This window comes from Meleagris gallopavo, chromosome 4 (assembly GCF_905368555.1).
Source record: "Meleagris gallopavo chromosome 4, MGAL_WU_HG_1.1, whole genome shotgun sequence".
NCBI classification, from domain to species: Eukaryota; Metazoa; Chordata; class Aves; order Galliformes; family Phasianidae; genus Meleagris; species Meleagris gallopavo.
The window spans coordinates 22,724,793-23,301,508 of NC_139407.1; the positions used below are offsets into that span (position 1 = coordinate 22,724,793).

General features: G+C 37.4%; 4 protein-coding genes and 2 long non-coding RNA genes across 13 annotated transcripts; 5 read left to right on the forward strand and 1 right to left on the reverse strand.

The window, feature by feature from the left end:
• Positions 1-2,087: 2,087 nt before the first annotated feature.
• On the forward strand, positions 2,088-30,834 carry LOC146544440 (uncharacterized). 4 transcript variants are annotated; one of them, XR_014882908.1, is made up of 6 exons: positions 2,088-2,327; positions 6,225-6,427; positions 9,107-14,141; positions 15,964-16,061; positions 26,148-26,411; positions 28,280-30,834. It is a non-coding gene; the product is annotated as an uncharacterized LOC146544440 (long non-coding RNA). The 4 variants fall into 4 exon arrangements; XR_014882910.1 differs by having other exon boundaries at positions 9,107-9,190; XR_014882907.1 differs by having other exon boundaries at positions 9,107-16,061.
• Positions 30,835-35,744: 4,910 nt separating this feature from the next.
• Positions 35,745-466,081, forward strand: GALNTL6 (polypeptide N-acetylgalactosaminyltransferase like 6). Of its 2 annotated transcripts, none has more exons than XM_085222467.1 (12): positions 35,745-36,266; positions 186,848-186,956; positions 206,991-207,129; positions 223,454-223,620; positions 377,162-377,347; positions 382,081-382,264; positions 413,580-413,697; positions 427,708-427,815; positions 440,739-440,960; positions 450,736-450,852; positions 453,499-453,539; positions 456,608-456,747. In XM_085222467.1, the coding sequence occupies exons 1-11, from the start codon at positions 36,129-36,131 to the stop codon at positions 453,535-453,537; spliced, it is 1,527 nt and encodes a 508-aa protein (XP_085078593.1). In that variant the 5' UTR covers positions 35,745-36,128; the 3' UTR covers positions 453,538-453,539; positions 456,608-456,747. The 2 variants fall into 2 exon arrangements, with proteins under 2 accessions (XP_085078593.1, XP_085078592.1); XM_085222466.1 differs by lacking the exon at positions 453,499-453,539 and adding an exon at positions 462,283-466,081 and having other exon boundaries at positions 35,748-36,266; positions 456,608-456,757.
• Positions 423,950-425,157, forward strand: LOC109367246 (uncharacterized). The gene has a single exon (XM_019614644.2). It carries the CDS (start codon positions 424,019-424,021, stop codon positions 424,967-424,969), a length of 951 nt encoding a protein of 316 aa, XP_019470189.2. The 5' UTR covers positions 423,950-424,018; the 3' UTR covers positions 424,970-425,157.
• Positions 466,082-473,717: 7,636 nt separating the features above from the next.
• Positions 473,718-485,222, forward strand: LOC104910633 (uncharacterized). The gene is made up of 4 exons (XR_014882911.1): positions 473,718-474,251; positions 474,887-475,053; positions 478,566-478,701; positions 485,095-485,222. It is a non-coding gene; the product is annotated as an uncharacterized LOC104910633 (long non-coding RNA).
• A 7,053-nt stretch (positions 485,223-492,275) lies between these two features.
• GALNT7 (polypeptide N-acetylgalactosaminyltransferase 7) lies at positions 492,276-559,331 on the forward strand. 4 transcript variants are annotated; one of them, XR_014882912.1, is made up of 13 exons: positions 492,278-492,630; positions 520,738-521,195; positions 536,323-536,489; positions 542,246-542,376; positions 542,543-542,622; positions 544,734-544,916; positions 546,692-546,809; positions 548,781-548,903; positions 550,618-550,836; positions 552,980-553,078; positions 553,550-553,614; positions 554,307-554,435; positions 557,024-557,169. XR_014882912.1 is itself a non-coding variant. In XM_085222469.1 (12 exons), the coding sequence occupies exons 1-12, from the start codon at positions 492,511-492,513 to the stop codon at positions 557,159-557,161; spliced, it is 1,965 nt and encodes a 654-aa protein (XP_085078595.1). In that variant the 5' UTR covers positions 492,276-492,510; the 3' UTR covers positions 557,162-559,331. The 4 variants fall into 4 exon arrangements, 2 of the variants coding, with proteins under 2 accessions (XP_085078595.1, XP_085078594.1); XM_085222469.1 differs by lacking the exons at positions 544,734-544,916; positions 553,550-553,614 and adding an exon at positions 544,388-544,570 and having other exon boundaries at positions 492,276-492,630; positions 557,024-559,331; XR_014882913.1 differs by lacking the exon at positions 557,024-557,169 and having other exon boundaries at positions 492,279-492,630; positions 553,533-553,614; positions 554,307-554,353.
• A 5,338-nt stretch (positions 559,332-564,669) lies between these two features.
• Positions 564,670-566,842, reverse strand: HMGB2 (high mobility group box 2). Its single transcript, XM_085222471.1, has 5 exons — positions 566,679-566,842; positions 566,164-566,333; positions 565,920-566,065; positions 565,662-565,836; positions 564,670-565,215 (listed from the first exon to the last, which is right to left on the reverse strand). The coding sequence occupies exons 2-5, from the start codon at positions 566,311-566,313 to the stop codon at positions 565,060-565,062; spliced, it is 627 nt and encodes a 208-aa protein (XP_085078597.1). The 5' UTR covers positions 566,314-566,333; positions 566,679-566,842; the 3' UTR covers positions 564,670-565,059.
• Positions 566,843-576,716: the final 9,874 nt, after the last annotated feature.

Consider the following 576,716-nt stretch of genomic DNA (forward strand, 5'->3'; position numbering starts at 1 on the left):
ATTTCACCTTTCTCTGCTCAAATTTCTGACTCTGTTTGTAAGAAATAATCTATTTCTCTCAGTTGTCCTTCGTTGTTTTTTTTCTAGAAAAGGCTACATATCTTCGGGCTTCACTAAAGAGTGTGGCAAGAATACTGATAAGAAAGTAACGTCTTTTTTTCTTACATCTTAGTGAGATTGGTTGGGAGGGAAGGAAATACAAATAGACTGGCGCTTCATAATGCCTATTTGTAAATAATATCCTCAAAATCATGTTACTTGTTTTTCTGTCCTGTTTCAATATCAGCATATGCCCTAGGGGAATGCTACAAAAATATAAATCTGTTATTATCATTTTTTTATTTCCATACTGTGCAAAAGAGTAATCAATATTGGAGCACTGTAGTGATTTGATCCTTCTGACCTTATTATACCTGAAGAGTGCATACTGTATCCGTAGATATTTAATAATTTCCTTGCCTTCCTATGACTCTTGCAAAAAAAAAAAAAAAAAAAAAGAGGATAATACCGTCTCAAATCTGCAGAGGTTAATGTATTCTGCAGTAATGATTTTCTGAACATGAAGCTAGAGAATTTGCTTTTAAAATCTTTTAAGCATTGAGCTATCAGTAGTTGTCTTATACTTGAATTCATTTGCTGTTTTCTCAAATAACATCACCTCCCTTACAGAACCAGTAGCTTGTAAGCTAATATTTATACATGCAGTAATTCCATGTTCTGTCTACTTTATGAAGGTCACATTTGCAAGGACAGCATGGGCAATTCAAGGACAAAACTCCTACATGCATAAGTATACAGACATCATTTGTGTATACTGGTATGAAAACAGTATACTGGATGAAAACAAAAATTTTTAGGCTAAAGAAAAAACACTTCCGTTGTTATATGAAGAGAAGAGGAGGAGTAATTACCATATGCAGTTTTCTTGAGATATTAAAATAGTCAAATGTTAGAACCACATAAGCAAGCTTATGATGCAAGGTGGGAATTTAAGGCCTATGGCAAAGCTGTTGAATATCTTATTGCAGGAGTTGTAAACTGATTTCAGCCTAGGTCAGGTCACAGGAAATTCTCCAGTACTCAAACCATAGCCTCAGCAATCTCTCTTTAGAAATTCTGCATATGGCACAAATGCAACGTTATCTTAAAATTTTAAATGGAAGACTTATCTTACATATTTTTAAAGTACCTTTAAGAAGCAAAAAGCACGAAGGAAGTCCTTATATCCAAGTGAATAACTGAAAGCAGAACAGTGTTGCTTTCCAACTTCTTTTTTTACACTGCAGCTTTGAGTTGTGTTTAACTGTACTTTAAACTTATAAACATTCTTCAGCTGAAGAGGTGTTCAACTGGCTGTTAACACTAAGTTAATCAGTGTGTACCTCACAGTCAGCTAAAGCTCATTTTTGTGATTGTACAGTGCCATTTTCATCTCCTCTAGCACAATATATATACACGCTTTTCTCCACAATATCTTTATAATCACTCCCTGGAGATCACTTAAGAGCTTACTTGTCATGAGATAATTACTGTCCTGCACTATATGAAACTCTTGGCTGCTCTTCATGCTTTAGGATACCCCAAGAGAATAATCACTGTACCACAGTGTCTTTTCCATTGTGATTTAATGTCATCTTATAGTGATTGACAAAGCAATCAAGATGAAATTAATTTATTTTGTACTGGTAGTTTCCTAGCACAGTTTCAAGTGAAAGACAGTGGGTAATGCTGCTCAGAAGAGTACACAGCTGCCCCCCTTTCTGACACTAGGCTTCAGTTACCTATATTTAAAAATTTATAATGCATGTTACATGGCATGCACATTCTCAACTCATATCTGTAGTCAGCCTTAAGATTTTACAGAATGTTCTCTACCTGAGAATACACAAAACAAAACTGCTGATAGTTTTCAGATCTTAATATACAGACTTGGTATTTAGGAATGCAACTGGAGAAGGTGCTATCATGAGGGCAGTTCATAGAATGGGTCCTGCTGAGATTAGGTCATGGATGCCATGTGCAGTTGGCTTGTGCTAATGCCACTCCCCAGAGGGAGGAGTGAAGTAAACCAGGAGGAATTGTGCAAGTTGACTTCAGAGACCAGTGGAGTGCATAACGGCTGAGGGAATCCCTGTGGCTGCATCTTTCCAGGGAGGTTCTGCTATTTTACTTGGACTCTCCAAAGGATGGGATATACGCATCGTGGTCAGACAAATTTATGTATGCAGCTTCTGTGGTTAAAAACATTTGCTATTCCTGACAGTGCAACCCTCACTGAGCTTCAGAGAGACCTAGTCATGGCATACTGAAAGAAAAAGGACAACCAGGTTGGAGGCAAATCCAAATGTGTGTTTTAATTGTAAGCTGAAGAATGGCTATTTCTTAAAGATAGGATTTTGGTTTTATAAATGATTTTGTGATTGAGCCTGCTTTTGAAATATGCACCTGCTTTCACAAAAAGAAAAAATCTTAATATTTTAGTGCCTAGGTAAAGTAGCAAAGAAGCACTAGCAACCGTTTAAGTAATTGTATGATTTATTATGACAGGAAAAGTAAAACTTTATGTAAGAATTTCTGATTCTTCTTTTTCTAACTGAAAGACAGAGAAAGCTATGACTCATTATGCAGTGTACAATTTGCCCTTAAGATATTTATGAAACTATTATCTTTATTTTTCCTCTTTCTTCTCTTACAATTTGATTTGTGGAAAAATTAATAAAAGAAATTATATAACAAAAGCTTAGCCCATAACTGCTGCATACTCCAATTGATAAATGTGAACCATATGCAGTATGATATTTAACAGAAATGAAAAGATGATGGAACTAAAATTATGTCTCTTCATTGCCTCTACTATTAATGAAAGGAAATGTGAATATTATGCACCTTGACAATGGGTTTTTACGTAGCAAGATTGCACTTAGCATTATTAAAATGTGAATAATTTTTAATTAATTTTTTTTAATTGCAGTTTTTTCAACCCTCAAGTAGTGATTGGCATGTATAATTTTTAGCTAATGAGTCACAGAAAATACAGTAACAATAACTAAGTTTTCTTTTTTTAAACTGAAATTATAGTCCAAGAATATTTACTAGGTTAATAAATGTATTTATTGCATATATAATTGTGATTATGATATAAACAAATCTAACCTGAATCACAATGTATTTTTTTTTTCTCATAAATGTTTCTAATAATGCATCCTGTTATCTCGGACAGGCAACCACAAGCTGTGTTGCCTTGATGTAGAAGGGAAAACATACTGCCAGTAAATTCAGCAAAAAAAGGGAGGTTTAAAAGCAGAGAAGTTGTTTTCATGCTTCTTTCTTTTGTGCTATAGTGATGTGATTGCTCTTTTTTCCATGCAGAAAATATAAGAATACATGCATATCATCAAGTCCCTACAATATGTACAAAATTATCTTTGCTTACTGAAATCTACCTATATGCAGAAGGCTGTTGTGACTATTGTCCATAATATAAGCATATTTCCCAGAATATATGAGGCACTACTTTCATCCAGCGTTGTTGTCACCACCAGAGTGATAAAATAATTTTTACTGTTGGTTTAGGTCCAAAATCCACATCCAGAGACATTAATTTACATCCATCAAATGTTTTTTCTCACTGTCAGCATTATATCTAAAAAACACTGCTACGAAATTCATCAACCATTTGTCATCTTGTTCTTTCTATGAGTGAAACTGTGTGTTCTGCAGAGCAATGTGCACCACTGCTACTGCACATTGTTCAAGGCTCTTATCAATGGCACAGGCTCCAGCTCTAGACAAAGCTTGCTGACCTTCTGAGGGCATAGAGACTGCCTGACAGCATCCCATATATTCATTCCTGAGAGGACTGTAATGACACTTTTTCTGCTCTTGGCTCTAGAATTAGAGAGGAGTTCAAGACAGGGGGAAAGTAGATGAAAATGAGGTTAGTTATTCCCTTGTTCAGGTTTTGTTTGGTTGGTTTGTTTTTAATCTATTCACATAAAAAGATAAATGGGAGAGAAATAAAATGTTTGATTGTACAGACTAAGGAAATCCAAAGAAAAAGTCTGGAAGAACATTTTGTATAAAAAAAACATCATAAGTACTGGGAAGTTTCTAAATGTAAAATAATGCCATTGTGACATGCAGGAGCAAATCGCTTCCCAAGTTACTTTAATAACTCAAACTCATAGTGGACTTTTCCTCTGTGATCAAGAAAACATTTGTCACTGATTGCTCTATAGTTGTTAAACATTTTACAGAAAAAAAAAAGTATAAAGATTTTCTTCTTGACTTAAATTTTGTTAGTATACTTTCTAAAATGTGTCTAAGAAAATAAGTCTGTGTGTGTAGGTTTGAATGTTTGTTCTAGATAACTATCATCACTGTAGTCCTCCTGTGTTACTTCTGAATCTCCAAATAATCAGCCTAAAATACCCATGCACTGCCTTTTTCGCGTAAAAAACAATAGGACTGAAGGGAAGGAAAGGCTTTGCTTCTCTGGGGTTCTTGGTCACAGTGATTTATTCCAATAAACCCGATGTGAATTTTCCTAGATGAAGTAATACCAATAGGAGCTTTGCCATTGTTTATTGGGATCAAAGTTTCGCACCAAACAACTGCATGTAATTTAATTACATGGTGTCAAAACTAAGAGGAGGAAAAAAAAACCAAATGCCTTCTCTGCATCTTTGTTGTCTACTTGAGTGTAAGATAAGTGAAATATGCATGCCCAAGGATACAGCTATTGCTTTTGGCAAGCATCCAGTATCGCAGGTTATTGCATCTCAGGGTTGCAAATTAACATCATCATACTGGGGGTGTGGGTTTTTCCTTTGTTGTTTTTGTTGTATTTTTTAAACTATTTTTATTTCAAACTTTGGCAAGTGAAGTGCAGCATCATATTACATATCTGCTCTCTTCTGAATGACAGGGCTGATCTTTAAATATTCAAGAATATTTAAATGTTTAAGAAATGCAGAGTCTGATATGCTTTACACTGCATGATTCAGTGTGAAGGAAGCATACCTCAACAGGGGGCAATCAGGAAACAAAGATATAGCAGCACCAAAAGGAACGGAATAGAATATTGTCCAAGAAAGCAAACTTTTCTTAAATAACAATACTCTTTATTTCACAAGTAATATATTTTACATTTCAACACTTTTAGAATGTGTGTGCTTTTCATTGGGATGTTACATCATTCAAGGAAATTGTCCCATGAAGTTCTTTTAAACTATTCTGTGTTTTCATAACCTATTTGAATATCTGCCAATGAAAATGAAGAATCTAAGCAGTTCAGCAGCATCCTCATCTAAATAAAAAGTATTTCTTCTCTCTTTAAAGAGATGGACACAGATAAGTGTGAAAAGTATTTGTTGTGATTTTAGCTAGCAGAATTGTATTGAGTGGATGTTATAACTGTTCTACAGAAAATAATTTGATTCTCTTTTTCTTGAAAATGTATATCTAAGGGACCATTTAGGTGCTTGTGTGTAAAGGTCAGCAGCAATATTTTTAAAAAGAAGCTACAAGATCAATAGTTTTCAGTGCAACTTTGTGTAGTGTAGCAGTATGTTTCTTAAGTTCCATCTGATTTCCTTAGACTCCTCAAGTCCTACTCAATTAACCGTATAAGCAGCTATACATTATTTTATTATTAATATCATAGCAAACAACACTTGGTATATTTAGTCTTTCTTTTTTGCTTTTAATGCAGTTATATAAAACTGGAGACACCTGTAGTCTCCCTGTGCCACATCAAAATCTTCTGCTTTAATATTGCAGATTCAGATAAATATTGCTGTTTATAGCAAAGACATGAGTGATAGGAAATAGGAGAGTGGAGTTGATGGAGTAGCAAACGTTTTCCTATGGTCGTGACCAGACAGCTTCCTTTGGCTCTGCAGTGATAATAGAATGATCAAATCAGATCAAATGAATTAGAAGTGACCTTTAAGGGTCAGCTAACTAACAACTCCCCTGCAATGAATATGGACACCTATAGCTAGATCAGGTTGCCCAGAGCCCTATCCAGCCTGACCTTGAATGCCTCCAAGCACAGGGCATTTACCATATCTCCAGGTAACCTATGCCAGTGCTTATCCACCGTTACTTTAAATAAACTCCTTCCTTATATCCAGTCTAAATCTCCCCTTAGTTTGAAACCATTTCCCCTTGTCCTGTAAAAGCAGACCTCCCTGAAGAGTTTCTCTCTTTCTTTCTTACAGCTCCCCTTCAGAATCTGAAAATCTGTTCTCAGGTATCCGGGAACCTTCTCTTCTCCAGGCTGTGCAGGTCCAGATCACTCAGCCTGTCCTTGTAGGAGAGGTGTTCCATTCCTGGAATCATTTCTGTGGCCCTCATCTGGACACAGTTCAACAACTCTGTGTTTCTCCTGTGCTGAGTAACCCCTGTGGACACAATGCACCAGGTGAGATCTCACAATGCAGAGCAGGGGGGCAGGATCACTTCCCTTGCCCCACTGGCCACATTTCTGTTGATGTAGCCCGTGATATGATTAGCTTTTAGGGTTGTGAGGGCACACTGCTGGCTTACTTCCAGGTTGCCATCCAGCAGTACACCCAGGTGCTTTTTAGCAGGGCTAAGCTCTATTCCTTCATTCCCCAGCTTGTATGAATAGCAAGACATGCCACAACTTAGGTGTAAGACCTTTAGCTTGGTTTCAGGAGCCTTTTCATGTCTCTGTGACTAGGAAAGCACCTGCTGGGTAGGATAATTGCACCTATCTAATTAGATACTTATGCCACATATTTGATTAAATACTTATGCAACTGTCAGTTCTAGAATTCTACTCACATATGGAAAAAATATTTCTTTTCTCTATTTTTAATTATCCTACCTAGCTCTGTATTATACGCATCACTGTTAAATATTCAAAAAACTAGAGAGGTATTAGCATTATGTTTTGTATTACTTACACATAGATCCCTCATATATGCGTGTATGCACACAAATGTTTATACACATATGTGCTCAGACGTAAATGAAAGCAAAGATATAATAGATTTTTAAGAGTAAATAATGTTGCTTATGCTAAAGGATTCATAAAATCTCATTTATTAGTACATCTTGGTAAGCATACACTGCCAAACAATATTAGAGTGCATTTTATTTGAAGTTTGAATATGCTATGATTATAGTACTCAAATATATGACATTACGACTATGAAGGCAAAGGAATATCAGCAGAAACACATGATGAGAATAAAGATTACATAAAACTAGCCTTCTAAGTAAGTAACATTCAGACATGGCACTGGTAAATGTCAAAACAAATAATGATCATCATGTGCAAATTCATACCTGGAGGGCATTATAGAATAACTGAGCCATGTTTTCTGAGTGTTATACAACTTCTCCCTCAAACTTTGCCCAATTTATTTACTCTACTTTGCTTTAATGTTTAATAAGATAATTTATGTTTAAAAATCTTAGCCATGACTAGATTTTTTTTTTATATTCAGATACAGATAAACACTTCACAGCCTCAAAATTTAGCCAAAAATATATGATATGAGCATTTAATCATCCTGGACTATCTGGTTGTTATTTGTTTACCTTAATGTCCTCTTCTGTTGAAGTGCAATAGTCTTAGAAATATAATAGTAGCAATTATACTGGAATGAACCTACAGATCTGTGCAACAATCCATCACTGCTGAATCTCATCTCTGATGGTAGCTTGTCATAGGTGAAGCACATAGACATTAAAGCTAGAGTAGAGATGTGACCCATTAATATTTATTCCAAGTATTTTATATTATATTGCACTATTTTCTACCCATCATGTACATGAGTCTTTCAGAGGATTTCTTTCTTCGCTTACTTATTTCTTAACCCATTCTGGCTGATATATAATTTCTGGCTGATATAATTTTATGATCATTATTTTCTTTTCCTTTTTTTATATCTAGTTAAGGTATTTTGGTAGGAATAAATGAATGTAAAATTCTTGCCACTTCATACAGAGTCTTCATAAGACTTTAGGCTCTCTAGCATATTCTCTCTTTCCTGTTTCATGCTGAATTATATATAGCTGCATTCAGCTTCTTACATAAGACAACTGCTCCAAATGTTATGCCTCATATTTTATTCTGTTGGCCCACACGGTCAGAGGCGCATGCTGGTGATACAACAGCAGGGGTTGAACCTTCCCACTGATATACTGTTACATGTAGTGTGACATGCATCATATTCCGTTACATGCTGTGTGACGTGGCAACAGAGGAGCAGTCTGACAGAATGATATCTGACATGGAAATGCATGTGAAGCCAAGGAGTATCGTTTAATTCCTCTATGTGGTAAAATTGCACCTATTGACATTCACTGGCACTTGCTGAACATTTATGGAGACCAAACAGTGAATGTGAATGCAGTGAAGCAGTGGGTAGTGCATTTTGGCAGTGACAACAGCAATGTGAAAGACAAGCTGCATTCCAGATGCGCAGCTGTCACACCACAGTATGACAAGCTCACTTGTGCAAATTGGCTAATGATAGTGACTATTGTGAAAAAAAGTTTTTTATAGCTGAGAGAGAACAATATGTTCTTTATAATGGTTTTATTTTCCATGGAAATAAATGAGTCCTTACTTTCAGGGCAACCAGCCATTCTCTGCTAAGCCTCAACACCCTTTTCTCTATCGAACTTCTCCCAGGTGTTTTGTTTTTGTTTTTGTTTATTAAAGAAAGAACAGAGCAGATCAATTTTCTTCACACATTGTTGCAGAGCAACATGCATTTAACCAGAAAGCTAAAATTCCAGCAGTGATTTCCCTTTCTTACACTAAAGCTGACTACCTTTATTTAAAGGATAACTATATACTTAATGTATTGGCAGTTTCACATTGAAATATTTATCATATATCATGCGGCCTGCATGACTCATAGGTATTCAATTTATTGATCTGTTTTGAAAATGATGTATTAATATGTCTAACTGAAACAGTTCTTCAGTCCTCTCGGCTATAAAGAAAGGTAGTGTTATGAGTTTTCATTGAGCTTCTCTGCTATAAGCATCAAGGCACTGAGGTACTCAATTTTTCTGTGACATTTTTGTCTTCTCATAGCATCTGTTTTTATACCTCCAGGACCTGTTGAGCCTGAAGCTGGGGATCTTCAGCATAGAATTGGAAGATCATACAGTTGTTTGGCAGATGCCATGCTTAAGATAAGTCTGTAAAATTAATCACAACTTTGGGATCTTCACTAAGACAGTCTTTAAATCTTTGTCTTGCATCATTAGTGGTTTCATGTTTGTTATGAAAGGTAATATATCTGGTCTGATTTAATCTTAACTTCCATGTCTTCAACATATTTTTGCTGTGAGAGCTTCCTCTTTCGTTATTTGATACTCATTACTAATTATGGTACATATTTTTAAGATAACCTTTTTTTCAAAGAGGGAGATTATTTGACATATGTTTGTAGTGAATTTTTATTCTGATTACCTAGTGTAGTGTCTTTAGATGACTTCCATGCTTTCAACTGTTTCTTTTCATTTCCTCCCAATAATTCTTTTTTTATATGTATACCACTGCTAATTGGAGATAAGCAATAGTATTATGAATAACTAATGATATATGCACTTTCTTCACCAAGAATTGTTACAAAGCTGTTGTTTAATAATCACAGAATCATAGAATGGCTTAGATTGGAAGGGACCATAAAGATCATCGAGCTTCAGCTCCCCTGTCATGGGCGGGATGGCCAGCCACTAGATCAGGCTGCCCAGGATTCTATCCAACCTGACCCTGACACCTCTGGGGATAGGGCATCGACAATTTCTCTGGGCAATCCATTCCAGCCCTCATCATCCTCTGAACAAATAATTTTTTTCCTAGTATTTAACCTAAACTACCCCTCTTTTAGTTTAGAGCCATTTTCCCTCATTCTATCACTATCAGACCATCTAAAAAATTGGTGCCTCTCCTGTTACTCCTTTGTCCCAGGAAGCTATAATGAGGTCTCCCTGAAGCCTTCTCTTCTCCAAGCTAGATATGCCCAACTCCCTCAACCTTTCTTTCTTTGTGTTATTCAACAAGGCCAGGACAGATCGGAGAGTTGGGCAGGGGGGAACCTGATGATTTAACAAGAGCAAGTGTAGAGTCATGAGGAATAACTGCAAGATCAGTACAAGTTAGGGGATGACCTGCCAGAGAGGAGCTCTGCAAAAAAGGACATGGGTGTCCTGGTGGACAACAGACTTTCCATGAGCCAGCAGTGTGCCCTTATGGCCATGAAGACCAGTGGTATCCTGGGATAAAAAGAGTGGGGCCAGCAGGTCAAGGGAGGTGATCCTCCTCCTCTACTCTGCTCTGATGATGCCACATCTGAAATGCTGTGTCCATTTCTAGGCCTACCTGTGCAACCTATCATAGGAAACATGCTGTAGCAGTGGGGTTGGAGTTGATTGATCTCTTGATGTTACTTGTGATGCCTGCAATTCCACCGTTGGTGAAGCATACTGGTTGTCTTTGATCGACTACTGATATCACATGTGTCTTAACATATCTTCCAGGACAATCCACTCCCTGATCTCCGCAGGCACAGTCTCACCAGCCTGTAGTTCCCCAGGTCTTCCTTTCTCCCTTTCTTAAAAATGAGGATGATGTTTTCCTTTTTCCAGTCACTGGGGACTTTGTTTGACAGCCTCAACTTTTCAAATATGATGGAGAGAGTCTTGGAAACCAAATTAGCCTGTTCCCTCAGAACCCTGGGAAGCATGTCATCTGGCCCCATAGACTTGTACACATCCAGCCTTTGGGTGCCTTTGGACTTTTCTCCATTCTTAGATTAGGAGGATTTTTCTCCCCCAACCCCTTCTAAGAGGTTCAGAGACACAAGAGGTGTGGGAAGCCTGACTGCCAGTGAAGATGAAGGCAAAGAACTCATTTAGTATCTCAGCTTTCTCCATGTCTGTTGTTACCAGCTCTCATTTCTCATTTATCAGAGGGGTATGCTTTCCTTGTCCTGTCTCTTTTGATCAGAGAATCTATGGAATCCTTTTTTTTTTTTTCTTTTTTGTAATCTTCTGAACTGTATCCTACTCACATTCAGAACTAAATGTTTGCTTGCTCATGTTTTTCTTTTTGTGAGATCTGCAATAAGTTCTTTCAAAAAGCAGTTATATTTGGTACCAAAATCTATAATATGCATTATATACCACCTGACATTTATCCACTGTGTACTGTTCTCGTTCATGTCTTTATTGATCACTTTCGACAAATATATCTATGAATAAATTTGATTGCGCCTTTCTCTGACTTGAAAATAGATCAATCAAACTTCTGATTTTATTTACAGTCTATTGTATTTACTATTGAAATAGATCCCAGAATTACAGTAGGAAACATGATTTCAAAAAGGCTGCAGGAAATTTATTCCAGAGATAAGGAATGGAAATAAAGCAGGGTTTAAACAGGAAAGGAAGCAAACTTCTTTAAGCTAAAGTGGTTAACACTGAGAAATGTGTAAAGGTCAAAACTCTCCAGAGGTCTCTAATTCCAGAATAGAGAAACAAACTTGCCCATAGAAGAAAACACTGTTGGAATATTGTTAAACTATGTGATCACTGAGTTACATGAGATCTAAACAACAGCTCTCAATCCTGTCTCCTAAACTGCATGAGAGCAAGTTGCTTTTATGTGGAGTGGAAATCGTGTTTTAGTTTAAAATTTCAGCATCTGGTTTGGGTGTCTGGAATTTTACATAGCAACTAACTCAAGGTTTCAAGAGAAATTGAAGAAATAAGCTAGTAAGATATGTCTCCATTGTGCTGAATCTGTATAGTTACTATGTACTAGATTGATACTTAGAACTAGTATTCCCTCTCAGAAATGGCAAATATACTCATGACGCTTCATGAAAATTTCATTGCAAATGAAATGCTAGGCTGAACTATGAATTGCCTATCTGCATAATTTGTAAATTACTTCTAATAATCCATGGAAAGAAACTGACTTTTACATTAATTATCTTTGCTGAACCTCCTAGTGAGTGCAGCTCTTCAGGAGTCAACTGAGTTCTACAGCTGTAGTCTTTCATGTGGGGTAAATCTCCCCATATGTCCATTGGAAGAAGGTCTTCAAGATCTGGTCACTGAAGTCCAGATCTCCAAGACTCTGTAAAAATAAGATACTCCTCTAGCAGTTCAAAAAGTAGAGCCTCCCTCTCTGGCCCACAGTCCTAGAATGTACTTGAAATTTTGGAAATTGTTTGGCATAAATGAACAGGGAAGAAATGGAAACTATGTCATATAATTATTTTGATGTGCAGTATAAGTTCATGTTGGAAAAATTTAACAGTCTTTTTGTGAGAAGTGCCATGATTGCTTTGAGGGTTTTCTTTTTCATGTTACTTACTGTACTTCCACTTCAGAATCCTGGTGGCACTGTTGGTAATATTACTGCATAACATACACATACCATGATCACCTCCAAAAAATGCAGCAGGCCAGACACATGTACTGAAATGGCCTCTTCTAAAGCTGAAATTGGATCTTACAGCTCCTGTAGGCACCAGTCTTCCTTAGTCATTGGTTATTACTGAAATGTTTACAGTGAACTGCAAAGAATTTATGGGATCATTGCCAGAGAGAAATAACAAGCTTTTTCTTTGGAAATGCCGACAATCTCTTAGTATAGAAAGATCAGTCCTGATACTTTGTGAACCGTATCAAAGAAAGATTTTGGTATCACTGAGATTTTAGTACAGCTGCATAACAAGAAATAGTCAAAAGAATAAAACTGTGGTGGAGATTCAAATATGTTCATAAAACACAGTGTTTGAATGCTCAGTGAGCTTTGTAGCCCCAATAACTCACTTGTGTCATATCAGAAGCCGTAGGCACTCTTGTCTTATGATGGCATCTTGTTAGCAAGCAGCAGACTCTGGGAGCAACAAAAGCTTAGGGCATCTCTGCCTAACTGCCCATGAACTACAGTTTCCCTAGAATTCTGCCCAATAGGAGATTTGGTTACTAATTTAATTTGTAGAAGGGCAAAATCCTGGCAAATAGAAAGTGTCAAACACTCCCAAGTGGTTTTCTGCAAAGCAGAATAACTGCTCTGCATGAATCATATTTCATTAATTTCATATAGCAGAAAAGTAGGATTTTTTTCTAGTTCAAGTGAAGTTCTGTTGTTTGAAAATGTCTGGTATTGGAAGCACCAATAGCAAAGAGGTTTTATAGATAAAATTTGATTATGTTAATCTTTTGGCTCAAAAGTTACCAGTTTCTCAGATGTCAGAGGAGAATTAAGTCTTCACTGCCTACTTCAAAAAATATTTCAGAGTTCACAAGACAAGTTAATTTAGAAGACAATAGTAAGATTGTCATGCTTAACATATTTGATATGCAATTATTAAAAATGAGAAATACTTCTCACTGTATGCCTTGTAATCAAGTGAAATAATTGCTCAAGCATGTTTAAAATCATGCAAGCTGGGCACACACAAAGCATACTTTGCCATTGTGTTACCATTGCATATTTTAAAAGGCAATGCAGCAAGACCTAACTTCAGTGGAAGAGATTAAACAGGTGAAAAGCAGGAACAGGTAGGTCTGCTCTAAGTTTTGACATACGTATGGATTGAGAATCCAAAATCTCTTGACCTATTTTGCAGGATTAGAGCTAAGGCAAAGGTTCTTAATAATTCTCAAAATATCAGCATTACCTACAAATATAAAAATAGAGAAGAAAGGAAGACTTCCAATTATAATGCTATACAGAATTAAACTTTTCTTATAGCATTGGCATGTTGTACTCTTGTTCATTCTCCATACATTCATTCTCTGCCATTTTCACAGAATCATAGAATGGTTTATGTTGGAGGGCAACTTCATCTTATTACAACCCCCTTGCCGTGGGCATGGCTGCCCAGGCTCCCATCCAGCCCAGCCTTGGATACCTCCAGGAATGGACTGTCCATAGCTTCTCTAGGCAGCCTGTGCCAATGCCTCACCACACTCTGATTAAATAAATTCTTCCTAACTTCTAACCTAGATCTATTGTGCGCTTGCAGACCAGAAGGCCAGCAGTATCCTAGGCTGCATCAGAACAGGAGTGGTTAGCAGGGAGAGGAAGATGGTGTTATTTTCTCTATGACTTCTGACATTCTTTTGTAAGCAAAATAAAAATGATTTAAAGATGTGTTTGTTTTCACATGGAAATTTCTGCTTTTGAATGTTAACATCATTAATTCCTTCCCCTCCCCTGTTAGTTTTTTTTCCCACAAAAAAACTTACTTGACGTTAAACCTACACTAAAGCTGAGGCTGTGGATATTACTCATCTCTTGACTTTGCACACAGTTTCTGTATTAATCTTTACCCACCTTAGCAGTGCCACTATAGTCTACTACTTAATTTACATTAATAATTCCTATGATTTCATCTAGTTCCTTTTCCAGGGCTGAATGCCAAATATGCATTGTTAATCACATGCCTGACAAGGTCATTTGGCATTCAGTCCTGCGAAAGGAACCAGTTCATGTTGGTGAGATTACTAAGGTAAGTTAAACATATAAGTATTCTCTGGGCTAACAGTCAGTTGTGCTTAGCTGTTCCTCATAGACAATGGAAATAACCAAACTTAATTGTGATTGATAAGTAATTTCTAAAAACTATGGAAGAAAAACACAAGTTCTTTCCTTGGAATCTGTTTAAGATTTGCTTTTCATTATAAAGTGTAAAAGGCTCTTTTATAATCTACAAAGATGCATGCTATGAGTAACACTTTAAAAGTTTAACTTGCCAATACTTGCATGAAAAATATTGAGAAATATGGTGACATTTTCTTGTCACTGAAGACTCCTGACTGGTAGAAACACTGATATTATTTATGTGTTCTAAATTATGAAAATAATTAGAAATAGCGAATTTCCTGCAGAATGGGGTCAGCACTGGAGTCTCACAGGACTCTCTTTTAATTCTTGCTATTTAACTTGTTCTTAAACGGTCTGGAAAGGGAGAGGTAATAAGTAAGAGGAGAAGGTTTGATGATAAAACAAGATTATGAGAACACAGAAAAGAACCAACCATGAGTAATTATAAAAGGACAAAAAACACTGCCTGCATGATAAAATGGCTTATGAAATTAATGGTATGTTACGTAAAGCAATAGGAAGAAAATATTTGAACTGTATGCAATGACATGATCTGAGCTCACTCTTATTATTCAAGGATGAGATTACGGGATTGCTGCAGATAAAGCTGCCCACGTTGCAGTAAATATGTTCTGAGAAAGCACCATTTCAATGTCAAAGAGAATAGAGAACTAAACAGCAAAAGTCATTCTGATGCTCTCTGAAACTATCCTATTTGTTTGAAAACTGTGCACGATGCCCTTCTCAAAAGAGATAGAGAGGGCATTGTGTTTGGCCAAAATGTTCGGTGCGCTTACAGATCTGTGGGGCACCGTAGTCACAGAATAACCATCTTGTGTCTGCAGATCCTTGTGTCAGATGACCAGCACAAGCCCTATGGCTTAAACATCTCAGTTTTCTGTAACAGCTCTCCTCCAGCTTCTGAAAGATCAGTTTGTTGGTGAAAATTTTCTGAGGTCCCTACAGCAGGCAATTGCAATTTGATCAAGAAGTTGTGAATAATGTACCTAACACTGTGTTTAGTCAGTGATACATCACAACCTCTCAGCTGTCTTTTTTCTCTTATATTTTCTGTGCTTCTAAGAGCTACCCTGGATGACAGGGCATCTACTCTGATGCCTGCTCAGCAGCAGCTAACTGCAAGCTTAAAGCTTTTATAACACTTTGTATCTAACTGCAACAACATTCAGATTTTTCATGTAAATTGAACTCTTACCTGTTTTCTTTCCTCTGAAATACACCTTCCAATAATCAAGCAGCATATTTTTTCACTTTTCATGTGGAAATAATTTTGAGGTCTGGAAAGGTCAAACAGCTCATGGTCTGCACTGTTTTTACAGATTGATTGGCACTGAAAAAAAAAAGTATCATAAACTTTGGAAAATTACAACAAGGATGTCCTAGGACTGTGAAAAACTTGCCCACGGGAAAGAGCAAAGTAAGTGACAAAGGGGAAATATATTTTCTCTCCTCCCATTTGTGTCAGTAGTTTACAGTTTATTAGTTCAATTGTGAAATGCACAGGTTTAATATACCGTGCTTTAGTTTTTAGAACTCTGGATTTTGATCCTTTCCTCTGTTAGTCTGGAGCTGATGGGAAAACTACATTTTTACTAGCAATTTGTTTAATCATAAAATATGGTGTAATGATAATGCAAATGTGAGAGGAGGTTATGGGTGCAGATTCGTTAATGCCTTTCTTTGAGCCCTTGTGCGCACAAGATGGTAGGCATCACACTAGGGCTGAGTAACTGTGGGATCAGGAGCAGTGGGGTTCTCAGTTACATGTAATTCTATTTACTCCAGTCATTACAATACAAGAACAGAGCACTAATGTTTGATGGATTCTAATTCTTGATATATTTGTTTTGATAACCATTATCCGCTAGAGGGAGCTGCTCTAGAAATATTAAAAATCGTTTTTTTTTTATTGGGAATTTTGTCTTCCGGATTTAATTCTTTCTCATGTTAAGCCTAAAGGAATAGGAATGGAAATCAATGTTTTTGAAGCATGCGTACTGATGCAAAATATTAATCTTAATACATGCTGTATTGCCCTTTTTTTAACTATGTGTCATGCTTTTATCCTTTTTACAAACAACTTTCAATCCTGAGGGTCACGAGAAAAGCTAATGTGCAAGGATCCATGCCAGTCTGAGGGCATGGTTACTAAGACACGATATTAATGGAAATGACTTCTGTCAGTAAGATGGACTAAGCCTGCTTCTGAAGCCTATCTGGTCTTTGCCAGTTTTATATTTCAGATGCTCCCTTAGGCACCTCAGTGCACTGACATATTAAGTTTCAGAATTAAGGGAATGTAAATTCCACCAGTGACGTTTCCCGATAAGTCATGGACATAAGAAAAAGTTCAAACTTATTCAAAATTTGTCGAACAAGTGACATCTGAATACTAAATATATATATATTTTAAACAATAGTTTGGACTGTGTGAAAGTAGTTGGATCTTTCAGCACTGGGCTAATTTGATCTCTTTTATTGGTGAGGTACAGTTCTTAGTTTTCTCTTTGTTTTCTGGTGCTCTGAACAAAACTATCCAGGATAGATATAGATAAATGTTATTATAATTAGTCATACTTAAAGCTTCCTCATAGAAATAATTCTGTACCTCTTGAAAATTAGATACGTATATCGTTGTACATTATACCTGTTCACATCCTCACCAAATATTCCAGAAATCAACACTTCTGACAAATTACATAACAATTTATGCCAAGACTGCAGATTCTAAGTTCCAAATATTTGTCTTAAGACTGTTTTTCCACTTTTTCTTCTTTTCCTATTGAAAGCAAATACAAATGTGTGTGAGGTAATTAAAGAGAAGTTTTTACTTCATATTTGCAGTAGACTATATATAGGTCAAACTGGAATGAAAATTAAAATCTAAATTTAACATTTCCATGTATGTACACATACACACACACCAAAAAAAAAAAAAAAAAAAGGTAACTGGATGGATTTTATGCTATGTGATTTATCTGTTCCAAGCAACATCCTCACAAATATATATATATATATATATATATTTACCCATTTCTACACAATTCAGACAGAAGATGGAAACAGAAAGGCTTGGAGAGAAATATAATAACAGCTACAGACTGCATTTCTTTACTGGAATTCCAGAGCTCTAACGTTCTCATTTTCTAAGGTTGTCTAAGTTGGCAATATACCCTTAAGTCTTTGATTCCTTTTTATCTACAGAAATGTGGTATATTTTTGCAAGAAGTTGTGCAGTCTGATCAATTGTTCTTCTCTATTACATTCCAAACTCTGTGGATATATTTTTAAGAATGAATTTCTTTTCTTTCATGCAGACAGCAGACAGATTAAATACAACTTCCTGAGCTCAAGTTTGAGACAAATTTCTGTATCAACTTGCCGGTTGCATCTTTTAGAAAAGCTACAGGTAGCTGCAGCTTCCAATGAGGTTAAATCTCAGTGATCAGTAGCATGCCTGGGGATGTGGTGAAAAATGAGGGCGGATTCACTGCCTTAGAAGCCAATAAAGGCAAGTTTGCTACACGCTACAGCTACTGGCAAGGAAGAGCATCCCTTCAGCACCTGCTATATTTCAAGCTCCATTGAGCTGCTTCTGGGCAACTCATCTGATAGCCCTGAAGGGGAGTTTAAATTTGAGAGAAGTCCAAAGAAAAATCCAACAAATGTTTTGTGCCTCAGAGCACTAGGGAGAAAGAAATGCTACATTCTGTGTAAAGCAGTAGCTAGTATACATATGTATGCTTTATATGGTTTTATAGGTTTTCTTATCTTTGGAAAGGAATGTGAGTAAGCCTGACCCTGCAGCTTTTCTTCACAGTTCTGGCAGTAGAAAAGTCACTTTGGTTACAGTGCAGTGGGATCTATCCTGTGATTACTCTTCTTAGGTGTTCCACTTGAGTCTAAATGCCATTTTTAAGACAGGCATTTAAGAGATAAGGAAGAGTCAGTGTTATTTGTACTATTCTTGTAGTTTCCACTTCTTCTTGTACCTTAACACATTGTGTATAATTTTTTGGTACAGCTTCCACCTTTGGAAAGAGCTTCAAAACATGTGCTTTGAAATTCAAAATGCATTAAAGTATTTTACTACGGATGAGCCATTTGATCTGCCATCATCCATAGTCTTCTTAACTGGGGACTGGTTATCCCAGCTTCCCATCAGATTATGAGTAAAATTTATTCCTGTCTTATGCTTTGTGCCAAAAATTATATTTGAATTTAATTTCAGTACTACCAGCTCATGAAATAGTATTTTTACAGACAGAGATTTCATGGTTTAGGCACAAACTCTGATGGTTTTATACTACTTGGTTTTCTGTCTTTCTATGTTCAATAGCATAGGCAAAACTTTAGAAAAATAGATAAATATCTTTTCATTTTGTATGAGTAAACTAGAAGGGCTGCTGAAGCACTTAGTACAGAAAGATGTGTAAGGAAAAGGGTGTTTCATTCTCCATTTAATTTATTTTTCATAGAGCTAATATTTTGGGAGAGTGATTGGAGGTGAATAAGAATTGCAAGGATCTAAAAATCTCTAGGAAGAAGCTTCCCAGTTACTATGTAGAAAAGATTTTTAAAATCTTCTACAAATTTAGAGTTTCTTTCAAAGACTCTGTCTTCCACTTCAGATATTAGAAAATGAAGAGACACCGAGAACTGTGAAACACTAAAAGAAATTAAGTTATTTTATATTCTTAGCACAGGGAAAAGCTATAGATATTTAAGAGAGGTATAAAGAGAAAGGAACGTTCTGAGGCTGAAGATCTCCAGTCAATATATTCACTAAGGAAATTACAAAGTGATTAACAACATGAAGCAGACCCAGGGCATATAGCCAAGGATTTATCTCCTCTAGTAAGACATGTGAAGAGGCTATTGCAATGGTATTACTCTAAGTTTCATTGGAGCATATAGCCTGACCTCTGTAGTTATAGATCCTTGTGTTCTGCCAAGAAGCTACATAAGGAATCCCAAAATATTCCTGAGTAAACCTAGGTCTTCCAGAGAAGCATGATGAGAATCCACCCATCCTGTTAATAATACATTGCAACAGTTAATCACATTTGTTGTTTAAAATTCACTTATTTTCTCATTTCAATCTGTGAGATTTTAGACATTCTCTGTCATTCTTAATCCTTTCAAGTGCACAATATTTTCTCCCTGTGAAGATAATTGGACACTACTTGAATCACCACTGCTGGTGACAGTGGCAGAGGGAAGAAGAGAAAAAGCAGAACAGGTTGTAAGGTCTGGCATGGTGCCCTGTTTGTCAAAAAAAAGCTCCTAGTTGCCACCAACACATTTGACACTTTAAATCTTAAATCTGCTCTCTATAAGCCTTTTCAACCATGTGTTTTTCATAATGTCTTTAGCTTCCTTTATTAACTTTCTATATCCCATTTTTTTAAGTTAATGTTGATTTATTTTCTATTTACTTCTTTCTTGTTGTTTTATGATTAGTATTAAGTACTGTCCTCACATTGCCCTGAATCAGGATAGACTTTAATCTTGATCCATTATCTGATTATTCTTGTTATGTAACAGCCATTTTGTTTTTTTAAGAATTTCCAAATTTCTTTTGATATATTTCTCCTTAAATGTTTTCTAAGGTGTTTTTTTTATGATGGTTCTCATTTTTTGGGGGAAAATCACTCTTCTAAATTTAAGTACCATCACAATTCTTAGTGGCTGGGATTATGCTCTTTTTCTTCATGGAGAAATCACCAGGCAACTGCATTATTGCTATTGGTGGTACATTCCAAAACAGTGTTCAGTTTTATTATTGATTAATCTTTATTCAGCATAATGATGTCCAAATTAAATTAGAATTGCATTTAAGAGCTATACATGTGAGCCTGAAAGTTATTTAGCATTGCTGTTACTCTATTTTTGGTATTCTGTATATACCAATCAAACAATATTTCCCAAAATACAGGTTTTCTTTATGCTTTTAAAAAGATACTTAAGAATTGCCTTGAAGCATGAGAATTGTCTTGCTAATACTTTTTAAAGCATATATTTTCTAATCTTTGTGTCCACTTTCTTAAATATCACAGTTTCCTAAATACCTTTTTCATGTATTTGTTATGGTGATTTGCATATATGATGGTTCTGCAGTACCAGTACTTGATTTAATTACAGATGTGTCTAGTAAAAACGGACTTCCCCTATCATTTTCTTCATTATTGTTGTTGTTGTTGTTTTTGTTATTATTATTATTATTATTAACATTTATCTTCCTTATGACTATTTAATATTGCAATAATCTGACTTATTTGTTCTGCCAGGTTTCAGGTAATGTTTTTGCTCTTCTCAGGAGTTAAAACAATTATTTTCCTTCACAAAGTAACTGGCAGTTGTTATGTAAGCTGTGCAGTAGAACTCCTCTCTGTTCCTTGTCAGCTCCACTGAACCTGTTTGCAATCTGCTGAGTAGGAGTTTGTATGACAGTTGTCATTTTAGCATCCTCACTAATGCAACAGATTCCTTGATGTCCAGCTAGTCTCTGAGATCATTAGCTCATTATCATCATCACTGGTGAAGCAGCCTGTTCTCTTTGTTGAGCCTCCTCCTTTATGAGAATACTGTATTCTGTTGTGCAAAAACAAATCTTTTACTTTGCACCAGCTATGCCAGTAGCAGTATGGCTGTAGCACTCACAGTAACAAAATGTGCTCCAAGAATAACTCTACAGCTCTGTTAATATCCTGAAATCCTCTGTTGTTGAAGTAGCTCTCTGACTGCAATGTGTGCAGCTTACAACTTTATAATTCTGTGCAATTTACATCGGCATTTTTACTTCTGCTCCAGGCAGCTGATCCTCTCTCTTTACCTGTAGTATGTTTCCAGCTCTTTTTCTTCAGTCTGTGAATTACTGTGTAAGCAGATACATCTCTGAACTGAAGAGCTTACAAATTAGAAAGGCGTATTTTAGTTCAACCACTACTTCTCAGGATTGATTCTTACTTCAGAGTTTACTTAACCTCTAACACTAATACGAATGGAAATTCACCACTAACTCTCAATATGTATTTCAATAGCTAGTTTTCCCTCGTGGTTAAATGAATGGTTCAAGTGAGTGGAGGTTAACTGAGCATCATAGGCCAACAGCTATGTATGAAAATCTACTCTGCTAGTATTCTCTACCTACGTCCAAAGGGAAAGGTACTCCTTCAGAAACAAGTAGAAGATGTGTATGCCAGTTGCAGATATAGCTTAAAACTTGATAAATCCTTTAATTGCTAACATACTAAATGACTCTTATACCTATAAGTGAGTGCTTAATGCATTTTTGTAGCCCATTTGCCTTTTTAAGCATTTTTAAGGGCACAGCCTTGAAAACTACATCTGCAGAAATTTGCAAAGTGACATTCTGTTATTGACCCTGTATGAGAAACTTCCTGGTGTGTTAGTTACAGAGAAGATACCTTGAAACCTGGGAGGATGCTGATAATTCTATACACCAGCCAGGCAAACCTCAGGCAATGTGCAAAGAGACTTCTTGTTGGTGCAGAACTCCTCTTCCCAGAGTGATTTCTGCTTGCTTTAGGACAAAAAGAGCACACCTTATTAAGACATAAGCAAGTTTTTCTGACAGTATGATTTTTAGAAATGTTCAAACTAATGATTCACAACCATTAAAGTTGTACGGCACATACAGCAACTAGAAATCCTCTCTCTCAGATGTATATCTGTTTGTTGGTTTAGAATACTGTCATTCTATACGCCTGTATCAAACAGGGCAGAAGGGGCAGCATCCAGCTTCACTCACATCTTCAGTTTGATGCTCTATTTCACTTTCTAAATGAAAGAGATGTATGCAGCAAGCACAGAATATCCTAGAATTGTTCTTATTCTACTTCATAATTTTTAGTCATGTCACTGGCATGTATATCTGAGCAATAGCAATTATATTCCCTGAAAGAAAATAGAATTTTAAAGACAGAATAGCTTTCAGATTTGGAAATCAGTGCAAGGCTTTACTGAAGGCTGACACACATAGTGCTTTGAAACATGTTTGTGAACAGGGAGGAAGAGTATTTGCTTCATGAAACTAATTTTGTAGTGATCCTTTTAACAAAGGATTATTTTATACACTTCCTTTCAGTTAAGAGGCTTTTTACAGAATGTATGTATTTGATTACAGCCAGCCAAATTTTTGTGGAATGGCTTGGTTTGTGTGTTTTCCTTTCTGGAATTTCCCCCTTACTGTGGTGTACCTATGACATAATCTATATTCAGCAGCAATTAAACTTAACGACTGTAGTCCTATAAACAACAAGCTGTTTCAGATAATGAAACAGAAATTTTGAAATACTTCTTCAATTGCAGATAGGTCTAAGAAATCATTGCTATGCTGACTATGCTGGAACAAAGTGTTTCTTTGGGAAGCTGAATGCTCTCATGCTTACATATGTTTCTGGTTCTCTCTCAGCAGTAAGAGTAAAGCTCATGCTTTTGGCTCCACCATGGAGCTACCAATTGTAACTGCAACTGCACTGTTGTCATCATGCAACTTGAATCGTATTTAAAACTTACATGTCTTATATTACTGTCCTGAACTTACTGATTGGTCCTATAACTTCAGATAGTCATGAGACTTTTTTGAAGCATATGATGTTCTATCAAGAAGTAGGTAGGAAGAATGGACGTTTTGCTAAGCTATCAAAAGTAATAATTAAAATTTGCAGGTTACTGCTTTTTGAAGATTTTATTTAGAAATACAAACAGGATTAAAAGTTTTCTTCTAAATTCTCAGTTAAGCAGCTGTTTTTGTTGTTGTTGTTGTTGCTGTTATTGTTTGGATGTTTTTATATTGCTCTCCATCAAGCCCATTCTTATTCTTTTATTTTCTGAACTTCTTTAACTTGCTAATCATTTTGCTATGCTTAGGAAATTTTGGTGGTCATAAAAGTGCACTTTCTACCTAAAGCATCTCAGTACACATCTCAAAACTGATCTGTCTTTGTGAAGCTTTTGGATGTTGTTTCTATCTTGAAAACCTATATAGCATATATTTAATGTTTCTTACTCTGCCATTTTTTACATTAGACTCAGCATTTAAATTCTATTTTTGTCTTCCATAAAGGGAATAGCTTCTTTCTCACACTCCTTAAGAAAAAGATGAAAAATAAGCTCAGTGCAGTTTGAAAAATAAGAAAATGATCACACATACTGGCATGTAACATAATACTCATCTCCCAGTATTCCATCAAATAAAATCATAACATAGTTCATGTTGTTAGAGTCATTGTGTTTTAGATACAAATAGTTGGAATGACAGTTATTAGTTTTAGGACATGCTATGGGTCTTTCAGGAAGAGTCATCAATCCTTCTGTCTGATACAGATAGCTGTGTGCGGACTAATCTGGGAAGATGACTAACCAAGCCTGTCCAGGGTCATCATATTATGTCATAGATTCTGCTGTTTAAAAATACTGGCAACTCATTCCTAAGACAATTTATGAATTTTCAGTTTCCAGAGTTTTAAACATTCTGTGACTATGCAGTATTAATCAATGTAACAAATGTGTGCAATGTTGGATTTTTACTAACCTCAAACACTCTCTTAATAAAATAGGTTATTGATGCATGATTTTCTGAAACTTGTTGGCATATAAAATTCTGCTGAACTTCTTTGGAGGTTTGTCCATGAAAAATGTATGGCATTCTAGAAAACAAAACAAAACAAAACAAAACAAAAACAAAAACAACAACAACAAAAACCCAACAACTAATAAAACCATAAGAAATAAAAACAGTATTTGAGACCTTATTATTTCAGGACCTCTATGGGGGTGGATTCTCCCCAGAAATAGATTTTTTGTGTTTTACTTAATCATTACGTGTACTGAGGAGCTTTGATATTTTCTAACCTATTGTCAACATTCTTACACAGTCATACAGACCATAACATTCAAGCATGCTGAAAATCATCTTCCGGAGTCACACAGCTTGCTCCCTACAAAAAAATGCAAACAAATAAAAAAATCTTAAGACCAATTTTGTCTTTTTGTTTTAGACCTTTGCTCTGAATCGGCTGAAAGAGAAACTAGGTTTGTGTGACTCAATGTGTAGAAATCACAGTATTGTTTCCCTTAAAAGGCGCTCCGACCTAATTTCAGCTCGGTTTCAATAAGGTTTCAGTTAGGCAGAAACAATATATCTCTTTCTGCATTCTGCCTGCTTCATCTTCTGTTCTTTTCCTTTAGTAGCTGACTTGTCAAAGAGACTAGGCCATTGGCAGTTTGAATTGTAAGCATAATGTTCTTGAAAGAACTGGACAATTGGAAAGCTAAGTAAGAAAATGCACAAGGTCCTTGAGGAGAAAGGGAAATACATAGTTCAGAGACTTTTATAATTCTTCAAACTATTTGTTAAGTAAGGAGGGAAGAGCAGCATTAGACAAATGGATTGATCAAATCACCTGAGCTTCTCAGGCCAGAAGGGATCCCTGGATTTATCAAGTGAAGTCCCTGTAATTTCACATAATCAAAATGCGTTTTTCAAACCATAAAGTTAGTGAGATCCTCTTCAAGCATGTTAATTAGACTTTTTTTTTTTTTTTTCTAATAGCAGATGCTATTTTAGTCTACTATTTGACATTTTGTTTTTGCAGGACATTTTATCTATTATCTTGCCCCAGACAGTACTACTCAGTTTTGCTTTATTATTGTAATCCTCAAGGCCATCTAGCTATTTCTATATAACATTTTAATTTTCTTTATTGCTGATGTCTCTCAAAATGTCATTAGCATGCACCAAGATTACTGATATAATATTCAACATATTTTTCACCAAGAGCAATGCTTGACCAGCCTCTACAAGAGCTGAATTTTACACGATGAAGACAAATTAATACATAAAAAGGAATATATATCTAAATTATAATCTGAAATAGTGCCTATCCCCTAAAGACATGAGGTATATTTCCCAGTCAGCTTGACTGAGTACAGTCAGAAATTCAATAATGTAGCTGAAGGAAAAACAAAGTACCAAATAACTTACACCAATAACGAAAAGTGCAGCTAAATGCAGTTCTTTCTGCAGATGTCATCTCTTTTCTTTGATAATGACATTTAATATGAAATATGGGTTAACTTTTTTTCTGTGAACAGAACCTTGAGAGACCAGAACAAAATTTTCATGCTGAAATTTAAATTAACTCATGCTAGGAGTAATGTTTAGAGTGATGTGAGCTTGACCAAATGTTGATGTGTTACTGTGTTATTAATCACCAAACTCAGATAAGTTTGGTTGTGGTCCTTTTTAAGATTTCTTCCCATTGTCTTCAGCATTTACAAAATAAACTTTATCACTAAAATGGATAGGTGCAGTCTTTCTGAAAATTACATCATGTAGATATGCACCTATAGCTGTACCGATATAATTGTATTTGTTAACGCTACCGTGAAAACTACTTAGAGCAGTAAAAGAACTTTTTCAACGTGCTATTTGTGAGCATCTTTTTCAAAACATGCTTCCATGCTATGTTTTTAGGGTAGATTAAAAAAAAAAAAAAAAGTTCAAATTAATATGTGTATGGAGACTGCTGAATCACGGCCTGAACCTCTGATTAATCACCTGAGGCGAGCAATGAGTCAGCCACAGGAGCACAGGTGAAGGCAATTCCCCTGTGCTGCAGGAAGGGGTGGAGCCTGGCTCCACCTCTCCTATACCCATTTAAGAGCTGACCACCAACGGGAAAGGATGTCTTCTGGAGATGTACTCTACTAGAGTTTCCCGCTTGAGCCCGGGTTATGGGTAAGTGTACCTATCATTTCTGTTTCTTGCTTTGTTGTAATGACATCATAGCCAAGCTCCCTGTTATACCTTAACATCTGTATATTTGTTAATTGTACACTGCTATACCATAACATCTGTATATTCATTAATTCTACAACATGTTTAAGCAATTTTCTTTTAAGTTCTAATGAATAAACATTGTCAATAATTGCATATAAAAATCTGTTGGAATCAAACTAAATAAGGGATATCATAAAATAAAATAGTGTCTGGTTTGTAAAAGAATGAGAGCTTGGTGACAGAGCAGATTTGTGTTTATAGTCCTAATTACAGTGACCTCACTTAGCAATTACATGGTAAGTGACAGAAAGAGAGTAGATGACTTTTGCTCAATGGTAGCTCTATCTTCGCTTAAAACCAGACATAAACAGTGCTCAGAAAACTCTTTAAACGCTGTGGGAGTTTTCCCCTCTTTTTATCGATAGAATTTGTGCCTCTTTGCAAGATATGAGTATGTGTCATTGTTATTCATGGAAACTGTCAGGCTTTTTAACTCCTTTGAGAAACATGAAGGGTGAATGACAGATGGGAACTGTTATCTTGGCAAGGAAGTTCTGCTAGGAGAATGCCACTGTATGAGACCTGAAAGAAAGAAAAGATGATAGTTTCGCTTGTTCTTGTACCTAAAGGCATCTAAAAAGAGCCCGTGATGCCATTTTGACTCCCGTAAACTTCTGCTGATACTGCCTTCAGTTTTGCCCACATAAGCAAAATAGTCTTGAAAAGCTTAAAATGTATCAGGCTTAATACCAACAACACCAAACACTCTGGTTGTTTACTAAGGGCTGGAAAGCATTCAGTGCAGGTGTGATAGCTTCAGACACAAATCTTAATGTTTCAAAAGAAACTTCGATATCCCTAACTATTTCTGAGTTGATCAAACAGTAGTGACTCTGTCTACTTGCTTCCTTTGACATTCCCATTGCATGCTTTTGGGATTGGTGAAGATCTGCATCGCTTTTGTTTCTGTGTCAGAATAATTAGCTCTAAAATTATACATTCATGGAGTGACAATGTCTTCCATTCAAATTCATTTAAAACATGGAAAGGATGGAGCTGAAAAACACTGCTCCACTAAGTATGTGTAAGTGGGCACCCAGGTGGGTAGGAGAGGGATGGTGATGGCCTTCCTGATGGCCCAAAACAAACACTGAAAAAGAATAGTCATTTGGGGCTACACCCACCAAAGCCTTTAGATTGAAATAGAATATTTGCTTTCAATTTTACTTAAAATTATCTAAAGTTCAAAGTAAGAAAGTTTCCTTATTGTGTTCATGATTTTCACCTTTTTCTAGTTTTTAAACAAATCCATTTTGTTCCATACCAAGGCCATTTCTAATTTTTTTTTTAATAGAATCTATAATTTCAGTAGCAAATCGTTTTTCCTCTCCCTGTTCTAGTATATCTAAAATGGCTGATGTATATACCTGGGAAAATTTCTAGAGAATTTTTGATTTAGCACTTGACCAGTTTATTAGTCACTTTGTAAAGAGCTCTTAACATTAGATGTTCTTAAATTTACCATTAACTCGGTGAAGAAAAATTTTGAAAACCCATTTGGCTCCATTCTTAGTTATTTTTTATCTGTGAATAAGGAATGGTCCTCTTGATTTTGTATTAAATAACTAAAATTAGCTCCTCGAGGTGTAGAAGGCCTTCTCCATCCTAATTATTAAAAATGTTTCCTCTAAATGAGAGGGGAAAAAAAGTCCAAGCTATGGTTGCTAAGATCAGGCATTACTGCAGAACTACAGTTTGTTTAGAAAATGTTAGCTTCTTTTAAATAAGATTGTCAAGCCATGTGAACAAATACCCTCTCATTGCAGGCTTATTCACCTCTCATTTGCACCAGATCGCTGGAACTGGAATGAAACTGTTCTTCTCTGAGGAAAAACTTCAAGCCAGATACAAGCTTTTGAGAGCCCTAACTCTGAAAGGACAGGACAGAACACTTATTGATTCACAGTAGGTTAGCACAGGATGTTATTGGCTTTCCCCATGTACATCTCAGTGTTATCTAAGGACTATCAGCTCTCTAAAGTTAAGTTGCTCCAGTACTAGCACCTTGTGCTGCTTCTAGCTATCTGGAGAAAAAACAAGATTTAGCAGTATACAGTATTGCATGTCTCAAAACTTTGGATTCATGAGTATTTTCACACCAGGAATTGGCAGCCTTCATGAATTTTCATAAAAGGGATTAGCTCATAGAGATTCCTACACAATTTGCTAAAATTGTCTCTGTCTTCAGTTTCTTGTTAGCTATTACCTTTTCTCTTACCAGAGTCTGAGGAAGAATTGAGGAGAAAAAGAGCTAATTAGTTGTAACACTTTTTTTAACTGATGGATATTACTACTCTATTTTCTCACCTTTGTGCTAATGTAAAACTTATTGAACTTATTGGGTCAAAAATTTCAATAAGCATTTAATGAAGCTCTTTGGTTAGTTTTCATTTCCTTTATAATATCCAGTTATATCTATTTCTTATGTTGGATCCTTTAATGTACTCTAGGTTTTAGTACTGTTGAATATCCAATGAGCCTGAATGAAGTCTGAAACTGAAAGGGTAATTTGGGATGTCTGAATTGTACTAGTCAAGGAAGCCTTCCGTTTCTCTTGAGGGCTAAGTATTTTGAAATGTGGAGAAGAACTTCTGTGAAAAAAGATTGAATCTCCAGTTAGCTGGACTTGGACTGTCAATCAACCTGATACGTAACTATTGGTCTTCTCTTTTTTTGTTTTGTTTTTACCTTTGTTGGTTTATCTCTGTTTTTACATAAAATGTTAAATGTGCTAATAGTGTAAAAGTAGAAAAAGTTCTCACTAATAACACTTAGAAAAGTACTTCCTAAAATGAACAATTTCTCTTAAGTCTTGTTTCTTCTAGCATTTATTTCCTTATTTGGATATAACAGAATCAATGTACCAACATGCATTCATGAAGCTCACGAGACATCACTAGTTTTGAGGACTGTCATTTTAAATAAAATGAGCTTTTCTCCTTAATGACGGAGTAATAATTTACATTAAAGAGGTGCAATTGCTAGGTTGCACAGTATTTAAAACCATCACCTCACTTTCTATGGTATCTAATACATTTCTGCAATACATGTTTGAATTCAGTGTATTGCTGTCTTCTCGTAATATAGTATAAATATGTTTTTTCTTGTTTCATGCTTTTACATGTATTTGTACTAGAAAGTGGCACTGATGAGCCTGGAACTCTCAGCATTAGACCTTCACCTGAATTATCTTTGACAGCTTTCTCATCTCCAATATGAAGCAAATGGCATTTGTTTCCCCAATTTACTTTGTAGAAATGAAGTTAGTTGCTGTTGCACTGGGGAAATACCACATTAGCAGCAAGCCAACATTTTAGTTTTCTCACCTCTACAAAATGATGCCTTGATCTCTGACACAGTGGCGAGAGATAAAAGTCTTTGAAGTGATATGAGATCTCTGTACAAGACTCAGACTTCCTTGAAGCCCCAGCGACATGTAACGCCTCCTAGGGAGTGGCAGGAAGGTATGGTAGGGAGCTTCGGACGTGCTTGGGGGATGACAGAGAAATTACAACTTGGTTCTTTCTCGTCCATTCTGCATTTCAGTAAGGTTAACTGAAAGAAAGGCTTCTCAGTGCTTTTCTCGATGAGAGCTGTCTGGAGCAGTCCAAAAGGAAACTGGGAGCAAATGCTCAAGTAAGCATTGAGGAGCTTCGTCTATCCCCTTTCCCTCTCCTATGGTGTAGACATCTCCAAAGGCTGCTGGTGATGTCTCTAGCAAGAAATCGGAACTGAAGGTAACATCTGTTAACATCTTAAGTGTTCTTCACATTTTAGAAATTTGGTGAGACTTTCAGCCTTCAGCTTTTCAGAAGGTACTGCTTCATTTTCAGTGATATAATGCTATGTTAGGTCCAACCTGAATCAGGCTGTGTAATGAGAGTGTAAAGGCCCCGTGGATTGCCGGCCAAATGAAACTCCAAGATAAGAAAAGAGTAATGTTGATGAGAGGCCTTTGAAAAGTGTACAGCAAGTTCTGTGAAACTAACCAAAGAGAATATCTAAGACGAGAATCTCCAAAAAAAAGCTGAATGCTTTTCCAAGTTAATGCAGAGCTGAGTTTGCTGGTTTTTGTTATACAATAAGTTGTTTCTGTTTGTTGAAAAGATGATCTAAAAAAAGATAATTTTGTTCATCCAACTTCCTGCAAATGACATGTTCCTCTGCCACATTTAGGTCCTAATTACAGTGGATTTTTGTGAAAGGAAGAATGAAAAACTATTTTTCCTGACGTCAGTGTTTTATGAATACTGAGCTATTTAGAAATATTTGACATTGTACTGATTTTCTGTCTCAAAATAAACTTTTCTGATTATCCTTACATTCCAGTCATTTCTTTTGTGCAGCAGTGAATCTGCACTTGTGAGGTAACTGCCAAAAAGTCTGATCTGTCAGCATTTTTGTTTGTGGCTGTGCTACTATAAACTCAAGAAAGCAAAGAAGCAGCAATCATACATCATCCGGCTAGTCAAACAGAACAAAGATTTGAAAGTGGAAATAATTCATGGCTTTAGCATTACTCATTTAAGTTCCATGTTTTATAGACTTTTACTGGAGCAATAGTTTTGTTTTGGAATTTAAACCAAATGTTGGATTTTTTTGAATAGGAATGACAGTTTTCTAAATCTCAGATTTTTACAGACACTCAAAAAAACTTTTCATATGATTTTGTTCTTTTAGCCACTAGTAAGCTTTCTAGTGGAGATGATGGATTTTTCAGGTGTACTCTGACTGGAAAATCTCCGTCAGCTAAAAAGATTATTTCTTCTGATTTATTAGATTATTAGAATCTGATTTATTAGAATTAAGATTTTAAGAAATGTTTGCATGATACTTCTCAAGTATTTTTGTTGGTGTTTGTTCCATGTAGTAATGGCAAACGTATTAACTTAAAAATACGTTCTTTGGTCAAGATCCAAAACTTTTGGTAAAGTTAACTCTTCTTGTGTCTTTCTCTGGGGGCTGAACTTTTATATTGCCCATATGAGTAGGAGGGCTCTTAAGTTTCCCTTTCAGCAGAAGTCCCTAGGCCAAACGAAGGAGGTCAATAAGAAAAAAAAAAAAAAAAACACAACTGTTACTTGCGATGTTATTTATAACCAGTATATATATAATTGATCACAAATACATTGAAAGTTTCCTCTGCAGAACACATGGAGAATGTGTGTCTTCTGCAGGAGTTTGGAGGATCTTGGATTTTGAATTTTTCTTAAGGCGTTCCTCAGTAGCACAACAAATTTCCATTTCTAGCGGGCTACCAGTGTCATGTGTTTGCCTGGAGGTTTTAGTAAAGCTCAAGTGATTCTGAGGGAGGATCTGATGTGTGTGAAAGACCTTTGGAGATCTGAGGATGAAGAACAGCCATGACAAAAGCGTATCAGTGCCCTAAATATCAGAACAACTGACCTGCTCCAGATAGAGTTGAATGAGTAGAAGAAAAGAATCCTTTGCCCCTCATCCTGGCTTTGAAAATGTTCTGTAATAGCTAAACTGAACAACTATTTTACATCCTGAGTTATCTAGAGTGCATGGAAACTGTTAAGTCATGGCCTGAACCACTGATTTTTTTTTTTTTTTTTTTTTTCACCTGAGGAAAAGACTGAGTCAGCCATGGGAGAACAGGTGAAGGAATTCACCTATGTGACTGGAACTGGCTGCACCTCTCTTAGATCCAATTTAAGGGATGACTGCCACTGGGGAAGGATCTCTTTTTGGAGATCCCTCTTCTGTGGAGTCTTTCCTGTGAACTTTGGATACAGGTGAGTATTCCTTCTCTGTTTCTTTTCCCAATTTCACCACGATAATCTTTCCAGCTGTAACACTGGAGGTAAATGCTGTAATCAAAACAAACTCCTATTCCCTTACCTTTATTCACTCTTTTATATAGTAATATTACAGACCATTAATCATCATTTTACTAGATTTATTCTTAATTTAGAGTACATAAACCTCTGCTATTTGTAACGGGGATCACAATGATGGGATCTTTCTATTTCTCACGAGTGCAGTTGAGCTGCTGCAGCTATGCACTGTCATAGCTTTCCTGCATGCAGTGTACTGATCAGCTGTGAGTGGGAGTCTTGCGAGTAACTCTGCATGTAAAGCTGTGATCTTAACAAATGTACTTTACATGCTGTCTGAGTTCAGCTTCCAGGTACAAACGCTTAGCTGGAAAGTTTCTCATCTCCCTGGAAAGCTCCCATCCGCACCAGGGAGCTCTGTAATCTGTTCTGATTTCTGTTCCTGGGTTGTAAAAGAAGACTTGGTGGGGGTTTTGTCTTAAAAGGACCTGTAGGAGCAGATATAAAAGTATGTCCACAAAATTATGGAGCCAAGGTGTACAGAGTCTTATAATGCACATTTACTCTTCTTTTTAATATATGGCTAAAGATTCCAAACAGCAAATACTTCAAGTTCTTAAGGTATTCCCCCTTAAGAAACTGTATATCCTACTACAAGTTTTTGGACGAGCCACTTGTGTTGATGTGTGGCTGAAGCTTCTGAATCACCAAGCAAGGACTTTAAGGTTTCTTTTTTATTTATTTTTTCTCCTTTAAGTTACACTAGCATCTTAAAATTTCAGCAATTCTTATTGTAGCTAGATGGCTTATGATTGTGTGGGGAAAAAAATATTTGCTGAAAACAGTGCCTTTATTCTTCACAAAGGAAACCTGAATTTGCGAATTATGGACTACAGCTGCTACCACAAATTCACTCTCATTTTTTTGGAAATTGAATTCCATCTCCTGAGAGTGAATGTAAATGTTTGCATTCCCTTTTACTTCTAGAGAGGGACTTAACCAGCAAGCTGTGGAATTCCAGGATGCCCCATCTTTCCCGTCAGCTTCTTTTTCTATTAAACTATTATACAATCTTATAGCAACTGATGGTTATAGCTATTATGCTTCTCACAATGAGTAGAATATTGGGGCTGGATCCCTGCAGACAAAATGGCAGCTGAATCAAAATCTTCAGCGTGCTACCTAAGTTCCCTACCCTGAATGTCTAGCTGAAAAGTAAGTGGAAATCCTGACAAGAAGATAAGTGCCCTTTGATTTTTTTTGTGAATACTCGTACTTTTTAGCAGATTCAGCTCCAGGAATACCAAACAAAACTTTTTAATGTAATTCTTCTGGACATGATACCATGACATCCTTGTAGCCTGGCTGGAGTGAAAGAAAAATACTGATGTCTCTCCTTTGTCACTAAGACAGCAGAGCAAAGCCTTGCACTTGATGCTGGTCTAAGAAAGACTAGTTCACGTAGGTCTTGCAGCTACTGAAGGTGAGCGCAGGATTGCCTGGAAACTGCAGAGAGAACAAAGTAGCAGTGGCTCACTATTAAATGTGGGAGGCTGTCTTTTGTAAAGCTCTGCAAGGCTCTATCTGTCCTGGATCTGAATCCACTCAAGTTCACACTAACAGCCTAGTTTAAAGAATAGAAATTATTTTTATTATGTTTGTATACAACTGGCTTAAACACAAAGTGCTTTTGACAAATTGAAGAGAGATTCTGGAAGGAAAATGATAATATTGAGTGGAAACAGGGCAAAAGGGAGATGTATTCACCCATAGGAACAGAGATGGGAACAATAGAAGAGGTGGGATTTGGTTCAAGGAAAACATTAACAACCAGAGCTTGCAAAACAGTCATTAGGTAGCAGCATAAAGCTGCTGCAAACAAAGTGTACACTTCACATAGAAGCTTAGAAAAAGAGCACACATGGTGACCCATGCACAATTATCCTTCCCCTACAAGCACCCAAGTGGTGTATCATGCTCAGTTTTGTATGTTGGACTTCAAGAGAGGTAGAGATCAGCTGGATACCTTCATGGTGAATGGTAGAACACATCAGCGGTTGTGATGTCCTGGGCTGTTTGTGGAACACGACGTGAAGAAGTGGACTTTTGCGATGTAAAAACAGAGGAGAATACTCTTTTATCCTTGGTGTAATTACCTGAAATTGCAACAAAGCGGGTTCAGGTTACACATGAAAGAAAAGTTTGTAGATGCAAGTCAGAACAGATTGCCTGAAGAGGCTGGAGCGGTGCTGTCACTGGAGGCTTCTAGATGAGTTAGCCCAGCGCTTGTCAGGAATGACAGAGGCGCAGTGATCGTGCCTTGGGGCAGAGCCGTGTGGGAGCTGACCTCTTGAGGTTCCCCTCTAGTCCTGTTTCTCAGCGTTGCACTTTTCCTTCCCACCCCACCTTCAGACTTCTGTTCCTCCCACAAGCTTCCCTTTATCTCCAGCTACTCTCCTAAAAATAATTGCTAGCTGCCTATCCTATTGTATTATGCATGTGTAGGAAATGCTTTCTGCAAAAGGCAGTTCTGCAGTTGGACAAGATCAATCTCACCCATGGGAAGGACACTGCTTCCCACCATTCCTAGAGACACACTTTGGACACGGGAAGAGAGTTCTCACTGTAGGATTTAGACCCCGATGCTTAGAAATATTTTAAACCATCAATATAAATGTGGGCCACAGCTGATAATTTTTATCCAGGGGTCAGAAAAAAGGAAGGTAGATGTATCGTTATTTTATGACATATGTTCTAAGCATATGCTGTAAGTGGGTACGTTTCCCTGCTGCTCAAGGAGATTAAGCTGAAAGAGCACACACTGGCTTGCTGTGAGCTTACCCGAGCGTTCTCCCGTATTGCTTAGAGGAAAGGGAACGGTGACCTAGGAGCGAGCAGCTGAACTCAGATACAGAGCTCAAATGATGCAACAAGGCAGCAGAACCACATGCCCTCGACACCCCCAGCTCTCGGATTTCCTCCCGAAGCGGGGGGAACGTCCCACGGCTCCCGTGCGGTGCGGCTCCTCCCGCGGTCCACGCAGCGCCGAGGAGGACGGACCAGAAAGGGAATTGGCAGCGCCGGTGCCCCTGCGCCGCGGCGATGCTCGGCTCTGGCCCACGGCCCCGTATCCGTGCCGCCCCCGCGGGGCTCCGTTGATCCGCGGAGATGCGCGGTCCCGACGGCATGAGGGAGCGCGGCGGGGACAGACGGGAGCTGTCCTACCCCGCCCCGATCCCGGGCGCACGTGCTGGGGGAGCCGCGCCGCCCGACCCCTCGGCGGAGGGGAGCGCTGTGCCACCGCGCCGCCCTCTCAGCTTTTTTTTTTTTTTTTTTTTTTTTTTTTTAATATAGATGTATTTTAACTCTTGCTTAGCAAATTGCGCTTGATGAGCTCACGATGCCGCGCCTCCCCGCCCCGGGAGGCAGGGGGATGTGAGGCGGCTCCGCGCATCCCCGGCGCTCCCGCATTACTCGGCCGCGCTGTCTTTGTGTCATTATCGTTATTATTTTTCCTTTTTTTCTTTCTTCCCCCCATACAATTCCTTTTCGCTGTCCCGCCCCGCGCCGAGCCGCGCCGCTCCGCGCGCAGGTGGCTCCATGCGCTCCCGCGGGGGCGGCCCCTTCGCCGCTGAGCGCCGCGCCGGGGCGGGGAGAGCGGCCGCCAGCTCCGGTCCCACCGCCACCGCCTCCGCCTCCGCCGCGGGGGGCGGCCCCGCCCGGGCACGGGGCGGGCGGGCGTGAGGCGGGCGGACGAAGTTTCTCTGGCGGGGAGGGAAGGACGCGGCCCCGCGGCGGCAGCCCGGCTTTGGCCATGAAGAGGAAACAGAAGAGATTTCTGCAAATGACGCTGCTTTTCACCGCGGCGCTGATTTTCCTGCCCGACATCGGCCTCTGGTCTCTCTACAGAGAGAAGCACCTGGTGAAGCCGGCCGAGCCCGCCGAGCCTCAGGTAGCCGGACTGAGCGGGGATGAGATGGCCGGGGCTGTGAAAGTTGCGGGAACGAGCGTAGGGTGCCGGGTGCGTCGGGCCGGGAGCATGCGGGCTGCGGGGAGTTCAGCGCCGTGCTGAAGGCAGCGGGTTGTGCTGAGAGGAGCGGAGTTCTGCCCCCAACTTTGGTTTGTCTGGCGGTGTGTGGCTGGATGCTCGCCATCCCTCTTGCCAACTCACCGCTCTTCTCCTTTCCACTGAAAACTCAAAGGAGTGTTCGACAGCCTTTTTTTTTTTCTTTCTTTCTTATTATTTTTTTTTTTAAATCTTTTGGACATTACCAGTGTGACCCGTTACAAGTGTGCTCTGCATGTAACTTCTAGTCAGATTGGTGCCGCAGCAGGCTTCTAAATATTCACAGTTTAAAACTGCCTCTTTCACCCTTATTAATAACGGTAGTTGACATAAGATGTTGGTTGCTTTCTGTCTTGTTTTTTCTTTTGTTCTTTTGTTTTGTTTTTTGTTTTTTTTTTCCTCCTGAAGTTGTTCTTTCTCTCATTGGGTTTCTGTACGGCTCATAAATCACAGTGAGACCTGCATCGAGGGAAGTTTAGTTTGAAGGAGTTGTAACATAGTGCTTTAAAACGCTGCCTGCAATTTACTAAAGCTTGTGTGTGTTCTGCTCAACAGTGCTGCACTTCGGCACCAGCACTATAATTGTGATTTAAATACAATATAAATGTTTTATAGGTCATTAGTAAGAAATTATGAGGTTGCTCAATCTTCTAGTCACATCACCTTGATGTTGGAATGCATTAGGTAGCACCATGTGTCACTTTGGTGCGTTAGTGGTCTTAATGTCAGGGGTCAACACCTGAGTGTATAACGCATTCTCCACACGCTGACTGTTTAAGTCACTTGCTTCATCTGAACAGCAACATGCTTTATTTTTTGTTTATATAAGCGACTGGAAGTTAGTCCTCTGAGGTGTCATCAGTTTAATAATGAAATGTGCTGAATGGAGGATACCCTAATTACGACAGGAGGATGTGAAGGGTAGCTTCCCAATTTACTCTGTCCTTCTGAGGGTTTTAATATGCAGTAGATGTCAGGTGCTAGATTTTAGTTGGAAATAATTTCTGCTGAAAGAAGATTATACCTGATTGCAAGTATCTGTCATTAGTTTGCAGGGTGCGTGCTGTAGTCTTCACCGTATCTGATTTACATTGTGATTTAGGAAAGCTGAAGTGTTCAATGCAAATAATCGTTGTCATGTTCTTTGCATGGCTCTTCTAAGGGCAGTATGCCTTGAGATAAGGTGAACTTTGTGTGTTCCAGTCTGAGCCCTAAGTACAGCGTGACTGGCTAGCATCACTGCAAAACAGTGTCAAAAAAAGAAATGCTGCTGGATAAAATGATGTAAGAATACCTTGGAGAGCAGCAGCTGAACATCTGTGAAGGGCTAGTGAGACATAGTCATGATGTACTTTAAATCTTAAGTTTTCTGAAAGGGTTTTCTTTTACTAGTTTTCTTTTTTTTTTTCTTCTTCCTCACCTGAATGCTAATTAAGCAGATATGGGTTTAGTTTAATGGGAAAACAATAAAACTGACAATGAAACTTTGAACTTTGCAGCTGATTCCAGTGTATTTCTACTGTCACTGGTAGAGCTGAGGTGTTGAAAATGTCATGCCCTGTAAGGACAGCAGATTGACAGTGGCAGAGCACGATGCAGACATGGTTCTTGTGCCTTTTGGTGCGTGCATCATAACCCAAAATGCACACAAAGCATGAAGGTTGCAATGCAAGTTTTGAGTCCAACTCTCTGAAGTATAAAATAGATCACAAGAGGGCGGTCATTGAGACTATGCTAGAAAGAAGATACTAACAGAGAAGATCACGTTAGAAACGTTGTAATAGATAACTTTTTCTTCCCTCTTATCTGAAGGTGAATGACTGCACTGAGTGTTGAGGCTCTGACTTTGCCCTTGGCGTACCATTACTCCCCGTGTAGAGTGACTTGATATCAGTTCAAGGTCAATCCCACTGGAACTGTAACAGGCTTTTGTTGCTTCTGCTGTATCAGTGTTAGGTTACCCAGGTCTGCAGGTGGAGGCAGTCAGTTTGCTATGGGATGTAATGACTGTGGAAGAGGGACAGAGCTGTCATGAGTTAATATATTAACAGCATACTGAACATGTCTCTCTGCTCTACTGCTGGCAGTAATGCAACCTTTACAATTACCGCCCTCTTGTTTTAATAACAGCTAAATGATGTTTCTGATCATCAGGTGTTTCTGAGGAGGTGATGCAGTGCAATCTCAATACTCGGACTAGGGGAGGGCGAAACTTTGTGAAGCATTGCTGAAGCAGACATCTCCAAACTGGGCTGGGAATGGGGCTCTGCCAGCTTCTCAGCCAATTTGGGTGCCTGCTGTGGCTCTGGTCAAGCAGGGATGGTGGCAGCTGCTTGAGGTATGGTGACCCTGACAGCAGGGTTCAAAAATAGTCTGTGTGCCACAAGTAGTCTGCTTGTGTCAGTGAGCAGTGTCCCCTGAGTGCTGTGTGTCCCAGTGCCTCAGAGAGGGCAGTTGTGCTCTTTAGCATTGCCTAAAAATTGTAATATAGCAATTTATAGTAATATTTTTTCTTCTTTAAAGTCGTGCTCCAAGAAGTTACATAAGATGTTTTTTTGTCATTATGCAAATTCTGTCTGTTTTTGAGTGGAGGATCTCTTTTTTTTAGTTCTGTAGGACAGATTATAAGATAAAAAATGCTATTGACAACACTAATTTCAGGCAGCATTAATGATTCTGATTGCGTACGTTAGTGCTCTGTGCATTATTGACCTTTGAGTGTTTTGTACTTCGGTTTTGCCTAACGTACTTTTTCAAGGTTTTCACTTGTGATATTGATAGGTTTGGTCAATGTATTTTGAATACTGTTAATTATGTTTAGTTTAGCACAATATTTAAAGTGAAGTTCAAAAGTAAAGAGCCAGAGATTAAGATCTGCCTTATATGGAGCAAAGAACTGTAAAATATTGCTTGACAATAAAACAGTACAGACAAAATATTGTATGTGATATGGCCCCTAACTTCTAAAATTTATGTTTGAATTCTTTTTAAGTTGGTTTTCGATAGGAATAAAAGAAATTGAAATTAAAGAAGCCTTATAAATTCTTTATCACATTTTCGTATTCTTAAGTTTCAATGACAGTTTCTATAGTTTAACTTTTTTTTTTTTTTTGTCATTGAGATATTACTTGTGATACTAGTATCCTGTTTGATACTTTCTTTTGACACAATCTCAAGGTATGTTGTTTAGATATTAGGATATGCTGATAAAGGTTTTAATTTCAGTTTAGTTTGCTGCGGGAACAGCATAGTACAACCAGCAGGATGTAATCCTAGTGCAAATCTGGCTACTCTGATGCTAACTGAAGTTAGTGCTGCTTTATCTGGCTGCAGTAAGGCTGTAACCTGCTCTTTTATACAGTTGCAGTAGGTGAAAAAGAACTTCATGTAGTAGAATGAAATTTCCTGCTGCAGCTTTCCAGTGCCCATAATATAGCTGTGGTGCAAAGTGTTATGAGATGACTTTGTGCCTGCTTTTATAGGATGCCAGTGTTGTTGACTGAAAAAGGAGAGCAGTCTAGTGAAGTAATTCCTGACACCTGTATAAGAAGGTATATTTCTTACCCTGTTTTGCTTATTCTCTGGTGCAGTGTTGCGTGCAACATCACCCTTCTGCTTCAGGCACTTCTATGGGAAGCACTGCGACTTAGGAATAGAATAATTTGGTTGGAAGGGACCTTCAAAGGTCACCGAGTCCAACTGCCTGACCACTTCAGGTCTAATGGTGTTTGCACTTTTTATTCCGGTGTTTGTCCCTTTTTTTCCTTTTTTTTCCTTTTTTATTCCCCCCCGCTGCATGTACTGTGCCGAAAGCAGTGATCAAAATGCAGGTATTCTGCCAGAGAAAGGCTCTGTTCAATCGGATGGAGTCACGCTCTCCTTCCCTTGTCCCGTGAATCCCATATTTCTGTCTTGTTAGCCTGATGATTAGGTCTTTCTCTTACGGTATGTGAGGTATGTGTCTAACAACTCATCAGGATAGTGAGAACGTAATTGTGACAAGTCCTGGCTATGTTCAGGTTGGAAAACAGGCATAAGATACGTCTTCCAGGTCTGGTGGCTGTGGAAGCACCCACTTTGGTTTCTGAATCCAGGAAGTGGTTTAGGACTGAAATCTATCTTACAAAGGTCATTAGTTTCTGAAGTCCATGAAAGAAATGAAATTTCATACTTAGCTCGAGGCTGAACTGATGGTCATGATTTTTGGGGGGACAGTCAGCTTCATTTGTTCACTGGTGGTACACGCTGGGTGCCTTGCCTAGGCCAGTCAGTTTTACTGCGAGAAAAGCTGCATGTTAGAAGTGAAACATTCCATTTCTTTCTCCATTACTGTATTTCCAATGCTTTTCCAGTTGATTTCAACAGCTCCAAACTGCTGTACTAAGCATGGCTGAGTTAGGACATGGTTAGGTGCCTGTTTCCTATAATTGTCCTGACAGAATTTGGCTGGTTGTGTAGGTGTTTCGCTGTCTTGGTTACTGATGGTTGCTTTCACCATAAACCTGTGAGGTAGAAGAGTTTTGCTTCTTTGCTAGCAGAGGAGTAAATAGGGTGACAAAGTCCACAAAAGCAACTGCTTGACTGTTGCTGACATTGACTTTTACTGTTTTGGGGAGTGTGTGGCTGACAGTAAATAAGAGTTATTGATAAGACAATGCCTCAGTTTCTGTGCATGTGCTGTTTGAGGCAGGTCCTCATTCCTATTCTGTGTGTTCCCAGTGTGTTCAGTCCCTGTTTTTTTCTCTAGGTCCCTCCATTGCCATGCCAGTGTGGCTGCCCACAGGCCCCTGTACAGGACACTGCATGCCAGACTGTGGTGCCTCGACAGGCAGTGCATTGGCAGTCTCTTTGCCAGCAAGTATTTAACAGTCAGACAGTTAACACTTATGTAATTCACTTTTTTAATCTGAATTGCTCATGTATAGTTTTATTCCCCTGTAAATATTGGAGCCTACTGAGGAAAATATCGTTTGAGGTCTGAAACTGTTGTTAGTTTTAAGATATGATATTATTTTTGGCAATTAACAGTATGTTTTGTTGTATTCAGTATACCAGAGGGAGCCCTCCTGTGGTTAATTTAATACCTATCAATTTTCAGCAATGTTACTAAACAGAGTGTGTCTTGCAGGATAAAATGGGCTGATTTTTATATTTAGTAGTATTTCGATTTAACTTCACGTTGGTAATGTGTTTTCACTTGTTATTGTGTGCAGCCATATTTTTTAAAGCACAGTCATTTCAGATTCATAGGAAAGAAAATGTCAGATTGAGAAAGCTCTGTGCAGGCCAACATGTGGATATTTTGCAGGGATGAGTGGGGACTCCATTCCCTTACCTGAGCAGTGGGATGCAGGAACCCTCACTGCTGAGGGATGAACACCAAGGTCCGCTTCATCCCCTCCCCGGGCATGATGCCACTCACTGTTTTCCTAGACCTCCTCACCTCCCTGTGTGGGGAATGAAGCTCTTGTGTTTGGGTCCAGAGAACCACAGCACGCTGTGGGCGCATTGTGGCTGGGAGCCGGGCTGCACCATGCCTTGCATGTGTGGCTCTGTGAGATGCAGCCCATGTGTGCAGACAGGTGATTGAAGAGAAGAAAGAACGAACAATTCTGCTTATTTTTTCTTTCTTTTTTCTTTTTCTTTTTTTTTTTTCTTTTTAATGCTCAGGCAGGTAACTTATGTTCTTCATCTAGCAATATGCTGATGCAGGCATTTATAGCAATTGACTTCAGCAAAAATGAGTGTATGCTAACTATTTTGGTGGACCCAGGCCAGGAGCAGGCATGTTTGGTTACTTTAGATAAGGCTTACCAAAATTAATTCAGAGCTTGACAAGTTAAATACAGGCAGCTCAGGAATCCGCAGCTGAAAATCTTACATCTATCAGAAACGTGCCTTACAGTCATGAGACAAAATTACCTCAACTGAACAAAATAGCACTACCAATTTTGAATGTTTCTTTAAAATGTGGAAAGGCCTTAACAGGAGATGTCAACCTTCTGTACCAACTCCTCTCTGAGAATGTCAGTGTAAACTGGTTTTTAAGGTCATGCTCTATTGTGATTCATTGCTTTCCAGCTCTTTTTGAGAATTGCCAAGTTTGAAGGAGCAGCATGGGGTGATGGGCTGGGCTGTGCAGTCTTTGTCAAAATATGTCTTTGATAGAGAAATCCCTCCCATCTTTATGAAAAACTGCTGGGAAGAGGCCTGCTTGAGGACGTCTGCTTGGGAAGTGAAGTTTGCGTCATGAGAGAAGGAGTTGAAGAAACCCTGAGCTAAATAGGGTGTCCTGCTTCTCTTTCAAATTCTTTACCTTCATTTCTTTCTCACATCTGTCTTCAAAGAGGAGAAGACGTGCCTCTAAGTCAATGCAAACACCTGCTAACTCAAGCCCGCTATTTAAACACCATTATAATAGCAATATATTAATAGAACTGTAGGAACACAAATGGTGAGGTGTATGTGCAGCTAACATCAGAAATGCCACTCCAGGCTGGATGCCTGTACCTTCCTGGATTAGGGCTGCCATGTTACTACTCTAGGCAGTGTTTCACAGGTATGGCACTGTCTTGCGCTGCCATTTTCAAATCTCTTGGCAGATCTTATAAAAGGAATTCCCTATCCCCTCTTTTTCCTGTGTTTTCAGGAGATCTGTCCTCATTTTAGCAAGCAGTCACTGGCTGAAACATGGATTTAATTGACAGCTACAGCATCTCGTTCCCCCCCATCTCCTGTTGGTTACCATCCAGGGCCTGAAACTGTCAGCCAAGTCTCCGGTGACAGGACATAACAGCATTTGGCAGATGCTCCATCCGATTGTCATCTGCCAGGACACTTTCCTGATGTAGCTGAAGAATATTTGCATGTGTTCTTCAGAACCCTGCGAGCAGCAAACTGCATGGTCTGGGACCAATGGCAGCTCATGGGAGCTCCACCCAGGGCAGCTCCCTGCACTCAGCCCATTGCTGTCTGTAAAAAACGATGAACTTAGAGTGTAAATGGGACATAGCAGACCAGAAAATCTGGCCTTTACGATTTAAATGTTTCATCAATCAGTGATAAGCCATTGATTCTGAGCTTAAAATGCGGTGGGGATTTTAGCAGTTTGCTTCCATGCTAATATGGCAGTTTATGACAGGATGCGATGACGCTAAGAGATGTAGCCAGGCAGAGTAATTATCTGAACTAGGATTTGGTTAGGACATTCGTGTTAAAACAGGGTGCTCTGGAAATTGGATTGCTCACTGGAGTGTGTAAGTGTAGATTTATCAGAATAACTTAAGGTGCTCATTTGCTTAAAGAAGCATAATTTTTCATACCTGTACTTAGAATACAAGTGGAATAATAGATGAGTTTGTTTAGGAATTTTTAACCTCTTTATTTATTATTGCTCTCTGAAAATAGTGTTCTATAAATTAAGTACTGTGAGCATGTAAAGAAATGTTTAGGACAAGAAAGAACACTTTATAACCAGACTGTACAAGTTCTGCTTGAAGGTGAAGATTGGGAAGCACAACGGCTCCCTGTCTCTCTATTCAGAGCTGATGTCTGGGAAGTAGAGGCTCTCCATACACAGCCCTGCAACTCTAGCAGCTTCTGTAGTGTGAGATAAGTGCTTCACCCCATGAGTTTTTGCCTCACTGTGATTAAATCTCCCAGTTTTGCATCAGATAACATAATTATCTGTAACAGTCAGTTTGTTGTTCTGCTCTGCTATTCAGCCCCTGGGCTAGAGGTTGTGCATGTACTGTAATGTGTGGCTAGATGTGGTCGTGTCAGAGTAGGCAAAGTCAGGTACGTGCATGTGCACCTATGAGGTCTGAGGTGTTCCCTCCTGTAAGATCTCTTCCTATAACACTAGCTCCAGCAGATTCCTGCAAGAGAAGTCTCTCTTCTGAGCAGATTAACTATACCCTTGGCAAGATTATTCTAGTCCCTGACAAAGTCCATAGATGTGTAGTAGTAATTAGCCAGAGCAAGGTTACTTTAGAAGAGATGGCAAATTTTACCTAAATTTAGGCAGAATTAATATTCTTCAGTGTCTCACCAACTCTGAATCTGTCCTACACAGAATATAATCTGGGTTTTAATGCAGTTATTCATATTGTTTTTCTATGTGAATGGCAGAATGCCTCCTGTCGTCCTTTAATGGGGAAGGACTTCTTATTTTCAGCATAGCAGTACATTACTGCTTCTTGCTTTTTTTCCTCCTTGTTTGTTTCTTGTAGGATGGTTGTTGTTGTGTGTTGCTTTTTTGGAGGGGAGGGGAGCAGGGAGAGAGAACACATTTTAGTCTCTTTAATGTTTTTAAACCTTACTTGATGGTTGGATAAATTATTTTGATTGCTTGAATCTTGGAAAATTTTAGATTGCTTTTTCTACAGAATAATAGTTTCACATTAGCATGGAAAATGCACGAAAGAGACATATTAATGCCATACTGCAAGAAAATATTGCAGTGTTTCAGGCTCTGATAAATGACTACATTTTATGTTGCTTTTGATATAGATTCAAAATGAATGACAGGCTTGAACGCATGTTGTTTTTTCCAGAATGGCTCAATATAAACTGAAGTGACAGTCAAATTGCTGATCAAATTTGGCAATTATAACTCAGTGTAAAAATGTAAATCTGGAACTTTTATGATACAATAATGAATTCTCCACTGAAATTACAATATAACAGAGTCACAGCATAAATGGACATTAAAAAGTACTTGGGATGGCTTTAAAATTATCAGAAAACTTAAAAATTGCATGCAAAAGCTTCACAGAAAAGTGTTCCTGCACTGCTATATATATTTGGTTTGGAACATGATCTTTGACTATATACTGTGTTTCCCCTTCTTCCCTCTTTCCTCACTTCATGAGGAGAGGAGGCATCAAGAGCTATTAAAGAGGCCAAGTCATTATTTAAGCCATCCATACCAAAGCATAGAGAAGAAGTACATTACAAAGATCTGCTATTACAAACGAGTCTTATTCTTTCTAAGACTGGGGTTGATCTAGTTATTGCTCAGGAATTCCAGGTGCTGCAGCACATTTTCTGGCTCCACTTAGAGTGACAGTGCAGTCATAAAAAACAAAGGTGTATTTACTGAAGCAATATCAGTATGAACAAGGGAAATAGAAATTTTTCTTCAAATGCTCAAGACAAACAACAGATGTCTCCTTCAGAAGCAATGCCGAAAAATCATATTTTATAATGGGTGAAGGGAAATGGAAGTGGCATCATGCTAAGCAGCATCCTGCTGCTGCATCTGGAATGGATGCACGTGACAAATGAACACAGGAGATTGAGCCCAGGAAACATGTACTTACTGCCTCACACTGCAACCCCTTCAGATGGGAGGTCTTGAAAGACTCTCCTTTGTCCTTGTGAATTAGTAACATTTCTTCTGTGATTTATGTGAGTGAAATCCTACTGAATCAAGTTTAAAACCTAACCAAAACATAGAGAGTTGAGATTCTTCTTGAGAACGTTTTAAAAAAAAAACTGTTAGTAGAATAAATTCCTCAGAAATACTTTTTAGTGTGGGCTTTCATGTGCCTTTTGTCTTTTATAAAAGTACGTAGGTGTAAGTATGTGGGGTTCTGAGCTATAGGTGTGCCTGTTCGTAGCAGGGGAGCTTGACTAGATGACTTTTAAAGGTCCTTTCCAACTCAAATGATTCTGTGATTCTGCCTGCATTTGTTTACGGGCAGGAGGCGCTGAGGAGACCATTGCTTTGCTTCCTGCATTTATTTAATTTTTTAATGTAGCATGTCCTAACAATCTTAGGAGCTGTGCAAATATGTGGGGAAAGTGTATGTTTATGGATATAAATTCAGTGCAGCCTAAAGTGTCTTTGGCATTTTCCATTTTTTTAATAAATGTGGACGTTTCATATGTGGTTGTTGTTGTTTTTTTTTCCTCTAGTCCCTCTTTCTGCACAGATTGTATGTGGGCTGGCTTTACGTACAGTTTTTGCACAGTGACTACTTTGGATGATCTACTGAACTTTTTTTTCTTCTCTATTTCTAAGCCTTGCAATGTGTGGGCAATAGAGATGTTGGCTCATATCGTTTATGCTCTTGATTCTTTCCAATCTGCCTTTCAGTCCTTTCTGCCCTTCATATGATGGACTCTCCTATGATCCATTTGTGTAGGAGACAGTAAGCGAGTTTGTTCCAAAAAACTTGCCCTGAGCTGCTGTCTCTGCAACATACTTTGCTAACCTGCTTTTCTCCTGATCTGTGATTTAAAAAAAATCAAGTGATTGACCTTCTCTTACACTGAGTAACCTTCTTCATATTACAGATTAACCTCCCATTTATTGATCTGATTGTTAAAGAGACCAGTTACTCTCTTTTCATGATAATGAAGAATGAAAACCTGCCAGAGTGTTAGGATAGAAGTGATGGGAAGGAAATGTGAAAGAAAGGAAAATATACAGCCAGAAGAAGAATGGCATATAGTTCCTTTCTGTATCTCATTAAATGTATTTCTGGTGCTTCTAAGTCACGTTGCTCTCATGTTTCCTGTGCCTCTCCTTTCATGTGTCTCTAATCTGAATCTCTGGCATGTATTGTTACTGAGTTACAATTTTTTTTTTTAAAGACATGCTAACTGCAACCTTGCTTCTCTATTCTAATTTATTTTAGTATATTAGTAAAGCTGCTTTGGAATACCCTGGATTAATGATCCATTTATTTTGATTGCAATAAGCTCTTAGTTTTATGTTAACTGCATCATACAAACGTGACCTGTGGGCTTTTAACGTTGTAGTGAATTGAAGCTGTGTGTGAATAAAGCATGCTTCATATTTTTATACAGCAAACTGAAGCTGCTGCTTACGAGGAGACTATGACCTCTCTCAAGATGTTTGCTGAGGCTGGGCAGAACTGAAGCAGCATTTGAGTTCTGAAGGATGTAGCCATAAGGGAGTCTGTACTTCAGACCAAGAAGCACGAGAATGATTCACCCCAGCCTTTGGCATGGGAGTGGGAAACTGCTACTCGTTGTGGTGCAGTCTGGGAGAATTCTGTAATGCAGATCATGTCCCAGAAGTTCATTCAAAAAAAAAAAAGCATTGAATTTAATTTTTTCTTGTAAAAGTTACACACATTTAATTATTGCACAGGTAACTTTATATTTCTTTTCCTTTTTGGACTTTTTGGAGTAGGGATGCTTGCTGCATTTTTCTTTGAGAGCTGTGTTGGAATGAGGACATACTGAATTTATTTATTTATTTATTCATTTTTCAAAAATAAGGATGCCGTCTTTACATCCTGAATATGTCTCAGGAGTTCAGTTTAGCCTGCTTTTCTGAGCACTTTCTCCTTCAGAGTTAACATTATGGGCAGCTTAAACAGAAGGAAAAAAACAAACAAACACACAAAAAAAACCCAGCCAACAATGAAAACAAGACATCAGCAACAAAAGAACAAAAGCTCCTCAAATCTAGTAATCTTAGTTAATTTGGCCTTGCTCATGCAAGACTGTGGACTTTGAACATTTGACAGTGCTTTAAATACCTGAATACTGTAATATGTTTCACCAGTAACTTTAAGTTGCAGCTGTAGTTTTTGTTAAATTTGCCTTTTAAAAAGAGAGCTGAAAGCTGACTGTTCATAGTCCAAAACTACGCTTCAGCAAATATCCTTAATAGAAACAGAATGGGCACCTCCCTAGAGCAATCTCTTCTATCAATTTAGGGGTCTCTTAACTATAAAAGAGGGATAAAAAAAGTGTTTGAAATTAAGAATTCCAACTCCTGAAGGAGAACAGTGACTTGGCAGTGACTGAGATGCCCAAGAGGTCGGAAAACATCTTAAACATCAAGCTACTTAAGAGGAGAGAATATGTAAAAGAAATCCTGAAAGATTCATTCAAATTGCTTCAGAAGAATCTATAGGAAGGAAAATAACTCTTGTGTTTTGAGTTTGCTGTACTTGGAAACTGAAGTGATCTATGCTGAAGAAGCCAATGACCTGTGGGATCAATGGTTGGTGTTCGGAAGATTTGTTGTAATGGATAGAAAGGGGTGGGAGGGGGGGAAAGGAAGGGAGAAATCCAGAGTACCAGATTTTACCAGAATATTACTGCTAAAACATAATCTTCTATCTTACTTTGTCAAACCCTCTGAAATAAAATGTGGATATATATAAAATCAGGTGAATGCAGAAGTAAATAATCCTAGTTCTACATATACAGCAGTAACTTTTGAGATAGTAATTGCTACTCAGGAAAGAGCTCTTGATGCTTATATTAGTTTTATGAAAATGTTAGCTTTCATTTCAAAGAGGATAACATGTTATTACTACTGTGTAAATTCATTTTGCACTCTGAAATACTGTATGCAATTCTGGTGCAATCATAATCATCACAGATGGGGTGGAAAAGATGCTTATCAAGGGTGACTAAATTATGTAAAGGCTTCATTGTTGAGTGACTGATGAGAAGAGAGTACTGAGAATAAACACGATAGAGGTATCGTAGAAGAGAGTAACATGGAAAATATATGCAGAGATCACTTAATTCACTTTCTCTTTCAATAGGAATAATAACATCAAATTAAGTAGTGTACTGGGTTCAAAACGAATAGCAGGCAGGGGTCTTTGAAAAGTAGGCTATTAAATTGTGAAGCTTTCTGAACCAGGGATTGTAGGTATTAAAAGTCTGTGTGGCTGCAAGAAACAATTGAATGCATTCATCGAAGAAAAATGCATTAGTGCTAAAGACAGCATCTCTGGCTAGTGAAGTCCTTAAACCAGCTGCTAGAGGCTGGAGAAGTAAAGTAGGGAAGTGAAGTTGCTTGTTTGCTATGTATTTATATCTTATGATGTGCTGTTGATCATTGTCTGAAACAAATAGTTGTCTAGATGGATGTTTTCATATTACTTTTATGAAAGTCATTCTTATTGTAATAACGAGTAAGCTAAAGTCATCTATAGTAGCTGCTGGTGGGAAATCACGTTGAGGAACGTGAAGGAATTTTGAGTGAGTTACTGAATGCTGGAGAATTTTCTGTTAAGTCAGTGACAAAAGTAAATGTCATAGAGATCCAGTGTTGCAGCTTTACAGTGAATTTGAGATGTGGCACTCCAGGAAAGAGAGTATTCTAAACTAGGTGTAACCGTAACAGTATGTATTTTCCTATTATTAATCTGTGTCTTGATGCATTATTTAATATTTGTGGGAGACAAAAGCATAATTTCAAGATTCAAAGCTTCAGTTGGTCCTTATAGGCACTGACCCCCTCTCTCCATCCTCTGTTGGTAGCAATAGTTTCCCAGATCTTCTGCATGCTTAGCCTACTTTTTATTTTTATATAACTCTTTTCTCTTTTTCTCCCTCCTTAATAGTATTTAATTTTTCCTGTCTAGAATAAAACATGTTGAGTATGGCAGAATGTAATAAGGAACGTGCTATATTTGAGATTGTGGTATTGTCTGTGGTTGTGGAGCTGCGTGGGGGCTTGTGGATTTTTGATGTGGTGGAGTTTTTTTTGTTTGTTTTTCTTTCTAGAGGAAATATTTGCTTACATTGCCTATAATGCGTATAAAGGTGAGCTTGTGGTCTGAAAATACCTACTCTGAGATATCTGCAGAATTTTACATTCATTCTCTCGTAACTTGAACTCTTGGGTACCAATAGCTATGAATATGGTATTTTGCTCTTTCCACATGATTCTCATTTTCCTGGTATTGAGCTTTGTTTGATATCAAAACTGTATTTTGGATTTCAATATGAATAGAAGCTACCACAAGAATGTGTGGCATAACTGGATAAGAAGAAAGAGAGAAATGTTTTCTTTCTCTGTTTTCAGTAGGGGTTACTTACAGGAAACCTTGTTCATTAGGATTCTGTCAGTTGTGCTGATCATGGATTTGCCAGGTGCTTACCAGAATACCGCTTAATAGTTTGCTGACAGTAACTGGTGAAGATAAAAGCTGTTCTCTCCATTCTTTTTCTTCCCATTTTTAATCTTCTCTCTTTTTTTATTTTCTCCAAGTGAATAGCATAATATGAATTTGCCAATGCAAAACAGTACATGTAAGATGGGAAAGGTATTTTCAAAGAACTCTCTTGGAATCTAGTGTTGAATGTTTATTTGCTAAAACCTGCTCCTGCACTGCTCTATTATAGATGTAAAACTGTTCTATTTCTCTCTTTCCTAAATACACGTATGCTAATATTCTGAGCTTTTATGTACAAGTTACAGTATGACACTATCAACTGTTTTGTTGTCTGGATGTCAGGGCTTGAATTATACAATCACACAGGTGTTTGCAGAGTCTTTCTTTGGGAAAACATTGAAAACAAGATTAAAAAAAAAAAAGTCTTCACAGGCATCCATCCTCATTACTGGAATAAAGCTTCCACTGCCTTCAATGGGAACTGAGTTTTGTAATCAGTGCTGTCAGTCACCATCTGGGCTGACTTTTCTTTCACATCTGAATCTTACCATAGTGTCCTTCCTTTCTGGGATACCATCTGCCACGCAGTTTCTTTTGACTTGTTTCCAGAGTCAACCTTTGCGTCTTGTTTCATGTCCTCTTTTGTGCTCTAAGCAACCTCTCAAATCTCCATTCTCCCTGCAATGAAGTACCCCATCAATAAAAGCCATTACCAAGCCCTGGCCAACATCACAGTCATCTGAAAAAAAGTCTGTCAGGAGGCCAAGGCTTGGAAGGAGTCAATCCTAAACCCTTTTCTCAACCATACAAGTCATATTTTAAAGCAATATCTTTCAGTTTGAGCCACTGATGACTATGTCTTTTCTGTGGATAAGAGAAATCAGTTAATATGGCAGAAAACCTAGTAATAGCTTTCAAAGCTCCTATTGGTCTAAAAATAAGATCAGGTAGTATTAATCTAACAGAGTATAATTTTATTTTTTTTTTAAGTGTTTTACTCAGTATAGCCATATTTATGAAAACTTGAGCAGAAATAAATGCAACTTTTCATTGGTTCTTGCTAACAGCCCTGCATTTGTTTTCTGACTAATGCAGAATGCCAACAATTTACATGGTGCTTTATAAGTCCGTATAGAAAGTCAATATGTATTTATAAGTCAATATAGTAACCTGTATCTTCTGGTTTCAAAGAAAAGGAAAACATAGTAGTATATTAGAAATAATACATAGCTTTGAAAAGAAAAAAGTGGTACAGTAAATCTAAAACAAGCTTTAAAATGGAGGTGTGAAATAAAGATTAATAGTTAGCTTAAGATTTACTTCATGAATTGTAGACATACATAGATCGTTCTGAAAGTAATGCCTCCTATTTATTTCCATGGAAACTACAACGTATTTAGAGAGCACAATAACACTGGATTGAGCAAATTCTCACCTCTGAAAGACTGTTTTTCAATGTAGCCCCCACTGTTATCTATGCACTTTCACCAGCAATGAACAAGAACTGCGTGCTGCGTTCATAAAAATTTGCACCAATGGGGGTGACCCATTGTTGTTGTCACCACTGCTGAAATGGACTACTCACTGCGTTCACTTCCACTATTTGGTCTCCATAAATGTTCTTAAGTACTGATGAATGTCAGTGGGTACTTTTTTTCTGCATGGAGGATTTCAGTGACACACCCTTTGCTTCATGCCTGCTTTCATGTCAGATGCCATTGTTTCAGAGTGCCCCTCTCCTGCTATCTGTCACACAGCAACAACATGCCACAGAGTATTGGTGGGAATGTTCAGCCTCTACTGCCATACCACCAACATCTGCCTCTGATGTTATGAGCCAACATAATAGGATAGTAGGCATAACTTTCAGAACAGCCCCGTAATTCAGATGTGATAGTCAGTGTACGTTGTGCATGGAAGGAATTTATATGTATATGAATAGGAGACCTTTTCTTCTAAGTGGTTTCAGTAATGTGGTTTTTTTAAACAATACTTCAATTTTGAATGAAAATTGGTTTGTGAATTTTATTTGAACTTTAGATAAGGATGATTTAGGATTTCAAAGAGATGGGGGGAAAAAAGAGAAGCAGTTCTTACAGCAATAGATTTTGCAGGTGTGTGCATTTATGTATATAAATACCACCTCCCTCATATTGTGACTAGTTAGCCTATAAGTAGAAACAAGCCGATTATTGTGCTTATTCTCAAAGGAAAACATAATCTAATATAAAAAGCCTAGCTTATTTCAAAGGTTAGAAAATGTGTCAACTTGCAATTGTGCAGGAGAAAATTGAAATAGAGATTCTTGCAAGATCAAGGCTTCCTAACACCTTACTGTGCCATGTTTGCTCATAGTTACTTTGCGTAAAATCTCATAGTAAAAAACTATGCTGGAATACTGGTGCAGAATAATTAAAAACCATCAAGCTATATCTGTAAATCTGTTGGTTTAAATGCATTGAAAAAAGAATACCCAATATTCTTTGAGAAGCCAAGTCAGCATAAGAAATATACCTTTCTCCAAATATCTAGCCATTTCTTGCTGAGCATAGTGTGAATGTCCAAGTACTGGCGTGAACCTAAGGAACTGAGGCTTGTTGCTTTTTTTGTTGTTTGCCATGCCTATGCTGATTTCATTTCTTTGTGATTGACTACCATTATTTGTAAGATATAGCTAGGAAAACTACCCTTGTAAAGCAATTTTCAATTATAGATGAAAAAAAGTGATATGTAAGAACCATAAGACTTTTAATTATTCTGATTGCTGTTAATGTTCAGCTTTATCTTAAAGAATTTTCTTGAAGATTCTTTGTTGTCTGGTAGACATTGTGGGGAGCAGTCTACTCGTGCCCATTTCCTAGGATAAGATAGTTGAGATTATTTTACTGTTTCAACTGTACGATGTCATTTTTGTACTGTTCCTCCTTGTGAGGATAAGGAAGAAGTTTGTTTTCCAAAAAAAGTGAGAGTTTTTAAACCCAGGTCTCTTGATACGCCCAAATATTTTCAGTTGTATGTTAAATCTTCCAGATTACCCAAGCAAACATGTTATGGAAAACTGTCCATTTCCCTCTCCCTTCTAAGCAACCAAATAAATATGAAAATAAAGTATTGCTAGAGTTTTGCAGCAATGCTTTGTGTTGTGTCTGACTACAGAGCGGTAATGGTTAGGAACAAGGAAGATGAATCTGGCTGACATATATCAGCTTTCAACACTGTGGCAGTCCACTAGAGTAAAATTTTTCATGGCAGAGCTCTGGCAGCCCCTAAGATGTTTGTTTCTTTCTGTCTGTCTCAGAATTTTTATGATTCATTTTATGCACTTTTTGCTGAAGTGGAGAAACAACTGTTCCATCCACCTGCCTCCCTCTCTACCCAGTCAAATTCCATAGGACAGTGCCTGTCCTTACTCTGCTGGGTATTGAACTTGTCATGTGATAATCTACACAGAAAGATCTGTCCACATATATTACTAGTTTGTGGGATCTTTTTTCCACCCCACGTAGTGAATTCTGGACAGTTAAAATAGTGCTTGAAACCACAATAGAGCAATGCCTTCAGACTTAATTGGATGTCTCTGCATTGGGTGATTTCTTCAAGTATATGTTGTCAGTATTAAGGACAAGTTTGCTTATTTAGGGACACAACTATGTCAACGTTATCATGTTTGTTTATTTGGTGGTTCTTTTTTTTTTTTTTTTCTTTGTCTTTTGGTGGTGGTTTGTTTGTTTTTAGCCCTGAACAAGCAGGGACTCAGTCTTGTCTGTGCAAAAAAAAAAAAAAAAAAAAAAAAAAAAAAAAAAAAAAAAAGTTTAATTTCAAACACTTCTTAGGATATAATAGTTGATTATAGATGCAGTTAGGAACAAATTATTTTTAAAAGACAACAATAATGAAGGAGGATGGTGTCTAAAGTAAAATGATTCTGAGATGAAAATAGACAGTCTAGTTGGTCTGTTGCACTTCTGATCTAAGCCTTCTGATGGTACCTGAGCTAACCAACCTTCTTCAGATTGGTTATTAATGAGCCTGTATCATGCCTTGTTATGATGGTTTCTCTTTATGTTCTTAAACACAGGTTAGTTTTTGTTTTTGAAACAATAAGTATTTGCTTTCTTCAGTTTGTCTACAATATTGTAAAAGTAATAGGTGTATTAACAACATTTAAATTTGTATTGGATTTATCTGTTTAAACAGCTCCTTTCCGTCCCAGGAGAGGAACTAAGAGAAATTATAGAGACTGGGTTGTTTTTTTTTTTTTTTTTTTGGAATAGGTAAGGGGTGGAGCACTTCTGTGATTGGGTGATTATGGAATAACATGTCTACAGAGAAAATTACTTCTTCCTTATCTTTATTAGTTAGTGGCTGGCTTCTGTCTTGTGGTCTGAAGACTTAGAGCCCATATACTTCACAACTTTACAGACAAGTTAATTCAGTACTTTGTTTCAGCTGACTTCAAATTTTGTTCATTACTGACTTCGGTCTTGGGAATATTATTATTCCTTATTGTTCTGCACTTTGGCAAAATCAGTCAAGAGGCCATCATTCTAACAAAAAGCTATGACCGATTGCTTTAAAAATACATGATACTTGCACTGACACAACAGAGAAAAAAGGTTCATTAAAACTCATGTTGGAGAACTCTCATCACTCTTTTTCCATTGCATTTGACATTGCCTGAGAGACTGTTATGTTTATTTTTAGAGACTATTGTTCTTTTTAAACCTGCTTTGCAATGTGAGGAAAGTAATAATGCTTTCAAATGGGCAGAAGCTGAATTTACAGCAGCAAGACATTGAACTTGCACATTATAGTAAGGGACTGTCTCATGAAAAATCTCTTAAAAATAAGTTTGAGTCTGCCAAGGAAGGAAAAAAACACAACATCACAAGCTGCTTTAGGGCACACAGATTGAAAATTTGTCCACCTCATATATTAAGAATGCTATAACCCTTATAAGTGAGACATTCAGCACTGCATGTTCATTTTAATGATTTCTTTTGAACAGCGAGAGAAACAAGCTAGTTTCATTCAGTTTACCAACCTACTCTGCTGTCCAGTGTCCTGGTCATGTACAGAGCTGATCTAAAACTGATGTCTTCTGTAATTGTATGTCTGGAAGGGTAAAATATCCTTTTTAAGTGAAGTGGTTAGAGTAACTGAATTGGGGAGTATATTTTGATTCTTTTGTTTTAATGAAAGTAGTGGGGACCAGTAAGAAAGTGTAAAGTTACTCTCTTTAACATAGATCAAAGCTAACATACAGCTGTTTTCAAGTAGAACGTATTCAAATCTGTAAGTTAAAAAAAAAAAAAAAAAGATGGTTTAAACCCAACAAATTATAGAAGAAAATACATTTCCTGTATTTGGAAATTGGTAAATAGATTCAGGGAAAGCCACTTTCCTTTTCCCCCTTGTTTCCTCTGTGCTCCTCTGTTTCGACTGCTAGTTACTTTGAAAGATTAAAATACTAATTTAATAAAAATGTACTAGTCAATATTTTTCCTCCTGTTATCTTGTGAGATTGTCTAAAGCGGTTAATTTTAAATGCGCTACAGAGTCAAATATGGTTTAATTCTGTTGAAGATTGTGTCTCTCTTTGGTATCTTTTCCAGGATGAGGATTTTGCTTGTAGAACACAAATGCTATTTGATTCTGATAGTTGTACTTCTACAGCAAGTGTTTATAAAGTAGAATATTCAAAAACAAACAAACAAACAAAAACATATGGATAATAATGGTTGCCAGGGCTATGATCTCAAACCTTTGCAAACTCCTCACTTCTGACCTCATGACTGACTTCTGACCAGCTAGCCCAGACTACATCATCATCATCCTGTCTACTTGTAGAGCATGCCATGCTGCTCTGCTTTCCCATTAATACCAGATATTGTGACTAGCTTTCACTCAAATGAAGTGTTTGTAGTGAGAAATACATTTGTGTCTAAATAAAAATTCAGAAAGTAAAGCTGTCATTATATATTCTACATTGCTGAAGCAACTAACACATTATAACAGCTGCCAAATTACCTGTAATCAGCATCTACACAATAGAAGGCACTCTGCATACTGATGAAGGTGTGATTAATACCTATTAACAACATGGAATTTATCAATGGAAAAATAAAGATGATTTAGTGCACTATTCAGAAAGATCTGCTGTCTGTGAAGCTCCTGACTTTGGACATAGCAATTTAGACCATTGTTGGAAATTTGCTAGCAGTTTTAAACTATGCTTTGAAAACTGATGTTTAAAACTCATAGGAGAAGGAAATAGATTGTAAAAGTGATACTTCAAAGAATAATGTAGTGGATATTACCTCCTGGTTTTCCTCTTGCCATGATCTTTTTTTAAAAAAAAAACATTATTATTATTATTTTAAAAAAAAACAATTAATGTTTCTTCTTTTCTTCTTCTTTTTTCTCTCTCTTATTTTGTATTTAAGCTCAATGTAATTTACTGTAGTTGCTGATGATAGGCTACACTAATTGCTGTAATACCACCCCTCTTAATCCCCCTGAATGACTGTAGGCAACAAATGTGCTTACTGAAAGGGTGTCACAAAAATGTATCTTTGCTTGTGCTCTTCTTTTTTAATGTCCTCCTAGTGTGGCAGGTAAATAGGGATACGGAATAACTAAATAAAGTATTCAAATTGTTTCTCAGGTTGAATTTCTAGTGTAGGACTTGTCCTGGACTTCACGATACAGAAGTTGGCTTAGAGACCTGTCCACCAGTTTTAACCACCTTGGATCTCTGATATAGTTATTGTGTCTGGTACGGTCATAGAAATCCACCTTTACAGTTCGTTAATTTGTGCTTTAACTCGAGTGACTTAAGACTAGTTCTAAAAAGAAGTCTGGATGCTAGAATGGTTGAATTTTCAACCCTTAACACTTAGTTCTTATTCTGCAGTTGTCCTCTGACTCTGAGAACTCAGTGCCTTGATTTATTGTGTACTTGTGACCTGCTTAAGGCCAGGGGCAATGGGCTGGCCTGCAAGCAGCCAGAAAAAGATGACCTAAATGTGAATCCTTCACTGTATCCTTCTTAGGAACCACAGCAAGGGTGGCAGCAGTAGTAGACAGCTCTTGCAGACAATGACCCTGGAGCTCCATTTTTAACATTCTTTCTGTAAAAGAGATGCAGTGGTATATTTTCCTCAGCATTTTTCTTGCAGATATTCCTATAGTGATGGGAGAATGTGTAGTCTCAAGTTCAGTTCCCTTATTTGTCTGGAGGGAGTTAAAAGTCAGTTCTCATCTCTGGAGAAAGAAACTACAGATTTTCAGTTTTTCTAAGACAGCAATACTCTCCATGTTTCCTGCTGAAACTACGCCTGAAAGGAATTCAATATTTGCTGGTTACTATTCAAGGAAGAAATGTTATTTCCATGTCTGTCTCCCAAGTGGTTTAGCTTTTGAATGTATCAGTGTCCACAGCTCTGAGCTGAAGAAGTCCGGGACGTTCAGCAGCTTCCATGGTACACTTATAGGCTTACTGCAACTGAGTTAGCTGCTGAGCAGTCAAGAAGTAGGTTGATTTCAGAACAGAGTAAGTGTGCTGATGAGGCCAGCCTATGTAGCACTATTTCTGTAAATATTATCAAATAATACTAAAAGTATCAAATGTGTAGCTTAGTTTGTCAATATCAACAAACAACTAGCCTTACAGAGTATTGTGAAAGAACATGTATCTACAAAGTCTCCAAGTCTGTTGTAAGAGACTCCAAGTTTTCCTGCCTTCCCTTGGAAAAATCTTGTGTCCGAGTTCCTGGATTGTTTTCATTTTGTGGAGTATTGTGGTTAGTTGATTGTTTTTTGTTTCTTTTTTTCTTTCTTCCTTTCTTTTCTTGTTGCTGTTTGTTTTTATTTTAGATTAATCCATTAACAAAAGGGGCTTATCAAATCTCCTCATCATGCTTTAGAAAATGACTAAATTTTGTAATTGTCCAGTTATTTGAAGATCAGTCACTGTGATACTCTGCCAGCAGAATAGCATCATTAGCCAAATTTAGGGTTGTTGTTTACATCTGTGTAAGCTATAGCTTAGGAGAATAACTTGATACAGAACATGTTAAAGACTTGTGGGGTTTGTGGTTGAGTTTAGGACAAGACAATTAAGATGGAAAACCTGCAATGCCATGCATTTTTTGCTGATGACATGGGAATGGGCAGTGCTACTCTTACTGGTGATATTTAACTTGAGATTTGGGTCTTTTTTTAGTGTATAAACATTCAATAATGTTGAAGCTTGGAAACTGGAAAAAATATGGCTTGTTGTGTTACAAATATCTGAAGATGCTTACAATGGACAGGTAAAGGTGATGTACCAGTAGTACTTTTGTTAGACAATCTTGTATAAGAATGGAATGGCATCATTTTTATAGGTGGCTATTTAAATATACAAAGAAACAATATTCTCTACAGCCAATATACACTCAAGTTAAAGGAAAATAAGCCAAATTGTCTCTGTCCACATTATATGAAAATGAAAGTTGGTATTGTTGCAGCTACAAACACTCGTTAAACCATGGAGGTCTGTGTTTGTTGTACACAGTTTCTTGAAAAGAGTGTGATGGTGTAAGACACTTTTGGATATGTCTAGCATTATTACTCAGCTCTTCTCAACTCAGCTTTTCCAGGATAAAATGCTGTCTGAATTATGTAGAATTTTCTTCTTCTTGCTTGTGGGGATTTATTACCCTTGGGGTCAGTGCCAGGTCCTGTTGGTGGATCTTGATGACTACTAAGGCCTGGGTAACTTGAACCCCATGGAGATGTGCTGAACCATCTGTGAGTACGAATGTGTACTAGGGAGAAAATGCATGAGCAAGCCAGCTTCTCTGGGGTGTGAATGGTCCTCCGTGTGCTGCCACACATGTGGTACCGTCTGTGGAGTGCCAGCACTCTGTGCTAGCTGGAGGGAACCAAGGCAAACCCAGGCCTGCAGGAGAGAAGAAAATGCTGCATAAAAGCCTGAAATTGTAGATATGGTTTTGCACAGCAACTCAAAGAATCAGTAGTGAAGTATCACATGGGTAAAATATCAAGAAGCATCAGTAACTAAAAGAATGATACTCTTAGACATTTCTACTTGTGCTGTGAAAAAAAAAAAAAAAGTATCCTTTTATCTTCTTGCTGGCATACTAATCATGAGGTTTGATTTGTTTGTTTGTGTTCTTGTTTGATTTATTTATTTAAAGGAGGAAAAATGGTAAAAACACTGACAGGTTTCTTGCCAAGAGAATAGGTCTGTATAGCCAAGTCTAGTTGGTCATGCAGTTAGTTTTTTGCATAATGAGAAAGAAAGCTTAGTAATGAGCATCCAGAATAACAACATCAATGAAGTTCTGAAGGGAATATAGCAAACAAGTACCTAGAAACAAGAGATTCAGATAAAATATTAGAAATACTTAGAACCAGTTTGGTTTTTTGGTGTTTAAAAAAAAAAACCCACACTATTTTTTATTTTTGCTTTCTAACTGCAATGCTTAAAATATATTAAAAAATAGATATATTTTTAAAATAGAGGTTCAGAAACAGTGGCATGGAAAGAAATTTTCAGCGGACTATGCAAGTTCAGTGTCAGTGTTTTCTGACCACTTCCATGGAATTTTCTAGCTGGCAAAACATCTATGAAACTAATAGCTATGGACTTCATAAATCTGGACAGTCCTCAGATTTCCTTGTGTTTGTGCAGTATTGCAAATAAATTAATACTCTACTGTTCCCATCAGCATAGTCATCTTCTGGCATTCTATGGTTCATCAAGCAACCTGGAATGGTAAGACTGTGTTTACACATCCATTACTTCCTTTCTTCCTATTCATTACAACATAGTAGATCTGCCATTCTTGTTTACATGCAAAGGATTGATTTTGGAGGATAAATTTTCCACTGAGCAAACGTATAAAGAAATAAATAAAAAAAAAAGGATAAAATTATTTCGTTATTAATGAATTAATAGTAAACATTCAGCAAGTATGAATTCTGTGAAAATGACAATTGAAAATGTATTTAAGTGATTAGATTTTCATGACAGAAAGTCAGAAAGCTCAAAAATATTCACAGGCTTTGAAATCTGTATTCTAAAGTAAGTATTCTAAAGGCTTCTGTTTGTCCTGTTGCCTTTCAGAGGAGGTTTGATTCATATTTCTTTGTGTAAAGACAGAAAAAGCAAACTCCATACTTGTAAATAGTGGATTTGCAATGCATAGGTCAATCCAGGTATGACTGATTCTAAAACACAATGTCTTTTCCTTCCCAAGAGGCATGATGGCTAGGGAAAAAACATTGCCATCAAGATCCTGCGTGGTTTATGCTCATCGCGTTCATTTTAGATAAAGAAAAGAGCGTGTGAATTTGTTTCATGGCAGTAGTGACTACCTGCAGAGCTGCCATTGCTCTTAACTGTAGCTAGGGTTGTCTACTCCCTCAGAGGCAAATTGAAGTGTGCTGCGTTTCAGTTGCTGTTCTTAAATCTTTATCTTACAACACAAACATTTTAGGCAATGGAATAGTGTGATTCACATCTTCTACATAATTATTTTTGTAGTTACATTACCTGAAGGAGCAACCTTGAAGTGTCATGATTTCTACGAATATATATGTTGAAATGTAATAAAATTTCAGATCTAGCATGAAATAGTAATGCTTCATCAACATTGTTGCTTAATTTTACTATTTTCTGGTCAGCATCTGAATAACACGCAATAAAGCAATGCAGTTATTTGGAAAATAATGTAGACAATGAAATATGACATTCATCCAGCAAAGAAGAAGAAACTGTATTGGAATAGGAGTGATTGATTTGTTTTTAAATTTTTATTTTATTTTTTACTGCTTTCAAATTGTGTTTTCAAAATGGTTTTACATTATTGAATGTTCACCTCTTTCTCAGGGAGCTAAGGACTCACTGCTGTGGGTTTTTATTTTGAAGATTTTGTTTTGTTTCATTTTTGGTTTAATCCACATTTTAAACATAAGGGACCAATTTCCCCTCAAGTGTTGTTTGGATTTTAGTTTACTTTGCTTTTTAAACCTTGTGTTGTCATCTGTGTGCTTTTAAAGTGGGAATCAAATGCTGTCAGAACAGCAGTGTTTCACATCTGCTTTGCACCTGCTTCAAATGGTATAAATCTTAACACAGTACAAGTTGCGTTCTTCTTCATTCTTGGCCAGTTTTTTTTATTTTTCATTTTAATGGAAACAGCAAATTAAAATATTTTTCAGCTTGTTTGCTGTTCGCATGCGCACAGTATATCTATTTCTTTACAGCTACAATGGTAAACCTTTTAAGACAGGCCTTTACTTTTATTCACATTAAAGTTCATATACTTTTAAATAAGATGCAGTTTATTTGAGCACAGTTTATCTCACATTTGCTTTTGTAGTAAAATAAAGATGGCACAGAAGCACATAGTTTTGTATCATGTTCCATCTTTATGACATGAGCGTATATGGACAGATGTCTGATTAGAGTGTGTGCTAACAAAACTAGTGCTATTAAAGGTAATTGTGTCTTTTACAGTGATTGTAAGTTACATAGAGGCTGAGGACACAGTGATTTTTATCAAAGACAGTAATTCTAGTTTGGGTTCAAACTGTGATAGTGTTTGTGTCTTTATCCTCTCATAATGGTAACATGGGAGGATTGCAACTGTACTTTATTTTTGTAGCATCTGACTATGCAGATAGTCTAACCCTAAAATGTTACTCAGCATTACAACAGCTGGTACTTTCTTCTCTCCTACAGGCTACAAACAGCCTCTGCCAGATTGGAATATTGTGCCTCTCGCTTTCAGACCGATCTGGCTAGCTCATGAATTTTTAGCTCCGGTGTCTGTCACCTCTCTGAGGCTGTAATCCATTTACACCCATCTGTGCAGAAGTAAGAGGTTATTGGAGTATTGAAGTGGAAAGGAAACAAACTAGCAAGTTGGATTAAGTGAATCCACAAATGAATGTAATGGAAAAATACCGATGAAGAAATTTTTCTGGTGGTGGAGAGCATGAAGGAAATAAAGGGTTTGAAAGAGCACCGAAGGGAAGGGAGGTGATTGCTATGAGCAGGAATGATTTCATTTTCTCTTTTAGCCCATACAAACAACAACAACAACAACAAACACACACACACACACACACATACACACACACACACACACACCACGCGCGCACACACACACACAAAGCTCACACGAAAAAGAACCCCTAACAAACTAACCAAAGGGGGGAAATAAGCCTCATTTAATTTATTAAAAAAAAAAAAAAATCCTATGTGTGGATCTTCATGTTGAGCTAGACTGAAATATAATAATCCAGTGACGTACTGCAATATAAGTAATAGCAGTCAGTATCAGAGCTGTGAGACTTCCGCTCTTTGAACATCTCTCTCAGAAATATTTGCATCAATTCCCATTGAACGTGGGAATTCAGTGAGCTCTTAATCTTATGCATAGGTTTCCTTACTATCAGCTTAAAGGACTTTTAATGCTGAATTTGTGACTTTTATGAAAGATTGGTCAAAAAGAATATAACTTTTCAGTAGAACCAAGGATGTGCAGGTCTATAAACCTCTCTGAAGTCAGTTTCAACGCACCTGTTCAGGGCTATTTGGATTCATATTTCCTCAGAGTTTAGAATAATAAGAGAAAAGCAATTAAAAAAAGGTTTCTCCCTCCCTTCAGTCTAGCCTGAATTTTTGAGCTCAAGGTCTGTTTGCTCTGCGTGGCTAACTATCGTTAAAGCTCCGTAAAACATGAATAACATTTAGGAAGGGTCTCAACAGGGCAATTTGAAATTAATTTAGGCTAAGTAGATTTTGCTTATCCTGTGTTGTAGATTTGGAAAATTTGTACTGATTTTATCTGTGAAGTTGAAGACTACTTTTGGTATGCTTAGTTAATATCTAAGAAGGGGAAGATTTCTTTGGTCAAATGGAAGTTCTCCTTTTGAACAACAGAACCAAATCTACCTCAGTGCTCTTCTGTCAAGATGCACCAGGGGTTGTTGATAGCACCGTGATGCTTGTTTTCAAGGTGTTATGTTTGTGTGGATTGTTTCCTATATTGTCTTAGTGGTAATAGTTGTGCAAGCAGTGTTTCAGTGTAAGTCTAAGTCAGCTCTGTAGCTGTGGGCTGTACTGAAGGTGGAGTGTTTTTCAGGCAGGAGGATGGTGGGCAGGAAGGCTGCTCTGGGAAGAGATTCCTGACTGCATATTTATGATTGGCTGTTTGCCAGCTCCTGGAGAAATATGGAGGGAGAGTGGGTCCTGGGTCCTTCCAGTGACACCACTGAGACTGATGTGTTAAGGGTGTGAATCTGCAGTATGCTGCCAGCCATGTAAAACAGGTAGAAAGTGTGATTGGTACCTGATGCTGTCCTTGAAGCTGCTCAGTGTGAGGTAGACCAGGGAAAGAAAGCAATCTGAGGTTACACACACATGCAGTCCTACTAAGGTCATTTAAATTAGGTATGAAATAATGAAAACAGCTGGAATAATCAGCACATTGTGGATTACTCTCCTGCAAGTGCTTGGCAATACATAAAGCCCATTTCAAATAAAACAAACTCTTCCTCTGTAATGCAGAAGCTTGAGTCAGTACATAAGAGCACTTCTGTTGAAAGACAGTAATTATTTGTGTAGAAGTATTTCATTAAATGAGCATTGTATTGAGTGGGTTAAACTTGCAGTAGTTCTTGACACTTTTTACAGGTTTTTCCTATTTTAAGTATGACAGTGGTGAATGCATTTGCATAGTTATCGACATGCTGTCACTGCACGTTTACATTTTAAACAGAACCTTTTTCCCCTGAAACTGTTCAGATTGTGCATTAATTCTTTAACTCTACTGCATTGCTTGGAATCATCCTGGTGCTACGAAATCATTTTAAAATCGTCTTAACTGGACCCTTGAGACTCTCTGTGCTCTGATTCTACATCATTGTTCAAGAGCTCATCACTGATGTAGCCCTCACCTGCAGGAGAAGGGGAATTTGATCACTGACAGTGGAATAATGCACTTCAGTTTTAAGAATGCATATGCAGTTAGGGTGGAATAATTAGTCAGTTCCTCCAACATGTAGATGGCAGCGGCACCATTGACTTTGATAAACCTGCAGTATTATATCTCAAATCAGAATTTGACTCAAAGCTTGACTAATGAACTCATTTAATTCCCGTGACTCATAAATGTGACTTTTTCTTACCATAGCATAAAAGGTGAGGTGTATTTAAACAAATTTAATTAACCTACCTAAATATGATCACCTGGCTAATAGATGTTCCCGTTCAGTTAGGAATAAAGCAGAATTGTGTTGTCTAATTAAGAACTAAACCTAAGGCTGTGTGCCTGCTTGGAATATATAGTAATTGGATTGGAAGAGCTGGTGTGGATAGAAAAGGAAATCCAACTAAATTCTTATTGGAAAATTATTTTTCCAGAAATGAAACGAAAGTATTGTTGGTCTATTCCAACACAACAACAAATAGGCTACAGACAATGTTTTTTGCTTCACGTATTTTGAAGAGGTTTTATGCAGCTTTCTACTATTCTGTACAGTTTACTTCTCAGTCACTTTTGTTCTTCCTCTTGGTTCTCCCTTTGAGAATTGAAGCTGTGAGAAGGCCAAGTTTAAGATTCTTTCATTCTAGAGAGCTCTGATTCATTCCACCTCCACCTCCAACTTAAATAAAACATTAACAATGTAATTCTGATTATTATTATTATTATTATTATTTTCCTCCCCAGTTCTCTCCAGTCCTTTGTGCTGTCGCTCCGGGCTTACCTGCTTCCTTTACTGAACTCACCACCTGCTTCTGTGCCCTTGTTATTTACATTACCAGTTTCAATGCTGCCATGGCATTTGCCTGAATCACTGGGAAGTTCTTTCTTACCCACTCCCTGTGAGCAGCTTTGTTTTTCCTTCTACTCCATCTGAATTACTGTTGTCTCTGTTCCCTCCTCTCTGTCCCCAAACTGTCATTTTCTTCTCTAAGTTGAAGTGAAGTGACATTGCAAGTGCTGTCTCTGTCTGACTGCTGGTTATTCTTGGGTATTTTCTTTGCTTCTGGTTCTCCCTATGTGCTCTGACCTTTTTCTGGCTACTGTTCTTCCTACTGTACTTCAGAATGCTTTCCAGGAGTGGTATTTAGGGCAGTACAGAACAGGCATGCAAGCAAATCTTGATGATTCTGTTTTTTATTTATCAGATGACCATGACCATCCTAATAAGAAAAATATGCTGTCTTTGGCCACTTCTGTCATTATTTCTCATGCTTGCTTTTTTTGCTGCATAAAATTGATCTTAATTTGTGCTGTTTAGAGCCACTTTCACTCTGGATCCTTGTTTATCATGCAGTGATCATTTTTGTCTTGGTTGTATTCATCTCATTTTATTGATATTTATTGTATTGGAGTCTTGTAGAGAATGGATTTTTTTTCAGATTGCTAGTAACTGAAAAATTAGGAATTAAAATAAGTTCTAAAAAAGATAGTGAGCAATCATTCACCATGAATGATTCGCCATGTAATTTTTAATTCTGGCTACAAAGTGAAGAGAATGTGTCAGTACACTATTTCAGGTGCGCAAGAATGGAAACCACGAAATTTGGGTAAATTACCACTAGTAGTAGACTTAACCGAATTTAAACATATGCCATGTATATCAGTTAGGGAATTAGAGATCTCTGTGATAGGAGTTGAAAAAACAAATATATGAGGCCAGTTGTAAACTTTAAACTTGACTAAGCTAGGCAATCATTAATGTGTTTCCTAATAATGGTTTTGTTTTTTTTTTCATTATTAATACTTGTTATTGTGTATTCAAAGCAGTCAGTCCTTAAAAATTGCATTCTATGTAAGTGTGGTACACAATACCAGAGTGCAGTAGGAAATGACAAATGCTGATAATACAAATGCTGTTAGTATGAGCCAAGGCACCTTGAGGTTTCCCCACCTTTTCATTCTCTTCATTGTATTTTCACAGTAGGGTGGGAGGAATTTTTTTTCTCCCTCTGAGTCATTACCAGGTTCTTGTCAGAGGAAAATGCTAGGAGTAGCCAGATGGCTCAGAGCACCACTCAGGAATTCAGATATATTTGATCCTCAGGACCTGATTGTACTGTTGACAGAATGGTTTGGAAGTCTTCCCTTCACTTTAGTGTCAGGCATTACCTGACAGTGATTGACCATCCTTAGGCTGCTGAATTCAGCTCAACCTGGACACATGTAATAGGCTTTGCTCTTTTAATGGAAGACTATATATATCTGTGCACCCAAAAAGAGAGAAGGTTCTCTGCTGAGAACCTGCAGATCTCAGCTCATGGAGCCCTGTTCAGTGCCAGCTGCAGAGACACGAGCTGTACAGTTCTAAGAGGCCAGTAGTAACATTCACTCTGGTAACAGCTGTTAATACTGGAGAACTAAATTTTTGTTTCAAATTTGTGAAATTTAACAATAATAATATTAATATCTTAAATCACTGCTCTGTCACTGATGTAGGAAAAACGTTTGTTTTGATAAAGAAACAAAAAGCACAAAGTGCATACCATGACTGATCTTCAATTGCTGAAACTTGTACCTTGTAATTTTAAGCTAATAAAACCACACACATTTACACTGATTGAGAAATCCCTTGTTTTTTAGAAGTACATCCATGCAGCCAGGTTCTGTAAACATGGCATTCAGTGGCCAGCACTAAGAACAGTGTAAGTAGATTGTTTCTACTAGTAACAATTCAAGAAAAAAAAAAAAAGAAATATTTTTGTTGGTAGGGATTCTGGGTAGGATGAGCATTTCAGGATTAAAAAAATCCACACATTTAGGCACTTAGGCTTACATACGTCAATGTATTAATTATATATATTAAGAATATATAACTTTATTTATATATATCAAGTAGTTTATTTATAATTTCATAGATTACATAAAAAGGAAATATAAATTCAGCTGTATCAATCTGTTTTCATTTTGTAAAAGTAGATTTTCCAGAATAATGTTTCTACATAATATATCCATGTGTATGCAGGAATAGATCTATCTCTAACTAGATTTATAATATGGAAGGCCATGTTATGAATTCTTTCTTGAATACCAGAACGATAATGTACAGAATTTTACATATACCCTTGAGGAATGAAAATTGAAAAAAATATATTCAGAGGGAAAGAAAGTGTCAGCAGCTTGTTGATGTACTTAAAAAATACTTAAAATCTTCACAATTTTCTGTGGGGAAAGGAATAGGTTTTTTGGTTTTTTTTTGCTATTGAAAACTAGGAGAATTTGGAAAAGTGGGTTTAAGGCATCCGTTAATGGAGAATGACAATTGGCAATACTGTCAGGCTATCAAGGAAGAGATTCAAGTTGCTATGAATTAAAAGAAAATGTTTCAAGTTGTTTGGTGATCCATAATACTTCATCTGGACCCAACATACCTCTTCAGAAAAGATACTTCATTTTAATTTTTCCGTTTTTCACATCAACCTGAAATTCTTCCAGAAGGGAAAAATCAGTTACTTGAAAAATAGATATTCTGTGGAAATAAAAATTGCTTAAAATAAATAAATGATTTCCAACCAGGTACAATTACACTTTTTAACATATAAATTTTATCTATTTCTTTTTCATTATAGGAGGCTGTTAAACCATTATCTATATAAATATGCACATATTTAGAAACTCCATATTGTAACAAATACTGTTCCACTTTTTTTTCCTTCAGTCAGATGACAGAAACTGTGCGTCTTAATAGTATCTCTACATTGCAATAAAAAATATTTGCAGAATTATGAAAGTATACAATAATAGTAAATAGGTTGTTCCAAAAGTAATGCCTCCTACTTATTTCCATGAAAAATACAATAGATTCAATGAGCAAAACAATATTTTTGAACTTAGACACCACTGTTAACGATGAATTTTTGCCAGTAATGAACAAGAGTGTGCATGCCGCATATATAAATATCTGCACCTCTGTTTCATTGCTGCTATGAGGTGTCACTGCTGAACCACCCATGACCTCACTGTGCTCATACCCCCTGCTTGGTCTCCAAAAATGTTCACCAGGCAGCGATGGATGTTCAGTGGCTGCAATTTTTCCTACATAGAGGAATTCAGTGACAGTGGATATGATAAGCCACTGGATCTGTATCACGCTAATAATTTCTTTGCAAAGTTGGGTTGGTTTATCAGTGTGAAGAATAGAGTTTTCTCCAGAAGCTAGGGGCTTGGTACTGAAAAGGTATTATGCAAAATAATATGTAAGGTGTTATGTGGAGCGTAAGAATTCTTTAAAAAAAGAATAGACAGATGAATAGAATACCTTGTCTCATCAGATCATTAAATAATTGCAACCTATTAATGTGACTCAATAAGAAGACAAGTATGACTGCATCTTATGAATGACAAAAAAAAAGGGAAATGCTAGCACAACCCTTACAAACTGCTGGGAATGCTGTGGAATCCTCCCCAGTCCTGTTCCTGAGTGATGAAATATAAACAAATGTACAGGGAGAGCAGTTGAGTAGCCAGAGGAGAGGAGGTTGAGAATGCAGGAGGATTCTAAAAGAGGCTCTTGTGCTCTGCCTATTAGGAAGAACATCCACAACCCTAAACATCCAGGACAACTTCAGGAAAGGACCCCCAAAATTACAAATTGGTCAGGAATATGTTAGGTTGGAAATGTGAAGGAGATCCTTGGATGTAAAGGTTGGTTTAAAATAACCAGTAGGAGAACTAGTAAAGCATAAAGTATCTTTGAAGTCTATATTTGACCAGTTTTCATCGTGTACATAGGATTGAGTAGATTTTGTAGTACCATGGAGTTAGAGTCAGTATTAGGAGTATTCTCCTATTGTCTTTGCCCTATAGCAAACCCATGCTGGAAGCCTGGTTAAAACATAGTCCAAAAAAGAGTTATGCCAGAGCAATTCTCAGAGCTAATCTATTTAATATACAAGATTTTAGCTGGACGGCATAACTAGAAATGCAAATTAGAGCTGCGGTTTTTAAAAGCAAAACAATTCCAATCAATATTTTGTATCTTGATATGAGAATTCTTTGTTTTCTTGTTTTAATAGCTCTCTGTCATTGTTTTAGAGCTTGGTGTTGAGTATGCTAGCAGCCTCTAACTCATTTCATGCTGCCTCTAACAGTTTCATGAAAGTTCATGGTGTCAGTCTCTCACACAGTTGTACTTTCTTTCATTTTTTATTTGATTTGATTTAATTATGTTAGGTTTATTTGAAACTGCCAAGTTACTCTGTGTGATAATGCAGGTCTCTTATGCATAGGAGGTTGCAGGCGTGAATAAATATTCACAAAGGGAATCTTAATAAGGAGATTTACTATGCATGCCTGGTACAATAATTTGCAACCTAATACCAACCAACTGTGTTTCAGGACACAATTAGTGAATCAGGTGTCAACACTTAAATACTTCAGTGATGGTTATCTATATCTTAAGAAGTTTTCTAAGCACTGACATACTAGTTAGATGCCTTGTTCTTATAGGAAGCCTGCTTTCTGATTTTAAATACACTCTATCTTAAAAAAAAAAAAAAAAAAAAAGCAACAAACAGAAGTGAGGAGGCCAGCTTGCTAGCAATATAGACCATAGAAATTAATTTATAAGAAATAGTCCCTTTGGTTTTTATAATAAAAGACTCAACTCGAGAGCCATGTTTTTTTGTGAATCTTATGGTGCAATCCAGTCAGAAATATCTTGTTAAAATAGTTCTAATCTCTTTTGTATGAAATGATACATCCTGCAGGTTTTAGCTTGTTCATAGAGTGCCAGAAAGTGTCTGAAGCAGAATGTTTCTATTTTGTGTTGGTAGAGCAGCTGATTACAGCTGTTTATGAGACAGCTTTGGCAGACACAGCTAAAACTCCGGTTGAAGAGGATACCAGCTTATTATCGTGTAGTTGAGAACCAAACTTCTTTAGGGACAGCAAATAAACACAACTGTAGCACGCTTAGCTCATCTGGAGTACTTAAGTTAGGGATGTCTTTCATCTCTCAACTCAAGCTGAGGCCAGCAGCACCTGTAAAAGTGGAAGCAGACTTTAATATCAGCTTGCTCTTGTTATGGGCAGGGACATATTTCAATATATTTGGATTAGAAGGAGCTATTGAAGATTATCTACTACATTTTCCCTATTATAGGCAGGGACATATTTAAATGTATCTGGTTGCTCAAAGCCCCATGCAACCCAACTTTGAACACTTTCAGAGATGTGGCTTCTGCAGCCACTCTGTGCAACCTGTTCCAGGGCTTCATCACCCTCATATCGATAAATTTCTTCCTCATTTCAAAGAAAGTCAGCCAAGCAGCAGGGAGCTGCTGTTCCCTAGGACAGCAGCAGGGTGCGTGAGGTGGAAGCCTGGAGCTGGGTCCTCTCTGCAAACACAAGTATCTGGTAAAAGAAGTCACAAATGCAGGGAGAGGGCAGTTCTTCAAGCAGTTCTAGGCACTCCTGGAACCTTTTTCGAGATGCCTGAGACCTTCAGGGTTGAGGTGTGGCCTTTAGCTAAGTGGAATCAGTAGATATGAAGAACAAAATAAAGAAAAAGAAAAAAAGGTATGTAAAAAAGATCTGCTTTTTTTTTCTGCCATGATGTTGAAATAAACATGTCGTTTCATATCTCCTCACTGATAGCTTCACATTTGCATAATCACAGTAAATCCATCCATGTTGCTTCTTAGTGACAGAATATTCTTAACTTGAAAGCAAAATACTTTTTTCTGGTCTTATACAAGTCATTGCAATGTGAAGATTCTCATCTGCAGGGCATGAGATCAAATTAGATACCACTTATTGCCTGTTGGTAAGTAGCTACAGGAGGGAGGTGCAGAACCAGTTCAGCTTCCAACGGATAAAAATCCTGTTGAAGAGAGAGAATTGCAAATCCTAAAGGTGGAGATGTTCAATGCCACTAAAAATTAGTGGGCTTTTTTTTTTTTAAACATCATTTGTTCTAGCTTCAATCATTTTGCCATCCAGGATTATAGAAGAGAGAGAGACTTATTTTTCACCTTGACTGAGAACCATTTCTTATTGCTTTAGGGATTCTGAGTAATAATTCGCAAGTGAGAAGCTGAGGTGATCTGAAAGGTTCAAGAAAAAAAGAGTACCTTTTTCTTTATGAGTTACTGAATATAAAAGACTGTTTATGTCTTTTGTTTTTGTGGGGGACAGAACTCATCATTGTAACACTACCAACACCATCAATCTGGACAAAGTGATAATTTAAAAATATTCTGTCATAGCTTGTGGCGGTTGTTCAGCTCCTTTCTCCAGGGTGAAGTAATCTGATGTAGTATTGAAGTTGCCACTAAGAATTGTTAATGTATAATTTATCTTTGCAATTAAAAAGCATTTTTAACCAAGTGTCACAACACAGTGACAAGTAAATTAGGCTGTGATTTACATTACAGTGCTTTGCAACTTGATTTAGTGTCGCTCTGGAGAAAGTGATAAACAGCCCCAGTGGAGTAACACAGTGCTTTCAGTAAAGAATAAATTCATTTTCCGTGTGTTGGCAGGATTGAAAGATAGTTGCTATATGGTATTGAAACAATGATTCATATTTTTTGTTTGTTTCCTAAAATGTAAAGCAATGGAATAGCAAAACTTTCTAGACATAAAAAGAATATTCAGGTCAGATAGAGTGACAGATAACTCAGTGTTATTATAAAATAGAACTTATTTTAATGCCTCAGAGGGTTTTTTGTTGTTCTTGCTGAGTGAAGAAAGGGAGATGAATCTGGCTATTTTATGTTTTCCTTACTCATGATCTAAAACTGGGAGCTTGGGAATGTCAGAATACGATAAACATGATGAAGTCAGGTTAAATGTTGCTAAATGAAATTCACCAAAGATAACTTAGGAGAAACAATATTGCTATCAAATTTAGAAAAAAATATATTTCCTTAAATGTTGTCAGTAACATCAAACTTTTGATATATTAGTATTTTGGGATATTATTCATTCTTATTTTTGGGATGCTTCCATATTAATTCTTCTTCTTTCCAAAAAGTAGAACATCGTTGTAGAAAGTAGGTGTGGTCTATAATGCTGGTAAGATTTTCTTTGAGGAGAAAAGGAGAAAAAAATCTTCATGCAGTGATCTAAATAAGTTATTCATTCTTCTCGTTAACTGTTCTCATCCTTTTCGTAATTAGCTGTTTTTAGGGGAACTGTGCTAACAATGAGGGAGATTTAGCAATTCCATCCATAATTGCTGTGTTCTGGTAGCTGGAAGTAGTTAAAGGAGCTCCTCAGTGTCCTGGTAGTGTGAGCAGTGCTCTTTTGATCCATGAGATGACTTGATAGTTGCAATCAGTAGGGATGGTTAAGCAAAGACCGTTTTCTGGAGGGAGAAGGAAATTCTGTTATTGTGAGATGTTTACATCTCACAGAGCTCTCTGCTGCTGTTCAGCTGCTTATAGCTGAAAGACAAAGGAAGGAAAAATACCACTAAAAAGAACTCAACTGTTGTTTTTTTTTTTGTTTTTTTTTTTAATACAATTCATGGTCCTTAAAATCAGCAAAACATTTTATTTTACAAATATTTCTTGGCAACATAAAAGGAAAATATATTATGGTTTACTTGTGTGTTGTTCTATTCTTTTTAATCTTACACTTCAAGAATGGGGAGTAAGAATTGTGTGTGTGTAGGTAATATGTTAGACATGTTGGGAGCAGTAGTATACTAGAAAAGGAAGTCTCTTGCTGTAGAAAATAATAGCATTATTATGAATATAAAGAATTCTTGAGGAATATGTTTTGGCTTCTGCGTACTTTAGCAGTCTGACAGATTATAGAAGAAGTTGCGGAGTTTGTCAGTGAACTGGGAGCTTACCTTTCAGTGTATCTAAAATGTTGCATATCAAAATTTGGGAAGGTATGCCCTGATTACTATTACAGTATGAAGTACTGGAAAACCCGTGGGTAGAAATACCCTTAAGATAAGAGAACATGAGATTTGTGCCTTTGTATTGTCATAGCTTATGTCTGCTATGTGAATTAAATACTTCCATATTCAGTGAGTTTCCTGAAAGCAAGGCAGATAAGTACTTCAGCTGCTCGCATACTTCTCTGTGAGCAGGTAATCTTGGTATTCCCCCACGAAGTGTAGGAAAACAGATCAATCTATTACAAACAGTTACAAACAAGTTAAATGAGGTGGCACTATTTGCCCATTGTAAGCATATTAACTCCCTTTCACGACAGAGTATCGCAGTTGGATATTTATACACAATGTCAGCTTTAAACCAATAAGTCCAAGCTCTGTAGGATATACTCTGACTTGCTTACTCTAAGGTTACAACATCTCAAGAGCCTGCAAGGAAAAGGTGTTTTTCACAGCTTACAAAAGCTGGTTTTCACAGTATTTTTCAGATCAGAGTCTGAGCAATTTATATTAGTTTTGGCACTAAATGTAATCTTTTATATCATAAAGTGATTTGGCACTACCTGGACTTTTGCTCAAGTGCCAGCTATTATTATACAAATTATAGATAATACAGCCAAGTCTAGTGCCTGATAGTATTTCTAAAAACTTTCTTTCTTTATGAAGGGTCATTCTTTTAGTTTTTGTTCATCTGGCGTAAGCCATGGCATAATAATAAAGTGCTCTTGGAGATCCTGATGAAATAGATTAAAGTTGAAACAAATTAATTGGCATATATATATATATATATATTTAATGTTGAGGAATATTATCTTAGCCCCAAATACAAATTATCAGCTGGAACGTGCTATTCAAGATCTTGTATAGTCTTGCACATCAGTGGTATGGTGATAAGGAGGCAAGATGATGTTTTGATAAAGCTCAAGTGTGGCAGCTTGGATTCCTCATTTCTCAAGCTTTTGGCACGAGTACTTCGCATGCATAAGGCAAGGCGTGCATTGCTGTTGTCTGCTCAAATGCTGTAAGCCAGAAATGAAAATACTGTCAAGTCAACTTTCCTTCCTGTGGATATCCTGTTCCTTGTCTCAGTCAAGTCAAAGCAGGGCTGTCTTCACAGCTGTAAGTTGAGTCATCTTTGGTCTTGCCTGTGCTAAAGTCAGACAGCAGAGCAGTGGTAAGATGGAAGCCAGAAGTGTTTATTATATACCAGTATCTCTTTGGTAGGAGAGCTATGCACTCAGACATAGAGAAGTAGGAAATCTTCAGTGATCCACCCCACAGCAATAAGAATGTTAATCGTCTGCACATTTCATGACTTTGAGAAGTTACGCATTTTGGAAAAGTTCTTTTCTCCTCTGAACTCTCTCGATATCCTTACTCTAAATACTTTATCTACCTTTAACTATGATACCAGGTTCCAATTATTTTTTGGATGTCAATGATCTAATGCTCGAACCTGGTACCTTCAGTACACTTTTCTGACTGATCTATTTAAAGTAATAGAAGGATAAATCCAGACATGGTCACTTTCGTTATGAAGAGAGAACTACATACTGAAAAGCTGGGTGGATCAATGCCTGTTCTTCCTTAATTTCAGCATTAAAAAGTTGTATTTTATATAAAGAAAAAAGTAGATAAGTCCTTTTCAAAAGCTTTGAAGTACTTTTGAGAGCACAGGAGCCAAGTTTGATACTGCTGATTTTTTTAGATGTGACTTGAAAGGTAGCCAGACTTCTTGGTATTATGAGTTTGCTGTGCTAATAACAGAACATGTGAAAAATCAGAATATGGATAGCATTAAATGGGGAGAAAAAAAGAAAGTCTTGTACCTTATCTTACATACTGAATTAAGGAGCTGCTGGCAAGTCATGCTGAAGGGAGGGAGTGAGCTATTTCTCTTCCTTGTGTTTGTGACAGACAAAATATTGGAGCACCATACTTTAACACTATATCTATAAAAAGTCTCAGAAATATTATAAGAAAATATAATTTAACTAGCTGGAGGCAAGAACTGGTGTCTCTATCCCTTTATTGCTGTCTTTCTCTGAAATTCTGCGAAGACTGTGGTGTTTAGTGAAAGTTAACTGCTTTGACCTGGACTTCATATTTTCCATAAGATTGTGGTTTAGAAGTTTATTTATTTAAAAACAAACAAACAAACAAAACACATTTACCTACTGTGACTTATTTTGTGAACTTAAAATCATTTTTGGGTGCAGTTAGGATGTATTTGAGAAGAAAGAAGGCACTGGGGAGGGAGGAAAATCAAAAGTGATCTGGCAGGACACTTGAGGAGAAAGGTGATGCAGTAGTAGCAGGAAATAATACTTCCTAGGGAAAGAAAACATGTTTATTACTAGTGTGAAGCCGTAGGTGCCTGGAGCTGATAGAGCATAAAAGAAAGAAAATTGCAATGCCTTTGAGTTTTCTGCTACAAAGGAGTGTATAGGACCTTCATCACAGTATGTGGACGAAAGGAGAAAGTCAAAAGAAAGGTGAAACAGTTTTCTCTTGGGATTACATGGCTTTTATTTAGCATTTTAAAATACACACTAATTACACTGATTATTTTGCATCACAAAAATCAAGAGAAGTATCTCTGTTATATTTCTTCCACGCCAAATGCATTTAAGAATGAAACTTTTTAAATTTATTTTTTATTTTTTATTTTTTTTACAAAATCTATTAAAGCAAATATGATTTCCAATCCAGTTTAACTTGAGTTTTGCTTAACCTCAGCTCAAGTGAATATTCACAGTCTTTTCTGAAATTGTTTGGTTAGTATTAATTTCTAGAAATATTAGCAAATAAACCATTTGCAGTTTGTGTATGACAGGAACTTTATGGAAGATAAACATTGAATGCTTTGTTATTTATGTAATTACATATCCTTAAAACTATTTTGTGTCTGGTTAGTGATAAGGAATGTGGCAGCGTTTAAGTTTATACAAAGCAAAGACAGACGAAAGAACAACAACAATAAAATTTGTATTTTAGGTCTTGGATACAACATAGGAAATCTGATATGGGAAGAATAAAAAATGTGATAAATGTTGAGGTAATTCATTTAACTAAGAAATTAAATGAGTCCTGTCAGTGCTTCTGTATCCTCAAATGTGTTCACCCACTGTGTTTTTTCTTTGTCCCAGTCTTTTGGAGTTACCCAGTTAAGTGCCTTTTCTCCTTAATTTTTGCTATTTACCCTTATAACAGAGAAGTTGCACAATGATTTCACAATAAGTTTAGCATACTGAATTGAAATAAAAATTGATGTCTGGGGCCAGAGGCTCTCAGCTGGGGCTGGGTAGCAGGCAACAGAGACCATTCTGGATAGCATGTGAGCCTTTCTCCCCTTGGTTTGAGCACTAGAGATTGTTGTTGGCTGTGAAAGTGTGTGACAAGTGAGATGAACCTCAGAAAATCTGTGATGTAAGCTATTTGATTTTATGCTGACAGAGGAAGACTGTTGTCACAGCCACCAGCTGGTAACTCAGCATGGAGGTAGAAGCAACCAGCAGAGCACCGACTAGGTGAAGTGTCTGTCGTCTCTCAACTGATAGCAGTGCCTGTCTGGGTGAGCGTATTTCATCTGCTTCTTTCCAGCTCTAGAATGCACTCCAGACAGCATAATTTAAAGCGGCCTGACATGCTGTAGGGCTGAGGAGAAGCACACTTGCAGCCAGATGCCAGTGTCCGCTGGGAGACCTTGTGCTGAGGCTGGCCCTGCGCTCAGCAGGTCCTCCCCAGCATGAGGCAGCATCTAGGCTGTTGGAGGAAATAAGTCTGTTTTCTAGTGAAATACAAATGGCTACAAATTTGCATCCAAGGAAACATCAAGCTGAGTAACTGTAACTAATATTATATGGAGCAATGTTGTTTGCCTTTGTGGCATGGCAATAGGGTATGTTTGAAAGACAAGCTTGTAACTACATTTTCTATGCAGACAAAATCATGCTTTTATTTTATATATATGTATGTACTGCTGTTCTTTATAATCATAGCAGATTTATTGTTTTCATAGATTCTAACAGCGTACTTGAAATCTCAGAATAGTAGTTTGAGTGTCTGACAGTTTGTTACCAGAATTGACTGCAGTTTTCATTCCCTTTTTCACCCCGTTTCTCAATTTCCCTTTACTCGATTTGTTTTTCCATGGGAAAATCAAGACAGAACTTCCATTTACATATTGTCAATATTGTTCAGCAGTGAGCATAACATCCCAATCCAAAGAGTCCATAATATTTAATGCCAGACATGGAGGAATGTGTCAGGGGTGGTTTTAGCTGCTGTGGATCTGAATCACAAAAAACAGAAACATTAAAAAGGTAAGAGATCTGTGGTAGATGCTAATGTTCGATATCTCTGAGTCAAGAAAATATTTTGTTTGCAAATACATTTTATGTAAGCTGAAAGACAGTTTGATGTTTTCTTAAACCTGATCTTGAATTTATTTATTTATTTTTTAATTTACTCTAGAAGTCTACTAGTTGCAATTTGGTTGCAGAATGACAAGTTCTAGCCATTAAAGAAATTATGACAGCCTTACAGTTTAATACTACTCTCTTTCAATTTAAAAAAAAAAAAAAAAATGCTAGTAAACACTTGAAACACCTGTACCAAATGTTAAATGATATAAAATGCTGTCATTTTACCAACTTCAGAATTAATTCTAATGTGTTGAAAATTCTTTGGAACTTTACTTTGAAAATTTACTTTGAAACCTCAATGAAATAGTTTATTACAGGAGCTGAGCTTGGAGAAAATCACTGTTAGATCCACCAGACCTGAAATAAAATACAAAACTGTAGAAAAACATAAGATTTCAAATACATATTTATAATAATTGATTTTTGGCATCTAGCTCATGGACAAAAATGTTTATAGGTCCAACTTCTATGGACCAATACGGGAGAAAAGTAGGCTATTTAAAACACAAAAGGGTGGAAGAAACTGGTGAAGGCAGCAATGAGTAGTTCATGGTAAGTCTCCTTAGGAGAGGAAACACTAAATTGCTCAATGTGTTTAACCTTCTGGTAGTAATTTCCTTAATTGTTTATCTGCTGTTGTAATATAATATTCTTGATACAACTTTACTTTTTGAATAAGGTGCAAATCCTGTCTCTGCAGCAAATAATGATCTTGAATATCAGTACACAACTTCTCTTTTTGTTCCCTCGTTATGTCATTGATATACATGACATTTATTATCACATTTCAGAGATAAATGTTGGAGAGTCATTGGACTTATTAATGCAGAGCCTGTGTATTAATAGCATTGAAATCTTTTGTTTCAATGCTTAATTTGAATATCCCAACTTATTCAAAGCATTATTGGAATTAGTTCTGTCTTCCTTCTTGAGGAGAGATGAATAGTTATGTTCAGAAGCCTGTGGGCAGAAGTAACAGAAATAGGCAATTGTATCACCTTGCTTTTCCCCTGCTATAGGGACTTTGCTAACGGAACACCTACCAGAGGTGATTGTACAAACAGCTGTCATAAATTACTCTAATAAAACCTAGTGATTTTTCCCTGTTTGTTTTTTCTTCCTCCTCCTTCCTAACACCCATGTAAGAGATGAGGAGGAACAGAGGGAGAGAGAGAGAGAATAATAATAATTAAAAAAAATAAATAAATAATAAAGCTGTAAATCCAAATCCAAGTAGTGACAATATGAGATTTCAGTGCCTGTTCTGTAATGGTATTTGCACATTCACATTATTCCACTGCCTGGAAATGGTGTTCTGCATGTGCATACACAGAAATCACAGAGGTATATTGCAGCAGGAATGAGTGACATTAGTTTGATTGTGCTTTTTCCAACATTGCTTACAAGTAATTGACATTATCTTGCCGTGTGATTAGAGTCCAATCTAGTTCCATAACACTATAATTGCAATGAAGCACAGCTTAGAAAAGTTATATGTTGAATTTTCACTTCCAGACTTTGTAAGTATATGTTATTGGATTAATTTAAACTGTTCTTTCATGCTCAAAAGCATCATTGGTCTATATAGATAGTTTACTGGCTAAACATTAGCACTGTATTTTCTCCTATTTAGCATGATGCTGTGTGGTAAAAAAATGTTATGTGTAGGAGACACATTAGACCAAGTAAGAGCATTAAAAAAAAAAAAGGGGGGGGGGGTGCAGTTAAATATACAGAAATTTCATTCTGGGAAGGAATCTACTTTAATATGAATGAAGATATTTACTTTTGTAGGAAAAGAGAAAATAAACTCAGAGGTGAAAGCACTCGCATAGAAGGAAGGATTCAGGTACAGCATATATCTACAAATCTGTGTGTTTACATGAACAGCTTTTCATGCAGTTTTGTCATTTTTGAAGTGTTAGTGGCTAAACAGTATATCCAGCAGAGTATTCAGTCTGATGGTCAACAAAGGAAAGAAAGAAACTGGTATTTGTAGTTAGTAATCTGGATCAGGTAGAGATTCCGGAGAGGAAATAAGTACATCCTTTATAGACACTTAAATCCAAGAACTGTAGATTCACCTCTGGTAGTAAAATTTTGGACGCTGTAGAAATATGTCAAAAATTGTCAAAAACCCCCACCATTTTTGCAGGTAGGGTGGTTATTTCAGATGCTGTGATAATAAAAGATGATCTGCGGGAGAGGACTAACGGCAGTGCATTAATGAGAGTTCTGAAAGGCAGAGAATGGGGAAGAAAAAAAAAAGTTAACTGACAATTGCCACCAAGGTATGACTTTTAATTGGGGCTATAATTTACTGCTCTTAAGGACAGTGGGTAAGAGATTTGTTCTGGGTTTTATTAAGGTCTCAGCAGTTCTGTTTTGACTATCATCCCCGCTGTTTTATGCAGTTCTTATCATTCTGTCTTTTTTCTACAGATCCTTTTGTGGTTAGGCTACTTCTTTCAAAGACTTGGGGGGTGACTGCAGGGCTCAGGCACCTGCTGTAATGAAACTGTCATGAGCAATGACAGCCTAAAAAGTTGTAAGATGTCATCTGTGTAATATTGAGGACTTTTTGCCATTGATCTTCACTCCCCCACCCAAGACGTGAGTGGAAATATTCAGTAGGTCTTTTTTTCTTAATGCACTTTTCAATTTGAAATGAGTTATAATTTCTACGTCTTTTTTTTTTTTTTTTTGAATGCTCATTCACATATAAACATCTAGTTGTTTTTTTTTTTGTTGTTGTTGTTATTATGTACAGATACAGCAGCAGTTTTGTAGGAATATAAACTCTGTATTGTTTGAGAATCTGTAATACTGCTTTATTTTTATTTTTTTTTGCTGCACAGATTGCTTGACAGTAACCTAGATATTCATGGTATAGGTATTAGTTTTAGGAGTTCTAAAAACTAATACATAAATTTTGTCTGCTTGTTGTCAAGAAGTGTCTTGAAATTTCTAATTTGACTGGGGAAAGGTCATGAGATACCTGGATTGGAATCCCAATTTGAGATTCTTATTTGTAGTGGCTAATATTTTTAGTTATTTTAGGGAAAAACAGCAGAAAGACAGTTATACAGTGCTTTCAACAACAAAAAAATTCAAGCTGTAACCTTCAGTTTTGGAGAAGGGAAAAATATAAAATCTCTGCAAACTGTAATCTGTATCCCAGAGGAGTATATGAGCTTTGCATGCTGTGAATACATTAAGTATGCGTGCTAATACAACCATCAGTACAGCAATCTCCCATAGTATTGAAGTACATTCCACATATTGACCTTATCTAAATTTGTTAATTAAATAGTGCATTTTATGTTTGAAAAAAAAGTATGGTTTTGGTGCATTAAGGGCTAACAAGTGAGATGAATTGCTGATGAAGACCTGAACTGCATCTTAAAGCTGTAGTGAAAGCCTCCACTTTTTTCTGATTATTTCAAATGGAGGTAGAAAGCTGGAAAAACAGAAGCTGTAGCTAAAGAAATCACTAAGAACAGTGGGGAACACCTGAAGAAGATTTGTCAAATTTAGTATTTTAGAGCAACTTACATTTGTGGTCGTAATCATGAATTTTACATCTTTATCCTTTCTTAATATTAATAGCTACCAGGAATTGGATTAGTACTAGTACTTTTTTTTTTTCTTTTTTTTTTTTTCTCTCCATAATAGGGTTCTATAAATTGGCTTAATGTGCATTTTTACTCTTGAGCAAAATCTCGGTGACATCTGTTAATATAAAAGTGGTCCATGTGCCATTTGGAAGCTGGAGCTCTTTGAGATTTGTACCTGGAAAAGGATTTAAAAGCCTGCTTTATCATTAATCATAAAGTTTTGGCCAGGTGATTTTGAAGTGAAGTGTTGTGTTAGGGTGTGGAGAAGATGTGCCCTAAGAAACTTTAAATATATACCAGAAAAGAAAAAAAAAAGAAAAAAATAGTGGGTGAAAAAAACCTAAACCCAACACTATGTATACTATACTATTAAGATTCTAAACGAGGAGTCCTTTCAGAGTGAGGGTTAATCTGGGAAACAAGCAGTTCTCCCTTGCTGCTGATGGGAAGGATTCATTGCAATGAGAACAAAGAGTTGTTGTGTTTTATGTTGTGGTTTTTAAAATTGTTTTATTTATTTTATTTTATTTCTTTACAACTTGAACTTCAAGGCTATCTCTGACTTGTTGAAGAAGTCTTTACATCAGTGACTGTACTGAAATGTCAGCGATACTTGTTTTGATATGAGCCAAGGAATTAAATGTTACTGACATCAGTAATTAGGGTTAGAGAGTAGTGATGATAAGCTTATCAGCACCTACTTACAACTTCATCTGCCATACTCCTTCATGGTACTGCTTGATGAATCTCTAACTGGTATTTCAGGATGGTGCTGTATAAACCTTACCTGAATGGGAAGAGCAACTACTGAAGTCATTCCCAAACTTATGAGCTTGATCATCTGACTTTAAGGAAAGAAAACAGTGTTTCAGGCATAGTTTTGAGTTAACTGCATGAGACATCATAATGATAACCTCTGTTTTTGTAGCATTATTCTTATACTGTGTATATCTTCCAGGTTATTTATAACTAGAGAGAACGCTGTTTTGCAAAACTTTTGCTAGTGGAAACTTACTGTTTTCATGACTTCATCACTGAGCATCATTGGATGTTGTTCATAAAAGAGTTTCTGTCTTGGAAAGATAGTCACCCTGCCAACACTTAAATAGGTACCTAGCTATCTGAAAGTGGTCATTATTCTGCTTTGTTCATTTAAGTCCATGGAGATGCACAAAATTATAAAAGTTATTCATTTATGGAGACATCTGCACATCAAATATTTTATAGAAAGGTTGTGTTTGTTTTGGAAAATATTTATCCAAACCAGACATCTACTGAAGAAGATTACCAAAGTCTAATAGAAAATGAACTAGAAAGAAAAAAAAAGAATTACTGCTGTATTTTGCTGTATTTTCAGGAGAGGGAGAGAAAAGCATCATTCTGCATTGAAAGGCAGTGCCTGCACTTCAATTCTAACTATATTGAAAAATAGATGAGTATCAAAATTTTCTTCAGATGCTTAGAAATTTAAAAAGTGATTATGCAGAGTGTAGTGAAGATGTTTTTTACTGAAGTACCATAGGAAAGTCTGGTCTAATCAGACAGAATAACACAAGGCATAACACACCTTGTATAGATAAAAGAAATTTTACTTTAGAGATGTTACTGGCTTAAGCTGTATTTAAAAAGATGCCTGACACACAGCATACACTGCTAGTAAAATTTTAAAATTCTAAAGCCAACTTCTTGTGAACTTTTCAGTTAGTGTGATTTCTCTGATGTTATAACATGTCTGCATGATGAACTGCTAGTGGTTCCCCAGATGTATGCACGCAGCTGCTCAATCTGGAGGTAGCAGCCTTCAGAGAAAAGAAATATTTCAGTTTCTCCAAAAGTATTTTTTTCAAGGCTGTGCTCTCTAATTACAAAGTGCACAAGGCAGACCTCTTAGAAGAAAGTACTTCAGGAGATGAAGCGTAATTTTAGGAAGTTGGCGCTCCACCATTTTAAACCACTATGTAGTTCTTTAACTAATCCAGTAAATTGAAATTTAATTGGATTAATTTAAAAAAAAATGTTTATATCAATTTATTGGGAAAAAATATAATGCAGAGGAAGCTCATTCTAATTTTTAGTACTACAGTTAAAAGCATCTAATTTAATATGCTATATTTCTTAAAACTAGTTTTAATCTCAAGAAAGAGCCCTCTCCTGTCATAAAATAGAGTCTCTCTTGACATTTTTATAGCTTGATAACTTCAATGTACTTAAACATCTTTGCTGTAAAAACTGATATATATGCATACCACTTTCTTCCTAAAATGTCTGATGCATCAAGAACACCAACTTTGAAATACCAGGAATGGATTCATGTATTAAATATGAATCTTTACAGTCTTTCCTAATTTAGATTTCAAAAAGCATTCATAATACTTCTTTTATGTTTGTAAACGATTGGCTGGAAAAACACAACTTGGTGACATTTTAATGAATCATTCTATTCTATGAATGCATGTTTCTCTGTATATCTTCAGTGGTAAAAATATTTTGTCTTTTCTCATATCTTTCTATTCAAGAAAGTCTATATATGTTCAGGTAGAAATAACTTCTGTATTTTATTCTGAGGTGATTTAAACACATAACTTTCATATTCTCTGAGATTGAAACATTACTTTTGAATTCAGCCTGGGAGAACAACTCCTGTACGGACCTGAACACTGGAAACCAAAGTCTTATGTAAAATGATAGGACATAAAATTGTCTGTAGGGCTTTTTTTTTTTTTTTTTTTTTTTTTTTTTTTTTTTTTTTTTGTAGTTTTGAAGAAACTAATTTTTAATTGTTTGCTGTCCTACCCCCAATTTTCTATGTCCCTCTTTCACCTTGCCTTCCCGGGAGAGACTAAATTTCTTAAATCTCCATTTTTCTTAAATTCTCAGGTTCTTGGAATGGATTTCTTAGGAGAGTAGTGAACAGTCCATTTTGTGGAGTTTATCTTATTCTGTGTTTAAACTCGTGTATGGTTTAGTGTCACATTATTTTGAAGGCATATTGCAAACAGGACAACTGTTAAAGTGGAGAGTTTCTGGATGAGTCTCTTCTTGTGAAAACAATGAGATTATAATGTCTATTATCTTTTTGTATTGGATAAGCAGAAAATTAAGTGTGATAAAGGCTTCTTGCTCCTGCCAGCTTTTTCCTCTAGTTAGGTATGGTTAATAGCTTATATAGAGGTACACAAGTTTTGTTATTTAAGAAACACGCTTTCCAAGTGAGTACTAAAACATAAGGAGGGCACTACCTATGCTGTCTTTGACTTCCAGTTATGGAATGTTTTGTTCAATCTTAATTGACACTAATTTAAATTAGAACGTGAGATTTAGATGCATAACAAGCAAGAGCTTCGCTAGACATAGACATACGGAAGGTTATTGCTTTTTGTGTTCAGATGCTCATTTCCTACACACATATATATATACATATATATAAAAATGTTAATTCTTTCCTTTCTTGTCTGTCACCTCTCTCTACAACCCACAAACAGTATGGTTGCTATTTTATTTTCTTAAGCAGATAATTCAATACAAGAAAATAATTATTCAAGAGAAGAAAATATGTTAATTAAAAAGATACAGTTTATGAATTGCAGACAATAACCACAATTTTATTATCTTACAGATTTTATATTTTACTTTTTGTTGTAATACACATCTCCTGATGGTTATTCAAATTGTAGCTCCTGAAATAAGTTAGATATTGATTTGATGCTGGTAGCAAATTACTCCTTATTTTTAGCTGTTAATAATGCAGTTAGTTGTTACCTGCCTATTACCCTAGTGGAAAAGTAATGGGAACAAAAGATTCTCCGGCCTAAATTAAATTCTGTGTGTTCAGACAGCACTTCTTCACTTCTGGTGAAATCAAAGAGAATAATATTGCTGTCTGGAAGTGTGACAGGAACACAGGCATAGTTTAGTGTAAACGACTCAAATGTGTAGATCTGAAGTACTAGATTACTTATTAGGTAGTATGGTAAAGGATTTTAAACCATGTGCTGGGAAAACCACCTGTGGCTGATGCTTTTGAATGAGGTTGAGTGCAGCTGTGTGTGAGGAATGCATTCTGTTAACAGGAGGCTAGGATATTGCATGATAACCATTCTAAAGCAAATATGCCGTTGTAGTGGCTAGTAGTGAATGAGAGAAATAACTCAGGATTTGTGCAACTTTACTGACATTGCAGTGGGATCTCAGATTTATAGTCATTGGAGAATTTGAGTGTTGAGGCTAACACTTCTGACTTAGTGGCACCTTGTTGCTAATTAAGCCCCTTGTGGGTTTGCAGGTTGAGCCTGACAAGTCTGTCGAGTTGGGATGGTTCTGGATTCAATATGCAGGCATCTGTTTACTATGAAGTAAAGTCTTCGTGGTTATGTTGAAGTTGTGAATGAATGATTGTGCCTCTGTAAACTGTGGTGTTGTCATTTTATCATTCTTACTCTGGACAAATTGCTGTGGAAAAATAGGACTACATGTGATTGTTATGACTTCAATTCCTTTGAGTACATTTTTTGATTGTGTGCAAAATGATCCTTTGTTTCAAAAATAAGCTAATATTTTAGAATATCAAAAGAAACTTGAGATGGCTTATCAGTAATTTTTCCTTTCTAAGCATAACTTTAAACTTTTTAATCCACACTCTGACATCAAGACATGGAATCCTTTACTTTGCGACTTCAGGGTTAGATGACAATCCATGACTCCATTTATGTTAAGTAAAGCTAAAACTATTCCCACAAGAGGAAAATGTTTACTTTGCTGTCTGTAAATTTATGGATAATTTTTTTTTTTTTCAGGTGAATTGCTTAAGAAAAAAAGCATGACAAAATGATCTTTCAAAACACATATTTTTGCTGTGTTTTTTTTTTTCTTTATTTGTTTTTGTTGAGTGGCAGTATGTGACAAATTAATAGCCACAGATATTTGAATTTTTTAGAGCCAGCAATATATTTGAAAAGTTCATTACATATATATATAAATGTGTGTGTGCATATATATACAAACATATATACATGATTTATTGTCACTGTGACAGAGGAGAGTATTACAAACCATAATTTCCCTTTATTTGCTGGGAGTGTGAGATGTTAAAAATAATAATAAAAAAAAAAAAAACAGAGAGGTGACATAATCTAGATCTTCAAGTTCTTTGTGAATATCCAGCTGTCAGAAGAAAGAAAAAGATGTGTGTACAATAGATTCATTCTTTTTCTTTTTTCTTTCTTTTTCTGTTCCGAAGTTCAGTGGAGACTGATTTGCAGAACTGTTAAGTCTGGTTAGGAATTTCTCATATTCATTAATAAATAGTCAATCTTTTCTTTGTAAATTCTTTGTAAATTTGTTTGAATTGTGCATTTGACACTTCTTTAGTCATCTGAAAAATCTAATCAGCGTCACTGTATTATGCATAAGATCTTTCCCCTTTAAAAAAAAAAAAAAAAAAAAGTTCCAGGCAAAGCCGGCAGTCACTGGGAACTTGTTTCAGATTATAGTCTTTTAAATTCAAATGTTTAAATCTCTTTTCTTTGACTTAGCATATCTGATTGTACTGTGTGTCTTCAAATGGTATTCCCTGGAGCTGAACTTGAAATTGTGACCATTTCTGACTTAAGAAATAGTTCTTCCTCATAGCTATATAACACGCTTAATTTACAAGTGGAAATTGTTAGCAAGCATCAGGTTTAATGAGGTACAGCATCAGGATTTCTTCCTTACTTGCTGATACTTTCTAACAGCTTGCTTAATATAGCTCTGTAACGTGATGAACTGAAGAATTATAGAATGTGACAAGAAAAAAAAATCGGAACATTAGATATTTCAGGATTACTTCCATTACTTTCTTGAAAGGGGTCAAACTGGAATCAAAGATCTTCCTTGTACCTCTTCAGGTGCTTGTAGGTATTCAGGTGAGTATCATAGTGTCCCAGTTTTGTCCCAGACTTTGCGACTTCAAAGGAGATGGTCTGAGTGGTGTGCTCTGTTTTTCCTTCCATCTTTTTTTTTTTTTTTTTTCCTAACATTGTTACCTTTCACAGTATGCTCTGGAAAAGCCGTAACAGTTTCATCTTCTTTGATCTCACTTCACATAACATGAAGGAGGCAGCTGCAAAAGTAGCATCCTTCTTGGATCTTCTTGTTTTGAAACTGTTCATTGGGTTCAGAATTTTTCAGTGGATTTTGGGAGTGAGCCAGCCAGAAAGAAGGAATGGTTGGGGTGAATTGAAGATAGACATACAGTTCCACTTTTTCCCTTTTCTTATGCCCAAAGAACAAAACTCCAAGTGTTATCATTTTTCTCCCTTTAGAGTTTCTGTCCGTCCCGTAGTTCAGTAGCTTATCTGAGTCTCTCTCCAAAAACTCAGGTAGGTGAAATGAGAATATTGATTAACTGTTGAAACATAAATTATGGTGAGCTCTTGTACATCATGAAATAGATGAAAATAATGGAAAAATGGAATGTTCCCCCACGCCTCCTCTTGCATGAAGAGCCAGGCAGAATTCAGTGCTAGGCTAATATTTAATTCATAGTCTTTATGCTATAATGGATGGGGACAGATATTTCTTGGCTGAATATAGATGGAAGAAAAGAATATATTTTTCTTACATGCTTGCAGCAAGTACTGACTCAGTCTGCATTCAGGCCACTGAAATTAAAGAAATCCCTTTTGCTATGAAGTCTCAAATGTGACAAAGTATGCCAGAATCTATCCCAGATTTTCTCAAGAAAGAAAGGCTTTCATGTCCAGATTTTTTTTTTTTTTTTTTTTTTTTTTAAACAGAGCTCTAAAAAGAGTAGTAATAAAATCAGAAAGCCACACAGTTTACTACTTCATCTTACAGACTTAAGGACATTTCTCTGCTGAAGTAGGAAAATAAATGTTTGTGATAATTAACTACTGTGTTTTTTGTATGCAGTAATGTGGTGAATGTTAGGAGGCTATGAACAGATTCACAGAGAACTAACAGGGAAACATGCCTTAACCTCAGAATTGCACAGGAGCCTTTTCCTGAAAATCCACAGTAAAGATCTAAAAAGGACTATTTTTCCACCAGGTAGAAATAAGAGAATTTTCTTGTCAATATGCGTGTAGTCTATGCTATAAGGTTAAAGAAGGACAAGAGTACAAAAATTATACTGTAGCTAATAACCATAGAGAAATGTCATGAATTGACATCATGCAAGCAAAGATGCATGATATGAATGAATTTGAATTGTTTTAAAATGTGTGCTTGATGTTCTGCATTACTGATAAATTGTTTGATTTTTCTTTTTGGACCTCAGTTCTTCTAAGTTTGAATCTTGTTTTCCTTATATTTCAATACTAACTGTAAAGCAAGGTGGAAAATTTAAGCTTTGTTTATACAGTTGGATGATTAATTATAAATGAAAAGTGAATGGTGATAACAGTACTTTATTAATTTCCAGTTATCTCTTCTACTGTTATAATGCATTGTCTTCACTTTGTAGCATGCCTAACAATAAAGGAGCGTTAATACATCCTCAGTGAATAGAGCTGAAAAACCAGTCATATGCTTTTATATTGTTATTTGTTTCCAAATTAATTTGCTGCAGAAGGGCAGTCTCTGTGAATCAGCAAGTGCCATTATCACTAAAAAGAGATTATTAGTTGCTCTGAAGATGGAATTTTCTAGTCTTTAAGAGATTTACACAGATGTTTTTCTGAACAGAATGAGCAGTTATAATCTCAGCATTTGCTGTTTTTCATTTGAATATTCGAGTTTTCCTTTCTCCTAAACCTATCATACTACAGGTAAAATCTATGCATGTTGTTCAGTAAGGACAAATCCTTTTAGTGGAACACACATAAGATCTGATCTCTCTATCATCGAAGTCACTAAGGTTAGATTTAGAAAGACATTAAAAAAAATGCATGCTTTGTGCTCTCAGCTTGTGACAGCATTCATAAAGAATCTCCAGGTAAGAATCACGTAACTGGAACTTTTACAAAAGGGTTTGCTTTTCTCACAATTTGGCAACCCCACAGTAACTAGTAGAGAGAGCACTGGGAAGGGAAGCTTCATGGTCAATAGTAAGAAGCTGAACAAGTCAGCCCAAAGCCAGCAGACCTGCTAATACTTTTCAAAGGCAAAATCTGTCCTGGATAGGAAATAGCTGGTCTTACTTGTGGGAAGATCTCCTGTTAAATAGCTCTTCAAAGAAAACAAAACACCTTGAGATGGAATGGTAGTGGAGATTGGTTTTTTTGTTTGTTTGTTTGTTTTTTTGGTATGTGAATTAGTACTTATGAAATTAAGAGAATGAAGTGAATATTAAAAAATGAAGATGAAATATTTTAGTAATATGAGAAACCTAAAGCTATTATGTGAAATATAAAATATGATTTAATTTTTAATTATTTAACATTTCTTACAAAAAAAAATCTGAATTGTGCTAAAATATAGATAATATAAAATGAGTGAATGTCAGGTTTATTAGAGTAATACTTAAGTATTATTGCAGTATATGATTACACAGTTAATAGTCCCTATCTTACCATAATTGCAAATGGTATGTACAGGGCAAGATGAGGCATATGGGAGATATAATGTGCATTAGTTTGATGGTTGCATGTTTGAGGACTGGTGGCCCTCTGAAGAGACCAGAAAAGCGCATTAGGTAGTTTCACACAGATTTTTAGGATAAGAGGCTATGAACTATGCTGTTGTTGAGGAGGTACTTCAAAGTACTCCCATGACAGATGTCAGTAATACTGGTGGATTACCGTATCACTTCAGAAGGGAAACTGAATGCTTTAAAAATGTTTGGCAGAATTGAATACAATCAATGATTATATTTTGAATAAAATTCTGTTATATTCAGTGTTAGCATTAATTTTCTCATCTCTTCTTTGTTATCAGCCACGATATTATTTCTGTTCCTTGAAAGAATGTATACCTTTACAAACAGCTCACAGAAAAAAAAAAAAAGAAAAAAAAAAACCAAAACCAAAAACATGAGACTCTTCTTTAGCTGACACTGCAGAATATAGACAGCTACATTTTGATAATTTGTTCACTGAGAATGTCAGTTATTTCATGAAGCTGTGAATTAATACATATACATATTTATTTTCAGATATGTTTGCAGAGCCAAGCCTGTAGTTATGGTAAACTCTAATATTGTAAAATAGGATGTAGTTTTTTCCTATGGTTTTCTTTTTTCTTTTTTTTTCTGCAAATATAGAAGAACTGCAGAAAATTATCAACCTGTAGATTTGTGATCTTTCTTCATTCTTTCTACCACTTCAGTTTCTGTCACTAGTAGTACTGGAGCCTATGCCTAGTTGACTGAAATTTGTTCATCTTTCCTAAGTAGATAAGACTAAATTAGTTAACATTTCACAATCCTGCTATTTCTAAGCTCACTGAAGTTTCCTAAGTAAACTTTTTACATACACAAAATTTATATGCTTTACAACCTGTATCATCTTTTCAAAGTTTCAATATGCATATGTGTGAAGGTGATACCAATAAACACTGTGGAAAATACAACGATATTGGTATAGTGGCTGAAGATATTATACTGAGCAGAGTAGGAATGAGATATGGTGACACTAAACTTACTGTGATTAGTTAGAATAAGCAACAGTTCAATGAAACAGTTGTGACAAGATAAAAATGAGTGATTTCACTGTCTCTTGACTCTTTTACCTAACCGGGTCAAAAATTTCAGTCATATTCACTCTCCATATAGTAAATTTCCTTTCTAGTAGGTAACAGTTTAAACAAAAAAAAAAGCATTAGGATATATCTCCCTCTGTAGGATTTTGCATCATTGAAACAGAATGGCTTACGGTGATTTAGTAGTTCCCTCATCTTGGTTTTGTTGTTATTTTTATTTTTTTATTTTTATTTTTTGTTTCAAGTAGCTCCATCACACAGACTGTTTAATATTTACAAAATTGCCATGTTTAGCAGCAATAAAACAGATGGATATACAATTGTCATCAAAATAGACTGTATCAGAATAGAAGCTATGCACAACATTTTAGGCTAAGTATCTTTTTGTTCTTTTTTAATAACTATGTATACAAATACATATTTTCTCTGTATGTTTCTCTTCAAGCAGCTAGCATTTTTCTTTTAATCTACAAAACATTAACCAAGCAAATATCAAAATTCTAAGAAGAAAGTAATAGTCTGTATCATATACATGTATGCTGTTATGTTTTTGTACGTAGGCTGCTCTGAAAGTAATGCCTCCTATTTTTTTCCCATGGAAATGACTATAAATACGAAGAGTTCAATAATGCCATTTGATAGAGTACATTCACAACTACAAGAGACTATTTTTCAACATAGTGATTTTCACCAGTGATGAACAGGAGCCTGCATGCTGCAGTTGTAAACAAACAAACAAAAAAAGCCTCACCCGCAGAGATGACTCACTATCACTGTCACCACTGTTGAAACGCACCACCCACTGTCTCACTGTGATCACATGCATTGACTGGTCTCCATAAATGTTCAGCAAGTGTTGATGAACATCATTAGGTGCATTTTTTTTCTTCATGGAAGAATTCAAGCACGTACCTTTGTTTCATATGCACTTCCATGTCAGATGCCACTTTGTCAGACTGCCCTTCTGCTGCCATCTGTCACACAGCAGCAACATGTAATGGAATGTTGGTGGGCAGGTTCAAATTCTATTGCCGTACCACCAGCATCTATCTCTGATGTTGTGGGCCAACATAATAAAATATGAGATGTAGCTTTCAGAACGGCCCTCATATATTCAATGGAGGAAGTCTTTATATTGGTGAAAGAATTGCGCTCAAGCAACTTATCTTCTGAGATCCATAAATAAATAAATGGGTTGCATCTGTAAAAAGATCTTTAAATATTCTCCCGAGCATAAAGAGTCCCATTAGTATTAAAAAACATGATACTGTAGTATACCTGGAGCTTCTTACATAAGGAAGTCTTAATATAATCAAAGATGTGCACTATAACTACTTAAAATATTTTTGATACTGAGATGGGATTGTATTTTTATAATTTTGACCATGCAATGCTTAGTAGATGATTGAGGCTGCATTATTTGTTTTTTGTAATTGTATATGGTTATTGGAAGCAAATTTATTATTTGTGTGACTTTGGTTGAGTTTTCTGCATGTGTAAGTTGTATTCTTTAAAACATGCAGTTGTACTTTGTATTGTTTGAATGGCTAGTGCTCTTTTTTCTCTCTCTACCTGCCCATGTATCTTTATTCCATTAATCCATGGTTACAAATCAGATAAAATATGTTTGTTGTATTATAATCAGTTTATAGAGAGAAATATTTATCAGCAGTAAGAACTGCTGTAATTCAGAACTTCCCAGCCACAGTCTTCTCTTTTATTTCTGTATTTTTTTCATTTATGAAAGCAAAAATATGCATTTGAATGTAATAGGTTTTCCATAGATGTGTGTGATTCCACTTTTTCTCTGGTGAAAAATGTTGTCTGACCAGCATTGCTGGACTATTGTACTTACTAGTTTTCAGACTGCTTCCAAGAATTCAATATAAACATATACGAGATGGCTTATCATCCAGCTATGTGAAATTGTGTTGCTGCTTTCTTAGAATTAGTCCTCACTTTGTCTACATATACATATACCTATTGTCCTAGTTTTGTTGGCTGGCTGTGGCTGTCTATATTTTCATGTAGCGTGTTAGAATATTTTAATGTTAAGTTTGTTATCAGAAAGGGGTTATAAGATCTGTGGTATTTGGTGTATAAATCTGTTACAAACAAATAAAAATCCATTATTTTAATTCAAAAAATACATTCTTTCTAACCCTTGAATGCGAAGGCTGTGTTCACAGGTACATACTAGATTGCAACATGTTTTTCTTTACTCAAGTATTTCCTTATGTTATTGCTGTGGAACTAGTTTGTTGAAAATAAGAAATCAATCCTCTACTTTTTTTGTATTCCTAGTGAAATATCTGCTGTTGTTGAGATATCTTAGATTGTTGGGAAGTGTTTATATTCATTGTCATAGTGATTTAACCTTTCTGTCGTTCTGACTAAAACCTCAGTGGTACAGTGTTGCACAAACTCTAGACTGACCTGAATCACATAGCTTATTTGAATAGGTGTTTTTACACAACCAAATAAAGCGTTGTGTATTTGACAAAGAGCGTAATATTGGAAGATCTGAATTATTCTTTTTTCTTTCTTCTAAAACCTTGAGGTGCTCTGCTTTCCAAATCAAATATGACTGTGTCTTTTTATCACTAGCAATAGTTTCATTACTGCAAAACTAGTTTTGTTAAGTGAGACCATTACAGCAATTCTAAGTCCCTTTATAGTAACCAAATCTAGTCTCATCTTGGGTAGAATCCGATCTGGCATATGACACAGAGAAAAGAAGAAGATTCCTGTGTGATGCTGAACTGTGCTAAAAAATCCCAGCTTGGAGTTAAATAAAGTGTAATTGTGTGTATTCATGAATGTCTTATGTATATTTTAGAAAGTGATTTAGGAACAAGTAACTTCCAAAATACAGTGCCATCTGCACAAACATTAAAGTGAAGAATCTTGTAAACACAGTATGAGCCACATCATGTGCAGATTTCAACTTGTATTTAAACTACACTTACAATTTGTGAAGTTAAAAGAAAAACATTGTACAACTTCTGGAAAAAATAGTACGCTCGGCACTAATTCCATAATTTTCTGTGGTGAACTTCAAAGATGTAACATTTTGTTTTAATTGTTTTTCCTGTGTGCACTCTTGCAATTCTCTGCAAGAGCAATTTACCAGTGTCACAAAAAAATATAAGCAGGTAGGTGTATGCTGTGCTTTAATCACTCTGTAAAGAGTATTTACTGTAAAGCATTGTGCATAACACTGGGTAAAATGTCAGGCAACTGGTTGCGAAAATGTCCATAAAAGAAAAATACCCGTCTAATAATTCTCTATTGATTACCTGTGCATTAGAGAGTGCTGCACACAGTGTATCATGAAACTACAAGATATTAAGTGTGAATAGTCTTTAAAAATTTTATTGACTTCCATCTGACAGTTTTATACAGAGATACCAGTAAATCATCTGAGGAGCCCTGCCTTTTTCACGTGATGTATCCTAGAACTCTAGTTAGCTATAATTAACAGAGCAGAAGCTATATTGCAGGTGTAATCTAATGAATAAAGAAAATCTTATCTCCAAGTGCTTGAAACAGACCAGGGGCCTGCATATCTTGCTTCTGAATGACTGAAAATGCTTTCTCATAAAGATTTTTACAGTATTTCAGTGCTTATGAAGCCTTTGAAGACAGGCTGGGCTTGTTCAGCCTGGAAAAGGGTAGGCTGCAGAGAGATCTCATTGACGCCTTCCAGTATTTAAAGGGAGTTTATAAACATGAGGGAAATAAACTTTTTACAAGGGTAGATAGTGATAGGAAAAGGGTGGGAATGATTTTGAATTAAAAAAAGGGGAGATTTGGATTAGATGTCAGGACAAAGTTTTTTACTGAGAGTGCTGGCACAGGCTGCCCAGAGAGGCTATGGATGCTGCATCCATTGAGGTGTTCAAGGCCAGGTTGGATGGGGTCCTGGGCAGCCTGGTCTAGAGCTTAATCTAGTGGTTGGCAGCCCTTCCTGTGGCAGGGGGGCTGGAACTTGATGATCTTTGAAGTCCCTTCTAAATCAATCCATTCTATGATTCTATGATCAACATTTCATATCATATGATTCTGTGGTAAGAAATGTTGGACTATAATGTCTTTGAAGCCATGGTAGGAATCAGTGAACTGTTTTAGATGGTATTTCTTAAGCTGATCTGATACAGATAGGCCCATAGGAGCATGATTGCTGCTTGTTTATACAGCCAGGTAAAATCTAGTTCCCTTATTCCCTCCACCCTCTTGCCAAGACCATGTGGTGCGTGGCTTTCAAGTTACAAATAAGAGTTCGTTGTTAGTGTCTGTTTGCAGCTGCAGAACAGGTTTTGTCGCTTCATTCCTGTTGGTCTTCACTCTTGACCTTTGCTTATGTGGCTGCCAGCAGGGTGTCTGTTGGAGCTCTGGTTTTCTGTGCTGAACCAAGTAACGTATTGTACATACCCCTCTTTTCAAGGTAAAGGCTTAGCTCTTTTTGAAGTGTTTCAGTTCTAGCAGCTTTGTTACTGCTTATGCTGTGGAGAGGTTACCTGAAATAACAAAACCACTGCTCCTGTTTTTCTTCCTTCCATGTGTACCATTCTCTCTTAGCCGAGGGCAGAGTGCCACCCATGCTGTTGCTGTTGGAGAATGCAGAGCGTTCATCATACAGCTTCCCACTATTTCCAAAAAGGTTTGTATTTCAATGTCAAGATAAAATGCCATTCTTTCAAGTGGAAGAGAACAGTCAGAGTGAAGTTTGTTTTTAGTTTTTTTCTTTTTTTTTATTTTTATTGACAATGGCAGTTATTTCAACTCAGCTCAACAGGTCTAGAGTACAATTCCTTTTATACTAAATCAATAACGCTAGTCCAGACATCCTTGATATTTGTAGAGGTTTTGATCTAAACATAGCCAGTACAAATGCTGAAACTGGTGAACGCACACCATTAAAACCAAACATCTCTGAAATCTGTGAAATTAAGTAGCCAGACTTGAATCTTGCCATTTTTACACATTTTGTTTCTCTCTTCTTTGTGTGTGTTGGAAGAGGGGAAGTGTATGCTTTATTTATTTATTTATTTATTTATTTATTTATTTATTTATTTATTTAGCTTTTTTGTTTTTGCCTTTTTTTTTTTTGAGAAGCTGGAAAGAAACGTCTCTCTACAGGAAAGAAGTAATAAAAGGAGTATTTCCTTTCTTTTGTCTTGTTTGTGAAAGCATTACAAGGAAAGCAAGGTTAAAAATAAAATATAATTTGCTGTGAAAGTGACAGTAAATTGAAAAGATATTTTGTTTATTTCTTTTGAACCAGTAGGAGACATTAACAAATAAGTAAATGTTGCTTTGAGTTAGCCTGTGGTGCTTGTCTTATGAAATAAACTTTTGCATAAAGTCTTTTTCTTTGTTCTGACACTGCAGAATACTTCAGTTTGAAAGTACAAAAAGTAGCATATATAGTCATTTGTATATGTCAGTGTATTCTGTATTGAAGTATTGAAAATTTTTCATTGATGTCAGAAAACGTCTGGTGTTATTTAGCAATGGCTAAACTTTATAAGTCCTGAAACAAATGCCTTTTTTTTTTTCTTTTAAGAAAATAAACAATGCTCACTCATTTAAATTTGCTAAGAACGATCATGTAGAATGCACAAGCTGTGCTTTAAAACATGCTCAGTTTCCCAACATACTTCCCTCAGTGTAGTAAAGGCGATGATCTCAAGCACACAGGGGAGCATGCAGGCAAACGTTCCTTGCATCTAGGGAGCAGTTATCTAATTTGTGAGCATAACTAATTTCAACATGTGTCTCTGGAGCTTGAGATCTGTGTGTGATCAATCCTTGCCGTTCTCTGTTCACTCTAGCTGTGAGTGGATAAAGAGTTTCATGAAGCTCAGGCTTGCTCAGAAGATTTATTTTTTAAGTGGTTCTTCTTACTGTGGGCTGTGATATTCCATTGAATACTACAGTCACAACTGATTTTTACAGAAGTGTGGTTTTTTCCAAGATAAGCACACTTAATATTGTTGGCATGTTATAGACAGAAATAATGTGAATAATGGTAATATAAAATGCATATATTTTATATGGAAAGCCTTTTAACATTAAAAAGTCATAATTTCTATTAAAAATATAATGAAAAGAACATAAAGCACTTTTCTTTATCACTGTCCCTTCAAAAATAAACGTGATTACAATCCCTAAGTCAAACCTCGAAGGTTTCTTCATATTATCTTACATTATGTTCTTCCTTACTGATGTTTGTAAATCCTATAATTCTGTGTCGTATGTCTATTATGCGTTATTGCTAGCGTTGCAAAACAAGGGATACTCTGCTGATCCGCAGGATATTTTAAGTCTAGTTTTTATCTGTCAGAGTAGATTTCATTAAGAATGGACTAATTTCCTAGATACAGATGGATGTATTACAGAGAGCTAATCGCTTTCTTCTGCAAATAGACAACCCCAAGCCCTTTGTGGCTTTTGTGTTTTGTTGGCAGAAGTACAGTGGAGCAGATGTCTCCACATCAGTGTTAAGTTACAACAGTGTAAAGTATTACAACATACTGCAGAGGCTGAACTTTGCAGTTCTATTTTACCAGTGGATGCATGCAAGGCTGTAGGTCATAATTTTGTTCAGTGCCAGCTTATTGCATTATTGTTATGGTTATAATCTATCACTGTTTCAAAATAGCATCAAATACTAACGACTGTTTAGAAGCTTGAATTAATCTCTTACCAAAACAATGTTCACATGGGAGATAGGAGTTTTCATCTTTTTCATAATTTCTTTGTCATCACTCAAGTACTTTTTTTCACATTTTATGAAGCTCCAATCTGCAGCACAGTAGTTATTTTATTATTGACTTAGCTAAAGTCTATGATGCAATATGATGCTGATTTAGAGTTGATGTATCATTTTCAAAATGTAGTGGTAAGGGTGCTCCCCCACTATGCAAAAAGAGAAGAATTGCTAACAGAAAGGGATAAATTCACTTTCTTCAAGATCATTTTGATGTTTTGGGGGTAAAAAAATGTACTTTTCCATTTCCAATTTAAGATTGACATTTTTTGGTACTTGCTTTTGCTCATATCCCTGCTTTATGTGGATCTTTTTTTTATCCTCTAAATATTAAGATGCCCAGAATAAAAATAGGGTGAATTTTTCTGGGAAATCCAAACATTACTACAACATACTGTTATAGATATTCAATGAATTTGTTCATTTTCATAGGAGAAAAAAAAAAAAAAAGGAAGTAGAACACTTAACCAAATTCTGTTCATTGGGAATGTTAAATCTTGAGGGAATCTGTAGTCCTGGATTTAGTCCCTGCAACCTGTAAGCTTTTCTTTTGCTTTTCAGAATATATTTGCAGAAGTCTCTGCAAAATATAAGATTTCTACATTCTAATTCATTTTCATTGCTCTTCTGTCTTTAATAACACCTTAATGGATCAGCATTCCATGGGAATGGCTGGTGGGTATAAAACTGGTTTTGATTGCGTATTTTGGGAAAGAGTCCTACAACCACAGCATAAAGTAAAAAAGTGTAAATGATGAAGAAATCTAAGAAACTTTTAGCTGCACTTTAGAAAAAATAAATCCAAGCACTTTAACAGAATATAAATTAGCAAATGTCAGATTTGTCAGCAGGAGTAAAACTTCTTTATCTAAATCAAATATTAATATCTCCTCATTGGCATTAAAGTAATGCTGCGAATAACAGAAAACTTTTTCGTCCTTTAACAAGAAGATATTTTCTGTGCATCTTCTTCCCAATACAGTCATTTTTCTGAAGTCTTTTTCTCTCTCTCCATTTGTGGTGCTCAGCATAGTTGTCTCCTATATCTGCTGTAATTTTTGCTTTGAGGGATAAATAGACATTGAAAACCAGAGTTACTCAGGCCATAGCTCTCAGCTTACAATTCCTATAGCTCTTTGCCATCCTTTAGCGGAAAACACCTGAATAATGTAAATAGGTATATTTCCTTTTCCATTGCATCTCTTTTTTTATCTTGTGTTCTACTGCTAAGGTCAGCTTCATAGAAAAAAAACATCTGGAGAACAAATTTCAAAATTCATCCTTTAAGTTATTATTCTGAATGCTATGAGCATGTAAATTAGAAAAAAAAATTCCTATATGATGCATTTGTGAGAGAGTATTTTACAAACAGATGGTCTGAGATCTTAATTGCTTGGGGCCAAATTCAGCCAAAAATGCACAAAGACACTGCAATAAACTGGAAAGCAGATTAAGAGGGGTATCCTAAATCATTCAGGTGCATGTAACAAGAGAGGGTGAGGCAATCCTATGCACTTTCATGCGAAAGAACAAAGCTGAGAATTTTTCTCTGTTTGCCAGAGTTTGTGAGACTCAAATCTATTAATTTATAACTATAGTATTTATTCTAGCATTTCTTTTTTTGTGTCACAATGGAGCCATTCTTTAGAATTGCTAATACTCAATGTGTGTTTCATGTAGACACTGAATTTTAGAAGAAAGTCATTTAGCATGATTAAAATTGTGAACTCTTTTTAGCACTGTTGTCACACTCATTGTTCCAGTTGAGCATTTTTCACTGCTAAAAGCATTTCCAGTCTTCATAACTTCACTTTTTTTTGGCTTACGACATTAAACATTTCATCACTCTCAAAAAATTCTATATCAAATGTATAAATCATTGCCAGCTAGAAATCCTTTAACTTAATTAACTTCTGCGCAATGTACTCAGGTTCTCATACAGAGAATTCCACTTTTTTTCACTCGATATATAAGAGAGTGTATGTCTAGTCAAATGGTACCAGATGATGAACAGAGAGATGCAGTCAAGCTATAACTCAGAAAGGACTGACTTCCAGCTCATGCTGTCCAGATGTTGCTATGGGCTCCGGATGCTATCTAGTGAGTCAGAAAATGCTGCATTTGGTTATCCTGATGTACAGAAATTCACTCATTGTATCAGAAGTTTTGAGATCACGGAGGACTGCAGTGGAACTTGGAATTATGAGGAGATGTGGAGTAGCTTTGTGGAAGCAAGAGAAGTTCCTTCATATTTCTGAGAGATGTAGCAATAGGAAGGTTTTATGTGTGACTAATTCCCTGGGGCTGGCACACTTCATCAGGACCACAGAACTGAGTTAAATGAAGTTTTTAAAGTGTTTCACTAAACCTGTGGCAAGAGAGGAAACAAAGTAGTAATCAGACGTTTCTCTCTTATTTTTATAATAGTTTTAAAAATGTTTTGGTTTTTGATTTTCTTTTTAAAATTGTTTTACTTGTATTTCACAACCTCAAGTGGGTAGAAATTGTGATGTTTATGGTTCACATTTTCTTTATCCACGTGCTTCAGGTAGCTCAGAAAGAAGCTTTCTCTATCAGGTCAAAATGATAACGTATAAGATAGTAATTTCTTGACATTACAGAATATCTTGACATTTTAAATGCAAGTTTTAAATGCTGGTGCAGAAGAAGTAGATGTTGTTTTGTTTGAATATTGTGTTGTGGAGATGCTACAGTAGTATTCATAATACTTGATAATTAAGGAAATTTGGAAGAAGGAAAACGAGTACTTTTCCTACTAATAATTAGCAGTAAATAGAATAGAAGCAGTAAATGAAAGAAGTAGGACAAGAGGATTAACATAGACTATGGTGTTCTTGCAGTTTATGCCAGCCCATGTAGTACAAGATGGAAATCTTGGTGCTTGGATTGATAATGACTGTGATAAGGAGAGTAAAAAAGATAAAAAAATGTATATGAATCTAACCTTTACATGTGAGATAGTGTGGCCGCATGTAATGGAGGCAGAGAAACTGTTGCCTGAAATAGTCCTTTACCTTATGGGAAATACAGACTTAGTAAAATAATAACCTAGCAGGAAGGCAGTGAAATGAACCTTGAGGAAACAGATGTTACAGCAATAATCCTTTGGGAATCCAGAAACTTAGTGTGAGTGATAATCCATTTGTAGTCGTTGAGAAAAAAGCTGTGAATGTTGTACAGTGCTCACTGCAGAATTATGCACAGATTTCCCAGTTCTTTTTTCAAATGTTGGTAAGATCTAGCTATGTAATTCTGTTTGTATGAAGTGTATTTCAATTGGATAATGAGCGGTTGACTTATCTAAATCGTTCAAGCACAGAACACTATGCTGAGTATCAGTGAGTGCACTTGTTTTGGGATTTGCCATGGTGGTGTGGGATACTCTAGATCCCAGCTGAAAATAAGACAAAACACATAGATTGTGTGTGTGTAGGTATTTTATTTATTCTGACTTTTTTAAAGGACCTTTTCTTGCTCTTGGTAACTAGAACAAGTAACCTGAACAAAGTTGTGTTACCTCAAGTATTGCCTTTCTCTGTGAATGTCTTACTTTTTAAAAACTATTTCCCAGAAAGAAAATACTAAATAAGATTTATTCATCAGAATGTTATCTTTTGACTTCTGATTTTAAATGTGGTTGGTTTTCTCTCCTCTTCCTGTGATTTTGTCTGATTGGAAATTTTTGAGAAGCCTGGAAAGAACTCTTTACATTACCCAATTCTCACGCAGTATTTTGCTTTTTACAGTCACACACACACATACAAAGGTATGTATTATTCAACATATCAAAAAGATGTATTATTTTAGTCTTTAGTTTGTTTCCTTTCATTTCTCCTTTATTAAAAAAATGAACAAAATTTTCCTAACCTTTTTATTTACAGTGGTAATAAAAGCTTTATGATATACGGAAAATATGACCCAAAAATATTACAGATGCAAGTAATATTTATAATCTAGCAGAAAAACATTGTTCAGGAAAAATAAAAATGGCCAGCATGGCTGGAAAGAGTAAGATCTCATTCCTGTGTTATCCACTGTTGCATAGCAATCAAAATGGAATAATTTTCTCAGTACTCATTGCCACAAGGTAATTTATTTTTTCCCTAGTTTCAAAACAAAAAGCAAACACTAACGCTCCTAAATATAACCTTATTTTTAGATAGGGTAACTTCAGAAATTGAGTTGGAGAATTAAATTTATAAACCTCTCTTCCATGTTTTGTTCTGTATTCTCTTTTTGATACCATATGTATGTGTTTGTACTCCAAATATAATTACATCTGTGCTGTGGGCCATGCTGAAATGGAGTGGCAGATAGATACTGTGTACATGATCTCAAAAACGAGTGAATCAGCTAATCTGAATTTACAATAGTTGAAACTAAACAAACAAACACAGAATTCTGTAAAGCTTAGATTGAATAAAGGAAGTTTATATTTGAAATATGAAAATAGATCAGAAAATATAGTAAATATAGTTTTTTTTAAAAAAATCTCATTTTCCCTTTATTGTGTTTAACAACTCCATGACAGAAATCGGGCTTGAACCCAGTAATTTTTCTCTTATAAATCTTGTCTGTTACTCTCTTTTGAATGTATCTTTTGTTTCAAGTGACAGCTACATCAGTAAGATTACAATCACTACCATTTCTCTTAAAATACCACTTAAGAATGTCATTTTAAGATATCTTAAGATTACTTCTTTGCTTAATGTAGTGACTTCTCATGACTGCTTGCTCTCTGCTCATGTTACTGCTCCCGGCCCTTTGAGTCTGAGTGTAAATGTCAAACTTGAATGCTTTGTATATGTTCACACTCATAAACTGTTTATTTTCTTTGTGGTGTTTACCCAGTCTTGTGAAGAACTTGTGTTAGTTTTCCTTCTGAGCAGCTCTGCAATTGCTGTGCTGTGTTTTCATGTCTACTTTGAGATCTTTGCAAACACTTGCAAAGTGAATGACAGCCATTTTTGCAATTTCTCCAAGTTTAGGTGCTACCCAGGCTTGTATCACTTGCTTCAGGTCATGTGGCTTGTGATACATGCACTGCTTTTCTGCAGATTGATTTTAGTCCCACTTGTTTTTCTTTTTTCTTTTCTAGAGTATTTCTCATTGTACTTTGCGTTATGTCCTTAGCATTGCCCATAGCATAGTAGTATTTCAGTCAGCATCACCATTCACATTATGCAAATGCTTGTCATTGTAACCTGTTGTGAAGGAATGAAAGGTAGAATGGTGATTGTATTTCCCAGACAATTTTAGCTTTTGCTTACTTTATAAACTACTATTCTAAAAGTGTTTTTTCAACTGTCTCACATAGTGTTATTTTTTTGTTGGTTTTTTTTACCCTATAGGAAAAAATCTCTTTTCCACTCTCATAAGCAACCTTAGAACCTATAGGAAAAAATCTATTTTCATATAGGTTCTTAGGTTGCTTATGAGAGTGGAAAAAAGTCAGAAAACTAGGCTTGCATGTTCTGATAGTTTCTTCAGTAGATATTTTGAGAAAGAATGCCAGGATTTATCTTTCTGAGTGTTTTGATGCGGAAGGTTTATGTTTCAGGTAGTCAGTAGACTTGAAGAATTTCAAGCGTGTTGCGATGTCTCTGGATTTTGTTATATACTTAATATATCTGCTTTAAGTTAAACAAAATTTATTGCTAATCCAAAAAGAAAAAAAAAAAAGTGTGCAGGAAATAACAATTTCTCATTGTAAATGAGAAGAAGTGTTTCTTCATTTGGTGCTCAATAATAATTTAAAGTATTCTATGTACAATTCTGTGACTCTATGGTGGTGTGGTGGTGGATATTTTCTGTCCTACAATTTTCTGTAATTAAAGGTTTTTTTCATATTTCTTAGTGACTAGTTTCAGTTTGCTTTCTGTGTTCAAATTTCATGTGGACTTATGCAAGTCTACTAAATCAAGTCTATAATGTAGTCTACATACTTTGATTTCTATGCAAGATGGGAAGAAGTTCCAGCCACTAGCTTTGGCTTTGGAACAATCTTGCCTAAAAGCTTTATCACAGCCATATGCCTCAAATCTTTAGCTTTGACTTAAAAAATAAAAAAAAGAAATAATGGGTTACTTTTTTTTTTTCCCCCAAAATCAATTCTGTGACTTAGTGAATGAAAAGAAATGTATTATGTGCTTGCCTAAAAATGACAAAGACTCTTTTACTCCAGGTTGGCTCTCTCTGGTTAATAAAGATGTAAATAAATAAAGAGCAGGTTTTAAAAAGTCTGAGTATATTCTGGGCAGACAAAACAATAATGCAAAATGCAAAGCTAAGGAGAAGGGGACCTACTATGCTTTTTATCTAGATTTGCCTACATTCAGATTATTTAAATAAGCATATGTTCTCTATATACTTAAAACTACACAGGGAAGTGAAATATTAAGAATTGAAGAAAATTGCAGACAAACCATTTCCAAACAGTTCTAGATACATTAAACAGATTCAGCCTATTTCTAGAGGGCTTGCAAAGAAAGAAGTTTAGTGAAAAAAGGTGAAATCAGTTTTAGGACTCTTTTAGATGTGTTTGTGTTTGTACATGTATATTTATGGATGTATTTAAGATTTGACTGCCAGCTATAAACCGCATTTTGAATGTCAATAGTGATATCAGAAATGTAGATTACAGAACTTCTAGAAGTGCTGTGTTCTGGCTAGATGCAGACAGCTGTAGTTTGATTTTATTGCTGTGTTAGTATTAGCTATTCTCCATGAAGTATTATCATCTGTTTTATTTCTGTTTAACTGAACTTGCTGCAAGGCATATTGCTGTTGTTGTACTTATGGGAAATGGTGCTCTCCAGAACTTCCTCAGTCCCTTTAAAGCTATGGATTTGGTTGGATTTGTTCAGGAGTTCTGAGGCAAACATGGATACCCGAACTGTACCCACATATAGGACCATATTTGTTTGTTTTGTATTTGAAAGCAACTTCTTAAAATGTCTTTAAAAAGGATGTGTTTGGGTTCTTGAAGTTTACTAAAAGACTGACAATATAATTCCTTACAGGCTGATTGTTTATTTGTTTATTTTTTGTTCCTCATTTGTTCTTCAGAAGAGATTTATCTTGAAAACACTTGAAAACAATGTATTTTAGATCTAGCCTAGCTTAACTTGACCTCCCATCTTTATATGTGAATAAAAGTTATCAGTATGCAGAATGAATTTATCCTGTTCAGACTTTAAGCACTGTAACTTGTAAGTGGCTGTGGTGAAGAAGGGAATCTATCTGGTTTTCATGGCTGGTAATGCATCATAAATAACTGCTGAAAAGTATAGGATATTTTTAAATTTATGGTCATTAGTTCAAGAGATAATTTCTCTTGAGAGATTTGTGGAATTATAAGGTATTGATCAAATTCTATAATGTCATTAATATTGATAGAACAGTAATTTCTGTAAGTCTGAAAGATCATGTATAATAATTGTATGATAGCAGAAAGCTTGAGTTACTGTACAATTTTCCAGAATCTCTCCTGCACAAAGAACTGCTGAAGCCACGCTATCTTCTCTTGATGATGCCTGGCATGCCAGCACAGCTAAAATAGTGCATTTATCTCTCTACACCTCATTTGAGTCCCTTACTAATGCTGACATCTGTTCAAATCTTAATTACCACATTACCTCAAATAGTCCCATGTCAAATCTAACCTAATTTAAAAATATCTCAAAAACAGAAGTGCAAAATGTGTCTATGCAATTCAGTGATGTTTTATTAATAAAGTAAATGGATAAATAATTTGCATAATATTAAAAGCAAGAGGCATTTTATTCGTGTTCTGGAGATTTTTGACATTAAAAACTATTGAAACTATTGTTGATTTTTATTGTTGTATGTATGTGTAAATTGATTTGAGCGCATCGTAAAACAAATTTTTAATATGATATGCAGTACTTTTTTAGTTATACATCCCAACATATGGAATAACTTTATTAAAAAATAAATAAACTCACCAAGACTGAGATATTTGTGCCACATTTGATACCTAAATATTGAGCATATTATCAAGTGTATGAAATGAGTATTTGAGCAGGATAACACAAATATTTCCTATCTTCCATCACATTCAGAGTAAAAATGTGGATTTTCTATCAACAACATAGAGGTTTTTGCGTATATTTTTGTGTGTGCTTTTGTAATGCAAAAATAAATACGTGCCCATGATCTAATGTGTGCTGGATTTATCCCTCCAAAACCAATAGAAATCATCAATCTCTCCCCCTTGAAAAAGACTGAAGTGTTAGGTATTCGAAAGAAAAGAACTGAGATCTTGCCTTTGAATAGTCTGATCCTTGCTCTGTTAAATACTGTGTTCTTGGGCTTTGCATTGCTCTACTTGAAACTTCAGCTGCAAAAGCGATTCTGGGATGTTGATAAGTTTCTGGAGTTGTGTATTCTATTGCATTTAATTATGAATTTTGTTTTAATGTTTCTTTATTTTAGCACAGTTTAACACCGTAATACAGCATCAACTGAGTTAGCCACATTCTATTCTATGGATGGCTTACCAACTGCTAATGAGGTACATCTGTGTTTCTCCTAAAAAACAGCTGATGTAGAGTCCATTCTTGATTACCACACTTTTCTTTTGTATAATAGCATGACAGAAAAAAAGTCCACTAATTTTTCTGGCCACAGCTGCCTTCTCTGTGGAAACAATCTGTTTTTATGTTTAAAGACAGTGGAGCTTTGATGTTAGTGGAAACAGTGTTTGGTGATACGTGGTTTAAAAGTTTACGAAGTTTCTATTGAGTACATAATTGCATGCTTTTGCCTTTCAAAAGCAAGTGAATGAGACAAGAATTGGGGAATGCTGTTCAGAATTTTTTCTAATGATTAAGTCAGCAACCTCAAAATGTAACTGCAGCTCTCAGTCCTTTCTAATTTCTGTTAACTTGCATCCGTTTTCTTAGTCTCCTTAAGAGCATTTAGGAACAACAAGACTTTTTATCAGCCACAGCTTGCTGTCTCTACCAGGACTGCTAAGATCAATACCATGTACTCTACCTCCAGAGGAGATCAGTGCATTTTATGCTTAAAATTTAGTGTGTCATCATCACTTCTGTTTTAGAAATGGTAATATAAGCCTGCAGTACTAAGGACCTTGCTGAAGGCTTATACACTTGAAAAACAGCAGCAAGCCTGTTGCTGTAATTGTATCATGTCGTTGCTGATTGATATGCCTGTTGGTGGGTTGCTTAAATGTGTACTTCTTGTCCATCTTTTCATGTCTTGGAAATTTGGAGGTGCTTTAAAATCAAAGTGAGATTCAGTGACCTCACAGATGACATTCAGCAATTTTCGATGTTTTAAAAAAGAGACAGTTCTGAAATCAGGAATGGAGCTTTAGATTTCTTCACTAGCAGGGAAATATTTTATTACCTTGGTCCTGTTCACTCAGCTCTACAAATTTCATAAGAAGCATTATTTTACTGTATTGTGAAGTATAGGACAGATATCTCAGAAATTAATTGATTATCTTTTCATCTGCAATGGCCCAACTGCCAAGATAAAGTCAGGTTCTAGATATCTCCTTCAGGATTGGCTATCTAAATGTTTACCAAAGCAAATATTACTGAGCACTGCAATTCCTTGAGAAAGAACAGGCTGTACTGACTCTGCCTCTGCTTTCCTGAGTAGTAAGCGCTTTTTCAGGAGCTTGCCTTGGATCTGTCTCATACCTCTTAAAAGTTAGGATGCCTAGGAGGTAAAATTTGCTATTCTACTAACAAAATAGCAGAGTAGTTGTATGGTCTGCACACACACACTCCTCTGTATTTGGCAGTGTGATGCATCTGCTTGGTCATGCCTGCCCTCTAGAGATGTCCTCAGTTGTTAGAAGTGCTTCTGTGACTCGGATTATTGATTTCTGAGACACTATCTGTACAGGGACATCAAATATATCTTGCTCCTTCTACTCTGGTGATGTTAACCTGTATAGACTATACTGAGGAAACTCTCTGGTTTTAGATATGGCAATGATCTATCTGTTCTCTATAAATTTGTGTTTCACATTATTATCCCAGGTAATGTAATGACATACCATTCCTATCTCAGTCTTCAATAGTGGCACTTTTTAAATGGGAATTATATTTCTGAAATGATTGTTCGTACAGCATTGTGTACTGCAAAGATAATAGTCCACAGTCATGGTTCTTTGTTAGGTGACTGTTATCCTGGTTTGATACCTCTTGCCTATATTTATCATTATATCATGTTGGGCTTCTTTTCTATACATAGTTAGCATCTTTCTTTCCAATTCAATACTTACTCAGTAATGCCAGTAGTCAGGCATTCCATTTCTTCATTTTCTTTTAATTGTTGTTCTTTGCTGAAGAGAAACAGTCATCTTTGGCTTCTCCAGTGACTATTCTTTCTCTCTGAATACATAGAAATGTGCATTTTAAACACTTGCCCACTGATGGGATCGTATTTGTTGCTTGAATGTGTTAGACCCCATGTGCCATGTTTCAGAACATCAACTTACCTGTGCATAATTGTATTTCATATATGTACGGATATAAATATGTGTGCATCTGCACGTGTTTTGTATCGTCTTTCTAGTGCAGAGCAGTGTCCTATGGATAAAGACTCTGCCATTATTTTTCTTGACTGTCTCTGATCTTGTCACAGGTAGCAAAATTTTTAGCTTGTAAACAAAATCTTTAGGACAGAGGCCTTCCATGAGTTCGGATTGTGTTTCTCTAATGGAACATGTTTGTTATTACTGTCCCTGAGATCTTGATCTGTCTTTAAAAGAAGAACTGTCTTTTCTAGCATTTCTGAATCCTTGACATAACATTTGTGCATATTTCTTGAAAACATATTTCATTAAATAGAAGATGGACCTTATAATTTTGTTTTCAGTATTCTTGGCAATGTAACGGGGACTTTGCCATTGGAGACAATTTTTACCCTTCTCTGGAGCTGAGGATACTTGCCTGTCAGGTATTAGAACAGTATGGTTGGGTTGCGTTTGGACTTGACAATCTTGAAGGTCTTTTCCAACCTGAGCAATTCTATGATTCTATGATCAGTTTAAATTAAATGCTGCTTCCATTCTTCTCAGCCAAAAGAAAAATATCCTGCACAACATAACTAAGATGTACAATGAATCACCTCTACATTCTATTTCCATACATCTCCACCAGTTCTGGATCATTATTGTTAATAGTAATTAGTAAGTATTTAAGTTTAGTGTTCTTGAGGAAACATTTAAAAGAGAAAAATTTGGGAGATGTAGCGTAAGTAAATAACTTTTTATTAGGTAAAAATAGCTTTATGAAAGCATTTTTATGCAGAGGATTTTTTTCTACCATTTATAAAAGGTAGATGTAACTTTTAATTACTACATTATGGACATTTTATTCCACACAATATACAGTAAAACTGCCAATAAGACAGCTTTCTGCAGTTAACTCACTGTGATTATTGCTTAGTATCTGCTGCTTTCATTGTGCAAAAACAGCACTGTCCAGCTAATGTTCTTTTCATTTTATTAGTAGAGTGAGAAATGTTATTTATGTTAAAATGTAAATAGTTTTCTAGAAAGGCATCGCTATATGGGCAAAATAAACTTCATTATTTGTAATTGGTTTTGGTTTTCATGCCTTTCTGACTGAGAGGAAGTCTGTTCTGAATTTTGTGTTGCAGTTTTTCCAGCTGTGAGAATTCAAGCACTAGGTCTGTTATGATTCTCCATTCAGTTTAACAGTGAATAAACAGTCCTCCATTGTGTGTAGCTGCTGTCATTCGACTGTATGCAAGAAACTACTCATTGCTGAGTGGTCCTCCATGTCTGATCTTGTATGTGTGGCATGTGGCAGGTCTTCAGCGTAGCATAAACAAGTCTTCCTCCTTCTGTGTACAAGGGATTCTAGCTCTAGGGAAGTGATAAAATCATTTTCAGCAGTTTAAAATGGATAAAGAGAAGTTTTCTTTCCAGCCTTCAGGTAATCTTGCTCTTTTCAAGACAACTGGGATGCTTGTCAGTGTCCCTAAACACATGGTCACTTTTATCTCCACTTCACTTGAAAAACTGTCTTTTTCCATCATAGCAAATATTTCTTGTTCCCTTGAGAGTAACTTTGCTAAGCTTACTCTACTGAACATAAATGTGATAAACAAACCCTGCATGAGTGTCAGAAACCTTTTGTTCTGATCTGTGACTTCTCATCAGTTTTCATCATACTTTTGTCTCAGTAGTCTGTCCTTGGAAGAACTGCTTAGTTCTGGATGTGAACTTATTCTTAGGAAATTAGGAAATAACAACTCTTGTACTCTTTTAAACTTCATATTTGTGGACAATGTATTTGTGATGCAGTGCTGGTGGCACATGCTGGCTTCAGCTGTGTGGGTCTGCAGCTTCCTGGTTAGATGCACCTCCATTCTTTACTATAAACATATTTAATTCAAGTAAACTGCATCAGATATTATCAATGTTCAAGGTAAATTTTCTTATGGAGGAAAGAACTGCATGTTTTATGTTTTAGTATTTTTCAGGTAAACTTACTGATTTGTATTTATCTTCTTTTGGTATTCACTGCATTTCTCTGAAAAGATAAACAAAAAATAATAATATTTAAGTGCAATGAATGCTATTTTTTGAGTATTGAAGCTATGTTCTTATCCGCATCTTATTTGATTATCAATGTATTTTACAGAAATAGAGCTCTCAGGGAGTCTGATTTCCTACCAATTGAGTTCATTCCTGAACAAAATCTCTAGTTTGCTTTCCTACAAAGAGTTTTAGCAGCTGTTGTTGGGTTTTTCTTTCTAGTTCTTTGAGATTTATGAATGGACAGACACAGCAGTCGTCCTGCACGTGGATATGGGAGAAAGTGGCAGAAGGAAGAAAAACTAGGGTTCTTTTTGTACTTTGATAGATAACCACTACATTGGTGTTGGAAGGAAAAAAAAAAAGTCAATAAAGAAACCATTATTCTATTGGAGTATGAGTGCATCACTTAAGGAGCTGGAAAGAGTTATGGCAAAGTATTCCTCACCTTAAAGATGATGTTGTCTGTCACTTTCTGTCTTTTACATGCTTTTTACATGACAGCCTTGGTCTGAAAGGAAATTTTAATTGCAATTTGTATTTCAGATAGCTAATAAATTGAAGATCATGATTTGGCTCCCTAATGATGGTCTGTGATGTTTTAAAAATTAATGACTTACCTCTTATGATAATTATAATAAACCTCAGTTTTAGTTAAGCCTTGTTGAAGAAAAACGATTTCTAATTATTTCTCCTTGATGTGACAACTGCACCATGTTATACTGTTATTTGTCAGGTCCTTTCTGGAATTGAGTTACTCCAAGAAATCTTCAGTATATTAAGGCTGAAGTGAGCCCCAATCCTGCAAGTTGCCATGTGCTCAGTCAACTATGAGATGCTGAGAACCCATGCACACAGAACTGAGATTTTTGTTTTAAGCGTATGAACCTGGGCTCTATAGAGTAGTGTCTCCTTAGAGAGGTTTTTGTTTAGGATACAATATAGCAAGTGAAATTACTTAGATGTTTTTTAAATATGTATTTAAGATGCTGGATTAGCATGGAGTTTGGGTCTCAAAGATTACAGCTCTCCTGTAAAATTCTTAACAATAGTGAAAACATGAATTGGGAACTTGCTTTAGGCAAGCAAGGATCTAATCAGTCTTTGTATAACTGAAAACAATTCAAGCTGCTCTGTGATTCTGGGAGTTTTTAAATCTGGAGTTGTTAGCACCAAAGACTGGCCTTAATCAATAAGTAAATGTGTCCCAGTTTTGGTCTTCTCAGATTGTGAAGATCTGCAATATCTTAATTGACAAACATGTACTTACATCTATGACAATAATGGAAGATGATTAACTAACTGTGATCCTTGACTGCCCATACTTAAATATATATGCACATATAAAAAGAGTATGTATGTTTTGTATTCTCACTGTTTTTATGACAGCCATTGCATTTGATACTATTATTGCTCTACCTAAAGAAAAAGAACCACCCTGGAATGCTTTGCCTTCATTACTTTAGTTGTTTTAAAGAATAAATATAAATTGTCCTGTTCTTGGAGTATGCAATAGCTGACAGCATTTTATTCTGTTCTCCCATTTTTTTCACAGCATAAGAAGTAGCTGAATTATTTTGTTGACGTTCTTTTTATGTTCCATTTATTTAAATATCATTAAAGAGGCCACATTAAATGAATATATTTTTAAACTCTGTGCTCTGTTTTCCCATGATTCTGCCTGTGCTGATCTTTCCAGAGAAAACAAACAACACCAAAAATGGTGCATGTTGCTTGTTACTTTGCAGTAATATTGGTTAAGGAGTTTATTCATGAGTTTGCTATGAAGGCTTTCATATAGGTTGGAGATTAGAATCAGTTAAGTCTGAAGTCTTGAAAGTTTGAAAAGCTGGTTTTGAACAGTTTCTGAGCTGTGCTCACAACTGTTCTGTAGCATGTTTGGAACTGTATTGAGAATGTATGAGTAACAGTTGTTTTTAAGATACAAACATCTGATTAATATTTATAGCTAATCCCAACATACTGTCAAAAGACAGATCTGCCATTCTTAACAGAGACCTTTTAAAAAGCTTAATTAAAAAATATATTATAAAGTTTATTTTCTTTTATAGAATAGCGTTAAAACATACGACAAATTCTGTTTTCACTTGTGCCATTTTGATTCCATGACCTGGCAACCGAGTGTGGTCACTGGTGTTTCAAAAACATATATCACAATTAAATACTTTGTCTTAGTGCAATGTGCTTTCAGGAAATTGATTTTTGAGTTAAACACTGAACATGACAAATTTGGGAAGCCGTTATGTGCTGCTTAAACTATTTATTATCTGTCAGGTGGGGAGTAGACTTCCATGCTCTGGAATGAAGTAATCTATTGCTTTCTTGGTGAAGGAAAAACCTGGACACGCTGATACAGAATAAGCAGCAGTAGTAGTTACACTGGGGTAAATCTTTGAAACTGGTGCTTATGCTAGTGTATCACTGAGAAATGCCTGATGAAATTTGCTTTCTCCTCTTTCTTGGTCACTATGAATGGATCAAAGAGAAGGAACACTTAGCTCCCATTTGCATCAGCTCTAGGAAGCAGTACAGAATATTGCCGTTTGTGGTGGCAGCAGTTTTCTGTCTTTAACTTCACGTGGGGCTACACATATTTACCTAGTATGTAATTTTATTAGAGATTATTTTATTCTGCTTATTTTACTACACGTATGTCAATTAAGTAAATGAGACTAGAAAGAAGGTAAAGTACATTTATTTGAATTTACTGATGAATTCAGCACAAGGTTATTTGGTCACATGTTCAACTTCTAAGAACAGAGTTGAAATCTTCAAGTTTTAAACATTTCTGACAACAGAAAATATAAAGAACGTAGGTATTATTTCAGTTGTTTCCCTTGAAGACAGTAAGTGTAGGAACCTTAAATTATTTCTTTTTTCTTTTAGACCAAAGTATGCTTCACTCCAATATTGTTAGAGATATCTATTTAGACTTGATTTCCTGCCTTTCATGCATTTTTTTTCTTATTGCACATTATTTATTAACTGCTTTTGCTAATCACTCTACCAGGATTGAGACTTTCATCAATTTCTGGAGGATTTTGTTGAGCTAGGAAGATATGTTCTCTTTTTGGTATCCTATTAGTCACTGCCAAGTTTTTAGTTTGTTTTTCAGTGAATCACATAGGCAGATATGTTTATGTGACACAGTTCTCTTCTAGCAGAGCTTTCTACTTTTGTGGTGCTAGTGAACAATCTAATCAATTTTGGTCTTTCTTTATATGCTACCTTGTATACAAAGGTACATTTTCAGAATGTTTAGGCAGTGGTTCTGTTGATGCTGGAAGTGGTAACAAATAAAATGCTCAAGATCAGTGCACATGAGCCATTTCCTCCTGAAAAGCAGGGGTGTGAGAAGGGAAGGATGAGGTAACTGGGCAAGGACAGATGGATTCCCAGGCTAGCATTTCAGAGCTTAGCGTTTGGATTGGTAGGTGTTTGGACCTTGAAGGATGCACTGGATCCAGTGAAGTCCTGAACTGATTTCCCAATAGCTGCTACGCAAAATATTATACAAAGCTGAGACCTTATTTCAGCTTAAATGCTGCTTCAGAGAGGAACACCAGCAGAGAAACTAAGATTTAAGTTAAACCCAGTGGTGGTCTCAATTTCTTAAAACGTTTTTGGTCTGAAGTCACTCATTACTTTTTGTCTGTTTGTATAACCTGTTCCTGATTACAAAGAACTAACTATTGAGATTAATGCATGCCTTGAGAAGGAAGCATTTGCCAGGTTTGTCTTTTATTTTGTCTGCCTTGTGGGTGTGCTAGAAGCAAAAGGCTTACATGATTCCTCTTCAAAACAAGGAAGGTTGATCAACTGTAATGATGGGAACAGCAGAAACCATTTAGGCTTTATTGTGGAGTATGAGCATATAAAAATTATACAGTTAAACAAAAGTGAAAATTAATGAATCAGTGATTGCAGTTTTCCTGTACATATTTTGTTAACCTTTTATCAATTTATTTCCCATGCAGCTGTAAAAATTGGAAACATATGCAATCATTTTTTGCTTGGTTTTGAAATTTGATTTTTCCTTACTTCTGTAGGTAACAGGCACATATAAAGAAATATATACTTTGTACAGGAAGATATTGCTGACATGCTCATTTAGGCGATACTTGAATTATGGTGTCAAGAGTTGAACTAACATTAAATTTTATTAGGGTAGATGCAGCAATCATGCTGTTGCATTGGCTAGCGTTCCCTTGACCATAGCAGGGTTTGGTCCAGGTTTGGCCTGCTGCCTACATTGTGCTTTGGCAGCATGAAAAGGAGAGAGAGGCATCTGGGTGTGGTATAGAGATGGTCTCGCTGCCTGTACAGAGGATTTCTAACAGGATTGTAACTGAACGTGTGAGCTGTCTGTACAGACAGCCTCGGGATGGTCTAGGAAAAAAAAAAAATCTCTAACGGTCTTTGCTGGAAGAAGCAAGGGTCATTTGCTTTAAATACTCCATACCGGCTGATGTATCAGGTCAGGAAGCTCTTAGCTCTAGAAAGGAAATGTTGGTCTGTGTGTCTACAGAGCAGTAGGAGAGGTGACTTCCAATTGACAAGGTGCTTTTTCTTCCATCTTTTTTATTGAAGAATCCGTTCTCCCTAAATCATGCTTTTTTTTCTTATTGATCCCATATCCCATCTAATCCATTTTTGTATTTTGTTTAAAATACATTTTTTATTCTTCTGTAGTATCACAAAGCACTCCTACTTGACATAGCCTGAAAACTTAGTGAGTCTGAAATGAAAGTACCAAGTAAAATGGTGTCTTATTTGATATGGAATCATTCACAGGTTTTCTGGTATGTTTCCCACAGTCCATCTGTGGAAGAGTTTGTTCATTGTTTCTCCATGTTATTTCTTTAAACCTGTTCCCATCCTATCCAAGAGACTGCTGGAGGCTGTTTGGACCTGTGTTCCCTTATCAGTTACATGTCTGAATAAATGAAGCTTCCCATTCACACAAGGTCTGGTGTTTTGGATGTTTCTTTTTAATTATTTCAGAAGAAACTCTCACCTGTACTAATTTATTTTGTGATCCAAAATAGATCTTTATTATTAATTGTTTGTGCTTACAATTAATCGGGCCATCTAAGTAGACTTGATGGAGAAAACAACCATGTAGCATATCTGGAGAACAGACAAATACAGCTGAAATTTCTGACTGGCTTTTCAAAAAAGAAGAGATTATCTTGGAGATTATATATATATATATATGTTTTAAAGCTGTATCATTGAAAACATAGTAATTAAAATTCTGTATATTTTTAAATCATTATATCTGGAGAGAAAATACAGAAAAAAGCACAGTCAGTCTTACACTGTAAATTACCTTTGACTAAAACTTTAATTTGAGCACTTTCTTTTTCCCTGTGATACTTCATATGGAAATTATATATTTGTGTTGTAGTGGAAATGCTCAAGTAAAACAGTTACTTACTGAAATCCAGACAAATCAGAAGTCCTCTAGTAGTGTAATCTGTTAAATGGCAAGCTGCATGACTGTTGCTTTGATGATTAGCCCATATTTCATGATTTAATCCTCCTGTCTTAAACTTGAAAGCAGAAGTTTGTAATAAACTACCAAAACTCAAGAATTAAGGAAATGCTGTGAAATGTCTTGAGAATTTATTCCTACCACAATTCTTTCAACAAATGTTATTAATAAAGCATTATCTACATTGTTCCTTTTTATTGTCCTTTACTTTCTCCCCAGAAGATAAATGTTCCAGACACATTAATGAATTCATTATACATTGATGTCAAAGTTGGCTTTGCCTTTTTCACATTTACTAATAGGTAATGAACTAGAACAACTGACAATGTATGCAGATTTCTTACTGTGAAGGCAGTTTTTTTAATTTAAACAGATGACCAAAGTAGAGGGTCCATTAGCATGAATGCAGTTGATGTGCGAAGGAGTATTTAGCAAGAGGAATTTCTTATTATTTTTCCCTTTTTTCTCCTTTGACAGGCATAGATGACATTTGATTTTGCAAATATTTTGATGAAACAATGGTTTTTCAAGGATGGTGTTCCTCTATGAAAAAACCTTAAATAACCTTGACAACAAAAATAACAAATATGATTTTTTCATGCAGAATATCCTTACTGATATGGATATTGATCATCCCACAAAACCTCACAGATAAATTGTTTATTGAATGACAGTAGGAGATACAAATTAGAGAGCATATGGATCAGATCTCGGAGTGTGACACCATCGCATAGATATAATTCATTAAGTAAAGAAGACTTATTCATTTGCATAATACTCATGCATTGCTTTCAAAGTAACCTGAAGGACTGTGGAAACAGAGGAAGGAAATCTAATGATATGTGTGCTGTAGATGGAAGACCTCTTTTAAAGTCCTTTCCAATTCAAGCACCTTGTTGGGTTTAGGAGGCCTTAATGTGCAGATTAAGTTCAAAGTAGGTACAGGTGCTAACCATCCATATACTCAAAGGTTATGAATAAAGTCAAGATAAATACTTGGTTATCAAAATGCTTGCTTTTCTTCTTGGCCTTTTGAAAATTGTCCCTCCATAATATTTGTTCAGATCTAAATTTATCTCAAATATTATCATATTTTGAAATGGTTGCCGGTCAGGCGCATTTATTTTGACACCTAGGTATTCTGCATGGTGAGGAAGGCAAAGAGTTGTCCCCAACATGCTAATTATAAGCAAATTAACATAAGTTAGCCTGTCATTTTATCACGCTCTTGAGTATGCAGTTGTATACCAGTGAACTGATACTCTAGATGATCTGTTCTCTATACACCCTCTACAAATATTCTATTAATACAGTTCAGAAATAAAGCAGTGCTCTGCCATCCCTGATGGTGAAATGAACTTTTTACTGAGATTTGCTGAGTTGGCTGCTTCTGAAAATCTTGGTCTAGTCATTTGAGATTGTTTTAATTTGCTTTTATAAATGTGAGAATCACATTTATGCTAGTAAATTGCTTCAGTGTACATTTAGAAAGGATTCATGGAAGCTCAGGTCTTGCTGACAGTATTCTCATGAACATAGAATTTGTTTTTAAAAAAAATCAAGAATTCATCTCTGCTATATTTTCAAAGTGTCGGGAGCAGTAATAATTGCTTATCTTAACCCAAAATAAAAAGAAGTAAATTCAGAGTTTGCCTTCACAGAAGGTGAAACAGTTGCACTGCTGGTGGTAATAGGAGTTATGCTGTCAACAAACTGAAGACAGATAGCAGTAGTTGTCCATGAAACCAAGCTGTCATTTCTCCTGGTCTTTATTCCATGCATAATCGTTGAAGGTCTGTTGTTAGGAGATTACAGAAATCTGCAAATGAAGTTACAGAACGTGCCAGAAAAAATTGCCATCTCTATTCTAGCTGTTAAGGGAAGTTTAAGGTAGCTTGTTCTGTGTAATTTCCAGAAATTATATGAATATTCTGTCTGACAATCATAAGAAAAGCTATTAAGCCAATTGGAACAAGATTTGCTAGAAAATGTGATTGAGCTACTAATTTATTAGCACATTAATTTGTAAACTACATCAAATGAAAGTGATCGATCTACCCTCATTTATTTTTTTTTAAGTGAACTGCATCATAATGTATATGAGAATAATGCTTGATGGTGTAGTGAAATAATGGAAAATTTTATTTTTTTTTAATAAGGAATTACTAGAACAGCCGTACCGAAGAGCACTGCATGGAATTGACTCATGATGGCAATTAACAAACTGAGCAGCTAAGAGTGCTGCCATCAATCATCCTAAAGAATTAAAGAAAAATCAATTAACAATTTAATTAAAAGTCATTTGATGACCTCGGTTATTCTGTTTAAATAAGATCATCATTTCACTTCCCAGTTTAGAGTTTAGACCAATTATTTAATTAAAATGCCAATGAAAAATTGACATAGAGAAACCTTCATTCCAGGTCTTTCAAATATAAATGGTCAAATTATCTTAGCAACTATGTCTCCCATGAGATAAGAGCAGCAGTGTTCCTTTCATGTTATGAAAGTGATTTTTCTAAGTATGCTATAACATACAGGTGTTTTCGGTGAGAAGGGATCTCAGGCTGTTTTTCTGTACTGCCTCTCAATTTTTCAGCTTTCACCTGAGTGATATTTTTCATTTACTGACCTGCAGTTATTGTTCATTTGCTTCACTCTTCCTTGATGAGAAGGCATGCTGGGAGTCAGTTTCTGGGTTTTGTTAATTCTTTTCTGGATGTCTTTGCTTTAGTCTGTCACCTTTGTTCCTAACATACAAGAGACATCTCCATGCTTTAACTGGGTTCTGTCTCTTGTCCAAGGAAACTCCTTTTCACAAATGTAGGTTTTGACTTTGCGTGATGCAATTTAGTCATCAGAAATGTATATTGTTTAAATGCAAATTGGTTGATTATAGTTGGAGTATTATACTGTTTGAATAGTTTACATTAGTCAGATACTGTGATTTTGTTTGATTGATCTGGATTTTAAAATCAAATATATATATTTTTTTTAACTTCTGCGGAGGTTTTTAAAACTTTATCTTGCAGTTCCCTCTCCCCTTATTTCTGCTAGCATTATCACCAGTTATCACAGGTGTGAAGAGAGAAACTTGATCCTCATAACTTCTTAGGTATCACTTGGCACTAGAACAAGCACAAACATATTCAATAGAAATGGGTCACCTGGTGCTAATAACACCTAATTAACATGCGGATCTGCCTCTAGGAAATGTACATAAAATAAAATTGACATCAGAATATACAGCCATGTAGGAAATTATTATTTTTTGTTTTTACAGTAATCAATAGCATATAATCTTTATGAAAACCTGAATTACACAGCATGTATATATACATACACAAGGCTGGTTGTGGCTCTGGGCAGCTTGGTCTAGTGATTGGCAACCCTGCATACAGCAGGGGGGCTGAAACTATGTGATCTTTGAAGTCCTTTTCAACCTAGGCCATTTATGATTGTATGGTACACAGTGCAGTCAGTAGATTTAATAGAACAGGTAAGGTGCCTAGGCCACGCTACATTTGGTACTTAAAGTCAGTTTATATTAAAATATTTGATCTCCTAACTAAATCTTGCCTGTAGTAGTTTTAATGTACTAAAATACATTGAAAGTGATTCAATTAGGTGTCATATCAGCTGGAACATTTTACATCCTCTTGTTTATCATTATGTCATCTGGATAGGCTCACCCTTGCACACTTTTAAAAATCTTGTTTCTCTTAAGCAGTCATAGTCAGCCATTATATGTCCACTTTTATTTTACCAGAAGACCTTTACATTGCACCAAGTCATTAAATGTCGCTTCACAATTTATTTTATAACATTCATCTATGAGATGAAGACTCCATCTTACAGTTTTCTGTACTAATCCAAAATGATGTACTGCATGATTTAACAGACTAGGTCAAGAGTCAAGCTTGATTCTGCTAACTGGAGTTTATTTATACTGCCTTAAAAGGAACAGGTATTCCATTTGTTTTTTTCTGTCTTTAAATATGATTTTGTGATTCCTCATCTTGATTGATATCTTAAGTAAAATGTTTGTCTTAGTGTTAGAGTATAAAATCACACCTTTTTTATGATTTTTTAGCTAATTCTATCCTAGATGATTGAAATGCATGTGAGGTGTGGTGGTAATGTCTGTTTTTCGTTTTCTAGATTCTAAGGTGCTCAAACAAACAAGTGACTGTTAGACATGACTGAAAACGTTCCTTCCAGTACTTGAAATAAATGTATGAACAAGAGGGGGATAGTTATAGGACAAGGGGGAATGGTTTTAAACTAAGACAGGGAAGGTTTAGGTTAGATATTAGGAGTTTTTCACACAGAGAGTGGTGACACACTGGAACAGGTTGCCCAGGGAGGTTGTGGATGCCCCTTTCCTGGAAGCATTCAAGGCCAGGCTAGATGTGGCCTGCTCTAGTAGTTGGCAACCCTGCACACAGTAGGGGGATTGAAACGAGATGATCATTGTGAGCCTTTTCAACCCAGGCTTTTCTATGATTTTGTATAATGTTGCATATGACTTTTATACTGATAGTTGTGTGTTTATTGACTTATTTATTGGTTCTAAATGTCTTTTTAGAGGCACTGTTTTTAATGGGTGTTTCTTTTTCTTTGTTAGCTTTCTGTTTATTTTTGCACAATGAATTGCATCAAAAATTGAAATCAGGGTAAACCCTCCTGGTAGTTACATCTTTGACTAAAGGCTAGAATTTACTTATCTGTTCTATTGATGTGAAGTGAGCTTGACTAGGTCCTTTATCATTGAAACCCCAAACAGGAGGAAAATAAAGGAATATAAAATAATAACTTATGTTCAGCACGAGAAGAAGAATGTCTTGATGCATATTAGTAGAATTACTGCTGATTTCCCAGTTTTTTGTTTGAAGTAGAAGAACACTATGTAGGTTTTTTAATTTCCACACATCAAATAGACAAAGATTTTTGGGCATCAAGCCTAGTGCTGTCCACTGATCTCCACCACATCGTGTAATATTTGCACTACCATGATCTGCAGCCCTGTTTCAGTCCTATTTCCTGCTCCACTTACTCTTATTCCAAGGAAGTTGGCTTATTCTCCTTCTGAGAAAGTCATAAAATATATTTTTTTTCTAAACAAATTTGGTACTCCTAAATGCAGTTGTAAGTAGAGTGTTTGCAGTTTCCTTAAATTTCCGTGTGCTTTTTATAAACAAGTGACTGAGCATCCTCTCGGAAATCCTATCCAAATATATCATTGGTTTTAAAACTTTTAGGTTCATGTGGGTCACAGTTTTTTCCTTTTTTGTTCTTTTTTTCTTCTTCAAGAATCTATAAATTTATGTACTTAAGGGAAAGGTAGGATTCATATATTGGATGACTGTAGAGGGCAGGGGTTTCCAAAGCATATATTGTTATTGTTGTAAGGTTGATAAGAAACATTAAAACACTAGTAATGCGTAGTTCTTTGCAGTTTCCTTTCTCGTGAACTTTTCCTATCACTTCTGATAGAGTCTGCAGAATGCTCCTTTTCTTTCGAGAAGTCCTTGTTTTAAGCTTGAAATTAGCTACTTATACATATTCCTATTTTTCTGCGTCATCTTGTTATATAAATGAAGGCTTTCTATTTGTTGCATGGCCTTCTAACGTACTTTGGATTCCTTTTACCACAGCTATGAATTTGTTTTTGTTAAGTATTCTAGCATAAAAGATAATTTATGAAATCTTGTTGTTCTCTTTAACAGTAGGAAATTGTTTTAATAAGTGGTAATGACTATTAAGAATGCTGTAAGAACATAAGGCAACAGGAATATGTATTTAGTGAAAAGTTTGCTGATAACTTTCTCCCTTGCACACTGTATGATGAATGTATCGGTCTGTATGTGATGACAGTTTCTCAGGGATATATCTCTCAGGTATTATAAAAGCTAAAAGCAAGTCTTTTGCATTCTCTTCTTTTACAGCTATTTGCAAAGGCATGCCAGAAAATAAGGACTCATGGCACTTGAAATTTCATGGCATGATTTTTTGTCAGTATTTCATTTTCTTAACAGACCTTGTGAAAGAGAGTTTACCTCACTTCAATCTCATGCTGTTATTATTAGTGCAGCGATAACACAGTGAAGTTAGCTGGGTTGTGGTTTGAACTTCCAATGTATAATGGAAGAGGAATGGGAACATTCCCACTGAAGGTTTTCTGGAAATGCAGGTGAATTTGTTTAATCTGAATCTTCATGTTAGACTTTTTATATCATGTTGCATGTAAGTTAATCAGCAAATTACTCTGCATGAAAATTACTCTGCTTAAAGAATAATTAGTTTAAGAAGAACTTCTCTGGATGCAGTTTTGACCTTGAAAACTCCTAGAACCAGAAGTACATTGTTACGCAAATGCCGCTGCTTCCGCCATTAATCATAACAGAATGTGCCTACAGGTATTGTTGACTTTTCAAAATGAATTAGTAAAAATATAGGAACATGAGCAGTATTTATTGCAGATCATTTTATCATGCCAAAAGGGCAAGAATTATTTTGTATAGACAACAGAAAAAGGGTTATTTTTCCTGTATACGTTTACCCTAGGCCAATTGTACAATATGTCAAGTTAAAATCATTGTACTGTTTAAGGAATAAGGCTTTTATAAACAAACTGCTAAATGTTATTATCTTTATTCACAAAGGTATCTTCACAGTCTTTTTCAATGAATGCAAGCTATGTCAACTGAAATCTTCCTGTACATTTGAGCTCTCTATTCTTGTATTTCTATGTACTTTAAAAACCATACAAGATGACATCACAAACTTCTCAGGCTATCTTTTGGATAAAGAAAAGAATACTTTACTATCTGTTTATCTCACTGATGAAATGATGTGTTGATTTAAAGCTCACAGACATGGGAGAATAGGGTTTCATGCTGAAATGATAATACAAAGATTTTATTTGTCTGTTTTTTGTTTTTTAAACAAAATGAAAATTGATGAATAATATTACTCTCCATAAAAGACTAATTGTTCTTTTTTCTGATGGGTTTAATTAGTTAAGCCAAGACCAGAAGTGCAAAAAAACCTGTTTAATCAGCAGTCTTATTAAATATATCATTTAAATGATAGATAAACATAGTGAAGAACTTCTGAGACAGGTCAAAATTTAGCTACTTAGTGAGAGGTGCACAAATCACTGAGCAGGTGAATAGGATCTTGTGAGGTAAGGCAGCTATGAGCATCTTAAACTTCTTGTAAGGGAGTTGCACGGCTATGGCCGTTCAGAAAGGAGCATTGTTATATGGGATTGACTAACAAGGTTTCCTATGAAATGCTGGCTTGCTGTATATAGACCTGACGATGGATATTTGCTTATTCAAATTAATGCTTCAGAGTTAGTACAAGGTTAGTGCTTTGTACAAGAGCAAAGAAAAGGCAGATTCCTTTGGAGAGCTCCAGAATGGGATGGTGCCATGAAGATACACATTCATTCCTACAAATAAGCCTTTAGAAATGGAGAAAGCCTTCACTATTGGTGATACTCCTGATGATACTCTTTTTGTTCCTTTGAGTATGAACAGTCAAAAGTGAAATTAGTTCAAGTGCAAGACTATGTTAGTCCTTTGTGTACCCACTGAATATGCTCAGATGTCCTGTGACCAATGCAATTTTATTTTACATAAATATAATTTCTTTATTTCTTCCTAACTACTCATCTTTTTTTTTTTTTTTTTTTTTTTTTTAATGTAATAAGGTGGTGTTTCTGGCAATGTTTGCTAATGTGTTATGGATTCAAATGTCTCCCACGATATATTTATCAGGCACTTCTTGTGACCAATGAATAAGAAATGTTTTTAAATTATTATATCTGCTAAGCACAATCAATTTCATAGTTGTTCCCAGATGATACAAGTTCCAGAATGCACCATTGCAGCTGATAAATTTAGAGTTTTTGTTTCAAGCCTTTTTATTCAATCATCTGAAATTCATTGCTCAAGTCAGTACACAAGCTTGAAGTGAGAATATATATCTCCTTTGGAAGTAACTTTGACAAAAACCACTACAGTACTAACAGGACTTGGCAGTACAGAATCTGGTTAAGCACTGTGAAACTTTGGTTTCTTCGTGGTAGCACAGAATTTGACTTTGAAGATTTTCTTGTGTGCATTGATTCAGTTCCCTTTTGAAAAATATCTTCACTCAGAATTTGGCCTGCAACTTTCTTTTCACTCAGCATGAAATTGAAGCTTGTTTCTATAAGATGCTGCTAGTGAGGTATTACGAGGAGAGCAGATCTTTTTCTTCCCTCTGCCCTTTAACAACTTGAAATCTTTATTTCCTTCATTTTCTTTATTTCACAGAATCACAGAATCACAGAATTGTAGGGGTTGGAAGGGACCTCTAGAGATCATCGAGAGCAACCCCCCTGCCAAAGCAGGTTCCCTACACCAGGTCGCACAGGTAGGCGTCCAGGCGAGACTTGAATATCTCCAGAGAAGGAGACTCCACAACCTCCCTGGGCAGCCTGTTCCGGTGCTCCGTCACCCTCACCGTGAAGAAGTTCTTACGCACATTCGTGCAAAACTTCCTATGCTGCAGCTTATGTCCGTTTCCCCTCGTCCTGTCTCCACGTACCACTGAAAAGAGACTGGCCTCACCGCTATGGCCGCCACACCTCAGATATTTATAAACCTGGATCAGGTCGCCTCTCAGTCATCTTTTCTCAAGGCTAAACAGACCCAGCTCACTTAGCCTTTCTTCATAGGGGAGATGCTCCAGGCCCTTCACCATCTTTGTGGCCCTCCGTTGGACTCTTTCCAAGAGATCCCTGTCTTTTTTGTACTGGGGAGCCCAGAACTGGACACAGTACTCCAGATGAGGCCTTACCAGGGCAGAGTAGAGGGGGCGGATCACCTCCCTCGACCTGCTGGACATGCTCTTCTTAATGCACCCCAGAATGCCATTGGCCTTTTTGGCCATGAGGGCACACTGCTGGCTGATGGCCAACCTGTTGTCCACCAGGACGCCCAAGTCCCTCTCTGCAAAGCTCCTCTCCAGCAGCTCATCCCCCAGCCAATGTAAGATGCTGTAAGATGCTGTAAACAGATATTTACGTTGGGTATAATAACTTGTAGATGCCTCTTTATCTGAAAAACCAACGAAGCATTGGTCACAGAAGCTGCTAAATCCTCTAAGGTATAAATGTGATTTAAATTATTCTATACCTTCTTCTGAGAAGAAAAATCATGAATGTAAATTTATTTGGATCTAGAGAGAGGTCTGAAATGAGGCACTGAAATACAGACATAGAAGAGCGTTCACTGCTTAATTACTGAGCTTGCAGCAGCCTATTGTCATCTCAGAATTTTTCTCAAGATCTAACCTTGCCTGTTGTGGCAGTTTAGGGCCATTTCTTCTTGATCTTTTCTTCAAAGGTATGTTTCTACTTTACAAAGTTGAAAATTGCTATTGAGTTAAACCTTGCTTCTTATTTGTATATGAGAAAATTAGTCTGGAGGGGAGATAAGAATAAATTAGTGGTGAAGTTATCCAAAACAATGAATAGCAGCACTAGTATGGTGATTAGAGATGGTGTTTTGAAACCTTCTCTCAGCCCCTCAAGATCAAACTCTGATCCTTCAAAGAAATCCAACCTCAGACCCTCAGATGTCTTTGAAAGATCAGAGTTATCTGGGGCATGTTAAGTCCTGGGGGTAATGGAAGCCTTTGTTAGTATTCTAGGCTTAAGCAAGTATATCTAGAATATGTAGTATGCTGTGAGGCTAACCTAGCCGTGGGCCGTCAGGCCCATAGGCTTGAGCTTTCTGTCACTCTCAGGGCCAGGCATTTATGCTTTTAGTGCATTTAAGTGTAAATCTGAAGACTCTTGACAGGTTATTTAAATAATATTTAATGTATGAAGTAGATAAAGTAGATGTCCATTTGGCTAGCAAGTAGCTTGCAGATAAAGAACTGCATTAAAGGTCTATTGTTGTTTTTAACTCAAGTTATGGAATGGGTAAGACTTATAGTTGCATAATCCAGGCAGGGGCAATTTTTATGGTTTGTATAGCCTTAAAATTTGGGGAAAAGTGTTCTGTTTCTGAAAGATATTTCCACTTGGAAATCAGCAAGTGTTTTGTTATGAGAATTTAAATTTTCTAGACAATTTTGCCCATTGCAAAAGGGAGAATTGAAACACAGATGAAGTTGAGTCTGAATTTCAATAGGTTAAACTAAAAAGGCCCTCCTATTGTTGAATTCTTCAGTAGATTTTAATTGTAGGAAAAAAAGTAGTATTTTTTAAGACTAATAACTTTGTATTGCTCTAAATACGAAAAACAGCTGCTGTGGAATGCTCTCTTAGCAGATAATTTCATTATAAGTAAAAATATGTACTTATTATAGATATATATATAGCAATATTAATGGGAATTTGAAATCTTGATTATGATATGTTTCATAAAGATGTTTCAACCAAAGACGGAAGAATGTCTACTAATAATAATGCTCTTGAAGCAATGTAATACAGAAAATATGGTACAGCACTCCCAGAAGATGAAGGTGTGAGTTTTCCCATACATCATCTTAATGGCAACGTTTTCTACAAAATGACATGGGGCACTCCTTTCATATTTCATGACTTCTATTTGCCCAGTTTCAAAATGCCAAATGTGCCAGTGAACAGCACTTTAATATTCATGCGTTTCTGGGATGGCTTTGACAGTTGTCAGCTAGAAAAATGGCTTAATCAGAAGGATTCTAACTTGTGATTTCTTCTTCCTACCTAGCCACATACAACACATATCACCATATTTGTCTTCCACAGAAAATGTAATTAATGAGTGAAAACATTTTTTCCCCATTTTACTTGAGTACGTTGATCAAAAATGCATTTTCATTTATTAAAATTCATTTCCTAGATTAGTACCTCAAGCTTTGTGGTAGAAAATAGGCTAAAATCGCGGAAAAACAAAATCCCAAGAAGCACTTGAACTCATGTCTTCAAATGTAAATATGATTAAAATAACATGAATATTAATTAATGCAATCAGAGAGATAAATATTAAGCTTAACTACAGGTAACCACTTTCCAGACGGCTGAGCTATTTGTGTAAGAAACAGACTTCTTTTTTTTTTTTTTCTTGTTTTTTTTTTTTAAGATATTCAAGAGGCAGTCAGACTGTTTGGAAACAACAAAGATTCTGATGGGCATTGTGTTCATACTGCAGCAGTAGGAGGTAAGCTAAAACAAAGGCTTCAGAAAGTAATTGCAGCAGCCAATAAGGCAAATTCAAGGTAGTGACAGAATGTGCTGTTTTGCCAGTTTTGAAGGGAGCAGATAAAATGGAGTGTGAGAAACATCCTCATGGATGAAGCCCTGCATGAGCATTTTGTTATTACTTGTTTTTAGAACTTTTCATACACTTCAAATTAAGAGACTACCACTGTGAAAACCAGAACACATCTTATATTGACTCCATACTGTTCATCCACTACTCAGTAAAAATGAGGTGGTAGTCAGAATATAAATATGCTCTAAAGAATCAGAATATAAATATGCTCTAAAGAATCTTGTTTGGACTATGCAGAAGGTCCTTGTTATAAACTAGATATGAAAATGTATGAGGCTAAGGATTTTTAATGTAAACATGATAAAAGCACACATTATTAAGACAGAAATAATGTATCTTGGATGCAACAGCATAAAAGCAGCAACAAAAGAAGTAGGAAGTTTCTGGCCTCAAAATACTTTTACAAGGATCCCAAGTTTCATGGATATGTGGACAGATGTAGGGTCTCTCATACAGCTTTATTAAAAGGCATTATAGCCAGACAGGAATGAGTATTGCTCTGCATTACATTACCTACCTTTTGATAAAGCAAAAGCCTCTGTATTTGAGATCTGTGTGGATTTTTATTACAGTTCAAGATCTGGTTTTATCAAAGTTTAAAATAGTCTGAAAAGGCATTTTTTTTACAGTTACCTGAATTTAATTTTAATTAAAATTTCTGATTCAAATATGAACAGGCTTTAATCTATATCTGTAGCATTTCATGAGTTTCACTATGTTTTGCAGCTCAAAGTAATAGCTAAGACTTCAGACTGCTACTATCAATGAAATTTCTTCTCTGAATCTGAACCATAACTGAAAGAATGCCTTTTTTCAGTTTATCAGAAACAAAATCCCATGGCCAAGTGGAGATTTTGTGATCCAAATTGCATTAAAAATAAATACATCCATAAATTTTAAAGCCATTTCCAGCCTAGGTTGTGATGCCATTTCACCATTGTCTCTGGCAGCATAATGAGCTTTTTGCAGAAACTTTTTTACTTTGCATGAGTTGGCCCTCATAATACTTGAGGTAGAACTTTCAAAGTATTCTGTGAAGTCACATCACGCACAGACAGCAGATGCTGTAATTTGCAGAGGAATTGCAAAATGAGGCACTATTACCACTTCTTCAGCAAAATTAATTTCCCAACTAAATTCAGACTGAAATTTTTGTGGTCAAGAATCAGTTATTAGACAAGTATTTATCAGTTTACTATTCTAACAATTCAGTAGCAGTACTAGAGCACATCATTTGAGTTCCTACAGTCTGAAGCTTTTACACAGTTTTTCATCATTTCATGTCCTTTTCTGTGCTGAATTAATAGCTTCTGAATTAATTCTTGAACTCTGTTAATGCAGGGTTTAGACCTGGTGTGAAGGAGGAAACAGTTTTGTTCTTTCTCTTCGATGCCAAAATCTGTAAAAGCATCTTATCCTCTGTATATTAAAACTATGGAATGTAGGGCAGTGGTCGTTGATCTGTCCTCTTAGTAATTCAGTCTATGTTACTTGATAGTAATAGACGAATTTAGTTACTTTAAGCTTTTAGAAACATTTTGCTTTTATAACTGCACTTCTTCCCTGTAAATGTTACTTTATGAGAAAGATATTTAACTTTTTACAGACATGTTTTACCACAAGAAAGAACACTTACTGGCTGTATTCCATGTGCCCAGTAACACAAATAATTAAACCTTGAGAAAGAGGGGCAACAGAGGGTTAATTATTTTTATTAAGAAATGAACATGAGGCTTATAAATAACAGTGAAAGTAGCCCCAAAATGTTGCTATACTGCCTGTTTTTCCATTCATTAATCATTATTGTTATTTGAAGACTTAGGTACTCATCCTCTAAACAATTTTGTGCCTGTGTATATAAATTCAAAAGTACTTCCATTAACTTCAAGAAGAGTTCACATAAAATTATATATGCATAAGCTTTGCAGAAGTGGCATTTCAGATTATTAATATTCTAGATAGAAACCAGAGAATTAACTTCCACCTGGCATTAACTGAAATAAAGCCATAGCTTTCACTGCAATTGAAGTGATTTATATCAGCTGATTTTTTTCCATAAAAGTTTTTAGCTTTTGATGATTAGAGAAATTTGCATTTAGACAATCAGTGTTAATGGTATTCAAGATCATCCTTGCAATACAGAGATAGGAATTCAGGCAGAGTGTAGAGATAGTGAGGTAACTGCATTTCTCTTGGGATCCAAAGTAGAGAAGTATTTCCCTGTGTTTTTCAGGAGGAACACTATTGTGTGATATAAGTAATATATTATATTTCAGAGTAATATATTAAACTTCCAAAAAGGGGAAAAAAAAAGTATTCGGTACTTACTATTTTCTGATGGGAGATGATCAAGACATTTTTCAGTGCTGTGGTACTTTTAAATAAGTAATGCTAATCAGTCTCTTTCATCATCTGGATGAGGAATATGTCACTAGAGAATATAACATATAATATATGTTCTCTGCTGACATGCCATTATACAACGGGGACATCTGAGAGATTCTTTGACGTGGCAGTATTTCTTAACATGATTTGACCTGAACTCAAGTCAAATTTATTGTAATCTTGCACAGCTAGTAAATCTGCCATCAACCTGTCAGTTCCATCAGTTAAGCTACTTTCGCTTGTTGTTTGTCAGTAAATCTTTTATTGCTTTTGTTGATTGAGCCTGATTATTTCACCTCTGACCTTCTGTTTCTGATACAAGAACAGTTACTCTCTTTTTCTTAAAAAAAGAAAAGAAAAAAAGAAAAAAAAAGAAAAAAAAAAGAAAAAGTTAAATTGAAGTTATGGTTGAAAATATGAAAAAATCTGCATAGTGTTTATACGAGTTGTCCTTGATGTAATTAATTGTATTTAATTCTCATGTGAATAAACCTAAGGAACATCTGTGAGTTTATCATAAACTTACAAATAATTTTATTAAAAGAATCATTAGATTTCAGTGGGAAACATTCTTTCAAGTTGTACCATTACATCATGGATAATTTATTAATAAGAAAGCTTTGGAAATAATTGCACCTACACTTAGGTGTATGTATCTCCATTCTTCATTAATTCAACTAGACTATTCGTGATTATGAAGTGGCTGTACTTGTTAGGGCAGAAGTGAAACAAGTAATAAACAAAGAGGTATGCATGGAAAAAATTAGGAGTAGTAGTGCAATATAGAAATGTATCAGAAAGGCCAGGTATTATGCTGAAGATTTAAACGGAAAGGTCAGTCCTTCAATATTCTCTGTGACTCATCAGATATGCTATTGTCAGCACTTTACTAATGTGCATATGAGTTTTCTCTCCAAGATTTTGTTCTCTCAGACTTTATCTTCTTCTGTTGCTTTTGCAAAGTTGCAGAAGACAGGGCATTTTAAGGTTGCCAATAATAAGGGAATTTTGGAGGGAAACTTGAAGAGATAGCAACTGTCTTACCCATCTGCACAACGCATCAAGTGTTTCTGATTGCTGCATGGTTTTGAATATTTTTTTTTGTAGAAGTCAAGATGTTTTGCTATGTTCTTTATGCGAGTAAATTTGATTAAACCTACGCCTCACTTTATATGTTGTTTAAATTCATACATATGATTAAAATTTGTATATGTTAAGCAAAACTACCTGCATTGTTAGAGAAAAGCGAAAGAACGAGGAGTAGAGGTATCTCTGCCCTGCTAAGGCTACATGACATATAGGATATGTCATATGGGAGAGATGTCTCAATTTGAAGTCACGTTCCATTTATATGAAGCTTATCAGTACACGATGTGTGTGTTATCTGGTTATGTGCATATTCTCTGTGCCCATAGGCTCGAATTTGAAACGTGACTTTGTGTTAATATTGAGACATGGAGATGTTTAAAACATTGAATGAATTAAGAAAGAAGGAAGTGCGTAGTGTAGTCAGAGATGCACAGACGGGACTGTGTTCAAGAATATAATTAAAATTGAGTATGGATAGAAACCATATTTTAAAATAAAATGCTTAGTCCCAAATGAGAATGTGGTGTAGGATTAATACAAAGGAAAGGAACATATCAAGGATGGCACCTTGTGAGCTTAACAAAGAAAAAAAATAAAAATCTGTATCCATACACATAGTATACCCACTGCTCTGTATACTTTGTATATAGGCTATGGAAATCTGATAAGCATTCTCAGCACAAGGAAAAGCATTTGATGATAAAATTGCTAAAGGTTAAAAACAAACAAACCAACATAATGTTTAAAAATTAGAAATTTCTATATCACTCAAATATGTAATGTTTGTTTTTTTTTTTTCTCTTCTTACTATTTTTACCTTATTTTTATACTGTTGTATTAATATATGTAACATGCAGTTTTGGTCATCAGAATAAATTAAGCTGTGTGAGTAAATTAAGTAATGCTGCTATGGGATTGCTATCCTGTACTTACATGGGAGTGTATTTTATACTCACATTGCTGTGTTGCATCTTCAGAACACAGCACAGAACGCCCATATAGGAATGGGATCAGTCATTGCTTGGCGCTGCCTGTAGATCCCATTGGCTTTAGAAGTAGCTAAAGCAACTTAAATAAAACAATCTACTTTTAGAGACCATATGAGATGAATTTCATTATGAGGTTTCATTTTGATTATTTTTTGTTCTAAGCAATTACACATTACTTATTTTTTTTAATAGACTTTTCCTAAGTAAATGAGGTAGAAAGTCATTTTATAGCAACACATAAGACAAATCACATATTCATTAGACTTAAAATCTGTAATACAGTTTTTGTGTGATTGTAAAAACCTTACTGGGGTTCTCAATATCATTACGCTGAGCATAACCACAGAAAGGGTGCCTGTCTGCTTCCACTTCTACTCACTGCTGCTACTTAATTGACTGACCCATCAACTGCTGTTCTTCAATTGCTGTGTCCCCTGCAGCTCCCTATTGATTTTCTGGCAAAAAAAGTTCACTGAGACAGCTGTGCTTGAATCTAGGGGGTTTTTCATTGAACTTCATGTTCTGGCAGTTTATAGAGACAAGTCTGTGCTCTTCTATTGCGATGTGCGTATAGAGAAGTATATTAAATTAATTATGGAGCCTAGAACACTGTTTGAACTTGAAATATAGTAAATATTTATCATATCAACAATGGGAAACTGCACTCCACTGGCTAAATAACAAAGATGTCAAAAAGATGGATTGGTGGATGCTCACATGTTTTTTCTTATACTTTAACCTGAAAAGAAACTCCAGATCTCAAAGCATAGGTTTAGAAAGTAGCTGAGACGGAGAATGAATTGTTGAATCAATTACATGAAAATGTGTACACTTATTTCATAAGAATAAACTGTTAGACATCTTCCTTTCTTTCATTTATTGATTTTAGCCCTAAGGTTTTATAACCAAAAAGAAAACATTATTATTATTTTTACAAACTGAAATATTTCAGTTTTAAGTGAGATACTAAAAAAGAAAATAAGGGAAATGTGTATGCTGCAACTCCAGAAGCAGATTTTCATTAATTTTTAACTTCCTTGGTAAAAGAAGCACTATACAGTATTTTGCATCTTTTGTCAAACTGAGTAATATATTTTAAGGAGGGGTTGGGGGTGGGGAAACATTTCAAACACATTTTAATTTTATCAGTGTATTAATTCCCTTCAGTGTAAAGGCAAATATCTAGACTTTGCCTTGTAGTTATCCCTGTGTGCTCATGCCTATCCCCGTGTGCACCAGTGCTTATGTAAATGAAGAAGGCCAGATGAGGGCTGGGCTTATCCAGCTTGCACACATGAACCAATTTGTTCCTTATGAATCCAGGAGTACACTTATTCTAAATTCCCAGCATTCATCCAGCTCTCCACCTGGCTGTGGAAAATCTCTGGCTGCTGTCTCATCAAGGCTTTATTCCAGCCAGAACAGTTGCATGTGCTGTGGCTTTTATCCTGGTATAAAATCACTTGTGTGTCTGGGCCTTTAGATCAATACAGAGTGTGAGAAGGGGCTTCAGAGTTACTGATTGAGGGCAACCCAGATTAAATTAAATCAGGACACATTCAATTAGGGTTAGCAGAGACATTAGAGGGGAGCACAGCATGAAGAAGAACAGCAGGATTGTGACAGCAACACACTGCTGCAGACATCTAAAAGGAGCTGTGAGTGGTATTCATGTCTGCCTCTAGAAATACAGTTTATTGACACCTGGTCTGTTTCTGGTGCATGTATGGTTGCTGAAGTAGAATAATTGCATATAAAAACAGATATGAATTTATTGTTAGTACGGTGGCTGTATGTAAAACATTTGGTTATTTCAAAGCTACAGGTTTATGGAGCCTATCAAACAATTCTTTTTTTTTTTCAAGCGTATAGCCCTGAGGAACATAATGGAATTACTTTATCTGAAACTGTAAAACTAATGCTGTATGTATTATTTTGAAACAAATGAACAAAACAGAATGAAGTGTTTGTTTGAATAGAGGATGGAGGCTGGCCAAGAGTTTTTCCTCAGTGTGAGAGCATATGACAAAACTGTCCTATTGGCACTGTGAGAGTAGTTTAGCCAGAAGGATCTCTGATCTCTCATACCCACTTAAGATTATGCACTGGCTACTATGAATTCATATTTGGCTAAAAAAAAGTCCGATGGTAGACTTTTTTAAAAAATGTATTTGATTGGAAGGAGAGAGAGAGAAAGAGAGAGAGAGAGAGAAATAGAATACTAACATCACGATTCTCCTGTTTTTGCTTCCTTAAATGAAATTTATCCAATATCTTGGATTGAATTAAAGGAACATAGAGCTCACAGGTAATTCTGTTTCTGTCTATAAAAACTCTACTCACTCATCTCAAATGAGAATCGGAAAATCTCTTCTGTAGTTTCAAAAGGGTTTTACTAGTTTGTTTAATATCATAATACACCATTATTTATTCCCATTCACAACTATCTGTGGTCTGTCCAGCTAATTTTATAAGTTTGTATTTTGTGTGAATATTAAGAACTGTGAAACCTGAACAGTACTTCTTAGATTTAGTTTTCAAAAGTGTCTGCTTCCTGACCTGTTGCAATTTCAGTTGCTGTGAGAATAGGTCTAGTTAGAGCTTGTGATATTTTAAAAATATTGCTGGATCTTTTCTCTTTGTTTTGTTTTTTAAAGATTGATTTACTTTACCATTGCATGTGTTAACTAGTATTACACAACACGGGGAATAATTACAGTGTTACTAAGGATCACTACAAGGCTGTAACACATAGCGCTGTACCAGTTTCTGCCAAGGGCAGCTGTCTCTGTCAAAAGTTCTTCTTTGAAGTTTTCAAGGTTTGTTAACTAAGCCAATCTCTTTGCTACGATGTGTGTACAGCCCTTGTGTCTGTGAACATTCAGAGGAACTAAGTGCCAGGCTAAAAATCCTGGGTTTTTGGACTCATTGCCTGAGTCTCATCTCCATTCCTAGGATGCTGCCAGTTCATTTTCCCAGCCCACGCTGATAGGATGTAGCTCCCCAGCTCATGTGGTAAAGTGATCTATCAGTGTCATGCAGCAACAGGTGAGCTAGGCTCATGATGCTCCTTTAAATACTGTCTTAGTGTTCCATATCAGTGAATTTCAGCTTCATCTGTTTTCCTCTAGAGTGTATTTTCTGTATATGTTAAAGGTAAAAATCAAAATCCAAAAGAATTAGGATGACAAAAATAATCCTCTTTCATCCTCTTTGCTTCTGATCCTTCCTTCCAGCTGCTACATAAGCTGCTACTATCAGCTGGAAAATAAGATAAGATCTATATTTTTAATATTAGCCCTGTATACATAACAGTCAACTCTTGGACTGTTGCTAAGATTCTCCTGAGCCTTTTGTTGCCCTGCCAGGATTACATGCTCTTGTCTTTTAAGCAAGTTCTTGGAAAACAATTAATGCAGAGCAGCAATAAGCTACTTCTGTCAACTCTGCAGGCAGCAGAGCGAGAGCTTTCAGGGAAGCTGTGACTTCAGTGTTTAGTTTTAGAATTTGCATTCTGCAGAGAAATGTGCAAAGTTTTTTGTTTAGTGCCGGGTAATTTTTAAGCAGTTCTTTAAGAGATAAGACTTTTAGGGTAAGCTTTGATAAGATTCTTCCTTGTCTGCTGAAGTTTTGATTGGAGCTATGCTGCCACACTGAAAAGAATACCAGCTCCTTTGTTGTTTGAATATTTGCACAACATGCCCAAATTAGATGAATGTTTTTCAAATTATTAGTTCAACTGACAAAAAAAAAAGTTTTCTTATGTCTGAAGTGTACACCACTTACAGTTGGAAAGCAATTCAGTGTGATAAGTCTAAGTGTGAAATGAATATAAGTAGATTAACAAACATAATGGAAAAGTTTTGGAGCAGGGTTGGGTTTAAATTTGTCCTGGGTACGAAATATGTGATTATGTAATTACTATAATCTGTTTCACTGTAATTTTATTCTAAAAATTAGAGCTTGACTACAACTAAGTAGCATACTGTACTCATTTCTTACTTCAAGTTTTTTACAACATTCTCTAGCCATTATACTCAGGGAAGTACTAAATTTAAAACATATAAATCCTTTGTATTCCAACTTTGACATCTTTTCTGCGAAGTGAAAGCAAGGATGTCCTTCCTGCTTTTGAAGCCTCAAGTGAGGTTTACATCATGAGATTTCTCTTGATCATTCCATTCTTTTGGCATCTGTATTTACAGTTCTGTATTGGCAAGCAATGTTGAAGCTTTGAAACACAGTCATGCCCTGAAGTCTTCCTCACCCAGCAAATATAGGTGCTTTCTCTGTTGTGAGCAGGAGAAAGGCTCATTCAAAGTGCATTCTTGATTGATCTTCAAAATGGAAATGTTCTTGCACTCTAGCCCTAGATTAAATTTTAGCACTTGGCTCTGTTGGCCAATTTTAAGACTGAAAATTAATAATTATGTCTTAGATTATGATTGTTTAGATTATGATCGACTCATATGATAATTTAAAAAATGTATGTACCTACAGTGTTTGTCAACACTATTGTAAATGATTCCCTTTATGGCCTTCACTCCATTTTTGTTTTCTTTGTTGTACTTTTTTTAAGTTAGAATGCAATTGGAATTTATGCTGTGCTCTGTTACTATTTCCTAGGCATGTCTGACAGCTGAGCTATTTGCATGACTGGAAGATTTAAAAGTCTGAGGAACAAAGAGGACAGTTTGTCTCTCCACTCCGAATTAAAGTCTTTCTGACATTTTGATGTAGTACTTTAGCACCTCACTAAGTGAGTGTCGAGTGGAGGCACTGACATCTGACATTACTAAGACTAAAATATTCATGCCTATTATAAATACAATATAAGCAATAGTACTCTCTACCCACGTTCATTGCTAGCAGTTCATTTATTGCCAATGTATTAATCATGTCTTTAGTATCCTTCTCTGTACCTCCATTTACATTCCTAGAACCGCAGCTAAGACTTGCAGCTTTTGAGCAAGTTTTTGTCTTTTATTGTTGTGATTGTGCTGGTTGTGCTGGAAAAAGAAGGGAGAAAATCTCCATTAAAATTTCCAGTATTCATTCTTTATGCAATCTCATTCAAAAAATAGAAGAAGAACGAAAGAGAATACAAAATCAAATTTATATTCTTTATTGTGATAAAATAATTATTACGATTGCTCTTTTTTCTTACTTCCTGTACTTAAACAAATCAGAAACTATTGTCTCTTCTCAAAATTTCTCTAAATAGTTTTAAATCTCACATTTTCCAATGATTAGATGGAGCCATTCAGTATGTCATTGGCATATCCGCCACACAAAAGGGAGTATAAAGAGGAATTGTGTCGATCTGAAGAGGACCTAATTTCTTCTAATAGTTGTCTGATGCACATTGGATACACTGTTCCTTCTGTTCTGTGCACATTTAGTTTATCTATGGAAAAAAAAGAACTAACATTTGTTCTCTTTCTTTACTTTCCAACAGGTGTTAGGGAAAACAAGTTAAAGGACCATGCTAGAACTATGATCTTTGGTAACTCTTGTCCCACTGGTCCAATATAAATCTTCTGTTGTGAATATTTCTCCTGTGTGATAATAGTTCTTGCTCTGGTAGTTCTTGTGCTAATGTTGAAATGTTTTATTGTTCTGTGTGATTGTGAGGAGGAGATGGAGTAAAAAGGAAGAGAGAAGAAGGCATTTTCCATTTCTCTCTTGTGAATGTATGCTGTTAGTTTAATGCAATAAACAGGCAAAGCTTGTGATCTGTGCAATGTACAATGGCAAAAAAAAAAAAATTGTTTGAAATAGCATTTCAAATCTGAATAAAATACAAAAAAAATTTAATGCTATTTTGCCCAGCCTGTGATGAAGAAGAGAGAGACATTTAATTACTTTTTGGTTTGTAGGATTGCTTTTAATAAAAATGATATTTTTTCATTACTATTTTGTGGCAGCAGTTATCTGCTGGATTTGTGCAAATGTCAGGTTTAAAAATGAATTATATGTGAATGACTTAGATAGACCAAAGAAATGCATGAACTCAGCTGTATTTCTCATCTACTGCTTAAGATCATTTAGTGCCCCAAAATTAGTTTTATCTTCTTTTTCCTTTTTAAGCATAGAATATATAATTATCATAGTAGAAGCATTTAAACAGTTATAAGGGAAACAAAGGAAGTTGAATTCAATTATTTTGGAAAAGTATACTTTCCAGTTACACAGTTAACTCACAACAAATATTATTTGGTTTGCATAGCACTCAAAGATGCTCAATTCATAAACATGATAAATTACTTCATACCCTCTGAAAATTTCTTGAAAATTAGCAGCAAGGTTTAGTGTTGCAGACATCAAGTTAGACTCTATAAGAAAGATTGGAGTACAAATAACTAAATTTCATATTGAAAATTGAGAAAATGTTGACAGTGGATAGAAATCTTAATGACTAAAAGAAGAATACGTGAATATTAACTCATACATAAGAAGGATCATGTTTTTATTGGAAAATGAAGAAAAATTAAGTCCTCAGTAGAGTCAATAATAAATATCAATTAAAAAGTATCAATAAAAAAGTATCAAAATGAATGAAATTTGATACAGCTCAAGAGGCATGGTTGTATTGCAACCTTTTGAAAGACCTTTGAATCATAGAAATCATAAATCATAGAAATCATAAATACAAATAAATTGTGCATAAACTTAAAAAAAGTATATTCATAGGAATCATAGAAATATAAAAGCTAAATTGAAAGAACCAAGAGCATCCACTTTGTCCTCATGTCTTCTCTGGGACTTAACTCCAAACTTAAGTGAAAAAGAGCGCATCACTTTCTCCAAGAACATATTTTCACTCTCATTGTAGCTTTTGTTGTTGTTGTTTTTTTTTTTTTTTTTCTGTTCCAAATGTTCTTGTTTTAATATCCTGCAGTTTAACATCTCATGTTCTAGTTATCCATATTTAACTGATTCCACTTGATCAAACTTCCCACCAGTACAAGTAAACTGCACTTCAGCAGTTTTAGTAGATATCGGAGGATCAGTAAAAAAGGTAGAAAATCAGTTATTTCAAATTCCATCTTTCAGATTTTCAAAGACTAAAGCCTGGAAAAGACAGATGATTATCTGTAGGATTATCCTAACCTCATTCAAGTTAGATTTTTGTTGTTACTGTTGTGTGGGGTTTTTTTTAGCAATGTAGACCTTTATGAAAAGATTTTATTTCCATGAAGTTCTAGAGTTTGGATATGATACAATTTTTATAGATAACATCTTTCACTGTAGAGTGATTATCTTTCTACAGTCTAGCTTTAGCATCATGGGTAATGCTTTTGGTATTTAAAGTAATTTTTTCTAAAACCAGTTTGTACTTCTATAGAAGATTCTATAATAACTTCTCTAAGGGAGAGAGGTTCATTTCTTTTTGTGATTCGTGCTCTGTCAATGCAGTGGTTTCATGTTCTCCCAGCTAAACCCACTTCACTGGCCTCAATTGGTGAATTGGTTATAATGAATTTGAGATGTAAGTTTGTGACCTTCAGTAAATGTAGTGATGATAATACCACTAAATATTGTATAACTTGAACATTGCTTTGAAAGCCTTAGCAGATATTAGTAACTTTTTAGACGTTTGCTTTGTTTTTTTTGTCAGTGTTTATATTTCAGGTAATGGTGGTTGTTGCTTTTTGCTTATCTCAACCAGTGCAAGAGAAGATTGTTTTCATGTCACATTTTTTTTTAAATTCTTTTTGTCCGTCTTATTTTTCTTACAGGCTTTACTGATCTTGATAGAATTTACACTTTCTTGTTTATCAGTGTAGATGTCTTCAGTTTCTTGTTTCTGTGAAATCACACGTTGTTTCACAGGATACCTGATATGTCACATTATATTTGAACCTCGGTGTTGTTTAAATAGTTGCAAGGCCAAAAGAGGTGATTATGAAGTAGGCTCATCCCCAGGGGTGCTTACTTGGTATGCTTAACTTGAAGTGACCATGGCTCAAAACATCATTTCCCTCATTCTTGAATTGACATATGGAGCAAAGGTGAGATCCTCAAAGATATTTAGGTGTCTGTTACCTTTTTTAGTTATTTTCCTCCTGGACTGAACTTTGAGTGTGAAATTCCAAGTCAAAGAATGACCGTTACCAGAAAATAAATTATAGTTAGATCCAGTATATGGATGACATCCTAATAAGTCCCTCATTTGTTTTAAATAGACATGCCCACAGGGCTTGGGCATTTTTATTTATGTCTTGACAGAACTTCTTATTCTTTCACATTAATGAAAACAGTTTCATGATTAACATTATCGTACTCCTCATGCGCTGCCTATCTTGGTGTCATATTACTGTACTCAGTAAAATTGGGAATGACCCTGCATAATATTTTATCCTTTGTTCTTTTCCAAGTATTATTTTCATATCTCTAGAGAGCTCTCTTTTTTTTTTTTTTCCTGAATTTTTGCAGCCCTCATAATTCAGTACATGTATTTTTGGATGATGGGAATGGAAGAAGGGCCTGGTTCAGTGACTCTCTTCCAGAAGCTTCAGAGTTATTTACGATTTTCTACAGCATGCTCATTATACTTCTCTGCCTCTCTCTCCTTATTTTTGAACATTTTCCAAAATGGTGACCCTGTTGCCTTTCCTTCAGCAAAGCACCCCAATTAGCCCAAGTAATTCTTGCATTTGTCTAGGCACATTATTCTTTTATTCTTCTGGGGCCACTTCTTCATATTGTAACAGTAACTACTTTGCATACACTGTTTCATTATTTTCATTAGCTCCCCATATGTACTTATAAAGAGTTTCTCTTACTTCAATGGTATTTTTTTCCTTTTTCTCCTTATTAATTCTTAGTATGTATTTGTAAAAAGTTATTAGACTATTTCAAAAGTATTTTTTCATTACTGTGTATTAACTATTAACTCCTTTTTCTTATCTATTTATGTAGTAAGCATCTTTTTTTTTTTTACTTAGTGCTCTTGCAGTGCAGACTACCTTTATTCTATTCTGCATCCTTGCTTTGACTGTTCAGACTATACAGATTAGCATCCTATTACAGTATTTTATTTAGCTCTGTCAGTACCTCAGAAAGAAAGAAATGCCCCACTATTGCTGTACAACCTCTGTACATGTAATCTCTAGCCCATAGTGATTACTATGTAATTCTGTGCGTGTTCAATATCCTATATTTTATTCCTTTTATCTTTTCTTTCCATACAGTTCACTGTTCACTATTTTCTGTTATTTATATTTTTCCCTCTCAGTTTTACCTCTCCAAGTGTATCTTGATGAAGTCTGAAATAATTTTCACATTTATCTAGTAATATTATATCTTTGACTAACATGCTAGCCACTTTGTATCTCTGTCTACAAATAAAGTCTTGTGTATTTTGTGCTCCCTACTTTTGAAAACATTGTGATTTCACCTCATTTTGCTTACATCACCCTTTCCTTTTTGCACTGGTTAAGACATAATCTGGCTTTATCATTGTTACATTAATGCTGGGCATTTTTTCACTTGCTCTTTTGTACTCTTCTTTAAATCCAGGGATTGCTGCCTTCTACATGTGTGTGGCACTGCTTGCATTCTGGGCTACGGTAGATTACCACAGTAGTAGCTGTTAGTATCTGCAGTTATGTTTTTGATTATACTGGGGTATGTATTTGTGCAAGTTTTTGTCCATGGTAATGGCTTCCTATTAATAGGAGTGTGTACCATAGAAGGGAAGGGATGTGATGCATGAAGTAGCCAGTGCCGTGATGTGAGCCTATCAGCAGCACATCACATGCGGCAGTGGAGCAAGTGGAAGTAATTCTGTGGGCTGGATGTTTAAAAAAACAGCCCCTACTTCCACACTCCTTTGAGACTTGACACTGAGCCCGTGACACCTTCTGTGAGTGTTTCCCCCCAGTGGCTCTGTGAACTTGGGCTGGATTTGTGGAGGTGCTGCCACCTGTTTCACGTAACTCATTTTATTATTCGGCAGCTCCTCAGTTCAGTGTAAGAGAGCTCTTGGCTCTGTTCAAGAGAATCATTTGTGCTGTCCTGCTAATAATGAGTGAGATATTTCAATTGTAAACACAGTGCAAACAGAGACAGATTTTTAAATTCTTACGGGGAAATGGAGTCCATAAGCATAATAAAAGTTATAGAACTTCTGCACTGGGCATGAATCATAGGAGGAAGTACCATACAAATACACGCATTCAGTTCTTGATCTTTTTCTCAGCCTTAACAAGACACATATAGAGGTGCTACAGCTGTTTGAGCAAATGGGAAGAACCCTTTTTCCCACATCTTCTACATGCAATTTGAAAACAACTACATTGTGTGGTGTTTCTTGAGGCATAGAAAACTCTGAAAATGGCATGAGTATGTGAATAACAGAAATATCGCATTATAAAACACTATAAGGAGAAAGCAGATGAGCCAACTTCTTTATTTTTATCGTATTAAACGTTTTCCTGGACCATTAATTGACAGATAAAATCATAGAATTATAGAATCATTTGAGTTGTAAGGGACCCCTAAAGGTCATCTGGTTCAACTCTCCTGCAGTGAACAGGGAGCCCTACAGCTCAGTCATGTTGCTCAGGGCCATCTCCAGCCTGACCTCAAGTGTCTCCAAGGATGGGGCATCTACCACTTCTCTGGGCAGCCTGTTTCAATGCCTCACCACCCTTTTTGTAACCATCTTCTTCCTTATATCCAATTTAAATTTCCTGTCTTTTAGTTTGAAACCACTTCCCCTTCTCCTGTCACCACAGATCCTGCTAAAGAGCCCTGCTTTTGATATTCGTAACCACTCTCACGTCTCCCAGGAGCCTTCTCTTCTTCAGACTGCACAGCCGTAGCAGTGTTCCATCCTTGGGATAATTTCAGTGGCCCTCTGAATGTGCTCCAACAGATCTATGTCTCTCCTGTACTAAGAACTCCACACCTGGATGCAGTATTCCAGGTGCGGCCCCATGAGAGCAGAGGGGCAGGATCACCTTCCTCAGCCTGCTGACAACGCTGCAAAATGAAGTATAAACTTGAAGAAGAAATAGTAAGCCATTGAATAGTGCAAAATATTAAATCAATTTTATGTATAAAATCAGAACATTATGATATTAATTAGATTATCTACACACAATTGCTTTTTGGTTGATTATTTTATTGATAGGAAACTATTTTCTCAATAATTTTTCTTTTAGAGTGTAAGAAGTGGCCAGGTCTCCTTATATGGTTATATGGTATTTCACACATTATAAAAGACAAAGTAAATGTCTTAGAAGTAGATCTCTGTGTAAATCTCCACACCACTGGTCTTTATTATCTTCTGGTTGTGCTTTATCTCTGTTGTTTGCTAATTATAAGGAATGTAGGTGAGGGATCCCTATATTCATGTTCTTCATGAAGTTTATGTCAAAGATTCAGTTACTCCTATTATTTCCAATAGAATAATATATGAAGGAGTATTTAGTCTCAAGAAAGTAATGAATTATATTACTACTTAATTTAATGTGACTTACATTACAGTAGAGCAATAAATCATACGCATGCTTAGATTAGCTTTGAAATATTTTTATGGCCCAAATCAGGATGTAAATTGAAAAACTGACACGCCATTTTACAAATAATGATACAGCTGCAGCAAGGATAGAGATGGCCAAGGATAAAGAAACTGTCTCATTTTCTGAGGTAATTGCACCTGTGCTCCCTGCATGATTTTGACACTATAGGAATAAGGCCTCAGGAAGTGTCCTTTGGTTCTCCTCTGTCTGAGATAAAGAAAATTTAAACCTGTAGTTGCATTTATGAAGTCTTTTATGAAGTAACTTTTATGATAAAAAAGAAATTGTTTAAATAAATTATGGATTTGTAGTTTACCAGGAAGCCTGTGGGCAGTGGCTAAGAAATATGTTGGGTCAAACAAAGCATCTCATTTTTGCCACTCATTCTTGTGCCTGTGACTGCTCAGGTGGTTTCTTCTCTCACTGAGTGGTTCACTCACTTCCTCTCTTTCCTCTATTTTGAGGTTAGGTAATTGATATTAGTGTTATTACACAACATTACTGATTCATATATATTCTGATCAAGTACAACCACAGTTTTTGCTTTAAGAAACCTATAACTTGTATTTTTTTTTTTTTTTTCAGTTTGGGAGAATTCTTTAATTCATATCTGCCATATCCTCACTTGCTGTGAATCAGTAGAATCAGTGTTAATTAAGAACATTTATTTATTTATTTATTTATTTATTTTTCCAGTCCTAACAAAACTTAAATAATTGCATATGCCACCAAACATAATATATGTGATTACTCTGGAGCTGTGAGTCACTTTTAAAGCACTAATAATGCAGATCTCTTGTAAGAGATATTAATTATAACAATTGTGTTAACAAGATACACACGTAAAAGTAGCACATATAAAATTGTATTTGTCTTGGAGAACAGTTGAAAAGCAGATGAGAAACTCAACGAAGTTGCATTGGAAATACAGAAGTGTAATTGCACTTATAGTCAAAATTATGAAAATATAGCAATATGACACAACTTAGTATGTAATTTAGCAGATTAAATTACCTGAACAACCTCCCTTGGATCTGTTCAAGCTCTGTGAGAGAACATGGCTTCTCCAGAGAGCAGTTCTTAGTGAAAACCTAATTTAATGCTCTGAATTGCCCTCTGGAGAAGATTACTGCTCTCCTTTGAATAAGCTAGGAGAATGGTTAATAATGGCAAAGTGGAAGATTCCATAATTTTAGACTAAATGGCTCACTTTGGGCTCTTATTTCTATAGTTCCAGACATCTTGTTGAGGAACAGCAGAAAAATGATTTCCCAGTGTTCAAACAGCACTTATCAAAATGTAAGATATGAGAATAGGCCTTACATTGGAGCTTCGCAGAGCTCTTGGGCTAAACGCGTAGAGAAGTAGATTGAAAAAGGCTGGTTGAAAGAACTCAGTAATGTACAGTGTCCTCTGAAGCCTGGTAGGGTATTCCAAGCCCCTGAATTGTCTTTCAAAGGGAGTTTCTCTGAGAGATGCAAAGGTAACAAAAGCCATAAATATTACATTCCCAAAGGTGACTGCCATTCCTGAGACCCCATCAACAGCAAGGAGACTCAGCTCAGTTGTTTCACAGCTGTTGCCTTGTATCTAGCAGAAGCTATAGTGCTGGTGTGGGGACTTGGTTGCTTTGCTTTAAAATTGCATGATGGCTGAGTTAATTGAAATTAAATATTTTCTGAATGTGTTTAAATTGATCTCATAGGTCATTTTCTGCTTGGCAGATGTTTGTTTGTTGTACATCTATATGCAAGTGCATGAGTTCATTGAGCAAACCTCTGAAGTGAGTTCAATTTTCCAGGTTAGGAAAAGCTTTTGAGCTGTACTGAGTTCCCAAGCAGGAATAAGTGTCTTGAGATTGAGTTGGTTTACAGCTTTGTACAGCCTCCTAAAATAGACTGAATTTGAGCCAGCTCAACCTTCTGTTCGGACTGCTTCCTAAATCAGAGTAATTGCATTAGAACAGCAGAGAGACTTATTATCTCTTTAGTTCTACTGTCTAATGAATTCTGGCCCAACTATATTCACCTGACTCAAAAAAAAAAAAAAAAAAAAGCCAAACCACACCAAAATGACAAACAAAAAAAACAGACAGTGCACTCCTTGCACCCCCTAAATATTGCAGGAAAAAAGAATAAATGGGATAATAATACCTTACCAGGGAAGCCTACCTGGCTTTGGGTATTTTTTGGAGGGAGCAGGTGGGAATAGCTTTATCAAAAAATTAAAATACTGCTTATTTTTTCCTGACTGCTAAGGGTAAAGTTGTACCGCAGTTAGGCTGTATGAGGGGCAGATTAATTAGGCATACTTATTCTGCCATTAGTGTCACTGGCCTGGATCACCAGTGATGTCGTGGTTGCACAGATTACTAAATGGATGATGCTATATTTATTAGACCTTGCATATTATGGTATATTTATTAGACCTTGCATTTTAATTTGAGTGCGTTCTCTGCTACTGTTCATATTCATATTATATCAGTCATGTATCTGTGAAGTTAATTAGATAAAAACCACCACTGATGAATTATTGGCATGCTGATTTGATGTAGCAATTTCTAACAGATGTTTAATGTGTTAATAGCATGTCCTATTCATTCTCTGAGAAAGGAGAAGCTGTCTGAATAACATTTGTTTAGGTTTGCATAACACAACAGAGCAGAGACACTCAAACTAGCTCATCCTGGTAGAGCAATATTTTCAGATGGCACAAGATAATTGCATACAGCTGCATGTTAGCAGCTCCACCTGGGTTTTTATTACTTTGTTTCTCAGTGCAGACAATTGAACAAAGCAGAAAAGATTAAATAAATTTTCCTTATATTACGTCTATATGTAAATATAAATTTACTTATTCAGTTAATTGAGTCTAAAGTTGAAATATTAAGAACACTGAAATAAGATACTCAGTTATAATAATAATTGAGTGTGATGTTTCATTGTTTTATGAGGAGATGCTCTCTTTTTATGCAGATGGATATGTTTGACAAGATTATTGTGACATGACTTGTCAGTTCTGTTTTGCAGCACAGAAATTTTTCTTAATTAATCAAATAGCAGAAGTTTCCTGTTCTCTAACAGGTGTAATCGAAATTGCTAAGACCCAGTTATAGGAATAAAAAAATGCTGTAATTTATAGTTCTAACATGACCAGAGTCAGTAAAATGTTCTAGTATATTATCTGGCAGTAAATAAAACCTGTCAAAAAATCAGTAAAAAGAACAGTGCTTAACAAAAGACATATGCCTCATAAATTGTATGTCATGACAACTAGCAGCCATAGTAACGTAGTAGAATGAAAAGGCTGAAAAAAGGAACCAGCCAGAAGGAGCTAATGGGTTATTTTTGCTAGCGATCTGACATAGACTTTTGCTGTCACAATATTATTGCATTTGTCATAAAGCGAAAGGATTTGTGCTGTGATTTTTCCAGCATACTACAGAGCTTTCAGATAGCAAAGATCAGTTCTAGATTAGTTTGTATAAAGAGTAAATGTGCCACCTTGTCACGAATCCATTTGTCTTGGTTTCAGCTTGGACAGAGTTAACTTTCTTCCTAGTAGCTGTGTGGTGCTGTGTTGTGCGTTCATGATGGGCATGTTGCTAGCACACTGTTTTAGTTCTTGCTGAACAGTGCTGCACAGAGCAGAGCTGCTTAACTTTTCATCTCATCATACTGCCCCGCCATTGATGAGCTGGGGGAGCACAAGGAGCTGAGAGAGGATAGAGACAGGACAGCTGGCTCAGACTGGCCAAAGGGATGTCCCTACCATGCAGTGTCTTAAGAAACTATAAAGCAGGTGGGGAGCTGGCCAGGAGCAGGGGACTGCTGTTTGGAGTCTGATTGGGCATTGATCAGTGGGTGTTGTAAATCACTTGCTTTGTATATTCTTTTATCATTAGTATTATTTTCCCTTCCTTTTCTGTCCTACTGAACTGCCTTTATCTCAACCCACAGCATTAGTGTTTCAATTCTCCTCCCATTTGGTAGTGGGGAGTGAGTGAGCAGCTGTGTGGTGCTGAGATACCTGCCAAGTTAGCCCCCAACGTCCCCTTCTGTTTGTGTTACTCATCTGTCTTAACTCTATATATGACCTCCTGTTTTTCAAAAATTTTATAAGAATATGCATATCCAAAAGAGACATTCCATTACTTTTGAAACATTATTTCAAATTTTAAAATGTAACACTTGAGAAGAAACATCCTGATGGTTTGGAAATGACAGATAAGTTAATGGTTTTGAGCGAAACTTGTAAGTTTCACATGGCTTGACCAACCAAACAACGTAAAAATATCTCAATACTGATGCTGGTTTTTGTTTGGTTGGTTGGTTGGTTGGGGTTTTTTTGTTTGTTTGTTTGTTTTTGCTTTTAACTAGTCCAAATGAGTGTGCTAGAAATATCTGTGTTGGAGGGAGATCTTTTCCTTAGGGTGATGAGAAAAGTCACTATCTGGAGTTGCTTTCAGGAACCCCTTCCACTCTTGCCTCCTTCTTTAGAAGAAAAAGACAAGCTGATTCCCCCAGAACAAGTTAGAAAATTTTTTTGAAGTATTAGCATTAAAGGTGCTAATACATTGTAGGGAGGTTTCACAGCTACAGTTACTCAGGGACTTGCATGAAGCCAGATTTCTTGCCATAGAAAATATGAAATATGGTGGCCAAAATGTTTTCATGCAGAAATTGGTGGGGACATAACTAATTGAAGACATAAATTGTTCTTAAAGCAGTTTTGAAATTGACATCTAGAAATTACAAGTTTAGTTAGGTTGGTGAGGAATAGGCAAAGCAGGAAGAGACAGTTGTGCAGTTGTGTAACTATAGCTGCTGGAGGAAAGGGAACAGATTATGGCAGTAATTTACAGGTGCTTTACTTTTCATTGTTGAGTCAGCTTTACATTTAGCATGTAAATTAAAATCTCAGTCTTTAATAATTTCTCTAATGCAAAGAAAGAGGAAAAGGAAGCTGCAACATAAAGGCACAGGCATTCCTGCAGTAGTTATAAAAAGTTCAGTACTTGTCTGATTTGCTGGCATTTACTCTGCAGGTGGCAGAACGGCTATTGTGATTGTCTTCAATAATTAACATTTTAAAAAATTTGCATGACATTTAAGTTAAATGTGAGGCTTCACTAATCTTCATACATTCACAGTTTTCTTTTGTTTCATACATGATTGTACCACACAAAGAATTCACTGCACCCGTTACCATTAGCAAATTGAAAGTGTGCTATTATCGCATCAGTGTTCCCAAAGTTGGTATGCAAAATGGAGAACACTGCTGCCATTTGCTAATTGCATAGCTGCTATCCTGTGAGCAGAGAGATGGAAGACCAGGAGTGATAAAATGGGGTTGAGTACCTGTGGTATAGTTTCAGGGCAGCAGTGTGTCACAACTCAAATGACAACTCTTGTGAAATTTTTAAATAAAAAATTCTTCTTTGGGGGCAAGGGACATTTTTTATTTCTGTAAATTCGGAGGGGAAGAAAAATTATCATTTCGGGTGCTTTTCAGAGATACCTGCTTCAAAAAGCGCTGTTAAAAACAACATCAAATATTGTGGATTGTTTCTGTGTTTTTTGAAGGATACTTCATATGCTTTTGTTTCAAAGCGCTTCTGAGTCAGTTGGGAAAAACCAATGACAAGTGGCCAGGAATCTGAAACATTTTTAGGATATTTATCTTTTAATTCTCCACTGATGAAAAGAAGATACGTGATAAATTGAGAACTTTTCCAGTTACAGTATTACTATACTATATTTTGTGGTGGTGGTAGATCGTGGATGAGCCTTGCACTTCTCAGGATTTTTAGATTAATGCTCAGAACAGAACAATTTGTCCTACTCAGAACTTTTGCCTATAGATCAGATGGAAATGTTCATTACTCTTTATAAAAGTCTGTCTTTTGGGGACGGATTGCGATTAGTTATCTTCATTTTGCTTTATGCTAGGGCTGATGTGTCTAATGTCATGTCTCCTATGTGCTTACTGGCACCTTCCACTAGTGTGGATACAGGCAGCCTTGCATATTTCTCCATGCCAGAATTGGAAATCTAAATTAAAATATGCTCTCAGCAAGCAGAGCTGCAAAGGTCAATATGAGGAAGAGTAATCTCTCTGCAATTTGGGCAATATGAATGATAGCCAAAGAAACCAGCTGTGGAAAACAAGCGAAAATATAAGCAGATATTAAAAAAATTGCAAAATCATATTTAAAAACTCAAAGTACAGAATGGAACCCTAAAAAGAGATTTATGATGTATCTTTTATAATTCTGATCTGCAGTCTGTTATTACGATATAATCTGTGGTTCTCTTTGGGGAACAGCAAACAGCATCTGTTAGCTCTTTGGATTCCCTCCAAACTGCTTTGAAATAGATGTGCGTGTAGGAAAGTAGAGGGAAGAGTAGGTAGCTGGTGGGCATATCAGAATGATGGGAAATTCTTATCTTTCAGGTTATTCTGATTTTTGTTTGTAACATTCTGGTAAAATTTAAACTATGAGTGCTGAATTTGAAATGGAATTTAAGATTTCATTTGAGGTGCTGTACTACTGTTTTGCAGCTCTCACTGCGTGTTACCCTATTCGGCATACCACAGAACTGTGCAAGATGGCTGAGCTTACCATGCAAGCTCAAGCCCTTCACTGCAGTGCCTGCATCACTTGGAGCTGTCTGTTCTATCCTTCATCTCTTTTTCCTTTTAATGACTTCTTATAACTATTTTCAAACAAGTTCTCTTCTTCCCTTCAGATATTGGTACTTAAGCATATATAAAAGATTCGTCATCTGCCCTGTGTATGACCATTTTGTAGCTACTTTAAAAATATGAATATGACAAATATGAGAAATCTAATTATATGGGCTACCTATCTATATCTCATAAAGTCAAATTTCAGTTCCACACACTTCACACATAGTTTCTTGTATTTTCTGTTCAGAAAAGATCTCCTCTCATGCTTACAGCTTTTTGTTTGTTTGTTTTAGCAGTTTATTAATATAGTTGTCTCACTTCGTGTTTCTGATTGCCGATTACTTGCCCAATTCAGTGTTCTGATTTCCAAAGAAGCTTATTCAGCGAGTCTGTGAGTCTACTTTGTAAATGCCCAATACTGGGGTAAAGTTCAATCAAATGTTTATGATATACAATTGCCATATAATGAAAATCAAAGATCCATATAAAATTCACAATGGGAGGGGTGTTTAGGCATTCTGAAGCCTTTTAGCAGTTCATTTGTTCTTCAAAAATATCATTAATCATGAGCGTGAAAGGAAGAACAGTTAAGCTGATTACCTCCATAGGCATCTATGACAACTCATATGCTTTAGAAAAAAATTGTGTGTGTTTTTGTAGTGAGGAAATACAGACCCACCTTGAAAAAGTCATTATTTGATTCTATGAAATATTGAAGGATTTTAAGTAAAAGATGTTAAGAAGGGGCTTTATGCTTAATTCTGTAGTCAGTCATCTCACAAATTTTAAAGAATATTCCAATCAGCAGCACTGTTTGATTAGAGTTTTTGGGTTTATCTTTTTTTGTAAGGAGGCTAACCAAACCTGGCATCTGAGTGCAGATTTCATGAAGTCTGGCTTTAATTGTAGCACAAGCAGTAGTAAAATAATTCACACTACAAAATACAATATTAAAATTCATCAGTAGCCCATTTAAGATGCTCTCAAACTAATAAATATTTTCTGCATTTGCTATACTATTTGCTTTCTCGTAAGTAAATTCTTCTTTTTCTGTATTTTATTCTGGGATAATTTGTCTCTTACTGTTAAGGGCAACTCATTGAAATAGAGTTCTGCTAGCTGTAATTTGGAGTGTGCTGAACAAGATAGTCAATTATTTTTACAAAATGAAGAAAGTTGGGTGCGGTAATTGGGAATGTTTGCTTCTATTCCTTCGTAGTAAAAGTTCACTTCATAGTAATTTGACAACAGAATGTATATCCCCGTTTGAATCAAGGGGTTTTCATCTGGGCCTGGCTGCTTCCACAGAGGAACAGCATTAAGCCTTTGCAAAGCAGAGTCATTACTGTGGTCAAAAGATTAACTTTACAGAAATAGAAGAATGCTATTTGTTGTCTCCTACTAGGGAAAGTGATAGATAAAAATGAATCCTAGCTTGTAAGTGCAGCCCTGCTCTTGTAGGAGCAAGAAGCTCTTAAAATTTACATTACTCTTACAAACCACCTGTCCGTATTGGACCGAGAAGTAGGTTACTTCACTTTAATACAATGGAAGCCTATTTTTTCTTCAAAATGTATGAAGTATATAATGGTGGTCATGAGTAAAGTGATTCTATTACAGCTCTGCCTGCAGAGGATTAGCAGTAAGCATTAGGTGCAACTGGATCAGTAACTTTGCCGTTTGCCCAATGAATCAAGCAGAAATTGGCCTGAACCACATCATAATGCCTTACATGGGGTTTGTTGGGTTATTTTCCTTTTTTGGAAGTTTTTTAAGATTTTCACATATAAATCATACCTGATTATGGTGTGCCAATTACGTGATATCAATCTAAATGGAAGTTAATAAACCTTATCTTTGACAACCTCTCTTCCCCTGAACAACTTACACTTTGTAAAATTGTATTTATGCTTATTGCACGAAACAGTATAAGATACAATAAACTAATAGATAGCTAATTTTTTTCCTCCTTTCTTTCAAGCACTGCAGTTTTCTGAATGACATAATAAGAACATTTATGTCTCCTAGCAATCTTTACCAGATTTTTAAGTTGTTTTCTTTGTTTTAGCAATGGAAAATAGGCACAACCGTGCTTTTTTGAAAGTTAATAGTAAAATTTTAATTCAGGTTAGCTGAAGGCATTCAGATAATTTAAACAGATTAGTGGCTGACATTATTATTAAACTCTCCAAAATCATTATTACAAGTATTATTTGTCTGTAAATCTCAAAGTGTTTAAAAGATGAGTTTACAAAAGGGATGCTGATGCCTAATTGTCTCTGCAGGCATCTAAATCAAGCATTTAAATGTCAATGTATTCATACCTCACCTGTCAAGTGCTGGGAAGAAAACTCCCTTGGATTTTAAGTTTCAGCTTCTACAGCTGGATAAGCCGATAATTTGCTGCTTCTCAGCATTTGCATGGGCTACAAAGTACAAGCTGAGCAGCAAGGAACCTGTTTGAGTTATTGGTCTCATCTGGGAAAGCAATGCCTGTGCACGTGGATATCTGTATCCCGTTACAAGGTGATATGCGGGGAATGTCCTTAAACGAGAGGATGAGAACTGCCAGAAAAGATGGTATAAAATAGTTTTGCTTAAAATATGTTGCTGAAATATTTGGGACTGGGGCGGCACATTTTGCCTTTTCTAAAGGATTTGCATTCAGGTTTTCATGCTGACCAGCTGGATAGTCCTTTTGAAGTGTGTTTTTTTTTTTTTTTTTTTTTTTTTTGTTGCTGCTATCTTCAGAATTAAGTACTTCAATATCTTTTAAGCCAGAGTCATTAAGGCAGCCCTTTGGGATGGGAATCAAGCTTTCAGATTCCATGACAATGAACATTTAAGTATTCTAAATTAGGCATTCATTATAGTAGTAACTTGAACTTGGTCCTTCCTCCTCCTGTGTGAATACCCTAATTGTGGAGCAATTTCAGTCCTTGAGTAACGAGCATTCACAGTGATTTCAGGGAGATGAGCCCAAGGAATGGAGCCTTTTATTGCCAGTGGGCTGTGGGCTCTTGAAAGTGGAAAGCAAATATTCAGATGCCCATTAATCAAAGAGGTTTTAAACCTGTGCTTTCTGTTTCCTGAAGTGCATGTCATAACCAATGAGCTATAGAGTAAAAGAGTAACTCTATCAAAAGTGTTCTGAAAGAATTGATGCTGCTTTGCTTTCAGAAGGAAACTCAGCCTCTGTTTCAGAAAGTTTCAGTGGAATAAATGCCTTTGTCTAACAGAAGTGAGCTACCTGAGCCTGCAAGAGGGAAAGGATTTGGCTTTCTTGCTTCCACTTCTTAGTGACTAGCACAGCTACTCTCTGCTCAGCACGCTGACTGTAGTAAACTCCTTCCCTAGGTGCCTGGTTCTTCTATTACATCATTAAAGTGTCATGGTGCAATGTATAGACACATTTGTATATATGTATAGGCACATAGCTACATTTGTAGCCTTGTCTAAAAATATAGGCATATTTAGCAATAGGTTTGATTTGAAGAAATATTATGCATTACTGAAAATAAACTTAGTTTTGAAATACTATGTATTAAAAAAAAGAACTCTGTATACTCTTGCCTACCATTAAAACTAGCAAATTAGTTAAGTGAAGAAATGATAATTGCAAGTGATTTGTATGTCATAAGTGTATGCTGCTTTGTAAAAATGATTGCACTTCTTGTGCCAAATGTTTTTAAATCTCTAATTAGTTTTTAATATTTTTGACAAGAGGCTTCTTTTCTGAGTTTTAACAATTAATATCGTAATAGAACAATCTAGGGATTTCCATGATTTAACTTGAACAGTTTATACTCCAATACATTGTAGAATTTTGCACTCAATTACTGTATGTAGAACTGATGAAATGTCTATTAAGTTTGTTCAACATATCTCAACATGATTTTCAGTTTTAAGTGGTTTACAGCACTTAAGCATTAGTCATGGTGGCTGACATATCTAACATCAATTGTGTGAATCATGTTGAGTATGTAAGGCATATTTTATGCAAGACACATACTTCAGAAACCTAAACTAGGGAAAATAGTGTTTTGCTCATTTGCAAGTGTTCCAGTGCCTCACCTTCTTTGTTGTAAAAACTTATATCCAGTCTAAATTTCCTCTCTTTTAGTTTGAAACCATTTCTCCTTTTCTATCACAAGAGACCTTTCTAAAGAGTCTGTCCCCTTTCTTCTTACAGCCCCCCTTTAGATACTGAAAGGCTGCTCTCAGGTCTCCCCAGCGCCTTCTCTTCTCCAGGCTGCATAGCTCCAGCTCTCTTAGATTGTCCTTGTGGAGTTAGAATTTCACCCATGTTGTCAGAGATTAAATCTGGGAGATCTTTCAAAGGAATCCCCTTTTCTCCATGTCACAAGATATGATTCTTAAAAAGTCATTAAGCACTGAAGATCATTTACGTTCCAGACAGTATCAAAGACTGTTTAAGTTCCCTGATAAAGTTGCCTTCCCTAGAGTAGAGCAACAGTGGAGGAAAAAAAGGAAAAGATGGAAGACAAATTATTTAACTTGATGAAATTTATCATCAGTCCCACTGGTCCTGCCCTTGTCTTTGGGGTCTGTTAGGAACCATTAGCATTCAAATATAAATTCAAATGCATGGATGGTGCCTTATCGGCTGATAGCTTATTTGATTGCAGATTAGGCTGTAAAATTACTTGTATGACAGAGACACAGCTCCAACCTGTATCTCTTTTAGCATGAATTTTAATTTGGTAGCGATGTCTATTTTCTCATTTGATTTAGGAGCAGTGATGTACACTTGAAATTGATTATTTTGAATGTTAATGTTGTGTGAATCTTGAAATAGTTTTAAATAGGAAATGGCTGTGGATGACTTCATCTTTCTTCTTCATTTGAGAATGCCCATTCCCATGAGTTTTATCAGATCATATGTAAGGAATGCCTTCAGAAATCTATGCTGCCATCACCTGGAAGCAAAATTGCATACGTTCTTGCTGTTAGAAGGTTTGTGGGATTTGGAGTGTTTCCTCTTTCTTCTCTCACCAAGTTTAAGGAATTAAGTCTTTAGTTTTTATTTGTTATGTATCTGAAGTCATAGCTGAGAAGGCAGTTATTCTGAATGACTTCTTTTATTCAATTTTTACTACAAAGATTGCCTCTTGAAAATCTCAGAGATTTTTCTCTTCTCTGGAAACAGGAGGGTGAGTCTGGGTAATGGAAGACTTACCCTTGTTTGAGAATATGATCAGAGAATGTCTAGCCAAAATCAATACACACAAATACATGGGCCCAAAGGGGATGTACCCATGTGTGCAGAGGGAGCTGGCAGAGGCGACTGCTGAACTACTCCCTATCATCTTTGAAAGGTCCTGGCAAATGGGAAAGGTGTTTGAGGACTGGAGGATAGCCAGTGTCACTCCAGTCTTCAAAAAGGGCAACGAGGAGGACCCAGGAAACTACAGGCCAATCAGCCTTACCTCCGTCCCTGGAAAGGTGATGTCCAGAACTGGTTTTGGATGCTATCTCCAAGCAATTGGAAGAGAAGGTTATCAGGAGTAGTCAGCATGATTTAGCAAGGGGAATGAGCCAGCAGTGTGCCCTCATGGCCAAGAAGGCTAGTGGTATCTTGGGGTGCATTAAAAAGAGCATGACCAGCAGGTTAAGGGAGGTGATCCTCTCCTCTGTTCTGTCCTGGTGAGGCCACATCTGGAATACTGTGTCCAGTACTGGGCTCTCCAGTTCAAAAAAGACAGATCTCTTACAAAGAGTCCAGTGGACAGCTACAAAGATGATAAAAGGCCTGGAGCATCTCCTGTACGAGGAAAGGCTGAGTAACCTGGATCTTTTCTGCCTGGGGAAAAGAATGCTGAGAGGGGATCTGATTAATGTTTATAAATATCTAAAGGGAGGCAGGAGGCAAATGGATGAGGCCAGGCTCTCCTCTCTGGTGTGTACTGATAGGGAAAGGAGCAATGGCCTAAAACTTGAACATAGGAAATTTTGTACAAACATGCAGAAGAAGTTCTTTACATTGCGGGTGATAGAGCACTGGGACAGGTTGCCCAGAGAGGTTATGGAGTCTCCTTCTGTGGAGATATTCAAGATCCATCTGGACACCTACCTGTGTGACCTATTGTAGGAAACCTGCTATAGCAAGAGGGTTGGATTTGAAGATCTCTTGAGGTCCCTTTCAACCCCTGTGATTCTGTGATAGTTTATGAGGTTTGTACATTTCAAATGCTTCATTTTGTGAACTCATAGAACTGTAGAACCTTCTTTTTATAAAAAGGAAGATAGATTATGTGTTTTCCAAGAAGTTTAATTGCTGATAATGAAGCTTTTACAGTGCACAATTGACTTTCTTCAGTACCAAAAGTAATGTTTCCTGTCTAGTAAAATCAGATTACCTTTTTCAGATGAGTTTGTTTTCCATGGAAAAGCAGGAATTGTTTCATTTTCCGTGGGATTTGAGTTTTGCTTTTGGAGTGTTTTGTTGTTGTTGTTTGTTTGTGTTTTGTTTTGTTTTCTTTTTCCAGCTCAGTTTCAGACTTTGTAAACCACTAATTTTGCACATATTAAAAATCAGGCTAAAATTCATGCCTTCTGCATGTAAGGCATTGCTGAGTTGCATGTAAAGTCTGTTCTAAACATAAGCTACGCTAAACTGCTGATTTTCCTACTCCTTCATCAGTCATGAGGCAGTACAATGGTGTTGCTTTAATATGCTGACTGCTATAGGCAGCTTCTTAAGCAATCCCATAAACTGTAAAAGAGTCTTTTTACGAAACGATGTTTTATTTTTAGAAACATGTCACTTATTAATTGCAAGTAATGATCTATAATTTTTAAGGATGCCCTATCTTAAATTTTCTTTATTAAAGAAAATCAATTAATTTTGAAACAATTTAGTTTAAAATTTATTACTAATAACATCTAATTGCACACACAAAACTGATTCGTATTCCTGCTGCTCTGCTTTTTCTTCAGTTTTTGTAAAGTTGTTTGCAGATTTATTTATTTATTTTTTAATAATTAGATCCTGCCAAAAATCTTCAGTTAATAAATCCTTGAACTAATTGAAATTAAGATTCTGAATGGAAAAGTGTCTTCATTACAGTATGTTAACATGGTTTGCCAGATAATTTTACTTGGAGGTTTGTAAGAAAAAAGTTCTCCTGCATATGTACTGTGAGGCTGGTCAACTCGATAGCACACTGTTCAGGCTGATGCAAGGCTGATGTGGCAACCTGCTGAAACAAACATCTCTGACATATTCCACCCACCTATTGATCCTTCAACACTGAAGCAACTGTGTTGATTCTTGTATGCCAGCATCTGAAGTACCAATTTCCACTGCTTTCCTGCTGCTAGCCATTCTAGAAAACAAAATTGTATATTTTCGATGCTTATAGCAATAAAACAGTATCATTGACAAGTTATGTGTAGATAATTGCTATTTTGGAGAAGAACACAACCATTTGAAGCAAGGGTTATTTAACCTAAATACACATGAAAAAAAAATAAACACATTCAGTTCACTCTAAGTAAGAGATCAAAAAGCTCAGGTTCTTCAGCTTGAAAAATAGCGTTTAAAAGTTCATATAAAGATGTTGTATAATTTGTTCCACTCTCCATACGGTCTGCTACCTTTCCTTTTCTGTAAAAATCTGTATAGAAGCACTCTGACTGCCACTGCCTTTCTTAGTATGTGATAGAGTCACTGAGATCTTTGTTGTGTTCCTTGCCTAATTATTTTATCATAGTTTGGACAACTCTGCTGTGTTCATTTCAGTGCTTGTCTCATCTTTGTATCTTGTATCTTTGTATCTTATTATGCAAACATAATAAATACCTGATTCAATGGAGGCAACTCCTTTAAAAATATATTATCCATCAAAGACATTGCTAATTACAACCTCTCCTGAGACTTTCCTGAATACAGCTGAATAATAAAACTATAAGTGAGGTAGTTTACTTCTGCAGAAAACATAATAGATGTTTTTAAACTGTGCCAGGGGTCAATGGAAGCTCTGCCATCAAATCATTCTCCTCATCCTCACTGTCAAAATTTTTGCATTATGCTCTCCTTTTTTCCCTCCTTTCCCATTCATGATCCTCAAAGGTCTTAGATGAACCTTAATTATTCCTGCTAAGAAACTCTACAATGATCAAGGCTGATAATTAGATTAGAAAGAATACCTTGAATGTTACTTGTTAATGTATTTTGATAATTCTGTGTCCAAAACATACACAGTATGTGAAGGTTTTTCTCTACTTAAAGAGAAAGAGCAAATAATCAATTTGTTTGCAGGGTTTTTTTTTTAATATAAATGTCAAGTTGATGATTCAGTTCCCTATACTTCTACCATTGTCATATATAGAATCTTGTACGCATCTGTTGCACTGCTCTGTTCCTATGCTATTTTGTATCCCTACTGAATTTTCTACTGATATGAGTCAACCTAGAGAGCTTTTCCTTCAATTCAGGCCTATGCAGAAATACAGTTAAAAAAACATTGCTTCAGCTTTTTTTTTTTTTTTTTTTTTTAATAGAATTTTCATTAAACTATGCATGTCCAAAATGTGTATCAAAGTATTACAAATTCGAGGACAGTGATTTCATTATTTCCATATTTCATATTCATGATATTCCAGTTTGTGCCAATACAAAATTATCTTCATGCCTCTATAATAAACTTCTGCATAGAACATGATGCGTACCATGTTTTCTATGGAGACAGAAGAAGAAATCCTACATGCCTACTGAAACGTATAAATGTTTTTTCACAGTGCTCAAGTAAATTATTGCAGTCGCAGTCTGTAACAACCCAGAAAGAAACATTAATCCAGTTTTCTATGTAGTTGTCTGTCTCCTAGCTGCTATTATCCAGCTATATGGTTATCCAGATTTTCAATATAGTGTGTAGGAGTGAAATAAGGTTTATTTAAACCAGCAAGAGAGACTGCACAGATTATTTTTTACGAGTTAAGTTGCAGTTTGTATTTTGTGATATTTGTGATTCAGTCTGTGGATCTGTAAACATATATGGTGCTCTTCATTTTCCTCAAGAGGCTGTTGCATAGCTGTTCAGTTTGTTGGAAGAATAAGGCATTTCTTTTGGTTCCTCAGTTTCTGGTAGACTCTTGTAACTGTCAGGCTTTGGAAAGAGACAAATTGAGCACCACTTAGAATGAAGACCCAAAAGGTTATTGGGAAAACTTGTTGCAGTATGGCTTCTTTGGCTAACTAAGAGGAACCTCTGAGACCTTGCTAGTTGTAACTATTTTCCTTGGACAAGCTTCCTTAGTGTCACAGTGCTAAAAATGCTTCTAAAAGTGACGAAGCTAAATCTTAATACTGAATGTTTCAGTGTTTGCTCAAATTCAGTAACTGAGAGTACAAACACATTTTGAGCTTGACCATTCTGTTTCAAAGGATCTTGCTTTGTTTTATTCTTTAGAAAATTTCGTTTTGCAGTATATATGTTTTAAACTGTGCAAAAAGCATCCATCTCAGATGTCATGGCACCTGACCAAAATAAGAAGAAACAAGATCATCATGATACACTAAAGTGAAAAAGAAAAAAAAAAAAAGCTGCTAAAGTGATTTTGACACCATTTCTTTACTCTTATATAATTTTAAATAATTCCTTTATAATAGCAGTAACTAACAAAACATTAATATGAAAAAGTTACCATACTTTTAGATACAGAACTCATGCTTTAGGAAGTCCATACTTTCAGACAATCCTATTCTAACCAGTGCCAGAAGTAGATGGAAAGGATTAAAAGCAAGGAAAGTTTTATAGTAATGGAAATAAGGAGAGGATAAGTCATAGCAAAATTACTATTGAGAGATACAGAAATAGAGATAATGCTATGGGGGATCAGGCTATGAGAGACAGAGAAGCAGCTCTAAGATAAACTGCTCTTTATGTTAGTCTTATGTATACACAGTGCAGCTGCTTCACAGATTTTCTGTGTATAGCCCCCAAGCTGTAAATATGAAAACAGTGTAAAGTGAAAAGTAAATTCAGAAGATAAAATTACTGTGCAAATGAACTTCAGTCTAGTGGTGTTTAACTTCTTTCATCAATGGTAATAAAATTATCTAACTTTAAGTGAACGCTAGAAGAAAATGGTAAAATGTACATCAACATTATTATGATCAATTCTGCTTTTAGGAGCCACCAGACTTGTATGAACATGATACAGATGCTAAACATCTCATATCTTTTTTGCTTTCTTCATGTATATTTCTGATCTGCCTTTCAAGTGACCCCTCTGTGGAGTCACATGCTTGTGCTTATTAGGGCAGCAGCATTTCACAAGTGAACAGCTTTTATTCCCATAACATTATCTGTTTATGAAGATTATCAAAGGGTTGGAGCACCTTTCCTACACAGATAGGCTGAGAGAGCTGGGGCTCTTCAGCCTGGAGAAGAGAAGGCTTAGGGAGAACCTTATAGTGGCCTTCCAGTCAAAGGCTGGGGGGGGACTTTTTATAGGGGCGTGTAGTGACAGGATGAGGAGAAATGGCTTTAAACTGGAAGAGAGTAGATTTAGACTAAATATAGGGATGAAATCCTTTACTGTGAGAGTGGTGAGACACTGGAACAGGCTGCTCACAGAGATTCTGTATGCTCCTTCCTAGGTGCTTCCTAGGTGTTCAAGGCCAGGCTGGATGGGGCTTTGAGCAACCTGGGCTATGGGAGGTGTCCCTGCCTACAGCACGGAGGTTGGAACGAGATGATCTTAAGGGTCCCTTCCAACCCAAACCATTCCATGATTTTTATTCCATATCTTCATGGGTCTGAACTGCTTACGTATTTGACAGTTGACATGCTAAGCAAAGCATATAAACTAGGCAGTAAATTTTCTATTAGCAAGCTCTTTGTGGTGTTGGCAGCTACAGTTTTAAATTGAAATAGAAATACTAACTAGAAGCTGCAGTTCTTCTTGGAGGTAATTAGGACTGTTGCTGTCTCCAGATTTGTCTTTAAAACACCTTCAGATCACATGTTTAGACATCAGACTTTACCATTACATCCGACTTACGCACTATGCCTCAGTCCTTGTTTGCACATGAGGATTTGGCAAGGAGTCCTCTGGCCCTCTCAGCCTCATTTTGTTCTAGTGGTGGGACGGACTCCATTCTGCAAAGAAACACACTGTTTAAAACACAACATCAGATGTGTCCCTGTTCTTGCCAAGCTGATGAATTTTCTTCAATTCCCTGCCATCAGCTCCTGAGTAAATGGGCATTTGGAGTTAATGGCTGTGCAAGTAGGAAACAAATTATTCTGGTACAGAAGAGCTGCTAGATGCTGAAAGCTCTTGATTCTTCTGTCGCAGTTTCCCAGACACAGTATGTCTGCTACCTGTCAAGCTTCTGATAGAAGGTGGGTACTGTAATTTGCAGAGAGGGTTTTGATCATAAATAGCCTTCATGTATCAAAATTAAATTCATAACCTGTGACAAGGTATCTTGGAAACTCCTGTGAAAATAATGCTTCATTCTTAGGATACAGGAAATTAAGATTCTGGAACTCAATTAAATTTATTGCCACTGCCAATGCAGTGCTGTCATATTCCATGTTTCCAATTTTTAATTTTAGGGTTGCCATAGTGCCCAGGAGCCCCAGCCTTGAAGCATATTCCTCTGTCATAGGTAAAATAATAAAAGGAACTCTGAAAAAATAAATATCACTTGGCTTTCCTGAATGAATGAAACTGAGAACTGTGTTAGTTTCAAACTCTTATCTTATTGCTGTGCAAGAATCAGACTTAGGAAAAGATCAGTTTAATCTCATCATGTTGATGGATTGAGTACATAGAGAACTAATAATGTTAGTAATATATAATTTATTGAGAAGACTATTAATATTTTCCAGTGGAAAAAAGAATAGAACTACACACCACATCCAGGTCTGTGAGCTGCTGGGAAAATTTCTTATTTTGTGAAGCAAGTCTAGATAATTCTTTCAGGTGATTATGTTGTTGCTTTTTGAAATAGTAATTGATGATTTTGTTGAATAGACAAAAGAAGACTACTATAATAATAAAACCATCCCATATCATAAATGCATTTACTTTGTGTACTTCATGACACAGAAAAATGTAATTCCAAATAAGCCTATTGTTAAATAATTAAGTTACTGTTGCTTTTTCTTCTATCAAGCTATATGAAAAAATAACTTCTTGTTTACGATTTGCAGAACAGTATCTTTATAAGGTTGAATTTTTATATATTGTATGTAACATAATATTTGTTGGTTTTGTTTTTAATAGAGATAAGCATAATTTGTTTTTGTTTCCTGATTGAATGAACTATCATAACACTTTTGTTTGCTGCACTGATTGATATGCAAAATATTTACACATATTAAAGGATTTAATAATACTTTAGTAAACTGTAAACTTAATTTTACACATTTTTTACACAATTTTACTGTTTACTTAATTTTAATTTAAAAAGTCTCTAATAGCAGCTGTTACGTCCTTTTGCTTGATCTCCTTTATAACCTTTGTAACACTGATCTTGTCCTACTCCTTTTGTATTGTCTGCTGTGGTGAAATTTGTCAAAGGTTTTGAGCAATTTTTTATTGCTGTAGAAAATGTAGTATAATGTGATGATGTACTTTATTGCTCATAAGACTCTGCAAGTAGTATTCTTAATAAAACTCAGTAATTATAATTATCATCATTGAAGTAAGCAAGCAGGATTCTAATTATAATCCAAAAGCTATAATTTGTGGTAAAAAGCTGTCATTGTAATGCAGAAAATTTTTAAAGTTGAATCTTACTTCAGAAGATCTAAATAATTGCACCAGTAGTTGCTGTCACAGGTTAACAGTTAAGAAAATGGCTGAGATCTCTGCAGGAGATCCAGCCAAACATGCATTTTCAGTGGATTAATATTGCTGCAGTGTTAACTTTAATTTAGTAGATAATCCTACAGAATTCTCTCTTTTTTTTCTTCCACTTGTTATGCTGAAGGTTCTTGTGTGCTAATACTAATAGGAATTAAATATAAGAATTTAAACCATATTCTTATCAATTATCTTGGACAGGACTGGAAAGAACAGAGGACACTTGCTAAGAGTCTGTAATGAACTTTTAATACTACAAGCTTATTCTTTTATTTAGAGATGACTTGGTACCATTATAGTTGGGAGTTCTCACTGTTTTCATTCCAGCAAGCATAACTCAATTTTTAATAAAAAAAATCAGACCTGAAAAAAAACCTACATTGTTATTAGAGTATGAAATGCCTTGAGATTTAACAGCTGAGATTTGAAATCAAAAAGCTTTGAGATTCAAAATGTAGAGGATGCACCAATCTTATGAAAAGGCATCATTTATTTTGATTACATTCAAGAGGCGTTAGATAGAAAGACGTAAATCATGCTGGAATGTGACAGCTGAGGATAAAAGTATTTTCTCAGAAGAATATAGTAGTGCTGTCAGGGAAGGAAATAAGGCATCTGCAGAATTCTGATAAAGGATATCTTGATAATTTTAAGTCTGTAAAATAAGGTCATCTAATCTATCTCAAGAATCACTAAAGCAGCTGATCTTATTATTGAAAGGTTGACCTATCTTCTGTGTAGATTCTGTTATCTCATCCTGAGAAATTCTGCATCTTTTAAAGTCATTTAAAATAAATAAATAAATGCTGCTGTGTGTGTCTATGACTCATTCATTCTTTCTTTTTCTGAATTTCTCTGAAGTTCTACTTCACTCTCTGTCTGAAATGCTTATTACAACTGCTAGTTCATGTTATCAATACCAATATAAGCTGGAATAACTAACAATATAAATGTTATGGTACATGAAGCAGTAAGTTTTTAGTTTAAAATACATTAGAGATTGTTTCAGCCAAGTCATACTCTCTACCACCGAGACTTGATTTCATTTACCGCTGTGTTATTACATATATTCTTAGGCATAAGCCCATGGAAATTTAGTCAGCTTCAGATAGGGTCACAACATGCAAATCTCATCTGGCTCATAGGAATTAAATTAAGAAGTTGCATGTTTTGAATGACCACTTCAACTCTAGAAGCCCATTAACTAAATATATTATAATTTTTCACATTCCAATGTAAGTTGCATTACTGTGTATCATAAGAATTTTTAAAGATTAAAAGTGTTCGTCTGGATATTGCTGACCTCAAATGAGTTCATTTTATGATTCTCTTTTTTTTTTTCTTTTTTCATTTCAAGCAATATGAAAGTTCTTTTGTGGTGTTTTGGGCTATGAATAGTAAAAAAAAAAGATAATTATTCAAACACCTAATTACTATGTCTGCATTCACAATTGCCTGTAGATTTGCTTCATCTGAGTTTGAATATTCCTACTGATGATGTCTGGAGAAAACAAGGTTAAGAAGTTTCTAGGTCATTGACAGGAACAGAATTCCGTGTGTTCTCTTCTGTACTTTCAGTATGTGTAGAGCATGTGCATTTTCCTGTATCTATTTCTCCCCTGCTTTCTCGTGTATCCAGTGCTGTTGGATTGAACTCTGCTGCCTGTTCATTGCTAAGTGCTCACTGAGCACTAGGCAGACTGACTGTTCTGAGCCCTGAACGTGTTCAGTAAGCTGCATTCTGCTTCATGAATTTCTTTCATCTTTTGAGCAACTTAACAGAAGATGTAAATAGTCTTAATTTTACTATACTTGTAACAATCACTTACTGTGCCCTCTTACTATATCTATACTACATATACCTATTATATGTATACAATATGTATTTTTTTAATATATTCATGCATCATACATCATGCACCATGCATCATGCAGTTTCAACAATAAGATCAAAAGAATCATGTTCAGCTTGTTAAATTAGAACAGATTTAAAAGTGAAGAAACAGGTGCATAAGGATAGTAGTGTATAGAAGGTATCCAAAATGTACCATTCTTCCCTTGGGCCATGTCAAAGTTTCTGTGGAAGTTTGCTATAAGACTTGATTGAGGTTTACTATTTACATAGCCACAAAAGAAACACACAAAAAAGTTTTAAGAGTATATGAATCATCAGTAGTCATGTTTCAATACCAGAGCTGTCTATAAAGGGCACTGCAATTCTTATTTCAAATACTAAGTTATTTTAAGATAAATTTCTGTATCTTTTGGCTTTAGATTAAGTATTACATTAGATTTAAAGCAGTAAAAAATTTGAACTGTACAAAAACAGCTTTTTTTCTTCTATTTTTTTCCTCTATAAGAAAAAAAAAATTATCAGTGGTATAAAATTCTCAGCTTTTTTTACAGTACAGATGAATTTATTTTTCTTAGAACAGGGAAAATAATGTACTCCATGTATTACAGAAGTTGAAATCTTTTAATGTATTTTTTTTCAAATAGAAAATTTTCAAAATTAAGCTCAGAATATATGAATATAATATTAAAAAAAAAATTAAGAGCATAGAAGTAGCTTATTTTTCTATTGAAAAAATGTAGCACACATAGGATAACCTTGTGTAGTCTTTTTATCTACCTGTTTGCCAGAAAAGATTCAATTTGGTATGTGGCAATAAATGTAGTACTACATAATATCCTCAGGAAAGGGAGCTCTGGACTGTTCATTGATTAGGTCATCTAGGCAGCCTGCAAGTTTGAAAGGTAGGAAACTTGTGGATGAGGCACACTTTTGCATAATTATAGCTTTTCCCCCCAGTCCTTTAAAAGCAAATACTAATTATTCCTTTGAAACACTTTCTTTTAGCACTTAGATATTTTTTTAAGTTGCTTATCTGTAGTAGTAACTGTAGCAGAACAAACAAGCAGATTTCTACTGTATGCTAGCATTTCTTGAGAATAGTGTGTTGTACTATGTAGGTGTAAATACATCTATGTGAAAAAAAAAAAAAAAACAACTGAAAATTCTAGGTAGCAGCCTTGCAGGAAAGTAGAAAGAAAAGAATAATTTTGAAGATAACACTGCTTTTGTACTATCCAATTACTATGCAGATACTTTCTGAGGTGCTTTTCAGTGTTATATGAGGATACTTTTCTTCTCCAATGACACTATTTGAATTAAGTCCCCTCCATGCTGCTTTCTGTTAAATGCATTTAAGGGTAATAGATTCCTGGACTGTAGTCTGTGCTGTACTTACTTTTTCCTACCTTTTTACTCAGTGAGAAAAGGTGTTCTGCTCACATAGGCATCTCAAGACTCTTTCTTCTACAAAGACCCTGTGGCATACTGTGGTTCTTTCTTTCATACATGCTAATATAATTTCTCATAGGACCATACTTTAGTATGCTAGACATGTGGCCCCACCATCAGCAGTACAAAATGCACATAAGCAGTTACTCTGTCATACAGTCCCTTATGTGCAGCATACCAAATAAAGTAGAGAAACATGGACTTTGGACAGTGTTCAGAGATCAGGGATCAAGGGCATATTAGGAGTGGAAGGCATCCTATCTGTGAGTATCCTCTCTCCTTAGCTGTTCTTTTAGGGTGGCCCCTTCTTGGAGGATCTCTCTGCTAACAGTGTTTAACTAAGAGAAAAACTAAATATAAAACACCTTCACGTATTAAATAGTTTATTTCCATTCCTATGTCACCCACTGCTCAGCTTCATTTCAGCTGTGCTTTTTAGTGAAACCTTTCAAGCGTGAAGTCTCTATAGTGAGAAACAATTGCAGCTGGTGACACGTGAATGCCATAGAAGAAGATGATGGACATTCTGTTAACTTGTCAGCAGCTTATCTGTGACAGCTGCATGCAGTAGAGATGCATTCTTGAAACATAGATCACAGTTTTCCAAAGGTAGTTGCCACAGAACCTTTGTATGGATGTTAACAGATAGGTGTCAATCTATCATAGTGAAGCAGGAGAATTAAGCAGAAAACAGCTGACATCAAGAAAAACCATGAAGATTTTTTTCTGTCTATATACATTTTTGAATGTATTGCAGCTTTATACATTCAAAATTTTGTACGATTTACAAAAATATATACTACATCTTTGAATGTTTTATAGCTGTAATACTTCAGCATTTGTGATTAAATTATTGTAAATAAATCATTTGTAGCTTTGGAATTTCTTACGGCAAGTAACAGGAAAGTATAGGAAAGACCTTTGGCACTTCAGTAGTTTTCTCTATTTTGAGTGAATAATCATCCAAACCATAACTGTTATCAATATAATAACAAGTTTTATAACTATGCCTGCAAAGACTGTTTTAAAAATTATGATGTTTTATTGCAAAATTTTACATATTTCATTTTAATTTGCTGCAACTGAACTTAAATGTAGCAATTGATAATGAAAACTTTGTAAATTAACTGCAGGAATAAAAAATTGTTTGTGTGCTGGTCAATGTAATATGCACTACTAGTAATGCTTGTAACCTTTTCATCAACCATTTCAAGAATTGAACATTACTAACCTTAAGAATGAGACTTTTATATATTTTTTTGTCATAAAGTCAGTTAATTTTATTTTGCCAATATGACAGTTTGCAAATATGTTTGTAAAAAGTAGATGTTAGCAAAATTTCAATACCCAGTGAGTATGCTGATGTTTGTTGCATCAATACACTATCCAAGGAGTGCTTTTCTTGTATACAATATCCCAGACTTTTATCCCTGGAATCCAGCTATCATGAGGTAGCTCAGATCCATGCTGTGCAGCTCCTAGTCTCCAGAACAGGATGTCTCAATGAAAAACACATACTGGGGATGGTCCTTAGAATATGAACATTGCTGAACCTAGACTAGTTAGCAAAATAAAAGCATGGCAGAGATTGCTGCTAAGAGTTCACAGTGCTAAAGAGCCATGCTGTGTTGAAGAAAATTACTTCCAGACACTATAGCCTGTTGCTCTTAGTAGGCTGCATGCTGCCCTTTCAGAATATTACCATCTGTAAAGCAACAAATTACATGAGTTGACAGTGCTTCCATGTAATCCCTTGCTTAGTGATATCCTTGTTATCCAAACTTTTTTGATAGATGACAGCTTTTTCAATACTGTTTTGACCTACCAACTGTGTAAATGATTCATCTTCATGCTTTTTCCTTACCTTGTTGGCTTTATTTTAACTTGACATTCCTTTTTTTTTTTTTTTTTTTTCTATGACTGAGGTGTTTCATGGAAAGTATATTCTGTGATGTGTGACCTTTTCTCTTTTTTTGTAAATAGAAATGCATGGCTGTAGCATCATATTTTCTACAAAGACAGGCTGGTGTTTATAGCATTTGTTTTCAGGTATGTTAATTTAATTGCACATTATGGCCCTAGCAGAGTGATGTTTTTCTTGTAAATGATTTGTGTAGAGTCCAGAAGCCAGTTCACTGTGTGGTTTCACCAGAGGCAGTCAGAAAGCTCAGATTCACCACAAGTCACAGATAATTGACCTCCATCTGTTGTTACCCAGATTTAATTCACCTCAGGCTTAGCATGCTTCTGAGGTTTCATTTAACAAGTAACTTGAGCAGATGGCCTTCTGTGGATATAGTTTTTGTAGGTGTTCCAAGTCACCATTTGGATGACTCTTAGGCCTGAAGAACATCTTCTGGAGAAAACTAAATTTAAGCTGTCATCTTTCCTTAGATTCCAGTTCATGGGGCTGATGTCTGAATCTGATAGCAATGGTTCTGTGGCTACAGCAGTTGACTTTTTAGCTGACTATATATTGTTCTTACTTAATACTGTGTAATGTTTTATTAGTATAAAGAATATTTTAGGTATTAATTCAAAACCGCTTAAAACCGGTTTTCAGAGCTTATCAGCTAGGGAAACCTTGGAGTATTTTCAGTTCAGGATTTGTCAGGAAGCAGCAAGGGTACAGCAGGAGGGTCAGGATGCTTCTGACAAAGCTGATTGGTGCAACCAGGCTGGGTCATTGGCCCATAGCTGGGATCAGGAACCATAAGAGAGCCAGGCCAGGCCACAGGGATGGGGATGCAGCCCATGGGTTGGGCAGTGGTCCCAGTTGGACCAATGAACAGGCCCAGTTCAGTTGAAGCAGCTGTAATTCAAACCTGGTCATAATGGCTCCCAAGGGCAGGGGCTGCCCTGCGGAGGCCTCTCCCATTGCACTCATGACAACTGGTGGGACAGGGCTACCATGCTCTGTGCTGTGAGCTCCATGTTGGTTCTGGCCCCTTGCAGCCAGACGCCAGAAGGGAGACACTTTGGACCTTAACAAAATTATTCAGTCATAAAAGTTAGTCGTATATACAGCTTCATAATGTGCCAATTCATTCTAAAAACTGTGAAGTGATAAAGGAATAATCATCATGTGATTATTTGCAGTCAAGTTCCATTTTTTTTAATGTCTGTCTGGAATATTTATGAAAAATATTTTAATGTAGCATTCATAACAATGATATCACAGCTATCTATGTTTTGTTTTGAGAATCGCAACCTTTTAGATAATACTAATTCATTGATGAAAAAACATATAATCTATATAAACGCATCTATATAATCTATATAATCTATATACGCATGTTAGAACATGCACACAAATTAAAAGACAAATCTTCAGAAAGATTTTTCTGCTCTGAGTTTTCTGTTTCAGCATGAGCATTAGGTATTGACACCTGGTGATTAACCACGTACTAATAAAATGGATGATCCCATCCTTTAACGAGATGTTAAAAAATGGGAATAGATGAAAAAAGAAGTTACAGCCAGTTGCCACAGAAATTGAATGAGGCTTATGTTGGATGGATTTTTGTTAGGAGAATTGCCTATAGAATGAATTGCTTGAGTTTACCTTGCTACAGATATTGATATTAGATATAGAGATATAATGATACTATTTTTCATTTCAGAAGAGCCTGTTAACAATAGCTGAAGGGCTTTTCCGCTCTGCTATGAAATGAAGTATTTCATTGTTGGTTCTAACTTGTCTTGAAGCTCTAGTTCTTTTTCAAGTCAGCTTAAGCAAAACTGTTCTCACTTATAGGGAAAACTGTACATTGAATTGAAATGCTGGGGCAAACATTAAAATAAACTATACTTAAAACATTTGTGTACGATGCTGAACACAGATGCTGGAGATGAATACCTGAGCATACATGAATGACAAGTACAACGTTAATCTCGTACTGAATGGTGTGGAATACAGAGCACCTGAAGAAATGAAGCTGTGCATAGAACAGATGTATGCATGCATTCCATGATATGTTGAGGGAGAGACTTTACAAACACAAGTGATGAACTTTCTGTAGAGTTCATACTTGAAGCACCAGACTCCAGAAGTATAGGGACTTTATAGAAATAATGTGTAAACTGCAGATCTAACAAATGCCTGAATCATGCACAAAGAGCAGCGTGACATGAAGTCATTACTGATAGTACACCGTGCTGTCACTGAAGATGTCATCAGTGCCATGCCTGTGTGAGTAAGATAAAGAGGTCCTGGGGGGCAGCAGTGAATGAGTAGTGTTCATTCTGTAAAACCTGACAGGCCTGCTTAACATACAAAGGTACATACAAAGAAAATTGTGGCTCTGAAAGTTTCCAGACCAATCATAAGAAAAATCAGGGAGATAGAGTTGCTTAGGATTTTTTGCCTGCAGGGCAAAAAATAGGGAGTTACTGTTCAATCCAAACAGCTGAATACTTTTTGAGGCATCAACATCTCAGATATAGTATCCTTCTCTCTGTACTTGACAAAGGAAAAGAAGGCCTTATCTATACCGTAATTATGTCCATAATCTAGAACATCAAGTATTCTCTGTTTCTCTTTCTGTCATTGCTTACATTTCTCTTTAGAAGTCTCTTTAGACGTAGTTTGTAAACATATTTGGAGAAAAACTAGGTTTTGCTACTGAGCACAGTAGGCTTATGATTCTTAATAAGCACTCTTAGACACTATCATAATTAAGGATCTGTAGTAAAACTGTAATTACAACTGCTCTAGGTACTATTATTGAAAAGTCCATGGCAAATTCTTAACAAAATTTGCTTGAATTCTGAAATTCCATAAAAAAATGAAATCTTCCTATTTGATAGATTTGCAGCTTGTAAGAATGTAAATGTATGGCTGCTCAATTTAATAGTAAAAACATATCTTTATGTCTTCTGTTAATACTCATGCCAAAGACAGACAGTAACTTCAGTTTCTTTCCTCTCCTTCACCTTGACTAGATTTGATTATTCATCTGCAATTAGGGGAATAACAGGCTTCACCTGCATAAACTCAAGGAGCCACAGGTGTTTCTGGGGACTTTTCCTAAACAGAAATAACATGGAGAAAGAGTGATAGAGGTTTGTTTCATTCAGCATTTAGTGACCTGATCAGATTTACATAAATAATGACTTGCTTCTTTTGGTTTTATGTAACTTCTGACTGTACAGGTAATGGCATCTTTCTTCCAACACCATGTATAGTGGGGAGCAGTAATGCAAATGTGATGATAAATGTTTTAATATTGTCAAAGAGCCTTACTGTATATCTATCTTATAAATTTCTGAGTTATCTTATAAATCACCATTGAGCTGTTAATGTATTACTGTACAGAATGTTTGCCAAGCTATTGTATACTGAACTGATAATATACCATTTAGAAATAAAAACTTCTCAGTTAAATGGATGATACGTGTCAAGAATATGCTTTGCTAGCTGTCGCATTCTAGTAACACTGGTATTATATAGTTAAATCACTAAAAGTAGGGTGGATGCACAATTCTGGTTTCTATGTAAAGCTAGGAAGATCACTAACGTTCAAGATGTTTTGTTTTAATCTATGCAATGTTTTATTTTTTAACACTTTAATATCAAATTTTGCCTTACTATTTCTCTGTTAAATATGGCGGACTATACCCCCCAAACTGATTCTTTTTGCTTTGTAACTACCAATTTTTAAGGATGGAGGAGGAAACAAATATTTCCTTTTCATAGCTGGGGAGGGGGGAGGGAGGAGTCCATATCAACAGAATGGTAAAGGAAAAGTAAATCATAGGGTTGAGAGAGAGAAGCTGTTACTTGCTTGACAGCTTTTCCTTTTCATCCTTAGATCTTTTTTTCCTTATTGACTATATTGAAATGCAAATACTGTATATTACCTTACTACCTTTTTACATATTCATGTAATCACTAGTGTTTCTGTTAATATTACTACTACTTTTATAGCTGTAGGCACTGGAGTCTCCAAAGCTGGAGACAGGAGAAGACAAGGGATTTCAGGATGCAGCTGTTATTATGATTTTGGTTTTGCTCATTTATCATATTAATGTTTGTCACCTTTACAAGCAGTTCTCAAGTCACCCAATGCAAGAGATGTCTTCACTAGTGATGTCAACAGTGGGATTGAGTACACCCTCAGCAAGTTTGCAGATGATAGATACCAAGCTGTGGATTGCAGTTGACATGCCCAAGGGATGGGATGCCATCTAGAGGGACCTAAACAAACTGAGCCAGTGGGTCCAGGAGAACCTCATGAGATTCAACAAAGCCAAGTGCGAGGTCTTGAACCTGGATTTTGGCAACCCCTACCATAAGTACAAGCTGGTGGACAAAAGAATAGAGCGCAGCCCTGCCCAAAAGGACCTGGGTGTACTGGTGGGTAGCAAGCTGGACGTGGTCCAGCAGTGTACCCTGGCAACCCAGAAAGCCAACCATACCCTGGGCTGCATCAACAGAAGTGTGGCCAGCAGGTTGAGGGAGGTGGTCCTGCCCTTCTACTCTGTGCTGGTGAGGCCTCACTCTTCTGGAGTACTGTGTCCAGTTGTGGAGTCCTTAGTACAGGAGAGAGACATGTTGGTGCATGTCCGATGGAGGGTCACAAAAATCATCCCAGGGGTGGAACACCTCTCCTATGTGGACAGATTGAGACAGGAAAGAAGGGGGCAGACTATTTAGCAGGGTCTGTGGTGATAGGACAAGGGGAGATTTAAATTGGATATACAGAAAACTTTTTATATTAAGTATTGTGAGGCACTGGAGTGGGTTGCCCAGAGAGGTGGTGGATATCCCATCCCTGGAGACATTCAAGGTCAGGCTGGGCAGCTCTGAGCATCCTGAGGTAGCTGTGGGTGTCCTTCTTCATTGCAGAAAAGTTGGAACAGATGGCCTTTGAGGATCCTTTCCAACTGAAAAGATTGTATGATTCTTTCTACCCATGCTTAGTTCAAACATTAGATTATTAGAGTTACATATGTGGAGAGGAGTATGTACTTAATTATTTTCAATTTCTCTGTGCTTTATATAAAATTTACTTTAAATTGTTCTTCTGGAAAGGTGCGTATTTTTTTTAATAGCTCTTTTAAATTTAGGTTTACTTCAATCTTTTTTTTTTTTTTTTTTCCTTTTATTGTATATTCTGGTTTTAAGGTATTTTTCTGGTTGTGACCTTTATTAGCTTCCCTAGTGAGCTTTCTTTCCCTTTGTAAGAACTAAGACATAGCTCTCTGATGTTTCATTTGAATGTCTTTGTACCTGAGACCTCATTAATGTTTAATATTCATAGATGAAAAGTGAAATTTAATGTCCCCATGCATTCTAAAGCATATTAAGCTGACAATGTGTTTCCTTTTTGACTCCTCTCAGACCTGAGACATTTTAAAGTTCAGGATTTTTTTTTTATATTGAAATATCCAGCTAAAAGAAAAAGGAGACTAATAATGTTAATCCCTGTAATTGGTAAAACCTGAGATAATATCATTTTTTTTTTTTTTTTCTCAGTGTCTATGTGGCCATGATTGTCCTGGCTGTAGAGAGAATTGGTCTATAAGGGAGCACTGGTGTTTGCCTTGGAGCCACTGAAGCACAGCTGGATATCAGATCTGTTGGGGAACATAAGGATGCCAAGTTCAACCAAGGCAGCATAAAGGGAATAAGAATGCTTTATGTTTATTCATAGAGGCTTAGCAAAAGTGGAATGATGATGCTCTGAAGCTCCCAGCCAGAAAGCCTGGTGGGAGCCAGCCTGCTAGAAGACACAAACCTGCATAGAGAGCCTCTGTGAGGGCTGGGTTAACCAGCACCGCTGCTGTGACCCTGCAGGGACTGTCTATTCTCTTGAGCTTGCAGCAGAACCTGCCCTCAAAAGAGGAGGCCATGAAGACACTGAAAGCCAATTCTGTTGCACCTCTGGGTGAACCCACAGGCTGCAGGTTCAAGGTACTTGTGCTTAAGGTTCTTGAGCACAGTCATAACCTTTCCATTAATTTGTCTGTGCAGCACAACAGGAGGATCTTATGTGCAAAATACTTAGGCACAGTAACTAATACATTTTCAAATTTTAGTGCTGCCATCTGTAGGAAAACTGTGGTTGCTGTGAAAATTAAGCTGTTTTTTTTATTGAGCAAACAACAGCTTACGTCCCAGCACTGGATATTGAAGGGAAGGGAAACTTTTCATTATCAATAAAAGAAGTCTTTATTAAAAGTGGATATAGCTGCTTCTGTAAAAACAAAAACAAAAGAAAAAGACTACCTGTGATAATTATTTTTAATATCAGTGCTGTATTTTAAATATCTTATGTTTATAAACTTCACATAGCACATAGTTCCAGACATATGGATTTGGTATACTACAGGCAAAATAATAATCAGAGGAAAAAACTGAAGGACGGATATTTAAAGCTATGTATGATTAGAGTAGCTTACTCTGTTCAATGATTTGTAACCTTCAATTTCTACCAAAAGAGTGGAAGACAAGGAATTAGAGATTAAAACTGAGTATATCAATCAATGTTGTTCTTTCACCTTACTTTAATATGCTGCTCACTTTCTGGCTGTTGATAAAATTAGATTTAATTAATCACAGTGTGCCATTTGGTGAAATATACCATGAGTGTTTCTGTAATTGAAAACTATTGGCATTAAATGGAAAGGTTAGCTTAATTGGCATTTGGCAGAGAAGATAATCTTCTTTGTCCAGTTTCAAAGCTTTTGGTTCAGACGAAAAAAAAAAAAAAAGAGAGGTCATTGTTTGAATTTGAAAAAGTTCATTAAAACTTCTCACAAGTCTTCCCCTCCTTCCACTTCTATTCCCATTCTCTCACCTAGGGAAGAGTTTCTGTGCGTACGTGAATTCTTTAAATATATTCTTGGGGAAAAGTCAGTGTTAATTTGAGGACAACATGAGAAGGACAAGACCTATTGGATCATCCTTACTAATAGTTAAAATTACCGGACATACTATATGTATCCCATTGAACGTGAATATTTTCAGGTGTTTGGCATAATTTTTATCTTGCTTAACTTGATTATCTCAACTTTTCAGTCATTTGTCCACTTTAAGTGCTGCTCCATAAAAAACAGTGTGAAATTGGGTTGGAAATGTAAAGTACGTGATTGCATAACATGGGTAAGCTAGGCTATTTTATTGGCAGACAGACAGTGAAAAAGCTTCCTAAAAATAAGACAGACTGAATTACTTACTGCAACGTGTAATTGCCTCAAGGTACTTGTCTTAGTTCTTTGTCCAGTTGGTATTGATGTGCTTCTATGTTTGTTTTGTTTTAATAAGCAGTGTATACTTCCTAGTCTTAGGCTGATCCAATTACTAACAAAATAATGTTGTTCTCTTCAAAGGTTTATGTATTCCTAGGGTCAGCAACAAGAGATGAGAAGTTGATAAAAATAAGAATGTTTAGTCTAGAGGAGAAAATAATTTTCATGTCCATGATGTAGCTGCTAGAAAGGAAATACGTTATTCTTGTCCCTGGTGGAAAGAACAAAGAAATAAAAGCCTTAAATTATGGCAAGTAATGCAGGTTAGATGAAAGGGGAAGCGTTTTAATTGCAAAAATAATGAAGCTTTGCAGTAGATTGCTGTGAGAGATTGTGCAATTTCTGGTACTGGAGGTCTGTAAGGGCATATTACTTCAAGAAAGTATTACGGGCAAACCGGGCCCTGATTTGAGGTCAGTCAAGATTATTTCTCAGAGGAGCTTCCAGATATATTTTTATTATTCTGTGAATGATCATTGAATTTCACACCTTCACACAGTTTAAAACCTGCTATAGGAGTGAATTTATTTTTGGTGTTTCAACAAAAGTAAGCATGATGATTCAACAGCTAGTCTGCTTTTCCTTTAGCTTTTGGGAAAACCTAATTTTTATACAGTATGGGGGAATGCCATTTTGACATAAGATATGGTGTTTGTTTTTTTTAATTGTTTATTATGTTTAATGATATTTTGCATGAGCCGTTATAAGGTAATACAAGTGGCCATGTCATCTAGTTGCGATTTCTACGTCAGGCTGTTAATTTCCCTCTCCTAATGAATTTAGAGTACAAAGTATTCTTCCAGGTTTACTGTTGATAGTTAGAGTAAAATACATCAGATGAGATATTCTTTGTATTTTTTTTTTAATGTAACAGTTGTGACTTTATATCCTATTACTTCAAAAATAACCATTTTTATTATAATACTACCAAAAAAAATGCAGAGATCTCCCCTAAAAAATCTAGAAACAGTGCAATTTTCTGTTTGTAAAGGAGTATCATTAACAAAAATTGCTATGTATCCATCACTAGTCTATTTTATCTGGGATAACCCATTTAAAAATAATCAACTTAACAAATGGAAACAGTATGAAAGGAAAAAGATCTAGATGGGGCCTTTTTCTTATTATTTGTGCTTTTGTAAGATTAAGAATTGAGCTAACAGTCTACAGAGTTAATTATAATATTGCCAATTATACCTCTATTCCCTCATGAAATAGAGCACTGATGAAGTCCAAGTGTATAAAATAGCTTTGACACTAGTAACTGTGTACCACTCCTTTGCTTCACATCATTTCTGTGAGCTCCTCAGATTTTGCATTCACAGTATGTGTCTTCATAAATATGAGGACTGAGCATTTCAAGAATGAAAGTATACAACACCTTTTCTGTTGTTGTTCTCACTTAGCTAGAAAACAAACAAACAAAAAAAAGCAACCGGAGCTGCCATAGTATCTTAGTATTACAATTCTTCAGATCTTGCTCAGTGTTAATTAACATGCAATTGACTGGATTCAGTTAAAGAAGCAAAGTCTGTTCTAATATATTAAGATGCTCATTGCATTCAACAGCTATTTTTCAGCTAGTAGGAAGACTGAAATCCTTTTTTTTTTTTTTTTCTCATGCTAAAGGAGCATGCTAAATTGTGTTTTCTATCAAATCTCTCAATTTATTTTAATTTTTAGAGTTAGCTATAATAGCTTGACTTAAAAACATTTAGAAGAAAAGTAAGGTAATGAGTGGAAAGGATTGTGAGATTACAAATGGAAGGAGCTCAAAGTCATATGCAGAAAACACAGTGAGATGAAAAACAACGAAAACTAGTTTTTTTAAAAGCAGGTGGAAGAGCTGGATAAAATGTAATGTAACTTCAGATAGGGGATGTAAGTGAAACAGTGGCTGTGGCTCTTAGCCTAGGAGCTGTTTTATATCTTTTTAAGAAGTTGTTGGATCTTAAACTTCTCACGTGATAATTTATGACCGTGTACAGCCATCAAAAACTGTGTTAGCTCTGAACTTGATCATTTTGGGATCAAGTGCCAGACTGCCATGGGCCTTAGGAAACCAGGGCTGACTTCACACAAAAATTGTCATGCCTCCAGAACTTGGAAGAGTACAACTTCATGCTGCTGTAAGGATGTTGAAGAAGAATTGCATACCTGTCAGTTTTGTTTAATCAACTTACTTTCTGCAACAGTCTGCGGAGTTTGATTGAAAATCTGTTAGACAGTGGAAATTTCTGCCCTATGCCAACATAAGGATAGATTTCTTCAGGAGAAAGTGATGGTGCATACAGTGGAGCATCAGAAACCAAATGCACTGACATTTGAGCTGATTAGTTTGACTAATGTCTTTTTTAAAATGCAAGATAACCATCCTTTTCCAGCATGGGCTTGTTGCTTTTGTTAATCAAACAAGCTTTTGTTTTCTTTCAGTATAACCTAAATTGCAAGTTCCAAGATAGGTTATTAAGGACACATTTATTTGAAATATCTTAACAAATTCTTGCACTGATGGATGTTTTTGTGGGTGGGAGGAGGCATCTAATAGTAGCAGCATTATTTTCTCAGGTTTTTTTAATTAAATAAAATTTTACGTCCTAAAATAGATAATCTGGAATATTTGTAAACAAATGAGTGCTATTTGGTACTCAGGAAGACAGCGAAATGTTTTCTTCCTCCATATACACTGTAGGACATTGCCAAAAACTTGAATATTCTGCAAATCACTGCTATTAAAAATGAATGGATCAAGAAAGAACTTATATTTTAAGTAGGTTATTTTGTAAATTGTTCAGTTATAAAATCAGAAGATATTATATTTCAACTTCATGCAGAGGCTGTTTCATAGTATGGGAATTTATAGAGATTAGAATTTAAAGTTCACAAAAATTCTCATTAAAAATATTACTCTTTTTTGTAACAGTTAAAAATGTACTCGTATAAGGCTATTAGCTTTTACAAATTTTTGAAGAAGGTAATTAAATTTTACCTTACACTGCAGTCAAAAATATAGAATATAATATATTGCTGCAGAAACTCAATTTCTGTAACATTTTTTATTTATGCAGGATTTCAGCTTTGGCTCAAATAAATTTTTGCATCTGACCTTTCTGTTATCACAATTCTGTTACACCAGAATATGTTTAAAAAAAAAAAAAAAAATCCACTTCTAATGAAAATATTTCTCAGTTTAGGTTATTAAAAAAAAAAAAAAGGAATAAATGGTAGGGTTTATTTGCTCTTTTTTTTAAATATTGCTGTGTCTGCTAGGTCACAAGTATCAAATTTGCTATAAAGCTGTTATCAGCTGTACCACAAAGATTTGAAAAATCTCACACCCTTGAATAAAATTATGATGATAATATGATCTTTTTTTAGAATTACAAGGTGCACCAAAAGGGGAAAAAATTAGAAAATACTTCTAAAATATTTATCCCATGAGACAATGTTAGTTTTCTCATTAACAATTGCCTGACTGATCTGTAATTGCTTCATTCTCTGTACAGTTTCTAAAAAGTTTTCAATACTCAGTGAATATTAAATAATTAGAGAGGATATGTTTTTATTATATAAGAAGTTCAAAAAAACAAATGACTTTAGATGTAAGTTAGTATAAGGAAATCTGAGTGTTAATCACCACTGAACGGATACCTGGATGCCACATGGTGAAGAACAATTTCCTTCTTAAAATCCTGACAGTTGAATCCTAAGAAAGCTGCTCTTCTCTTGAGTTGGTAAAGTGGCCAATTTGAAACAGTGTGATTCTCTCCACAGTGAAAATCTACGTATGTGACTGTAAACGTGAGGGAAAATATATTTATCTCATATGTCAGTGAACAACATATCCTTATTTATCTCTGCAATATTGCAAACTGCAAGTAGTCTTTAAACAAATCTTTCTCTCTCTCCTGCTTTTAACTGAAGCTTTATAAGTTAGCAAAATTACTAAGTCTGAACCTTTGGCATGGACGTTGTTATTGCTGTTTGGTTTTATGTTAAGGAGAGAAGGTTGCTTGCATAAAGTAAATACTTAACAGTTTCCTGTAAGTGGATGGCACGTTTAAAAGCAACTAATACCTATTAAATTATAAATTCTTTCATGAGTAACTCACAATCATCTTTTACACTGTTCATCAAAAGGATCTTATAGGAACTTTTCTTCAAAAAATAACCAATAGGCATGCTGGCAAAAATCCTGCTGACTCTTTAAGCCCTTTTCATGTTTTTTGCTTTGAAAATAAATTCTGAAAGAGGCACTCATTAAAGGTAAGCAACGTTAACTTGACTTCAGGTATGCTTTTAAAGTTCCTGTAAATGAATAGTTGAGTATGGAATGCAGGCTTTGTGCAAGTTTACCTTGTTGTGCTGGCAAAGCACTTCAGAAAGTGCAAAAGGGAAAATGACTGAAGAATGAGCAATGAGCATGCTATGGTTTAGTTTGTTTGGAGCTGTTATTGAGGCTTACATTATTTGAGTTTGGTTTCTTTTGTAGAGTTGGAATTGAGAAGAGTGAGTATAGAAAATTAAGAAAGATTTGTTGGGATGTTTTAGCTATTGAGCAAGTCTCCCAGCAGCTAGAATTGCTAGATAGAAAGAGGTGGCAATTGCTCTGGTGAATCTCTTTTGCTAGCCTTTCCAGTGTAGATCCTACCTTCTATCTTCTAGCCTTTTGGAAAGCCAAGCTACCAGGCCTTGTAGATCACCGTTGGCAATTCATGGTGTTTCAGGATCAGCAGAGAGAAAGGTGGCCAAACCCCTTTGGAGCTCTGCTTTCAGTCTCCCGCCCCGCAGAGCTGGACGTATCTGGCCCCTCCTCAGGGACTGGACCACTTATCCAATGAAGAAAGCCCTCAGCCTCTGTGTAGCCTCAAGTGGCTCTGTGTATCTGCAAGAATAAAAGGGTAAGGAGCATCATACCAGTGAGCGTAAATACCTGACTCGGGGAGCAGACCTTTATTAGTGGTGCTGAGTTGAAAGGGCGAAAGACAATGCACACAATCTGAAATACAGAAAAATCCAGTGAGACATACTTTGATGTGCCAAGGACAGTTACTTAACACTCTTCTGTTAAACTCAGCTGTATTCTCTGCGGGATTTCAATACGTTTGACTGCATTGCCTATTTAATTCTTATCAATCAGTAAATTAAAAATTTAACTTTCTGGTTGATTCCCTTTTATAATAATAAAAAATGATAGCATGTAATTCATTCTTCACATGACAAAACAGATGAAGTGGTCGTAATGAGGTAATAATAGTTACTTTAGAAGTGCTAGATATTTAAAGAAATAATAAATACTTACATATTTCTCTGTGAGTGTGTGTGTGTGTGTGTGTGTGTGTGTATTTCTCTCTTTCTCTCTCTCTCTGTAGGAAAGTAGTCCCAACATGAATCAGAGTGGCAGAGCTTAGAACTGTTGTTAGGGCATCAGCTGATATATTCAATTTAGTAGGAGTCTGTGAACCCTTGTCCTGTTAACTTCTAAATTATATTTGTATAAAATTCTGCTTCCTGTATGTCGGTGCGTACCTCAGGTTCTTAATCGAGGCATGTTGGATGCAAAATCCAGGAGTGATTCATGCAAGACCACATCTGTGTTAAAGAAGCTGTAAGTCTTCTCATAATCAATCTACCATGGTTTAACATAAGTCAAATCTCTCCAGTAGGCAAATGCCTCCTTACACAGTTCTCGTTCAGCTGCTGCTCAAGCATGCATACTCTGGGTCATTATGAAGTTGTGATGTTTTTTTTTCTGCAGTATTGCAACTCTATCAACATAACGTTAGTGCAACAATAACAACTTTTATACCCATCTATAAAATCTCTCAGTCATTAAATACATGGGGGTTTTGGCATTTTCTAAATAACCTTATTAAAAACTTCAATTTGAAATTTATAGCGTGATGTTACATGATTGTCTTCGATATTCTAGAACCTAAAAGAACAGAAGTCTGATGTAAGTATTTCAAAAATGAAATACCCTTGAGTTATTCAGGTGTCACAGAGTAAATCAAGTGCTGTCCTTTTTTTTTTTTTTTTGATGTGCTGGGCTAATTATTTCAACTAATGTAAATGTCAGTGCAATGAACACTTTGCTGTGGCATAACAAGTAAATGGCACAGGAAATAAGAACATATGATGAAATTCATCATGTCCTCAATTCCATATTATATTGCTTCGAGTCAGGGTTTTAGATGTTGATTTAGATTTGTGTTTTTGAAAAAAAAAATTAAAACACAAAGTAAAAATAAAACTAAGTCATTAAAAAGCAGTAGTTATATACGAATTTTTAATAGGCATGTGGTGGTATATCCAGTGATTCTGTCACTTTGAAAAGTGATCCCTAACTTTATTCCGATATGTGAATGAATTTCATTGCTCAGTGAATTTTGTGGGTTTTTTTTGTTCTTTTTAGTCGCAGTAGTTGGTCAGAGCTTAGCATCCTGAGATTTATCTATGTTGATTGTATGGAGAAAATGAATTGCCTTTTTTATACAGTAGTGTTTAACACTATACAAAATCTAGAGAATGAAGGGGAATCAAACAGTGGTTGTCTTTATGATTCTCTTGAAACATCTGTGGAAATGTCTCATCTCAGTGCTTCTTTACCAGGTTTCTTTCCCATGTGCATCTTTCCCTGAGCAGTAACAAGTGCCCCTGTTCCTGAAATTCATTAAACAATTGGAAATGGTTATGCTTTACTGATGTTTTGTTAATGTTGATTGTATATTGGTGTTCCATTCTGGGAAATAACCCCTGGAGCTTAGAGAGTAAATCCTCAGCTTCAAAGTGAATCTGTAATTATCCCTTGTAGTTTTTAGAAAGGTGTATTTCCATTGATATAGTGTCTTCCTTTGCCTAAGACTCTTCTAATTGTCTGCCTCTGCAGAGGGAAATTAAAAATAAATGAGTTATTCAGTGAAGGCTCTTGTTTCTGAGTTTGAGCTTTCAAATGTCACAGTGGAGAATCTTTTTTCTCCTCTGAGGAATCTAATAGTCTGTGAGTGGGCTTTTTTTGATAATTGTGCTATTTTGAGGGTTCATCATATTCCCTGTAATTGAAGCAGATGTTGAAACTTCTCTAGAGAAGAAGTCTCTTCTGAGTCTGTGTAGTAGCATATCAGTCTTGCATCCCCAAAGGTTTGAGGTTAATGTAAAAATGAAATAGCAAGACAGATGTTGTGTGTAATGTTGCTGTAGGTGGATAGTCCCTGTTGATCCAAAACACTTAAAAATGTGCAACTCACAGCTGCATACTAGGTGTAGCAAATGGTTGGATGATAAATTGTTTTAGGATTTTTTTGACAGCCAGTCACAATCCAGCTCTATCTATGCAGAGTGATTTTGGCTATTAGAATAGTGCTGCAATGATAAAAGCAGTTCTTAAGTTGAAGGGGCTACCTCACTATTTGTGAGTAACTTACAGAGATGTTTTGGGGGGAAAAACCCTGAGCATGTTTCAATTTAGCTGCTCTACTGGTTTCTCAATCTGAAATAATGATATATCACTAAAGAATACATGTAACTAAAGTTTTGTTTAGCTAAGAATTTTTTGAACAAACTAGTAAGAAACTGGTCACAAATTCCAGGAGGGCAGTAATGATATTTGATTTGCCTAAGTATTTGTTAAAATCAGTTCAAAAATATTTATTCAATGTTCAGTTTTATAAAATGAAAATATGAAAGGCAAACTAATGGAAAACAGTGAAAATCAAGCACTTTTTGCTTTTGTGCATTACTATGAACCTGTGGCCTGAATTTATGTGAAGGAATTTCACCTGATTTTAGCTAGTATATTCTCAAAATTAAAAAGTGTTTTAAAAATATGGAATCCAGCCTTCATTGCTCAGACTTCAAACTTAACCATGGCAGCTTATCTGGAGGGACACTTGAAATGAAAACTGGTCTAAAGGGCCATGTGTAAACCAGTTGTGCAGGAGCACTGACAAGAGTTGGGTGGCGCTGCTGCTGTGCGCTGCTTCTTTTCTAGGGGAAGATGCTAGTGAGTGCCTGGTCCTTCTCTTTCCTTCCACCCTGGTTTCCAGTGGAAAGAAGCCCTACTGCATATCATGACCTAGCCCTTACAGGAGAGATTTATAGTCTGTGTAAACTAGAGCTTGTTCCAGTTCGATGCAGAGTAGTGTAAATTACACGAGATTCCAGAAGGATGTAGCACTGAGCAAAATAGTGTAAATGATCAAAGTATCCAGAAAGCAGTGAGAAATGAAAACAGTGGGTACAGAGGAAGAAGACTAAGGCCAGAATGAAGGGACTACTAATACATTTATTTTTTTTCTACTTACTGGCTAGAGGTGCTCAAGAAATGGGGGCTTTTCCAGACATTGTCATCAGGAACAAGGAAGCAGTGTGTATACTTAGGTGGAGTTTTACAAAGGAGTCTAGGAGTCTTTTAGCAGAAATTCCATTTAAGAAATGCATCTTGTTTACACTTAAGCAAAAGTGAAATGATGAAACTAGTTTTCCCGAATGCTTTTTTTTATTATGCAATCTAGCAATGTCAAAAAAGAGGGAAGAAATGCTTCCTTCTTGCAGACAATGGAGATATTCAGCTGAGAGACTGAAAGCAGTTATGATTCCTTCCAAACAGTGGAATTTTCACTGCAAAATTCTTGCTGTTTCTGGAAGGTTTGACTGTGAAACTCTGCATCCATTTCTAAAGCTATGTCCCATGCTCATGGCGGCAGAAGTTGAGTGCATATGAAGTCCAATCTCTCTATGGAACGCAATGTTCAGATCCCTAAGTGTTCTTACTGAGGTTATGCTGTCTGAATGCCACTCAAACGAAGCCACGTGCAAGGGTGTTGTATGTAATTTCCCCCTACAGTGAAAGGATGTTCATTATGGTATTGGCTTCTCTTCAAGTATTAATTTTGATCACAGAGTTCTGGTAGCATCAACACTGTACTTTGGGGCTGGTTTGTTTCCTGCTTCATCTCTTAGGGCAATGGATCTTTTCCAAAATAAGAGCCATAAGTCTTCAGGTTGTTCTTCATATATTGCGCAGTAATCAGATTTATCTGTTTGTTGGACTCGTTTCACTTAATTTATTTATGTCAATATGTTATGTTTGCAAGAGACACCTGTGGTACATTAGACTTGTAAATATTTTCAGGTAAAGAAACTGCAAGTAATTAATATTTTTAAAGAATATTGCATCAAAATGCTAATAGGTGACAGGAAACGAGCAGCTAACTGTACTACTCAGCTTATTTTCAGTGTGCTGCAAATTTGTCATTTAAATAACTGTTCTTAGGAAAAGAGGCCAGAACTGGAATAAAGGGTCACAAAATTGAAGTTTATCCTACTTTTGGTAGCTCTGATAGTCTTGAATTCATAGGACCGAGAGTTTCACTTCAGCTGTTCTACTACTGACGGGACAAAAGTTTAGTTGGAGCCAGTCTGTCTGTGCCTTATTTTGAAAGGAACCAGTTATGTGCTTTCAAGTGCTAATTTAGGATGATGAGCACAAGAATCAAGTGCAAAGGAAAAGTCTGTTAGCACCGGTGTTGTCTTGTGTTTCTGACGTTCAGAATCAAACTCTCTAATATTAAAACGTTTGCACTGTTTGAATACAAAAATTATTTGAATTAATAAGTTAATTTCAAGGCCACAAAAGGTTATATATTCTGATAACATGAAATAGTTTTATCTCAGAATATTTTCAGTTTTTCTTCTCTTCCAGATGTGACCTTCTGATGTATATTAATATGTGAAAAAAAAAGAACATTTTCTTGGAATATGTCTGCAAAAGCTGCAATAGAGCTGTAAAAACAGGCTGGATTGCTTTTAGGTGGTCTGTGATATAGGTTACCTAACTTCAAGATTAAAACTAAAAAAGTAGGTCACGGTAACAGAATAGGAGGGATGTTTCTCTGTAGCTCAATGATTTATTGGGTAGCACCAAGCCCACAACACTTTGCCCTGATTGTCTGAGGTGCACAGGAATATCAGCTAGCAAAAAATAGTTTTTTTCACGTAGATCTTGCCAGACAGGATTTCTAGCATACTTTGCTTCAGATACTTTGCCTTGCCCAGCATTTTTGGCATTACTCACAATTCTAAAGGCACTGGGACCTACTTTTCAGGGAATTCTTAGCTACCAGATCCACATCACTTACCTTGGCAAACACTTGTCTGTACGAAAAAGGAAAATTCTATCTGAAAATACTGGGACAACTGCATTGGTGACACTGAATATCTTCACATTTTGTGCTGCTAGTCGTGCAAAATCAGTAAGAAAAATAACCAATGTTTGGTTGGTTCACGTAACCCATACACGAGGATGTGTCATACACTCAGAACATTGCTCTTAACATGTGCATGAGATTTTTGTAGAGATTTCAAAATATTTTTTAGTAGAATGCTGGTCAAATGTTGTTTCCTAAGAATTGCTTTTCAGATGTTTTCACACATTCTTTGAGCATGCTTAAGAAACATTTGCACAATACATTATACATACTCTCTTCATTCTGCACTGCTTTCTGATTCAAACCACCAGAATGAGAAACTTTCTTACTCCTAAGCAGCTATGAATTTCTTTCTTTCTTCAGCACAGATGCAGTAAATTGTCTTCTTTATCAGAATTGTTGGCAGTTTTTTAACCGCATTTTTCATAAGTTAAGTTTGACCCAGGAAATTGGAGTCTGGAAAGGGAGAGCTTTTTTATTTGCTAGGTTTGGGTTGTTTTGTTTTTTCTTTTTAAATATATTATCTCATGCCACAAAGATACATCTAAGGGATTTGAAAGTGCTTTCAGAGTCTCTTTGCTCTGTTCCTCTGAGGCAGAGTTTGGCCTTATGCGAACAGCAATTACTTATCATTGGCTATATCAGAAAACACCAGAGTTAAAGGGGAACACTGGAAAGTGCTGACTAACAATAACTCTAACCTTGCACAAATGAGAATAATATAAATAAGAATAAATAAATAAATATAAATAAGAATAAGCGGTGCTTCATCTATTGAAGAGTGAGACATTTCTGACAACCTGTTGTGCAGTTTTAGTCGTCCATTTAACTTTCATAAACTTCTTGACAGCTAGCCATAGCAATCCACTATTAGAGTTAGAAATATTACAGGTATGTTCAAAGTACTTCAGTTAATTACTGTATGGGAACTGTTGAGTCATGGCCTGAACCACTGATTCATCACCTGAGGAAAAGGCTCAGTCAGCCCTGGGAGCACAGGTGAAGGCAATTCAGCTGTGTGATCAGAAGGGACGGAGCTTGGCTCCACCCTTCCTAGACCCCATTTAAGAACTGACTGCCACTGGGGAAGGGTCTCTTTCTGGAGATCCCTCCTCTGTGGAGTCTTTCTTGTGAACCTACATCTTCAGATATAGGTGAGCATTCCTCCTCTGTTTCTTTTACTGTTTTCACCACAATAATCTTTTCAACTATAACACCAACTGTAACAATTACGTAGTTTAAAAAAATAAAAGAAAAACTAAATTCATAGTTTTCTCACAATATTTAGCAGAGTAGCTTCATTTACTAGAGTTAAGGCTCAATATTTCCACTGGATAAATGGAATGTTTTGCCCACTAGTGGCATATTATAAATACTGTTTTGTGATAATGGAAACCATATGTATGTGTATGTATTTATTTGTGATTTTGTTTTGTTTGTTATTTTCACAGACAGTTCCACTGGGGCTGGGAGATGGACAGTTGTTCACCTGGACTGATGGACTGAAAAGGAAAGATTGGCATGATTATGAAAGTATTCAAAAAGATGCTATGCGTTCAGGTATGCTTTAGTTCAGAGCAAGTTTAAGAGTTTTATTTGTGTATTTTTCCTCATATGGTCATTCTTTCTTTCAAGTCAGCTAAAAAGAATCATAACAGTCTGTTTTTCATTACAGCATGTCACAAGGACATAATCTGAACTGAGGGGTCAGATCAAAGACAAATACCGTATCTCTGAAAATAACTAAGTGAACATAGAAATAACGTGTTGAATGCTCATAGCTATATAATTTCACTAAGCAATAGGCAAAAATTTAATAACAGAATACTTTTCATGTTGAAATCATTTGTGATACTGTATCCAAATATAAGCAAAAGCATTGGTTTCCAAACACAGGACACAACTGAAGCTGAATTGTCTTTCAATCAGTGGATGAAATCTGAGCCAAGTACTTATAACTGTCAGGAATATCCCAGTCATATTAGGAATAACAATACAAATGACCCTATTACCATTGTTGAAATCTAGTCTCTTAGTCTTACTTATGCTAAAGCTACTTCATTCTGACAGTCTAAAATGATGTGGAAATGGAAGCAAATTGTCTTTGCAGATGAACTGAAGGACACTTTGTTATATTCAGTAACGTAATTTTAATGTACCTTAATGTGTTGTAGGCCATATCTGCAAAGGTTTGTGTTCCTTTTTCTGTCACAGGAACATGTTCAGATTTGAATCTTTCTTTTGTAATACAATTTATAGCTATTCAGCATAAGATGAATTTATTTAAAGGGATGGAAGGAAAACTGTCGTTAAATTCCGCCATAATCAATGTTTCAAAGTCATTATCTTGCAACAGCTAATCTACTATCGTAAAATAAATCATTCTGTCTTGATTCAACTGTCAAATGACAGTCAACACCTCTCTCAAAATACCTCTATAACTGAATCCATATGACAGTCATAATCATCTTTTTGGATCAGCTGTCAGTTGAATCTCCTCTCAACTTCTTGCCCAGACTAACCAACTTGCTGGAAAAAGCCTTGAGGTTGTGCAAGTACATAGTCAAAACATTGGTGTGTTACCAAAGCTGTTGTCGTCAAAGATTCAAAACACAGCAGACGGGCTGCTGTGAAGAAAATTACCCCCATCATAGCCAGACTCAGTATGCATGTAGAAGTCCTTAGAGAAATCTTTGATGCAGCTGGATAGAGCTGATAGAGCTTACCTCTCCACACTTTGTCCAGACCCTGGATAAATGATCCTGCTTTTCTAGCTGTATCTGAATACTTGCAAGTTACTGGAAGAGGGTGGTTTGGCCTGTAATTAAGGCAGCAATCTGAAAGTCCATAAATTTAACTTGAATTTCCAGTTTTCTCACAGGTATTTAATTTTCCTGGAGTCTTGATTTCTTGTCTTGAAAAGAGATAATGCTTTCAAGCTCTATTAAGAATGTTGTAAGGTATTGTTTCTTACCGATGGCAAAAATACAAACCAGTCTTTGGAGACATAACTCTTCAAAAGCTAATTTGTTCAGTAGCCGTATTTTTTTCTGTACCTAGCAAAAATCTCTAAATTAGCATGTGATGTGGGGCTGCACCGCCATCAGTTTTGACCATTGCAGCAAGGTCTAGTAGACTACACAGGTTTCTCTGAAATTCTGCCATGATTTTACTGATACGATTGCATAGATTCACAAAATGGCAATCAGCTTCTGCACCTATAACCAACGGTGCCATGACCTTCCCGTGGAGTAGCTTTGTGTCATTCTCCTCTTAACCATCACTTCCTGGGAGCAGATCCCCAGAGCCTGGCACCTCCCTCTCCTTCCTCTCCTTAGGAATCTGCAGAGACCATTGAGGTTACTTCTTGGCCTCCTCTTCCCCAGGGCAACCCAAACATCCTGAGCCTCTCCTTGTTGGACTTGCCTTTTCTTGCTTTTCTCAGATACATAGATAAGTGGTTTTTGACCCAGATAAATTGTTCATCCTATACTGTTGTTGTAGACTAACCCTAGATAAAATTTCTAATTTTATCTGGAATCTTGGTAATTCTTTGACTGCTGTGACTTTTGTAGAATGATTTTGAGAAGTTAATTAAATATTTTTGTGTGCTATTATGTTTAGTCTTTTTTTTTTTTTTTGAGTTGGAAAAATGCTGCAAGTACTTCTCTATCACAGACTATTTTGTTGTTTTATTTGGGGCTTGTTTTTAATAATGTTTCAATAACTTCAATCTTTCCAAGCAGAAATAATACTTAAAAGGAAGTTCTAAGAATCTTTGTTGGCTTTGATATGCGAGTGCAACAAATCAATAGAGGAAACGTGATGGAAACTCGCAGAAGCAGCTAATTGCTATACTGTTGTTAGAAAAGGAAAGATAGCCAATTAGTTCCAGTTATCCTAGCCCAGATTTACACAAAAGCAGAAGGGAGCATTTAATGACTTGTATTTAACATACTGCTCATCGGTACGGAATAGGCATAGTGAAATTGAAGATATTTTGTTCAGACATCCCAATCACTTCCATTTTTCTCTGAATAATGTTCTTGCATTACTTCAAAACCAGTGATTGAAATATAGAAAAATGAATGTAATAGTTCACCTTTGGGGAAAAAAAAAAAAAAGCTAATTCTTAGTGATACGTTTTTTTTATAGGCACTTTAGGAAGGAAAACTCGAAGTTTTATTGCTTCCATTTCTGAAGTAGCCCATTCAGTGAATCAGATGTAACAATGGTGGGGAGGGAATAGACCGTTGCTAAGCAGAGAAACTGACTTTATTAGAGCTGATATGTCATGCCATCTTTCTGACAAGAAATCAGCATTTCAACTAAAGTCTATTTCTATTAATTTATTTTCTTCTGGGAATACATCTTATGGCATGCCTTGATGAAGAATATGCTTAATTTACATTAAAATTAAGAAAACTGTAAACAAATGCAGATCTTCCATCTGTCTTCTTCTTTTCAGCAAGTGGTAAATATTGTCTTGCATATATACGATAGAATTCTTACACTGCAGTTAGCAATGTGAATACAACTTGTGGTAAAAACCTAGGCAGCTGTTAGTACGCATGTTAGTTCTGCTATGGCTACAGTGGTGGTATCAGAGCAGTTCAAGGCTGCCAGGATCTCTGGACAGAGCAGAAATCCTGGATGCTGAAGCCCCTAGCATTCCCATTTATCAGCTACTAACTCTACATGTCTCTTTACTTCATCAGACATTGCCCTAGTTTCCCTTGGTTGTCTGGGAAGGACTGATGTCTATCAAGTTCTTCACTACAGGAGTATGACAACTGTTGTCGTGCCAATGACCATTGGTTTTCCTGGCTTTCTAAGAAGGACTAGGAATCTGACGTGCCCTGAATGCTCCCGTAAAGTATGAAATTCACAAGAGTGCCAGAAAGGCCTCAGGTAGTAATCCAGAAGAATCCATGAGAAATTCTGTTGATTTCACTGCTATCTTTATACCCTGGGTAAGATTCAGAGTCTTAGTGAATCAGTCAATGTCATTGTTACTCCATTATTACATCTAATTCCATCAATAAATTCTCTGCTGTGCATGCTCATCAATTACAAGTAATAGCATTAATGATGAATTATAGCCCTTTTCAGTTAAGAGGAACAATTTACACATGTAATTCTTAGGTATTTAGAGAAGCATAGATTGAGTGTTTGTATGTGAGTACAGTGCTATTTCTGATCTTGAAAAGCTGTTTCTAACTATGAGCGATAGCTCATCCATAGTTAAGTACTTCAGAAGGGAAACTGAAGGAACAGAAAAATGGAAGCTTTCAAGCAGAGAACTTTTGGCAAAACAAGGCTTAATTTCTGAATAATTTTTATTCATTCCTTTTGTGAAATTAATAACCTGTAAAGTGCCACAGAAAGATTGCATACCAGAAATTCCTTAGCGGGGTTTGTTGTTTTTTTTTTTTCTTTTGGTTTCTGTTTCACATTGTTAGGTAAAGGAAATATTTCTGAAATCTACCCTTTAAATACTCTTGGTTTCTTTCTTCTCTTATATTTTGACTAATTGCATGTGTGTGCTAAAATGATTGAAATCTATTAATTGCACAAAAAAGTTACAGTAATTGAAGGCAAATTTAGAAAAGAATGGTAACTGCTAAAGATCTGCGTTTATAGCCCTGAACATTTTTTTTTTTAAATTCGCCTTTAATTCTTTAAACTATTTATCTTAATAAAATGACTTTTAAGATTCAGCTGTCAATATTTTTTGTTTAACAATTGAGCTATATTGCTTCTATGTGTTAATAAGATCTCAAAGGAAAAACTTCTGCAATATACCCAGTCATTATCCTAGCAATTATTGAGTCATACGCAGAGTCTTTTTTTTTTCCTATTTATTTAAATAGCATGTGGAAGACTTGGTTGAAGGGGAAAAAAAATGGAAGTTATAATTCCTGTGTATGTTCCATACAGTCTTTGCTTTTTTGCCTCTTTGATATGTAATCTTGTTGAGAGAAAAGTATTTTAAAGATCTTGATATTTACATGCGGCAGTGCAGACATTTCTTATAGGTTAGTTCACCCGAGATGAACCATTAAAGCTTCTGATAAAGTGATGCTCACCTAGAAGCATATAGACAACTTAGGTTGATAGTAACTGTCCTTGCTGTGTACACAGATTAGTCTTATTGTAGAACAATATATCTCAGGCTAAAGATTCCTATGTATTTACATTAATTCAGAATCTGGAAGTTGGAATCTAAACTTAAAAAAAAGGTACTGTAACACTCTAAACAAGTACCTGAAAAGGAAATGGATTGTACATGTGATGAAAATAGTAATGGCGTGAAGCTCCATATGCCTGGGGTTTTATGTTAAATAGAGGCAGAAGAGTCACGAGTGCTTTTGTACATCAGTATAAAGTAGCGAATACCTGAGAGCTGACTTCTGTGTGACCTAAAGCAATAGTTCATTGGTGACTTTTTTTTTCCCCACTGTTTCTGTTCAAATGTTCTTCATAATGAAATGAGATAGAATAGTTCTGCAAAACCTCTGTGGTTAATCCTTATTTTGGATGGTGTCTATTCTGAAGCTCATGATAATTTTTCAAAGGAAAACTTAGTGCCAAAGTGACTCTAAAAGTTTTTAGTCAGCATCATACAGATAGCAACATTAAATGTAATTCCCTACTTGGTAGGAAGAGATTTGTTCTGTGGTACTTATGCAGAGAAATATAATCAAAGTTGTGGGGGAAGAAGTATGTACTAAAACACTGATTTACTTATCCTGTATTTCAGATGGGATTATACATTTGGAAGTCTGTCAACACTGTACATTAATTTACTAAATCTAATTTAGGCTTTTGAACTTGCAATCCCATTAGAAAGAATTTGAGAACTCACAATGTAATTGGAACTGTGGTGTTAGCCAGGGTCCTGATAAGCTGTCATAACCTAATAGTTCATACCATTAATCATGAATTTGCTTCCTGCAGTTTACAATGTATTGTTTCATAAACTGATGAACATTTTTCCCTTTTATCTTACTGCAAGCCTGATATGATTAACAAATACTCAAATGTTAATCATTGGTTGTATAGGAAATTGCATATAAAGAATGTATAATAAGGAAAAGATGGTTGCAATCTATTGTAGTTACATGAAGTGTTTCACATATGAAAAAAACATCTGCACTGTAAAATACAAAGCACTGTTGACTAAGATCTGATTTTTTTTCACTCAAGCTTTGTTTTCCATAGTGTGTCCAAACAAATTTGGATACACTATGATAAATTTGAAACCAGACACCAAGAATAAATAAGGCTATTATACTCTCAAGTATTGGTTTGGATTTTGAGATATTTTCAGTGATATAATCTTCATAAGTTTAAACTTTGTATGTGCAAAAGACAGGGATGGTTTGCTTGATTTTTTTTTTTTTTCAGATGCTGAAGTTTTTCTCCTGGGTGACAACAAACTTGCTTCCTCAGTCTGAAATGACATTTCACAATACTAGTTAAGAGATTGTTTGGGGTGTAGTATGAATCCATGCAGGATCTCAGCTGCAGCCTTCTATTGCATGGCTATAGAAGAGGCCAGAAATACAACACTGTTTAGGAAAGCAGTGGTTTCAGTACTCAAAGCAAAGATTTGGGGCAATTCTTGTGGTTGATGCTAGTTAGATTCTTCTCCATTTCTTCCCTTGCATTTGCATGCTGTTCTTAGTGCTTCTGGAGAGGGGAGGAGAGGGAGAAGCAAACAAACTAATATGAAATAAAATCAGAAGAGAACACTGAGAAGCAGATCCTGGCTGCTACTTATTAACTTATCTTTAGGACTAAGGGTAAGTATATTATTACCAGTGGATTCGCATTAGTATTAGTAATGAAGTTGTGTCGGTGAATGTGTAATACTTGGGGGTTTAAAACAGACCCTACCTGGAAGTAAGAAGTGAAAAAGAATTGAACAACTTATGGTCCTTCAGAATAGATTCATCTTTGAGTGAAAGGAGGAAGGGAGAGCTCTATAGACCATCTAAATTGAGTTGACTTGTCTCGAGATACGTGTTGAAATTATCAAGTTTGTCAGTTCAGAGCAATTATATCTTGGTGCAAGTAGCACAAAGAAACATTGCTTTTTTTTTTTTTGTAGTTCAGTTTCCAGATGTTTTGCTGTGAAAGTCCCAATTCAGTGAAAGGGGAAATGCATCCTGACTAAGCTGTGGCGAAAGACCTCAAACAAGTACTTAACAATTACAGCATATCAATGCCATACTTTTCAGTTCAGAAGGAACGACAAAAGGCAGATTTTTCTTACTGCTTTTGTGTCACCTTTTAAGCTGAAGACATAATAAGCTGCTGTAAACCAGCCTTAAAGACTGTTTCTTTTAAAAATTTCAAGAAGGCATTTCTTTGACCTGAATTCATATCAACAGGCCCAAAAGAGGATAATCCCACTTCTAATCTACATAATACTGAAAGAAGTTGGGAATTAACAAAATATGATGGTGCCACACATAGATTGCCTGCGCAGTATTCAGTAACTTTGTGTGTTTTAGACTTTATCATCTAGAACAATCACGATGATAATCACAATCGAGCCTTTCACAAGAAATCAGAAAGCTGTTGACACTTTGAAATTCACGAAGTGCTTGCCTGAACTTTGTAATTGCTAAGGTTCCTCAAAGCTGTTGAATAATGTATTGCTTTACAGTATTACCCATGTGCTTCTCTTTGACATGATATTGCAAAGCTAGGGTTTTTTTCTTGCATTTGGCAGGGTACATAACAGACTTCACTAACACAATTTCAGAGTATGTTTTAGTATTTTGGCTTTCAAAAGGCCAGGAATAGGGTTGAATAGAATCATCATTGCTAAAAAAGATGAATGAAATTGGGCTTCTTTCCTTTCATAACTTTCTTTTGAGGCTATGTGACCAGTCTAGTTATCTCAATGTTGTTTATGACTTATATATATGTAGGGTGACTTTCCATGTTTTCCTTCCTGTTTTCACTGTACAAGCTGACAGAGGAAAATTATTGGTCATTTGTCTAATGTCCTGTCAATATATTTAAAAAAGCAGAAAAACAAGGTTGTTTTGCTGTGATTTGCTTTATAGACATCAACTCATCAAATAATGCTCTGGGAATACTGCCTTTTAGGCAACTGTAGCCAAAAGGAAGCTGTTATGTGACACAATCACCCCACCCATGCTTGCAGTGAGTTGATATCTGAGAGATGAAAGAATCTGTCCTCCTTTCCACAAACACAAAAAAAATTAAAAAATTAAAAAAAAAAAAAGAGAAACCACATTAAACCACATTACTATGGGTGACACTTTGTCTTGACAATGTACATGAAAGTGGATTTTTTTAGTTGAAACACTGATCTAATTTTATTATGCAAAAATTAAAAAAATCTCTAAATAAACAAAATGTTAGTTAATTAGTTTTTCTCTATGTATATTTTCTTAGCTCTAGTTGAAGTGGCTATATTGGGAAAAAATCTAAGCTTCATGTGCTTCAGAAAGAAGAGTGGAAGCTGTGAGCTATTAAAGTTCTAGAGGGCTGACATTTTAATTAGCTGTTATTAAGTTAAGCTAGTTACTAACATACTGCCACTTCTGAATGGCATTTGAATGACTTTTTCCCCAGCTGATACAATCATCAATTTTGTTTTGAAGTTTGTAATAAACTGTGATGTGGATCATATCGCAGAATTATAGGGGTTGGAATGGACCTCTAGAAATCATTGTGTCCAGCTCCCCTTCAGAGCAGGTGCCCCACAGCAGGATGCACAGGTAGGCGTCCAGATGGGTCTTGAATATCTCTGGACAAGGAGAGTCCATAACTTCCATGGGCAGCCTGTTCCAGTGCTCTGTCACCCTCACTGTGAAGAAGTTTCTTTGCATTTTGGTGCAGAACTTCCTATGCTCCAGGTCATGGCCAACCTCTTTTCAGCAATCTGTGGGGAAAGGACAAGGGGAAATGGCCATGTCCCTTTGACTCCTACACTTAAGATATTTATAAACATTAATCAGATCACCCCTCAGTCAGGAGCCAAATCCGTATTTTGAGAAGACACTTAATTGAGAATCCTTGAGGGCAGCTGTCTGACTGAGTGCCTTGATAAAGAACAGGTCAGGTTTTCAAATATTTCTTGGTTGGCTGATATAAACAAATGGGAGAAGAGAGAGGGAAAGAAGTTGATTGGAAGGTTTCTCATTGCTTTGTGTAAAATCTGAATGAAACATATAGACATCTTTTTCATTCATGTATTTATTTTTAGCACAAACTCCCACAGGTATTAAAGGCCTATTGAAGGACAGGTTCTTTCAATAACTTCATGTGTATTTCATTCATTTTCACAGATGAGCAGGAGGATGAATGTACTGTAGAGGAATCGAGCTTGTTACTAATGATTTCTGTCAACTTCACATCTAGTTTTAGCAGAAGCATTGTGGAATGTGTAAAAGATATCCTGAAAATATAGTGAAAATGAAAGAATCAAGACTCAATAACTAGAATAAGTTTATCTTAATACATCAAAAATTGAAAACATTTCAAAATGCCAAATTTAATTTTATACAGAAAGTCTTCCTCAGTATCAACAGGATTTAGTTCAGTCTAACTTCTTTGTCATAATTTCTCTCAATTTCAGCTATGCATATTGACATTTTTAACTACTTTAAAAGTTAATTTTAATCCTTGAGAAAGTACTGTAAAAAAAAAAAAAAGTGCAGAATCGCTTTCTCTAAGTTAAAGCAATTGTCCAATTAGAGTAGAAATGATGACTTAATAGCAGCAACTTAAAAGGTAATACTTCTGATAATGCTTCCGAAACGAAGTCTACAACTTAATCTCTGCTTAATATCCTCTTCTGTTACTGTGTTTATGGAGGGCAAGAGAGGCGTGTATGCTTGTTCTCATAGCATGATTTTTTAAGATCCCTCCCTTCTTCTCAAAGACCGGATTTATTGAGGGGCTTTTTCTTGTATATGCAAAAATGGAATTGAGAATTACTGTGTATTGCATAATTACATCATGAATCAGCATAACAGAGTTTAGTATATTTTTTTAAATCTTTCTGAATGAGGAACAAATTTTCAAGTAGTTTTTTCATGTTAATCTCTAAGTTAAAGCTCTATGTGTATGAGAATTTGGTTTGATATTCAGCACTTTTTTTTTCTCATTGTGATGGATGAGAAAGTACTGCATTGGTTCATAAAGAGTACGCAATTTTTAAGAGTTGGTTTTATAAAATACATATATTTTTGTTTCTCTTAGCCCAGACTTCAACAAATAGAATGGAATTAAGGAAATACTTTCGGCTGAAGCCAGACATCAGTATTCTGCATATTAACCTCTCTGAAAATGTTCTCATTGGGTATATGCAGGTTCCTGGTGAATAATGTATACATGTTTGCCTTCTGTAGGTGTTGAGTTGTTCTCTCAAACAGAAGATGTTTTAAGTCATCAGTTGGAATTCAGTTCATGGTTGAAGGTGATTTTTTTTTTTTTTTTTTGAGTCTCCACATATGTCTCTGCTTGATTCTACAGTATATTGACTCACAATTTCAGTCAGCTTTAGTACAGAAAGTTTAGTCAAATTTATGTCAGAGACTTGAGAAACAGTTGACATTAATTAGGCTCTTGATATTCATAAACAAGTGAATCAATGACTGGGGAGGACAAAGCCTGTGTAGAGCTGTGCTCATGCCAGATCAAGCATTAAGTTTAGTTTTCCTTACCACAAGAATATGTGTCAGTTGTAAGGCTCTTACCAAATGAAGAATTCATTTTAAACTACCAAATGAATATAAAAGACAAAACTTGTGAACTCAGCAGAAGTGGTGTCTTGTGAAAGGAGAGAAAGGCAGTTACTGAGAACTGTGATGCTTCCGAGAATATGCATCTGCAATAGTATCAATGTCATTTTCAGAAGAGGAGAGTGACTGATTCAACAGAAGAAGACACAGAAAGGAGAAAAAAGTGTCAAGATACAAAATGTTACTTAAGGTCTACTAGAAAAAATGTACTATTTTTTAAGTAAAGCATAAGGGTGTGTTGTTGATTCAGTTCCCTGGGATCACGCAGCTTGTCTTGAGGATAATTCTAGTACCTCTGAGTTTTGCAGTTATGTCTTTATTAAGCTAGGCAGTTATGTGCATGCTGGGCTTCAGTTTCGTATTATCTGAGAACGATGAAACTGAGTTGTATAGTGCTATGGATCCATGTGGACTTGAATACGCAATGAAATTCAGACATACCACTTGAGGAACTTAGCATCACAGCCCTGAGTTTGCAGACTCCTCTTGATTATGTGTCCTTTTCTCAACTTTACAAAAGGAGGTAGGATGGTCTTCTTACCGAGTCATGGTGCTGGAAGTCAGTTCTTGTTCCTGGGACTGCCTTAGATTTCAGCTGTGAGCTTTTAATACCTCCATATTTAAGAATGGTTACAGACTCTTTTTCTGGTAGAGGTCTTGCAGGCTGAATCTAAATTTGCTGGAAGCTGTGACAGCTCATGTAATTTTTTTGCCATGGGATACACACCGTGGGGTAGCGCTTTTATTGCACACTATGGACTCATGCATATCTAAACTCATTTTTAACAGGCTATTCCATAGCCATGGAACCACCTTCTAGAACTACTTTAGACTGATTTTTATTTTCTGAGGAAAATAAAAATAAATGAAAGAACTCCTAATAATAGTTGTTCTGTGGCACATCCTGTTGTTATTCTGTGATGGAATGCACTGAACAGCACATGCTTAATGATATATTTTAGAATGAAGGAAAAAGGGGGATAGAAATGTCCTGTGTTAGTTATAGCTGTTCAAAGCCTATCATTCTGTATTTCAGTATTTTCCTAAAACTGCCTGTGCAAGTGTAACTTTGCATTAAGAGATCTGCACAAGCACACACTAATTATAGAAAATCTCCTGGCACTAGAGACAATTAGGATACTATTCTTGAAACAGTTTTATATGAATTAATTTATCTAAGCACTGAAACAACCAGATTACCTGCAGAATGTTTACCTTGTGAAGCCTTTTTATGGCTGATCTCTCTTTCTCACATGCTTGCTCATTCAGGTCTTACAAGGTTTGGCTCTGATTAATGGTTTACGGCCAGTCTGTCCCAATATTAAATGAAAAACACATTCCTGTGGCATTTGGTCATAACTAGTTAGACTAAAGAGAAGATGACTGTGCATCCCTTGGCTACAGGGTTGTGACTAGATACAGCTCAGCCTGCAGAATGCTGCTGTGGATATTGCTGCTCTGCTGTAGTGATTGAGCAGTTCATATCAAAACAGCATGTGTTGCTGCTTATTTTGCATAGTAAACAGTGGCTTTCTAAATACACTGGACATATCAAATGGTGTATTCTTTTTTTTTTTTCCTTCCTTTTTTTAAATCTAGTTTTATTAAAGTGGGGAAAAAGGGTACAGGGGTTCTTTCTGCTTATCAAACCATTGCAGTATTTGAAGCAAGCATTACAAGATGTAGATTTTTTAAAACATGTTTATTCTTATAAAGTATTTGTTCAAATATTCAGACAGTTTACTTTTCAGAGTTCATCTAGCTTTCTGTTTGCTGAAATATGACAGTGCCACAGGCTAACCTCATGACTTATTTGGAAGCAATTTCCTGCCCCCATGTACTACATTTTTGCTCAGCAATGCATGTTGAAACTTCAGAGGTGGCATTTTTTTTATGTTACAAAGGAATGAAAAAGGCAAGGGACATATTAACCTAATAGTCCAGAAAGTATAGTCCACAAGATTTTGGAATTAATTATTGACTGAGAACATGCACATATTTAAGATGCAGCACACTGTCTGGATGTAAAATAAGAAAAAAAAAAAAAAAAAGTAATATAAATGCTATCATAACAGTTGGAAAAATCCATCTCTGCTTAGCTGTGTAATGTGCCTTTTCTGCTAGGATTCAAACATCAGCAGCAGGTGCCAGGCTGAAATTCAGAGCAATATCCAGTGGAGTGCCTGGATACCTATGAGAGCTAAACTCATGAGCACGGAGCTCATTTTCTCTTCCTGCAAATTGATTGGCTCAGCAAACAGTACTTTATTAAAGATAAACAAATAATGAGTTCCTTAAGTATAGCGACGGTTATTTTGCAGCCAAATTTGGCAAGAAAGCAGCCAGGGCAGCTGATTGTTCATCACTTCTGTATTAAAGTCCCCCTTACTTGCTGGGGTTGGTCTTTGTAGGACTTTGTAGGACACAAGCAGATTCAAGTTGCCAGAGCCTTGGCAAAGTGACCTGGAGCTTCTGCTGCTTTGCCAGCCTTTGCTTTACTTCCCTTCACTGCTGCCACTGCTTTTCTTAACTTTTAGATGCCCACCAAACCATTGTGTCCTCTGGCAGCAGTTCCTGTTTGAGCACACAAAGCTATTCCCATAGCGCAGAATACTGTTAATATGCTTCTCTTGATTCATGGCATCTTAAAATCTCAAGCCTTTTTTTTTTTTTCTTGCATTCTGACACAGAAGTTACAATTTTTAGATTAACGTGAAGAGACAGCCTCAGCCCGGATGTTCTATGGAAATATGAAAGTTATGTCTAATGCAGTTAAAAAGCTGTAGTTTTTCACTTCAATAGGCTTTTTTTTTTTTAAGCACTAATGCTTTTCAAACATAGTAAGACTACATATGTAACATAAGTCTATTTCAGAGGTTCTCACTTGTATCTCGGATCTCCTCTTAAGGAAATGCTCTTTATCATATTGTGTGGAATTTCTTTTTGTTGAATGGGGAAATGCATCATCGCCATAAGCATGTATCTGATTTCTACATTAGCAATAGACTCTCTTCATTTTTATCTCATGCTAGTGTTAAGCAAACAGTACTTTAAAGATGCAACTACAATATGATATGGCCATGCTCTCAAAACTTTGAGGAACATATTCATCCCTATTCTGTGTTTTTTGGGTGGTTTTTGGTTATGGTTTTTTTTTTTTTTTCCCCAATTGCAGAAGTGAGCAGGCAACTAAATGATAAAACGTGAAGCTTTGTCTTTTTCTTTCAACCAATGCTATTTGCATAAAGCCATTCCCAAAGAGAGGCAATTTAGTTCATGTTTCTCCTGCCGACCATCATGTTACTGTAAAAAGCAGTGATGAAAGCACAAGGCCTTATATTCATGCCCAATAATTTTTCCAAACCACTTACTGAGGACTTGCAGGGTCCTTGAAAAGAAATCAAATGCTACTGGCATCGAATGATAATAAAATAGTTGGGACTTGAATGTTTTCTACCAGAAAACTGGAGTGAATTTTTGTTTGTTTTCTATATTGGTCTAATCTTGAAACAGTAGTAAATAAATTTTGTTATATATTTACAAATAAATGATTTATTCTTGCCTGAAAAATGTATTGCTCATGATTTAGATGGCAGGGATTTTGTTTTTCCCAATTGCATAAGTAAGATTTGATTATAACTGTATCTATAACGCTAAGGAAAAGCCTTTTATATTGCATCTGAATTTGACAGAGTTATGTAATAAATAATTCAGCGTTATAAATCTTAGTGCAGTGGTTTTCCAAGCTGTTACCAGATAGAGTAGCCAAGAACATAAAACAAATAGACATTTTTAATCCCATTTTCATTGATGAAAAAATCAATCAAATTGCTTTCCTGTAATTTAAACTCGTGAAGTTGTACAGCTATGGGGTACACTTAAGTCTGAGAAAAGTAGAAGAGAATTGTGGTAAATACGTTTCCATTTCTTATGCAAGTTTTGTTGAGTTTGAGGAAAAAAAAATATATAACTCCAGCAACTTATGTCCAGTCCTTCTCCTACATTTCATAGAGTTCATAGTAATTTAATATTGGGACCAACCTCACTCAGTGGTCAAAGTTGTATCGGTGATCTCTCTGAGGCACAGCATTGTTCTTTTCTTCACCATTTATGACTTCCACCATTCCCCTGGCTGCATCTCCCATTGCTTCACTACTCTTCTGGTTAGAAAAAAATACATCATTTTCTATTTCATGCAAAGGCAGTTACTTTCATGGGAGCTGTGTACCGTTTTAATTTCTTACTCTTAACATGTTAGTGGACTATTTCCTTTATCCATTTCTTGACCTGAAATGCTTTTTAGTGGAAATGAATGTTAATGTGTAAAACCACAAGAGCGTTTTTTCAAAGCAAGCAGAGCCTTCTATAGCATGAAACAAAGTGATTTGATGAAGTAGCTTTCTTTTTTATTTTTTTTTTCCCCAAGATCTAGTCTGAACTAGACTTGAGTCATGAACTACTTTTACATAATTAAAAAAAAGTCCACACAAATGTCTTCTCTAGATTTCAAAATACAGAAATTTGTGGACAGGCTGAAAATTCTACTAAATGTAAATGCTCTAGGAGTAGATGAGACATTTACTGTCAAAAAAAGAAATCCTATTTTGTACGCTTATGAAATCACCTCTCATTTCGAGATTATTTAACCAGAATTTTAACAGATGTGCTTCACACTGTGCCCCCATCTGTGAGGAGGAATGATGTAAAAAAGCCTTTAAAATAAATAAGATTATTTCATTAGTCTTTAAATGGCGATTCACTTTCCTCCCAAAAGGTAGAATATGATAGCAGTACAAGTTCAAAATGGACTATCTGTTATACTTATTAACTGAAATAAAGTGAACTCTTCACAGAAAAAGATGGAATATATATATTGTACAAAGCTGTGCTTTCGAAGTATATGCCTAAAACAATTTTGACTCATTTTTCTATGCAGATTCTTTTTCCAAAGTAAAAAAAAAAAACAAACAAACAAAAAAAAAATCAAACAATGCATTAGGAAAATTCAGAAATAATGTTAAAAAAAAAAATCTTCAGATTGATTTAAAGACTTAATATTATACAAAATAGTAGAATATACTGTAAACTTATTTTTATGTTAATGTATTAAAATGAAATCTTATATAGTAAAGCATTTAGCATGCGGAAAATTCTCATTCCTAATTACAAATATCATGCTTGGACATTTCTATATTAAAACATGCTCTTCATGAATTGTGGCCTTTACTTGGTGTGACTAAGACACTTAGCCTGAGTGAACTGATAGCAGTGGATATAAACAGTGGATAGTTCAGATTTGTACACAGTACACTGAGTGGGCTGTGCTGTTTGCCCACCTACTTTCCTCTGTTAAGATGCCAAGCAATATCTTAACTTCCTTTAACTCATCTGGCAAAACCATTTTTTTCTAGCATACCAACTGAGTTATAAATAATGTTCATCTGAAAATAAACAGAAAAAAAACAAGAAACCACAGAAACTGTTGTAATGTGCTTTTTTATTGTTAATTTTTTCAAGCAAGGTCTCTTATCCACTGCGTGCTGAAGCTATACTGAACTTCGCTTTTGTTACATATTCAAACTGATTTCCAGATGATACATTTTGCCAGCAGTACCCCTGTTCTCTTCATAATTATCACGCCTGGCTGATCCAGAGACATTACTCTGCTATTACACATTTGCGCTGAGGATACAGAATGTTTCTGATTTTCTTGTCTCATCCTAAGCTTCCCTTAACGCCATCTGCTGAAAAATAAGGCTTGTTCTCCTTCTGTTGCATCTGTATTTAATATAAACAGTAGATGCTTTAACTGAGGCTTTCTTAAACTATCAATTATCCCAAGCTATCAAGCATAAAATGTAAATTCATTAGTGCTAGGTATAGAGTGTGTTATTTCCTAGGGGACAGTAATAACCCTGACTGGAGCTAAAAAATTCCTGAACATCTGGTATTTGACCAAGTCAGTACTTTCTCTGGATGTCTAGATTATCTTACTTTACTCTGTTTATTTGACAGTCATTGGATGAGATTTTTGTGGTGGTGTATTAAATTTTAAAAAGTATATATTAAATTTAACATTTAAGTATTGTAGAGATGTCACCTTCAAAAGTAACGTGGTATATAAAAAAAAATCTAGCATATTTTCCAAGTGTTGTTTACACTGAGTAACGAGCTAAAAGTTAAAATCAAGGTGTAAGAACTCTGCAGTCAGTAAGTTTAGAGAGTGCTTCATGAATTAACAGCACTGTTCATATTCAGATTCTTCTTGTGCCCCATAGTGGAGCCTGCTGCTCCACTATGAGAGAGTTTGGGGCCCAGGATGAATACACATGTGCATAGACAATTCTGGTTCTTCAGGATTCTTCCCCTCCTTCCTTCACCTTTTGAAAAACCAAGATCTGAGTAAATGAACACGAAGTCCTGGGGTTATTTGTGCTGCAATTGTAAACCAGCCTCAGACAGGGTTAGGAGCAAGTCTTAGGGCTGGCTTGTTTGCTGCATTAGGGCCTGTTTCCCTTTCTGTTCCCTACACTAGTTTATAGCCATGATGGCCATAGTGAATTGCTGTTTTACTTTAAGGCAGAACAACCAGCATAAGACGGCTTGTCTCACTCTGTCGGTAGTTTGAAAGTATCATTCTGTAGCTTGCACAGTAAACCTCCTGGTTCTCTTTTTCACCAGAATGTTACTCTTCTCATACTGTGTTTTTTTTTCCCTTTTGACTCTGGCATTTTAAGTAGACTTTGGGATAGTTCATCTCCAAACCAGTTTGCATTGAAGGCAACTGCCTTCAGTAATCTAGGAAGGCAGGTAAATGATGGAAGAGAATTTAATATGCTTACGGTAATTGTAATGCTGGGAAGACTCATATATGGCAAGTCGCTGCACAGAGAAAACCATTCAGGCCTACTGATTCTCCAAAAGTAATCCTCATTTTATAATATTTTTTTTTATATTCAGCTTCCAAGCACTTTCTTTCTCTTCTTCAAGTCCAGCCATTAGAAATCACCTCTTTTTAACCAGGGCTCTTTTAGAAAAATTAACCAACTGGTGTGTAGTAGGAGCTGGGAGGTGACTGTCTTGGCTGTAGTTAATCAGGAGCAGCTGAAAGATAAGAAGGCAAGTAAAAGCTGGGAGAAATATCCACTGGATTATTAAAAGCCCAAGTGCCTCTAGGCATATATTTTAGTGTCAAGGAGTAGTCATGCTTCACAACTTCTAGTGTACCTTATGACCCAAGTTCCTGTATACGTGCAAAAGCAATCTATATATTGCAAGGGGTCAAATACTTGGGGCTAAGACGTCTGTCTCAGGGTTTGAATTGCAGTAGCTTATTGTCACTGTGCCACGAAACAGATCTGATATAATTGAATTCTGAGTAACATTCTGAAATATTGTAGTTCCTGCCCATGTTAAGTATGAAATCATTAAAAAATCACATTAGTTTTACGTATCTCAGAGATGCCTTAAAATAAAAATGACAAAATACCTGTTAGTAAAGAAACAGCATAACCAAAGAGCATTTCAGAATGTACTTTTTCCCCCTTGTAAGTAATACCGATTGTTTTCATTAAGACATAGAGTGAAATTGTACATGTTTGTGCAAGATTTGGGATAAAAAGAATATTTTATCTGAAAAAAATTCTGAAAATGACCAACTACACCATCTTTGATTGTATGGCCTGTTTTAAACATTTTTATGCGTGCAGTTTGAAATTCTTAGACCATTGACAGAGATCCATAAGCTTTAAGGATACTGCTGACTGTTTCTCCCAGCTTGCCTTGCTTTCCTTTTCATCCCCTCCCGCAGCTCCTCCTGATCAGCTGAGGACCAGATGAAGTGGCCATGGTCACTTACCAAATCTAGCTGGGAAGCAGATTAATTTTCTAAAAAGATGTCAAGTGAGAGAAGCTATTTTCTTATGAGGGTGCACTGAGAGAGAAGAACGGAGAGGTTATAAGCTGATCAATGAGATGTAAAGGAACGCATATCTTCTTGAGACCATGAGTAGGCATGAAGAGCTGTGTCCTCTGTAAGAATGAAGAGGATAAGAAAATAGTTGAAAAGAAAAAGACTTTCATGTTTTCATTTTCTCTCAAGTGTTATTGTTTATTCTCTACTCTCTCACTGGAAGACAGAAAGGTATAGTTGCCTGAGGTAGATACTAAGCCAAGTGAGTTGATGAGAATTAACTTGGGAACAAAAAGCTGGAATAGAAAGCCCATCCTTTGCCAGGGAACTAGCATCTGGTTTCTTTAGGGAACTGAAGTGACCACTTTCGGAAACTAAATCGACAGTGTGAAGACACTAGAAGCACTGAGGACATCTGGCTGGTCCCTTGCAGTACAAGGCTGTTTAAGGAGCCCAGAGCAAAACATTTGGTTTCATTACTGTTTGTTCTGGAATGTTGCATGCCCTAAACCTTAATGTTGAAGCTGTATTTGGAAATAGTGTGTGTAGGGAAGTGTTTTGTCTGCTAAAGCACATAACTGAGTGCTCCATTTTCTCATATCAGTCAAAAACAGTTTGTTGAAAACCATCCCTTCGTTCAAAATTATACTGTGAAAAGTGGATTCTGAAGCAAAAACACTTTGTTTAGCTTGATCTACAAACTGAATTTTTACAGTTAAAATGGCTTTAAGATGACTGTATCTCTGAAAGGAAGCAACCTGGGTAAACTGAGAGGGACTTCTAATGTTTGTTCTTCTACCTGCTTTACGTGTTTGTATTTGGAGTATTAGGAGTATTGCTTTATTAGTTAGTTATTTCACTGTAGAAATCTTAGCCAGGTAAAATGCAGGTATTGTGCTCTCCTGTGCTGAAATGGATTTATTTTAAAGTTTATTTAACAAAATAAGGTAACTACCACTAGAAACTATGGATAATTTTAGTAGACAAACCCTTCATTTTTCAAGCAGAGATGCTTGTCACAATTGAGATTTGTGCCCAAGTACCAAGGGAGACACAACTCAAAACTAGTTTTCTCTGAAACTGTGTTTGAAGTATTGTTGAAGAGAGGTTTAATCTCACTGTTCTGCCTATACTTGAGAGTCCAACAATTGTCTCAGCATTGTCTCAATATCATTAGCAAATCTAGTTTGTTGTGTGAAAGTTTTGTTTTACTTATAGAATTGCAGATATGTAATTGAGAATTCCATAAAATTAACAGAGGAAGATCTTTGAGACTTTTTATGAGGTGAAAAGAACACAGTTTTGGTTTGTTTTTTTCTTCCAATTTAAATAAGTGTTCTATTAGGCTATTAGGTTTTTGAAGCAACAGAAGAAGGAAAAAAAAAAAGGGGCCCATGGAACTGTGAAAAAAAATAAATAATTGTGATGAAGAGTAAGAAATAGATTAAAAGCTCTTTTCCCTTAACTGCAAAATAAAGTTTTACTTACCTGCCAACTCCAATCTGAGGAAACAGGGCCAAGGAAAATAAATTCTGCTCCAGAAGCAGAGATGGCATAAGTTTTGTTCTGATGTTTATCTAGGAGTAAGAAATTTGTCATCCCTATGCTCCAGTCCTGCACACTGGAGAGAGATTGAGCTCTGTGCTGGAAGGTTTTTGAGGGCAGCTCTGTGCCTCTTCTGCAGCACCCGTTCTGAACCCTATGCAAAGCTAACTTAGGAACATCTCAACAGATTTTATTCTTTATGTACTGTGTTTATCAATAAAGATGTTGAAAGAAGTTAATTAGATATGTTCCAGAGCCAATATATTAATTGAACTGTTATTTTTGTCTTTGTAGTCCATCCTGTGCTACCAGTTTGAGACAAATAATTGTTTTGTTTCATTGTAGGGAAAGGTGAACATGGAAAACCGTATCCTTTGACAGAGGAAGACCATGATGATTCAGCTTATAGAGAAAATGGCTTCAACATATTTGTTAGCAACAATATAGCACTGGAGCGATCTCTGCCAGACATCCGACATCCTAAGTATGTAAATTGTCCCATGGACTATTTCACTCTAAGGTTTTTCTCTTTGAATATATCTAAATAAGCTGCTATCTTGGGAAGTGAAATAGGAGAGCTCAGCCAACAAAGTCCAGTTTCATTAAATAGGAAATAGTAAATTTTTGACTATATTTAGATCATATTCTCTGTCTTTTAAACCAGCTTCCCATCTTATTATTTACATACTGAGACTATAGAAGACCACTTCTTGTTACTAAATGATTTAATGATATTCCTGGGTAGTGACTTCTTCGGTAGAGATAAAAAAATATTTCACATTTAGAAAACTTTATTCAGGTTCTCTCCTGTTAATAGTTGCAGAGCTTTGGTGACAGACTTAGAAGTTGCATAAACCCTTATTGGTTACATTTTTGGACCAGTGTCTCCAAAAAATTTGTGCTGGTTTTGTTATATAAAAAGCTTGAGATCTTGATGGGGCGGGGAGAGGGAGAGAAATACCATTGCATCTTCTTCTTCCATGCTCTATTAGTAAAATTGCAGAAGACAATTATTAAATACAAAGGAGAGGTGGCATGTCTATGCTCTCTGTATGTGTTTGCAAGCTAATCTTCTGATAATTTGTTTCTCACTTGCTACTATCTGCACAGTAATTGACATTTCCCCATGTGTCCCCAGGAGCGAAGTGAATAATGTGATCTCAGAAGTGATGTGGTAGAAGCATGTTGGTGCTGTGCCAGCCTTTCACTGTGCCCCCCTCCTCTTCTAGCCCTGGAACCTAGCCCTGTCTGTCATTGGGTTCACTTGAGTGTCTCACTTGGGAAACTTGAATCCTGAAGGCATCACTTTCATGTTCCAATTCAGCTAGGTTCCTATGACTTTCAAGAAATCTTGTGTGATGGATGTTATTGTAGTGTCCTGAGTGAACTGACTTGTTGTGTCCACATTACTTTCCTTATATTAATCACTTGTAACATAAACTGTCCACTAGTTAGTTGACTTCATCATCTTGTAAGGCATATTTCTGTGCATAGCTTGCATACTAAGAAGTATAATGAAGTGGCAAAAGTAGGCTCGGTGCTTCTAGTGGTTACTCCTTGAAACAAGTTAGAATATGGTTTAAAAAAAAACAAATCAAATAGTTTTCTTGCTGTCTTAGAGAAACTTCAAAAGAAAAACTGCAAGCCTTCATGAATGGAATAAAAACTGAGTAATGAATTTTGCAATTAAGACCAAAATATATTTAAACAGCTGTAGTAGTTACAGTATTTCTGAAATCTCTCCAGTAAACTTACATTACTACAAATTCTTGAACCAAATAAATTTCAAGTCCCACCTCTTTCAGAATACTAGATTCTTAGTATGCAGAGATAGAGATAGATAACCTGCTTTTTTTAACCCAAATGAACTTTCTTCTTGTTCTCTGGAAACTGGGATCAGGATTTGCAAAATATGTCTTTTGGTAAGGGGAACCAAGCAAGTAGTTAGATGTTTGGGCTCTGAGAAACTCAGTTTCTCATTTTTGTTGTGGGTTTTTAAATAGTATTCTTGCTTATTTATTTTAAGTGTGACATATTTAGAGTGCGTCAGAAAGATGTATTGAGATGGATGCTCCTTTCCTTTTTAAGAAATGAAAATGTATTCGCTGTAAAAATCTCTAGAGGAATGAAACAGTTAAGTTCTATTTTAAGGCCGCTTTGACAACTTTCCTGAGTCCTTTATATGTTTCTGTTGCATTCTTCTATTATCTCCCATATCAATTTTTTCTCTGCTAGCTGCACTTGAACAATATTTCTGCCATTTCTATGTGCTCTTTCATGTCTTATTTCTGTATCAGTTTCATGGAAGTAGATGTTCACAGTGTTACGTTAACTAATCCTCTGTTCTTTGTCCACCATCAGCACCCAGCCTTAAGTAAAAGCCAACCTTACTGAGCTGTTTTTGTTTACCTATAGAAACAGGGCTTGCAAGACAGATCAGTGCAAAGTGTATCTGAATAGGGACAGATTTTGTTTGTTCTTCATATATGGTCTTTGGTTTTCCCTTGCAAATTCCATGCAGAAACTGAGTTTGGAAAGGGGCCAGTTTTGTTTTCTATATAACAGCAGATTAGGGAAATCTTAGATGTTTATATTGAAGGAAAAGTCGTGTCTGGTAAGAAAAACTTCTTTTGCCTTGGAATGCCTGAATTGTTGCAGGAGATAGTCAATGGATAAATCAAGATAATCATCCTGCCATAACATCTGGAAAAAGTATATAGCTTTAAGGCTATTGTTCAGAGTGTAGAAAAATGGGATTTAAGTATGTGGTCTTTGTTTGTTGTTGTTGTTGTTTTATTATTGTTCCAAGAGAAAATCTGAAACAGAAATGCCATCTCAATTCACTGGGATTTCAGGATGTGTTTAGTGACAATAAGACTGCTTGTCACCTAAAGTTGAAGGCAACAGTTGAGTTCTGGGAAACATTTAGAGTTGGCCATGGAATTACTATTTAAAGTTAAAATTCTGTACTAGAGTAAAAATATTTCAAAACCCAACAGAACAGGAGGCTGTTTGGTTTTTTTGCTGGCCTATGCCACTTGCTTTAGCCTGGAATACAACAAACTTCCTTAAGACAGCAGATAAGATTGGGATCATTTTCTGTTGGAAATGAAAACTGCTGTTGAATTGTTTAACAGTTACCATTAATTCTTCTCTGCATTTTGAAATAATCTGTATTTACTGGTTTTGTTCAAATAAAACCAAATCTGGTTCATGTTTGAATAATATTCAAAATAGAATTCTGATGAAGCTTGGGGGAATGATTGCAATCACATAGCCTAAATAGTGAATATCACTTGTGGTATATACTCTGTTTGAAACTCTTAATTCCTCATAAAGCAGAGCATGTAATTGTTTAGCTATTCATTCTTGAATGAAAAGAATTTAAGTTGATTCTGGTTGTCAATAAACTGTAAGCATTATGATTCAATATCTTCCATGTTGTAGGTGTGTTCACATAGGTTTATTCCAACAGCAATCCTTGTATCTGTGGTTTGTAAAACCCTTCTTTATACTTGTTCATGCAGAGATGTACAATTCCTTGTTGGCTTGCCTGAATAATCTATTACCAGAAATCTCATCCTTTTTAGGTTTCCAGAGCTATAGATAGATCCATTTTGTACTGATACCCTAAATAATTTATACTAAGGATGCCCACTCTGATTTCTGTGACATTTGTTTTCAGCAGGCATGGTCTGAAGTCAGTGTTTCTAAGTGTTGCGTGGTTCTTGCTGTATGGGGGGGCAGTGGTAGCCAGCAGGCTCCCTCTCAAAGCTCAAGCAATGTTTGTTGATCTTAGATGTTATATTTCTTACAGGCCTCTGAAAAGATGCAGCCTTAACATACCTTTCTTTGGAAATAAAAAATGGAATATCTTCTGTCTCCTTAACACTAACTAATGAGGTTTTTCTGTTTTCATAATTTAAACAAACAAACAAACAAAACAAAACAAAAAAACAACACCATATATTTCTCCATACTTGTTCTGCATAACTGAAGCTCTTCAACTCCTTATCAGCAATAGAAGCTGAGAGAATGCCTGAATGGTTCTATTTCAAAATATTTGAATGCAGTAAGGTTGCTGTCCCTTCTATTTTTAAATGAAGCTAAAAATATATATATATATGCAGGGAGACGTCTTAAGTTTTTTTGTTTAGCTGTGGATGTGTAGACTTGTTTGCTTTTGTGTTCTGCTTTATTTGTGTTTTTTTGGGGTTTTTTTTGGGGGGGTCTTTAGAATAGTTGTGGAGTTACTGTTATTCCTTAGTTATGTTTTAGTAAATTTTGCATAAACTCTTTAACTCCTAGTGTACTACATGATTCTATGGAATAACATGATGTTATAGGAATGCCTATAACCAAAAATCATAAAAACATGACAACATAGGATTAGTAGACTCATATGGGAGAAAAATACATTTTAAAAATCCAAGGCTGGTGTTATAGTTCTATAATCATTCAGTGTTTAATATCTGAATCCTCTAACATGCTGGTTGATGTTAAGTGGCTTCTGCCCTCCAGACTCATTCCTTCTTCTGCAGCTCCATTCCCTCCAGATGAGAAGCTGGCTTCTCTGCTTTTCTTTTTTTAAGCTTAATGATGGAAAACTCCATGAGAAGTTGTAAAAGTTAGCTCAAAGGCACTCAAGTAATCTCTGCAGTAGTCAGTAGATAAATAATTCAGTGCCATCTCATTGTTCAGAGGGCAGATGTCACTGCTATCCAGGGATGCTGAAGAGGCACTCTGGGTGTGCTTGACTTAGAACAGCTATTTGCTAGCTGATGCAACTTTTTTTTTTCTAACTTGCTTACTCCTATGCTTAGTTTGACTGCAGCCTACAAACCACAAAATCTACTAGCCCACTTCAGAAAAGTATTGGTTCAGACTTCTCTACATAGGGCTGCCTTTCTTTATATAAATGTTTATTAGTATTATATTAACCTTATCTGGCCTCAGAGCAGCTGATTAAGCACAAATTGTTCTTCTGGAGGGATAGTGATGAAGCTGGAGGTTATTACTGACTGCTTTTTCTTGTAGCAGACACTGTGTAATGTAGTGAAGGTGGAAAGTCATGCGTGCCAAAACATGATAGGCAATGTCCCCATTTCCAAGCCTCGGCAGATTGCTCTCTGCAATTGCTTCAGGGCATCTCATTCAAAGTGTGTAGCTCCTCAAAAACAGGATCAGAAATATTTTATACTTGAGAAAACTTGTGGCCTCTGTCTCTGTCAGTTCCTCTCCAGTGTATGTATTGGTAGTACCAATGGAATAATTCCTAGGTGCTTTCTGGATGATTCGTGTGTGTGTTTTTATAAATGGGGCTGAAGACTTGTGATTCCCTCTCCACCCTTTTGTTGAGGAGCAGTAGCTACGGTGTTGAGTAGGTCAATAAGGATAGCCTTATTATTAGTATAGGGTCTGTTTACTAGAAAAAATAATAATAATAAATGAAGCAAGCTGTTTATACAGGTGCAGGAAAGTCATTCTTGTGGGGTTTGAATTGCAGTAAAGTCTCTCATACTGCTGAGAAAATAGCAAGCTGCAATAAACATAGCTGTGAAATCTAAATACAATAGGGAAAGGAATACTGGAGGATATTTACCCTACAGCCAGTTCTATGCATCTGCGATAGCCAAGGCTGTGGCAGTGGTTAAAACTTTAAGCTCACAAGGAAAGCACATATAACTTCAAGTGAGAAAGACTGAATGTTCTGGAGTTCCAGACCTTTGCATTTCATGGATGTCATGGTTTTATGTTTTTTTGTTTTTGGTTCTCAGTATTCCGCATCAAAACATCATGTAGTGTACTGGGAGTTAAAGTGTTAATGCTCCAATTCCAGGCACCTATCCCTATACATTACAGAAGTCATGGGATCTGGCCCTTCCGGGTGGGGCGGTCTCTTACTGCCTGGCAGTGGGTGCTGGAGGGTGCTTTCCTGGCCATTCCAAGCTTTTCAGGTTTGAATCGGTCTCGGGAACTCTCTCTCTCTCTCCAGAATAATATTATATAGGGTGCGGTAAGCACAAGCCAAATCCCAAATAAGTTGTACCTCCTTAGAGTTATGTAAGCCGCGCTGTCCCTGACTCAAATACTGACTTAGTTTCTCAGGATCCCACAGATGTTCAAGCGTAAAATCCCATGACACTGTGGGTCCCCTTGCTTTTAAGATCGTTCCTAAACCTCTCCATATTCCCTGCCAGTCAGCACTCTCTTGTTCTGGAGGAGACTCCTTCCCTTTGTAAAGGAATGTAATCCAGGAAAGCAATAGCACGCACCCCAACATGAGTATTAATTCAAGATTTGAAAACCGTCTGACAAACCGATAAGGAAGTCTGGAGACTGGTCTGAACATTGTGCTGTTCGTAAAATTAGCCATTCCATCTGGGATGTGAATGTCAAAATTCAGACCATACCACACTGCATACAGGTACCATGCAGGTGTCTCCGTCAATGCCCTTAAGTAGTTATATATGAACATAATTCCACAACAAGTAATTATGGCCTTGATAATTTGCCAATAGGTTGAGAGTAACATGACGGCTTGTAAGCCTTTACTCAACACCCCCACAATGAAAAGTGGGTTCATTGCTGTTGTCTATTAAAAAAGGGGTTAATGAATTGAAACTGACAAGAGGAAGGAGGAAAAAAGGGAAAGAAAAAAAAAAAAAAGAAAAAGGCACTACCCAGTCTGAGCAGTGCTCAAAGTTTACAAATATCCCAGAACACTGGCAGCACGCCTAGTCTTTCAAGGTCAAGTTTTCCAGCACAGAAACCTAAACTACTGATAATGCTCCCTAACGAAGCTCTCTAAGAGCAGAGAGAGAGATTCGTTCTAAAAGCTAAAAAACAGAACTGCCCGCATTCTCCACCAAAAATCTGTCACGGAGTTAATGAGATCAATCTACACCCGTGACAGGGGGCGGTGGGCCCCTGCCCTCCCCTCCCCAGCCCACAAAATGGGAAGGAAGGGAGGAAAACAAAAAAACAGCGGCAACAATCTATGGAGGAAAACTTATTTTACTAATTATGATATCGGAATGCAAGATAACACAATATAATACAATCTGATTGAAATTGAGACTAATAAATCAAATAAAATAGGAGAGAGAGAGAGTTCCCAAGACCGATTCAAACCTGAAAAGCTTGGAATGGCCAGGAAAGCACCCTCCAGCACCCACTGCCAGGCAGTAAGAGACCGCCCCACCCGGAAGGGCCAGATCCCATGACTTCTGTAATGTATAGGGATAGGTGCCTGGAATTGGAGCATTAACACTTTAACTCCCAGTACACTACATGATGTTTTGATGCGGAATACTGAGAACCAAAAACAAAAAAAACATAAAACCATGACAATGGATGAATACAATGATTGTGTTTGCTGGCAATTTAATAGTTTCAGTTAAAGCTTCACTATACCTTTCTTGTTCTTTGATATCAATTCTCACTTCATTTCTGGGCATTTTTTTTCATACGGTTAAGTGTCTGTCATCTTACATAAGTTTACATGCTGCTAAACAAGTGAAATTTCAGCTCTAGTGCTAAAAACTCACATAAATTGCAGGTACACTCTTGTTAGCAACAGAATTAGCTGCTGTATGTCATGAAATAAGTACTGGAAATGTGCAGTGAGACTAGAATGAAAAAGCAACTTCCTTATTGTGGCTGATTGGATTACAAATGGCCTTACTGAGCTCTAATTTCCCAAAGGTTGCCCTGGCCACAAGATGTGGTAGCATACGTGAGAACTTCCTGATCACACTTATGATGCTTATGGTCTGTGAGTCCTGACTGCAGCTTTTTCACAGCCTACTGGCTGTGACTTTGTTGTTGACAACAGTTGGACCTAATAGTATCTCACCCATTACTTTATCTTATCTATATTGAAAGGTGATATTGAAAGAAATATGTGAGCCTGGCTTCTTCTTCCAGTTTGTTTTCCTTGGATTCTTTCAGCATCCATGGTAATTGGATTTCTGGATGATACATATAGCCTATAGTCCTCAGTGTCTTTATACAGGTATACTGTGCTTGTTCTTGCTTAGTTTAGTTTATTAGTGAATTTCCTAATACTGGCAGGCCTTGCAGCCTTTTGCACAGACAGACAACTGATGGATTATTGTGTAATGCAGGAACTTTTTATAATGTGTTTAAGACCAACCTGATGTTAACTGCATCAAATACCCTCTAGTTCTTGTTCACTAAACCCATCAATACATTTTCTCATCTGGTCTATCCACTAACTTTTGGAAGCTTTACTGTAAACTTCAGTTATATATTCCTTATATAATTGAAGCATTCTGGAGATAGGAAGGCATGCATTCTACATTTATTTGAATGTGGGTAGTGCAGCAATCACTATATTGTTTCACTAATTAGGGACAAAGAACTTAATGATATCAGAGTAGCTTAATCCAGTGGCTTGAGAAAACCTGAAAGTGCTGAGTCCTGAGCTTCTTGCTTCCAGTAGAGGAAGATCCTCCTGTACAATGTTTGCATTTTCCTTGTTGTTCTAAGATACCTTGCAGTAATGCTCATCATCTTACAGTATAACATTGCATGCAATTCTGTGCTTCCTCACTAATCAGATACTGTTACTGTAATTCTCTGCTCTGATGTCATTACAGTTAAAGAGGGAGTTTTGGATAAAATGGATTCCAGGTTTTTTGTGCTTTGAGTTCTATATGCACTAATGTTTCATCCTTTCTGATACTTAAAGAGAATTTCCAGATGATTCTCAGTATACTATTGTATTCTCAGTCAAGTAGAATGTGGTTGGAATCTTGTATTTAGCTGCAGTATGTTTAGTATGGAAAAGATGTGGCTGACCTTTGGCAGCCTATAGAATAGCTCTGGAGCACAAAGTCAAGTGGAAAAGAATACCTAGAATTTCTGGAACAGAAGATCAATGGTAGTTGAATGTCAAAGGTTAGTTTGTTAGTAAAGCAGTGTGATAAGAATGCACTTTGAAACAATGAAAACTTGAGCTTTGATCCTCTTCATTTTCCTTCAGTCAGGAAGACAAACATAGACTTATATTAGAGGCTTTGTGAAGATTCTATTAAGGTCTGCATGACTTCTGAGAAGCAATCAGATAAGTTTGCTTGCTGTGATGAATGAATTTTGAGTGCACCAATAATCTTTATAATCTTCTCTCAAAAAAACAAAAGTGTGTGTGTATATACATGTATACTTTTTATATAAATCGGATTGCTTGCTGGAATAGACATTCATAAGTGATGAAGTGCAAAGTTAAAGCTGAAATACAGTACTAAGATGCCTACTGATGTAAGATTCCCTTTAAGTGCGCAATTTTGAGATGGAATAAAATAACCATATGCATTCATTTTTTCAAAGCCTGAATTTAATATATATGGATAAATAGGTAAGTTTCTTAAAGCACATTACAGAGATATATATCTTAAGATTTTACCATCAGTGATGGAGTTTTAAACTTTGTTATCTTGTAGAACAAGGCTTTGCAAACATAGACATGCTTTGTATCATATGATTCATCTGTCTTGTATGCTCGTTTTCCTTGGTTAGAGAAAACTTTCTGTTTGAATAATGAAGTGAGGTAAACACGCTGATTTCTTTGAAGCCATGCAGAGTTTTTGGAGTAATTGCCTGTGAAGGACCAAAATGACACAGATGTGAAATAACAAGCACCTAACTCAGCTTTATGATCTTATGAAATCACTATTGAGTGAAAACCCACCTAAAAGATGCAAGGCTTTTCCTTCGTAGTTTTCAAGATGCATTGATTTTTTTGTTAGTCCACTTAACAGCAATAACACAAATGATTTCTGCTGTACAATTGTATCTTTCTTTTTCTCTGAACATAGTAATAAGTTTTTGCAGAAGGTTTATTTATTCCAGTAGGGAACAGGCAGTGCTGTGACATTTCAGTCCCATACTCAGTAAAGCATTCTTGCTTCCCAACGGAGAACTGCTGTGAAAGTAAAGATTACTTTCCCCTCCATCAGCTCACACCCAGGCTAATTTTACAGCCTTGTCAAACAGCAGTAGAAATTATCAGTTATCACTACTTTATCAGGTGCAGTAGACAAGGCTAGATTGGAACAGAAACACGGTGTGACTGAAGCTTGTTGCTGTAAATTGAGTACTTTGACATGCTAAGACAATTACTATGTAAATCTTCACTGGAAAAACGTTGTGTCGAGGTAGCTTTGTCATGGGCTTGTCAGCAGCTGGGTGCCCACTGGGTGCTGTAGTTTCTTGTATTAAAGAATGAGAAGGAAAAGTCAGATCTGCTAAGACAGAATGTATTGACAGAGCTGGTAGAAGAAAGGTTGCAAGCTGATTCTATTTTGCTGTAACTTTCTATAACACAAGAAAATTGGAGGTGGTCTACATTTATGATGAAGTAACTGCTGTAGGAGGCTGCTGCCTTGTTTTCTAAATGCAGCAGTGGGATGTCTGAAAGACATTTAACTTCTCCTATGCTATTATGTTTCAGAAGGCACAGTTTACAAGGTAGTTGATGTGTCTAGAAAGCACAGAACCTGGTAGCTGGCCAAGACATTGTTATTGGCATCCTTTAGCGTGTATAAAATATTGCAGTTGTTTTATCCATGGGGTCAAACAAATTGCTGCTTTTATTAATCAACTTTTGCTGTGAAGTGGCTGAAATGGTGCCAGCACTCTCTCCTTTATGATCATTTTTGAGGCCCATTTTCTTTCATTTGTTCTACACAGCTAGCAGATCTCTGTACATTTCTGTTAGCAGAGAAGCAGAAAAGATGCGAAATGTTGTGGTTCTGCATCTTTTGTTAAGCTATACGATATTGTAGGATTTTTTTTTAACCTAAAACTCATCAGGGAATTAAACAGAGCTATCTCTGTGCCTTGAAAAGAAATTATGTCACTTGTTTGTTTCTGCCCAAGGTCAGTTTTAAGTGTTTCACGTGAGTTAAAGTGTGTGATGGCCCAGCTATAATAACATAGTGTAGGAATGGTGTTTAAGATAAGCAGGTTGTAGAGAGTTCAGTTTGTCAGTTCTGTATGCTTAAGATTTTACTATACAAATAATTTATTCATAAATTCTACCTTAACTTTTTGTTAAATAAATAAATCTTGATTTCATAGTGGCCAGTTTCTGGTGATGTTTGTGTTAGGTGATTATACTAAACAGTATTGTATAGCTCTTTTTTATTTCTCAAAACAGTGGGAAAACAACAATACTGCTGGGGTTGCTGAAACACAGCTGTATGGGAACAGTTTGGTCATAGCCTGAATCAGTGATTGAGCACCTGGTGAAAGGGTGTGGGCAGCTCTTTAAGCGCTGGTGTGAGCAATTCACCTGTGTGACCAGAAAGAGTAGACTCTGGGTCCATCCTTCTCTAACCTCATCTAAGGGATGGCAGCCCCAAAGGAATGGTTTCTCTACAAGGAGATTGCCTTCTTTGGAGTATTTGGTGAGCCTGGATCCTCGGAAAGGAGTAAGCTGTTCCTTCTTTATTACTGAATTGTTACCACTGCTTTTCTTTGGTGTTCTGCATTTGGTTGAAGGCAACCATATCTACTGGTACCTGTCCTTATAGCAGCTATGCTTGAAGAGGCATATCATTACAGAGTCATAGAATTGCAGGGGTTGGAATGGACCTCAAGATCATTGCATCCAACCGCCTGTGAAAGAAGGTACTCTATCATAGGTTGACCAGTAGGCATCCAGATGGGTCTTGAATATCTCCATAGAAGGAGACTCCACAACCTCTCTGGGCAACCTGTTCTAATGCACCACCACTAGTTCTTCCACATGTTTATGTGGAGCTTTTATGTTCAAGTTTTAGGCTGTTGCTACTTGTAATATCGCTATGCACCACCAAGGAGAGCCTGGCCATATGCATTTGCCTCCTGCCCCCCTCTAGATATTTATAAACATTAATCAGATCTCCCTCAGTCTTCTTTTCTCTAGACTGAACAGACCCAGGTCACTTAGCCTTTCCTCATACAGGAGATACTCCAGGCCCTTTATCATCTTTGTGGCACTCCTCTGGATTCCTTCTAGGAGATCCCTGTCTTTTTTGAAGTGGGGAGTCCAGAACTGAACGCAGTATTACAGATGTGGCCTCACTGGGCAGAGCAGACAGAGGGAAGAATCACTTCCCTCGACCTGCTGCTCATGCTCTTTTTTTTTGCACCCCAGGATGCCATTGACCTTGGCCACGTGGGCACACTGTTGGCTCATGGCCAACCTGTTTTCCACCAAGGTAGCACACAGTAAATTGTCTAATTTTGGGCGGGGGGGGAGGGAAAAAAAAAAAGAGAGGAAGATATTTTGGCCAGAGAGGAAATCCTTAGTGCTTTGAAAATTAGTTTGGAAACAACTCATACCCTGGAGTCCTCAGTTCTTAACATCTCCCGTGAAAGTCCATAGTGTACAAAGGATAGTACTATGTTGTTAAATTTGGTAAGAAATACCAATTAAATGCTCAAATAACGTGGAAGGAAACTTTATGGAAAGAAAGGCAACACTGCTCAAGAAAAGCAATATCTGAAAGTGCAATTCAAGGTTGATAACTTTTTATTTGTGATGATAATCTTGAAAATACCATTGCATCTGATTTATCCACAAGTTTGGTGCCAGTAGAGCTATACTGCACTGTCATATTATTTTTTGTTGTATGTACACACGTTTGTGTATGGTATTTACTTAAGTCTAAGTTGTTAATGCTGGTACATAATTATGAAGATTTGAGCAAGGGAATTATATAATGTCCCTTGTAAAGTACTTGCACAATGTGGAAAAATATAATGACAATTATGGAAGAATAGTCAAATAATGTTCTCTAATGCTAATCCTGGATGGTTATGCTTATATCGGTAAGGGTAGTGATGCTGAGTTTACATGCATATCCAAGACTGATTATTGAGAAAACTGTCATGATTTTACTACAGTGGAAGCGGAAGCAAAAATTTAAATAAAATAATAATAACAATAATAATCCACTGATTTCAAATATTTTGTCTATGGAATTGAGGACAGAACTTATTAAATGTCATTGGAACTTTTTCTTCTGAGTCTGTATGTTAGTATAAACATACACGCATCTCATTCTCAAGTGATCTGGTTTACAACATATGCAAAATTAAGCTGCAAGGCATCAAATGACCTGTCGTCATCTTCATTCACCATTCAAATCCACTTTGTTATTACAAACTTCTCACAAATAATTTTACTTGTTAATCCAAATGAAAATACTACCAAGGCAAAAACTGATCCTGATGGAAGCCACTAAAAATAGCAAGTATCTTCCCAACAAAAATAAAAATAAAAAATTGGAAGACCTAGCAATCACACCTTTTTATTCAATCCACACTGTTTTTTATCTTTTTAATTTTTTAGTCAGACAGTGATGTGACACTAAAGCTCTCAATTAATACATTTGCCTCTGTGATCTGTTCATGAAAGAGAGATTATTAAGCAATGTTGATTGACATCAACTATGTTAATAATATTTTCTGTATTGAATTAGATCTTCAAGCAAATCTTGATTTGATTGAAATTTGTCTTGCTGAACTGCCTGCCTTTTTAAATCTACCATCCTTTTTTGAAGTTTATCTTATGATTTACTTCCATGCCTTTTTGGATTTCCTACTATCCCACATTTAAACGTATCCAAAGAACACACTGACTTTTGCTATTCTGTCATTTCTTCTATTGGAAAAACACTTAGCAAAGTGTATTCATTGAAAATAAATAAATTGCAACACATTCAAGTTGAGGCTGGCAATCAATATACATGTGTGCAAGTGTTATGATTTGCAAGATAGCTAAGAGTTTGCACTGCAAATTCAGTGCAGAATTTTGTCAAAATTTCAGTGAATGTAGTTCATTTTCATTTAAAATAGATACTGTAAATTGAGAAATTTAATGAATTAATGAATTTAAACACTGCTAAAATTTGTTGTTATAGGTCATCTTATATACTTAGTGTTATTCATTTGTACAATAAAATGTGATTTTGTGATTTTAATAAATTTTGGTAAGATTGAAATCTTAAGGAAATGTGGAGACCTCTTAATTACAATTTCTCACTTCTTTGGAGAATAAAAAATCTCCATTTTGAAACATTAATTCCACAGCATATGTAAGCTATTAATTAAATCAATTTCAGAGAGTGAACATGGTGAAATCGGGGTCTTTTTTATATGGTGAATGCTCCAAGCACTGCTGACAAGATGGGATTAGATGAGAGCAAAATGCTTTCTGATACCTTATCTGTAAATTTTGCAAAAGCCTTTTGGTTTAAACTTCATTCTCATCAGTAAAATGTAGAAGAATTGAAGTATTAACTAAGATACATTCACGTATTTTAAGATTTGATAACTAAATCAGTTACTGTTGCGTATAGAACTTGATAAAAAAACTGTTTAAAACTATTTAAAACCTTAATCATTTATCTCCCCAGACTTTTATGTAAGTTGTAGGCTTATTCAATTTACCATTAGTAAATTGAAGTACAATGAAATTCTGTTAAGTCTTGTGTATGAAATTCACTCTGGTCTGTGGGGATTTTGAAGGTCAGTAGTGGTTGACAAGAAGCGATGTCCCTCCTTCCAAGTACTTTCATTTCAGCCAGGGTATTAGGCTTCACTTTTAAAATGCAGGATATAAGGAACCCCACAGATGGACTTTGATCCAATGGTGCGTGCATGTATATGGCTTCTGATTATTCTCTTTATAAAGCTGATATCTCAGCAGTTGGCATCTAACTTTGTTATTTTCAGTCCACAGACCTTTCCTGTGTATTATGGCTATCCAACAGATCTGTCCTGCTACATAGTACAAGCTATGCTCTCCTATAGATAACGCTGGATAGAACTTCAAATAAAGTGGAATTTGTGTTACACCTTCTAAAATCTGCTGATCTGTTATTACAGTTCAGTTTCATGTCATAGAGCAAGAGTTTAAGAATGAACAGAATTTAACTTGCTCAAGAAAGACAAATAGGCCACCACTATGAAATCTAACAGAGTGTCTTAACAGTAGAAGATGAAATTTAAGGTGGAATTTCTCTGAATTACTTTTTTTTTTTTTTTTTTTTTTGAGAAAGGTAGGAAAAGTGCATCTCAGTGTTTTGTGACTTGTATCAGCAGTGAATTCATTGTACCCAAGCACCTTTGTAAGAGTTAACCAAGAAAAAGTGTATGTAAGTGAGGAAGAAAGGTCACGGGTCATAGAATGATGGAGACATATTAGGAAGATCTAAGATGTCTTTTGCTTTTATATTGTAAGCATGATACCCTTTTAGGATTAATAGAATCATCCATTCTGTAGGAAGAATGAAATGGTTTTAAGCTATTTAAACATCCACGTCACTTCTCCTTCTCACCAATTACAATATGGAATGACTCTGAAATCTTCCCTATCCATCTAGACATAAGGTTACGATACTGAACTATGCAAATACACAAACTTTTTTACAATTTGGTTAAAAAGGCATGCAGATATAGGGGTAGATAATTGGGTTCCCCTTTTCAAAGGGCATATTTTTTAGAAAGAAAAAGTATTCTGGGGTTTGAGTATTCATTTTTGTGTTTGGTTTTGTGGATTTGTTTTTGGTTGTTTTTTCTCCTCCAAATGAGATGAAGAACTTTTGAATTTTAGAAACCTACCTAGTGGGAGCTAAAAATACTACAGGGAAAATCTTGCTTTCTGGAAAAGCATAAGATGTATGTGTTCTAATCCAATATCATTATTAACAACAGTAGTGGTTGGCTTTGATCAATGGTTTTTTGATTTGTCAGCTGACTCAGGTATCTGTAATGAGTTCCCTTTGTTTTACTCCGTCTTACAGCTAAGTAGAAGAATTTTTACATGCTCTTGCAGAGTAGCTGTACTTTTTGCGGTGTGTGTGTATGTTCTCCCAGCAAATTGCTTACGAAAATATTTCCAAGAAGTTATTTATGCAAATGGATATTCATTAATTTCACTGTTTCCATGGTCTAGGAAGAAATGGCTGACAAATTTAAATATTATTTTTAAGAAAACATTTAAATAATGATTTTCAAGTAACACTTGTAAAGTAGAAATGCCAAACTGGCTGCAAATATATGTAAGTCAACATTATAACCTATTGCAGTGTCGGTATGAAGTTATTTTTTCTAAAAAACACTGATTTTTGTACCTGTAAGTTGGGAGTCAAAGGTTTTGTCCACTTTTTGTTGTCATTTTATCACAAAGCAGTCTGTGTGTGTTTGTATGGATACTTTGGTCAGAGTGCAACTTTTTCTTGGAGGAGTAATCATTCAGTTTCATTGTCCACATTGGAAGTGGCTGACAATGCAGTGCCATGCTGTTGGTAGAACGTGTGCCTTTCCTCCTCCTCCTTCTTTTTTTAATGCAAAAGATAATGACTTATCTATTTCAGTAACTAAACATTATTCATGAAGTTTTTTTCAGATACTAGGAGAAACTGAATTGCAAGAGCATTATTTGCTTTTCAAAAATATGGGGTTTCTTTGTACACGCACACGAAAAGTAGTTACTACTGAAAACATAAGTTTAAGCACTGGTACTAAGTTAGATACTGTTCAGTTAAGATGTCAGTGTAGTTTACATTTTGCTTTTTTTGTCAGTTAGCTCCTTCAGAATATGTTGCTGCTACTCTACCTACAGCTATTAGGATTGTTTTGGATATCTAGATGGGAAGCTGGATTTGTACTTGTGGATACTGTTACTTTGTGTTGTGAATATGTCAGCTGAGCGGCCAAAACTGTTGGTAGTAAATGCCAAGGCAGACTTTTCTATGTGCTTACAGAACTGTTTTCTTCTCTCTCTCTAGCTGTAAGCACAAGGTGTACTTGGAGAAGCTACCAAATACCAGCATAATTATCCCATTTCATAATGAAGGCTGGACTTCCCTCTTGCGCACAATACACAGTATTATCAACCGCACTCCAGACAGCCTGATTGCAGAAATCATTCTTGTGGATGACTTCAGTGACAGAGGTAAGGCCCAAATGGCTTTTTTTTTTAATTATTATTTTTATTTTTTTTTTATGAAACATGGTTCCTGTTGAAATGAAAGTTTAAGGAAATACTGAGGAAAAAATAATTGCTGAAGTGCTTTCCTGACCTAATGTGTGATGTTCATCCGGGGAGGAGGGGAACAACTTGTTTTTAATTTGATATAATCTTGCTTTTTTTTGCTTCAATGGTGAATAGAGATTGACTGTTCATTCATCTTTATTGGTATGGCATTTTGAATATATTCTGTCTGAAAAACTGTGAATTATTAGGGTTACAACTTTTTTTTTTCCTTAACCTTGGTTTTCACTGAGAAAACCTTTAACTTTGGCCAGTTTGGATGTAATTCGTTAGATTTCAATCCTGTAATTTTACTGAGTTAGTAAGCTTCATATTTTGGTACGAAGTATCATACAGAGAAATGAGACAGTTTTGATTAGAATGTAAAAAATTGTTTCCAAATTGTTAATCAAAGCTCATGGCATCTCTGTATGGCATGGCAAAATTAAGGAAAAATTACATCATCTAATGAATGTAGACATCATTACTTGAATGCAGTACAAGAATGGAATGCTATAAAGTTCCCTGTATGAAATTCAACAGTTTCTTAAGTAAAAGTCATACATGACAATGTTTCAGAACTTGGAAGTAATTTATTTTTTCAAATTCATGTTTTGTTTGTTGGTTTGTTTGTTTGTTTGTTTTTTGTAGGACTTTAATCATGAAGTGCTTTAACTTGTTATTCTGTTTTGTTTTGATTTTTGGGGGGTTGGTTTCTACTGAAGCATCAGTTTCTAATGTGTGTGAGCCTTGTTCTGAATGGACTGATACACAGCAAATGAGAACAAACAGTGCTCAGTGCTGATCTGAAAGATTTGTCTCAGCTAGGAGCTTTATAGCAACAGATTTCTGACTTGTTATTATGAGAAGCCCCTCAGTAAACAAGATGAAGTTTAGCAGGGAAATAACTTGCAGGGAAGTCTTCAAGTTGGTTTTATGACATTTCTGAACGTTAAAATCCTTACTCTGGGAGAGTACCTGTTGAGTCTATACGTATTCTTTCTGGTAATACTGTAGCATTTCTCTAAGGAAGGTCCTACCAACTTTCTGTTATATGCTTTGAAATGTGTATTTTAGAAAGCTTCTACTTCCCAGTTACTAGAACAAGTATTAATGCTATTGATCAGGAAACAGTACCATGCCTGTTGCTCTGTTTTGCATGCCTCAGCACAGGCTCTGCTGCTTGCTGAAAGTATTTTGAAAGTAATTCTCTATCTCTATTAATATATTGATATTATATCTCTATAATATCAATTCCTATAAAAATTATAGAAATTTTTGAAGTCTTCCTCATTTCACGTTGTATGAGCTTCTCAGTGAAACAGTTTTCAACTGGAAATGATTTATACAGCATGGAATTACCTATCACAGTTTGGGTAGTTTCTGGTTTGAAAGTCTGAAAGAAACTTATTAAGAAGGCTTGAATGGAGTTGGGCCTGGAACTATTGTGCTGTGAGGAAGCTTTGCTCATCTCTTGTTGTTGCTGTTATTATTAAAATGCAGATTAGAAATGTATTCTTGAATGGTTGCCAGTTTTGAGTTTGAGCGGAGTTGTTAGCATATTTGTATTTTGGGAAGAGCTTTTTTAACATGCAAGGAAAATGCGCTAGTATCTCAACTATCTGAATCAAAAAACTTTGAACTTTAAGTTAGGTAGAATCATTTTGGTGTCTCTGTAGTGTGTTTATTTCTTGTATTTGTTACTATTTAAACTGTGTCTTAAATGACGTTATATCAAAAGATTCTTGTGCTTTTTTTAACCTTATGAAGACACATAGGGCAGATGTTTTGTGTTGAAAAAAGTCTGATACACCTTCCCAACTCTCTACTCCCAGTTCATAGCACAATCTCTTTAAAAAGTGTTTGAATAACTTCCTAATGTACTGCTATTCTTTTTCCTGTTGGTGAAATATAAGCACGTTCAATTGCTGTACAAACAGGTAGGAGCATAGCGAGCAAAGTTAAGAGCAGTGTTGAAACAGCATGGTGATAAATCTGTATCCATTTTTGTAATTCCTTACTGAGACTTTATGTCAAAAGGGTACTACTTGCTTTTCCGAAATGAGTTACAGCGTATGCATTATCACTTAATTATCACTTATGATTTATACTTGTTCTAAAGCTTAGCATTTTAAAGAGTTTTGTATAAGGAATCTAAACGTAGTTTGTAGATAGTTAGAAGTGAGAATGAAATGTTTCAGTAGTGCTGTTATTTTAAGCGTAGAAATTAAAAAGTCTATGTTTTTCTCTGGGGTTTTCCACTAAACAAACTTATCCTTTTCGCAAGAGTTTAAGAAGAAATTGTTACCAAGAGACGGTCCTTGTTAGAACTTGAGTAGATGAGAAAAAGTAGGAACTTGAAAGGGGTGTTAAAGATAAAAACATTGTAGTTTTTTATTTTCTTAACTAATGCAAATATAAATATGGGTATGCGCATAAAGATCTTTTGATAACAGATGATGAAAATGTTACAGTGCATAGCCAGGTACCCAGCAGTTTGCTGATTTGCCGGCAGAATTACTTCTGCCTTCATTTTATTCATATTTTTTACTTTGTCTCTTGTGATCAAAATAAAAAACTTAGATAGCTCATACATAATATTCACCATAAATTATAACAGCTAGGTGAAAGTGAAAGGAGAGCTCATCTTTTTAAATGACTATATAATGCAGATTAGAGACTTGGTAATAGGAATGGGGAAGTAAGCAAATGTTACAAAGTTTGGTAATGTGCTGCACTGTCACAAAAAGAAACAACATTAAAAAAATACATTATTTTTAAAATGTCTTAGCAGACAGAAGGAAATGTAGATTTAAATTTTGCAAAATACCTTCATATAATTTTTAAAGAGTTCGTATACTTAAATACTAAAGGAATGTGGAGGGAAGAACTTTATTACAACAAAAAGACGAGGTGTTTTTTGTTTATTTATGTGGGTAATTTTCTTTTTTTTTTTTTAATTTGCATTTAATGAACAAATGATATACTGGAAACACTAAAGGAAATAACCTATGGTTTACAGGAGTACTTTGACATTCATGGATGCTGTGTGAAAGGTAGGAGAGTATTAGACTTAGTCTGCCTCGGAAAGCTCTTGGTAAGAGAACTGTCTAACCTGTCTTCTGACTGACGTCTAAGAATGATTTTACTTTTTCCAGTTGACTTGGCAGTCCATTCCTCATTGGAGACTTCCACTGAATTTTCATATCTCAGCTCTAGGTTCAAGTGCATCAGCTTTTCCACAGAGGGCTGTTAAAATTGCTTCATTATTAAAAATAATTCATTGTTATTTAGCATGCACATTTGCGTGGTCAAAGTATGCTGAGTATTTCTAACTGTGTGATGGATTTGGGTTTGCAAATGATTCTAATATCTGATTCATGCTTGCAAGTCATATATTTCAAACCACATCTAAATTAAAGTCCTATTAGTTTTTCTAAGTATTGCATGACATGGAAAATGAACAACTCTTTGTTGATGTGGAATCTGTGAGATGTCTCTGCAGTGGCTTTGTGTGCACATCCCTCTTGTTAGCCTGGCTTTTGGGACAATGAGCCACGTAGAAAGGTTTTGTGTTGTTTTATTGTTTTGTTTTGTTTTGTTTTCCTGGAAGGGCTTTTTTTTTTGCTGTGTGTGAGGTGACTTGTTTGGAGAAGGGGGTTTGCATGCAGGTGTGTTTTGTATCAGAAGGGAGAGGAGTTGTTGCTGTTGTTAGCTCTGAAGTTGCTGTGTAGTGACCGGATAGCTGTAATGGTGGCAAAGAGCAGAATTTGGGCAAGAGTTTTTGAATGAAAGATAAAATTGAACAGGAAGCTAGCTTTCATTTATTCAGTTAGTGAACAGTTTGCATTCACAAAGGAATCCTAAAAACTCTAATACGTTTTTCAAAACTCTGAGACCAGATAGGTTTGCATCATCAACTTCTGCCTGGGGCAGGTGGGTTAGAACTTGACAACCCTTGGAGTCCCTTCTAACTCAACCCATTCTATTGTTCTGTGATTCTATTCCATCATTCTTTGATTCTATTAATGTGTTCAACAAGTGGTGTAGGTTGCCAACACCTTTGCAGATAGCTTTGCACATTGTTTTTTATACCTTTTGTGTTTCAGTCAGCCCTGAGAGCTGCTAATAAAAGTTTGTGTCTGTGCATCTAAAACTGATTTCATCAAGCATTTTTTAATTCTTGTTGCTTATACTTTATTCTCATAGGAGTTACACCAGTTAGAGAGCTATTGTAAGATAAATATAGTGCCGCCACCAACAGTGAATTTATTAGCAGTAATAATTATTAAAGTTTATTAACTTAAAAATATATATATATTTTGCTAATGGGGGAGGAAGGAAGAAAGTTTGCAGACTTAGTGGTCAGCACTTTCTTGCAGGAAAGAACTAGTTTCTGTCAGTGTCAGTGAACTTGTATTTTGGTGAAGTATAGCTCACTGGGAAATCTTAATTTATGTTGATAAGATGGTCCCTTCTCATTTTGTCATCTGTTATGTTCTCAAGGCTCTGTCCCTTTGCTTAGTTCTGTTTTCTGCACTGCTGCTCATTTCATGCTTGGAGTGCCATAACGTCCCATATCATATAGCATAGGCTTTATGCCAGATCTCTGCTCTGTGAATAACCTAGATTAATAATGTGCAGGTTGGCTGGAAAAGTCAACCAGATACATTGATTGATCAGGGCTTGATTTACTTGGCCAGTGGATTTAAATGCTAGAAATACTCCTTATTTTGTGTGAACAAGGAGAAAGTTCTGATCTACCCTATTTACCCAGTTATCATAATAGCCTGACAAAGCCTTTCTGGCCTTTATAGAAGTTGTCTGATCCTGTTGTTTTTTGTGTTTTAATCTGTACTTCTTTAACTGAATGTTGTTGTATATTGATAGGGTAGGGAATATATGCTAGAAGCAAAGCAGCTCAGGATATTAGATAGCATATATTTCCTAAGTGGCAAGTTGTGGTTTGTTGCATGAAGATGAAATACTCTGTGTTTTAACTCTCTTTTTTACTAGTTTATGTAACATATCACTTGTGAGTCCAATTTATCGATGCTTGGGTTCAGGTGATGGGCAAATAAAACTTTTCTGATCAAGTGAAAAGGGAAGGTCTATTATTGAATGACTATCCCAGCAGAGCTTTCTTTTTTGCTATGATTATCAAGATGGTGACAGCATGAGAGCACTGCTCCAAAAATTGCCACTGGTGTCAAAATACAAAATGTTTTAAAAATGGGGAGGAAATCAACCTTCTCAAAAAGAAAATGCTTTCTAGTCTGTTCCTTTCCTTGAGCATAGGAGCCTGATTTTCCAAGTGATATGTAACTGCTCGGTATATTTTTCTTTAAGCTGGAGCTCTTTGAAGTTATGTGCAATTAATTTTCTTAAATACAAGGTTGCTCTGAAAGCAGTGCCTCCACTTTGGTGATGTTGGCCCACAGAGTCAGAGAGGGCAGTCTAACAAAATGGTGTCTGACATGGAAGCATGTATGAGGCAAGGGTGTGTCATTGAATTCCTCCATTCAGGAAAAATGGCACCCATTGGCATTCATCAGTGCTTGCTGAACGTTTATGGAGACCAAACAGTGGATGTGAGAACTACTGTTTTATCAAAGATCATAACTAAAAAAGCTCCCTAACCCAAATGATAGTTTAGAAGACCAAGTCTGGTTTATTACAGTGCTGTGTACATGAGGATCTCTCCACAAAGCATGCACTCTCTAGAGCTAAATCACCCGAATTGTATACATTTAAGACTTGAAGATTCATAGAATTTCCACAAAGTCCCTGCCTATTGTCATAAATATTAAATCTAACCTTGCACTTGCACCTGTCAGTCTGGATTCTTGCAAGAGGTCCTTCAGTTTCCCTTATATGGGACTGATGTTGAGGTATGCAGTTTCCTCTTTGTACTTTGTCTTGTACTCCTTGGCACCTCCTTAAAATGTCTACATAAAGGAGCCTATTCTTATCTGTCTGGAGCATCAAAGTGCCCATCTTTGAAAATTAACTAAGTGTTTTGTATCAGTGTGCCGGTGGGTGCTGCTTTTCAGCAGCGGTGACAGTGATGTAAAGACAAGCCACAATCTGGATGGCCATAGAGACGTTTTGGAGGGCAGTGTGCAGGCACCTGTTCATTGCTAATGAAAATGCATAGATAACGGTGGTGACAGTTTGAAAAGCACTGTTTTTTAGCTGAGATTTTGCTTGATCAAAGAATGTTATTGTGCTCTTTGTATCTATTGTACTTTTCCTGGAAATAAATAGGAGGCATTACTTTGGGAGTGACCTACATATTTATAATTCTCCACCTTCCTACACTAGACGCAATGCCTTTGAACTTGAGTGTCTACCCATCTTGGAAAAAGGTGATCACCTTTCTCTATAAAAAAGCATATAGGGAGCAGGTTGCAAACGAAATGCTTCCAGCAATGTCAGTACTAAAAGCATCTGAGAGATCATATGGACAGAATTCACTGACACTTCCTGGAGACACAATAGGATAAGGAATGGAAAATTAAGTGTTAATGAGAAAGCACTAGGATGCAATCTGAGACTGCCTGTAGACATGGTGGGAGTGGAAAGGTGAAAGGAGGACCATCCATGCTTTTACAGGTATTAGTACACACACACACACACACACACACACACACACACACACGCACAAAAAGGATTCTACTGAATCCAGGGCAAATGAGTACCTAGTGGTTGCTGAGCTGAGGAGAAATGTGCTTTTGAGACTAGGCTGCATTTCAGTTTGATCATCTGTGTGAAATCATGTCATGCATCATAAAAATCCATCAGAAAAGAGCCTATTTGATATATGATTTTGACTTGGCCTAGCTTGAGATCAGTATTATATTACTCAGGTATAGTACAGTTTAGAAGAGGTAGAAGAGAGTGATACAAGGCAGATGTTTTCTTTGAAACAAGCTGTATTTATCTTGTATCTGAGGATGTTCCTTGATGCCTGGAAAATCACAAGGAGAATTATCTGAATAAGTCTCATTCCTGCTGGAACTCTTTTAAACAGTGTAGAAAGCATAAAGAGCAGTGACAATAATCCCAGAACAATATAATATTTTTCTAATGCAGCAAGTTTCATTTACACTGCAGATCCTGCTACCTACATGATATCCCATGGTTGGAAGTTATATGATAGGAAAGAAACTTCAGCAATTGTCTGCTGTACAGTGGGATAGTAACAAGTGATGAGATTTAAAAATAACAAACACAAAATAGAAAGAAATGAGATAAAGGCGCACAGAATTGTGTCACCTTGACTAACTGAATACTAAACTGAAATAATTCAGCTGAACAATTATGGCTAATTCTATTCTGGGATTACAGATGGAAACAATTAGTGCTACAGTGAGTGTACATCAATATTTACAAACAATGCACTTAAGTCAAGCTGCCTTCGATATATAACAGTTCTCTGGAGAATGCTAGTTGCTTTGTACAGACTGGAGAGATCTGCTTCATTTTGGAACAGCTGAGTAAAAATAAAACTGAGCAATGAATGTTGAATTTGAAGCACACTTAATATACCAGAATGCATGAGGAATTGCATCATCTACTTCACTGCTATGTTTTCTCTTTCTCAAGATTGTTGAGAGATAAGAGTAGTGTTGCCCATACCAACATCAAAATTCAAGTATAACATTAAAAGTCTTGCTCAAGGAAGCAACTAAACTTTGTTAATTAAAAAAAAAAGAAACTGGGTAATAAGAAAATAAATAGTTATAAGTCCTTGGATAAAGCTTGTTGCCTATTGCAATTTTGAAATAGCCATCTTCTATTTTTTTTCCTGAGGAGTGAACTGTGAGACCCTCTTAAAACTGTAATAAAACAACAATTAAGCTTTTGAAACCACCTTCAAAGCTGATACAAAGCACAGATCTGTCAGAAGACATTCCCAAGTGAATTATGTTTAAGTTACCCAAAAGAGCTGGGCCAGATCCTGCCCTGCTTAACGTGACTGGAGACTGGAAAGCATAGAACTGATCTTGCAAAGCATGTTCTTGCAACTTGATCTGGGTCTTGTGTGATGGATTAATAGCTGTACAGATGCACTTTGCCAAACAAGAGTACTCTGTTTGTACATCTTCTTGAAGTGTCTATTCCTGTGGCATATCCTGGACAGAAGGGACATTGCTGAGTACAAGAGCAAGTGCTGCATGTTAGACCAACGCATCTTTTGCCTCTTTACCTGAGATGGATTAATGAGCTGTGAGTAATAAGATGCTTGGTGACCCTATCAATTACACTGTAGTTCTTGCAAGTGACATATTATCTGCAAAAAGGACTTGCAAGAGAATCTGTCATCCAAAAGTCATCCCAAACAGATGCTGACTCTGTAGGTATTTGAAAGCTGTAAACTAGAGAGCTAGCATTTATAGCTGGTGTCTTGAAACCCCCGTCAAGTGAAGTGTTTCCTCATTAGCCATAGTGTTGGCGGGTGTTTGTGATAGCAGGTGTAAGTCACATAGGTGCTGTGTGAGACAGCAGTTATGAGCCTGTATCCCTATTAGATTTACAGCTGAATACTCACGACACTTAACCTTACCAGCTGTAACAACCTGTTGTACCAACCTCAGAATTTTATGAAGATAAAGAAGATGTTTTCTACAGCTTCAAGAATTTGCAAAGGCCTAACTGCTGATTAAAGCAACATCCAGGAGCCCTGAGCAATTCCAGCAACACTGGCTGGACTGCTGTTATTGCTGGCAATGTAAGGAAACTTCTACAGGAATTTAATGCAGCAAAACTTCGAAGTAATGACAATCTTAATGTTAACATATTACTAAACTTAGGATTTACATTTTATGCTTGCTGTATTGAAAACATCTTTTATTTCCTCTATAATGTATTCACAAATTTTATTTAAATTTTATTAAAGATTTAACTGCTACTTGGACTTGCTTCCAGTTGAAATAGAGTAAGTTTGTATTGTGAGTGTAGCAAAAACAATTTGAAAGAATACATTCACTCAGAACATAATAATAAACCGATTTGACATTGTAATACCAGGTTTTTATGCTTCATTGTCCCTCCTTCCTCAATCTTGATTATTTGCTATTACAATTTCTGCTGTGGCTTTTTATTCCAAAATTGTGGATTACAGGCTTTTTGCCTTCAGCTACTGAATGTACCTTGAATAGCATGTTTATTGCTTGAAGGCATTGTGTCTTGGCAAAATAGCTGTACCCGTGGAGAAGGAAATGGTTACCCTGAGGGTGAGAGTTCAGCTCAGAAGAATAATAATGGTGATCTGAAAAGTTTCTGCACTGTATCTCAAAATGTTCTGTTTACTGTTGTGAAGGGACATTGTCATGTTGTGATCGAAGGAGAGGTGAGAAGAGCTTCAAATAACTGAGATTGTACACTTTGCCTGCACCAAATTGACTGTAAATGTGGTGCTGTAGGACAAAGTTAGCAGTGCCTGCATACTTCATCACTGCTCCCACTTGGGCGCAAATCAGTTATTAACGTTGCATGACTGGAGTTCTTGTTTCTATCTGAAAGTAAATTTCTTATTTTTCCATATAGCTCCTTGAATTGTTTAAATAGATGAGTGTTTTCATTTACTTGAGTCAGAGTACAGAGGCTCCGGTTCCATTAGCTTTGTACTGGTGAATCTTTCTGGGCCTATTTCTTCATGCTGTGAAATGTTTGCTTGGTGTGCATAATTCTGGTGACTGTAGGCTGCATTCTTTTCGATTGTGAGTATGCAAGGAATTTTTAGAACGCTGGCAAGATGATGCAGATGGGCAGCCTGTGCTTTGGCAAAGCTGGATCTTGTGCGTGTCAGGTCCTAAAAATGTTTATGCCATCGTTGTATGGAGTATAATTCACTAGGTATCTGTGAGAGAATCATTTAGGTTGGAAAAGACCCTTATGATCATTAAGCTCAACCATCACCTAACATGACCAAGACTAGAAAGAAGTTACTGAAAGACGTCACCATGCGGACTTTGGGTTATCTTGAAATATGAGAAGCATGTTTACTCACATAGTAAACTAAATGAATTTTGAGTTAATTCACTTTGTTTTTATATTATGCTTCTCAACTTTGATATTTCAGAAAATTTATTTTTGGTTGAAATTGAATTACTCATAAAGAGCAAAGAAAATTTCTAAACTTGAGCATATTTGGTTTCTACATTGCATTTTCTCTGAAACATCAGCTGTTTGCTTTCCTCTCAAAATAGCATTGCATTGTCATAATACATAAAACAATTTAACAAGAGCCTTGAACAATCAACTTACGGTTTACCTTCTTCAGCTATCAGAGCTAATGATCTATGGAAAAGCATAGTGGTAGCTGGAAAATTGAAAAAACATATAGTTCTTTTGCACTTCCCTGCATTCCTTCCTCTCTTTGAGTATCTAGAGAATTCCTTTTTGTTATTTAAAGAAAACGTAAAGTTTTTGTAATAATCTTGGGAGTCAAGAGGGCATCCAGCCAGTGCTTAGCTAGTACTCCAGAGGTTCACAACTTCAATTACTAGTGCAGTAGAGATGTTAATTAACTTTCACATCTTTGAGTGATGCTTCTCTTTAATAAAGCAGCATTCAGCATGAAATTCTTTAATCAAATGGCTTGAGATAGTAATTGATATCCATTGCTTTGGTGCTTTCATCTGTAGTCCATCTAAGTTGTGGATATGATTTCTTATCAGTTGTCAGGAGTACAGACTTGAGATTGTACATAGTGCTGTTTTGATAAACTTATAGCTAGTTTTTTTGCTAGTATCCAGCTGGAGCATTCTTGCCAAACATTAGTTCTCTGGTATTTAGCAGCTTTCTTTAATTAGAAATCTAAATCTTGTTTTTGTTTGTTCTTCTGTTTATTTCCATATCTGTTGAAGTTTCAATGTTCTCCGTACATCAAATAACTCGTCTTTTCATTGTACAGAGAAAGGACTAGCAGCTTTCAGTTTTCAAAATTAAATGCAGTTTAATAAGGCGTGACAAGCTTTTGAATTAGCATCTCATTGGTCTTTCTGAAGTTGGTAGTTTTTTATACTCATGGCTGTCTTAATTGAGATATTTGAGTTCACCTAGGTAAACCTTGAAAATATCTCTTATCCTTCCCTGAACGCAGGCTTTCAAGTAGGCTTATAATCGCCAAGCAGAAGAGTAACAATACTGTCATGCGTATCATGAGTTACGTTTTATGCATTTCAAAGAAAATAACTCAGGAAACCTATCACATTATTTTACCTTTTTGTAAATGTTTAGAATGTCTTTTTTTTTTGTGAGTGTTTTTTGCCTATTTGCTATTTTATTGATGTTATCTGAAATATATTAGTGATGTTAGAAATGAGCAGTTATTTTCATTCACTAGCACTAAAGTGTACATACATACAAGACATAAAATGATTTGCTTTATAAGCAAAACCACTAGATGACCAAGGCATGAAATCATGATTATCATTTGTAAGAAAATTTTAAACCCAGATTTCCAGTAGTAAAATGCTGTATTAACTTCATTCTATAAAAGCATTTCGGATCAGATAGTGGATGTAGATAATACCTTCTAATAATTTCTCTGGGGATTGGTTAGGAGAATGTTGATTTGGTTGTTAACTGCATACATTTTCCTGAAATGAATGCTGAAGTCTTCTACAGAGTGGTACTTATGTGTAGGATTCTTAGTGAGTGTTTAATTTTCAAATCTTAACATGACCTAGAGAGAGAGAAATCCTGTAATGACTATAGCAAATGAGTGCCTTCAAAGCTTTATATGTGAGGAACAAAGGTTTGTCCTGTCCTATTAATTTGGTAACCCTGGCAAAATCAGAAATGTTTAAAGAGCTTTAATAGCTATTCTGACCTTGCTTCAAATACGGAGTAAAACAGAAGATAATTTCAGCTTCCATTAAAGCCCTGGTATACATTAATTCTGTCAAAACAAAACAAAATGAAAGATTGTCTACCAAAAAAATATATATATCTGAGTATTAAAAGCACTGGAATTCATTTGTATTCATTTAATCTCAATGCTTTTCTGTTGAGGTAAAATGATACATAATTTGACAGCATTTGTTTCCAGTGATTCTTTCCTGGCTAATGACAAGCAGTTCTAGCATCATCTGTATTTATTTAATTTATCTTGCATAATTGAAGGCCCTATTCCCAAACACATCTATTTTGCTTAGTATTTTATGTCTTTATGCAGATTTTTATTTTGTGCAATCAAAAATCAAAAGTGTACTTATGCGTATTTGTTCATTGCTCTGTGCATCTTGGATGTCTCACAGGGAGCATTAATGACGTATTGAATTGTCTCGTTACAAATCTTCTTGTACAAAAATACAATTATAATTTTGATTAGCTTGAAAATGAATATTTTGTTCCTCTCAGAAAATCGCTATCCAGACAATTCAGTCAATTTTGGGGACACTTCTAATGTGCTGTTTTCCCAAATTAAGCTCATTTCACTGTATTTTTCAGACAGATGGGCAATTCTAGGATGTTTATAAATGGTTGAATGCTTTAACAGATCTGTCATGCACAGTTTGTTTTTTAAATGTAGCTGATTTGTGCGCGAAACATTACTAACTTGTATCTAGCAATTAAAAAGGACTTACTTCAGTAGGGCTGGGTTAAATCAGGCTTTCCAAGTTGAAGTTCCACATGCAGTGGAAGGTTCTGAAGAAGGAATTACCAGAAGCAAGATGCCTGTGAACATGGTGCAAGTTTTGAAGCACTGCCCTCTGCTTTCCCACATCAGGCCCAGAAAGTGGTTTTCCTCTGGGATAGAGACTACTTTTCTTCTTATCCTTATGATTTCAGTTTTTTCAGCTGTGAAAGGTTGCTGTGTAATTCTGCTGAGGCACAAACTGCTTGCAGAGGCAAACAAATCTGTTGTTTTTTTTTTGTTTTTTTTTTATTATAGTCAGTTGCTTCAGCCTTTATTCACATGCTGTAGGAATGCTTCCCGTCTGCTCTCTCAATACAAAAATTCAGTAAATAAGTAAACATTAAGACAAATGATTCAGACTTGAAATTGAATTAATAATGGAAATAAAGTTCATCTCCCTCTCTCTCAATGCGTGAAAATATTTATGAAAAGCTAATGTATAATTTAAAGCTTGTTTGAAGGAAGTTTATCCAGTCTACTGCATATAGTTTCTTCTGTAAGTTTGGCTTGCAAATTGACCGACCACCCAAGCTCAGGAACATCAAGATTCCTGCAATGGCTCAGCCAATGAAAGTGTTCTGTACAGAATGGAAAATCCAGACCATTTAGAACAGGTCTCTGTTAGGGATTTTGCTTTGGTATGCTTTGGTATGCTTTATGTAGTTGCAGTATTTTTTATGGATGTATGGCACTAAGAGATGCAGAATTCCTTCCAGACTATGATGATTAGAAAGCATGATTATTGCTATTGTTTTAGAGTTTTTAATATATATTTTCAGATTCATGTGTTAATTTCTGTTAATAAATGAAATTTCTTTAAAGGAATATTTTCCCATGCCCATTTCCCATGTCCACTGGCCTTGCTGCCTAACATGGTTGACAGTTCAGTCATAGAATCATAGGATGGGCTGGGTTGAAAAGGACCACAATGATCATCTAGTTTCAATCCCCCTCCTATGTGCAGGGTTGCCAACCACCAGAGCAGGCTGCCTAGAGCCACATCCAGCCTGGCCTTGAATGCCTCTAGGGATGGGGCATCCACTACCACCTTGGGGAACCTGTTCCAGTCTGTCACCACCCTCTGTGTGAAAAACTTCCTCCTAATATCTAACCTACATCTCGCGTATCTCAGTTTAAAATCATTCCTATCACTATCCACCCTTGTCAACAGCTGTTCTCCCCTCCTGTTTATATGTTTCCTTCAGTTACTGGAAGGCCACAGTGAGGTCTCCCGGAGCCTTCTATTCTCCAAGGTAAACAATCCTAGTTCCCTTAACCTTTCCTCATAGGAGAGGTGCTCCAGCTCTCTGATCATCTTAGTGGCCCTCCTCTGAACCCGCTCCAAGAGCTCCACTGTCCTTCCTGTACTGGGACCCTCAGGCCTGGTTTTGAGAAGTGCAGGATTTCATTGTTGCTTTGCTCTTTATTTTCTCTTTAAGCATTTCTAAGCATTCTGAGCAGCTCTAAGCAATTATCATTGCCTGCAGGAAATGCAAACAGTACAATGAGTGACTGAAATGGGGATGTTTTGTAAGAGTGGGGAACTTTCCTGGATATTCGGTGATTTAGTAACTTTAAAGGGCAAAATATCATTTCATTCTTTTGTCAAAAAGAAAAAATTAATTGTCCTATTTTCAAAGCCACGTAATGCATTACTGATTTTCTGTCTGGGAGTTATCAATGGAGAATTTGAATGAATAAAAAATTAATAAGGCGTAGTATTTCTAATGTCCGCTGGTCTACGTGTATAGCAGTTTGTGCTGCAGCTTCACAAACTATCTGAGAACAACTTTCTTTGCCTTTTGCAGAGCTCCGTGTATTTGGGGTACAGTATCCCTATTCAGAAAGGAGAGGTAGTCATCCTTTAGACAATTTTATAAATATTCAAACTCCACAAAGTTTATTCTAAAAATATACTTTTCTAATAAATATGGTGCTTTAAAACGTGTTTTGAGCACAACTAATTCATTTAGATGAGAAAAAAATGAAAAAATGACTCGGCTTCAGCATTTCAGACCCACAGTTTGTTCCATATTAAAAAACAGTAGTTGCAGGTGCATTTGTCATCTGAAAATCTGGTAAGAAAACTCTCTAACTCCAATGAGGCATTAGAAAGCAGCCATTTTTATTTCATGACACATACCAAGTGACTTGGCAAACTGAGCATGCTGTCTCGGAGTTCGGGTGCTACGGTTAAAATTTACATATACAACATATATATTTTTAGCAACTGAAGGAACTAGGACTGTTCAGTCTGGGGAAAAGGATGCTGAGGATCCAATATTTGAAGGGTGCTTACAGTGAGAGCAGGGTTGGTCTCTTTTCACTGGTAGCAGGTGGCAGGACGAGGGGAAATGGCCTTAAGTTGCACCAGAGGAAGTTTAGGTTGGATATCAGGAATCATTTATTTACAGAAAGGGTTGTTAAGCACTGGAATAGGCTTCCCGAGGAGGTGATTGAGTCACCATCCCTGGATGTGTTTAAAAACTGTTTGGATGTGGGGCTCAGGGGCATGATATAGTGGAGGGTTGTTAGAGTTAGGGTAGTATGGGTAGGGTGTGTTGGACTCGATGATCTTGAAGGTCTTTTCCAACCTGATCAATTCTATGATTCTATGATATATCCTGGAAATGGCACACATTTTTCTTCTTTTCCAAGAACTCATTAATACGTACTAATGTTCTTTGAGCATGCGCTGTGCAGCTCTCTGGTGATCTTAAGATGCTGTGCTTCATCCCCTTTATTCCATCTTCATCTTATTCACAGTGAGCCTTGGCTGACTTTCAGTTGTTTTTCCCTAATTTGGCAAATTTCCAGCGCTCCTTATGCCATAATGAGCAACTTTTTATCTTAACACAATGTAACTCAAAATGATTTATATGAAACTTAGAGAGAGTCTTTGCACCTGATGGATACAAAGCTAAGTGCTTTGTTGGTGTCAGTGGGTTAGTAGAAGCAAGGTTTTGCACATACCTTGGAAAAGCTAAGCCAGCATGCATCAGTTACTTTTGCTAAATTTAATATATCCTTAAACTAATATGTATTGATTCCTATTGCTAAGCCAGCCCATATTATAGAAGGAGGGAGGTACAGATGTAATTATATTGTAGTCAGTATCCTTTAACACCGCAAAATAATTTGGAACAGATGTTAGTCCTGTTTTCCTTGAGCAGTTTACTTATTGTATTTCTTAACTGAAGCAAAGCTGGCTTATGCTAATGAATGAAGACTTTAAAATGATTCAAATTTTTATTTGAGTAAAAAATTCTTGCTTTCCTTGAATACACTTGAAAACACCAATTGAAGTGCTGCTTATCTGAAAACCTCCTTCTGTTTTTGTATTGGCAGTTTGATGTTAGTTGTAGGAAATAGATTTTGTGTTACAAGCTATAATAGCATATGAACACTTTGTCCATGGGTACACTGAAGTTTATCTTTGGAAGAAAGCTGAACATGCTCTTAACCAATGTGTGAATATGTTAACATCTATATGCCTGACGTAGATGTAAGGGAATAAAACAGGTTAACAGTGCCTGGTACACAGGAGACTTTTTTTTTCTTTAATGTGTACTCCTGTAGTACAGATGATTAATTTTTGAAAGGAAATCCAAAGTTTTACTTTTCTGCTGAATAGTTTATTTCTGCATTGTAAGAATCACTAGTTGAGATGGTTTTTAACAGAATTTAGGACTTTAAGAACTGCGAGCTAATTCCTTCTTCCCTTTTCTCATGTCTCCCCACTTTTTCTTTCAATTTTTTAAAAAAGTGTAATCTATTTCAACTTTATTTTATTCCGGGAGTGGGCATCTTCTTCTGAACCTGTGAAAGCTTATATATTCTAAAATGATGTGACTTGATTGTGAATGACAGAATAATTATGATCATGGATTAATATACAAATAAAGCATGTAAGTGCAGTTCCTGTTGTCGGCTTTAGACAACTGGATAGAGCATTGACGTGTACTGTTGCACTAATCATTCTAATTAATATACAGTACATAAGTCTCTTTGCTGTAATTTGTGTCTCTAACATTTATTGAGGGTAAGTGGAATTATTTTGGTGCTAGATGTAAATAGAAGTAATCCAGTAAGTTTCATATTCCTCATCAGAGGCATATTACGAAAAAAAAAACCCACAGGTGAAGAGTATCTTGCTTTGAAAAGAAACTCATTGAATGTTCAAATACAACTTTGTGGATTGCTGCCAAATATATGTTTACTTAAATCTGTGGTTTTCAGAAGTGTTATTATGCAGGAAAAACATTTAATATTAGATTTATGAAAATTCTATTTTTTATATCAATTTTTCTCTTATTGGTTTGTCCACGTGTAAAATAAAGATGTTTATAATATTTTTGGGGGGGGGGGAATTTTATTCTAAAATTACAAAAATAATTATACTTTTTCTGCAATGTGCCAATTCTCTCCTTTAAATTAGTTACAGAAATACACTTTGTAAAGAAACGCATTGAACCTTTGAGCAATAAGCTTGCTTTTACCTGGCTTCATAAGAAACATTACTGAAAAATGCTGAACTGGGCAGTTGGTGTTCTCTTTCATGCTTAAATCGAATTAAGCTGCTTAGGGCTGCAATCAGTTTCTCTCAGCAGGAGCTTGCAGCTGCTTCACCAGCTCCAATGAATGTGCTGTGCTGGCCAGTTGGCTGCTGCACACAACTGGCTACATTCAGGGAATCCAGTGCTTTCATGATAACTGACTAGGGGAAATGGTTAATAACTGGAAGAGGGTGGATTTATACTAGATATAGGGAAGAAATTCTTTACTATGAGAATGATGAGACACTGGAACAGGTTGTAGATGCCCCCTCCCTGGAAGCATTCAAGGACAGGCTGGATGGGGCCTTGAGCAACCTGTTCTATGGGGGGGTCCCTGCCTGTAGCAGTGGGGTTGGAACTAGGTGATCCTAAGGGTCCCTTCTAACTGAAACCATTCTATGATTCTATGATTGCATATGTTTAAACATGTACAAAGAAATGAATTAATGTGACTAATAATAATGATCTGCAAGTCTGATTTTTCCTTCTTCACATAAGACAGAGAAAGTGCTGAGGCTAATTGTATTTAGACTAAGTCATGACAAATCCAAGTACAAAATGAGCCATTTCTTGCTTTCTGCAGAAGCAGCTCTGGGATGATATAAAATGCCATTCTTTGCTGTTTTTCTGCATGGCTTTAGGGGACTTGCAGTTGTCAAGTAGAACTGAAGCAGGGTGATTGATGCATTAAGGTAAAAAGTCAGTGATGTAGTCTCCATCCCAGAAGGCATGTTGTTCTTTGGTATATCACCTGTTTTACAAGGAAAGGCTTAGGGTAGATTGATTATGTATGAGAAAGGGTAAGCTAGAAGAATTAGCTGAGAGAATACAGTATTCATCTAGACAGTTTCCTTTTAAAATTGAACCAAAAATCTATGCAAGTAATGATAATGAAAAGCAAACAAGTCTAGGGTGAAATAAAAATGGGAAACTTATTATGTGGAAAAAGCAAAAAAAAATCTGCCTTTATCTTCATTGCAACTGAAACGTGTTTACATCTATGCATGGACCTATGCTTATGTATGTCACCTCTGCATTGAGTTCCTTTCCAGGGCAAACATTGGATTTCACAGTGCTGAGTAGTGTTTCAGAAACTATTAAAACGGTATTGTTTTTGTGGTGTAGTTTTTAATGAGAATTGCTGGATTAATTCTAATTTCATAATTCATATTCCAAAAGTTGCATTTTAAATATCTTATTAATTCTTACCTTGATTACATTATTTCTTTCTGCTTACATCTTTGGGACTTTTTTTAATATAAAGTTGTCTATTTTTATATTTAAATAAGCAGTACTGAGTGCTTTGAATTCTGTTTCGGAAAGATAAAAAGCAATTGGCCACAGCCTTCTGTTTTGAACAAAAATTGAGGCACAAGAATAAATATAATAAACTTTTCAGGAACTACTATACAGAATTTCTCTTGGATGTTTCATGTTATCCATTTTTAGTTGAGGTATCTGGTATTAAGTTGTTTTTAATTGAAGCATGTCTTAAGGAGAGAAGTGGTATGGGGTTGGTTTTGTTGTTATTTTTTAAGACCTTAATCCTGTTTACAGCTTTGTAAATTAAGATCTGTCTTGAATTTCTTCTCTTGATTTTGCACATTTGAGAGCGTTTATAAATCTGAAGTCTGTCTTGTCTGCTTAGTATCTTGATACTGTACAGTAAGTTTGTTTTGCCAGCAGCATAATCTTATTTTGTCTTTTTATCCAGTGCTTTTTGAACAGAAAAACCAACATCTTATCTAATTGATCAGGATAAATTTAGTCTCATTAAAATTCCTGTTGCTTTCCATAATGGTCTTATCCCAGGGAAAGCATGTAATTCACTACCTTGCCCAGAAGTATCTCTGGCCAGCAGCAATATTAACCCAGAAGATAAGATTCAGCATTTGAGCAACTTTTTGCTAAATGAGCTTTGCTGTTGGTACCCAGTGACATGGGGCCTTAAGAATTGCTGAATTTTATGCTTGGTTATATTTCAAGCTTCCACGTTACTCCTCGTGGAAACTCTTGCCTTGCCAGCAGATTATAGGACAGCAATTGCAAATATTCTGTGGTGCCTTAAAGCACACAGTAATGACCGACAGCATTTGAACAGCAAGGCAAATGGATATTGGCCGTGGGATGCATACATTTTTCTGAGGCCTGCATTGAGGCCTTAGAAATCTAGACATGATATTTTCTCTGAATTTTGTAACACCTTGTGTGTAGCTGTACTGCTGTTACAGCAATGTAATTGTATTTTTTCCTCTGGCTTATATTAATAAAAACTGCTCGCGCTAAGATATACAGTCTTCTAAAGGGGGATTTACTTCACCCTTTCATGCAGATTTAAACTCAGATGATTCATATTAGTCTAGATAACCTTACATTGAAGTGGAAGGTCAGCAATGATGTAGAGCAAGTCTCTTCCATAATTTGGCTGACCTTTTTAACATTATATTCATGATTTGCGCTTTCAGATTGTCTAGCCTCAGCATATGAAGTCCAGTTTGAGAGTAATATCATAAATCATTAAAATGATACTATACATATTATTTTTTTAAATATTTAAAGTTGCAATGATGAAGTTATTTTGGTAATAGAGTTGTAGCTGAGTGCTAAAATTGGTTTTAATAGAATAAATTAATAAATTGCAACTATCCATTTATTTTTTTATGTTTTTCTGAAAAGTTATGCCCTGCAAGCAGAACACAGAAGTGGAATGGAAGGGGTGAGCAGAAAATTCCTTGGGGCAGTAGTGGTGCAGTTTCTCTGGATGCTCCCCTTTTCTCTGATGCCTCGACAAGGACTTGTCCACAGGCTTTGCTGACTTCTTCACTCATTGCCAGTATTTTCTTGGGTTTCTTTCTGGATGCTGACTGCTTGTTCTGGGACTGCCCGGTACTGTGATAGACTCTTGCATTTTTTAGTAACAGGCACAAATTGCTCCCAGAATAACAATAAAATATTTCTGTGTTTCCAGTGTTCCTAACTGCTGATATTACTGTCTTTCTTCTGTGTTGTCAGATGCGATTTAAGCTCATTATAGGTCATGACTGAAACAAGAAAAGATACTAAAGGACAAAAAGGCATAACAAATTCTTAATGTTATCAGTGCTTAACTTTCAGAGCATTATAGGTTATTTAAAGCATCTCCTTAATTTTTTGAAGCACATGTTTTCTTAGCAATTACTTTTATTTAGCATACAATATTATGCATACTCTAATGTATAATGCATTGCTATTTTAAATGCTGAACAAGAAACTATATGTATATTTCATATCCATCAGGCATTTACTTGATTTATAGACTGCAGATCAAGAATAATTTCAGCATTAAATGTGGTCACACGTCTCGAGGATGCTGCTAGACAGATCATCAGTGAGAAATCCACTTGCTTTGTGAGGTGAATGTTGATTTTTAGCTGTTCAGACACTGGACTCTTTTGCCATCGTTTTCTGAGAAAGGGGGTAAAAATATGTCATATGCTCTGTGCAGTGTCTAAAGCTTTGTATTATTATCCAAAGATCTTTGTTTTGTTGTTGGGTTTTTTTTTAATTATATATGTAAAAACCTGTAATGATATTATAGTGTTACACATGATACTATGGAGTATGGCCCAACCATGGCCTGGTGAAGAAGGGGAGAGGTCATGCACAACTGGAGAACAGGATGGGGCAGAGGATTGGTAGCCATCTTCTAGTAGATAACACAAACTCCCTTTAGCTGTACTGGCCCTCCCCATCCCTTCCTTGCAAACCACATGAAAAAGGGCAAAATAAGCCAGAGAATTAGGTTGGACAGATAACTAAGGACTTCTGTCTTGCCTAGGTTGCAGAAGAAGAAAGCAGATCTTGGAATAAAACACAGCCTTTATGCCTTTCCTACTCCTATCTGTTTCATAACATTTTTTGCAATTATGCTCCCGTTTCATGCTACAGTCTTCAACTTGTAAGCATTTACATAAATGTTGACAGCTACTCAGTGAAAGTGGGAGAGGTTAAAACAGATAATGTTCTCAGGAGTCTGAGTTCAGCAAGTCTATGAACATACTTGTCTTGACTGCCTTCTGACTTAGCAAAGCCTTACTGCTCTTGTCTTACAAAAGTGATTGTTGTTCTAGGCATAAACTCAAATTAGGCTTTTAATGTTTTTTTAAGAAAGTACCCACTATAGAAAACTTCAAGCATGATATCTATATTCACTTTATACTTGTGCAGACATTTTATGCTCTAGATAATTCCTATCCGCCCCTTAATAACAGTGGCAAGATTGTTTCAGTGGCAGCAGAAATCTGACAAACTTTTTTTTAGAAACACTATTAAATGATTCTTTTAATATTTTTCCAAAAGTTTTTAGATTCACAGAGATCTCTTGCAAGTAAACAGGTGTAAGTACTGCTACACTAATGTAAAATTTAAAATAAAAAATAGCATTTATGTGGATTCTCTGGAGCTGAGTTTCTCCTGTTGTCATTTTGTTCTGTTGAATGACAACTGAGTGCAAACTCTGAAGGCCACTCTGAAGATGACAACTGGTAATAGCCTTCGGGCTATAGTCAGCCAAGCATCCCACAAAGGAACTTTCCATCCCTAACTAGATATAAAGACCAGAGAGTTCAACTGAAGGACTCATCAGAGTCAATCAAGGTGACCACTAGAGGTCTCAGGACCACCACCACAAAAAGCAAGTGCAAGGAAGCAGAACCGTATGTTAATTATTTTGGGGGGAAGTACTGAGTGCATGTATGCTGTCCAGGAGAACCTTTTACGTATGTAACACAAGTAATGTATATAAGCTGAAGATCTTCTGTGCCAGGGATACACAAGTTTGGTGGAGCAATTTCTCTCATGCATCTGGCACCATAATTAAAGAATGCCTACTTCTTAGTACCACACAGGTCTTAAGGAATTATCTATCAGACTGGCATTTTGTTCAGGTAACACACGGAGATAAACGCTATATGATCCTGATCTCACCTAGTACTGGTAGGAATTACTACAAAGCATGAGGAAGTATAAATCAGCGGGTTACCTCACATTATTATCTGTCTTTTCAAGCCATCTGTGCTAGTTACCATTAATATTGAAGAATGCCTTAGTCTAATTGAAACTTGCCTTCAGTTATGTTTTTCTGTTCATTATTAAATTTTTCATTTTTGTATGACAAGTGGAAACTCTTTGGCAATGCACATAGTTTTCCATGGACTTGCAAAACTTGCCAAATCTTCTAACGTATGTTCTGAGAATTAGGGTATTTCAAGTACTAAATGACCATTTGAAGCTGCTAACAGTTCCTGTTTCTGCTGATGTGCGCTATTAGCCACATGCTATTTGCTCTGCTCTTAGTTTGCTTCTAGAGTGTGAAATCAATGTGTAGTAGCAATCTCCATACTTCTTTAAACATTTCTGCTGGGGGGGGGGGGGGAAGTTATCAATCATTAGGGTGGTACTGGATGTCTGGGATACACTTAAATTCTTAATTCCAGTGGAATGTAAGAATTATTAAGTTATTATTAAGTATAGGGTAAGAGCACTGTTTCATAGCCTTTTCCCTTGAGGTGATACCATACTGGGGGAAGATAGTAGCAATGTTTATATGAAACAAATACATTTTCATCAGTCTGTGCCTTAGGAACTTTGAGGCAGAATTATTTAACCTGGATCGCTTTACCATGAGTTTGTGTCATCCTTTTAAACAACGTTTTCTAGCACTGAATTCTGTATTTTAATGCGTATTGAGTAGAACAAGTATCTACTTAGTTCACTTTAGTTTGTTGTGATACTTGTTAGTTGTTACATTTTCTCCATCGTTCATAATTTCACACAGATAGTTGTTGCCAGTCTTCAGTCTCTTCTTTTCTACAGTGGAGACTTAATTTGTCTCTGATTTTTATTATTTCTTGATCAGAAATATATTTATTTATTTATTTTTACAATCTTTTGCTGTTTCTGCCTATCTTTGGTAATGATGGAATGAATGAACTGTGTGTTGTAGTAAGGATCCAGGCACACAATGGATTTGAGTGGCATAGAGATTTTATGCTTTCTATGTTCTTTTTCTTATTTTGATTACTAGTGAACACTGAGTTGTCATTTCCAATGAGATGCCTATTTATAGCTGATATCAATTTTTTTTTCTTAGTAGTTGTCAGCTCAAAGTCAATTGCATGTATTAAAGTTATCCTTCTCTTCCTCAAGAGAATTCAAGTGAATTACTTTGTCTACATTGAAATTCTTCTGCTATCCAGGTTTTGATTGAACTATTTACAGTGTTTTTACTAGTCTGAAAACTGTATGTTACTGGACAAGGAATTGTCCCTTCTTTATCAATCTTTTTCTGACTCCTATATACATGTTGGAAAGAAGATCTTAACATCTGAGTGGAATTTCACTGTTGGCTTTACTCTGATGTAAGGACTAGCAATTTGCCTACCAGTAATCTTATGATTAGCTGTTAATCCTTTCATGAATGGAATTTTCCCTCCCTAGCATTTTCCTTGCTTTATCCTTTTAGGTTTGGTAAAATAACATAGATAATATGTAATATCATATTATCCATCCATATTGTCCATTATTATGATCAGTTTGTGCATGAGTTTCTTAGTTTCTTAACCTTTCTACCAGTTTTCTTAATACTGGTGACAGACTTACAGAACTGTAGTTTTCCAGATGCTGCAAACAATCTTAGATATTGAATGAGTGTTTGCCACCTAGAATTTCTTTAATCTCAAAATGCTAAATGATAGTTCAGGTACTGAAGTTGCAATTCAACCATTTCAAGCTAAAGTTCCCTAAAACTACAAGTGAAATAGCTTCTGGTTGTGTTACCTTGTAACTGATCATATTATAAACTTTATTACGGTCGCTTCTACTAGGAATTCATTCTGAGACAGATCTTCCACCTTATCTGTGAAGAAGTTCTTGTGTGAAAATCCAGACTCTAACACAGTGAACACAGGCAGCACAAAACATGTATGGATTTGTTGTTATCCTATTTTCCTAATGGCTTTTATACAGCAGTCTGTTTTGCAAGACTCCCTCCTTGGAAAAGTATTTATTATTAGGTGTGTGTCAGTTTGAAAGCTGTACTTCAGTTTTTTGTCCCAACATTTGAGACTTCCTTCTACCACTTACCTGCTATGCCTACTCTTCTTTTAAAGCCAACCACTAGCTACTTTTCATTAGCTTAGGAGGAGCCGTGTTATTAGTATTTTTGGAGCCCTACAATTTGAGGATTCCTAAGGATCTCTTTAGAGCCATCACTACTAGAGAACACAAGGGTTCCCTAATTTAAAATAAATAAATCCAGTAATATAGTTGTGGTGTTACTGTAAATCAATCCATTGGGAAACTCTCTAGAACAGGCATGTCCAGGCCACCTGCTGCATGCGGCCCAGCTGTGCTTGCACTGTTGCCCATGCCTTTTGCTGCTGCACCATCATGGCAGTGGTTCTGCCCCACCAAGCAGCCCTACCCAGCCCTGGGGCACAGAGAGGCCACAGTGCAATGCTGACAAATAATATGCACTGTGCTTGGATTTGCAAGCAAACCATGTCGGCTTTCAAAGATTGCAATATGAGAAGACATTATATGCAGAAACATGCTGCCAAATTCAATGCATATCAAGGAATGCTTTGTAAAGACAGAACAGTGGGACTGAAAAAATCTTATCACCTCAAAAAAAAAAAAAGTTAAAACTCAAATGAACTCTGTTATAAAAGCTAGTTATGTTATAGAAAATCTGATTGCAAAAAAGTCAAAGCTATTTCCTGATGATGAGTTTGTTAAACTGTCCATAGAAAGCAGGGCTGATATAATGTGTCCTGATTTAAAAAAGAAAAGGAGAGGAGAAGAGAGGAAAAGGAAAAGGGAAAGGAAAGGAAGGGAAAGGAAAGGAAGGGAAAGGAAAGGAAGGGAAAGGAAAGGAAGGGAAAGGAAAGGAAGGGAAAGGAAAGGAAGGGAAAGGAAAGGAAGGGAAAGGAAAGGAAAGGAAGTGATTTGTCTAAAAATCATTTTGTTCACGAGGCTATAGACAGGTGAACTGAAGAAATAGGAAAATCTATTAAAAACAGAAAAAAGGAGAGAGTAAAGCTGCTGATTTTGAACTTTATGCTTTGGCAATAGGTTAGACTACTGATCATACAGCTACACTTGCCATTTTCATTAAAGGTATTGATAACAAATATAGTATTACTAAAGAAATGACTTCTTTGTTGCCATCAACAGGTACAACTCAATCTCCTGATTTGTACAAAGCAGTAATATATATATATATATATATATATATACACACACACACACATATAGATATTTTCTTTAACCTTTGTCAACTTCTCTGGTATAGATGCTGATGGTTTCTCAGTGATGATTGGTAAGAAAGAGGGACTTATAAAATTAATAGAAGATTATACAATTACTACCAAAATTCACATTTGATGAAATATCAAGAATATTTATGTGCAAAAAACTTATTTATGTGCAAAAAATAGATAATATCATGCAAATTGTCATCAAAATTGAACTTCCTAAAGTCCAAGGGGCTGAATCATCATCAATTCTAGGAGTTCCTTAAAAGGATGGATGCTGATTATGAGGTCATCATTTACTTTTCTGGAGGAGAGTGGTTAAGTCAGGGTAAAGTGCTAAAAAGACTTTATGATTTGCGAAGTGAAGTCAAGTCCTTTATAGAATGAAAAGGAAAACTTCTGCCAGAACTTGAAGATTAAAAATGGCTCACAGATTTATCATTTTTGGTGGATTTGACCGCTCATCTAAATAAGTTAAACATGCGTATTTAAGGTGAAAATCATCTTGTCTGAGCTATTTTTCCAACAATAACAGCATTTGAAATGAGCTTGAAATTATGGCAAATTCACATTATGGCAAAAAAATTTCATGCATTTTGATACATTGGCTGAACATAGTCCTGTGAACAGTGAAAAGTATGCAGCTGTGCTTTACATTTTGATACAGGACTTTTAAGAATAGATTTCAAGATTTCAGCAAAAAATGTCTTTTTTTTTTTTTTTTGTATATTTGCAACTCTGTTTTATGTTGATGTAAATACATTACTTGCAAATTTTCATCTGGAATGTATAAACTTGTGATCAGGCGTTCAACTCAAAGAAAAATTTGCTCACATCTCCTCACCAGACTTTTGTAAGTCCTGCCTTACCAGAGAAAAAGTATCCCTTGCTTCACAGTCGTGCTTTATTCATGTAATCTTGTCTTGGCAGAGTGTATGTTTGTGAACAATTGTTGTCAAGGATGAAGCATAGGAAGAGTAATATTTCATCAAAAATCTGTCAAACACCTTGAGGCCTCACTAGGAAAGGCAACGACTACCATCAAGCCAGCCTGATGCATTAGTTTCACAAATACAATGTCCAACATCCCACTGTTTTTATGGTTTTGTTGCTCTCTGGTTTCTGTGTTTTAATAAAAAATACATTTTAAAAAAGTTTTATTAGTTCAATATGCTAAATTTAATATATATTTTATATACAGCCCAAGGCAATTCCTGTTTTCTCAGTGTGGCCCAGACAAGCCAAAAGGTTGTACAACCATGTTCTAAAACTCAGTTTGGAACTCTAGAAAGCAAGTATTCTTTATTTTCAGTAACAGATACATAAAGGGATCCTTCCACCTGGCACAGAAGATCTTCAACTCATATACATCACTCGTATGCAGAGGTTTTCCCAGGTAGTATGTACATATTCAGTACTCCTCCCAAGGTTACTAACAGAGGATTCCACCTTCTTGCACATGCTTAGTCTTTTTGTGGTGGTGGTCTTGGGACTGCTTTGGTGGTTGTCAGTAATCTTCCTCACTGTTCTCTCTGGTTGACCCCTGTCTTCATGCGTGCTCAGTTAGCTCCTTGCCTCAGTTGAACTGTACTTGCTTCCCCATCTCCCTTATCTACTCGATATAAAGATTTGATGGAACTTCCCTTATCTGCTCAGTAGGAAGACATAGACTCCTCCTGTTTTCTAAACAAACTACAGAGTTATTCATCAATGAGCATTAGTAAGCTTAACAATGTAATTACAACTTGTATCAGTCTAGCCCATTTTTTTCAGTCTGACGAATAAATCAGCATAGTGAAGGAAATTTCTCCACACTGTTGGATGCTAGATTGCCAAATATTGAGAAAATCAGAGCTGCACAGTTATATTCATAGTTGCCTTACCAATGGTCTTGTCTTGTATTTAATCCTGAAAAATGAATGTTACAGTGTTTCTCAGCAACCAAAATGCTTGTCAGTCTTTTATAACTTGTTTAGGTTTTTGTTTTTTTTTTCAAGTAAATCTATATGCATGTGGACTTAAAGCATTTAGCCTCTTGATGTTTCTCTAGGCAAGTGGGCAGAATCCATAACTCACAACATTTAGTAACTCTGCAGTGTATAGGAAAGTACAGGGCAGAGTCTTGCCAGGAGAGAATGAGGGAGCTTATTACCTCTCACAGATATTGTGAATGTGCCAGGCTGGCTCTTGATAGCAAAACCTGCACTTGTTATTATGTTTGCCTCTTCAGTGTCAGACAGTATCTTCAAAACATTCAGCTTTCTATCTTATGTATTAGAGTAGCAATGTACTGAATTATTCTTCAGTGTCCCTCCTAAGTAGAGTGTTCAGAAGTTCTTTTTTTTCTGCCCCAATCTCTTGCTTCCTCTTCATAACATTTGTTCTATATTTTTACTGCTTTGATGTTACTGTGTTCAATAATAAGACAGTTGGATGTACAGCTGAGTTTTCCTGTATCCTGGTACAGCCTGGCCCCCAAGTGATTATATCAGAAACATTATATCAGTTATTGGTTAACCACTTTTACTCTGCAATTTTCAAATGGTTGAATGAGTCTTCTGTTGCTCTTAATTATCCAAGAGACCTACGTGGAATTGTGTACTTGGAAAAGAGGTTTCAAAAACATTTTGTTATACTTGAAAAACAAACCAACAAACAAAAACCCAACAAGGACTGTTCCACTAATTTTAAGGAAGTGTGAAAACAAAAACTTAGCTAGTAGCTCCGCACTCCTTTTGATCTGTGTAAATGTAAGTCTTCAGTGCAGTCTACAAAATAAATTGCTACATAGCAAACATTTTCCCCTACTTCCTCACTTCAATTTTAAGCTGATTTCTGCTTGTATCATTAGGTGTTATCACCACTGAGACTTAAACTTACAGAGGATTTGTGACACAAATTTTAGCTCTTTTTAATTGCAGAGAAATTGTTATTATTATGCAGCTGATGTTGCAAATTCAAAAATATTCTGTACTTCAATTATGCTTGCTTTAAGTGCTGAAGGCCGCAACAGGCCTGCAATTGCTAGTGCTAACAGCACAATAATACAGCCAATTGCAAACAGCAGTCTAATTTGTTGATTTCAAGCGAAGTGTAATTATATTGCTTCATTTGCTGAGCAAATCATATGAGAGCTTCTCTAAATCAGTCTGATTGTGTAATGAAGAGCTAATTACAAACAGCAGTGTTCTTGTAGTAAATTTATGGTAACTGCTAATGCCAGGTTGGCACAAGTGTGACAATGGCTCATTAGTGCATTTACAAAAGCAGCAGTGGAACTCTGCCCAAAGCATAGCAACTATTCTCTTTTTCTGGAGACCAAAGTGATTACCTCTTCCCCCTCCACTGTAATCAGTTAAAAAAAATAAAAGTCTTAAGTCACTTCTTAAAAGAAACTTAATAGCATATCTAGAAAAGCCTACCTTGAGGCAGAATGATATATAAAGAAAGCATTCTTTTTACCCTCCAGGGAAAGTTAAATTTTGAAAACGTTTGACCAAAAGCGTCAGCTATTAGTGACAACTGGTGGTCTGGTATTTCCTTTTGTATCTTTTTTAGCACCTGGCAGACAGTACCTATTTGCCACTGAATCTTCATAGTGTGGGGTCAGGAGTCTTCTTGGCAATCACATGGCTAACAGAGAATTTGTGATAGCATCGTGTTTGTGTCAGCCCTGTGCTAACAAAAAGATATTAGACTTCTACATTCTAAGGTTTTTCCTGTTTAAGTTGGAATTGATGGTGACCTGATAGATTTGCCATTATTTAATTCTTGATTATGCATACTGTCAGATCAACCAACTGAAGTGGAAAGATGAACTGGTCACTGCAAATTCACAGCACAAGATATGTTCTGTAGTTTTTCTGAAGTTTCCATTAATCTCTTGACTTTTATTAATTTCTTTGAGTTCCATGAAGCATGCTTTCTTATAGGTGCTTTCAAGCAATCTGAATAATTTATATCTGAATAGATGTGTGTAATTGCCTGTTCGATTTTAAGCCTGACACCCGTAGTAGATTGAAAGCTATTTTACACAAAGACTTCTCATCTATTAAATGGTGCACTGGGACTGATTTCCTATGAAATTGCCTGATACACTTTCTGTCTTGGCACAATAGCACAGAATAAATTTCTTCCTGTGTGTCTCCATCCTGCTTTCTCTCCCCTCTAACACAGAATAATGAAGCTGCATCCTCTTATTATTTCCTATCTAATCCTGCTTAGTGACAGGTGACCCTTGATGAATGGACAGCCACCCCAAACACAGAAATGCATCTTGTTTAGATCAACAGTGATGGACTTGAACCTATATCATGCAGACTTTTTTACAAAAAGTTGATACTTCAACAAAGTGGTATTGTTTTACTTCACAAGATCCAAGGTGTCTATTTGCTGTGATGTAGTTGTGTTTTGAATTTTTGGACCTCTTTTGTGATATGAAAACTGTCCAGGACAAATTTCTAAAACAACACTAGTCAGTTGGAGGGATGTGGTAGTCACATGTAATGACTGTCTGCGTTGTCATTTTAAATAGCTACCAACAGAAAGCACGTGTATACAATGTTACCTTGATATTCCAGAGTGGAAATGAATACATGCAATTTTCATCTAATTATGCATTTGTTAGGCATGAACAACATCATTTTTGGAAAAAAATATCACCATCTATGAAGTGTTTGGGCTCAGTCTTGTGAAGTACACATTCTCAAACAGAGATTAGAGATGCTCTCAACTTCAGCATGATATTCTAACAGAAAATATGTTTTACTAAACAAATTTTCTGCTCCATAACTAATATAATAGTAACTGCCAATAAGCCTATTAAAGGCTTACTACATGGGTATGTATCTTACAGTCTGTTTAGACATAGCTAAAATATTGCAGTAGAGAATGTCACAGATAGTTTTACAATTCCTTAATTGTTTTTCATTCTCTTGAACATATGGGAAAAGGAAGTCCAAAGGCACTGCAAGATTTCCTGGAGTTATGCTATCAGTTTTCTGATTAGACACCACACAGAAGGGATGAAAATATGCTTGTATATTTTATCAGCGTAAATGTTAGTCATCCTACACTACAGAAAATCTGTAGACAACTTCATTTGTCTTCTTTCCCTTTCACCTGATAAAAAAATGGAACACCGAATGGTTATCGTATTCTTTCTTGTTCCTGGGTCTTATTCCGTTAATCCACAGAGATAGAGTTCAGTCATTTTAGGTAATTCCAAAAGAATCGTATTCAGAGAAGTCTGTACTTTGAACAAAGCCTGGTCTCTAACTTACTCCAAGCTTTCTCTTTTGATACTGTATTTGTAGGCTAGTCCTCTTATCCACACTTTCAAAGAGCAGATATTCATCTGCTGCTTCCCTCGATCTCCCTACCCAAGAATTACATGAGATAGATCTTTCATGAATTATTTTCTCTCTTTGATTTCCCATTTATCAGAATTTTAAAGCTGAGTTCAAAACATTATTCCTTTAGATGAGGTGAGAGAATGAAATGGAAACCATCTCTAAATGGGCTGGTGCATGATGCATCCCAATGAATTCTAGTTTCTCATGAACATCAACATTCTGGTATTTGTGTACATAACTTTTCGTTATTATCTATTCCACTATTCCACTGATGAGAGGATCTGTTTTTTATTTTTGTTTTTCTGCAAACTGAAATGTACAAATCTCTGTTTCTCTCCTTTTTTATGTATTATTTTTCTTTAGAAAAAAAAGATTCAAGTAAAACTTCGGGATGCTCTTATAGAGTTAATAAATCTGTTTCTATTGAGAAAAAATGTAAAACAAATTCAGACATGAGCCTGTAGCTATGAAAATTGTTTGACAATAATTGGGCAGGATGAGATGGCACTGTAATGCAGGGGGAAGGCTTTCTTTGCGAGATTCTCATGAGAACCAGACCAGACAAGTTTGATCTCACAGAAGACAGAAAATCTTACGGAAAATCATAATTCTTATCATGATGCAGTACTTTCTATGCACCGTATCTGCACAATATATTATTTTCGGTATTTCGTACTGCTTGCATACAATATTTTAATTTCTATGCTTCTGATGCTCGTGGGTGTACTTTATAAAATGAGTGTCCAGAGTTTGGTTTGCTACTGAAGAAATAATGAAATGACATGGCAAGATTGATTAATACTTTGGCCCACGGAACAGGCTTCATTTATTCCAAAGTCATAGTGACTGAGTTTGCTGGAGATGATAAACGGATACAAGCTGCAGGATGATTTATGCATGTTTCTCTGGCAACAATACTACTGAAAATTATCGATGTCAGTTCTGGATAAATATAGCATTTCTTTTATTAATATTACTACTACTTTTCGTGTTGAAGTAGTTTGCTTCAGTTGTGCTTGATGTCCACTGTCAAAGAATGATTTATTTATTTATTTTGGAAGGGACAGCATAAGAAATAATTTCAAAGGCAGGGGGCTGAAGTGTGTGCAGGGTTGAAGAAGAAGGTCATAGGTGACTGTTTGCTTTACTTGCAGCTTTTCTCACATTCAACAACGTTTGTGTGTAAGCATGTATGTGTATATGGTGTGTGCATATATTCTAGATAGTACAATACCATAAAATCACAACTTCTGGTCTTTGAAAGTGCTCTGACGTTATATTGCTTTGTGCTGCCTTTTTGACAGCATTTTTACTGTTGTAAGATCAACTTGTTAACTAATAGGTTGTTCATCCTTCCAGCTACAACCTTAGTTTTTTTAATCTGCCTGTGAAACAGTTGGGTTTGAGATCTCTTGAAGCCATCCCTATTTAAGTGTTATCTACTTGTGTTTGAGTACATGTTTATCCTTTAAATGTGCATTTGGAAACTTGTAAGCTAAGGGTTAACAATTGATTTCTATTTATTACTTCATTAAACATTACTTAATGCTGTTCAAGATCAACTCCATTATACTGATTTTGTGCTAATAGTATCCTGTTTCAGTAACACTTAATTCTATTCCATATTGTTAGCTAAATCAGTTTCCTGGGAGTTCTTAATAAAGCAACAGCCCCAGTTCAGCATATCTCAATTAAGTGAAGTATTTTGTAACAATGTATTATGCTTAGACAGAGTTCTCATCCTGAAGCACTTCACAATTGCATACATGGAATCATTGGCCTACAACTCCCTGAATATCAGAGGGCAGCTTTTAGCTGATATTTTAGACATTGGAAATTAATGACAAGAGGGGAAATTTCAAACAGTTGTGTTAAGGCAAACATACGTTATCTTAACATGCAGTACATATAGACTCATCAACATCAATTCAGTTCAATCAGCACTTAATTTTGAGAGCTTGCCTGAAAACCTTAGAATAAAAAATGCTGGACTGTCATTGAAAGACCTGCTCATCTTCCTCTTTCATTCTTCAAATGATTTTGCATTTAATATCATAGTTTTCTAGATGAAACCTAACTGAATATTAATAATAATTCTAAATAGAAATATGTTCAGATTAACATCTTGGAAAAATGAAATGACATTTTCATGCCCATTTCTGATTGAACATGGTAGAAACTTTAATCATCACAACCTTTCTACTTTCTGGAGTCTGTCTAAAAATGTCTCCTTAAGGTGAAAAAAGAGGGAGTTTTTAGTTGACTTCAACTTTAAAAATAAAAATCAAATGTAGACTTCAAAGAGCAAGTTTGTTGCATGTTGCAAGTGCTTTGATATCCTGATAATTATTTGGGATTATGTTTTCTGCATAATAAACATCACTAGTTGTATTAAATCTTTGCTATACCAGACATGGTAATTGATCACTCACAATGAAATGTCTAAGCTGAAAAACATCACTGAAATAAGCAGTTGAGATTACTAATAGTAACTTGGAAGTGTCCAAATTGCATAGTTTAGGAATGTATGATTTTTCAGTTACAAAAAATAACATTGGCAAAAATTATTTTGCCACAACAGTATTATGGTTAAAACTAAGAGAGCTCTAGGAGAACAAATTGCTTCCGTGCTAGGTAGAGTAGTTGTGGTGAAGAAAAGTTCCTTGCCCTGCTCGGGAAAAGAGGAAATCAGTTTTCAGTATCACTTTGTGTTGCAGCTGTGATTAGATGAATTTTTCTAAGGAAAATGGGAGTAGAATGAAAGTAAGGGATGGAGACTTCTTCCTCTTTTCTGGGTAGTGTCACTGAGATTTTGTGGTACTACCCAGATAGCAGAAAGCTACCATGTTTGCAATATCACAAAATTAGACTTTGAGGCAAAAAGGCTTAGAATTTCTTGGATCAGCTGTTGGTTCACCCTTGTAGAAGTAAAGCTGAAAATCACACGCTAATAAACTAGAACATAGGGGTATACAAAAATTTTGAAGTCACTAAGTGAAATAGTCTGTGCATGGATTTCAGGTAGACCTTAAAAAATCCAGTTAGAGCAGTGACATAGAAATATAAGGACTGCTCCAAAAGTAATGCTCCTAATTTATTAAGTTGGCCCACAACAGTAAGGGTGGATGTTGGTGGTACGGCAGTAGAGTTTGAACCTTCCCACCCATATTCCATGACGTTGTTGCCATGTGACAGATGGCAGCAGAGGGGCAGTCTGACAGAATGGCCTCTAACATGGAAGTGCATATGAAGCAAAGGTGTGTCATTGAATTCCTCCAGGCAGACAAAACTGCATGCACTGACATTCATCAAAGCTTGTCAAACATTTCTGGAGACCAAACAGTGGGTGTGAGTGCAGTAAGGCAGTGGGTGGTGCATTTCAGCACTGATGACAGTGGGGCATCTCTGCTGGGGCAGATTTTTACAAGTGCGGTACGCAGGCTCTTGTTCATTGCTGGTGAAAATACACAGCTAATGGTGGTGACTATGTTGAAGAATAGTGGTTTGTATAATTTGTTCTATCATAGTGTTACTGTGCTCTTTGTATTTGTTGTAGCTTCTGTAGAAAATAGAGTTGTCAATCTATAATTTTTCTCTTGGGATATATAAATTACAGCACGTATTATGGTAAACTTGTAGGAAAATGCTAGCTAGAAACAAATATTGACAAACAGTGCAGTGGATTTCAACTGGCAAAGAGGTTATTCTCATTTTAGCACATTGACTTTTGACTAAACTTTGAATTGTTTTTGTTATTGCAGTACATTAAATGCACGCCACAGAGTGATATTAAAGCCTATTTAGAACTTATTTGAGAAAGTATTTGAATTGCACCAAGCTTATTTTGTCCATACTTTTCTCTCTCGTAAATTAGTTTACTTAAAAAAAAAAAGTCTTGGAAATTAATTTGACCTTTATATCCCAGTACATCAAGTAGTATCTTATCAAGGTGTATCAAGTGCTGCATTGTTTTAGTGTAACTAAATTATGCACAGTGTTTTCCTATTTTGCTGCTTCTGATCAATCTCTGTCAGCATGCAGCTCCACCCATTAAAGCTTTAGGAAAATGACATTTAAAAGTCTCAGGAAACATTACCATATATTGTTTTCTGCAAACAAACTTTGTCTGACAATCAGCTTTTGGAAAAGGGAAAAATCTCAATTCTTTGCAGCACCCAACTAGGATGCACTCAGCTGGAGGCTGAGCTAAATTGCAGCTTCTAGAATGGGAGATATGTATTAAGAGTGTTGTGTCAGAATGTCCTGGTTTCTGGTTCCAAAATTCTCAGTACATTGTATTACCTGTTTGCAAATGTCCTCTAACTTGTTTTTCTCCTATGTAAAATAGGATAGTATTTACTTTTAAAACCCTTGATAAGTGAGGGAGCTGAGTGCAGAAAGTGCTCAAGGCAATTGAATTCATGTTCTTTCCTTATATTCTACTCTAACAAGTACTCTTCTACTTGTCTGCAAAATTTAGTTTCACACTTTTTGAAGATTAATTTAGCTCACAGCAGAATTTACAATGGCAGATGACTTTAAATGGGACAGCATGTGAATGTTCTCATAGAAGAAATCCTGCCCTTGACTTTCACATTATTTAAGTGACATGATAGTAGAGTGGTGAATGCTTACAACCATCTGTGAGGGTGGGCACATAGCCCACTTTTAATAGGTGCTGAATAAACATGTTTTTAGATGGGAATTTTGTGCAATGCTGCACTGCACATCCTCTCTCTGCTACAGAGGGGTCAGGCTCTGACAGCTTTGCCAAACATTTCTTTACACTTCATGATACTTGTTGACACACTCCAGAAAGGAGGATTTTTCTTAATAGTGAAAGCAGGCACCTGTGCTTGCCCACAAGGCAAATACAATTGTGAGAGTGACCTTGAATAATAGAACTTGTCAGAAGAATTGCAGAAATCTATAGCAATCCTCCATTATTAATCTAATTCTGGAGTGCATTAGTAAATTAAAGAACAGGACACAGATTTCAAACATTTCAATGAAATTGGTAACAGGTAATGAAAACACAAAGTGCTCACTCCCGCAAGTTGTCATCTTGAGCTTTTGGCATTGTTTTTATATTAAAGGGGATGTTTTTAAAGATTTGCCATTTGTCACAAAGCTTAATCACCTTTATTAGAGGCAGTGTAATTAGACCCTTTGTTCAGCTCAGAAAAATTGTAATATTTGGAAAATAAGCAATTTGTAATGTTAGACTGAAGTTTTCTGCATTTTCTTGTGTTATAAAGTGTTTTTGTTTTTGTTTTTTCTTTTTAAATTCCTGCCTGTCTTTTAACATTTCTCAGAGAATTCTTTGTAAAGTATCATCTGTTGTAGTTGGTACACATTTCAGTTTACCAATTTCCTGATGGGTTGTATTTAAAATGGAAGTTGTCATCACATAAAAGTCTATGAAGAAATGTTGTACCTCAAATACATATCCACGTATGTTTAAAAAAAAAAAAAAAAGCTGAAACCACACAGAGGATGGTCAGTATTCTTCACATAAGCAAAACTTCCAAACTAGTGTATGTTTGTATATAATTTCAACCATCTTTTGTTATTTTAGAGGAATGTCAGGGGAAATTATTTTCACACTAATCTCCTTTTTAGAATCTTAACAAAAATTCAAGCACTTCGTTACCCAGAAATGATCTTCAGTGCAGTTATTCTAAAAAGTGCCATTTGAACCAACTATTTTTCTGTGCAATGTTAACACTGTAAGTCTTGCACCTGAGCTCCAGTTCCATTTTACTTTTGTCTCTATTGTACAAGAATGTAAAATTTGTGATGAGGATCGTTGTCACAGCACAATGTTAGTAAGTTAATCAAAATATAAATAATTCCCTTGTGATCGTGCTACTTCCCTCTGCATATATGCAGTTTACATTTGACTGAAATATCAGAAGAAAAAAGGATTAATTTATCTAACTTGATTATCCTGAAGGTATCCTGAAGGGAACAACCAAACTCCCACAGTGATGGAGCTGATGGGATAATTAAAATCCAGCTTGCACTGCTTACTCATAAATCTGAATGAAAGTGAAGATAAAAATGATTTTGCCTTGGAAAGAAAGCAAAAGTAATATTTTTTCTAAAATGGTTACATACATTGTTGAGTACTGAAAGAGGTATCTGCAGGTTTGTAACATGAAAATGGATTATTCATTACTTGTGAAATTTTCTGCTTTGACTCTGCCACAGAATTGCGATCCCAGGTTATCTCTGTGTGGCTGGAAGATAGTTATACAGGTGCTACATGATCTGCTGTTATTTATACTGCTGTTATGTATTACAACCAAGATACAATTCATTCAGTACTTTTTAACTGAAGGGGCATAATCTGAAACATTTTTAGACCACAGACTGTTCGATTGACAAAGAACTGGTTGCAAGATTGTACCCAAGGAATGGTGGTCAATGGCTTGATGTCCAGATGGAGATCAGTGACAAGTGGTGATGACCCTCAGGGGTCAGTGCTCTTTAACATCTTCATCAGTGACGTCAACAGTGAGATCAAGTGCACTATCATCAAGTTTGCAGATGACCCCAAGCTGTGTGGTGCTGTTGACACACCTGGGGAACTGAATGCCAATGAGAAAGACCTAGAAAGACTGAGCAGTGGGTCCAGGTGAACCTCATGAGTTTCAACAAAGCGAAATTTTGCACCTGGATCGCAGCAACTCAATAAAAGCTGGGAGATGAAAGCATTGAGCATAGCCCTGCCAAAAAGGGCTTGGGGGTACTGGTGGATGGCAGGCTGAACATGAGCCACCAGTGTGTCTTTGCAGTCCAGAAAGCTAGCTGTACCCTGGGCTGCATTAAAAGAAGTATGACCAGCAGGTTGAGAGAGGTGATCCTGCCACTCTGCTCAGCGAGACCTCACCTGGAGTACTGTGTCCAAGTGTGGAGTTCTCAGTACAGGTGAGATGTGGACCTGTTGCAGTGCATCCAGAGGAGGACCACAAAAATGATCCCAGGGATGGAGCTGGGGTCAATCTCTACAAGGTTGGGCTGGGAGAGCTGGGGCTGTTCAGCCTGGAGAAGGGAGGGTTCCAGGAGGCCTGATAGCAACCTTTCATTATCTAAATGACAGCTGTAAGAAAGAAGGGGACAGACTCTTTAGCAGGGTTTGTTATGATAGGAGAAGGGGAGATGGTTTCAGACTAAAAGAGAAAAGATTTAGAATGGATATGAGGAAAAAAAAATTTACAATAAGGGTGGTGAGGCTCTGGCACAGGTTGTCCAGAGAGGTGGTTGATGACCCGACCCTGTAGACATCCAAGGTCAGGCTGGACCAGGCACTGAGCAGCCTGTTTGAGCTGAAGGTGTTGCTGTTAATAGCCACAGAGTTGGAGTAGATGACCTTTAAGGGTCCCTTCCAACTCAAAAGATTCTATGGTTCTGTGATCTCTGCATTGCTATTAAGTTAAAGTTCAAGCTTGTCCTCAGTAATTAATACAAAATTGTTTTATTTGCTTTCTGTTATGACAGTGCTTTGTTATTTAAGTACAGAAAGTAAAACTCAGGCAAATTAGCCTCAAAGGCCAGTGACTAGCTTAGAGGTCATAGATGCTCATGTAACTTGGAAGGATAAAAAAAGGACAAAATACTTACTTGCTGTGGAATGCATCTTGCACTGGTTCTTAGTGGACAAGGGGTAGTTCTTGCAAAAAGCACTGAGTTGAGGTTTGGGCATCTTTGGGCAGTCCTTGCCTTTCTTGCCAGCCTGTGTATTTTGGTAAATTGTATCCTTATCCAAAGTATCCTTTCTTCCATAAAAATTCAAGGTGCAAGTTGGTAACATTCTTGTATTTTTGTATGTGTAGCTAAACTTTTAGTAGTAAGAGGTGCCAGTATATTTGATTTTTGAGCACACAGATGCTGCAGTAAATTTAATGAATGAACCATGATATAAAATAAATTTAAATTTAATTTTGATTATTATTTTTTTTTTTTTCATTAGAGTGCTGGTGGTATGCTCTTCTATGTTTCAGAGCACGTTCTTTCTAGTGGAGGCCTCTTTCTAGGACTTCTAAGGGGAAAAATTTGTCCTTTCAAAAATGTCTAGTCACATATAAGACTGAGGCGCAGATTTTCAAAGTCTCTTAAGTAAGTGCATTATCAGAATTAAAGCCAAATTTCACTTAAAGCTGCTGCTGTTTGCCTTCACATTCATTAATTCAGCACCACTCCATCATGGTTAGGGGCTCTGAATCATAATTTTCTTCATTCTCTTACGCATTTTTTTTCCCCAAGGAGATGCTACATTTAAAAGTTAATTAGTTTCCTTGCAAATGAATAAGTCAATAAAACTGAGTTATGATTATTAAAATCATAAAAGTGACAGTCTCACAGATCTGGACTATTTCTGAACGTGTATTCATCGCATGCAAATTTCATTGGGTTACAGATCATGTACACTTCATCTTCTGACAAGACAATATGCAAGGTCATTTTGGAAGGGAAAATAAGTGCAGTGTTGATTGGTGCCAGCCCACAGAGCTTTCTTACTATCTGACCTATATATTCTTTTTCTTTCTCTCAAATTCTTCTAATTTTTTATTTGGATAATTTTGAAAGAACGATTAGACTGCTTGCTTTAATAATATGCTAGTAATAACAGAAACGTAGATGCTTGACCCAGTAGTGAAAAACAGCTGAAAGTAGAATATCTGAAAGAAAGATAGCAACAACAGAAAACAAATGTCAAATGTATGTCAAATCAATTAGCTTTATTGCTGAAAGTTATTTGGAAATAATAAATTGCCAAATTGCCAATTTGGGCAAAACAAAACAGAAAAAAAAAAATTGGGAAATTCATAGTTGAATGTAAACAAAAAAGTTACTCAGTATTTGCATATGCTAGGTGAATATCATAAGTTAATAGCATACAGTGAGGCAGAGCTATTGTTCAGTGTTTCGGTGTTGCGATATTTAGACCTATCAAATGAGTGAAAATGCACGTTTTTTGTAAGTGATCTGTATACTGATCTTTTCTCTTTTAGTCTTCTTAACGTGAGATTAAGCTATTTTATTGAAGCAACAAGCCTTTTCACTGTTTAAAAAAGTCAATTTCCTTCCAAAGAACAAAACACAAATTCCAGAAGTCTTTCACTTCTAAGTTGTAACAGTCAAGATACTATAAAACATATTCCTCTGCGTGCATCGATGTGGCCAAAAGCACTAGAAAATCTGATAATCCTCTTTAGTAATAGTTTTGCATTGCAGCACTAGTGACTTTTTATTCTTTCTGAAGGAAAACTGTGTAGGTGGATCTTTCATCTCAAGAATTTTCTAGCATAAGGAAAAAAAGTGAAAATTATCTCATTTATATTTGACTTGCGTTGTTTAAACTGTAGCTGCCAAATACTTATAGCATATAACTTACTAGGTATATGTAAGCAGTTACAATTTTCTTCTTAATTAAAAAAAAAAAACCAGAGGAAATTATGTTATGGTCTTTCTAATGTTTTGACTAGATGTTCTGCAGTACCTTCTGTCTTCACTTATGGGGCACATTTCTCTAGAAGTTCAGTATCATCTCAGCTTTCCAGACTTCCCTCAGGTTGCACAGGATGTGCGTTTTCTTAAGGGCGGGTTCACTGGTAAGAATACTGCATGGATTTAAAACCATTTAGTAAGTAGCAAGAATTCTGAAACTAAAGTAGTCAAGCTATTCATAGCAATACTTCTTTCCCAGCAGTTGTGCCTTCTTTAATGCCTATTTCTCTCAAGAAGAGATTAAATTCTCCTAGTATTTTCGTAGTTTACTATCAAAACATTATTATTATTTTTTAAATCAAGATTACATACTTAAATTGGACTATGTGCTGTTAAGTTTAGGTGCTGAGGCATGTTTCTGAGTAAAAGAATGAAGAAAAAACCTTGTAATATTGTACTTGGCTGCAGGAGAAAATCAGTGGATTAACAATATGTGGCAAAAGGAATTTATCTAATAATTCACACCATTTTAAAATGTGTATGCTTTTATTATGAGAAACTGAATCTAAATTTAAATCTCAGGTGAGTCTAACTCAAAAGTTTTGGTGAGTGGCAAAGTGATATGCATGTTTTCACAATGGTGTTACACTAGTCTGCTCCAGAGTCTTTATCAGCATCCTTTTTTGTGTGCGTGCTGATCATTTTTCCTGAGGACTTCTGTGTAAGAGCAGAAAAATATACTGGAAAATGGGAACTGAATAAAATTAATGTAACATTTAGTGTTTTTGGAGTTATGAAATCGATCTTGTGCTGTTCTAAAGAAAGGAATGGGGAGAATCTGTCACCTTCTGCTCTGGTTTTGAAATGAAACAGCTTGGATAGCCTTTGAAGCATTCAATCCCATGAATATAAAATGGTAGATTAGCATGTAGATAGCCAATTTTTCATGTGTAATTGAATGTCCATTGCATGCAACATAAACTTATGTTGTTGCCCTTACACAGTGAGGCCATGTGCTTTTAAGTGCTGTATCAGAATAGGTATTATTTTCTACATCTGTTGTTAAATTCTCTTTTTTTTTAAAAAAAAAAAAAAAAAAAAAAAACCACAAATACAGGTATTTGTAGTCCCATTTCCTAGGCCATGGATTGCATTTTAAGGACAAGGAGCGCATGCACATTCCTCATGTCTGAACAAGAAATTTAAAGCTCATCAATATAATTCCAGTATGTGCTAGCCTAAGAATTGAGACCAGAAGTTAGCAATGATAGTAAGTCTTAACAGTAATTTAAAGTTATAAATTGCAGCCAAGCATTGATCAAGATTTCAGAGTATATAGTCATTTGAGCTCTTTTCCAGTCACTTCATTTGCTGATCCAATTACTATTGCTAAAAAATGCTAAAAGTTAGAGATGCTAAAAGCTAAAAAAGTTAGAGAAGTTACATTTTCTGAAGTCTGTGAAAGAAGATGATCAAACATGAAGTGATGATATTCCAGGTCAAGACTTAACAATACTGTCCTATTGTCTGTTTTCACTGCTAGTGATATGGACTGAGTGTCTCCAAATCTGGGTGCACGTTGTGCTTTTTTTTTTAAAAACAAAACAAAACAAAAAAAACTTCCACCACTCTGTGTTTGCTGTAATTTTTTCTCTGGATTTTTTTTCTGAATACAGTGAACCATTCATATTGTTTTCAGATTTTTTTTCAGCATCTTCAGCTGATACCAACAAATTCATATGCAGCTTACAGAAACTTATTATTTCCCCACTTTTAAATATGAATTGAAAAATCATTTGGAAAAGAAAGCTTGCAGATCTTGCCACATAAGTGATGTGGGGCTTTTTTGTAGTTCTACTGAATGCTCCTAATCTAACACCATAGGTTTAAGCTGTCTTAAAATAACTCTATTCAAATCTCTCAAAAATTATGTGAGTTGTAATTATATGTGACTAATGATTACTTATAAAGCATGCTAATTAGAAATGTTGCTAGTGCTAAATGAAAAGTAATGAAAGAGTTTCTAGATTTCCAAATTGAAGTCAAATTAAGTACTCAAATTAGTAAAAATAATTGTCTAATTTGGACAGTGGATTCCTGGTTTTGTAATTCTGCCTTCCACAAGTATCTTCATTGATGGACAAAGGATAGTGATTTCTAACTATTTGTTATAAACATTATTTTGATATATCTATTGAACAGCAATGGATTAAATTTTGAATTTTGATTGCCTAGCAGATTTGTACTGGATTACAAAGATGGATTCATTGGCTTATATAGCTTATAATACAGTACTTAAAATTCAGCATCATCATAAACAATTTAATTACTTTGCTTAGCATGTTAGTCAGCAATTAATTGCAAGAAGTTGCCTATTGCCTATCATAAACATGCTTTTTTAGAATAAGAAAATTAAAAAATGTTCTTTTTAAGACAAGAAAATAAAAAAAAATGTTCTTTTCTCTAGCTAGAGGGAGGGAAAAATGTAGTTTAATTATACCTGACTTCTCTCCTACTGTTAAATATGTTATGTTGTGAAAATGAGAAGACCCAGATAAGCAAGGATTTTACTTATTTTTTCATCTCACAGTGATGTGTGACTAAACTTCATGAAGATGAAATCTCCCTTTGATTAACTTTTGATTAATATTAGGCTGTTTCCAACAAAACCTTAACAGCAGCCTTTCAGCATAAAATTTCTCAGCCTCATTGACCTTTACCATATAGACTATGCAAGAAGTGCTAGCAAATCCTTCAGTGATAATTTTCCAGTGGGTTAAAAGCCAGGAAAGGTATCTCATGGGGGGCTTTTCCAAGAGTTTTTTTTTTTTTTTTTTTTTTTTTGTACAGGAAAGATGGCAATACTGAGGCATCAAATGGAACTGGAAGGAGAGTTAACACCTGCAGTAGGTGACTTGGAATGAAATCATCTTATTTAACACCAATTTGGGGAAGTGGGAGGAGAGCACAGAACCACCAACCACTTGCCTTGGTAGTTAGAGTGCCTCATTACAGACCTGCTCACATTTTTTTCTGTCACTGTACATCTCTCCTGCAGTTTCCTTGAAAAGACTGTGATGAAAATTTTTAAGTATTGTGTCATGGTGCTAGGGTCACCATCACTGAGCTTTGAAATAAAAAAAATAATTGTCAGGAACTGATAGTTGTAACAAGAAAGTTTGTCAGTGTGGTATTCAGTATGAATTCCAGTTCACAAGCTTCCTTTCTGCATTCTAGTTTGAAGAAGAAATTCTGCTGCAAAATTCTCTTCAGGAGTAGCACATTCTGCTGTTGATGTAGATATTCTGATGATTTTTTTCAGCTGTAGAGTAGGCAATAACAGCAGGCTGCTCATTGACCTTAGAAGAAACAGCATCTTAATGTTTCATTGTATCTATAAAGTGTTCTTTAAAGAAAATTCTCATTTTTATTATATTACCACTCCTTTCCTTTGTTGTGCACAACTATATATAGCACTGCGAAATTGTATTTCAGCAGCTGAAGTAACCTAGATCCCCCCCAAAGTATTGCAGTGTAACAAAACTGATGTTCACGCTGAGTTCCATGGTTTTAGATGATATTTTGTAGGAGGAGCTTGAATAAAGAATTTCATTGAATGTACACAGATGCTGGGTAATACAATTGAATATAGATGTCCATACCAGAATGCAAATGTTAGGTCTGCCTTGTTATTTCTCAGACAAAGCTTTGTGATCTTAGAAAAAATCACTTGGCAGATTGGAAGACGATACCTTCATCTCTTGGTTGTTTTCTGCTGCACTGGCACCTGTATTTCTAATGCACAGCTGCAGCAGTTTCTCTGAGAGTTCACACACCTCAGGTGAACAGCCAGGAAAGGGGAGGAGGCCATTATCCCTCTTTTCATTGCTGCTAATGACTTCAGCTCAGTGTCACAGTGGGTTTTGGTTGCTTTGTGCTTCTGCAGTAGAAAAAGGCTTTTCCATTGGGATCATTGCCCTCTCTAGGTCCAGGCTAGAGAATAAGACAATAAGAGAGCACAAGTGGAGTTAAAAACTTAGGTTCCCTCCATGTTAGAGAGTCTGCTGAATTGAGCATGGCTTGCAAGAGAAAATGTCTGAAGTTGCTGAATTGTGGCAATTTGCAGGGAGAGGGGACAAAAGAGCATTCCTCAGAGGAAAGACTGCAGTATTTCATTGACTGTAGTAAATCTGTGAAGGTGAACATTTGCTTGACCCTTTGCCACGTCAGTCAACCATATAATGACTTTCAGAAGAAGTCTGGTGGTTGGGAAGCCACAGCTATTGCTGCTATTTCACTGTTGGCAACAAACTGCAACAAGAAGCTGCTAAGCTGTCTCTCATAGGGTATAAATACGGGTTCTACGTGACAGCCTTTTGCTGATTCATCCAAAGAAAGCTACCAGCCTTGGATAGCTTAGCAGTTTGGCAGGAAGTTGTTCCTATAGGGAACAAATCTTAAGCTAAAAAATAAAAACAAATTAATATCAGGTTGTTCTGTTTTTCTCCTTTGTCAGTCTTTGTAATGCAAACCAGTGTTGCGGCGTGCAGTCTCTGTCTGCTTGTATTAGTTGACTGTGTGAATTGATATTATTAGGTCTCATTCTTCATATTGGTAGTTTTGCACTTTCTGGTCAAATGGAAAAATATGACAAAAGATCTCCCTCTGCCACCTTATTGGTACGTTCATATAGTAGAAGCAGCTGGACAAAGAGCCTGGCAGTGAAAACATCAGTGTTCTTTCACAAATCTCTAATTCGGGCCGTAGCGATGGATCCTTCGTATGTAAAGTATTAAAGGGATGTCTGAAAGTACAAAACATGCACTTTTGTGCAAATGTTGGGCTTTACAGTTAAGTGTGTAAAGGCAAATTTTGAAGTTGTTGTTGAAAAACTTGCTTTTGCTGCCTTTTATTATATATTTTTAAGCACATTTTAAAATGAGCAGACCTTCCAGACCTATTTGACTGGAGAGTAATCATGGTTTTCTCGAACAGTGGCATCTCTTATTTTTTTAATAGAAATGTGTGTAACCTGTGTATCTTACTTAAAGAATATCACTTTGACCTCTCTGTCCTTGTTTTTGGATTCAAGCTCATTTTTTAACAACTAACTGCACCATTTGAACCAAATTTTTTGAGTGCTAAATTTTGGGAATTCCAGTCCTTTGAGAAAGAAGAAAATGTATTTGTTCTACTGTGTCTGTTCCTCTCAGTTTCTTATGAATAAAAATCTAATACACTTCATTCAAGTATACTAAGTCGCCATAACTCTTCCAAGAGTGTGTTATGTGTCAAAGAGAATTAGAGATGCGCCAGCAGGCTCTTAATTTGAGGTCTAGGTTTGGGACAAGAATTCACCTCTCGTTCTTTCATATGTGAAATTGAATGTTCCTTGCTGGCTTTATAGAACTCCTACCTTGACAACTGAGCACTTGGACACAGTGCACAAACTGTAGGTGTCTTCCTACCAGTGATTCCTTTCCAGGCCTGTTAGTGTGGGCAGCCCAGGGTGTGTGCCTGGAGCAGGCTTGTAACTCTCCAGGTACTTACAGAAAGAGCTCAGGTATACAGTACTACAGGATCCTTCCCGTGGTAATGAGTATTTTTTTCCAGAGGTCTGTACTTAGAGGTTGCAAAGCATTGACAAAAATTCTAGTTTGATAAAGGTTTTGTAATGAGCAATGAAGTAAAAGTAGTTAATGTAGTTATTTGCAAGGGACATAAAAGTGTTCAGCTGTCAAGAATAGCTGCAATTGACAGACCTTTCATGGAAAACTGTTTTGTGCCAAGCATTTTATGAAGATCAGTGCAGAAGATCAATATGTACATTGCTCAATATTGCAATTATACATTTAATGAATCAAGAATTATTTTTTTCTATTCACTGTAATAAAATGGCATAAATGAAACATTTTCCAGTGTGCTTGTTCCTTTTGTGAAATGTTTAAGTGATTGGTTGCCAACATTTCACAGTTCAATCAGTTTTCTTCTCTTATTTGATCTAAATCAAAAGTCTACCTACAGCTGGGAATGCTAACTTCTCACAAAAGAAAATGCTGTTTGCCAGCTCTGATATTACCAGAGCAAAGATATGCTTTCAAAGTATTGTGCAGACCCGTTATTTTTTGTTGTATTCTAGTACTCACTGACACTTTCATGGATTGTTACAGACAGTGATGTTCTATTTGAAACAATTTCATACATACGTATATTTCTTTTAGATGGAAATGTTCTGTGCTCTTTCTGTCTCATTCCTTGCTGCCCCAAACTTGGTAGGCACCCAGCTAAGGAATAAAAGCAGGTCTTGTTGCACTGCCACTGGGTAAGTGCACCAAGTCAGCAACATACACAGAGTTTCTGCCTTATCATACCGTACAAATACAAAACATATAAATAAAATCCCTACATTTAACTTCACAGAATCACAGAATTGCAGGGGTTGGAAGGGACCTCTGGGAATCATCAAGTTCAACCCCACTGCTTAAGCAGGTTCTGTATAGCAGGTTGCATAGGTAGGTGTCCAAATGACTCTTGAATATATTCAGAGAAGAAGACTCTATTACGTCTCTGGGCAGCCTGTTCCAGTACTCTGTCATTCTGACTGTAAAGAAGTTCTTCCTTATGTTAGTATGAAAGTTCCTGTGTTTCTGCCCATTGCCCCTTATTCTAATTGATGATCACTATCAAAAAGAATCCATCCCCATCAACTTGAGTCCTGCATCCCTTTAGATATTTGTAAACTGTGATGAAATCCTCTCTGTCTTCTCTTTTCCAAACTGAAGAGTCCCAGGTCTCTCAGCCTTTCCTCATACAAGAGATGCTCCAGGCCCTTAATCATCTTTGTCGCCATCCACCAGACTTCTTCTAGGAAATGTCCTTTTTGAACTGGAGAATCCGGAATTGACACAGTATTCCTAATGTGGCCTCACCGGGGCAGAATAGAAGGGGAGAATTATCTTCCTTGACCAGCTGGCCACACTCTTTTTAATGCACCCCAGGATACAATTAGCCTTCTTGGCCACAAGGTTGCTCTGCTGGCTTGTGGACAACCTGTTGTCCACCAGGACACCCACCCTGGTCCTTCTCCAGCAGATCAGCCTCTAGTCTGTAGTGAACATGGGCTAAATGTCTTAACCTTCTTTTTTTTTTTTTTCCGTATGGTCAGAGAAAGTTCAAGGTTTGGAATCAGGGGTCCAGGAATGATATCACAAATTTCATGACCTTTTAAGAATCAATACGTAAACATAGCATATTTTCTTCAGCCTAAAAGTGCACGAGAATCTAATGCTGATTGTAATGCATTACTTGTTCAGCACCATCACTGGTTCATTTTTGTAAGAGTACTTTTGAGATTGACATCCTATCCAAAACAAATTATATGCTCACAAACTAAGGTGCAGTTTCATAAGATTAAAAATTTATGTGGGTACCTGTCTCAAAATTTGAAACATAAAAAATAAAGTAGATTAAAAATATATGTGAATATTAACAACACTCCTTTCTTTGAAAGATTGTTACTGGGTATTTTATTCCATGACTTTTTAATTTGATAGTTTTCATATTTTGAAAATGTGCACTGTTATTTACTGAAATAAAACAATTGACAATAGCAAGTGATGTTTCCCAAAATAAAAGAAATATAGAAGTAAACATCCTCTTTTCCAGTACCATTTTTTAAACTTTGAAAAGTGGTGACACTTGTCTGGAAATAATGATTTTCGTTTCACCATGACACTTAGAGAAAAAAGCTGTCCTGCACTGGATCTATTGGCAGATGTAAGAGTATGTTTAGAAGAAGTTAGAAATAGGACACAGAGTATGTTGTCTCATGCTAAGATGCGTTGTTTTCTTGTTAATTAGCAACAGGAAAAAAAAAGAAATTACACCGTAAAGGGTATTTTGTGTAATTTTTTATACGATATAAATGATTAAAAACCATTATATGCATAGTCCCTTCTGTGATTAATTTTTGTCCCTTACAAATTACATCATTTTTAGAGATCATGAGGTGATCACTTTCCTTCTTCCCTTCTTCTGTCCTTTGTGTCTTACTGAATATCTGAAGTGGAACTGAAATAATTTTCTTCTGTACCCCACTAACATTATTCTTCTTCTACCATGTGTATGACAAGGTATTTAATAAATGTGGTGTGGGTTATTTAAAATTCCACAATTGTACCTAGTAGCATACTTGTTATTTCAACACTGACTTTTGTGTTTTCAAACTGCTGCAAAGTCAAAGTTTACTCCATTTGTCTTAAATGTTCTGTATTCAAATAATGGTTTATGAAATTTAAAAAAAGTATAACCCTTAATCTTATGTAGTTGAAGGCAGTGCTTCTAGATGAAGGAGCATCTTTTTTTTTTTTTTTTCCTAAATGTTCTATCATTATAAATGTATTAATATATTTCATGCAAATACCTAATGTAGCAAAATACAATTAGGTCAAAGATTCTGGGAACTTTTAATCAAGAAGAGGCACTGACTCATTGATTATTTGAAATTATTCAGTGAATGAAATCAAATGCTATGGGGGTAAATGTGTTTTAGGTAGCACAGTTCTGCAGAGTGTGAAGAACTCACTAATTAGAGGATTGGTTTCAATAGTAAAGCATCGGTATTTGATGCAAGTAAAGAAACAGGAGAGTATTGGTAATTTTTTTAAATACTTTATCTATTTTTCCCTCCAGGAGAAAAATATTAAAAGAACATCAAGACATAAGAATTGACTTCTGTTGTCCATCATCTTTAAGAGATTAACAATATAATGGGCATAAACTGAACTATTGTTCTTATTTAACTCTATTAGGAAATACCATTAATTAGAGTAAATATATTCCACTAGAGCTAATGAATGTAAATGATAGCTTTGTGAAGTTAGTGGAAGCATACAAAATGCTTTTTGACTGATCAACAGATTGCAAGAATATGGATTTTGTGCAGGACAACTTTTTGAGTCTTGCATCTTCCATTGTAACTATATAGTTTCTCAGAAGTTTAAAGACTGTACATTACTTAACATGAGTCAGTGCACATTCACGATGAGAGATGTGTGTCATTGTTGCTGGCTGACCAGAATTCTAAGTACAACTAAAGTGTGAGCTCTTCCAGTCTTTGCACTGTCATTGTTTTCTTGGGCCAACAACAAAGGGTGAATTGTTTTTGTTGTTTTTGTTATTTTTTTTTTTAAACTAACAAATATGGTCTCAAGATGTTTAAGAGAATTTGTAGATCAGAATATTTCATTTTACTTGATATAAGCAGCTATCAATCTTATTTTATGAACTTAAAATCTATTAATTACTGTAGTTTAAAATTTCTTAACTTACCTTCACATGTATGCCATTTTAATCATTTCTCAGAAGACTTTCCTGGATGAAAGTCTTGGTGATGCAATGTTATTTGAACGCTATTCCTACAGGCAGGGAGGTGGTAAATGAAAGGTTGGTTTGTTCGTTTATGGGAACTATTAGGTCATGGCCTGAACCAGTGATTGAGCACCTTGTGAAGAGACATGGCCAACCTAGGGAGCACAGGTGCAAGCAATTCACCTGTGCGACCCTAACCGCATTTAAGGGCTGGTAACCAAGCGGTTGCTTCCTTTTGGGAGTTTTCCAGTGAGCTTGTAGCTTCAGAGCAGAGTAAGTTATTCTTTTCATACTTTTGGCTTGTGGCTATCACTTTTCTTTGATTATTGTGAAACTGGTCAGAGGCAAATGTGTAGCTTCTGTATTATTCTAGTACAGTTTGTATATATTCAGAAAGGTTTCCTGTTTTTCCTGTTTCCAAAATTATAAACACTTAAATATAGGAATCCAATGTGACTGTTTGTTTGCCTCTAAACAGAAGGAATGTTTTAGAGTCTTTTTGCTATTTTGGGTTTTTGTGGTTTTGTTTATGCCCATGTGGCATTAGTTTTCTGAGTCTTGAAGGGATTTAATCTTAGATCTGGTGTAAAGTAATGTCTTTTGTACTTCTGCTGTTGAGGGTGCATACGTCTTTAGTTGCTAAAATGTGTGGTAGTGGGTGCTTTTGGTCAGTCCACTGTGCAGTGGATTTAAGGGAAAGTTATGAAGTCCAGAATCCTTTAGGTGTAGACTTGCATTAGCAAGAGGAAGAAAATAAGAACTATGATGAAGAGATGAGGACCCATTAGTAAATTAATGGTCTGACATCCTTACTTATTGCCTGCCTAGCTCTTTAAATTATCGGTCCTTATTCTAGAAAAAGCCCTTGTTCTTGCACTTCTAGTAGCAATATCCTTTGGAGATGTGCCTTAAATTAAACCTCTGCTTAAAGAATTTTTAGGTCAAGGGAATGATGAAATACACAAATCATTTGTTCTTTGTTGTTACATTTTTAGCTTTTTCTCCTCTGTTCACTAAAGGTTGATACAAATAATTTTACTGAAACTAATTATGGAGCTATTAGTGTTCAGATGAGAGTATATATGCGTGCATTTATATATCTTTCTACTTTAAGAAGAAGCTCGTTGTGCACTTAGGCTCTTTGGTAGCCTCAAGCATTGAGAGAAGCTCATGGTCTGGGATGTTCTGGGATGCCTGCTGTCTAGAGAGAAGAAGATGTGTAACCCTGCAGCATCAAGGCTACCTGTAGGTGATTTGGATTTATGTACTTCTACATGCATGAGTGGTTTTGTGCATTTGGTATCCCTAAGTAAAATGCATTTCCTTAGGAGTGAACCTCAAGACACTAGTGGAGAAAGTTATCTGTTAAAAAGTCTATCAGCTCCTTTTGTAGTAAGTACAGATGGAGGTCCTTGCACCGTAATCATCAATACTTTTATCATTTTTATGGCTTCTCTGTAAGAGACTAATAAGACAGAGTGATGTTTGTAATAAGAAGAAATTTTCAGTTATTGCTTTTATGAGCATCTTATATCTTCTTTTCATTGCTTGGTTTGAATAATCTGAACAATGTAACTTATAACAATAGGCCAGAATGACTAAATGATTGGCTGGCCAGCTTGCAGGGTCTGAATTTCTGCTATTGAGAGATGGCAGAATTTTCCAAATCTGTTTCTTTGCTTCATGTGCTTTCATAAAGACACACTTCCCATCACTGTGATGATGGTTTTATAAAAGTACTTTAGAAACCACTTTTTTTTTTTTTAAGAAAGATGCTTAAAATATAACGGCCTTACTATCTTTACTATCTTTTGAATTTACTTTTCACTTTACTCATTTATTTCAATGTATATTAAATGCTAGTATGTTGCAGTTATTTTGGGAGGCATCCACACGTGCGTGTATATACATAATTCTTCAAGATTGCACTGAGAAGAATCTGTCAGATGTAGAGTACCTTTGATTAAATTTAGTTTTCTAGTTAAGTGGAGCCACCTTTATTTTACTCGAGTAGCTTTCTTTCTTAAAGCACTGAATTTGTTCAGCTGTGCTGCACTGGGGTGTATGAGATACTGAAACACACAGAGAGCAGTCAGATTCTTGAAATGTATCTTTCCCTTTCCTCTCAAAAATTCTTAATTTGAGCTTCTCCTAGTAACGATGGAAAGCATTCACTGACTTGGTACGTAGGCACCTCAGTTTTGGACTGTGAGCATTACTCTGTTGTGAGGTGCGCTTGCAATATGCTGACATCCTCATGACCAAAACAAGGATTCCATTCTTCTCAGTGTAACAGTGCTGGAGGTGCTGTTCCTACTCATGACAATGCCTCTATAGCTTTCTGAAATACTGTCTCATTAGAATACTAATGCAAGAGTTGTGAAAACCTTATTTGCTAGAGGCTTTTGCATATTGAGTCAGCTCACCACCTAAACTTCCGTTCGGTGATTTCTCACTGTGAGAGTAGTAGTTGGACTGTACTGATCAAAGGCTCACTTGCAGTTCTAAATACAGATATGCTGCATATATGACCCCACCATAGAAGTTTTCAGCTTAGATTTAATTTCATGGGAGGAAAAGGGTGTGAAATACACTTATTTTAATGATTTTTTGAAAGCAGGCAAAAGAAATGATGTAATCAGACTTTCTGAACTCTTAGAACTGTCTGAGCAGATGGACTGCTTTTCTTTCTTTAACTGTGTGTGGATATTTGGGGGACCCAAGCATTACCTTGCATTTTATCAGTTTCCTGCTGATTGTTCCCTGTGGAAAGCATAAGTCTGTAAACATCTCCTGTTGAAACAGATATGAAAATGTGTGAAGCAAAGAATGAATTGACTAGTCTATTACTTTTTTCAATAAATTTTCTTATCTCCCTTTCGAATTCATTTGCTTCCAGTCTTTTGCTTCCTTACTTTCTTCTTTAATAGCTGGGATTCACTTCATTGTTTTTCTGCTGGGATTAGAATTCTGCCTGGATACCACAGAAAAGCTGAATAGTACAAATGTTCTTTTAGCCTCTAATCTGGTTAATATTTAATACAGTTAATACACAGTTAACATAATCAAAGCAATTTAAGTGAGGTCTTTGGCTTTAACCCAAGTAAGTTTCCAATTAATAAGGAAACATACTGTTAAAGCATTTGTGCCATCAATAGTATTTCTAGTTCTACAGCTCTTAACAACTAGGCCATGATATTCCTAGTCTCCTTGGCTGTGTGAAGAATGGCCAGCATTAAATCTCTTGTTTCTTGATACTTTGGGTTACCTCACTCATTAATTAGTCCATGGCAGGTATTGGGTGCACCAAAGCAGGATCACTTTGTGTGGCTGAGTGTCATTCAGAAAGTATATCTTTTCAAGTGTTTTTATCATAAGTTTGTTCAGTACTTCTTTATGTCAGTTTGCGTGATGAGTCTGGAATGTGAATCAAAAAACACAAAACTTCAGTGTGGTTACAGCTAGATCCTTGATTTTTCAGACTTAATTTCCATTGTATCCCGAAAGCCTGGTTTAGATGATAGTCAAAATTATTGGGTGAGTGTCAGGTATGAAATTACATATGTTATCAATGTTGCCAGGCAGAAGGTGACTTCAGCAAGGTGTCTTTTCTCCTAGTGAACAGCTCTGTGAGTGTTAGCTTAATTCTACATAGTGCATTCACTTGTGAAGAGAAAGTAACTTGTGATGTGGGAATTGTGGTAGATGTCTGATCAGACCAGCTGGGCAGATGCTATCTGACATGTGACACCTGACACATGAGACAAAGACTATAGCTGTCTTTTCTTCTGTGTCAGGTCCTTTAGCATGTTCATGTTACAAGGTGAGGTTAATTGATGTATCAGAAAGTGAGTTCCTTTGCCCAGCCTACAGCACAGTTCCCTGAGTTCATAATGAATAAACTAACCTTAGTAGCAGCAGGTAAGAAGGAATGAACTAAAGTGATGAAATTTCAATAGCAAAATGAGCTGTTGCGGAGACTTTTTGGTAGTTTCAGATATTTTGTTCCTGTCACTTTCATATATCAGCCACAGACGATGAGAAATTTCTTCACTTCATAAACTGTCATTTCACTCAACTATTTAGCACTGTGCATGTTTGTAGTGAAATTGAAATGTACTAACTGCAATATGAGCATGATGATGTGGAGAAATGGATAGAATATAGAAATGTTTCTTACTTTCTTCTCTGGCATTAACTTTAAATATTTCATTTCTGATACCTGCAATTATACAGAAGCTGCTTGGAAGGATAGAGAAAGATATAAAAGCAGTATAGGTTTTTTTTCTGTTTTGCTGTATCACTTACATTGCTTGCAATCTAGAGCAGGAAGTGAGGAGAAAAATGTGTGGAAAAGAGCACAGATACATTTCTGCAAATTCCTGACTTGCAGTTTTCTCCTTTGGTAGTTTGGTAGATATGCAGAATTTGAAGAGAATAGGTACATTTCAGATAAGGGAGAGCAGAATGGCGGAGGGTGAATTTTATTTCCATGTGTGGATAGTTAATATCTATGCAAATTCACATATTTTTATGAAAATGTTTGCATCGTATGCAAACTTATCTTCTGCCAAAGCAGTATACATTTTCATGTGCAAAGCAAGCAGAAGCTCTCAGTGAATGCATCCTGTTAGAGGAGTGTTCCCATTTTATTTTGACACACATGCATTTGTGTAAGTATGTCCATACTCATTTCACATACTTTTTAGGTACAAGGTGGACTCTTACCACAGCATGATCCATTACTTTTTCTTTCATAGAGAGATGGTGAATAGAATTTTGTTCATTTAACTTATGGGTGAACTTTAACAGGTCCATGTATTTAGTATTTCTAGAAGCATATCTTAACCTGATGTAATTGCTAAGTTCTACTAAGTGAATGGAGCTGCAGAGATGCTTATTTATCACTATAAACAGGCTATAAAGTGTATCTTCTTTTCCTGAAAATCTTTGTGCCATTTTTCTACTTACTCTTTTCTTGTACTTAGTCAGTATGAAATTACAGTCCAACATGTTTACAACTGTGAATCTAATTTTAAAGTTTTGTATAAACGCTGTTTATGCATTAGGTACTACTTTTTGAATGTTCAGGAAGTCCATCACCATTTTTAAGCAAAGTTGTGAATAAGTATTAATTTTTGTATAATTTCCTCAGCAAGCCTGTCTCAAATTTTCAGTTCCTTTATACCAAGTGAAGCCTCTTGTGATGTTTTATCTTTTATTATTGCTATTGTTGTTATTACTATTATTATTATTTATTATTTAACTTTTATCCAGACTTTCTCTATTGTAACTGAAACAGAATTCCACCTCATTGGTGTGTGAGCAAAACTTTTTGCGTTTTTTGTCATAATTGCATTTTTTTTAACTATATCGGCTGATCCTGCATTAACTGAGTAAACTGCTTTTATTTATTTTTACCTACTGGTAATCAACAGAAAAATACGAATTTTTAAGGCATTTTATGCTAAGTTAAAATTCCTTTTCTTTCCTCTCACTGAAAGAGGTAAAAACTCTTGAATATAAATATGAAATTTAAATCTGTTAATTAAAATAAAAAAAAAAAAAGGAAACCAACATAGAAAGATGCATCATTCATTGCAGTTCCCCTGTAAGGAGATAGTAAGGGAAAAGATCCCAAGAAAGAAAGCCACCTGCAGGGAGAGTAGATGGAAGCAAATCAGGCTTGTGTTCAGAAAAGGTGAACTGTTAATACTTGTGAAATATGTTCTTTTTTCTAAAAGTTGTAAATGAGAGAGCCTTGCCTGTGTTCTGCCTGCCCTGCTTTCTGCCTGCCTCTGTGAGCAGGAACCCCATGTCAGATCTGAAATGATGCTTTCAAAGGAGAGGGGGGAAAACAAAACAAAACACACAACTTTTTTTTTTTCTTTCTGAATATTAAAAAAAGAACAGGTAATTGAAAGAAATTGAAATTGATTTTTGTGTTTGTACCAAGCAAAATCATGCAACTATAATGCGAAGTTCCTTAGAGATGAAAATAAGGATTATTTTCTGTGTAAAATAAGAATATTCATTTGCTTAAAGGCTTTGGGTGCTGTAGCACATACTGCCACATTCAGCTATCCCAGGCCCAAAGGCTTTTTGCTCCTTCCCTTTTGTGGAAAGCAAGTCTTGAATAACTACAGATTCAGCAATATGGGGGAATAGTGGGGGGAAACTAAACAGAAAACATACATGTCACAGTGCATATAGTTTGCATTTCCCTAGAGGCCATGAAGGGCAGGCTATTTTCAGTTTCCCTTACAGAAAACAAGAGTTTTCTGCACCATAGAGAGACCATACGTTCTCTCAAGCAAAAGATGCTCTTGTGAGCCTCTCGAGTCACAGCTGCTAGACCATCCTGCTGTTTTCTCCAGAGCGAATGTGAATGTTCTCCTAAAGTGAAACAGGCACATGGCTCTCCTACTGGGACTGTATTTCCATACTGCCTTCTATTGTATTTGTTTCAGACTCTGTTCTGTGAAGACAAAGCTGGCCTACTGTGAAAGCAGGTGCTCTGTTCTCAACAGTCTCTTTCCCGTGGGACTGCTATCTTGGCAGCTGTAATGCTCTAGGAGATGGTGTTCCATTATTTTAGGTAATGAGATAGGATTTTCACTTGAAGTGTCCAGAGCTCATTATTTCTTCATCTTCTGATGTGCATATGAGACTGAAAGAGAGTTGCATTAGTCCTTTCCTCCACAGCTCTCTAAACTAGTTTTTATTAATACTTCATGCAGTTAGTCACCAGAGCAGAAGAGTCCCAAACTTTGTTCAGCACTTTGCTGTAGTACCTCCACTATTTTTTTCCTCATGTAAGACATCTCATACATTCAAATAATATATTAGAATGCATAGTATTTGCTATAGTAGTGCCATAGTATTTATTCATGTTTGGGAAGAGTTTCCATTTCTGTTTACAAGCTTTTTCTCACATTCTTGCTTCTTAAATACTCTTCTTTGATCTTACAATCTTTGTAGGTTGCTCTTTCTTCTTAGGTAGTCCAAATTGCTTCCTTCTTGTATTTTGAGTATCCCAGCCATCATCATATCTTTATTGTTTCATGAAATGGGAAGAGATTAAATATTATTCAATGCCTAGCAGACTTTGCATACCTTTATTACACTTTGTGAGTCCCAGCTTTTGTTTTCACAGAAGTTTGTCAAGTGAGTGCTGCAAGGGTATCAAATCCTTAGGGGTTAATGTGTATCAGCTTTAAGGCATGGATTCATGTTTTTTTTTTTCCTTTGCATGTATTTGCAGGCCTGTAACCATCATTTTTTCTAAGTATTGCATTGTATTTACCAAAACTGAGTTCAGGAACTTGGCCACTTATCCAGACTTCGTTCATATGCTTAAAAGGACTAGTGTATCCTTTAAAAATATTGGCACATGAAATTGAATAGTTTTTCACAAGTAGTTACTTCTTGTGATTCTGTTTTGTATTGGTTTTTTGGTTTTTTTTTTCTTTTTACAACACAGGTTTTGCTTATGGCTGCTTTCTCAGTTTTCACATTCAGAATGTATTCTATCCAATTCCATGTTGCAGAACACCAATATCGTTAAGGGTGATCTGGGATATCCTGAATTGGGCTTGTGGTTGTCACAAAATCTTTCTTGGATAACCATAAATCTTACGAGGTTTTTTCCCATGAGCAGTTGTAGACTGTTATGGCTTTCTTGGTTAAGTCAATAACTATATTCTTAACTTTGTCGTGTTAGGTCTGTTTTATTGTGTCTTTAAATATAATGTTTGTGTTCTTTTACATAGGTGGAAAAACAAAAACTGAAGTTATCTGTCCATCATAAGACTGCAATGTCCTGAAATGTTTGTGGGAATTGTGCAGAGCTTGTTGCACTGAAGTCCTAGGACAATATTAAAAAAAAAATTGCCAAATGCCGTGACATAATGCATTTCTTCAGCATCTCATTCAGTTATCAGTTAACCTGTTGAAGAAAAATGGAACTTTTGTGTTGTTTTACTACAGGCAAACTTGTAGTGGTTTCTCATCTTCTTTTATAGGTGCTTGTGAGTTGTTTATTTTCTTTTCAGTTTTCCCTATAGACCAGTTTGTAATTTCTCATGTTCATAATTATTCTTTCAATTACAAAATTAGATACCACATTTGTCTTTTCCATTTTCAGGGATGTTCATCTTACATTAGTATTCACCATAACTTGATGGTGTTAGTCTAGGTTGAGTTTCATCAAGTGCTGTGAGTTGGCTTGTGCCTTTTGTCCTTAAGCTGGAATTAGCCTTGCTGAATAGCTATGTATAACTTATTGTTTTTATTAATATTCTTTTTTTATTCAAATCTCCCTAAAAATTTATCCTTAATATAATTATACTATGTTCCTTATGTCACCAGTATTTTTCCACAACATCAGGTTAGTTTTTTAAGGAAGCATTTAATATACCTTTTTAGTCACTTTGACCATTTCTTAAAGTCTGCTGTTTTCTTCACTGCCCTATTTTGAGAATCTTTGGGCCATGGTGTTCCTCTTAGTGATGTCTGAAGTGCTGTGTGTTTGCCTCTGGTGATATTTGAAGATGCTCTGCAGACAGAAATAGTAGATGCTGAGTAGCCAAGATCTGCACTGGCATTATTGAAAAAAAATTACTTTGGACAAATTCTACTGTAGTCCTGGTGCCTAAACATCCATTAGTTATAAAAGGTTATTATATATGCTTCTGTAGAGCATCTTCTGATTTAATATGGTCCAGTTTGCTTTTTCCAAGTTTGTTCTGCAGGGAGTACCAAAGCACAGTAAGTGGAGACTTGGGCGCTTCTGATTTCAGCTAATTCTACACCTGGTTTATGTCTTACTTGACTGTTGTCAAATAACTGTTTTATGGATAGTGGAGCTGAACAACAGGAAATGCTTTTGTTACAATCATCCTACAGTTGACATTTTTAAAATTAGCTACTTTAGGAAGTAGAATACTCAACTTGATGTTTCAGAGATTTCTTCCTCTTTATGACAGTGATGGGAGTTTTGGGGAGATGAGAGAAATAACTGATGCCTTTCCATAAATGTGAAGGCAACAGCAAAAATTTTTACCAACTTTGACTTTTCTCTGCATTTTTTTTTTTTTGTTGTTGCATCATTTAAACTGCTCTCTGAACAGACTTTTCTCCATCAATTTGTATAATAATTTGATTATTTAACCATGAATTAGGCAAAGTAATAAGTTCTGATGTATGAATTTCCTTCATTGTAATATGTGTATATTGTAAAACAATAAGATCAAGTTAGAGTAATTTTATATTGTCAAAGAGAAAATGATAGTTTCCTATTTCAGTATTTTTCAAGGGAATTAAAAAAAACAATGGGGCAAAGAAAAGTGACAGCAAATGCTTGCATATGCAGCAAATGGTTGTATAGATTAAGTAACTATAGGATGTTGAACATCTTAGTGAAAGACATAGTGCACTCTGTTGAAACTACCTAACTAGTCCTGTCTACTCAAATATGTACAAAAAAAATGCTAAGGAAAATGACATTATTCCTCATTGTCTTGATACACAGATGGAAAGGTATTTTAGAAATTGCTGGGCTGAAAAAGTAAAAGGAGTAAAAATGTTACTCTTTATCCTGTCAAATAGGACTACAGTAGGGAACACATTCTTTGCAGAATGCTCTGTGTAAGTATGTGTCAAAAATGTCACCAGATAAAGTCATACAGACCAAATTCATTACATAAAAACACTGTTCTGGATGCAACTTGTAGCTAGAGAAGCAGTGCTACAGAGGGATTTTCACGCTTTAGCCTGCTTCTTGCTGATTCCCTGGTCCTGGCTGCTGTGAGAGGCAGACCAGCCTGACTCCTTTAGGCCTTCCTTGGACTGTACTTTGCAGCAGCTTTCTTTCCAGGGAAACCTGGTGGGATGTAAGTGTGATCAGGCTTCTAGCAGGCAGCCCTGTCCAGCTAGGGCATTCAGCCTGGCTGCTGGACCTCTGGCAGGCACTCCTCTGGCTTTTCAGCCAGAACTGCTTGGAATCACTCAGCTATATTGGTTTTGCAGTATTTCGTTCCACCCAAATTCAAGCATTTGCTGTTGTATGGGAGCAATTCAGATTTCCTAATGAAGAGTTTTTGTGGAAGGTGGTTTTTCTGCCATGAAGCACCAGTCTTTATTTTTCATGATAAATGAGAATTTTACATTCAGAGGAGCTGAGATGCAGAAGCAGTGTTCCAGCAGCACAATGCTAACATGTTTGGTGGTTAGGGAAGGTGAGCATATAGCTCAATTATTTTTTGCCATTAAATGACTTCATATAGCTTCTGAGTTGTGGGGTATGAATACAAATGTATTAATTTTGTATCCTACATTGCATTTATATCTCCCCTGAATCTTTGCGAAGGTTACTTTGTACAACCCCACTTCTTTATTGATGTGATGTTGAAACAAAACAGATTATTCTCTCAACTCTTTTTAGCAAAAGGAATAAAGTACTCTTACAAACTCCAGGTAGGTCTTAGTAGGTTTTTAAAATGTCTTGCTGTTTTTTTTTCCCCCTACTAAGTTAATGTACAATTGTCACTAATGATATTGTATGTTCTAGTTTGTGTCGTAGTGCAGAGGAATTTTCTGTCTATAGTAGGAAGGAAAACCATGTGCTTTGATTTAGATGAAACAGATCTCAGAGGGGGACAAAAGCAGTATATTGATGCCCTGAGTCATGCTACCCTCAGGATATTAATATCCTCATAATAAGTTGAAGGGAAGAACTCTTACGCTCTAGAAGTAATTCCTACGAAAGATAGATAAGGTACTTCATATTGCTATTATTTTTCTTTGACTTGCTGTTTAGGGAGAGTGTTAAATTCCATTGCTATTCTACTAGCATCTTTCAAAAATATGTTCCCCAGTGGAGGGTGAGAGAGAGACATCAATATTGTGTAACTGTAGTTACCTTCCATGATCAATAATATCATTAAACTATACAAATGTGTTTTCTATAACCTATAGAGCTATTACAGTGATTTCTTACAGGGTCTTTTACATCAGGCAAACCAACCATAGACTGTAAAATGAAGTCTTGATTCAGAATGCAAAATTATATAACAACATATGGTTCATTTAAATATGTGAAGATATGAAGAATTACAGACTTTAGCCCATGTTGTTTAACAGATAATGCATTTATTGCTCCATTACAGCGTTTTTTGCTTTCCAGACATTTTTACTTCCAGAAAACTGCCTTGCCTTTTGAATGCATGCTAAATCCATGTGAAAGTCTATCACAGATTATTGTGTTAGTTAAATAACTGTGTAACAATTGTATGTAAAAATGCAATATGTTCAGTTTGTGTACTTTGTTTGCTTTGTTTCATCTTTTTCTCAACTAATATGCTCAGAAATAGGCCTCATTAACAGAGGCTTTGGATGAAACTAGTGTAAAACAAAAGCATGAAGTTGTCTTTTACTGTAATTGTTTATTGTTTCCAGTTCTCCCAGGATTATTTTGCTTGTGCATTTTTCTTAGTCATAAATTTGATTGTTTTCCTGCAGTGTTTTACTCTGAATACATACATGCATATCTATATATATATATATATATGTGTGTGTGTGTGTATGTGTGTGTGTATATATTTATATTTATATATATATAAAATCTCTTTAAATTTCTCTGCTGTGAACCATAACTCTCTGAACTGCTGTTAAAATTTCTGAGCATTATAAATGCATTTCCATACCCGCTCGTGTCAGTCATATCACAGTGGACCAATAAGAAAAATTAATAAGTGCAAATAATGAATATTGTTAAGACTTGGGGTACAATGATCTCTGAATACCACTTGAGCGTTTTTCATAAATGGGGTGGTAACTTTTTTATATTTTGAACTTAAAATCTCATCTTGAGCATAGGGTATGATGTGCCAAGGTTCAGAGCTACATAACTTGCTTATATGTCCTAATCTAATGAATTCAGTAACTTTATGGGTAGCCTTTTGAACTATAAAATATGATTATGAAGATGCAGGAAAAGTGTAATAAAAGAGATTGGAAGCATCACAGAACATTCCAAATATTAAAATTTTAATGAATAATAGGCTGTGTTCTGTACCTTCATGTGCAAAAAAAAAAAAAAAAAACAAACAAACAAACAAAAAAAAATAGCGAGCAGCAAAAGCACATTTCATTTTGCTGTACATACCTCATTGGATACATAATGGAATTTCATCAAAATGTTTCAAATACTGAGTGCTTCCCATACTTATTTATAATTGCTTTGAATATTTTGAGCATGATGCTGCTTGCGTCAGTCATTTTGTCACAGTATTACCATTTAGATGCAGTCACTGTTGTTTTTTTTTTTTTTTTATTGCCTTCCTGCTAGGAGGGATTTTTTTACCTAGCTCTTCATAACAGCTTTGAATCATAGTGGCCAGAGTGACAGAAATTGTGTGGAAGAGAAGACGAGCAAATGATAAAGAAAGACATGCATGTGTATATGCTTCGGATTTTATAAGGGCCACAGTTTTTCTGGAATATGGATGCTGAGGTAAACAGTGTCATTGTTTTTCTGGGAGTATAAGTATCTTTAAATGAGTTTAATTTCTCTTACTAACGAGAGAGAGTAAGACTGATTGTCACATCTACCTAAAGTATTAATTAATAGCATTTATGAAGGGAGGCAGTGAATTCTCATCACTATGCTGTCTTCTCTTGTGACTATACATGTTTTGAAAATGCATAAATTAATAAAGTAATACAGGATTATATGTTGCTGAGTGTTACCTCCAAATATAAGCTGACAAAATAGATGCAAACTAGCTAAAAAAGCAAAACTTTTGTCCTCTGCAGTATTTGAAATGGAGACTTCTCAAGAGGTGTTTCACAAGAGTGTATGTTCTCTTGGAGGAAGAATTTGAACAGAGAGAAAACTATATATTTTGCTATGTAAAAGCAACTATCACTATCACATGGCTGAAGATTTCCATGTATAGAGTGACTTTGGTTACCAGACCTTCATATAAAGCCTCCCTAAAGATTCTTCCAGGTCAGTAGTGTTAAGGGTGAAGAATGGTATATGTCTGGGTTGATCTGAGAACTTGTGAGATGAGATTCTTCACTGGTCAGGGGAGGGCTCTTCTGTTTCCTCCACTTTGTGTAAACTATTCTATTAGGAAAGACATGGAGGCTAAGGGGAGGAGTAGAAAAAAGCAAGAAAGTCTCAGTCTTGTGTTTCATAGAAAGTATGTTTCTGTAGTGCAAATATCTTCATGAGAAACTCAGATCTTTACACTTCCTTATGAAGTTAGAGTAGCATAGCAACTGCAAAGCAGTGTAATATTGTTCAGATTACTTGATAATTTACATATTGAAGGAAGCAAGTTACTAATTTCTAATTAACTTGAATTTTTAAAGTGCTGCTGGTAGTATGCCCTGTCATAGGCAGACGTATATTCAAGCTTTGTTTCTTTAGTGTCTGTAGTGTTTGAAACTGCATCTAAACATGTTAGTGCTCAAAAATAAATGCTCTTTAACTGTTACTTTAATGGTTTGTTCTATTCAGTAGTTTTTAATGGGTGAGGTTAATTGAAAGCATGTTTAAAACTTTATGAATGCTTAGGACTGCAAGAATTGCATAGTTTTTTCCTTCCTGTCTTATCATAATGTTATTTCAGTGTGTACGCTTGACGGGGTGATGTGTAAATGCATAACAGGTTGTATACATTGCTTTGGAATATATTGCATGTATACTTCAATTTTCCTAATGCAGGCAGTATGTATGTATCATGAGCTTTTCTATTTCCATTTCTTCTTTCTGTTCTATAAAGCAATGTATGAGATCATAAAGTTCCTTTTCTGTCTGTTATCTTGTTTCTATGTTCAGGTAAGCAACTTCTATCTCTATTTTCTCTCTTAGATGTAACATTTCTTCTAAGAGAAATCTCATTCTTAGTGAGTGCGGTGAGGTTGAGGCTCTCTCAGATGAAGAGCAGACTGATAAGCTGCAGAAGCAGAGAGGGTGGTTTTCAGTAGCTTGTAATGGCAATCAACCAGATCTCATTTTAAGAAGTGAAACTTCTTGAGTCAGGCTGGTTCTTCTGTCTTGTGTGCTCTACTGATGTGTTCCTGTACTCTTGCCATTGTTTACTGAGTTTCAGAGAACATCTTTAATGGTTCAAAAATTTGCATGAAGTACCTTGATTCCATTGCTGCATGAACTTGTTTCAAGTTTGTTTCAAGTTTTGCTTTTTTTAGTTACAGTGACTTTATAATGTCCTCTGAGCTACTGTTTTGTTTTTTTTCTCTCTCTCTTGATGATATTCATTATAGATGGTATTCAAAATGTCTTTGCTTCTACCAGTTCAACAACTCTGTGAGAAAGGTGTTGCTTGTAGAGATCAGTCCCTGAAAGGGAAGTTTCCTATCTCATCCTGAAGACCCATGCCAGCTTCTGGTGTTACTCTGCTCAGAACTTCTTTCATCATTTTGTGATGAAATTTGATTTTCACCCAGCTGGATTGTGTCTTATCTCTTTCCTTTCATCTTCTAAGCTATTCACCTTTTTAACATGCAGCAGCATGTTAAAACACTCTAGCTTTCACTTCAGTTGTTCTTGAGAATGCACACCTCTGCATCAAACGTGACTGCAAGTCCTGACAATTTCTAATGTGTGTAACACCTGATTTCAGGTCATGTAGTTCTCCTTCATCCCTTTTGATGTGTCTCTTTCATGGCACCTAGGGTACAAATCTGTCAGTTGCTTCTCACTGACCTTGATAGCAAACAGGCTAACTGAACTTAATTAGTTTGTCAACCTTGAGCTCCTGTCTTTTGTGTTTGTCTATACCATGACAGCTGAGGGAAGCAGAAGAAGATATTGAGGGCAACATAGGAAAGAGAATGGTTATGCTGCACAGGCTGCAGCAGGGAACTCCAGAGATGGTTCAAGTTTGTTAGATGAGAAAGACTGACCAATTTGTCAGCTTCCCTTGCAGATCTAAATTAATGATTAAACTTCTCTGTTTAGCTCTTAAACAACACATGCAACTGAGATATCCAAATAATTAATGTACTTTGGATGGCAGTGTTCTTTTACATGGAATAAAAATGCATGAGAGACTTGTAGAAACATCTCAGAAAAGGCAATACTGAATTGCATGCTTCTCAGTTTCTGTGTGTTAGGGAAGTATGAAGACTGATCATGCAAGTGTGGAACTAAATAATTTTAGTCCTGCTTTAGGACCTAGCTTCAGTGAATTGTATGAACACCCGTGCAGGTGTCATACTGAAGTAATATCCTTGTTATTTTACCACTTCACAATGAAACTGCAAATATTGTGCATGTTTGCATCTTGTCTGGATATCTCAGTGCAGAATGACTCTCACTTTTGCTCAGCCTCTTGCTCCTTGCATGTGGGAAGATGAAGAGGATCAATAATTTTGCTGACAGTGCACAGTGTTGCTCTGGATGGTGTGTTCAGCTGTGTCACACTTATTACGTAAGACTCGGATTATTTAGCTTCAAAATTCTTCTGTTGTTGCATTAGCCACATAAATTGGAGTTCAATGTAAGTTCCGAAATAATTAGATATCATAGACACTGTGGAAATGTGGGTGAGCAAACTGGGTTGTTCATTTAAACATACGTAGCTCTATAAACAAATGGAATTGTGTTCTCACAATGTTTAAGGACTTCTAGAGCACTGCATATCATCAGCATCTGGAGACCAGTTACTGAAGAGGCTCCTTAGGGGTCCTGTCTCAGGGTTTTCAGTTGGATGAATAATATATAAACTCTAGGGTTTCCCACTGAGAGCAATTGGAGCAGTATCAGAAGGAAGTGAGCCATTTAGGAGTTGAACTGAAAATGAAATAACAGCACTGGATTTAAAAATGAAGCCATTTCATTTTTTCACATGTAGTTGAACATAGTACATTCAGCGCACAAATTCTGATGCTTCTTTATCATTTCAGAATCTTATTTTTCCTAATGTTGACATGTGTCTATTTCAAAGCCTTAAAAAAAGGCTTGGCATACTAAATTTGCATTTACAGAAGAGTTGAAAACGATCTTTAATATGTGCATCATTCATTTTATAACATGGGTTCAGCATTATAGTACTAAAACAATAATCACATTTTATCTCACCTGTCATTGTTTCTGGCTTTGGTTTTATTTGCTGCACTTCATACAGTTAGAAACAGATTGCAAAATGGCATATCGTATGCTATTCAGAATCTTCTTTTGACTCATGATATCCCTTAAAATTCCTGATCATTGTCTTCTGTTTCAGTTTACTTGACAGCAAAATGTATTTTAAAAGGAAATAATATAACTGAGTGGATGTATTTGGATCTGAGAAGAAATTTGTCTTTATTCAACTGTAAATAAGATCTTTCTGTAGTGATTCATTGCAATGGCAATTCACTGAGTGGGCACTTTGGAGCTGAAGAATATATCAGCTGAAAGATTCTACTGAGATAAACAGAAGATGTACACACATTAACACGTGCCCCTATACAAACAAAATCCAAGCAGTGGAATACTGATTGACAAAGGGCCAAGAAAGCTTTAATTTTTAAAAGCTAAATAGAAATAATAGATAAAAGTGCTAACAAGAGCCTCAGTCCTATCATTTTATCTTGCAGCTCCCTGTTGCATAGGTTGATCTGGAAGCCTAGACCCCTGAATTTTCAATTGTAGTAGTAATCTTCATGAGGCAAGTATCAACTACCAACTTGAGCGTAACTGTGAAGCTGATGCATTTGTGTGTTTAGTCACAAAACCAAAATCACTTAAATGACATCAAAATTGACAGGGAAGAAGGTAGCACTAGAATAACCTTCCTGGGAGAAAAGAATAGGATGTATGTAGAAGCTATATGCTTTAGTAGTTGATTAATTATTGATTAATTTCATAATTTGGGCTTTGGAGGAACTGCAATCACCTTCCAAGGGAAAAGAAAGTACTGTATCGTTAATTAAATAATTATTTGTACCCAGTGAGTCAACAGCCACAAAGAAAATTAGGTATCTCACAGTTATGTAAATTATCTAGAGTCTTATGAGAAACTACCTATGTAGGAAAGGGAAAGAAAAGTAGTTACCCAGACTGCCTATCAAGCTAAATTAGACCTGATTAAATAGCACAGTAGAGCTCAAGTTGCACTACATCGAGGTTAATACAGTCCCTCCTTTTTGACGTCACAGCTCCAAATCCTGTATCCTTGTTTGAATTGTCTGAGTGATTTATGGGCATCAGCGCTGACTGTCAGGACTGGCTGGCAGCCTATTTCTAGTAATGTTTGGAAAAGTCATCCATCATCTCCCCCTTCATCCCTTGTTTTTTTTTTTTCTTCCTGGCCTCCATTTTCTTTTATAAATACTGTATTTAGAATGATTTAATGTACCTGGTTGCCTGCTGTCTGTTTGTATTTGGTGCACTGTGCACTGCTTCTTTGTTAAAACTGTATCAGGAGGGTTACTGACCTTGAAGTTTCAACATGGCTAATGCTAAGCTTTGTGCCTCGAAGTTTACTGTAGGAGTTTAAAAGGCAAAGAAAAAATTGGTTGAACAGAGCAATAAAAATGAAAAAGTGTTCAGAGTGCATAGGGAGAGAGGACAAGGAAATAAATTATAGTGAGTATTGGAGCAGTGTTTAAAAAAAAAAAAAAAAATCAGTAGGAAAAAGAAGTCCTCCAAATATTGCCTCAATCTGTCCAGCTCCTATACTGATTGTCACCTGAGCTCTGGAGACCATGATAAACAGGTTGGGGTGTCTAAAATGATGCAAGAAAATATAAAAATCAACAAAGCTATTGCAAAACCAATTATGCTCACCCTTGTACTCATATTAGGGTGAAAAAAATTGAGAGTATAGTTGAGGATGGGCATATATTGGATTTTTGGGGAGTTTTTTCAATCAAAATGTGATCTGCATTGAAATAGTCTCTTGTAACTCCTCATACCCTCCTGATGATCAAGCTCTAAATTGCTGGGAGTACAGAAATATGCAGTTCAGCTGCATGTAATATGACTGTCCTCCATGAGTGGGACTGCTTCGTAGCAATAACACAACTTAAAAAGCATTTCTGCTTTTACTGGTGTTATAAAAGAATACAGAAACAATGAAATGGGAATGATGCCCTGATAGTCAGTCGTTGTTTCTGTACAAAATGCTGACATGCTTCAGTCCTAGAAGAGGGAGACTGTTTCTGGCTACTTGCATGCAAGCAATCCCAGATGACTTTTGCATCTACCTGAGATTTCCTCTGATGTCATTTCTTCATCCCTCAGCCAGCCTCAGAGCTTGCTGTCAGATTTGCTGCCTTTTTTTCAGAATATCTCCATGGCAAGACAAGGTGAGAGCTCTATGGATTCAGCACAGTAAGTCCATAAAATGAGAAGTCTGTAAAAACAGTCATCAGTAAGACACACTTGATCCTTCCAAGCATACAGGCACTTCTCATCCCATCACAGCCCTTATGATCTGCAGGAGTGAATCCTTCCACTGGTAGGAGGCAGCTGCAGCCTTTGCAGGAAGGGCTGTTGGACTGGATCTAGCTACATTCGAGAAAGCAAATATACCAAAATAAACATACAGGAAAAAAAGTAGCACATTCTTCTAGAATGCCTTTGTTTCTACTTAAGACAGCACCTCTATTATGCCTTTTTATTCCTTGGGTGAGGGAGACAAATTAACACCCAGTTCTGGAGAACTTTTTCGTAGCTGCTTCTGCTATGTCCTTTTTCTAAGTGAGACCCAGCTTATGCTTACTTTGCCTAGCAGTGTAAAGTTCAATATAGATGATGTAAGCTTAGACTATGCCTGATTTTGAGTCTGCTTCCATCCACCTAGCAACTTCAATTTTTAGCATCCATTTTTACAATCGGATATACCTGAGGAGCAAGTTATCGATTAAACATAATTTTTATCCAAATTTAATTCTCTGATTCTTCTCTCACCTCTGAATGCTTCTAAATCCTTTTGTGTAAGGTTTTGTTTGCCTTTACTAGTAAGACAACACACAAAAACATAATATCTTGTAGAAATGATGGGGAGGGAAGTCTTTAGATTTTGAGTCTGGGCTTTGATATTGAAAATGAGAAGTGCTGCTTTGGTTTGTGTGTTCAACAGCTTTTGAATTGGAGCCATTTGGGGCAAGTGTGTGTAGAACCAAGCAGCATTTATCCTTAGGAATTACTTTTTTTTTTTTTTTTTTTTTTTAAACATTCCTATAAGTTGAGAGATGCTTGCTTTATGCTCTCAGTCTCAGCCCCTGGAGAACTGCTTTCTCAGGAGCCTGGAGTGATAAGGGGGGCTGTCGAGTCTCTGATTTTCATCTCCTCATAACTTTAGTGCTGGACTCTTCCTTTTAAAGTTCCATGAAATATTAAAAACTTGTTTCCTCTGGTACTTCTCATCTAATTCAACGCATCTGTATGCATTTCAAACAGATCACTTTCAGACCTCTCTCTAAGCTGGTTGGGTCTTTTAGGAGTACTTTTGAGCAATTTCTGATGATAAAACTTTAAAACCCAAAGGCAATCTGTAACTGCTAATCATAACAGTCTGCTCTTTGCTTTTCTGTTTTCCAAATGAATTACTTGTGGAAATTCTGTTTTCTGCTATGTACGCTAGGAGAACTTTTTAGTGAAGATGATTGTGTTTGCATTTATATATGTAGATAGTATAAAAAAAAACAAAAACAAAAACAAAAAAAAAACCAAAAACTTATGTATGTGTATTTCTGCCTTTTTCTAAGCGATGTAAGATAGACTCAAGAATCATCTTTAGTCTTTGCTTTTCATAGCATAATCAGCTACGCTGTTTTCTAAGTGAAGGTTTGCTTGAAAAATGTATTCAACTTGTTAATGAAAAATGAATTATTTATGTTCCAAAACACGCTGCAAGTTTTATTTCTGATGTTTGTTTAATCACTTTTAGCTGTTATAGATGCTGCTTAAAGAAGTGAGTGTTTCAGCTGCCATATATACCATATGTATGACTTCTCCATAGTCTTACAATGTTTAAAAATGTAGCATTTTGTTTCAACATCTCTTAAATAACCACATGCCTTTCTTTTATTTGTTTTTGGGTTTTTTTTTGTTTTTTTTTTTTTGGCTGACCGTTCTGCTAGGAGGTATTCAGTCAAAAAATGTCATCTTCCTAACCACTTCCAAGGTGCTAAGTTGTGAGGCTCTTAATGCTTTGCATAATTCTCTCAGTAATTTTAGTGGTATGCTATTGTAGACTGGCCACTAATGAAAATCTTTTATTGAAGCTAGTCTATGAGTTACTTTTATTAAGAGAAAGGTATTGCCTCTCTTTTTTTTTTTTTTTTCCTACACAGGTTTGCTTACCACAGTGTGGCAGTAGGTTTTTTGACTCCTGTGAATTGATCCTAGCTTCTCTTGCAAAGCCTAGGTATTTACTACTCAACGTCCACCTGATGCCTTCCAACAGATTCCACTGGTCCCAAGGATAGCAGCCACATTCCAGTAGGTTGAGCTACAGCATGGTAGAACTGGAGAGATGTTCTAGGGTCAAGTATTTTCCTGCTTCCCTGCATGATGAATATGCAGTGCAGAATTTCTTTACTTTGTTAAATGGATGATTGAAGCTGGCACAATTCTAGCAGGATTTTCCTGGAATGCTTTCACACATTTCTCTTGGAAGTCATTGCTTTCAGCTCTGAGCTTCCCTCTGTACAATTCCTTCAGTCTTTGCAGTTGCTTCCTCCTTTTCATTGTTCCTCTATGGATTTGATGATTATCTTTGTTGGTACCAGAACAATGGTCAGCCTGTATCTCAGTGTACCAGCTGATTCAAAAGGGCACCACAGAGATGAAGCTTTCATTTTTGCTTTGTTATTCCAGTCTTACAGAGAGATACGTACTCTAAATGCAATATTACTCTGGGTTTGTAAATTAATTCCTCATAGTAAAATACCATTGTACTGCGTTCTGGTCTAGCCTTGTAGTACAGAAAGAAACTTAGTGTACTGTTGTTATGCATATGCACTGTTTATAACCATAATCAATAGGTGAAATCACTTTTTTTAATTCTCTCCACTTGTGAGAGGCAACAGCATCTCTGTTGTGTTAAGATTGGCCTGGGGTCATACAAGAAGTAGTCTAGTACTTGTTTGCTGCGTACATGACCTACCTTGCTCTGACTTTCTTCCATGGAGAATATGCGGAAGATTTGTTGTTGTTGTATGTTAATAGTCTTCAGACTTGGATGAAGCGCTTAGAGGCTAGCATGTCTGTTATGTACTTCGAAATAGTTGAGCATTATAAACCAGATTTTTAAGATAAAAGCAAAGCAAAAATAGCATATTTCATTTTGAGTGACATTTCATATTCCTGTGTGAATCTTACCTCCTGACTAGATCATCCCTTTGGAAATGATGTAATGTGAGAGTATCTTAGAATTTCATTGACCGTAAAATCTGGAATTTGAGCTTATGTTGTTTTAATTTCAGCTCTGTTGATAACAGTGCAGAATGGTGGGAACATACAGCTGTTACATGGGTTTAAATAAGCTGATTTGTCAGCAGTCTCAGAGGACAGTACTGCATAGTTAACAGAATAACCACGAAAAAGAGCCTGCACAGGAGGCATTATTTTCAGAGCAGTCCTCGTAATATGGAGAGCTGACACATTCACCTTGTCCTGATAAATGAGTATGTTCCTGTATTACTCATTAAGAAAATTAAGAAAAGATGGTTTTGTTGTTTCTTTTTTTTTTTTTTTTTTTTGAGTGCCTTAAGCATCTGAACCTGGAAATTGATACAAATAGGTCACCTCCACTACTACATTTTTACGAGCTTGGCTTGCAGTTCTTGTTCATCACTGACAAAAATGCCCAGCTAATGATAGTGACTACACTGAAAAACAGGATTCTGTAGCTGTGAATCTGCTCTACCAGTATTACTGTGCTCTTTGTATCTGTTGTAGTTTACATGGAAGTAAATAGAGAATGTTGCTTTTGAAACAACCTAAATTAAAACAAACAAAAAAAACTAACATATAATAAAATCTAGTTTTTGTACAGATGTGTTAAGCTGGGAGCATAACCCTGCCTTAGAGTACTTACATGCCCTCTATGGAGTCAATGAAATGTTCTTGGCTTTATAATTGTAGAATTGCCCTACTTTTATTTTCCCTAGGAAAATAATTTGGAAATGTGCAGTCTGAATAGGTGGAATATTGATCTGGGAGAAAGTATGTGGTGAGAGTGGAATGAGAGATGCTGTTTTATGAAAGTGGGAGGAATTGAGTTTAATGCAAACACTTTTTTTTGGTTTGTTTTTCATTTTTCACAGAATGATAGAATCGTTTAAGTTGGAAGGGACACATTAAAGGTTATGTAGTCCAACTCCCCTGCAGTGAGCGGGAACAGCCACAGCTGAATCAGGTTATCAACAGAATATCTGAATGAAGTATCATGTTGAAGATTAACTGTTACATGATCAACATATTAATCCTTTATGGAAACTTAAAAATTCCATGATTCATGGTTGAATTCTGCTGTTCTCAAGTATATATCTGGAAACTTGTCACAAAAAAAAATTTGGGTTTAGTCAGCTTAATCAAGAACCAGTTTTGAATCCTCTTTTTTTAGTAAGAATAAATCGAATTAAGTAACTCTAAATAGCATTTTGGATTGCCCATATAAACCAAAATCAACATGGTTTTTAGAAGGCCAATGTAAGTTCATATGTATTTTCTTTCATTGTTGTCTTCATTTATTTGTCGTATTATTAATCAGATAAGTTAATCTTAAAAAGTTTGGTCCCTTTGCATTTCCACTATGCCTGAGACATCATTCCTCTTCTGTGAAATAAGCACTGGCTTTTCTTCTTCCTTTTTCCCCATGGTGTCGCATACTATAAAGACATAAAACATTAAAGCAAAACAAAGCAAAACAAAAAAAAGCATACAGTATTAGTGGAGGAGTAGGCTTAACTAATTAAGCAAACAAAAACCAAAACTGTTCACGTGAGTGTAGAATTAAGTTGGATAGAAGGGAAGCCAAGCTCATGCTTTATTGAAAGCTTGTAAAGTAATAGTAGAAAAACTAGAAAGAAACAGATAAAAAAAGATAGTTAATTTACACTAAAAAATAATAAAGTATCATAATAGCGTTTTTCTAGTATTGTTCTGTGTATGCTGTCCAGAAAAATGTATCTGAGATTATTTGTAAGGAAATAAAAATTGTCAGTTTCAAACTTCTTTTAAAAAAAAAAGCACGTAACTCCCACAATGCTGGTCTTAAATATTGAAGAACTGATCTTTTTTTCTACATAATATGCATTCTAAAACCAATTATCATTTATTTATTGCTATTTTTTATTTCACACTGTTGCTGTATACAGAACATGCTAATCACTATTAAAACAGACTCTGCTTGCCTCAGGAGTTCACTGCCTGCCTTTTGGAGTACATTTTTGACTGGCTTTTACAGATTCTACAGCAAAGTTATTAATTTAATTTTGACATTTGTCAGTCAAGAGAAGGAAAATAATTCCTGCTGTGAAAATAATACAGAAAGACTTCATTTTTTCTTATTGAAATGTTTACTCTCTGGTTTTCTGAGAATCGGTCGTTTATTCTGTGGTGAATTACCACTTTTACTGAAACAATTCAACAGTGTAATAATGATAGTAATAAATAAAAGGAGACTCAGTCTTCTCAATTTTAAAACAATGTACACTTTATGTTGTGGTTTGCTCTGAGAAAAGAAAGCAATTCTGACCCATTTTCTCATTTTAGGATTACATATGCTATAACACTTTAGCTTTACTAAACAGTTTTGAAGCTGTTCAGAGAAGTCAGTCCGTAGTTACCCTATGTCTCCTTAATCTATTTATTTATTTGGTTTTGCTTAGCTTTGTGAAATATGCGAATGTAAGTAAGAAACTTCAATAAATTATGAAGCATCAGAACACAAACTTGTAGACTGCGTGCTGCTTTGAAAGCCAAGTAACAAAAAAAAGTCAGAGTAGCCCTGCTGTTCTAATTCAAGAATTGGGAATTTTTTGAACAATATATCAATGCAAAGAAGATTTCCCACTATTTATTTAAGTCTAATGAAATTTTAAAGTCCAATTAAAGTTTAATGACTGTAGAAAACTTTAATAAACTAACGGGGTTGTGCAGTGAATGTATGCTGTGGCAGTGCATGCTACTGTGACTTAATTGGAAGAACAAGATATCTTATAGTTTGCACCTGCAACTTTCCATAAATCTTTCTTCTGATTTTGCCACTTGTGCATATCTTTAAAAAGCCTAAGTGATATGAAAGAATAGCATTGTAATCTAGTGCCTAGGCTGAAAAAAAACACTTCCTTTAGATGCAGTTCATCGCTTCTTTTGTACTTTTAGTTTGATATTTGTAGAGACTTCAGTCTATAAATGCATGTTTACTGCAGCTGTTCCTGCTTGTTATTGGTTAATTTTAAACCCATAGGAGATGTTTAAAATGTTGAATCACTAACTATAACAATAAAAACGATACTTTTTTTGGAGAATAGTTGTGAGTTGTTTTTTTAGAAGTGGCTCAAAAGGCAGCCAGTAAAAGCATCAATATTCAAAAGTTAGCAATGAGATCAATTTAACCTAGCTTACATGGTATCATACCCAAACTGTTCTGTAGTACCCACGATACCAAATATCACTGCAGTATAAGAAGTGTCAGTATCATAGAGAGGTATGGTCCAGACATCTTCATCTTTGTCATTGTTCCAAAATGCAGACTTCACTGCTTCCTCATCGCTTGCACAAACAGGGCTAAGTCTAGATTCTGTCTAAAAAATTGAGAATTTCTAAATGTATTGGGTAATTAGGTACAAACTGATTTTTATTTTTTTTTTCCTCTAATTTAAACTGACATAAACAGCCTTTGCAATGTAGGAATGTTATCTTTTGAGCTTCTTTGGGAAGTTGGTTGTTCTTAAGACTGTGGGTTAACGTGGTACAGTTGGTCACTAGAACAGTCTCCATGACCAGCTTTTCAAGATTTGTATGCATGTGTGAACATCTTCGTATGAATAATGTTGTGCATTTGTAGAATCCTTCCTGATTTACTTTTTTTCTTTCCCATTGTTGAAAAGAGAACAAATAGCTTTGGAAAACTGTAGTAATCGTGGACAATTGCATTCTGTATAGAATGCTGAGATTTTTTTGGAATTAGGTCACCTAGCTGGCATTTGATAACATTCCTTGTAGAAAAATTTACTTCCTTGTAAAACCATAGTAAACATGTCCAAAACAATCTAGAGGCAGAATAAAAAAGGAATATACATGTAATTTCGTATTTTTGTGAGTGTTACATACAATCCAAAAAGTATAACACTTAAGGAAAGGCATTAATGGCTAAAATAAATGGCTATGAAATGTCTCCTCTTTAAATGTACTCTGTATGAAAATAAAAAAAAAGGATGTTTCAGAATTTGAATCTCTTTTGGTCTTCTATGACATTTGTCTTCCCCTTCATTGTTCTTTTTTTCAATTGTGCTTTCCTGTTGCAAATACTCCTTTTAAGTCTTTGAAGGGCTGAAGAACTATAAAATTCAGAAAAAAATCATTTAGCACAAACAGACCTCTGGCAGGTTTAGCACATCCGTAACAGCTGTTATAATTTGCCATATTTTTTTATGGAGCATCATAAAGAAAAGGCCATAACTCCCATCTCTAAATGCAACTGGCATATTTCTTGCTGCTTCTCCCGCTGTGGACTGCCAATTACAAAGAGTGAGTAATGAAAGTGTGAACCCTTTGGAGCAGCCAATTCTCAGAACCATTAGTTTTCTTTTATACTCCAGCCTAATTCCAGGAATGTGCTAGATAAGAAATAAGACATATCATGTCATTTCAGGATAATACCGTGTAATTTTGGGGTAATAAAGAATTCATTTCTGGAGAGAGAAGTGATCTGATATGGAAAAGTTCAATTTCTTTCTCTCCAGAGAGCTCTATCTCGTCAGATGTGACCTTGTATAATTAAATATATTTCAAATATCAAGAGAAATGGCAGCAGAGCAGACAATGGAATTCTCTATTTTATGTAGAAATGAAATTATATGAAGCAGTCAGTGTAATGTAAGACAAAGTAGATTGCCACTATTTGTTGTTTCCATTAGAGTTCTTGCTGTTTGATTTTACTCATTACAGTTCTGTAAGAAAGCAGTTTACTCTGTGTGACTAGGTTTTTAGACTCGCATCTAATTGTATTAATTTAGAAAGTACTGGCAAGAATCAGTGCTTAATTGGTGTCATGTGAATATAAAAGAAAAGAAGGATGATGTCTGCTATACAAGAATTGCAAATTTCACATGTGAAATACTTGGAAGCTACTGGTTTGAATCCTAAGGAAGATGTGTAGGATTTTTTTCTATTCAAACAGTGTATTTCAGATACTTTGAAACATAAAATCATACATTTTCCTAAACCTCTATTTTTTTCCTAAAATAAAAATAATTAAAGAAATTCAAGTCAGATAGTTCTGTTTTTGTGGTATCAAGTCAACAGACATAAAGACAAACTTTCTCATTTGAATCATATTGCTTTGCAATATCTGATAATATGATGAAAATCCACTTTTGTATCAGTGTGGTTTTAAATCTTGTTTCATATGTGTTCAGTGAGGAAGTGACCAAAGCTGAAGGGTGGTTGTGTGTGAACTGCTGGAAAGAAATGGCTGAAGATATTTTTTCTTTAAGCAGCACACATCCTCAGCTTCATTCTCAGATGATCTCAGTTTGATGTCTTTAATCCCTTTCCTGACTGCAGTAGTCAGGCACAACAGGGCTGGTGCAGACAGTCACATCAGCACACTGCTCCCTGTGAACAGGTGTTGTGGAGATGGTGGACTTGGAGAGAGCTCTTCTCTCTGCTCTTTAATGTGCTCTCCATGAGTCACTGCATGCGTAACCTTTGTAAATGCTTTTCTTTCCGTTTGATTTTACAGCTTCAATACCAAATGATAGGGTAATGTCAGATTCTATCTAGAAAACGTAATAGCTGGAACTCCTCACAAAGTCCCTAGACCTTGTCTTTATGAATGGCACTATTTGTAAAGCTATAATGTAACTTAATGTAACATGATGAATTTTATTCTAGAAATGGAATCTGCTAGGAAATTGGATTTCCCATTCCATAAGTGTATGGTACTTCTGGTTACTGTCATTTCAATACTAGATAGAAGACAGTCTTAGGAACTTGTAGTCTGAGGTAGGTTAATACACAGCAAAGATGACTGTAAGGATGCCACAGACTTTTGTTTCTTTTGTGTCATATAAGATGTTGAGGAATGTAGGGCCTGAGCATAAAAGTTCATTAGTGTTGTCTGATATATTTTGCTGTGGAAAGAAGTATGCAAATTTCAGCAAAAATTGAGATGGTGAGGCTGTGTTGGGTTTTCTTTTAATAATGCTATTTGTTACCTCCCTCATGCTTCTTGCCACAGAAGGGGGATGTCAAAGAAAGTCTGTCTCACAATAGAACCTAATGTTATGGCACAAAACATGAATTATGTGCTCACATAAAGACATAAGCTAGACCACCTTCTTGTGAAAACAGCTTCTTGGAGCTCCACAAGGAGAAGCAGCATTAAAATCTTTCTGAACAGAAGGGCTTCTACTTGCTCTTAACTCTGGCATGGCAGCCTGTCACTGTACAGGAGTTGTCAAATTTTCAATGATTTTATTTCTCTTAAGAAAGATGGTGGATGTTAGAATATAATATGGAATAGAAATTTTGACCCAGTTTATTTTCTCAAATGTTGGCTGATACATCTGGATTGTAAAGAAAGTTTCTCTTCTCTTGCAAGTCTCTTCCTCTGGGTACTGTCTAGGGCACAAGTTAGTATTGCGTTATACAGATGTAAATATATGCCAGCTAGCTGAGTTCTCCTCTGTCATTTGGGAATCCTAGTATCTTCTGAAGTCAATGTGAGAAAGAGTTTTAAAGTAAATAAGTGAATAAGTGAACTTCTAAATTAAGGTCTCATTCTTTATCTTTGAACTATAATGCATCATGTGGAAAGTGTGCTCTGCTGATAGTTTAAATCACTTCTGATTTGTTGGTGGACTTCTGTAACTGATGTACATGCCAATAACTGTTTACCTCTGGTAAAAATGAATGTTGTTGAAGTCACCAATTTGACTTTTTTTACTACTAAAATATTCATTATTATTCTATGAATTGCAGGCTTAATTTCAGTTGATTTGAAAATAAGATGAATTTACTGTTTATTTTTTATTTTATTTACTGGAACTGAGTTATTTGAATGTGAATTATGGAAATTCACATCCGGTTTAATATAAAAAGTCCTAGCTTCATCTTACTAATTTCAGTAATCTGTCTCAGTGTCAAGTATGCATATTAATTCACCTGAAATGCTTAACAGTTAAGCTCATCGTAAAAGTTCTAGGAACTTCAGCAGTCTTTTGTGCTACTCCTAGGTGGTAAAATAAGTAAATATTTGAGCAGTACATGAGGCCACTACTATTGCCATTGTTTCTAGTCAGGAGTTGGAGCTGAAGTGTTTAGTTTCATGCAGATGTGAATATAGTTTACAATTGTATAATCTTTCTTCCAAAGAAAAGGTTGATAATGCAACATCAGACTTCTGTAAAAGATAAAATTCAAAATAATTTTTTCAAGGTTTTTTTAAATGGAATGTCTTTACCAGCAGGAGGAATCTGATAATGCATATCATCTGTTTCCCTGTCTGCTACTGTTCATAGTCACAAAATGACATGATGATAGCAAAGGATTTGACAAGAGGATGACTCATGTACTGTGAGGCTTTCTGCATCATAATAGTGTGTTTGCTAGAAATTGTCACAGTCTACGGTAGAACAATCTCATGAACTGACCTTTTCTAGCTGTTTACCCTTACCACAATGTGAGTTCAATATACTCTCATTTATTTTTGTATCTGAAGCATGTGCCTGGAATAGAGTTCTTAGAGTTGGAAGGGGCCTTTAAAGGCTATCTAGTCCAACTCCCTTGCAATGAACAGGGATATCCACAGCTTGTTCAGGTTGCTCAGTGGCTCCTCCTTCCTGACCTTAAATGTGTCCAGGGACATGGCATTCACCAACTCTCTGGGCAACCTATGCTGGTGCCTCACAACCCTTATTGTAAAAGACTTTTCTTCTCGTATTCAACTGTAGTGTTTAAGATGAATGTTTACTGATCCTAAGTGCCTGTGAAAAAGTATAAAAAAGGAAAATATTTCATTGAAAGAGTTTTAAACTAATTACATAACAAAGACCATATTTTTGTCTGTGTCAGGCACTTGCAGCATCTTCTGTGTGGCACCTGAAAATTTCCTGATCCCCCCGAGTCTCAATAGTATTTTGAATTTTCCATTCAGATGTTCTGAAGGTCGGAACAACTGGAATTACAATTTCATAATTGTGACCCTCTGTACAGGTATTATTCTTGATTTTATGAACTATATAATGGTAGGCCTATACAGACTGGATTTGTAAAATAGTTATTTTGTGAAGCGTCTTTCTGAATATTCACTAAAGCTGCAATTGCAAGATAATAAAGTAAAAACTGTGAATGGCAGCTCCAAAGAATTTACCTTCTAAATTTTTTTTTTGAAAGTAAAAATGCTGAGCATCGTTGTTTTTTTTCCCCCAGAAAAAAATGTTTTTTTTCCCAAGTTAATCATGAGCTGTTGAGCCATTTTTCTGAAATTGTTCTGCTGATTAAAAATAAGATGTTTATTTTGTTCATGAGATAATAAGATGTCAGTAGTGATTGCTTACATTTTGGTAAGGTTGACATACTGGAACATAACAAGAAAATGTTCGTAAACATTATTAGTAGATACTGCCACAATTTCCTCAAATAAAATAACTAGCAAGCTGTTTCAATATATACTGACCACTTTTTAATTGCAGATGATTCGGCCCACTGCAGATTAGTATGATATTTTGCAAAGTATCTGGTAGAAGGGTCCAGATTTTTAGTTCACTACTCCTGACTTATCCCTACATTCATGATGATTCACTGAGCAGAGAATCAAGTTTTGGTTTCTTATGGCTGCGTGTATATAATTGTTTAAAAATACAAAATAAGGGAAGTTTTCAGTTCTATTTTTCATTCTAATTGGGAAACTAACAGCAGCATTTGCTAATAGCACAAGAATATTAAAAAGAATACAATAATGAAATGACTTCATATTAACTCTTTGGTTTTCTTGTCGCCCATGAGTTATCTTAACCTTAAAACGCCTAACTGAAGCTCTAAACTTAGTTACCACCGGATCATACTGCTACTGAAAAAAAAAAAAAAAAAAAAAAGAAATGCTTTCCTTTGATCTTGCTTTTGGAAGTGAAAAGAAATTTTGGTGCAGATACTATTCCTTTTTACCCACAGTTCTCCACGAGCAAATCTTTTCTCTTGGGTGCCTAAAACTGCCTTGATATAGATAGATAGATAAGATATATTAAGATATATATATCTTAAGTTTGCTAATTTTTACTCTGGTAATCTGCCATGTTTCAGTAATTTGGGAAAATACTGCATTTTGAAGTACCTTTTTCTTTGGTCATTACCTTACAAAGCTAATTTTTATGGGGTTAAAATTTTAGAGTACATATCAGATGATAAAAGTCATTCCATACTATACAGTGCTGAATTAAGTAATATTAAAGGTTTTTATTTCAGTGTTAGTTTCCATGTATTTACCTACTGAGTGGAATAGATAGTAGGAAAGAACATTATAAACATAAATAATGTACAAAATAAAGTAAGTCAAAAATATTTCCATACTTAACACTTAAATAGCATCTGCAGCAGTCCAGGTATGATTACTCCTTAAAATAAGACAGTATCAACAAGATTAATAAACCTTGAGGTCTTTCAGTTTCTCTGGCCCTGTCAAAGAGGGCATCTTTCATCTCTGTGAAGTGCACATAAGGAGCTGTAAGGAGGTAAATCTGAGCATGTTGGCGTTGCAGTGCAGAGAAGGAAACTGGTCACAGAAAGACCAGACAACAACAAAGCTGGTGCTTTCAGAGCTAATGATTTACTTTTTGAGAATCTTTATGCCATGCTTCTCAAGGACAAGAAAGGAGAATCTCTGAATGCTTGCTTTAAAAAAAAAAAAAAAAAAAAAAAAAAAAAGGCAGCTAGGGTATAACAGAAATGTATTATTGCTAGCCCTGAGGAATTATGTATGAGAAGGTCTTTTCCAGCTTGCAGTGCAAGCCAAACTTGACAACATTCAGATGTCAGCATGTCAGCATTGGCACTCAGAGTTATCAGCCCTGTGTAGATATGAAGAGCTGCAGGATCTTTATAGGTTATTTTTCAGGTAGGATTCTGACTTTGCCATAGCAAAACCGCTTATGGTAATTATATGAGGCTAATGCATTCTTCATGCCAGCAAAGAGACTTGGTAAAAGTGCTTGCATCAGGTTTAAAGCAATCCCTGTGGGCTGTCGTTGTGTGTGTGTGTGTGTGTGTGTGTGTGTGTGTGTGTAAAACAGAGAAAACTGCTTGAAATTCTGAACTTACTCTCCTGTGTTTCATTAGTTGTGTTCAGATTGACATACAGTGTTACCTCTTCAGTTAGGCAACCATGAGGAAATATTACCAAGTTCTCTGATTATTTAGGACTATCAGCAGATACTTTATCTGGAAAGCAGTTGAGCTACCTTTTTTAATCTGTCATTATGTTCATTGCTTTTTTTTTCCCCAGCTTTAGATGCTTTTGTGCATGTTTTGAAAGTAATTGGACAAGAACAGTTTGTGATGAATGAAATAAAAAATGTAAATACTTGTTCATAAATGCTTTTATATGGAAAACAAAAATAATTACATTTCCATCCTTAATGCCTACAGCTATTTTGAAGTTTTCTGAAATTATTCACAAGCAGTTCAGTGTTCTTAATTTTTTCTTACAATGTAAGATTTCCTGGATACTGGGTTAGCTGTGTTTTTTTTTCTCCTTCATGCAGATTTTTAGACGTTAATCTTTATTTCTTACGTAAAATTTTCATCTTTGGACATCACTATGCTCAGGAGGTCTCACTGTCTTTAGAGCTTCTAGCTGTAGCCACTGGCATATAATCTTTGGACTAAATAAGTGTTTATATTAGCAATGCACATGTGTTGGGGTTTTTTTTGTTGTTTTAGAGAGGAAAAACATCTTTACAAATACTCCACATGTTTCTTTCCCTAAAGGTCTAACTACTCTGTAATTTTTAGCTAAACTTACTTGCTTTCAGTTAACCTCAATAAATTCTCTGTTTTTGCCTTGGCTTTCCCTGTGTTTAAGTTGCTACTTTTTAAATTTTAACTGTTACGTTGCAGAATGTGCCATACTTGAATTCTTTATATACTGTGAGAATAAGACCACATTTTCCTTTCTGTACTACTGACATCTGCCATCTCCCAATTAAATCAAAGGCTATAAAACCATGATTTTAAAAGTATACTTGCTTCTCCTCTTTATCAGAAAATAATTTTAGATATCAGTTGCCAAACATTTCAAAGGCTCTCATAAAGTCTTCAAATGGAACTGCTATGTGTCATCTATTTGATTCCTTTGGCTATGTTTCAGGTTTTTTGTCTGCAGTTGCTCAGTTGTCAACATAGGTAGGCTAATGTTCCATCAGTGTCACTTGCTATCTATTCATTGCAGTCATGGCTACAAAATTCTCAGTAATACTTACATTTAAGAATTGGAAGTTTAAAGTTGAGAATGAAATGTTGATTTTTTTATTACCCTAAAGAAATGTTCTAATTAGTGTACTGTAAATGAACATATTTTGCAAATATGTTTCACATGAGAGAGAGGGAAAGTCAAAGACATTTTTGCCTGAATTATTTCTACATTTTTATGTTTTGCTTTTGTTTTTCACCTGCATTATCATCAGAAACAAAGAACAAGTTCACAGGGTTTTAATTGCTGCTTATTAGTTAAGTATATAAAGTAGGTAGACTACAGGACTTTGTGAGATCATACTATAGATCTGCAATTGTAGATCTGATGCTGTGTCCACTCAATATATAACTAATATTTGAATGAGAGGTGTACAGTGTCTTTTTTTCACTGGCTTGATCTTCAGCCTTCTGTTATTTTTCTTACGTTTTTCAATGTCATTAAGTAAGCCAAAATGATGCAGTAGTAAGAGTTGTATTTGGGGAGATGAAGTTTAATTGTAGTTAGATATCTAGTCTTAATGTTATTAGTTAGATATGGGTTTGAAAGTAATAGTTCTGCTTTAAAATCCTGCCTCTGATATCCATGAAATAAAGAATCTGAATTTCCCAGAGCCATGGACTCAATCTTTTGAAATGAAAACTTTGCATAAAGAAGATTCTAAGTATTTCCCAGATGGTGAGTGAAGCCTTAATGCAGTGTAGGTGATTTTCAAGGAATGAAAAATGAGTAAGATAAAGTGCTTTTCAATTACGCATGTTAGTTGGAAATGTCCTCTCATTTCTTCATTCATGTTGTACAAGCCATTAGTTCTTTGAGATGGTCAGAATCATTTACCTGGAGAAGCAGAGAGTTTGCTTGATTTCTTTTATTATTCTGAAACACTGCAGGCTAGCAATATTTACTTGGGAAGCCTCAGAATAACGTATCAAAGGGAACTCAACCCTAAATGCAGCAAAGCAAGCAAATGAAATGTTTTCCACTTTTGATTTGCATGGCTTAAATTCTTAAGAATTCATCAACAATCAGACAGACAAGGCAATACTGATAATTTGTTTTCAGTCTTTTTATAAGTGGAATGCTTGTAAATCATTGTGTTCTTTTTCTTCGATGACTGCACTGTAATGGGGAGTAGCAGAATGTGCTTCTCAGTGCAAGAATGCATGGACTCTAGTTATCTAGTGAAAATGCTCATGATGTTTTCTTAAAGAAAAATCTTCCATTCCCATGTCTTTTGATGTCTAAATTGCAGATATTGAGTGGCCAAAGACATCGGGAAATCAGGTTGGTCCTCAGCATTTTGACTCTGCAAAAGTATTGTTTGCATGACCAAGAATTTAGTATGAATTTCTTGTGAAATGGACCTTCTTTGTTTTTTCCACCTAAATCTGTCAAAAACAAAGCTGCTTACTCAAGGGAACTGCAGGTATAGAGCGTTGGCTGAGAGGAAGGCTCTAATACCAGCAGTTGCCCTCTGGGCTGCCAATGATCTTCCACACATAATTGAATCCGGACTTTGTATTTTTAGGTACGTTTAAGTTGTTTAAAATTGACTGAAGGGAAAAAAAAAAAAAAAAACATATTGAAGGTTTTTTCCTTCAAGGTCAGTTACTCCTGGTAATTCCAGTAAAATGTTGAATCAGAAGGCAAAAATGAGTATTTCAAAGTACTAGACAAGTTTTAGCTGCCCACGTATTTTAAAAAATCCTATTCAGATTAATGGAATTAACTCAGAGTGCAATGTGAAAATATGTTTTCTGTTGAAGATGGGGAGAATATACCTTGTAATGTCTATAATGTAGGTTTGTAATCCTGAATCAACACTACTTTAATATTTAAGATGCTGTCATTTTCAGCTAGTTCAGGTTAATAAAAGTTTAAAGAAAAATAATGTTCAAGAAAAATAAATTCCAGATGTGACACATATGAACTTGCCAATTGAACAAATATAACAATTATGTTCTCGGCTTTTTGAAAAATGTGTGCTTAATTACAATTTCCTGGGAACATCTGTTGCTCAGTTATCCAAAGGCAACTAGAATAATGGAACATTAAATCCTCTAAAGTCTCTGCTTTGTGCAAGAACTTCCAAAATGACATGCCTGCTCAGAAGATGTCCTCTGCTTCGTTTTATACTGGGCAGCAACAGATGTTTTTATGAGAATAGAAAACAGAATAAGGTACAATAGAGAAAAGTATTTATTCTAATTCGTCATATGCAGAGTATTAGCATTTGTCAAATGTGTGTGGGCAAGTTTGGAAAGATTTGTGAAAATCATCTTTTTGCTGTTAAAAAAAAGTAAAATCTTCAAAAGATTGAAAATTTGAATCACTAAGATATATCAAAACAGTACATCTTGATCATGTGCTTTGAAGGAAAAAAACAGTTGCCTGGTAATTACTGTATGCAGATTTTTAATTTAGTATTGTGGAAACTGCTTTGAGTTTGGAATCTTTGCTTATGTCTAACTTCACATTAAACTGTCGTGAAGATTATGGTATCAGACACATGTGAGCAAATAAAGACATTAACATGGAAAATACAGGAAAAATAAATACTCGTTTGGGAGGCTAATTATTATAGGACCATTTATGTGCTGTATGCAGTTGCCTGAATGCAGCTCTAAGAATAAAGAGATCTTTATGGCAATAAATGGAGGTGGGGTTCCATCACCTTAGAGAAGGAGGAAAAAATATTTAGTGCTACTAGATTTTAATGAAACATTTTAAGATACCTAATTTGCTGTTCTTTAATTTTATTACATAAAATAAGCAAAAGCATTGTATTTAGTTGTAGTAACTCAGTATTACATGTTCATTAGTAATACTAAATTCCTGTTTATCCTTAGATATTTCTACTTGCTTCAGTACTATTACATCTGTGTTTTTACTCTGAGTTAATCCCATTATTTGGATAGGATTTCTTAAGTATGTGGGCAACTGGCACCTCTAATATAATAAAGTAATAAACTCACTGGAGAGATTTTTGTAAGTGGTTTTGCTCATCTTAAATAGTGTTATTTCCAGTCATATTTGACAATGAAGGAAGTCCATTTATTTATATTGGACTGACAGTATACAGTTACTCTCATAGTTACTACTCATAAGTAACCACTTACATATGATATGTTAGGAAAAAACTATTTTCCATGCAGTTTCAGTCCTGATTTGATTTGCTCACTCCTGCTAGCAGGAGTTGCTTCATAAAATTTGATGCAGTATCAACTTATTGTCAAATCATTACAAAGCAGAGGTAAAGTCCTTAGAACAACATACTGTCAGAGATTCTTGGTGATGGGGGGAAAAAAAAGTGGGAAAATGACTGTGTCAGGCTTATATAACTTGGTAATTTTGAGGATAAAGAGTACCTGTATGGAGATATAAGCAGAGACTGACTCACCCAACCTTCTCTCCAGCCCTCCTCTTGTTCTCTGCAGCCTTTTTGTTTATGGCAGATTGACTCATCCTCATCCTTGTCTCAGGAAGCTCATTTTTGCACCTATTTTGAGCCTTGTGTGAAGAATCTGTTTCTCAGATTAGTTCCTGGCACTAGAACTGTAAGCTAACATAAGAGAGAGGTTTCCTACAAGTTGGTTAGCGCTGTGTCATATGTTTCTTTTATATACTGAATTCCACTTCTACAGTGTAGTACTTTTTAAAGTTTGTTTCAGAACGTGGATCAGTTGTTTCAGTAATAAATGAGTTTGAAAGCAAGCAAGTGAGCAGAGTATGTAATTCAGTGAGGAAGGAAGACATTGAAAGCTAATTTATCTGGAAGATAGATACTTTTTCCAAACGGAAGAAAAGTAACTATTATGATGGATCATTTAGGCTTTCCTGGCTTGATGAAAATTTCTTGTGGACTATAAAAGTCAAAAAACTATGAAGAAGCTAATAATCAATGCTATGAAAAAGCTAACATTCAAAGCTATGAACAAGATTGCGGCTTTTGTTATGCCTCTTGCTAAGAAATCCCTCATTACAAACAATTCTTTTCTGCCTTTTCTTTCAAAAACTTTATAACCTTCGTATTAAAACTTTGACAGTAGGTACAAGAACCTGCTCTGAAGTTCAGTTGGCTTCTGAAGTGCTGTGTAGAATAGAAGGAATTATTAAGAATTTTTACATTGAGGCTTCTCCAAATTAGTGGCATAATATCATATCCATAACATTAATACAGAACAGCTTTTCAACGCTTAAGATTGATGCATCAACTTTCAGTGGTGGTCATAAGTTGCACTTTCCAAGTGGAAAGATTTGCAGCTCCATCTGCCATCTCCTGAGCGGAATTCAGGGGTGCTGTCAGGATGTACAGGATTGAGATCAGGAAAGTCAAGGCACAGATGGAATTAAGGCCACTGGGTTGAAAAACACCCTCAAGATCACTAAGTCCAACCATCAACCTGACCTACCAAATCTCAACACTAAACCACAACCTGTAGTGCAACATCCAAAAGTCTGTTGAATACCTCAAGGGATGAAGGCTCCCCTGACTCCCTAGGCAGCCCATTCCTATGCTTGACCACCCTCTCTGTAAAGATCCTCCAGATATCCCATCTAAACCTTCCCTAGTTCAAGCTAAGGACATCTTGATGTATTAATTCACTTGTCATCTGAGAAAATTTACTAATACTCACCTGCTTTCCGGTAGTTGTAGAGACTGATGGGATCTCTCCTAAGCCTCCTCTTCTCCAGTCTAAACAGCCCTAATTTCTTCAGTTCTTCCTCGTAAGTCCTGTTTTCTGCTTCCTTAATGAAACTTTTTGCATCTGTCATCTTTCTTACGATTTCTCCTTATATTAAAAGATGTACTGTCAAAAGGTAGTACAAAATGTTTCATCCTTCACCTTTAATTTTAAAAACAGAGGCCCATCAATGCTTACTGTTGTTTGTTAATCCTTTAATTCAGCTATTCAGCAAAAATATATGCATCCCACATTCTTGCTCTCAGCAACCCTCACTACTGATTTCAGCTTTAATTAGCTAATTTTAAGAATAGTATTTGATGCAGTGTTACCTCAATAGTTTGATTCTGAGATTCTTACATGTACACGAGGTGTAGCTATCTCAAAAATCTAGGGAAGTCTTACATATTAGATATTGGCTTCTGTCTGCCTTTCTGTGTTTGTAGTACTTAGGTTTTGTTAATATTTTGCCCATTTAAGAATGCTAGCTAGCAAATGACAGTGAATGTGTATGATTGCCAGAGAAATCATTGGAGTTTTTTTATTTTTAAATGGTGCATCAGGAATACTATCCTGCTTTGCAAACTGCTGCATCATCATCATCAAGGTATTCCCCAGTAAGCAATAAAAGAAAGCACTTTTCAGAGAGAATCAGAGGCAAAGACAATTGTGTTCATCAATTGTTCAACAGAAAGTATATTGTAGAAGTTGGAGGAAAAAGATAAGGCATCATAACTAGCAGGTCAAATGTAAAAAAGTAAAATGCAGGCATGAATAAATTACCCCTTAAAAGAAAACCCAGTTAGTTATTTATTTAAAGATGGATTAGCTAGGATTAAGTTTCTGATCAGTACTAAAAATTCAAAAGCATAGGAACTAGACCCATATTCATAATATTACAATCTATTTGTCATTCTCTGATAATATTAGCATTCTCATGCATTTAAGTCTGCTTCATTAAGTTTTATTGTCTACTATTTTACTACCCTATACATCAGCTCTCCAAAGTTTAAAGAGATTAATTACATTTTACTCACACGGTAGTCCATATTTGTATGACCTAATTAAATGCATCTTCACTGCTAATCCAGACAAGTAATTAATAATAATATTGACATATAAAAGTAAACTGTTCTGTGATCTGCATGTGTAGGGTGGTGTGACTGTGTGCTGTGGGTGAAGGTGACAGCTGTTGGGTTTGCTGCAGCTGCTGCAGGCCATTGTCCAGGGGCAGCCCCAGGACCTCCCCAGAGTAGGCACTTGGGCCTCAGTGAAAGCAAGCCTGTCTCACTCTAGGTTTTAGAGAAAGAAAAAATGAGTCCCAGAGCGGATACAGAGACAGTGAATTTGTCAGCTGCCTGACACTAAATATTAGGTGTCTTTTAATTCTTGGTGAGTTAGTTGCATGTTTACTAAGCAGTAGATTTGATGATGTGCCTTTCTAGAAGCTAAATAATTGCTTTCTGTGAGGATCTGCTGTGCAGACAGATTGCCACTGAGTCTGTAGCCACTCATCCTGTAAATCTCTTCTAAAAAAGCATCCTGTGCTAGGACTCTTGTGAACTCTCTCTTTGCTCTACTGGTGATGATTGCTTGATTAGTCAGACTAGGTGCACTTTTATCCTGACTATCTTTGTTGCCTTTTTGTCTTACCCATTAATGGCAGAGCTTGTGTGATTATATGGCACTTTGTGTGGCTGTCTGCGCTTTTAGAGCTGTGTCTGTCAAACCCTGCTTGTAGTTTCCTTGTCCCTTTGCTTAGTTTGCTTACTTTCTGTGCCTTGAGAATAGATTAAAGGGCAAAACTTTTTCCAGTTGTCACCCACCAGAGTAAACATAACTCCTACTTCACGTACCGTAGCTTGTCAATATAGTGCAGCCTCCTGGATAAATGGCTCCAACCTGTCTAAAGGCAGAGGGTAGTGCACCGTGGCACACAGTCTTTTTTGACAGTGCCACAGTACTTTGAGCGGTGGAAAATCAGCTGGGAAAAACTTTCTTATTTTTATTTTATGCTTTAATTGATTTTATTCAGGTTTGATCTGCCAGGTAAGATGTGCCATTGTCTCTCTGATCTCTGAATACTCTTAAACAAAAGAGAAGTAGAATCTTTCTCTTTTCTCTGCATTTGAGTATGAGCTTCCAAAAAAACAAGGCTGGAGGACAAGAATCTTATGAAGTATTGTGTCTTCTTATCAACAACTTTCTCTCTAGGGTATTAACGTTTTCTTTCGTAATCATAAAGATACTTTTCCTGTTCATCTGTTAAACCTATTTTTTGTTTCTGATTATATAGGCTTTTTTCTTCTTGCAAAATTTATTTAATCACATTATTTTCTACATATTTCCATGTGTTTTCTATATGGTATTTTAAATTTCTTAAGCAAAAAGGTTGCCATTTCATCTTTCCAAATGGCTTCAAGGCTTTCTCTTTTGGCATGGAATTCACCAACATGCTCTGGTCTCTGCTGCTCAGAGTCAGCGTATACCAGTATTCCCACTGGTCCCTTTTGTAGTTAGTGGGAAATGAGAAACTGGCAGGTAGTGCTTTGGTTGGAACAGTTATTACATCCTAGATTTGGAATGGTTGTTGAGTTTTACATCTAAGGAGAAATATAGTAATCAGATCTCTGTTGTATAGTCTACACAGTATATGTGTGTTTTCTTAGAAAATGTACTCTCAGCAGTGCCAGTGCAGCTAGAACAAGCTTCCTCTCATCCTGCACTGAAACCATCAGTAATTTCAGAGTAAAACATATTCCATGTAACCAGACTTCTGCAGAAGAAAGCAAAGCTAATCTGAAGAGTTAATCTCTGGCTGCTGATGTGTCCTCATCATCCAAGGCAATTAATGATTTTTTTTTTTAACAAAGTCTGAAGAAAGAATAATACTGTACAACTTCTGGCAGTGGTATTAAGTATGAGGTGGCATATAGTATTTTGTGAGTGCACAACTTTATATGCTCTTATTTAAAGTTTCAGTGTGGGTGGCATTTTTCCAACATGTTCAACTAATTTTAGTCCATTGATTTCTCTAAGAAAGTTTTTTCTTTTTAAAACTTCAAGATAGGGACAATACTTATCCTACTATGTGAAACCTGTGTCTCACATTTTGATATCTGGTTTCTCTAACTTTCATGAAGCTGTTATCTCCAGAGGGTTTGTAAAGCTGGGCTCTTCTCACTTTTTTTTTTTCCTCCTCTTTTTAAAGCTACCAAGAGAAAGAACAGAGAATAATCGCTGCCATAATTACTGAAATTGTTTACACAGCTACATTATTTGTCAAGTTTCATTCTGCTTAAAAATTATTCTTTATAGATCCAATTCACCAAGCATCAATAAAGAATAGGACAATTAAAAATTGAATTTCAATGCAAATGTGGCCTTTTCCCTATTCTGCATGAATGCACATTCATCAGGCTCATAAACCCTGCTGTTGACAGCATACCATTGAAATAACCAAGAAACAGCTATACTGTTATTGTTTCACGAGCCTTTGATATCACAATTCATTTCTTTCCAGAAACAGATTGCAAAAGGTCAGTAACATGTCAAATCTGTCCAGCAACCACATTGGAGACACACTTGTCTAAATTTGCAAAGGGTCTGCAGTGCCAGTGGGCCAGATCCCTGCATGTGTGTTGTTTTTTCAACAAGTGTTTAACGCAAAATTGATCTCATCGTCTGTTCATTATCAACAAGTTGTTAAATAGAGTAACAGAATGGTTGAGGTTGAGGCCTTCTAACATGACTTGTCCAGTTTCCCTACTCAGTGTCAACTAGACTAGATTGCCCAGAACTGCAACCAGACAGCTCTGTTTTATTTTCATGTGTTTAAATTTGTGCCCATTGCCTCTTGTCTGATATCAGACATTTATGGACATGGATAAAATCCTCCAAGAACCCTTCTCTTCTCCGGGCTGAACAGTTCCATCTCTCTCAATCTCTCTTTAGGTGAACGATACTCCAGTTTTTTAAACAGCACTGTGGTCCTGCGCTGGACCCACTGGTCCATATCTTCAAATCTACTGGGGAGGCCAGAACTGAACCCAGCACTCCAGGTGATGCCTCACCAGTGCTGAGTAGAGGGCAGGATCACTTTCCCTTGGTGTGCTTATAGCACTCATAACACTGTGCAGGATGTCATCAGCCTTTCTGACCATGATACTGTTGGCTTATGGTCAGTTTGTTGTCCACCAGGACACCCAAAGACCACCTCTGTAAAGCTGCTTTTCAGCATGTCAGCCTCCACTATGTAGTGGTGTATGCAGTTATTCCTCCTTTGGACTATCATCACCAGACCTGCTCGGTTCTGTCCTATCATCCAGGTCATGAGGAAGAGATTGAACAGTTCTGCCCCACTATTGGCCTCTGTGATACTTCATACCATTGATCACCTCAGAGCTTGGGTGTTCATCCAGCTGTCAGTCCATATCTCTCTCTGCTTACGTAGCCTATACTTTGTCAGCTTCTCTGTGATGTTATGGGAGGGCAGTGTCTGAAGCTTTACTAAAGTTGAGGTAAATAACATCCTCCGCTCTCCCCTCATCACCCGTCAAGCATCACTGCAGAAAGCTGTGGTATTATCCTGCCCCATGTAATTTTTAACAGACCTGTGCTTGGACTTCCTCAAGTATGATGCAGTATTAGGTTGTTACTGACAGTGCATCTTTTGGGTGAGGCACATTGACTACACCCTTGGAGCAGATCAGTGAGTACGCTGACAACTCGGTGTCGTGCAATCACTTTTTTCTTTTTTTTCTTTTTTTCTTTTTTTCTTTTTTCTTTTTTTAATTTTGTGTGTTGGATTCCATGCATTTCCTTCATTGAACTTGCCATTTCCTCAAAGTTGATGCTTGCTAGGAGAACTGTGTAGTTCATTGTTAGAATTTATTAAGAAATCTAATATAAGTCCAGATGTATGTTTATATCTAAGTGATGCTTTAGACATTTTACAGATGATTGTATTAAAAAAAAAAAATTCTATGCTGTTTTAGAGGTAAGACAATATTCACAATATCTATGTTATGCTATACTTAAGTGGTAGAATTTGGTGTTGAATTTTATAAAATACTGTGTTAGCGAGATAGGAAAAATAAGACTAATGGTGCAAAATTTGTAATATGGATATGTGTAGCATACAAGCAATTGATAGAAAACATTTTTAATGGGAAATAGAGAACAATATCTTATTTGTTTATTGATTAGAATAGATGTATTTAAGAAAGTCATTAAATACCTTTAAATATCATGCCAGCATATTTTATCAATAGAATTATTCACAAAACTTTGCTGGATGCAGTTAATAACTTAATATTCAAAAATTTCCTTCATTAAAGTTATATAGCCTGGAACATGAACCATTTTATTTTTTTTAGTAATTATTATCTGCTTAAATTTTCAAATCTGTTGTGCAAATGGATGCACCTTAGTTGTAAACTTTAATTTCTATAATATTTCAAACATAAAGGAAAGTAAGTTTGGCAAAATTTTCACCAAGGAGTTTGTTTTAATGTTTTCTGAAAAGGAATGCACAAAGCAAATCAAAAAATCAAATAAAACACTTCTGAAAACTGTATAAATTATGATCCTAAATGTCTGCTTTTGCTCAAAAAGACAAACTTACTGCAACCTAAAATTCAGATTAAAAACTTATGCTTGGTAATTCACAAAATAGTAGTCTATACTCTCTAGCATATGGATTGGATGTCATAATTTTAGTTAGTCACCTAACTTTATCAATGTATCTGCAAATTGGATGAATCCAGCTTGCTATTTTGATTTCTATTTAGCAAAATATGTTTCAAGTGAAGTAAATCTGGTTCTTAACCTTATATAACACCGCATGTAGGAGATGTGTAGATATCTTTCTGTATAGTTTCAGCAAATGTTGCTGCCTGTTTTTTGTGGTTTTTTTTCTCACATTACTTTTTGATTAATGAAATCTGTACCAATCATTTGGACAAGGAAAGGCAGTGTAAATTCAGTTTTGTTTGTATGACTGTGTGTTAAGTAATATTCTTTGCAGTCTCAACATTGTTGAGTGAACTTCATTGACTGAGAATATTAAAATTTATTTTTCAATTTTACACTCAAAGATTCTGTAATGGAGAAATGCGGACATTTATATCGTAAGCCATGCTGAATGGACTGTTTATATTTAAAATCTGCCTGGTTTATTTCCCTACATTATATAACCTGAAATGATGCCTCAAAAAGGCAAATGAAGAGTTACAAGACTCATTTCTTCTTGGGAAAATTTGGTAGTACTCCTGCAATGAGAAGTAATATCTTATGTGGAATCTATAATCATAAATGATGTTTAATGCAGTGTTGCATGATAGACACAGTGGAAAGTTTACAGTATCAGTCTCATTGAGAAAGTATCACCCAAGCAGTTCATTAATGTACAGGGAAATGAGCTGGGAATGAGTACGCCCATTTATCGCCAACCAGTTGTTGGAATCCCAAAACAAGCCTGCGGTTGCAGATCACAAATAAAAAATACCACCTGTGTGAGTGAAAGGCAGAACAGAAACAAAGTTTTTTGGTTGTTTTTTTTTTGTTTTTTAGTTTTTTAGTTTTTTGTTTTTTTTTTTTTTTTTGATTCAGAAGATGCAAGTACGTGAAGAGAATTTTCAGGAGAAAATTCATAGAGGTTATTTTTGCAAATGCAGTGATACAGTGGTTGTTATCAGCAGATTAGGAAATGTTAGGAAGACAGCCTCTGATGTTGAGGTTGCTCAAACTCTTTCAGTTAGCTTTGTGGTATTTTGTGAACTTTTACTGAAGATACGTGCTGTAATTTGTTTAAGATTTTTGTAGTAGGCTTTGGTCAAAGATCCAAACTGAATTACTAATGGAATTTTGTTGTTCAGTAATATAAATGAGAATATTATTTACATAAATATTGCCACAAGTAATTGATGTCCTCAGTGCTCTATTTGCGTGCATCCTGATGTGTTCCTGCAGCAAAATTAATAGATTTGTTACCAGGAGACATTAATTGGGGGTGACACTACTTTAGTTCCGTGCACATTGCTATTCAGTTGTCTTTATTGTAACTTGATTACTTTTCGTTGATTCTAAAAACTGCATTATATCAATTTCTGATACAACTTCTGATATGATTTTCTTACAAATTAAAATACTTGTTATCGCTATACATGGGTCAATTTCCCTCATTAATCATGTTGTCTTTCAGTATTCCCTGGAGGAATGTCTCAGGAATTACCAATAGCCCAGTACTGCATTAGTATCATTACAGTTATTAGTGCAATGCAGTGAAGAACTCTACTGTCTTGTTTGAGAAACAGGATGTCACTACTTAAATATTTAATACTGGAAAATATTTTTATGAGGATAATTTTTAGTTTGCGAGTTTTCACTTACCATGTTATGTGACACTGAGAGTGAGTATGCTAATTCTCCTATCACTTATTGATTTAGTTATTCTTATATTTTGACTCTATCCAGGTTTGCTGCAGGTTCAGTTTTACTGATAACATAGAGAATTTTACCTCAGAGTCCGTTACCTAACAACTATCACAGACTTGTCAGACCAGCCAAAGGTAGGCATGACTTCAGCAGTGCTGCTAATTTAGATATCCTTGTGCCTTTACCCACCAGAAACAAGTGAGACCTTATTGTGCTGCCACTTGTTTTTGCAAACTCTGTCAGTTCAGCAGTTACAGAGCCCAAACACATCAGCAACTGCATCTAGGGCCATCTGAGATAGCAGATCTCATGTCAGAGAAAGAGTTCATCAGGCCAAGGCTGGAGCACATGATAGCCAGAATTGAAGCACTCTTTCATGAGTATCACTTGTTGGAAAGCTTCTGTAAAGACTGATCTGGGCTTTCTACTTTCTGTTCACATGTAATGTATTGTAATGTATTACAGTATATTTTATTGGTAGAACTTTTCTACTATAGCAAGAATAATTTACTTTCTTAAAAGTAGAGAGCAAAGACAATGATATTCAACCAATTCCACTTAGAACATTTTGAGACAATTTAAAATTTCTTATCTGGTGATTGGCTCTTTAGGTAGATTCTCCTATGCAGAATTTGATAGAATATCTCTAAGGATGTGAAATACTTATTTTCTAATTAAAAAAATGATGCAAGTTCATGCTCCTAATTATGAGTTATTTTTGTAGCAGTGGATCTCAGATTTAGCTAACAAGATTTTTCTGTGTAAAAAAAGAAAGCATTGTAAATATTATTTCCAATTTTTGTCTTTGAAAAAGACTTCATCAGGAGTATCTATGTTCTTTTGTGAGGCCCACAACAGACAGAAATGCTGTTACTGTTTTGCACTGTTTCCTCCTGCTCTTTTTAGCATGTCTTTTCAACATGTTGACCCTATGAGCACAAAATTCTGCTTAGGCATTTGAGGAACGAAAATCGAATGTTATGTGTTTCAGGAATCTTTACAAAGAGCCTTAACTGCCCCATTAATTTTTTATCTGATGGGAAGAACTTACAGCAGATATTTTAAGAGTTATATTTTATTGAAACTAAATCTATCATCTGTTCCTTTGGGAGTTAACAAGTGCAATTGTTTTAATTCTTAAGCAATAGTTTTAAAATAATTAGACGGGCTGCAGTTCTGACTAAACTAGAGAAACATTGTCAGCATTGTAAACTTAAGAAGGTTGGTGATGTGGATCAATTTGTGTTGTCCTTGCCTTTCTGCTTCTATTAGAATTCTGGAAGATCGTTAACAACCTCCAGGATGTACTTAATTAATAGGCTTAGTTAAACAAAACAGGTGAAGTTAAGCGTGATCTGAAATTATAAAAAAATGTGCGTTCCAAAGGAAATTTTTACTGTGCAAATTATGAATGAGGGTAAACTCAATCTGTCCCAATTTTGATCCGTTATTCTGTTTAATCATAGGGATGGCTTGTAAAAGCTTGAATTTGCCTATCTATAATTTTTTATGTTATAGTACCCTTCTTAAATGTATTATATTAAAATAGATATGCATGTAAAGGAAAACTAAGCTTTGAAGATGTTTCTGAGTAACTGGTACATTTAAGGGTACCATACTTATAAGACAGTGAAGTGCACATTTTTTATGATATCATCCTTTTTTCTTGTAAGAATGATAATGTAAGTTTTATTTAGCATTATTATTATTTCATACAGAAGGCAACTGAGTGAAAATGTCAATGTTTTTTAACAATTAGTAGTCTCTGTGTTTTTCTACCACTCTTTTCCTTGTTCATTCCTTCTCCTGGAATTTGTCAGGCAGAACACTTATTTCAGGCAAACACAGAAATTACACAGACACTTGAGTAGCACTATGGTTTACTCATCAGTGACTTTTTATTTTCTGTTGCTCTTATTTTCTTCCTCGGGTCCATTGGTTTGTGCAGATTAAACAGGTTTTATAGCCTAAAGATGCTATTTTTGTATACTTTGTTCCACATGAGGTGAAAGCAATGAGTTTCACTGTATTTATTTCTGTGTTATTCACAATTAGTTTCATGATCTATACAGCAAGAATGTCTGTCTTGTAAATCCAGTCTGTAACTTTCACTTCTCTGGTGATGGCAATGAGTCCCTGCAGATATAATATGAGTTAATTTCCTTATTATAAAATACTTTCCAGCTTCTAAATTACTGCTGTCCTTAAACACAATGCCGACAAAGGCAGCAGGTTTGCAGTTGCTGGATCTTAATATGGAGTGTCGGTATTGCTCTCCTAATTAATAATGAGTCATTTTTTTGCTTATTAGCCTCCCCAGGCATGAATTTGTTTGCATAGGTAGTTTTACTATTCATACACTTTTTTTTTTTGTTTACACACCTTTGACTATTGTGTCAGATGGGCTACCAGTACAGTAAAACTTACTGGGTTTTCTTCTTTGCCAAGCTACTGTTACTCAGTCAGAATGTGCTTGCTTGAAACTTGAAGATCTGCACCAGTTTTTCTGAAAATAAAAATTTGTTACTGAGACGTTATCTTTCTACAGCTAACCTGGTCTCCATCTTTAGTAGATTGTTAAGAGAGTGGTGTTATGAGTAGAGCTTCGGCTGCATAGTTCTGAGAAATCTGATCTTCTGCAGGAGGGTGGAGCTTGTCTCTCAGAGGAAGGGAAGACTGTCTTTGGCAACAAGCTTTCTAATTAAATCAGGAGGGCTTTAAACTAATTTTATCAGGAGTTGCCAGGGGAGGGAATCTTCAAACCACTCCACTTTGTGGCAGATGATGGGCATGGATGTCCTGGGCCTGGATTTATTTCACAGGCCAGTAAGACATTACCTAAGGTGTAGGATAAGGGAACTCCAATTGGTAAATCAGCCTCAGTGGGAGCCCAACTCAAATGCCAGTACACTAATGCATGGAGCATGGAGAACAAGCAAGGAGAGTTGCAGGGGTGTGCTTGCCTACGGGTCTGTGATGTTACTGGCATCACTGAGATGTGGTGGGATAGCTCTCCTACCTGGAATTAGGAACAGATAGCTATAAGCTCTTTAGGAAAGACTGGTGGGGAGAAGGACAGGGGGTGTTGCCCTCTACATTAGCCACTAGTTGGAGTCCATAGAGCTCCATGTGGGGATAGATGACAAGCTGACTGAGAGCTTATGGGTTAGAGTTAAAGGGAAGACGGGAAGGAGATGTAGTAATGGGGGAATGCTACACGCCACACAATTAGGAAGACTGACTGGATGAGAATATCTATAAGCAGATAAAAGCAGCTTCATGTTCACAAAACATGGTCCTCATGGGGGAGTTCAACCATCCTGATATCTGTTGGAGGGACAACATAGTAGTGCACCATAAATTGAAGAGGTTCCTGGAATGTGTTAATGATAATTTCCTCTTCCAAGTGGTACAGGAACCCACAAGAAGATGTGCTATGCTGGACTTTGTCCTCACCAAGGAGGAGGGGCTGGTGAGTAATGTGAGGCTCAAGATCCTTAGGGTGTCAAAGAGGGTGCACAGCAAGCTTGCTACTCTGCACTGCAGGAGAACAGAACTCCTCAGCATGGGAGAAAGCCATGGAAGGAAGAGGGGCACAAGCAAGCTGGTTGGTATTCAAGGACCATCTCCTCCAAGCCTAGAAGCAGTTCCTGAAATAAAGGATGGCAGGCAGGAATGTCAGGAGGCCTCCATTTATCAACAGGTAGCTCCTGGTTTTGCTTAAGTGCACAAAGTCTATAGGGAGTGGAAGCAGGAATGGGTTACCTCAGAAGACTACAAAGAAGTTGTCCAAGCAGCTCCAGGGATCAGGTTAGGAAAGCTAAAACTCAGATAGAATTGAATCTAGTCAAGGACATAAAGGGGAACAAGAATAAATTCTACATGTGTATCAGTAGATCAGATCAGATGATGAGAGGAAGGCCAGAGAAAATGTGTGCCCTTTCAGAACAAAATTGGAGAACTAGTTTTTAGGGTCTTGCTTTTTGTTACTGCATCTTCTCCCGACTGCTCAAGTGAATTGTGCACCTCAAGTTCTTACATTCTTTGCAGCACTTCATTAACAAATGAAGATCAAGACACAGACAGGACATTACTCTAACATCTCTTCATGATACCTAATGGTGAAGCATACCACTCATGTTAACTCCATGTCTATCATCTACCTTGTGCAAACTGCAGAATTTTTCTTTATCACATTTTTAACTGTTACGAGATAATGTTGGCAATCTAATGTTTTAGAAGAAGGAAAAGTTGTCTGGAAAACGTATTATTTTTGAAGTCTTTAAAAAAGCTTTAAGTATGACAGTGCTGAGTTTATTTTGTTTCCCTCAACTCCCATTCTGTAATTACAGGGAGATTTTTATGAATTATAAAACACACACATTTATTTATTTATGTTTTTTTTAAGGAAAGTATGGAGTAACTGCTGTTGTGACTTCCATCCAAGTTAGACTAATGAAATATGAATGAAAATCTGTTTAAAAATAAACTGGAAGCAAGCATACTCATTTGGCCTTGTTACTTAATGATTTTTTTTACATTTCATCTTTCACTTACAAAATTATAATAGATTTACTGAATATTAAAGTGTATATTTCATGTTTCTATACCTACATTATTCGTGTTTCGCATAAGTTGTAGCATTGAAGATATCTCATTAAAAGAAAGTAGGGAAGTTCTGATAAGTTTTCCATCTACACCGTGTTTCTTTTCTGAAAAGCACCTGTTTGAAATAGCCGCATCACGTGTTATTTATTTGACGATTTCATCTGCATGGTGCCTATAGAATAGTTGAAGTGGTATTTCTGTTGGTCATTTCTTGTGTGTGTATGTATGTGTATATATATATATATATATTTTTTAATTTTATTTTACTGTTTTTTAAAAGCAAGGTATCACTAGGATATGTGTTGCTCTCTGTAAAAAACAAAACAAAAACAAAAAAAAAACAAGGATTTTGTATGTTCACACTCGGAGACCTATTGCTTGTGCTTCTGCACTATACTGAGAACCACAGAATTCAGTGAAGTTTGTTGTAAAGAATTTATATCTCGTTCACGATGGATACTTCATTGCTCCTCTTGTAACAAAGTAAACCCCTTTAAGGTTGTCACAGTTTTTGTTTCTGGCTTCACAGCATCGAATTTTTCTGGAAAAGTAGAGTCAAGTGGGACAGTCAGAAACCAGTAGCATTGATAAGTTTGACATTTTTGCATTTTCCCTTATCCACTTTTTAAAAGGAAATCATTTTGCAGATGACTTTTTCTCTGGTGCCTAGAGACTCCAAGTATCTTAAACCATTGTTTTCCTGGCAGAATTATCTCAGGATCCATACAGCGAATACCTACTTCTTCCAACTGCTTTACTGTAGCAGAATTTATTTTATCCTTCTGTTCTGTTTGCTGACCTGCTTTTCTTTCAACAGCAATAGCAAAGGAACATGGAACCCATTGTCTCTTGGTTTTCTGTTTCTTTTGCTGTGAGAAATGATAATGAGTAAAATTGGTTGGTCAGAGGAGCTAATGGAAGAGCTGAGAAACAGCTTATCCCCCTGGATACAGATCCTTACTTCATTAGGATTTATAATGGCTGGTTGCGGTGCCAGGGTGTTGAGGGGAAAAAAAAAAAACAGCAGTACATTGCTCACAATTTCTCTCTAACAAATTGAAAGCTCTTAGATATACTGTCTAAACAGACTTTGTGTTGATCCATGTGATTTAAAAATAGGAGATAAACAATGGTATCCATAGTGATATCAACGTACATTCTCGTGCATTCTCCCTTTCGTAACAGTCTAGTAGTTCTGCAAATACACATTTATTTATCTATTTATTTATTTTCTGAAGATTGACTTTGGAGAGCATCTCAAATGAGCAAACATGGCAGGGAGTGAAGCATTAATTTCCTGTACACTTCAGAAAGATCTCATAGTTCTAAACTTTATGTAGTAACAAACCAGTAATTAGCTGAACTGAATTGAGGAATTCCGTGCTGTGTGATTCTTGGGCACAATAACAAAGCCACAGTATTTCATTCCGAAGTATGTACAGTGTAAAGGATCATGGACTTTACTGTTCTCAGCAAATGTGCATTATCTGTCATGAGTTAAAAAAAAAAAAAAAAAATTAACTGTAAAAAAAGTAATACTTTGATGTGTTAGCTGTTCTAAGCCCTGCAGTACTTTCTTTAGTGCAGAACTACAACTGTTGTTAGTTGGTATGATTGAGAAGGCAGTTATTTCTGAGATTAGTCTGGGCCAGGCTCAAAAGGAGCCTAGTTCTTAAATCAGTTTTTGTCTACAGTTACACTGAAGATTGTTGCTGGGTGTGTGCAAGCAGAAGTGTTCTTTCTCATAACAGATAACAAACATTCTGCTAATACGTTGCATGTCTCCTGCTTTGAGCCTGAATGAGGACATGGCTTCTTGCCTTGGCTTTTAAATTGTACTTCTAAACAGAATCAGTGCTGAATTCAATTACGTTTTCTGTTAAAGTCAGTCTATTCCAGGTAAGGGCTATAAAGCACTATATCTGTGTAAGTCACAGCTTGAAAAGGATTATTTCAGAGCTTTAATTTAGAAAATTGGCAGTAATTGACACAAAAATTAAATATTACACTAAAAGTGAGTGTAGGTACTATTTTACTTTTGGGTTCGCTCAACATTAGGAGTTAGATGACTCCTGTCGCTTTCTCCTCCTCCCACCTTTGTGATGGCCCTGCTTTACTTTCACCTTCTTTTCCAAACTTATAACCTCTTCTCTTTGCTAAATGTTCTGACACCTGTAGGTGGTGTTGTTTTTTTTTCCTTCCTAATTGGGGCAGCTGATACTGCTGCTGGTCGGTTCTCTGCTTAAAGTGTGGGGCTTGTCACAGGGATTGGAGTGACCACAGGGCTGGCTGTGAGGGTTATGACACTTGCAGGACCCCTCAGAAGGGTTAGAGTAACCACATAATCTGTCAAAAAAGTCTGACCAACTATGGGACCTGTTTTAGGGATTGGAGTAGTTGTAGGGTACATTCAAAATTTGGAGCAGACAAAAGGCCTGTCTGCTGGTGAACATTGCATTGTCATCAGATCCGGAAAGATTCTCTTCGCCTTGAGGATGTTGGATAGTGTTGAGCAGAGTTCAGTTGGCATAGTCTTCCTCCAGTAGTCACAGATCTCCATGCTAAAACACTGTAAAATTAATTAGACAAAAGAAATATTAACAAAGATGTATTAAAAATATAGAGAAATTTCTAAGTGGAAAAGAATGGCTTGTCTTTAATTACTGAGATTTACTGTTTCTTGTGAAGTGAACTATGGTTTAAATTAAGAGACTTTATTCCACGCATTTCTTGTTTCACAGAATACTGGTGCATATCTGTCAGAGCGTAGCCATCTGGTTTAAAGTTTACACAACCTATTACTGTTTTAAAATGTGCTTCGTATGTGTGTGAAAGTCACAATGCTTCTACTCAATAAGTTCCATGAAAAGAAAGTAGTGGAATTAGGGAATTAGCATTTCCTTACCTGGTTGAATATAGTCCCATAAATAGTGGAGCATGTGTCAGCTAATCTTATCTAAGATTTAATAAACCTGTGATATTTGAGCTGAGAGATATTTCTCATTTTCATAGTTAGTCTAAGATTTTGTGTATCAACTGTGCCTAAAGTTTGAGATATTTTCTTTAGGCCTGTCATTGTCATATTACGTTAGTGTTTTTATAGGTCCTAAGCTTAGGGTGTTGATCTCTGGAATAATGAGTAATGCAATGCAGTGATCATCTTTACTGTAGTTACAGTCTTCATAGTAATCACTTTTTTTTTTTTTTCATTCCAGCTCAGGACATGCCTATTGAGTAGATACTAATAAATTATAGGGTTTCTTATTAAAATTTCTTAGTGTTATTTGATAAAAATTGAATTAGACAATCACTTTTGCAATTTAACATTTAGAAAATAGTTATAGCAGTTGCAAACTGCCAGTATCTTCATGCTTTACCATGCTGAGTCAAATCCTTATCAGATAGTACTGTCAAATACTTTATAAAAATGGAAAAATGAACTTAGTTTCAAAAATAACATAAAAGTGTGTGTGTGGGGGGGAAGTCCTCTTCAATTTATTTGCAACCAGGTTGATTAGACTACATTTAAATTCCTTAAAGGAGGTGAATCAAGCTCCTGTATGCATAATCTTACTAATCTTACTGTGTTGTTTTGTATCTGCAGTAATTACTGAAAACGTATGAGATAATATTATGGCTAACAGATACCACTTGTAATATTCTAAGAATGGGATGTGTTTATATGTTCATCCGATTGACCAAGCTGTGAGAGCAATTAAGTTGTTGAAGGACAGGCCTACTCTGTAACAAAGTGCAGCTTGATCTAAATGCTACCAGAAAACCACCTGAAGGCATCCTATTTTTACCTCTTTAACACCTGTCTCATTCTAACCTGTTACTCTCATGCAGTTAAGTTTCAAGGTGTGATTCCGTGGCATGCAACCAATCTGTTTAATGTGTTCTGTCATCATGAAAAATAAAACATGCATGCACAGCTTCCTGTGCAGAAGGATTTTTCTTTTCAGTGTTCTCATTTTGCTTTAATTGGAGCTCCACTGGAAAGTTGTATCTCTTTTTCTAAAACTTTGCTCATAAAGACAGAAAAATAAGATGTTGTTTTTGGTGGCCAATTCATTGGGAGGAAAAAAAAATAGATCTACCTTTGTTTTCTGGGTCTAGCTGATCAATAGAACTGGGTGTCCATGCTCCCTTCTGCCAGAGAAAGTAGGCATCTAATAGAGCTGTTGATACTCCCAGTCTTGTCTAATGCAGATTCATTTTCTGAACAACTGACTGATTTACTTCTTCAGATGCCTATTGCCTCTACCTACTTCTCCTTGACATAGGAAGCATTGTAAAGGAAGAGGTAGCCTCAGAAGACAATGTAGTATCCTCAAATTATTTGAGGAGGCCACCTGTTACAACTACGGAGGGCACCCACAAGTGAGAGAGCAGCTTTTGCAGGTGGGAATTATGAGTATCTCACTTAGAGTGGCTGAATTTGCTGTAGGCTACTGACGGTAAGGATTAAATACTTAGGTACTGTCTAGTCCCATCAGTAGAAGTTTTTCTCCTGATACACTGACTTCAGTTTTAAAATGTAATACAACAGTCTAAATAGGAAATGGTAAAGTTTTACACTTTATTGCTTGTCAAAATCCAGGTTTTTTTTTTTAAATTCTTAAAAATGGAAGTCATGGTCACTCTGCAAGTTTCAGAGCTTTCACATCTTTTTGTGATTTTAACCTTGACTCACACTGCCCAAGATAACTGTAGTGTTGCTTTTTAGAAACAGTTCAGCAGCACGTTAAGTTCTCGGTGTTAGATACTATAGACTATACACTGAAAGTCTTTCAAAAATATCTGGTATATGAGCGACTATTAAAATGTCCTGTGCATTTTGTGATCTGAAAAAAGAGGCTGCATATCCTAAATGGTTTGTTTAAATTATTCACACTGCTGTCAGGTCTCTGTTGGTCCTACAGCTAAGAGACTATGCTATCTGCTTTGATGTCTTCCTTTTACTAACTGCATTTCTTTGCCCTGTCTCACAAGATATTTTCATTTACCTCTCAATTCCACTGAGGTTGGTTGCTTCAGTAGCAAGGACTGTCAGTGACTGTGGTTAGTAGTTATGCTGATGCAGGCAGGTGATCCATCATGGTGGATTTTGCATGTGGCAGCTGATAATTAATCATGGGGCAGAAACTACAGAGTATAGAAGAAATTTATCTTGTAAAGGCCAATTCCAGGTTGGAGCATAAAGAATAATGAGCACATAGCTGATAGTTCTTGTTTACCAATCAATCTTCCTATTTTGCCGTTAAACTCTTCTGTAGAGTTTGATAGAAGTGATAACAACAGCCCAGTGGAAAAAAAAATCACATTTGAAGAGGTTGGTGTGATACTCTTGGTTTTTTTTTTTTTTTAATTCCCATCTAATACGTAGTAAGAGGAGTTAAATACTTGATAAATCAGAAACTGTATATACTATCTTTGGCAAAGGGTGAAGAGGAGAAGTCTGTGTAAGGGCGGAAGGTCTTGCTGTTACAGTCATGATGGACATTAAGTATCCCTATAAGATCAATAGACGCAGCCTGAAAGCATCATACACGTTTGCCATCACACTTTGGCATCTTCTCTGTGATTAATTGCAAATGTTCTTTCTCCTTAGGAGTCAGTATTTGTGAACTCTCTGTAGGTTATTTTACAAAAGCAGTTAGAAAGCATGACATTTCTTTTCTTTTTTCCACGAACTTACCCAGTATCCTTAAGACAGTGTGGTTTCCATAGATATCTTAGTCCACTGTTTCCATGATAACAGGATTTCTCAGCCACACCAGGTGATTTAGGAGAGCAGATTATATCCATCTGCAACGACAAAGGTTTACAGACATTCAGAAGAAAGAAAAAATAAAACAAGAAAACATGTTTTTTTTGACTCTGGATAGTAGTTTCTCCCAGATAATCTTTGAAAATATCTTCAGCTTCTTCTCATCCATTTTTGTTTTGCTGCCATGTTTCATAGTCCTTGCTAGCTTTCTGGACCCTTGCTGATAATTCTTCTTTTATTCCCTTGTACCTGCAGCACTTCTCAGCAGTTTAAGCTGGCCGTGTGTACTTTTCCCCATTGTGTTTTTAGACAATCCTACAAGTCTGTCTCACCTGCTATTGCCAGTCTCAGAACTCCTCGATTTTATCTGTAGAGCTCAAGATCCTACATGACTGTATTGCTACACCTGGATTTTATGTTGCAGGATGCAGAGATGCCAGGTATGTGGAGAGCAAGATAAGCCACACTACACACATCTGGACTTCATGATAAAAATTGAAATGATTAAAATTTTATACTTAAGTTTCTCTTGAAATGTAATAAAAATCCTTGCATGAACTAATGGTTCCTTTTGGTAATATGATCTGAGCTAGGTTCTCTGTTTTTTTTCTTTTTCCTCTCTCCCAAGATTCATGAAAAGACTTGAATGCAGAAATAAGGTCATCTTCTCTCCCAGCTGTTTGTTCTCCCTTTAACTTCTTGATGATGCTTCACATTTTCACAGTAAAGCTTTTTGCATAGTATGTTAGATCCTGTACTGCCTAATCTCTTCTGTTATAGTGTTGCCTGATCTGTTTGCCTCCCTTCACCTTATATTATGAAGTTAAATATATTGAGTGAGTGAAAGCATAAAACTTGCTGTCCAAGATGAAATCATTTTGTAACTATCACAATTTTTAGTCTTTTTTTTCCCCCTATAAATGAATAATTGGTCCATATCTTAAGTATTATTATCTCCCAAATGCAATTTTTTTTCCCTTCCAACAGAAAGGTTTTTGAATTTGCTATCACAAAAATGTCAGTAGCTCATTTTATGAACTGTCTGTTTTCAAGAATTTCTTCTGATGTAAACAAAGCCCTATTACTTATTATAACTTTATCAAAAATTTAGATTTTCTGTAAGTGATATCAAACAAGGCTTGTCCAGCAGTCCAAATTCGCTTACTGGAAGCCTTAAAGAGAAGAAGAGGCAAGAGAAAAGAAAAAATAATAATTTTTTTTTTATTACTGCTCAGTGGAATTGGATAATGTAGTTAGATTACTTTCCCATCCCTACGCATAAAAGTGAGCTTGATGAGTAACAAAGTAGTACTGTGATGTGAACTGACTTTAATCTTTTTCTAAACCATGAAAAATAGTATTAAATTAAATATGTTATAAAAATTAAAATGCAGAAGTAAAAAAGATCGCAAGAGCATTCAATAAAATCACAAACAGTTATGCTCTAAGGAGAGATTTAAAAGTTGCAAGAGCAAGATGCATTTTAATTAAAGCAAAACTATCTGCAAAAAGGAGAAACTGCAAAGCTGAAATAGGCTGTAAAAATAGTACATGACACATTGAGTGCTTACACAACTTGCAGCTCCCACATCCAGTGTTTTCCTTTCCTATCATTTCCTTCAGTTGTAGCAACCATACACCTTTCCATCCAACCAGTCTCTCAGATACAGCTTTTGGCAAACCTGCTGCTCCTCCTTTCCACTGGTCTGTACTTCACCTTAACTTGTGTCAGCATAGGGGCACTAGATCAACCATAAGACAAATGACTCTCTAATATTTAAATAAATAAATAAATAAAATCCAGTGTGTCTTACTGTTATACAAGTAAGAGCAAGGAGGAAATACTGTTCAAAGCAGAATAACCTGATACCAATGTCAGAGGTTGTCTGCTTTACATCAGTGAAAGTTTTATAGTTTATTAAAGCTGTTTGAGTTCCTGTGTGTGGTATTTACAAGCACCTGCAGACAGTGTTCTCACCTAGTAAAGTGTAAGATTTTTCATTCCATTCATAGTTAGCACTCCTAAAAACTAGCTTTGGAAGCTCTTATTCACTGCTGTACCATGAAAGGGCTTCTTGCCCTTGTCTAGTGTGGACAAAAAATGTTGAAAGCATCAGAGAGCTTGTTTGCTGCCCCTTCCTCTAGTCTGTGCATGCAGCTGCAAGCAGGTGCCAGGAGGTGACTCTCTCAAAGATAGTAGTGCAGCAGCAGGATTTAAAATGCATAGGACTGACCTGCATGGAGCTGCCGTAATTGAAACTGGTACACTGCCAACTGGCAAACAGAGTGGCACTAATGAAATGTTGAGGTTAAAAATGTATGAATCAGCTTAGCAGTACCATTAAACTATAATAAAGAAGAACAGCCTCAAAATGCCCTGAGACTCCAGAACAACTCTTTTGAGTGCACTGTTAGAAGAGGATGGTTTGTAAAGACCCAACAAGATTCCATAGCATTATGTTTTGTAGGAGTTAAAAAAAAAAAAAAAAAACAAAAAAAAAACTGTGTGGTGGCATGAAGCACAGTGATAAGAGGCCTAGATTGGATTAGTAATGCCTTATAATATCAGAAAAATTACTTGTTGCTTATAAATATATATTCTGTTTGAAACGTGACCAAAAAAACTTTTAGTATTTCTTGCAAGTTGCTGCCTACCACTATGCTAAAAATGTTAGAGAATCTTTTCTACACAAATGAGAAATCAGTGTAAGACAATAAATGAAACCAGAACTCCCAGCTGTCCTTATAGGAATATATGCCATGACAAAACTGTTCTCTGGGGGGAAGTTGTTGGAGGGGAAAGGTCTAATACCCACTCCCTCCTCAAGTTTTTTTCACCAGTTAATTATGTAGTGACAATTTTTAAAGGTGTACTGTATCGTTTCCATGTTTTTGTGTTGTTTTGATGTTTGTTTTTAATCAACACTGTATATGCTTTAAATCAGCTATTCTGGCAGTGATCAACTAAACCATGGTGATTCTCTTTACAATACATTTTGTAGTAACCGTGACTATATTTTTTCATTAATTGAATGATACAACACTGAATTTATAGATGTATTTAAGAAAATGGCAGAAGTAAAATGAGAAGTGTCTTGAAGATGGTCTGTTTATCACTGGGCAGACGGGGATTTGAAAGCTGATGAAGAAATGAGGGTACAAGGGGATGCGCTGACTTAATTGTGGCAATGGAGTGTGAACATTAGCTCCCAAGGTGAGGTACCCAAAATGTGTATGCTTTTGAAGGTTGTTTCTAAGTATCAGCAATAGATTTAGTTTATGGGGAGGGTAAATGGAAGCAAACAGAATGGAATCTGGTTTGAGTGGAATAGAAGAGCCCCTGGGAACTCTGTCGGACTGCAAGGTAGAAACTCTGTGTGTCCTTAGGAACTGTGGGAAGGACAAAAGGTGAATTTTCCAGAGTTGTACATTTTCTTCATTGTTTGACTTGAGCATAGCACCCGCATCTGAGATAAATGAGCCATGAATGTGGTAATTAACATTTTTTGTAGGCAGAAACAGTTCCCAATCAGACAGACTTGAAAAACTGAACCTATTTTTTACTTCTTTTCCTTAACCTAGAAAGTTTTCTAGGACTTGAGAGTACTTAAGCCTAAAATTTGGTGTAAGATAAAGGTTAGGATCTGGTTAAGAGCTCCCTTTGAACTTTTTTTTTTTTTTTTTTTAAAAAAAAAAAAAAGCTGAAGGAACTGGAGCTGTTTAGTCTGAGAAAAAGGAGGCTGAGGGGAGACCTTATACCTCTCTTCCAACATATGAAAGATGCTTATAGCAAGAGCAGGGTTGGTTTCTTCTCAGTGCTGACAGGTGGCAGGACGAGGGGAAATGGCCTTAAGTTGTACTGGGGTAAGTTTAGGTTGGATATCAGGAAACACTGCTTTACAGAAAGGGTTGTTAAGCACTGAAATAGGCTGCCCGGAGAGGTGGTTGAGTCACCATCCTGGATGCGTTTAAAAACAGTTTGGATGTGGTGCTCAGGAGCATGATTTAGTTGGAGGGTTGTTAGGGTAGTATGGTTAGGTTGTGGTTGGACTTGATGATCTTTAAGGTCTTTTCCAACCTGAGCAATTCTATGATTCTATGATTCTAAATAAATTTCTCACAATTTTGGAAGAGTGAGGTAGATAACCAATGTTAGGCATGGCCATTTTAATTGTCTCCCACCTTCTGCATTTCTTCCAAGTGGGAAGCAGTGTATATCATTTCTGTAGTGCCAACAACCTACTCAAAAGAGGTCAAAGAGGGGATAGTTTTCATAAAGAGTGATCAACAATTTGCGACAATCTTGGATGGACCATGGTATTGCTAGAAAATTGAGTGCTTTGAGGGGATGGAGCTGCAGATAGTTTTCATACTCTGGATCACTATTGAAATTGTCCCCATTTGGGGGCAATTTCTGATAGCCATATTCGCATTTAAACCATATTAGTTTCACCCTTATCAAAGTTTTACAGAAATTTGACATACTTTTGGATGTTGCTCAGGGGATAATATGTTCATTACCTACTGGGATGTGTGCTAGTTTTTTATGAGATAATATGAAAACAGTCATGGCTGCATGTGATACTCCCAGCTGGAAATGTCAGGGGAAGATTATTGGCTTTGGGTGTGCTCTGTAGTAAGGCGGTTGAAATGGTAAAATGCATCTCAGTATTTTTTTGCAAGAACATCTTTTGCCTTGATAGAAAGTGCTCTTCTAAAAGATCACAGTAAGCAAAAAAGTACAATGCTAAATATAATTTCACGTGCAGATCCATTTTAATAATTGCTTAAAAGTTATGTACAAGAGTCAGCAAACTGTGAAAGGGATAAAAACTAATACTTCAAAAACAGTGTGAAAAAACAATATACATAACCAATTTTGTAGTTGAATCAAAATTCCAGCTACATGACCCTTGATAGTTTTGTCCATAAATACCACAAACCTCCACTGCTCAGTATCATCAAAGTTCAGAGTTTCATCCTATTCTTCGTCCTCAGGTGGAAAAACCGTAGCATATTCTTCTGAAACATTAGCAATTATTAGAAGTATTGCATCAGATTACTTCATTACTATTATTGTTAAGTAATATATATTAGATAAAATATTGAAGCTTGCTGATTCGGAAGGAATTAAACATCTTGCTTAAAATGAGACATTTTGGTTAGGAGATTTTGCTTAAATAATTCTAGTGAAATTTAGTGAAAAAAATTGTTGTGTGAAATACAAATGATTCAAGGAGGAAGTTGAGATGTTGTTATCTCTGCATATTTAGAGGAAAAGCTATTCTAGATTTAACTTTGCCTATTTCTTTATTTCTGTATTTTTTAATCTTCTGTGGGGACTTTGTTCCCTTTTTCTCTTTGGTTGGAGAAGACTTTCCGTTCTGAAATGGACCCACTGAACCCATTATGGGAACAACCACAATGAAGGGAGCAGGCTCAGGTCTGCATGTTCCTGGGCCTTATTCAATCCTTTACACCTTTGCAAAATCAGTGTGATGCATAAGCAAAGTGATTTGTATATCATGCCAGTTTATCACTCAGTTTTCACAGAATGGATGACAGCGAACTGTCAGGCCCATTGTTTCTTGACCTCATACTAGAAAGAAAATGAGGGAGCCTCCTTTGCATAACCATAGCACAGATACTTTCTTTGGGTAAATAGTATTTCTTCAGCGGTCTGTAAGAAGTGTGTTAAACTATTTTCCATTTTAAATAATGTTTTAGTGGCAGTGTGTGTGCTGTGATCAAGAAGTTAGTTTAATCAGCTGTAGTGCAGCAGATTCATTCAAAACTAAAACTAGTGCATGACCCAGTGCACTTGAAATTAAACAATGAAAGTGTGTAAAAGTGAATTTATGATCGAATAATGAATTGAAGACTCAAAGATATTTATGAAATGGGATAGATGCAGAAAGAGCGCAAGCCAATACCAGAGTGGAAACTGATTATAATCAGCACTCCAATCGAGAAATTTTTTTCTGTGGGAAAAGAGTCCTGTCACGACAGTACTCTACCCTTAAGGAACCAGGCAAAGAAAAAAATCACAGATTATGCAATACCAGCCATTAAATACTGGGATTTGATTCTCATGTTACAGATTCTTTGGGGTTGGTTTGTTTGTTTGTTTGTTCTTGGGACACTTTTAATGGTAGGTTCCCAAGAAATCAGTTGGTTTTATGAGGAAGGCAAAACTAATTTAAACATGACAAAGTGTCTTCAAATGTTTTAGAAATGTGCAAGTGTTTTCTGGACTTACAAATGGTGGGTATCACATATCTGCTTATTGCCTACTGCCAATTTCTTACCACTGGTGGGTAGGCATATCATCTGGGTTTGATATTTTAAATTCTAAGCAGTATGCCTTGGAATTTAAAATATCAAACCCAGATCAATCTATTTATGCATTATCATTCTGACCTGACTAAATATTTGTAAAGAGAAAAGCTGACTTGAGCACAGAGAGAAGAAAGAAAAAAAGCCATTCATTGCTAATTAATAAGACAGGAAAGCAATTATTTTTTGTTTGCAAGTATTAATATGAATATGTGCTTTTAGAAATTGCTTAGTACAATTTAATTAATAAAATACAGTACTCCTTGAGTAGAAAAACTTGTAAGTTCTGTAAATAATTGAATTAACAGCTAACTGAATTAATTACACTTTGTTAAGGGAGAGGAAGTTTGGACATCTTCTTGACTTGATAATTCTTGACTCCAATTTTTTGCCTAATTTTGGCATTTTTCTGGTTGTCTGTATATTATTCACTTTCCTCATCCAAAAAATCATAAGCTCCCTAACCTGCAGCAGTGCTGTCAGGAGTAATAATGGCTATAAAAGCGAAGTGCCTGAAAATAAATAAATAAACAAAATAGCTTTGACCTGGATTTCCCTAGTCAGATTTACAACACAACTGCACAAACGCTTATGCCAGAATGAGGACAAGATCAACTGGGAGACTAAAAGGGTGGGCAAATTGTGTCCTTGGGATCAAGCAACATAAAATGTTCATGAAACACCTTTAATGGAACCCAGGGACCCTGAATGCATACAGAGTTCCAGCTTACTTTAATCATACATGACTGGTTCTTGCTGAAGGTATAAGGAAAGCTCACAATGACTTCAAAACAAGCGAGCTTTTAACTCACCTGAAAGGATAGCAGTGCCTAAGCTGTTCTCTGTCAAGACTAATGCTCTTTCATCAAAGGTCAAAGAAGACCTGTGTTGGTCGTCCCCATGCTTGGAAACAAAGCTCCTTACTGATGTTTTTGGAACTGCAACAGTTCCAGAAGCAACACCGATAGTCCAGCTTAATATTTACATACTTGATAAATAATGAGATAAATATTTGTTTCCTTATATCAGTGATTTTGGAGGAGTTCTTCCAATCCTGTATAGATCTTCTGACTTCTTCCTATTCTTTTTTTTTTTTTTTTTTTTTTTTAAATAATACTTTTTCCATAGTTGCTGTCTTTGCCTGGATGTTTCCACCTCCACCTCTAGGGATATAGCAATGTAGCTATAATTCAGGACAACTGGGGTTCATTTTGTACACAGTTCATTTTGTAGCTGTGTTGCTGAGCTGATAGTGTGCCATACCTTTAAAAACCCCAGTGAATAATGGCCCATTCACTGGAAGTAACAGCTAACCACTGCAGTAAATCTCATGGTAAAACATGTAGGACTTAAAACGCAAACAGTACAAAAGATGTTTAATTAGATGAACATTTAAAGTTGATTTCAATTAACTGTTGTTTCTTCTTCATTGTGTTTTGGATTGTTTCTATTAATATGCACTTTTTTGTGCATCTATTGAATAAAAATAGAATGGAGGTCTACCTTTGTTTCTAAAGTATTCCAACATAAATCTCTCTGGTGCTGAATCCTTTTTTTTTTTTTTTTTTTTTTTTTTTTTTTACAGCTATCCCAGTGCAAAGAGTTGTCTTTTAACTTCACTGTCCCATTCTTGCCCGGCAAAATGTAGCAAGATGGGTGGGTGTCCAGGAGTTTGAGAAGAACTGTTGTGATTAAGACAGCTGTAGTGTGTTGCTCATCTTGTAGATTTGATTAAACTGAGAAGGGTTAAGATGACCTATCTGACAGGAGGTTAGTTCTCTGAGCTGGTGTGCTCCATGCAGAGACTAGAGATAAGCCCAGCTACTTCCATTTTGTCTTCCCCTGAATGCTACAGAGGACATAAATGTGGTGCAACAAAGCATTAGTACTGAACATTGTAATATCTACACAATGTCTTGTGTTATGAAAACTCTCTTAAATATTCTGTATTTCTGTGGGCTGAAATGGGAGTTGTAAAGATGCATAATAGCTGTTGTCTCTGCTTTCGGACTGTATTAAGATATATTGCTTTTTCTGTATTTTGTGTAGAATTTGAACAGCATTGTCTATTTATAGAAAATGAAAACTAATCTTGCTTCTCTGACTGTTTTGGAGTCCATTTTTGCAGGTACTTCTTGGAAAAGTAATTACATTCCTGTTTAACAGGAAAAATATAAATCTGATTGTGTTCCTATATCTCATAGCTGAAGAAGCTGCGACTAGTCTCATCCGAGCATGTTAGTGTTTTGCAGAAGAAAGGAATATGATGAATTATTTCTTACTTTTCTTAGTGTTTTAATATATTTAGATCAAGAAATAAGTCAAATAATTTTACAGGATTGTATGCGGCCAATTGTGTTTTCCAATTGCTAATTCTAAGTTTGATTATATGTAATATAAACTTGACTTATGGGAAAATGAATTTTTCTTGTATAAATCGTGGACTTGATTTTGTAGTAAGCAGTTTGTAAAACCCAACCTCCTTGAGAAGAATGGCAAAAGATCTATGGTTGTAAATGGATATTTTCATTTGTCCTGAAAAGTGATGATCTGAAGTATTTGTGTTCAGAGCTGTAGTTGTACACTGAACAGTACAATGAACACATATGAATACTTGAACTCAGGCATGAAAATGGCTAAACATTTTATTTTTTTAGAAGGGCTCCAGGACAGCTTTCAGGCTGAGCCCACCAGTCTTTCAAAACTATTCCTAGTTTTTTTACAGGAACCAAAATTATTCTTATTATGCAATTTGGGATTTAATTTCGTTGTTTTGCAGGTTCAGAGAAGTTCTTAGCATTAATGACACCAGTTACCAGCTGAATGAAATGCAAACCTTGACAGTGAGATTTTATTGGTAAAGATTCTGTCAGTGAGCTCTGTCACATTGACACTCCTTTCACAAGCTACCTGGCTGTGCCTACCTGCTGGTTTAGCTTCTTTACCCCATATGAGAGGCCGGCAGACATTCTTGAGTGCCTGGAGTTCTACCTAAGATCTTGCTTTTGACTTCAAAGTCAAGGGAGATGTGGCTCTGGTCTTAACTTTCATTTGCCTCTCATATGCAGTTCACTGGGGCTATCTTTCCATTCTAGTTGTCTGTGGTGTGAGAGTCAGAACAATCTGGTGGCAACCAAAACTGAAGAAAGATCAGGGCAAACTTCAATAGAAGGTATGCTAATCATAGTCTGTGCTTTGGTGGGGGAATATAATTGGTCATAATTAACGATACTGAAAACGACATAGTGTTTGACCTTAAATTTGACAGCCAAGAGGACAGATTAAGAAGACAGATTCTTTTCACTGTTTTGAAGACTTATGATTATACTCATTTTTTCCCCAGTGAATGATTGGCTTTTCCATAATAATCTCACCTTTATGACTCATATTCAGCTTCTGATCTACCATGAATCAGTGAATGTTTTTGAGGAGCTACCAGATTAAGGAAATTGTTTCCCTTCCAGCATTTGTGTAACTTATTATTTGTCTCTGAATGTTGAAGGCTTCTCTTTATCGAATGAAATCTCTTTTTGTCAGTTGTTTCTCCATCATTACCAGATCCTTTTGAATTCTAATCTCATAATCCAGTATCTTTCAGCACTTTTCGACTTTCTGTTACATGGAAATTTTATTGATTTGCTGTTTTCTAAATGGCTTACTTTTTTTTTTTTACAGGTAATTAATGGAGAAAACAAAGGCAGATATATGACAGATTGTGGCAAACCCACACATGATTCCTCTTTCTGTTTTAAATGTTAATGACTGGTAATTGGAGTTTTCAAGGGATGAAATTTGAATTTTGTTTGTTAAATGCTTGCACATAGATCAAGTTTGCCATCCTTCCCTGAAAAGGCGACAATTTTGTGTTTTAAGTGAGGTGTTATTTTAGGCTGTGTAAGGAGTATGTTAAAAATTAGGGAAATAGGCAGTTAGTATTGCTCTTATGATCGCTGGTATTAGGAACCATGTATAGATCATTGAGTCTGAAAAGTTAAAGCTAAGCAAGGATAAAGGTACAATTACGTTTGTCCATATAATTGAAAATCTCCTCTATTATTCAGTTTTGATTCTACCTTTACTGTATTTCCATCTTATCATGGAATCATTTATCATCAAAGAAAAATCTCATGAATTTCTCACATTAAAAAATGAGCCAAAGATACCATCTAGAACAAGAGACAAATAACCCCATTGCGGGTTTTAACATGGTAAAAAGCAAGCAAACTCCTGAGCTATTTGTTCCTTTTGTCCCAGGCTGTCTTCATACTGAAAGCTGATAAGTTCCGTGTCGCGTGTTCAGTTTGTGATAGGCACAGTATGGTTCAGTCACTCCTCTGATAGACTTGATGAGCTCCTGTTTCTGTTGCTCCTTCTCCAGACTGTACAAACTGATTCACAGACTGGGGTTAGGAAGATAATGCTTTTTTCTTTGGTTCAGGAGCTGCCAGATACTGCAGATTTCATTGCTCTCCTTAGGCTGAGTGGAAGCATGCTTATTCACAACCTCATAAATATTGAAATCCACAATTTTCTCTGTGACAGCGGTGACTGCGTATTTTCATACCCAGGAATAGAGCTGTAAGTGCACTCAAGCCAGGAATTTTATCCGATTGCAGTCTTTAGCACATATCTGAGGGGAAAAAAAAAAAAAAAAGAGAAGCCATAAGGATCCGGCATTAAAAGACACTAGTTTAAATGCCTTTTGATATTTATATGTAAAGTGAATTATGAAATGGCACTCTCAGCTCAGGCAGAGGATATCTTGCTGGTGTGTGTGTGTTTGTGTGTCTGTGTGTGTGTTTTTTTTTTCCTGCACCTGATGCTTTCACTTTCAGTCAGTTGGAGGTGGAGCATTTTGGTGCAGGCTGTGGTAGCAGGATGCTAATGAGAGCTTGTGTGCTGTGGTTAGGACTTGTGCTGGGACTCAATGGCTGGATGCAGAAATGAGAGCTCTGCTAAAACTGTAAAGAATTAAGAAACAGTAGAATAAGGAGTTTATTCTGTCCCACTGAGCACATGAAAAGAGCATACAGCAGCTGAGTCACTGCTTGTGTATGAGTCACTGAATCACTGGCTGTGGTATTCTACCGCAACCTGGAAGCAGACATAGCTGGTTCTCCTCCACTGACTTAGAAAGGTTTGCTTTTTGCTTTCAGTAAGATCAAATTAATGAAATTGTGAAATTTTTTATTCAGCCTCCTGTGAAGATAAGCAGCTTTAAATCTTAAATCTGTAAATCTCTACAGAATTTTGGGGGGGATGACCAAGCATGAACAAAATCAGCAATGTGTGAGAAGTTGTCCACTGGTTACCAACAGCAGACAGTCAAAAGCTAGGCTGGGAAAAGTTTCAGATGTGTGAAGACTATTTTCTAAGATTCATATTTCAGCATAACTTTAGTAGCTTTGCTGTGTAATGTAAACATAAAATCTAAGGTTTCTCTCCATAATTGCAACTGGGGACTCTAAGAACTAATTCGTAAATATATTTATATCAGAAGTATGTTTGTGTCGCTGAAAAAAGGTTCCCACCAGAAAATGAATTATCTTTGTTGTGTGTCAAGCTCAGAGTGCTTTCTCTTATCAGTGTCATTTGGAAAAAAAAAAAAAATCTACCAAGATAGAATACAGATCTTGAACAAACAGATGCCCCTTATCTTTCTACAGAGCTTTTACAACTTTCATCACACCTGAATTTACTTGCTTGATTTGCTAAGTTTTAGGCACAAACAGTGCAGACTGTATGAAGAAGAGTGTGGTGGCACTGGAAGTTGAGATCTGAAGTGAAACGGGCTGATTATTCCATTGAGTAACACCGTACGACCCAGGCTGTGGTCTCTCACTTTGCCACAGATCTGGCTTATCTGGCACACTTGATGCTATGATACTGTTCATGTTGTGAGTTAAAATGTATGCTTGGAAATGATGGCAATTAAGACCCAAAAGTGTATGAGACACATAGGTATATAGTCCAACGGACACTTCCTCTAAAGCACGCTGTTCTACTTTAGAATGACTTGTGTCCATTTTCTAGCTAAACGGCTCTGCCTGCAAAACAGTGTATTTGTAACGTGTTAGGAGAAAGAACTGATAGGCTTAATAGAATATTTAAGAGAATTACAAAGTCTAGATAATTTCAGGTCTTTCTATTACTTCCTTACCATGCTGTTTTGAGGCAAACAGATGGTATGGTAGCAGTCAGACATGCTGGTTGGCATATCCTTGTAATTGATACTGGCTCTACTCAGTGCTCTGTTTTCCCCTCCCAGCTGCACAAGTGATAGAACTCACTGGGGCAGAGCTGACAGCAGTCTGGGAGCTTCCACTTCGATACTAAAACAACTCAGAAGTACCTATGAGTGATAAATTATTCCATCTGAATAGCCTCACATCCCTTCCTTTATGATCTACTGAACTCTAGAAGGGCTTGCGGATACTAGTTACTGAATTTCAGTATTTGCTAGAAGCAAGCACACTCTGCTATCTCAAGCTGGGATGTGTTGGGAAGATGATTTTCAACTTCAGCACCTGTGGAATTATCAAACTTTTTCCAGAAAGAGTTAACCTGGGAAAATATGGATGTGAAACATTAAATTTTGAGAATAATGTATTTTTAAATATTGCCAAAGGAAAATCTTCTGTCTCACTATAAACCCTTCCCAACTGAAGGTATAGCTTGTTTCTCCTTTGATATGTGAGGATTTGTAGGGTCTCTCAATTTTCATCTAACCATGTTGAAGTTCTGAATGATAAATCCAGCTTATTGACGGACTGAAGGGCTTTCAGTGCTGAATTATTCTGAAGATTCCTTGCCTGTATTTGAACCTATCCTCAAGGCCTAAATGACCACAAACAGTTTAAAGCAAATGTGTTGCAGGAAGAGTAATGGCAATTTCTTTGTTTCATTTGAGAACAAATCAGAACGAGTCTTTATTTTATGTTCTCTTCCCTTTTAATATTGCACTACAATTGAAGCTTTCTCAGTGTATTTTTGCGAAGTTGCAAACATTCAGCTTGCCTTCAGCGTGACAACCACAAACTCCTCAAGTAAGGAAGAATTGTTATGAAAACCTCAAGAAAGTATGGAAACACAGCTGTACAACTGATAGAACAAACAAACAAAAAAGGATATGTGGAAAGGGGAAGGGGAAAAAAATGGATTCAAGTAATAACCTAAATGTCTCATTGCATTGCATGCACTCAAAATATTTCTTTTCTCAATTCATTTAACAATCAAATCTTTGGAAGCTTTTTCTGGGTCAGATTTCTGTAAAATTTTCTAGAGAGCTGTGCATTGAATTTTTGCTTTGACTTGAGAAAAGCTTGCACTATTGTGTACGTTAGGGGAAAGTTGCTGCATTAAGTTGGCATTACATTTGTAATCTGCACCAACAAAAAGAACAAAATTCAAACTGCCAGTCCACATTTGCTTCAGTTAATCTACCTTCAGTAGCATGGTAGATGTTTCCAAATATCTGATGATAATACCAAGTGACATCTGAGAAGCAATTTAACATCTTTCGTGGTTTTAAGGATGGGGGAGTCATTGAATAGTGACTTTCAGACTAAGTTTTAGGGCATACTTTCTACTTCAAGGCCACCATTTGAAACAAAATCTGATTGGAAAACAGAAAATTCATGGAAATTACTATTATAAAAAGACATAGTTGCAAAGTAGTCATAGAAACAAAGCAAAAAGTCTTCTGAGGTAATGTTCGAGACAATGTAGTGTGTTATGTTACTAGTTTTCATATTTTTCAGTAATGCTGCAAACCTAGATTCTCACTGTGACTTTCCATGGCATGTCAGTCCTATCCCCACTCCTTCATGCCACCTGATAGTTTGTTCCCTAACTACTTTTTCTTAGCTTAATTCTGTTTTAAGAACTATTGATGTTAGTATGACAATTAGTTTCAACTAATTATTGCTGTGAAAATTGTAGTCTAAGGTTACTGTATGCTTTCTCAGTGTCAAAACTGCATGGAACAGAAACACAAGATTTCTTATGCATGACCAGAAGGAGAGTTATTGATTTTTCAATATCTAAGTTAAGCATATATTCAAACAAAAGCTGAAATAAAAAAATCTAAGGCAAAATGCAAATTTATTATTGTAGTACTTAAGTTTGCCTACAAAATACACTCCACAACTGTGAAGCAATATGACATTATAAAGTTTATGAAAACATTCGTATTTAAATAATTATATGTTAGGCACACTTAATTAAAAGATGTGCACTCGTGCTAAAGGTGGTACACCTATTGCAGCGTGACATTTCTATATAGCTATATATAGATAAATATCTTGTAACATGTCAAGTTCAACCTTCAACAGTATCACAGTAGGCTGTCCTCTATATCTAAATCTTAATGTCAGCATCTCTCTTTTTGTAGGTCATGTTAACAACAATATGATTTGGGTCATCACTTTTTGAAAGGGACAGAAATTGTTTTTGTAATGTAAGACTTGTGGCATATGAAACTTCTACAGAAATCCACAGAATGTAAAATGTTTTCTATTTCTTGGGCAGTCAAGTATTGCAATCTGAGCCTGATATATACTAATGTATTGGAAGTAAGCTGAAGAGTAAATTATCAGTGTTTCTAGCTTGTGTATGTATATATGTTATTACAGACATTAAATGGATGTAGAGAACGTTAGAAGAAAGTACATGGAATTATAGAATGGCCTGAGTTGAAAAGGACCACAATGATCATCTAGTTTGAACCCCCCTGACAAAAAGTTAATGTCTTTTGATACTGTTCCTGAAAACACTCGGTTACCCATAGTGAATAATACCCTGGTCCCAGATAACTTCTGCCAAGGGAATTAGTCTCAAAACTCTTTGGAGGATAAGCAGACAGTTTCAAACTCTTTCCTACTTTCGATAACTCCTATGGATGCCACATGGATGAATTGTGGGTTCATAAACTAGACTGAAAGAGTGTGTAAAGTGCAGTGTTTTAAGATGTGCCTGTAGTTGTGAATTACCTGTAGCTGGTGCCTGTCTCATTCCACTTCAGTTTCACCCAAGAGAGGTGGTTAATGACTAAAATGGCATTTTACGTGCTCCTTGCCACTGGCCTTGCTATCTTATGCACATACAAATATGTTCCTGAATCTGCATTTCCTTGATAATTAGCTGATAAAATTGCACAATAGCTGTACAATCAGTTTGAATCACTTTTAAATTAACTTAATCCATTCAGAAATTGTAAATTCATGGTGGTTTATACAAGTGCTGGATTGATGTGCTGGATGGAGAAGGCAGTCAGGATACCCTGCATTGACTGCTCATCATGCTTAGTACAACTCAATGGCTTTATCTCAGCTCTAACCAGCATCATATTAAGTTTGTTCATATTATGTCAGAGGAGAAATTACAGAAGATCTGGACATCTGAACTTAGTCTAGAAGATTATGGATGATAGATTAGGTATAAGATGGGATATATTTTATTCAGAATCATTAAAATAATGAACATTAGAGCACCAAAGTAAGAAACTTAATAGAATATAAAATAAAATAAAAAATAATTTAAAAAATGGATAAATATAAGTTGAAAAAAGAGTCTTTATTGAAGATGAGATAAATTACATCTATGCTACCAAATCCTTAAGGCCACTAATGAGATTAGTAAAATTAATTCAATATTAGGGATAAAATTTCTGCTTAGTAATATTTTTCCTGTGCATTTAGGTTCTTACACTTAATTTTCTGGTGTCTATATTAAAGGGACCAGGATACAGGAGCAGATGAGCCATTGGTCTAAGCTTGTTAGAGCTGTAAAGTAGAATTTTCATTTTGACGAAAGATCCATAAGTAGCTTTTCTGTTGTTGCTGAGGTATTCTTCTAACTGAAATATTTTTAATTTCAGGACAGTAGTTGATTTGCAACTCCAGGTAAATGAACAACGCTTTTGGAAAAAAAAACGTGTGATGTATTGTTACAGCTGGGTGAAACTTCTTGCTTATTTGCTGAAACAGTTTTATCCCTTCTTCCAGCAAACTAGAAAATCAGTATACTCCTTTCAAAGCTGGCCTAGTCATGTTTAAGAATTGTAATTGCTAATTAGACTCAAATGCAATTCTGCATAGAGGCTCTTATTTTCTTAAATAAGCAACAAACTCTAGGTACAAAATGACAGTTTTTTATGTTAATGGAAGATACTTCAGGGTCAGATTGTCAGAGTCAGGTGGAAACATTTTCATCCACATTTTATCTCCCAGACTCTCAGCTGTGGTTCCTAAGTCTGTATTTGAATGGGAGGGGCATCTGAAGGCTCTTTAGGTTGTTACTTCCACTTTTGTTTTTATTTTTTAACAAACTGTGGCACTTTTATTTAGAAAGCACTGTAGAGGCTGCTTCTTGTTCCTTTATTGTAGTATACAACAAAGCATTTACCGGAAAAAGTGGACAAGGCATAGCTTAGTGAAATCAAACTTGCATAAATTTAGCTTTTGATGTATCAATTTTCCCTGACCGTACTCCCAGATTACAATGCTAAAGCTATAGTTAAACCAAAAAGCTCTTCAGAAACTGAAATGGCCTGTGAAGTTCATGGTAAATAAAACCTGAAAATCACTTAAATCAGAATAGCTTGTATTGTTCCTTGTAGTACTGATGCAAGAATTGGTCAAATACAACCTTGAATATCAACTGAATTTGATAACATAGTTGTCCAGACATTATACATTTCTTAATTTGATGAGATAATTAGAATTTTTGCATTGCATTTTGCTATCACCTAATGCATCAGTGTCCTTTACCCTAAGATCTCAGATTACTAAAGGGAGAATAAACAAATATTTCTACAGAAGTGATGTTATGTTAGGGGCTTCAAAAGTCTCTTTCTGAAATTGAATACTGCTTATTACTCAGTTTTGGTAGTGCTACATTGTAGTCTGAAACCAGGATTTTATTGTTCTTGATTGTGAGAAGCTTTATCCAGATTATTTTCTCATTGCATTCTTTCATACCCTAAGGATATGAGTTGTTGAGGTTATGATGAGAATATAAAATCAAAAGCATAGACTTCAAAGTTATAAGGTGTTTATCATCTTTGTATGTGTCATATCAAGCCATTAATGAACTTCATTAAAATTTGTTTCAAGAATTGAGATAAGTACTGTAAGCCAAAGCAGGTAACTCATGAGATTTGGATTTCTTTTCTTGCCCCTGATTGACTTCAGTTCATGGTATCCATGCAATTATTTTTTGTATGAATTTGCATAACCAGTCCCTCCAATAGGAACTCCAAGGTGATTTTGTGTTTCTGTGTTGAGCAGGGAAGAATCAGCAAGACTGTTTTAACAGAACAATGTTGAGTAAATGTGTTTGACAGTAGTAAATAACTGTCTATCATTTTGTTATTTTTTCTGGTTGTGAAGTGTTAGCGTTCTATCAAGAGCACAAAATTCTTCCTTGTCTGCAGGGCGCTCTCTTTCAAATGAAAAGGGTTAGTCCAAGTGAATGTCAAGCACAACAAAGCATTACACAAATACTGAGCTGACACAGTACTTCTCTTTCTACCGTGGTCCTGAGATCTGCTGCTCAGCAAGCTTCAAAGCACTTCTGTTGCATTGCAAAGTTTTGATAAAAGCGTAGAGAGTGTTGCTACAGAAAAGTCAGAATTTTAGAGGGCAGCTAAAGAATGAACATAAAACAGGAGGGGGAGGGAGGAGAAGAACTACAAGATGCGTTCTGTGAGTTAACTACTTATTTGTTTTCATTGAAACTGTTAAACTCCTTGATAGTCTTCTAAATACTGGTGTGGAGCATGAGCCTTGATGAGCAAGGACAGCTACTGGCTGCTAGAATAACTGCAGTTGTCTGTGTTGTACTGGTATTTCTTTTGACAACATAATCTAATTGATGCCATAATTTAGAGAAAATGTCATTGCAGTCTTTCAGATCGCTAAGAGTAATTTCTCATTTGGTCACATAGCTGATGATTTTAGCTATGGTATAGCTTTGAAAAGGCAAGGCAGATACAAACAGTTGGACTGTTTTTCAGTCCAAGACAGCAGAACTGTTTCTCAGAATCAAGTTGTTAGAGTTGCTTAGACTTAAGTCTGCAGCCTGTTAATCAATATAATATTTTCTGGAGTATAAACAAAGGTGAAAATGTGAAAATACTCCTATTTATGTGTATGACCTATTTTTCTGGGATGGCAGTGTCTTTTCAAAGGTACTAAATAGTCAAATGATTCCACCTGGTGATAAAGCCATAGAAGGGAGGTGAGGAAACAAGGACTGCCAGCTTTAGTTGCTTAGGGAACGCTTCCTCTGCCCAGTTCAAAGCACTTAATGACAAATGTATATGAATGTATGCATAGTTAGAGATTGCTACTCTTAACTGAAATTCAAAAGCAGCAGCATCCTGCCCATTGCCTCTGGTAGAAAGATTTGATTTGAGGGATTTGTGTAACATCCCTTCATAATCTCTCACAGGCTACAACTACACGTTTGCATGCCTGTGGCAAGAACTGCTCTGATCTGTCTCCTGAAGTTACATACTTTTCTTCCAAATAATAGGGAAGGCTTTAGGTTTCTTTTAAAGTATGGTAAATGTGGCAGTAAGAAAGAGATAATGTCATATTTTCATCTATAGCTTTGTGATCAAAGAATATTTTCCAATATATGTGGGATGTAGGTACAATTCCCTCTTCAGTTAACAGAGCTGTGTGTTTCTTTGTGTGTGTAACATTGGGGCATAGGGAACTACATTGGAAACTGACAAATGTCTTATTTTAAAACACAAATATGTACTTTCCAGAGGAAGGGAAAGTGAATTATCGCTTTTTAGCTGTTTCCTTCAGAGATAGAAGCTTTTATTACATAGGCTCTTTAAATATTGTATCCAGTGGATATTTTGTGTAATATTGACAGCAAAATGTGAAATAGATACAGTATTTCAGGCATACTGGATATTTCAGAATATCTGGACGCATCTAGGTGCACACTCATGCACATGCACACACGCATGCACGTGTGTGGAGTCTAGAAAGACGTATTACTGACTCCTGTGGTGATTACAAGTTTAAGTGGATTCCAAGGACTCTGGTCCTCGTTAGAGACAGTTACACTTTTCATAGGTGTTTTTCTGGATCTCATTTTAATATTTGATGCTATATGTCTAGTCTGAAGATTTTCTGTGTGTCTGTTTTGAAAAGCTATAGTAGATCATTTCAAAAACTACGTGTATGTTGTTTATAGTAATATTCAAGGAGCACCTGCATATTCAGTATCTTTTAGTGTGACAGCAATGGATATAAATTTCTAATCCTCCAGCCCAGTCTGTCATTTTCAAACAGTGTCTTGGCCCATGCTATCAAAATTAATTTTTTCTTCTTTAAGAATTACTTCTATGCCGCTAAATCATTCCAAAATGCAAATTCCTATATTGTAAGTAATGTATTAAAACACTTCCCATTTCTTTTTCAAAAATGATAAATTTACAATATCAAAATGGATATAAACCAATATTTTTCCCTTTGAAAAGTGTTTTAGCGTAAGTCTGCTGAATTTTTCAAATGCTTTATAAATATAACTTATAGCCAAGCATGGCTTACAGCTCTGAAAGCTAACTGGATTAGATTTATTATACTAAAGCATTGGAAAAGACATTCATTTCTAGGCAAAATTAAGTTGTTGTCTGTGGTTTTCAACAGTTTATATTTGTATATTAATTTATAGGAAGACCTCATGCTATGCAAGGTGTTAGTCTAAAGCATGTAGCTGATGGTAATGAAGATTATATCTGCTGTGCTGGAAATTGGGAACAGCAAGCCCTGCCTCATTTCCAATGTCCAGAGGGTAGTTGAGCTTTCTAGGACAGTGGTTTTCAAAAGAATTTTTTTCTGAAGCCCCACTCCTGGTTCTTAGATTTCCAACTCAATTATCAGATAGATACCAGATGCTGAATTGCTGATGGATTTGTGTTTCTGTTCATAACCGTGCTCCCGTGGTTTGGAAGCTGCAGCCTTGCCGGCACCACTGTGTCAAGTGTCTCCCAGGGGAAGCATTGCTAGGAAGACTCCGTGCTGCCTGTCTCTCCAGCATTTCAAAACTATATTGTCATATTATCTTACTGGTCGTTCTTTTTACTGGATGAGTACAGGAAAGTTTAGAAGGTTCCTATCTTAATTACTGCTGACACTTCTAGGCCATACTATGATGATCCATGCTGGTGAAGTTGTCCTTGCTAAAAAAAATACCAAATCATTAAAAAAAAAAAAAAAATTAAAAATCTATTTGCTGTCAGACCTGCAGCAGCCTAAACCATTGGCCTGCTCCTCGCTGGAAATGGCTGCTAGCCGACATAAAGCTGAGTCCAACTCTCCACTGCAGGATGCAGTGGCTGAGTTCACTTTTACCTCATGCTACCCTACTTCTGAAAAGTGCAATCCCACTAGAGATGTGGAAAACCTCATAATTTTAAAGATCTTCTTCAAACCAATGCAAGTAATCTGTGGCAGATATCCCTTCACTCTGTATAAAAGAATCTCATCCTCAAGATCCTCATTCTCTAGCCTATCAAATCCGAGCTATGCGTTTTTTTCCTACCACTTTTTGTTTTTTTTTGTTGCCATAGTCAAGTAAGTCTATCCCACAGCTGCTAGCTTTACACTCGCAAGCCCAACATTCGGTTTGCTCATTCTGAGGGTGCCATTGGTAAGAGGAGCATGTGTTGACGTATTGACATATATCACTCTTAATATGCCTGTTGCAGAAAGGGTTTAGTGAACATGCAGAACAGACTTAGCAAATCTAATGTGCCTGGAGTATCAGAAACTTTCCCTATGGCTTCTGCCACCCTCAGTTTATGACTTTCACATGGACTAAAGCCCCAGTTGTAAGGTACGCTGAGCAGCTTCTTGTGTTAGACTTACAGTACCTGATGGGAAGCCGCAAAGTACACTAAGGCAGTGTGCTAACATCTCTGTTTTGGCAGCTAGGCAGTTGAGGCCTGTGCTCATGTGGAGTTGTGTAAGCTCATTAAAATGTTAAAGCGCTGAGTACTTCTGGTGTTCCTTTACTGTGCAGTTGTTTGAGGTTCATGCTTGAAACCTATGCTTTAGGCTGACCACAAGACTGCAAGGCTGTTCAACTCTTGCAGTCATGGTGTTCAATCCAAACAAGCATGATTCAGTAAGGCAGTAGTCGTACATAATTTGGAGGTGGATAATGTTGGGGCTGTTTGGTGAGTGGCTTGACAAATACACGTAAAATCTCCCATGTAGACATGTTCACCTTGTGAGCCATCTTCAGTTCAAAACACTACTGTAATTTAGGCTTCCAAATTAATTCCAGCAGTGGGTACTGGAGCCTATCTACTGGAATGAGGATGTACCAGTTGCACTACTATTGATTTTTAGTACAGTATTTTATTTTTTGTCTTTGCCCTTAAGTCTTTTGGATGAACAGTGAGATCTTGACCTCACTAAGAAGAATGAGGTATGATCTAATTTATACTGCGGTATCTTCTGATTTCAATCCAAAGAATTTATTTGACCCCAGGACTTGCTGTCACTGTGGTTGATCTAGATTTACACTAAGAGTACAGTGATCAAAAGCTGATCCATTCTATATATAAGTTATAAAACTATGAATGTTAGCCTTAACATCTTGGTCATATTTGTGTTTTTGCAATTCTTCTGACAAAAAATGTTCTCTGTAATCCTGTAACCTCTGTAATTAAGCATGGTAGTCTTCCCTTTCTTTTCTGTACTCAGAGGGGATTGAGTAATGTGCTGTGAAATATTTCTGAAGCTGGTTGAGAGAACATCAGTTTTTAATCCTGAGAAGCAATATCTCTGCAGTTACAAACAAAGTGCAACATTCACACTGACATAAATCCAGGTTAACTTCACTAGTTTCAGTTGCCTGTAATTACAGTAGTACAACTGGATGCAACATTTCATCTTAAATTAGAAAAAGAAGAAATCAATTATTAACCTTTTTCACACTACTATTTTATGTACAGTTCTTTGAGCTGTACATAAAATACATGACACTCTGACAGGGTTGTCTGAGATTTTACCTAGCTTTCACCCAAATTATTTACCCCAAGTTATTTCCCAGTATTATCATGCATGTGTGATTCATGCTAGAAAACATCTTGAGAACATTTTCATTCCAGGGATGAATGTATGTAAGCTACTCCAAAAGTAATGATTTCTATTTATTTCCAGGGAAATGACAACAGATACAAAGAGCACTATTTGGTAGAGCAAATTCTCAGCTACAAAGTGCTCTTTTTCAACATAGTCACCACTGTTATCTATGCATTTTTGCCAGCAGTGAGCAAGAGCTTGCATGTTGTGCTTTTAAAATCTATGTGACCATCTGGTATGTGGCTTGTCTTTCACGTTGCAGTTGCCACTACTGAAACACACCACCCACCACTTCACTGTGCTCACATTTACTGTTTACTCCCCAGAAACATTCAGCAAGCATCAATGAATGTCAATGAGTGCAATTTTTTTCCATGTGGAGGAATTCAGTGACACACCTTGGCTTCATACACACTTCCATGTCAGATGCTACTTGTCAGACTGCCCCTCTGCTACCATTTATCACACGGCAACAACTTGTAATGGAGTGCTGGTGGGAAGGTTCAACCTCTACTGCTATACTGCCAGCATCCTCTTCTGATGTCATGGGATGGGCTGACATTATAAAGTAGGAGTCATTACTTCCAGAGCAGACCTCATATATGTTGGAAGGACACCTTATTTTCTTACCCCCTTACCATTTCTTCCCTTCCATTCTACCTCAAAAAAAAATCAAAATTTAAAGGTGCTCCAGTAATCTTTCTTTCAACCTTGAAATTTTTTTCAGCATTGCTTAATTGTGTGTAGTCATGAATAGCACATAGTGTCAGAAAGGCTGAACACTGTTTGCTCAGCCAGAACCCTAAATACATTTAACAATGTATGGAGGCTGAAGTCATATCAATTCAAACGTTTAGTAGCTACGCATATTAAATGGCTGTTAGAAGAATCATCAAAATCAATACTTCATTTGTTTCTCAGGATGTGACTGCACTGTAGTTTAATTCGTTCCTTGTCTAATTATCCCTAATCTGCTGCTCCACATGCTCAGCAAGTGGAGCAATTGAGATAATAAAGTTATATTAAGCATACTCCAAGGCTGCCCTGGCAAATAATGCAGGAGTTGTGGATAATAGAGGGATTTTGTTCATTTTGTTGCTTAGTAACAAAAATATTACGTAAAGGTTGTGTAAAAAAAAAAAAAAAAAAGTAATTTCAGTTAGATGTGCATTCTGCATATTTATAGATAATGATTAATGCTGCTGCTCAATTTTGACAACTCACTGTTTAGGTTTTGAATCTGCAATAAATCAGCAAATGGAAATGTCTCTTGACTTGAAAAGCTACTTATATATTCATTCATTAAAATCCCAAGGTGGCAATTTGTTTGAGGGCAAAATTGTTTTAAATTATACATATGTATGGAATGGTTTTTCTTCTCTGTAAGGCTGCTACAGGGAATTGCTATAGGTATTTTGTTAGGCTAGGCAAAATACTATCTAATTGATGTGAATGATGGAAATAGGAATGCAGAATACTATATAGCAAGTGTTCATGCACTTAACTTTCTGTTTCACAGAGACACCTTGTTTACATCTCATACCCTGAGAACACCTTGATATGTCATTTGATTGGTACAGAGTAAGCACAGGAGTTTCTAGTGTGAGGTCACTGAATTCTCTTTCTTCTTGGTGTAATGGGATAGGTTTGTTAACGTAGACCCACTAATACACTCAAAAGTGTTGAACAGCAGCAGCAGGTTCACCAAGAAGAGCCTAGCACAATACTTCAGCAGCATGGTAGAGCTTCCAGTAATACATTCCATTTAATAAAAACAGTTGCATGGATGAGAAGCAGAATCTCTCTTAGATTGGACTACTATGCTCCCATTTTGCATGAGCTTGCATGTATTTTTATACAAATTTGATCTGAAGAAGCAAATTCAGTCTTGGAAATGTAATTTGACTTCATCCATTGGGATGACCATTAGGTCCATAGAGCTTTTAACCCTTCAGCCCTTAAGAGCTTCAAGTTCGTGTAAGAGGTCTGAACTGTAAATACAGAGACTGAAATCTTTGTTCTTTTCTTGGCTGTTGTCTTTAGTGTGTCTGAGATTTTAGAGTTTCTGACAATTTTCTGCAATAGAATTAAGTAGATTTTATAGTGACTGTTTGGAATTCCATAACATAATAATAATCTTGTACGAATGTGTTAATTGAAATACTGCAAAATAAGTGTTATTTGTGTTTTTCCATTATGACTGACTAGCCTCCCAGTCACTTTCAGTGTTTGCAGTTCTTCTCACTTTGTTTACTAAACATACAAATCATTTGTTGTAAATCGTCCCAGTGTAGATTAGCGTAGATATTTTCAAGTAATTTCAGTAAAATATCTTAGTTCCAGCTGGAATTGAAATGTTTTTTTCAGAGTGTCTGGTATGAAGGCTCCAGGGAGACCTCATAGTGGCCTTCCAATACTTGAAGGGAGCATATAAACAGAAGGGGGAACAGCTGTTTACAAGGGTGCATAGTGATAGGACAAGGGGAATGGTTTTAAACTAAGACAGGTTTTAAACTAAGAAGGTTTAGGTTAGATATTAGGAAGAAGTTTTTCATGCAGAGGATGCTGACACACTGGAATAGGTTGCCCAGGGAGGTTGTGCATGCCCCGTTCCTGGAGGTATTCAAGGCCAGGCTGGATGAGGCTCTGGGCAGCCCAAGCTGGTGGTTGGCGATCCTGCACATAGCAGGGGGTTGAAACTAGATGATCTTTGATGTCATTTTCAACCCAGGCCATTCTATGATTCAGCTTCTAGGAGAAAAACAATGCTGATAACCCATTGATGTTTATATCTTCTGTTAAGCAGTGTTGTATAGAGCCATGGCCATTCGCAGCAAAAGGCCCAATGAGCTGGGAAGGAACAGAAGTAGGACAGCTGAGTTACATTGGCCAAAGGGGTCTTCCATACCATAAGGCATCATGCAGAAGGATTTTTGAAGGGGGTATGAGTTAATCTCACTCTCTTGAATTTCAGCTGTCTTTCAGTAAAAGGCCAAACATTCCTGTAGTGCTTCTGAGGAACGCAGATTGTTAGTAATGGGAGTAGAACATTTAAGATGTTTACTGTTTGCTAAAAATAATTATAGAGAAAATGTTGCTGCTTGGGAAAAGGACAATTCACTTCTTAACAATTTATTTTTCTAGAGAAGGCACTATGGGCATTATTCCAGGTCTGCCTGTCTTCTCAGGAATTCAGTTGTGATAGTATTTTCATTATACCATAGTTTAATAAAAAAATATATCCGTACTTGCAAAATATTATGGTTATTGGAGTAAAGTGTTGAAACTTTGTGTTTTCAATGAGTGGTCCATTTATAGAGGATTAAAACTCACAGTTTCACACATGGCTAAATTTTAAGCAAAGTAAATCCCCAAAGTCACCTTTTTATTTGGTTTTCAAATATATTTGCATTTTAAGTACATCTGATAGAGATCCAATTACTCTAAGCTTTGAGGCAAACTTGATGGTTTTTTTTCTTTTAAATTATGCTATTTCCTAGTGTTTTGTCTTGTTATGTTGAAATATGCTCTGACGACTGGATTTAAACTGGTAGCTTATAAAAAGCATGTAAATGTTCGCATGTCAAATATGGTTTGTGTAGCAAGATATTGAATTTCTTTTTTCTGAAGATGCTGAATTTCTAATTTCCAATTAGCTGGAAGGTGGAGTAACAGTGTAAATGCTGATAAAATCAGTAAGTACAGGGAAAACTAAGATCTGCTTCAGAGATGTGGAATAAGGGAAGTCAATGTATGTGTGAATGATAAAGGTAGCCGTGAGTCCAATAGGGATTGTAGTTTTTGAAGCAATAATGTACATTTCATCTTAAAGGCAAAAAGAATGTGCCAGCCAGTCATTCCCTCTGGTTCTTCCTTAATTAAAGGACAGAACCAGTGGTGCTGACAGTAGCAATACAGACACTGCTTAACCCTACAGTTATCTTTAAGCAGCTGAAAAAATTATAAGCATTCTTGAAGCATATTTGTATTTATTTTGTCTGTAAAATTATACTCCCCCAGCATCCTTAGCAGATCACTGTCCATAACCTTGAGTCACCAGTCTATTTACACCTTTTTTCCTTGCTCTGTATTTGTTTCTATTTATTTTAACCTAGTTCACTCCTCAAAGGTAAAACATTTGTTGCTAATATTGGCAACAAAAGATCATTTCATTTAAAATGATGGTACTGCTTGCGTTTTTTTTCTCCAGTTTAATTTTTTCACAGCAGTATTCTTAAGAATGTACATCTTTCCTGTCTGTAAAGTTTGAGCTGTCTTTTTTCCTTCATTATTTTTCAATTTTTTTCCAAAGTTTAAGAAAAGCATTGCATTGCTTTGGTATAAGACTTGTTCATTATATTCTGTAGATCACTTGAGGATTCTGTTAGAAATTAAAAATTGTGTTTTTAATTCTCTGGAACCATGCAGCAGACACCAGAGTCTGGAACCGTGCTTTTTAATTTATTTATTTTTTCCTCTTTGCAAATCCATGTTGCTAAAAGTCTTGAACATGTATCACCTTAATTTACAGACTGCTAACCTGAGTTCACCCCACTGACTTCCATAAGGAGAGAAAACTTTTTATTTCCAGCCTTAAATTGCCATTCCACTGTGGAGCTGTTGCCCTTCCTCAAAGACAGAGATTTTGAAAGTGGGTATTAATTTCTGGGGAAGCTACATTTGTAGGTCAGGTAATGTCCTCCATTAGACCTGCTGATCTAATTGAAAAAAAAACCTGTATCAGTTAGATCACCCGCTGTAATGAAAGATTTGGCCTGAACTACAAGCTCTGGGTTCCCCTGTGCTCTCAGACTGACACAGCTACATAACACTGACATTGGTTAATTTTGGTGCAGACAGCATCAGGGAGTCTCATGCCATGAGTGACATGCAATAGCTAAATTACTTGTGTACCATTCAAAGAAATTTACATTAAGAGAACGCAATGACTGTTATCAACAACTGCTTTAACCATTTTCTTTCTCTTTTTCCATTCTGATTTTCTCTTGTCTTCTTTAGACTTTAGCCATAGCGTAAAAAGAATGCTAGTAGGAAGTTGCTTTCAGCTCGTCAGGAGTTCTCTCCTCACCTGCTAGAAATTATACTGGATCTCTGCTCTTTCAGAGTAGCATTAATAGATCCTGACATTTTGTGTACAGTATATATTTTAAATTACCAATAATTGTATAGGCATACCGAAGGAGCTTCTCAGGGTTGATTTTTCATGACGCCCAATCAATATCTGACTCAAATCCCTACTGTCCAATTCCCTAATCATTTTCCTAAGCAGGAGGGTATGAAATTCCTCAGCTAACGAGTAAAAATATTTTGAGGGCATCTGTGAAAATGTTCATAGAAAATGTCTTGTATAACCAATCTTTCTCAGAAATGAATATTTTATTTATTCCTGGTAAGTCATTGTTAGGTGTAACTGGACATCACTGTTAACGCAGTAGCTCACAGGTGAACATGTAGCTACTAATGTAAAGAGATCTACTACATAGGAATATGGTGATGTTGTAGAGTATAAAAGTTTAAATTAAAAAAAGACACAAGATTTTTTGTGTAATTTGACTCTAGTTCATAGCATGTTATGTGTATTTGGTCTGTACTACATGTAAACAAGATACTGAGGAAATGTTTCAGATTTTCATGTGCTTTTATCATGTCTTTTAATGCAAAGAATTGTTGTGAGCATAAATATAAAATTTCCTGATGTGGTTACTATCTCTTTCTGCTATTGTTGAGGGATTTATAGTAACTATGAATCCTTACACAATTTTAATTAACATTGTATGTTTTCTTCATTAGCATCATTTGCTTCTTCTACATATCGTTTAAATATTGTAGCTCTTTCCTCTAAGGTATAAATCTTTGAATCTTGTTCCCAGAACCATACCGTGGCTGACGTTACCAATGCCACTCCACTCATTGCATGCACAATCTAGTCTAATTCTGAATCTTTGGAAAGGGAAATGTTTCTCCGTGGAGCTGAATTTATTTTGGAGATGGGGTCAGGGGAAGATAGTAAATCGCTGTAATTGTTGCCTTGTTAAGCTGTAATAAGCTTCAAATCCCAAATAAACTGCCACAGATAGCAAAGAAAATTTTGCGCAATGTAATGTGTAGATAAATCAGTCTTAGAACTCACCACTTGGAAGAGTGCACTCTGTATCAGTATAACTACCTACATCATGATTGAATTTCTAATAGGAAAAATCTCTATTAATGTTTATAATCCATCTTATACGTATTCATAGTGCCAAACAATACTGTGTGTTTCTCTTATTCTGGTCTTTTTTTAGGAAGTTAATTTTCTAATGTGGAAGGCAAAACATGATAATGAAGGTTGTGCCCAAAATAATTAAATAGACAAACAAGTTGTCTTCAATGCACATCAGTAATTTGGGGAATCAACCTAAACTTCAAAGTAGGGACCCTAAATTAATTAAGCTTAGACTAGTTCAGACCTAGATCAATACTTACTTTACTCATTTTTCCAGTAGAAGGTTTAAAAAGTGCTGATTCATACAGATATTTGGAAACCTTTATGAGCAAAAGTTCAAAGATTAAAAAAAAAAAAAAAAAAAAAGTTTTTTTCTCAGAGGGTGGTTAGACACTGGAATAGCCTGTCCAGAGAGGTGGTGGAATCACCACCCCTGGCAGTGTTCAAGAGGCTCTGGATGAGGAGCTACAAGATATGGTTTAGTAGCTTCTGGTACACTGGTAAGGGGAGGACAGTTGGACTAGATGATTTTTTAGTTCTTTCCAACCTTGTGATTTTATGATTCTAAGTTACTTGAAAAGTTATATAGTCTTTTTTGGAAGTGTCCTTCTGACATTGTCAATTTGTATTTACTTAGCTTCTATGTTCAGCATAACTAAAACTGTTTTGTTGGGTGGATGGTTTGTTTGTTTTTCTATCATTTTAGCCATTTAAAATAAGCTAAACTGTTGTCTGTAGGCATATCTTCTATCACACGTGTGTCTGTGTGGCTGATCTTTAACACGGTGCAGTGCATTCTGTCCACCCCATTGAGATGCTATACAGCGGTCCAAACTGCCTATGGCAAGGCAGATGGAGTGTGGAAAGAACATGAGAGTTGTAGGATCTGCTGATGACTAAAAACATTTTATTCACAAGGGAAGACGATCATAAAGCACAGGTCATTGGTAACATAGTAATCCAATCAGATTAATGAATAGCAATATTTGAAATCCTGTTTTTTGCTCACGTATCTCCTCCTTATCTGAGTTACAGCACTTGTAAGTACTGGCGCACTACTTTTAGGTCATTGTAAAGTGGTACATACTACTTGCTAGTTCTGACCAATTCCTTTTTTTTCAGGTAGCTTTTATGAATAACTTTGTTAAAGAAAGAGAGATCAGAATATTTGAAGTGTTCACCTGCTAAGCTTTTTTTTTCATGTTATTAATGATATTTTTTAAAGTATTTAAATACTCTTATTTTTAACAAAGAACATTTAATGTTTGAAAACCTTTAATATTCTGCCATTATTGAGTGATGAGCTTAGCTGGTCAGTGCTGATAGCTTGCTAGAGGATTTTCTCTTACTTTAGCCAGATCTTTTAATGAAAACTTACAAGTGTAAGCAAGGAAACTTTCCTGAAAACGTCAGACTGGCTGCCATTAATTCTTCTCATTTCAGATAAAGAAGCAAAGCGATCTATAGAGATGAAATAAATGGCATATTTTTTCCTAATGCTCTGCACCATGTGGCTGAACCGTAAAAATTTCCAATTATGTAGAAAAAATTTTTCTCCCGAGTGTGCAATTCATAGTTGTGTGAAGTTGTTAATGCGAGGAATTGTTGCTAAAGCATATATTCATAAATTATCCTTGCAGGGATTAATTGTACAAAGGAAAAAGAACATGGATCTTTCACTAGGGTCTTTTTGAAGACAACCTTTGCAGTTTGGTTATAGTAAGAACATTTATAGGATTTAGATTATGCTTGGGGAGAAATTTTCAGTTCTCCCAAGTCAGTGATTTAATTGCTGCCATGGGACATATTGTCCTATACTTTCCTTTGAGCCTTGATCTGTGGTCACATCAACTGGAGTTTGCAGCTCTGCGTTACCTGATGGGCAGCTCGGATTCAGGAGGGGATGCTGATGTAACAAATAAGTGGGGAAATGAAGCAGCCACATAGAAGACAAGCTATGTAGATGATATGAAATGAGGAAATGCAGAATACCATGATTTATAAAAAATTAAATACCATCCAACAAAGTCTGGATCATCTTTGTTTTGATGGTTCTAATGGTTCATATTAGAAACAGCTGTAAAGCAGAAAGAAAATAAAGAAACAAGTCAATCTTTGCAAACAGTTTTCATGGCAGGGTGCAGAAAGATCTGAGAGAAATAACAGCGAGAATGGAATGACTGTGTACAGTTATTTCTGCTTTAGTATATTTGCTGAAGATTTTCAGGAGAAATGCAGTGTAAGGTAACCATTTCCTTAAAGGCATATTTATTCATCATGGTCTCACATTCAGAAGAATTCAGAACATCGATGAAAGCTTTTTTTTTTTTAAAAAAAAAAAAAAAGTACATGTGGGAGTATTATAAAATGCATCACAAAATTTGGTCCTGCCAAGTCTTTTTAGTTTAGACACTTTCTCATGTCTCACACAACATGTAATGCATGAAGTAATTCTGGTGCACAATGCTTCACAGAGTTACCAATAGTAACCATTCTCCATTTTTACTTAGGCAATCACCTTTTTCATTCTAAAGCATAAAAAGGGGGTTAACTATAGACTTTAATGATGAAAAATAATATCTTCCTTTTAGCAAAAACAGTGCCCACCCCACTGTTTTAGTGTCAAGTGACTGTAATTCTAATGGCAATAATATAGAGTATGTGAAAATATAGGAATGCATAAGTGATTGACTTTAAAAATCCCATGCAATCTTATTTTGTATGTCGAAGTGGAGAAGGAAAAAAAAATATGCAGGGAGAGGATATGAACCTATGAAAGAATGAAATGAAACGAATCTCAAGCAGTAGAGTCACAATTACAGTAATTTTAAACAGCTGTGTTTAAAACACAGTTGTTGTTTTGGCGGAACAGGCAAACAAAACAGGCTTCATTGAAAGAAAGCTCCTACAGCCTGACAATTAGTTTGGTAAAAAGGCTGAAGCGTAGCAGAAACAGTACTTTAAAAAGCTCAGTCATGGTGTTAAATTGACTCCTACTATTTTGTCAGATCTGTCTTGTATTAACATCTGTTTTATTAATTGTGAATTTTATTAATTGATTCACGTTATTAATTAATAGTGAATTATTTCCTCAGTGGATATAATTAATTTCTCTGAATATTTAACATCTTGAAGGGTTTGACTGTTTTTATGTGTCAGTTTCCTCTCTAATATTGTTTTCCAGGTTACCTTGGTGAATTCAGTTTGGTGTTTTCTCACCACATCGATGGATAAATTGGTGGCAAATAACTTTAGATAAGCCACTTCACGTCTGTGGGTGGATCTCAAGGTTTAGTTCACAGCAAGCAGTGTCAGGAAACTGAGTTAGAATAAGGCTCTTCATGCATTCATTTGTCGTTATCGGTTCCTACAGATGGCTGGTTTAGAAAACCTTTTAGAAGAAATAGCCCGAAGTTAGAGCAGAAATATTTGTTACTGGCTTTAGCCACCTTATAGGGGCAGTAATTTGTTCCCTTTTGTTGTCTAACCAGTTGCTGGTGTAAGGCAGGAGCTTCATAGGGAGGGAAGTTCTCATCTGTTGCTATTTTCCATCCTCATGTGCATATATACAGATCAAGTGTTTGGGGTAATTAATTGACATTGTCTTAAATACCTTGTGCTATCTTCTGCTGTCAGAGAATACATCTGTGGCTCATTGTCATCCCAAATTTCCCTATCTCCCTAACAGTTCTCAAAGCTTCTCTTGGCAGTAATATCAGGGCACTTCCCACTTCTCTGAAATGAGGCCTGAAAGAAAGAAAATGGGACAGCAACTGGGTTAGTGTCCTGCAGTGCCTGAACGGCTCTGAGAGAGAGTCTGCCTGAGGTTACTGAAGCTAGCACTGCTCTGCCAAGCCAAATACTTAGCTGGCATTGTAAATTCTGCCTTATATTCCTCAGCACATCCTGATGTTTTCCCAATATAGTTCACAAATTACCTGTCTTATATGAAAGTCCTTTTCAGAAGATCTAAGTTTAAAGCAAAGTACATCTTCATAAACTCACTCGATACATAAAGCTGTTGCTTTATGTATGTTGTGAGTGTAGAGCTGCCTCGGGCTTATGGCAGATACTGAATCATTTCACTAACAACCCCTCGGTCCCATGGTAAGCCATTGTCTGGTGAAACAGATAGCTCTGGTGTTCTGAGCTTGCAAAGGTTCTTAAAAGTAAAAACAATATTGACATTGACGAATAGATGAAATACTGCCTTCCTGACTTTCTTGCTTTCAGAATATCCCGTCGAGTTGTGCTGGAGTAGTTGTGAAAGGAAAACACACAGTAGGGTTATTGGAACAAGAGATTAAGAAAAGTCACTGAGAAGTGTTCAAAGGAAACTGAAGTTCTTGTGATTTTTCTCAATCCTTCCAAAATCATAAAATGAACATACTGCTGCACACACATTTAGTTACCAAAGCCAGTGATCACCTTTGCATGTTGAGGCACGAGTTAGAATTTTATTGTTAACCCAGTGTTTTAATTGCCAAAATACCAGTTAATGTAGTGCAATTAGAACAGTATTTGCACTTATACAGAGTATCTTATTATTCCACATTGTCATTAACAGTGCAATTAAAACAGTGGCAAACCAGCATCCCGTTATTTAGTTTTTTCCCTGGTGTTGTATTCACCCTCCAAGAGTATCACCACGACTCCTCTGTGAGTGGTGTGGTTTCTTTCTTAGGGGAGAACAGCACAACTGATACAGAGCTAAGCAAAATGGAATGTAAAACAATTCAAATAATACTGCTAAGTTCAGAAACATAGGAGAAGCACCAATTTATCTGTGGTAACTGTGATTTTAGAGCTAGGAAAGCCAGACAATAATTGACAGATCTTACAGCAAGTTGCAGTCTGTTTCTTACTTTTTAGATATGGCAAGATGTGTCAAGCCACAGTATGTTTAAGAAAGAGCATAAGCTGTCCTATGCCCTGAACTTTTTTTTATTTTTAATCAAGACTGAAGCCTAATGTTAGCACTTGGTAATGCAAAACTGAGTGGACTATAGAACTGCAATATAAATGAGCGGTTAAATCTTTATTTCCCTTGAAAACAAAATTCACATTTGTGCAAAACTCTCTCCTTAATGAGTTTCTAGTCATCTTAACAAATCTTAAAAAATGGACCACATTGCCTTTGTACTGAGGAGAAGTTCCTGTTAAGGGATTCTCTTATCCTTGAGAGAACTTCCTTTGGGAAAACTTGAAGTGTGTATTAGAAGCAAGAGAGGTGGAGTATTATTTTCTTATTCTGAACATTTCTGGGTGTTCTTTGGGAAAACAGACTCTTTTGATTTTATTATTTTTTTTTTTTTAATTTGTTCACGAGTTATGGGTCCTCCCTTTCAATCCAGGCTGCAAAGTGAACCAGATGAAGAGATGTATTGCTAAATGTAGTCTAAATTTTCTTCAGAAGAGTGATAGTCTGGTACAAACAGGAGTCACATTCACTTCAGAGCATTGTAGCAACTTGTATTTTACCTTTTATTTATGTATCTTTACTATTTTGTGTTTGACAGTTGGCTTGGGTTATTTTTTTAGTCTTCCTATATTCAGCATTGCCCATGCTAACTCTTATTTACTCAACTGTTATTTTTCTGTTGCTCTTGTTTTCTTTCAGCTACTTCCAAGAAAATAAGAACACAAAAGCATAAGAGGAAAAAAAAAATGAAAGCTCTTGTTCTCAGGTAGCTTTAAATTAAGCCAGACATGTTCTTCAATCTATAAGCACTGTCATGGCTTAGTTTCAGTTCAGAGAACACACTGAGGGGAAGATGCATGCGAACACAGCTGTGGTCAGAACCGGTGGTGTTTCTTCAGTCACCCAAGATACTGACAGTTTTTAAGTTAAAGGTTTTTTAAAATGAGAATGAGATTATCTTTTGTTTTTAGGTTCTTATATTTCTGTTGTATCTTTAAATGCAGTTTTGGACAAGGATGTTTTTCCTGTGTTCAGAAGGTTTGAAATATATTTAATCCTTTTATGCTGATCTCTTATGTTAAAACTACATATATGGTAGTTTTAGCAATAAGAAAGGTTGCAGAAATTGTGTTCAGAGTTAAAATATTTGTGTCCATTTTTAAGGATCAGTAACAATGATAAAGAAGATAGAAATAATCTGGTGTTTGTAATATTTTAACACTTTCTGAGAGCTAGAAGACATCATGGTGGCAGTGAAATATGTAAATCTAACAGCAGTCTAATTCTTTCACTTTAAGGCTATGCACCTAATTTTGGCAGGAAACTGTGGCAAATAATCATAGTTAAGAATTAAAGAAGATTAGTTGATAGCTGCTAAGCCGTTAACCCTTTATTTAAGAAGGATGTGCAGAATTTGCTAGGAGGAGGCTGTTTGTGTGAGTAGAATTCAGATCTGGCAAACTGTTATGCTTGGATACAGACTCTTATGTCCATCTGTCCAGAGGAGAAACGAACCCTCATACCTAAGGCTCAGCTTTCCGAAGCGGTTTAGAGTGAACAGTTCCTGGCCTCATCATTCCTTCTATCCAGAGATGACTGTATCAGTGTAAAACTTTGTGACACATAAGATGAAAGCTAATAGGTGATGTAGTATGTCACATTCTCTGTCTTCTAACGTTACAAAGCAGACGGCAAGATGGAGGAGGGATGGTGCCGGAGGGGGTACTCAAAATAAGTTGTGTAAAAGCATGTGAGCAGTCTGAGCCTAATCCTATTGTCATTATATGAAAGCTCCTAGTAGTAATATTAGATCTGCTAATCAATATTCAGCATTTTTTTCATTTATTTATTTAAATGTTGAATCTTAGCTATTCATTTTGCATTCATCTTATCTTTCTGTATCTTAAATTCACACTGCTGTGACAGATGAGAGGCAGGAAAAGACAAGTTTGATTCAATGTGTAAAACAATGGGAGAAAAAGATAAAAGAGAACTTGATGTCTCCTCTCCTAAAGCTTGATTTATGCAGCAGCTCATTTATTTGCTATTTTCTGGTTTAAAATAAAAAGTAAAAAGCCAATTCTCTACCCACTAAAAAACAAAAACAAAAAAAACAACACATGGTGTTATTGTTTGATTAATAGCTCATTCTGATGTTAGGAGATGCCTAATTATGCATCAGTGTTTGCCTCATTATTTAGAGGAGCATCATCATTAGTCCATGAAGAGAGAATGCTTTCCTTTTTCATAATTAAATCTCATACTTCAAAATATGTAACCCAAACAGCAATCTAATTCTTTCAATATAAGGCTATGCACCTAATTTTTTTTAAAGAAATTGTTGCAAATGGTATCAATCATTTTTCTAAAAAAGAAGACTGTCTGACTTGATCTCTGAAACATGACTCAAGCAGATTGCTATTCTTTGCCAATGAGGAATCAGAGAATTCCCACAGAGCGCAGCCTTCTGAAAATGTCCTCAGAAACTTCATCTTCTTTCCCTGCATGTCATGACATAGTAATGACCTCAAAGGTTATGATAAGAACACAGCTAACATTTGAAAATAAATGAGTGTAACACTGAGAACTACTATTCTAGTTCCATAAAGACTTAGAAGTATCGAAGTACCAGAAGGGATGTATATCTACAGTAGACAAAGCTCAGAAATAAAAAACTCTTAAAGTAACAGCCAAGAAAGTGTTTGGATGATGGAATGCAGTAATCCAGAAAAGGAGCTGAATGCTTGCATCAACAAATAATTAGAAGCATGACTCACTGAAGCCTGCAATGACCTGCATTCCAGCCATGAAGAAATGTCTGCTTATGCTAGACGCTGTGTTGTGGCAAATAAGGAAATAAAATAGTTAAAAGTTAATGGCCACAAATTTATTTCTAGCATTAGAAACATTAAGAATTTATTATCTTTCTGTACAGCAAGGAAGTCTTCTTGAGTGTTTTCATCTTGTACCTTGCTGAACAAGGCAAACCTTATGTCAGTTCATCGCTTCATAGTAAAACTTGGTGCCATGGACCTCCAGTTCCTACATCAGAGAGGGTATTTTCTGAAAGACAGATTTAGATATGAAGTCAGATATAATATTAAATTTCAAGAATAGTAAAATATTGCCCAAACTTGGTTTTGTATTTTGAAATCTCAATTTTAAAGCATATTTCATTTCTTGTTTCCAAGAACAAAACTATGTGCAAGGAAAAAGCACATGCTGAATTATTGAGGAAAAGGAGTAATTGCAAACTGAAAATAGGACCTGAAGGTTGGACCTTGAATGATTAGTACACTGAGTGGACAAGAATTAGAGAAATGTAGGAGATGGCCATATTCCAGTATCCTTACGATAGTAGAGCCTAAGTCTCACGAGTTACAATAGCATCAGTAGAATTACTCTGGGAAATGAAAGTGCTTTGTGTAGGGGGCTGTGTCAGGGTCTGATGCTACTTAAAAAGTAATTACCTTAGTTGTGACTTCTATTTCTGCCCTTCCCAAGGGCTCTGCAAATATAAGGTCAGTGCCATCCTCACAGCAATGTTTCAACAGTTCTCTGGTTAAGTCTATCCTTGGCATTTGAGAGGTTAAGAAGCGATATGAGAGAAAACAGCCCTCTGACAACAGCATCTACTGTAAAAGCCAGTTATATATTTTGGAGGAAGAACTAAAAATATGTCAAAGAGAGTTTCAGGCAAAACAGAAAATGTCAGTGTAATGACAGGTCTGAAAGTCTGCTAGACTGTTTGCAGTGTTATAAAAATGTTAAAAACCAAAGTTTTGCCTGACGGGTTATCGTTTACAATTATTAACAATTAATGTTGCCAGAATGCAGTAGTGTGACTCTGAAAATAAGAGGCTGGCTTTTCTGAGTAGTTTATTGATCTCAGACAAAATTACACTTCCCTGGATTCACTTCAAAATAACCTTCTTCTAATTGGCTGGCCTTGCAATGTGGAAGAAACTTCACAACATGCTTTCCTTGGGGACAAGTTACTGTATATAAATACCTGCCTAGTAAACAGACTTGGTAAAAGGAATCGAATTTTAATGCAGCAAGGTCACCTTTTTGACAATTTTATACTACCTAATTGTGTCCAGAGAATGATCTGAAAAGGCTGCCATACAGTCCTTTGTTTTCTTACCCTATACTTAAGCTATCTAGAATCTTGTGTGAGCTGTAGGTCGAATTACATTTGTTGCATATATGTGTAAGAAAGTGCCATTGCAACTGCAGCCATCCATGGTAGTCTGGAAGGGAAGGGAAAGGGAAGGAAGTTGCAAACAAGATAATGCTTTTGCAACTTCTGTGTCCTGCCTCCTCACCTGAGAGAGAAGTGTGTCTGTAAACGTGCTCATACATGTCATGTTGGGTTTAGGTCTACCAAAGTTCTGCTGAGAGCAACTTCATACTGGTTGGGTTCCATGAGCCATGCAACTGGTGTCAGTGAACTCTCCCAGGGAGTGAAATGTACTGCAAAGTGGCATTCAGTGTCTGAGTCTGAGTTGTGTGGTTTCTTTCCGCCTCTAATTTCAGACTGTGTGCTTTTTATACTCACCGCCCATACAGTTTGCAGGAGGACAAGCAGAAAAAAATGTGTGGTTCAGTTCTTCTTTATGTACCGTCTCCAGTTCAGTCATTAGTTGGGTTCTGTTTCTTGTTCACTTTCAGGTCTTTTTTTCATTTACATTGCAGCAAAAATAACTTCATGATAATTTACTTTGACTTCCCATTTAATACTGCTTTGTTGTACAATCTTAGCCAACCTTCCTCATGCAGGATAAGGCAATTGCATTATATAATGTGTCATTCCTCTAGTAAACAAAATTATTCCTCCATAGATTAAAGCTGACAGACGATTTGGATACAAGCACAAAAACAGAGCTGAAAAGATAATATATTTCCTCACCTTTTTCCCAAAAATTTTTAATATAGGACATACAAAATTGAGGAAACATTCAGAAATAGGTGCAGGCAAATGTATAAACAACTGTGAACTAGGCTTTCTTCTGGCATCTCCAAATGCCTTTTCTGAAGATGGACACTAAGGGGCTGTGAAAAGCCTTAATATGTAAGAGATAATTGCTTTAAAATTAGACATAAAGCAAACATAAGAAACAGCAAATCTCGTTATTTCAAGTATTTTAGTTTAAAAGAGCTTTTCCTTTTGGGGGAATATATTTAATTTTCACGTCTGCAAAGTACAGCCAAAAAACAGTTTCTTGTGGAGTAGAATAAGTGTTTGTGTGCTTGTTCCCTCTATTTTAATTCTATAATATATTGGGTGTTGATTAATTCCTAGAGGTGTTTAACTTTGATGTGTAAAACAGGATGTTTGGTATTTTTGTTGCTGTGGAAGCTTTCAGGCCATAACTAACAGCAATATCGTTTTGTCTTTGAATAAGATATCCCCAACTTTTTCTGAGCTGTGCTGATGCAAACACAGCAAATGAGGGAGTCTGTTGTCAGCTGTGGAAAAGATGTCCAGTGCTCACATGACATTGCCATTAGCTAATTGCTATTATACCAAACAGTTTTAAATTTTGCTTTCATTTATCAGTTTGTGTCAGGCTTACCATATCCAACAGTTCTCACAGGATCTGTCTGCTTCTGGAACTTCTTTTATATGGCTATGGATAGCAGAGAGAAATCTATCTGTCAGAAATCTCTGCATGCAGAAAGCCAATGGTATCCTGGGCTGCATCAAAAGAAAGGTGGCAGCAGGGAGAGGGAAGTGATTGTCCCCTTCTATTTTGCCCTCAAGAGGCCCCAGCTGGAGTACTCTGTCCAGGCCTGGTGCCCCCAGCAGAAGAAAGGCGTGTAGCCTTTACTAATTTTTAGTCCTTGCAGCATTCTCATTCATAGCCAGAGGAGGCATAGACTGCACACACACACACAAAAAGGTGTTAAGGCCATTAACTGGGTCAAATTGATGAGCTCAAAGGGTAGTTAATCAATGTCTTGATGGGGTTGGTCAATGTCTTCATGACTGACCTTACATTTGCACCAAACCTGTGGATGATACTAAAATTAAAAAAAGTAGTTTACACATAAAGTAGCACAGTGTCTTTCCAGAAGGACTGTGGGACTGAGCAAAATAAATATTATGAGATTCTGTACTTGGATGAATATATCCATGTTCCAGTAGTGCTGGGAACTGGCTAACTGTGCTGCAAAGGACTTAAAAGGTCATAGTGGATAGCAAGTTAATAGGACCAAGAAAAGGATCAACAGGAAAGCAAGCAAGTCTGAGCTACAGTGAGCAGATTAGGTGAAACTGTAATCCCTCTTGATGTTGATGCTGTGTGCATCTGGGATTCTGCATCCACTTCTGAGCTCTACAGTTCAAGTAGCACAACAAAAGCTAGGGTCAGTTCACTAGTAGAGGGCTTGCAATACAATCATAGGCCAAAAGCATGTGACCTGTGAGAAGAGACTGAGGAATATGGGCTTGTTTAGTCTGACAGAAAAACAACTAAGTGGTGATCTAATAGTTTCCTACAACAACTTGAATGCGAATTACTTAGGTGGCAGAACCAAATACTTCCCAGTTCTGGCAGGTGGTAAAATAAGAGGCAACAGCCCCAAGGGCAGCCTTGGAAGTTGCAGTTTGAATACTGGGAAAAAGTTATTCACCAGAAGGGTAGGTGACAGTGGATTTGCTTACCCAGAAGGTAACCAGTGGAATTGTTCATCTTCAGGACTTGGCTGGAAAACCATGGCAACTGACTTGGTATATTATTGACAACAGTTCTGCAGCCAGATGGCATTTCCAGCTAACTCTCACAAGGAACAAATTCAAAGGGAAACTTTGAAAAGAAAGGTGGTGCACCCCAAATTCACATGCTCACCTCATATTCTCTCTTTAAGCTGAATTGGGTTTATTCTAGCGTATATAGAGTCAGTGAAACTAAAAAGAATAACAAAGTACTGAAGGAAACTGTTTTGGAAAGCAGAAAACAAAATAATAATAGGTCTCTACGTTTCTTTTTTGTATTTGCTGTCAAGCTAGACAGAAGCATTTCAGTCATCAAAAGATTAAGGGGAGGTATTTCAAGAAAAATCTGTTCTCAGAGCCTCAGAAGAGGAACGGAGGGCATGCCTGCTAACTTTATCTGTGAACATACTCCCATCTCAAGAGGACATACAGTGACAGAGATCCTTTTCACAGTGGGAGCTATGTTGCTTAAATGTACTTATAGGTTTTACTGTTCATATCAGGGACAAAGCTTTCTGCTGCTGGCTAGAGAGTAAGTTGAGAAAAAAACCTTTAGAACTGGCCTCATTATCACTGCATGTAAAAACATCTATTTGACTGCTTTAATTTTCATCAACAGAAATAATCGCTTGATTATTTTACTGACCTAAGATTACTGACTACTATGTTATTGGCCACATGGCTTCCTTCCAATTGCCTGTGCTGAGGTAACGGGAGAGGACAGCAAACATTTTCCAGCACAGTAACTTACTCTTGTATTTCATTTATACAGTTCATGTTGGAGATGGTAGAGCAGCTCAAAATATATCAGTAAGTATAAGTTAAAAAGGAATAGATTTAATTAAGATTGTTTATCAGATTATGTAGCAGTTTATGTAGCAGTACTGTAGACTCTTGGCTGATCTTAATTAAGTGGATTGTCCCTGAACTTCTGGGGGGGTAGTGGGGGGGAGGGGGGGTCAAAGGAGTAGTATTACTCTGAGTGTAAGAGCAGAGCAAGTCTGAGACCACTTCATGAGGCTGAATGTGCGCAAGTCTACAGGGCCAGTTGACATGCATCCCACTGTTCTGAGGGAACTGCCTGATGTGGTTGCTAAGCTACTCTCCATCATACTTGAAAACTCGTAGCTGTCAGATGAAATCCCTTGTTGGAAAAAGGCAAACATCAGTTTCATATTCAAAAATGGGAGAAAGGAAGACCTGAGTAACTTAAAGGAAGGTGAGCCTCACATCTGTGCCTGGGAAGATAATGAAATAGATCCTCCTGGAAAGAGTTGTTAAGGCATATGTGAGATGTGGAGGCGATCCAAGGCAGCCAGCATTGGCTTCACCAAGGGCAGATCATGCCTGTCCAATCTGGTGGCCTTCTGTGATGGAGTGAAGGCATCAGTGAACAAAGGAAGGGCAGCTGTTGTTGTCTACCTGGACCTGTACATTTGACATACTTTCACACCACATCCTTATCACTAAATTGGAGAGAGATAAATTTGAAGGCTTGACATTTCAGCAGATAAATAATTAACTGTGTGATCATAGTCAGAGGGTTGTTGTCAGTGACTCTATGTCCAGGTGGAGGCTGGTCACAAGTGGTGTCCCCCAGGGGTTTGTCTTGGGACTGGTGCTCTTCAACATATTGATCAATGATATAAACAGTGGGACTAAGTTCACCCTTGGCAAATTTGCTGGTGGAACCAAGCTGAGTGGTGCAGTTGACACAGTAGAAGGGAGGTACACCATCCACAGGGACCTTGACATGCTCAAAAAGTGAGCACACCAGAATCTGATGAGGTCGCAGTGAGGTAACAAGGCCTAGTGCAATGTCTTGCAATCCCGGTTATGAGTACAGACTTGGAGAATTTCTAGAGAGCAGCCCTGCAGAGAAGGGCTTGGGGATTCTGATGGATGAAAAACTAGATGTGAGCCAGCAGTGTGCTCTTGGCTAACAGTATCCAGGGCTGCATCAGAGTGGCCAGGGAGAGGGAGGTGATTTTCCCTCTCTATTCTGCCCTTGTGAGGCCCCACCTGGAGCTCTGTGTTTCAGCCTGGAGCCCTCAGTATAAGAATGATGTGGATTTGTTGGAGTGGGTCTGGAGGAAGGCCATGAAGATAACAAAAAGGCTGGAGTACCTCTTTTAAGAAGAAAGATTGAGGGAGTTGGGATTGTTCAGCCTGGAGAAAAGAAAGCCCCCTCCAACTTGAGCCATTCTGTGCTTCTATGATCCTACGAACATAATTAATTGATAACTTACGACAATACTATAACAAATTGTCTGAATTTTTGGGCAGAAATAAAAAGTACAACGAAGGTGAGGAGAATTAGCTGTGTTACAGGTGTGGATCTGATTGGACCTACCGGACTGTCCAGAAGAGGTTACTTAAGAAAAGGCTTTCTCTTTGTATTTCTTTTCTCTTTCATGATCCTTACTGCAGTCAAGAAAGCCCTGAAAAACAGCTTCAGTTTTGACATCATCTTTTAAGTCTTTGTTCACATCTTCTCAATAACTTAGAAGGAGCATTGCTTGTCACACAGCACATGTTGCCAAGGGGTACTGGTGTGATGATGAAATGTTCCTTGTGTACAGCACAACAGGAGAGAAGAATTACATTTGTACTTTTTATTGCTATGATTTTTTTTCCTGACAAAGGCAGAACTTTAATTTCTAATGTATCTTTGGGCACCAAATTAAGTAACTCGGTGCTCTGCTTGAGTAGAGTTTCAATTACTCTGATCAGGCAATTCTGACTCTGATACTCTTTTAGAAAATTTTCTCCAGATTTTAAATGAAGACAGAGTAGATCCACACAAAGTAATTACAATGGAGAATCTGTTTACAGATTATCACTGAAGGAGACATAATGTTGCCCTTTATCATCACTTGTCATAGCAGTGACAGCCTGTAAACCTCCTGCCTGTGCATTATTCTTCATTTGTCACCGCCTGTGCCAACTCTTGGCCTGGCAGGTGCCTGGCATGTGTCAAACATATGATTCATGGGTACATTTGATCAACACTGTGAAGAAAAAGTATGATGTATTTTCCTTTAAATTACAAATTAGACATTTATACTCCACATCTAGTGACAGGAGTTTTGGCTTCTTTATATCCTAAGTGCACCATTTATAGCTCACTGTAGAATTTAAATACTGGCTTCTCTCTTATGCCTAACTCTGAAAGTGAAATTTATGTAATATTACAGCATATAAATGAAACCATCCAACCTCCTTGTTTTATTATCATGGTAAGCTTTCCTGAACAGATTCCTTTGGTAGTAAATGGGCTTAACGTGTTGTCTTCTGAAGATTTAAAGGCCATTTTATTTCATGCTTCTTTTAATTTCACACACTTTGTTATAACTTCTTTCAGAGGATTTCTTTAGAATTATAGTTTTGTTCTGGCATTGATTGATGCATGTTTACTTGGGCATCTGAGATTATTTGCTTCTAAATGCATGTACAATGCATAGGTTTTGTGTGTGAGATGCTTCTTGTGGAGATAATATTAGCAAAACAGTATGAAAAAAAGAATACTTGTTTTTTTCTTCTAAGAAGGAAATCTTTGGAGTGCTGTGAAAGGGGACAGTTTATTTTGTTATTCTGGGGATAAAAATGAGTTTAATCAACATTTGTGCATTATGATAAATACTGTCAAAATAATCTGTTAGTCAAATTTATTGTCATACAGAGAATTATAAAGTCTTCTCTGATCTGTTTTAAATAATACTTGAACTATGAGATTGCCAGGTATTGTATTCACTGAAGCATCCCTGGCTCTTCCATTAGGTAGCTGACTCTTAAGCCAGCTGCTGACTGCTGTGTGACCATTAAATAGAGTTTCATGCAAATTGAGTAATGCAGGAGTAACTGGTGAATAACTGAACATGAAAGATATATTCTCTACATAGAATGAAATGCCACTTTTTTTTTTTTTTTTATAGCTGATTACTACTACGGGTCAGGACTGACACCAATGCTCTTTAATGTCTTTATCAGTGACATTAACAATGGGAAGAAGTATGCCCTCAGCAAGTTCACAGATGGCACCAAGCTGTGTGGTGTGGCCAGTAAGCCAAAGGGACAGGATGTCATCCAGACAGACCTGGACAGGCTGAGCAGTGGGCCCAGGAGAACCTCATGAGATGCAACAAAGCCAAGTGCAAGGTCTTGTACCTGAGTGGTGGCAACCCCTACTGTCAGTGCAAGCTGAGGGAGGAAAGGATAGATTACAGCCCTGCTAGAAAGGATCTGGGGTACTGGTGGATGGCAAGCTGAGCATGAGCCAGCAATGTGCTGGCTAGAAAGCCAACTGTATCCGGGCTGCATCAAAAGAAGCATGGTCAGCAGGTTGAGAGGGGTGATCCTGCCCCTCTACAGAGACATAGACCTGTTGGAGCATATCCAGAGGAGAGCCACAGAAATGATCCCAGGGATGGAACACCTCCCTGTGAGTACAGGCTGAGAGAACTGGGGCTGGAGAAGAGAAGGCTTCAGAGAGACCTGAGAGTGGTATTTCAGTATCTGAAGGGGGCTGTAAGACAGAAGAGGACAGGCTCTTGAGCAGGTTCTTTGGTGACAGAACAAGGGGAAATGGTTTCAAATTAAAAGAAGAGAGATTTAGGTTGGACATAAGGAAAAGTCTTTTACAGTGAGGGTGGTGAGGCATTGGCACAGGTTGCTCAGTGATGTGGTGAAAGTCCCCATCCCTGAAAACATTCAAGGTCAGGCTGAATAAGGCTCTGGAGCTGCAGAGGAGTTGGACTAAATGACCTTTAAGTGTCCCTTCCAACACTAAGGATTCTATGGTTCTACTCTCCTGCTACTGGCTGTTATTCTGTGTTTGTTTATGGTATCAGAGACTGGTAAGATTAGAACTAGATAGTGATACAGTACATTGCAAGGGAAAATACAATGTGAGAATACTTTCACATTAGGTTTAAAAATATGTTTATCATTACTTGTATGTCCAAAAGGGACATTTTTTCTCCACTGTAAGATGTGTTCATTCTCAGAACAGAGAATGTTACAGTTGGCTATTGAACTTAAATACTTCATATTTTTCCAAAATAACTTTCTCAAATTTCCTTCTTGGCCGAATCTCATAACTAAAAATGGATAAGATATTGTAACTGTCATATCTTTGTGTTGTGATTTGTTGTTAGAATATTATTAGTGTCATTGTTTTAACACATCTGGATACTTTATCTAGGTCTTATCTCTAGTAATGTATATACTTCCTTTTGTGCATAGACATGATCTTTTTTTCAAGGTCACTTGTCTGTGCTTTATCAAAATTAACTCTTCATTTTGTTTTCGTCCTGATTACTTCCAAATATGTCTAAATGAGGATATATTTAAAATTCAGCATGAATAAGATGTGAATTTTTGTTTTTATACTTCAGCTAATTTATGGGTTTTTCTTTGAACCACAATACAAAAAAAAAAAAAAAAATCAGTCATGGGACTAACTGAGTAGATGAAAACAACATTGGTACGTGTGATTCTGATTTCAGAAGATGTGGTAGGTGTTTTAATGCCATTCTTCACAAACCAAATGATGTTCTGTCTGAAATGTGTGAATAGATATTTGAAGGAAGGGAAGGAAGATGGTGTTTGTTGTACAGAATTTTGACTATTATTCTGGCAAAATAGAAAATAAAAAAATAAAAATATTAAAAGTGTGAGAGACCACTTTTCCAGAGTTTGCAAGGAATCAGTGAAGGAAGATTATGAACGATCATCAATTTCATGGAGTTTGTCACCAGTTGTGTCTGAGCTCAACCAAATCATATTACAAATCAAATTTATATTATTAGTCTCTATTCTGTTCATATAGCTAAATAACTAATTTAGCATGATATAGCAGTGTAGATGGAACTTCAGACTTGTGGGTGGAAGAGATCAGAAGGGAGGAATAACACGACTTAGGTACTACAGAAATTTGCACGGTGCCTTAGGAGTAAAAGAAGACCTGGTATGTAAGAGATGAGATTTGATCCTTGGAAGTATGTAATATCCTGTCAATTTAAAACTGTTTCGTTTTTCATGGCCATAAAACAATGCAATTAAGAACAAGTTGGATGTGGCTTTGGGCAGTCTGGTCTAGTGGTTGGTGAGCCTGCACATAGCAGGGGGGTTGAAACTCAATGATCATTGTGGTTCTTTTTAACCCAGGCCATTCTGTGATTCTATGATTGACAGCCCTAACAATCTATCTTGCATTTCCTGCAAGGACTCTTTGTATCTTTGTTTTTAAGGTCTATTTCCCTTCTTCTGTATTCCAGCACTATGGGAATAGCCTCAGTGGAGCTCATAAAAACAGGAAAACAGGTCGATAAATACATGTTTTAGGCAGTCCTGTACATGGGCACAAAATGATCTAAAACCTGATTTAACCTCAGGCCAGTCGTGATACTGAATAGCTGGTACCTATAATGAGTCTGAGTGGCATGCAGCCCTTGTCATGTGGATGTGGTTGGGCAGATAGAGATCATCGTTTGAAGACACAGTGCAACTCTTGTCATCATGACTGCTGCAGGATTGTGTTGGCTTTTATTGAGAATGTAAGTAGCAAATTGGGATGAAAAAAAGGGATACCTCTTTTCAAAATGAAAATCTGGGAATTCTCCATTCAGCCATACTGTAGGAGTCAAAACCATTTGATTTTTATTTGAATGTCATTCCTTATTTTTTGTCTCATACTTGGCCTTTTATCATATTTCTCAGTTTTCTCACCATGACCGCAGGAGACTTACCACACTTCTGTTTACTGCTTGATCTAATACTTCTCCTGGAAACCACTGTCATGACTTGCAGGCCTCCGAAGCCTCTCCAAAGTTCAGTTTCTCCCTTCCAAAGCCCCAGCTGTCTGTAATCCTTGCAAGCTTATTTTGTCAAATCTCAGACCTCTCCCTCGTCAGTGTCAGATGCAACGAGATTCATCCATTAAGAAATATTCCATGCAATGCTGTCCTACAAAACACACGTAAATTTTCTGTGCCGCTTCAGGTTTGCCAGCAATTCATTGACAATTCAATGTTTTCTACTTCTTCTTATTCCACAGGAACATTTAGAAAGTCTTGCATGTTGATCAGCTAGGAAGTAAGGGGCAGAGATAAAAGAAGGAGTATGTGCAGGAAGCTGTTTCTGTGGAGCTTAATTTTATTTGAACACAATATCCTTTATTCTCTGAGCTGTGTCTTGTTTGCTTGTTTCCTTTAAATCTATGCATACATACACTTGAGGGTATTGTTAAAGTACTTTCTAGTAGTCTGTAACAAACTTATTGCAATCAATAGTGATGTAAGGTCTGGATCAAAGCCTGTACTGACCTTACAAGTCCAAAGAATAGGGAGCTGATACAAGAGGCAATCGTAACCTAGCAAAATTGTATCAGTGAGATTTAGCTTACAATTCCTAGTATCACTAAATGTGGCATCTTGCCATGTTATTGATATTGGAGAACAAGCTTTACTGTCCCTCTTTCCTTGCCAAGAGAAGTTGTCAAATTCTTGCAAAGCAGTGAAGCTGAGAAGCTGAGGTGTTGTATCAAAGGCAAAAGATCAGTATATCTGTTGCAGATGCATTTAGGAAGAGCTAAAAAATTATGGTCTGATTTCTTTGGTGGTGGTTGGTCTTGGTTTTTGTGGTTCTTAGTGTATTTTTCACTTAGAACAGAAAAGGTTCCCAAAAGTACTGTTTTATGATACAAGGAAAGACAGGTTATGCAGATAAGAAGTATATCAACTGCTGTACATTTGCAACCTAGTTTTATTAGCTGTCCATTTACTTCATGTGGGTATCCAACTAGTAAAATCTTCATATCTGGTTCCCTTCCCGCTAATAAAACAATCTAATTGTGCTAGTTTAATGCTTACTTTTTAAAAATTGCTTTCTATGTTCATTTCTTGATAATAGTACTTAGTTGGTAATAGCAAGTCTGCTTGGAACGGACACTTACTGTAAAACAGTATGCCAGAATTTTTGTGTGGCCTTGGGCTGTGGGAACCAGAGGATGCATGAATATCCTGCAGTTGTTTTGGTCATGATTATATCGCAGATGGCAGGTTGCCAGTAGCAACTGCAGCAAAAGGTCCAGAGAGTCAGTGTCTTCCTCTGGGTGATAAAATACAGCATTTGCACTTTCTGAACCATCTCAGAGAGGATTTATGGCAGATTTTGGAGGTCTTGAAAAAACAAGAGATGGAAGTGGATAAGCTTGCAGGTTGTGTGCCAACCTGTCCTTCTGTTGGCTCCTCCAGTCTTGGCACAACTGACGCTTTTTTTGCCCTTCTTTCTAGAACATTTAAAAGAGAAGCTGGAGGAATACATGGTCCGTTTTGCCAAAGTGAGGATTGTACGCACCAAGAAACGAGAAGGGCTCATTCGGACCAGACTGTTAGGAGCCTCGCTTGCTAGAGGAGAAGTCTTGACATTTCTGGATTCCCATTGCGAAGTCAACGTGAATTGGCTGCCTCCCCTGCTTAGTAAGTGTCTGAGTTTTCATCAGCCATTAAAAGTAGAGCATATAGCACAGTTTAAGCAATCCAGGCCACAGCTCACCATAAGGACATAAAACGTATAGAGACATTTGGAACTGCACTGCAGTGTCTGAAGAAGCAGTATGAGAGAGAACTCAGAGAAACCTGAGCAGCTCCAATTTATGGGTTTTTTTTTTTGCAACCAAAGAACTAGTGAGACTTAGAAGTGACATTTTGGCCTATCAGAGTTACGTTAGAGTTACATTTTATTGTGTTATTACTACTACTAAATACACTACTAAATCGAGTATTGTGCTATGCCTTTACCATACACCTGAAAACTTTTGTTATGCATTTTTCATACTCCTTCCTAGGCTTTCACATTCCATTAAAATAGCTTTCACTGTAAATGTATCTAGGACTTCAGAGTTAAATCCAATAACAACACATTCACAATAGAAAGCTCAGAGAGAATGATTAGCTATTGACTACTTTGCTGGAATCCAGCTGCACCCAGCAAAGCTCCATTAGTCAAAGAAATGGAAAGAATCAATTGTTGTAGTCTAGGATTTCACTTAGGAAACAATGTCCCCTCTTCTGCTCTCCTGATTACATACAAAGTTTATGAAAATGAGTGCTTTCTGCTAGCAAAGCTAAATAAAATTTCTGAATTTGTTATTAAGGAAATTTATATTAATTACAAGAATACGTCATAAGAGTATGACAGGAAAGTGTTTCATCAGCTAGTGGTTTTTGTTTCTTGAATCTTGTTCCTAGCTTGGTTTGGCCATACAATAAGCCAATAAACATTTACATCCAAGAAGAGGCATTGTTCTGCTAATGAACAATCACTTGAGACCAAAAAACAGAAATATTAACTCTTTTTCTTCAGATCAGTAGAAGGATAATTGCAAAATTCCAAATTTACATTCTTTCTAGCTTCCATATCAATTTATACTCTTTCCATTTGTTACCATGCTGCCCTTAATCACAAGATCAGCATTTTTAGCAGTAACCTTGCTGTCTTCATGTGAAGCCCAAATGGCATAAGGGAGCAGAGAGAAATGTGAGTTTCAATACTCCTTCCACAGGCAGCCCCGACGGAGAGCCATTAAACACCCTGGAGTGCACGTATACAGCTTTCCTTTACCTTCTGATTTTTCTCCGAAGTGCACAGTACATCACTACTAATGTAAAAAAAAAAAAAAAAAAAAAGAAGATTGTCGCTCTTGTCTGATGAAATCTTTTGCTAAGTTGTTGCAGATGAGATTTAACCCTTATGTTTTGCTAGCTTAGACGTGGGAAAATTGCAAATTGCAAAAACAGTTCCTTTTCCTGTTTTCTTGTATAAAACAAAGATACATCTATTTGGGTTTCACCAAATAAATAATGCTAAACAGAATGGTCACAAAGAATTCATAATAGCAACTAGGTTCACAGGGATGTTGCACTGATGATCTCAATCCTCAGCCTTGAGAAAGAAAAGTGAAAAGATGATAGAAGCTCCCTCAGGGACCAAGACCCTGTTCTATCTAACTCTCAACTCTCAAGTGCAACGTCATCTTTCTCAGTCTGCTTTCAGTGGAAATACCCTTAGCAAACCAGATAGAGGATCTGGGGAATATTCTAGTGGAACACAGGAGCCCAGGTTCAATAGGCTTGATTTTGAAGAAAAGAATGAGAGCATTACATGAGGGAGGGCAAATAGAAAATGAACACTCAATGTACGAGCGCCTTATATCCTCTTTCCCCAAAGGGAAGAGGAGATTTTCTCAGAACCATTGGGTAGTTAGGAACTAATAATAGTAAAGCTGATAGATCTAGATAGATAGATATTTGCAGGTGTTTACCTAAAGATTTGTCTTGTGATTCATACAGCACTGGATTTAAATGCATGTTGTTCAAGGAAACCAAAACAGAAGCTGCCCTATTTAACTCTAATTTTCATCCGTTGAGCATAGTGGAAAGTTCTCAAAAAGACCCATTTCAATTCCACGCTGGAGTGAAGATTGCCAGTCTTCACTGAGAAGGGCAATAACTTGTACTGCTCCAGAGTAGTGGCAGTTCTTCTCAAAATCAGTCCTTGCATGATAAAAGACAGAAGGAAAAAGAAAAAATTCACTTAAAGACAGTTCTCAAAGTTATTTAGGCATCTAGCTTACATTTTTAGAATTGACTATCACTTTTTAGACCGTAGGAAGACTGAGTTGCTTAAGTACTTGTAAGATATCAAAATAACTCAGCAATAGGTGTTTTCTGTGGGGAAAAAAATATATATTCATTTCAGTTACGGCCTTTATTTTTTTCTTAAAATGGCTGCAAAATGGCTTTTCTTTATTTTTTCTAAGCTTTATTTAGTTTATTTGGTTAGCTTAAATAGCATTCTAAACTGAGATCAGCCACTCCAAGACTGAGATCTCAGGGAGTTTTGCCTGCTGGTCACTGAGCAGGCAGCTGTAGCCTTGTAAAAATGTTGGCAAACACAGCTGGTTGGTATCACTTCTCAGTAGTGTGAAGTCAGCTGAAGGAGAACTGTGATTTGGACTCTAGCTGCTGTAGTTGAGCCCAGCATAGTGCAAGTTGTCATGGGCTTGAAGTAAGAAACAGAGGGGCAAACCAGCTGGAAGATGCAAGCATGTCTTACATTGGGAGAAGTTGAGATAGAGAGCAGTGGGCGGCAAAGGCAGCAGCATGTGCACATCTGTAAAGGTATGATACCAGTACTCTTGGGAAACATAAGCTTGCCCCTACAGCACTTTTATCTGTGTCCTGAATTCATATTAAGGCTACATTTAAGCCTCTGAAGCCTGTATGTAGAATTCATTATTTCAGGCATACTGAAACAAACGCTAAGGCTGAAAGTTTGATTACTTTGTCTTTTGGTGTGCACTGATATGTAATTTAACATCCTACTTTCCTCAAATGTCCAGATTTTGCTGTGGTTCCTCATTGACCAGGCATGTTAGCACCATCCTACTTGCAAAAGACTTGCAGACCTGTAGGGAGAAAGATGGGGTTTGAGTCTGAACACTGCTCAAACAGTTGTATCACTGGCTGTCTTTGCTCGTTTCCAATCCTTCAGCCTATTTAAAGGCAGCAGCTCTTAAAGGGAAAGATGTAAATGCATTATTAGTCTACCTTTGACCCACACCAGCCAAATCAGCCCTGTTTAGTTTCTCACTTCCAGTCTGTTCACAAAGCAAAAATCAGAGATAGATTATCATAAGCCCTGTAACTATTAGAGGACAATCACAGGAAAGAGATTATATAAAAATGACCTTACATGATGATTACAGATAGCACTACATAGTATATCACTGAATGTAATTATATTTGGCAGTTGCAACAGTAATGCAGCCATTATCTCTCAAATGAGTTTCCTAGAATATTGTGAGATCTGCGCTTTAAATTTGTTTCATTGTTCAAGATTTAGGATGTAAATCTTCCAGGTACAGCTATTTCTCACTAGCAGTCAGTGTTGTTTCCCCATTTGGACAGTCTCTTAATAATAACTGAGAATAAATGTAAAAGCTACAGAAGTTTTGCTAAAACATATATACATGAAAATTTTATATATATATGAATATATATATAAAATTTTCATTTCAGTCCTTCATAAACAGGGAAACAAGGTCTACTTTGGTAATAATCATGCTAATATTTCCTGCCTTACTATCTAAGTGTTCATTATACATTCTTCCTCTGATATTTGGGGGCTTTTCTAGGATATTTCCAAGCACTAGTGAAATCTAATCCTTATTAAAAAAAATCACGTAGGCTTAGAAAATGTATTACATTTTGTAGAGAATCTAGGATATCAGTTGGAGAAAAAGCTTTACTACAGTTACAATGTTGAGACCTTGTTTTTTCAAGGTTTCATGGATAATTTTTCTGCTGTTCTTTAATTCTAGTGCAGCTACAAAGTTTTCGTGTACTTCCTCACTTCAAAACATGATTCTTCTGCCTAATTCTTGCAGTTGGCATATCTTCTTTCCTTTTATTTCTTTTCTGGGAAGCTCTAAGGGATTAAGCAATAGGATTCTCCAAAGGCAAACTCAGGCCCACACTGCTTTTATATTAGAGACAGGAATTTGATTTAGTCTCAAAGCTTCATTTTTTTTTTAAGTCAACTGAAACTCCCTTCTTTATAAAACAGGTGAGTAAGAATAATGCTCTGAGGCTTTGTCTGTACTGCCAAGAAAGGCACAAAAAGGATGGCAGCCCTGTTTTGTTCCTTGTGTTGGAATTTGCCTTTAATTTTAGCTTTTGATCTCAGAGCTGATGTTCACCAGTGCTACAGAGCAGGGGCTGAATGGTTGCAAAGTCTGAGATTTGCATTTGGGAACACGAATCTCTTTCACAGGAGCTTGCCATACACACTCCCCACAGCTGAAGGAGTATTTTTACATTTTACTTGCTGGCTTGTTGCATAGCTGACAGATTGGGGACAGCTCAGAGTAGCAAAGTGACAGAGATACAGATGACTGGACTCCTGTGGGTCTCAGAGGGATATGCCTCCCTTTAAAGAACTGTAAATGCTTCTAATCATTGCCCAACTGCATTAAGTCTGCTTAGACAAAGGCTTGATACAGATTTGAAAAATGAAATGTTTTGGGGGCCACAGGAAACGAAGCAACCAATCTTCAAACATCAAAAAACCTGTGGGATTCGCTTTGCAGTAATATGACAGATGGCTTGACTAGACATGCCATTTCCTATTTTCTACTTTCATTTTTCAGACCAGATTGCACTAAACCACAAAACCATCGTGTGTCCTATGATCGATGTCATTGACCACAATCATTTTGGCTACGAGGCACAGGCAGGGGATGCCATGCGAGGAGCTTTTGACTGGGAAATGTACTACAAAAGAATCCCGATTCCTCCTGAGCTCCAGAGAGCTGATCCCAGCGACCCCTTTGAGTAAGTAGCAATAAAGGGGAGAGTGGGAAAATGAAGCAAAACGAGCAAAAAAGGCGGCTGCATTAGAAGAAGCCAGGCCCAGGAATTTCCATGCAGGCTGCATCGCAGTAATTAAAGGTAGTAGAAGCAAGCAGCTATGAACTTCAAACCGGTAAAAAGATCAGGGCAACAAGTTGTCAAATTCACAAGCTGTGCTCAGTAACACTTCCTGATCTTTTCTGGCCTGGTGGCTGTGTGAAAAAGAAACAGACACATAGTTAAGAGAAAGTGTTGGCATTGGGAAAGCAAAGAATGTGACTACAGTAATTCTCTCTACTCTGCAGAGTGCTTTCTGAACAAATTTTAGTTTTCTTTGCTGAGAATTGCTATGGTACATGCATTAATCACTGTGTCCACATTTGTGGCAGCAAATGCTTTGCTTATGATTGGTGATATTGCTATTGTATGTGTTTTGCTGTAATTTTAACACAGGACTGTCAAACCTGAACAGTGTCAAGCTGATTTGTATATAATTCTTGATAAGACAGTCTCTAATACCAATATTACATAGACCCGCTCATTCAAAGGAATGACTGTCTACTCTTCATAAAATTGTATTTTTTTTTTAAATTTTTTTCTTTTTATTCTCATGTAAGGTTCAGCTGGGGTCAATCCTCACCAGCAAAGAGAGGTCAGGCAGCCAGACATGGTTCAATGTGACAGAGACTCCAGGTCTCTTGTTCAGCGGCATCTCAGCAGGGCTGGCAGGCAGACTTGCTGTGATTCTCATTCCTGTCTGAAGTGCCACACTGCAGATTTTGACAGTGTATAAAGTCAGCATTTTCCCCTCCCCAACACAAAACCTGGAAGCAATAGCAACAGAAAATCAGTGTCTCTGGCCCAGACTCTGCACTATTTGAAATGAAATGATGTGATTCTTGCAGAGCATGACCCTTGTATCCAGGGATTGACCAGTGTGTTGAGAAGAAGTAGGTAATTGCAGCATTCTGTGGCTTATTTTCATTGTTTTCCTTGTTACTTTTTACCTAGCAGTCCCCCATCCAGGCACATCAGTCTTCATCTTGCATTGGTTTAAGTGCTGATAAAGTACTTTTCTTCTCCTGGCAGTGTGACAGCTCTTCAACATAGATGCAGCAAATGCAATCACAGAATGATTCAGAGCTGCTAGATGCCCCACTGCTCTTCCACAGGTTTTCCTGGTCCTCTGACCAGCTGTGATTTCTTGCTGCTTACTGAAAGTCACCTCCTACATTCTATAATTTTGTTCAGCATTTGAAGTTTGTGTATAAGTAAAACTCAGCTGTTGCAGCTAGAGTTGTTTATCAGCAGTTTCACATGCTTACAGTTTGTCATATTCATCTCTCAAAAATGAGAGGGCTGAAGAGGAGATCCTTGAAAGAAGCTTTATAGAGCAGACAAGACTTCACATGCACTGCAGAACAGATGAGGCAATTTTGCATGAACTGTTGTTACCAGCATGGAAGCAGTCAGTGCCCACCTGGTCCTGCCTCCATATGTAACACACAAAGATAATGGCTTCACAAAGAATATGTGATGTGTAAATCTCTTGTAATTTGAATCACTGCCTCCCCAGAAAAGCACATCTTCCTAATTTCTAAATAAATCAAGGATTGCCTTCCTTTGTTTTCCCTATCACAGAATCCACCTCAGAGGGTACAGGGTGAAAAGCAGTCATGCACAGGGACCCTTTGTGCCCACCCCACATGTGGGAACAGGATTGAAGACCAGCTGAGCTAGGACAATCTGTTTGCTCAGATGTACCCATTGCCAAGAATGGCAAGGGTAGAAGTGTTTTTAATGATCAATATTTTTGCTTAGTTAAGAAATTGTTTTCTAATTGAAAGTCAGTACTACTTTTCTCCTAGGGCCTTCTCTGTTGACACCTCGAGCTTTTAATACTTTCCTTACGACAGATAACATAAATATTCCAGAACTCACGTTTAAATATCAGTAACTTAATTGACTGAGGCAGCTTATACAGAATTAAAGAGGCAGAACTGTTTTCCTTTAGGTGCATACTCTAAAGCTAGAAATGGCTTCAGCAAGAACTATAATTATTGTATTACTATTTTGTAAGCAGTAGGGGTGTATGTATATATATTTAATTTAAATATTATCCTATTGGTATTCTAGTAGCTCTGTTTCTTGCTAACAGCATCAGACCTTAGTTGATCCTTAATGAAGTGGAAAATTGCCAAAGTTTTTAGTAAAACACCAGCAAATAGTGGCTATGAGATCCAAAATCTGTGCAGCTCAGTTTTTCCCCTCACTTGAAATGCCAGCTTATGTTCAGCAGAAAAGGTCACGTCAGCCTTAATGTACATAAAAACAGATCAAACTGCAGGAGACCCAAAATTAGTCATTGCATCATCTCTATGATGTATTTTCTTTCCATCTGCATATGATCAATATACTGCTCTAGTAGACTTCAGCAATGTTTGCAATTGGCCCTACAAACTGAAGTGTGTTCATGTAGGTTTTGCTGTGACAGTAGCATGGAACTGACTGAATTCCAATACTAGCTGAGGTAGCATTTCTGGAATTAATTTTTTTCCTTTAAATATATGTATCTTTTTCTATCCAGAGTCTGAACTCTTTGTTGATCTTCCTTTGTTCTATGCCATGGAAGCAATGGACATTTTGTATAGTATTCAACTGACTTGTTGCACTTACAGCCCGTCACAGTTGACTGTAGTGATTTTTTCTCTTTTGATGCACGTACAGGTCTACAATACATTCTGAAGGGGACTTCATGTTTCTCTCTGATGTATTTAGGGCTGAATATCAGGCACAGATATTCTGCTGTATTGTGGGAAGCAGTCTTTGTAAGATAAATGTGAAATCACCACCATGCCATGATGATGCTCAGTGACTTGATCCCAGGGTCCCTGATTGTTCAGCAAAACTTGAGATAACTTGTAAAATGTTCTTCTGGTCTATAAATTGGGAGCAACAGAGATGTTTACCTCCTTTGTGGCAAAGTTCATCATGGCTTGTATCTTTCATTGACTTGTTTCTCTACCACGCTAGAGATTGTGGCATAGCTCACAAGCTCTGGTGTTGCTGTTTGTCTTTCTGTGATGTAAAACATGCACTGTCCTCTGGAGGAGTTTTCCCAACCCAAGCAGTTGCCACTTAAAATAATAGGGTAACCTTGTTACCATTATGGACTGTGATATAGAGCTTGTTAGTGTATATGATCTACTAGCCTGTCTGGGCTAAAAGCTCTGTGAAAGTTTAAAGTAGGACTTTGCTCAAGCATGTTGGGGATGACTGATCTTTATTTCCTGGCAGTACTTACATAACATCAATTTACATTATCATGTATCCTGCCTGAAAGCAGGCATCAGTGTCCTTTGGTGCCATCAACAACTGAACGAGAAATCATCAAAAGTTCAGCTCAAAAATCTGTTTCAATAAAATCACATAATGGAGATGGCTAGTACAGGTTAGGATAGGAAAGGCTGTGCAGCTCCTCAAAGCAGTTTTGGTTGAGGTGTATCTTCATGATACAGTATGGAGAGAGAGGTGTGAGCAAGACTTGACAGCATTGCTATGGAACTGCGACTCAGAATGGAAATGAGAGCAGTGTTCTGCCACTTACTGAATACCAAAACTTCCAGCATCTGGAAAACTCCAAGCATGGAGTTTTGTTGTATGAATACTACTTGCTCTTGAACGGTTCCTTTCTATAATTCCCTGTTTGCATTCTGATGTAGAGGTGTCACTTCCAAACCTCCCATAAGACAGTCAGAGCTGGAGAGTCACGTAATTCTAGCTAAGGACCAGAAGAATAGTTTGGAAAATACTCTTCTAGCCAGTGAGCTAGGAGACTTTTTGTACCCTTTTCTGAGATTTGTGCTCTTTGTACTCTGTTTCCCTTCTATGAAATGGGAATAGAAAAGCCTCACTATGCCAAGGCTACATTTGGTACAAGTGCAGCCAAGGTTGTAGGACTGAGGTTTCACAGTAGTGTGTGGCATTCATTTAGTATGCACGTACTTCTGCCATAAGATAGGCTGCCCAGAGAGTTTATGAAGTCTCCCTCTTAGACTCTTTTCTGTGCAACCTACTATAGGGAGCCTGCCATAACAGGGGAGTGGTGGACTTGGTGATCCCTAGAGGTTCCTTCCAAGCCCTACAATTCTGTGATTCTAGTAAAATTTTGGATCTGCTCAGGGAATTTAATTAGGTAATTAATGTATTGTTCTCTTGCTTAACAGACTGTCAGCCTTCAATATAAAACATGACTTTAATATGAGCAGTTGTGCGTTAGATTGCCTGGCACTTTCTGTTGATTTGCATTTTTACAATCATATTATTACTATGTAAGCTGTTGTCAGGCTGCTCTTTTATTTGGATTTATTATACTCTTGCTTAGAAATGTTCATTTTTCTGTAATTCCTTACTTTCAGTATTTATATGTATTTTTAACAACATGATGGTATAAAGAAACTCTTTGCATAGGCTGCATTTCAAATCTGACAAGTACTTTTACAATTTTATGATCATTTTCTGAAATTTAGAAAGAGCTAAGGATGAAGATTGCTGTTCTGTAGCTCCCCGTGCTTTATAGTCTGTGTCTTTTATGGCTGATTTCTGCCTATAAACTTACTCACAAAACCTCTCAAAACCAGAAACAATTGGTTTTTTTTTCTTTCTTCCTTTCTGTCTTTCTTTCTTCCTTTCTTTCTTCCTTTCTTTTCTTCTCTTTCTTTCTTCCTTTCTTTCTTTCTTTCTTTCTTTCTTTCTTTCTTTCTTTCTTTCTTTCTTTCTTTCTTTCTTTCTTTCTTCCTTTCTTTCTTTCTTTCTTTCTTCCTTCCTTCCTTCCTTCCTTCCTTCCTTCCTTCCTTCCTTCCTTCCTTCCTTCCTTCCTTCCTTCCTTCCTTCCTTCCTTCCTTCCTTCCTTCCTTTCCTTCCTTCCTTCCTTCCTTCCTTCCTTCCTTCCTTCCTTCCTTCCTTCCTTCCTTCCTTCCTTCCTTCTCTTCCCTCCCTCCTTCCTTCCTTCCTTCCTTCCTTCCTTCCTTTCTTTCTTTCTTTCTTTCTTTCTTTCTTTCTTTCTTTCTTTCTTTCTTTCTTTCTTTCTTTCTTTGAATATAATCTACAGTTTTGAACTGTGCTTCAGGAATATTTGATGCAAAGGCATTATTCTACAGGAAAGCAGTTGCCAGCCAGTATGAATTTGTGTGATTTAGGGTCTTGATTTATTGTTTTGACAAGCAATGGTTTGTAGAAGAAATGGTTGTGGAGATAACAATAGCTTTTACAAACTGCTGTCCAACTGTGACCCCATGAAAATTTCAGAACTCTCTATCGATGAAAAATGCTAACACTGATGCACAGCATTTATGAGTGAAGATATGAATATTCCATTGTTTTCTCCTGCTTTTGATAGACTTTTTTGTGTAGAGATTCTGTATAAGTAGTACATTTTCCCTGAAGGCCAGCCCAGAAGAGAGAGCTCTACAAAGAGCATGATCTTTCAGAATAAAAAAAAAAAAAAATCAAGTATAAAATCTGCTGCTGGGATGATTTTTCCAACCTCATAGGAGTCATTTGGGCAAATAGTTGATTCCTGCGTACTAACTGAATTGAGCAGATTCATGTTGGATGCACAACTTTTCACTTGAATGTTACTAGTGGCTCTTACCTCCCTAGATAAAAGGAACCAAATCTTGTCCATAAACTTGATATTGCAATGCCAAAGTAGCTATGCTTTTTCTGCTTCTGTGAAAACTCATACTTCCAATTTTCTTTTATAATTGGATTTCATAATTAACATAAAAGCATAAACATCTTGAATGTAATGTTTCTAGAGGTGTTAGCCTGCTACTTCCCACAAGTATTAACTTCAGAGCTTGATAGTCGATATGCCCATATGCTAAGGCAGATTCACAGAGTGGGTCATCAAAACTACCAGTAATTGGAAAACTAAGTAGTTTCTGGACATGAATTTAATATTTCTGTACATAAAAAAAAAAGACTGGGATGGTGGCCAAGAAAATGATAGAGATATGTTGCTTAATGCATCCAGGTGAACCATTTAAAGCTATCAATATGCTATTGATAGAGATGACTTGGTTTTCAAAATTATAAAATCACATCTGAACAATTTTCAGTGATGAAGAAGAAGTCACCATTCTGAAATAGTTATTTGTATGCATAATTTTGTATTTTCAGCCTTTTTCTCTACAACTTTCATTCAGAATTAGATGACACACATTTTTACTAATAGACAGAAAAACATCCTTCTCTTCCATTTTGTAGTGTCTAAAAGCATCATGTTGGGATTGACTTCTGCATCCACGGTCATTTCAACTTGTTTGAGCTTGTTGGTTGAGCTTTTTTGAAGAATGACTTTTGCTGTCTAGTTTATGTATGCTTCACTTGCTCCCAGAATGAGACTGAAACCAATTATTGATTTTATTAGACCCTTCTCTGTGCCAAGCATCTTCCAAATTTGTACTTAATGTTAGTTCTGTATTTGTTCCCTGGCTTAAATTTACTAGCATGGGCAGTTGGTGGGAGTTATTTCCCTCTTATTCTGCAAGATCTGCCAGGCGCTCCACAGTGTCATAGTATATAGTACATAGAGGTGGTTGAGTCAACAGCCCTGGATGTGTTTAAAGACCTTTTGGATGTGGTGCTCAGGGACATGATTTAGCGGAGGGTTGTTAGTTAGAGTAGTATGGTTAGGATGTGGTTGGACTCAGTGATCTATAAGGTCTTTTCCAACCTGAGCAATTCTGTGATTCTATGATTCTACTTTCCCCTGCAATGCCTGTGGTTCTTTTTTCACAGCCCGCAGTGAAGTCTGGTATAGAAACATATTTACCTGCTAGTATACACCTGATTCTTTGTTTGTAGTGAATAATTCTGACTGTCTAGCTATCCTGGCATTGGATCCCCTTAACTCTGGGGATGAAGACACTTTTTTGTCTCCACTTTGAAGAGCCTCAGCTGCTAATGTATTATGTGCTGGAAGCATGAGAAGATGGGATTAGGAAGAATTGTCAGGAATCTCCTATCTCATCCCCTCAGCCTCACCCATCTTTTCATAATATTTCTAGTAGAGTAGCCTGGTCTTAAATCTCCAGCAATGCAGAGTCACACAATTTATTATGGAGCCAGTGCTTCAGTACTCTTCTTATTCATAATAGCTAACCAAAAACTTCCTTGTCACAGCTTTAACCCTCTTCTGTTTTATCCTGAACAGTTCACTCTGGGAGAACAACTTTTAAGTACTTGAGAACTGGTGTCAGGTCAGTTAACTGTTCTTTTTCAAGTAAAATATCTTATTTTTTCAGTCTCTCTTAATAAGTCATATTTTCTAGATTGCTGAGCATTATCTTTGCCTTTCTCTGGACTCTTTCCATGTAGCCTGTGGGCAGTACTGACAGCAGATACTACAACAGCCAAAGCCTTATCGTTTTCTAGTAGTGCAGATGAGCAACTTTATCTGTTTCAGAGGTTGCATTCCTATTTATGTTTCCTTGATGTTGTTAATTCATACCAGGCTTATTTTCGGGTGTAATCTCTGCATATTTTTTTGGCAGAAACTGGTATGTAGCCAAGTTTTCATCCATCTTTTTTTTTTGTTAATTCAGATTTTACCTGTTTGAAGGCAAGGCATCGATTGCCATATCTGATTCAAGTGCCATGGCCAAAAAAGCGATGTGTCTTCATTATCTGTATTTCAGTGTGATACTTGGTACTTAAACGTTTCTTCACTTCTCCAGCTTGCCAGGTGTTTCAATTTTGGTTAATCTTCAAATAAGTTTAAAACCTACTGTAGTGTTATTTGTGCTTTATTTGAAGTTCATGCAATGGACAAACTCCATTCTAAATTCAGATTGAAAGAGTGAGAGGATTTATGATATATGATGTGTTTAGCTTTTGGTGGTGCATCCAGGGTTCTCCCATTTCTTCAGACAAAAATGGAGCATGTACCACTTTTGAGACTTCGGAAAACTTGTTCAACTCAGAAGCCATGCTTTGTGGTGGGTAAACTTTTATACATCATCTTGATATTCTTGTAAAAATTAGTGATCTTTATACATACGTTTTAAAACTCAGATCCTCTGAGCTCTGGATGTTTCATGCACAGGAACTCCTCTGAAAGCTCTAGATGGTATGAATTTACAACACAGTTTCAGCTTGCTCTTCTGCTTTCTTTGCAGTCCAGAGACCAGCATCTAGAAACCTCATGGTCACAAATTCCAAACAAGTACATTTAGACAAAAAGCCCCATGTAAGTTTGCTGAGTAGGTTTGCTGAATGCAAGTTTTTAATGAAACATTGAACTGAATTAGATGCAAGGCAATGTTTTGCAGTTATACTTTCAGAATAATTTCCTCTTTGATGTTGGGTTATAGGAGATTGAATTTTATTTATGGCTATTGGCTGTTTTTGTATCTCTCTGACAGCCATTATGTCTAGTATACATTGCTGTCATTTTTAACTCTACCAGTTATCTGTGAATTGATCATTTATTTAACATTCAACTGAGAAAAAGAGAGTTAATGCAAATTTTGAATAAATATTGTGAAAGTTCAGTACAGGTATTGACATAATGAGGATTTTACAAATAAAACAAGCAAGATCACATTCTGAATCATCCCCAGACATTCTAGCATTTGTTTTCTTTTCATTTAAGTAACCAAAATATGTTTTTTTTCTACCTGTAAGATCACTTTTGCCAAGAGGCAAAAGCAAATGCCTCCAGCAGCCTATGGGACAAAAATTATGATTAACACCCCAAGTTTTGATGTGCTAGTTTATTTATAAAATGCTGTGCATTTCTGTTGAGAGACAGGGAATAAATAAGGCTCAAAAGAATTGGCATTTGTTGTTCCATAAACCAGGAGCTAGCACCTAGGACCTCACGGGCACATGTTCCAAACTAGTGCAGGTAGGCAAAAAGTGCTGTAGGTTTTAAATTGCACGAGTCAGTTGCCCATAACAGAATGTGGGAAAGAGGAGACACCACTCCCTCTGACTCCTGGTTCTCAGCAGAAAGTTGAGCTGACTCTGGATAACCCTGCTTGTGTTTTTGTACTAGGGCAGGTTTCCACCCAATTTTCCCATGTGTGCAAACAGCCTATGGATGTGCAGGGAGTTTCAAGTGAAAGAGACGGTGATAAGCCAGGAATACAGCAGAAGAACAGCAGCAACATTTTTCCCTTTTGGATCATTAGGAAGGTAAACAGCAGGGGAAGAAAGTTGTTTGGAGCTGTATTTTCAACATACTGTCTGCAAACCAAGAGGTTTTCAAGAGGCACCAATAACTTTTAGAGAAGACACCAAAGGAAAAGTGAAGTTACTGAGTTCTCACCCGACAGGAAATATTTCAGGTTCCTAGATTGCTTCTTTGCAATGTGTTTTACTGCTTAGCCCATTTTGTGGTGATTCTTTTTGACAGAATGATGATTTAAGTAGCAAAACTGTTCAAAGCATAATCTTTGTTTGTTCCTGACTTGTTCAAAGTGCATTCAGGTAAAAACAGTCTTTTGATATAAGTTGCCTATGTACAGTGTACATAGTTAAAATATGCAATTGATTTCAGAGTCATAATTAAGTTGATGTAGGTAAATCATATGGGCCTTATTATTTCCGTATTGGTTTATATGATCTAATATCAAGCAGCATAAATAAAAGCAAAGAAATTACTTTGAATTTTCAGCAACATTGCCCTAAATTTTATGCTTTGTCTTATAGTACACTAGTTGTTCAAATTTCTATTTCTGCTAAATAAGGGTATTGGTATTATTCTGTGATAGAGAACTGTTAGAAGACATTATTGCAGTTGTTTTTTTTTTTTAATCACAAAATATTATTGCTATCCAAGATGATTTCCAATATGAGTTTCTATAATAATTTCATAGATTCATAATTTTTTTAATGGCAAAACAGAATATTGTGATTGTCTTGATGGAGTGCATTAAGGACATTCCTATATCTGCTGGAACATAATTTCTGTAGGATAAAAAGACTCAAAACTTGTCAAAATAGGGTATTTGGATAACTGGCTATCTTTTCATAGAATCATACAATGGCTTGGGTTGGAAGGAACCTGAAGAGCCATCAAGTTCCACCCCCCTCTCCACAGAGAGGGCTGCCAGCCTCTAGGTCAAGTACTAGATCAGATTGCCCAGGGCCCCATCCAACCTCGCCTTGAACGCCTCCAGGGATGCAGCATCCACAGCCTCTCTGGGCAGCCTGTGCCAGCACCTCACTACTCTCTCTGTAAAATAATTTCCCCTGACATCCAATCTAAATCTCCCTTCCTTTTGTTTAAAACCATTCCCTCTTGTCCTATCATTATGTACCTGGGTAGAAAGTTGGTTTGCCTCATGTTTATAAACTCTCTTTACTGGAAGGCCGCAATAAGGTCTCCTTGCAGCCCTCTCTTTTCCTGGCTGGACAAGTCCAGTTCCTTTTGCCTATCTTCATAGGAGAAGTGGTCCACCCCTTGGATCATCTTCATGGCCATCCTTTGGACCTTCTCCAAAAGCCCCACATCTTTCCCATGTACTGCAGATGGGGCCTCACAAGGGCAGAACAGAGGGGAACAGTCACCTCCCTCTTCTGATGGATCCCAGGATATCATTGGCCTTCCAGGCTGCAAGCACCGCACTGCTGTGTCACATTAAGATTTTCATAAACCAGAACCCCTAAGTCCTTTTGATGAGGACTGTTCTCAAGGAGTACTTCTCCCAGTTTGTGTACATATACTGTTATGGATTTTTTTGTGTTGTGCAGTAGAATACTGATTAAGGTTGTTTTCAGATGCTTGACAGCACATGGTCTAGTATTCAAAAATGTTGGATGATTACATGCTTAACTCCCTTCCTTTTGTTAGCATTTTCTTGAATATTAAATTTTCCTAAGCGCTGTGGACACAGCTGACCATTGGCTATAAGCATATCTTTGGCAAGGAAGGCTGATAGATGGGCCTTAACTACAGACAGATTTAATCTGTCTCATCTAATGCTTATTAAGAAATTTAACCTCGGTTAAATTGCATTATACAAAACTTCAATTGTATCAAGGACTGCCAAATAGCTGGTTACTGCAATAATTATTGGACTTACATCTCCACCTGCTGGCTAGTGGGCAAATTCCAACTCTAATGTTGGTTTAAATGACATCCAAGCTGTTTTTAATATTGTAACATTTTTTACAGGCAAATTGCTTACAGCCACAGTTTTAGGGTGAAGCTTTTTCAAAGCTATGTAATTAAGCAGATGGTGTCAAACTCGTTGATCTATGCATATTAGCCTTGGTCCTAATAAAGAAAGCATGACACAATTTTAAGTGAGAAAAAAATTTAAAATGTGTTTAACCCACCTACCACATCCTTTCTGTTGGAACTTGTCAGCACATCCAAGAAACAAGAACGCAGTAAACCTTTGGAACTTATTTCCATATAACCTAATAAAGCTTAACAGATTAATAAGAATGATTGTAAGTGGGCTATAAGAGGAATGATTTAAGAAAAATCTACTCTAACAAAGCACTCAGCAGTGGACTCATGGGTTAATTATCAGTTTTGGCATGCAAAAGATAATAATAATAAATTAAAAAAAAAAAAAAGCCTCATGCAGAAATCTTCCTAATCGCAGTTCAGGCACTAGCAAAGAGAAAAGGCTATGAAACTCAATAACAAAAAGGGCAAAGTCAAAGTGATAATGAGAATTTCTTTGGAGTAGATTTCATCTGTTGGTAACAGTAAAGGAGGAGAAATACTGTTTGTTAAATCTGCTCATAGCAGCAACTCTCCAGTATGATAACAGCTGTGGAAAGGGCAAATGCAATCTCAGAGCTTGTTTTGCCATAACTCATGGCCCTTCAAGGTTACAGAATATTTCAGAACCTCAGCTAGGCCCTACTCCTGTTCCTCACAAGTTAGGGGATAATTTAATCTCAGCTTAAAATGGAATGTCGTTCTTCTATTTCCTTTAGGTACAGAAGCCTTTTCCTCATTTCCCCCGGGAGAAGGGTAGAACAGAGAATAAAGAGACACAAAATTACAACTTAGGGTATTTCTTTATACTTTAATTTTCTCCAAAGGCTTTACTGTCTCTTCCTTCATGATGGTACATTCATCTGTGAGAGTGGATGTCAGATCCTTGCTAGCTGCTCCTTAAACTTTTCTGACTGACATTTCTACTGAATTGACTTAATTTCTACTTAATTAGTGAATTTCTGGCCTCGGGAATCTTCCTGTTAAGGATGCATTTGTAATTTCAGCGACTGGAAGGAATATTAATAGTACAGTCTCTCTGGTACTCATATAAAAAATAATTACAGTAGAGTGCATGGAGAAGAGAAACTAGAAATGTGATGCTTGTGCTGAGTAACACTAGCCTTCCTGCGCACACGAGATTCATTTCACAGAGACTTAGCCTGGGTACGCCCCATTAGGTGCATCCACAGAAAAGTCATGCAAGCCATTTAGAATTAAGTATCTGTTTTTACAGAAGCTCATGATAAGCAATGCTAGAATTGAGACACTAAATGAAGTAGGTTTCTTCTAAATGTTTTGCTCTGAGCAGTTTCTTCACAATTGTACAGAAATAAAACAAAATAGAAGTGTGCCCTGAATGGAAATACAGCTATAACCAGCTGGAAAACAAATTTTCCAGAAATGTGGAAGATAACTGAAAGAAGCTTAAAAGGCACTTTGCTCTATATCTGTAAATAACAGGCACCGGCAGAAATATTAATTACCTAGTAAGACAACAGCTGTAGTTCTCAAGACAGCTTATTTTCAATTGGTTTCAATAATTCTGAAACTTTAAATGAATTCAAAAATTTCTATATGTTTTGACATTCTAGACATGGAATCCAAAGTACTTTAAGAGCTGAAATGAAGCAGAAATACATGGAGTTCAACCCATTAAGCGAGACTGTTGAGCTTCCTGTTACTTGACAAAATCAGAATTGATGTCTCAAAAATCTCTGCAAATATTTGTCCTTCTGGAAATGGATTGTACACAGCTAAGTAGCCAGGTTGTTTAAATGTATGTGATCCATCAGATAACTCCTAGTCTGTCTCTAAAGAGAAATTAGCCTTCATTTTGATGCACTTCTTCAGCCTCTTCTCATCTATTCTCAGATTCATAACTCCTCTGACTATTTTGGCACAGCTAAGTTTCATTTCTCCTTTTTCTGAATAGAGCTGGCCAGATTTGTATGCATTCTCATACTGCATGCGATCTTCATCAGTGCTATTGATCTGTACCTGTGGCTGAAAAGATGTCCACTGATAGATCTTAAAGTTGCATTTGCCCTTTCCAAAGCTAATCCGATACTCGTTTCACCCATTCCTGAACTCTCTGACCTGTATATCTCAGTTATTTGGAATGGCTATTACTGCAGAATATCAACTGATCCACTCTTGGTTCCTATGAGATAATGGGCAGAAGATGTACAGAAGAGCACCAGGATGAGATGTATCTGAAAGGTTCCCTTTGATGTTTCTCCTCCAATACTTGAGTCCATTTTCATTCAATAAGTGCTGATGGTTTTTCATTTTCTCTAATGAAGCTTGAAATTAACATAGCTTTTTGTTTATTTTCCTATTTGCAGCAACATCATTGATAGTAATAGCATAGCACTGGGAATAGTTCTTGTAAAGCTGGGGGATGGAAGTGAAAAGTATTTTGGATTGGCCCTGTATCTATATAGCTAATATTTTATATATCTGCATTTAAACTGCTGTTTGTCTGGGGAAAGGCAATTCATGTGAATCTAAGTTGCAAACTATTTTGACTCTCAACACATATGCAGTTTTATGAAAAAGCTCAAGTAAACACAAATTCTTTAATTTTCTTATTGTGATTTGCATAGCCTGGAAAAATACTCAGTAAAATGGAAGAATTATAGCAGTTCATGAATCTGAAAGTTTTGAGAACTATAGATGAACTTACTCTACTGATGAGCAAGATGTTAGTGAGTAGATTTTACCAGCTGGAAGTCTGAGAAGAGATGACTAGCGTTTTGATATTGAAAATACATTCTGAAACTTGTATATCTGGTATCTACTTAGATAAACTTGGTGTTCACTGTAAGGTCAGAGTCTGTTAATATTTACTTTGGAAAATTCTATTTTTCTGAACCTTTTTTTGTTCTATTTTTTTTGTCCCTGTAAGAATAAATTTAACAGTCTACCTTACAGAGATGTGATAGTAGTGGAAAAATACTTAGGTACCTATAATCCATTTTTCAAAGTTAAGTATTCCAACATGAAAAATGTACTGGTTTGGAGATTCTCTTGTTGGGGCTGAATAAAGAGGCAAAAAATCTGTAGATGAGAACAATAGGTAGAGCAGCAGTAGCTCATGGCAGTGTCAGAGCAGAACTGGTATCTAAAGTGCTGTCAGATTTGTTAGCTAAAATAGACCACTAGGGATTTTCATGACAGCTTTCTCTTCTGCACATTTGATATTCTGTATTTTTGAATTATTCAGCCTTGCTCCTGCTAAGTCAGATAGTGTCTCTGGAGCGTAATTATCTTAGCAGTGGTTTAAAAAAAAAAAAAAAAAAAAAAAAAACAGGAAAAAAGGAAGAAAAAAAAAAACAATTATATATTCATTGTTTTTTGAATACTTGGAACAGGAGTTTAAGATACCAACTATAATTCACAGGGGTTCTCCCAACCCCTACCTAGAGGTTCAGTGACATGTGAGAGATGTGGGAAGCCTGACTGCCCGTGAAGACTGAGGAAGTCAGGTGTCTGCTAGAAGGAAATGGCATTTCAGGATGGGGAACTTTGAGAGCATTTGATTGGATATCTAGATGTTTCAATCTCGGTCTCGTGGTATGTCAGAGTATTCCACATTGAATAGGCTTGTTCAGCTAAAAAGCATTGTTCTTTTTGGCAGTCATAATGTAACTCTGACCTATGGCAAAATGTACTCTCCGGGATTCAGACTGCATAACCTCTGTATTTGCTGTGAATTATATACCTGGGAGAAAAAGGCTTTGCTGCTGGTCCCCTGTATGTGAGCTCACATTTTTTGTCTGTTTAAAAAAAAATTCATCATCAGTGTCTGTATCAGATGAAGTGAACTCTTGAGGTATTCTCTACAAGACTGTGGGCATCCTTCAATATTTTTTTTTCTCTGGATTGAAAAAAAGTTTTAAGAAATAAAATGAGAAATTTATTTTGTTAATTCCTTGCACACTTTGTGAAAAGAAATTACTTTTTGTTTGCTTGATCTTTTACTGGGAGTTTTTAAAGTTTATCTTTCTTGAAAAGTTTTGTTTGCATTGCAAGATTTAGTGTATATTTTATCAAAGCGTCCAACCCGAGAAGAGAGAGTGAATTTAAGAGAGGAAGCTAAGACAAGCTGTTTACTAGAGATGCATGTGTTAAAGCTAGGAACAGGGTAGAATTTAGTATAATAATTGCAGGTCAGTCAGTCCTGTCTAGATGGAAGTCTTAGACATTCTGGATTTTGATATTTTGAACTGTTGTTATTACCTGAGGAACTGAAGAAGGAAATAGTGCTTTGCCTTGGTAATACAGGACATAAAGGGCTGTGCTCTTTTTTATTGCTGGTTGTCAGTGGTAGTGCATGTGCTTTTTGAAGCTCTCTGCATTTGAGTTTGTCTTGAATTTGTCAACCGTCCAATTCTCTACAAACTGTCTCACATTAAACTTAATACACTGTGGTGCTAAAGTGTTAAATTCAAACAGAAATGTCCACCAATTTTTGCTCCTACCTCTCACACCGTCTTCCCCCATTTTTTTCAGTTATCTTTCTCTCTTAAGATTAACTAATCTAAATGAATTGATTAATCAACTCTTTAGAAAAAAAAATTAGCATTTCCTAAAATATTTTTAGTCATTTAGCTGTTGTGCATAGATGTAAGGAAACAATACAAAAATGAATACCCTAGTATTTAATGTCAGCTGCAATATTCCCCATTTCCATTTAGGTTGTTGCATACACAGCTTCATTATCTCAAAAATGCACAGAAGTTATAGTTCTATTTTCTGTACACAGGCCTTATTAGAAAGCAAGTGAGCAGCTGTATATTTATGCTGATGCAAGGAGAGCTACTAATATTGTGCTGGGTGATTTGGTTGGATGGGCACAACAAACAAACTCAGTATTTGGAACTTTTTATCCATGCAGATAGACTTCAAAATATTATTAACTGAATGATCTTAAGTGACAAGGATATGCAGAGAAATATGCTTTCAAGTATTTCATGAGCCTAAAGAGAAGCTTACTTCAACTGGTAAAATTTTTAATACAAATCCTGATATTATGAAAACAAATGGGAACAATCAGAGAAGTTAGTATAACATCAAATCAGAATCTTTGTGTTTTATCACAACCAGAAGTAAACTGATTTTACTTCAGTGATTACTGAGTAGAACATCCTGGAGGTTGAAAGCCAAATGAACCATCTGTCCCTATTTGTTGCCTGCAGGAGTGATGTCAGAGTTGGCTTCAGGGCCAATCCACTGTTCTCCAGGGGAAGTGCTCAATGCCATCATTCTGAGTACTCCTTGCAGCCATGATTTCCTGCCCTGAAGATAGGATTAGCACTCTGATAGTAGCAGTGACAAGCAGAAGACACGTGCCAGGGAAAAGTTCTCTGAGATGGAGATTGGGTAGCTGCAGCTTCCTGACCTCCTTCCTGAACTGGTGAGATTCATAGCATAGAGTTGTTTGAGTTGGAAGGGATCCTTACGGGTCATCTAGTCTTAACTCCTTTGCAGTGAACAGGGACACCCACAGCTCAATCAGATTGCTCAGTGCCCTCTCCAGCCTGATCTTGAATGTCACGAAGGATGGGGCAGCCACCACCTCTTTGAGCAACCTGTGTCAGTGCATCAACAACCTCTCTGCAAAAAACTTCTTCCTTATATCCAATCTAAAGTCCAAATTAGAGTCTTTGAACATGGATTGAAAATCAGAAAAATTACTAAATAGTCCACTACAATCCAATGCTACAGTTGTAGTATTATTGCAGTCTTTGACCTGCAATAATTGCTATTCACAGTAGTTGGCATCAAGCAAAGGCAGTGTGAAGCAGTCAGTTCACTTCTACACTGCCAGAAACATTTGTTTCTTCAACACTTCATGTTTTAAGAAGTGCTATATAAAATTAAAGCATTGGTGGTTTAAGTGATAGGAGTAACCTGTAAAAAGGTTTGATATGCTGGCATATATGTAAAATGGTCATAACGCTCTCACCTGTACAAGTTTGAATACTGCTCTGAGAGAATGGTTTATTTAACAGCAAGAATGGTTCTTGTGCCCAATTGTTTGTTTTGATACAAAATCTGCATTTTCCTGGAAGAGGAGTGGTTAGTGATTTACTGACCGTCATCACTGAGCTTAATTTAGTAACTGAGACATAGGGAGGAGCATTATTAATTCACTGAAGTACTTCATTTATGTGTTTGTGAAGAATATAAATAACATAATAATTAAAACTTGCAAGACTTTAAATAATAGGAAGTGTTGAACTTTTAAAAGTGCTATTTTAAATATATAGTGTTACGTACTGAAAAGTAATTTGAGCAAAAATTCAAAGAGTATATTCAAACCTGAGGCACATGTCATATTGTATTTTGAGGGATATTTTAAATATAACTTTCTGCACAGTAGACCAGAAAGCATTTTATTTGGTATTCTAAGTCCATCTTTTACAAACAATGCTTCTTAAAATAAGGTGTTCTCCGCAATTAACTAGGCCAGTGTGAATCTAGGATGCCTCATTGCACTGATGCTGGAGGAAGAGGACCCAGGTAGAAGTGTAGTGGCTGAGGAAAGACCTCCACATGTATCAATTTCTAAAAAAATACCTTTGGAAGAATTGTTTTTTAAATGATGATTTGTACCACAGACAAGCCATGGGCTTTCTGAGAATGGCTTATTCTCCTTTTTTGTTACTTCAGCAATAAATTGTGTGATGACTTTTTGTAAGAAAATATGTTAAAAAGATCTTACATTAATCTCCTCTTAGAGTACAAATTAATTATGCTTCATCAATGAAACTCTATAGTTACAAAACTAAAATGAAAATTCTACATGCAAAAAAAAGTTATTGACTATATTCCTTTCTGTGAAGCAAGAGCTTTTTATTACTTCACGCTATTTGTCAATGTGGTACATACTTGTTTCTGAATATATGGTTGTTGTCTTTTGTCTTGATAATGAAATATGTTTGCACATTGAATGGATCTTGACAGTGGAGTGAGCTTCATTATTCCTCAGAGATATGAAAATCTACTGTAGGAATATAGGCTTGGTTGCATAGTATTTATCATGTGGACACCATTGCTCATGGCAACAGGAGTTTGTGGATGCTGATATTAGTCTCTTGGAGTTTTACATCTTTATTCTTAGTGCACAGTGAATAATGTGTTGATCTTGAGGAGCTACCAGAACTGTGTATGTGGATCTTTGGCTGGCATCTTCTCTGTACTTCCAGAGTTCCTTATGTTATAGAAGCAAAAATAGGAAAATTCACCAATTCATAATCTTCTTCACAGCCATTACTGCAGATGGTACCTATGTGGATCTGTGTTCTACTGCAATCTCCTTTAAAAACTAAGCACCAAAAAGACAGTACTCTTCTTGCCTTGATGCTTTTTGATTTCATACATTCCTCAGGAAGTGAAATCGAGTCTCAAGGTGAATTTCTTTTCTGTAAGATCGTTTTGCATAGGAAGATGGACTACGCTGTGCTTTCCCCTTGGAAATGCAGATGTATGCACAACCCCTAGATTAATGGAATGGTATCTAAAGGCTGTCAGTACAGTGATGCATGAGGGAAGAAACCACTAATCCAGCACATGCTGTGCCAGGTTGCTTGAAGCTGCTTCCTGCACTCCAAAAAGAGAGGCAACATAGACAGAATGCTGACCTCTGTGAAACTCATTTTTTTCTGAGGAAATGTACTCAGTCTTTCTTTCTTACTATTACTCATTATCAAGAAATTATATCTTCCAATCAGATCAGGTCTTGGCCTCCAGAAATAGTTGCATCCACAAGTGATTGAAGGATGCTGTCAGAACTCCACTTCACCTGACCCCAAAACACAGCTTAGTTTTGACTGTATTGCTTTTCTTCCTCCACTGAGGCATTAAGCTTCATCAGTAAACACAATTGTGAATGAATGGCGTTCTTTTAACAATACATGGAAGCAGATTTTTTCCCTTTGGCTTGTTTGCTTTCCCACTCACTTCTAATATTATTTGTTAATGGAATAGCAGCTTCTGTAATTACAGGGGAGGCATAATTCTGCTTTTAAAGTGTAGTCATGAGGGGAAAATATTTGCAGTGTTCTGTTTCATTTTATCTTTATTTATTGAACAGCATCCTGCATATAGCTTCAGAAGGAAAGCTATAAAAGAGATTCTGTCAACGCTAGTAATTTCAGTCTTTGACCTGCAATTCCGTGTTTTATAATACTTACTTGTGCTGCAATTTGTATTTAATTGTGTTTGAGAAACCTCATGCATAATGTTCTTCCTTTAAATCTTTCATTAGTTTTATTTTCTTTCTAACAGAATGGTTGAATGCTACAGCAGCTGCTTTGCAACTATAATTCTTCTCTCTTGTTACTGATAATGACAGCCAACAATTTACTGTGCATATGAAGTTTGGTTATGAGTTGTTGTATAAAGTTTTCAGAAAAACATTTTCTCAAGCATAGGAAAACAAATGTCAGGCAGACCTAATTACTGTTCTTCCGCACACCTCCCATAGGCTCTTCTCTTCTGCTAGCTGGAGATGAGTTGTTTGAAAATGTACTCATTGGCAAAGTACTCAGATCATCCCAATTTCCATTTCTGTTTAGCTGGCAATTGGTGAATACTTTTACTCTAGAAAGTAAAGGAAAGACTGCCTTATGCGGAGGGAATGTAATCTGGTGCTGAGATTGAGAGCCTGAAAAGAAAGGAAGTCATAATGACAGCGTGGGCACGAACATCACTTACATCCTTTAGAAACATACAGCTTTATTTAGTTCATGTGATCAGTATTGACCCTGGCTATTTTCATTGAATCTCTCACTGTAATCTCAAAGTTCAGAGGCAGACTACTGAGTGGTACAAACTAAGGTGATATAAGTGTCTGCAGGGCTAAAATGAATTCCTGTGTTGAGAAGTTCCTTGAGAAGGTCAGATTAAGCAGTTTGACTCTAGGGGAAGTAGACGATGTGAGGTGTGAAGCCCATCTGTACATTGGCACTGGGGTGGGTTATAACATCGCTTTTGTCTACCAAGATTCAGTTCACACTTTCAAGAGCAGCTTTGTTATTTGGGAACATGAAGCTGGCAAACAGTAAAACCACTCATTGTGAACTGAGGACCTTGAAGTAACACTGGCACTCCTCTTTGAATCTGCTTTTGAAGTATTTCCATGCAGAGCTAAAAACTTGTTGGATGAGATGCTCTGAGCACTCTTTGTGTAGTCTGTAAAATAATCACAGTATTACCAACTCCATCCTTTGAATATCATCTGTCCAGTGAGATTACCTATCAGTAGCCATCCAGACAACACAGAGAGAACTGTCTATCTCGGTGTGCTGTGATGGATGAGATGAGATGAAACTACAGCTTCCCCTGGTTACCTATGTTACCTGCTAACTGCCATAGGTAACAAGAGATTAATCTGATTACTTTGTTATTAAGGATTTGCTTTTTTCTGTTTTTCTGTTTTCTTTTTTCTGTGAAGTCATGACACTAGAGCCTTTGTAGATAAGTTGCAAGAGTCATCATTAGTGTCCAGCTTATCCTGTTGCCAGCTCAGGATTTGTTACGGCTTTTGTGTTTAAGTTAAATTAGAAAATTTAAGTCTGAAATGATAGGGCTTGCACATGAAGATTTTTGGAAATGAGTCAGAATGACTGATCACCTCAATTTTTCCCAACTGTACAAATGTTTCTTAAAATAAACATATAACTTATTTTATCCCTAAATGTATGTCACTCTAAAAGTAATGCCTCCTATTTATTCTCTTGGAAACAACAACAGATACAAACGCAATAACGCTGTTTGATAAAGCAAATTCTCATCTACAGAACACTCTTTTTCTTCATGGTAGCATGGTAATTAGCTATACATTTTCACCAGCAATGAATAAGAGCTACATGTGTAAAAATCTGCATGGCCATCCCGAACATGACTTGCCTTTCACATCACTGTCACCACAGCTAAAACACACCACCCACCACCTCACTGTGCTTACATCCACTGTTTGATCTCCATAAATGTTATGCAAGCATCAGTGAATGTCAGTGGGTGCCATTTTTTCCACGTGGAGGAATTCATTGACACACCTTTGCTTCATATGCACTTCCATGTCAGATGCCATTCTGTCAGGCTGCCCCTCTACTGCCATCTGTCACATGGCAGCAACATGAAATGAGGTATTGGTGGGAAGGTTCAACCTCTACTGCTGTGCCAACAGAATAAACTAGGAGGAATTATTTTTGGAGGTGCTGTTGTGTATGTACATCAGAATTCCCGTTTCTAGCCCTGAGACCAATGTGCCTTGGAAAGAATGGTTTGCACCAGAGCCTGTGCAAATCATCACAGCTCTGTGGAACACTCATTATCTTCCTTCAGGGTTAGAACTCACGCACAGCAGCATAATTTCACTGGTAGTATGTTGTGCAAACACTTCAACCATCCAAAGAGCTAACTGCAGATATACAAGACATTCCTTGGAATCACTGAATCATGTATTCAGTGATAGAGATTTCTAGTTGCTCACCTACAGATGTGACCATTTATCAGTAAGTAGGGTAATAATTGTACTTGTGGCACATATGTATTTATTTATAGGAAAAGAAAAATATGATATTTTGGTGGGAATATTTTCCTCTCAGCTGTATATTAAAATGTTCAGATAGCTGAAAGAGTTTCTAACAGAAGTGAGCATTTACAGCAGCAATCAACAACTCTCACCATCAGAGTATTTTACTAGCAGTTAATGAAAACTGACTGTACTCTAACATTACTTTTGAAAACAACCAGTTCATATCCAAATCCTGAAAGCAGAACACTAGATATCACTCTCTGTGAGGGAATAGAAAAGCTATTGGTTGTCTTCTGCAATTCCTAACAGTTGAAAACCTCAAAAATATTAATCTCCTTTAGATCACATTGTATTCTCTGTCTCTTTATTGCTAGGCACATTTCCATGCACTTATAATACAGAGTGAATGAGCTTATGCAAGTGTGGAGAGCTATCCCTAGACAAGACTTTCATTTTATTATTTTTTTTATCAAGTAGAGATTTTTTTTTAATGTGATTTGTTATGATGATAACACAGGAGGATTCATTTCCGTGGGTTTCCACAGCCCTACCTGTCCATCATTACACAACAACATCAAATTAAAAGCATATGCTGTTGTGGGACAGTGAAGTGCTCAACCTCATCAGCTTTCAGTTCCTACATCCCTTACTGTGAAGTGATTTCCAGTGTTTTTCTGAAAAATTACTTTCACTGTTTCATGGATTTTATGAGAGAATATTGTTGCACCTCTGGTGCAGACAGAGAAAACTCCAACTCAGTTAAATCTCCATGCCTCCCTGTTACCTTCCCTTGTAGTGTAACATAGCAAATTACGGATCCTTAATAATTAGCAAGGATGCATGTTGGAATCCATTTCCAGGATCTCAGCATTTCTTTGGCTGCATACTTGCCTCTTCAGGCATTTGGTTTTGGTTGTTGTTTTTGATTCCTTCTTGTAGCATAATGAGAATGTTCTTGAAGATGTTGACCGGTAGTAAAAAACGTGTGGCCTACCCTTTCAAAACAATGGCACAAGGCTGCGTGTGCTCCTGTCTTCTTTTGTAACACTGTGCAATCATTTCAGGCTTCTGCATTAAAAACCTAAAGATATAAATGAAGTATTATAATTGCCTTTTGTCCCCATTCCCTGCTTGAGTTTGAAGCAGTGCGCATGTGCAAGGGTAGAGTAGGGCAGTTGCTGACAGTACTTCTGAAGGGCTGATCAAAGCAATAATTTTAGCCACGTACCCTGTTCTGTAGCAGATCACAGGCCAAATCATAACTATGTATCTCATCCTCTTAGCAAAGTGTGAGGGCTCTGTCTGCTCACATCAGGATGACCATGAGCAGTTTGTAGAACCCTGGAGAAACAGCTGGTTCCATCTATGTGGGAATCAGAGGTACCTTAAAAGATTTTGCCAAGGAATTGGGGTGGGTTATTGGAACTATGCTTCTTTGCAACTTAGAAATATTCTGGAAACGACCCTCACTAATTGTTCGGTGTACTCTGGAATGGGAGCAGGGGGGTGAACAAAAAAAGGTAATGCACTGAAACTTTTGTTGCCATTTCCTTGTAGCGCTTTAGTAATTCCTTACATGCCCATCTGAAGCATTCATTGTCAAAACTTCAGCCTGGATTACTGCAGGAACGCCATTAAAAAAAAGGCTTCTTTTTCATTTGGAATTTAGGAAAGTTTGTCTGCCTTGTTTGTCTTTTTCAAAGTTTTCCAAGTGTTGTGAGTATGCTTGCAGTACTATACAGTGGGATCTATCGTTGTCAATAGAATGAACTCTTTTTCTCATTTGCCAACCATAAAAAGTCTGAAGCAGCTGTAGTAATGATGGCAGAGAAGATGTCGTAGGCCAGATAGGCACAGCCCTGGTGGTCCTGCCTACAGAGCAGATGCTGTCGTGAGCAGTGCTGCTGGCACCCTGCATTGCCCAGATATCCTAGCCTGCTTGTGAGGTTGTTCTGGGAGGTGGAGGAAGTGCAAAAAGAGCAGTTTGTAATCCCTGGCTGTGAAGTCAATTTTATTAATTGTGTGCAAAACTAGCTTTCCAAGCTGCGGCGCCTTTCAATTTTCTTTAATCTGGAATAGAAACAGAATTTTTTAGAGTTATAGAAATTGGAGCCACAGGGATACAGTAAACAGAAAAGCTTAATCAAATCACCTCTAACATTTAACAGCAGACTGCTGACCAGTGAGATTTGTTATCATTATTTAGCTAGGAATGTCTGTAGGGAAGACGTGGGAAGAAAAGGTCTAAATTCAAGGGCTATTTTGGAAATTAAAAAAAAATATATCAGAGAACCTATGTTTGGTCCAGTGGATATGTTTTAAGGAGCAATCATTTTTAATAAAGTTAAAAATTTCTCCCTGAACTTTGCTTATGATGCTATATTGCATTATGTAAATAAATGAAGCAAAAGTAAGCCCTGGTAAAGGAAGATAGTTCTTTGGCTTATACCTCTACGTTTAAAGAGAAGATAACATTGTAATTGGATAGTAATTCCATTTAGCTACTGCCCACATATATTCTGAGAGAACATCCTCGAAGGTTGCGATGGAATTTAATGAACTGTTGTTATTGCTAATGTTTTGGGGGCAGTGATGGAGCTGCTGTACAACCGGTGACCCACAGAAATGCTTCTGGCCTTGTTCTTTATTTGAAAACAGAAGTTTTGTCTCAAATGAGATGTCAGTTTACCTGAGTATTCCCTTCCTTAGACATAGATTTCTTTGTTAGCATGTACAGATTTTTCCTGTTTAAAACTAAGATGTACAACCAGTTTAGAATAGTGGTACTGGCATTAAAATACTAGCCTCACGTTTTATAATAATGTAGAGGAAAATAGATGATAGTAGGAGATTCATTGTGCCTTCAGCTGAATGGCACAGGCCTTTGTAATCAAAACAAATGGATTTTCACAAGAACCAGAAGCAGGGTGACTTCCTACACTTGCAAATTTGTTAGGCTGTGCAAACCATTACTTATCTGTTTGAATTTTGACATTGAATTAACTTTAAATGCAGAATGTTGTGTACTGGCTTTTTGTACTGACAATCTGAGAAGGAATATATTCTTTAAAATATACATATATATGTGTGTATATATATATATATCTTTTTAGACATGGTTCAAAACTGAATTTTACAAAAAGCCAAGAGGGCTAATGTAAGTCCATATTTTAGGGACAGCTGGTAATATTTTGCCTCAGGTGTATCTTTATGTTTACATTTAATGGTTTTTGCTGCAGTTAAGCTGCATGTATCCAAGATCTCTGTCCTCTCATGACAAGAACATGACTCAGCAGAGGTGCTGCTCTCAGCTCTCCTTCCCAGAATGTTGTGTTTGTGCACTGGACTCATTTCTTTAGTACAGCTTGAAGCATAGTATTCCAACTTTTCTTTTCTTTGTCAGTTTTATCCTTCCAAACATCTTTGCCTGTAGAACATTTCCAGAACCTTTCATTTTCATGTTTCAGCATGATAATTTTTGCAGACCAACCTCCTTAGTTTGATTACTGTAGCATTAATTCAGATAGATTTCCTTTGGATTATGAGAGGTAATTATGAGAGAGGGGGAACTCTTCTTTTCTGAGTCTTCCATCTCTACTGAATTGTCCCAGCTCTTCCACAGCTTCATTAATTTTCTAGATATGGGAGGGAAGGCTAAATGGACCTCAGCATCATTACCCATATAAAGGTTCATCACTCTTTTACAATATGATTTGTCAATGAAGTTTAGCAATATGCTAAGTAAAATATGCAAAATATTCAAAGGAGCCATGTGATTAGACTTTTATAAGTCTAACTTTTATAAAGGAGCTTCAAGTGCTTTTAGAACTTTGTTTGTGGCTGAATTTCTACAGCTGACTTTTTGACTGTTTCTTGGAGAAGAATAGGGCTTTATCTCAATATAAACCTCCCCCAAAATGAAAAATGTAATTGCATAGGATCTGGTGGATTAATTTTAAGTAATACAACTTGGCTGTTACGCATTTCAGGTCAATTATATTTTTGAATACAACTTGAGGTGATAGGTTATATAAAAACTAAGTGTGGTGCCTTTTTTTTTCTTACTTGTAAAAATATTTGCTTAAATATCTGAACATTGTTTATGTTTCTAAGCTTAAAGTGAATGAAGTGGATGTGGCGTTGAAGGACATGATTAGTGGGCACGGTGGGGATGGGTTGGTGGTTGGACTGGATGATCTTAGTGGTCTCTTCCAACATTCATGATTCTATGAAGTAACTGTACTGCCACTTTAAAAAGTTACATTACTGAAAGTGCTTGACGGTTACATAACACTTTCGTAATCTCCAACAAAGTTCACTATATGAGAATGAATATTTTTTAACAATTTTTTCAACTCCTGGTCATAGGAAATTTGCAGCATTTGGCCTCAGAAAGAGACCTTTGTTGCACTTTTTTTGTACCGACTGTTGGTTATGTGGGGCTACGTAAGTATGAGTCAAATTAGTCTTAATCTCCATTCTGTATAATATAGTTCCATCCTAGAATCACAGAACAGTTGAAATTGGCAAGATCTTTGGGTCACTCTGCTCCAACCCCTGCTCCAGCAGGGCCACCCAGAGCAGTTGGTCCAGGTCTATATCCACGTGGCATTGGAAGATTTCTCATTTGTAAGACACCTGTCTCATAAATGAATTATCACCTGTAAAGTAGTTAACGGGGTGTCACTGAGTAGATAGGTATGAAACAGACATACATACATGCAGGTATTAATTGTAGATAAGATGGGACAGTTTGCACTTGTGTTAAATCTATCCTCATATGATACATTTGGAAAGATATAGGGGAGGGAAAATTATTGTAATTTTCAATCTACTTAACAGTGACAATGGGATTATACAGTAGTATCTGCACAGCTGAATACAGCAACACAAATGCTACCTCCATTTATTCTGTGAAATTGTTGCCATATCTTACCATAAATATTCAGGACTTCAAACTTCCATACATCATAAGAAAAAGAACAGCTGGTAGCTTACAGTGTACTGTGATGACAGCTTTAAATTTGCAATGAATAAACTGCTGAGGTGCAAGCAGTATTTCTGGGGAACAAGTCAACTGAAAGACATACCCCTTCTGAAGACAATTGATCTGCCACATATTTTGGATACTGTTCTGAGACACTCAAAAATATGCCATGGGCACTGGAGATACAGTGTTTTGCAAAACCTATGTGATCATGTTAGAAAGTGGGCACAAAGTCATCAAATTAGGGGAGAAGTTTCGTAACCGCCTTTTTAAAATAGATGTCAATAAGACACAAGGAAACAGTGATGGGCAGAAACATGCAACGTAAAATACTCAGTGTATTTTAAAATCATTTAAAAATCATTTTAACATATTTATTTAAACAGTTAAGTATATAAAAGTTCATTCTTTTAATTTCTTTCTTGAAAAATTTAGCGATGTCAGTCTTACCTGCATTCATCTCAATTACATCATGTTTTTCTATTCACTATATAGAAATTGTCTTTCAGTTTGTCAGTTGAAGCAGCCTTTAAGCTCATACTTCTTCATTTGTTTTATTAACCTCTCTCACTTTGTAGCCTTTTGATCAACTCCTCTTCTTCATTTTTTATGCATCCACTTCATTTCTCATTAGTGTCCATATCTCTGTCTCTTATTTCACACATATATAAAATTTTAATTTTCAGTTGTTTTGGACCTTTTTATTATATAGAAGTATTGTCACATCTGTGGCTCCACAAGGTCACCCAGCACCGATGCCGATACCAGCTGAAATGTAGCTAGGCTTTTCTGTTCAGTAGTGCAGCAATCTTTAATAAGACTGGATTGTATGAAGAGATGTGTAGTGTAATACCCTGTTGTCTGGGTGCAATACTATCCCTGATCAAACTTCAGCAGTTCCGGGTAGGTAACTACTCTCAGTCCTTTCCAAAGTGCCCCAGAACACAGCAGCATCTCAACTAAGCAATGATCAATACACAGTATAAAGTTTTCTGTATGTTGAATAGTGGATGAGGAACACTGTGTTCACCTACTGACATTATTTGACACAAAATATGTGTCATATATTGGTCACCTTCTAGTCTGAGTGTCAGCATACCAACTGGAATGCTTCATCTAGTACAGGTGGTTTCCAGGTGCATTCAGGCTTGTTGTCAAAGCTCCTCTTCCATTTCACATTAGTGAATTCTTTAGCTTTGCTGTATATATCACTCTAGCAATGTAATGATTCCAAGCCTTCTTATGCAGTTCATTCATTTATTTGCAATATACTTCATTTGTTTCTAATGCAAATTCTTGCTCCTTTCAAGACTGTGTCATTCTTCCTCTTATCTTAAAAATTCATGGATAAATCTCTTTTCTTCCTCTGCATGTAAATTATGAGACATCAGAAAATTCTTCCCTGGCTACAGGAAGCTACAGTAGTGTTCTTTCTAGTACACCTTTTAAATCTGTATGCTATCTTTTCATGTTAAGCATTTGGCTGACTTCTCAGTGTATTTTCTTTTTGTGATAAATAACTTGGGTTTTTTTTTTTGTGCTAAGAAAAATCAAACTCAATTTTTGTCCAAGCATACCCATCAGTGCTGAGAAAATAGACATATCTTAGGCCATTTTTGGATCAGCTGAATACTACTTGCAGTACTGTTCATCCAGTGAATTTGTGAGTACTTTTCATGTGGAGGGTTTTTATAGCTATTTGAAAATTTAACAGCCTTAGCCTTTCCAGCTTTTTTGATGTTTTGGGAGTCCTTGTCCCTTGAAGTCTTTGACTAAAATTCTTTTACAGCTCCCCAGTATAATTATTCACATAATATTATGCTACAGTAGCTCAAGTCTGATTATTTAAGTGGCTGAGTAGGATGTTTCATGAAAAATGTCTTCTACAAGCATAGCTTTGTACTTGACATTTCTACTCATATATAAAAACCATTAAACAAGGCAGTAATTCTTCTCTTTCAGGCTCAGTGCAGTTATCATCTGTGTGAGTAATTCTATTGACTACATAAGGACTTTCCATATCTGTCAAGATTGTAGGACTGGATTCCTGTCTTCCTATTTTGGAGACAATTTAAGCCCTGTTCAGCAGTAGCTGCTTGTGTCACAGAGCAGAATACATATCCTGTGCTAAGTGGTCAGGTCCACACTGTTTATTGCTCATCCCTCTCCACTGAAAACCGGAAACCCATCCTGTTTTGTCCTCCCCATCACTTTTCCTGCAAACCAACAACTGTCAGAACATACTGTGAATAAGAATGAATAGAACAACACAATGTGATTTTATTTTTTTTTAAGTGAATGCAAGAAATATGAGTTTGCTGCTATTCCAGTCACTTGCAATAAAGGTTCAAAACTGTAATGAACTATTATTTAAATAACAAGGGGTTTCTTTACTCGGTATTACCCTTGGAAAATCTATAGATTAGTTTTAAAGTATCATTTGTAAGTATCTGCCAATTGTCTTGCTATTTGAAGTCTCTGGGCTTTTTTTTGGTCTTTTGTCTGATTCACCTGAGGGGACTGCCATTTCTGTAAGCCGTTCACTGTGTCAAGAGAAATGCTCATGGAAGTTAATAAATGTAAGAGAATTATAGAAAACCTGCATTTCCCCAGTGATTTCTGGGACTTCATTTCTTCTGCCCGTAAAGATTAAGGTTTTAGTATTTACCATGCAAGTCCATCTTTATAAAAGGGCATCTTGTTTTGATTATTTAGAACCTGGAGTCACAAAGGCTACCTTGTAATTAGATATATGTTGGTAGAAATGGAAAATGTATTGTAGTTGTCAGAATCGCCAGGGGAAGGTTTCTTATAAAAAGTCTATTGAATTTATTCATATGTGAAAAGAACAGTCAATATCTGAGATATGCGATGTCAATAAAAGTGAAATGTATTAACATACAGTCTATGTTACAGAGCATGGCCTTGCCAGTTAGAATATTTCAGCTTTGTTTCACAAAGCTACTGTGTGCTTTTAAAAACATAATCTCTAAAGGAAAATACAATTAATCTCTTAAAAACAGAACTCCCCAGTCATAAGAATGAATAGTTTAATAAAAGGGGTAAAAGTTTTATATATATAAGTTTTAGATTGCATATTAGAAATGAAAGGTGAAATATATGTAATGTTTTTCATCACTATGAATGTGGATGAGAGGATTGTTTTATGACATTTATGCTTGTGGGGATTCTCTGTCATCCCAACAGTGGCAAAATCCACCCAGCTGTCTGTTTGCTATTTTGGCTTGGATAAAAGATAGCATTGTAAAAAGTGATAAGGTAGAGAAGATACGGCAGAACATTATTCCATTAACTTGATATCCTTTTAATAAACATCTAGCTTACTGAAATACTTATCTGCACTAACTTACTACCAAATCCTAGATCAGTGGCAAATAATGGAATTTTTATTTGCCAGTGAGTTCTTCAGGGATTGTACTATCTGCTTCCACTCCTGCTAACAAACCACCAATAATAATTCAGAAAGAAAATGCCTCCTGGGGAGATAATTATCCTTCAGGGGCTGTAGTGCTACACATAGCATAATATCCAGTTTCATGTCTATTCTGATGAGAAAGTTCTACCAGAAGCTTTCTGCTTGCTGACAACGCGTTAGTAGAAATGTGTTCCTTTCATTGCCTTGCTCTAAAACTTCCAAGGCATGTATTGACACAAATTGGTGGAGCAGTTGGATTGAACTTTCTTCAGTTTGTTACCTCCTTCTTATTCAGTGTAAATCTCTTTGTACTCCTGTTCAAGGAATCAGCGAACGACATCAAAATCCCAAGAGCTGTCAATGTATTTACTTCATTAGAAACATCACTGTCTTCGTAGTGAAAAAAAATCATGCTTATAAATTTTAAATGCACCTTTTATGAATATCTACTAACACTAAACATCTCACTTGTTTTCTATACCGCTTGTGGAAAAGGATGAGTTAAAGATTCAAGTGAGTTTGAAATGTTTATTCATAGAGTGATGGTAAATTACCGCTTTGAGGCAAATTTTAGGAGTTTCAGATGCTCCTGTGAAAAAAGCAGATGTTTAACTCCCAGCAGTAGCTCTGTAGCTATTTACTTTTGTCTTTTTCTAGCCTGCACCTGTGAGACTGAAATGAACTGAAGAGTTTTGCTCACATTCAAATGTGAGTTGCTTCACATTTTGTACAAGGACTTCATTAAACACATTTGCAAAGTCTCTTTCTTTTGCTGTTAGGTGGATCTATTTAGTGATTAACCGAATTTGTTTATAGAAAGGGAATTTTTAGAAGGCTGCCTACTGTGCCCTACATAGCTGTTCCTATCACATTGCCTGTTTCTCAAAAAAGGTCAATAAAGGTAAATGTTGTTTGCAGTAAAGGTAACTGTGAATGCGCCTGCATTCACTTGCGCACACACACAGTCCTAATATCTTCATTATTGTTTTTCCATGTACATTGCCAATCTTTTCCATTTTTCAAGCACAGCATGATGATTCCTGTCATTCACTGTTTGTTTCACTTGCTCTTCAGGTCTCCTGTGATGGCTGGAGGTCTATTTGCTGTTAACCGGAAGTGGTTTTGGGAGCTGGGAGGCTATGATCCAGGATTAGAAATATGGGGAGGAGAGCAGTATGAAATCTCCTTTAAGGTAAGTCATCATGTCAGCTTATGTAATACTTCTTTACTTGTCAGGTTTTGTGCCTTTGGATTTTCATTTTTTTATGCTTTGTGATCCTGATAAGTTCACTAATACTCAGTTTTGTGTTTTAACTACAAAGAATTTAGTACAGTTCTTTTTCTTTAGAAATTTCCCCAAATTTCAAACAGAACTATGCCATAAACGTATGCTTCAAAAACTGTACAAAAATCACTGAGTGCAGTTTTCTCCAAGTGGTGGTAGTTTACCGCCATCGTGAAGCTTTACTTTGTCCCTTGTATCAAGTCCTCTCTACTTACCTTCCATCAGAGGCTGCACCTACTGAACTCCATCATGTTGAGGGTAGGCCCCTATAAGGTCAGCTCATGGAAAGAGAAAAAGAAAGTCATAGGAAGGAGAACCCTTTTCAACACAATCACTAGATCACTTGAGTTCTTACGAGCTGTTATTGGCAGGCCAGGTTTTCAAAATCAGTTGATTTTTTTAACTGCATTTGGATAATTAAAATGATAAAATTGTAATGTCAGAGAGTTTTCAAGTGCTGAAGTTATGTACAACCAGCAATCTTACATCCTCTATGTGGACATGTGTATTCAAATCAGTTGTTTGGCTTTTACATGCTGAGTTGAAAGCCTTGTTACCTTTTACATGTCAGATAGGTATTTTCATTAGTTTAATGAGGCCTAAATGCATAATTTTGAAAATTCATTTTCTTTTGTTCCAGTTTACTTAAAATTAAGAACTTTACCTAATAAAAATATTTTCAATTAGCTAATAGAATTTCATTATATAAATGAATTGAGTCAAACATGTCTGGATAAAGTTTGGATTTTTAATCAGAATTCACATTTAGCTTCAGGATCTTTCCATCCTATTTCCAAACTCCTACAGTGTAAAGCTTAGTAAATAAATTTAGTATGTCAATCATGACTAATATTGTACATATTGCTCTATCTGAATTTCAACAGTGATTAAAACAACAGAACTACGGCCATTCTATTGAATGAAACATACATCATGATCCTACACTGGACTGTCAGACTGTCTTTATTATGAGAATTATCAAAACTAGAAAAATTGTTTGTATTAACTGAACTACTCTCTAAATCATTTTTACACCACAGCAAAATAAAATTGGAAGGAAATCCAATAGTTAGAATAGTTTAGAATATATCAATTTACATTCTATCCAGATAAGTCATTTCAAAGTCAAATGTAAGTAGTCATTTGCAGCTGTAACAAGAGTTTCTGACAGGTCACCTAAGATTTTATTATCATATTCCATGTATTCTTTATATTTGTCATCACAAAGATTATAATTGTAATGCAGTCTAGACTTTGTATAGAAACCATGGTAACGGCACTAGAAACAGAGATACTAGAGTACCCCAGTACGTTTTGCTCAAGCAATAGATTTTCTTTGTAGCCAGCTGTGTCACACTGGATCTCATTTCAGTCATATCTTCTGAATCATCTCATTAGTACACACTAACCTTAGGGTCCCTGTCTTTTTTATTAGTATTAAAAAAGAAGAAGGAAAAGGATTGCCTAATAGAAATAGCTTTTTACTGGAAGAACTCAACCTATACAAGCTTCAGAAAAAAAGACTTGTTTTGTTTGGAATGACAGAAAATGGAAGAAGAAATCAAGGGGGCAGGAGAGAGAAACAGGACAGACTTTTTTGTTAGACCAGAATCACCGGTATCAGCTTGGGTTGCTGCATCAACAATTTTTACATCAAGAGCTACAAATTCAGTCATCTTGAAACATTTTAAAGTGACAACAAATTATTCAGTTTAATTTACTATTCTATTTACAAACTTGAGAGATTGATGGACTTGCCATCTCTGTTATTCATAAAGTCAGTGAAGAAAACAGATTACCAACCTGTGTGAGACCTTTACTTGAGTGCATGGGAAACTACATCTTAGAGTTCCTTAGGACAACCAGTGGTATGGTTTGTGGAAGTGTTGTATCGTGAGTGCTTTGCATCCACACCATTATCTAGTATTAATGCTATTTTGTTTGGCAAATAATTATTTGGAGCATACTGCTACAATAACTCTCTCAAGAATATCTATTAACACCAGTTCCCAGTCATTTCTTCAATTCAATCTTAAGTATTCTGTGAAAACATGTTTTTTCCATTAAAAGCTGCAGAAAGAAGCCAATTGGAATGTCTCATAACTATAGAAAGTTCATCTTCAAAGGTCTATTTCAGGCTGGTCTTTAAACTCAGTGATGGATTTGGTGTTCCTTTCATGTTCTTCACGTCATTTTGTTTTTAACTTTGAGATTATTTTTTATGAAAGTTGCTACATAACTGTAAACAAGCAAATGACACAGCTACTATAAATGGATACCTTACATGATAATATGACCGTCCTTATGTCAGACTTGGGATCCTTGTGATTAATTCAAATACAGTGACATAATTATGAGAGCATGACAGAGAGAGCTGTCACAGACTCCCTAAAAGGAAGCAGTGTCTGGTTCACACTGAACTAACAGTTCTGTTCCATAAGCTGAAGGGAAGAGCATTCACACGTAGTTTTTGGTCCTCTATTCAGTGGTGAATTTCAAACACCACTTCATGGACTAGTGAATTATTGTAACCCCTCTTTTTTAATGTCATAACAATATATATACGTATAACAAATCCTCAGGGACTGGTGCTGGGAACAGTGCTATTTAACATATTAGTAAGCAGCATAGACAGTGGGATCGAATGCACCCTCAGCAAGTTTGCAGATGACACCAAGATGCACCAAGATACAGTTGACACGTCAGAGTTATGGGATGCTATCCAGAGGGACCTGGACAGGCTTAAGAAGTGGGCCTATGGCAGCTTCATGAAGTTCAGCACAGCCACGTGCAAGGTCCTGCACCTGGATTGGGGCCATCCTAAACACAAATACAGGCTGGGTAGAGAATTGGGCAGAGAAGGATTTGAGGGTGTCAGTTGATGGAAGACTCAACATGAGCCAGTAATGTGCTCTTACATCCCAGAAGGCCAATCGTATCCTGAGTTACATCAAGAGAAATGTGACCAACCAGTCAAGGGATTACATCCCTCTATTCAGATCTTGTGAGATCCAGCTGGAGTACTGCACCCAGTTTTGGAGTCCCCGACACAAGAAGGACATCAAGCTATTGGGGAGGAGAGCCACGAAGATGATCAGAGGGTTGGAGCACCTACACTCCAATGACAGGCTGAGAGAGCTGGAGTTCTTCACGTGTAGAAGAGAAGGCTTCAGGGGGATCTTATAGAAGCCTTCCAGTACTTGAAGAGGGCCCACAAGAAAGCTTTGGAGGGGCTTTTTAGAAGGGCATGTAGCAACAGGATGAGGAGAAATTGATGTAAACTTGAAGAGAGTAGATTTACACCAGATATAAGGAAGAAATTATTTACTGTGAAGGTGGTGAGACATTGGAACAGGTTGCCCAGAGTTGTTGTGGTTGCCCCCTCCCTGGAAGCATTCAAGGCCAGGCTGGATAGGACTTTGAGCAACCTGATATAGTGGGAGGTGTCTTTGCCTATAGCAGGGGGTAAAGCCACATACCAAAGGGAAAAGATAACTTGATAATTAAGATCATATTCAGGAAAAGTATGTTCGCACCCAGAGATCTCTGTGTTGCTGTACCATGATTATCCACAGTCACCCCACAACCCAAATGACAAAAGTGTTGGCTACAAAGCAGGTGTGTAGCTGTGAGTGAAGAGTATGGCTTTGGACAGCTAGAGAAGTTAAATCTTTGAGAAACACATAATGGCTAGATCAGTGCTATTATCTGGTCTCAGTTAAATAGTCCTCAATTAAATAGCCTCTAGTCCATTAATCTAAGGCTTCATCCACTTCTTCATTGTGATCTTAATATCAGCTAGTCTGCTGCGTGAATTTAAAGGCTGGTGCAAGAGTCATCTTGCTAACACCAGCAAACCATATGGCTTTATGAGTTTAAGATGCTAAGGCAGAGATTGAAGACTGATTAAAAAACCTGTATAGTAAAATTATAACAGGACAAGTGGTTGAACTGAGAGTCAGGCTGCAGTTCATGACACAAAGAGGTTGAAACACTTTTAGGAAAGGTTCTCCCTCTTGGAGGGACAGTGTCTGTTTTGATGTTTCTCACTGGCTGTTTCATTAGATATGACCTGGGATAACAGGCACCAGGATTCAATGCAGAGCAGTCCTAACCAAAAGTCTTTTTCTGTGGGGGAAGTTGTGTTATCATATTATGCATGGACAGAAGGTTGAGGAAAAATCTGGTTTTGTGTGTTCAATGGAGTGAGAGTTTTTCTAAAAGAACAAAAGATTCTAAACAGAGTGAATCTACACTGAAGCTAAATTTACAGCACAGCAATGCAGTAAGTTTCTCCAAAATACAGGAAGCCTTATAATGTTTCTGTGATATTTGGAGCTATGCAGTAGCATGAAAGGAAACTTCCACAAACTTCAAACAAACTTCTATTCCAGGTGCTGAGTTGTTAAGAGCACAGCTTTCTGTTTTGTTTTGCCTAACAAAAAGGCTGCTTATTAAGTTTGCTTGACCTTTATTTCCTGAGGGAAACCAATGTATTTCTGTCTTGTTCTTGCCTAGTAACATTGCTATGGAGGACAGCAGCAATTATAGAACTGGGTGCTGCATTGATGGACTGCTGTTTCCAAATCAGAGCATTCATGCACAAATCCATGGATGGTGAAGCAGTCACAACCTGTGTCTCAAAATATGACCTCTTCATTAAAAAGTTTCTTAGATTAATTTTTGCAAAAGAAATAATGTGCAGTATTTTAAATTTTTTTTGGCAGCATAACCTCAGGATCAATTTTTTAATTAAAAAGATGTATGGTGTCTTGCTGATGATACTGTTCAGGGTATGCTTAACTTGAGAAAACTGTCAAAGCACTAGAACTGACCTGATGAATAGTTTCCTTTCTCATTAACCAGGGAAGTCACTATTTAGGAAATCCTAAATTTAAATCTGCTAAAAAGGCACGGTTTATGTAGTAATTTCCAAAATATATTGAGTGGTGAAAGATATTCATTTCCTGTGTTTGCTGAAGATCCTTTATGCTGGACATTCCTTAGGCATAGACATAAATCATACCTTAACAGAAATGCTCATGCAGATACCCTTGCCTCTTTGAAGCCAATCACCTGTATCTAAGGTTTTATCCTTATGCATGCTGACGTATCTTCCAGATGCTATTTATCCCTGTTTTTCAACACATACCTCCAAGTTTGTTAATCCCTTTCTTTACTATCACTGCTGTTACTTCCCTCCACTGCTGACAACCTTGAGGAGAAGCAGGGAGTAGGGCAGCATTACCACTTGTCAATGCAGTTATAACCAATACAGACTTAGTATTCAAAAGGTGCTGATGATGGCTGTTGAAATATCCACGGTCATCAGTTTCCAGAGTACACAGTACTGTTTTAATATCACTGGCATGAAATCCCACTGCACTGCAAGTAAATGGTTTTGCTGTTTCTGAATTTGCTGGCCACACATTTGAAGTCATTGTTCCCATTTTTCAGTCTTTTCTTGCATTTAGTTGGACATTCTTGTTACATTTAAAAGTTCATAATAAAATATTCTTCCTTCTCCTTTTCTACTGCTGCCAAGTCTCGTTTTTTGGCTTATATTTCAGGAAGAATGTCTGCAACATCCCATAATATTTTGTATTCTTATTTTCTACACCTTTTTCAGCCTCCTTGTGGTAGTACATTTCTCCTGGTTTTAGTCTCTCTTTCTTGCTCAGTGCTCATAGCACCAAGCTGACAGCTTTGCACAACGTACTTTATATTCCTCTTCCACCGGTTTACTGTTTTGTGGTTTTTTTTCCAATAATTTCAGTGTCTCTTGTCATTGTCTGTCTTACTACTGACTCTCAGCAGCAGCAGTATATTTCTCAATTAGTTTTGAAGCCTGATCCAAAATCCATTCAGTCCTCAATCTTTTACTTAATTTGTTATATGTTTACGTTCCTGTTCCCAGCAATACATCCTCCACTGCTCCAATATCATGAGTCTCTTACTGCGGTAATTATGATTACAGCATAGCATATGGATTGGAATCTTGTTCTCTTGTGCACTGTATTTACATTTTAGAGATAGTCTCTCAAGCTAGATAGGTAAGGCAAAGAGGGAGAGAGCAGGCAGCATTCATTATGAGGATGAAGTAATATGAAAAGAGGGTGATTCACCCGAAGTCGTACAAGAGCTGTATAATGGAACCAGAAAAATGTTGTGGCAATACCTAAGCTGCAGTCAGGACCTAAACCACACAACTACAACTTAATCTCTTTTAAAGCTTTGCATTAATTCTTGCCTCTTGCTTTCAACCATCCCCATAAAGTGTTTTGCAACATTCTCTGGGAAAGAGCTATAAAGACAAATTGATATAGTATTTAGATGACACGTAAACTACTCTTCTTTTGATCTTTCCAAGCTGAAATTGCATTGTTTTGGTTTCATCTTTATTTTTTATACCTCAGACAGGGAGCAGATTCATTGCTTTTGTAAGGAGGAGGCATTAGCAATCTTGAGAGTTTCATTGCTTGCTTCTTAGATAAACAGAGGCATCAGTGTTGTGATATCATTTTACCAAATGTCCCACACCACCTGAATTCCTTTCATGGTACACTGAAGAACTGCAATATTTAACACAGAAGCCATCCTCCGATTTCCTGTATTCAGTGCAGGTGACATAAAAATGCACATTTTAAAGACAGGATTGCCAGAATTGATCTTCCCAGGAAAATATAAAAAACGCCTTTAAAACCATTCTGAAGCTGAAAGATAAACAGGAACAGCTGCTAAATGTCCTTCAAGGCAGGCCAAGATTCATTTCAATTACCCTACACAGAGCACCTCAGGTGCAGCACAGCATTTTCAAGTTTTATGTCTATCAAATATAAACCTAACACAAAGTGTTATTTCCTCCCACTTGTTACTGCCTCGGCATACCTGACGGGGGTTTTTTCTGAATCTTTTTCTTCTTTTCTTTTTTTATTTTCTCTCTCTCTCTCTTTTTTTTTCTCTTTTTTTTTAACTGATACCCAATGCAGTGCATGTCTACCTCTGCTCTCACTGGCCAAGTTAAATTAATATTGGCCTACATACATATATATGTGTGTGTATATATACTACTTTATACTACTCTCTTGGGTGTTGTTTTTTTTTACATTTGTTATTTGTTCTGTGGCTGACCTCCCTCTGAGTCAAACTTCTATGCTGTCTCCTCTTCAGTGACTTAGAAACCTTGTTTAATAACTTCAGTGTCTTGTCTAGCCTTCAAAATAATGTTTTAATTTTAAAAAACAGCAATGAATAGTCAATATATGCCTGCACTTTCATCAGTGCATTGGTTTATTTCAAGACAGCCACAGAGATTTCCACCAAAAGATCCCAAAGGAAATAATGTACAAATAAAGTATTGACAGAAAGGTGAATAATGTATTTTTTAATAATTGGTATTACCCACCTAATTTTAACATTCTCATGTTTATAACTTTTAATATGTTTATGAGCATTGTGAGGTAGGTGACATGGGCTTAGGTGGATGAAGATTTGAGGATTTCAGTGTTTTCTTTACGAAGTATGTTCAAAAAACAAAAGGTCGTGTCAACATGGCATAGCAAGGCTGCTCTGGGCTGTAATGAGTTATTCTGGCACAGATGCAGGGCATTTCTTTGGGTCTCCATTTCCAACCCATCGGAAGAACTGTGCTCACGCTTAATTCCATCAACCATACGTGTTTCCATTTGGCAAGAGTGATATCCAGTACAGCTGCCTCTGTAACCCTGTGCCGCCAATCTGCACAACGTGCCTGCCCATCTGGCATGCTGCCATGCACCAGAAGCAGCAACATGGCACTCCTTGCCCTGGAAGGACAGGCTGCTGGGAGCTGTTAAGCTCCCAAGTAACTCACAGCTGTACCCAACTGCACAGTGGGGTCTCTGGATCTGCAGGGCAAGCTCAGGATCTTCCCCACCTCTGCCAGTTTCAAGCCTTCCTTACTTCCTCCCACTAGCATACTTAGGTTTGTCCAGCAGTCTGCTACAAAGCGTCAAACAATTACCAGGTCTCAGCTGGATGTCAGGGCTACCAGCTGACAGACTACAAGGGCCAGTACCCAAATGGCCCATAAGGTGTAGCTTCCTAAATTGCTTTGCAGCTCAAGCCCTCATGCTAAAACCCCTGCTTTTTCCATTCACAGCATGAGTAGCACAGTCAGTCTCAGGAGCTGAATTCCCACTTGCTACCTTCGGCAATTGCTTTCAGTTACACTCAAGCACTAAGTTATCCCATAGTGCAGTGCTTAGCATCTGCATGTTCAGATTACTCAAATTTCATTACAAGCTTATGACCACACAGCCAGGACCACACAGATGTAGTGCAGGCAAGCACAGTGAAAGAGGCCAAATTCCTGTCCGTTTTCACTGTTGCTTTAAGTGAATGAAACTATTCATTTATTTTTTCCTGTGATTTCAGTAAGTCAGCAGCTACAGCCAGCTAGCTGGTGGGCAGGAGAGGGAGGGTACAAAATGTAAGGTTAAAAAGTATAGATGCACATTGTTCTCTTCAGGCCTCACAGAAAACATAAATATTCATAATCATATTATATTTTTTGATACCTTTTGTTAGGGATCTGATTACTGTTATTTTAATGGGGAGCATGTCAACTTCCTGATGAATTCCTTACTGCATGTAAGTCATTCATTGGAAAGATATTTCATCATCTGTTCTGTTATGCCTTAGCCTAGGTCACAAATTTGCTTCATCTCACTCCAAAATGCTTCAAATACAGATAAAATCATATGTAATACATGGACCTGAATTCTCACCTCAATGAATGGAAATGTTTCATGACACATCTTTACATGCACCTACATAAAGAAGGACAAGCCTTTTCTATCTCAGCTTGTATGTGGTTTTCTTTTAAACAGGGTGGGAAGGGGCTGGGGAATTTTTGTTTCCAGTTTGCTCCCCTGAAGTTCAGGGTCCTGACACTGCTTTTTCCTCCAGATCACAAATTCCACCAGGCCACAATCACTACAGCCCAGGCTGCCTCCAATCTTAACCTCGCTAATGCTCTCCTCTGCATTGGTGAGCACGAGATCCAGTAGGACTTCAGCTTGGGTCGATCTGTCTAATACTTGGAGCAGGAAGTTATCCTCAACAGAGTCCAGGAATGTACTGGATAAATAACATCAAATAACTCTTGATAAGCAAGCCAACCTGGGGCCAACTGTTGCAAGCCCTTGCATGGACAGAGGGCCAAGGCTTGCAACTGGTTTGATTGCTCTGCAAGGAGGAGAAAATCCCCCAGAGACAGCCCTGGGTTTTGACATCCCTCAGGAGGAACGTGGAGGTCCCAGAGGGCTGGCCAGCAGAGCTGGAGTGTGGAGAAAGCCTGTAGGACTTCCTCCTGCAGCCTAAGAATGATAGAGTCATAGAATCATTAAGGTTGGAAAAGACCTGAGATCATCAAGTCCTACTATCAGAGAGAAACATGAACTTTTATTGAATAAATCTCCTTGCTGTACATGCCTGAGGCTGCGTGCCATGGCCAGAGCGACCTGATGGGGCCCATGGGAAGATGTGGCCAACGCCCTGTGATTAGTGTGAAACACCAATGCCAAGCACACGAGATGCAAATAATGGAGTGGGTATTGGAACTGGGAAAAGCCCAGAAACTTGTGAAACTAGTGCTGGCACTGAAGCACGTGCTGCAGGTGAGGACGGCTCATTGTGATGACCCAACAATGGACTGTGGCATCGCTGTGGGATAGGCAGTGATGTCCCCAAGTGAAGGTCGAATAAAGGTGACGCCCGACAGCTTGGCCAAGCTGTAGTTTGAGACATCTCCAAGCAACGGATTGTGACTCCATAGCCCACAGATGCTTTAACGTGGTGTAGCGGCTCAGCTCAGCAGTTCGTGCCTGGCCTCCAACCGAGCGTGTGTGCGAGGACTGGAGTGTGGACAGGGCGAGCTTTGGTGCTGGAACGTGCTCTGGGTGCTGCTAGTGCAGCTCTCAGTAGCCGTCTCAGAGCCACTTTTTCTTTACCCCGACCCTGCTGGGAGCAGGCAGACGGGACATCCCAGAGAGGCACGTGCAGCAGCATAGGTAGGTGGCACGGGGACTGATGTCGGGGGAGGTGCATTTTGAGGGGCTCTTCCCAGGCCGATATGTGACTAATGTCTCTTGTCCTCTTGCAGTGTGACACCTGCTACTGTAGTGTCAGTGCTGGGGAGCGTGTTGCCATCTTCTGCTCCCCCTAGCCCACCACAACTGGTGGAAGCATGGAGGCAGCATTAGACACCCGCTGCCCCGTGTGCCTGGAGAACTGGGACAGCGCAGCATATACCATGCCATGCTGCCACCAGTTCTGCTTCCCCTGCATCCAGCGGTGGACAAGCACCAGGCCCCAGTGTCCGCTTTGCAAACAGGGTGTACGATCCATCATCCACACTGTGCGAGCGGACAACGACTATGAGGAGCTGGTCCTCAGACCAGCTGCAGTGGCATCCACTGCCAGACGGAGCCCTGCAGGCCCCCGAGCAGCCCAGCCATGGCCTGCAGTGCCCACGCATCCTGTGGGTGGCCTTTCCCCTGCCACCTGGGCTTCCCTCTTCAGGGAGTTTCCAGCTCTGATGCGGCCCCTGCGCTCCTGGCTGCGACGGAAGCTGCGCCACATCCTGGGCACTGAGGAGCCACAGGCAAATACAGTGGCATACAGTGTCATCTGGGCCCTGCTCCTTGTCGGCTTGGCAGAAGAGATCCTGATAGAAATGCTGGAACCCGACCTGCAGGGCCACACAGTGACCTTTGTAAGGCACTTCATTGCCTTCACTGTGCAGAGGTGCGCCAGGGAGGCTCATCGCTTGCTGGGGCTCAACATCGCCCCTGCTGCTGGGGCACAGGAGGCCATTGCATCAGAGACCAGAGCTGCCCCAGGAGAGGAGGCTCCTGTCCCTAGCCCAGCATCCTCCAGCAGCCCTGCCAGCTCCAGCAGGGACGAAATGCTGGGCAGGACAGGAGAAGAGCTCAATGGGCGTCCCAGCCTCCCACATTCCAACCTTGTGAATGTCACCATGGAGCAGGCAGTACCCCATGAGGAGCCAGAAGAGCTTGTTGCAGGGCCCTCTGGCACCAGCCCACCTGAGGGGACCCGGCGAGCCCCGAAGAGGAAGGCCAGCAGCTCCCAGCTGTCAGCATCACCGAAGAAGAGGCCACCCCGCCGGCAGGATTAGAGCAGTGGTGGAGCTGAAGAGACGGGCTGGGCAGCAATTGGAACATACACCTGCCCCAATGGACTCTTGCCATCAGTGTCCAATTCCACCATGGAAATAAAGTAGAACAAAAGGCTGAAAAAAAAAAAAAAAAAAAAAGTGTTAGTATCGCTAACAGCAAAGCATACCAGTTGTTGCTTCCCCATCCCTGACATTTCTTCCCTTTTTCCTACTGCCATGCTACTGCTGAACCCCAGGGTTCCCCACTTTCCTTCTCTGAAAGTGCAAATTTCTGCACCTGAGGAGAGGCATCCCCAGAGCACACTACAGCTGGGTTAGCCAGCTGCAGCAGAGCTAGGAGTCCTGCTGGACACCAGGCTGAACCAGCAAGGAGCCCAGGTCGCCTTGATGAATAGTGTCCTGGGCCGCATGAGGCCAGCTGCTGCCAGCAGGTGAAGGGTGGTTATCCTGCCCTTCTGCTCAGCTCTGAGGAGGCCACAGCTGGAGCTCTGGACCCAGAACTGGGCTCCCCAGCACAAGGGAGACCAGGTGCTGTTCATTTTGCATGTCCGTAGCTCTGGGAGTGCAAACTGTCCGTGTCCCACCTTGATGGGCTTGATGGGTTTGATGGACTTAATGGACTTGGTGGGATGTGGTATAATTGGAGGGCTGGAGGGCTCGGTATGGGGAGCAGGGCTTGTCCCCCGCCTTGGGGAGGAGCCCATCTTCCACCCATGTGTGACGTATTCTCCAGCATCTGCATCACAGGCTGCACACAGCTTTCACATTATTGTATGGGGTGTTTTTAAATTAAACTGCGACACTTCCCCTGTGACATGTCTCATCCATTCCTGACTGCTGAGCGTTTCAGGACCGTGCTGTGGTCAGGGCATTCCCAGACCCTAGGTAGGGTGAGGATTTGTGGGTCAGTTTCTGGGAGTCATGCAGGGCTGGAGATGTTTCCTCAGCCCCTCCAGGTACCAAAATCCCTAAGTTCCATGGTACTGTGACTCTCATCTTGTGCCTTATCACCTTGCACCATGCCCTGTTCCAGCTTTGCATAGATTCTGTTCCATCCCTACTGGGTGCTAGGAACCACTTCCGAGAGCTGAGTTCATCAGAGACCAGTGCAGAGTTCTCCTCTCCTCCTCCACTGAGAAGGTACAACGCCAGCACCAAGACAGCTTGCTAGCACTCAGCTGGGTAGCCACTTCGCGGAAATGGAACTGGGGTTCTGGTGGACATAGAGATGGCAGCACTGTGCTTAAGGCCATCTCCAGGTTGCTAGCTCAGAGTGGGTTTTGTACAGTCTCCACCGTAGCAAAGGCCATGCCTGGCCCAGCAAGCCTCTGCTTTGCAGCACGTCCTTGGCTTCAGGAGACAGATTCTGAATTTCTGCCTCCCTTGCTCTCCCTTAAGACATTGCAGATCATAGAATAATGGAATCATAGAATGGCCTGGGTTGAAAAGGCCCTCAAAGATCATCTAGTTTCAACTACCCTGCCATGGGCAGGACCACCAACCACTAGACCAGGCGGCCCAGAGCCACATCCAGCCTGGCCTTGAATGCCTCGAGGGATGGGGCGTCCACAACCTCTCTGGACAGCCTGTTCCAGTGTTTCACCACCCTCTGAGTGTAAAAACTCCTCCTAATATCTAATCCAAACCTCCTGTCTTCATTTAAAACCATTTCCCCTTGTTCTATCACTATCCACCCATGTAAACAATCATTACCCCTCCTGTTTATATGCTCCCTTCACTGTGAACTTTTTATACTTTATTGGTTTTAGACTGCTGAAAAATGTTCTGTTTGGGGGATTTCTGGTAGTGTTTTTTGTTATTGTTTTCTATTTCTCTGATTTGCAAAGTCAAATTGCTTTATTTATCTACTTATTTAAAATCAGAATGTTATAAATGTTGTCAGCATGCCACATAAGTCATCTAATAACCACCTTGGTAGTTTAGTTGTTCAGCATAGACAGTGATGTCACTTATTTCCATTGTACCTCTGACATGGCACACAACCTAGCTCTCCCATATACTTGGTAAAATGTAGTCATGCTAAGTGGAGTGTTGTGAAGAGTTCTTTGCTTGCTGCCCCTCAGCACACAAATAAGTTTTTGTCTTGTGAAGGACTTGCAGCTCCCATCATTTTTGTGGGAGTTCTGGTTGCTCTAACCTGAAGCATCACACATATCCTCCAGATGACCCCATTTATTTCTGTGTTAAATGTACTAATTACAAAAAGAAGCGACGTGCTCTTCTTTCTCTTTCTGCATGATCTTGATCATAAGTTAATTGATTTTGTTTATTTTTCCTTATAAATTGGAGAACACCTTAACAATGGAGCTTTATGTTCACTGTTCAATATGAAAGATGGGTATTTTGATATTTTTTTCTTCCAATTGATGACTTGTTTGAACTCTCATGCCCCTCTTTTGAAATTTTGGTCCGGTATGTTTTAAACAGCTGACTTAATAATATCCTGTTGTTTTTTCAGGAGGATCATTGATATATTAAATGTTTTATATTTTTATTTTGAACATACTCTGCTTTTGTAAGGTGAGATGCCAGGTACCAAAGAACCTTATTATCTAATCCCAGCATTGGGCATGCAGGTAAGGCCACCACTATGAGTACAGGAAGAGTTGGCACAGAATGATGTGTAGTTTTCACATATCCTATGAATTAAAATGCCATGTTTTGCTCCATGTGTCTTCAGGAATCATTCTTTAATTTGCTTTCTGTCTCTCTTCCAGGTGTGGATGTGTGGAGGTGGCATGTTCGATGTTCCATGCTCTAGAGTTGGGCATATCTACAGGAAGTATGTCCCTTATAAAGTTCCTTCTGGCACCAGCCTAGCACGCGTGAGTAATTGGGTTTTGCTGTTTTTCATTTTCATTTATAATCACTTTCTTCATTTCCTATGAACTAGTTTCCACACCTAACAGTAAGCCATTAAAATGTGAAACGAATGTTGCTTTATTTTTCTGAAATGAGATGTGCAATTGCTGCAGTTATTCTGCCTTGCAGAGATAAAATTGCAAAGAGCAAAATGAAAGCTTAAAATTGTAGGGTTGGACATTTCAGTGCAGAAGTGTGTTTCATAGCAATTCAAAAGAACCTAAGAATAACCTAAGGCTTATGCTTCTTGAATAGCACAGTGTTGTCAGTCATAGCAGGACCAATTTGAAAGCATATTTTCTTATCTGTCAGCAGAACAGGCAGAATCTTGCATAAGGAATATTTTCTGGGGGAAAAGAACTGAGCAAGAATGATTTGAGCAACTGTCTAATTATTGTATAAAACCTAGTTATGGGATGCCGCCAACTTGGAGTCATGTGAGTGAGAAATTAGAAGACCTCTAGATATTTCTCAGACTACCATCCATATCCACGGGGAACTTTTTGCTCAAGAGAAGATGTTCTGTATCTTTCTGGAGATGTTCACAGGATGTCAAAAGATGGGAGACAAAGGGCACAGATGTAGCTTCCAGGCAGATAGTAGTATTTATTCATGCTTAAGTTTAATCTTTTCTATTTTAGAGGATTTTTTTTTAAATAAAATGGTGTTAATATTAAAGTCTGTATATTGCCGTAGGATAATGTTTTATGAATCCTTTTTTTTCTTAATAATGAAAATGTGGTAAGAATATCTTTTAAAGGGGAGATACTCTTAGTTTCGGCGGCATGGAACAAGTCTGGCTGTGATAACTCTGGAGACAGGAATGAAGCCTTCTGTACTCCCTGCCTGACAGCTGCCTAGAGAGAAAAAATTGCCTGAAAAGAATGCCCATGTAAATAGCAAGGCACAGTAACGAGATTAGTGGTTGTGTAGTGTTAGTGACAAGGGGATTGATTAAGTTGAGAGATTCAGATCTTCCCCTAAGCTAACTACGTGTATTCTCAAAGTGTCCTTATTCAGATTTCTACACTGGTTGATATAAACTGCTTTGTTATTGTATCCCCTGGTGAAACCACACTTAACTTGATATTAGAAATCCAAGTTTCATTCTTTCTTTTCCCCTACTACAGAACAAAGTATTTCACAGGAGAATATGCTGCTGCATTACCTGAAGGAATCAAATTCAGTCATTTCTGTTTGTACTTACTAGCATCTCATACAGTTCAACAGTACCTTTCATGGTGGCACTGTGAATACTTGCAGCCAGTGGGTAGCCACAGCCTGCAGTCTCCCTTTTTTTCTATTCATATGTATATGTGTGTATGTATACGCATGTAATATATTTATATTTTTATACCATACATTTATTTTCACATGATTCTAATTAAACATTTGTGAAATATTGGCACCCTAGAATACCAGATATAAAATTAAATACCTGCTCATACTCTGCCCTGTCTTGTGAGAAAAGATGTAGTAGCATGTTGATAAGATGGACCTTATCCATCCCATTCAAGAAATAGTTCCATCTGTGTTAGAATCTGAAACATGATGATGCTTAGGTAAATTTCTGGCATATGTTAAAATTTGAAAGAAAAATTGAATTTTCAGGTTCTTAATTTTTTTCTGGTACAGTATTCTAAATCAAAATATAACTGTTAAGATGCATTTTGTCAAGGTTCTGTACATTTTAGTGTTTGGGGCTATCTTAATAACTAGCCAAGGAACAAAGGACCCTGAACCATAATGTTGTGTTTAAGCCTAAATATATTCTCCTTCTGTCATCCAATCCAGAAAAGCAAAAGCAAATACATACTCATCTTTCATATGTCAGTCCCTTTGAAACAGGCCATTTGTGGTTTTGAATAAACTGCTCCAAACAGAGCTGTTAGCCAAAATAATGCTGTGGCAAATTGCCTAGATTTTTCAGCAATCTTTACCTTATTCTCCGAATATCATGATGTTCTCCAAAGAATGTAGTTTGCTTGTAAAAATATTTTATCTGAAACTTCCCTCCAGTTCAATAATATAATGGATAGCATACCAAAAGAATACCCAGAAGTATTATCTCTGCAATATTTTCAGTACTTAATTGTTTCCATAAAACATTTTGCTAAATCCTTTTCCATCTTCTGCTGTGTAAAGGAGGATGCTGGAGGTGCAGTTCACAAGGGAATAAGCCGTAGGAAGCCCAACTGAGATTGTGTAAATGATTGCAGTAGCCCCTTCACTTGTCAAGAGAGAGCTTTCTGTTCTGCAGATACTGCTTTAAAGAAGCATGGATGTCCTCATCCCGTCCCTCAACACCAGCACAAGTGACAGGGACGAGTTAGAAAGATGGAGCTTCTAGACAAACTCTTGCATAACTCAGATCATACCATGGATCTCTTTTCAAGCTGTTTCAGCCTATGTTTGCCCATTTTACCTTCCCTTCTCTTAGAATTTCACCTGTTTACATCTTTTAGTAGCAAGTTTCAACATGCAGTTTCAGCTAGCTATGTAATATCTGACCAGTTTAGGTATATTTTTAAAGAGTTATGATCTGTGATGAGAATAACTTGATTTATAAAATGAAAGACTTGTCAAAAACTGTTTTCTGCCTTCCCCATCAGTAAATAGCCATTAGCGTACCACACACAATAGCAGGTGTCATTACATCAATTTTCTATGTCCTTATTATTGTATTTCTTTCCTTCTTTTCTGTCATTCTAGACCTGACAGGCCTACACATACCTTGTGTGTTGAAAAAAATCCACCTATGTCTGTACAGAATATGCCGTACAGAAGTAAAGCAAACTGTAAACATGCATGGTAGATTTATAAAACAGGCCGTTACAGAATCACAGAATGGCCTGGGTTGGAAGGCACCTGAAAGATCACGAATCTCCAACCTCCCCCCCAACACAGGCGTGGCCACCAACCTACACATTTAATACTAGACCAATACTAGTCACAAGCAAACGCAGATAACAAAGCTTTTTCTGGAGATGTCTCAGGATGTCACTGCTTGCCAGGGGCCCAATTTACAGGTAATTGCACATAAAATGAGATTAATGGGCATGCAGATGACAGCAGTGATTCCTCATTGTAGTGTGGAAGTACCACATAATTATTCATTCATTTGTTCAGTCACCCTCTGCACAACACTGCAGCGACTAATAGCTACTTTTATTTGTTTGTTTTAGGTAAAGTATAGCAAACTAGGTCTCAAATCTTAAAACCCCACACAAGTCATTGTCCTGTTAAGGACTTCTGAATTGTTTGACTGGACTGCTTTAGTTGCTTTATGATATTCTTCACTGTTGCTATTTTTTGTTAAGAGTTACAGTTAAGACTTTTTTTTTTTTTTTTTTACTGAGTTATCTATGAAGTTAGACCTTAAAATTGAATTAGCAATTTCTTTTAAATGTATCCCAGAAAATTATTTTATTTTGCTTCTTGTTGGGGTGGGGGGATTTTTCTATTCATGATTCTGCCAGAGCTATAAGAAAATCATCAATAAGCAGTCACTTTCAATAGGATATACAGAGATGAACTCAGAATTTCAAAATATATCCACAGAATTTTTTTTCATTTACAGGTATCTTACACAGCACTTTAGCCTTAACTCAGAACATTAGAGCATTAGGCCTTCCTGAAGGGAAGGGCAGTCCCACTGAAGTTCACATTTGGATGCTAACCCAACAGCATGGTGAATCCTAATCTTAACCTGAATTCCTCCCTGCACTCCAGGACGTGGGATCCCAGAGCACAGTGATCCTCTGACCCAGCAGACACAAGCCCGATGACATTTGCCTCATTACACAGTGTCGCTGAATTGGGACTTACAAGAGTTTGTTTCAGGAGTTCAGCTGCTAAAGGTGGGTTCAGATTCCCACCTGAACCATTCTTTCAGCCTTTTTCTGTGGCTTTGAAAAGATAATTCCTTTAAATAAAGAAATGTAGCTAGACCATCTGGTGCTGTGACTACGTTTGCATTTTTTAGCAGAGCTTGCTTTAATATTATGATCACTTATTTTAATTATTTTTTTTCCAGCTGCAGATAATGTTTGGGCATTTTCTTAAAGCAGCTCTTCAACATTTTCTTTTGTTTCCAGACAAGTTAAAGAACAGAGGAGAAACAGGTAAAGAGAGCTCGTAGGGCTGCGTTTTCATATGACTGGAGTGCAAACCAATAGATGTGGCATGCTGCTCAGGGACAGTGCTGGTACTTTCATAGTCACCTCCTTAGTGCTTAGCACACTTTCTAGTGTTTGTTCAACAGCCTGGCACTGGAAGCCAGGTTAGGTAGCTGAAGAAATGTGTCTGGAAACAAACTACTGAACTCTCTTCTAGGATTATCAGCAAAGGTGGGCTGTAGGCTACCAAGTATGAGTCCGCAAAGTGGGCATCACAGTAGCAAACAGATGTTACACCATCGTTCTGCTTCCTGCAGAGGACCAGGCATCAGTAAATAAAGTTTGTATTTATACCTTTCTGAAACAGTTATCTCTGGAGTGGCCAAGAGGATGATGTGCTGTACTCTATCTCTCCCCACAGCTGCCTTACAAACAGGCTGAAGAGACGTGCAGGCAGAGCTTGAGACAGGGAGCATCCTGGCAATGCACCATGTGTGCATACAGAGCTTGCTGCCTACCGAACCCCACAGTCCAGCCTCAAGTGAGCAGAGATGTGTCCTTTAGTGACAGCTGGCTTTTTCCAGCCAGCTCTTCCCTTTTTTCAAAGTGTAGATTTAACTTTTTTTTTTTTTTTTTGTGGTGGTGGAGATACAAACATTGCTAAAAAGAATGAAATTCTGGCTGTTTTCAGGTAACATCTCTAGAATTTCAGTTTTAGGTATTTACAGTATACAGGCTGAAAACAATCTATTGCTTCTCTGCCAGCTGTGCTGTGCTAACTCCCACCAGAGTTATTTATATACACCACCAGCTTTCTCACCTAGTTAGTGCACTGTCTTCCATCAAGAAGCTTTTCTTTTACACCTGCAGGCATCTCTTTATTTGCTTGCTTTTTTACACAAATGCAAACCATTACTGGAATGAAAGCTAATTAAGTTTTAAACATGATTATGTACAAAGGACCAAAACAAGATGTCGGAGAGGAGAAAAGACTGCCAAACAGTAGCACTGCCTAATGCCAAAGGAAAAAAAAAGGGAGTTAGGCAAGAAGAGGAACAGGAAAAAAGCCCCCATTTGACCATAATCGACATGGGCAGATATTGAGATCTGCACGTCACAAAGCTGTATTTGGTGTCCAGGAAATGCTTTATTTTGCATCCACTGTATAAATGTACAGAAAAGAGTAATGATTGTCACTGAAGGAGGAGCATTTGCATGACATTCAGGTTTAGGGTACTGTTTTTCTCCTTGTGAGTGCTGTCAGGATTTGTATTCTGCTGCCTCTGTCATATTAATCCATACTTGTTGAATGGGTTCCTCCAGTCATGCTTTTTCTCCTTTTTCGCAGTAATTTATTGTTACATTATATTACCCATTTGCCAGAAGAGCATAAAGTATAGTTCTCTTGGCTGGCTGGATCCCAGTGTGCTTTTTAAATACTTCTTATGTAAAACAAACTGTACATTACGTTATTGCTAGCCAAATGAAGTGCAGCTGCTACCAGACATAAAAAAGATACCCGTCCTGAAGCAGCAACAACACTGTACTTCACAAAATAAACAATAAAGAGCATTTAAAATAGGAAGATGAAGTGGGTAGAAAGAAAATAACCACTTATGAATGTTATTAGGAATAAATAGATTAATATGTTAGTTGTGGTAGAGATTGTAGCATTATTTTTAGCAAATAAACAGTTGCATCCCCTCTTAGATTTCATAGTTGAAGTCTCTAGGAATGCTACAGTGACTCATGTTTGACTGATGTAATTGAAAGTAATTTTTGATGCCCTTGCTGATGAGAGAAAAGAGTGTTGTGACACATGAAACAACACCAGATGTGCGTGTGTCTGCTGGAGACATACAGCTTCCTGGAAAATGGCCGGGTTAAATGTAGGACAACAGGAATCCATTGCAGGATGCACCTGTTCCCATGGTAGTTGAATATTGACGAAAACAAAGTCTGGGGTTTGGGATTAGGGTTGGTTTCATTCCAAGAGTGAGATAGTCACAAAATCAGAAGAAAACAGTTATGTAGGTGAAGTGAAATAAATAAGAGAACTGTAGCGCTGCTTTAGTGCCACTGGATAACAAAAACATACTTAGGAACATCTGGAGAAACTGAAAACAGAAATTGCATTTTAATGATAGCTTAACTGCTGCATCAGGAACATGAATTGGAAAAGATGTAACTGTTGGGATGGAGTTTTGCAGGTTTGCAGTGTGCAGTAGTATGTCTCCAGGTAACATTTTTGTTATGAAGTATGGAATTACCTCTCTCTTCTCAGGGACCAATCTAGTTTAACCTTGCTCAGAGAAAATATATATGAATCTGTCCTTTGCTATGTCTCTCCCCGAGTCCAGTTTTCCAACCTGCTAACCAGTGCCCACCTTCTCACTGAATTTCAGTAATAACATGTCTCTTGAAAAAGGCGGACAATCTTGCATCCTTAAAAAGAAGGGGCTGTCATTTTATCAAAGAGATGTATGTTTCCCACTCCCTGTGGAATGTGAACAGGACAAAACAGTCCATGAAATATTTCTTTCTCTTTTCTCCAGTCAAGTAGTTTCAACTCTTTATTGAAGTCTAGAGATCAGTGACATTATAACTTACCGTCTTGTTGTAGAACACTGCTGAAAGAAAATCTAACACAAAGTTCCAGTTTTAAATGTGTGAGTTATATAAAAAATCAAGGAAAACTTGTCCAAATATAAGCCCAATAGTAAAGGATTTATCAAAGAACAGTGCTGTAGCAGCGCCTCAAAATGTAATCACTTCAAAAATGCATGCATGGACAACTGATGGCAGTGATGAATGAGTCTTTCTGAGGCTGATATGACCCTTGCATGCATTGCTCAGCTTCTAGGTGGCACTGTCACAACCTTACACATAGAGGTATGCATCTTCTCAAGTATCTTTGGGCTTTCTTTTTTATCATGGAGAAACTTTCCACTGACTATGATGAGAGAGAACAAGTTATCACTGATCTGTTATGGATAGGTCCTGAGAACTCCTCAAATGACCATCTACAATTCCAGTGACTTCCTTATATTGTGTATCTAATTCATGTAACTATTTAGCATTGAACCGGTCCGCATTTAATTACTCCTATTATTTTGTTTCTTTTTATTTTTTTCCTCTTCAATTTAAACTCCAGCTTAACCAGACTGAGCATCTGTAGCCTTGCAATGAGTAGTAGTTTGTGAAGCTACAGCAGTTTTTCAGCTGTAGAAACATATTTCATTTATCCTCTCAGAATGCATTTAGGTGAGGTGTTCAGATTGAGGTAAAAGAATCCAAGCACATGTGATCTACCTCATCATGAGAGATCCCCAAACTGATTATTCTTATTGATAAAAATATTTGAAAAGGCATTTTAGAATCTGGCATTTAAAAGATTTGTTTTCTGTATAAGATTATGCAAAGATTAGCAGAGTTAGAAATTGAGAGATTCAAGCCAACGTTTGTTTATTTTCTTTGTAGATTAACTTTATTGTGAGACTGGAGTGCTGTAAGGCATCCACAAAATGCCACCTGATCTCGTAGGCTCTTTAGTCTCATGCATTATGAAGTTGTTATAGTCAAGTGGCTTGGCACCTGCTTTAATTCACATTCTGTCAAGATCTGGTAGCTGTTCTCTCTCTCATTTATGGAGTTTAATATGGGCACATGCTCCAGAATTATCTAGCCTCATTTCAAGGCTCAGGCAAGGAGGACATGACAAAGTCCTCCTTCCTCCACAATGTCTGTCACAGATAGTGGGAAAATCAGTTCTCGAGGAGACTTATAAAGGACTTGAAATCACTTCCTTGCAAGTATGTCACTTGACAAGTAAGCCTTAAAGTAAGATGACTTCTCTCACATTTCAGTTGTGAGCCTCTTCCTTTCTGTTGGTAAGGTCAGTAGGAAACTAGAATCTCATTGAAATGTGTGTGGAGAAGTTATGTTCCTAGGAGGTTTTTCTCATAGAGCAACTTCTCACAATATTAGACAGCCACAGAACTGCAATATTCAACTCAGCAGAGCTCATTCATCCCCAAGGACATGACAAGTTATTATACTGTAAGTAGAAATGTGAATGATGTTTGCCTTTGATTGTGCAAGGCTACTCTGGGCTAGCTTGCAGAATTGGATCTACCTGACTTCATTCAATCTAAATATGGGGGTTAACTGTTATTTGAAGATTCTGTTACTGGTCTGTACGTGTTTATGTTAAAGTGAAATGTTGTGATTACTGAGCTTCTGTAGTGAAAATAAAGATAAAAATCTCTTGTTAACTGAAGACAACAAAGCTCTTTAAAATGTTTGGATACAGAATGCTTTCTTCTTATAACAACCAACTTCAGAAAGAGCTTTCCACTACTTCAGGGGGGAGGGCTGCTTACAATCATGTTCCTAAATAGTCCAGAGGTTTAGAGCTAACAAATAAGGAGTTTATATTTTTAAAAGGATACTTACTGAAATTCAAAGGGCTGCCTCATACAGGTTCAGCTAATGATAGTAATGTATAAACATGCTAAGAACATATAGTTTCATTATAGAATCTGCCAAGGTGTGGAAAATTTTTATCATAGAAGAGAAGCATAGGTTTTGGAAGAACTAAGGAACAAAGTTTTAAATAGATTTAGATCCTGTCAGTCTCACTTCAGTGCTTGTAAAATTATGGAGAAGATTACTCTGGGAGTTACTGAAAAGCACAATACAATCATTAATCAGCCAACATGGGTTCATGAAGAGAAAGTCCTGTTTATGAACTTTTTTTCCTTTTATGACAAGGTTACCCACCAAATTGACCAGAAGAAGCAGTTGATAGAACATTTTTGAATTTCAGCAAACCTTTTGGCACTGTTTCTCCTTCTGTATAAAATGTCCAGCGTGCAGCTAGACAAATAAAGATTGCAGTGGGTGAACAATTGGCTGATGGGTCAGGCTCACAGGATTGTTTATAGTAGATGGAGTTACATCAGGCTGGTGGCTAGTCACTGGTGTGGATCTGCAGAGTTGCTCAGCTTTCAGTTTTAGGGCCAATTTTCTTTAACATTTTCGTCAGTGAGCTGGCTGCAAGACTCAAAGGTGTACATGAAAGCATACAAAGTACACTTGTGAATAACGCTGTAGGGGAACTGTTGGATCATGACCTGAACCTCTGATTGATCACCTGAGGCAAGCACTGACTCAGCTGTGGGAGCACAGGTGAAGGCAATTCACCTGTGTGATTGCAAGGGGTGGAGCCTGGCTCTACCTCTCCTAGACCCCCCCATTTAAGGGGTGACTGCCACTGATGAAGGGTCTTTCTGAGATCACTCTTTGTGGAGTTTATTGCAAGCCTACAACGCCAGTGAGTACTTTCCATTTATCTTTGATTATCTTTCCAACATGATAATCTTACTAAGCCTAACTTTTCTGTATTCTTATCATCTAGTACTTTATAATGTCTGTTATAAAGTATATGTACTGATCTTAAAAACACTAAAATAGAAGAAGCTATTTGTTGAATCCTTCAAGGGTAGAGAGATCTTTACATATTAGAGCAAGTGCTGAATTCTGCACCTGGGATGGAGCAGTCCTGTATATATGTACAGACTAGGTGATAGAAGGCGGGAGTTCAGCCTCCACAGAAAGGAATCTAGGGGTTCTGGTTAAAGACAAGTTGAATTTGAGTCAGTGTTGTGCCCTGGAAGCCAGAAGAGCCAGCTGCGCCCTGGGGTGCAACAGACCCAACACTGCCAGCTAGATAAGAGAAAGGATTGTCCTACTCTGCTTTGTACTGGTGTAGCCTCACCTCCAGCACTTTGTGCAGGTTTTGGAACCGAGTGTGAGAAGAACATAAAACTATTAGCATCCAAAGGACAGCTACAAAGATGGTGAAGGGTCTGGAGGGCAAGGCATATGAGGAGCTGCTGAGATCTCTTGGTTTGTTCAGCCTAGAGAAAAGGAGATGGATGGGAGGCCTCATGGCAGCCTATGGCTTCTTTACAAGGGGCGCAGAGGAGTAGTAGTGAGCTCTGCTCTCTTGTGACAGCATCAGGGCCTGAGTGAATGGCATGGAGCTGCATAAGGGAAATGTTGGGCTGAGGATTATGGAAAGGTTCTGCACCATGGGTCAGTGGGCATGGCACTGAGCTGCTAGAGTTCAAGGGCCATTTGGATATCACTTTCAGTTTTGGATTTGAATTTTGGGTAGTAGGAACCCCTATTGGTTCCTTCTAACGCAGGATATTCTATGATATATGGATAAAGCAGCTTACCTGATACTTGGGGAATGGTGTGCAGAACTGTATTTTCTTCAAGTTTGATAAGTTCTCACCATCACAGGAAGGGAAGAAAGAAAGAGAGGAAGGAACGATTACATCAATTAAGGGTTTGTTGGAAAACAAAGAGATTTTAATGGATGAATGGGAATTCTGAGCAAATAAGCAAGTATAATAATATGCAGCATGTATGTTGGACTCCTTTCTCATTCAGTTACAATCATCTAGGGAAGAATGCAGTTCTTTTAGATTAGCTAAATAACAGGAGAAAATTCCAGCAGTCTTCTATAAAACCAATGGGCTATGTCTCCACTGAAGTTACTTTGAATTTTTCTTTCCTAAGAAATGTTTTTACTGTACTTCTACTGTATGTTTTTAATATGGAAATGACACTATTAGATAAAGAGATTACCAAAAAAAGTTGTATGATATTTTCTAGAACAGTCTTGAACTTTATTAGCATTATAGTAAATGAAGTATGCAGCACATAACAAGTGGAAAACGTGCTAGAAGGATCACGCTTGTTTTCCAGATTTAAGCTTATGAGTTTAATATACTTAAGCATATTTTGGTCTCATCTACAGAGTCTCATCACATAGTACCTTTACTTGGTAGATTAATATGTTATGTGGTTTCTGCCAAAAGCATGAGATTGTCATTTATGTGTTGTTCTTAAGTTTATTCTGGCTTTCTTCATCCGACCCAGTTCCTGTATTCTTGAATTCAAATATCTTGTAAAGTAAAGAAATGTAGGTTTTTATTCAATTACAACAAAAGGTAATCTTATGTGAGGTATGAGTCATTTCTGTGTAGGGATAGAAGTGATGTGATTTCTTAACCTTCTTTAATTGTGCTGGCTTTACCCCTGCAGGTTTTAATGTATTTTCTTCACAGAGACAAAACACTAGAAACTTATCTTGCAATTTCAGCTAAAAGTTCATTCTGTATCTTGCTGTCTTTGTATTCAGATCAGTCTTATTAGCTCAGAGATTTCTAGTTTGTGCAGATTAATAAAATTCAAGAAAGGATCTTTCAAACGAATCTCAAGAGCAAATCAGAGTAAGAATCAGGCTAACTTATATGCAGAGGACGTTCTGAGAAGAAGCTTTACCTTATGTTGCTGATAATCAGATGCATATTGTCCTCCAGCTTATTACAGAGCAAATCTCAGCATTTTGCAGTTAGTGTTCTATAAAAAGAATATTACAAAACTTTATGGTCTTGTTTTTACAAACAAAGCAATAAGAATACTTCAACATGTCAATGTCATCCTGCAAGACGTTGCTTTATTAGTGAGATAAGAGGTTATTGGGCTACTGTGGAAATGCAGAATAGACTAAATCTGTACTCCACTTCAACATCTGCATATAAATTCATGTAGAAAAATAACATACAGAAATAGAGAAAATTCCCACACTTATCCCACAGCTATTTAGACTCCATGATGCTAAACAAAATAAAATTTACTTCTTTCAGTCTTATCTGTCTGGGAGTTTTTCTTACAAGTCTTTTCTGTTTTATAATTTCAGCAAGCTAATTTAATTACTTTGACCAAATTCTTACACAAGAAAATTGGTAGTTTTCTTTCCACTAAAGTGCCAACAAAAATAAATTTCGTGGGACATAAGCCAGAACTGGGATTCATTAAAAAATGGCCCTTGATTATGTCTACAAGATGAGTGCAGAAAGACACATGATGCCTGTCCCTCAAGTTGCTTTGTCTCAGCTCCACTCCAGGTTTATGGGCTATGCTTTTGCAGATCTACTGGTACAGTAGTACAACAAAGCTTCCGGTCCAAAGCTAGTGCAAAACCAAAAGGAGATGGAGCACAATAAGGTTGTGACTGCTTGTCCGCATGCATATGCATGTAATTCATACCCAAAATGTGGGCATGAATTGTGAGATGTAATTTTGGGAAAGAGAGCAGGGCAACTAGACCTCCATTCTAGGGGAATTTTCTAAAATCTCCCTAAACAGAATTGAGGAGGCATCAGGGGCAGCTTGGTGAAGAGAAGTTAGCCAAGACTGGAGAAATGCGAAAACTAGGCAAAGAAGCCATATGATGGCTGAGGTTTAGATGCCTTTCAGATGTGAAGTGAGATACAGAAGAAATAGTTTGAACTATTAATTCATTAGTATGTTCCAAGCTAACAGGAAAAGGCACAAATACAAATCTGAGCAGCTGAAAGAAAATCTCTGCTTAACATCCAGCATTAATCAAAGCCCGTCTGAAAATGCATAAAGAATAGGAAGTGAAATAAGGTGTTCAATAGAGAAAAGACTTTATTTTACCAAGTCAACAGGAAAACAGGATATTTAATATCCTATAGTGGCTACTCTACACTTTAATGAAGCATATGTTTATTGGTATTTTTCTATATGTTAAGAATGAACAACTAGACTTGTTAAGCTTACAAGTTATATGGGCTATTAATTTTTGTTTAATTATCCCCATCAGGGATATAATTTCAGTCAATGCATGAAAAAAATGGTATTTGTGTTTTTTTGGTGCTGCACAGAACCTGAAGCGTGTGGCAGAGACATGGATGGATGAGTTTGCAGAGTACATCTACCAGCGACGGCCCGAGTACAGACATCTCTCGACTGGTGACATCTCTGCCCAGAAGGAACTTCGCAAGCACCTGAAATGTAAAGATTTCAAGTGGTTCATGGCTGCAGTGGCTTGGGATGTCCCCAAATATTACCCACCTGTGGAGCCTCCACCTGCTGCCTGGGGGGAGGTGAGGAATACAAACTAGAAGAAATTTAAATAGGCCTAACATTTTACATCACAGGAAATTAAAAGTATGAAATTATATTTGGCACCTTTGATAAGTTGTGTTATTAAGGAGTACATCCCGGAATTAGCATTAAAAGAAGAAACTGTCATGTCTTAGGACTGTTGCTGTCCATTTTATAATTCATTACGATTTAGTGTGTACAGGCCATAAGATACATGTCCATTGAGAACAAGAACATGGAAAAGAATATGTAGCTCGTTATTGCATATCACAAGTTGATTTTAGAGTCTCATTAGGAAAAAGAAGGTCTGAAGTCAATACCGTATTGTTGCAAATCGGCTTTTATGCCTCCTCCTAGTCTTACAGTTCACCAGGATTCTTTTCAGGTGCAGTTATGTTTGGTCTGTTTTGTTCGTATTTGCAAATGTGAAAAGTGGAGCCTTGCTACCTTTCTCTTAAAAAGACTAATTTTGCTGAACTTGTGGTCTGCATTTTGTAGGTTCCACATGCTGGTAGCAGACAAATGGAATGCATCTTTTGGGGAAAAGGGAAGGGAAAGGAGAGGAAAGGGAAGCTAGCATCTGAGCATCCCTTGAGCAGTGAGCAAAAAGCCTGGTGGAACTCTCCAACCATACTCAAAGAAGATCTGCCTACAGACTTCTCTGAAGAGCAGAGACATGGCAAACCCTGTTTTGACAGTTTGTTTTGTGTAGGTAAAATGAAAACACAAAGTGTGCAGGGGCAGGAAATGACTTCCATAGCTGTACTGGAAGTCTCAGTGGCCTTTTACTCCTAGAAGCTGCTGCTGATACATTGCATCTTGAAGGTGATGCACATACTACTTTTTCCTGTTGATCTGTTAAGATTTATAAGAAGGACTTTGCTCCTGTGTTTTGCTGCTATTTAAACAATGTAAGAATGTCTGTGCTGAATTCTGGACCTTTCTCATTTTACTGGAGATGCTCAGTAGAAGAAAGGCTTGATCAGAGTTGTCATTTCATCTATGTCCACTTTCATGGTCTTCCACATGCATATGTGTGCATTCTTCAAGGACTGTGATCATGACATCTATAACTTCTATAGACAGCCAAACAGTTCCAAACAGTGAGAGGGTCAAGTAGAAGACATTAGGATTCAGATAGTAATTCTGCTCACATCATTATTGATGCATTCCTTGCATAAAAGCATGAGTTCATGAGAGTAAATTGTACATAATAGCAGTGATAAGTAATCTGTACCTTAAAAGTACTCACTGAGTTGTGAGTAAGGAAATGAAGATCAAAGACTGTTTCCTCTAAAATATAGTTTCTCTGACATAAAAGAGAAGTTCCAGTCCTACTACTCTATTTTTCCCTGGGACTACAGCATTCCTGTGCAGTTTTAATTAATCTGTTGGCTCTTAGTAAGAACTTAAACAAACTTGGAGATCAATGACTGCCATAATTAGAAACAGAGAGAGGAACACAGACTGTGTGTTACTGTTTTGTAAGAATCAAGCAGTTCTAGAAACCTTGCTGACTAAACACTCTAGAAGTCCATGTCAAGGCTGACTGCCATTTAGTATTCTCTCTGCTTGCTCTTGGGAAGACTTTATCAGTCTGAGGAAGAATAAACAAGAGGTCTTAGGCACTCTTGTGCTCTAGTATTTGATGCACAGATAGTAGAAGCTATGTGGTGTAAAATCAGACATCTGGTAAACAACCTATGCATAACTCCTCTCTGCAAACTCTCTTAAAATCTGATACCTAAATCTCTCAATAAAATCTATTCACAATAGAAAAGAAGTAAATCTGAGAAACAAAACTAGTTGTCTCCACTACCCTCAACACAACCTTATCTCGTTCTTGTTTGTGCCTTTTGTCCTTTGTAGTTGGCAGGGTGTATCTTTCATTTTATATTTTGTTCTGCCTTTTAACATCTGAAATGTGTGCAGCACAGCAATGCAATGATGAATCCAGACAGATTAAGGTTAGTGATTGTCAGTTCTTTGCATGAGATTACTGTACTGTTTTCTCTCTCGCCATGGGGGAAAAAAAAGGCAAATTTTAAATTAGATTTTTTGTCTCTTAAAAATATATTGGAAAGTGTGCTACCAGCTGAAAAACAGTAATAACCATCCCATTCTCTTTCAAAGGTGCAATAATTTATTTGTAATGTGTATTGGAAATCCTGCTGAAGGAAGTTAAGAACAATAGCTGCATTAGGTGAGATTTGTACATTGAACGTTTTCTTAGGAAGTACTCCTAAATCTACAAGCCACTGCAAGTGTATTGCGCAGCTTCAAACAATATCTTTGAAAACACATTTTACAGTAAATCAGTCATATACTGTCAGCCATTGTAATTTGTTTTAGACTTTACTAATCCTATTGTCAGGGCAATATCAAAAGATTGATTTGTTTTTGTGAGTCAAAAGGGAAATATTTAAGCTTGGTTTCATTTGTTGTTGCATAAACTTCTTATTTGATGATTTAATACAAAGCAAGTCACTCAGTCACTGCAGCAGTTCTGAGCTGTAGGACCAGAAAATACTCATTTTCCAGTCCAGACTTCATGGATTTTATAGAATTGTTTTACAGCACTGGCATGAAAATGTCATACATGAAGTTAAATCAAGTAGCATATCTGAAAAGGGATTAAAATGTAAGAATGCACTAATCTCTGATTATTTTGGTTTTAAAGTCTCACCTTCATAGCCTTATTTAGTCAGTATCAGCCTACCAAGTGTCACATGAGCATTGTACCAGCTATTCCCCCATCGCACACAAAACAAGTGCCACACAGCTGTGTTTCTCACAGTTCTTCCATCAGGATCACTGTCATGCAGCACAGCAGATCCTCTACTTCTTCAGAGAGGTCTTTAGCAGTGCGTGACTTCTTTCAACTTCAGCTTTTTCTTTTTATGGCTCACACAAATGATAAATCCATTTAAAATTGCCGTGTATCTGTTGGCAGGAGAGGTGGCTCATTTCTCCTTATTTGATCTGTAAACATTGATGGCCCTAGGGTTATCTGAGAATGTAAGCATGTACTAAAATCATCTTTAAGTGCTGCTCAAACAAATAAAGCAACATAAATGGATGTTGTTAATGTCTTCCAAGAGCTGCAGATACTTTCTGATTTTCAGCATTGAGTCAGATATAAGAAAAGTGTTTATATGAAGCTGATAACATCAAGGTTCCTCTCATGTTGCTGCATTGTACTGGGCATTGTGAGGATAGCCGCAGTATCATCTCCTCCTTCATCATCTTAAGATAACCTTTAGATTGTTCTGCTTCATCATTTCTGTTTTTGATGCCTCTGGTTAGGGCACAATGAGCACACAGTTGACCCTCATGCTGCTGGGAGTGGCTTAACCCCTGCCTTCAGCAAGACTGAGGTGACCCAGGCTTACAGTGGGGCTGCAGGGCAGGCAGAGCATCACCCATGCTCTCAAGGGCAAACCTTGCAGGAACTATTGTATTCTTCAGTGTAAGAAGTCAGACCATCTTAATCTGCCTCTCTCATGGAGAGTAGATGAAATCATGACTTTCTGAAAAACTCTAATGTCAATTTAGTGTAAGTGCTATGGTTTAACCTGGCTGGTGATTCAGCACCATGCACCAAATGACATGCAGTCATTTGCTTGCTCTCTCCCTCACTCCCAGTGAGATGGAAGAGAGAATCAAGGGAAAAAAATATAGAACTCATGGGCTGAGATAAACCTATTTATTAAGATACAGAAAAGGAAAAGGATAACAGTTAGGACAATGTATATTTATATATGAATGTATATAACAAGTTATGCATGAGGTGCAAAATGTAAGTCTATAGGAGAGAAAGCAAGAATGAGTTACCTGGGAGGTCTACAAAGAAGTTGTCTGGATTAAATCTAACCAGACGCAAAGGAGAACGAGAAGAAATTATACAGATATAGCAGCAATAAAAGAAGGCCAGGGAAGATGTGGGCGCTCTCCAGAAGGAGACTGGAGGCCTGGTCACAATGGATATGGAGAAAGCTGCAGTGCTCAATGATTTCTTTGCCTTGGTCTTCACTGGCAAAGGCTCTAGCCACACCACCCAGGCTACAGAATGCAAAGGTAAGAACTGGGAGAAGGAAGATGTGCCTGCTGTAAGTGAAGATTAGGTTCAAGACCATCTAAAAAACCTGAAGGTGCACGAGTCCATGGGACCCAACAAGATCCTTCTACATGTTCTGAGGAAACCGGTGAATGAAGTTGCCAAGCTGCTATCCATAGTTGCCAAGGTCATGGCAATCTAGTGAAGTTCCTACTGACTGGAAAAGTGGAAACATAATCCCAATTTTTCAAGAAGGGAAAAGAAGAAGATCCAGGGAACTACGGGCCAGTCTCACTGCTGTACCTGGCAAGATCATGCAGCAGATCTTCCTTGCCTTACTAAAGCACATGAAAAATCAAATTGAGGTGATTGGTGGGAACCAACATAGCTTCACGGGAGGCAAATTGTGCCTAACAAACTTAGTGACCTTTTATGATGGAGTTACAGCATCAGTAGATAAAGGAAGAGCAACTGACATCATCTACCTGGACTTTCTTTTTTACGCCATCCCAGCTGACATCCTGATCACCAAATTGGAGAAAAATTTATTTGATGGATGGACCACTAACTGAATAAGGGATTCGCTGGATTGTCACACTCAGAATTGCAGTCAATGGTTCTTTTTCCAAGCAGAGACTGGTGATGAGTGGCATTCCTTGGGGATCAGTGCTGGGACCAGTGCTGTCCAACATTTTTGTAGGCAACATGAATAGTGTGATTGAGTGCAACCTCAGCAAGTTTGCAGACAACACCAAGCTGAGTAGTGCATTTGTCTCACTAGAGGGGAGATATGCTATCCAGAGGGACCTGGACAGACTTGAGAGGTGGGCCCATCCCAAGCACAAATACAGGCTGTGCAGAGAATGTCTTGAGAGCAGCTCTGAGGAAAAGGATTTGAGGGCATCAGTTAATGAAAATCTCAACATGAGCCAGCAATGTGCTCCTGCAGTCAGAAGGCCAACTGTATCTTGGGTTGCATCAAGAAAATCATGATGTCGAGGGAGGAGATTCTGCCTCTCAAGTCTGCTCTTGTGAGACCCCAGCTGCAGTCCAGTTCTGGAGCCCCCGACACAAGAAAGACATGGAGCTGTTGGAGCAGGTCCAGAGGAGAGCCATGAGGATGATGAGAGGGTTGGAGCACCTCCCCTACGAGGACAGGCTGAGAGTTGGAGCTCTTCAGCTTGGAGAAGAGAAGGCTTCAGGGGGACCTTATAGCAGCCTTCCAGTACCTGAAGGAGGCCTACAGGAAAGCTGGGAAGGGACTTTTTATAAGGGCATGTAGCAACGGGCTGAGGAGAAATGGATTTAAACTGGAAGAGAGTAGATTTACACTAGGTATAGGAAGGAAATTCTTTACTGTGAGGGTAGTGATACACTGTAACAGGATGCTCAGAGAGATTGTGGTTGCCCCCTCCCTGGAAGCACTCAAGGCCAGGCTGGATGGGGCTTTGAGCAACCTGGTCCAGAGAGAGGTGTCCTGTCTATAGCAGGGAGGTTGGAACTAGATGATCTTAAGGGTCCCTTACAACCCAAACCATTCTACAGTTTTGTGAATTGCTTACCTCTCGAGCAGAGGAAGAGAGTGAGATGAACTCCCACCCCCTTCAAAACACTCTTTCTGCTTGATGTCATATAGAATGGAATATCCCTTTGGTCAGTTTAAACCATCTGTCCTGATTCTGTCCCTTTGTATGGGAATTGCTAAGTCACAATCTGAACTAATGATTGAGCACCTAGCAAAGGGACAGAACCAGCCCTGGGAGCACAGGTGAAAGCATTTCACCAGATTCCACCCCTCTCTAAGCTTCATTTAAGGGCTGGCTGTTACAAGGGAAGGGTCTCTGCCTGGATATCTCTCATTTTGGAGTATTCAGCAAGCCCTGTTCCTTGGGATGGGTAAGCAAATCTTTCTTTCTTTAACTATCACCCTTTTTTGGGTTATTTAGAAGTGGTTGTTTGCTGTTGCTTCTCCTGATACTCCTCCCAGCCCTTCATTAGTATGGGCTGAGAAACTGGTACAGCCTTGTTTCTGCACAACGCTGCTTAGCAATAACTATAAACATTGGTGTGCTATCAACATTTTTTTCTCCTAGAACAAAAACATAGCATCATACCAGGCACTCTGAAGAAAACAATTCTGTCCCAGAAATATTTATCAAATCAACAGCTTCAAACGTCTTCTTAAACATAAAGCCTAGGTTCAAAGAGCTTTTGTCCTATAATGCCACAGCTCCTGTTTAATGTATTCCTCTTTCTATTTTTGTAGTCTAATTGAGCTTTTTCCAGGCTTTACTACTCTTCATGAGCATCTTTTTTTTTATATAAGCTTGCTAATGTTAACAAAAGAAGCTGTAGTTTTAATGTCTAACTCTTTTTCATAAACCCCAAGGACAATTGTATCTAGACTTAAGCAGTCCTTTCTCCTTATGGCTTGCTACCTCATTTAAAAAGCAGAAATCAGATGCTACAACAGCAGAAATCTCCTTCGCTTGCCAAGTCTTTATTTCCCAAACATAGGTGCAGCACTGAAAGACACTCTATATCTTTGGCCTTACTCCTTCCTTATAAAATAGAGAGTCTACGAGCCCTTTAGAGTCTGTGCTTGAACACATGAATTGCTCTCTATAAGAAGATAGGGCTTGCAGTCTTTCGTAGTAGCATCATCCCAGCGTGTGTTCAGATAATATTTTAAGAACTATGTGAGAGATAATATGTCTCCACAATTGCCCAGCTACAAATGTTGGAAATGGGAGTGTGTTAGGAGTGTAGCTATGTTTCTAGGTGTAAAGTAAACATTTGACATCCATTGTGCTGTGTGACTGGAGACAAAGCAGTTCAAATGTGTACTGATGTAAACGTGAAAATACAGCATCTCTTTGCTGCATTCCTGCTCTCCTTCCTTGTTCTGTGAAGGGACCTTGGGGATTTGTAGGTAAGATAGTGCTGGTGTTCAGCAGAACATTCCCTGTGGTTCTGGCAGCAGTTTGATGGCACGGATCAGTTTCTAGTTTCTGCCAAGGCCACACAGGAATGCCAGAGAACAAAAGCACAGACTTTACTGAAATGCCTGTAATACAAAAAGAAAATGAAAAACAAGCCACTTCCACTCTGCAGCTGAAAGGATGGATAAAACAAAACAAAAAGATGAATTGACATGTGGGGTGCAACAAACCAGAAGAAAAAACTAACTTGAGAAAACCTTTCAGGAGCAGAGAGAAGAACAGAGGAAATAAAAAAGCAGTGGATTCCAGCAGTGAATATCCTAAATGTAGCTTTGGCTCAAAGCCTTCCAGAATACGTTTACCACAACATCCAAATGAATGAGAACAGGATGGAGCAATGACATCTAGGCAAAATTATGTCAGCCCTTTAATCCAATGAGCACTCATTTTCTTTCATTTTTAGAGATCTGAATCCAAATAATCCTTGGAGAAATTTTTTCTTAAGTGAAAAAATAGATTAAAAAAAATAGATGTTTTCCACTCATTGTTCTTATCTCCATCTTCTGATGGATGATATGAAAATGAAGGAAGAGTTACTGAGAACTTATTACCTTTCATCCTTTTTTTCAGTTAACATGACTCTACTGTGGGGCTCAGTGCTGGGTTTCTGCATCTGTCTGTATGTACTGGCAGGATAGCAGCAATTGCTTTTACAGCAATTTTATTGCACTGAAATAAGAAAGAATGCCCTAGAACTATGCTTGTCTATGTTTTGAAAGAATATGCCTGTGAGCACTGGTGAAGGCTCAGAATTCTGAAGCTCAAACTGCTGCTCACATCACTTGCTCAATCTGCTCCTTTCTAGGCTAAGCAAATGCAGTTCCTAAAGCCTTTCCTGAAGGCGATGTGTTGGTTGTTTTTTTTTTTTTCCTCCAGTTCCTGTTGTTTTCCCATCTGTTTAAATCTTTTTCAGAACATGATGAATAGACTAAATTCCAATCCTCCAAAATAGTAAAAAAAGAGCAAAGCAGCTCTCCTATGTGTATTACAAGCACAAGACTTACCCCTTTTGTATTCTGTGTTCTTTTCTGTGATGAAATGTTTTCCATCCGGTTTTGGTTTTGTTTATCTTTTCTGTGAGGTAAGCCATATTTAAGAGTAGCAATATTTATGTTTGTCTAATATAATATGGCAACAATGATGACTGGTTTAAAAAAATATATTTTTCCATTGAAAATTGCAAATCTCTCCTCAGCTCTGTTCAGCATCTAGCTTTTCTTTTTTTAAAATATGGATCAAAGTAGTTGCAAGAATGTCAAAAATGTGCACCTCCCTTCTGTCTGTTGCACATCCAGAATCTGTATACATCTTCATGAATCATAGGATCATTAAGATTGGAAAAGATCTCCAAGATAATCTAGTCCAGCCATCCACCTACCACCAGTATTTCCCACTAAACCATATTCCTTAGTACTACATCTAAACATTTTTTTAACACCTCCAGGGGCGATGACCTCACCGTGTCCCTGGGCAGCCCAATCCAATACCTACCACTCTTTCGGAGAAGAAATTTTTCTGAATATCCAACCTGCACATCCCCTAGCACAACTTGAGGCCGTTCCCTCTTGTCCCATCACTAGTTATGTGGGAGCAGAAGCTGACCCCCCCCCTTGCCACAACTTCCTTTGAGAGAGTTGTAGGGAGCAATAAGGTCTCCCCGAGCCTTCTCTTCTCCAGACTAAACAATCCCACCTCCTTCAGCTGTTCCCAGTAAGACTTGTGCTCCTGACCCCTCACAGTTTCGTTGCCCTTCTCTGGATGTGCTCCAGGGCTGCGTTGTCTGTCTTGTAATGAGAGGCCCAAAACTGAACACGGCACTTGAAGTGCAGCCAAATGAATAACGAATGTGCACAGGCTTTGGTTACTTACTGTCTGCGCATCTCATTGAAATGGAAAGTTTAAGAAATCCTCTTTGCTTTGGCTGTGTCTGAAGCATTTTTAAGCAGCTCAGCCAAGGTATTCAAGGGGAAATGTACGTTTACGTATTTCAAAATAAATATGGCATTTTTTTCTCTTTAGTAGTAGAGGGCAGCCTATGCATTTTCAATCCAGTCCTTCAGAAAAACCTCCTTAGGAGCAGCGGTGCATAAATGGTGTGAGTGATAGTCACAGGTTATTACGCAGTTGTTTCAGCCTCCTTTTAAGAATAAGTCCCACTGCAGTTTGTTTGCAGAAGCATACAGACAGCATGAGGAACCTCTGTGGGTGGGCATGATAAGTACTTTTTAATTTTATGCATTTTGAACAGTGCTGTGTGACTTTATCTACATTGGCATTACTATTAAAGGAAGAACAAGCACTGGGACAGAGTGTTCAGAGCAATATTGCTCTGAAGCCTGTGAGAGTCTCATTTGGAAATTGTATCCTTATAATACCATTTATCTCACTTGGTCCAGGAGGAGGTGAAAAAAGCAGCCAGAATCAGCTTTGAACCTTTCACACTTTTTTTTTCTCTTAGTGTCTTTGCATGAGACTATTTCATACAGGCCTACCTTTCATTTGTTAAGCAGAGTATTTCTAACTCTGCTGTTTCTGAAGCTCTTCAAAAGAAGAGATCACTCCAAGACCTGGTCTTATACCCTGTAAAAACCAGTTCTGTACGACTGAATCTTGAGCCCCTCAGTTTCTGTGATGGCTAAATTCATAACCCCATAATGTTGGAGAGACTGCTCTGCAGCTTGGTTTGATGTGAAATGTCGCTGCTTGACCTTACAGATTCGAAATGTGGCAGCCAATCTCTGTGTGGACAGCAAACATGGAGCCACAGGGACTGAACTGAGGCTAGACATTTGTGTGAAGGATGGCTCAGAACGGACGTGGTCACATGAACAGGTACTGTAACAGCTAAAAGAAAAAAGCAGTGTAAAATTGTTGGATCTTTTTTCCAGCTTCTGAACATTTATCTGAACTTTTACTTAAGATAAAGCTAAGTGTAAAAATTATTTTTGAATGATTGCTGACCTTAATTGCTTCTTAAAAGTACTCTTTTTTTAAACTAACCTCAGGACTTTGACATATTCTTTTAAAGTTCCAAAAGGAATTCTAGTTCTCAAAGAGCTTTTGGGTCCCCAGTTCTATCTCAGTATGTCATGACAACATATTGAGTTCAGTTCACTTCACTGAAAATATTTTAAATACTACCTGGGCATCTATTGATTGTCTCCTTTTATGCTCTCATCTCTGCAAACACAGTAAGTGGTTGTATTTTAATATGATCTATAAGCAAGATAAATAGTGTGAAAGCCAGAATGGGTTTCACAAACATGAGGGATGATAAAGGCTCAAAAATGCTTTAACCTAATTCGGTTAGGAAGAAAAACTTCCCAGGAGAGTGGAGAAAAAGAGCTCCAGTTTGTACTTGCCGTGATTGTGACTAATTAGCTCTGGCCAACGTGAGCAGGATGGAAAGTACAACCTGGCCATTTAGTAGCAATTCTAATGAACGTGCCTTCTGCGCAGCAGCGGACTCAGATTAGAAAAAAATCCACAAGGCTAAGGAGAAAAAATTGACTGTCAAGTATGGCATTTTTGAAGATATTAAAAGCTCAGGAGGGAGGAGTTCTGAGGAATACTTGAAGTGCTGAGGTCAAAAATTCCTTTTCTAAGGACAGTGAGAAATGCAGGGGAAGGTGTGCAAGTGAACTAAGCTGAGGAGCTAAAAATGATCACAATTTAGATAAGTGCCAACACAAGCGGAAGGAAGCTGTTGAAAGAAGACTTCTTCATGTAGCTAACAGAGATAAAGCACAGCGGTAGGATGCTGAGATAGATATGTAGAATTAAGCTTTGTTTATGAAAGCAGTTGTTTCCATGGGGCCGGGGGGGGGAGCAGCGCGTCCCTCCTTGGGGACGAGGAGTGTTCAAAGCACAGCGAGGGGACATTCCTCTGAGCACTGTGATGCGGCTGTGTGGGATTGGGACTGCCAAAGCCCAAGCCAGGTGACTGAATTCATTTTTGCTGAACAGCTTAGTAATTATCGCACGCTTGTCCAAGAGCTGCTGTGTTAAGAGTGTAATTCGGAAAAGAGGCGGCAGAGGGCAGCTCTGGACAAGCTGAACACAACCGGGCCGGGGAAGGTAAAGAGTGGGCGGCTCTGAGAGCTTCTCAAAGCTTGAAACGGGAGCTGACCGATGGTGAAAAAGAATCGCTTTTAAAAAATCATCTTACTGTTGCTTTGGAATATAGATAGATACTGTTTAACCCTCAAAACAGTCTGTTTTCTGTTGGCAAAAAGGAGATTGTTTTGGTTCCTCTATGTTTGAGGTGTGCTGCAGGTTGTGAGGGTTTTCTTTGTCCCAGAGACTGCAGCGCATTCAAAAGCTGCTCTTACAACTGAGCAGAGCACGGATGCCCTTAGCCTATTTGCCTGGCAGCGTAAAACTTAGAAGACACACAAGAAACTGAAGAATCTTTCGAACAAAATAAGAGTAACATGATTTCATTTTCTCCTAGAAAGGGACCTTATTTGCTAGAGCTAGAAAGCAGAAGTTATAGAAAAAAGATGATTGGACTAATGTCTGTTACTGTATCACAGGGTAACATTTTATGTTCATAATCTTGAAGGTTCTATCATTTCATTATAATTCATTGGCTTATGGATTAGTTTAAAACAATACAAAGCAAATTTTACTCAAATGTTCAGACTCCCAGAACACAGTCATCTGGCTGGTAGATTTCAAGAATCAGTCTGTACAAGGTGCTGATTGTAAAGGCAGCAGTTGGGAAAGAAAGACAGAATCTCAAACTAAGATGAAGCAAACTAGATAGCAGACTTGGATGGAACTCAGAATTTCTATCCCAAAGGGAATTACAGCATATGCAAATCATCCAGAGGAGAAATTTCAGTTTTCCAGTAGAAAAGAAATTCTGAAAATGTTTAACTTCAGTAGAGCAAAACATCTTAGTGATGCAGGGCTTGGATTTTTTCCACAAATGAAGTAACATCCTTTCCCTCTGCCTCTTCCAATGTTTTCCTCAATGGAGAGATGTTGTGCAGTGGTACGAGCGCCTGCTTTTCCACTACTCCAGCCATGTTGCTGATATGATTTCTCCACATGCTGGTAGACACCAAGAGAGTTAATGAAAATATTGAGCATTTTATTATCATATTCCAAGTAGTGTGGCCTGACATTGAGCAGATCTTGTAACTTCTGGTCTAAATTTACAGAGAGAAATGAAAATAGAAAAATGTGATATGAGGAGAGCAGCAAGTGTTAGTGTTGATGATTCCACTAGACAGAGATGACCCATTGTGCTACTTGATTTGCCAGCCTTTTAGCAGTCCCTGAGAAGAAGACTTTTTACCTCAGGGCTGTAAAAACTAACAGCAACAAATGGGCCACTTGCAGTTTTTCTGGTGAACGAGAGAAAGAAGTCTCTGGGAACTTCTTTAGAACAACAACAACAAAAAAAGACGGGAGTGAGGTGCATCTTGGCTTTCTTCCACCTCTCTCACCAGAGCTAATTTCTGTTTCAAGGTGCAACTGAGGCAGATCAAACAGCAGCCAAGGATATGATGGTAAGAATCTTCTCTGTCTTTTGAAGTCCTCCAGACTGTCCAGGGATTTAGTGGGCAGGCATCATCTCCAGCTCAGCCCAGACTGTAGCTGTGCAACCTGCCCAGCTCTTTCTTCTCTGCTCAGAGATGTAATTCAAGTCAAAGTCTAGCTCACAAATGACGCTGTCTTTGTATGGGACACGTCTGCTTCAATCTTGTGCTGTGGCCTGAGCACAATGCCCACTGACAGTGGGATCCAGACAGGCAGTGAGCAACTGAACAAAGTTGTCAAGCTGGAGAGCACTAATGGTCTCAAAAGGGCCTTTGTCCTGCAGACAGTCCCAAACCAGTGGCTGCATCTGGCAATCATTTTTCAGGCTCAGTGCCAGTTAGAAATTAAGTTGTTTTTAAAAGATAAGGCTGCTGAAAATCTGTCTTTTTCCAAGTTGTCCTATGAGAGGGCCAGGCCTCATGAAAAGCTGAAGCATGCAGCCAAAGGGTTACTTGGTTGCAAACTCAGAGGATGGGGGTCTGATAGGAGAATAAGAGGGAGGAAGGAAGGAAGAAGCCAGAAGGACAGAGAATTTCTTGGACTCAGTAGGAAACAACAGCCCTGGAGACCTCAAGTGAAGAGAAAACCAGCTGCCTGATTCTAATGTGTTTGGAAATCTCTGTGCAGCTTTGTTTCATATCTGGGAATGAATGAGAGCAAATGAAATGTACTCCTTCATTTGAGTTCATCCATTTCTCATGAAGTCGGGCTCTGCTGGTTCCTAACATCCAAAGGAATATCCAAAGCATTAAATAGTGGCAAAGCAGAACCTTTTGGGATCAGGACCACAGCTACTTACATGTAGCATTGCTATGCATTATACAGAGGAAAGATCACTTTTACATCGGCCAGGTTTAGTGTTGAAGTAGACAGAATTTGCCATGTTGTGGAGGATATCATAGAGTGGGGAAGTTGAAAGGATGTTGACCTTCAAATCTTATCTGCAAGTTTTAATATTATCTGTAAATTTTAATATCAGTTGAGTGTATAGAAAAGCATGATCTTTTTTTCCAATTAGTGATTTTTAATTTCACTCTTAGTCCTAAAAACTAGTTTCTGCCTGTACAAGACTTATTTTATAACTGTATCACTAGGGAGAACATACTTGATTTTTAAATGCAACTGTTATACAAAACAGCAGCCTAAGAAGGAGGGAGAGGAATCTGTGCCATCTAATCAGTGAGATCTACTGTTAGATAGATCATGATTTTCAGTGGAAAGAAATTTAAAAAAAAAAAAAAAAAAAAAAACCCTATCTGGTATCAAGTCAAGAGTCTTGACTTTCAAATGGAACACAGCCTTCAGAAACCACACAGGAGTGGGAAAGGCAAAAGGATACCCTGGATCAGTCTGATCTGATTTAAAAGCAAGCTTCAGCTCTTTCAGGTGTACTGATGCATTCAGTGTGGCAGTGATCGTCAGGACAAGGTCCAGAGAGCAACAGGAATGGCCCCTCAGCTCACCAGTAATGCACAGAATGAAAAATTTGGATAGTTAGTTGCTGGGGAAGATGATAAACGTGTGGCAAAAGGATATCTTGCAAAGTAGTCATGAGAATGAGAATATTGCAAAATCTCTGTTCCACACCATTTCTCCAGGTATGTTATTCATCACTTTGAGCTCCAAGTTTATTACTTGGCTGCAGAAAAGTAAAGCAAAAGAAAGGAAATTGCTTTTGCTTTTTTTTTTTCCTTCAGAGGAAACCATCTCAAGCTTCTCTGTTTTTGCAGAAGCAACATTGTCGCTTTTTCATATATCAAATCTTACCTCTGAGTTTGATTGTGAAATAAGCTGTTTTGCAGGGAGTGTGTGATGCTGCTTCCAGGAAACATAAAGATAAATGGAGAAAGACTTAACCTTTTAAAAAGCAACAATTTGGTTTGAAAATGAAGTTCGAGTTGTCCATTGCATTTTACAGCAGATAAATGTAAAAGGCACTCTGGGGGAAAGAAGAAATAAGCAGGGCACGGGGAAAGACTGAGAAAATGCTGACTGGAAAACCAGAAATAAATAGGGAATGACAGATGCTCACAGAGAACAAGGACTTACAATAAGACACGAGAAAAACAGCAAATATTCACATATATGCTTATATTCTGTGCCTGCAGGCCATGGGAAACAATAGTGCCTCTCAATAGTAGTATTATAGAGGATGGTACAGTGTTGAAGATGTAGCATTTTTAAAAGATGCCTCTTTTAGATAGACCACAGAAGATAGCTGTCACAGTGAAAGGTTCAGAATCTAAAAAACACAGCAGGAATGTACCAAATCAGACTCCCATCACACTCGGCTTTAGTTTGCATTTGTAGCAGTGGTTCCGATATCAGGAAATAGAGACCTTTTGTGGAGCAGGGTGCCAGGTGAGTACCAGAGCTGCCTGGGGTGCAGTGGCTGAGGTACTGGAGGCAGGCTAAGAGCAGCATAGAGTGGAAGTGCTATTCAGATAATGAGCCTGTGTGCAGTTCTGCATGAACTGTTAGAGCTAAATGATTTCCAATAGCAAGGTTTGATCATTTAAAGAGAGCTTTCTCAGTGTTATGCTTCAGTCTGTACTGTGGAAAACGGAGAGTCAAGCAGAAAGCCATGGAAAAGCATTGACATGGGGGAAAAAAAAAAAAAAAAAAAAAAGAATTAAATTAAAAATAAAGGAAAAAAAAAGCCTCAGTTCTCAGCAGAGCTTGTAGGCAGCAATGTACAAGCTGCAACCTGTTTTCTACAAGGATTGATCCATAGGAAAGGAAAATGCACTCTGTGTCTTTAAATTTGGTACTGTCAGACCTGTCACCTTTCTCTTATGATTGAACAACCGCAGTGTCAAAGCATAATTTCAGACAGCTGGTGCATGATTGAGAAGGATTCCTCTGTTAACTGTGAGCCTCCACAATTCCTCTCACTCAGGCAGCCAGAAAAAGGGCTTTAACAGGCTGCCTGTAGCTCACAGGTTTCTCAGCAAGAAGGCAAAACATTTAGTGTGTGTTGTGTTTGAAATGTTTTCCACTCGTAATAAACTATTGCACTGTCTGACTGTTTTTCTAGCTGTTCACCTTTGGATGGAGAGAAGACATCCGTCCTGGGGAGCCACTTCACACCAGGAAGTTCTGCTTCGATGCCATCTCACACAGTAGCCCTGTCACACTGTATGACTGTCACGGGATGAAGGGGAACCAGCACTGGAGCTATAGGAAGGTCGGAGTCACTCTGGGTCATTTCAGAGATTCAGACTGTCTTGAGCCTATATTCAGTCTAGTGCAGACTTGTACTTTCCCTTCAGAGAAGTTGCTTTTTAAAATCCAATCTGTTTTATTCTGATTTAATTTTGTAGTAAACTCTCTGGAGTGTGTTCTCATTGAGTATTCAGCTACTTGTGTCAAATTTAAATGGAAGTGGATCTGATCCAGCTCAGAGTGTGTCCATGTTGAGTGTCTGAAAGGTGTTACATCATTCTGGCACTTGAAGATTCTAGTGTCATTTTAAGTGAGACACTAGTGAAAATATTTGCATCTGACGTGACAGAATGAAGAAATGCTGCTCAAGAGTTAAATATTACTATTTTACTACATTTTTACAAGTGGCAGAAATGTCTACCTCAAAAAACCCCAAACCAACATTAAAAGCACTGCTGTAAGCCTGAAGACATCAGGAGTTTATAAATTAAAGATAAGCAGCTTAGACACTACTTTGATCTGCCAAGTTCTGCCCATTTTGAGCAATCACTAGAACAGAAGGTCAAGCTAGGAAATGAGAGTGCCTCGTTTGGGGTATAAAAAGTCCTGGTAATGCTATCAGGTTTTTTAAAGAATGATTAATCAGCAAGTTGCCTCGATTAAACAATTGCTAATAAACTCTATTCCATGCAGGGTAAGGGCATCCATTTCTGTGATGAACTGAGTACTTCTTCTCATGCATCCTTTGATTTTCTAAAACCACTGTGCCTTGTCCCGTACATTGCTTATGCTGTGACCTAGGTGGCAGGAATTGGACCATGTTAAGTAAGCCTCTGTAGTACTTTCTAGATCAGAGTTATTAGCAGGAAAATAATTCAGAACTTCAGAAAAGTAGCTTTGCCCCAAGTATTTTGAGTACCTGCTTGTTAGCCTGTGCCATTTTTTTAACCATATTTATGTTGCAATCTAAGATGTATCACAGGATTGTCTCGAAATATGTTCTCCTTCAGATTTTACTCGTAGTGAAGTTAAAAGGTGTGAGCTGGCTATTTAGAAGACATAAATAGTCATGGCCGTATTGCTGCATGTATCGCTTTATAATGTCATTATAATCCTTTCTTGCTTCAGAACACTTCCAATTTATCTTTTTGATTGCCCAAGCCATACAAAAGAAGCTTTCATACCCTTGCACTTCATTGGTGCCTAATGTAGCTGGTTCATAAGGAAAACACAGATCTGGAGCTGCCCTCTATATGGCTCATCACCTTTGATGTGGACAGAATGCAGCAGATAACCCAAAGAAATGACATTTGAAGGAAAAAAAAAAAAAAAAAGTGCACAACGTGAGTTCTATTAAATCCTCTGCACAGTTTCATTTTTTATTTCCAGAAGGTTGACAGGGCTCATATAAAAATTCTCAACACAAGGCAGGCGTTTTCATCTCAGCAAAAGGCACCACAACATTTTGTGATGATGAAAGTACTGTCACAGTTCTAGCTGTAATAGTAACCTGACAACAAGCTGATCAGTTTGCATGAGCGCTTACTGCTGAACTACGAAACTTCAAATTAAAAAAAACAAATGTTGGAATAGTGAAAATATGCTCATTATTATTATTACTACTTAGGCTTAGTTTTAGTTTGGCTGCCCACTAAGTATGTTTTGTTTTATTGTGTTAGATTTTCTGTAGAAATTTTTGGTGGAACAACTGTACTGAAAAAAAAAACCGTTATAATCCTTACTTAGTTTTAAGAGCATCCTGGAAATAGGATTTATACTGTTTCCCGAAGACAAGAAAACCATACAGCAAAAAGATACTTCTATCAGTCTAATTGCAACTATAGTAGAGCTCTTTACTAAGAGGACAGTATGCAACTAAAATTGTACTCTAAATCAGAGTCATAGATTGTGGTTCAGCAAGTAATGCTTGCTTTTAGAAAACAAAGAGCAGATCAGCAGCTGTGTTCTTTGCACCATTTACAGAAGCTGTAGCTTTCTAATGGTCATGTGTCCATCTTATCAGTAATTTTTTAGGAAAAATGACTTTGGTCAGTATCTTATAAGATGCTCAATAGAAAGCATTTCTTACCATACTGTCATATCGTACTCTCATATACTGTCATATAAAACTAGAAGATAATAGGTTTTTTTAATAGCTTAAGCTACTTTCTCTTTTCAAGATTATCTGTATCCTCAAGCTCTGAGTAAGTGTTTAAAATAAGTGTTTAAAATTCTAGTAAGTCTATGATAGTGAGTAATCAGTACTTTTAGGACCAGTTCAAACTTTGAGTCTGTAATAAAACAGCCAAGTCTGCATTTAAGAAATCTCTGTAAAAAGTGATGAAGTAGACTGAATCCAAATAATATTGTGAACAACACTGTGGGTTAGAAAAAGAAAATGAGTTTAATAACGGGGGGAAAAAAGCATTGATGACATAATGGGGATTTGAAATCAATTCTGGAAGCTATGGGAAAATGTTAAAAGTAGTAGAGATATTGGAGAATAACGGCTTTCCAAGAGAAAGCCATTTCCTTGACTATGTTTATGATTTCTAAGCATGTCAGAGCCAAAGATCAACAGTGGATACAGATTTCCATTCCTCCCAGTGAAGCAATATGCCCGTTTTTCAGCATAGTGTCACTCTGGAGTGATAGATAATACATTGGTTCTGATAAAGTATGATTAAATTTACGTGCTCTAGTCTAATCTGTAGAGCACATGTATTCAAGAGAGGGCTGATTTAGTAAGTCTTTAAAAAATAATGGTTATAATTGTGCAAAATCAATTTCATTATACTATAATTCTACCCTGAGCATAGCGACTATGATAGAAGCTAGACTGGCAACGTCAAAACCCAGAATAGGGCTGTTTGTTCACACTCTCCTGACAGCTTCAGGGACAAACTGTAAAAGTTCACTCTTTACCCTGTGAGTCCATAGATTATTCCCTCAGACAATGATAGACGTCATTGTGATAGTGGTTTTTATCATATGGACATCTGTCCTACTGAAACTGCACTGGGGCTACCGACTAATTTCAGATAAACTACTGCAGCCACTGGCTGATAATGACTTCCAGTTGCTGTTGACCTTGGCCATAGTTATAGCAGTGACCTAGAAGAAATGAAAGGCTCTGTGTCTCATTACCAATCCCCTGAACTGTCGAGAACCATTATCTAATGGAGAAGTTTCTCCTTCTGCAAATAGCATTCAGACTTGCCCTTATGCAAGAAGAAAAAAAAAAATCACTCTGCTCTTTTCAGATGCTTGAAAAGTCTCCAGAAGGGTCCTTGTGGCTTGGTGTAAGGAGGAATTTATATATTTCCCTCAGAAAGTTCTTCTCTGGGGGGCATGCAACTGTAACCCATTGAAGTCCTCAGCTTGTTTTTATTGAGTTCCATAAGAACTGCAGGCTTTGACCTTAGGTCAGTGTAAGCTGGAGATGATAAATTAATAGGCCATTATACATAGCTAAGGCAGCCAGAAGTTTTCCCACAGTAACTGTGTCCCTCTCCTTAAGAAATGCTCTTCTCTCCTAATAACCAGACCAGCTGAAAGAAGCATCAACAATGCTTCATTCAAGAATTGCATCCCCTTCTGTGAGAAGACAGACCGTGGGCTCTTTTGTGAAGGCTGGAGTGTTTTTCATATTTTGTACTGAAGCAGCTTCCTCTCTTCTTGTACCAGCTACTGTGTTAAAGCTTCTAGCATTCCAGCTTCAGCTCCCCCAGTAGTTTGGCTGAGCCCTTTCCAAGCTACAGCATGAGAAAAAACAGTCCCCTTTCCACAGGGCCCCACAGCAGGTGGGCAGCCGTGGTACCCCTGCTCACTCCCAGCCCAGTCAAGATTGCTCCATCAGGCACCCACAGAGCGGCAGGAGGAGCTGACGAGGTTCTGAAGGTCACCTAACCATCCCCTGGGTTCTTGGGAGCTCTGGTAGGGTCTCCTGCTATACAGGATGTGATAGTCCTACATGCACATTGTCTGTGCTTGCAAGCTGCTCCCTGTACAGAGCAGAGCAGGGCCTCTGGTCTCCCTATCCACACAAAGCTGGTTCCTTTAGTTAGCCATGCAGGCTTTGACCACATCACTCAGAATTACTCTCTTGTGGGTGCGTGCATGCATTTAGGGTGAAGAGTTGGAATGAAAGCCAGTTTTTTTGAAAGCAGGTAGAGCACCATCACCCTCCAGTAGAGCACGATGCTACACTTTTGAATTTGCTCTCTGCAGCATATGCTAAATATTAAAAAATAAAAAATAAAAATAGTGCTTTACCAGTGTTTCACATCCCACAATCAATTTTCTCTTTCTTAATAAAAAAAAAAAAAAGAAAAAGAAAAAAACAACTTTCCCCGCTTTAAAATAACTTCTATTATTACGTTATATTTAGTTTTGTCTTCGTAACTTTATTTCTGAAGGATGAGGTATTTTTAGTTAAAGATGTTTCTGTATGATTGTTGCTCAGCACCCGGAGCACTTTTGTGAGTTTATAATAGGTTGCGATTTGACAAGTAGCTTTCTTTATTCCTTCTTACAAACTGGGCAAACAGGCACATCCTGAATTAGCTGGCAGAGCTTGTTTGGCAAGGAAGGGAAGAGCCTGCATGTTGTTTACTGAGAGTCATCAGAAGTTTATTTCCACACATACAGTAAACGCATTATATAGTCCCTGGAAACTTTCAAGCCATCTAATCACTCCACGTCTATCTCTTGGCCACTTGCCTATATGAACTAAACACATTGGGCCTACCCACAAATGCCTGTTGCTCATCTCAGTACTTTCTGCTTTACCAAAGATTCACAGTGGGATGATTTAAAATTCATTCCATTTTTTTTGGCGTGTGTGTGAAATAAAATGAATAAAACTAAAAACCATGAATATCCTATTTAAAACAACTTAATCCGTGCTTATCCTCCCAAGATCTCCATAGGGATCTAAAAACAGCATTAGAATTTCCTTCTTAGGAGTAGAACTCGAGTATTTCAGTGGCTTGTCTTACAAGGCTGCAGGCAAAATCTGCATTTTATGGGGTGAGAACTGAGATCATCAGTTACGTGTCTGTCTATCACAGCACTTCAATTAATATTGTTACTGACTTCTTCATCGAGTCAAAGAATAGCCATTTCCCAGACAGATCTTTACGGATCCTCCCACCCAGCAGCACGTTAGAAACTGTCAAAAACAACCTCCTCTCTTGAAAAAAAAAAAATTGGGTTCAGACATTTAATTGGAGCCTAGGGAAGCACATGGTATGTAAAGAAAGGCATTCTCTTTTTTCATTATATTACATGGTTATTAGCTAAAGAGATGGTGATGTCGTCTCATTCATTCCTGAATCCTCAATTTTTTGAAGGACAATAACGGAACAAAAGTGCTAGATTCTCTACGAGTTTCTAAATTAAGCTGTGGTTGTTGCACAAGGTTATCACGCAGAGTATACAAAATTATTTCAGATACAACTGTGTTAATCCATGTTCAGTAAAATGAGAACACTTCCAATTACTTGGCGTTTGCTACTTAATTCTATTTTTTTCTCATTTCTATAGGACAAAACTTTGTTCCATCCGGTAAGCAGCAGCTGCATAGATTGCAACCCATCTGAAAAGAAGATTTTCATGAACAGATGTGATCCTTTATCTGAAACTCAACAGTGGGTTTTTGAACATATTAATATGACTGTTTTAGAAAAATTTAACAGCAACGCCAGTTCCTAGGGAAAATTAAAAAATGAACACACCCAGTTACACACAGCCTGCAGACTACGTTTTCGCCAGCATCTGGGTCGAAGGAGTCAGGAATTAAATTTCCTAGATCCAGGAAGTCTGCTCTAAGGATTAAGAAAATGCCCCAGCAAGAGCCAGCAGGCTGTCCTTGAGGATGTACAGTATCTGAAGAACTTGGCTAGGAGCCTCACCGGATGCTGCTGAGAACTTCAGGCTGAAAATTCCCTTGCTGGTCAAGGGAAAATTTTGTTTAAAAACTGTTTGAAAGTGCTCCAAGTTAATAAAGTAAAACAAAACTCTAGAGTTTCTCAGGTCTAATCCTGCTGTAGTGAGTAGTTCAGAACAGACGCTGTGATTTGGGACGGGTATATGGTGTGCATGACGGCTACAGGAACCTGAAGAAATCCCAGGTTTTAGAACTAAACATGCTGTTGGAAGAATAATGATGTCCCAGCACTCCCTAGACAAGATATATGCTCTGTTGATATTCTCATTATAAAAGGTCGGGTTAAGCAGGTTTAACCCTCAGAACTGCTGCAATTAATTTTAAATACCTCCCTTTTACATTCCATTCATTACCAAAATAGGAATGGTAGAAATCCTAGGGTCTAGAATTACACTGTAGTGAAGCATGAAATAAACTGTAAGGTTTTGCCCTCACGTTTCTCCCTTCAGTTGGGGAAAAAAAAAAAAGAAAAAAAAAAAAAAAGCAATCAAATTTTTATACATGGTATATTTAGCAGTTGTGATTCAAATCCCGTTGTCACACATGGTGAGATTGTTCTTTCAGTGACAAATATAAAAGCAGCTGCAACATAATAGAAGGCATGTGGACTAGCTATCTTTCCTAAGGTAGAATCCTTACCAAAGTATATATTAAGTTAAAAATAGGTTGAAGAAATCATCATGAGAGCAGGAAATAATTGCATACTGTATGCTGAACTAGGTTAGTCAAATTAACATTGGTATGCTGCCATCACCTAAAAAAGCACTGTTTCTCTGTAGTTCGGCTTAAAAGATCTTGCAGAAATCATGTGGTGTTCTTGTCAGATATAAGTGGAGAGAAAATTTGACATGAAGAGAGTTGGGTGGTTTCAGAGTTCTTGATGAAATCTGTGATGGCGATCACATGAACCTAAGCTGTCAAGTGAATGATACTGCAGATCTCATGGTGGAGGAAAGGAGGAATGAAACAAGTTACACGTGGCTGTATTTTGTGCTTTAGGCACAGTTACAATTCAGATTCAGACAGACTTCTGTCACATTGATGGGCATTATGGCACATGGTGTCCCTCACACCCATCGAGCTGTTGTCATGAGAGGCCGCTAAAACTTATTTGAGAAGCCTATGGCTCTTCTCAGAAGGAATTAATTAATGCTAATATGTGGAACGTAACTAACAGGTTTGGGATTTTTCAAGGTGAGAGCATGTGTATATGTGTATCAAATAAGTATGTGGATTGCTTTTGTTTGAAAGGCATTTACAGACAAAAGCACCATAAATGTGGGTAGATGGAATTCCCCAGAGGTGGCTATAACAGTGCCATCGGGTTCCAAAAATATCATAAGGAATTAAGTTGCTCGGTCTGACTGCTGGAGAAATGGCTGACTAGCCAAAATACCGGTGTATAAGCTATCATGTTTTGAGGCAGAAGGGCAAATGTGTTTTGTTTATTGCTCCTTACTCTCTGTTTAGGCTCAAAGAGCGTTGATTGCATCTGAAGGATAATTCTCGTACCAGTTAGTGTACACTATTTTATGACAGCACTTGTAGTTGCAGATTAAAAATTGTGTTAAGCTAAAATTGTTGGTTATAGGAACTTTTTAGGAAGGGAATGAGATCCTGAAGCATTTGGGATGCATGCACTTGGATGCATCCATACACAGAGTAATTGCTGCAAGTCAGTGAAGAGGCCTTTTAATTAATCTAAGAAAAACAACTATAGGCATCATTTTATGATTTTAAAGCAAAGGAATTTGCTTAGGTACTGTTTTAATTTAATTGTGGTGCACGGAAGGACAGAGGCAGTAAGGCTAATGTGTGGGGATATTTAGGTTGCTGTCAGTACACAGAAGCAGTCTGGGCACTGAAGGCTGCCAGCTTTCACAGATACAGTTCTTGTAGCATCATCATTTATTTGCAGCCTGAACGTGAGAAATGAGGATTTGGATAAAGAAGAAAATGGGCACCTAAATTATAAATTCAGTCCTCACGCTGCTGATTGAAACTGGCCCTAAACTGTCAAATTCCCATATGCCCAAAATAGAGAGGCAAAGGAGAACTGCTAAACCAGCTGAGCAATTTATAATATGCACAGATTGGTAGAGTTGTATCATTCAGTCTCTGCTTGCATCTTGGTGGTCTGACTTTGAAATGTCTAATAGGAACTATACTGCTGCTGGGGCAGAGATCTTCTATGCTTTTTACAACCCTCATTATTTAATATTGCACAGCATCCTGCACTGCCAAAGGAAACCTTTCCATTACTCAGTGGTTATGAACAGTGATTGTAAGCTCTAGTAGTCCCTGTCAGATAACAATCCATTTGAATGGTATCCAGATAGTTAGGAAAATTCTGTTGTATGTATTGTTTTCAGTTTTTATAGGTAAAATATAAGAAAAGAGATATTAGAGTTTTTCACATGTCAGCAATGAGCGGCTTTTGATTAATCTGGAAATATAATGTTTGTATGAAAGTTCAGATCTTGAGAAACATCTAATATCTTGCCTTATCTCTTGGAAAGAGGCAAGAGACGGATGGAGGAGAGGTTTGTTCTCACTTCATGGGCTGAGATTTCAGGTATTTATTATAACCAGAATTGCACAGGAAAGAAGAAAAAAAAAAGATAGCAATCAATAGCCTAGTAAAGAAGACAGTTACTTCACTGTTTTCAGTTTAAGCATTTTTCTCTTTTTAAAAGCATATAGAAAAGAGCTCTTATACGGCTTCTCACAGGCAGCTGTAATCCTCCTGCTGAGCAGAGAAGGTGGCCCTAGGGACTGAGTTTCAGAGCTGTGCTCCTGCAGCATTTGGGCTGATGGATTCACAAAACGGTTATGACTTGCTAAGCATGGGACTCTTTCAGCAGGAAGTGTTATAAATAATAAATGATCATCCCTACCTCGAAATTAAATTCTGTCTTGAGTGTTCTCCAAAGCTTTCCACTGATAACAGCGTTTCATGACTAATTTAGCATTCAGAATTTCTTTAAGTCTTCCAGCAACCATATCTTTTTTTACTCAGTGGACATCCAAAGAGTAAAAAGATACGATGGACAGATATATTTTCCTGTCATATTAAATCAGAAGTGTTTAACTTCAGTCCACATTCCTTCCAAAGACCATGAAATTTCTGTACAAAAAGGTGTTTAAAAAATACTACATAGTGCATGGGTTGCAGTGAAATTCCAGCTGGTGCTTAGCTTCAGTTTTTCAGCTGATTGTTTTATGGGAATTTAATTAACACACCCAAAAAGATATTTGTATCTTTAAAGTTCATTAGCGTATACCCTAAACTTTTCCTACTTGAGGCTTTCTGACTCTTTCAGAGGTCAGCAAACTACTACTGCTGGGTATGGTAGCAACTGGAAAAAGTAGAATAAACACCAAGTGCAATGAAAACTCTTAAATCATTTGTGTTTCCTTGTGCATATTCCAAAATCCAAACTAAGTAGAAGCCCTTGGCAGGGGCATAAGGAGGAGAGGAGTTGGGAAGCAGCACTGTACAAAGGCATGACCTTATTTCAGGAAAATGACATCATTTGAGAACAAATGTTTCTGCGACATTATGGATACTTTAGTGATATAATGCATACTTCCTGTGTGTTATCAGTTTATAAATAAATGGACTGTAGCTGCTGAACTAGGTCATCTTCATGATAAAGATAGACTAGGCTTGAAAGGAAGAGACAAGCACTTAATAACCTTTGGTTACTGGCAATTTACCAAGCATCAATGTCTCTGTGACCTCAGTGAAATCGGATGCCACAGAAGATCACAGAAAAAAATGTATATAAATAGCTTAACCAAATGTATTCAATGGATGGCACCCCTTTACCAGTGGATGTCAGTCATTTTTGTTTCAAAAAATGTATAAAAATTTTAATCAGAATTAACTTACATTTTTACTGCTAACTTCTGCAGGGAGCTTAGTGAGTGGTGGCCTTCCAAGCCACCCAGACAGAGTGGGGAAGAAGTGCTTTGGGAAGACAGCTGCTGAGAGATCATCAGCACAAGTGCAGCCTACAGCTAAAGAACATCAGTTTGTAGTGCTGTTGGTCCAGCACCTTTCCAGGAAACATAAGATGTACATTAAAAAAGAATATGATGACATATTTTTAATCCCTCAAGGTCATTAAGTGAAACCATTTCAAAACACTTGAAAACAAACAGCTGATCAGAAGTAGCTTTTTTATAGCTGCTATTAGGTATATGAGATTCATGAACACATTTGTATAACAGCCTTCCAAATCTGTTCCATATATCTCTTAGAAAGTGCACAGAGGTACTGAGGTTCTTTTAAATCTTGTTCTGAAGATCTTGCAGTATATGAAAGTAAATTTTGAAAGGTCTTTAGAATATTATGTATATGCCAAAAAGTAACAACAAAAACAAAACAAACAACAACAAAAACACCCTGACTTCTTCAGATTTTGCTAAACTTCTTGTTCTAAAATAGTATTCACTGACCAGAGAATTTAAGATGAATAAATAATATAGTTTAGTAGCAGTGCTTAGTGCTTTCTTGTTAAGGTTTCTACTCTTAAAAATAGATATGTATATGGAATTTTAGTGAATACAGTTAGTTGCTGATAGTCATTTTCTTGTTATTTTTTTCACTACATACATAAATCTTTCCTGAACTGACCTCTTATCTCATATTTTTGTTATTGTAATTCTGAATGCACTGGACTGAGAATAATCTAAGCAGAGAAAAGACCTTTAAGAACTATCTAACAAACCTGTGCAGAAACAAACAAACAATGAGAGAGCTTTGCTGGAAATGAACTGAAAAATGCATCACATTCCCAAAGCTTCAGCAGCATTCAGAAAATGCTTTCGCTTTGTATGATGGCTCTATATCCTTTCAGTGTATCCGTAAGATCACTGGTATTACCCTTGCATTAGGATTTCTGAAAATGATGTGCTAATATTTGGCAGAGTAGATGGACAGCACACTGCCAGAGAAAAAAAAAAGCTACTTTGGAGGAACAGATCCTAAAAAATCCCTTTCAAACATTGCAGCCTGGGATGTGTTTAGAGCCTTCACTATTTATGAGATCTCCATTTTCTTAGGTTTGGTTTTGTTTGATTCTTTGTTGCTTTTTGTTTGTTTGTTTCTTTTACAGGACCACATAGTGCACTGGCACAGGCTGCCCAGAGAGGCTGTGGAGTTTCCTCTTTGGAGATCTCCAAGAGCTGTCTGGACATGGGCCTGGGCCCCAGTTCTGGGTGGCCCTGCTGATGGAACAGGGGATGGAGCAGAGGGACCCAGAGATTTTTGCCAACATCAGCCATCCTGAGATCCTGTGCCCCAAGGGCCTTCATGAAAAAAAGTGCTGACAATAGGGGAACAAAGAGGACACAGATTAAAAGAAATAAAAATGTGTGGTTACCTAAAGATATGAAGTCCTCAGCACTGCTGAGCATATTAATTGTACACAAAGATAAATCTGTTTCTTCAGTGTGGCTGTTGCAGTAGATGCATTTCTCCTAGGAAAACACAAACGGGAAGGAGCCACACCAGCAGGAAAGGCCTTATGTAGCAGTGGAGACAGAGTCACAGTGACCTTTTGTTGAGAAGCAGATGAATAGGGCCGTAAGAGTGATATCACATAAGGGATGTGAAGTGAGCTGCAATGTGACAGGTCTGGTAAGCAATGCTATCTAAAAGACATTAGGACATGAGAAGGGAAAACTTGGTCCTCATTAACCTTTGCCCTTATTAGCTTTGGCAGTACCCCTGACCCTTTGTTAAGGTATTAGTTGATTTAATTAAGTTAATCCTTCACCCTGGCCAGCAAATGACCCATACTGGAAAGAATCACAGCCCTAGCAAATTTTTCTTGGTTAGCTTGAAGCATCTGATTGACACAAACTCTTGGCAGTTTAGTCAAAAACCCCAACTGGCACCAAATCTAAAGCAATATAATCATCCTGAAAGATCCATTGGCCCTTTGTGTCCTTCTGTGAAAAAATATTTCAATTGCTTCAAGGAGCGATTGATGATAATGATCCTAGATTGAGAAGACCAGGAGTAATGAACTTGCACAGAGGTGAAAGGCCAAACGTGCAATCATGACATGGCGGTTTAATTGAGAAAGGATAGAGGAAGCAGTTGATACAAGAGAAGGAGCAGGAGTTGAGTTTATTTCTGGGTATGAAGGAAGCATGATTCGCAAAGGTTAACTATGGATAACTTTGGGTACCTCTTCATACCAGTGCTTGCATGTTTATTTCCATCGCAAATGTTCAGAAATTGAGAGGCAATCACTCCCACCTCCTCTCGGCAAAGGACTTAAATTTAGAAGAAAGAACTGTATAATCTGAAACATACTGATCATGAGGTATGTGTGTAGCTACAGCAAAGCTTTGCTGGACACCAAGTCAGTGCTGAGCTTTCCACCAAGGGTATGTGTGTGTATTCCCAAGGATGCTTTGGGGATAGCATGTAGAAGCAGAACATGATGGTCACTTTTTTAACTCTAATGTTTCTCTGCACCTCAGGCTGTTTTGAAACAGGATAAGTGGTTAACTAAATTTTCCAGGAAATATCAACCCAGGTGAGTACAAAGCAGCTCTGCCTCCTCCCTGTGTGGATCAAGGTATCCCATGTTCCTCTTCAAATGTTGCATAGAACTCCTAAACAAAAGTAACACCGTGACTCTGCCGTCATGGCTCTTTGCAGCATTTGCCTCTTTTTAGCCATTTCACTTATTTTCTTCATTCTTTTTCCTATTTGGTCTTTCCTTTAACTCCTCAACTGCAGGATTTTGCTAGAATAACAGACCTTCTTCTCTTCCTTCTGATGTGTGTTCAGCTATTATAGACCCCTTCCTCAAGATAACAATGAGTAGTGCTGCTCTGATCTTGCCCTTGCAGAGCCGTGAGCCCTTCTGCACTGGAGACACCTCTGCTGTCTGCTGTGCAGAATGGTTCCAGAGCAAAAGGGAGAGATCCTGTCTTTATGGGTCAGTACCTCACTGCAAGTTTTGTCCATGCTAGAAATGCACCTCAGCACAGGCAGAAAAACATCCATTTACCTTCTGCAAGGGAGAACATTTCACTGGCAATCTACTTTCTTACTCATCTTAAAAATTCAGTGCTGAAGTCAGAAAGGGGATTATTTAAGACCAGAAGCATCTTGTTCCATCAATACTTCTTAGAAACATTCAGAAGCAGCTGAACTTAAACTTCACAAGTAGGTTTTAACTCGTGATTATCCATACTAAGCTCATAGATACAAGAAACTGAGTTATAATTCCATTAAATTAAAACATGGTTTGTATAAGCCATTAGGGGGTTATAACAACTTTAATTGAAGGCATTATTTCAAATGTAAAATTGATATGTAATCCCTGGTGAATACATGATACAAGTTCACCTTGAGTTGGGCTGGAGAGAGGCAGAGTGGCTTTTATTTTCTCATAAAACCACAAGTAGAGAGAGATTGTCCAACATGCAGCATCTCTTGCTTTTATCTGTATAGAGTTTCAGTTATTTCTCCAGTAAGTTAGCAAAGGTCATATATATATATATAGAAAATTTCCCTTGATTCTCATTATCAAAGCTGCACTTGCAGAGATGGCACTAAAACATCCTTTTCTTTCCTATTAGCAGAAAATCCTTTCATTTGTTTCCTGTTTGTGTTTATACACCCCCAGAGTCATTTATTTAGAAAACATTAATACAGGATTAACCCTCTCCCTTTGCTACACGAGTTCCTGATAGATCAGAGTACCGGTGTAAAGACTGTGTTAAAGCAGTGTTGAAAGGATTGTCAGCCAAGGAATAAGGATTCCTTATAGAAGACCAATAAGCCTCTGTATGGGAACTGTTGAGTCACGGCTTAAACCACTGATTGATCACCTGAGGCAAGGACTGGGTCAGCCTTGGGAGCACAGGTGAAAGCAATTCAGCTGTGTGACCAGAAGGGGTGGAGCCTGGCTGCACCTCTCCTAGACCCCATTTAAGGGTTGGCTGCCAGGGGGAAGGGTCTCTTTTTGGTGATTCCTCCTTTTGGAGTTTGTGAGCCTAGGATGTGGGTGAGCATTTCATTTTTGATTGTCTCTTTCTGCCATGACAATCTTTCTAACTATAAGCCTGTAAAATACCATCTTAACCACACTATTCTTCTAACTTGTACGTTTGTTAATTGTATGCTCCCTGAAGTTTTATTTCCTTTGTTCATCTAATATGAGCATTCAGATCACAGCTAGTGCTCTGCCTCTAAAGATATCATGGTAATCTGCACCTGGAACAATAATGATGCTTCATCAGGGCTCTGCTACCAGCTTTCTGTATGAATCTATGCACCATGGCTTTGTAAAACCTTTCTTTGAAGTTGGGAGCCTTCACTCACAGTTGTTGTCCCTGCAAAGGACATTTCTTCCAGCTTTAGCCTAACCTGTTTTCCACCTAAAATTCTGTTGTCTGAAGTAGTTTGTCATTGACTAGCTTTCCAGGAGGTCTCTAGATAATCTGCTCCACCTCACGTCATCTAGTGCTCCACAGAGGTCCAGCCCACATGGGCACATACATGGCTCACAAAGGATTAGGTGTCAAAACAGAAAGGTATGGTCCTTTCTGAGCTTTTAAGATGCTTCTGTTTATCAGTTAGCCTTTGTGATGGCCAAAGTGATTTCCAGGCACCTCTGCCAATAAGCAGTCTTTCTTGCAGGTATCCTGTGAAATACCCACTTCTCTCATTTTTCTGAGAGTCTTTGCTTCCTGTTAACATTCAGGAATAAAAGCCAACTCCTCACAATTCAGCTATTACAAACTAATTTTAAAGGACCAAGAAGAGCAGGGGATAAGTTTGTGTAATTTCTGCCCCATATGCTTGTAGGCAAGGCAGCCAGTAGTGGTTTGAGCTGGTAAGCAGATGGTAGAGATCAGTCCTCAAGAAGTGAGGCAGTTGTCTAATTTTCTGTGAACTGAGGTCTAGTTCTTTGGTAAGTTTGATTTAGGAAATATAGCTCTCTAGAAAAAGAATGAAAATGGGGAAAATATTTTCAAGTTTTCAAGTATTATACAGTAGGCTGCGATTAGTAATATATGTAATAGATTAAATGAGAACATTAAACTTCTGTGCTGACTAGTCTGAGATAGTTGGCTTAGATCTTTTTAAACAACAATGGTAAAAGCTTTGACCAACTTGTTGATGCATTAAAATAAAGTTTTCAAGACATACTGACAGAGTTTACGAAGAATACATGACTGTAAATTACCAGACTGTAGTTAAGAACCTGAATAATGAAATAAAAGTTGTACACCTGACCTATTTTATATTTGGATGTGTCAAATTATGGAATACAAAGTAAAAGATTGCTGTAGAGCAGTTTAAAAAAAAAAAAAAAAAGACCTTGATCTGAATAAATACCTCTCAGAAATAACAACATTAGTGTTTCAATTTGTTGTGCATCTGCTGCTGCTGAAACAAGTCATGCATATCAAGTCAGGAAGGAGCCAGGCCAGCCTGTTCGGAGGCTGCTTGCTGCTCTCACAGCCCCAGCCACACCAAAGCAGAAACCAAAATCCACTACTCCATCGAAGAGCATTGGTAGCTCTGACAATATCAGAATTTGAATGTCTGTTTAAATAAGAGACTAACATAGAAATGTGTACAAAATTGTCACACATACCATTCCTCAAGTGATAAGTAAGGAAGCACTGAAAAAGTCAGTGAAGAGCTGATTCCAGTAAAAAGTGATACATATAGAGATCTATTTGTCCCACTTTGTCCCACTCCAACCTCCTAAAAATTAAGAAACCAAAAAAAAAAAAACACTAGAAATTCCCAACTGATTCTTCTTATATTTTCAACTGATAAAACATAAAATATATCATCTTCCAAAGTAGGATTAAGCTATCAAAAGTAGGTACTTTCCTGCAGAAATTCAGGAATCATAAACAAGAACAGCAAGGATCAATCACCTTCAGAGACCAGGGACAGAAGAGATGCTTATTACCTATTATCTGTCTTTCAAGGAATGCTTTTTTTCTTTTTCATTTGCATTTCTACTTTAAGCTTGATTTTATGCATTCCCATACGCTTTGCTTCTTCAGTGCTGTACCTCTACACTAAAACTTTCTAATCTAAATTATGTGGTTAAATTTATCCCTTTCATCTGCTGCATACTTTTTATTTATTCAAGCATCTTTCTGAGGGTACACTTAAAGCGACCATTGCTTCTGAAGTACTTTGTCAGAAATAGCCAAAAAAAAAAAAAAGGGTAAGTGGAAATACATGGCTGTTCCTTGTCTAGATAGCTTAAGAGGCTGCTGCAGTCAAATGCAAACTGAAGGCATCTCCAGCTGCAAAAAAATAAATAAATAAAACCTATCTTTTTCCATCCAAGCTTTCCACTGAAACCATTCCTTAGATTAAGTCCTTAGGCAGTTCCACTGAGCAAACTTCGGTAAATATCTCTCCAGAACAATCATAAACTGAAGGGATGTTAACAGCAACAAAACAAAATCCTAGTGAGGGGGATTTTATGAGTAACAAAAACTCATATGAAAGCCCTAAGGAAATTGGAGCAATTACTTTACAGGTGCTACTCTTTGGCAAGTGAATGCCTAGGAACAGAGAAAAAAATATTATTAAAAAAAAACAATAAAGTTTTAGATACATCAGAAACAATTAGCCATTAGTTTTAATGTAGCCTAAAGTTAAACGTGGTTGAACAACAGAGTGTTCTCCCACTTGCATCATTTAAAGTTCACAGTCTGGGGGAAGCACAGTGTATTAAGAAAACTAAGAGCCTTATGTGAATTTTGTGTCAATTATATAATTAACTTTGATAACATCAGATGCAAACCATCAAGGAAAAAAAGCTTTAAAGAGCTCTTGCAAATAAGGGCATATCAGGAAAATAACAAGGTTTGAACTGAGGAAGGAGAGGAATGAAAAAGGACTGCACCACACTCTGGTGTGCAACAGAGAAAACAAGAGCTACATAGCAGCTCCTGGTGCATATTTACAAACATATGCAGCAATGGGCTGAGCAGGTTTCTGCTCTGACTTTTCTTTTGTGTCAAGACCACGCAGTGGCATATATGTTGGTATCGATCAAGAAGCAGAAGAGCTTCCAAGTCTGGCTTCTGCCTCCTTGTTATCTTTCTTTCTCCACCAGTGCCTGCAAGTATGTGAAGTTTGTCAGTGAAGTTATGAAGAGTGTGTGATGAATGTATACGTTAACTATAATTGCATCCCAGCTGAGCATGTGGGCAGCTCCTCAAGCAGGAGGGAGTTTGCTCCTCCAGGGGTCAGCAGCAGCTGCTATGTGATTTCAGCCTTCACATACAGCTTCGCATGCTCAGCAGCTGTTCCTAAGCACTTGCCACCCACACCCTGAATTTCCATCCTTAAAACTTGTGATACCCTAGCGCATGCAATAGTTCCACACACTAACTGCCTATTAGCTCAATGACAGCACTCATATTTCCCCTGTTCTGAATATAAATCCCTGCCCAATTCTGAGAAGTGCCACCTGCCTGTGCAAGAGGGTGCTTGGTGGAGTGTTTACTTTTGGATCACTGTAGCTGGACAATCTTTTTTTATTTTGAGGTAAGAAGAAAAATGTATATTTATTTCTTTAACTCTGCCTGATTGTATGCTTATGTGACATTCACTAATGCCTCCCCAAGCATGTCTCCTAACTTAGATCTATAAGCTTTTAGTTTAAGGAAATGCCAGAGTAAATTTCCGTGCTGGCAGGTGAAGGCAGAACTGATGTGCAGAAGAAAAGTAATTTCCTACCCACATACAGGCAGATGAACAAGAAGAGACAAGAAAGCATTGCCAGGGTACTGACCCCAGTAGTGGCACCTTCACACTAGAAACTCCCAAACCTCCTGTCAAAGTGTCTGGCTTGGTAGCAACTGCCCAAACTAGGCCAGAGAGTGGACTGCCATGCCAGAATTACTTTGTTCTCTTTTTCCAGAACCTGAACTGAAGCACAGAGTCGGTTGCCAGTGAATAGTCCCTGAAGAACTATCCTAGGCAACCCCATGTATTCTAGGTGACCCAGGCAGTTCCATGCTGGCACCAGCATGCCCAATGGGACAGGAGGGCAGCAGTTAGGGTAACTGGTGTCACCTGAGCCATCCCACATCACCCAGCTCTTCACCAATTCCACTCTTCCATTGACCATCCCAAAAGGTATATAAAGACTTTACAGACTTGCTCTCTTTTTTCTTGAGCTGTTTTTCTCTAGGACTTCCTGCTTGTGCCTCCTGATTAGTGACCAGCTGTGGTTCCACCACTTTCTTGCCAAGAAATCTGCATTTGAAGCCTTCTGAGATGTGTTTCCTGCTCTCCAAGCACTGAGATGTTCAACTGAAAGGATACAACGTCAACCCCAAATTAGGTCAGTATCTAAATTATTTGTTGTTTTCAGATCAAGTGTCAGTACCATAGGCATGTTTATGAAAATATTTGAAGCAATTGTTGCTGAGATATGAGAACAAGAGTTACCAACCTGTGAAATAGGTCAGGAAGGAAGGCTGCAGACAAGGAAGGGTAGAGAAATGAAGTTGCAGTGTGATCCACTGAGAATGCCAATGTTTTTGCTGCTAAGTGTTTATGAAGTTGTACCAACGAGGAATGCTACCTGATTGCCAAATAAGCCTTGAATAACTATGGATATAGGACAATAAAAATCTATAGCAGGCTGCATTTAATGGCTTCAACTTATTTCTACTAAATAGGATTCTACAGACTAAAGATCTGTGCCCCTGATCTTTTTGGAGGCCCAACCTGCTTGTCAGGGCTCTGGCTCAAGAAACTGCAGCCTGCCACACTCACCTGCTGGTCTCTTGGCAAGGAGGGAAGTGTGACATATGCCTCGCTGAGCAAAGCAAAATGGCTTTGCTGCCCACCCTAGCCAGTTGTCAGCATGTCCAGTGCTATTTGTGTCATTGCTGCACCACTGCCATTTCTGTAAAGATAAGGAAGAAACACTTCTCTTGCAGTAGAAGCAATATAAACATATGTCTGAGGTTGATAAGCAAAATGGCATGGTCTAGGTAAGCAAACATTTCTCATGGAACGTTTTGGATGTAATTAGAAGAGAGTTTGCTACTTAGCTAAAAGCCTTGATTATCACTTCGTGCCTGTTTCTTTTTTCTGACATACCTTTTGAATTAAGAAATTCAAATTCCTAAAAGAGTCTCATTTCAGGATGAACCGATAAATAAAGAAAAAAAGTAGAGCCTTTTTGTCCTTTGGCCTATCCTCTTTTGGTACTGGAGATGTTGCTGAGCTTTTGCTCTGTACAAGAAGCCTTCTTCTTCCATCAGTCTTTCATCTGAGCACTTACTGGGACCTTCTTCACCTAAATCACATTTGAAAGGCTGAAACTGTACTAATTCTCAGGACAGAATTGTTAATTTGAAGGGAAGTCAGCCATAAATGAGGTCTAGAATATATTCAGTTCTCTGAAGAGCCTCTACCCATGTAAACCTTGAGTAATGTTTCCCTTACAAAGCACAAGTGCGAAGAATTTTCTCTTATTTGTCTTCCATGATATTCTTGATGGCTGATCGCTGTGGTTGGCATACGCAAAAACTATTGCTCATTTAAAAAAAAAAAAAATCCTAAATGCTATACCAGTAATAAAGAAAACAGTTTGCATTTCAGATGAAGAGGAAATAATGTATCACAAAATATTTACTCTACCCAGAAGAGCAGCAATTTACAGACAATTTAACAGCAATTTGACTCTTTTTGTGTATATACTTAAAGCTTGCAGCAATGTTTTCACACTAAGATTTTCCTTTGTGCATTTAGTAATTTTCCTTAAGGCTTAGAATTTGATCGGGTAATATCTTGAATTTAAATTCTCCCAAAGCTAAAGTGGTCTAGATGTTGAGGTATTTATAGCTCATGGCATGCAAGGTGTGCTTGTTTTGTTGAATTTTTTGTTGTTGTTTGCTTTTTTTTGTGGATTTTTTTACACATATATATCTTTTTTTAAAACAGATTGCAGACCTATTCACTTTTTCTGGAAAAGTTTAACAGTATTAGCTTGTAAGTTTTCTGCTTTTAAGCAAGGTGGAAAACCTAATCGTTTTACCTGGTACCACAACTGTACTACAGACTTCTCTCTAAGCTTCATTATTGGTAGCGTCAGCAGCTGTGTACCAGGATCAAATACTGCCTCACTCACATGGCAGCTGTCCCATCAGCAAAGCCAAACCCCAGCATACCCACTTGGGCTTGGCTTTGTGCGGATGGCCTGCAAAGCTGAGCATGCATCGCTGCCACTCAATAGGCAGAAACAAGATATCACTTGGTGCCAAGGCTTTGCTGGCTGCAATCAGTTCTGGTCTGGATGTAGTGCAAAATGCAAACTTATGCAGTACCATAGCAACAATAAGCAAAATCAAAGAGCAAAGGTGCAGCTATTGAGAGGAAAGCAGTTACAACAAGAAATGCACGTGCAGCCCTCTACAAGCATGCTTTATTATGATAAAGCAGAGACAAAGTGAATAAATCATAAAACTTTATTGCTAGCAAGGAGGAATTGTTTATTTGATATCCTGTATCAAAGGAAATTAGAGTGCAAATAAATACCATCATACTACATATTGATTTTTCTTTAAAACATGTTGTTACTGGCAAACAGGACTCAGAAACTGGGTTTCTTCCAAAAGCATTAAAAATTAAGGCCTCAAGTAGAAAAAAATTCATGTCTTACTACTGCAAGGTACAGAAACCCTTCTGCTTCCCTGTTTGTTTTCCTTCTATTGATATGCAGGTGCTAATAACTTGTTCTAGTCTGAATCTCCATTATTTAAAAGGAGGTTTTCTCTTGCTTACATCTGACCAGATACAAAGTTGTACTGAGTGGGTAAGTGTAGTCAGTGGGTAGAATAAAAAACAGCACTACTAAGAACCACGTAGAGCAGAAACATTGGAGGGCATGAACAAGGACAAAGAAAGTGCCAAAAACTACACTTGGCTGCCATGAGTTACAAATTCACAAAATTGTAATTTGCTGAATAAAACACATATATAGCTCTCTGCAGCAGAGAATGCCGTAGCTGGAACCTGAACCACTGACTGTTCTTGTGGTACCTGAAGGCTTAGCCTACGTGTAGTCTTGCTTGTGGCAGCAATGGTTAAAGAGGAATTCCCCAGCCTTCTGTCTGGAGCATGGCCCTGGGCTCCCATTGCTATAGAAACAGAAGTGCTCCCAGCTGAGAAGTCAGCTGAGCACTGAGTTGCCAGGGTTCTTTGGAAGTCTGGGAAGCCTTCTCAAGTCATGGAGTACAACTCAAGCTGAAACAACACAATGGTTTGCCAGTGGCAGGCAACCAAAGTTCACAAGTTTACCAAATGAATTATGTTCTTAATGTGCTAGTGTTGACTTTAGGGCTATTTGAGCTCTCGGCAGGTTTCTGGGGAGAAAAGAGTGATAGGGTTTGTGGAGTGAGAGTGAAAAGATTGACTACTGCAGATGCCACGAGATGAAGTTCTTTGTAATGTTGCAAGGTCTGAGGCCTCAAAAAAAAGCAAGAGCTGCAAGAGCTGACATCAGTAAGGAGAAAAATATCTTCTTTCTGTGTGTCTTCTGCACTCTACTTATCCAGTGCCTGGCAGAGCATTTGTGAAATGGGGTGCTGCTCAAAATGCTGGACCTGAGACCCTCCCAGGCAACTTGCTCTGCCTCTTGGGACTACATTTGTTGGAATGGAAGAAGGGAAAGAGGTTATCGGATCTAGAAAGGATCATCCTCTGATTGGAAAGCTTTTTAAAGCAGTAAAGTTTGTGATGCCCCCATCATGCTTAGGGTTGTATATGATTGCTAGACTTAGCTTTTGATAATTTAAAGCGTTTGAATAGCACTTCCTTCAAGACCTGGATCAATCCTAACAGATGATGTAAACCTTATCTGGAAAACTGAAGCACAGCCTGGCATGCTCTCCTGTTGTGGAACAAAGGATTGACTTGGGTCTGCTCTCCTTTGCCTTTCTGAAAGAGGCCATCCGAAGTAACTTTTCTGTGCTGCTAGGTGAGTAAAACGGGCACGCATGTATCTGGTCTGTGTTTAATAAGGAAAAAGTGAAAGGTGTTGGACAGGAACCTGCACTGAGGATTCAGCCACATTCTCAGTTCTGCAGACTTCTCTGCCCCTAGTGCATGTGAAGGAAGCAAATGATTCTGAATACAGGACATTAAAAAAATAAATTTAAAAAAAAGAATTATTTTATGTGAGTAGAGGACAGAGTTAGTGTTAAAGCTGTCTTACTAAAAAGGATTTTAAAAGATAGTTCTAACAACACAGTTAAAAATGAAGCCATTTAAATATCATAATGCAGAAATATTCAACTGTCATAACACTTTTTTTATGCTTTGTCTTCCTATCTGACTTCTGGCTTTTCATGTCTATCTGGAATGCATATTATCCTTGTAATCTTAACAGAGTCTTCAATAAGTTTGCAGCTAACAATTAAATATATTTTCTTTAACCACTGATTTAACTGTACTCTATAGCTAATTCAGTTATGGAGAAGCCAATAGGCTTACACAGCCTGGGGAAATGCGAAAGCACAAGAAGCTCCCACCCACAGGCCTTAGTGCTCCTATAGTCAAACAGTGGCTTAGGCACGTGTGTAACTTGGTAATAAACAGGGTCATCATGAAGTCACTATCCCTCCTGGCAAAAGGGGGAAGCAATTGAGGCCACAAATGAAAACCTGTGTACATACCAAATATCTTTTTTTTTTTTTTTAATGCGCATACTAAACATCTTTCCTTTTCTTTCCTCGCTTCTTTCCACTAAAGAGGCTTGCTTAACATTCTTCTTCTCCAATTAAGCGTCATTATATTTCATGTGGCTCATTATTAACAGAATCAGCTAGTTAACCCAAAGCCTGCCAACAAGGCAAAAGTTTTGAGTTCAAAATGTTGTATATAGAGGAAGCAGTGGAATAATGTTTGTTTTTTTTTGTTTTTTTTGTTTTTTTTTTTGTGGATGGAAATACTTTAGCACGTGCCTCACACAGCACTCATACTTCTGCACAATACTGGAGGTGGCGTAGTTGTGGCTGGGTAGGAAGGTGAAGGAGGAAAAATGCAAAGATAAATGACTGCATCTTGATTCCTATCTGAGTGCTGTCTTTGAGCTTAAGATAAATGACCAGGCTGCAGTGCTCAACCAGAGCATATGAAGCAGCAGGTGTGGGGAGAGGAACACTGGTGTTATTTGAGCCAGTAGCTCAGGACCAGCTGGCACAGCACCCAATCAACCCAACTTATGTGGCACAATCAGCCAACCACGTGGCATGCTTACATACCTGTGCTAGAGCACAAGGAGAAATGTGAACAAAGTTATCTGTGTGCAGTCTTGGCAAACCAAACTCAAGTTACAGGGTCAAAAATACGAGGCAATAATTAGACCCTCAGTAGATTTACTTGTCAGGAGATTATGAAAGCCTTGGTATGAAATAATGATACAAAGCCTAACAAGCTATGAAATATCAGGAACATTGGCTCAACCGAGCCAGCCTGCAAAATCCGGGTAGTTTAGGTTAATGTTTTAGGCACATTACTCATTCAAATAATGTGATATGTGAGTATGCCACTTCAGATCAGTCGAACTTTACATTAAGTATCTACAAGTTACTGCCACGTAAACTGGAAATATTGGTCATGCAGGGAAAGAAAACAAGCCTCCAGTTAAAGGAATGTGTAGTGCAAATATGTTACGCATACAAATGCTAAGTGCATACAGGAAGAAGATAGGAAAAAAATTGTTGAGCGTACCAGCTACAGCTAAGGATGACACACCCTTAGGTTAAAAAGTGGTCTGTTAAGGGTGTACTTTCACAAGCTCCTCAAGTACAGCAAGTATCTTAGAGGAGAAAGGAGTAACCGTACAGTAGAGGAGGCATACTCTGAGCTGTGTTTACAAGTGAATATAACAATGAAGTTGATTTATTTTTTTTTAAATATTTTCACTCTATAGAGTAAATCTTCAAAGTAGTGCATGGGAGTCATGCACACAAATCTCATTATTCTGAAAGCTGCTTAGAAACTTCAGCCCTCAGAGTCAACATACCACAACACATTCAGAAGTAAAATTTCAAAGAGCTACAAATGCTTCCAACAATTAGCTAATTTAAGGGGAAAAAATGAAGAAAAAATGGGATTGAAAAGGATTTAAAAGGGAAGAATTACAGGAGGGTTATATGTTAAGAAGGAGGTATTTGAAAGGGATTGAGAGGGGTACAGTCAGAAGTGGATGTAGTTAAGGCCTTTGCAAGATTAGTTGAAGAAAAGTCTGGTAAAACTGGAAGTAGGGAGCAAATCCTGGGACAAATGAATATCGTTTCTTTGATGTATTTGAAAGCCACAGGATTTATACATATTCAGCATCTGGCCTGTGGACCTTAAGCTTCATCACTACTTTTATCCAAGTATTCTTATTAAGATACAGCCATAAAAACTAGTATGTTGCATAGAGATGGATTACCCAGTCAGTGGTACTGAACAGCTGCAGGTATTTCAGCCTAAGGGGCCTCAGAGAATTAAGTGTCATAACAGTAATGGAAGTTGCAACTTGATGAGAAAGCTGGCTTCTTGAAAACAAACATTTTCATGGTGTTATTACTGCTATAGAGATGGGTTGTGAGTTTGAAGCTCACTTTCAAATGTATCCTTAAGGAAAGAGGATAATATAAGTATTAAGACTTTGGAGGTGATGAGGAAAGCTCTAGCATCTAAAATACACTGCTATTAGTGCAGATACAGATTTTGAACCTCCTGCAGGATGTTTTTAGCTATAGAAAGTGCATTGGAAGTCCTAGATGAGTAGGGTGTGTGTGTGTGTTTGCGCGCGCACTTGAGATCTTGGTTACCTCTAGGATTAAGACACGTGTAACATTCTACAGGTGCCTTAGGAACAGACTTGACCAGTCTGTTCTGCTCAGGATAAGCAAACACAGGGTAAAGATACATAACAGAAAGCACACGCAGCAGCAGAGGAAGATAAATAAAGAGCTGAAATGGGTCAGCATGACAGCATTCAAACTTTGTACTCTCTGAATGTGCTGCAAAGCCCCTAGGATTTTTTTTTTCTTTTGCATTTTACATGCTAAAATTTCTAAACAAGGGGGACAAGAAATCGATGTCCTAACATTAAGCAGACTGACTTCTAAGATTACTCTTATTTTCATTGCTTCAGTGAGCCAGTGCTACATTCAGAGCAATGTCAGTGTTGAGGTTGAGTAGACAAGCACCGAGAGCTTCATGGCCATAAAAATAAACGCTGTCAGCAGGATTATTAAAATCATGTATTGAATTTGAAACCTGACATTGCATGAGAATGAAAGAAACCAGATGCATCTGCTAAGCATTTCTGGACAGATTTATTTAAATAGTGTCCATCCTGAGCATTGAACTTTATTTAAAAACTAAGGTAGGATGGTGCTGTAGAGCCAGAATAACCATCAAGACACACCAGGACTTTATTATGTCAGAACAAAAACATAATCTTTTGGTACTAAATCTCATCAGAGCAATCTGGATTTTTCTCTGAAGACTTGGTCTATGCAACCAGCACGAACACTGATGCTATTACTATTCCTCTTTATGTATTGTAATATGGGAAAACGCCCTCATAATGGAGATTGTTTTGGGTAGTTGAAAGTAGTGAATCATTTAACTGTACCCAGATCACTGAGTGGGATACTGAAAATCCTGGTAGGCTCCTTGATAGACTGGAGCCTGATGAAGAGCCTGTATTACAGAAGATAATCGCTTTTTATGAAGAGAGAAAGAAGAAAGCTAACAAAAAAGTACAGGAAAGGAAGGCTTTGGTAGAAGCTCTGCATGATCAGAGAGGACTTCCTTATCAGAGGCAGAAATTTCTCAGAGGCTTACAATGAACTATTTTAATTTTTCAACAGCAATTCAAGTTGTGCAGCCACTCATAACAGCGTAGAAGTTCTTTTTAAGATAATTGCTTGCATTTTGCATGTGCTATAAGTGCTTACTCTTTCAGAGAGTGCAAGTTATTGATTGCTCCTGCCTAACAGTTCATCTCTATCCGGGCTGCAAAACAACAACTGCATGTTTAATTAGCTGCTGTAGATATTGCATTGAAAATTATGCCTAACAGACTCATGGATGTAGGAAATTTTTAAGTTACCTTTGATTAATATTCTCTTTGAATAATGAAGTAATGCTGTTCTGCAGTGTACAGGGTAACAAAGGTGAGTTTAGAGCCCGTATAATCTGCTCAGATAACTCCTCTCTCTAGGGCCCATCGACCCCAGGCCATAAGGCTGATAGCATGTCATGCAACCCAGCACATGGTGGCTGCAGGGCTGTTACAGCCAGAAGCAGACAGGAGCCCTTCTTCCCATACTACTGTTCAGTACTGCAGTAGGGGACTTTGGTGAAAGAATGCTTTGTGAGTTGTGATGACCAGTTACACAGATTTAAAATATTATTGTTCCCACGAGCCTGTGTGCATTTTTACCTGCTTTCACTATTTTATAACCTGTCTGTGAGGTCATCCTAAAGCATTAAATGCAAGGCAGTGGGATTTGTCTCTTCCACAGTTTTTGCTGTGGAATCTGATGCATCTACATGCACTTTGCTGAACTACATCTTACATGTAAAAAAATCTGCTGTCGTGGGTTTAATACAAGCTAAGACATGAGATGACTTCCAAAATTCTGTACGTAGACATGAGGCATGTTAATGCAGGAATCAGCTGGCCCACCACCACACATTTGAAGGGCAGGTAGATCATAGTGGAAGCAAAACTGCTGATGGATGCTGATTTTACTACTTCCTTCTTAGTGTTTTTTTCTTTTTTCTCTAAAGGGCGTATTTGCCCTTTCCCTTAAAGGCATATTTTTCAACATGGATTTATTTTTTATGTGCCAATATTGATCATCTATGAATCCCTATGAATAGCATTTCCAGTTTTAGGAATCAACGCACGTTGGAGAGGGAAACAAGGATGTGAAAAATCTGCATCTTATTTGCATGTATATTACTACATAACTCTGAAAGTATCAGAAGAAGCATTTAAGTGATGATTTTGATAAGACTGCTGTATTAAATGCGTGTTATTTATTTATTTTATATTTAAGTAAAACACATTGTAAGGACGTAATTGAAAAAATTGTGGTCAAAAAGCATATGTTGTCCATTACAGAAATGCCTGCTTTTCATGTCCGGTATTTTAAGAGTATACTAATAGATACACAATAACAGGCATTTCTTGTTCTGCAAGTAATAGTTTGTCCTGTCTTTTAGTACTATATCACCAGGTGTGAAAAATCATCTGGCTTTGTGCGTAAGAAATTAATGCATATTTATGGCACACTGATTTGAAGTCTCAGTAACTCTGTCCTCAGGCTGCAGCCTTGGTGCTTCTTCTGACACTCAGCACCCTGCATACCAATTTAGCATTGCTAATTAGTGCTCTATTTTTAGTGTTATGATGCATTTGTGGTTCTATGTATCACTAGTTTTTCCTTCATTTGGTAAGTGTGCTGAATTATGTACTTGGCACTGCTGCTTCATGTGAGGAGTTCATCTTGATTCAAGCACTTCTACAGACCTGGGAGTGCATTTTCAAACTTTGTGATCCTAGTAATGACCAAAGATGACCACAGGCGACCATAGAGTAGAGTTCAAAGTGCACAAACACAACTCTGTCCCTCTTTCCTCATCTGCAACAGACTTTTCAGTGACAATCTTACTATACTGATCTGTATTTTCCAGTCTTAATTTGACTGAACACCATATATACACATTTGGCTTAGAAACAAAGATAAACGGAATTCTTTTGACTAACAGCATCAAATTTAGAGACATGAAGGCCACGGTTAGTAAACTTTATCCAAAAACAATTAGGGGTGAAATCTTAGGGTGAAGTCTTGGCTCAACTCAAGTCAGTGACAATATTCCACTAATTTTAAATGAGTTTGCCCCTACTAAATACTATCTAGGCTCTATCCTAAGGGCTCTATAATTTGTTGCATAAACATTACATAAATAATGAAAAAAAAAAACCCTTCCACTTGCCTTCAGAAAAGGGAAATTCCTCACCTAAGGTAAAAATCTTTGCTGCCAGGTTTCCGTGGGAGAAGCTGGCAGAGGTAATCCGGCAACCATGGAGTATTCTGAGATTAATTAGACGTGGCCTAGATACATGCTAGAGAGCATCAGCTCTGACCTAAATGTTGCAAGGAACAGTGTTTCTGTCTCCTCCTTTGTGTTAATCAACTCTGACACCAAAGGCTTAGCAGGGCAAGTTTGAAGAGAGATTTTGCATAGAAGAAAGAGAGGCAAATTGTTAAATTAATTTTTATTCATTCTATAATTCTACTCATTCAAATCTAAAATATATTGAAAATATGTTTTATCTTCCTCTGTCTTGTAGGTTAATAAGAAGACAACCAGTTTTTTTCAAGCAATTAGCCAAGAATTTACAAAAGCTCTGTAGAGAATCACCATGCTGTGCAGGTTTCTTATAGTTTCTACTTTGTCCCAGAGCACTATTCCAGGAAGGAGGGGAGGCGGAGGGGGGGGAGGGGAAGGGAAAAAAATCAATTAATTATACCGTTGCCATGTTCAATTTTAATTATCTTCCTACATGTCAAAGTTATTGATAGTAAACAAGAAATGGAATCAGCTTCATTTTGACCTAAGACTTACAGGAGCATCTTTCCTTACTCAAAGAGTCAATTAATGGGAATAGGAACAAATCACTGACCCTTCAGTTCAATTAGAAATGATGTCGATTAGAATGAGTCTTTCACTACTTAATCTGTAAATTGCAACTGGCCTCTAAACTCCCTTTTTCTAAAGGATGTCCCTGAGTTGTTCGAACTACTCAGAACAAAGATTTAGTTAAGGCAGTGTTAAAATAAAAGTGCAAGCTGGAGATCTGCTTCCAGCTCATCGTATACACCTGGGAATATCAGAACATATTTGGCTTCATCAGCCTACCCAGCCAGTTAGTTGTTAAGTGACTGTAGTCATCTATTAGAAAAGGGAGTTGAATGGCAGTGAACCACGAGAGCTGGAAACCCACAGTATCTGAAGATAGATGAAGTCCTGTCACTGCCACTGTAACTTGTCACAGGTGACTAAAAGGCAGTGAAGTTCAGCTTGCCAGGATGATGACTTTATTAAAGTTTTTCACCTTTATTTCAAATTCTTTTAGACAAGTCTAGGAATTTTGCCTCTAAAGACATGGAGGGGTTACCCTTCAGTTTGGGAAAAGGATGTAAAACATTCAAAAATAGATAAATAGATAAGTAAAAAAAGTATATGTGTGCATATGCACCTATATTCATGCCTGAGCTAAAACTGTACAAGTTGGAAATTGTTTAATTCATATCAAGTAAGGATAAGTATATAACTAAATTACTTTGGACCTGAGTAAAGGGAGAAGCTTCCAAAAAAAAAAAAAAAAAGAAAGAAAGAAATAACAATACATCTGCATGTTATACTAAAAACCTTATGAAATCTACTCTTTTTATGATTATATTTAGTGAAAGTCTTGAATATGTGCAGTGTCATGATCCAACAGATGCTAGCTACTACCTGCAATTTCACAAGCCATTCACCATAAAACATGTCTTTTATAACAGAATAATTTCACTGAATTACTTAATCAATACCACTTGGTGTCAGACTATACGTAAGAGAAATAATCTCTTGTTTAAGAATTTCTCTCCAAATAGCAACTCAATGAGAACAGGGGCCCCTTAGCATTTCTGTGCTCATTCACATCCACTTGGAGTACTAGACTCACAGTTGGGAAATCTGTAAGAAATTAAGGAAGTTTGGATTTGCCTAGCAATACTTTAATTTGATAGCGTAATTGCTACCAAGACTTCCAGTAATAAATCTGTGATGGAAGCTGTGTAGGGCACACTTGGTATGACGGATGGTGAATAGTTGTACTTTCGTTGTCAGCTGTGGGCACCATGCGTTATGCCAAATGCCTTCCCCATTCCCAGGACATCCAAGGAACCCTGATGGAAAATAAGTCTGACTTCTCAGTGATCTTACTGTGTTCCCACTATTTCAGTTTTAATGCATAGAACTGTCTCCTGGACTGGACTTTCACAGTAATTATTAATCGACATTTTGTATCTATGTAAAATGAAGCAGAATACTCTTTGTGCTCATTCATTCTGTGGCTAAGGATCAACAAAAGATGTTTGGCAACTTGCAACTGTTGCACATTAATGTGCAACAACAACCACCTTTCATGGCCCTTCTCAGCCTGTCCAGAGAGCTCCCAGGGCTTCATTTTCTTCATAACTGACATGTTTGACTTCCCAGGTCTTCAGCAAATAAGTTTAACTTTGAGCACAAATGTATTAATATATACTGTTATCAAGCAGGTTGAAGACCTTTAGCCAACACAGCATGTATAATTCTGAATTAATAATGCCTGTTAGTTTGTATTAGATTATCAACTGTTTATCAGTAAATAGTCCAGAGAAGTAGGGAAGCCTACTCTATTTGCAGTTGCTTGTAAAATATTTTCTTGTACCTTGAATGTACTTTAGATCATGATAAAACTGCCCATTTCATTTAATTAACTCCACTAATTTGCTATATTTTAAAAAATTTTTAGGAAAAGTAAATTGGCATCTGAAATGTGGGTGTTTACACCATTCACTGTTTCAGTATAACAGAAACTGCAGCAACATATCTCAATTTTCCCTGCCCTAGATTCAGGAAATGATGCAAGTTAATTTCTGTTGTAAGCGCTCAGGAATATGTCAGCCTGAAGAGGGATATTTTCTGGATCTGAAATACTGACACATCTGGCTCAAAATACAGGTGAGAGTTCCTAAAATAAAGCCATTTAAAATAGATTTTTTGCTTAAGATGACTGAGCCTTGCTTAGAATCATTCCAGTTCTCCTCCAGCTTAAATAAGACACCCACATACCAGACCATTCCATCTCCTATTTTAATGAGATCCAAATCTGTCCAGGATTGTCAACAGGCATTACAGTGTAGATTTTTTGAGGACTTGCAAATCCAAGAGAAGTTAAATTTCTGTAGACTAAAGCAACATTAATCATACAACATCGGCCATAAACATTGATTGGTACTCAATACCAGAAAGTGCAGCTGAAAAAAGCACGTGGATTTTTTTCTTTTACAATCCAGCCTGCGGAACATGGGTGGAATAGAGACCAACACAAAATAATGAGCTCACCTACTGTTGTTGTGTAATAAAATATAGGATCAGCTAGAGGTGACATTGCAGGAGGAAAACTTAGTAGGTCTGACAGGAGTATGGGGGCTAAATATAATGACAGGAACTTCACAATGCGTTCTTTATAAAAGTGACAGAAAAAGAAAAGGAGGCAAACTGTGCTGTGCCACAAGCATTAAAATCACAAGATACTGAAGAATAATTTTTGGTAAGACATGCATTGCTAAACCTATGGCTCAAGGAAAAAAAAAATAAAAGGGAATTGTAGGAAGAATTGTATTAAGGACTAGTTATCATGAACACCCAACAACGAAGATGAAGCAAATCTCAGTCTAATTTGCAAGAACATGTATTAACTATTACTGAGAGCCACTTATTTGATTAAAGTACATTTAAAACAAAGAAATTAAACAATTGTAAAGCCTACAATTCAGTTCCTTATTATCAACTCGTATATCCGTAAACTGTAACTATTTAGGGTATAGCTTTATCTCCTCAGTAGTGTATGTCAATCTCTGTCCTTCTGAATTACCTCCAGTGGTGAACGCTGCATTAACCCCAAGTCCCTGCACTGAGGGCAGTATCAGCAGGATGAGGCAGCTGATGGCAGAAGTCAGTGTAGATCTGACACTGACAGACCTGTGTAAATGCCCTACACAACTCTTCCACAGGTGCTAGTGGCCAGTTTGTGTAAGACCCCAAACAGCTGTATGTAAGACTTTACCATCTTTCTTTGGAGATGATCGTTTAAATGCAGATAACCCTAAAAACGATGATAAAGCAAGAAATAGTTGGGAAAAGGGGCTGAACGGAGTCAAAAATTTTCACTAGAGCAGAAGGAGGAGTTCAAGGGAATATGTTCAAGGGCCATCCCTCCCTGCATCGGCCCACACCTTGTTTATCAGTGCATGCAGTCATGCAAAAATGCTCATCGTTGCCTTTGTCTTCTACCAAAGCAGGACATGGTGGCAGACAGAAAGAGAGACAGCTGGCTAGGGTGCAGGGCCTGTCACCAAGTTTTCCCAGACTCTTTCTGGACACTAGGCTTCTTGAGTCCCAGCACATTTCCTTTCCATCTGCTCTTTCCCCTCCAGTGAGGCTACTAAAGCTCCCTTCCACGTTTTTGCGTTAATGAATTGCAGAGAAGTTTGGGATGCTGTGATGAAATGCACGTGAAGGTATTAATCATAATACTGACAAATGTATTATAATATACAATTCAAGACATAGATATGCTGATGCCCTTTAAAAGCCATGTTAAAATGAAACTAGCCCTCTCATGTTCATGGCATTCAGCTGAGGAAAGCAAGCCCCTGTCAGGCAGCTGGTCTGTTTCAGCACTTTATTACTTAATCAAAGCATGCCCAAGTCTGCCATTGTATTATTGTGGAGTATATCCTATAGTGAGATATCACACTAAATGAAACATCAGCAGTTAATTTTAGAAACTTCTAAGGGAAGTGAGAGTGTTCAAGGTCTACAGTCCATTGTTAGTTTCAAAGAACCTGCTTGCAGACTCACTGAAAACACTGTGACTGCTTATGGCACTCAGCAGAAGGAAATTGGACTCGGAGCTGCTGACGTGACAGGGGAGAACTGTTGGAAAGCTTTCTGCAGATGACCAGAATTGGGGGGGAGGGGGAGTTCTGTGCAGTGAAGCCTTTGCAACAGCTTGTCATGTTATGGAATTTTGCCCTGAATGATTTACACTGTGGTAGGTATTAAGGTTTTTAGAAATTTCCTGTCAAAGTCTGCATTAATGCACGTGCAGAAGGCTTCATCGTGGCCAAAATTAAGGCCAACATCCAACACTGAGCTTCCTCAGGGCTGGCAACTGTGCAGAGTTTTGACATTTGGCAGTGACCCCACTGCAGACATCATCCCCCAAATCCCCAGCAATGAGGCCACTGAGTGGCTTAGGGGGATTGGTAATTGGATACCTCACCCCAGGTCACCGCAGCCTGGCTTCAGGAGCACCAAGGGCTTTCCATGGCTCAGATACCACCGGGTGGTTATTTGGAGGCATAAGCAGAAACCTGTGTACTATTTCAATGCTACAAGCAGAAGGCGAGTCCACGTATATGCACAAACATTATGACAGTTGCCAGCCTGCTAGAAACGTTTGAGTGACAGAGTATTGGTCTGACAGAAGTTGATTAACTCCCTAATAACAGATGGGATTATTTCATGTTCAGTTTTAGCTGGATGCTCGGAGCAGCAGGGCCCGTACAGTCTTTCACAACTGTGAGAAACAATGTTTTGTGTTCAGCCCTCTCTCCCTCCAGGTCATAAATGACTTTTTAAGTGTTTCTGAATGTTACTGGAGGTAATTTGAGGACAACATTAATTTGGGTTTTCTGTCTTAGCCACATGAATTCAGCAAGAGCAAAAATATATTCTGCAGATATTTTTAGGCACTTTCCTACATAGGAGAAACTAAGAGCGCAGCATTTGAAACCTCAACCAGTCCTTGATGAAGATAAATACCTTCAGCGGACTGGAAGAGCAAGCAAACATTACTGCCAAGGTCAGTATTAACCTGAAGCCTCTAGAGTCAGATCCACAGCCTTGTCAAAAGGTCAGATATTAGGAAGAATTTCTTCTCAAAAAGAGTGGTGAGGCACTGGAATGGGCTACGCAGGGAGTGGTGGAGTCACTGTCCCTGTGAGTGTTTAAGGAAAGAGTAGATGTAGTACTTAGGCACACGGTTCAATGGGTATGGTGGGGATGGGCTGAAGACTGGACTAGATGATCATCTTAGTGATTCTATGAAAAAGGTGGCTGATGAGGCAGACGTAGGGTACAGTAGAATCCTGGGAAATGCACAACCAAACTTTTGGTCACTCTCAAGTGTGAAGCTCTGTGATGGTGGTGGATGAGTCGCTCATACATGAGTTTCAGCAGCATGGAAGCCTCCACTTAGAAAAAGAAAAAAAACAACAAAATTCTGGTGGGCAGCCCTATAAATGTGCAGTCACGTCTATGGAGTGGCACACAGGTCACAGCTTGACAACGAGCAGCGGAGCGGTATCACACAGCCACAGCTCTGCACAGCACCAGGAGGGATTTATGTTCTCCCTCTTCTTGCATGCACTTAGAGTACCAGCACAGAAAACAGAAAGGGATCCCAGAACCAGAGAATAAAAGAAGGGAGATGACAGTCTCTTGCTGCAATGAAGTCTCCTGGAAGTGGTGAGAGCTGGGGGAATGCTTCCTGTCCTCTTGCTTACGGAGCTTCACCATGTGTGGCCCCAGCCTGTCTCTCCCTGCCAGGCTTTGTCAGTCAAGAGGCAATACCTCACATCTGGAAGGGCACCCCATGGGCTCAGGGGAAAGACTCTGGGAACCACTTTTAGATCATAGGGTATCACAGGGCAGGAGCCGCTGCCTGCCCTGTGAATTCTGTGCTCCTGTGCCTTGCCCCATGTCCTACAGCAGAGAAGGATCACACAGTGCCACAGTGCTGGTACAGGTTGCACCAGTAAACAAAGGCTCCTGCTTCAGGTGTGTCAGCTACAAAGGTCAGCGGGTTTGGTCTGTTTCCCTCTGATGTGATCCTGTTCAGAGTGCAAGATCCTGTTGTATTCCTGCAGTGCTTATTGTTGAAAAGTAATGTCCGGGACTGTTGGAGCTCACAGTGCTGAAAAAATGTCAAAGTGCACTGAGAGTACTGAGCATAGAGGGAAGGCAAAAGTTTTACATAGGAAGGACACAGGTTTTACAAGGGAAGTGTTGTCCTTGAGTCACGGCACTTTGTGCAAGACTCAGATGATCAGGTTTGAGTGTGTGTGTGTCTGTGAGACAGCCCTTCGGGGAAGAAATAGGATGCCTAACTCTCAGTGCAGAAAATTACTAACAGAATACATGCAAAGCTGAGAGCTGATAAGATCTCTGTAATCTCCTGCTTAATCTGCTGCCCTCAAAAAAAATCTGTTGACTTTACACACAGGCTGGCCTGAGCACACAGCAGCGCGGCGCTGCCCTGGCTGTGTCTGATAATCAACGGGCTGGCGTTATCCTAGCCGCATGGAATCACTGCAGCCATATACTCGCACTCGAATTTTCACCACCCGGTGACCTGAGTAGCACACAAGAGGTGGAAAAATAGATAAATAAAAAGAAAAGAAAGAAAAACAGAAGCAGCCCCAGCCTCCCTCCCACCGCTCCCCCACGGTGCGGCGCGGCGCCGGGCTGCAGCAGGTGCGCGGGGAGCACCGCGGGGAGCGGGGCCGGCAGCTCCCGAAGCGCGGCGCCCCCTCCCCGCTGCGGGGCGGCCACGTGGAAGCGCGGCTCTCCCCCCGCCGCCACTTCCTGCTCGCCTCGCCCCAGCCGTGAGAACAGCGGGAGCGGCGGCGGCGGCGGCTAACGGGAGGAGGGGAAGGGAGGCGGGGAAGGGGGGAGGTTTTAAGAAAAAAAGAGAAAGGAGGAGGAAAAAAAAAAAAAAAAAAAGTTTGTACGCGCGAGCAGGAGGAGAGGCGCAGAGCAGCGGCGGGCGAAGAGCAGGAGCGGCGGCGGCGCCGAGCCGTGCGGGGTGGGGGGCGGAAGCCCGGCGGTGCGCGGGGCCGGGCGCTGCGTGCGCGGCGGCGGGAGGCAGAGGGCGGACGGGAGGATGCGGCTGAAGCTGGGCTTCCTGCTGCGCGCCGTGCTGCTGGCGGGCAGCTTCTTGGGTTTGCTGCTTCTCTGGTCCTCGCTGTCGCCCCGCGCCGAGGAGCCGGCTCCCCCGGGACGGGTGAGTGCGCGGCGGCGGCGCCGTTCGGGAGGGGGCGGCGGGCGGGACGCGGCGGGCGCGGGGCTGCCGGGGGGCGGCCGCCCGGGCCGCGGCCTGCAGGCCCGAGAGGGGAACGCCGAGCCGCGGGGTCGGCCTCCGCCCGGAGCCGCCGGGAGAGTGCCCGCGGCCGGGCCGGGGTCCCCGCGACCCGGCTGGGCCCCGCCGCGGGGTGGGGGCCGCGGGCGGGCAGCGTCAGGGACCGCGGCCCTGCCCGGTTCGGCGGCGCGCCGGGCAGCGGGCGGGTGTCGCTGGGGAGCGCTCATCGCTCGCACAGCCGCTGTGCGCCGTGCGTCCCGCGAGGAGCTGGAGCGTGCCCTAGGGATGCCCCCACAGTTGCCAAGGGTGAGCCGGATTGCGTGAGCGGAGGTGGCGGGTCGGAGGGTCTACGAAAAGGGCGTGGGAAGCTGTGGGATGGGCGGCGGTGACGAGGTGCGGGCACGGCGAGGGGACCGGAAACTCCGGAGGTGCTTGAAAGGGTCAGGAGAGGAGGTCTGCGGGGCTGTGGCTGTGCCAGCTTCGCCGTGTGACTGCCAGCGGCCCCTGACAGCAGGGTCGAGGCAGGAGGTGATGTGTTCTCCCACGGGGAAAGCAGGTGTGGGACGGCCGGTGCCTCTTGGAGGAGATGAGCCTGGAGGAGACTGGACAAGATTACTGCAGTCTTGGAAAAGTCGTTGCAATCTACAGCAATTATTTTAAAAGTGATCCCTTATGACGCGCTGGCTAATGATCTCGGTTCTCTGTAGTGGGCTGCTCAGGGTAATTGTCAAAGGGCAGCAAGCAGACATAATTTTTGCTGTTGAACAATGGAAATTATTTTGGACTTCAGCAGATGCTCTGTCTTCTGAAGCTGTTACATTTTGCTGTATCGTGGCAGTTACTGCTGAGATAATGGGCCATCGCAGTTTTTTTCTTAAGATATACAGTTTATTAAGTGGTGAAGTTCCTATAATCTGTTTTTTTCAGTCACAATATGGGCTTCTCTGTGTAGGGAGAATTCTTCAGGAATTTTATTTGCAAACCTCCTGAGAAAACATCAAGAAATAAACATTTTGCGTCAAACTGGTTGAATTACTCATCCTGCGTAGGAAAGAGAGCAGACCTGCTAGCGAGCATCCTCTGGGGGAATGAGCGGTGTGGCACTGCCAAGCAGAGCAGTGCCTGTGCTGGAGTTGCTGCCTTGATGCGTGCAGGTGCTTTGAGGACCCCACACCCCTTCTCACAGGGCGATCACTGGGTACTGGTGAGCTCAAGCCCCATCTAGCTCTGTTGATGTGCTGGGCCTAATCTGGGAAGTGTTTCTGACTTGTCCACATGGCAGTGAAGGAGTCGGAAAGCAGCTCTCTGTCCTAGTCATCTCCCTCCTGGCTGGAGGAGGAGGTATCTGTGATAGCCACCTCAGGAAGTAATTTGGTCTTTGCTGGGAACAAATATAATTTTCCCAAGTAAACACTGTCAAAGATAATATCTACACAGAATACACGGTTCGTTAGCAAGACCAACTATTTACTTTCATCATGATATACTCAAGAGCAAGGAACACATTTTTATCATCATTCTCAAGGAGATGGCAGTATTATTTGTACCACCTCATGCCTTGGTCTGCACTCCTCGTCAGCAGCCTCTCAGGCGATGGGTCCCAGAGAAGCCTCAGTGCCTGGCATGCTTCAAGGCCAGTAGATCCATGGCTGCTGGGCAGGAACACAGTGCATGGTGTGTGCCGGCATGGGGGCTGCTGTGCTGCACCTGGAACACACTGTGCATGCCTTGGTACAGGTTCAGCCCTGTGCTGCTCAGGGTGTACTAAGGGCTGGTTTTGTGAGATGTAGGGCCTTGCAAGTGTGTGTGTTTGCTCTGCTGTTATCTGCCAGAAAGTTTGTTAAACCGGAGATGACAGAGTAATTCTTCTTCCCTTACATCACCCTCCTTTGCTTGTGAAGGTCTGCCCAGCAGTAATTCAACTTCTCACAGCTGACCTTGGGCAGCACCGTCCCCACTCTGCACTGTGAGCCCAGGCACGGCTGAGAGCACAATTTTAATAACAGCCAGGCATTAAAGAAACAAAGATGAACAAAGAGCTGCCTTGCTCTTTTTATCTCATCTCATCACCATTAATCTTTTCCTGCTTACAGCAGCAAACACGGGTGGGATAGACTGTAATTTTGTAGCAGTTTATAACTATGTACCTTTTTCTATATAAAAAAGTACATTTCCTCTTCAGAGATTGCTTTTTTTTTTTCCTACCAATCTTAAAAGATTTGAATGATCTTTCTGAGAAACTAGATAACTTGAGGTACAGAGTTTCTAAAGGAAAAGTGAAAGTGGAGAAGTGGCTATTTAGGAAGGAAAGGAAAACATAGTTAATTTTATCCTTCCTTTCTGATAGAAGATAACCACAGATGGATATATTCAGTGCTACTGAGAGTGTGTTCAGAACTTGGGGAAACAATACTTTTCCAGATATTCCGCCTGTAGAGCTCTGTTTCTGCAAAATGTCATTCTGGGACAAAATGACAAAAGATTCAGGGGTAGGCTGAGTAAATAGCAGATTTAGTAGCAGTAAGAACACCTGCTCTCTGGCAGCAAGGATCGCAAAGGTACCAAAGCATTAGTTGGGAGTGCACACACTCTTCTTTGTAGCTGTAAGAAAAGATTAGACTGAATCTTTTTAGGTTATCACGTATTTGTTGTGGAGTCTCCAGGATGTTTTCTATTTATGCTTTTCAGAATCAAGGACGATGGTTTTGGAGCCAGCAGGAGACAAGTGAAGCTATTCACTGTAAGAAGATTGCTGCAGGGAGCCCAGCTATGGTGCTTGCTGGTCCCGAGTGAGATATGTTGCTGATTATCAGCCTCGGAGGTACAGGCTTGCAAACTGGTATTGCCAAGGAGAGAATAGGAGCAGGAATGCAGTAGGCAGAGCCAGTGGGCTGGAAAGGTAAAGAAAGATTCAAGGCTGAGAAGTTGAAAGTGGCGTACCTGAGAGAAGCCTGGTGTAAATTTAGTGCAGTCTCTACGTCTGACCAATTACAAAGAGTTGAAATGACCACATCAGTATCGAGATGCTTTCAGTTAATTATGTAATTAGGAATTTATTTATTTGTTTAAGATTTGCTTAGCCTCCTCAAGGCAGTGCTTGAAATACAACTTTGCGTGCTCATGGATTATGTGGCAGCAGTGTAATTAATGATCTCCTGCTTCTTCTGATCTTTGTTGAACTGCTGCAAGAAGGTCAAAGAAGTTGCCCTGTTTGTTTTCCCATAGGAAGAAGAGATAATAGGAAAGCGTCCAGCACATTTTATCATCCATAGCTCAGGAAGCTCATAAAAGATGTGATGGAAGTATGCAGCTGACTTTGCAAGGATCAGAATTGTGGTAGTGAGATAGTAAGAAACATGAAATAAATTCTGTATTTTGAACTCTTCTCAAGTGCAGGGAGGAAAACTTCCTGAAACTTCAGAGTGTGCTGCATAGCCTGGTATTTAGGAACTGACTACTTCATGTTTGGAACCCTGTGGCGTTCCCCAGTGGCTGGTAACCCATAGCTGCCTCATCCAAGTCACTGGTGGGCCTGCAGGCGGGACTGCGGTTGTCACTAGCCACTAGGGCTACGTGCTACAGTTCTCATGTGGCCGCCTGAAAGTGCAGGATTTATGATATGGAGGTGGAGGAGTTAGGAAAATAAAAAAAAGAAAAGCAAATGGAATTTTTCAGAGTTTTCTCGTGACACCCCTTCTACCTTCACTTTAAAGGCCACTAATATCCTGTGTGCCTTAGCTGGATTGTCACTGAGGACTTAATGGCAAGTTGCAGACTACATTTGAAGTGTTATTGTGGTTTAAATTAGATTCTTTGCAGTGGAAGTCCCGGCGGAAATTCGTTGCTCTCCCTTAAGGAATAACAGCAAATGTGCTTAGAAGAGAAACTGAGAATTGGGGAATTTGATGTCATTACTTGAGGGAATGCAGAAGCGGAGCTTGGAATCGGATAATAAATCTAATGCAATGGGAGGAGTTGTATTCAGCTGTGATGGGATTCGAGCATAGGATTAGAAATTCAAGTGGTAGGTCCATGGTGCACCATGGCGAGCAAATGGTCTCCCCACAGTTGCTTGCTGTGGTTAGCTGCGGTTCAGCCAGTGTCTTATTTACTGGTTTGCCTTTCTGTAGTTGGTTGAGAGCTGAGACGGAGAGCACCAGGTTGGCTTTTGCCAATTTTGGTATGGAAATTCTGCACAGGGAGGCAGTGAGCGTGCTGTAGCCTAAGCACTGCTGTTCTAGCAAGTAAGCTTCACTCCCTCCCTTCCCATTTATCACAGCAGTCTTTAGAACTGCTAGTGACAGTAATAGGCAAAATGTTTTGAGATATTAAATGTTAATTTTTTTTAATGCGTGCTTTCATCTAAATTGGCTTTGAAAAAGCTTGTAAAAGTCTGTCACCCTTGGGAGAGTAAAAAAAGCCCAATTTCTATCTTATTAAAAATGAAGTCTTTTGTCAAATGCTTCCAGTTATGTTACAGAATAAATGACCACAAAGTGGTTTTTTGAATAATGTGAAGAAATGAAGAAAGCCCTACATAGTTTCTACAATTTGGGTATACGTACATAGGCTGTATTAAAACTTTCTTGAACTTTTTTTTTTTTTTTTGTCATTGGAATCACTACTAATAAGTTAAGTAAATAACTCATTATCTCAAGTCTGTTAATTATGTAGAAAGCTACTCTTCTGCAGGGAGCAGTTTAGCACCATTTAATATGTATGTGACAAGATGCCTATTGTCCTATTCTAGCCCCAAGTATTACCATTTGCGATTAATGTAAATTAAATAACAGCTGAAAAATGGCAGATGCTAAGGCTGGTGTTTGCTTTTTAAGAATCCCATTGCTGGAAAAGAGTTCTTAGTCCAGGAACCTTTGGCGGCATCTTAGTGGCCACACTGTGGGACGTTAAAAATAGCGTGCTATGAAGTCCTTACTTTAAAAGATGTGAAAATCTAGGCAACAGTTCTGTCTTTACTCTAAAGGAACTGAATCAGGAGATGGTGGCTGAGCTGAAGCAGTGGAAGTTCTGTTATTATTAAGTTCAGCTATCAGACAGGACCCAGTGGGTCATTAGGGTGCAGCCCAGAGAGAAGCATCGTGCAGAAGTGTGTGGGGGTGTTTCATCACGTGGCCAAGCAGCGTGCACCTTCCCAAGCTCTGTAGAGTTAAAATTGCTTGTACTGAGCTGGCATTCCCTAATGAAAAATGACAGTATCTTTGTCCTATTTTTGTCAGATATTAAATCAGCATTACGGGAGACTGCCAAGTGGAAATAGGGCAGGATAAGCTGTTACGTTAATAGGTTTGACTTCTACCTTGGAGGGGGGTGGATGCTTTTTACAGAAAATAGGCCAAATAAACTAAGAGAAGAATTCTGAGTCTGGTAACAGTTACATTTAATTACTGGATTTCCTCTGTAAGTGTGGAAAAAAAAAGTCTGCTGCGAACTATTAGTTTAAAAATAGAAACATGCTGCTCAAAAGGCCGCCTTCTCCTTCAGCTTTCTTTAATCATTTTCTGAACTAAAGGGAATTTATCCTGCGTGAATCTGCCTTTAACAGCCCATCTCCGCCCTGGAGTGCTCTAGATTTAGGCACTGTTTTGGTGAGTGAGGTATTTTCCCCTTGTGATTAATAGCAAAGCCAAGGCAGTGCTTTCAGAAAGCACAGTGCACCCAACAAATGGGAGCAGTACGCAGCCAGCAGTGTGTGTCTGTGATCCTGTTCAGGCTTGGATGTTGGGGCATGCTGCTCTTTCAGCCAATGCAGGTTTTCAGGGAGACAATATAAAAGTCAGGGTAGATTTCTGGGAAGTTAAACTAGACTTTAGGCTCAATAGTGGGTTTCTGGATTGGATTTTTTTAGTTTAATTGTAGCCATCCTCCTTGAAAGAGTTGTGCACCTTTCTGAATGGCTGTAATTACAAACCAGCTAGAGGAGAAGGGTAATATTTGTAGTCAGTCTTCAAGTGATGATCTTTATTGTGTTCTTCCAATTTGTGGTTAAATGGTTTTAAAATGTTTGTTTTAATCATTTGATATCTCATTAGAATTGGTAGGTCTGAAATTTGAAAAATCAAATTCTTTGCTTGCTGCAAGCTATTGATGGAATAGGTTGGTGCTTTCCTATGCATACACTTCATACCATAAGATTTGTATTTCCTGAAAACCCATGGAGCTCCCATTTTCCATTCACTTGCAGGAATAACAGTATTTCCTTACCTGGCTAGATAGATGCTACTTTCTGTAATGAAGAGGTGATACTTTAGAAAGGATTGTATCAAGCAGACATACCTGAGGAAAGGAAAGCTGTGGCTTTTCACTGCCGCTATTAAGGACAGAAAAATATTAGTCTCTACTCAGCTACCATTTTCATTTCTTTCATTTTCCGACTTCAACTGCTGCAGGCTAGTAGGCATATCACTTTGAAGGCTTTTTCTTCTCCACACGTAAGCATGCTTTCTTGCAACTCACAAAGCACATGAGGTTTTTTTCCATATTATAATACTGTACTTATTTCAGATTTCTCTATTACTACCTTTTCTTTAATCCTTCATTCTGATCACTGACTCCAGTGACATTTTTTAGTATTGCTCTGGCTTTCTAAGCTGCAGCTCATTTTCTTCTGATTTCCTCATGGAATTCTAGGCTGCAAAGAGCAGCAGTCAGCACTGGTGCATGGTATACCTCTGAGCAGCAGGAGGGGGTTGTAGAAAGGTATAAGGTAAAGCCAGTATGCTAGTTTATATGCTGTTTACATTTGGAAAACTTTCTTTACAGCTGAAGGTCTCAATATATAACTGTTAGCGAAATTAAAGCATGAGCAGATGGTGCTCTGCCCACAAAATTTCTTACTTGTTTTCTTGTCTTAAAAAAAAAATTTGGCAATGAAAATGACTTAGCAGTAATTGTTCCGACTTAATACCAGTTATTTGAATAAGGCAGACAGTATTAGCATGTTTTAGAGAAAAAGTGCAATATTTTGAACAAAATTGAATAGTTTTTTTCATAGTTCAACGTTTTTGTCAGAACTTCGGGATTAAAAATTGCTTTGTTTTTAACCTGTCATAGAAGATTTCCCTTTGAAAGATGACTAGAAAACTATGAATAGCATTTCAATAGGGTTGAAGCATAGCAGGATTCCATTTTATTGCTCATTTCCTGCCTTTATGGATTTGAGATATTTAAGCAGTGCCTTTATTTTGAACTAGTTAATAAGAATTCTAGCAGTGTCAATCAAGGAGGTATTTATTGTTTTATTGTGTTAATTTGTTGTAGAAAATGCATCATCTAATAACATCTGAAATTAAAACAAGAAAGAAACCAAGCTGCCTGTTACAAGTGTCAGGGATGGTAATGCCATGAGCTTTCTATTCTTCCTATCACTGAAGGAATAACAAAAAAGACAATATTAAGATAACATGTTCTTCATAGAAAATAAATTGTTCTCTTCATGCTTTAGGCTTGAAATGTGATTTGCTACACATGCACTTAAATGAGGCCTTGAAGTCAGCTCTTCAAGGCTTGTATATATGTCCTTTATAAGCAATGCGTGCATTAATGTGCATTTATCATGCATCTTAGATTGCTTCACCTGCTAAGCGTTTGGTAATCCATCTCCCCAGCGTTATTCTAATATGCCAAAGTCTTCTGAAATGCTTTAAGCAGCAGCTATGAAATATGTTGTTTTTTTTCTCACCTCTTCCATGCATTCCACTTTATTTTCTTCCCCTCTATGAAATATCCTTCTGGACAGAACCAAGACATTCACTAGTGCTTAGCTTAAAGTCAGTGGTCTGCCAAGGTGGAAAAGGGGGTTGGTGGTGGGGATTTTGATTTTGGTTGTTACTCGTTTCTTCTAATGGAAGAATGGCTTTTAGTGGTTGTTTGTAAGTGTATTCTAGTTATGGGTGTGCAGGCAATTCCCTGCTTCTCACTGGGAAGTGTTTAGCCAGCAATTCTCAAAACAAAAGGATACTGTGTGGGTTTCCTGTGCCTCACCTCATACTAAAGGGGCAGAAGAATCCCCTACCTTGTCTCTTGTACCACTTCCTTTGGACCATCAGCTCCAAATGCTGATGTTTCTCCCTCAACTTCCGAAGTAAGACTGAGTGACCAAAATGTTCAAGAGCTGAAGCCTCCTTGTACATTCTTTCTCTCTCTTTTTCTGGTGTAAAATGTTCGTCTTGAAGACTTGCTTATTTTTCGGCAATGTACACAGTTTAAGAGAGATTGGGGTGAGGAAGACTACTGATTGGACAGCAAGGCCATGAAGCTGTTTAACGGCAGTGGTGAGTTCTTCCTTGCAATGCATGGAGAGACACCTGAATCCAAAGTGGTGATACTATAGCCATTATTTGATGTGGAGAAACAAAGGGGCCAAGGTACAGAATCATTATCTTAGTGAGCAGACTTGCCTTTTCCATGGGTAGCCAGTCAGTCAGTCAGTCACTTCTCAGGTGGCTGCCAGATTCTCCTCCTGTTGTTATCTTCTACCAAGACTTGTGATGACAGGGGAGCTGTCAAGCTGTTTTGATAAAAGGGAGCAGAGTGCCAGGATAGTTCATGTAGCCTTTAATCTTTGTGTATGCCTGAGGGGCCTTGGGAAAAGGAAGATGGCAGGGAGCAGACTGGATTAATTTTTCTGGATGAAATGGATATGTCCTAGGGGTTGGCCTACTTTAAAATAATGAGAATTCTTTGAAACGTGCTGTCCTTGAGCACATTTTCTGTCCTACGTTGCCTTTCTCTGATACCACTATGCTTGTGTATTGTGGTTGGGACTTGCAAGAGATGCTTTCTGCCTCTTTGGGAGGTGGTTATTTTGAGGATATTTTCCAACAGTGCATATGTCTAATCCCAAGCTAGCTTGACTATATGTGTGCAGCAAAATGCACGTCAGGACACATGTAGTCAGGTGCACTTAGTTACTGTCAACTAAGCAGCCTCTCACTTCTCAGCAGAATACTAAGACATGGGATCTTTGTGTAATTTTATATTTACAGAAATTAAAAAGCTATCTTTTTGCCATAAAAATTAACTTTCTAAAAATAGTTCTGTCTGATCACGTTAGGTGACTAAAGTATGATGGGATCTGCACTAAGAAGCTTGATATTGATTGCTGATTGACTGCAGCCAGCACAAGTCTGCGTTACTGTAATGACATGCACTGACTTTTGCAAGTTCACCTTCATATTCACTCTCGTCCTCACGTGAATACCTCAATTACGCTTTTTTTTTCCCCCCTTCTAAATTTTATTTTCCTTGTTGATTCTTTATTGGGATTTAGGGATTTTAATTAAGCTTATTCTCATGACCCTCAGCATGAAGTCAGCTCTTCAGAGCGTGTATATACGTCCTTTATAAGCCATGCAGCAACTTAATAGTTTTCTTCGGTTGCAGTGTAAGATATTACATTGAATATCTGAAAAGTAGGAAGAAAGACAAATGATTAGAATATCTCTCTTGATTTTAACCTGAGTAATAGCTTGGACAGTCTATCTTCTAACAGTTTTTTCACAGGATATAAAATGCTAATGTTTTCATGGAAGAAAACCTATTCCTTTATAAACTCTGCAACTCAAGTCTAGGATTACAGAAGTCTTTACAGCCTTAAATGCTAAGCACCAAAGTTCCCATTGATAGACTTGGCCCATTAACATTACTGCAAAGGAGAGATGACTTGAACAGGTTTTTGAACAGGTTTCATCTTGCATAATATTTGCAAGACTTTAGAATTTAGTCTACTAAAAACTTGTCAAAATACAGTTTTTATTTTAATCCCAACAGTCCTGATTTTCAGGAATGATTCACAGCTGTTAATTTCTAAGAAAAAAAAAAAAAACCTCTTATCTATTAATGTGGTTTATCTAACAACCATAATTCACTTTTTAATATTACCAGTGGCATAATGTTCCAAACAAAACTTATTATATTTTTAGGTCAGTAGTTTAAAAATACATTTTAGTAGCTTAACTAGATAGTCTTGACTCTGATGTCTTAAAATGTTCATCAGTGAGAATACTTTCAAGTATCTGAAATGATTGTATTTCATCATCTTCCTTTTTTCATTCCCAAACCAGAGATTTGCTAAGTGGAGAGTGAAATTCTTCTGTTACATTTACTAAAAGGCATATATCAGGACTGCTCCAAAATCAATGCCTCCTATTTTATTATGTTGACCCACGGTGTCAGAGGCCATTGCTGGTAGTACAGTGGTAGAGGTTGAACCTTCTCATCAGTATTCCATGACATGTTGTTGCTATGTGACAGATGGTGGAAGAGAGGCAGCCTGACAGAATGGCATTTGACGTGGAAGTGTGTGTGAAGCAAAGGGGTGCAACTGAATTCTTCCTTAATGAAGAAATGGCACCCACTGATATTCATTGACTCTCACTGAACATTTATGGAGACCGAGCAGTGGATGTGAGCACAGTGAGGCAGAGGATGTTGCATTTCAGCACTGGTGACAGCGACATCAAAGCCACATTCCAGATGACCATGCACAGCTGTCACACTGCAAAATGAAGAGCATCTTAATCAGCTGTGTGAATTGGATAACGGTAGTGACTATGTTGAAAAATAGTGTTTTGTAGCTGACAGTGTGCTCTATCAGTTAGTGTTATTGTGCTCTTTTAGCTGTAGCTTACATGCAAATAAATAGGAGGTGTAACTTTTGGAGTGACCTATGTGCTTTTATTTTTAAGATCAGTTTTACTTAGAATAAAGTTAAGTTTTCAACTGCAGAGTCAGTGCCTTGCAGCTGAATCAGTTAAATATTTATCTCTGCAGTTGTATGTAGCTGGCTTTCTGTAAGTCACTTTGGCTATAAAAGTGGAAATTTACAATCTGTGTGTATTCTCAGAGTCCTGTTCATGTTCTAGCACCAATTCAACAACTTTGTGCAAGGAAGACCATTTCCTCCTCTGCATGTGTTTGTTAATCTTGTCGGGCATTTATGTTACTTAACTCTTTCTGTGCTGCATTGGCTGTAGAAATTAAAGAAACCTTGAAATATATAAGAATAACCTGTTTTGATTACTCCATATTTTTATAACCAGTGCTGGCTTTGTCCCAATGCAAATGCTCTGTTTACAAGGGTGGGTAGTAATAAGACAAGGGGGAATGATTTTAAACTGAGACACGTGAGATATTAGGAGGAAGTTTTTCAGTCAGAGGGTGGTGACACACTGGAAGAGGTTGCCCAAGGAAGTTGTAGATGCCCCATCCCTGGAGACATTCAAGGCCCGGCTGGATGTGGCTCTGAGCAGCCTGGCATAGTGGTTGTTGACCCTTCCTGTGGCAGGGGGGCTGAAATTAGATGGTCTTTGAGGGCCTTTTCAACCCAGGCCATTCTATGATTCTGTGATTCAATGAAAAAGCTCCACAGTGTCTGTTTCTTTCATGCATTTTACAGACTAACTGCAGCTCCATGTTATTGGATGGTATTTGTGAATGGGAAACTACGTGTCAGTGTGACAAGGCTTAGTTCTTCTGAAGTACTGTTTATATCATTAGCACTTAAATGTACGTGAAATTGGTGGAAGCTTTTTGTTTAAGTGAGAGGTGAGATTTATTTTTTTTTTTTTCTGTAACACGTTTTGCTTTTGAAGGGTTGTTTTTTTGCTGTTGTTGTTGTTTGATTTCACGGTTACTTAGATTTATTTTGTTTGTAGTCTGAGGAGATGTGGCCAGCCCTAGATTGGTATGTTCCTTAATACTCTTTCTTATCTAGCTCTAGAGGTATAAAAGATTGGATGTAAGGGTGAGAAATCACTTGCTAATTTTGTTTAATTTTTTATCTTATGTGGGAAATGCTTGGGTGCATTTCTCAAGAAAAACATGGTACTTTAGAAAAACACGTTCAAATCATAATACTGTGAAAGTGACTTCTTTTTTATGAGAACTAATATCACTTGGGAGCTTTCCCCAAAAAGTAACCTCACACAGTGCAGGGACAGCTGCTGGACAGACACATCTTCTCCCCAAACTGAAGATGCAACTCTCTTTTGTTCTATAAGAAGGTGAAAATGCTTGCTTTCTTTAAGCTTACTTTTGTTTTAGAAGAAATAGGACAAAAGAGAGATTCACGTTTAAAGCGTAACTGTTCCTCCTGCATTACCATTGCTATTGACCTTTGAAAACACTGGAAGAACACTGTTGGGTGTCTAGGGAATGTGAACAACAAGAGTGGCTCAGCCCACCTCAGGCAAAGTGTTTTATTGTTAAGGACTTTACTTGAGCAGGAATGCTTGTGTTACTTCTGGTTTCTGTGACTGAGATAGGGCCTGGGTGTGGCAGCAACTCAGAAAACTGCACAGCTGGGCAAGCCTGCATTTTTTTCTGATGATCTTATTGCACTGCATCTATCTGCTTTTGTGTGTCCAGTTCCTCAGTGCAGCACAGGAGTCTCCTGTGAGAGAGCAGAAAGGCTTAGAAAGAGAGAGGCACTCTTGTACCTTTTAATTAAAATAAACAAAACAAACCCTGAAAGAAAAAAATAGCAACAGCTAGCCCCCCTGTTAAGCCAAGCAGCTGCTTTCATGCCAGACTGGAGGTAATTTTTCTCCTGGGTGCCCCAGAGGTTCTGAGGAGAGCTTTGAGGATGGCTTGAAATAACTCCAGTTTTTTGTGCATTTTGGTGCTAGGGCACACACTTGTCTGTATTTTTCAGCTTCCATGGCTGCTTTTTTCATGTTCCCATTTGAACTATCAGCACTGGTGTTCACCCTGCTTATGGATGCCAGGTTCCTTTGGCTTGCCTGCATGGCTTGCTTTGGGGAGTCATTGATCCAGCTCCATGTGCAGACATAGAGGTGCTTGTGTTGGCACGCAGAGGGGATAAAAATGTGTAGAGGAGAGAAGCAAAGCATTCATCTTACTCTAGAACAGTGGCTAGAAAAATTACCAAACACCCAGCATCTATCAGGCAGAGTTTTAAATCCACAACAAATTAGAGAAAATAAAAATGCAAAGGCAGCTCCACCACATCGGCTAAGATCAGTATTTTTCATTTATTTGTTCAGCAAGTCCTAGGTTTATCTTATAATTCATTTTCATGATGTTCCACTGTTCACCTTGCAGCAGAGATAAAAAAATATCACCTTCAGGTCTTACTGTATCAGCGTATCTGCAATCTCAGGAAGATAAATGTCAATGTAATGCATCACAGTACTGACATTCTGAAGTATTCCAAACTTTTTCTTCAAATAAAGCAGGGAAGCAAGACCTGAGTGGCTATACTCAGTAGGAAGAATAAGTGAGTGATTTTTTCTTTTTTCTTTTTTTTTTTTTTCACATTTAATACAAGTCTGAGTTCCTTTACAAATCTGCAGCTATGTCATACTGCCGAGCATTACATAACTGGAAATGCCGTACTGAACAAAGGAAAACATGCTGTCTCCAGGTAAAATATTATGTCTGAAGTGACTTCTATTGCTTGTGGCTTTCAACTGCTCTTTACTAAAGAGATGAGAGTTCCTGCTATTCATGTTCTGTTGAAATTGTTAGAAATGAAAAGCTTATTTTTAAGCTGCATTAAATGTGAAGTGGAAAAAAAAAAAAACTAGCTTTAATGAAGTCAAGAAGACAATCCCATTTTTTTCTATAGGGCCGTAGGATAGCTCAAGCTGGAAGGGAATTCAAGAGGTCCAGCCTCTTGCTCAAAGCAGGGTCAGCCATGGGTCAGACAGGTTGCTCGGGGCTTTGTCTGGTCGGGTCTTAAAAGCCTCTAAGGAGGGAAACTTCATGACCTTTCATTACCTTGTTGCAGTGCCGGGCTGTGGTCATGGTGAGAATTTTTCTTGTATCCAGTTGAGTATTTTCAACAATTTCTTTAAAGTATCAGCTGACCTCTTCACCACTTCCTGGTGTTTTTAGTTTGCCCAAGTCTTTAAAATTCTTCAGTTATACTTTTTTTTTAATTACTTTTTTTGGTGTGTTGGCTTGGGGTTTTTATTTATTTTTAGTTTGCTAGGACTGTTGAGTGGAATAGGGATTTAATCATAATTACACCTCACTAATATATTTTCAATGTTAGAAGTAGCAAGTAAAGGCCATAGTTTTCCTAACTGCAGTCGTTAGCACCTCCAGTTGATGCCTACATGCTTTCATGTATGCTTAGTGTTTATGGAAATCGCTACAGCTGCCAGCAGCGTTTTGGAGGCAAATAGAACCTGAAAAAAGGCTTGCAGTCATTCTTGGATCAATCTTTAACTAAAATTCCATTCTAGTTATTTATATAGAGAGTTTGAGTTGCCAAGACTTCTGAGTTCATAAGAAAAAATCTTTACAATAAATCACCATTTGTTAAAAAGATTGCAATTCTTCAAATTTCAAATATTTCTTGATATTCTGTTTCAGTGATGGGGATTAGACCCAGTGCTGTGAAGACTGACTTCCATTTGATGCAAGCAGGGAGGGTCCATGTGTGTCTTTTTGTCTGCTGCATGTAGAATTAATACAAACAGTAGATTGCTACAGTCATCTATTGCTGATTTGAATGCAAGAAATTGCAGCAGGCAGTAAGAGGCACTTTTGTACTAAAGCCCATGTTAAAAAAGGAAAAAAAGACTCTTAACACTGATTGAAATTCTTGTCACTTGAAAGGTAGAATGTCTGTGAACTGCTGTATGTCTGATGTCTGATGCTTTATACCAGTGTCTCTGAGGAGTTGAAAATGACAATGTGTACTCTGTAAATCCAGTGCTCCCTATGGTTTCTAACAGTGTTTCCTGGTTTGGAGGGAGAGAGGAAAAGAGACTAGCTGCTGGAGTTTGATGCTTATTTCTCATAGTTGCTTCTTGACCAAGGGATTGATGTGCACAGGTGGATGATGTTTATTTAGGTTTTCTCCACTCCTGTGGTCAGAAATGCCAACCTGATTGTACTTGAGCTGAGTCGTGTGAAAATTTTCCTCAGAATGGTTCTTCAGATGTAGACAGAAGCCTCAGAGGGTGTTGAGGGTTAGGGGCTGAACCTTTTTGCCTCAATAAAGGTAAACAGTTAGTATGTCAGGTCCCAAAGCCAGCTTCAAGTAAAGATTTGAATGCCAGTCTTGGGCAGCTTCATTCTGATATTGTTTATACCACTGCAGATCACCGGCACTAACCAAGTAAAAGTCAAGGCAGTCTGCTTTTTGAGCTCCAGCGGCAGCGTGTCTGCCTATTAGAACTCATGGTCTCACTATGAGCACAGTGACTTTCCTAATCAGAAGAAAAGCTACTGCATGGAAAGCATGAGCTAAGTGCTAGTCTGGAAGGGTGGTGGAGAGTAGGGTACAACAGGCCAGAGATCTGTTCAGAGAAGTTTGTGGATTAGATTATAGTATTCTTGCTGACTATCTAAAAGATGCAAAGAATATGACTGTGTTCACACATGATATGGTTCTTAAAAGCAAAGCTATGAAATAGCTTTTGACATTCCTTACAGAATTGCAGAGGTTGGGAAGTACCTCAAGAGATCATCAATCGAGTCCAATCCCCATGCTAAAGCAGGTTCTCTGCAATAGGTCACACAGCAGGTAGGCATCCAGATGGGTCTCCATAGCAGAGATTCCACAACCTCTCTGGGCAACCTGTTCCAGTGCTCTGTCACTCTTACCATAAAGAAGTTCTCTGCATGTTTGTATGGAATTTTGTATATTCAAGTTTTAGGCTATTGCTCCTTGTCCTAGTGCTGCACACCGCTGAGAAGAGTCTGGCCTCATCCATTTGCATCCTACCTCACTTTAGATATTTATAAACGTTTATGATATTGCCCTCAGTCTTCTTTTCCTCAGGCTGAATAGACCCAGGTCACTCAGCCTTTCCTCATACGAGATATGCTCCAGGCCGTTTATGATCTTTGTGGCCCTCCTGGACTCCTAGGAGATTCCTGTCTTTTTTTGAACTGAGGAACCCAGAACTAGACATAGTATTCTAAGTGTGGCCTCACCAGGCACAGGAGAAGGGGAAGGATCACCTCCCTCAGACTTCTGGCCATGCTCTTTTTAGTGCACCCCAGGGTACCATTGACCTTTGTGGCCACGTGGATACACTGCTGGCTCATGGCAAAGCTTTTGCCTGCCAGGGCCCCGAAGTCCTTCTCTGCAGAGCTCTTCAACAGCAGGTCATCTCCTAACCTGTACAGATGCATGTGGTTATTCCTCACCGGATGTAAGACTCTAGACTTCCTCGTGTCCACTTTACAGCAAAACAAGAAATGTCATCAACTGTATGTGTCACAGAAAGAGAAGTCAGTTTACGAGGGTTGGTTTCTCTGTTCAGTAAATTGGGTCTTGCTACTTTGGTATTCTTTTCTTTTTTTTTTTTTTTTTTTTTGCTTTGTGCTTCCAGCGTATATATGTTGTTGATAATATTTTTAATGTAGTACCTTACCTCAACAGTTTGGTAGGATATAACTGTAATTTATTGGCAAGTATCGCACAGATTCTCTTCAATATCCTGCTCAGTAAAGATGCAGGAAAGAGGAGTCAGGGAAAAGTGAGACAAAACACAGTTGATCATAACAAGTGATTTCCTCTTGCTTGTCAAGTATTCTGCAAGGTAATAATGTAAATACCGAGTCTCCCAAATCTATTGGGAGTTCAGATGCAATTTTCAGAAATGCATTTTAGACTATGTGTAATTTTCATGCAATGCAGCTTTGGCTTTGGCTGGCTGTTTCTCTGAGAAAGCTTTTGAAATGGTAGGGTTGCTCAAATTGTGAAATGCAATCTAAAATAAAAGACAGAAATAGGCTGTTGTAAAGCTTGAAAATGGTAATGGTATTTCAAGATAAATGAAAATCTAATCATGCCGTTTGTTTCTTAATAGTAAGAAATATGAAATGAAATTGACAGATGACTGAGAAATGGAGGCATACAAAATATAGCACAGAAGCCTGCGTCCCTTTGTCAAGCACGTCCATCAGCAGTGGATTTATTGTATTATGAGTGTAATTTGCTCACTGAGGTATATAAAACAGATGCTTGATTTTTAAATATCTGTCTGTCTCAAAAGATTGAGGCATAAGGATAAAGTTCTGCAGTCCTTCTCTACTGGGTTTAACTAGTGCAATGCTCATAGCTGATGCCTAGAGGGCTGGAAAACATGACATTGCTTAAAACATTAGGATTTATGGGAAATTTTGTTTATTTCTCAGACTTCTTCCCTATGGATTGAGAAATAATAAAGCTGGTTATTTTTAATAGCAAAGCTTTGGGCTATAAATTCTAACTGCTTGGCCTCTTAAATTTCATAATTTAAATGTTAATTGTTGAAGTCTAGAAGAAATAGCAGACGTGTTTCTTTACTCAGTCATTCTTACGGGTGCCTTCTATATTTGTCATCCATTTGATTGCAAAAACTACTGAAGTTGCTTGCATGCGCTTTAAAGTATGTGCATATGTGGCCATAATAGAATACTGCTATAGAATTAGCAAAGCTACCTGGATCAGCTTATAATAAATTCACAACATATTAATATAACATCACTGTTTTTATTTCTAGGTATTCAGGATCTTGTGCTCTTTAATTTTTTTTAATTGTTGAAGCTGAATAGTGCAAGAGATCTGCAAGGGATGGAGCTCATTTTAGCTAGGAAATGGGACATGCATTCTCCTAGCCTCTGATTGGCAATGCGGATAGAGATGGCAAAGCTCAGATGAAGATCAGTGTTGTTTTGTGAGTTTTGTGGAGTTTTGTGGAGCTATGAGCCAAAGGTCATAGATAAAGACTTGGTATCTGGAGGCCCTTTTGAATTTTATAATCCACGCTGATTTAGATGGTGTATTAAGCAATTGTCCACTTTGTTCTTAATACTGGTAATTTTTCTAGTCAAGCATTCACCTGATCCCTTTAGAGAGGAAGATTGTGGACAGTTGTCTAATTATGGTTTGGGGATAATGGCTGTTTCAGAACACTGGCTAGCTTGCAACAGTGCTGACATTTCACCTTGAAAGGATGTGAGTTCCTTGCTTCTCTATCAAATATGTCCCCTTCTATCTTAGATCCTGGGGAGGCCAGCAAAGCGTTGGTTATTTGAATTATTATGAAGGAATTTATTGTATCCCAAGTATGTTTCTGATTATTCCACACTTAGAATAAAATGAATAAATGCCTTTATCTTTGCTCTATTTTACTGGTCTCAACTTAAATATCTAGTTTTCTGTTTAAAAAAAAAAAAAAAAAAAAGGATTTTAGTTTATCAGGCTTCATTGCAAAACATTTCTTGTGAGATTTCCTGTATTATATGGTCCAAAGCCATGTCTCCTAGAAAAAGAATATTGAAAGATGAAGAAAAAGCAGTATTGAATCTGAAGATCTTGTATGCAAGTTGAAGGTCTGAGTCGATGTTTTTCTTTTTTTTGGAAGATTTCACTGTTTCCCGATGTTACGTGAATCATTCAGCACTGTTTTCAAAGCCTGGTCAAATATGTAGGATTGCTCTAAACCACATAGTGATGTGCAGATGGCAATACTCCTAATCACTTGGAGCAGGGAAATGGGGAGGCAATTTTGCACCTTCTGCAATACAGTACGTTCTTCCAAGGGGATTTTCTGATTTTTCAATAGGGTATTCAGCTTTTCTAGATGAAAGAGCTGGAAAAAACTTTTACTTCTGACTTTCTGTCCCTCTAAAATAGAGTAAGCAGTGGCACCACCTTAATCAATAAGACTGTAAACAAAACTGGAATGCTACCTATGCTTCAAGAGAGATTAAAAGGAGAACAGAAGGCTGCATTGGAACAAAATACATAAAACAAATGTTTACATAGATGAGTGATGATAGTATTGATTAGAATCAGACAGAATGGTGAGCATTTGGAGATTTTCCACAGTTTTCATCTGCTTAAACAATTTTTTGGAGTTGGCTGTGCCCTTAGAAGTTATTTGTTGCATTTTTTTGTTGTTTAAAAATGCATTCTCTTATCCACTGGTTTGTTCTTTCTCCAATACCTGCCATACTTATTTTCCAGCGTTTTCTGAAGCATTTGTTTCAGAAGCAAGTCACCTTGCTGAACATCCCACACAGCAAGGTGCCCAGTGTGCTGCCTCCAAGTTGGGAAGTTAAAGAAAAAATATTTTCATGAAGCTTCTTCAAAGAAAACAAGGTTTAATTTTAATAAGTATATGATGTCCTTCCTATGAATAGATGTAGCTTGTCATCTCTCAAGTAGAGAACTATTATAGGCAAAAAAGGAAAATTGAGAGTGATTGGGTTCTTAGCAGAGCCACTCACAAGGTTAAGACAAGGAACTAGACTTTGGAATAAAGATAGGCCTCAGTATCTGGTGGGCTCTGCTTACCTTGGACAGTTTTTTCCCTGCTGCCACAACAGAGTAATAGCTGTGCCTCAGGGCTTGCTGCTCTCCTTGCTTTTTGGCTTCTTCATGGGATTTGGGTTTCTGAACAACTAAATTACAATGAAGTATTTAAAATAGCTGAATTTAGCAAATGAGTCAACTGGTATACAAATTTTAGTTTTCATCTGTATGTAGTCTCTGGTATAGTAGTCTGTATGGTACTTCCAAGGATAAACATACAGTACTGAGTCACTGCCATCTCTGCTTGAAAATGGATTGAGGACTGGGGCTGATTTTCTTCAAAAGTTTGCAGTTGAAATACCATCCTGAAAACATGCAGTATGTAGCAACGTCTCTGTGCAGAGGAAGGAAAAAAGGTTGTGGGCATTTACAAAAAACAGTTGATGGCAGATGCAGCGGTGGAGCACAGTCTCTGGTTCAGCTCTTTCTTGATTAGACTCTCATTAAGTGCTTAACCTAAAATAACCTATTTTGTGTGATGTCCAGTACTTGCCCTTCGTGATTAGTGTCATGCTCCATTAAGAAGAGTGAGGCAGGCGCCATGTTGAGCCTTCTTGGAGAGGAGAGGGTTTTAGGCTGCAGGGTAGGACAGGCAAGAAAAGAGTGCAGTTAGCCTCACAGCACAGAGAGGAGAGCTGAAAAGAGCAAGAAGCAGTTCTGTGGCTGATGGGAACAGACATCTCAGGAACCAGAGAGAACATGCTGTACTGCAACAGAGAAAAAGACAATTAAAATAGTCTAGAAGCGAAGCACGCGTGAAGAGATGCAATGGATTGGGATATGCTTAATTTTATGCTATTTTGTGTACCACTTTGTTGATCACTTTGCTTTTCTTTTATTGAAAAATTTAATGGTTCTAATTGCAATAAACTTCTAATAAATTCTCATTTTTTCTAAGTTTAAAAGCCTTTTTGTCATCTTTGGTGACATCTTTGCTCTGTAAGGAGAATACTTAGCCCATACTTCTGCCTTACCCAATGTCCTCTGACAACATTTATTCTACAGCAAGCAGCTGCAAATGGTTTGATTGGTGTTTTTTTGTTTTTTTTTTACTGCACAAGCTGCTAGTGCCAATACCTTTCTATTTCTAGAATGCAGGAGAGACTAAAATATAACATGACCTTAGATAATAAAGCAGTCTCATTAGTAGTTCAGTTTAAGAATATCTGTGCTACTTGAGTGATTGTATTCTTAATGATGAGAGGCGATGAACCTATGTAAAGACTGCCACAATCTGCTTATTCATTTATTTATTTGCGTTTGTCTATTTTTCTATTTATTTTCTATTTTCTTTTTAATCACTATTTAAGATTGTGTTGCTCTCCATAGACATTGTCTGTGCTGATCTCCCCAGAGCTCTCCGAGATCTCTTAAGCATTGGGTGACGTGGATTCTTGACAAGGCTTCTTTTATACAGTGTGATAATTTATTTATAAACTGTGACATCACAAGAAATGGAAAGATGAGACATGTAAAAGCCCAATAAGAGTTGAACCTTAGGCAAAAAAGGAAGGCAGGCTGGGGAAACTGGCTCAGTACCTCCAGACAGTAGGCAGCAGTAAAAATGAAGACAATAAACGATTGTTATTTTTAACAGTAATTTGTTCTGAAACACTCACTGACCTTTGTTCAGGCAAAGGAGGCTAATTGTGAAACTACCTGTAACACAGGAGTTCAAGAAATACTGAAATGCTCCCAAGTTGACCAAGTGAGATAGGCAAGGGCTGTGGTTTTACACACTATCCTTTCTGCTCTTAAAACCTACCAAAGGTGAGAGGGAAGGAGGTAATTGGAAGCGAGAGCGCAGGAGCAAGGGTATGGGTAGAGCAGTAGGTGTCCAAACAGGGCTCAGCACTCGTGTCAGGATGCTGCTGTTCTTCTGGAGCTGAGGTGATAAGTGCTTGGCATCACTGAAGAGGATGACAGCAGCATTGTTATCTCAGAGGAGTTCTCCTTACAAGTGAGGGATAATAGTGCTGGAGAACCATTTACTTTAAATGGGATGCTTACATGGCTATCTTACAGATTCATCTTAATGTAGATGTGTATCCCTAAACAAGGTACTCCACAGATAAATGGGTAAAACTTGGGATTTGGGCTGTTACCCTCAGTAATACTTGAGCAATGAAGTTATATCAACTGAAAATAAATGTTAATACATTGTTAGAAATTAATATCAGTGACTGTATTTGCCGGTATGCTGCAAAAAAAAAAAATTGAAGGACAAGAGGCAACCTCCATTTTATTTGATATCTGAGGGCTTCCATAGCTTAGTAAAATTTTGAATGCAATGACCTCTTGAAACGTTGGCCACAAACCAAGGCAGTATGCAGGCAGCAGCCTGTAGTCACTGTCCTAGAGGAGTGCTTCTGATGTGACAAAGTAGATGATGTCTTTACAAAAATCCAGGAAGACGGGAAAAGTTAGATAATATTTTTGCTCTGGGAGCAATTAGAGTAACTGTATAACCATAAAAAAAAAATTAATTATTGAGAAACTGAGTCTTGTCTTCCTTAGTGGCTTTCTACCACTCACAGGTTCAAATAACAGCAGGTTCAACCTTGGACATTAGTGAATGTTGTTAGAATTTTAGACTTGTTACTGGGCAACATTAACTTGTTTTTGCAATTTCCTTGGGATCAGTGATGGAGGCTCATGTAAATTAATGTGGGTCACTCAAAACTTGAACAGAAAATTCATTCAGACTAATTTGTAGTAGTACAACATCAAACTTTTGCCAAATTCACATTCTGACAAACAGTTACTGTCCTTTATTATGTATGTATTATTTATTTATTTGGAGGGAGGCTGGGAAGTCACTTGCCTTTTTATAAGCAATGCTCTCCAAATCAGGAATGTCACATTAGTATAGAAGCAAAGTATCCATCTTACTCCCTTAAGTTGTTCAGCCTCAACTAATTCTGGTAATTTTGGGACACAAAGATACTGCTAATTTTTTTTGTTGTTATTGCTTTTTCCCCAGTGGACCGTGATCCACTAGTTTTTAGTGTAATATATTAGTTACTTCTGTCTGAATACCAAGAAAAAGTGTAATTCCCCTGTATTGCCTAATCAGAATAGAACATAAGAAGAGAGTGGAAAAAATTTTCCTCAGTGTTGCTAACTAGCAATGTTGTTACAGGTATCTGGATCTGGCAAAACTGTTCCGTTTTGAAGAAATCCTTAGGAACAGAGAAAGGGAGCATGGAAAAGCAAGCTAAACCTAAGATACTGCTGGGTAGTGAGTAATGCACCAGGCAGCAATCAGCTTGGCAGTTGCTGTAAAGTTTAAGCATGTGGAGGGGGCAGTTGTCCTCCTTATAAAATAATAATAATAATTTACATTACATCCTTCAGATGTAGTGTAGTACACAGCAGTATAAGACTTGTTGAACACACGTTTCTCCAAAGTTGCTTGCATCTCAGTTACACTTTTAAGTTGTATAATGTTTTGAATGAATAGAATGTGTGTATGTGGGTGTAGATATATGAAATGTACGTAATTTAATGCTTTCTTTAAAGTTCTTGTTAATATTTTTGGAGGGTTTTTTGTGACATATAAGTGGCTTCAGTCCAGGTCTTATGTGAAATGATCTGAAAAGTAGACTGATGTGGTCACATTCTGATAGATTTACTTGCTCTTTGGAGTTGCCATCATAGTAACATGTTTGTGGTGTTGTGATAAGTTTGTCCTGCCTGCCAAAGCTTATTGCAGGTTGGTATAATGCAGCTAATCAAACTAATAGGTTTGATTTAGGTTTTATTAAGTGCTTTTTTTTTTCCCATTTAAAATTTTTAACAGAGCAAAAATCTACTCTGGATAAGTGGCATTGGTTTTTTAATGGACTTTGGTCTTGTCAGTATATCTGTCAAAACTGACATAATAACATAGTTGTAGACTTAATGTTTTCCTGGAAATGCTGGTGATGAATACTTTTAACAGTGTGCTTTTTCATTTGAGTTGCACCATGTACCCAATTACAGTGGGTAATGTATCTGCTATTTTTACAGGCATGTGTTTTTAAACATAAGAATTTTTCTATAATTTTGTATGAAATCATATTTTTCTCTGTTTTTACCATTCCCATAAGCATTCTGTTCTAAGGTTACACAAGCTTTAAGAGTTAGTGTAGGAACTACTGAGACATGTGGATTTTTCCTCCCCCTTGTTAGCAGCAGGTAGAGCAGAGTCATGCTAGAAGCATGCCTGAGAACAGCGTTATTTTTGTATCTTCTCAGCACGAGCCTAATCAATAAGGAAATCTTTGTGGATCCAGCCTGTGGTTCTTTTCTCTCCTTTCACCTTCTTTTCTTTTCGTAATTGAACAAATCAAAACAACTCCCTCTCATTTACTTAAATAATTGGAAATGCATAGCTCTAACATATTGTGTCAGAACCTCTCTGTAGTGGTCTTATTTCCCCGGTATATGGAATATATAGGAATATGGCTGCATTAAGATGAAGCAAACAAAGAAAAATATTTTAAATATGTTGAAATCTTTGCTGAAGTACCAAACTTAAGCTGAGAGCTGTGTGGTCTCTCTCTTAGTTTCTGTGACAGCTTATTTTCAAAATACTTCATTTTTTCCCCTTTGTTTGCTTCAAAATCTTGTCACTTGCCTAGAATAAGAACCTGCATCGGGGCACTTCTGAGAGCTCTTGATTTATCCTCAGTTAAGTCTTTGAACTCATCCTTATGGTAGGAAAACATGTTACTTGCCTTTCATGGTAAGTGCCAGTGGTGTAAATGCAGACACAGGCAAAAGTTTTTAATTTCCTTCTTCATCCTTGAGTAATGAGGATACTACAGAATTCTACTTCTTTATACCTCTTTTAATTTTTCAGACATTGCTGATTTTTGTGTAGATGAACAAGCTGCTTTTATAGACGTGCTTTTGAATTAGTGAACCTTTTTTCAGCATGATAATCTTCCGTTCTATAAATTAAACAAATCCACTTCATTTTTTTTAACCATCAATTTGTAGTTCAGACATTATTTCATAGGACATTAGGGAGTTGCCAGTCTTGAACTGAAGAAAAGCAGATTATGCAACTTTGACATTTTCCATTTTATTGCCAGCCAGCATCCCAGCCCTCCTGTCAGCTGACCAATCCTACAGCCTCATGGAGGCCTCTCCCATTTTTTTCTTTTATTTTGTGTAGTTTAGAAATATGTCTCTGAGAGCTGCTTATAAGCAGCTAACTGTATGTCCTTGGTAAAGATGTAATGTGGCTTTTGTTGTTGTTCTTTGGTGGTCTTCAAATGTGAGAGTATTCTCAGGTTTTTGCTTCTCTTCCCTTACTTTGAGAAAAGCCACGAACGCAGGTGTGTATTGTGCTCAGTTCTGAGATCTCCCTGTACCGTATTGTCATTGTCTGGTCATTTCCAAAGTTTTTTCAAACAATGCTAAGATTCTCTTGTTTTTCTGCTTTTTGAAAGGTTATGATTTTTTTTTCCTAACTTTCCATGCCTTCTGATTTGTCTGTCATTGTGGTATGAGTTTTATTAAAGCTGAACTTTTAATTAGCTAGGCACACTGTTTTAAAAACAACTGCAATTTTTTTTAATATATATGTTATTAAATCATTAAAAAGTTAGAGAGGAAATCATTGTTCATAAAAGAGAAGTTCTGAAAGTTCCCACCTAAGCACTGTAGTTTATATAATGGCCAGAGACATTCTTTGATTGTAGATTGACCTTGCATTTTCTTCCAGATGTATTTAGAAATCTTTTGTCTCAGTTATCTGTGGACAGATGAGTACCTTCAGGACCTTAGGCTGCATCGCAAATTTAAATGCTTTTAGTTCCTTTCTTTGAAAAATGCTCCTAAAATGCAGACCACCCCAGCTGGATCTGGCTGGGGCAGCATTAATTTTCTTCACAGCAGCCCAAATGATGGTGTGTTTTGGGTTTGTTATCAGCACAGCTGGTATTTTAGCAGCAGCTGAGCAGTGCTTGCAGAGCATAAAGGCCTTCTCCATTTCTCTCTCTGCCTACCAGAGATCTGGCTGGGTGTAGGCAAGAGGGTGGGAAGAAATGCTGCCAGCTAGGTGACCCAAATTGATGGAGGAGATATTCTATACCATGTAATGTGCTTAGCAACAGAACAGAGGAAGAAGGGATTAGAGAGATTAGTCATATTTTGCTTGGGAACTGGCTGGGCATCAGTCTACTCATGGGAGGTTGTGAGTGGTTGCCTTTGCATTACTTGTTTTGATTTTTTTCTTCCACTTCTCCTTCACTTATTAAACTGTTTTATCTCACATGTGAGATTTCTCTCTTCTATTCTTTTCTCCTCCCCTCCATGCCTTAGGTGTGGGCAGGTGACACTGTGGTGCTTAGGCCCACAGCCAGTGCCTTCCCTCAGGTTTGTCACGGGTGCATAGAAATTGAAAGAAGAGGTGAGTGAGTGTCTGCATGTGTAACTTTCTGCAATATTTTTCATCCCTAGAAAAATGAAATATGTTTAGGGAACAGTAGATAAATGCACTATAATGCAAATTGTGTGTAATGGTTATAATGTAACATTGAGAAAGTTGTGGTTCCAATTACAGCAAAGTAAACAAATGACTTTGAGAAGTGTCATGCATCAGTCAGAAAACAAACAAAGTGGAAGCTTGTAGCTATTTTATAGGTAATGGAAGTGGAGTGAAAGGGTGTTTAATATTGTACAGACCAAGGGCATGAGAAATTCCTGTCTTATTGAGCCTAGTGATCCACCCAACCCAGAAGGACAAGCATGTAGGTCTGGCTGCTGTCTGTGCTCCCTGCCTAATCCTTTTGCTGTCCATTTATGGATGAGTCACCCATTACTTTGCCTTGTCCTCCATAGAATTGTTGGTACCATCTGTGTCCACAGCTTTCCATATGGCATATTCCAGGAGATTATTGCCTGTGCAGAGAACTTTTTTGATTGTTTGTTGTTGTTATTGTTTTACAAAAAAACTATGAATTTTGTTAAGTGCCTCAAGTATTTAGGGTCAGTGGTGCTTTTGTGTTTAGTTTATCCATCACCCTCATGATTTTCTTGGCTCTAGAGATATGCTCCTCAGCCTTCCCATCTCCAAACTGCAGAGTCTCAGCCTTTCTGGCCATGTGTTGTGAGGCACCCCAACCCTTCCGCTTCATTCTGATTTCTCTGTTCTCTTCCATCTCTAACTGCAGCATGTCCTTTTGTGATGTGGAGGACTAAATACTACCAAAGATGTGAATGCATGAAAATTATATGCTGTCAAAAGCACTCTTCTTTAAGCATCCTTTCTGATTATACTCGTTATTTTGTTGGCTTTTTAGCTGCCTCTGCGCTTGGAGCAGAAATTAGGTGCAAGTTTGTAAGGGCTGACTGTTCAGCAGTGTTCTGACAGTTGAGTGGTGGAGTTTTCATGCTGATTTGTAAGGCAAGTGTGAGATGATGTGTTTTCAAGAGTCCTCTTGAGACTTTTTGCTTCCTTGCAAAACATGCTTTTTCATGTGCTCTCTTATCCTTCTCTTTCTCTTGTTGCCTTTTGAGAGTTCCCTGAAAATGGCGGAAGAGCAGAATAATGTAACACTTTTGTATTTTGTACATCTTTCCAGTTTAAACTGGAGAGAAAGCAGAGAGGTACAGTATTTCTTGAATAAAGGATGTTATTTTGAATTTGAGCCACTCCAACTCCCATTGTTATTGTGTTAGTCTAGGCGTATTTTATTGTAGATTTTTGTTATTTTCTGAAGGTGATGAAGAATGGTGTATGAGGTAAATAGTGTGATGTAATAGCAATGTACCGTTGCCACAGTAAGGGCAGACTGGCATTATCTTAGCCATCAAGCTAAGATTCTTTCTTGATAATGTACCATAGTGATTCTGTGTGATTCTGTCAGTAGAGGACATCCTTCTGATCTCATTTTTTTTCTTTTGATCTGATATTTGCTACTAGGCAGTGAGATGTTACTGAAATCCATATGCTAAAAATCCATGGAGGACATCTATCTTACTTACAAGTAGATAATTTTCCCAGGAAATGTGAATTTTCAGCTATGTATTCCCATTATTCTCCTAGTCAGAAGTATTGGGAAAAGCAGTGACTGTGTTTTTTGGTGCATGTTCATGGGTGGGGCTGTTGTAATCCAGCTACATCACACTCAGCTACTCAGGGCCTTTCTGCCAAATTTCTTTCAATATCTCCCTTGTTCTAGCTGCATGGATCTTGTTTATCACTGAAACTGCCGAGGAGTTTCCAAAATCCCAGCCTTTCTTTGCAGTGCAAATTTGATATTTCTCTGGGAGGGTACCGTAAAGTTGTAAGGTCATTTAAACATGGATGCACTCAGCATCAGTGCTTGTGGCTGCTGACTTCAGCCCCAAGCATGGCTTCCATGGCTGCAGAGCAGGTCAGAGCAGGACCTGCTGTGGCTTGTTGCTGCCTTCAGCTTACCTCACAGCTCTAAAACAGCACTGCTGTTTCAGCAGAGAGAATAACGCTTATGGGAACAATTTTGGGGTTGAGAAGGACTTTAGGCCTTTGCCAGGATCCACTCACTCAGGTAAGTGTGAACATGATCCAGTGAAGCTCTCCAGCAACTGCTATCTTTAAGTGTTCATTCAGCCCCTTAACAGGCATTTCTTTATTCTTACTTAACATATGTTTAGTATGAAAACTCTGTGTCCAAGGTACAAGATTTGGGGGAAAAAAGAGTAATACATTTATATGATCTCCTGCTGTTTCTCTGTGTGTGTATATATAGGATGACAAAGAAGCCAACAGACCCTTACCAAACAAAGGAGAACATGGACTAGGAAATGAGAAGTTCAAACCTGTGGTACCTTGGCCTCATGTTGAAGGTGTGGAAGTGGACTTGGAATCCATTCGAAGGAAAAATAAGGCCAAAAATGAATTAAATCAGCATGATGGTGGTGATAACAATCAGCAAAACGTCATCCAGAGGCAGTATCTCACATTTAAACCTCAGACATTTGTATATCGAGATCCTGTTTTACGACCTGGAGTCCTCGGTAATTTTGAACCCAAAGAGCCTGAGCCTCATGGAGTTGTTGGTGGCCCTGGAGAGGAAGCGAAGCCATATGTTTTAGGACCAGATTACAAAGAATCCGTTCAAGCCAGCATAAAAGAGTTTGGGTTTAATATGGTGGCAAGTGATATGATCTCACTAGATCGGAGTGTTAATGACTTGCGTCAAGAAGAGTAAGCAAACTTTTTGTTTTCTTTTAGTTCTGTTTTTATAAGACTTAATTATTTTCTTTCCATAGATCATAATCGATGCTTAAAGTAATATTATTAATTAGGCCAAATACTTAAGACTTCTTGTTCTGACAGGCAAGAGTGCTGTACTATACCAAATATTTCTGTATATTATGCTAATGCTGTTCCAATTATTCCTTTCATAACTGCTTAATCTATATTGACTTGTCTCTAAAGTCCTAAAACCTATTTTACTGTTTAATCGCATCATTTTGGATGTTCAGTTCCCAGCAGTCTTCCTTGTTGTATCATCTCTTTTTAATCCATAACTTCTTAAGATTTGTTTTTAAGTAAGAATGCTTTTTTATTATTATTATTTCATGCAGAAGTTCCTACGGTATTCTTTATTTAGTTATAGTTTCATGACAGTGCTTTAAAAAAAAGACACAGAAAATATTATTTACTGCAAACATTTTTACATGGTTACCTGCATTAACAGGAGTATATAGATCTGCTATGATGGAGTTTGGGTTTTGGAGCTAACATCAGAGTAGTCTTCTACTTGCACCTCTCACTGCATTTATCACAAAGAAGTAAAGGGGGAAAGAAAGTTTTTACTTACCTTGGGGTGTGTCTACTTCACTGTGAGGGGAATTCTGGGGAGATATTAATATTTACTCTGTGTACAATTACCAACAGGTTTCTACAGTCTCTTCTGTTCTTTGTTAAATGCTGGAGCCAAATTTGCTTTCAGGCTAATCTGCGTTTGATACTATTTTCCTTGTTAAATATCAAGGAAAGGTCCCTGAGCAATCTGATTGATTAGTGTTTTTTTTTAAGCCTTTTTTTGCATTGGATAGGAGAGTATATGAATTTAAATATAAAATAGGTTCCTGTTCTCCCCAGCAGTGGAGTTATGTCAATACCAGGTTTGGTGACAACATCTGGATGCTTCTGGCTAAGGCAGCTATCTATTTGGCTGGCTGTTGATTGCTTACCAAGACGCTGCTGTGGCCCTTCATAAAGGGTGTTTTTCCATGTCAAGAGGTGGGAGAAACCTGGTGAGCTGTTAGTCTTACTCATGCTTATGCTTGCACTGCTGCTTGGATTTACTACCCATTGTGTGTTTGTTAAAATGAATGAAGTGCACAGAGTGTGGGACTTCTTTCATGCCACGTTCCTTGGGTGACTTACTGAAGGTTTCCACCTGCTTGAAGTCAAAGAAGAGAAACAAGTTTGTCAACTGATAGTGGAACAGGAATGTTGAATTTTACAGTTTCTTCCAAGCAGATTTGCAGGTAAGTCTTCCATGGAGGTCAGAGCCAGCAGCTCAAATCAAAGTTATTATTTAATATCCTAAGAAAGCAAACAGAACAGCATGAAAAAAATGATCAAAATACATCTTTCAGGCAAATTTATGTTGAATATTTCATATACTGAATACTTGAGATGCTTGCAGTTATCTTAAATATGTTAAGGGTTTATTGCAATCCCCATGTGTCCCGCAGGAAAGGCAGAAGAGAAGGAAAGCAATGCAGGATTGATTGGTATTGCTATATGCTTTCAGGAATCAGTGTATTCACTTTCCTGCTTTTCCCCCTGCAAAACATAGCAGGTTTCCTCATGGATGCACCATTTATTTTTCTCCCCCTTTTCACCTTACTGATCCATTCAGTAAGTCCTGAAGCCATTTTAATTGGTAAGACTGGGCAGCATTCACTTCAATCCTACCAAAGAACAGTATAGTCATCCTTTTTTGACTACCAGTATCCTCGCATTGTTAAATCAGTAAGATATTTCAGGCAAAGGCTGGGTTATTCACTCAGAGACACTCAAATCCAAGTAAGCCTCTTGTCAGCCTTCTTGGGGCATAGAAGTTCTTTAGCATCACCCTAAGCAATGAGTTTTGTTCAGAGAAGGGTGTTAAGTGCTTCCCCCAAGCTGCATTGGCAGGAGTGAAACAGCACTGTAAGAACTGTTTCTCTCAGCTTAAAAGACAGGTAGCCCCATGAAGGGGTGTTCAGTCCTGCTGTGGTTAGATTTGTCCTTTCCATCAGACCCATGGCCATGTGACTTGCCAACTGCCATTACTGAATCAGCAGGAACTTTGCTGCTGATTGTAGACAGTTCTCAGTTCCTTAACTAGCAGGCCCTGTCCAAAACCTCTGAACGGTTGCTGAAGAAACCTTTTCTTAAAACTTGATGATTTTTACCATCTTTGGATATTATTATTCTTTTTTAATTCTAACAAGTTCTGCCTTTTAAGAGCATTTGTATTCAATTTTACATATTGCTCTGAATCTTAGTAAAACTCTGATAAAACCTTAGCTTTAGGGAATAAGGTCATTAATTTATTTGTTCCCTGAGTATTTTTGTGACTGGGAGTCTACACAGTGATAAAGCTGAATAAAAACAGAGCAATAAATAATCTGGATGATTTTTTATAAATCATAAAAGATAAACAGACTATTCTAGGGAAATAGAAATGGGCAAGAGATGAATGCTGTCAGGTATGAGGTACATCCTCTAAAAAAAAAATCTTCACTGAAGAGAATTACTGGTAGGCAGAGCAACAGCAGGGTTTTTGTTTCCAGCATGCAGAGCACTTGTGCAGAATTTTAAAAATAGATAAATAAATATAAATGTGCTGGGTCTGACCAGAGAGCTGTTTTCTCAATTTTTTTTCCCTGTGGAATAACTTATGCTTAGAAGAAATCATACAGGAGTGGTCTAACTTTAATTCCTGGCAACCAGTAGGCCAGGGCTTCGTGAACCAGAAATTGCAACAGGACCATCATGCTTCATGGACCTTTTTCTGTGCATGTAATTGTAGTTTAAATGTATTTGTACTCTTGAAATTCATTACAGTGTGAGTCAAAGTCCCTTACCAGGCTGAAGACCACAGTGTGTGCTTAACTTTTCCTCCTGGAAATTATCATGTACCCCTGTTATTCTGCCACCCTGTGATACAGAAATATCAGCCATATCAACATCGAGCTGCTACATTATTGTTCTGTATTTCTTCCTTATTCCTACCACTGTTTGCTCTTTCATCACTCTCGAGCTATAATACTCCCAGAGCTGCTTGTGTTGGACTCCAAGACTTTTTGAGTGACAATGAATGGCAAGTTCAGAGGCTGTCTTTGAGTGTTGTGCTCTTACGCTTCATGAACACTCACTTGTGCTTGCAGTGGGCTCTCCTTATGGCTCATTGCCTGAGTAGTTCCTTGAATTGTTCTGCAGCTTCTTACGTTTCAGTAGAGGCGGCCTAGATTTTAATAGGCTGTTACAGTCACAAATTCCCTTCAGTGTGAGCAGTATCCATTCATTCCTGTTCCTTAAGCAGTTACTGATCTACAAAACCTTCCATCTTATCCTTCTGTACTTTGCTGTAGGTCTTTGCTTCTGAAGAAACTGAAGAGTCTTTGTCAAAGGCGTTGGAAATTCTGTTACTCTACCAACAGACTCACCCACATTCACATACTTTCTGATTCCTTTAAAAGATTAATATGTTTCTGCAGCATTTACTTCAACAAATGCTGTGTTTACAGTATGTTAGTTTTGTTCTTGATTATTTGCTTCTATTCACAGCACTGGAGTAGGACTCAGTAGTCTGCTGTTCTTTGAAACCCCAGAGCCCTTTTGTAAAAATCAGTGTCAGACTTTCCTTCATCTGTTTGTTTGATATCAAGGCTTGTCAGCAGTGGTTATACACCACAGTGTTTCGTCAATTTGTGTTGCATTCTTTTGGAAATACTGGGGTTCTCAAAAAAAAAAAAAAAAGTTTCAAAAGCAGTTACACTGTATAAAACACAAATAAAGTAAAGGCTAAAAGCTACTGTGAAGGATCCCTATGTGCTTACTCTGTTTTTGTATTTTTCCCTGGTTATCTGGTGTCCATCACTGTTGGGAGTTTAGTGTGAATGCTTAAGTTACCTTTCCCACTTCTGAAGTGATCGCTCTTTATTTTGATCATCTGTCAGCCCAGCAGGCTTTCTGGCAGACAGCCTATCCTACTTGTGCTGTTTGGAAAAAAATATTTCAATAGTGGCTTTCATGCTTTTGTATAGCTTTCTCAAACTTTTTTTTCCCCCCCCCCATCTTTCTTACTGTTTACGTTCAGTTTGCCTGAATTAGCATTCATTTCTGTTTTCCTTTTTGGATACCACCCAGTTTATTTAAAAAACATCTTCTCACTGCTAACAGCACCTGACTTTTAATCATGTTGCCTTTCCTCATTCCTTTCTAGGCTTTTTATTTATTTATTTATTTAATTACAAGTAGTGGTAAACAACACTCTCAGCTTCTAATATGTTGTCTTCAAGAAAACTCTGAAATGCTACCTGAAAGCATTTTAACAAGTCTACTCAGTCCTTTATAGTTCCCCTTTTCTAAGAGAAAGTGTTGCTGTGACACGTCCTGACATTGAACTTTCAGTCATTGTGGCTACAACTAGAGTGTGGCTCCCAAACAGGTTTATCTTTAGGAGAGCTCAGTGTTGTGCTCAGTGTAGGTTTTGAGTTTGGATTTACCATCTCACTTGGGGCAGTGGAAGTCTCCTGCCTGTGGCTTCTGTGCTTCCAAGTGCTTCAGTTCCTCCTGGCGCATTGTGGTGGATTGCAGAGTCCAACATAGGTGGCTAGTTCTTCCCTCTAGTTGTACTGGTGGTTTCCCTTGTCTACATCTGTGTCAAATCTAAATTCTAGTAATCTTTATACCTGGTTTATTTAATGAAGGCAATCTTCCCTGGATAAAATTAAACAGTGCCAAAAGCCTCACTAATGGATTTAAAACAGGCTACTATTCAATTTTCTCATCCAAGCACTGAGTCTCTGCTTCTTTATTTGCTATTGCCTAGCAGTTTGGTAAATCCAGTTCTCCTCTCCTTCTTTCCACCTGGAAGTAGTAAATAAATGAAATGTCTGTGCCCTCTCAGCCTCACATCTCAGAGTATGGGATACTAAATGAGTCCTCAGGACAAGCTTCTCCTGTTTTCCTTCAACTCTTTTATTTTGTTCTTTGATATAATTAAAGATAGGAAGGACAAAGCAGGCGCAGTGCTGGCCAAAGAGGCTGTGACATTTGGAGCTGTACACAAAAGCCTAACTGAAGAGATCTCTGGTCGCAAAATTAGTTTTTTTAATTCAATAGGTTTAAAATAAAGACCTAAGTGAGTTGATTATCCCTCTTAGAAATCTGATTTCTGTGTGCTTGCATGATTTCTGTGGTTAACTGTTAAATCAATGAAAATGTTCTTTCTTAACTTCTTATGGAAAACAGTAGTTCTATGGCTATGTAAGCAGAATAATATTCCCAGTATGTTTAAAAAAAAAAACAAAAAAAAAAAGTGTGTTGTCACCATGCATTGGCCACCTCCTGACTAGGAAGAGCCAAACTGCATTTTGCTTTTTTGTCATTGTCCTAAGTGAATTTTTACCTTATGCTTTTTATCCCCAGAGGCTGTCCTTAGTAGCTAGTTTGCTGAGGGAGAAAGCATTTAATTGGAGCTGGGAGCTTTTTACAGTCAGGCACAATGATGTGCCATTGGTTGAATCACACCAGCTGTTCTCAGACACTTTCTTTCTCGTGTATTTGGAAATAGCCATTTGGCCAAATTGTAACACCTGAAATCATGAGCTTTTCTTGGCAGATGCTAGGGAACATTTAAGTAGTGACTTCCTTGTGAAAGAGAATCAAAAAAGCTGAGAAATCTACACTGTGGACAAAAGTGCTGATGAGTATGAATATGGAGCTCTGAGAAGAGGCTGTATGGCACACGGCTCATTACAAAAGTTGCACCTGGTTATACAAGACCAAAACAATGCTAGCTGTTCCAAAGAACCTGCATTTCATATTGCTGCAAAAAATACATATCTACAGTGCATGAATTGCAGTAGTCTTTCTTGGCAATTTATTTTCTCTCGAAAGCACTAAGAAGCAATGCAGGGTTTACTTGATCAAGTCTGTTTTCATAATGGAAAATCACCATCCATACTGGTGTATTTTGGCAGGCTGAAGTCACACTCGTACTTAGGATTGAAATTTAGGTGGAGAAGCACTCATTAAGTCCACTGTAAGTGGAGCTGTTTGAAACTCCCTATTTGTCCTGTTAACTGACTTTGTTTACTGCAGAGCCCTAAAGCCAGGGATATTCACAGTGCTGGTCAGATTTCTGCTGGGTAATTAACTGTGTTGTCTGTAAGTAAGGGTGAATGCTCAATGTTCTTTGCTCAGGTTGATGTGCTGTTATCTCACCCATAGAAGACTTGCTTGCAAATCATTCTTACTGAGTCAGAGGGTTTTAGTCCTAGGACTCTGTTTGTGCTTGGCTGTTTTTGACAGCCTCTTTTAACAGGCATTGTAGGAATTGTACCTTGAGTAGTTTGACTGCAAGAGGAAGCATTATGACTCTTTGTGAACGTTTATGACATGAGACAAATTAATCTCTTCCTGATTTTTTTATTTCAGTATTACAGTAGATAACTGCTGTCTGTTCACCAGTATAAGCCAGAATCTCAAATGCATTATCCACACAATCTGTCAGTCTTGTTGTGACAAAATAATTTTTTTTTTTTCCTTTTCTGGATTATCTGGCTGTTTTTGTTGTTGTTGTTTTTTTTTTTTCATTTTCCTTTTTAATGACATAGATGCTGTTACAGGACGTGCCTTCTGGGCCATTAAAACTCATACTTGAATAATTGGATCTGTTGTTTTGGATCACCATTTTACTTCAAGCAGAATTGCTGATAAGCTTTTGTAGAAAAACCTGAAAAAGTAACTCTTCCTTGTGTGAGTACAATCTTTTGTGCAGAAATGTATTTTTCAACAACTGTTTCTGCATCTCCCAACATTCTGTAATACAGTTTTTTGTTCAAAAGTGAACAAGGATTGGCTTGTTTATAAAATCATAAATGAAGTTTTGAAAGACGTTCATTCTATATTTTTATTATTATTTTTAGTATATGCAGAGGAGGGAATTCTTGCCAAAAATAAAGACTTCTGAGTTTACTTAAGGATATATACCTAGAGCTATGTTTTAGCGAACCAAAGCAAAACTTATTATTTTTCTTATCATAGTTTGATGGTGGTATCTTGGATGCTTTAGCTGGTCCAAGTGCTATTGAAAATACCAAATGCTACAGCAAACTCTTAGTGCTGACTTGAGTTTAAAAAATATCAAAATCTTCAGTTATAAACAACACTGAAGACATGAGATGAGGTAGATGAATCCTTGCTGCTTATCAGAATTAGGTGGTCTTTTTACTCTGTGTGAAAAATAGAAGTTTACTATTTTCTTTTACAATGGTTAGCTGTCAGATGAATCTTTTCATAGCTAAGGAGATGGAATAGAAAAGCTCTACAGTGAAGCCTGCTTTCTTCAGGAATTTGATTAGTAGCTTCATTATAGCACTGTGCAAATTACGTACTTGATACTATTATATGAAATAAGCTTTCAGTAATTACTGTTGGTATCAGCGTCATTGGAAATGGAGCACTAGGGACTTGGTTTCATTTCACATAGTGCCTTCGCAACAATCGGTGGTACGCTGTACCTGTTTGTAGCCAAGAAGGCCACTTCAACAGCATGCCCAACAACCTTTGTGTGCTTTACTGAGCGCTGGGGCTGAGGTAAGTGCATCAGAGTGGTCAAACAAAGTGGAGAAGCCCAGCTTGTGCCCGGTGGGCCGCCAGCTGCCTCACTCCTGACAAGGCTCCTGAAAGAAAAAGTATTTAAAGGGTAATAGGGAATGTACTGTCAGCATCTCCTTGTGGTCAGGAAAGGTTTGAATTTCAGGCTTCATACTTTTAGAAAATCCTTATTTTTATTTTAAACGGTTCAGGTCCTGGAAGTGAAAAATAGAGTGAAGATGGATCCTGTTTTTCTTTAATGTCAGCTGCCAGCATTTCAAATTCTAAGTTTCAACTGAAAAATAGTTGAGCCAAATGGAGGAAGCATTCTGTCAAATGAATAGTAATCTGAATGCAAAAAGATAATTGAACTTCTTATGCTCTATCTTGTTCCTGCTAATTAGAAACGTACTATCTAAGAGCTTTTAAATTAACTGATGTAAAATAAATTGTAATTCAGCCCATCTGAGCCTGGACAGGAACTTTGAGGTTTGACGTCTGGTGTGGTAGAGATGAAGTATTTTCTTGGGATTGAGCCCCAAGCTTTTCATAGCCTTTTGCTTATTGTATTAGGTAACACCTGTCAGTGTTTGATAAATCCAAAATTATGCATAGTCTGAATTCTTTTGAGCTTTACATAGGCAAATATGTCAAGCGACCACTTCCTAAAGCAGTGCATACCCAAGCAGAAAAATGATGGGAATTGCCGTAATGCATTAGCTTCTTAGCAGCATTTTCTGACAAATCATTGCTGGCTGCTGCAGAGGAGAGAGGAAGGTAGAGGGCAACAAACAGCTTTCGTGTAATCAACCTGCAGAAATGCCTCCTTCTGCCTGGTGGCTGGCTCTTGCTGTCTGTCTCCTCACTGCGGTATTGCTCAGCGTGCCACTGTTCTGCAGGGGGACTTGAGAAACACTGGAAAATGCTGTGTTGAGCTGCAGATCTGCAGTGCCATAAAACAGTACAGCTCTAATTTGGAAGGTGAAAATGATCTGTCGAATGTCATAGAAAAAACAAGCTGAGGACAGCTATGGGCACAACATGAAACAGGAGCCTTCAGCAGAGGAAGGGGGGTTTGGCTCCCTGTCTCTGTAAGGCAGCTTCCCCCAGGGAAGGGAATTTATTTCTGGCTTCACTGTCCTGCCCTGATGTATTTACTGCTTATCCTTCTTCAGTATTGTGAAAGTGATACTATGGGCAAGATTGCTGTGATTAAAAAGGCGGCAAGATTTATTCTTTTCACTTTGCCGTTAGCACCAGCGTTGGCACTCTGTACAAACCTGGTCATGAATTAGAGTTGTGATGTTTTAAGAGGCATGATAGCAAGTACAGCTTGTGCTTCCAGGGGCACCAGAATTGAAACTCAGTCACATAGCCTTGCAGGTTGCTTCCAGAATGGAATCATACGGAGCCTATAGCTGTTATCAAAATAGGAAATGCTGTTTTGGCATAGGTCTAAGCTGTTAAAAAGTATGTAAGAGTGGTTTTGCTGTTGCATGCTGAAGGCAAAAAAAACACCACCTAGCTCTCCTCAACTGATGGCCATTTGTTCACTTCTCTATAACTCCTGTTTTGTAAGTTAACTCATACAGTTTTGTATTGATGTAGATGATGCATAAAAATACCCTGTAATGATTAATAAGTAACAAATACAATATGAACAATAGATTTACGTAGCTATTTACTGCAATAGTCATAATAAATCGATGACTTAAAACAGCAAGCAGTCCTGAATTCAGAATGAAGCTATGTAAACAGCATGCTGTCCACTGAACCTCTTTGTCCTTACAAGATAAGAACTGATCTTATGAGAAATGGAAGCTGCAAATGGAAGCAGAGCTCCTTACTTCTTGTTAGGCTCTGCTAGCATTAAAGCCACTCAGAGAGAAAAATGCATTGCTATCAAACAATTAACATAGGTGATAATTGATATTACTATGAATCTCATACACTTTTCAACATGAAATATAACTTAAAATACAATTTTAAATTGTGAACAGCTTTATATTCCTGCAAAATTGAGTTTAGAGCTTTATTGTCAATTACAATTTTAGGATAATTTAATGATTTAATACAAATGCTACCAATACAAATTGAGACCTTCAGCATTTCACTGATTTAGGAGTTTGAAAGGGGACTGACTTGAGGGTCTCAGGAGTTTTCTGGAAGCACTCACAGTAGACAGCAACAGCTATCTGCTGGTCCAAGTACACAAGCACAGTTCTCTGAAATCAGGGACCTGGTGTGCTTTTGCAAAACACAGGTGCTAGTTAGATAGCTGACCTGAGGGACAATAGTATTGGAAAGGTAAACTGGTTGTAGCCACATATTCTTACTTTTTTCTGGAGTTGAGATGCTTGCATGCTAGAGAATGGAGGAATTCAGGACGACATGAGAAGCATTTCAGTTAGCTCAAGATCTCAAATTGTCCTTTATCTGTCTGATTGGGGCTCACTCTTAAGTCACTGTCACCGTGCTGTCATCATTTGTTGCTTATATTTTTTATTTCATGGCTGGAGCATTCTTTCAGGAGGAGCAGTGAACAGCCTACATCTGCAAGTCTGGTGGTTGCTATCAGGGGAAGTTAAGGGATTATCCATGCCTTCGACCAGGCAAGCAATCACTTCTGCAGGACATCGTCAAGGGCAAGTTAGTAAGTAGGGCACTAAGCTGAGAGAGCAGGAATTTCCGCAAGCTAAGGAGTGTTTCAGCCCAGCTGAACAAGTAGGTTCTTGTACAGAGGCATTCCCTGGAGAAGATGTCTTCTGCTGTGGCTGGCATGCCACCTCTCCTGGGATGGAGGAGGTAAAGGGATGGTGGGTGGTGCTGCTTCCTTGCAGCAGGGGTTGGAAGGAGAGCAGAAATAATTCACATGGTTAGTATATTGGCTAATGGTCAGAGGAAGCATTGCTCACTCTGTTTCCATTAGATCACTGCTGTATCTTTTGAAAGTTACTTCTTGTTTCAGTCACCATTCCACCCATGCTTTCATTTGGTGATACAGTCCTTGTTTGGGAGCAGGAAGTTTTCACTTGTGGACTGGTCCGAAGGTGTTGATTCCATTCACCTATGGATTCCCTCTAGAAAGAAAGCAAAAAAACCTGCTCCTCTCTGTGACATTGCTGAGAAAGCTGTGTACTGTCTTTCACGGATGTGTTCACTTCTGCTTGTGCTTGCCCCGTACGAGAACTCCTTATGGGGAGGTCAGGAAAAGTGACGCAGAGAGCTGCAATGACCTCTCCCCTCAGCTCAGTAAGAATTTCAACTATTTGTTCTAGATGAGCTGTCTTGGTTCCCAGCTTATCACAGCTGACCTGTGGGCTGCAGCTGAATGGGCACCAGGGCAGAGGCTGCACCCTGCAGTGTATGGGCAGGACAGAGCACTAGGGATGAAACTGGAGGCTGAAGCGCATTTAAATCCTCTTTGTCACAGAGCTTTCTGTGCTTTGAACCTTCCCTGTGCCTGATTTCAATAGCAGCTTTTGTCTGGATGCCCATACCTACTTGATTTCTTTGGTCTTCTAAAACTGAAGCATGAGCTTGGAAATGTAAATATTTTACTTCCCTTTCTGATGTTTAAAATTCACAGGTAGACTAGTACTGTAAAATTCAGCCTCAGATGCATGGAACATGTGTGGTTTCCTGGTGTTTGGTTTGCCAACCACTGGATGTCACTGCTGCCTCACAGAAGGTTCTCCCAGCTCCTTTTCGATGGGTTTGGACAAACGAGTGGAGGCTTTTGGGTTGTCACTCAAATAATTGCCCACTCACGTTTCTTGGAAGAAATGCCACATCGATTATAATATACATTAATTGCTAATATCTAAAGTAAACCTCTAATTCCCAGTGCAAGGTGAGAGGCAAGGTTGTGCTGTAAATTATTGCAGCCTGCAGAAGCTTGTGTGAGTGATGAGTCAGTGTGCTGACTGTCCAATAAGTGAAATCAAGTCTCTGGAAAAAAGCATGATTTAGAAGTATAAATGTAACATTTTTACGACTTACAAATGGCACATTTTGCAACACATGATTTTTCAAATTTAAAAAGTGAAATGTACTGACAGATTCGAGGAGATTAAGTTGGATATGTAGCAAAAAAAAAAAAACTTTTCTAGAACTCTGGCTTTATGTTTTGAAAATATATTAAATACAGATTTAAAAAAATGCAAACAAATTGCTCACAGATGTGGTTCTGAATTCAAGCTTTTATAAAAGGGTCGCTAAGATGATCAGAGGGCTGGAGCACCTCTCCTGTGAAGAAAGGTTGAGGGAACTGGGCTTGTTTAGCTTGGAGAACAGAAGGCTCTGGGGAGACCTCATTGTGGCTTTCCAGTACTTAAAAAGGAGCATATAAACAGGAGGGGGAACAGCTGTTTACAAGGGTAGATAGTGATAGGACAAGGGGGAATGGTTTTAAACTGAGACGTGGGAGGTTTAGGTTAGATATTAGGAGGAAGTTTTTCACTCAGAGGGTGGTGACACATTGGAACAGGTTGCCCAAGGAGGTTGCAGATGCCCCATCCCTGGAGCCATTCAAGGCCAGGCTGGATGTGGCTCTGGGCAGCCTGGTTTAGTGGTTGGCAATCCTACCCGTGGCAGGGGGTTGAAACTAGATGATCTTTGAGGTCCTTTTCAACCCAGGCCATTCTATCTTTCTATGATAATGCATTTGGGTTTTTTTAAATACGGTGAATTACTTACTGCCTCTCATTATGAGAGGAAAAAAGCTCATGGAAAATTCTGGCTTGTTGGAATATTCATTTTGTTTGAAGGCAGTCTGAAATGTCACAACTGTCTTTAACTGGATGAAAAGAAAAAAAAAAGTTTTCTGTCATAATGTTTGAAGATGCAGGTCAGCAGCACTGGAGGCAAAATTTTCCTCTTTCTACATAGTTCTTGAACAGCGCTGAGCTGGCACTCTGATTTTGAATATGTAATGCTGTTTTCCTGCATTCTAATATACCTGTGCCACTAAAATTAATCCAGATGAATATGTATTCATAAAACAGAAAATGATTCTGTTATTAATCTGCTATTAAACACACAATGGAAAATCTTCCCTGAACCAGCTGACTTCACTCCCCTGGGCAGCATAGCCCTTTTATCTCTGCAAATAGCTACGCAAGGCATTGGCAGCCTAAGTGCTGCTGCTGAAGATTGAAGTGCTGCAACTTGTAATCAACTGAAATCTTTGTGAGGAATTTGTGAAAGGAATACATGAGTCACCTGATCTGTTTGAATAAAAAAAAAAAAGGCCATCTAGCACCTGTGTGTTGGTAGCTATGAATGTGATTAGCTGCAGCTACTTCAGGCATACTTCAGGCATTGAGGTGGAGGCTTTTAGATATTTAGATGTACATCTGGAGATCGTGCTGTTGCAGGGGTTGCATCAAGCCTGACTGAGAAAGAAAATGCCTGATCAGATAGCTCTTAGTTATAGAGGGATTTCATTTGGTAATTTTCGTTTCCCAGGGAGCAAAATGAATAGCCTGTTCCGACCAATTTTAGTTTTCTTTCTGGTGCATGAGGAATATGCATTGACCTTTTTAAGTATATAGAGAAATATAACTGTGGAAGTTTCAGTGTTTCCATTTGTCAAGAATAATTGTTTAATATATGATGGATATATTTGAAAAGTCGAATTCTCTCTAGTAGAGATTTTTCCTGCTAAAAGATGAAAAAAAGAATAATATCCTTCATCTTTTGCTTATTGAAATTTAAAGCACTACGTCTCTGTAATAAATAGAACAAATGAATAAATTTATTCTCAGAAAGAGTGGTGAGGTCTTGGAGCAGGCAGCCCAGGGAGGTGATGGAGTCACTGTCCCTGCAGGTCTTCAAGAAAAGGGTGGATGTGGCACTGAAGGACATGGTCTGGAGTGGTCACAGGCATGGACTGATGGTTAGACTAGAAGATCTTAGTGATTTTTCCAGCCTTAATGACTCCATGATTCTATGATTTGGAAAAGGGGCTGATTATCAAGTAGGAAAACTTCAAGCTATAGGAGTCTCTGGGCAGGTTGTAGTTAGGAAGACTGAATAATCTCATTTAGGGATGTAGCTGAGGAAGGGAACAGTTGCAAAACAGAAGTATCGTTGATTACTATGATTTAATGAACGTTGAAAAGTGTGGCTGAATTACTTGCATTGCTTGCTTCTAAATCATCTGTAATTCTTCGGGGGAAGAAAAAAAGCAGACCTTCCAGACATTTTGTGTCACCACTTTGTAGTGGACAAAAATGCAAAGGGCGTAAAAAAAGGTGTTAGTGCCATTATATTCATTTACTTGCTTGTCCTTTTTCTCGATCTTCAGTGCTTGTATTATAGGCTATTGCCCTTATAAACTTCATCAGCAGGAACAGGATTCAAAGACAGTGATGTTATTTAGGGAACGCACAGGCACAAAGTTTGGCACAAATCTTACAGGAGAGAAGAACAAGGGGATGTATGTTTTTTCTGAGAGCGTAGTGAAATTGAAATGTTGAATGTTTGAAGTGGATGCAGAAAAGCTTTTCATGGCACGCTGAGTTGGAATTTAGTGGTGCAGAGTTCTGCTGAAGGACTTAGAAGGAACTGGCATAGGAAATAGTCGCATTTCCAGTGTCACTCTCTAAGACATAAGAAAGATAAGAATAAGTAAGAAAGATATTATAGCCAGATAGAGGCTTGACTGAGCCTGTCTCTTGAATGTCCATCCAATGCATTTGTAGGGATGTAAACTGTTTGTTTCAATCAAAATGTGCTATTTATTAATGTGAAAGCATTTATTATCAAACCTTAAATAGGCGTTACATTTTCAAATAAGCCATAACTTCTAAAATGAAGTGGCCCTTCAGGGCATGGTTTCTCTCTTTATTTCTTTGAGTTTTCCACATAATTGTGCTATGTGTTCTAAAACTATGGACAGTTGCACAGATTGGGCCAAGGTTGTTGCTTTTGTGTGTCAGGTGAAACATGTAACTGCATTTTGAGCAGAGGAAGGGAAAGCTAAATGTGACCTTTCTTTTAGCTGCGTTTGTTATACCTGAAAGTTTAAATATAAATAATGAAGATCCCTTCTTGTCTGCATAAAGCCAATAGAAGTGCTTTACAGGCAAAAACAAGGCAGGAAAAAAGCATGTCTATTACACTAAGTGATCCAAATGCTTAGCCCACCCTAAATCATGGTATTTTAAGGACATTCTGGCAGCCGCAGTTTGGTGCAGCCTTGCAGCACTCCCTTGCAGCATGGTGCTGGCAGCAGGGATGTGCAGAGCCTCGCACCTTCGCACACGGTCATGGAGGGAGCAGTTGTTCGGCAGCTCCATTCCACTCTCCTGTGGGAGGAAAAAGGCCTTGCTTTCTGAAGCGGGCTGCTGCTCAGGCCTCGTGCCACTGCTTGAACTGTAGTGCAATTTACATCCTCGTTCTCTTCTGTCTGAAAGACAGCCCTGAGTGAAGATGCACTGTGGAAAGGTGTTGTACATCACAATGTCAAAACCAATGCAATTAAATCTTTTCACAGATGCAAATACTGGCATTATGATGAAAACCTGCTCACCTCCAGCGTTGTCATTGTCTTCCATAATGAAGGGTGGTCCACGCTGATGAGGACGGTTCACAGCGTCATTAAGAGAACACCTAGGAAGTACTTGGCAGAAATTGTGCTGATCGATGACTTCAGCAACAAAGGTATGTTGGAGTATTAATATACTGCTTGCAGAAAAGGCAGATGCATTGTTTAAAATTAGTTTTCTTTTGATTTATTACCTGCTGTGGACTGAGTTGACTGCAAGGAAAGCAAGCTGATTCTTCAGTCTTTTCAGCAAGGGAAGGCTCTTTTCCAGCGAGCTGCTTTCGTGAAGGTGACAATCCTTTCTGTGCAGTCAGTTGCTTGAAAGACAGAGCTTGTGTTACTTCTCTCCTGCAGCTGTGGAGGAGTATGTAAGAGGCTGCTGGGAGAACAGGTCCCTCTCTCAGCTCTTGTGAAAACAAAGTTTTGAGAGTATTGAAGGAGTTTGTGTTTAACCTGTTACGAATAATTCATTCCCTTATTCTGTAGAGGAATCCAAATTCCTCTTCTTTTTTTTTTTTTTAAACTAAAATAAAAATTTATCTAAGGCAATTCATTTTCACTATCTTTTTCATTTTTCAACATCCTTTAGCACTTGTTGAAGTGGTTGTTTCTTAGGGCGGTGAGGGAGCTAAGAATTTAAGCACATGTTGAATTCTGCCTTTCTTCGAGACTTGCATATTGATTCAGAAGTCCAGAGATTTTCTGCTTCCTTTGTAATATACAGCCTTAGTTTATATTGATAATGTATGCACTTTTGTGTGATTCTTAGAAATATAAACATACAGTGACTTTTTTTCCTCTTATGGTGGTATCTTAGGGGCTAATACAAATTCACATACAGAGAATTGAAATATGACTATAAAGTGATTGGTATAGAGGAAATCACCTTTTTTCAACTTGGTGCTGTACTTTGAAATTTATTTTTAAAAATGCGATCGTTTTTTGCAAGATTTTATTGCTGCCTAGCTTTCTGATGGAAGTTGACAGAATAGTTGCCTAAGTAAGAACATTTTATACACACAAGAAGCGTATTCTTGTTACTGAGAGAGTGCTTAGACATCAATTACTGCCTCTGACTTTCTCTTTTCAAACAAACTACTTGATTTCTTTGTCACTTGTCTTGTATAGCAGTACGTCTGCCTCACCCCCACATTTATGGGAATAAATCCATAAAACCTAAGAAACTTTCAGGCATCAAGGTAATAGTGAGCCGAAAAGGTACTTATACTCTTAGGTTTTGGTAGAATAGATTTGTAGAAAATGCAAATCTGTGACAAAGAGGTAAAGTCTTCAATAGTTCTACCCCTGCAAAAATCATGGTTTCAAACCTTTGCCCCTTGTGTGTCATTTGATGCTGTATGGCTCTGATTTTGCAGGGCTCCATGCTGAAGCTCTGTCCCTTTCATCAAGCAAACTGCACTTCTTCCCATTCAGTCTAGCAGCTGTTATTGTGTTCTGCTGGTATGCCTGCATATCTGCCTGGTATGCCTGAACCGATCACACAGTCAGGATTGAGTATAAATTGCTATTAAAGATAATTAAGGTATGCTAATTTTTACGTCGTACCCATAGGTAGGCAGGTATCATTTTCTGTTTATTTTTACAGGAGATGAAAAGTTACCTGTATTGTAAACTTGTCTACATCTGATTCAGTCTAATAAAGATACTGAATGGTACATAATAGTCTCCTATATTCTTTACAGCCTCTGAGAATTTGGCTTAGATATACACACACGTTATAAAGCAGAAATATCTTCTCTCCTAAGGGATATAATCTTAATAATTCAGTCAGCAGACATGTACTGTGTTTTTCCTTTGCGGCTGGGATCACAGCTTTCTTTCTGAGCTGCTCAAGGACTGCCTGAGTGAGCAGCATGAAATAAGTGCAATGCTGATGGTCTCTAGAAACATCACCAAGTTTTTACTAGTGATCAGTCTCAATATTTGGGTTGCACATGAGTCATAGCTGACTCTCTGCTACACATGTCATTTATGGGTTGAGTTTGGCATAACTGGTGCTACACTTTTCCAGTACATGACTAATGTTAAATACAGGTAATATTTTTCCAGAAACTTGTTTTGGAATGCAGAATCTGTGCTTTTTACACATATGTGTATAGTTAGCTGATAGATGCAGCTAGCCTAGAACTAACTTCCAGCAGACCCTTGTCTTTATTTTTCCTAGACTTCATTTTCCCAAATAACATAGGTCAGAAAATGGAGTAAAGTAAGCATGGGATAAAGGGTTCTCATGCATGAGCAACTGGAAAACAAGCAGGGACTGGAATGGCTCTGTACACCTTGCTGCAACTGCATTATTTCCCTATAATAATTCATTAAAATGCTTTAGGCTATTACTTGGTAAACATAATTAACTTAATTTCAATCATTCAAATTACATTCCGGATTTAAAAATGGCTGAGGGAGGAAAATCTAGCTCCACTTCTTTCTCCCTGGAGAAAAGCATGATCTAGCATAGCGGGGGTGACACGCCAAGCTGCCTGAAGTGATCCACAGTAGTTACAAGAGCTGCACATCACAAACAGTCTTTGCCATAGTGGAGCTGCTGGTGGCTGTTTCCTTCTCCAGCCAAAGCAGAAGTGCTGATTAAACAGGCAGGTTTCGTAACTTTCTCCTCCCTGCCTGCTTTCAGACTGCTCGTTTTGTGTCTGCTTTTCCTTACATACCTTACAGGCAGAAACAATTGCAGCGCTTTGAAAATGCTATTTTTCATTTAGTTCTTTGTGGAAAGTCAGCTGGGAGCAGCCCAGATTTGCAGAATGATGCTGCCTGCCTGCCTTCATCTCCTCTGCAAACAGCAAGTCTTGGCTGTGGAGGGCTGCTCAGGGAGATGTGCTGAATTCAGCTCCAGCATGTCTTTCTTTGCCAACATGCAGACAGAACAGTAACAAGAAGATGATGCCAAGCTAATTCAATTGCACTAGTTCTGATATTTGCAGTGGAAAACTCTGTACTAATGCATCCTAGAATCCATTTACTTATGTTTTCTTTATGGTTATCTGGAGTAGCATTCCTTATGATAATAAAAATGGGAAGCAATGGGCATTGACAGGTAACAGTACTTTCAGTTTAATAGTGCTCACAGGTGGGATCTGAAATGTGAATGGATACCCCTGTCTGAACTGAGAGCCCTATACTAGCAGTGTTAGAGTGTGAGTACCAGGAGGCAGCAGTTTTAGGGAGCGCTTGTGGTGTCATTCTTCTTGTTCTTTAATAAATGACATCAATGAGTGGAGGAAGAAAAACAGAGCTCTCCTCCTCCCTACCCCCAGCTGCAATCTGCAATGCCTAATGCCTTTTGGAGAAAGGATGTGCTTTTTGAAAACATTGATTCATGCTATAATCATGCAGTGAGACTTGAGAGAACACCCAAACAAGGGAAGACCAGATTGGTGGTTATAGTACTTTGGGGGGTAAAATGGACATTTTAAAACAGAAAATAAAATACCTGTTGACAGATATAATAAATATTCATTTTAGGGAACAACATTTAATGTTGGCCAAACAATATTTCCAACTGCAAAAGGATCAGGGTTTTATACAGTACTGTCACGCAGCCTAGTGGTGCCAAGTCTCTATAAAATGGGAAAAGGGGAAAATTCAGTTCTCCTGTGGGAAAGAGCACTTGCTGCTAGCCCTGGCAAAGACTGGGATAATGGACTGCAAAGCCCTGGGACTTGTGCTGTGGAAGAGCTTTACTGAATCAGTGTTACAGGTTTTTACAGCTCCCTGTGAACCATACGTAGTTGAACCTTTGATAAGTAAAACATTTGGCTTCATGGGCAAGAGAGCTGGAAATAACTTTATAAACTCTAAAACCTTCCCGACTATTGCATGTATTTGGAATGTGCAGAGTAAATAATGGTGTGGTACAGAGATTCTCATAGTACTATTTATTTGCCAACTTCTTCAGTGTGACCTCATAACTCACTGAAATTTATCCTATAACATTTTTATACAACTGTCATATCACATTCTCTATATTATGCATGGCACGTTACTCTATATAGCGTAAGTGATAAAATTGTTCTTTCCCTTGTTTGATTTTTATAGATCCTTGACATTTTTCTAGTTCACAAGGCTTTACAAAAGAAACTGTAAATGTGTGTGGGAAAAGAGGATACTTAAAACTGTTGCTTGAGAAAACTTTATTTTATAAAGTTGAAGAGGAGAGATAATATCAGTATGGAAAGAATACTGATTTTGAAGATTTTCTGGACTTTGGTAGAACTGCTGAATTTTCAAGTTTGGAAACTTCACTTATAAGAAATAAACATTTTTATCTGAGTAATTTATATGTAGCTTTTGTTTAAAATAAACATTTTTAAAATACTTTTGGCAAGAATAGAAAACTTACTAAAATGTAAGATGCAGCAAACTCCGGGCTTCAATCCTTTTAAGTCAGAGTGCAGAAAACAGCATAGCTGAAGCACCTTGATGTGTGATTGCTACTGCAAGGGACGTCCCTCTCTTTCCACCTCAGCATGTCCCTCCTGGCCATGCCCATCTCTGTGGTTTCACCAACGAGGAGACAGGCCAACCTCAGCCAGTTCAAAAGCTACTCCTCAAGCCCGATTAACAGCTTGTGTGGAACCACAGTAGGCAGAAGACCATCATGGGTGCTAGGTGTTGGATAGGCTTGTGGAGAGCCAGGAGCAGAAGAGAAGGATGTTCTGTTCTTCCTGCCAGCATGCTCTTGGCTCAGCACAAATACATATCTGTCTCCCCTCCAGGCTGCTGCAGACCACGCTGTGGGTGTCCCTGCCTCAGCTTAGGTGGCTTGTTTTGGGCGCTGATGGAGAAACAGAAGCCGGACATGATTCGTTCAAGCCTTTTAGTACAGAAATAGATTTCAAATGAACAGCGGTAGTTGAATTAGCGTAGCCTCAAACTGTGAGTGCCTGACTGCCAGTCCTTCTGCCTTTTTTAATTTTCTCAACAGAATCAACTGTGCGAAAATATTATGCAACACTTGCATCCTTTTTTCAAATTGTTTGGTAGAAATGTGCTTTCCAGAGTAGTCTGGCAAAGCCCAAGTGCAAATACAAATCTGTAAGCATTTCAGTGTAGCCCATCTTGGTTCTTGTGGATAACTCATCCTTTTATTGGCCAAGTCCTTTTGGCTTAAATTTTCTTGTCCTTTTTGTGTTCTGTGGGGTTTGTAGCATAATCATCAGTACAATGAGCCACAGCTCATCCACTGCAGTTCTGGCTCTCTCAAGTATTGTTTTTATTAATTTAATTAAAAGATTAGCCCAACACTACTGCTACCCCAAGCTGGGACAGGTCTAGATGAGAGAAGGGAATAATTTGAATACAGTGGGCTTTTGTCTCAGATTTCCAGATTTAAGAAACTAGCATTTTTTAAGTTTGAAGTCCGAAGGAAGCGTGGCAAAGAGAGATGATAAACTGAAAAGCAGTGCTTTCTATTGTATATGTATGAAATTATCTGATGAGGAAAGACCATATGGTAAAGTATGGAAACTGTAATGGTCTGTGTGGTTCAAAACACACGTGAAGACCTTGAAGCCACTTCATGATACAGTGAAGTGACTGGGAGTTTTTCATCCGGCACAGCTGCAGTGTGGCCAGCAACTTGATCTGATTTTTCTTGAAATGTGATTTTAAAGAGGCGAAGTTGTGCCACAAAGTTAGAGAGCTCCAGGGCTCAATCCTAACAGATTTAGTGTTTGTGCACAGTAGTACAAGCTGCTGCTTGATTTCAAGACTCCCTAAGTCCTGTATGTCTGTAGATATTTTTAAGTAGAGTTGGAGTTGGGTTTTGTATTAAGAATACAAACATGACTATTACTTAACTTCACCCAAATAAATTTTTCCTGTTATTTGGTAGCTCACCTAAAGGAGAGACTGGATGACTACATTAAGCAGTGGAATGGTCTTGTAAAGGTATTTCGAAATGAAAGGAGAGAAGGTTTAATCCAGGCTAGAAGCATTGGAGCCCAGAAGGCTAAGCTTGGACAGGTAGGATCCAGCTCACACACAAGTCTTGATTAAATATATACTTAATCTTACACCTTTAACTTTTTTCTCTGTTTGTTTCTAATATTAAGGTATTTCAGTGTAAAATAATATTAATTAGAACTTTGTTATATGATTGTTCATTTGCTTCTGTTTCTCTCTTTTGAAGGTTTTGGTGTATTTGGATGCCCATTGTGAGGTGGGAATTAACTGGTATGCACCACTTATAGCTCCTATCTCCAAGGACAGGTAATGCTCTCCAGTGATTTCTAATGCCTGGCCTCTTAGAAGCAAAAGTCAAAGTAACAATCTTCACTTTTAAAATTAAAAGCAATGTGTTGTATACCTATGTCAACTTCTATCTGTATCAAACCATGTCAGTATTTGTTGAATGACAGATTTGCTGTCTCTCAGCACAACAGCTATGTGAGGAGGAAGGCAAATCAATCTCTAGATTTTCTATTTCAGTAGGTGCACTGAATATTTTGTTTAATGTAGATTAAATATCAAACAAAGCTTCTCTTTTGCAGTGATCTCAGTGATCACAGCTACAAAAACATTCTATTCTAGCTGAGAAAGGATGATGATTAAATAAAGTGTTTATTTTAACTAAAGATAACTGTTACTTTTGGTGAAGGAAAAGTAATGGCAAAAATTCTGATTTAACAGGATTTGAAGTTACTGCCATCTCAAGAGTTTTATAACTGCAGTAGTGCAAGATGGTCCAATCTGACTTCTTTAAAGCACTGTGGAGCATTGCCTCTAAGGAAGCAGGGCCTGGGGCTGAGCCCATCTGTCCCGCAAGGCCAGGTGTCTGCAAGGAGCTGGGACCGGTGTGCAGTGATAAGAGCAGGGATCCCAGGGTCTGGCTGCTGTTCCCATGCACTACAATGCTCCTAGTCTGGACTACATGGGTTTACAAAACTACAGGGTTGTTTAAACACTTTCATCCTATGAAGTAATGGTTTAATCCTAAAAAGCTATTTATTAACCTGTCATACTGGCAGAAGTTTCTAGAAGAGTGCTTTTTTGTGTGTTTTTTGAAGGTCATAACTTAGCTGCAAGACTGTATGCAGCTGCAAGCTGTAGGCCAGAATACTAGATAGAAGGACTGGGAGCTCTGTGTGCTCCCACTGAGGCCGCGTTGGTCTTACACCTGACAAAAAGATGGGAGGAAAAGGCAGCTGTAGGGGCTCATCCAGCACTGCATGTCTCCCACCAAGTGCTGTTCCCTAGGTACAGCTTACTGGTACTTCTGCACTGAAGGAAAGAGCACAGCATTATCACTTCTTGTCTCCTGCCTGCTTTCCTTTCTCGTATGAGAGTTGACTTATAAAGATGGAAGTGCTTGAAGAAAAAAAAAAATAAAAACTAGGATTGCAGTTTGGTCACCGAGAAATCCATATGGGAAATTTGGAGAGAATAACTGGATGATGTGTTTTCATTGTTGAAAGTTGTAAATGAGAGATAACTATGAGGAGCACGCTGTAAATTTAAAAAAGAAAAAGAAAAATTCTGTTGGAGGCTGTTGCTAAATGAGCACCAATTTAGCGACATTTTTATCCTTTTTATCCTTAAAGTCTGGATTTGCAACATGGTTGAATGGGAGCAAACAGTGAACATCCGTATTTGCGCTAGTAAAAGCTAAGCATTATTACCTTATTGGCTGCTAAGGTCTGATGTAAATAGAAATTACAGAAAATAATAATACTATGAGAACCCTAGCCCTCTAAAGGCTCTTCTGTTGCCTCCAGCAATGCTTTGTAAGAAGTACGCATAAAGAGTAAGTGAATTGATATGTTAGCATTTCATACCCATCTCTCCTGCTTTCAGAACCTCTTAAAACAGCAAAAAGAAAAGCCTCTCTTTTTTCTAACGAGGCATCATTTTGCAAATGACTTTTCATATGAACTGCTTTATGAGATTAATAATTAATGGTTAAAAATTCAGATTAGTCACATTACTCTTCTTAAATTGCATTTTGCTCTTTCTTTCCCTTCTATAAACGTTTCAGAACTACATGTACTGTACCTCTAATAGATTACATAGATGGGAACGATTATTCCATTGAGCCACAGCAAGGTGGGGATGAAGATGGTTTTGCCAGAGGGGCCTGGGACTGGAGTTTGCTATGGAAACGAATTCCATTAAGCCACAAGGAAAAGTCCAAACGAAAACATAAAACTGAGCCTTATCGGTAAAGAGAGCTGTTTATATACTGTGAATTGTAACAAATGAGTGTCTAAAGCCTTTCCTTCTTCCCTCCTCCCTCTTTTCCCATGAATCACGGTTGGCGCACGCATCCTCTGTGGGTCCCTGCGCGTAACCACATCCTCCCCGCCACCATCCGCCACCCGCAGAACCACATGCACTGTGCCGCTTATAGATGTCATAGATGGCAACACTTTTAAGATTGTGCCGCAAGGGGGTGGTGACGAAGATGGGTTTGCTAGAGGAGCGTGGGATTGGAGTATGCTATGGAAGAGGGTGCCCTTGTCCAAGCGAGAGAAGGAAAAAAGAGAGACAAAAACCGAACCGTATCGGTAAACACTAAATCACTTACCCATTTCTTTTCTCTTTAGTAGATATTGATCCACTAAATCTTGCATGTACACTTAAGCCTGAAAATATTCCTACCTCTGACTACGCCAGCTGCTTTGTTTCATTAGACCTGTATGCTGCAACTGATTACTTGCTTAAAATGGCTTTGCTGCCTTCTGCTGCCTCTCCGTTCCTGCTCTTGTGTGCTTAACAGGGTGTACCTTAGAACAGTGGGGGGTTGTCTGGGGAGATGAAGAATCATATGACTTTGTTTCCAGAAAAAAATTTATTTAGCTTCGATATTTTTTAAAAGTAGTGCTGGAAACAAAAATGCTTATTTAACAATTTTGTTTGAAATAATGAGCATGCTGTGAGTATTCATAACAGCTGGCAATGCGTAAAATCTGTAGGTTGCTGTCATGGCTTGGTGCATGCATACAGCTCGTGGGTTATGTACGTATATCAAAAGAATCCCTTTTGTCATGCTTCTCCCACTTGCTTCACAATAGATCACATCTGACAAAGAAGCATACTATTTGAGAATCTTGGCTAGTTGTTTTCTAAGGTCTCAATATGCTTGGGGATTTTACTGTAATGTGTATCACGTGAAAAGGAAAAGAGAGAAAAAAAAATCCTTATTTTCTGTGAAATCTTCAGTAATTTTTATACAGATCCCACCTTTTTCTTCTGCTTTGGAGCACGGTATGTTTTCTTCCCAGCAAACAGAAACTGGCTAGGAGCTCTAGCTTAGAGTTTCTGGATTGCTTTTCAAGACTGGAAGGCTGTGGTTCTGCTGTTTTTTATTACTTTCCCCTTCACACTCAACTAATCGTGTTACTACATTTGAAAGCAATCTTCACATCTTCAGAGTCTAATGTCTTCTATTGCTTGTATATGTGATTTAAGTACTGTGAGAACTTATGTTGGTAATTCCCTCTCCTCACCCGTGATTGTTCTTTGCTAAAATGGCAACACATGCAAGGAAGTTATGAAGCTTTGATCTGTTTTGTGTACAACCTAAATAATACCATTTTCTGACAAGGCTGTCCGCATTGGAACTTTAATATTTGCTCGGAGGGGGATAAACTATTTCAAACATCTCTGTTGTGTTCTGTGTTTACCATTCAAACAGGTCTTAAAATCCTTTAAACTGTTCCCAGAAACACACAACACATGTTCTCGGAATAGTTTAAAAAATGATTTTATTTTTAATAATACTTTGATAGTCACAATGCCTTTAACAAAAAGAATTCCAAGTCAGTTAGTGTTTTGTTGCAGCAATACTAAGGCATGTAAGACCAAGTAATGGCTTTGCTAAGATAGGATTTGCTTTAAAAAAACTAAAGCAAAACTGACAAAATGATCCTCAACAACTTAAAGCACAGAAACAAATTTCAGTAATGTGAGAAGTACCCTCAGACTGAATCCCACTTTTTTAATCCCCAGCCTAGTGGGGACTGCAGGTTTATTCATTAGGGATTTTTTATATTTATTGATGCTCAGGTGGAAAATGCTGGAAATGGTAATTCTGACAAAAATTTTCTTTAATTAAGAATCTATATATACAAAAATAAATCACAAGTTCACTGAAAATTATACCAATGTCATTTCATGAAATCACTGGATGCTTATGACAAAGCTTTATGATCTTTCAGTGTATTGCCATCAATCTAATCTTTATTATATGTTATCAGCAAATTGCTTCCTTAATTATTGTTTTCTGTGAATGTTCTCTGATTGTTTTGGCAGGAGGAGTTACACTGTATTCTTCTTTCAGGTCCCCCGCCATGGCTGGTGGATTGTTTGCCATTGAACGTGATTTCTTTTTCGAACTGGGTCTCTATGATCCTGGCCTTCAAATCTGGGGTGGTGAAAATTTTGAAATTTCTTACAAGGTAACATTAAATAGTGAAAATTTTCATAGAATCCTAGAATAATAGAACCAGAAATGTTGGAAAAGACCTCCAAGGTCATCTAGTCCAACCATCCACCTACCACTACCATTTCCCCACAAAACCGTGTCCCTTAATACAACACCTAAACATTTCAACTCCAGGGACGGTGACTCCACCACCCCTGTGCAGCCCATTCCAGCACCTGACCACTCATATGGAGAAGAAATTATTCCTAATATCCAACCTGATGGTGTCAGGTTGAGAAGCTGTCCCTAAGTCTGGATTTTGGTAAGGGTTTGGGATTGCACACATGCCCAAATAAGTAGCCTGAAACCAGACTGACAGTGTGTTTGCAGAACAACATTGTCTTTAAAGGAAGTGATGAGAGAGCAAGCACCATTCAATTAAAGCACAGGTGCATGTAAAGTAAACAGCAATGCAACAAGAGGTAAACTGCTGTGGTTTCCCCCTCCCTACTATTTTGTGGGTGAAAAATGGTCTCATATGCTTCTCAAAATTTAAAGAACTTCTCTTGAAGGGAAGTCTTCGTAATTGAAGCACTAACTGCATAATTCATAATAGCTGCAGATATTATTTTCAATCCTAGGCATATGCATGCTCTTCAGTTAGCAGGAAATGTAAGATGATAATCATTAGCTTCTGGTATCTTCAGTATTCGTAATGACTCAAGTGGCAGACAGCAGGAATCTGTCCCAATTAACAAACGAAAGTGGAGACATCTAATATCCTCAGCAATGATCTGTGACACCGTAGCTGAATTTCAGTAGAAGTACATTCAGAGCTTCCCCAGCTACTCTTGCTGTTGATGACTTTGAGGAAAGCTCTGAGTGCACTTGCTCAGCTGTAAATCCATATGCAAAAGGCAGTTATTAAGGATGTTACATATAGAGGGTTTTTATTCTTTTAATTCCCCATCTTGCTTAGATTTAAATCATGATTGAAATTACATACAGTAATTTCGTAATTGAAGTGGGTAGCTGTTGCTGATTATGTGGAGACCTCTAAAATTGATTTCACATAGATCAAAACCAGTCGGAACTCAATAACATTTATCACTGTTGCATACGGACTCCTAGATAGCAAATAAAATGTCTTTGCATATCAGAGTTTCTTTGTATGGTTTTTAAATCAAACTCTTCAGAAATTAATATGATGACAAACATACACAGTGAAGGAAATAAACTTTTCTGCCCATCTTTCCTAGTGATGTTAAGTCATACTTGTAATCAGGAATGCAATCATAATTTGGAATATCCCCAAACTTATTTAGAATTTGGATTTGATGCTACATTTTAAACTTGTCAAAGCTATGAGCAAATGAATTCAGATCTTTTAGGTATATTCTCTTTTCTCCATAAATAGATGGATTCTCCCAGGACATGTGGGAGGAAGGAAATTTCAGAATGGTAACATACATTCCCCATTTTTATTTTCAGCTACTACAGCCAAAAACAAATATGTTTGTTACAGATCTGCAGCAATTTGTAACAAAATAATTTGTAATCAAATTATCTTAATCTCCTCCTACTCTTTATTAAGAAAAACTTAAATATGATGGGCATCTAACCAAAATCCATCTTAGTGATGGTACGTGAGTTACTCCAATAAAATCAAAATACTGATTCTGTCATTTTAAAAATTACCCCATGTCAGATTTTGTTCTCTCATTCATTACCATTGTTTTAAAATAGCAATGGAATGAGAAGGCAAACTATTTTAAAAGCTTTTTGAAAAATTACTTTAATCAAGCAATTTCCTGGTGGAGTTGAAGATGTACTCAGTATAGCCTTTCATTTCAGACCTTTTATGTCTATGTTTAGGTTAAGTTTATCACACGGTTGGTATAGTAAGAAAAGTAGCTGGCATCTCTTTCACAATTTGCTGTGTATTTTTCAGTCTTAAATTCCTATACACATGTATTAATATCTGCATCTTTTCTTGACCCTGTAGATCTGGCAGTGTGGAGGAAAATTGCTGTTTGTTCCCTGTTCTCGTGTTGGACATATCTACCGTCTCCAGGGCTGGCAAGGAAATCCACCCCCCGTGTACGTTGGGTCCTCTCCTACACTGAAGGTACTGGTTTGCTGCAATCCTGAAGGTCTTCTGATGCGAGATAGCAACAAATTCCAATAAGTCTGTGTAAATTATCAGTAGCAATTTAAAGAGCATTTCATTCAAAGGTGTTCATTGTCTGAAGTTGAGATGGTCATCCATGTGGGAGGGAAATCTTTGTGCCAACCCCACTGTTTGTAAGAACAGACACTCCTGGAATCTAGCTTCTTTCTTCACCCTTCCCAGCACGGAGGTACAAATTACATTTCCTACCGCTTTCTCTCTCACCCCCCAAGCCTTTGCTGAGCTGTGCTCAATTGAAGTGCAAACAGCAGAAGGTGCCTGCCTCTGCTCTGACGAATACAGCACAATCCTGCAGGGTGGTAAGCATGACTTTGCAATCCTCCGCTGGCTTGGAAGGGTGTAAGCCCAGGCTCTCTGGGAGTTATCGAACCCAATAACCCTACATCTCTCATACCTTTATAGCTGCATTTCTGAACTAGGAAGCAGAGGACAACGCCTGGGAGAATGTCATGCTTTGCACATTAAAATCCATAACTCCTCAGGCATCTTGTAGGTTCAAAAGTGTTGCTCAAGCCATGATATTGAAAATAGACAACACCTCAAGGAAAGAGTGAGCAACCTGTCTGTATCTGAAGAGAGAACTTGAATCAAGAAAAACTCTTTGATATGCTTTTGTACCTACCAAAAGAAGGGCAAGGACCTTTCTGTTAAGGTTTCCTATTGCCTGGCTAAAGATTCCTCTTGTGAAGTGCTTTGTCATTTGTATATTTATAAATTATAGGCTCTATTCTTTATAAATTCCAGTCCCAGAGCCATTGTCCTGAAAGATACTGATGACAATGACTACAGATTTACAGGTTTTTGACTGGCTTGAGCCAAGCTAACAGCTGTTCCTATTCAAAAGTGAATGTTTCTGAAAAACCTCAAAGCAGAGAACTAACATAGCATATACGAATTAAATATATCCTGTATTAATAAGGAGACTTGATTAACATTTTGACCAAACTAACAGCAGGAGCAGTACCGTGGAAGGTAGCTGGAAATAAGCATAGCTGGATGTAGTGACAGAGAAAAGAGCAATGGGAGAAGAGATTGTAAATGATAGCTCCATTTTTCAATGCGGGTAAGCTTGTCTGAAATTATAAAACCATTCTATTAATCTGAAAAATCTGATCAAAAGCATTTGTTCTATACCTAAATTCCTTACACGATTCAGCTCATCTGGATAAAACAAAACACTACTGGTGGTTCTTAAATGGTAAAGAGCTTCTATGTACAGGGCAGTATGAAGGCATACCTTTCTCCCTCTTCAGGTGGAGAGCTCCCTTTATATATAGCTTTATTTATTTAATTAGTGCTTGCTTGAACGAAACGATTCAAACAAACGAAAATAATTTCTGTTTGAAGTCAGATTTGTTGTGACTGTTTTAACACTGTCATTAATGCTAGAACAACAGAACAAAACAATGTGTGCACCTAGGCCATGTATAGGTAATTCAGAGTTAAGAGCCATCGGAGCTCTTAAGTAAATGTGAGGGAGATAATTGTTCACCAGGCAAGCTATCCTTTTTCTCTCCTTCTCAAGGCAACAATAAACTGCCTCACTTAAAATTCACCAGAATATAAAATTAAATTCATGGACTTAACATGTGTTTGTATCTGACCTGTTGTGCATGCACTGACATAGCAGCAATGTCGTTCCTCTTCACAGAACTATGTCAGAGTTGTGGAAGTGTGGTGGGATGAATACAAAGACTATTTTTATGCCAGCCGGCCAGAGACAAAAGCACTGCCCTACGGAGATATATCTGAGCTGAAAAAGTTCCGCGAAGATCACAACTGCAAAAGTTTTAAGTGGTTCATGGAAGAAATAGCATATGATATAACATCGTATTATCCCTTACCACCTAAAAACGTGGAGTGGGGAGAGGTAGGTACAGCACAGAAGATGTATTTATTTTAGGAGCATTCTTTTTAAAGTTGGGAATTCAAAACAATTGTTACTTGGCATCAAGCTGAGAAGAGACTGTTTGGTTCCTGCTGTAGTAATGTAAATGGCCAGAGAGCTGCAGGGAAATAAAATAACCAAAGGGGAAAAAAATGCTACTTTGAGAGGTGAGATTGTGTTAATTAGCTGCACGTTTCCTTGATGGATTGTTCTTATATCTATCCCTTTCTTCAGTTATGTCTAAAGATTTTTTCTCCAAAATTGGACTTTAGTTCTTTCTAAAAGAAAAAAAAAAAAGAAATTGTTTATATTAGAGTATTGGCAAAGATGAATAGGTGAAATTTTTTTTTTTGATGGCTTACAGAACAGGTCATGAAATACAGAGAGAGTACCTTCTACGCCTGTTTGCTAGCCTGGGATGTACTCATACCAGTACAGCCTTGGTAAATCCCTGTTCTGCATGTAATAACTTGATGTGATTCTTTAACAGTTTTTTCCAGCATTAATGTATATGAGCACGGCATTGCTAAATTAAGGGTGTAGTTACAATTTTGGCATTTTTTCTTAGAGAAAATTCAGCAAATATGACAGTGTCACTTAACTGAGAGACAGAATGTTACTGGTGGATACAGGCCACCTCACTGAGCCCACCTCACTGAGCTCTGCCCCTTCTGGCTTCAAGCCAATACCTCTTTCCCATTTTCAAATGATGTTTTGGCTTTTTTCAGATAGCTCCAGCCTTGCCCTTTCTCTCCTATCCATTTCATTTTTGTAAGTTGTGGAGGTAAAACCAGAAAATTATCTTGCTAGTAAGGAAGGAATTCTGTGTCCCAGCACATTCAACAGTGAAGATGAGATGGACCTGTTTTTCTAACTTCAGAAGAGCAGTAGAAAATAGAGATTTCTGCATGCTTATGTGACCAATAATGTGCCATCTCTGACTTCTCTGAGGAATTAATTAGTGATACAGAGCATGTGCATGATGGAGCAGGGGTATAGATAGTCTTGTCTCTGAAGAGCCAATCAACGCCTTTATTTCATATCTGAAAGGTAACACAAAGCATCAAGTTAGTACATTAGCTTGAGACCTACTTTTAAATTCACACAAAAGGTTAGAAACACATGTTATACACAGTTTCACTGAGATGAAAACATCGGAAGAGAATAAAATAATAATGGTCACCTTGTGGGAAGCTGCTGTTGATAAAAGCAAAATGGCAGTAGAGAAGGAACAGCAAAGAGTGAAGTTCAGAGATCCCCCTGAAGTTTCCTTCAACTCTTCAGTGGCTGCCAGTTGTCTTACAATATCTGAGATTTTTTCCCCATATGTTTGTAACACCTCACTAATTGCATTTCCAAACTGTCAGGAAAGGAAGTGTGGGTTTCATCTTCCCCAGCACTGCCTGGAAGTCAGGGCTGTGCTCTGAGCTCCATCCTCCCAGCTTCCTTCTACAGGCACAAAGGAGAAAGAGGTTCCTGCAAAGCAGAGCAATCTGGCAAGAATGTTATTTGTATCTTTACAAAGCTATTTTTTGATCTTTCTGAGAGTAGAATGGGATTATCAGTACCTGAGGCATGCTTTCCAACAGGTGTTTTACTCTTTATCCTTTTGCATCTGCCCGCCTCTCACCCATTTTTTCTTCTTTCCCCCACATAATTGCTGTTGTATAACACACTTCTGCACAGCCAGGCTGCAGAGTTAATAACTACTGTTTGCAGCTTCAGTTTTATCTCTTCGTGTCTTCCATAAGATGACTGTGGTTTAACCAAGCTGCTGCTTTATCTATGAAGATCTGAGAGAGTGAACATGATTTGATAGGAATTTAATAAATTAAAATATTTAGAAGTCATGCACTTCAGTGTCATTAGTTTGGAACTGAGCTTCCCAGCTCTAGTTTTATTGGTGTCATTTAACTCATGTAAGAGCCCACAAATTAGTCTGGGCAGGTAGTAGCTCCATCTCGAACACACAACATCATTATTTACGTGTCATATGCAGGTTTGTCTTGTATCTGTCTGGCAGATAGCTGTTTCTGGTCTGAAAGAGAAGTGGGAATTTTCTGAACTCCTTCACACTTGTTTTCCCCTGAGACAAACTGAAAGTGCACAACCCATTTTTTTCCAGATCAGGGGCTTTGAAACAGCTTACTGCATCGACAGCATGGGGCACACCAACGGCGGCTTTGTCGAACTTGGACCATGCCACAGAATGGGAGGAAACCAGGTAAGGGGCTCTGAGGCAAGTATGAAAGAGAAATACTTGCACTAATGGATAACAGGCCGTGTTTCTCTTAAGCCTGTTCATAAAGTCACTTCCGTGCCACCTGCAAAAACGGGAGTTAAAGATTTCTCATAAGCATGCTGGCATTGCTGAAGTACAGGAATCTGAAAGTATCATTACAAACAAACTGCTGTACAAAATGTAGAAGCAAGAACCATACTTTAAAGCAACCATATCACTGTGTTAGAAAAAGTGCAACTCTTAGCATCACTCCTGATTCATCGTTTACCCTCAATTAATTATTAATCCTTCAGGAAACAGCTCTCCTTACGCCAGCTCACTTGTTTCACAGAGTTGTTTTGCTCTAATGGAAGTAAAATATTTCTATGCAGCAACTCACCTTCCACCACAAGAGACAAACAATATAAATTTCTCTGCTTTGTTTACAAATTGACAGAATGTATTTACTAACAGATGATTACAACCCATGCTGCTATTGTGTTTGACCTGCATCTTCACAAACCTACGCACACTGCCAGGCAAGCATGCTGTTTTGTATTTGCATCTCCTTTTTCAGCTGGATAACTCTGCAGCACTTGCAGCCTTTGTTTGTGCTGTTGTGGACTTGAACCAGGTGGTTTTTCTCACTGCAGTCTGAAATCACATGCAGGACAGCACTTTAAAAATCCTTCTGCTTAATTTTTAGTAGGCCTTGGAAGCATCTCTTTTATTTTTATATTTAATGCAGAAGTTCCCTAAAATACCTTTTCTGTAGGTGATACCCCAAAGCATATTGTAATTCTTTCATAAGAAGTAGCTAAGATAATGTTTTTGAATATGTTTTGTATGCATTAGTTTGATTTCCTCCATGTGTAAAATGCTGAAGTTTCACTGTTTTCTCATGAAATTACTGCCCAAGCCCAAGGACTTGCAACCAAGCCTTTACAAAGATAGGGGGTTTCTTAGCCATCAAATCACTAAAAGGCTTCTCGTTGAACACTTCCAGAAGTTTTCCAAGTAGGTTTCCCTTTGTTGTTATCATCTGTGTCTTGCTAGGTAAGGTTTTGCTAGCAAAAATATATTACATCATGTTGAATAAAGAGCTCTCCTTAAAATAGGTATAATAACAGTGGAGAAAGTTTAGCATGATGGAATTGTATTGGTTTTGCATTGTTTCTAAAATATTATTTTAAGTCAGCTGTTCAAAAGATGCCATCTTATTTTTCTGTAGCTTTTCCGAATCAATGAAGCTAATCAGCTCATGCAGTATGATCAGTGCTTAACTAAAGGTCCAGATGGATCCAAAATTATGATTACACATTGTAATCTGAATGAATACAAGGACTGGCAATACTTCAAGGTATGTAACAGACATATGGGGAAAAGCAATTGTCATTCGCATCTTGTTTTATTACACCTTTTCTATTATTATTCTACATGTATCATAAGGTAGAGATCTATGACAAGATTAACTGAAACAAGCAGAGGAAATGTTAATTGCACACTCCCAGAAACCCATGCTTGCTAGGAAAACTTCCCGCAGGGAAAGGTGTTCTGCAGGCTCTCCCATTTGCTGACTTCTGAAGCAAAAATGTTAAAAGCAGATCTCCTGGTGCTACATGTGCTGCCACAGGTATCATAGGAGTTAGCACTCTTCTCAGAGAAAGCAAAGTGACCTTGTTTCTAAAAGCTTTTCATGCCACCACCCTCTCTGCTCGTGTCTTTCTTTCAAGGAAGTTTCTTTATTGAGTGCTGTGAGAAGGTGACTTGAGTGCTGAGGTGCATTTAGCAGCTAGCGACAATATATCTAATTTGGGGATGTCTACTGAAAGAAGGCTACATAAGAATAGGTGAATGTAGTGTTATTACTGTTTGTCTTTCTGTGCTCCTCCCCTTTTTCAGTTTTTCTTTCTCTTTTCTCCTCCTCTCTTAGCCATTCTCTGAAAACATGTTCTGTTGTGAATTATGGGTGTGGTGCTATTATAATGCTATTGTATAATCTATGAATTTTTAATAAAGACTCGGAATGTTGGCTGATACACATGTTAAGGGTGTTAAGGGCTATGTAGTAAGCACATCTATAAGTCCTCTATTAATTTGAGTTCTGAAAGTCTAAGATTACATTTTTGTTGAAAAACGAGACTGAATTGTGTAAGGGTGATGTTATCACTGGATATGGACAGTGGCTCTGTAAATTTGATCAGTGTCTGAGATTATCTTCTGTGGGTTTTTTTCTTCATTCTACTTAGCATGTTGCCTACTTATTAGTTCATTAGCTGGTTATCTGTACTGAGCCTTTCTGGAAGCCACTACTAAATGTAGTGAATCATTTTTGTTAGCCTCAAAACCACCCCACCTTTCTGTTATTTCCATAGAGCTTTGAAATCTCAAGCAACATAATGCTGTTTCTAACATCTTGTGCCATTTAGATGGGCAAAGTTTTTTAAATCTGAAATGTAAAAATCAGTAAGGAGTATTTCAGTGCCTGCTGACTTTGGCTTTAGTATCAGAATAATATATAACACTTGTTACCTCTCCAGCCATTCTAGTGCATCCCAGCATGTTACTTGGCTCTCCTCTAAGCATTTCATTTATGCGAGATGATCCATTTCCTCCCCAGTGGTACCAATTGTGTAATTGGTTGCTTATTACCACAAGTTATAAGGAAGCCTGGTGGGCACAGTCTGGGCTGCAGAACAAAACACTGATTGGCTTCCAGAAAAAAATACAGGGAGGAGATGAGAGCAAAAGGACCACCAAGGGTGTGTAACCAAGCAGATCTTAGGACTTTGGCACTCTCTGCTGTGCAGCACAAAGAGTATGACCATTTCTCCTAATGAGGGTATAAGGAATGAAATGCTTATGAACTGCTGAAGAACGTTGTGGCCTGCTGTTCTCGTGCCAGGAGAAGTTATCTGCCCAGTCGATTGGTTCTGTAATGCTAGTTCATGTGCCAGATTGGTGAGCATAACATCTATGCTTCTGCAATTTAGCAGCAGGGCTTTTGGTGACCCGGAACGCAGCTGGCAGAGGTCAGCTCATGGCTTCTGCTCCGACTTCCATTTACCTCTCCAGGCAGCGTCCATCCCCACGATGGGCATGCACATCGAGCTGCCCCAGCATGTGGATGTGCACGTACATCTGCAAGTGATGGGGCAACAGGAGAAAGATCCAGCACACCCTCCTGTGCTGGGGAGAACACGGAGCAGGGCTGTGCAGCCGCACTGCAGCAGATTTGCTGCTACCCTCTCACTTGGCACAATGCATACAGCTGGGCAGTGGGGCGGCCAGGAGCCAGAAACTGCTTGGCAAATGGTGAGAGGGCTAAAAGAAACCAAACGTGTGAGTCTCAGCCTGACTGCACTCAACACAATAGGTCTGCAGTCTCCGAAGCTGTCTCCTGTTGCTCTGGAGGCCAGCCTTGCTCTCATCTCCTCTTTTCTTCCTTCAACCAGTCAAACAGGCAGCAAAGTTATTGCTTTTTCCCCAGTGAAGTTAACATTGCTATATGTGAGGGCTAACCAAAGGAGGATGTGCCCGGAAAGGTCAGCTCTCGTAAAGCTGTCCTCAAGAGTTAATCTTTTGTTTGGGTTATGGGACAGATGAAAATGCTGGAAGCGTTTTAGGCACGGTTTTGCTTATTTTCTTAGCAGTTTGTTTCCAGTGAGAAATGCAAGGCGTTTCAAGTTGACCTAAGTGCATCAAACATTTCATAATACAAAGGACGTAAAAATCTAAGTTTAACAATTAAATGGAACAAGTATGGAACTGATCTTTTTCAGGGATCCTGAACCCTGATTTTGTAACTGCAAATAGCTACATTACAGTTGTGAAGAAAATTTTGTCTGTTTTTTGATTGGTGGTTGGTTTTCTTTTTGTGTTTTTGTTTTTTTTTTTAATATCCCTGGTGTTTTTTGTTTTGTGTTTGCTTTTTTTTTTTTTTTCCAGAATCTGCATAGATTTACACACATTCCTTCAGGGAAGTGCTTGGATCGGTCAGAAGTCCTACACCAAGTTTTCATTTCAGAGTGTGATTCCAGTAAAGCAACGCAGAAATGGGAAATGAACAACATTCTTAGTGTGTAGATAAACAGAACCTACCTACTGACACGTTCATTTGTACAGGACTGAAAATAGCCTGAAAACTGCTGCAATTATTAACTGTACAGCTCCGAGCCTCCTGACTTGGATGAAGGACATAGATGAACTGTGATTATTACAATAACATGATCATCCGCAGTTAATGTTTACAAAACTGCTTTTACCTTAAACTCTGTAGATGTTTACATCTTTTTGTTTTAAGACGTTGGTAACTTAATGCGCTGTTAGCTGTGTTTCATAGGAACATGGTTAAAGGCGTTGTTGTCTTCTTTGGGATTACACTCAGGGGTCTGAAGGCAGTTTTTTTTACACAAACTTGAAAAGGTTGGAGTAACCAGATTTTCACAGAACTTGGTGATTATCAACCTGTTGTAAATTTTTATTTAATTTTACATCTTACTAAGCACTGCCACAGGTTATTAGCCAGGGTGGCCTTCTCTCACAGTCATGCTGCTTTTTTGGAAGGTGAATTTCAACATATTTAGTGCCTCTTCCGTTTCTCTCTTTCACAAGAAAAGCATTTGCTGGAAATTATACAATGGATGTCATTACAGGCAGGGATCAGCTGTCCCACCCCACTACTGTGTCCCACCCCAGTTACTGTGTAGCTGAAGACAGCTGCTGTCTTCAGCTGGGCTGTTTGTCAGTGGGCCACTCTGACAGGCCCCTTCGCTGCAGATGCTCCAAAATTTCATGTCAGGGCCATTGGCCCACCTCTGCTCTGGTATGCATGTGGGGGAGCAGCTTGGCACCTGGTATGGAGCAAGGAGGAGCTCAGTGGCAAGGTTAGCACCAATGTCGTACGTTGGGTTTGAATAAAGCACCCTTGCAATTCCAGTCAAGAATCTATATGCTCTAACTTGCTTGTTTAAATCATACCTTACATAAAAATAAGAATAATCTAAAATAAAGAATAGATTTTTAAGAAGCTGCACAATGATTTAAAATAAAAAAAAAAAATTCCAGTGCTTCATTTATGTTGTTATTTTAAATGAAAATCACTTATAGGTAAACTAAAACTTTCAATTAGGAAAAGAGTACAACTCACTGACACATCTGCTTACTTGTTTGAAAGGACATCTGCCCGCTATTTTGGAGTCTGGACTTAGGTTGGAAAAAAGAAGTGGAAATCTTGATGCATTTATTCATATAATTTTTTCCATATTTTTTTTTTTCATTGGAAACTTTTCCTGAGGGATTACAAACACAAAATATAACCACTTGGTGCTATAGTGTACAGAACAGAGTGTGAAGAACTTTCTGAAATTGTTCTGAATAGGAGTTGATGAGAACTCCCTCAGGAGTGTAAGTACTTGGAATGAACAGAGAGGTGGAGGAGAAACGACTTGTTCTCACTTCCTTATTCGAGATTTGTGACTGTTAAATGTTGACATCAGTGTACTGACTTAGAGTTATGCCTATAACATGTCACACTATGAAGTACAACTAAATACTCCCTGGAATCTAGAATAGCATTGCATGCAGCTTTCATTGGTGTTAACAAGGGTTGTGTATCATACATGGTGAGAATTTGATCTTTCTAGGGCAGACTGCACTGATATATTAGTTTGGGATCTTTCCTAGTTTCTTTAAACTTCTCATCTATCCTTTTCAGAGGTATGAAAAATAGAAAATAAAGGAGGGAGAAACTGGAAAATGGAAAATAAGGGTGTGTGTCGGTACTTGTTCCTTGTGTGTATGAAAACTGACTCCATTTTTGTGTGCTGGGTAGATTAATTTAATCATATTACTATGCATAAGAGAAAGAGTGGTGGCACATAAATTGTGCATTTTAAATGAGTGTTTTGTGCAATTCATTACAAGCTGATGCTGTGTGCAAATACACATCTGTATGTGAGACTGAAACATGAGATCATAAGAAGCTGTTGCTGTAATGACTTTTTCATACTATAGCTTGCTTGGAAAAAAATAATAATTCCCATATTCTTGCTTTGTAAGTCGATGATAATATCACTATGCATTTCTACATATTTTATAAATTTGATTTATGCAGATTTTGATACACTGTATGTTTCTGTAGAAATTGTATAAATCTTTCAGAAATTTATTAGGGAGAAATCTGGGAAACGTGTATATCTTATGGGTTGCTTGTTTTTTAGGTGAAGTAAATAAAATATTTGAATTTTTGGGTTTACTATATTTTTTACAGAGTAAAAATGGATTGTTATCTATATAGGAACCCCGTATCTCTAAGTCTTGAGAACTTCTGTGCTGCAAACTTACAAATATTAAAAATGCTTTATTTTACTTTTTACCTAGGTACTTTTTGTCATATCTGTGGGGGATGAGTTTTTGTCCAGAGAAGTCAGAAGTGAAGTTCTCACCATGAGTTGCCATGTGGACACACTTGGATTTTTGTACTACCTGCACTGATATAATTAGGTAGATTTAATACGCTCACATTAAAAAATGAGCATGAGGATGATTTGTAAAGTAGAACAAAAGGTCCTGGTAAAAGAGGGGGGGGAAAAAAGCAATCAGTTCCACCTGTGAGTTTTTTGCAATGTTGCATTGCTCTGAACAATCAAGTGGACGAAGACTCTACAGCAAGGTAATGGCATAGCTTATGGTCTGATGGACTTTAATTGATGAAAAATGCAAATTCCTTCCATTAAACAGGTGCACTGCGAGGAAAGGATCAAGGGCTGGAAGAAATGAGAGATGATTTAAACACCAAGACAAAAAGGTATGCGTGCATGTTGGATCCCTTCTAATTCTTGTTAAGAATATATTTAGCTGAAAAGAAATGTGGTTGCTTGAGGGAGAAGCGTGCCGTGTGTGAGCTGGCGGGCAGGTAAAGCAGGACGAACGGCTCTGGGTACCGCTGGTCCCATGCATGCGAAGGCAGAACTGCCTCCAGTGCGGTGCCAACTCGTGACCAGGTGTGGAATTTGTGCCCTTTCTTGTGCAAGAATAATGTCTGCTGCACAATCAGTCTCATGAGAAGGCTGAAAGGAGTGAAGGCTGGGAGAAGCAGTTAAGCACCACCTGTATTAAAGAACCCCTAATGTCAGCACCCAAGATGCATGAGATGGCAACAGCAGCCCTCAGTGAGGGGTTTCTTTTGTCTGTTACAGAATATTATCTTTCATGTGATGTTTGGAGTCCTTGTTTCTGAAATAGTCAGGACCCTTTTTCTCTACTGCACAAAAGCAAAGAATATTCTGATTTGGGATAGGAACTGAACTTATCAAAAGAAATATAAAACTACATACAAGATCAGACAGAAAGTCCAGGCAGTTGCCTTGTTTCCCTCAGTAGGATTGGTGTGGTCAAGCAGCACAAGGCAGAGTGAAAGGACTAGGGGCAAGGATACTTCTCATCTTCTGGCAATTGACAGTTTGAGGACTTTGAGCTAGAAACTGTTTTCTATTCAGTATTCCAGAATCTGTATGGCCACGTTTTGAATCTAGGCAGACACTGGTCATCCGTCACATCTGATTACACAACAAATTTCCAGTTTCCTTAAGAGACACACTGGCATTGCAGTTTGTTCCCTTGCTGAGACAAATCAGTGAGATATGGAAGAATGATGGTCTTGCTAATGGTCTAGATTCCCAAAGGAGGAGTTGGTGCTAGGTCAGTGCTGAATTCAGCTAGCCAGCAGCTGGCTTCAAGATGGCAGTGCTGACAAGAATGTCATCACATTTTTCAAAAGACCTTTTGGAAGGATGTGGTCTTTTCTATTGAAAGCTACTTGACCGTAGAATTACAGCTTGTCCATTCAAACGTCATTCCTTCACTCTGCTGATGAGCCCACTTAGGGGTACAACTTCAGCAATAGATGTTTGGATTAAGAGACTTTGAGAATAGCCATAGAACTTGTAGATGAAGCATGAGATTTCCTGCTCAAAGATTTTTCTGATGGCAGACACTGCATTCAGTTCTGAAACAAGAACCTCTCCAGTAATGAGGCCAAAGTTAGTTATCTTAGGATATCTGGCTGGAGCAGGTTCACTCACTTATTGCTGGCCTGTGGCAGTTCTTGATTGCACTGATTAAGAGAAAATTGTGTAGACAGAAAAATCAACTTTTTTTCTTTTACTGGATAGTTTTCAGTCTCAGGCACATGTCACAATTTGAAGGGCTATGAGTCCCACAAAGGCTCTGTGTGTTGGAGAATGTAGCAATAACCTCTACATCTGTGCTCTGTTAGAGGATTCCAGACACTGAACTCAAAAGGAGTTGTGGAGAAGCAGACTGAGCTGTGAAGCAGCTCATATGAGCAGCAATTCCAGAAATGCAGAGGTAGTAGGCAAAGAATTTAGATTTTTCAAGATGTGGAAAGAAATACAAGTCAAAATGAGACAACAAAGATAAATGTTTGTTAAGGATGGCAAGGCAAGTGAAGGCACCACCACAGCAAATAAGCTGTCCCTAAGCTATAAGTAGTAGATAATATGCTAGTATTACATACAAGATTCTTCTGATACACCATTATGAAATAGATAAACAGAACATCAGCTGATCAAAGATAGAACTCCTATTTCATTTTTTTCTGATTTTCTCTCCATGCTCATTGATGATTTCTTTGTTGCTATTTGAGTTTTAAAGCCTGGATATATTGCATTTAGTTCCTGTGTCCATAGCTGTGTTGATTAAGGTCTTCCTTTTGAAAACGAAACAAAACAAAGAATATTTACTGTGCTTCAGACCATAGGATTCTCTTGGGAAAAGTAAGACCAACTTTCTAAGTAGGCTTTGTTCGTGAAGTTGGTGTAAGGAAAATGAAACCTTACATTTCTTCAGGAAGAAGATAACGTGTTCATAAACAGTTCTTTTTTTTTTTTCTTCCAAATTCTTTTATCTAATAATAAATGCCTGATGTGCTGTTTCATCCATTACATCTTCACAGAATTATTATAGCTCCAGCATCTCCTCCAGACTAGTATAATGTAGCTTATTGTCCATCCTCATTACCAGTGATATAAACATTAGACCATTTTCCCCTTTGCATGTGTTTGGGGAGCACATATTAACATATAATATATTTTGTATTGACAGCATATTTCACCTTCTGTTTAAATCCTGCTGCCTTTGCAGTTCTTCACACTGCCTTTATTGTTCTTCACAGTTAACTCTCATCTCTGTTGCAGCACTGTTCACCACTTTTCTACAAATCATTCACGTGTGTATATGAAAGTCTTCACTAGCCCTTTGCCTAGCCTCCAAAAACAGCCTATGGGTTTTCACAGGTGATTTTTCCTCCACTGGTGAAACTGACAACTAGGTCCTATTCTGTCTCCGTGTATAAACCAGTCACTTGTTAAGACCTTCAGTGATGGCTTCCTTTCTTTTATGAGGAGTCTGTTGGGAAATTCAGATGGAGTAGACATACCCGATCTCCCTAGCTTCGTTTTCAGTGCGTGATCCAGAAATTCTCATCTGGGCTATAAGAACTTCATAGCTTGCCAGATGGATATTCTGGTCTGAAGTGCCCTGTATCTCCAAGGAATACTTTCTAAAAATTAGCATCATATTTGTGACCTCCCGTTCCTCCAGTGCTAAGGCAGCTTTAAGTGAAAAAAACATACATAAAGTACAGCTAAAGGTTCAGCCATTTCATCCTTGAGTTTCTTTAGAACTCTGGGATGAATACCATCTGTCCTGTCATTTCATTTCAAAACCTTTTACAGTTGGATTTGAGACAGATGCTCCACCATGCCTCCTCCATTAAAAATTCCGTCATGAGAACTTTCTGAAACTCCTATACAAGATTTTTTTAAAAAGACTTCATTTTCCTGAAATCTTCTCTGAACACTGATTTTCTATCATAATCATCTTTCGTCCCAAAGGACTGTTTTGGTAGGCGTCTTAGTTCTTATGTTTATGGAAGTTATTAATCCGTGTATTTTTTCAACTTGTCCTGCTCGTATTTTTCCCTGCTGCATCTGGTTGTCAAAGTGAGAGTTTCTTCTGTTTTACAGGTTTGGAAATAACTTCCACTTTTTTTAACTATGCAAACTATTGTGGCCTTTTCTGAACTTTTTTTTTTTTCTTTGATCACTTGCTGGATCCTCCCAGCACTGCTTCTTTCAGTGTCCACAGATGGGCATTATCTGAAGCTCCTGAGCTTCAGTCAAAGGTAGTGATTCCATATGCTCTTTTCCATGCCTTTAATTTGTATTCAGCACCCTTCTTATCAAAAGGGCAATGTACTATTCAAAAAATTACTGATTATCTTCAGTCACTGCATCATTCCCACTGAGAATTCAGGGGAGGTGAAGGGGAGTTTCTACAGGAAAACCTGAACAGAAGGTGCAAAGAATAATACCAGCGTAGTCTCAGCTACATCCTGTGAAAGAGAATTGTATCGATATGGAAGAGTATTATATAGTATATATGGAAATAAGTACAAAGGTTCTCTAGAACTGCAAAAGCTGTACTAAAGAGCACACAGTGCAGCTTTGGGCTTTTGAGGCCTTCAGACCTTGATATCCTACTTCAGTATAAAGTATTTTGAGTTGCCTTTAGCTACCTTATTTCCATGCTTTCATGAATATTCAGTGTGCCATGTACCATGGTGATGCACTGAAACCATTTTTTATCTGACATCTATACAAGCAACTACTTTTCCCATTTTTCAGAACTTTTGCTGGACAGTAGATGTAAAAAAAAAAAGCTGAAACGTGCTCTTTATAGCACTTACTCTCTAGACATGAAGTAACTGTCAGCACTGGGCTTTCAAGTTGTACTAAAAGGATTTTTTTAACCTGTTATCTCAACAAATTAAATGGAGCATATTAGTTTAGCTATGGAACCTTCAGTTTTCCATGTGGAAATTCTGTTAAATGCCTAGAGATATTATTCATTATATATTCATGCCAAGTTTGAGTAAAAATCTGGGAAGACTATGAAACAGTGTAACTGGTGCTACTGTTAACTCCACAGCTAATGAAGTACCAGGAGCAGGTGTTCTTTAAAAATGCCTCTTCCTCTTTGCAGGAATCTTAACTCTCGCTATGTGAGAACATTCCAAAATTGTTCGTGCTATTTCACAAGCTGTGTCCTTTATGACAAGTCACTTATACTGGGGCCAAGGGGTGAAGGAAGGAAAGTGTGGAACATCAGGAAAGACATGCCTCTGAGCACATCTGTCCAACAGCCAGCCTTCCTGATACGGACAGCAGGACATTTCCTAAGACTTATTTCTCAGCTAACAAAAGGCAAACCTTTAAAGCCTCTATTTCAGTAGTTTCAATAGGGTGTTTTTGTTTTTGTTTTTTTTTGGGGGGGAGAGTGGATGGAAATTCGGGTATGGTCAATTTCAGCAATAAAACTGTAAGATTTTTAACTCTGAAGGTGATACAGGCAAATACCAGCACGGGAGAAGACATCAACTGTGACTAAAAGTAGCGTGTATGAGAGAGGATAACAAAGACAAAAGAAAAGATCCTCTAAATTCTAGAAGCTTAGAGGACTCCACTGGGAGAAGGCTCCCTCCCTCTCAAGCATAACAAATACAACAATAATCATGTACAACATTTTATTACAAAATCGTTAAAAAAAGTAATACAATGAATATACTACAAAATATAAGATCAGCTATTAAGCTACCTCCTTTATTTTACTTAGCTAAAAAAAAAAAAAAAAACACACACCTGGCTATCATTCACTGAATTTCAACAAAAAAACCATTAAATATGCAGAAACATTCCACAACTTTTTCTTTTAAAACTGAACTGTAGCAGCACTCAGCTACTACTTACTTTAGAAATAGAGGTCTCCCTACAAAGAACCACATTACCTATACACAATCTGTACAGATTTTTATACTGAAGCTAACAATGAGCTGCACTTGAGTTCACATTCTTAGCAAAATATTGGATTTTGAGCATAAATCTTTACAGCAGGGCATTCATTTACTCCTCATCCTCTTCTTCTTCTTCCTCTTCCTCATCTTCCTCTTCCTCCTCCTCCTCCTCTTCTGGTTCTGCTTTCTTCTTAGATCCTGCAGGCCTACCTGGGCCCTTTTTTCCTGCATCACTCTTGCTCTTGGCACGATACGCTGCAATATCCTGCAAGAAAGATGATGCTTAGTTGCTGGTGATGGAACTCTGACAACAGTTATGTACTAGCACAATAATTTAATGCTACAGTCTATGTGGAGAAGTGGGTTTTCAACCTTAGGACTTTCATGTTTTCACCTTTTGGTAGAACATGCATTAATCCATACAGTTCTATGAATTTTACAAACACAGTGCCTTGGAACCTGACTGCATGTTTTTCCAAGTAGGTGACCCATTTTTCTGGAAGGAAAGCACTTATAAAATCCTTTGATATATATAAAAAACCACATTCAGGCTCACAAGGGTTCCTTGCCACACCTTTCCATGCATGTAGAAGCCTGACAAAGTTCAATACATACAGTTGGAGTTGTGAACTATAAGCAGGATAGGGGCAAAACAGAAGTCACATTTACAGGGACTTCTACAATGCTAATGACTGTTACATTACAGGGTACCTTTTCATACTTCTCCTTTAGTTTTGCAGCCTTCTGTTCATAGGGCTGCTTGTCTTTGGCCGACTGTTCAGACCACATTTCACCCAACTTCTTTGCCGTGTCTCCGATAGACAAGCCAGGATGATCGTTTTTGATTTTTGGACGGTGTTCAGAACAGAAAAGGAAGAAAGCAGATCTGAAACAAGAAACGGCGTTTAAGCAAGTAAGAGGCTAGCAGAACGTACACTGTGGGATTTTTTTAATCCCAAAAACACTCACGGTGGTCTTTTAGGAGCGTTGGGGTCCTTCTTCTTTCCCTTCTTCTCTCCTTTGGGAGGAACGTAGTTCTTCATCTCCCTGTCATAGCGAGCTTTGTCTCCCTTGGCCATCTCCTCGAACTTGCCTTTCTCCTTGCTGGACATCGTCTGCAGACACACGCAATGAAGAGGCGCGGGGGGCGGGATCAGACGGAGCCACGCTGCCCCCCTCGGCCGCTTAGCAGCCGCCCTTCCACCGGGCTCACCTTCCACCGCTCCGAGCACTTCCGCGAGAACTCGGCGAAGTTGACTGACGAGTCCGGGTGCTTCTTCTTGTGCTCCTCGCGGCACGTCTGCACGAAGTACGCGTACGAGGACATCTTGCCCCGCGGCTTGTTGGGGTCGCCCTTGCCCATGGCGAGCTCGGCGGCGGGTCCTTGCGGAGGAGGGCGGGAGCGGCGCCGTGAGGGCGGCGCTACTACCGGGCGGGCCCCGCCGCGCTCCCGCCCCTCGCCCACCGCTCCGCCCGCCCCGGGCCGGCCCTGCCCTGCTCTGCCGCCGCCCGCCCGCTCCCCGCCAAGCCCTGCGCTCCCGCCCGCTCCCTGCCCTCCGTGCCGCCCCGCCGCCCTCCCCGCGGCCCTGCCCCTCCCGCCGGGACCCGCCGCCGGCTCCGCGCCGCCCGCCCCGCGCGCCGCCCGCTCGCTCGCTCCTCCGCCCGCCTCGGTTCCTCCCGACCGCGCTCCGCGAGAACCCGGTGGCAGCGGGTGCCGCGTGGCCTTGCCTGGCTGAGGGGGTTTAGTGTTGGCGACGTGGGCCCTGCTCCCAGCGCGGCTCCTGCGGACTGGTTTGCCGGCGGCGCACTTACAGCCTCTTGTTTTCCGCAGCCCCTACCCGCCACAGCAACTTGAGCCGCCGCGCCTCGGAGCCCGCCCACCACCTCCCATTGGCCGCCGCGCCGGTTCAAACTGCCTGCGGCCCCGCCCGGCCCGGCTCCGGCCGCCGCGGATTCGCTCGCCGCGCTGTGACGTCACGGCTGCAGCAGCTCCGCGGTTAGGTCGTGCGCAGGGAGTCGTTAGCTCTCATACTCGCTAGAACCGGTTGGGGTGAGGAGAGCGGGGGGGCGGGGCTAAGAGTGCCGGGCGGCGATTGGTGGAGAGGGACGGTTTAAAAAACCGCGGGGACGGCTGCCATTCGCCGCCGGGATCTGCGCGCGCTGTGATTGGGCGGAGCGGGATGCTGCAGCGTGGTTTAAATATACAAAGCCGGGTAGAGCGCAAAAGGAGGGGAGTTGAGGCCTGAGCGGCGCGTTGTTCCTCTCGGTATGGTGAAGCTCAGCCCTGCTGCCCGCCCGGGGTCCGCTCCTGGGCCCTGCTGCGCGGGCTGCGAAGGGGAGCGCGTGTGCTTCCTCCGTCCCCACGAGGAGGGCGGCAGGTAGAGGGCTCGAGAGGCTCCGCTGAGCGCTCGGTGGTCTGTAGGGGAAGCGCCGGGGGAACGCGGCCCCTCGTGTCCGGGAGACAAACCTCCGCTTCTGGAGTGAGGGCGGCTGTTCCGCTGCGGTTCGCGCCCCTGCTCTGCAATTTGGGTCCTGCTGATAGTGGTTTCCTTCTGCCCATCTCTCGCTCCCCGGTTAGCATCCCTCCGGATAAGTGTGCCTGTAATCACAGCGCTTGCCAAAGCTCCTGCTTCTTCCGAGCGTTGTTGCAGCGCTCCTGTAGGACAGACTGCACTTCTGCTTACTAAGGATGCTAGGTCTTCAGTGGCATTGACTTCTTTTAACAGCAAAAAAAAACAAAACAGCTTTTAAACTGGAACAGGAAGAGACCCTGAGCTATTCTGGGCAGAGGCCCGTTGTGGGCATGAGATTGGTGTGTCTGACCCCATGTCCAAACTCCTTTCCTTTCCGAGACCTGCTCAGCATTAGAAGCATTGAACAAGCAGCATTTATCAGGCCCGGTCCTTCAAGCTCATCTTTCTTCATTCTGACCAAGGTACATTTCCACAGAACGTTGCTAATGTGGGGACAAATGCTTCCTCTGGCCCTCTTTTGTATTAATCTGTATTTGTTTGCTCAAACTGCAGCCCTGAAAGGCAGTGTGAACTGGAAGAAGTTGCCCAGAACCCTCTTTAAAGGTGTGTGGTTGGGCGATGAACTGGCAGAGCTGTGCAGATGTGTGTGGTTCCCTTGGCAGATGTCAAAGCCTGTCAGAAGCTGCTTATCTGAGCTCTTATAGCACCTAACTTCTGTAGCTATACCTTTTAATAGCATGTAAGCTACAAATAAAGCTTCCACTTATCTTCTAAAATAAACATTTATGCAGGGAATGTCCTGTGTTCCAGTATTTTATTGCTGTAAACCAACCCATTACCTCTCCGTAGTGAAACGATGTTGTCAGTTCTGTAGCAGTGAACTCAGTGAAGGCCTTGAGCCACTTTGTGAGAAGTGCTTTATTTCTTTATGTGTGGCCTTTACAAATGGTTTTACTTCAAGTATTACTTGGAAAGCGTGACTTTGTTTAGTGAATTAAGCTGCCAGATGGTTACTCATTTACTTTGTGGTGAGCCACCTGCATATGACAGTTTCTTGCAGAGTGTTTTCTGGTTAATGAAGTCATTTTGTAGCAGATCCTAGAATACTAATATATACAGAATGAATCATCATACAACCATTAGTAAGTCTGATGGAGAAAAAAACAAAACACATTTTATTTGCCAGATTGAATTGTTTTTTCTGTTTTAAGTCTACTGTTAAGAAAACGGTTGTAGAAAAGCAGGTAGGGTGAGAAAGTGTAATTACTGGCATGGGAAAAATGAGACCTGCCTGTCTTTCAAATGATATAATCAAAAAGTTAAAAGAAACTGTTTCAAGTTTTGCTCTGCATTCTTCTTAAAACATCCTTTGCCTAGACTATCTTCTCTGAAAAAGAAAGCTTTTGTACAATTAAATATAAACATAGAAGGTTACATTATGCTATGTCATATAACATAGGGCAGCATGACAAACCAAACAGTTGTAGTCTTTAACATCTGTCCATCCTCCAACAAGGAAGGCAGTATTGAAAATTTTCCATGCTTGAATATGATACTGGAAGCTTTCTGCGGCAGTGCTGATGCTGAAAGCTCCACATAAGAGTACTGCTTTTCAAAAAGTTGTCAGTCCCAAAGCTGTCTTTCTCAAGAACCATCATACTTGGAAAAGCATTTCTCTGTGTGCTCAGTTCCACAATAAGCTGTCACTCTTTTTTCATTATACCATACTGTTCCTTCTCAGACAAAACCACAAATTCTGTCTCAAGAGATTCCGTCGCTGCTTCTTTTCTAAAGCAGTGATCTATGCAGTTTTGACTTTGGTCAGTCCATGTGGTTAATTTATGGATGACAGTTGTGGGTAAGCAGCACAAACTCCAGGACTTCAGGCTTACTTCTAGTTGAATAATTCAGCTCATGAAATGACTGTTAAGTTTTATAGTTCCCTGTTTTCAAGTCATTTTGTGTTTCTAATCTGCTCCACAATTGCAATTCTGAGTGCTATTGTTAACTTCACTTAATCTTCAGTAAACTGTTTGCAGAAAGATAAGCAATGCAGTGCCTAGAAAGATTGGGTAGAAAGAGAAAAAAAGAACAAGGGAGCAAGAGTAGGTTACAGCACTGAGAAATTGGTTTAAAGAAAAGTGTATGGTGGATAACAAAAATGAGCGAGTATAATAGTCAGAGTATAATATAATACTCCTAGCTTCTGAGACCACTGTCTTCAGCTTTTTTGAATATTGTTATTAGGGAATAAAGTGATGAAAACCTTTTCTTTGAAACTTAATTAATGTTTCAATCAACAGATCTGTTCTGCTTGGAACAGATGTGATTCAGATGACGGAACTGCAGACCCAATTGCATGACCAAAACTCAGACCAAGCTTTTATTCTGGCATAAGCTTACATATGATGGCAGTGTCAGTTTAAATTCATTCCTCTGTATGAAGCGGGCCTACTGTCTCTCCCCAGAGACTCTGCTGTTACCTAAATTCCTGTATGGAGTGCACCATAACATAGCATTAATAGCAGTGAAATTGGAAAGAAATCATTCTTGATTAATTGCAGTCTGCAGCTGAAATGGTTTCTCTTACAGATGTGAGAAGTCACTGTTTACTGGATGAATAATGAAAGTGAGTTATAACCACTCATGCTTTTAATATCCCCTAACTAACTTCACAAATAGCAATGCAAACTGTTGAATGGCAAAGCAAATTTAGCTTTAGATTATCAGAATTTTTTGTTGCAGGAAATTCAAAGTTTAAAATCCAAGACATTAAAAGCATTTAAATAGGTCGCTGCTTTAGAAGTCCGTTTCTACTGTGAGTTACGAGGTCTACAGACAACAACTATGTTTTTGGGCCTATTTCATACGAGTGTCTCTTGCGCTTGATGTAGGAGCTGTAGGACTAAAAGCAAAATATAGGACAACCTAAGCTGTTGCTTATCTAAACTCAAAGCAACACTCCATTTGCTTTAGTGTTCGAAATATAAGCAGTTATTTTCTTTGTACTTTGATAAAAACCTATGTAACTGCAGTAGGCCAAAAGTTCTCCAAGCTGATGTGTCTACCAATAAGGAATTATGTCTAGAGTAACATATTGGATATTAGAACTTTTCCCTTTTTTTTTTTTCCCCCCGTTGGTATTGCATGGACACGATATATATTTTATAAAAATGAAATATATTTACACTCTAAACATTACAATTTTATTACATGTGCTACGGTAAAGCCTGCATAACCAGTTAAGCAGCTTGTAGGCAAACAGTGGCCTTGGTAGTCCAGGCTGTTTTACTCTGAAAGTTCAGTAACTTGTTTTGACTTTGTTCTGTGTACCAAATACTTAAAACAAAGACAGCCTGCATTACACAGTACCAGGGACAGCTGCAGAGCAGAGTGAAACTGAAGTGGTCATATGATAGGAAATAAACACAACAAATCTCTCTTGGTACTGATGCAGATAATACTGGGAACACCAGCTGTTCCTGGTCACAATAATTGCTATATTTTAGCAAACTTTTTCAATCTTAAATCTGAATTTCATTTACTTATTTACATTCAAAGAAATACTCAACTCGTGTAATATTTTTCCCATTTGGATCTTAATACACTTCCTTATGTTTTTCTATATTGTTAATCTCTTTTTAGAAATATGAGAAAATAGCTTTCTTTTCCTTTCTTCATTCGTTAGTTTCACAGGCAGTATAAAGGGGCTTCAAACTGTGATGTTATAAATGTCAGCACTAAATTGGTTTAAATGGGTAAAAAAACGTTTTGTTCCTTCTGCCCCCACCTCTCCGCTTCCCAAAATTTTCATAAACATGGATTTCTTATCCGAAATGTAGACAAGACTTAAGTAAATGTAATTACTGCAACCAAATGTTGCATCATTTGGAGGACATTAGTTCCACGATATTTTTACCTCTACATAGGAAGACAAAGGGATGGATTGTGTCTTGCCCTGGAGGTGTGATATGCAGGAAAGGGATTTGAAGAGGCTCTCATCCAGTCCTGCTCCTGAGGAGTCAAAGCACCTGAGTGAAAGAAGCCACTAATGCTCATGCTGCCAAAAAGAAGCACGTGGCAACTGATGATGGTTTAGAAATGTTGAAACTTCTACAGAATGTTTTGTTTATACCTTTTCCACTCAGAAACACTATTTTCTTCTGAGCGCAAGAAACTTGAAAGCAAACTGAACTTGACAGCAAAAGTTGTTTTCTACTTAATTGCTGTTCTTAAATCTTTTAGGAAAGAAAATACAGGGAATTGACAGAGTTGTATACTGCGGGCCACGGGAGGAAGAAGGAATGTGCATTCTTCTGTCTCCTGCAGCCAACAGAGAGAAGTGGCTGCAAACAGCCCAATTCCTTGTAAGAAATGTAATATTCATAAACTCACTGGCTTTGTGTCCAAGTAGTAAAGAAATAGGAATTAACTCAAATGGTCATGTGAAGTACATCCTGGTATGAAAATCATTTTTGGCCAAGGGAATACCATTGTGAGTCCTTCTACATCAAATAACTAATTAGTTCAGGATAAGAGCATGCCTTTGAAGGTAGTCTCCTGATGGAATATTACTTATCATGCTTTCCTTCCTACACTGAACATCGATAGAAATAAACCTTTGAGAGAATGCATTTTGATGCAAGACTTATTACTACTCGATCAAACATGCTGCAGTTCATTAGCTTGATTGCTGTGCAATTTTTACATTTTATATTAATAATTGGCATTTCTGTTTTAATTACCATAATGTATACAAATATTAAAAGCATAAAATCCACCTTTCAACTTTTCTGGCATTAAAAAGAAAAATATATAAAGATATTATTCATTTTGGAACAGACCTTGATGATATACTATGAATGTAGATAACCACAGAAAGTTGCTTAAGAGGTAAAAATATGTAGTATTACTTTTGCTAATTCTGACATAAACTACAAGACCATGTAAAAATCTGCTCAGTCACTTGTGGAGAGAGGTAAGGTTTTTTTTAGTGCCTGTGGATAGTTGTAACAGCAGAATCAGGTCTCACCTGTGGTTATCAGTAAGTATTAAGAACCAAACACACAGATAAAAAGCCTTTAAACCCGATTATATCTGTTTAAACATCATAATGTTGAACCTAGAGGGTGAGAGTCACCTTTTCTTTGTGGTTATGTTGTATTTTTGTTTGTTTTATTTTAGAAAATGTTATTGGCTTGATTTCAAACTTATCTTTGCAACTGTAAGGCTGGAAGGTTTATGACTATAAAAGCTGAGACTAACTTCATCTTCTAAGTAAAGGATTACAGCATGAAAGATGATGCAGAAAAATCACAATCTAGTGATTTCTAAGGAAGAAGCAATGCTTTTGATCAACTGCTTTGTATTGAATGACTGATGACTGTAAGTACTGTACAAATGTGAGAAACATAGTACCCTGTGTGCTTTGCAACTACAAAACTTCTGCCTATTGGTCTTTTGTATGTGAGAAATTTTGCAAAAGTTTTTATCAGATCCTTTCCCCATATTTTTCTATTAAGAGTTTCTTTTCAATAATATCAGAAAAAAAACCCCAAAATTTTAGTTCAAAACTATGATTATACTTGAGTTTGTTGGAGTATAACCCTTTATCTTTTAAGCAGAGTGGACTGTACAAGAGGTCAGGAAAACACTTAAACATAATTTTATTCATTTTATTTTTATGAAAGTATCCATACTAGTATCAGAATTTACTTAGTTTCTGCTGACTGAGTGCAGATAATCATCCTCTGAAGAATTTTTAAATTATGTGCTGTAGATTTAAGTGGAGGAAGTGTTCGCCTGTTCCCAAGGAGCACTCTGTAGCTGCTGTTGATGTGAAGTGTGTAGTCAGACCTAAAGATGCTTACAACTGTGCTGCCAAGATGAGGACACTACAATGGGTAGAGGGATGCTGAGGTTTTCCATTTTCCTTTGTATAAAAAGAACCCAAATCAGAACAGATCATGATGGTGTAAAGGAGCACTGTCGTTTCTAGAACCCAAGACAAAACTACAAAGATATGCATTATTCGAAGTAAAAAGTGATTAAAAGACCAATCAAATCTAAGTTTATATAACTAGGAAATTGTGCTTCTCAGAATGTAAGATGGTAACAGTGACTATATGCTTTGTTTTCCTGGTATCAAGAGGAACCACAAGAATTCGCTGTAAAAATATGAGGGTTTTTTTGCTGTCAACATAAAAAGCTGACCCAGCTTTTTATTTCTTTTCAAGGGATTAACAAATAACTCTTAAGTCATACACAAGTGTCGGACCTATTATTCATAGCTAATCTTCTATTATATTGTTAGGAAAACCTCTGGGAGCGATGGTTTTTGCCATACATCTCTGGTTATTGCATTACATTTCAGAAAAGCACTACTGTTGGTTCTTGCTGGATTTATTTCTGACTGTGATCTGTGAAATCGTGAATGTGAAATGTGAAATGAAATGTTAATCAAAGCAGCCTGGATGGACAAATGATCGGTGCAATAGTGGCTCTGAAACAAACAGACGGATGTGCTCTTTTAACTTGCATGAATGGGGGCTTGTGAGGAGAAAGATCATTGAAACCTAATACATACCTCAATACAAAGCTGGAGGTGGGCTCTGTGCTCGTATACAGTTGTATTTTAAACATCTCACTTAAGATGCATTCAGATACTTTTCATTTGTAAAGTGTATTTTAATGTATAAGTGCCACAACAAATAATTTCTGCCATATATATTCAGCAAAGAACACTTCATGTTTCTGTACCAACGTTTATGCATTTTTTTGCACATGAAAATGAAGCCTTTTAAAAGAAGGTCCTTAGCTTATTGCACAAGTCAGTTGGTACAAACTGTGAAGGGGCATGTATTACAGACCTCCAAAGCTTTTACAGTACACAGGCTTATCAGTTTTAATCCTGTAACACCTAGATTATTCTTAAAATACAATGTTTATTTTTGGACCCTATTTACTGCTTTAAATCTAATAAAAGCACGTGTTACATAAACTCTTATACACTCGTAATGTTCATTTTGCAAGCTGGAATGCTTTAAAAAAAACAAGGAACATTGGCTCAACAGGATGACTCAAAGACCTGAAAACACCAATTTTACACCGATTTAATTATTTTGGTTAAAGGTAGGATTTTCTCTCTTATCATCTTACTTAGTTCTCCTACAGTAAGCTCTATGTGTGCTAATAGAGATTTTGTTACCTGATTAAGTATCCAAAGTTGCATTTTAGCTATTTTAGCTATTCTAGTGAAGAAAAAAAAAAGTGGTTTGTAGGTAAATCTTAACATTCTTGTGTTTTCAGCTTTATGCTTAAACAGTTGGACAATAAATAGGAGGCAGCAGCAGTTAATGGGTGCTGGAGTGGGAGAGGATCAAACATTTTATTAAGAAGAGCATGATAAAAGGATAGAACTTTGTTTCTGCTAAGGAAGAAAAGATTTGTTCACTGTTCTTTATCATGTTTACAATGAGAAATAGATCTCAGCCTCTAAAGTACTTAAAATACACCATATCAACTGTTTCCATGATTTCTGACACACAGCCAGTGACTTCCTGTTGATTTGGTTGCTCTTTCATCAAAAACATCAGGGAATGTTGTAGAATATCTGTAGCAAATTAAGGAAATCTGTTTTTAATTGAAACAGTTACAGTCTGAAACAAATAAACACTTACTGTTAAAACTTGCACCAATTATTTTCCTTAACACTGCATTTGCTAACAGGGCAATTTGAAGTGCTGAGCATAAGTGCACTAAAGTACTCTTAGACTTCAGATGAATGGTACCTAATGGGGAAGGGAGTAGTCAGCCCCAACTGAACCTTATAATGTCAAGTTCTATATGCAGTCATGAACCACATTTCCTTTCCAAGATTACTTGTAACACATTTACAGTGTGTAATATATTCAAGGTGATGTGTCCAGTTATCATTCTTCCCTCTCAAATTGCAAACTACATCAGTCAAAAGCTAACACGAGCTGGGACATATGGCATCTCAAAGTGCATAAGCTGCTCAGCTTCCACCTGTGCCTGGCCTTCCCCGGTGCCAGGAAGTTCAGGGCCTGTAAGGTGTGAATCTGGGCACTTTTTTCAAGACAAAGTAGCTTTTAGGTATTCCTACCAAAGGAGATGTTCCTTCCCTGTTCTTGAATCATTCACACACTCCTGCCCTCCATCAGACCTTCCTCTCAGTTAGGACACAATCATATAACTAACTGATCAGTAAAGCAGATGGGAGTTTAACTTAACTGATTTTCTTTTCCCTGGTCTAGCTGTAACCCAACCCAGTTTGCCATACAGCGTTATAAATGCTTTTACAGGCACAAAGAAAGACAGAGCACAGGTGTGAAAGTGAGCAGCTTACAGCAGAAGCAGAGCTGTGTTTCTCAGCCCCGCTGCAGCCTTATCATGATCTAATCGTGAAACTATGATACTGCTCTATTGAAATTCAGCTTAGGAATTAACATATTGGCAAGCACAACCGAAATCAGGCTTTCAGCTGCTCACAAACTGTACAAAGAGGATCAGGAATGTATCCGAGACATATAAGCAATCTCTACACTTTAACAGATCACAGCAAACATAACGGAGATTGTGTATTTTATGCTCACTGTAAGCTCAAAACCATCTGAAGAAATGAAATGGATCTCAAAAGGCATAGTGTAAGGTGTTAGAAATTGCTACTCATGACCTCGATTTCTGCTGGAAACTTCCTGGAACTCACACTTCTCTCAGTGTTTCAAGCATATGCTTCCTATATCTTCTTTAGGTAAGGCCTCCTATTGCTGTGTGTTTTTGTTTGTTTTTCATCATTAACATCATTATCATTTTTGAAAGGGTCGAATAACAAGAAGCTTTAGCAGTGAGTAAAACGTCTGTTTTCTGAGATTACACAGTGGCAGAGCGTGGAATTGAACCCAGATGCTTCGCTTAGTCTTCAGCCGGACCAATAACAAAGGAGCGTTTGCTATTTTTTCCAACTCTTATCCAGTTCCTCCCTTTAATCACGAAACGTGCCCTTATGCGCAACTGCTGCCTGTTACTGTACGCTCAGCCTAACTCCGCTTGCTGAATCCTTCAGTCACAACTATTGGGAGCGTAAGCGGGACCTACCCTTGTTCTCTAATGCCAGGTTATGCAATCAGATTAAAAAGCCATCTGCAGCACAAACCCAAACTGCGGCATAATCGCGTTCCCTGGCTCAGGCAGGTCTTCGGCTTACACGGGATCTGCGTCTCCTCAAATCGCTCGCTGACCTCCCGGTTACTCTTCTGATTCCACAAGCGCA

What these genes read in the sequence shown, in the direction of transcription:
- HMGB2 (XM_085222471.1), bottom strand. Translation starts at nt 566,313, where the DNA reads ATGGGCAAGGGCGACCCCAACAAGCCGCGGGGCAAGATGTCCTCGTAC. An exon ending in AGTGCTCGGAGCGGTGGAAG is followed by an intron (nt 566,066 to 566,163) that starts GTGAGCCCGGTG and finishes GTGTGTCTGCAG; the next exon opens with ACGATGTCCAGCAAGGAGAA. An exon ending in TAAAGGAGAAGTATGAAAAG is followed by an intron (nt 565,216 to 565,661) that starts GTACCCTGTAAT and finishes TCTTTCTTGCAG; the next exon opens with GATATTGCAGCGTATCGTGC.
- GALNT7 (XM_085222469.1), top strand. Translation starts at nt 492,511, where the DNA reads ATGCGGCTGAAGCTGGGCTTCCTGCTGCGCGCCGTGCTGCTGGCGGGC. An exon ending in ATTTTGAAATTTCTTACAAG is followed by an intron (nt 546,810 to 548,780) that starts GTAACATTAAAT and finishes TTGACCCTGTAG; the next exon opens with ATCTGGCAGTGTGGAGGAAA. An exon ending in AAAACGTGGAGTGGGGAGAG is followed by an intron (nt 550,837 to 552,979) that starts GTAGGTACAGCA and finishes ATTTTTTTCCAG; the next exon opens with ATCAGGGGCTTTGAAACAGC.
- GALNTL6 (XM_085222466.1), top strand. Translation starts at nt 36,129, where the DNA reads ATGAAGAGGAAACAGAAGAGATTTCTGCAAATGACGCTGCTTTTCACC. An exon ending in CTGGCACCAGCCTAGCACGC is followed by an intron (nt 427,816 to 440,738) that starts GTGAGTAATTGG and finishes GGTGCTGCACAG; the next exon opens with AACCTGAAGCGTGTGGCAGA. An exon ending in GGACGTGGTCACATGAACAG is followed by an intron (nt 450,853 to 456,607) that starts GTACTGTAACAG and finishes CTGTTTTTCTAG; the next exon opens with CTGTTCACCTTTGGATGGAG.
- LOC109367246 (XM_019614644.2), top strand. Translation starts at nt 424,019, where the DNA reads ATGGAGGCAGCATTAGACACCCGCTGCCCCGTGTGCCTGGAGAACTGG.